The 548,985-nt window shown below is 42.1% G+C and overlaps 2 protein-coding genes, 3 long non-coding RNA genes and 2 pseudogenes across 8 annotated transcripts; 3 read left to right on the plus strand and 4 right to left on the minus strand.

The window, feature by feature from the left end:
- Nucleotides 1-239: 239 nt before the first annotated feature.
- On the plus strand, nucleotides 240-12,715 carry LOC149983496 (uncharacterized). Of its 2 annotated transcripts, none has more exons than XR_016496116.1 (2): nucleotides 240-650; nucleotides 8,536-12,715. It is a non-coding gene; the product is annotated as an uncharacterized LOC149983496 (long non-coding RNA). The 2 variants fall into 2 exon arrangements; XR_016496117.1 differs by lacking the exon at nucleotides 240-650 and adding an exon at nucleotides 660-3,524.
- A 483-nt stretch (nucleotides 12,716-13,198) lies between these two features.
- LOC149983497 (uncharacterized) lies at nucleotides 13,199-118,914 on the minus strand. 2 transcript variants are annotated; one of them, XR_016496114.1, is made up of 2 exons: nucleotides 117,507-118,914; nucleotides 13,199-13,830 (listed from the first exon to the last, which is right to left on the minus strand). It is a non-coding gene; the product is annotated as an uncharacterized LOC149983497 (long non-coding RNA). The 2 variants fall into 2 exon arrangements; XR_016496113.1 differs by lacking the exon at nucleotides 117,507-118,914 and adding an exon at nucleotides 15,394-15,690.
- A 25,899-nt stretch (nucleotides 118,915-144,813) lies between these two features.
- Nucleotides 144,814-355,252, plus strand: LOC110523996 (potassium/sodium hyperpolarization-activated cyclic nucleotide-gated channel 1-like). Its single transcript, XM_021603242.3, has 8 exons — nucleotides 144,814-145,384; nucleotides 178,903-179,326; nucleotides 222,906-223,067; nucleotides 234,166-234,384; nucleotides 263,645-263,791; nucleotides 276,973-277,213; nucleotides 327,201-327,365; nucleotides 349,007-355,252. Exons 1-8 carry the CDS (start codon nucleotides 145,020-145,022, stop codon nucleotides 350,110-350,112), a joined length of 2,829 nt encoding a protein of 942 aa, XP_021458917.2. The 5' UTR covers nucleotides 144,814-145,019; the 3' UTR covers nucleotides 350,113-355,252.
- LOC149983498 (uncharacterized) lies at nucleotides 207,646-219,751 on the minus strand. Its single transcript, XR_016496111.1, has 4 exons — nucleotides 218,888-219,751; nucleotides 218,458-218,519; nucleotides 216,639-216,745; nucleotides 207,646-215,140 (listed from the first exon to the last, which is right to left on the minus strand). It is a non-coding gene; the product is annotated as an uncharacterized LOC149983498 (long non-coding RNA).
- A 29,411-nt stretch (nucleotides 355,253-384,663) lies between the features above and the next one.
- On the minus strand, nucleotides 384,664-389,645 carry LOC149983499 (uncharacterized; annotated as a pseudogene).
- An 11,710-nt stretch (nucleotides 389,646-401,355) lies between these two features.
- LOC149983500 (uncharacterized) lies at nucleotides 401,356-410,052 on the plus strand (annotated as a pseudogene). The gene is made up of 17 exons (XR_016496118.1): nucleotides 401,356-401,752; nucleotides 402,063-402,161; nucleotides 402,274-402,420; nucleotides 402,572-402,672; nucleotide 402,746; nucleotides 402,860-403,068; nucleotides 403,716-403,872; nucleotides 404,061-404,265; nucleotides 405,946-405,967; nucleotides 407,774-407,886; nucleotides 408,187-408,383; nucleotides 408,498-408,585; nucleotides 408,743-408,917; nucleotides 409,056-409,057; nucleotides 409,142-409,271; nucleotides 409,428-409,556; nucleotides 409,862-410,052. The product of XR_016496118.1 is annotated as an uncharacterized LOC149983500 (transcript).
- An 11,271-nt stretch (nucleotides 410,053-421,323) lies between these two features.
- Nucleotides 421,324-426,356, minus strand: LOC110522869 (C-type natriuretic peptide 4). The gene is made up of 3 exons (XM_021601323.3): nucleotides 426,154-426,356; nucleotides 424,457-424,749; nucleotides 421,324-421,733 (listed from the first exon to the last, which is right to left on the minus strand). Exons 1-2 carry the CDS (start codon nucleotides 426,244-426,246, stop codon nucleotides 424,480-424,482), a joined length of 363 nt encoding a protein of 120 aa, XP_021456998.1. The 5' UTR covers nucleotides 426,247-426,356; the 3' UTR covers nucleotides 421,324-421,733; nucleotides 424,457-424,479.
- Between the last annotated feature and the right edge of the window lie 122,629 nt (nucleotides 426,357-548,985).

A 548,985-nucleotide genomic window follows, 5' to 3' on the forward strand; every position in this document is an offset into this window, starting at 1 on the left:
CACATATCTCTTCATTGATACATCGTTCTTGGACACATGCTTTCTCCCCTGAATCAAATGGTAAAGTAGAAGCAGCTGGCAATTGCGCACCGAATTCGACGCAGGACACCAGGCGAACACTTGGAAAATGTAGTCTCTTATGGTCAATCTTCCAATGATATGCCTACAAATACGTCACAATGCTGCTAAGACCTTGGGCGAACGACAGAAAGTGTAGGCTCATTCCTTGCGCAATCACAGCCATATAAGGAGACAATGGAAAACAGAGCTTCAGAAATTCTGCTAATTCCTGGTTGATGCATCATCTTGGTTTCGCCTGTAGAATGAGTTCTGGGGCACTTACAGACAAAATCTTTGCAGATTCTGAAACTTCAGAGTGTTTTCTTTCCAAAACTGTCAAGAATATGCATAGTCGAGCATCTTTTCGTGACAAAATATCGCGCTTAAAACTGGAACGTTTTTTATCCAAAAATGAAATAGCGCCCCTAGAGCTCTAACAGGTTAAAAGTAACAACAACAACAAAAAAATCCAGGGAGGGTTCTCTTCAGACTGACAAATCTCTTCAGACAGACAAGTCGGATGTGTGACGCACATCCGATTTCCAACTCGTCCCCTCTGTCCCAACTGACGCCAGAACCTCTACAGACATGTAAGACCATAGGAACATTGAGGGAGGTAACTTATCTGTCTAAACAGAATAAGTTTGGGTCAATTCTGTTTCCATTCAGTTCTGGAAGTAAACCCGAATTCTGCATTGTTTTATGTGTTTACATAAGGAAAAGGAAATTAGTGAAAAAGCAAACAAGTGACAGTTAAATGCTCAGGTGCAGAGGCCTTGGGATTGAGATTATGTTGTCTTAAATTGTATGTAAATTGAAATTTTGACAGAATTTAAATGGAATTGACACCAACCCTATTCCATGGTGAACACCTCAATGGTTAAACATGACCTCCAGTAGCTGTTGAGTCACGAAAGTCAGAAATAGCGATAAAGTAATCACTTACCTTTGAAGATCTGGTTGCAGTCACAAGATTCCCAGCTCCACAATAAATGTTTGTCTTGTTCGATAAAGTCAGTTTTTAGATCCCCAAAAATCTGTTTTGTTGGCACATGTCCAGTAATCCACTGGCTCAAAGGCAGTCAAAACATGCAGGCGAATACATCCTAATAGTACCGGTAAAGTTTGTTGAAAAATGTCAAATGATGTTTATAGTTAATCCTCAGGTTGTCAGTTGTCTTAATAATTGATACTATTTCAACCGGACGATAGCGTATTCAATAGAAAGGAAAAACAACGAAGGGTGCACACTCGGTCACACGTTGAAACCAGCACTGCATGCTTCCTCAGTCCACTGACAGAAAGGTCTCGTTCTTCTTCATTTTTCAGAAAACAAGCCTGAAACAATGTCTAAAGACTGTTGACATCTAGTGGAAGCCATGGGAACTGCAATATGGGTCCTAACCCATTAGAAACTCAATAGGCATTCAATTGAAAACTACCCATATAAAAGAAAATCACACTTCCTGGATTGATTTTCCTCAGGTTTTTGCCTGCCGTATCAGTTCTGTTATACTCACAGACATGATTTTAACAGTTTTGGAAACTTTAGAGTGTTTTATATCCACATCTACCAATTATATGCATATCCTAGCTTGTGGGCCTGAGTAACAGGGCACGCTTCTCATCCAGACGTTGAAATACTGCCTCCAAGCCATAAGAAGTTAAACTCCCTGTTCAAAGATTGATTTAAGTCCTGTCAATCACACAGCATTATCTGATTTAGGAACTTGCAGTGTGCCATGCTTTTGTGAAAGACAATTGTCATCTTTAACAGCATTGGTTTGATCCTTTTTGGTAGTGTAAAGCCACATTAGTACTTGTGCAGATTCATTGACAGTGTGAAGAAGGCAAAGATTGCACACATAAATATCATGACCACGACGTGATTTGAACACGCTACCATTGCGCCACGAGGTCTAGTTAAGTTTGCAACTTTGGAGGGGATGCCTAGCTCAGATTTCGATGACTCTATCATTTGGAATGGAGGCCTGGTTCTCTGGGGAAATGTTCCATCTGAAAATGCCCCCTCGTCAGCACGTGCCTCTGCCCGGCAGGTTAGGTGTTTGAAAATAAGCAAATGCAGAGCCAGGATAGCTCAGTCGGTGGAGCATCAGACATTTAATCTGAGGTTCCAGGGTTCAAGTCACTTTTTGGGTGTTGCATTACTGTTCACCTTCCTTCAGTAGGCAGCCTTTCTATATTTGCATTTTCTATGACATGTTCACCTGTGGGCAATACACTCCCAGAGCCAAAACAGCTTAGTCTGAAGATTTTTGATCTGAACCTCCAGGTTTAAACTCCCTGTTCGAAGACTGATTTAAGTCTGTCAATCACAGAGCATCATCTGATTTAGAAATTTGCAGTGTGCCAGGCGTTTGTGAGAGACAATTGTCATCTTTAGCAGCATTGTTTTGGTCGTTTTTGTGCATGCTTGGTACTCTAAAGGCACATTGGTACTTGTGCTGATTCATTGACTTCGCTGTGTAAAGAAGGCAGAGATTGCGCACATAAAAACAATGACCATGACATGATTTGAACACACAACCTTCTGATCTGGAGTAGGACGCGCTACCATTGCGCCACGAGGTCTTGTTTAATTTGCATCTTTGGAGGGGATGCTTAGCTCAGATTTCGATGACTCTATCATTTGGAATGGAGGCCTGGTTCTCTGGGGAAATGTTCCATCTGACAATGCCCACTCGTCAGCACGTGCCTCTGCCCGGCAGGTTAGGTGTATGAAAACAAGCAAATGCAGAGCTAGGATAGCTCAGTCAGTAGAGCCTCAGACTTTAAAAACCTCTTAAAGCTAGGGGATTTTCACTTTTGGATAAATAACTTCCTGCTACTCATGCCAAGAAATAAAATATATGTTATTATTCATAGATTTGGATAGAAAACACTCTGAAGTTTCTAAAACGGTTTGAATCATGTCTGTGAGTATAACAGAACGTATGTAGCAGGCAAAACCCCGAGGACTAACTGTTCAGATTTCTTTTTTCCCCATCTCTCTTCCCTATATTGTCTTTGCCATTGGAAATTTAATAGACATATACTTTCAGTTCCAACATCTTCCACACGATGTCGCCAGTATTTGGAATATGGCTGAGGTTATTTCTTTGTCTTAGCAGGAAGTAGGCCAACTCGGAACGGGGGACTCTTTTGTGAGTTGCACAAGACGTGTAGAGTTTTTTTCTTTTCATTCATAATTTGATCGATTATTAACGTTTAAAAATAGCTAACGTTGTATTACAAAAGTAGTTTGAAATATTTTGGCAAAGTTTATAGGCATCTTTGAAAATATTTTGTAGTGAATTTGCGTTTTTCGAAGCTGTTTTTTATGGATCAAACGGGCTTTATAAATGGAAATGTTCGATATATATGGACGGAGTAATCGTACAAAAGGACCAATTGTGATGTTTATGGGACATATAGGAGTGCCAAAAAAAAAAAGCTTGTCAAAGGTAATGCATATTTTATATTTTATTTCAGCGTTTTGTGTAGAGCCTGCTACGCTAGCTCTTTTGTTTACTACTGGTTCAGATGGGTGCATGCTATCAGAAAATAGCTTCTAATGCTTTCGGCGAAAAGCATTTTAAAATCTGACATGTTGGCTGGATTCACAACGAGTATAGCTTTAATTGAGTATCTTACATGTGTGATTTAATGAAAGTTTGAATTTTATAGCATTTTATTTGAATCTGGCACTCTGCATTTCCCCTGGCAATTGGCCAGTTGAGACGCTAGCGTTTCCCTATCCTCAAGAGGTTTTAAGGAGAAGTTGATCTAAAATTCCATGCATAATACTTGTATATTTTATCAATGTTTATTATGAGTATTTCTGTAAATTGATGTGGCTCTCTGCAAAATCACCGGATATTTTGGAACTACTGAACATAATGTGCCAATGTAAACAGAGATTTTTGGATATAAATATGAACTTTATTGAACAAAACATACATGTGTTGTGTAACATGAAATCCTATGAGTGTCATCTGATGAAGATCATCAAAGGTTAGTGATTAATTTTATCTCTATTTCTGCTTTTTTTTACTCCTCTCTTTGGCTGGAAAAATGGCTGTGTTTTTCTGTGACTAGGTGCTGACCTAACATAATCCTTTGGTGTGCTTTTGCACACTGTGGCTGGATTTACAACAAGTTCATCTTTAAAATGGTGTAAAATACTTGTATGTTTGAGGAATTTTAATTATGGGAATTCTGTTGTTTTGAATTTGGCCCCCTGCAATTTCACTGGCTGTTGGCAAGGTGGGACGCTACCATCCCACATATTCCAGAGAAGTTAATCAGCCTCTTCATATACCACACCTGTCAGGGGATGGATTATCTTGGCAAAGGATAAATGCTCACTAACAGGGATGTAAACACATTTGTGCATAACACATTTTTGAGAAATAAACTTTCTGTGCATATGGAACATTTCAGGGATCTTTTATTTCAGATCATAAAACATTGTTCAGTATTTCTGTTCAGTATAATTGTAGACCCATTTCTTCATTCAGCCTCTTATGGTATGTTAATGTATGTCACGTCTGCTCCTGCTCCTGCCCTCCAGCTTACGACGTCACAAAATTACTAACCACCGGTCCTGGGATTTATCATTACGCACACCTGGCACTAATCATTACACGCACCTGTGAATCATTATGATTCACACCTAGACTCCATTACCTTCATAATTTCCTCCCCTTTATATGTCACTCTCCCAAGTTCACTCACCAGTTTGTATTGTTCTTGTGTATTGGCTTACTGCCTTATGTTAGTGTTGTGTTCTTGGTTTTGTTGTTTTATTAAAACGTTTCACCTGCACCTGCTTCCAACTCACCGCCCATCATTACAATGTAATTCAAATATTAGGTGGTGTGTTAGTGTAATTTAGTTTTAACATTCTGTATACTCCCCTTGTCCTAAGGGTAAAACATGACGCGCCTTCACTAAACCCCTAAAATAAAGCAGATTAATTTAATGTTAAACCCCAAGTTTATTTCATATGAAGAAACAACCTGTCATTCATCACAAACTTTGTGACAATCTTGGTTTTCCCTCTTCACAATGCAGAAAGAGTGCATTTAATCAGTGGACACCACTCATTTTTATCACAACACACCTGTCATTGTTTTCTTTACTAAACTAGAGGTTTATTATTATTATTATTGCTAAAGGTACTGCATAGGTGTAAACATGTTTTTTTTAGCAAGAGATAGCACTTGTATAGCCTAAGAAATTAGCAGAAATGTGCAGAAAGTAGTTTTGAATGCATTTTATTGAAGCGAAACAATAACCGTCTTTTTTGGCAACATAGTGATATATTCATATATTCTGTACATTGAGGAATTCAACTACAAAATACTACACAAGGTGTACTACACAAGGAGTATAAACAATAAATAAGAATAAAATAAGATAATAGATACAAAACAAAATTGTGAAGAACATAAATCAATCAACTCTAATTAGCACACGTAGGACAGTATGCAAGTGTGTGTGCATGGACTTTGCAGATGTATTTCTCACATGTGCAGCACATAGTATTTGTTTTACAGTCCTTCTTTGGGGGGCAGAACTGGCATTACCTCCTCTTGCCTGCCACAGTTGCAGCCTCAGGTGGATCAGGACAAGATTCAGTTCCCTGTACAGCTTTCACAAGCGCTGCAGAGGCTGCTGTGTGGGGGAGGCGCTCCCTTCTTTGAATGTGTGGGGTTACAAGTGCCTTTCCCAGCTGCTCCAGGAACACCCTCCTCTGGTTCCACTTATCAGGCATCCAGGTAGAATTGATCTTGTTCCATATCATGAAGGTATTGTATGAGGACACATCAATGATGTTATGAAAGATGACCAGGAGTCAGCGGGCAGTCATTCTTCGGCAATTGTAAGTTCTAATCACCTTGTCCAGGCTGTCCACGCCTCCATTGTTGTGGTTGTAGTCCAGGATGATGGCTGGCTTCCTGTCCTCACGATCATTGTTTTGTGCAGTGTGCTCAGGTGGACCACATTCTTGTTCCTCTTTGGGAGGTAAGAAACTAGAGTGGTGGTGGGGGTGAGGAAAACTTTGATGAGAAGGCCTCTCCCCCTTGTTGCGAGGAGTGCAGGGGGAGCTCAGGTTTGTTCTTTCTAACTGTGTCAACCATGGTTGAGGAGCTGCTGGCTGAGTTCATAAGAGGTGAAGAAATTGTCACACGTGACACTGTGCCTCCTCAGTCCATCTGTCACATCAAGCACAACCTGAATCATCTGGTTCTTCTCCGGGCCTCCACTGGTCGGCTTCCCTGTGTCATGTCTCTGACTTTCCATTATTTGTGAAGACTGTTATTTTATCAATTTAATGCTCTATATATCTTTAGAGGCTTCTTAGATTGATGACTCATGACATGTAAGTACGGTTTTGTATTTAATTGTAACTTAGAACAACATTCTCTAATGCACCTGGCTTAACCTCTCGGGGATCGTTCGGGACGCTAGCGTCCCACCTCGAAAACAGCCAGTGAAAGTGCAGGGCGCCAAAATCAAAACAACAGAAATCTCATAATTAAAATTCCTCAACCATACAAGCATTTTACAACATTTTAAAGATACACTTCTCGTTAATCCAACCGTAGTGTCCGATTTCAAAAAGGCTTTTCGGCAAAAGCAGAACATATGTTAGGTCAACAACTAGTCACAGAAAGCATTCAGACATTTTCCAACCAAAGAGAGGTGTCACAAAAAGCAGAAATATAGATAAAATGAATCACTAACCTTTGACGAACTTCATCAGATTACACTCCCAGGACTCAATGTTACACAATACATGTATGTTTTGTTCGATCAAGTTCATAATTATATCAATAAACCTCAGTTTACATTGGCGTCATGTTTAGAAATTCCTCCAAAACATCCAGAGAAATTGCAGAGAGCCACATCAAATAACAGAAATGCTCATCATAAACTTTGATGAAAGATACATGTTTTACATGGAATTAAAGATAAACTTGTTCTTAACTTCTTTGGGGTACCCCCCCCCCCCCCCCTTCTTCTCAATTTCCGGCTAAAGACATACCCTAATCTAACTGCCTGTAGCTCAGGCCCGGAAGCAAGGGTATGCATATTCCTGGTATCATTGGTATTTTGTGGAAATGTGAATTGAATGTAGGAGAATATAACACAATAGATCTGGTAGAAGAAAATACAAGGAAATAAATATACGTTTTCTGTTTTTTTATTGTTGCTGCATCATCTTTCAAATGACCAAGAACAGACAAACATACAGATAGGATGCTGGGGGTGATTTTAATGAAGAACATAAGATGGCAACAATAGGTGAGCAAAGTTTTAGACAGATAACTTCAAAAATGAGCGAGCAAGACCACTCTTCGACTGGTCTTCGAATGTATAACCATTACATGTTGCCGTTTACTTCAGCTCATTGGCTATCTTCCAAGCTAGACGTCAAGATAATCAGTGGTCATTGGGCCAAAATACAGTCAATCAACAATAGACCGGTACTACCATTGGTGCGCAATGAGGTCATTGATTGGTGTCTTCAAATCGGTTTGTTTTGGTCAATCGGTCCTGGGAAAAGAACCATCATGTATGGTTGTGTTAGCAACAACCAGAGGATTGCAATGAAACCAACCATGACAGGATAAACGTTTGTTTAGTGTGTGTAATTACCACGAACGCTTCGTCCAAAGTCGAATGAGACGGAAATCCCGACACAAGCTGTTTACAAATGTTATCAAACATAACAAACATTTACTGTGTAGTTAGGACACTTGGCATTGCCACCAGAAGAAGATCTTCAAAGGTAAGCGATGTATTTCATTGTTATTTCTGACTTTCGTGACGCTAATGCTTGGTTGGAAAATGCTAGTAATACTTGTGTGTGTGGGGAGCTGTCCTCAGAAAATCGCATGGTTTGCTTTCGCAATAAAGCCTTTTTGAAATCTGACACAGCGGCTGGATTAGTAAGATGTTCATCTTTTAAATGATGTAAGATACATGTATTTCCAAGAATGTTTACTATAACAAATGGTGTATTTAGAATGTTAGATTTTCGCCTGGTGGGCTGTTAGTGTTGGCCTGGTGGGACGTCACCTACCCTAGAGAGGTTAATGCAACCACTGTGTCAGATTTCAAAAAAGCTTTACGGCAAAAGCACAATATTCAATAATCTGAGAACAGCGTTCAGCCACAAAAGCAAGCCATATAGTTACCCGCCAAATTGTGGAGTCAACAAAAGTCATAAATAGCATTATAAATCTTCACTTACCTTTGCTGATCTTCATCAGAATGCACTCCCAGGTATCCCACTTCCACAAGAAATGTTTGTTTTGTTCGATTACGTCCATATTTATGTCCAAATACAATACTGCCCCCCTGTCACCAAGAAATTAAATCTGGGGTAATTCTCCTGTGTTATCCTGTGTCCTGTGTGAAGTATGCTCTCTCCTCTCTCTTCTCTCTCGCTCGCTTGCCTAGGACCTGAGCCCTAGGACCATGCCTCAGGACTACCTGGCCTGATGACTCCTTGCTGTCCCCAGCCCACCTGGCCATACTGCTGCTCCAGTTTCAACTGTTCTGCCTTCGGCTATGGAACCCTGACCTGTTCACCGGATGTGCTATCTGTCCCAGACCTGCTGTTTTCAACTCTCTTAGAGACAACAGGAGCTTTTTTAAGGGGGTGATAAGTTTTTGAAAAAATGTTCACTTTTTCAAAATTTTACTTTTGGATGTTGACTTGAATGTTACATTTGCAATATGAAAAACCACAGTGGAGCGCACTCGCCATCTGTTGGAATTTTAAAGTGTTACACTTGGCATTTGACATATTGCATTTGCAATCAACTTTGAATGAAACAATGCCGAATTGAGTGGTATTGGACACCGTGTATATGGTTTGTCCAGTGCCAATGACTTCCCATTCCATATTTATGTCCAAATACCTCTGTTTTGTTTGTGTGTTTTAGTTCACAATTCCAAAGACACAATACGCGAGCGCAAAATCCAGACAAAGTCAAGAGTTCTATTACAGTTTGTAGAAACATGTCAAACGATGTTTACAATAAATCCTTAGGGTCTTTTTATAATAAATCTTCAATAATATTCCAACCGGACAATAGGGTATTCATTACAGAGGAAAAAGAAGGCACGGCGCGCCCGCGTGACCGCGCAGTAAACAACTGATTGGCCACAGCCTGGTCCACTTGTTGAAACAGCTCTTATTCGACCCTCTTCCACAATAGAAGCCTCAAACAACTTTCTAAAGACTGTTGACATCTGCTGGAAGCCTTGGGAAGTGCAATCTGGCCCCATAGACACAGCATATGGAATAGGCAATCACTTACATGAAACTACAAACCTCAGATTTCCCACTTCCTGGTTGGATTTGTCTCAGGTTTTCACCAGCCATATGAGTTATGTTATACTCACATACATCATTCAAACAGGTTTAGAAACTTCATAGTGTTTTCTACCCAATACTACTAATAATATGCATATATTAGCATCTGGGACAGAGTAGGAGACAGTTTACTCTGGGCACCTTATTCATCCATGCTACTCAATACCCCTGTCATCAAGAAGTTAAGCTACCTGAAGCTTTCTTAAATCATGGTTATATAGGCAGACATAGGAAATGGCTACAGATAGCGGAAAGCAAACCCCTATCTTGAGTCAATATTGCCATCTATTGGAAAACATAAATATACCAGGTTACAACAATATGTAATTATTATTGCGTGATTAAACTAATCATGTCAAATTTAATTAACTAGGAAGTCGGGGGGCAACACGGGAAAATGTTTATAGAGTCTATTTCCCGAATCGACTCGAAAGAAATGTTCCTGTCTTATCGAATACAGTCTTCTATTAATGAACTATTACCTCATCAGCTCTTTTTCTAAACGTCGTAAAATTCTTGGCTATCTGCACAAACCCAGACTTTACTATGAATCATCCATACACCAATTGCTCAATTATTTATTTGCTAACTAATTAAACAATTACAGAATATACAATACATAATAATGGGATTGTGATGCTGCTGCTCCCTCAACTCTATGTTTATTCAAATAACAATCTGACTCTGTGTTAAAGCTTCCACTTTCTTATAAAAAAAATACCATCCCTAGTGGACTTAACAAAAACAGTGTGGTTTTAACACGATAGATTCAGAGAGAAGAGAAAGGGGTTTTGGAAGGAAGACTAAGGAACATGGCTCTATCGGACCTGGGAAGCTATTCTCACATAAATATATATGCCACTAACGAGCGCTCATTTGGAAAAGTAATGGATTGTATTTGCGTGAAGCTGGCTTCAATAGTTGAGCTGGGGATGTGAGGCTCTGGTTTGCCCAGTCAAAGTCCCCATCGTCCGTTGTTCCAGGTTGTTATGTGAGAGGTTCACGTGGTCTGAAAGGTTCATCTCACTCTGGAGATTCGTCCACGTCAGTCAGTGTTCTCGTACTAGATCTACACATTTGTTCAGCTGCAGTCTGATATATGCTCTTTTAGTATGCACTTCTTCTTTGGGTGATCAATAGATCAGAGTTCAAATCATTTCATGTGTGGAGCAAGCTCTCTCATTTCTTGACCTAAAGCCCTTTTCAACGTGAAGGACCATTCCATCCCTTTATTTGGAACTGAGGTGACTTTTCGTCATCGGGGCTTTCATAGAAATGTAGAAAAGGGGTTGGTTCATCATTTCCAACCAATGTCTATTCACTTGGGCATGGCCGCATCAATTTACTTATGAAAACAATTCTCTCATTTAGAAGACTAAATATCACATTACATCATTTTTCTTGTAGTTTCATCGTTAATCATTCATTTTATACAATAATTAGATGCAAGCCTCATAACTGAGGAACCTGTATAAACAGAGTTAGGGTAATGTGGCTGTATTGTCTTTCATGAGGTCTGTGGTGGTTTATTTCTTATTATCAAATTAGGAGAGACAAACTTATCACACAAGTCAGAGTTATACTTAAACTACATCTTTAACTCATGTTCTCTGGAATGTCTCTTTAGGTTTTATCACCCAAAGACATCCTCTGTCAGTGTTATCTCATAGAGGCCCATCCTCAGTAGAACACACACACAATAGTTAACAGAATGCTCTATGTTGTCGAATAAAACAACCATTATAATGAATACAAGCATTATAACATAATCTTGCAATTTCCCTGTCATGTCACAAACAATAAATAAAACGGACCAGGTCGTAGCGGGCTTCTCCACCGACTGTTTCCACATTCTCCAGAATAGGAATATTGTTCAATTCTCAAATTCTGGGATGTAGTAGAATTTGGCGGAAGAGTTCCTTTGTTCTACTGTCTCTCTCTCCCATACTGCATAGTCAGGGAGACGAGTCTCCGCAAGGAATTTACGACGTGGTTGTAAAGTTGTAAAACTGCCCCCCCCTCTCACCTCCTAACAGGAAGGGGGGAAGTTGTTCACATCTCTTCTAGCCAATTCACTGAAAGGGCTAGCGTCATGACACCTGTGTAGACTTGCATCTTCCAAGCGTAGCTGGATTGTGCGTCACAGGCCACCCATATCTTGATGCCATACTTTGCTGGCTTGCTGGGCATATACTGCCGGAAAGGGCAGTAACCTTTTGACAAAAGAGATTACTATCAGTAATTAGCATTAGTGTCACATAAAACTATCACATATATCAATGATATTACAGCAATACATCATAAGAAGAACAGTGAAAATCACCTCTGAATGGAACCAGTTGCTCATCCACTGTACCTTCATTCACTGTTAGTTATTGACATTTTGTGCTGCCATCCTGCCCTGGTTGTCATATGGTGACAAGAACCATGTCATTTTTCTGTTCTTTGACAAAAATGTCTGTCTTTCATCTTGGGGGCTTTCTTCCCCATCTTCTTCTTCAGATACCTTCTCTTCTAAATGTTTGTTCTCTTGTTCGTCCTGGACATTTGAAAAGATCAGATCTACGACCTGTTGGGCACTGAAACGTGCACTCATGGCTTCAGCAAAGAGAGAAATGGGGGGCTGTCATCTGCAGCACCTTTATAGCCCCCGACTGCATTTCAAATTAGTATACAATGCTTTCAAGAAATGTTAATTTTGTCTGAAATGTTGTTTATTTTGTCTGAAATGTTGTTTATTTTGTCAGTGAACTTGAGTCATGTGTGGGGTCGTGGAGGGGAGATGCTGTACATGCACAATACAGTTTTAGTTTTGTCTGAGTTCAATCAGTAGCACACAATCTCAATTCCTCATTGTGTGTTTGTGTCTTCGTGGTTTTTGTGGTTTGTAAATTATTTTATAACTGTCGTGTTAAAAATGACCATAAGACAATCTTTGTACCCTGGTGATGTACAGCTTTCATGGAAATATGAACAATGGCGATGTTTCACCTTTTCTAATGTTGGGGGTCACTCTAGGAAAAATAGAATTTAGGGGGTTTTCTCTGCTGTTAAACATAGTGGCGGGTCATTTTAGACCATGAAAACAACACAAGGGTTAACACCTAATCTGAGTTCCATAATCTGTGTGTTTGATTGACTGTGTTCCAGAAGGAGTTTTCATCCAACTGTGTCTATAATATCACACATTAGGAATACAAGTATTTGTAGAAGGCTTTGGATCTGTAAACAAATATAAACTTTGAGCAATAATGGTAATAGTCGGTTGGTTGTTTTTTTACAAGTCAGTCGTTTTATTAGTCAATGGCTTCCACATGTATTATTCTAACTGTACAACATACATTTACATTTAGTATACTGTATATATGCTATAATAATCCAGAATCCTCAACATTAGCACTTCAGTGTTAGTGTCAGCCAATGTTAATGTTTGAGTATGGAATGAAGACAACATATTTTTTTCAAACGAGGATTTGTGCAAAACTGCAAATATTTGTCTCTTTCAGGCTTGTTGTTTTAGATTAACATTGATGGAGGGGATTTTGAAAGTTGTACAATCGTGTGTGTGGATGAGGATATGCAACAGAATGCACATTGTCAGTTGCATTTGGTCTGTATAGAGTGTAAGAAAAGTGGCCAAGTTCACTATTATTTCTTCATTAATTAATGAGAAAATGTATTAGTTAATTAAGTCATTATCCCAGATTAAATAAAAAGAATAACACGAGAAGGACAGAGGGGGAGCAACAATCTAAAACAATTTATTCATACAACAAATGACCTATCCAGCAAATTTAGGGAACACATCAAAACAGACCATTCACACAAGAGGTTGTTAGGAAGTGAATTTCCAACAAGACCCTCTGCCATTGGACATACATCTCCAGGGATCTTTCACAGCTTGGGTGGTGGTGAGAATGAGAGAAGGACCCAGACAGGCTCAATCAAAACACTCAAAGGAGACTTTGAAAGATCTCAGATACTCATTTTAAACCCAGGTCTGCTGCATGGTGAAGACTCAAAACTCTTGGACTGTTCGGAGCGAATCCTAACTTCCACATAAGCCAAGTCTATATAACAAAAATAATTACTTAAGTGGAAGTTAATAAGTTTCACCCCTGATCAGTGAACTGAAATATTACATTTTATTTGATTTACATGACAGAGAAGCATTTCTCCTCTGCCTTGGTTTTCATAGTTAAGGCCTTCTCATTGAGCTGGTCCATGTCCATGTTCTGGAGGTTTTGAATGCCACCCAAGATGGAGTCTTTGTCTTCTTCCTCCGTGGCATCCTCGTCCACCATCTTGAGCAGCTCCTTGGGTAAGTCCACATCGTCTCCGGCCATTGCGAGCATGTTATCGTCCTGCTCGTTCTAGAAAGAGTACAGACAAATTCATATAGTCGATTATTTTATAAATTATAATATTATTATGAGTCAGGATATTAGCAAGTAAGACACAGAGATCATGTTCTCGTCCTGCTTGTGTAACGGATGTCACGCTGCTTGCTTAGAAAGTACCGCTTTCTCCTTATTTGGGTCTCACCGAGGCTTGAACCCAGGACCTCTGCCTTATTAGCACTCGTTACCACCCTCCCAAAGGGACTCACTTGACAGAAAAGGCTAGCTATTCAGTGGCACAAGTGGGGACAATTCAGGCTGAGAAGTAAGTTTCACAGATCCTCATGTGCTACACTCGCTCTGTGGAGGAAGAAACAAATATAAAGCTTAAAATAGATGCTTGCTAAGTGTTAGATTAGCTAGTGAGACATCCTACTAGCTACATTCCTCTGTATAGTCCAGGGCCCGGTTTACCAAAAGCATCTTAAGGCTGTGTTCATTGTTAGAACCTTCGGAGCATCGTTACATCTCTGAGCTGTTTCCCAAAACCATCGTTATTAACGTTGCACCTGAAAATGCTCGTAATCTAACTCCTGCCTCAGACCACTCGTAGAACAGCTAAGTGCATCATTAGATGCTTTTTTGCTCTCCCAACATCACTTTATACACAGAAGATCTCCACTAAACATTAAATCATTATTACCTGTCTCTCCATGACCACCGATAACTTCACAACGAAGTTGACTATAAATACGAAGTTGCCAGTGTATTTTCTTATTTTTTTATTGAATGTTTAAAACATACAATATACTTGCAGTGAAGGCGCTCAACAACTACATCACATTAGTCATCTAACAGACTCCCCTCCAGAGCGACACACAGAAGCAACCAGGGTCAATGCCCTGCTCAAGGGCACGTCGACAGATCTCAAAAACGGGGACCCGAACCAGTGAACCATCAGCCACCGGCCCAAGCTCCCAACCGACAACCCTCCAAGATCACCCCCACAGTTCCCCCAAGAGCTGCCCCTCAACCATCCGAGACCACCCCACAGCCCCCCCCCAAGAAAAAATATTTAATTCCGTCCCCCCCAACACACCAACAAACAACAAAATGAACAAAAGACAGAAAGACAAAGGCAAAGGAAAACAGTAAACAACAGTGCAGAAAACAAACAAAGACATCAAGGACAACAAAAATCATAACAGCAAGGCCAACTGAATATGTTTGAGTGCATGTATAGCACTATTTACCTGTGTGTGTGTCTGTGTATGTGCACACGTGTGCATTTGAATGAGAGTGTGTGTATATGCATGTGTACAAACACCTGCACGGCATCAGCCTCAGGCAAAAGGAGGTTTCTGGGGGCAATAAAATAGCATCAAGGTATAATGTACAGACAAAGGAATGGTAGGATGTGAATACAGTGGAGGTAAACCTAGGTACTGAGTGATGAAGAGAGAGATATTGTCTCCAGAAACATAATTGAAACCAGGAGATGTCATTGCATGTGTGGGTGGTGGAACTAATAGGTTGGATAAGGTATACTGAGCAGGACTAGAGGCTCTACAGTGAAATAAGCCAATAAACACTAACCAGAACAGCAATGGACAAGGCATATTGACATTAAGGAAAGGCATGCTTAGTCGAGTGATCAAAAGGGTCCAGTGAGTAGAGAGGTTGGTTGGGGGTCACGGCGATTTAGACAGCTAGCCAGGCCATCGGTAGCAAGCTAGCATAGGATGGAGGTCTGTTATTAGCCACCTCTTGCAGTAGAGTAGATTAGTGGGGTTCCGTGTGGTAGAAGGGATTAATCCAAATCACACACAAAAAAACAACAACAATAGATATGGTTATAGAGGCCCAAGAAGAAAAATAATAATAACAATAAAAAATAATAAAAAATTGTCCAATTGTCTATTCAGATAAGAGCCGATAAGACAGCTAACGGTTAGCGGGCCGCAGATTTGGGCCGGATAACTCCTTCGGGTAGATAACGTCGGCAGTCCAGTTGTGAAGGCCCGGTGGGGCCCGTGTAGGCAGTAAAACGGGTCCGGAAAGGTGATTGTAGCCCAGGAGTGATTGATGGAACTCTTCAGCTGGCTACCTCCGGAAAAATGTATGTTTGCTCCCGAATCGACGAAAGCCGATAGTCATACGGATAGCAGCTAGCTAGCTGTGAGATCCAGGTATGAATGTCCAGAGTTAGCGGTTGAAATCCAGGGACATGGAGAGAAAAATTGGTCCGGTATGTTCCGTTCCGAGCCGTGCTGCGCCGTACAAAACTCGCGAGTGGTTAGCTGAATACTGAATACTAACGATTAGCCAGTAAAGAAGCTAACTAGCTTCTGATTAGCTTCTGATTAGCTTCTGGATTAGCTTCTGGCTAGCTCCTGGCTAGCTTCTGGCTAGTTTCTGGATTACAGATTTGAGGTGAATAATACTTTTTTTATAAATATAAATTGGTGAGGCGGGTTGCAGGAGAGTGTTTTGAAGATGAGTTTATGGAAAATAAAAAAATACATATCAAAAGGTATGTGAAAAAAGTTGTAAATATATATATATATATATGGGACACAATACAAGGACAAAAGACGTCTGAACTGCTATGCCATCTTGGAATGAAGGCTATGGCCTTCCGGAGGACATCGTCTCTCACCATGGCTCACAATCACTGGTATGGAGAAGCTGAGGGCCACGGCCTGCCTCATATCCGGGTACCGCACTCATTCCAACGAGCAGCTGGAGAGGACCAACCAGGAGCTGGGGAGGTTCCTTAGGAGTCACTGCTAGGACCGTCAAGGGGAGTTTGCCCGGTTCCTTCCCTGGGCGGAGTTAGCCCAGAACTCACTTCGCCACTCCTCCACCGGGGTGTCTCCCTTCCAGTGCGTCCTGGAATACTAGCCGGCCCTGGCCCCATGGACCCGGAGCCAGACCGAAGCCCCTGCGGTGGACGAGTTGTTCCGGTACAAAGAACGCTGCCCAGGTGAGGCTCCAACGTGCGGTCCACTTCCAGAAGGAGCTGGCAGACCACCACCGCAGTGAGGTTCCCGTGTTCCATCCTGGTGATCGTGTCTGTCTTTCCACCAAGAACCTCTCTCTCCACCCGTTCACGTTCAGTATCCGTCTTCTGTTTTGTTAATCTGCCTCTTCTTATCATTAAATGTATATTCTGCACATACTTCCGGACTCCCAGCATATACGTTATATCAGGCAGGGAAGAAGAGGAATTTGTAAGCTTCAGTGCATTTACTGTTTTCCAAAATTTAGAAGGATCCCCAGCAGAGTCAGATATAGAGCTTGAAAAGGAGCTTGATTTAGCTTTCTGAATTGAGATAGTACATATGTTTCTCAATTGTCTGAAAGATTGCCAGTCCACTACAGAGTCAGTTTTCCTTGCGTTGGCCCAGGCCTGATTTCTCATCTGAATGAGGTCAGATAACTCTGAAGTTAACAAAGGGTCTGATCTATCTTTGACTCTGAATGGTTTAAAAGCGGTGTGTTTATTTGCCATAGGAATAATATGGAGGATACTTTTTCTATAGCCAACTAAGGGTCAGGAATACAGGAGACAGTGGCTAAATCAGAGTAGAACATGTCATGTAATGTTTACATCTGTTGCCATTTGTGACCAGTGGCGTGTATTCATGGATGCCAAAGGAAGCCAAGCCTGTTGGGGGAGGTTTATGACCCCCCAAAATATCTTTCCCCTTTTCTCTCTCTACTTCATAGAGTTGACTTTTGCAAAGCCTTTGTAACATAGAGTCTGGTAACATCAAAAGGTGGGAAACGGAACCATATTTCGGTAATCCAACCAGTTGAGAATATGCGTTGGTGCTTAATATGATCTCAGATCAATTGTTGTCTGAGACATTACTACTAATGACAGGATGACAAACTGTATCTTGGAAAGTCGACACATTCTAGTTATCAGATTCACATGGAATTGTTGTGCAATTTAAATGTTTAAATATGAAACTATTTGTGAAAAGATTAAATGTAATTTTAGCTTCTTAAATGAGAGAACGGTTTGTCATAGAGAAACTCTGCTCACTCAGAGGCCCCGTCCAAGTGAACAGACATTGGTTGTAAACTATGAAACATTCCCTTCTCTTCACCCCCGATATAAGCCCGTTGACGAAAGTCCAACTTTGTGTTCCGAGGACGTGAGGACGACGGTCCTACGTTAAAATGGCTCAGATAATAACGAAATTAGCATTGTGTTCAATGAGAAGGTGACGATCGACACGTCGAAAGGATGAATTTCAACTATACCAGCCAGAATATAGCACAAGCTTAAAAGTATGGCAAATTTGAATGAACTTTGAACTCTTATTCACTCCAGAAGTGATACCTCCTAGCCTTTGAATTAGCAGCAGCCGCTGTAAACGTGGGCTAGGAAAGGACGGACAACGTATCCAGTCTAACACACAACGATACTACAACGTAACCAGTTTACCACCAGAGACATTCTTCAGAGGACAAGAGATCCCAGCTGGGCAACCCCGCCTTGCATCTACAACCAACCTATTGAAAAGCAGCTCAGAGTAAATATTCCTTGCATTGTCCTTTTCCAAATGGGCGGTTATTTAGAATGCATAGGATTCTGTATTTACAATAGCCTTTGTTCTTCAGTCTTTCCGCTCTTTCATTCAAAATCTAACCCCCTTACTATGTGTAACCAGCCGTCATATCTGTTCCATCCACTAGGGAAGTTTTCCTTTATGACATCATTTGTAATCAATTAAAGATCCATTCTGTGTAGATGTAATTCTGTGTAATTTTTAGGTATTTAAGTTAATAAATAATTAAACCAAATGTTGTATTGCTGATTCAACTTGTTAGCCAGGGTATGTGAAGATAACCAAGAATTTACAACGTTCAGATGAGACTGAATAAGGTGACTGCTATTGAGGCAAAAGATTATCAGGTATTTAAGAGTTTATTCGGAAGATAACAGCTCTATAAACATTATTTCGTGGTGCCCCGACTTTCTAGTTAATTACATTTACTTGATTAGCTTAATCAGATAATATTAATTACGGATAAATTGTTTTATAGAACAGCATGTCATGTCACATAATCCGGCATAGCCAAAAACACAACACCAGGCTTCCCCAAAAAATATACTAGGAAAAATAAAATAATGTGTCTTTCGTCTCTCTGTAATTTTCATTAAATTGTTGCATATTGTTGTGTTGTTGTCCTCAGGTGGCTAGCTAGCTAGCTAAAAGGGCCCCTTTCCTAAATTTGCCATGGATGGAGATAGGGATTTGGACTTGTGGTTATACTTAAAGGCCTTTTTTCACTTTTACATCATAATATAAACAATGTGTTGCTCTCTGGGCTCAATAGGGGGGTAAATTCCATCAAATTCAGAAGGTAAACAGAGCAATTCAATAGGTAGCTGACATGTCTGTGCTAAGACTGCGAGAAAAAGACATGACGTGAGCCACCCTTCCAACACCAGTTATAGAAGGTAATGATGACAAGTATCTCGTACGTTGGTTACAGTGTAGAGGGTTTTTAGCGTCAAAAAGCGAGTCTAAGAAATGTTTAGTGACAAGGTTAGCTAGTTAATTATACTGGTACCATAGCTAGCTGAAGTTATCTAACTGATTTCACTATTGACAGCTTACTAGCTAACTTTACCAATGAACGGTTGTCTTCTCACTCAACCTACCAGTTGTCCAACACAAATTTGCAAATTGAACATTATGTAATTCTGTCTTATACACAGGTACAATGTTATAAACTTTCAGAACAAACACAAATAGCCTCGCTAAGTGTTCTGTTTGTGGTATTTCAGAGTGAGGGATCTTCATAAGTGGCCTGTCCCTCTGCATTATTGATCCAGATAAGGAGACAAGCTACCCCAATGCCAAGGACAGCATTACAGACTACAAAGGGAAGCACAGCCGAGAGCTGCCCGGTGACACAAGCCTACCAGACGAGCTAAACAACTTCTATGCTTGCTTCGAGGTAAGTAACACTGAAACATGCATGAGAGCACCAGCTGTTCTGCAAGACTGTGTGATCACGCTCGCCGCAGCCTATGTGAGAAAGACCTTTTAAACAGGTCAACATTCGCAGGGCCAGACGGATTACCAGGACTTGTACTGCGAGCATGCTCTGACCAACTGGCAAGAGTCTTCACTGACATTTTCAACCTCTCCCTGTCCGAGTCTGTAATACCAACATGTTTCAAGCAGACCACCATAGTCCCTGTGCCCAAGAACACAAAGGTAACCTGCCTAAATGACTACCGCCCCATGGCACTCACATCTGTAGCCATGTAGTGCTTTGAAAGGCTGGTAATGGCTCACATCAACACCATCATCCCAGAAACACTAGACCCACTCCAATTTGCATACCGCCAAAACAGATCCACAGATGATACAATCTTTATTGCACTCCACACTGCCGTTTCCCACCTGGACAAAAGGAACACCTATGTGAGAATGCTATTCATTGACTACAGCTCAGCATTCAACACCATAGTGCCCTCAGAGCTCATCAACAAGCTAAGGACCCTGGGACTAAACACCTTCCTCTGCAACTGGATCCTGGACTTCTTGATGGGCCGCCCCCAGGTGGTAAGGGTTGGTAACAACACATCCGCCAAGCTGATCCTCAACACAGGGGTCCCTCAGGGGTGCGTGCTCAGTCCCTTCCTGTACTCCCTGTTCACTCATGACAGCATGGCCAGACACGACTCCAACACCATCATTAAATTGATCACCGGTAACGACGAGACAGCCTATAGGGAGGAGGCTAGAGACCTGGCTGTGTGGTGCCAGGACAACAACCTCTCTCTCAACGCGATCAAGACAAAGGAGATGATTGTGGACTACAGAAAAAAGAGGAGCGAGCACGCCCCCATTCTCATCGACAGGGCTGCAGTGGAGCAGGTTGAGCAGGTAGAGAGCTTCAAGTTCCTTGGAGTTCACATCACCAATAAACTAACATGGTCCAAGCACACCAAGACAGTTGTGAAGAGGGCACAACACAACCTATTCCCCCCCAGGAGACTGGAGAGATTTGGCATGGGTCCTCAGATCCTCAAAAGGTTCTACAGCTGCACCCTCGAGAGCATTCTGACTGGTTGCATCACTGCCTGGTATGGCAACTGCTTGGCCTCCGACCGAAAGTCACTACAGAGGGCAATGTGAACGGCCCAGTAAATCACTGGGGCCAAGCTTCCCGCCATCCAGGACCTCTATACCAGGCGGTGTCAGAGGAAGGCCCTAAACATTTCAAAGACTCCAGCCACCCTAGTCATAGACTGTTCTCTGCTACTGCCCGGCAAGCGTTATTGGAGCACCAAGTCTAGGTCCAAAAGGCTTCTAAACAGATTCTACCCCCAAGCCATAAGACTCCTGAACTTCTAGTCAAATGGCTACCCAGACTATTTGCACTGTCCCCCCCCCCAAACCCCTTCTTTATACCACTGCTATTCTCTGTTGTCATCTATGCATAGTCATTTAATAACTCCACCTACATGTACAATCTACCTCAACTAACCGGTACCCCCACACATTGACTCGGTACCCACCCATATATTGTCTCGCTATTGTTATTTTACTGCTGCTCTCTTATTCTTAACCATATTTTTTTTAAACTGCCTTGTTAGTTAGGGGCTTGTAAGTAAGCATTTCACTGTCAGGTCACCTGTTGTATTTGGCGCAATGTGACTAACATAATTTGATTTGATAATCTCATCCTTGCCCCAACATGGGGTGAAACCTGATACCTGCACATCAACACACCCAAACTCATGAAAGTCACATTTGCTAGAATGCTTTTTTGAGGTGCAATACATGGCATGACTTCATGAATGTGTAGCAAAACATTTTAGTGACCCCCCTCTTGACAGCGAGATACATTTTTTAAGTTTTAAGTTTTAGAGGTCATTTTGTGCAGTTCTACTTAATTGTCCTCTCCGCCCAAGAAAAGATAACTGTTTCACAGCAAATTTCCTACAATTCAAAAAATTTTGCGATAGGCAGGAGAGAAATGTTTTCAGTTTTTAATATGATATCTGACTAACAAACTAAATCAGGGCTGGCCGGTAATTCAACCATGAATACAAGTTTAGATGGCTGGCCGCTAAACTAATTTAGCAATCTAAACATTTTTGCCGACATGGGCTAACTGACTGACTGACATAACAAGAGATAAACTGCTAATTATTTTCACATGGTATACCTGTACCAAGGTAATATCACAGTACCAAAACCTAATGATACTTATATCAACATTTTAGAATACCGTAGTACCATTTCATATGATACTACCAACTTTTTCAGCCCTACCGTTCTAAAGAACCTGCAGACGCCTGTTATAAAATGTTTATAAAGTCTGTTTTGTTTATAAATTCAGTTGAATTTAAGCAACAGCCACTAATCTATTGTATGTGAAGGTCCAATAATATCCATTTCACTTTCATGTACATATCATATCACATGTGGCAGCTGTAATCAGCTAGCCTCATCTCCTACCAGCCCTCACTCACCTGCTTCTCTCTGTCCACATCTATTCCTCCTTCAGTTAAAAAATGATAATATATAGAGCCAAATGGCTGCAAAAAGGTTGAATGTACTGTATGCATTGTTAGGATCTTAAGAAAATCCATATGTAAATTGTTAGGATCGTAAGAAAAGCCATGCATGAAATCTGTAAACGTATAAACACTATGTTACTACGAGTATGAATTAACATTTACACGTTTAATTCTTACTTTTCACCACCCTTTACTCAGTTAGAGATATTTTGTCAGGAATGTGGCATCTGTAAAGGACATGAACCAAAGGTAGCTAGTTGAAGTCAGCTAGTCAATCATATCTAGCCCAGACATTACAGTTGCTTTGCAACTTCTGGTTTCATTTCCAAAATAAAAGTCTTGAGCTTGATTTCCAACGGTATTCGATAACGAGGTTATACCATTAGATGGCGTAGTATAGGCTTGGGCCTTCAGGAAATGACTTGTGTGAGAATGATATTATTAAGACACAGAATAATCTTGTCTAGAATAATTGCCTGAGCTGGAAAATAGAAAGTAAATATGATTTAGGCCTATTCCACTATCTAAATATGCCATGCTGTTGTGTGTTATTTAGTGGCCATATAATTGCATAGTTTATTTTTATAGCCGCGTGGGGCTACTGTGGTGATCATGTAACCCAATGAATCACACTTTTTCCACTACAGCATGGGCATATCTCTGGGTGACGTGGACATCCCCATGCATGCAACTTTTCCAAATATGACTAATACAATATTACACCATCCCATTATCTGGGCTCTTGTCTGCAATCATAACCAGTAGTATATTCCAGGAATAATGAAACACACTAATAATAGATGTTTGGTGAATCTATGAATTATGTATGACCACTGGATTCTTTGTAGAATATTTTGAAATTGTCACGCCCTGACCAGAGTTTGCTTTGTATGTTTATATATTTTGTTTGGTCAGGGTGTGATCTGAGTGGGCATTCTATGTTGTATGTCTAGTTTGTCTATTTCTATGTTTGGCCTGATATGGTTCTCAATCAGAGGCAGGTGTTACCCATTGTCTCTGATTGGGAACCACATTTAGGTAGCCTGTTTTGTGTTGGGTTTTGTGGGTGGTTGTTTCCTGTCTTCTGTCTTTGTGTCTATGCACCAGATAGGACTGTTTCGGTTTTTCACATTTGATGTTTTGGTATTATGTAGTGTTCACGTTTATGGTCTTTATTAAACATGTTGAACATTAACCACGCTGCGCTTTGGTCCGATCCTTCATCCACAGAAACTCCGTGACAGAACCACCCACCACAACAAGACCAAGCAGCGTGGTAACAGGCAGCAGCAGTAGAGGCAGCAGGAGAGGCAGCAATATTTAGAGAAATTGACTTGGGAGGAAATCCTAGACGGGAGAGGACCCTAGGCACAGCCAGGGGAATATCGCCACCACAAGGCAGAGCTGGAGGCAGCGAAGGTGGAGGCGCTGGTATGAGGAGGCAGCACTGCGGCGCGGATGGAAGCCCGAGAGTCAGCCCCAAAAATGTATTGGGGGGCACACAGGGAGTGTGGGTAAGCCAGGTAGGAGACCTGTGGCAACTTTCTGTGCTTACCGGAGAGCGAGAGGGACCGGGCAGGCACCGTGTTATGCTGTGGAGCGCACGGTGTCTCCAGTGCGGGTGCATAGCCCGGTGCGGTACATTCCAGCTCCTTGTATCGGCCGGGCTAGAGTGGGCATCGAGCCAGGTAAGGTTGGGCAGGCTCGGTGCTCAAGAGCTCCAGTGCACCTGCACGGTCCGGTCTATCCAATACCACCTCCAGGCACCAGCCCTCCGGTGGAAGCCCCCCGCACCAGGCTGTCTCTCCGTCCTTTGTCTACAGGTGCTCCCGCCTATCCAGCACTGCTATAGCCTTCCTCCACCCGTCCGGAGCCGCCAGAGTCTCCCGCCCGTCCGGAGCCGCCAGAGTCTCCCGCCCGTCCGGAGCCGCCAGAGTCTCCCGCCCGTCCGGAGCCGCCAGAGTCTCCCGCCCGTCCGGAGCCGCCAGAGTCTCCCGCCCGTCCGGAGCCGCCAGAGTCTCCCGCCCGTCCGGAGCCGCCAGAGTCTCCCGCCCGTCCGGAGCCGCCAGAGTCTCCCGCCCGTCCGGAGCCGCCAGAGTCTCCCGCCCGTCCGGAGCCGCCAGAGTCTCCCGCCCGCCCGCCAGGATCCGCCAGAGCCGTCAACCAGCCTGAGCTACCCCTCAGTCCTGAGCTACCCCTCAGTCCGGAGGAGTTTTAGTCCAGTGGGGACCTTTAGTAGAGTTGCCAGTCCTAGGTTGGCAGCGAGGGTCGCCGTTCCTAGGAGGAGACTAAAGCGGACAAAGACTATGGTGGAGTGGGGTCCACGTCCTGCGCCCTGCCGCCACCGCGGAAAGATGCCCACCCAGACCCTCCCCTATAGGTTCAGGTTTTGCGGCCTGAGTCCGCACCTTGGGGGGGGTTACTGTCACGCCCTGACCATAGTTTGCTTTGTATGTTTTATCTGGTCAGGGTGTGATCTGAGTGGGCTTTCTATGTTGTATGTCTAGTTTGTCTATTTCTATGTTTGGCCTGATATGGTTCTCAATCAGAGGCAGGTGTTAGTCATTGTCTCTGATTGGGAACCATATTTAGGTAGCCTGTTTTGTGTTGGGTTTTGTGGGTGGTTGTTTCCTGTCTTCTGTCTTTGTGTCTTTGCACCAGATAAGACTGTTTCGGTTTTTCACATTTGTTGTTTTGGTATTTTGTAGTGTTCACGTTTATGGTCTTCATTAAACATGTTGAACTCTAACCACGCTGCGCTTTGGTCCGATCCTTCGTCCACAGAAGAAAACCGTGACAGAAATATATTTCATCACTCAAAATTTTGCCAATCATATTTTGTAGGAGTGGTTAATATGAATTAAAAATTATTTGACATGATTTATATAAATCGGCCATGAACATATGGACTTTGAAATGAACAAAGGAGAGGTTTTGGGCTACGTCTGGCATAAGCTTATTCCCACACTTAGGTTTTAGGTAGTCTAGGCTATTCCCTCCATCACGACACTGGTGCCCAGTTGAAAAGCTTGTGATCTCCATGCAGCACCATGCGCCTTAGGAAAAGCACCCCTCCACCCTTCCACCCCCTCCAGAAGACGCCCTTCTGGAGGCATGCAGCCATAGAGTCATTATACCCTAATATAGGACTATTTGCCTACTAGCCCATGATGCGTGCAACTCATTCCAACATATTTGAACATGTCATCCATTCTGTCATGTGTCTGAGTTGCAATAGGGACTAAATCAAAGAGAATTGTCACGTTATGACCTTTATCTTCCTTTAGTATGGTCAGGGCGTGAGTTGGGTTGGGCAGTCTATGTTTTGTGTTTCTATGTTTTTCTATTTCTGTGTTCGGCCTAGTATGGTTCTCAATCAAAGGCAGGTGTCGTTATAGCAACTTGCGTTGCACAACCCCATCACGCAGAAGCTATATCCATATCAACAAATGAGACAAAACAACATATTGATCAAGTCTTGGCTACAACCTGTCCTGAGCAAAATAGCCAAAGGGTCCCAAACGGTCAAGACTATCTATACCCTATTCTTATTGCCAGATCTGTTTTGCCTATCAGCCACTGAATGCGCTTCTTTAACTATTTGGTTTAAAATATATTTAGAGGCTATATTTAGAGGCCTGTGAGCTAGAGTCTCTTTTTAATGGGAGGCCTACAATAAAAACAGTTATAAAACACAAATAGAGTTCTAAAATTGTTCCGCAAGACACCAGTATCCAAAATGATATCCTAATTTTGCAAAGCCTACAAGTTGAACACCTATTTTGTTATTTGGATAGGCCTAAATAAAACATTGAATTATTAAAGTGATTGGCTAAAGAACTTTGGAGAATTTAGATAAACCCAGGCTACCTAAGTAGCTGCCTCCAGCTCTGCTTTGGGGCAGCAATATTCCCCTGGCTGTGCCCAGGGTCCTCTCCCGTCTAGGATTTCGTCCCAAGTCCATGAGTCCTGTGTCTTCGGCCGCTGTTGCTGCTGCCCATTACCACACCGCTTGGTCCTCTGTCGGTGGGTGTTTCTGTAACAGCAGATTTCCTCCTCTTCGTCTAAAGAGGAGTAAGGATCGGACCAAGATGCGGCGGGGTAAGTGTTCATGATGTTTATTTTAAAGACATAAACTGAACATTAAAATACAAAAACAATAAACGTGAACAAACCGAAACAGTACCGTGTGGCGACAAACACAGACACGGAATCAAACACCCACAAACACCCACACACCAACAGTGAAACCCAGACTACCTAAGAATGATTCTCAATCAGAGACAACTAAGCAAGTCAACGAAGCAAGTCTCTTTTTATTGGTGTTATTTAGTAGTGGTTTGTTTGCAGCAATTCGATCATGAAGGCCTGATTCTCCTCTGAACAGTTAATGTTGAGATGTGTCTGTTACTTGAACTCTATGAAGCATTAATTTGGGCTGAAATTTCTGAGGCTAAAAACTCGAATGAACTTGTGCTCAGCAGCAGAGGTAACTCTGGGTCTTCCATTCCTGTGGCAGTCCTCATGAGAGCCAATTTCATTAAAGCACTTGATGGTTTTTGCGACTGCAGAAACTTTAACATTTCTTGAAATTTTCAGTATTGACTGACCTTCATGTCTTAAAGTAATGATTGATTGTCGTTTCCCTTTCCTTATTTGAGCTGTTCTTGCCATAATATTGACATTGTATTTTACCAAATAGGGCTTTCTTCTGTATACCCCTCTACCCTGTCACAACACAACTGATTGGCTGAAACGCATTAAGGAAAGAAACTCCACCAATTAACTTTTTAGGCTCATCTGTTAATTGAAGTTTATTCCAGGTGACTACCTCATGAAGCTGTTTGAGAGAATGCCAAGAGTGTGCAAAGCTGCCATCAAGGCAAAGGGTGGTTATTTGACGAATCTCAAATATATTTAGATTTTTTTAAAGCCTGTCTATCACCCTCAGCATAAACTGCCTTCTTCCTATCAAGTAGTGATTTTAGATGTTTTGATGCCCAAGGCTTATTGAAGATTTTACAGGTTTTAGTAGGCACGACTGACTCAACACAGAAGTTTACATAGTCTGAAACATCTGTGAGTTCATCAAGATCAGAGCTGCTGTCCTCAAATACCTCCCACATAGTATAGTCAAAACACCCCTGGAGACCAAATACCTCCCACATAGTACAGTCAAAACACCCCTGGAGACAAGTGTTACTGTTGTCATTCCAGATCTGGACAGATTTAACTGTGGGTTTCTCTCTCTCTAGGATCCAACAGTAGGTTGGCCTGAGGTAGACCACATTGTGGTCTGATGTCCCCGGGGGAGGTCTGGTGGTGGCAGAAAACGCATTTGGTATTGTCCCATAGCACAAGTCAAGAGTCCTATTTTTCCTAGTGTGACATTTCACATACGGGTGGTATGTGCGCAGGACTTTGTGCAATGTACAGTGAATTACAAGTGAAATAATGTAAACAATTGTTGGAAGAATTACTTGTGACATGCACAAAGTAGATGTCCTAACCAACTTGCCAAAACTATAGTATAACAAGAAATGTGTGTAGTGTAGTGGTTGAAAACGAGTTTTAATGACTCCAACCTAAGTGTATGTAAACTTCCGACTTCAACTGTATTAATTTGGGTTGGGGCCGATTGTGGCTAAAAACACTATCAATTGGAATATTTAACATGTGGAAAGGGGAAAAATAATTATTATTTGTTTTTCACAAACTAGCAGGATGGGCTATTAGCTGAACAATAGACTTTTCAACGTTTACGAAATAATTGTTTAATAGCCTCCCCTCCTCCCCCAACCTGCAACAAATCCTGTGAGGAGCCGCCAATAACTGTCAGACACTTTGAGTGTACCCATGCTTAGGATTAAGATGGGAAGGTTAAGACAATGGAGTCACAATAATGCAGAGGGTCTACCGCTCTCAATCAACTATGGGACCAGCTCAAGCATTGTAGCTACGCTGCTTAGGCAAAACACAAGCGGTCTGAAGCAGATCATAAGGTTGGTCAAATAAAATTGCAATTTAAGCTAATGCCAGGGAAAAGATCAAAAGACATCTAGCCAGCTAGTTAAAACCGGTTTGGGCTAGAGGGCAGCATTTTCACTTTTGGATGAAAAGCGTGCCCAGAGTAAACTGCCTCCTACTCAGTCCCAGATGCTAATATATGCATATTATTAGTAGTATTGGATAGGAAACACTCAGACATTTCTAATACTGTTTGAATGATGTCTGTGAGTGTAAAAGAACTCATACGGCAGACAAAAACCTGAGAAAAAATCCAAACAGGAAGTGGGAAATCTGAGGTTTGTAGTTTTTCAACTCAGCCCCCATTGAAGATACATTGGCATATTGGTTATGTTACACTTCCTAAGGCTTCCACTAGATGTCAACCGTCTCTAGAACGTTGTTTGATGTTTCTACTATGAAGGGGGGCTGAATGAGAGGGGAATGAGTCAGAGGTCTGCCAGCAGTCACGAGCTCAGTCACGCGCATTTACATGAGAGGTTGCTCCCGTTCCATTGCTTTTCTACAGACAATGGAATTCTCAGTTTGGAACATTATTGATCATTTATGATAACATCCTAAAGATTGATTCTATCCATCGTTTGATTCTATCCATCGTTTGATATGTTTCTTCGACCTGTAATATAACTTTTTATATATAAAGTTAAAGTTTTTGTCCAGAATGAGCGTTTGGATATGTATACCAAACGCGCTATCAAACGGAGGTATTTGGACATAAGTAACGGACATTATCAAACAAAACAAACATTTATTGTGGACCTGGGATTCCTGGAGTGCTTTCTGATGAAGATCCTCAAAGGTAAGGGAATATTTATCATGTCATTTCTTGTTTATGTTGACGCCAACAAGGCTGCTATTGTGACTATTTCTTCTGAGCGCGTCTCAGATTATTATTATTATTATTGCATGGTTTGCTTACTCCGTAAAGTTTTTTTGAAATCAGACACAGGGGTTGCATTAAGGAGAGGTATATCTATAGTTCCATGTGTATAACTTGTATTATCATCAACATTTATGATGAGTATTTCTGTTGAATGATGTGGCTATGCAAAATCACTGGTTGTTTTTGGAACTAGTGAATGTAACGCGCCAATGTAAACTCATATTTTGATAAATATGAACTTTATCAAATAAAACATACATGTATTGTGTAACATGAAGTCATATGGGGCGGCAGGGTAGCCTAGTGGTTAGAGCGTTGGACTAGTAACCGGAAGGTTGCGAGTTCAAACCCCCGAGCTGACAAGGTACAAATCTGTCGTTCTGCCCCTGAACAGGCAGTTAACCCACTGTTCCCAGGCCGTCATTGAAAATAAGAATTTGTTCTTAACTGACTTGCCTGGTTAAATAAAGGTAAAATAAAAAAAAATAAAAAAAAATATGAGTGTCATCTGATGAAGATCATCAAAGGTTAGTGATTCATTTTTTCTCTATTTGTGCTTTTGGGACTCCTCTTTGGCTGGGAAAATGGCTGTTTTTATTGTGGTTTGGGGGTCACCTAACATAATCGTTTGTGGTGCTTTCTCCGTAAAGCCTATTTGAAATCAGACACTGTGGTGGGATTAACAACAAGACTACCTTTAAAACGGTGTAAGATACATGTATGTTTGAGGAGTTTTAATTATGAGATATTTGATGTTTTGAATTTGGCGCCCTGCACTTTCACTGGCTGTTGTCATCTCATCCCGTTAACGGGACTGCAGCCATAAGAAGTTAACCCTTTGCTACCCTTGTGCTCTGAAACTGTGGGTTGGGTGCAGGAATGTAGCGAACAGGTCGATGGCGATGTACTTTACAGTTATTTTGACCACAGTGGTTATTGGAGTCATGGTTTCGTGGTAGAAATCGTTGTTGTGCATCATCTCTCAATACTCCAATACCTGATAATGCACCTAACTGCATCTAACTGGAGTGAGTGTTCCTGGTCAAACTTCAAAACTGAAATTTCAGGGCTCTTAGCGTTGCGTGCTTTTGATGACTGAGTTGTAAGATAGGCAAACCAACGTGGGCTGTAGGGGCCCAAGTAGGTAATTAAGGTGGGATACATGTTCGACAGAAACATTTGTTTGAATGGTAACAGCTCTTCCATTCCTGTGAGTAAGCTGAACGAAGCCTATGATAGCAAGCTTGAGGGTGTTCATTCCGAGCTTGTTTGATGGTGTTAGCCAGTGAGCTGTCGTGTTTGCGAATTTCAGAACCACTGAATTCTAATTTCAAAGCTGTGGCAAGTTTAGCGTAGTCGTTTAGCACGTCTTGCTGTTGTAGACTAATTAAACTTGTCACATGTCTATTCGACGTTCACTTCAACAGGTAAAGACTGTCAGAACCCTTAGTGTTTGGGTAGCCATCCAATGCGTGCTCTGTCAGCTAGGAACAGCTCAGTGTCGTCTGGCTGACCTGGAATGGGATCAAATGTGGGGAATATTCTTTACAAGTTTGTCAAGGCGTTCACGTGCCAAGCGGGCAAAGAGGGTTGGCTTCATCCTGTGGGAAATTGGGGCCGAAAGGGCTAGAGCAGAAGCTAAGTGGCGCCACATTACTCAGTGTCGAATGGCCAAGAGGAGAAGACTGAGGGACATGAGGGCTGTATAGTCTGAAACCTTCTACCGTCTAAACTCCTTTGAGTACCGAGTTCCAGTTGCTTGGTTTTTGGTAAGTGATAAATCAATGATAATGATTAATCATACTGAGATAAGCTATTTGGGAATTAAACTTTAATTAACCAAAGGTTGGTTCATCTAGGTTAATATTGAAAAGTTTAAAATGTCTAATTGAATTGTAAAAACCTGAAAAGGTGCGTTCGACAATTGAACTTATTAAATTGAATGAGACGATGTCCAATCAATTGGTATTGGCTGGATTATCATAAGTGTTACCAGTAGTTTAACTGTGACTGTGAGGGTACATTCACCACCACTTATCCCTAACGCTGAAGCCACGTGGGAGTCCTGTGAAAGCGGGACTTCTGTCAGGACTGGGTAGTACCGGGGGTTGTACTCAATGTGCTTTGCAAAAGCAAAGTTTATTGATTAATCAAGTTAAATTGAATTAGACGACGATATCGATTCAGGTTGGATATGATACCAGTAAACACTTGTTTTAAACATGATACACGATGTGTCAGACATAATTCTTAAAAAAAAATGTTTTACTGCCGATTCTACAAACAGGGGTCACTGATAGCAGAAAGCTGAAATCAAACAGAAGTACAGAGGGGCGGGACTTGCGTCACCCAGACGGAGGAATTTCAACATGACACAGGAAAGAAAATGGCTGCTCTCCCTTTGTTAGCTTTAGCATCTCGTGCACAGCTAGCAGTTCTTATCTTGTTCCAAGCACGCAACAGGATCATTTATACTACGGGGAGGGGGTTTAATAGTGACTTCTGCTCTTCAACCCATTCGGCATTCTTCTTTGCTAGTACGATCTTACCGGAACTCACGGTAATTGTAGAATTGGATACGCCTGTGGCCTACCCATGCTATCTAAGCACGTCAGACCGATAATCCCCCGGGCCCGGTCAACTAACAGATCTATTGTCAAATTTCTAACATTGCTGGATCTATAGCCCTCGGTCTAGAAATGAATACTGACCGACTCACTCGCTCTTAAGATACTAGTGACAGAACTAGCATGTTTGGCCCAACGCTCTATTCTCCAAATTTAACAACTCATACTACTGACTGTCAGGGAAACCACACGGAAACCTCCATGTATTGTTCAAATGGCAACACGCACACGTCAACAAGTCCAGTCTATGGCTCCCATGTTGTATAACAATCTGGGTGCATAATGTAATCTGCTTTTCAATTTTACATAGGTTTAAAGATGAACTTCTTGTTAAACCAACCAGTGTCATATTTATATAATGCTTTTCGGCGAAAGCATACCTAGCCCAGAACATACCTAGCCCAGAACATAGCCCAGCAGACAAATTATTACAAACAGTAACCAGCCAAGCAGAAGCGTTACAAAACTCAGAAATAGAGATCAAATTAATCCCTTGCCTTTGATGATCTTCATATGGTGGCAATCAGAAGACATTCATTTACTCAATAAATGTTCCTTTTGTTCGATGAAGTCTCTTTATATCCCAAAACCTTCAGTATTCCACAGGCTCAAACTCAGTCAAAACAATCAGACAAAAATCCAAATTGTATCCGTAGAGTTCATAGAAACATGTCATACGATGTTTATATTCAATCCTCAGGTTGTTTTTTAGCCTAAATTATCTATAATATTTCAACCAGACAATAACGTCGTCAGTTTAAAAGGTAAACAAGAAATGCACATGCGTCTGAAAAAACTCTGCGACACGTTAGCGTCCACTCGTTCAGACTGGTCTTACGCTCTCATTTATAAGAATACAAGCCTGAAATTATTTCTAAAGACTGTGGAAGGCATAGGAACTGCAAATGTAGTCCTAAGTCAATGGATACTGTAATGGCATTGAATAGAAAACAAACAAACAAAAAAAAAACTACTTCCTGAATGGATTTTTCTCAGGTTTTCACCTGCTAAATCAGTTCTGTTATTCTCACAGACACTATTTTAACAATTTTGGAAACTTTAGAGTGTTTTCTATCCAAATTTACCAGTTATATGCATATCATATTTTCCGGGCCCGAGTAGCAGGCCGTTTAATTTGGGCATGCTTTTCATCCACAATTCTGAATGCTGCCCTACCCTGGAGAGAGGTTAAAGAGTTACAATTTCCTGAATGTAACGCTCTTCAATATTTTCTCATCCTATCGATTACAGTCACTTAATGTATTATTACCTCATCAGTTGTATTCTGAATGTTGTAAACCCTTGGATATCTGCACGAACCCTAGCATAAATTTTGAAACAGCAATATACAAATTGGCTTAATTATTGATTTATTTATTAATAACGAAATATTCACACAGAATTACATAATGATACACAGAAAATACGCTAGTGGGCAAAACCGATATGATGGCTTGGTAGACAAAGGAAAGGGGACATAATAAAGATTGGGAGAACAAAATGGACCAACTACATACACACAGTTGAATACATTCATCGTAAATATGGCTATTTAGCACCCTAACAACCGCTGCTTTGGATTTTAGAGATGCAATGTACATATTTAAGCTTGTATGTCGTTGCTGTCTCTCCGTTGAAAACACTTGATCAGTCTGTGGAGAATAGTTCATCAGAGTCTCTGGTTGTTTGGTCACTGTGTCCTTTGTAGCTCTGTTGTAATGGATACATCAGTCTTACGAATGGGCTTTGCATAGGGAAATGTTCTTGAGAATGGATCTTTCAGAGTACCATTCGATCGGTTGGGTTTAGCAGAATAAAGTACTTAACAATGCACACACACTCACAAAATACATAATTACATTTATTTCCAAATGAGCAGTGTTGTGATGGTTCTATGGGGAATGGCTGTGATGGTTGTATGGGGAACTTGTTTATGGCTCTAATACTTCATAAGTGTCAAAGGAAAGGAAACAAAAAGGAATGAAAGCATAAACAAAATGTAGTTATCACACCTTAAGAAAAAAGAGCCTACTTCCTTCCTCCCCATCGGGGGATTGAACCCCGGTCTCCTGTCTGCACAACACAGGGATTCTTTAGCTAAATATTGCAGTACAGCGCCATATTTTCCGTTCTAACAGAAACCAAGAGGGTTATTCAATTTTCATGGAATAGAAACATCATAATATTAATCAAATTAATTAATCAAGTCCCAGTCTATGTTGGATACCTACTAATTTCAGGATTTCTTTATTTTTACTATTTTCTACATTGTAGAATAATAGTCAAGACATCACAACTATGAAATAACACTGGTGTCCTGCATGCCCTGCATTCTGTAGTACAGACTTGGCCTGCTCTCCCTTATGTAAGGAATTAGGCACTTTCCCATGTTTACTACAGTATGTACTGTAGACTGCACAATAGTCTAATAAACAAATAAACACATTTCATTAATAAAATAATGATTAAAAAAATTGTCTTTCAAAATGCAGATGTTAATTTAGTTATGGCTCCTACTATGGGAATAAATATCACAGATTTACAGAAATATTGGAACAAAGTTGTCTAATGAAGGAAAACAATTTAGAATCCTCCAATCTTGTAGCCTACTCCCAACTGTCACGTTGTACAGCGCAATATTTTCCTTTCCATCCTAACGAAACCCTGATGGTTTAGTTTTTCATTTCTCTGAATAGAAACACCATAATATTAATCAAATTAATTAAGATACATTTCTTAAACTCAATCCCATACACTATGTTATTACAACAAAGATTTTAAATTCTCTGGTAATGCCAATACAGAATATTATCAAATGCTTCTCAAAGATGCCCTCTGAGGCTGAAAATGGCAATAACTTGCAGTAACAGAAAAAATGTCTGACAATTTTAAAGACGCGCCGCAGAATGCTGCTGCACCACGCAAGGTGTGCCGCAGTTTGAAGCAAATTTTAACGGAGGAACCATTTTACCTTTGGTTATGTTGTTGTGGCTTTGGCAGTTGATGCCTAATTACTGACCTTCATGCCTCATCTGATTATTGTTCTGTGTTTACTTTATTTATGGATTAAATACATTTTCTTATTCCACTACTCAGTGTGGTTTCCCATTCTTAAAATCTTGAGCCAGGTAGTAACAAGTGGGAGCTCGTCCGGTATCTCTGTGGAGTTACTCCCTGGAATTTGTATTTGTTTAGTAGCATTTGCTAACTGGTTAATGTGGTATTTCAAAGTAAATTGCTTTGTGATTATTGTTTGACTAACCCTCTGTCTATGGGGTTATGTTGTGGGCACTATTTTGATTACATGTACAAAGTATTTGTGACATTTGGATACTGCCTGTTGCTACTTTCTTTGGTTACACGCCTGTGGTTGGTGTGGAAGTGTTGGTTTGAAAGGACAACAGTTTATCTCATCCCCTGTCCGGGGTTGGAGATCATGCCTTGCTTGTTGTTGGGACATCAGGTTAGTGTTTGTGCGGCGTTAGCAGTGAGAGATTGTTGGGGTAGCATGGATTGGCTACCTGGACACTTGTCTTCTCCCCTGGTAGGTAGGTTTAGTGACGTGTGTCCCTTACGACACACGTTGAGCAGTGTTCGCTCTTCGTTATTTTTGTGTGGTGACCATGGCTGGAGCAGTTGTCTCGGGAACACATCCGTGGCTCAGAGGGGTAACCAGCTTGCTGGGAGATGTTTCTGTGACAGCAGGCTAAAGTGCATAAATACTCACCACCAGTAACTGCATGAAGACTAGGGTTGAGCTATTAGTAGGTCTTGAGGAAGCTCCATTTGTTTAATTTTCTCTTCTGTGGTTGACACTGTTTCTGTGTACTCAATTGTGGTGAGGGCAGGTTGTAGTTCATCCGTGGGTGGGTTGGTTGATTGATTGATGCAGTGTAGCCTACCTTTTATCTTTTCCCCTCAACATTCATCATGTTTTTATTTGATCCTTTTTAACTAGGCAAGTCAGTTAAGAACAAATTCCTATTTACAATGTCAGCCTAGGAACAGTGGGTTAACTGCCCTGTTCAGGGGGTACCTTGTTAGCTCAGGGATTCAATCTAGCAACCTTTTGGTTACTGACCCAACGCTCTAGGCAATCTGCCGCCCCAGGGTGTGGACAATGTTTTGGCGGCTATGTTGTCACGTGTGCCCTTTCCTTAGCCATCCTGTTTAATACTGTGTTGTCTGTTCTCCGACAATTTGGTCTCCCCTCTCTTCCTCTTCTTTTCTAATTTTGCATCCAGGCACCATGGTTGCTGAAGCTGGAGGTAAGTGGTGAACCTGGGTGGTTGGATGTCCAGGGAGCACAAGTACATTTGTATTTTTTATTGCTTGTGTTTATTAAAGCATTTTGGGGTTTTGGGAGGTCCCCGTTTTTAATGGGTGGGGTGTGACAGCCCCTCCCTGCTCCGTCTACTGGGTTTTGCTGTGCTTACTTCCTGCAGGAGATTGGTAGGTGGAGTAGGAGAGGTGGGTGGAGTTGGGAGGGTCATCAGTGCTGATGGTGCACACTTGTGAAAGCTCAGCTGTGGCATAAAGCCACTGTTTCCCCATTCAGCAAGAGATTCCACTCTCCATGCTTACCTTTGGTTGTGGCTTTGGCAGTTGGCACCTAATTTTCTGACCTTCATGTCTCATCTGATTATTGTGAGTGTTTACTTTATTTATGGAATAAATACATTTGTTATTCCTTTACTCAGTGCGTGGTTCCCATTGTTTGTTACAATCTTGAGCGAAGTTCTAACAAAGACCTTAACCACCAACTGTTTGGACCTATTGTAGAAGATTTGATGGTACTGCAGGTCTCCTGGAAGGACATGGTTGTGGTGTTACCAATTTACACTTTTTGTGGAAATGACATAATGCAGCACGGCTTTGTTGGTAAAGGTGTCAACCGATTGGGACATAAGTGTTGAGACGGACTAGTGTATTGTTTAGGCACATTGGGAGCTGCCTTTGAGAGGAAAGATCAATCGACAAAGTGAATGGGCTGGGGTGGGAGGCTGCAGAAGGTGTGAAAAATCTTAGGAGGGCACTTATTATGGGGTATGTATTGTTGTGTATGGGAGATTGAGGAGAAATGGCACCTTTCAATCGTTCTCATACACAACAATACATTTACTTTGTCGAAGCAAATCCAAAAAAACTTAATTTCAAAGACCTATCTGTAAATCTCCCCCAGCCCATGGACTTTACCAGATCATTGTCAATAGTAGCAGGGGATTTTTGTAGATGTGTCTTTGTATTGTGTTTTGAGAATATGCAGAGAGAATGAGTGGTTGTGTCATTACTGTTGTAGTCTGGATTTTATACCTTTCAGTGTCCCTTTATTGCTTTTGTCCCACAATCTTATTGCGCTCCGTAACCGCAAGGTGTCCCCTTCTCCCTCATGCTTGTGTACCCAAAATGCTTCTTTGGTGTAGTTTTCACTAGGCATGTGGAAGGACTCCAAATAACCTGAGTTTTACAAAGAGAAGAGGTGACCAGGGTTAGAGTAAATTGATTACATACTCGAAGGTACTCTGTGGTCCTCAGGCTACATCTAACCACCTGTAACCCCACAACACAAACCCATACAAGCACTACCCGGTTCATGATTATGCCATTCTTACTGTAAATTGAGCTATCTTAGCCGTTAGCTTGTAAATATGTTTGACAACTTACCTTCACCTCGTGCAGAGCTAGGGGTTGGATAGAATCTGTGGAATCAGATTATGCACCACCTATAAAAAAAACACATAATTTAACCATCCCACTAATTGTATTGATCTCTATCAGACAGGCTAGCTTAACACACCTAACAAGGACATTTCAATATTGTCAGATTGCTGTTAGCTAGTTAGCGTCACTAAATTGGCAGCAAGATTGCTAGCCAGCTGAGAAACAACTCACCAACCATAGACAATTTATACACATTCATCATTACTACCAGCACACCAAGAGTTAGCTATATCAACAATTCTAATTGTAGTAACAGAGTGTTTTCCCGACAAGGGTGGAATAGATGGCAACCAGATTGAGTTACTTATTTGCTTATGTTAGTCAAAGATAGAATCAACAGACAAACATGTTTACTCTGACTACCATGGCATAAGGGAAATGTATTGACTGTCTGCAAAAGATGGCTAGCTATATGGTTTAGCTGAGTTCAACACAGGACTGTAACGTTCAGCTAACGTTACCTCTAATCGATAATCTTCAGTTATGTTGTAAAGGGAGAAGAAGATGGTATTGCATCACTTCTCAGCTGTCATCTAAATGGATTACCAATCTGTTCAACCTGAAATTCCCTTTGATAATCCGTTCATCGTAAGCATCGATCTTGATAGCCGCAAACCACTGGCAACATCAGGGTAAATCTCTGGTAGGTAGAACGGTAAAATAACTCATTTGTTTGTTTTTAGCACAGCCAGACAGACCACCACACGGGCAACATTAGTGGGAAAAAAAATGCCTAGAGAAGTTCTGAGATGACTGTTATGGTCATTCGAAGTAACGACTGTAAACTCACCTTCCAGACTCACATTAACCAGTTGCATCTCTAGGGGCGCTATTTCATTTTTGGATAAAAAACGTTCCCGTTTTAAGCGCGATATTTTGTCACGAAAAGATGCTCGACTATGAAACTCTGAAGTTTCAGAATCTGCAAAGATTTTGTCTGTAAGTGCCCCAGAACTCATTCTACAGGTGAAACCAAGATGATACGTCAAACAGGAAATGAGCAGAATTTCTGAAGCTCTGTTTTCTAATGTCTCCTTATATGGCTGTGAATGCGACAGGAATAAGCTTAGACCTTCTGCCGTTTCCCCAAGATGTCGGCAGCATTGTGACGTATTTGTAGGCATATCATTGGAAGATTGGCCATAAGAGACTACATTTTCCAGGGGTCCGCCCGGTGTCCTTTGTCTAAATTTGTGCGTGATCTTCAGGTGCGGGCATTTTCTCCTGGGATTCAGGAGAGAAAGCACACTTCCACGAACGATATATCATCGAAGAGATATGTGAAAAACACCTTGAGGATTGATTCTAAACAACGTTTGCCATGTTTTCAGTCGATATTATGGAGTTAATTTGGAAAAAAGTTCGCGTTTTGAGGACTGAATTTTCAGGTTTTTTTGGTAGCCAAATGTGATGTACAAAACTGAGCTATTTCTAATACACAGAATCTTTTTGGAAAAACTGAGCATCTGCTATCTAACTGAGAGTCTCCTCATTGAAAACATCTGAAGTTCTTCAAAGGTAAATGATTTTATTTGAAGGCTTTTATGTTTTTGTTGAAATGTTGCGTGCTGGATGCTAACGCTAATGCTAACGCTAAATGCTAACGCTAAATGCTAACGCTAGCTAGCTACTTTTACACAAATGATTGTTTTCCTATGGTTGAGAAGCATATTTTGAAAATCTGAGATGACAGTGTTGTTTACAAAAGGCTAAGCTTGAGAGATGGCATATTTATTTCATTTCATTTGCGATTTTCATGAATAGTTAACGTTGTGTTATGCTAATGAGCTTGCTGATAGATTTACACAATCCTGGATACAGGGGTTTTTTCATAGCTAAACGTGACGCAGAAAACGGAGCGATTTGTCCTAAACAAATAATCTTTCAGGAAAAACTAAACATTTGATATCTGAGAGTCTCCTCATTGAAAACATCTGAAGTTCTTCAAAGGTAAATGATTTTATTTGAATGCTTTTCTGTTTTTTTGTGTAAATGTTGCCAGCTGAATGCTAATGCTAAATGCTACGCTAAATGCTACGTTAGCCATCAATACTGTTACACAAATGCTTGTTTTGCAATGGTTGAGAAGCATATTTTGAAAATCTGAGATGACAGTGTTGTTAACAAAAGGCTAAGCTTGAGAGCTAGCATATTTATTTCATTTCATTTGCGATTTTCATGAATAGTTAACGTTGCGTTATGGTAATGAGCTTGAGTCTGTATTCACGATCCCGGATCCGGGATGGGGAGATCAGAAAGGTTAAGCATCTCCAATCCAAAATTAAATCTAGAATCACCTTCCTATTTCGCAAACAAAGCATCCTTCACTCATGCTGCCAAACATAACCTTGTAAAACTGACTATCCTACCAATCCTCGACTTCGGCGATGTCATTTACAAAATAGCCTCCAACACTCTACTCAGCAAATTGGATGCAGTCTATCAGAGTGCCATCTGTTTTGTCACCAAAGCCCCATATACTACCCACCACTGCGACCTGTATGCTCTCGTTGGCTGGTCCTTGCTACATATTTGTCGCCAAAGCCACTGGCTCCAGGTCCTCTAAGTCTTTGCTAGGTAAAGCTCTGCCTTATCTCAGCTCACTGGTCACCATAGCAACACCCACCCATGCTCCAGCATGTATATTTCACTGGTCATCCCCAAAACCAACACTTACTTTGGCCGCCTTTCCTTCCTGCCAATGATTGGAACGAATTGCAAAAATCACTGAAGCTGGAGACATATCTCCCGTACTAACTTTAAGCATCAGCTGTCAGAGCAGCATTAGTATTAGGGATGGTCATAAAAAAGATACTGTTTGTGTACTCAAGTACTCGGAATGGGGGGATTTTTTTTCCCCACACAAGGGCAAGGAAAAAATTTGCAATTTATCATAACCATATCATGGCTCAGGCTAAGACTCAGATGCAGACACAGGAGGCGGATACTAAGAGTCCCAGAGTGTTTTTTTTTACAGTACAGGCATATTCCACCCACACGAGTTGCTGGCTCCAGATGGTGGGATTGGTGGAGACGAGGCAACGAAGAGTCGTCTCCAGGTCCTGATTGGCTAATTCTGACTGGCCGTTAGACTGGGGCTGAAAATCAGAGAACAGGCTAGCCGACGACACAATTAGGGTGCAGAACACCTTCCAGAACTGTGATGAGAACTGAGGACCGCAATTGGAGACCATGTCAACCGGAAGTCCATGGATCTGGAAGCCGTGCTGCACAATGAACTGGGCTGTGTCCTTAGCTGAGGGCAACTTAAGAAGGGGGATAAAATTGGTGACTTTGGAAAACCTATCCACCACTGTAAGGATGATGCTGTTGCCATTTGACGGGGGGAGTTCCGTGACGACGTCCAAGGATATGGGACCAAGGGTGATAAGGAACAGGGAGTGGTTGGAGGCCAGCCGGAACTTGCTACGGAGTCTTGTTCTACGCACACACAGTGCAGGCGGCAACGAACGCGGAAACCTCAGGAACCATTTTTTTATTTTTTTTTATTTCACCTTTATTTAACCAGGTAGGCTAGTTGAGAACAAGTTCTCATTTGCAACTGCGACCTGGCCAAGATAAGGCATAGCAGTGTGAACAGACAACACAGAGTTACACATGGAGTAAACAATTAAAGTCAATAACACAGTAGAAAAACAAAGGGGGGAGTCTATATACAATGTGTGCAAAAGGCATGAGGTAGGCGAATAATTACAATTTTGCAGATTAACACTGGAGTGATAAATGATCAGATGGTCATGTACAGGTAGAGATATTGGTGTGCAAAAGAGCAGAAAAATAAATAAATAAAAACAGTATGGGGATGAGGTAGGTGAAAATGGGTGGGCTATTTACCAATAGACTGTACAGCTGCAGCGATCGGTTAGCTGCTCAGATAGCTGATGTTTGAAGTTGGTGAGGGAGATAAAAGTCTCCAACTTCAGCGATTTTTGCAATTCGTTCCAGTCACAGGCAGCAGAGTACTGGAACGAAAGGCGGCCAAATGAGGTGTTGGCTTAAGGGATGATCAGTGAGATACACCTGCTGGAGCGCGTGCTACGGATGGGTGTTGCCATCGTGACCAGTGAGCTGAGATAAGGCGGAGCTTTACCTAGCATGGACTTGTAGATGACCTGGAGCCAGTGGGTCTGGCGACGAATATGTAGCGAGGGCCAGCCGACTAGAGCATACAAGTCGCAGTGGTGGGTGGTATAAGGTGCTTTAGTGACAAAACGGATGGCACTGTGATAGACTGCATCCAGTTTGCTGAGTAGAGTGTTGGATGCCATTTTGTAGATGACATCGCCAAAGTCGAGGATCGGTAGGATAGTCAGTTTTACTAGGGTAAGCTTGGCGGCGTGAGTGAAGGAGGCTTTGTTGCGGAATAGAAAGCCGACTCTTGATTTGATTTTCGATTGGAGATGTTTGATATGAGTCTGGAAGGAGAGTTTGCAGTCTAGCCAGACACCTAGGTAGTTATAGATGTCCACATATTCTAGGTCGGAACCATCCAGGGTGGTGATGCTAGGCGGGGATGCGGGTGCAGGCAGCGATCGGTTGAAAAGCATGCATTTGGTTTTACTAGCGTTTAAGAGCAGTCGGAGGCCACGGAAGGAGTGTTGTATGGCATTGAAGCTTGTTTGGAGGTTAGATAGCACAGTGTCCAATGACGGGCCGAAAGTATATAGAATGGTGTCGTCTGCGTAGAGGTGGATCAGGGAATCGCCCGCAGCAAGAGCAACATCATTGATGTATACAGAGAAAAGAGTCGGCCCGAGAATTGAACCCTGTGGCACCCCCATAGAGACTGCCAGAGGACCGGACAGCATGCCCTCCGATTTGACACACTGAACTCTGTCTGCAAAGTGAACCAGGCAAGGCAGTCATCCGAAAAACCGAGGCTACTGAGTCTGCCGATAAGAATATGGTGATTGACAGAGTCGAAAGCCTTGGCAAGGTCGATGAAGACGGCTGCACAGTACTGTCTTTTATCAATGGCGGTTATGATATCGTTTAGTACCTTGAGTGTGGCTGAGGTGCACCCGTGACCGGCTCGGAAACCAGATTGCACAGCGGAGAAGGTACAGTGGGATTCGAGATGGTCAGTGACCTGTTTGTTGACTTGGCTTTCGAAGACCTTAGATAGGCAGGGCAGGATGGATATAGGTCTGTAACAGTTTGGGTCCAGGGTGTCTCCCCCTTTGAAGGGATAACTGCGGCAGCTTTCCAATCCTTGGGGATCTCAGACGATATGAAAGAGAGGTTGAACAGGCTGGTAATAGGGGTTGCGACAATGGTGGCGGATAGTTTCAGAAATAGAGGGTCCAGATTGTCAAGCCCAGCTGATTTGTACGGGTCCAGGTTTTGCAGCTCTTTCAGAACATCTGCTATCTGGATTTGGGTAAAGGAGAACCTGGAGAGGCTTGGGCGAGGAGCAGCGGGGGGGGCGGGGCTGTTGGCCGAGGTTGAAGTAGCCAGGCGGAAGGCATGGCCAGCCGTTGAGAAATGCTCATTGAAGTTTTCGATAATCATGGATTTATCGGTGGTGACCGTGTTACCTAGCTTCAGTGCAGTGGGCAGCTGGGAGGAGGTGCTCTTGTTCTCCATTGACTTCACAGTGTCCCAGGACTTTTTGGAGTTGGAGCTACAGGATGCAAACTTCTGCCTGAAGAAGCTGGCCTTAGCTTTCCTGACTGACTGCGTGTATTGGTTCCGGACTTCCCTGAACAGTTGCATATCACGGGGACTATTCGATGCTATTGCAGTCCGCCACAGGATGTTTTTGTGCTGGTCGAGGGCAGTCAGGTCTGGGGTGAACCAAGGGCTGTATCTGTTCTTAGTTCTGCATTTTTTGAACGGAGCATGCTTATCTAAAATGGTGAGGAAGTTACTTTTAAAGAATGACCAGGCATCCTCTACTGACGGGATGAGGTCAATGTCCTTCCAGGATACCCGGGCCAGGTCGATTAGGAAGGCCTGCTCACAGAAGTGTTTTAGGGAGCGTTTGACAGTGATGAGGGGTGGTCGTTTGACTGCGGCTCCGTAGCGGATACAGGCAATGAGGCAGTGATCGCTGAGATCCTGGTTGAAGACAGCGGAGGTGTATTTGGAGGGCCAGTTGGTCAGGATGACGTCAATGAGGGTGCCCTTGTTTACAGAGTTAGGGTTGTACCTGGTGGGTTCCTTGATGATTTGTGTGAGATTGAGGGCATCTAGCTTAGATTGTAGGACTGCCGGGTTGTTAAGCATATCCCAGTTTAGGTCACCTAACAGAACAAACTCTGAAGCTAGATGGGGGGCGATCAATTCACAAATGGTGTCCAGAGCACAGCTGGGAGCTGAGGGAGGTCGGTAGCAGGCGGCAACAGTGAGAGACTTATTTCTGGAGAGAGTAATTTTCAAAATTAGTAGTTCGAACTGTTTGGGTATGGACCTGGAAAGTATGACATTACTTTGCAGGCTATCTCTGCAGTAGACTGCAACTCCTCCCCCTTTGGCAGTTCTATCTTGACGGAAGATGTTATAGTTGGGTATGGAAATCTCTGAATTTTTGGTGGCCTTCCTGAGCCAGGATTCAGACACAGCAAGGACATCAGGGTTAGCAGAGTGTGCTAAAGCAGTCAGTAAAACAAACTTAGGGAGGAGGCTTCTGATGTTGACATGCATGAAACCAAGGCTTTTTCGATGACAGAAGTCAACAAATGAGGGTGCCTGGGGACATGCAGGGCCTGGGTTTACCTCCACATCACCCGCGGAACAGAGAAGGAGTAGTATGAGAGTGCGGCTAAAGGCTATCAAAACTGGTCGCCTAGAGCGGTGGGGACAGAGAATAAGAGGAGCAGGTTTCTGGGCATGGTAGAATATATTCAGGGCATAATGCGCAGACAGGGGTATGGTGGGGTGCGGGTACAGCGGAGGTAAGCCCAGGCACTGGGTGATGATGAGAGAGGTTGTATCTCTGGACATGCTGGTTGTAATGGGTGAGGTCACCGCATGTGTGGGAGGTGGGACAAAGGAGTTATCAGGGGTATGAAGAGTGGAACTAGGGGCTCCATTGTGAACTAAAACAATGATAACTAACCTGAACAACAGTATACAAGGCTAATCAGCTAGCACAACAACAGCAGGTAAAATGGCGCAGGTAAAATGGCGTTGACTAGGCAACGGGGCCAACAGATAAAACAAACAAGCAGAATGGAGTACCGTGATTTATGGACAGTCCAGCGTGCATCAGCTATGTAGCCAAGAGATCAGTGTCCAGGGGGCAGCGGTGGATGGGGCAGGGAAGCTGGACTGGCGAGTGTTATCCAGGTTAAAAAAACTAACAATGACTAAATAGCTTGTAGCTAGTTAGCTGGTTAGCTTCTGGGGGTTCTTGAGTGTGTACTAAAAATTAAAAATAATAGCGATTCCGTATCACATTGGGTGAGGCAGGTTTCCGGAAGGTATAAACAAGTTAAAAATCAAAAAGAGATAGAAAGTAAATATGGATCCAGTGAGTGTTTGGGACGCGGCGATTCAGACGGTTAGCAGGCCTGTGCTAACAAGCTAACAGTTTGTAGGCCCGGGGTAAACAAGGTAGCAGTTAGCGGACCGGAGCTGGACAAGCTAGCAGTTAGCAGGCCTAATTAGCAAGCAGGGAGATAGCGAGGGCTAGAGAGTTAGCCTTTTGGGGGACTTCGCGATGGGGTGAGTCTGTTTATTCCTCTTCATGCGGTGACATCGATAGACCGCTCATGGGCCCGGGTATTGTAGCCCAGGAGTATGCTACGGTGGTAGCACAGGTGCGCTGGCCGGGCTAGCTTCAAGCTAAGTGGGTGGAAACGCTAGCCAGGAGCAATCATCCGGGGTTGCGGTTTAGCTAGATAGCTAGTTGTGAAGATCCAGCTGAGAAATGTTCCGTTTGCGGTGGGAATCCGGGGATGAAAAAAAAAAAAAAAAAAGGTCCGTTGTGCTCTGGTTAGAGTCGCGTTGTTCGAACTGGCGAGAGCTTTCCGAGCTAAAGGTTAGCTGATGACCGGTTAGCTGAAGACCGCTAGCACAGCTGGTGGTTAGCTGGCTAGCTTCAGTTGAGGGGTTCCGGTTCCGAAGTAAATATAAATACTTTAAGAAAAATAGCTACGTTGGGTGAGGCGGGTTGCAGGAGAGTATTGGAAGCTTAGGTTTAGCAAAATGTTTTTAAAGAGATATGCTTAGAAAAAACTTTAAAAAACGAAAAAGAAACGATATATACAAGGGACACGACAGGACAGGACGACTTACTGCTACGCCATCTTGGAACCATGGTGGGCCACCAAAACCATTTTCGGACGAAAGCCATGTTCCGATGGGAGCCAGGATGACAAGTGAGTCTCAAGGAATGTGCCCATTCCAGGACTGGAGGGTTAGGGTGACAAACATCCAGTTAGCCGCCCCCCCCCCCCCCGGAGCACATCGCCTTGCGGACCAGACTTTCTATTCCCCAGATGATAGCAGCCGCTAGACAGAAAGTAGGGAGGATGGTCTCTGGCTCCGATGGTTGTATTAGCGGGGCTGTGCAGATGTGAGAGTGCATCAGGCTTCACATTATTGGACCCTGGGTGGTAGGAGATAGTGAAATGGAAACGAGTGAATCACAGGGCCCATCTCCCCTGTCTGGAGTTGAGGCACTTGGCAGTGCAGAGAAATTCCAGGTTCTTACGGTCCGTCCACACCAAAAATGGATTTCCCGTCCTTTTTAACCAGTGCCTCCACTCCTCCAACGCCATCTTTACTGCGATTAATTCTCAATTTCCCATTTCATAGTTCCACTCAGTGGGGTTAAGACGATGGAAAAGAAAGGCGCTGGGATGCAGCTTCTGGCCCTGGGAAGAGCGCTGGTACAGAACAGCCCCCACTCCGACGTCCGAGGCGTCGAACTCTACCATGAACTGACGAGACGTGTTCGGGTGGATTAAGATGGGAGCTGTAGTGAATCGATGCTTGAATTCTGAGAACATCCGGTCAGCTGCTGGAGACTATATGAACGGAACCTTGGGAGAGATGAGTGCAGAGAGGGGGGAAGCAAGGGTGCTGTAACTCCAGAGGAAACAATGATAGAAATTAGCAAACCCCAGGAAAAGTTGTAGCTGCACCCTGGATGTGGGTTGAGGCCAATCCACCACCGCTCTCACCTTGTCAGGGTTCATCTGAATATTCCCTGCAGCGATGACGTAACCTAGGAAGGAGATAGTGGAGCGATGGAACTCACATTTCTCAGCCTTCACGAAAAGCTAGTTATCCAGGAGATGCTGGAGGACCTGTCGGACATGGAAAACGTGCTCTTGAGCTGACCGGCAATAAATTAGGATGTCACAAATTGGTTCAACATGTCACAGAGCACATCATTGACCAAGGCCTGGAACACTGCTGGAGCATTGGTCAGTCCGAGAGATGTGGCACGGGCAGAGTTGAAAACCTCCCGTACGTCCTGGTACTCCGCGGGAACAGCGGAGAGATCCAAGGCTTCACCCAAGCCTGCAAGGAGACATCCCGGGGCAGGCTGCACTATCTTCAGACAGTGTGCATGGCAAAACGGACTCCAACCCATGATGGAACCTTTAGCCCAGTCGATTAGGGGTTGTGCCACTGGAGCAATGAACTCCAAAACTATGGGTACATGAGGAAACTCCAGGAGCAGAAACTGCATAGACTCACTGTGATTGCCTGACACTCGCAGCTTGATAGGAACTGTATTGTGGGTGATTCTGCCAATAGAGCGCCCATCCAGTGCTCTGACATCCATCAGGATGGAAAGGGGTTGAGTGGAGATACCCAGCTCAGACACCAGGGTAGTGTCCATAAAGCTCTCATCGACCCCAGAGTCAATGAGCACCCGGATGGATTTGCACTGTTCTCCCCACAACAGGGTAGCATAGAGGGGGTTACGAGTAGAGAGAGATTGGAAGCTCCCCGTACGGCTCACCAGTGTACTCATTCCTACTGATAAGCCTGGTCTTTTCATGGGCAGGTAGATAAGAAATAGCTCCACAATACTGACAGCTCTTGGTGTTCAGTAACCCCCTAGGAGGCAATCGAGCCCTGCCAGTTGAATGGGCTCCGGAGGAGGCGAGTCCACAGCCCTCAGTGATTTCCGAGGGAACTCGGGTGACACCGGATTCTCTCGGAAATGTAGACTTCGGGGATTTCCGGGATTAGTATAATCACTAATTAATGTAAGGGAACACCCCCCTGAAATGGGCAAAAATGAATGGGAAGTCATTGGCACTGGACAAACGATATACACGGTGTCCAATACCACTCAATTCAGCGTTGTTTCATTGAAAGTTGATTGCAAATGCCATATGACAAATGCCAGTTGTAAACACTTTAAAAATCCAACAGGTGGCGAGTGCGCTCCACCGTGGTTTTTCATATTGCAAATGCAACTCAAGTCAACATCCAAAAGCAAAATTTTGAAAAATTCTAAAAAATTCTAAAACTTATCACCCCATAAAAAAGTGCTTTCTGGACCATTTTTCGAAATTCTTTCTATTTTTTTTTTGTTGCCAATTACACATGTGTAAGAACTGTATGAATATACTTTTGCCCAATTTTATTATGATAATTTTAAAAACAATTTTTTACTTGCGCATAAGGCATATGTTTTGTCCATTTGCAATATGATTTCATAGGAAGTCAAAAGTCAAAAATATAGCAGAAATTTTGAAAACTTCACACACCCTTAAAAAAGTGCTTTCTGGACCGTTTTTCTAAATTATTTCGCTTTTTGTGTCAATTAAACATGTATAAGAACTGTATCAACATACTTTAGTCCTAATTTATTATCATCATTTTTAAATTTATTTTTTACTTTTGCATAAGGCATATACTTTTCCCATTTGCAATATGATTTCATAGGAATTTAAAAGTCGAAAATGTGAACTTATTTTCAAAAACCTATCATCCTCGTAAAAAAGTGCATTCTGGACCGTTTTTCGAAATTGTTTCGATTTTATGTCAATTAATCATGAATAAGAACTGTATGAATATACTTTTGTAAAATTGTATTATCATATATATATATATATATATATATATATTTTTTTTTTTTTACTTGTGCATAAGGTATATGATTTGTCCAATTTCAATATGATTTCATAGGAAGTCAAAAGTCAAAGTCAAAAGTGACTTTTTTGGGGGCCAAATGCCATAAGAAATTTGACATGCTCAAAAATCCTGCAGAAATGCAAAATTGACTGGCCTGATGAACTCGGGATGGCCGGGCAGTGATAGTTGTTCCTTTCCATCACTCGTTGTGTTGATTTCATCATGTCCATTTGGTGATGTTTTTTTTTACTATTGAATCATATTGAAAATGCACGTGCATTTGCAAAATGTTTCAATGGGCATTTACCATCATGAATTTGTCATGCTATAAAAATCCTGCAGGAATGCGAAATTGATGAACTCGGGATGGCTGGGCAGTGATTCTGGTTCCTCTCCATCGCTCGTTATGGTTGATTTCAGAATGTCACTTTGGTGATGGTACCTCACTGTTTAAACATATTGCAAATGGACAAGAGTCACCAGCAAGTCACCGTCCATCAGTCAATTAGATTTTATTCTGACACCAAACTGATACAAACTGACACCCAACCCACTTTTTCCAACTCGCTTAGTAGCCAACTATCACATACTTCAGAGCTGGCCCAAAATTCACAACGCCTTCTGTTCAAACCATAATAAAAACGTAAAACACATAGTTACGTTCTAGCTGCAGGTCCAGTCCTGACATTATGTGTAGGCCTATGTGAGGTGACCCCGAATCCCAAGTCTCGGCTCAATAGGTCATTTGGTGCCCGAGCAAGACCCTAATTGGTGCTGAAAATCCACTTTTTCCATGCCTTGCTACGGGGTCCAATCGGACAGAAACGATGGGGTCCGTCTATATGGGCCGAGGCGGTCGCAATGCACCTAGTCTTGCGACTCTGGGACATTTCTAAATGTCATCATTTTCGTGATGCAAAAATGAATTGAAGTTATTGCAAATGTACGAGGCTGTTTCTCGGTCCGAGAACCTTCTAGAGCCACGTAACTCACCACGTACTATCGACCTGAGGTGTAGAACAGGTTTCTAAAGTTTCTGAACTCTAGGTCTGACGGTTCTTTAAAAGTTCCAACAAGGTTAACTAATGCAGGCAGTGTATGTCTCTACGCACCCCAATGTGTCCCTCCTTCCAAGCTGTGTTTGTGTGATTTAGTTTTTCTTTGAAATTTTATGGAAAAAATGATTGATTTACAGTTCATGGGGGTTGCCTAATCACACATATGAAGTTTTGGACAGATCTGACTTTTTTAACTCTTCGAAACAGCCCCTGAGACACCAATTATGGCACTTCCGGGTGGCACAGGAAGCTATAAATAAACACATATCCTCATTGGGGTATGCTTTTACAGAATCCTGAGTTAAGTCTTTACATTAAGAACTGACTGATTTACACAGGGTTGAATGCACTATTTATATCAAACTGCAGGTTGGGTATGGATATACACTTTTAGGGTGATTTTAACCACTTCCGGTTGGACCAGGAAGCTTAGAATCGACACAGGTAGACCTCATAGTGGCCTGATGGACTGTCATCGAAGACAGGTTCATACGGCATTCATAACCCACATAGGCTTCAGGTTGAATTTAGGGGTGCAGGCAATGTATTCCTATGGGGAGAGAAGTCAATGCAAACTGTTTGATGTAAACACCTTCTTTTAACTATTAAGGGTTAATGCCACACGGTCAAGCTTAGGCTTGCACGGAACGTACCTGAGGTCGAATTGTGCTTCTCATCCTAACGGTTCTCTCACTGTCACCCAAAAGCAAATGACATTTAGGGCCAGGCTTCATTTTGGGGCCTTCTCTTTTTCAAGGTCGCTGCACTCAGAACGAGCTACGGTCAAGCGGGGCGTCTCGTTGAACTCAGCACAGTCTGGAGACTATGGTGATGCCATTTTTAGTGTTGATTTCAGAATGCCATTTTGGTGATGGTCCCTCTCCGTTTAAACATATTGCAAATGTACAAAAGTCAACTAGCAAGTCAGTGTCCATCAGTCAATTAGATGTCAGTCTGACACCAAACTGATACCAATTGACACCAAACCCACTTTTTCCAACTAATTTAGAAGCCAACTATCACATATTTCAGAGCAGACCCATAATTCACAAAGCCTTCAGTTTAAAACATAATAAAAACATAAAACACATAGTTACGTTCTAGCTGCGGGTCCAGTTCAGACATTATGTGCAGGCCTATGTGAGGCGACCCCAAATCCCGAGTTTCGGCTTGATAGGTCATTCGGTGCCCGAGCAAGACCCTAATTGGTGCTGAAAATCCACTTTTTTCCATGCCTTTCTACGGGGTCCTTGACTGAGTTATCGGACAGAAACATTGGGGTCCGTCTCTATGGGCCGAGCCGGTTTCAATGCACCTAGTCTTGCGTCTCTGAGACTTTTCTAAATGTCGTCATTTTCGTAATGGTCAAAATGAATTGAAGTCATTGCAAATGTACAAGGCTGTTTCTCGGTCTGAGAACCTTCTAGAGCCAAGTAACTCACAAGTAACAAGCTGAAAGTGAACACATATCCTCCTTGGGGCAGGCAATTATAGAATTTTGAGTTTTAAGTCTTTATGTTAAGAACTGACTTATTTACGGAGGGTTTAGGGAGTGTGTGTTATTTCAGAAAACACAGAAAATCACAGAAATCTCACAGAGCTCCGCAGCACACTTTAAAAAGATTCGTATGAACACCCTGCAACTGGATCTGTAACTGTTTAAAAAAAATATATACTATTTTTGAACATCACCAATTTGACATTGTACGATTTCTCTTAAATGACAATAGATGGCTGGTTCTTTTTTTATTGACACCGGAGGCTCCTTGACTTCGACTTTGTAACGTTAAAAACAAAATCTGAGACAGCGGTTGCATTCAGAACCAGTGTATCTTTCTAACTACATGTAAAACATGTATCTTTAGTCAAAGTTCATGATGAGTATTTCTGTTATCTGGCGTAGCTTTCCATAATTTCTCCGGACATTTTTGATAATTTTATGAACATGGCGTCAATGTAAACCGTGATTTATGGATATAAAATGCATATTATTGAACAAAACATAAATGTACTGTGTAACATGTCATATGACTGTCATCTGATGAAGATTTTCAAAAGGTTAGTGAATGATTTATTTTTTAATCCTGCTTTTATAATTTTATATTTTCTGGGACAAAATGGCTGCCTCTTGTCTTTGTTTCGGTGGTGGTCTAATATAAATTTGTGCTGTGTTTTTGCCGTAAAACATTTAAAAAATCTGACATGCTGGGTAGATGAACAAGGTGTTTATCTTTCATTTGAGGTATTGGACTTGTTAATGTGTGGAGGTTAAATATTTCTATTAACATTTTTGCAATGCCTGCGCCACCGTTTCAGCTGAACGGGGGGGGGGGGGGGGACCTGTACCTTGAGGTATGATAATTACACAGAGATTTGATTCGCTAATATAACCGTCTTCACATTAATAAACAGCAAACATTGACATAACGGTGCCCCTTGTGAGGAATCTATGATAGGCTGAAATCAAAAATAAATGCCTCATTCTATATAAAATTGAAAAGCAGATTACATTATGCACCCAGATTGTTATACAACATGGGAGCCATAGACTGGACTTGTTGACGTGTGCATGTTGCCATTTGAACAATACATGGAGGTTTCTGTGTGGTTTCCCTGACAGTCAGTAGTATGAGTTGTTAAATTTGGAGAATAGAGCGTTGGGCCAAACATGCTAGTTCTGTTACTCATGTCTTAAGAGCGAGTAGGTTGGTCAGTATTCATTTCTAGACCGAGGGCTATAGATCCAGCTATGTTAGAAATTTGACAATAGAACTATTAGTTGACCGGGCCGGGGGATTATTGGTCTGACGCTGGGTAGGCTACAGACGTATCCAATTCTACAATTACCGCGAGTTCCGGTAAGATCGTACTAGCAAAGAAGAATGCCGAAGGGGAGACGTCACTATTAAACCCCCTTCCCGTAGTATAAATTATCCTGTTGTGTGCTTGGAACAAGATAGGAACTGCTAGCTGTGAACGAGATGCTAAAGCTAACAAAGGGAGAGCAGCCATTTTCTTTTTTTCCTGTGTCATGTTGAAATTCCTCCGTCTTGGGCGACGGAAGTCCCGCCCCTCTGTACTTCTGTTTGATTTCAGCTTTCTGTTATCAGTGACCCCTGTGTGTAGAATTGGCAGTAAAACTTTTTTTTAAAGAATTATGTCTGACACCCATCGTGTATCACGTTTATAACAAGTGTTTACTTGTATAATATCCAACCTGATTCGATATCGTTGTCTCATTCAATTTAACTAAGAGGTAAAATTGCCTACCTTTCTCAAATGGACATTTTGAATACTATCCAAATTGATTTCCACAAATGACAATTCACTTTTCCACACTAACCTTGCTACAGCAACACTTTCAAGTTAATTAAAGCTTAATTACCAAATGGCCTATACAGGTTTGATTTATCATTAACTTGATTAATCAATAAAACTTGCTTTTGCAAAGCACATTGAGTACAACCTCTACCCAGTACTGACAGGGGACACCCACGTTGCTTCAGCGTTAGGGATAAGTGGTGGTGAATCTACCCTCACAGTCACAGTTAAACTACTGGTTACACTAGTAGTGTATACCAATACCAATTGATTGGACATCGTCTCATTCAATTTAATAAGTTAAATTGTTGAACGCACCTTTTCAGGTTCTTACAATTCAATTAGACATTTTAAACTTTTCAATATTAACCTAGATGAACCAACCTCTGGTTAATTAAAGTTAAATTCCCAAATAGCTTATCCAAGTACCCCCTCCTTTTTCAAACATTCTGTTAAAAATCGCGCAACATTTCAGCGTCCTGCTACTCATGCCAGGAATATAGTATATGCATATGATTAGTATGTGTGGATAGAAAACACTCTGAAGTTTCTAAAACTGGTTAAATCACGGCTGTGACTATAACAGAGCATGTGTTTCATCGAAAAGCGCAAGAAAAACTGGTCACTGAAAGCTGAAAATAATATCCATGCGCCACTTGCATGTATTGTTTAAAGGACACCAAATTAAATAGGGCCTCGGATGCAATTCCTACAGATTCCACACGATGTCGCCATTGTCGTCATTTTCCTGAGAGTTATTTCTTAGTCAAAGAAAGGAAAGACATTCCATTTCTTCCGGTCTCCGACAGGATGTTTTGAAGTCGAGATTTTCGACCATGATTTGAAGACGTGGAGCTATTGAATACACATCTATTGATAGATTATAAATTTTTACTAATACCTAAAGTTGGATTACAAAAGTATTTCGAAGTGTTTTGTGAAAGTTTATCGTCGACTTTTTTAATTTAAAAAAATGACGCAGCGTTTTGAAACAATGTTTTTTCTGAATTACACAGTTTCCATAGATGGCTATTTTGGGTATATATGGACCGATTTAATCGAAAAAAATACCCAATAGTGATGTTTATGGGGCATATAGGAGTGCCAAGAAAGAAGCTCGTCAAAGGTAATGAATGTTTTATATTTTATTTCTGCTTCTTTGTGTAGCGCCGGCTACGCTAATTATTTTGTTTACGTCGCCTTCAGGCATTTTGGGGTGTTGCATGCTATCAGATAATAGCTTCTCTTGCTTTCGCCGAAAAGCATTTTAAAAATCTGACTTATTGGCTAGATTCACAACGAGTGTAGCTTTAATTCAATACCATGTATGTGTGTTTTAATGAACGTTTGAGTTTTAACGAGTACATTTAGCATTTAGCGTAGCGCATTTGCATTTCCAGGTTAATCATTATCATTGATTAATCAATTACACTTTCTTATGCAAATTCATTCATGTCCAACTCCCACATTACTGATACAATATTGATGGTTCATTAACGTCTGTAAATAGATTAAAATAATTTTTGCAGCTTCCAACGAATCCAAACCAAAACTTTAAAAAAAAGCTACATTTTCTCTCAAATGTTCTAATAATGTGCAAGCTATCAGAGAGGGTGGTGCACACTCCCCCGCTAATTAGTGAACCCTCACCCGTAAAAGGATTGATTTTGCAGACCTCGGCAGCAATACCAACCCTAACTGTGCCATTAGAGGAAAAATAGTAAACTTGACAAACCTGCTATCGAAGATTGGCATCGGTTTGATACCACAGTGCACAGCTGAATAATTAACCCAATTTGTATATCGCTTATTCATAATTTATGCTAGGGTTTGTACAGATATCCAAGGGTTTGCGACATTAAGAATACAACTGATGAGGTAATAATACATTAAGTGACTGTAATCGATAAGGTAAGAAAATATCTGAAGAGTTAAATTCAGGAAATTGTAACTCTTTAAACAACATTTTCCCGTGGTGCCCAAACTTCCTAGTTAATTCATGTTTACATGATTAGTTTAATCACGTAATGATAATTACACAGAGAATTGATTTGTTTGTAACAGTCTTCACATTAATAAACAGCAAATATCCCAAGATGGCATAGCAGTTCAGACGTATTTTTGTCCTCGTCCTGTCGTGTATATAAATATATAGATATATTTACAACTTTTTTTTCACATACATTTTTAATTTTCCAAAAACTCATCTTCAGAATACTCTCCTGCAATCCGCTTCACCAATTTATATTTATATAAAAAAGTTTTATTTACCTCAGATCTCTAATCCTCCGAGAGGCTAGCCAGAAATTAGCCAGAAGCTAGCCGGGAGCTAGCCAGAAGCTGGTCCAGAAGCTACTCTAAAGCTGGTTCAGAAGCTAGTTAGCTTATTTACTGGCTAATCGTTAGTACTCAGCTAACCAAGGTTTGTGGTCATCGGCTGTCCTTTCGCTCGAGAATCTATCGCCAGTTTTGTACGGCGCGGTGCAGCGCGGCTCGGAACGGAACATACCGGATTCCGGCCGCTGGCTCTGGACATCCATACCTGGATCTCACAGCTAGCTAGCTGCTATCCGTGTGACTATCGGCTTTCGTCGATTCCGGAGCTAACATCAATTGTTCCGGAGCTAGCCAGCTGAAGAGTTCCATCAATCACTCCTGGGCTGCAGTCACCTATCCGGACCTGTTTTGCTGCCTACGCGGAGCCCCTTCTTGGGCCTCTATAACTATATCTATTGTTTTTATTTTTGTTGTTGTTGTGTGATTTGGATTAATCCCCTCTACCACACGGAAACCCACTAATCTACTGACGGAACGCAAGAGTTGGCTAATAACAGACCTCCATTCTATGCTAGCTTGCTCCTATGCTAGCTTGCTACCGATTTAGCTGTCTAAATCGCCGTGACCCCCAACCAACCTCTCCACTCACTGGACCCTTTTGATCACTCGACTGAGCATGCCTCTCCTTAATGTCAATGTGCCTTGTCCATTGCTGTTCTGGTTAGTGTTTATTGGCTTATTTCACTGTAGAGCCTCTAGTCCTGCTCATTATACCTTATCCAACCTATTAGTTCCACCACCCACACATGCAATGACATCTCCTGGTTTCAATGATGTTTCTAGAGACAATATCTCTCTCTTCATCACTCAATACCTAGGTTTACCCCCACTGTATTCACATTCTACCTTACCTTTGTCTGTACATTATACCTTGATGCTATTTTATCACCCCCAGAAACCTCCTTTTACTCTGTTCCAGACGTTCTAAACGACCAATTCTTATTGCTTTTAGCCGCACCCTTATTCTACTCCTACTCTGTTCCTCTGGCGATGTAGAGGTGAATCCAGGCCCTGCAGTGCCTAGCTCCACTCCTATTCCCCAGGCGCTCTATTTTGACGACTTCTGTAACCGTAATAGCCTTGGTTTCATGCATGTTAACATTAGAAGCCTCCTCCCTAAGTTTGTTCTATTCACTGCTTTAGCACACTCTGCCAACCCGGATGTTCTAGCTGTGTCTGAATCCTGGCTTAGGAAGACCATCAAAAATTCAGACATTTTAATTCCAAACTACAACATTTTCAGACAAGATAGAACTGCCAAAGGGGGCGGTGTTGCAATCTACTGCAAAGATAGCCTGCAGAGTTCTGTCCTACTATCCAGGTCTGTACCCAAACAATTTGAACTTCTACTTTTAAAAATCCACCTCTCTAAAAACAAGTCTCTCATCGTTGCCGCCTGCTATAGACCACCCTCTGCCCCCAGCTGTGCTCTGGACACCATATGTGAACTGATTGCCCCCCATCTATCTTCAGAGCTTGTGCTGCTAGGCGACCTAAACTGGAACATGCTTAACACCCCAGCCATCCTACAATCTAAACTTGATGCCCTCAACCTCACACAAATTATCAATGAACCTACCAGGTACCTCCCCAAAGCCTTAAACACGGGCACCCTCATAGATATCATCCTAACCAACTTGCCCTCTAAATACACCTCTGCTGTTTTCAACCAAGATCTCAGCGATCACTGCCTCATTGCCTGCATCCGTAATGGGTCAGCGGTCTAACGACCTCCACTCATCACTGTAAAACGCTCCCTGAAACACTTCAGCGAGCAGGCCTTTCTAATCGACCTGGCCGGGGTATCCTGGAAGGATATTGATCTCATCTCGTCAGTAGAGGATGCCTGGATATTTTAAAAAAATGCCTTCCTAACCATCTTAAATAAACATGCCCCATTCAAGAAATTTAGAACCAGGAACAGATATAGCCCTTGGTTCTCCCCAGACCTGACTGCCCTTAACCAACACAAAAACATTCTATGGCGTTCTGCATTAGCATCGAACAGCCCCCGTGATATGCAGCTGTTCAGGGAAGCTAGAAACCATTATACACAGGCAGTTAGAAAAGCCAAGGCTAGCTTTTTCAAGCAGAAATTTGCTTCCTGCAACACTAACTCAAAAAGTTCTGGGACACTGTAAAGTCCATGGAGAATAAGAACACCTCCTCCCAGCTGCCCACTGCACTGAAGATAGGAAACACTGTCACCACTGATAAATCCACCATAATTGAGAATTTCAATAAGCATTTTTCTACGGCTGGCCATGCATTCCACCTGGCTACTCCTACCCCGGTCAACAGCACTGCACCCCCCACAACAACTCGCCCAAGCCTTCCCCATTTCTCCTTCTCCCAAATCTGCTCAGCTGATGTTCTGAATGAGCTGCAAAATCTGGACCCCTACAAATCAGCCGGGCTAGACAATCTGGACCCTTTCTTTCTAAAATGATCTGCCAAAATTGTTGCCACCCCTATTACTAGCCTGTTCAACCTCTCTTTCGTGTCGTCTGAGATTCCCAAAGATTGGAAAGCAGCTGCGGTCATCCCCCTCTTCAAAGGGGGTGACACTCTTGACCCAAACTGCTACAGACCTATATCTATCCTACCATGCCTTTCTAAGGTCTTCGAAAGCCAAGTCAACAAACAGATTACCTACCATTTCGAATCTCACCATACCTTCTCTGCTATGCAATCTGGTTCCAGAGCTGGTCATGGGTGCACCTCAGCCACGCTCAAGGTCCTAAATGATATCTTAACCGCCATCGATAAGAAACATTACTGTGCAGCCGTATTCATTGATCTGGCCAAGGCTTTCGACTCTGTCAATCACCACATCCTCAGCGGCAGACTCGACAGCCTTGGTTTCTCAAATGACTGCCTCGCCTGGTTCACCAACTACTTCTCTGATAGAGTTCAGTGTGTCAAATCGGAGGGTCTGCTGTCCGGACCTCTGGCAGTCTCTATGGGGGTGCCACAGGGTTCAATTCTTGGACCGACTCTCTTCTCTGTATACATCAATGAGGTCGCTCTTGCTGCTGGTGAGTCTCTGATCCACCTCTACGCAGACGACACCATTCTGTATACTTCTGGCCCTTCTTTGGACACTGTGTTAACAACCCTCCAGGCAAGCTTCAATGCCATACAACTCTCCTTCCGTGGCCTCCAATTGCTCTTAAATACAAGTAAAACTAAATGCATGCTCTTCAACTGATCACTACCTGTACCTACCCGCCTGTCCAACATTACTACTCTGGACGGCTCTGACTTAGAATACGTGGACAACTACAAATACTTAGGTGTCTGGTTAGACTGTAAACTCTCCTTCCAGACCCATATCAAACATCTCCAATCCAAAGTTAAATCTAGAATTGGCTTCCTATTTCGCAACAAAGCATCCTTCACTCATGCTGCCAAACATACCCTTGTAAAACTGACCATCCTACCAATCCTCGACTTTGGCGATGTCTTTTACAAAATAGCCTCCAATACCCTACTCAACAAATTGGATGCAGTCTATCACAGTGCAATCCGTTTTGTCACCAAAGCCCCATATACTACCCACCGTTGCGACCTGTACGCTCTCGTTGGCTGGCCCTCGCTTCATACTCGTCGCCAAACCCACTGGCTCCATGTCATCTACAAGACCCTGCTAGGTAAAGTCCCCCCTTATCTCAGCTCGCTGGTCACCATTGCATCTCCCACCTGTAGCACACGCTCCAGCAGGTATATCTCTCTAGTCACCCCCAAAACCAATTCTTTCTTTGGCCGCCTCTCCATCCAGTTCTCTGCTGCCAATGACTGGAACGAACTACAAAAATCTCTGAAACTGGAAACACTTATCTCCCTCACTAGCTTTAAGCACCAACTGTCAGAGCAGCTCACAGATTACTGCACCTGTACATAGCCCACCTATAATTTAGCCCATACAACTACCTCTTTCCCTACTGTATTTTATTTATTTATTTATTTTGCTCCTTTGCACCCCATTATTTTTATTTCTACTTTGCACATTCTCCCATTGCAAATCTACCATTCCAGTGTTTTATTTGCTATATTGTATTTACTTTGCCACCATGGCCTGTTTGCCTTTACCTCCCTTATCTCACCTCATTTGCTCACATTGTATTTAGACTTGTTTATACTGTATTATTGACTGTATGTTTGTTTTACTCCATCTGTGTCGTTGTATGTGTCGAACTGCTTTGCTTTATCTTGGCCAGGTCGCAATTGTAAATGAGAACTTGTTCTCAACTTGCCTACCTGGTTAAATAAAGGTGAAATAAAAAAAAATAATAAAAAAAATGTTACGACACAGCTTTGCACACTCTTGGTATTCTCTCAACCAGCTTCCCGTGGAATTCTTCTCCAACAGTCTTGAAAGAGTTCCCACATATGCTGAGCACTTGTTGGCTGCTTTTCCTTCACTCTGCGATCCAACTCATCCCAAACCATCTCAATTGGGTTTGAGGTCGGGTGATTGTGGAGGGCAGGTCATTTGATGCAGCACTCCACTTTCCTTCTTGGTCAAATAGCCCTTATGCAGCCTGGAGGTCTGTTTTCGGTCATTGTCCTGTTGAAAAACTTGATAGTCCCAGTAAGCGCAAACCAGATGGGATGGCATATCGCTGAATTTATTTATTTATTTTATTTAACTTTTATTTAACCAGGAAGGGCTCATTGAGATTACAATCTATTTTTCAAGAGCGCCCTGGCCAAGATAGGCAGCACCAAGTCATTACAAACAAATTTGACAGACAACATGAAAAACAACAAGCAATTTGGAACACCTTAATTCATAACAACAGACTTAAAAGTAGTAAATGGAGATCTGTTTTTAGCCTGTATTTTGAGGTGGGTGCCAGGACATTCGACCAGAATACACCAACAATATTTCCCTGGTCCAAAGAATGGCCTGACATAATCAAAACACACAACCTGATCTGAGCTAGACAGTTAGCTAGCTAAGGTAGAGGGAAAATGCAGAACTTCATCGGCACTCAAGTTGTTCGTCACGGCTGTGACTCGTTCAGAGATGATAGAAGATAGTGATGGAAAAGAAAGTGAAGCAAGTATGGAGTGTAACAGTACAAATAAAGGGGAGGGTAGGAAACACAAAAAGAAAGTTGGAGAGAAAGGGCATAGGGGTTTGAAGGGGTGTGAGAGGTCTATAGAGGCAGAGATGAAGAAGAGCAACAGTTTCCAACGCCAGTGGCAGTTCGTAGGTAGAGTGCCAATGAAGGGCAAGATAAGTCGCAAGGGGAGCATGGAGGTTAGGAGGAGCATAAAGTGATTCTGAAGTTTGGGGAGAAAGGGGGAGTTGTGGCGATGAGTCCGATAAGGTTGACAGCTGTGATAAAAGAGTTGATTGGAGAAGTTGTCAATGCTAAAGTGTTAAAAGATGGGACCTTGTTGGGATTATATAAGGAAGTGGCGCAGAGGGAAAAATCTGAGTGTAGCAAATAAGGAAGTGTAAGGTGGTGCCAAGCAACTGGACTGATCAAGCAGGGAAGCAGTGGAGGTGCGGTTGAGAGGAGGGGTGCTAGTGTTAGTGAACTCATATAATCCTTGTCAGATATTGGACCTGGAGTGGCGCAGTGATCTAAGGCACTGCTTCTCAGTGCTAGAGGCGTCACTACTGACCCTGGTTCAATTCCAGTCTGTATCATAACCAGCTCTGATTGGGAGTCCCATAGGCTGGGCGCACAATTGGCCCAGCGGCCCAGCGTCGATGGAAATGGGCAAGTAATGGAAAATCTGTTAGAAATAAATAAATAATAAATAATAAATAATAATAATAAATGATATGGTGTGCCTGAATGATGGATGAGGGCCCAGGTTTGATGTAGCCACAAGGAAAGAGTCTGCCTTGGACCTCACACTTAATACACCCAATCTAGTAAAGGAATGGGATAAGTACAGTGCCTTGCGAAAGTATTCGGCCCCCTTGAACTTTGCAACCTTTTGACACATTTCAGGCTTCAAACATAAAGATATAAAACTGTATTTTTTTGTGAAGAATCAAAAACAAGTGGGACACAATCATGAAGTGGAACGACATTTATTGGATATTTCAAACTTTTTTAACAAATCAAAAACTGAAAGATTGGGCGTGCAAAATTATTCAGCCCCCTTAAGTTAATACTTTGTAGCGCCACCTTTTGCTGCGATTACAGCTGTAAGTCGCTTGGGGTATGTCTCTATCAGTTTTGCACATCGAGAGACTGAAATTTTTTCCCATTCCTCCTTGCAACACAGCTTGAGCTCAGTGAGGTTGGATGGAGAGCATTTGTGAACAGCAGTTTTCAGTTCTTTCCACAGATTCTCGATTGGATTCAGGTCTGGACTTTGACTTGGCCATTCTAACACCTGGATATGTTTATTTTTGAACCATTCCATTGTAGATTTTGCTTTATGTTTTGGATCATTGTCTTGTTGGAAGACAAATCTCCGTCCCAGTCTCAGGTCTTTTGCAGACTCCATCAGGTTTTCTTACAGAATGGTCCTGTATTTGGCTCCATCCATCTTCCCATCAATTTTAACCATCTTCCCTGTCCCTGCTGAAGAAAAGCAGGCCCAAACCATAATGCTGCCACCACCATGTTTGACAGTGGGGATGGTGTGTTCAGCTGTGTTGCTTTTACGCCAAACATAACGTTTTGCATTGTTGCCAGAAAGTTCAATTTTGGTTTCATCTGACCAGAGCACCTTCTTCCACATGTTTGGTGTGTCTCCCAGGTGGCTTGTGGCAAACTTTAAACAACACTTTTTATGGATATCTTTAAGAAATGGCTTTCTTCTTGCCACTCTTCCATAAAGGCCAGATTTGTGCAATATACAACGATTTTTGTCCTATGGACAGAGTCTCCCACCTCAGCTGTAGATCTCTGCAGTTCATCCAGAGTGATCATGGGCCTCTTGGCTGCATCTCTGATCAGTCTTCTCCTTGTATGAGCTGAAAGTTTAGAGGGACGGCCAGGTCTTGGTAGATTTGCAGTGGTCTGATACTCCTTCCATTTCAATATTATCGCTTGCACAGTGCTCCTTGGGATGTTTAAAGCTTGGGAAATCTTTTTGTATCCAAATCCGGCTTTAAACTTTTTCACAACAGTATCTCGGACCTGCCTGGTGTGTTCCTTGTTCTTCATGATGCTCTCTGCGCTTTTAACGGACCTCTGAGACTATCACAGTGCAGGTGCATTTATACGGAGACTTGATTACACACAGGTGGATTGTATTTATCATCATTAGTCATTTAGGTCAACATTGGATCATTCAGAGATCCTCACTGAACTTTTGGAGAGAGTTTGCTGCACTGAAAGTAAAGGGGCTGAATAATTTTGCACGCCCAATTTTTCAGTTTTTGATTTGTTAAAAAAGTTTGAAATATCCAATAAATGTTGTTCCACTTCATGATTGTGTCCCACTTGTTGTTGATTCTTCACAAAAAAATAAAATGTTATATCTTTATGTTTGAAGCCTGAAATGTGTCAAAAGGTCGCAAAGTTCAAGGGGGCCGAATACTTTCGCAAGGCACTGTATCTAGTGCAATGGCAGGAATCTGTGTGTGGATGTATGGGAGGAGTCATCAGTAGGGTGTGATCATTACCCCATCGTATGCACAGTAGGCCGGAGGGAGGTGTCAGTGGATGGAGTAGGTAGGTGGATGTTTGAAAGGACAAAGTGGGATCAGTTTCAGGAGCTGAGTGAGCAGGTGATGGCTCGGGTGGATATGAGAGGGGATGTGGATAGTATGAATAACTGGGTGAGAACAGCTTTAGTGGAGGCAGCTATTGTGGCTATACCTAAGAGTTCAGGAAGGAGGAGGAAAGCAGTCCCATGGTGGACAGAGGAGTGGGGCAATCGTGAGTAGGAACAGGACATTTAGAGTACTGAAAAGGATGCACAACTTCTAACTTCTGTTTCAGTACAAGCAGGCCCAGGCCCTGGTGAGAACTATCCATCAGGCAAAGCGGTCACGTAGCATTGTTTCTGTGACACCATTGTAAGGGTGATAACTTTGGGAGAAGTGTGAGTGGGGAGGATATGGCAGTAACAGATGAGAAAGCAGAGATGTGGGCCAAAGCATTTGACCAAGTGCATATGTGATGATGTTCCCCTAGATTATGCACCAAGTTGCACACCTGGACCAGTTCAAATAGGCCAGGTCGAGGGGATGCTAATAATTTTATAATAATTCAGTGTTTTTTAAAAATGTAATTACAGCTGCATAGCGAATGTTATTTTTGTGTGCAAACACTTTTTCATATCTATATAGTAAATACACTTGATTGTAAAAGTTTTGTATATTTTGGTTTGGTCCATCGTGAGGTATCTGTGTTACTGTACCCTCCTATTGTTCTCTCTTGCCTGACCTTTAGCTAGCAAGGTATGTTGTCCATGGCTCCGCTATTTTTCCAATATAAACCCGTGGTATTGTTACACAATGTGATGTTAAGCAACCATGCGTTTTGTTACAATATTTATGTAACCAAGTTTTACCGAGCCCGCTAGTAACTTGTGGGTACTTGGGACAGTGTTTGAGTGAGTGTCCATGTGCTTGCGCAGGTGCCTGAGAGCTAGGCTAACATATTGTGCGTTGTCTCTTCCTGCGCAGGTATGTCTTTTATTTTGTCAGAATTATGTGGTATATCATTTTACTTGTATTGTGTGCTGTTGTGCACTGAATGTGTGCACGCAGCACCTGTTATTTATTTTTGATCGCTCTCTTGCCTGACCTTTAGCTAGCAAGGTGCCTGAGAGCTGTGGCTGCGCCAAGGGCTAACATATTGTGCGTTGTCTCTTCGTGCGTTGTCTCTTCCTGCGCAGGTATGTCTTTTATTTTGTCAGAATTATGTGGTATATCATTTTACTTGTATTGTGTGCTGTTGTGCACTGAATGTGTGCACGCAGCACCTGTTATTTATTTTTGATCGCTCTCTTGCCTGACCTTTAGCTAGCAAGGTGCCTGAGAGCTGTGGCTGCGCCAAGGGCTAACATATTGTGCGTTGTCTCTTCGTGCGCTGTCTCTTCGTGCGCAGGGCAAATAAAAATCCAACAAGGAAACCTCCAGTTGTGGCAGTGTCCTCATTAAGTTATACAACGCAGAACAAATCACGCTACATGCAGCTCTGCAAATTTGTCAGCAGGGCAGAGTGAGAGAGAGAGAACGAGAGTGGAGCATCCTGGAGTGCTGGATAGGTGGGAGGATGCTGGCCCATCTTAGTGATGAGGCACTAAGATAAGGTATTGGTGTTGTACAACAGAGTGTGGTAGGAGGGGAAATTAACAGGCAGCTGGAAGGAGGCAGCAGTGGTACCAATCCGGAAGCCAGGGAAGGAGCCAACAAGCTATCGGACAATAGCTTTAACATCACATGTAAGATTATGGAACGGTATGATTATGGAGAGGCTAACATACTTCCTGGAGAGCAGAGGGCTACTATTGCCACAGAGTGGGTTCAGGAAGGGGATGGGAACTATGGACCCAGTGCTCTGCTTAGAAGCAGAGGTCGGGGGGGGGGGGGGGTATAAATCTGTTTGCATATGATGGGGCATAAATGTGCCATACATAGTCAGGAAGGTACAGGAAGCAATTGAGGTAGAGCATTAATGTGGGGATTCAGGTTCTCTGTAGAGAACTCAGACAGTGTTCTTTACCAGGAGGAAGGTGGGAGAAGAGGTACGCTTGAGGTTATAGGGGACAGACATGGTGGGGGCCTTCAGGTTCCTTGGAGTGTACTTTGACACTAGGCTGACCTGGGCAAAACACATTAAGAGTGGTAGGAAAGTGTAAGAAGGTGCTAAATGTGATGCGCTGTCTGACGGGGAAGGAGTGGGGGGCTGGGCGTTCCTCATTTAGGACCATGTATGTTGCATTGATCTGATGGACTAGACTATGGCAGTACAGCGTATGGTTCGGCAGCTAAGAGACCTTATTGGAAAGGCTAGCTGTCATACAGGGGCAAGGACTCAGAATATGTAGTGGGGCATTTCAGACCTCCCCAGTGTCAGCACTACAGGTGAAGATGGGGGATATGCAATTGCAGATTAGGAGATAGCAGCTGGCAATTAATTATTTGGTCAACCATGGGGTGTCTCATCCTGTGAAAGGGATTTTACATGCATGCTGGGAACATGAGCGAGGAAAGAACACAAGCTTTGGGTGGGTGTGTAATACCCAGGTGAGGGAGATGGGACTGTATGGAAGGGAGTCTTTCCTGTAAACCCACCATGGCTACTTCCTCCTCCAGAAGATGATTTGGAAGTGTTGGAGAGACCACGTAAAGATAGGGGGGGTGTTGATCCATCTGATTTGTTTAAGAGACTTCTGGATACTGTGTATCAGGATTTTGTGGACATTTACACAGATAGTTCAAAAGATCCAAGGACAGGACGTACTGGTCAGCATTTGTAGTGCAGGAATGTGGGGTGGCAGTCAGGAACCGTATTACAGATCATCTGGCTCTATATACCATATGGCGAAGCTGATGGCCATACTGTTAGCCTTGCAGTGGGTAGAGAAAGTCACGCAAGACAGAGTAGTTATTTGCTCACATTCATATGTGGTGTTGAGTCTCCAGTTCTTTAACTCATGTAGCAGAGACCTGAAGGGTATACAGATAAGATTTACTTGTGTCCTAGCTCATGTGGGGGTGGAGGGGAAAAAGGCAGTTGATGTACTGGCTAAACAAGCACTTAGTAGTGGGGATGTTAATGTTGTAGTTTCAATGAGCAAAGCAGAGGCAAAAAGCCTAATATGGACAGTGATGGTGCAGAGATGGCAGGAGCAGTGGAATAGAGATACGAAGGGCAAGCTATTATTGTGATAAATGCAGGTGATTATTGCCAGGAAACCGAGACAGTAGACCATGTATTGATATAGTGTGGGCAGTATGAGAGGTGTCATGACGTTGGCCTGGGGGGTTGGTTTATGACAGTCATAAATACCTCTTTCCCCCCTTTTTCCTCTCTCTACCCTACTAAGGTTACATTTGCAAAACCCTTGGTTATAACATAGAGATTCTGGGAACGTTAGAATGTGGGAGGAAATGAACTATATTCTGGTAATCCGAACAATTGAACATATGCAGTGGTACTTAATGAATATGATGTCAGTTCGGTTGTCATCTGAGACATTCTCATCAATGATAAGATGACAAACTCTACAGTGGAAAGTCTACACATCAGAGTTATCGGATTCTCATGGAATTGTTGTTCAATTTAAATGTTTGAACATTAAATTATTTGTGATAGATGAAATGTGATTTTAGCTTCTAAAATGTGAGATGTGGGTTTTCATAAGATATTGCTGCTCACTCAGTGGCCCGCCCACGTGAAGAGACAGAGGTTGTAAACTATGACACACATCCCTTTTCTCCCTTCCTATATAAGCCCTTGACGACAATAGAACTTCCTGTTCCGAGGATATGAGGGTGACGGTCCTATGTCAGAATGGTTCAAAACGAAGCCAGCATCAGCATGAGCTTTGGTTGTGAATGGTATGAATTTTGAACTCTTATTCACTACAGAAGTGATACCTCCTAGCCGTTGCGTTAGCGACCGCAGCTGCAAACGGAGGTTAGGAAGGAACAGACAGATTATCCCATCTACCACACAATGACGTTACTACAACGTATTCAATTGACAACCAGAGACATTCTTCAAAGGACAGAGGACTCGGTTTGGCAACACGGCCTTCCATCTACCACCAACCTATTGAAGCGCAGCTCAGAGTAAATATATATTGCGTTTTCCTTTTCCAAATTGGCGGTAATTTTCCAAATTGGCGGTAACAATGCATAAGATTTACGATAGCACAGCTTCACCTTTGTTCCTGTCTTCCCGCTCTTTCACTCAACCCAGCCTCTTTTCCTTTTTGTAGCAAGCCCCCATATCTGTCCCGCCCACTAGGGACGTTTTCCTTTATGACGTAATTTGTAATCAAGTTATGATTAATTGTGTGTATGTGAATTCTGTGTGATTAGTTAGGTATTTAGGAAATAAATAATTAAACCCAATTTTGTATTGCTGATTCAAATTGTTAGCCAGGGTTCTTGCAGATAAAATAATTTACAACGCTTCAGATTATGAGACTGAAGTAAAATGAAGATTAATGTTGACTGCTATTGATGTAAAATATTACTAGTTCTTTACGAGTTTATTCGGAAGATAACAGCTCTATAAATATTATTGTGGTGCCCGACTCTCTAGTTAATTATATTTACATGATTAGCTCAAACAGGTGATATTAATTACGGATAAATTATTTTATAGAATAGCATGTCATATCACATAATCCGGCATAGCCAAAGACACGACAGAGGGAAAGAGAGAAACTGAGATCTAGTATGAGGGAGAAGGGTATACAGGAAATTAGGTTAGAGTATATTGAGTAGAACATTTTTTATATTTTTAAGAGACGGGTCTGGCAGGTAGGATTTAGATTGTCTCTGGCACACACTCCAGTACAGTAGGTGTTGGGAATGCACCATAAAAGTTGGATACCAACTGTCGATAAACCCCACCGAAGAAGACACAGCCTGCCCTACCCTAATGTACAAATTCCACTGACTGAACCCCAACTTGCCCCATTGGCTGTAAAAGACCTTCACCTAAAAGGACTTCAGCTGCACCCAGACGAAGAGGACGATCTGAGGTAGTTTAATTGCTTGTTAGCTTGATGCATACTGTCATTAGTTAGCTAGCTAGCTAATAGTTATTTTGTACCTAAACAAGTTTCTTGCGATGCTCCTTTGGCAGCCAATAATATTATTGAAACACGCATCCTGAAGCGGGTGTTACTGGTTTATCCAGCAGAGTACCTGAATGTGGATTGTGCCTGGCTTTATCTATGAAGCTGTCTTTCAAAGCACAGCTTCATAGCTAGATAAAGCCACAATCCACATTTTATTGGACTATCCTACAAACAAAAAATTAAGAGAGTAGAGACACTGTTCCAAACCACATTTTACATGTTTCTCAAGTGTTGAGTAATGACCAAGAACTGCAAGATAATGATTAGGTAACTCTGGTAACTCTGGCCAAATGTACATTGAAATACACAGGTACTGGAACCACTTGACCTAACCACACCAAACGCTTCTTCCAGACCACTTAAATCAAATGAGTTCTATGTTTGTTTATAAATAACTAGGCTATTCTAGTCCACACGTTATAATATAGTGACTTACCTTTAGAGTAGTTTGTGAGTGAAGAGAAGTGGTCATCTAATAATAGTGCCATAAAGAAAACTGTCTCAGGAAGAGATGTGCAGCTCCAATACGGAAGGCCCTCGGATCAATCTACCCCCATATTTGCTGAGTTGCATCCAAAGAACACCATACCTACTGTGAAGCATAGGGGTGGAAACATCATGCTTTGGGGCTGTTTTTCTGCAAAGGGACCAGGACGACTGATCCATGTAAAGGAAAGAATGAATGGGGCCATGTATCGTGAGATTTTAAGTGAAAACCTCCTTCCATCAGCAAGGGCATTGAAGATGAAACATGGCTGGGTCTTTCAGCATGACAATGATCCCAAACACACCGCCCGGGCAACGAAGGAGTGGCTTCGTAAGAAGCATTTCAAGATCCTGGAGTGGCCTAGCCAGTCTCCAGATCTCAACCCCATAGAAAATCTTTGGAATGGGTGTTGGAAGTCTGTGTTGCCCAGCAACAGCCCCAAAACATCACTGCTCATGAGGAGATCTGAATGGAAGAATGGGCCAAAATACCAGCAACTGTGTGTGAAAACCTTGTGAAGACTTACAGAAAACGCTTGACCTCTGTCATTGCCAACAAAGGGTATATAACAAAGTTTTGAGATAAACTTTTGTTATTGACCAAATACTTATTTTCCACCATAATTTGTTAATAAATTCATTCAAAATCCTACAATGTGATTTTCTGGATTGTTTTTACTCATTTTGTCTATGATAGTTGAAGTGTACATATGATGAAAATTACAGGCCTCTCTCATCTTTTTAAGTTGGAGAACTTGCACAATTAGTGGCTGACTAAATACTTTTTTGCCCCACTGTACATATAAATATAAGGATGAGCGATGGCCGTGCGGCATAGGAAAGGTGCAGTAGATGGTATAGAACAGTATATACATGAGATGAGTAATGTAGGACATGTAAACATTATTAATGTGGCATTATTTAACTTGACTTATTAATGATAGGCATAGCCAGAATGTAGTTGATGGTGTAGAACAATATATACATATGAGATGAGTAATGTAGGATTTGTAAACATTATTAAAGTGGTGTTATTTAAGGTGACTAGGTTTTTTTTTAACTGCATTGTTGGTTAGTGTTGATGATTGAATTACAGGAGAGTTGAGACCAAATCACGGACGCTGGACAGAGTGGATTTCAGTTGTAACAAAAGGCAGTTTTAATGAGTCAAAAGATATCTTGTCCTGCAGTTTTACGTGCACGGACCTAGTTCATATAACTCATTAAGTGAGTCAGGTGAAAAGAGACCTAGACATTGGTCACAGCAGATTTTATACATAGAATGATGTAGGTGGAGTCTTGTCGTGGTGGTCTTCTGACTGGTCCTGAAGAGTTGGAGGCGGGCCTGCTCCAGCCAGAGCAGGAGCCTCATTGGTGCACAGCAGAGTCTTGTTCTGAGCACCCGACCAGTAAAGGGGGATGAGATGTGTATTTATACAAGGAGATATTTGTGTATCTGGAAATCGGATACAGGAGAGCAGAGGGGGTCCTGAAAGAAGAGAACAGAGGGGGTCAGTTTTATGGCTGGGTGTATGTGTTCTTGCGATGGAATGTCTTTGTTTCCTGGGGTGGTAAGACAACAGAGCTGAGGGGGGTAGTTTTATTGCTGGGTGAGTGAGCTGGTTCCTGTTTTAGCAGGGGTAAATAAGATGACTTGAGTCAGGCGGTTTGGCTTGGCACTGTATAATATATGAGCTATGTGTATGAATGTTTACATATATATGTATATGACATTAGGGGCTTGTAAGTAAGCCACAAAGTACGATATTTGTCCTCATATGCAGTTGCAAACTGTAGTCTGGCTTTTTATGGCAGTTTTGGAGCAGTGGCTTCTTCCTTGCTGAACAGGCTTTCAGGTTATGTTGATATAGGAGTTGTTTTACTGTGGATATAGATACTTTTGTACCTGTTTCCTCCAGCATCTTCACAAGGTCCCTTGCTGTTGTTCTGGGATTGATTTGCACTTTTCGCACCAAAGTACGTTCGGCTGCGTGGTCCCATGGTGTTTAGACTTGCGTACTGTTGTTTGTACAGATGAACGTAGTACCTTCAGGCGCTTGGAAATTGCTCCCAAAGGATGAACCAGACTTGTGGAGGTCTACAATTTTTTTCTGAGGTCTTGGCTGATTTCTTTAGATTTTCCCATATTGTCAAGCCACTGAGTTTGAAGGTAGGCCTTGAAATACATCCACGTACACCTTAAATTGACTCAAATGATGTCAATTAGCCTATCAAACTTCTAAAGCCATGACATCATTTTATGGAATTTTCCAAGCTGTTTAAAACCTTTTTGGGAAAGGGGGCAGTATTTTCACATCCTGATGAAAAGTGTGCCCAAAGTAAACTCCCTGTTACTCAGGCCCAGAAGCTAGGATATGCATATAATACCCTAGGCATCTTTCTTTTTGTGTTTTTTCAGAGTCAGTAGAAAGGCAACATTAGTGTCCTAATTTTTCCTAACTGTGACCTTAATACTTCTTAGGGCTCCCGTTAACGGGATCGATATGACAACAGCCAGTGAAGGTGCAGTGCGCCAAATTCGAAACAACAAAAATCTCATAATTAAAAATCCTATAGCATACTAGTCTTTTACACCATTTTAAAGATAACATTATTTTTAATCCAGCCACAGTGTCTGATTTTCAAAAAGGATTTACAGCGAAAGTACCACAAATTATTATGTTAGATCACTTTTTCCAGCCAAAGATAGGAGTCACAAAAAGCACAAATAGAGAGAAAATAAATCACTGACCTTTGATCTTCATCAGATGACACTCATAGGACTTCATGTTAAACAATACATGTATGTTTTGTTTGATAAAGTTCAGATTTATATACAAACATCTCATTTTACATTGGCGTGTTATGTTCAGTAGTTCCAAAACATGCAGTGATTTTGCAGAGAGACACATCAATTTACAAAAATACTCATAATAAAAATTGATGAAAGATACAACTATTATACATGGAACTTTAGATAAACTTCTCCTTAGTGCAACCACTGTGTCAGATTTCAAAAAAACTTTACAGAAAAAGCATACCATGCAATAATCTGAGTACAGCGCTCAGAGACCAAAACAGCCAAACAGATATCCGCCATGTTGTGGAGTCAACATTAGTCAGAAATAGCGTTATAAATTTTCACTTTGATGATCTTCATCAGAATGCACTCCCAGTGCCATGTTCAGATCTTAGATATCACTGTTTTCTTTATATTTTGGTTAGGTCAGGGTGTGACGAGGGTGGGTATGCTAGTTTTGTATTGTCTAGGATTTTGTATGTCTAGGGTTTTGTAGGTCTAGCTAATTTGTATGTCTATGGTGGCCTGATATGGTTCCCAATGAGAGGCAGCTGTTTATCGTTGTCTCTGATTGGGGATCATATTTAGGTAGCCATTTTTCCTTTTGTGTTCGTGGATTCTTGTCTATGTGTAGTTGCCTGTCAGCACGCTTTTGTATAGCTTCATGTGTTGCTTTGTTATTTTGTTCAGTGTTCATTCTTATATTAATAAAGAATGTATGCATACCACCCTGCGCCTTGGTCTCCTTTGTATAACGGACGTGACAACCAGGTATCCCAGTTCATCAATAAATGTTTGATTTGTTCGATAAAGTTCATCATTTATGTCCAAATACCTCTTGTTGTTAACGCGTTCAGCCCGGAGAATTCCTTTGTCTGTAGAAATGCAATGGAACGCAAGCTAACTTTCACGTGACCGCGCATGGTCAGCTCGTGGCTCTCTGGCAGACCTCTGACTCATTCCCCTCTCATTCAGCTCCCCTTCCCAGTAGAAGCATCAAACAAGGTTCTAAAGACTGTTGACATCTAGTGGAAGCATTATGAAGTTCAAGATGACCAATATCCCACTATCTTCAATAGAGGCTGAGTTGAAAAACCTCAAACTTCAGATTTCCCACTTCCTGTTTGGATTCTTTCTCACGTTTTTGCCTGCCATATGAGTTATGTTATACTCACAGACATCATTCAAACAGTTTTAGTAACTTCAGAGTGTTTTCTATCCAAATTATGCATATCTAAACTTCTGGGACTGACTAGCAGGCAGTTTACACTGAATCATATTGTTTCCATTGCCCTTTAAATGGAAGAGGTTTGAACCACCAAGAGCTGGCAGCCCGACCAAACTGAGCAAATCGGGGAAGAGAAACCGAAGGTCACTCTGACAGAGCTCCAGAGTTCCTCTGTGGAGATGGGAGAACCTTCCAGAAGAACAACCATCTCTGCAGCGCTCCACCAATTAGGCTTTTATTGTAGAGTGGCCAGATGGAAGCGACTCCTCAGTAAATGGCATGACAGGCCGCTTGGAGTTTGCCAAACGGTACCTTAGGGACTCTCAGACTATGAGAAAGAAGATTCTCTGGTCTAATGAAAACAAGATTGAACTCTATGGCCTGAATGCCAAGCGTCACATTAATACAATTGGATCAGTTACATGCACCGAATACAACAGGTGTAGTAGACCTTACAGTGAAATGCTTACTTACGAGCCCCTAACCGACAGTGCAGTTTCAAAAAATATGGATAAGAATAAGACATCATCTGGAGGAAACCAGGCACTGCTCATCACCTGGCCAATAACATTCCTATGGTTAGGCATGGTGGTGGCAGCATCATGTTGTGGGGATGGGAGACTAGTCAGGATCAAGGGGAAGATGAACAGAGCAAAGTACAGAGAGATCCTTGATGAAAACCTGCTCCAGAGTCCTCAGGACCGAAGACTGGGGCTAAGGTTCACCTTCCATGTAACGGAATTCCTCTTCTTCAGAGGAGGAGTAGCAAGGATCAGACCAATGTGCAGCGTGGTAAGTGTCCATAATGATATATTTAATAAATCAACAGAAGACTGAACAAAAAAACAAAAGTACAAACAAACAACCGAAACAGTCCCATATGGTGAAAACACTAACACAGGATACAACCACCCACAAAACACAATATAATCTAAATATGGCTCCCAATCAGAGACAACGACTGACACCTGCCTCTGATTGAGAACCATACTAGGCCAAACACATAGAAATATAACAACAGAACAAAACATAGAAAACAACATAGAATGCCCACCCCAACTCACGCCCTGACCAACTAAAATAAAATCATAAAAAAGGAACTAAGGTCAGAACGTCACATTCCAACAGGACATCAACCCTAAGCACACAGCCAAGGCAACGCAGGAGTGGCTTCTGGACAAGTCTCTGAATGTCCTTGAGTGGCCAAGCCAGAGCCCGAACTTGAACCTGATCGAACATCTCTGGAGAGAACTGAAAATAGCTGTGCAGCAACGCAACCCATCCAACCTGACAGAGCTTGAAAGGATCTGCAGAGAAGAATGGGGAAAAACTCCCCAAATATACGTGTGCCAAGCTTGTAGCGTCAGACCCAAGAAGACTTGAAGCTGTAAACTAAAAACATTTCTCATAAGAAACTAGCTCCCTGGTACACAGAAAATACCCGAGCTCTGAAGCAAGCTTCCAGAAAATTGGAACGGAAATGGCACCACACCAAACTGGAAGTCTTCCGACTAGCTTGGAAAGACAGTACCGAAGAGCCCTTACTGCTGCTCGATCATCCTATTTTTCCAATATAATTGAGGAAAATAAGAACAATCCGAAAATCCTTTTTGATACTGTCGCAAAGCTAACTAAAAAGCAGCATTACCCAAGAGAGGATGGCTTTCACTTGAGCACTTCTTTGAGGAAAAGATCATAATTATTAGAAAGCAAATTACGGACTCCTCTTTAAATCTGCATATTCCTTCAAAGCTCAGTTATCCTGAGTCTGCACAACTCTGCCAGGACCTAGGATCAAGAGAGACGCGCAAGTGTTTTAGTACTATATCTCTTGACACAATGATGAAAATAATCATGGCCTCTAAACCTTCAAGCTGCATACTGGCCCGATTCCAACTAAACTACTGAAAGAGCTGCTTCCTGTGCTTGGCCCTCCTATGTTGAACATAATAAACGGCTCTCTATCTACCGGATGTGTACCAAACTCACTAAAAGTGGCAGTAATAAAGCCTCTCTTGAAAAAGCCAAACCTGGACCCAGAAAATATAAAAACTATTGGCCTATATCGCATCTTCCATTCCTCTCAACATTTTTAGAAAAGGCTGTTGCACAGCAACTCACTGCCTTCCTGAAGACAAACAATGTATACGAAATGCTTCAGTCTGGTTTTAGACCCCATCAATAGCACTGAGACTGCACTTGTGAAGGTGGTAAATTACCTTTTCATGGCATCAGACCGAGGCTCTGCATCTGTCCTCGTGCTCCTAGACCTTAGTGCTGCTTTTGATACCATCGATCACCACATTCTTTTGGAGAGATTGGAAACCCAAATTGGTCTACACGGACAAGTTCTGGCCTGGTTTAGATATTATCTGTCGGAAAGATATCAGTTTGTCTCTGTGAATGGTTTGTCCTCTGACAAATCAACTGTAAATTTCGGTGTTCCTCAAGGTTCCGTTTAGGACCACTATTGTTTTCACTATATATTTTACCTCTTGGGGATGTCATTCGAAAACACATTGTTAACTTTCACTGCTATGCGGATGACACACAGCTGTACATTTCAATGAAACATGGTGACACCCCAAAATTGCCCTCGCTAGAAGCATGTGTTTCAGACATAAGGATGTGGATAGCTGCAAACTTTCTACTTTTAAACTCGGACAAAACAGAGATGCTTGTTCTAGGTCCCAAGAAACAAAGAGATCTTCTGTTGAATCTGACAATTAATCTTAATGGTTATACAGTCGTCTCAAATAAAACTGTGAAGGACCTCGGTGTTACTCTGAACCCCGATCTCTCTTTTGAAGAACATATCAAGACCATTTCAAGGACAGCTTTTTTCCATCTACCTAACATTGCAAAAATCAGAAACTTTCTGTCCAAAAATGATGCAGAAAAATGAATCCATGCTTTTGTCACTTCTAGGTTAGATTACTGCAATGCTCTACTTTCCTGCTACCCGGATAAAGCACTAAATATACTTCAGTTAGTGCTAAATACGGCTGCTAGAATCCTGACTAGAACCCCAAAAAATTATTATATTACTCCAGTGCTAGCCTCCCTACACTGGCTTCCTGTCAAAGCAAGGGCTGATTTCAAGGTTTTACTGCTAACCTACAAAGCATTACATGGGCTTGCTCCTACCTATCTCTCTGATTTGGTCCTGCCGTACATACCTACACGTACGCTACGGTCACAAGACGCAGGCCTCCTAATTGTCCCTAGAATTTCTAAGCAAACAGCTGGAGGCAGTGCTTTCACCTATAGAGCTCCATTTCTATGGAATGCTCTGCCTACCCATGTAAGAGACGCAAACTTGGTCTCAACCTTTAAGTCTTTACTGAAGTCTTCAGTAAAGACTTAAAGGTTGAGACCGAGTTTGCGTCTCTTACATGGGTAGGCAGAGCATTCCATAAAAATGGAGCTCTATAGGTGAAAGCACTGCCTCCAGCTGTTTGCTCTTCAGTGGGTCATATGATTGAGTGTAGTCTGGCCCAGGAGTGGGAAGGTGAACGGAAAGACTCTGGAGCAACGAACCGCCCTTGCTGTCTCTGCCTGATCGGTTCCCCTCTTTCCACTGGGATTCTCTGCCTCTAACCCTATTCCAGAGGCTGAGTCACTGGCTTTCTGGGGCTCTTTCATACCGTCCCTGGGAGGGGTGCGTCACTTAAGTGGGTTGAGTCAATGATGTGATCTTCCTGTCTGGGATCTTCCAACTGTGTCTATATGGAAAAATACACATTAAAAATTTTGAGCAATCGATTGGTCGAAGAACAGACTATTTTCATTTGACCAATAATTTGATTTATTTATTTTAGTTGGGGACAACCCTAGACCAGAGCCTCTGGTTTCCAATGGGAGCAAATTAATCAAAGAATGAGTTAGTGAGATCCTATTGGTGCATTTTAGCATTTATTTGCATATTTCTGTTAGGGAATACCTACTAATACCTATATTTTTTTACTTTGGCAAAGTCTACAAAACGCAGTCCACCATGTTATAGATTCTAGTTTTGAAAACAGAAAATTGTATGAAAATGTTTCATTGAGAAAAGTTGCAGAATGTTGGCCAAAATCCATATCGTTCCATCTTCTCCCACTGCCGGCCACTGGGCTTCTTCTCATCACCATATTTGGTAGTGAGTGGAAAAGCCAACTGAATGCTTCACATTCATACATCCGGTGAAATATCTGGCGCATTTGTGGTTCAACTGTTTAACTCCATCAGAACCAAAAATAAGCTAAACAAACACTGTATAGCTTCAAAACTGAAAACTGCTGTTCACAAATGCTCTCCATCCAACCTCACTGAGCTCGAGCTGTTTTGCAAGGAGGAATGGGAAAAAATGTCAGTCTCTCGATGTGCAAAACTGATAGAGACATACCCCAAGCGACTTACAGCTGTAATCGCAGCAAAAGGTGGCGCTACAAAGTATTAATTTAAGGGGGCTGAATAATTTTGCACGCCCAATTTTTCAGTTTTTGATTTGTTAAAAAAGTTTGAAATATTCAATAAATGTTGTTCCACTTCATGATTGTGTCCCACTTGTTGTTGATTCTTCACAAAAAAATACAGTTTTATATCTTTATGTTTGAAGCCTGAAATGTGGCAAAAGGTCGCAAAGTTCAAGGGGGCCGAATACTTTCGCAAGGCACTGTAACCTCTAGTTACACCCCATCCCGTGAACGGGACCGTTGTCCTCATCTGAAACTAATTAGCATAACGCAACGGACATAAATATTACTAGAAAATAATCCTATTCATGAAAATCACAAGTGAAATGTATTGAGACCCAGCTTAGCCTTTTGTTAATCATCCTGTCATCTCAGATTTTCAAAATATGCTTTACAGCCAAAGCTAGACAAGCATGTGTGTAAGTTTATCGATAGCCTAGCATAGCATTTTGTCCAGCTAGCAGCAGGTAACTTGGTCACGGAAATCAGAAAAGCAATCAAATTAAATCGTTTACCTTTGATGAGCTTCGGATGTTTTCTCTCACGAGACTCCCAGTTAGATAGCCAATGTTCCTTTTTTCCAAAAATATTATTTTTGTAGGCGAAATAGCTCCGTTTGTTCTTCACGTTTGGCTGATAAATCGCCCGGAAATTGCAGTCACGAAAACGGCCAAAAAATATTCAAAATTAGCTCCATAATATCGACAGAAACATGGCAAACGTTGTTTAGAATCAATCCTATAGGTGTTTTTCAAATATCTATTCGATAATATATCCATCGGGACAATTCGTTTTTCAGTAGGACCGATTGGAGTAATGGCTACCTCTGTATTTTACGCGAGAATCTCTCTGGGAGCATCAGGTGACCACTTGCGCAATGTATCCGCCTACGGGTATTCTTCAACATAAATGCGTATAACTACGTCACAATGCTGTAGACACCTTCGGGAATATGGAGAAAGAGTAATCTGGTTGATAGCCCATTCACTGCTCAATAGGGACACATTGGAACGCAGCGCTTTCAAAACACGAGGCACTTCCGGATTAGATTTTTCTCAGGCTTTCGTCTGCAACATCAGTTCTGTTATACTCACAGACAATATTTTTGCAGTTTTGGAAACTTTAGAGTGTTTTCTATCCTGAGCTGTCAATTGCATATTCTAGCATCTTGTCCTGACAAAATATCCCGTTTACTACGGGAACGTTTTTTTTCCAAAAATGAAAATACTGCCCCCTAGTCACAAAAGGTTAAGAGATGTACAACGTGAGATCAAAAGACAGATACTGGTGGACAAGGAGGAATACAAGCAAAGGGTGGAGAGGACCCTCTCCTCAGGAAACGCAAGGGTGGCCTGACAAGGGATAGGCAGGGGAAAAACCAGTGCTAACCTTGGGAGATATGAGGGCCGGAACATGGCTAATGAACTGAATGTTTTCTTCTCTAGATTTGAAATCAGACAACTTTGTCAGGGGTAAAACAAATGGAAGCATCATTACAAATGTTTGAGAGAGTTGTTGCTAAACAGTCTGATGTTTTAAAGTTGTTCAGGGGATGTAACACATACAAAAGCCCAGGCCCAGACAGAATAAGTGGACATGTGTTAAAGCACTGTGCTGAACAATTGGTGTTTTTACAGACATTTTCCAATCCTCACTCGACCAGCAAGACGTGCCAGTATTGTGGAGAAACTCAAAAATTATACCAATTCCTAAAGCATCTAATCCCTCTGTGCTGAATGACTACCACCCTGTCGCCTTGACATCCTTAGTAATGAAATGCCTACAACAAGTGAAAAGCCATATTCTCAGCGTCACCCAGAAGCTTCTCGACCCATTTCAGTTTGCCTATCAGCCTAGCAGAGGAGTTAATGATGCCATTCTTACCCTCCTTAACATGGTCTACAGACATCTAGAGGGTGCCAAATCCCATGTTAGGGTTCTGTTTGTTGACTTTTCTGCCTTCAACACAATCCAGCCCTACAATCTGGCACAGATACTAATTTGGGACTTCTCCTTAGAAGAGAGGCTGGTTTTGTGGCTGTTGGACTTCCTGAGCAAACGTCACAGCGAGTCAAAATAGGTCCCCACGTGTCAGAAATACGCAATACCAACACAGGCTCTCCACAGGGATGTGCTTTGTCCCCTCTCCTGTACACTAATAGTTGTACTAGTTCCCATTCTGACAAACACCTCGTTAAGTTCGCTGATGACACAGCCTTGATCAGCCTGTTGCATGAAGACGAGGACCATCATGGCCCGGTCCTAGATGACTTTGTAGAGTGGTGTGAGGAATCACACTTGGTCCTCAATACCAACAAGACCAAAGAGATCTGCAAAGACTTCAGGAAGTGTACAACACCTACCTCAGCAACAACTATCAGAGGTCAGAATATAGAGATTGTAGAGGAATACAAATACCTGGGTGTCCTCTTGGACAATAAGCTTCAGTGGAGTAAATGTACAAGTCCTGATCTAAAAAAAGAGCCAACAGAGACTGTACTTTCTCAAAAAGCTGGGATCTTTAAGGTCAGGGCCCTCCGCAAGGCTCACAAAATCATTTCAGACCCAAGCCACCCCCTGTACCCGGACTTTGAAATACTCCCCTCTGGGCAAAGGTATAGGGTACCCCTCAGTTGGAAAAACAGAACCAGACAATCAAATGTGCCAGGTGTGATATCCCTCCAAAATAGCTTGGGCTAATGTTTTTATCGACTCAGTAAGGCCAGCAGGCCAGTCTTTATTATTTTTATTTTTTAGATGTTTGATTGGTATGTGACTCTTATGAAAGGTGCATTGTAAATTTTGTTTGTATTTAAATGCCACTTTACAACACTGCAACAACATTTCCCCATGGGGACAATAAAGTCAGTAACTGAGTAAGTATCGCAATTCCAGTGGGTCAGAGGTTTACATACGCTAAGTTGACTGTGCCTTCAAACAGCTTGGAAATTTTCAGAAAATAATGTCATGGCTTTAGAAGCTTACGATAGGCTATTTGACATAATTAGTCAATTGGAGGTGTACCTGTGGTTGTATTTCAAGGGCTACCTTCAAACTCAGTGCCTCTTTGCTTGACATCATGGGAAAATCAAAAGAAATCAGCCAAGACCTCAGAAAAAAAATTGAAGACCTCTAAAAATCCTAGGGAGCAATTTCCAAATGCTTGAAGGTACCACATTCATCTGTACAAAAAAATAGTATGCAAGTATAAACCCCATGGGACCACGCAGACGTCATACCGCTCAGGAAGGAGACACATTCATCTCTAGGAGACAGAACATACTTTGGTGCGAAAAGTGCAAATCAATCCCAGAACAACAGCAAAGGACCCTGTGAAGATGCTGGAGGAAACAGGCGCAAAAGTATCTATATCCACAGTAAAACAAGTCCTATATCGACGTAACCTGAAAGGCCGCTCAGCAAGGAAGAAGCCACTGCTCCAAAACCACCATAAAAAAAGACTACGGTTTGCAACTGCACATGGGGACAAAGATTGTACATTTTGGAGAAAAGTCCTCTGCTCTGAAGAAATACAAATAGAACCGTTTTGCCATAATGACCATCATTATGTTTGGAGGAAAAAGGGGGAGTCTTGCAAGCTGAAGAACACCATCCCAACTGTGAAGCACGGGGGTGGCAGCATCATGTTGTGGGGGGGGCTTTGCTGCAGGAGGGACTGGTGCACTTCACAAAATAGAGGTCATCACGAGAAAGGAAATTATGTGGATATATTGAAGCAACATCTCAAGACATCAGGCAGGAAGTGAACGCTTGATCGCAAATGGGTCTTCCAAATTGACAATGACCCCAAGCATAATTCCAAAGTTGTGGAAAATGGCTTAAGGACAACAAAGTTAAGGTATTGGAGTGGCCATCACAAAGCCCTGACCTCAATACCTACAGAAAAACGTGTGGGCAGAACTGAAAAAGCATGTGTGAGCAAGGAGGCCTACAAACCTGATTCAGTTACACCAGCTCTGCCAGGAGGAATGGGCCAAAATTCACCCAACTTATTGTGGGAAGCTTGTGGAAGGCTACCTGAAACGTTTGACCCAAGTTAAACAATTTAAAATCAATGCTACCAAATACTAATTGAGAGTATGTAAACGTCTGACCCACTGAAAGAAATAAAAGCTGAAATAAATCATTCCCTCTACTATTATTCTGACATTTCACATTCTTGATAAAAATAAAGTGGTGATCCTAACTGACCTAAAACATGGATTTTTTACTTGGATTAAATGTCAGGAATTGTGAAAAACTGAGTTTAAATGTAGTTGGCTAAGGTATATGTAAACTTCCGACTTCAACTGTACATTTGGGCGCAGTCGATATCGTGCTGGTTTTCGGGCTAGAATGTTGTGGGTTCGAAACCTGCTCCCTGCTTGTTTCATTACATTATTATGCAGGTGTCAGAGCAAATAGCCTGGATTGTTACTCCCATCTGGTTCCTCGCTCTCTTCCATGCGTCAATCAGCACGCTTGTGGGCTTGCTGGCAGGATGTACTGTTTTTTATTCTGTACATATGATTTACAAAATCATGTTTCTAGTCTATTGCATAGTTACAATGTGTAATCATTGATGTCCCAGGAGCAGTATACACTGACGTGTATAATTGTGATACATACATGCAGACACAGCATCATTCACAGAATGGATTTTAATACAACTGGTATTGGATATGACAGGGGGAAAAAAACTTGCTAAATAGCGATTTTTGTAAATTAACTTTACGACAACAAAATCGTTTGTCTCTACATTAACGAACGTTCCTCTCGATTGTAATTTTTTTTGCTTGACTCGTTATGACATTACAACTACTTACATTTGCTTCCCGTAATGTTTTGTCAGCCATGTTTGTTGAAGAAAGTCACCAGGGAGCGGTGGCTCGTGTCAAATTCATCACTGGAACCACTCAATATGATTTGTGATATAAAAACCTTGGGACCCAAATACTCTAGGTACCTCGAAGTCCCGCTGCATCAACTCGCAACTTTTAAAGGAGGAACCACTGTATGCATGGAGAGATTAATCTCTTGCTGAATGGGGAAACAGTGGCTTTATGCCACAGCTGAGCTTTCACAGGTGTGCGCCATCAGCACTGACGACCCTCCCAGCTCCACTCACCTCTGCTACTCCACCCACCAATCTCCTGAAGGAAGTAAAACCCAATAGACAGAGCAGGGATGAGCAGTCCCCACTTTCTGGCAGCCCACCGCAGACAGGTCAAGACCATGCGCCACAAGCACTCTGCATCCACAGCCCACCATGCCAAACACCATTGCCAGATAAAGGACCATGAAATAAATATAGATATTTAAGATCAATCCTCGAAATTTATCTGCCTTCATGGATTCACAGAAGATATTATGTAAGCTGTACAGGGCATCAAACAGATGTTAGACATTCCGACATATCCAAATAATGTTTATTTTGTCAAAATCTAAATAACAGGGGAGTGTACAATATTTAATGAGTTACAGGATAGGTGCTGTTTGGTGTAGCACAGATAATATTCGACCAATCGTAGCTTGGCGACACGTCCTTGATTTGTGGTAACAGGAGTTTTAAAATGTCCGTGTCCAGTTGCAGGGGGTCTGTTTGAATTAAGAAAATGCTCCATTATTAAAAAATGGATTGCTCCAATCCAATAGTGTCCGCTACCATCCTATCTATTTAAGTCTTCTCTCATTGATAGAGACAGGTGAGTGTCCACCCCAAGTGCCGCATGTCATGACAAACTGCCGCTCTTTCGGAAGAAGTTCCGAAGATGCATACTCTGTGCTATATTGTAGAATCTTACGGAGTGACAGGAGTTTTGATGAATTATGACATAGGGCGAGTTAGTTTTGCATCGCCTGGTGCACCGTGTGGGTGTAGATTTCATTTAAAGACCAATGGAATGGTTTATAATGTGTAAACTACCCATGCTAGATTATGGAGACATAATTTATAGATTGGCAGGTAAGGGTGCTCTCGAGCGGCTAGATGTTATTTAAAATTTGGATATCAGAATTGCAACCAATGCTCCTTACAAGACACATCGTTGCACTCTGTACTCCTCTGTAAACTGGTCTTCTCTGTATTCGCGTCGTAAGACCCGCTGGTTGATGTGTTTTTATAAAACCCTCTTTATCCTCACTCCCCCCTATCTGAGATATCTACTGCAGCTCTCATCCTCTACATAAACTTGGCAAGAAAAAAAACGTAAAACGTAAAAATCCAAATAACTTCACAGATCTTCATTGTAAAGGGTTTAAACACCCATGCTTGCTCAAAGAACCATAAACAATGAATGAACATGCACCTGTGGAACAGTCGTTAAGACACTAACAGCTTACAGACGGCAGGCGATTAAGGACACAGTTATGAAAACTTAGGACACTAAAGACGCCATTCTACAGACTCTGAAAAACACCAAAGGATCCTTGCCCAGGGTCCCTGCTCATCTGTGTGAACATGCCTTGGGCATGCTGCATGGAGGCATGAGGACTGCAGATGTGGCAAGGGCAATACATTGCAATGTACGTACTGTGAGACACCTAAGACAGCGCTACAGGGAGACAGGACAGACAGCTGATCGTCCTCACAGTGGCAGACCACGTGTAACAACACTTGCACAGGATCGGTACATCCGAACATCACACCTGCGGGACAGGTACAGGATGGCAACAACAACTGCCGGAGTTACACCAGGAATGCACAATCCCTCCATCAGTGCTCAGACTGTCTGCAATAGGCTAAAAGAGGCTGGACTGAGGGCTTTTAGGGCTTGTAGGCCTGCTGTAAGGCAGGTCCTCACCAGACATCACGGCAACATCGTTGCCTATGGGCAAAAACCCACCGTTGCTGGACCAGACAGGACTGGCAAAAAGTGCTCTTCACTGACGAGTCGCGGTTTTGTCTCAGTAGGGGTGATTTATCGTGGAAGGAATGAGCATTACACTGAGGCCTGTGCTCTGGAGAGGGATTGATTTGGAGGTGGAGGGTCCATCATGGTCTGAGGCGGTGTGTCACACTATCATCGGACTGAGCTTGTTGTCATTGCAGGCAATCTCAACGCTGTGTGTTACAGAGAAGACATCCTCCTCCTCCTCTGTGTGCTTAGGGTTGTTGTTCTTTTGGAAGGTGAACATTAGCCCCAGTCTGAGGTCCTGAGTGCTCTCGAGCAGGTTTTCATCAAGGATATCTCTGTACTTTGTTCCGTTCATCTTTCCCTCGATCCTGACTATTCTCCTAGTCCCTGCCGCTGAAAAACATCCCCACAGCATGATGCTGACACCACAAGTATAGTCAAATGCCTTCCGTGCAAGCTCTAAGCCACCAATGCATTTACCAATATCAATGTAGTACTAAAAATAACAAGGTGGAACAAAAACACACAACAAATAAGTAACCTAAAGTATATACAGGGTCAATTCCAATGCAATATTTACAATGTGCAGGGATACTGGTGTGATAAAGGTAGACACAGTGCATTTGGAAAGTTTCCTCCAGACGTGACGCTTGGCATTCAGGACCAGAGTTAAATCTTTCAACAGACCAGATAATGTTGTTTCTCATGGTTTGAGAGTCTTTCGGTGCCTTTTGGCCAACTCCAAGCGGGCTGTCATGTGCCTTGTACAGAGGAGTTGCTTCCGTCTGGCCACTCTACCATAAAGGTAGAGTCTGGTGGAGTGCTGTAGAGATGTAGGAGAACCTTGCAGAAAGATAACTATGTCCACAGAGGAAATCTTGAGCTCTGTCAGAGTGACCATTGGGTTCTTGGTCACCTCCCTGACCAATGCCCTCCTCCCCCGATAGCTCAGTTTGGCAGGGCGGCCAGCTCTAGGCAGAGTCTTGGTGGTTCCAAACTGTTTCCATGTAACTTAAGGATGGACCCTTTTTTATTTATTTTTGCCTAAAATTACATACCCAAATCTAGCTGCCTGTAGCAAGGATATGCATATTCTTGATCCCATTTGAAAGGAAACACTTTGAAGTTTTTTGAAATGTGAAAAAAATGTAGTAGAATATAACACATTAGATCTGGTAAAAGATACATATACATTTGTTTTGTTCCATCTTTGAAATGCAAGAGAAAGGTCACAATGTATTATTCCAGGTTAGGCTCAATTTGGCCACTAAATGGCAGCAGTGTATGTGCAAAGTTTTAGACTGATCTAGTGAACCATGGCATTTCTGTTCAAAATGTTGTATCAAGTCTGCCCAAATGTGCCTAATTGGTCAATATATACATTTTCAAATACATAACTGTGCACTCTCCTCAAACAATAGCATGGTATGTGTTCACTGTAATTTCTACTGTAAATTGGACAGTGCATTTAGCTTAACACGAATGTGAGCTTTCAGCCAATACAATACATGTCTATGTCCTGGGAAATGTTCTTGTTAAAAAAAAATGTTATCGTTCACATACACATGTTTAGCAGATGTTAATGCGAGCTTAGCAAAATGCTTGTGCTTCTAGTTCTGACAGTGCAGTAATATCTAACAGTCCCACAACAACTACCTTATTCACACAAATGTATAGGGCTGAAATAGGAATATGTACATATAAATATATGGATGAGCGATGGCCGAGTGGCATAGGCAAGATGCAATAGATGTTATAAAATACAGTATACACATATGAGATGAGTAATGTAAGATATGTAAACATTATTAAAGGAAGACCAAAATAAAAGGGCATGAGCACATCTTTGTAACAAGCTTAGATGAAGAGAAGTGCAAAAACTTGGCAGGAATATTTCTAACAAATCCCATCTGGAAGTAATAAATCGAAGCGGGTACAAGGGCCAGCCTTAAAATATTTCACATATTTACTGAAGTGCCCCTTGTTCCTAATTATAACTCTCCTCCAGTCTCTATCAACTGCCCACTAACAAAAATGTGAATGTGAATCAGTGCCTCCCTTCCTCCTACCCCGCGCCTCTCCCCCATTATCCTACATAATTAAATTAATGCCTAATTTATTTATTTTATTTAACCTTCATTTAACTAGGCAAGTCAGTTAAGAACACATTCTTATTTACAATGACGGCCTACTTGGGCCAAACCCGGATGATGCTGGGCTAATTGTGCACTGCCCGATGGGACTCCCAATCACGGCCGGATGTGATACAGCCTGGATTCAAACTAGTGACATCTCTTGCATTGCAATGCAGTGCCTTAGACTGCTGCACCAGTCGGGAGCTAATGGCAGAGAATGAATTACTGTGCTGGTTTAAAGACATTACTGAGGTAATTTTATTAGCACTGCAATCTGTCCAACCTTGTTCCAAACAGTGGGTGCAGAGAGATAGAGGCGAAGCCATGAAGGAAAAGGGGTTTCTCTGCTTAGCCACTAATTAATGCATTTAAGATATTTTGTGGCCAGCAGTGAGCTCTAAATTAAATGCCCCAAAAAACTTGCTGCATTGATGGACGATAACAAAAAAGACATTGCCGCCCCACATAATTACAGGACAGTGCATATTTCGTTTCTAATGAGGTGAAAACCACCCCCTTTAAACGTAAAATTAGTCTACCAGAAACACGTGAAGCTAGCTCTTGGGGCTTGTTGGGGCCTAAGTTTAAGGAAGCATTGAGGTAGGGGACAATAAGGGATTGTCTGGGTCCTCCTGAGTGCTTTGTGTGCTGTAAACAAGTAAGTGGTGAATAGCTCCCCTTCTGAGACTCCTGGTGGTCCCATCTTCCCAGCACAACAAAACCTAGCCCTGAGATCGAGGTCCAAAGGGGTCCGGTAAGGAGTAGGAGGGTTGGTGAATGGACCCGCAGCAGCGAGCTGCTCTGAATATGCCTTATGGTTTTTAAGTGATTACACTGGGCTGTGCCTCCACTCTCTCCTCAAGTTATCTTTACACAGGCTTTGTCTCCTCTGATTGGACCTGATGAGGGACTAATTGGTATATTTTTTACACAACTGTGTACTTAAGCCAATGGCAAGCTGTGGAACGTGGTACTTAAACCAATGGCAAGCTGGGGAAGACAGCATGAGCAGAGTTAATGAGAGGCTTTGCACAAATAAAGGCTTCAAAATGGGTCTGTTTTCACACAAGGGAGAAAAGGGAAAGTTGAGGATATTCTTTGTTTTCTCTCCACATATTTCATTACATTATGTGTAGGCATCTGAAAAGAAGAGGGGGGACGGAGGGACACATGGTGGTCATAGAAGTTTGAGGTACTTGTCTTCATAAAGGAATCTATTCTATATTGTTTGGGGGCCCTTGGTTTAGTGTGTCTATAAATAATGAGAGAGGACTGCTCCTCATAATGAATGTGCTTTAGTCTACACAGACAATGACAGGCAGCTCTTCACTGAGGCACACTGGACTGTGTTGAACCACTTTGTGGTAAATGTTTTAGTCCCACTGGCCTAGAGAATAATAACATAAATCATGTCGGCCTTATGGGCCCACACACTACCTGGTTAAGTGGAAGAACATACAGTATGTTCAGGCTAACAGACCTTGTCCAACAAATGTATTACAAATGTATGAGGATAGCATGGGACAAGTGGAGCCAAAGATTGACTCATTTAAAAAGTTTTGATACATAGTCAAAATACACTATCTGTTATATACTTACTTGCTAAACATTAAGCACATAATTAAATAACCATGAGCTAAAACAAATGGTTATTCCAGATATTATTCATAGAGATTTGCTGCAATCATGTCAAGACCATTGGAGTTGTTTTGGTGGCTGAATCTTCTTTGCAGGTCCTGGGACTTGACATTTTGGGGATATGAGGCAATTTTCAGCAAAAAGAAGCCAGTTTGAGTTTATATAGCCAGTGGTTCTAACCAGTAAGTTGTTCTAGCTGCTGTTTAGTTGGTAAATAATTTGGCAACCTCATTGAGCAAAGCATTGGACTCACTAAGACGTTAAAGCCTCTCTCTCTTTTTGTCTCTCTCTATATCCCCATGTGGTTTAGGTATCTGCTCCACAACACGCCGACAAACTCGGAGACCTAAAAACTCTGACTCTATACAGACCCAATCGCTATCTAACTTATTAGTATAGATACTACTTATGCACTAGTGATCAATCTAGCTTACTCTGGTATACTGAGAATACTGATAAACTGAGAGTATACTGTTTTTTAGATCGACTTATATCCAGAAATGAATTATGCTCAAAGTACCCATTTCCAATTCCTGATCCCTTGGTGTAATCCTTGGTGTAATTGGCAGACCAAATATTTGTGAGGACTAATTAGTAATGGTATTCAGAGTCTAAATGATCCAATAGCTTCATACATGTCTTTATTGTCTAACATCTAAAGGAGCTATTTGCATCTCTATTGTCATGAAAATGCTGCATTTCCTCCATTGAGAGAAAATTAACTTTCTAATGAAATGAACCCGGACAAAGGAAGGACCTCAATTACCAACTACATTTTCACCCCCATGAGGGTCCAGCCAATGACATCGATAAACTAAGACCCTCTGGTCATTCAGGAAAATATAATCATGAAGAGATACAAGAAGAGTCCTAGTTAATTACAGGTTAGGTTGAATTAGGCAGTGTGTTAACGTGTTAAGGTACTCAAGCTCTGTAGATATCTTATGTGATTATTTCAACAGGATAACAGTCAACAGTCATAATATTGTTGTATATCACAGTCTCAGAGAAAAATAACATGGGGGAGTTATGTCAAGAAACCCAATGATGAAGCAAATTATTGTGTGCAATAGTAGAAAAGTATCATTTTGAATCATTTTGAGAGAATGTGTTCATAGAAATGTACTGTTTAGCAGCAAGTAATTTGTAAAAAGAGTCAATTGTTCCCAAAATCCTAATAGCTTATAGCTAGAACACACAGCCCACTGGGAGCATTCTCAAAATGTTGCTAATAACCTATTGCTAGAGCACACAGCATTCCCTAAAATTCCTAATTACCTATTGCTGGAATACACAGCATTCCCAAAAATGTTATATTATCTAGCCTACAGACTTAAGAGTTCAGAACACACAGCATTCCCAGATCAATGACACATTGACCTGCTCTCGCTAGAGGGGGCTGTGCAGCAGAGCATCCCTCAATATCCAGACCTCCAAGAGCATGGAAAGTGAATGGCAGGGGGATTGTGTCACCCACTTACCTCCCTAGCCTAATTTATAGTGGGGCATATGTTTAAAATGGTGAGCGAGCGCTACACCTTTTCAAATGGAGAATGTATGTACGCATGACAAAGTCGCTTTGGATAAAAGCATCTGCTTACTGGTATATATTATATATATATATATACAGTATATACTTGGTGCAGCGGTGTAAGGCACTGCATCTCAGTGCAAGAGGCATCACTACAGTCCCTGGTTTGAATCCAGGCTGTATCACATCCGGCCGTGGTTGAGGGTTCTATAGGGCGGCACACAGCTGGCCCAGTGTCTTCCAGGTTTGGCCAGGGTAGGCCATCATTATAAATAATAATTTGTTCTTAACTGACTTGCCTAGTTAAATAAAGGATAAACAAAACAAATTAAAAAATGTAAATACTGTATATTGTGTCATGTAGATAATAATTATCAGATCACAAGCAGCTAATCAGACAGGGATGCCTGAAGATAATCACCTATAAATGTAGATATTCACTTTGCTACTGATATTATTATATTGAGCCTTCTGGAACTTTCCTGTAACTTTTTGGATCGCTTTACAGAAGAAACAGCATCAGCAGGAGCCCGAGTATGGATCATCACTTCCATCTAGTGGATTTAATCAGAAACACTCTCCAGCCAAGCATGACATCTACTGGTCTTTAAGTGATACGATAGCAGAAAGATGTGGTATCTGGCTCATTCTATACATTAGTAGCATCATATGAGGAGTCTATGCTCTGCCTAGAAGTCTGTGGTCTGGTCTGTGCATATAACATACATCAGACACACAATCTCCATCTCCACAAATTAAGTGTACTTAGGTAAATAGGTGAAGACAGGGAACTTCTATGTGCAGCATTACCAAATATGTTTTGATTGGTATTTTGGTATTTTATTAGGATCCCCATTAGCTGTTGCAAAAGCAGCAGCTACTCTTCCTGGGGTCCACACAACATGAAACATGACATAATACAGAACATTAATAGACAAGAATAGCTCAAGGACAGAACTACATACATTTTTGTGGGGTGACAGCAATGCTCTCAAAACAAAAAGTATTATATTTTAAAGCTGTCAAACTAACCAAATGTTAATTGCATTCAAAAGGAACAACATAGACTAAATAATATGGTGTCTTGACAAAAAAGGTGTAGATTTACCATCTTGACATAGCCCTGAAAATATAGCACATATTTCATACCACAGCGGAATTGATGAAATAACACACATTTACACACAATTTTGTCAGAACAAGATATTCTGTTTGAGATAATATGTATGTCGAGTTTTTTTCAGAATGTTTAGGGTTAACAGCTAGTTATTGTTGGCAGCTCTAGAGGGGTTCTCTGTCTGAACGCATCATTAATGTTTAATCCCTCAGGACTAACTATAATCTCAGCGTAAAATATAAAAATACAGAAACAGGCGAAAAAATAATAAAAGCTAAATTGTGTAAGATTATAGCTACAATTTAGGATTACATATCCCTAGCCAATCCCTCAAATGGCAGGGCTTCTGTTTTGTTATATTTCGAATCCCAGAATGTGGCTTTAACCCTTGTCCTAGCTAACCCATATGTTAGAAGAATTCTGCTTATTTTTTAACCTCTGTCTACTCAGGCTGAAGAATTGTGAGTGGGGTTACGGTAGTTAGAGTTGATTTATGATGATCTTCAGATCATTAAACGGCCTTCTTCTACTAATGGACACACACACACACCTCCTACTTACTTGGTATCTGTTCCACCAGTGATGTATGTAATATTACATGCCTAGATCCTATGTAGGATCTATGAAGTGCTGGGGAGACTCACCTAATGTGACAGAGTTTAGAATAAATAGTGTTACATTTATATATATTCCAGGGTTTACTGGAAAAGATAACTATTTGTAATGTATTGCATATATGGGATCCTTATAATTCACTGTGGAATGGTATGGTATAACAAGTCTGAATCTTCATCCCAAATGGCACCCTATTCCCTATGCAGTGAACACATAGAGCTCTGGTCAAACGTAGTGCACTATGTAGGGAATGGGCAATGATTTGGGACACAAACTGAGTCGGCTGGCCTCTACCTGGTAGGCCTAATCATATCAACGCACTGTCCAGCTTTCTGAACTTAAAATGTAATAAAAATAGACAAATGAATCTACCGGCTTTGAACTTGTCTTTCATTTCCTTTCCTCTTTCTCTTCCGGTTCCTGTCCTCTTCCTTCCTGCATGGTTTGTAGTCCTCTCTAGAGTTGCCCATGACAACATTCCATGGCTTGTAGTCCTTTAGTTTGTAGACCTCTCTAGAGCCCATGTCCAACAGTACGTCCTGGTCTTCCCTCCAGCTCTCAGGTGATTGGTTGTCTCTCCAGCTCTCTAGCCCAACCATGGGGACCTCCCTCCCAGGCGACTGGTTGTCCCTCCACATATCTGGGACTCCCACAGGAGGCTGCTCTCCCCCAGGAGATGTGTCTCCCAAACACGTTGCTTTATAGCTCAGCAATGTTGTTACGTAAGAAGAAGATGGCGCCGACAGAGATGGCAGCATCACTGTTAGAAAACTTTGCAATATTGTTTTTTATGTACTATTTTTTTTTACATTATTAGCTCAGGCAATGTTTTGTGTCCTTACATACAACCGGGAAGAACTATTGGATATTAGAGCGGCGGTAACTCACCAGAACTACCAGCATTACGACCAGGGAGCAGATCCTTTGTTCACTCTCCCCAGAGCAATTGAACTTATTCCAGAGGTCGACCTAAAATATCGTCGGAAGAGGAGAGGCACTCGAGGTGGCTTGCTTGTTCGGCTTAAGAGGCGCGCACACCACCCACCGCTTCCGAGTATATTACTCGCTAATGTTCAGTCTTTGGATTACAAAGTTGATGAGCTCAGAGCAAGGATTTTTTTCCAGAGAGAAAAAACGGAAACATGGCTCTCTCGGGATACTCTGTCGGAGTCAGTAAAGCCAGCAGGATCCTCAGTACATCGCGCATACAGGAATACATCTCTCTCAGGGAAGCAGAAGGACGGATGGGTGTGTTTCATGATTATCGACTCATGGTGTAATTCTAGGAACATACAGGAACTCAAGTCATTTTGTTCACCCGACCCAGAATACCTCACAATTAAATGCCGACCATATTATGGGGTGGCAGGTAGCCTAGTGCAAACTGGAAACCACAGATCCTGAGGGTGCATTTATTGTAGCTGGGGATTTTGACAAAGCAATCTGAGGACTAGGCTGCCGAGGTTCTATCAACATATTGACTGTCCTACTAGCTGGAGTCAGAGCCCAAGCCTTCTTAGGTCTCTCCTCCGCCCTCTCCTCTACCCTTTACGGGGTCTGAGCCGCCGAATCCTCCCTCCATTTGCTCTGACAAATTTAAAAAAGTACTTACTGGCGACTTGTTTACGTGCTGCTGTTCAGTTTGTTGCTAACCTTACTTTGCTACCTGACAACTTTACGGTTTCTACTGTTTAATTACGTTTCATATTTAAATTTTTCCCTCTCTCAACTTTTTCACCCCGGATGCTTTATCTGGACGTGGTTCATCAGTATCTAATTGCAGTCACTGTACTGATAATATACAGGAGAATGATTGCCTTATGGCGAGGATAGCTGTGCTGCAAGCCCAGCTTCAGATGCAATCTTTGGGCAAGGGTAATTTAAGTGTAGGAAAGGATGAAACAGCGTCTGTGCCACCAATAAATACAGATAGTAGTATAAATCCCCTAGCACAGTCCCCGCATCCGGAAAAAATTCTCATTCCTTCTGGAAGGAAATGCTGTAGGAATGCTCAACCGGTGTCGCTCATTCAGCCGACAAACTTTCAACCGGTTCTCCCCATTAAGCAACGGGTCGGAGTCAGAGGCCGAGCCTTCTCTTGTCTCTCCTCCTCCCGTTACTGGGTCTGAGATGCCGAAGCTTCCCACCATTAGCTCTGACAAATTAAATACCCTAGTCATTGGCGACTCCATTACCCGCAGTATTAGACTTAAAACGAATCATCCAGCAGTCATACACTGTTTACCAGGGGGTAGGGCTACCGACGTTAAGGCTAATCTGAAGATGGTGCTGACTAAAGCTAAAACTGGTGTAGAGAGTATAGGGATATTGTTATCCACGTCGGCACCAACGATGTTGGGATGACACAGTCAGAGGTCACCAAGCACAACATAGCTTCAGTGTATAAATCAGCTAAAAAGATGTGTCGACATCGAGTAATTGTCTCTGCGGATTATTATTTTCAAAATTCTTTAAGTTCAGATGTTGTAGGTCATTGCTAGACAACCATTTTGTGTTGTGACTTTTGTGTTGTGACTCAGTACAGTGACTTCAGTAACTTGATTATGCCATTATTAGTGCAAAATTTAGACAAAATAAAAAGACCTAGCTAGCTAAGTAGATTTAAGTCAAAACTTTAATTCGACGACTCAGAGATATTCACTGTCTTCTTGGTAAGCAACTCCAGTGTAGATGTGGCCTTCTGTTTTAGGTCATTGTCCTACTAAAAGGTGAATTCATCTCCCAGTGTGTAACGGTTTTCTTCCGTTGAAGGAGAGGAGGACCAAAATGCAGCGTGTTTAGTGTTCAACATGTTTAATATAGACGATCAGCGAGAACACTACAAAATACAAAACAACAAATGTGAAAACCGAAACAGTCCTATCTGGTGCAATGACACAAAGACAGAAGAACCACAAAGTACCAGCACAGAATATGGCTACCTAAATATGGTTCCCAATCAGAGACAACGATAGACAGCTGCCTCTAATTGAGAACCAATCTAGGCAACCATAGACATACAAAACTACCTAGAAAGGAGACAGCCCCATAAACAACAAAACCCCTAGACCAGGCAAAACACATAAATCCCCCATGTCACACCCTGACCTAACCAAAATAGTAAAGAAAACAAAGATAACTAAGGCCAGGGCGTGACAGTACCCCCCCAAATGTGCGGCGTCCCGGCCGCAAACCTAAATCCATAGGGGAGGGTCTGGGTGGGCGTCTGTCCACGGTGGCGGCGCGGGACGTGGACCCCACTCCACCATAGTCTTTGTCCACTTTAGTCTCCTCCTAGGAACGGCGACCCTCGCCACCGACCTAGAATTGGCAACCCTACTAAAGGGCCCTACTGGACTAAACAAACTCCTCCGGACTGAGGGGTAGCTCAGGACCGAGGGGCAGCTCAGGACCGAGGGGCAGCTCAGGACCGAGGGGCAGCTCAGGACCGAGGGGCAGCTCAGGTCCGAGGGGCAGCTCAGGTCCGAGGGGCAGCTCAGGTCCGAGAGGTAGCTCAGGATGGTTGACGGCTCTGGCAGATCCTGGCTGACTGGCGGCTCTGGCGGATCCCGGCCGACTGGCGGCTCTGGCGGATGCCGGCCGACTGGCGGCTCCCGGCTGACTGGCGGCTCCCGGCTGACTGGCGAATCTGGCGGCTCCCGGCTGACTGGCGGCTCCCGGCTGACTGGCGGCTCCCGGCTGACTGGCGGCTCTGGCGGCTCCCGGCTGACTGCCGGCTCTGGCGGTTCCCGGCAAACTGGCGACTCTGGCGGCTCCAGGCAAACTGGCGGCTCCAGGCAGACTGGCGACTCTAGCAGCTCTGGACAGGCGGGAGGCTCTAACAGCTCTGGACAGACGGGAGACTCTAGCCGCTCTGGACAGATGGGAGACTAGCAGCTCTGGACAGACGGGAGACTCTAGCAGCTCTGGACAGACGGGAGACTCTAGCAGCTCTGGACAGATGGGAGACTAGCAGCTCTGGACAGACGGGAGACTCTAGCAGCTCTGGACAGACGGGAGACTCTAGCAGCTCTGGACAGACGGGAGACTCTAGCAGCTCTGGACAGACGGGAGACTCTAGCAGCTCTGGACAGACGGGAGACTCTAGCAGCTCTTGACAGACGGGAGACTCTCGCAGCTCTGGATAGACGGGAGACTCTAGCAGCTCTGGACAGACGCTCTGGACAGACGGGAGACTCTAGCAGCTCTGGACAGACGGGAGACTCTAGCAGCTCTGGACAGACGGGAGACTCTGGCAGCACTGGAGAGGAGGAAGGGTCTGGCAGCGCTGGACAGGCGGGAGCACCTGTAGGGCTGAGACGGAGAAACAGCCTGGTGCAGGGGGCTGCCACCGGAGGGCTGGTGCGTGGAGGTGGTACTGGATAGACCGAACCATGCAGGAGCACTGGAGCTCTTGAGCACCGAGCCTGCCCAACCTTACCTGGTTGAATGCTACCGGTCGCCCGCACTGGGCTGTGCGGACGAACCGGGGACACCATGCGTAAGGCTGGTGCCATGTACGCCGGCCCAAGGAGACGCACTAGAGACCAGATGCGTAGAGCCGGCTTCATGGCACCTGGCTTAATGGCCACTCTAGCCCGGCCGATACGAGGAGCTGGTATGTACCGCACCGGGCTATGCAACCGCACTGGGGTCACCGTGCGCTCCACAGCATAACACTGTGCCTGCCCGGTCTCTCTTGCCCTCCGGTAAGCACAGGAAGTTGGCGCAGGTCTCCTACCTGGCTTCGCCACACTCCCTGTGTGCTCTCCCCAATACATTTTTGGGGCTGACTCTCGGGCTTCCATCCGCGCCGCCATGCAGCCTCCTCATACCAGTGCCTCTCTACCTTCGCTGCCTCCAGCTCTACTTTTGGGCGGCGATATTCTCCTGGCTGTGCCCAGGGTCCTTCCCCGTCTAGGATCTCCTCCCAAGTCCATGTCTCTAAATAGTGCTGCCTCTCCTGCTGCTGCTGGTTACCACGCCGCTTGGTCCTTGGTTGGTGGGTGGTTCTGTAACGGTTTTCTTCCGTTGAAGGACAGGAGGACCGAAATGCAGCGTGGTTAGTGTTCAACATGATTAATATTGATGATAAACGAGAACACTACAAAATACAAAACGACAAAATGTGAAAACCGAAACAGTCCTATCTGGTGCAATGACACAAAGACAGAAGACAACCACCCACAAAGTACCCACAGAATATGGCTGCCTAAATATGGTTCCCAATCAGAGACAACGACAGACAGCTGCCTCTAATTGAGAACCAATCTAGGCAACCATAGGCATACAAAACTACCTAGAAAGGAAACAGCTCCATTAACAACAAAACCCCTAGACCAGACAAAACACATAAATCCCCCATGTCACACCCTGACCTAACCAAAATAATAAAGAAAACCAAGATAACTAAGGCCAGGGCGTGACCCAGTGTCTGATGGAAAGCAGACAACCAGGTTTTCCTCTAGGATATTGCATGTGCTTAACTCCATTCTGTTTTCTTTTCATCCTGAAGAATTCCCCAGTCCTTAACTTATTACAATCATACCCATAACATGATGCAGCCACCACTATGCTTGAAAATATGGAGAGTGGTACTCAGTAATGTGTTGTATTGGATTTGCCCCAAACAAAATGCTTTGTATTCAGGACTAAAAATGAATTGCTTTACCACATTTTCTTGCAGTGTTACTTTAGTGCCCTGTCGCAAACTGGATGCATGTTTTGGAATATTTGTATTCTGTACAAGCTTCCTTCTTTTGACTATCAATTAGGCTAGCATTGTGGAGTAACTACAATGTTGTTGATTAGCCTCAGTTCTCCTATCAGAGCCATTACACTCTGTAACTGTTTTAAAGTCACCATTGGCCTCATGGTTAAATGTCAGCAGTTTCCTTCCTCTCCGGGTAGCTGAGTTAGGAAGGACGTCTGTATCTCTGTAATGACTGGGTGTATTGATACACCATCCAAAGTGTAATTAATTAATAACATCATCATGCTCAAAAGGGATATTCCATGTCTGCTTCTTTTTACCCATTTGCAAGGCATTGGTTAACCTCCATGGTCTTTGTTGTGGAATCTGTGTTTGAAATTCATTACTTGATTGAGGGACCTTACAGATAATTGTATGTGACTTAAGAAAAGTTCCTTCACTTATTTAGTTTGCCCTAACAAAGACATTTCAGCTTTCATTTATATTAATTTGTACAAATTTGGAAAAATATCCTTTCACTTTGACATTATTATAAAATGTATATTTAATCTATTGTAAACTCAGTCTGTAACAACATTTTGAAAAAGTCAAGATATGTGAATACATTCTGAAGGCACTGTAAGCTAAATTGTTAGCTTGGCTTTTATGATGTTTAAGGCTTATGCAGACAGAAGCCCTGTTTATACCTGGCGCTAACATGCATCCTGTGTCTTGTCCAAATTCTGATTGTATCCAAATTTTCAGAAATGTATTTACACATGGTCTTATGCAATGTATTAAGGCTACGTTGTCAGAAGGTGGGTGTAGGTGGTGCATGAAGTCAGGCGCAGGAAAGCAGAGTGAGTGAGAAACGTACTTTACTCAAAATAAAGGTAACAATACACTTGACCAACAATAAACGGTAATCAATTACACATGGGTGCACCCGTCGAAAACCAGCCATAACGTACCGAATTAACATAGAAACAATCATGCACAAAACATGGGGGAAACAGAGGGTTAAATACATTAACATGTGGGGAATGAAACCAGGTGTTTAGAAAGCAAAGACAAAACAAATGGAAAATGAAAAGTGGATCCGCGATGGCTAGAAGACCGGTGACGTCGACCGCCGAACGCCGCCTGAATAAGGAGAGGGACCGACTTCGGCGGAAGTCATGACACATGACAGGCAGCCCAATTCTGATATTTCTTTCACTAATTGGTGTTTTGATCAATCCGGTCTGAAAAGACCAATTAGTTGAGAAAAAAAACTTGCCCATGTAAACACAGCCTTACACATCCATTGTGTACAAATTGTGAACAGATATCAAATCCAAGAAGGCAGCATGTCAAGTCGTTCGTCTGTGACTAGTAGTTTACCTATTCATTTATGGTGGGGCAAATCTATACCTTGTTTTGTAGTGCAAAATATTTACCTTAGCTGGTGTAAAGATCATGGGTCTCCTTCAACTTGGATAATTTTTCATCATTAGTTGCACTTCCCTGCTCAAAGTTTACCAAAGTAACCCGCTCTCTGGCTGGCCTAGGTTTTATCCTTTGCTTTCCCTCCGGATTGTCTTGTCCAAGCTGCTCCTCTTTGCTCTCCACCTGGCTGTCAGAGGCAGCTCCCGTTCCTCAGTCGACCCCCAATCTACTCACACACATACATACAATCCCTCTCTCCCTGGCCTCGATTACTTACATCTCTCTGAGAAAATGACAATGTTGGTGGTATTGCGTTGCGCACTGACTTTACTGAACTCTGGAGAACTCAAAACATTGTCACTGGGTGACTGTCAGATGTAATGTGCTTTCCCCTCCATTAGACATTGTGTCTGCGGGAACTTGCTCTTTTTCACTCTGTCTACTCGTCCAAGTGCCAATTGTCATAGCTGAATCAGAATTAGTTAGGTAACATTGATAAATAAGATGTTTTATTTTCTTTCATAATATGCTTATGTGGAAAAAGTCACTTGGGGCCCAGAGAGAGGGGAGAAGTCAGACTTGACTTTCACGTGTCTGGTAATAGGCAGAATATAAGAAAGGGAGAAGTCAGGTTTGAACATTATCTTCATAATGAATATATCTGTGAAACCATGTGAAGGGCTCTACTATGTCTATACTTCAGTCACTCCCTCCTTTTCCAATTGGGGGTAGGAGTATGGCAGTGTCTGGAACCATTGTATGTTCCCCTCTGATGTTGCACTTGTCTTGGGATAGTATATGACCTAGAGGCTCACTACTCTCCGGGAGTTTGTCAAGGAGGAGGGTATTTGAGATGGGAGTATCTAGAATTGACAATTGATATATGCCATTGGATGAGGTAATGTTTTGGAAATATGAAGTACCAAGAACGAGAAGTAGACCCTTGTCTTAGAGAGCAAACTGAATGATAATTTATAGCTAATGCTGTCTGGCTATGGGATACTCCTCTCTCAAGTAAAAGTATTTCTTTGTGAACAGTTCCTAAGATCTGTGGTTTGTCATGTCGACTAGGGGGTGGATCTTTGTTAAAAATATCTCAGTTGCCATTATGTTGACACTCTCAGAATTCACTGACTGTTTTGTATTGTCTGGAAACCCACAAGTAGAATTTGCTTGCGGTGCATGGTTATTAAACAGAGGTACCTAGTTATTATTATTTTGTTGATATCAGATCATGTGCAACCTAACCCTGGTCCTGATATGCAATGTCTCCAAACCCCCTCTGATTTTAAATCTAGATCTGTTCTTGGTATTTTTCATTTAAATGTACGCAGCCTGTTGTCAAAAATGGATGGAGTTAGGATTTGGGCTAAATCAACTGATGTTCTGAAACCTGGCTAAGCAGGTCTGTTCTTGAGAAGGATATTTCTATAAATGTGACCGACAGCCTTGATTCGTTCTTATGTAGCAACATTTGAAACTCTGTTTTTTACATTGGATGAAAGCAGAGACACAGAGCTACAAAATGGTATATCATACACTGCATGAGGAACAATGGGAAAGTAATTCTGCTTTGAAAGTTGATAAACTTGTAACCTCATTTCTGAGAAAATGGCCTTTGAATGTTTTGGTACCTACTGGAGAGCTTTTCTTTGTCTACACCCATTAAGCATTGTTCACACCCTCTTAAGCATTAGCCCCACCCAAACTCTGACCCTTTTACTCATTCTAGCAGAGCTGGTTAGGCTGTTTATGTTATCCAAAGCGTTGGTGACTAACTGTGCTGCTGGCAACAATTTAATTACACTTTGTTGCCGACATTTACTGACACCGGCCATAGTCAATGGGTGTTAAGCATTTGTAAATTCATCAGTTATTCTGCGCTCTGGCACACTCAGACAAGAGTGCTTTGAAATCTGAGGAGATGGCCAGACTGAATTTATGAACGCACCCAAAATAGTTACTTACATAGTGGAGTCTTTTGTTAAGACAAGTAGCTAGCTAGCTAAACAATGAAGCATAGTCCCAACTAATGACTTTACTACCCTGCATGAATCTGCAGGTAGCTAACCAACCAGTTTCAATGTTAGCTAGCTAACATTAGGCTATAACTAGCCAAGCAAATGGCTCTGAGATACGAATAATCAGATCGCATAACAGTATGCTAACTTGAAATGAAAAGACTCTAAATTAGATATGTGTAATATCTGAAAATGTAGCTAGCTAGACTATCTTACCCGTCCGTATACATCATAGATGGACGCATCTCCTGTCACAGATGTCATGGTTGTCCTTAGTTTGAAGATGTAATCCGGAGACAGGTGTTTTCTCCATCTTCTTAGCTATCGTACTCGAATTCCAATGATTTCAAAACTCGGTCCTCCAGAAAGTGGAGAGCAACACTTATGCAGTTTTATCAAATGTATTTATGAAGCCCTTTAACATCAGCAGATGTCACAAAGTGCTATGCAGAAACCCAGCCTAAAACCCCAAACAGCAAGCAATGCAGATGTAGAAACACGGTATCTAGGAAAAACTCCCTAGAAAGGCAAGAACCTAGGAAGAAACCTAGAGAGGAACCAGGCTCTGAGGGGTGGCCAGTCCTCTTCTGATTGTGCCGGGTGGAGATTATAACAGTACATGGCCAAGATGTTCAAATGTTCATAGATGACCAGCAGGGTCAAATAATAATGATCACAGTAGTTGTAGAGGGTGCAACAGGTCAGCACCTCAGGAGTAAATGTCAGGTGGCTTTTCAGAGCCGAGCATTCAGAGTTAGAGACAGAAGGTGTGGTAGAGAGAGAGAGAGAGTTGAAAAACAGCAGGTCCGGGACAAGGTAGCACCTCCGGTGAACAGATCAGAGTTCCATAGCCACAGGCATAACAGTTGAAACTGGAGCAGCAGCACAACCACGTAGACTGGGGACACCAGATAAGACAGGAGAAATACTCCAGAAATAACAGACTGAGCCTAACCCCCAACACAAACTATTGCAGCATAAATACTGGAGGCTGAGACGGGAGGGGTTGGGAGACACTGTGGCCCCGTCCGACGATACCCCCAGACAGGGCCAACCAAGCAGGATATAACCCCACCCACTTTGCCAAAGCACAGCCCCCACACCACTAGAGGAATATCTTCAAATCACCAACTTACTACCCTGAGACAAGGCTGAGTATAGCCCACAAAGATCTCTTACACGTCACGAACCCAAGGGGGGCGCCAACCCGGAGCGTGCAGTTGCATGGTTTGCTAGTTTTTTGTCAACTATCTGGTTTGCTAACTATCTGATATAACTCAGTGCACTCATTTTGAAGGGCTCATGTCTGCTACAATTATCTGTAATGGTGTGCCCCAGTGCTCTGTACTTGCTCCCCTCTTATTCACTATTTATATAAATAATTTAGACAAATGTGAAAAATGCGCAACTTCACTTTTATGCTGATGATACTATTATTTGTTGTGCCTCATCTCTCACAAAAGCTTTCCAGGACTTGTAAAACTGATTTTTATACTCTTTAACATACCTTGTGTCAATTGAAGCTCATCCTCAATGCTGACGAAATGAAACTAAATGTTTTTTTCAAAAGCAAGAAATTGACCTCTGAACCTTTCACCTATCAAAACCTGTCAGGGCAATGAGATTGAGGCAGTAACCTCATAATATATTGGAATTTTAATTGATGACGTCCTCCTAAATTGCATATTCAACAACTTACAAAAAAATGGGATTTTACTTTAGTAATAAGGCCTATTTTTCTTTTGAACCCATGAGGCCAGTATCAGCTACACGTATGCCTATACTAGACTATGGGGATATTTTGATCAATTGACACTCTTTACCATGGAGCATTGAAATGTATTTTAAACTGCAATACCCTTACGCACCGCTGCACTTTATTTACCAGGGTTGGCTGGCCTTCTCTAGTCACTCATAGGCTCAGTCCAAATGTCCGAACTGAATTTGGTAAAAAGGGCTTTTATATACAGTATTCTGCGCCATCTGCTACTCTATATCACAGCCTCCTTTGCACAGGTACATGTTTATTTTTTGTCAATGTACTGAAGCTCTTCAATGTCATTGTCTATTTTTCCATCCCTTGCTGTTGCTCCAATGGACTTCTGCTCTTCTCTCACTTCCTTGGCTGCTCTCTCTAGACCCCTGCTTGTTCTACGTATATACAGGGAATGACGTCTGCTCCGTAACACTAAAAATGCACTACTGTTACGTTCCCCAGCTAGAAAACCAAATAATGTCACTCAACTAAAATGAAACAGGTGGGGTTTTAGGAGGGGTTATGAAAGACACTCATGGGGGTGTCCACTGAAAGTTAACTAGCAACATCTGGAACCTTAAAAGACACCCACCATGAGTGCCCACTAAATTTGCCCAAGAAGAGGCAAAAAAACAACTTAAAAGATAGGAAGCAAACCAAAATGGTGGAGCAAAACGAAATCAGACAAAATAATGTGTCTCTCTGTCACACCCTGACCATAGTTTACTTTGTATATTTCTATGTTGTGGTTGGTCAGGGTGTGATCTGAGTGGGCATTCTATGTTACATGTCTAGTTTGTCTAGTTCTATGTTCGGCCTGATATGGTTCTCAATCAGAGGCAGGTGTTCGTCATTGTCTCTGATTGGGAACCATATTTAGGTAGCCTGGGTTTCACTGTGTGTTTGTGGGTGATTGTTCCTGTCCTTAGTGTCCTGATGTCATTGTTCTGTGTTAGGTTACACAAGTATAGGCTGTTTCGGTTTTTGTTAAGTTTATTGTTTTGGTAGTGTTTGTGTTTAGTGTGTTACTTCATTAAACATGGATTGCAATAGACACGCCGCATTTTGGTCCGACTCTCCTTCTCACCTAGAAAACCGTTACAGAATCACCCACCACCAATGGACCATGCAGCGTGTCAACAGGCAGCAACAGCAGCGTAAAGAGGAATGGACATGGGAGGACGTTTTAGATGGCAAGGGCTGTTACACTTGGGAGGAGATACTGGCTGGAAGAGATCGCCTCCCATGGGAACAGGTGGAGGCACTTAGGAGAGCAGAGGCAGCCGGAGAGAGGAGCCGGCGATATGAGGGAACACGGCTGGCAAGGAAGCCCGAGAGGCAGCCCCAAAAATTTATTGGGGGGGGGGCTAACAGGGAGTATGGCTATGCCAGGTAGGAGACCTGGGCAGACTCCCTGTGCTTACCGGGGGTTAGAGAGACCGGACAGGCACCGTGTTATGCAGTGGTGCGCACGGTGTCTCCAGTGGGGGTGCATAGCCCGGTGCGGTATATTCCAGCTCCGCGTGTCGGCCGGGCTAGATTGAGCGTCGAGCCTAATGCCATGAAGCCGGCTCTACGCAGCTGGTCCCCAGTGCGTCTCCTTGGGCCGGCTTACATGGCACCAGCCTTGCGCTCGGTGTCTCCGGTTCGCCTGCATAGCCCAGTGCGGGCTATTCCACCTCGCCGCACTGGCAGGGCGACCGTGAGCATTCAACCAGGTAAGGTTGGGCAGGCTCGGTGCTCAAGAGCTCCAGTGCGCCTGCACGGTCCGGTTTTTCCAGTACCACCTCCACACCCCAGCCCTCCGGTAGCAGCTCCCCGCACCAGGCTTCCTGTGCGTGTCCTCGGCCCAGTACCACCAGTGCCAGCACCACGCATCAGGCCTACAGTGCGCCTCGCCTGTCCAGCGCTGCCAGAGCCTTCCTCCTCTCCAGCGCTGTCGGAGTCTCCCGCCTGTTTAGCGCTGTTAGAGCCTTCCTTCTCTACAGCGCTGCCGGAGTCTCCCGCCTGTTCAGAACTGCCAGTTAGCATAGAGCTGCCAGTTAGCATAGAGCTGCCAGTTAGCATAGAGCTGCCAGTCTGCATGGAGCTGCCAGTCTGCAAGGAGCTGCCAGTCTGCAAGGAGCTGCCAGTCTGCAAGGAGCTGCCAGTCTGCAAGGAGCTGCCAGTCTGCATAGAGCTGCCAGTCTGCAAGGAGCTGCCAGTCTGCAAGGAGCCGCCAGAGCTGACTGTCTGCAGGATGCCGCCAAAGCTGCCAGTCTGCAAGGAGCCGCCAGAGCTGCCAGTCTGCAAGGAGCCGCCAGAGCTGCCAGTTAGCATGGAGCAGCCAGGGCCGCCAGTCAGTATGGAGCAGCCAGGGCCGCCAGTCAGTATGGAGCAGCCAGGGCCGCCAGTCAGCATGGAGCAGCCAGGGCCGCCAGTCAGCATGGAGCAGCCAGGGCCGCCAGTCAGCATGGAGCAGCCAGGGCCGCCAGTCAGCATGGAGCAGCCAGTCAGCATGGAGCAGCCAGAGCTGCCAGTCAGCATGGAGCAGTCAGTCAGCATGGAGCAGCCAGAGCTGCCAGTCAGCATGGAGCAGTCAGTCAGCATGGAGCAGCCAGAGCTGCCAGTCAGCATGGAGCAGCCAGTCAGCATGGAGCAGCCAGAGCTGCCAGTCATCATGGAGCAGCCAGAGCTGCCAGTCATCATGGAGCAGCCAGAGCTGCCAGTCGACCAGACTCTCCCAGATCTGCCAGTCGACCAGACTCTCCCAGATCTGCCAGTCGACCAGACTCTCCCAGATCTGCCAGTCGACCAGACTCTCCCAGATCTGCCAGTCGACCAGACTCTTCCAGATCTGCCAGTCGACCAGACTCTTCCAGATCTGCCAGTCGACCAGACTCTTCCAGATCTGCCAGTCGACCAGACTCTTCCAGATCTGCCAGTCGACCAGACTCTTCCAGATCTGCCAGTCGACCAGACTCTTCCAGATCTGCCAGTCGACCAGACTCTTCCAGATCTGCCAGTCGACCAGACTCTTCCAGATTCTCCAGTCAGCCAGGATCTGCTAGATCCTACTACCTGCCTGAGCTTCCTCTCAGTGCTGAGCTTCCTCTCAGTGCTGAGCGTCCTCTCAGTGCTGAGCTACCCATCAGTCCCGAGCTACCTCTGTCCCGAGCTGTCCCTCTGTCCCGAGCGGTCATTAAGGAGGGTAACCTATCTAGGGACGCTAAGGAGGTGGACTAAAACGATTATGGAGTGGGGTCCACGTCCAGCGCCAGAGCCGCCACCGCGGACAGATGCCCACCGAGACCCTCCCCTATAGGTTCAGGTTTTGCGGCCGGAGTCCGCACCTTGGGGGGGGGGGGTACTGTCACACCCTGACCATAGTTTACTTTGTATATTTCTATGTTGTGGTTGGTCAGGGTGTGATCTGAGTGGGCATTCTATGTTACATGTCTAGTTTGTCTAGTTCTATGTTCGGCCTGATATGGTTCTCAATCAGAGGCAGGTGTTCGTCATTGTCTCTGATTGGGAACCATATTTAGGTAGCCTGGGTTTCACTGTGTGTTTGTGGGTGATTGTTCCTGTCCTTAGTGTTCTGATGTCATTGTTCTGTGTTAGGTTACACAAGTATAGGCTGTTTCGGTTTTTGTTAAGTTTATTGTTTTGGTAGTGTTTGTGTTTAGTGTGTTACTTCATTAAACATGGATTGCAATAGACACGCCGCATTTTGGTCCGACTCTCCTTCTCACCTAGAAAACCGTTACAGAATCACCCACCACCAACGGACCAAGCAGCGTGTCAACAGGCAGCAACAGCAGCGTAAAGAGGAATGGACATGGGAGGACGTTTTAGATGGCAAGGGCTGTTACACTTGGGAGGAGATACTGGCTGGAAGAGATCGCCTCCCATGGGAACAGGTGGAGGCACTTAGGAGAGCAGAGGCAGCCGGAGAGAGGAGCCGGCGATATGAGGGAACACGGCTGGCAAGGAAGCCCGAGAGGCAGCCCCAAAAATGTATTGGGGGGGGGGCTAACAGGGAGTATGGCTATGCCAGGTAGGAGACCTGGGCAGACTCCCTGTGCTTACCGGGGGTTAGAGAGACCGGACAGGCACCGTGTTATGCAGTGGTGCGCACGTGCTAGATTGAGCGTCGAGCCTAATGCCATGAAGCCGGCTCTACGCAGCTGGTCCCCAGTGCGTCTCCTTGGGCCGGCTTACATGGCACCAGCCTTGCGCTCGGTGTCTCCGGTTCGCCTGCATAGCCCAGTGCGGGCTATTCCACCTCGCCGCACTGGCAGGGCGACCGTGAGCATTCAACCAGGTAAGGTTGGGCAGGCTCGGTGCTCAAGAGCTCCAGTGCGCCTGCACGGTCCGGTTTTTCCAGTACCACCTCCACACCCCAGCCCTCCGGTAGCAGCTCCCCGCACCAGGCTTCCTGTGCGTGTCCTCGGCCCAGTACCACCAGTGCCAGCACCACGCATCAGGCCTACAGTGCGCCTCGCCTGTCCAGCGCTGCCAGAGCCTTCCTACTCTCCAGCGCTGTCGGAGTCTCCCGCCTGTTTAGCGCTGTTAGAGCCTTCCTTCTCTACAGCGCTGCCGGAGTCTCCCGCCTGTTCAGAACTGCCAGTTAGCATAGAGCTGCCAGTTAGCATAGAGCTGCCAGTTAGCATAGAGCTGCCAGTTAGCATAGAGCTGCCAGTTAGCATAGAGCTGCCAGTTAGCATAGAGCTGCCAGTCTGCATGGAGCTGCCAGTCTGCAAGGAGCTGCCAGTCTGCAAGGAGCTGCCAGTCTGCAAGGAGCTGCCAGTCTGCAAGGAGCTGCCAGTCTGCATAGAGCTGCCAGTCTGCAAGGAGCTGCCAGTCTGCAAGGAGCCGCCAGAGCTGCCTGTCTGCAGGATGCCGCCAAAGCTGCCAGTCTGCAAGGAGCCGCCAGAGCTGCCAGTCTGCAAGGAGCCGCCAGAGCTGCCAGTCTGCATGGAGCAGCCAGGGCCGCCAGTCAGTATGGAGCAGCCAGGGCCGCCAGTCAGTATGGAGCAGCCAGGGCCGCCAGTCAGTATGGAGCAGCCAGGGCCGCCAGTCAGCATGGAGCAGCCAGGGCCGCCAGTCAGCATGGAGCAGCCAGGGCCGCCAGTCAGCATGGAGCAGCCAGTCAGCATGGAGCAGCCAGAGCTGCCAGTCAGCATGGAGCAGTCAGTCAGCATGGAGCAGCCAGAGCTGCCAGTCAGCATGGAGCAGTCAGTCAGCATGGAGCAGCCAGAGCTGCCAGTCAGCATGGAGCAGCCAGTCAGCATGGAGCAGCCAGAGCTGCCAGTCATCATGGAGCAGCCAGAGCTGCCAGTCGACCAGACTCTCCCAGATCTGCCAGTCGACCAGACTCTTCCAGATCTGCCAGTCGACCAGACTCTTCCAGATCTGCCAGTCGACCAGACTCTTCCAGATCTGCCAGTCGACCAGACTCTTCCAGATCTGCCAGTCGACCAGACTCTTCCAGATCTGCCAGTCGACCAGACTCTTCCAGATCTGCCAGTCGACCAGACTCTTCCAGATCTGCCAGTCGACCAGACTCTTCCAGATCTGCCAGTCGACCAGACTCTTCCAGATCTGCCAGTCGACCAGACTCTTCCAGATCTGCCAGTCGACCAGACTCTTCCAGATCTGCCAGTCGACCAGACTCTTCCAGATTCTCCAGTCAGCCAGGATCTGCTAGATCCTACTACCTGCCTGAGCTTCCTCTCAGTGCTGAGCTTCCTCTCAGTGCTGAGCGTCCTCTCAGTGCTGAGCTACCCATCAGTCCCGAGCTACCTCTGTCCCGAGCTGTCCCTCTGTCCCGAGCGGTCATTAAGGAGGGTAACCTATCTAGGGACGCTAAGGAGGTGGACTAAAACGATTATGGAGTGGGGTCCACGTCCAGCGCCAGAGCCGCCACCGCGGACAGATGCCCACCCAGACCCTCCCCTATAGGTTCAGGTTTTGCGGCCGGAGTCCGCACCTTGGGGGGGGGGGTACTGTCACACCCTGACCATAGTTTACTTTGTATATTTATATGTTGTGGTTGGTCAGGGTGTGATCTGAGTGGGCATTCTATGTTACATGTCTAGTTTGTCTAGTTCTATGTTCGGCCTGATATGGTTCTCAATCAGAGGCAGGTGTTCGTCATTGTCTCTGATTGGGAACCATATTTAGGTAGCCTGGGTTTCACTGTGTGTTTGTGGGTGATTGTTCCTGTCCTTAGTGTCCTGATGTCATTGTTCTGTGTTAGGTTACACAAGTATAGGCTGTTTCGGTTTTTGTTAAGTTTATTGTTTTGGTAGTGTTTGTGTTTAGTGTGTTACTTCATTAAACATGGATTGCAATAGACACGCCGCATTTTGGTCCGACTCTCCTTCTCACCTAGAAAACCGTTACACTCTCGAAATCAATGGAAGTGCCAACTAAAGGTGTTGACCCTCCACATCTCTCAAGACTTCTTCAATGAGGTTTAACGGCGGTTGGTATCCAATGTTGAATTACCGCCATCTACTAGACTGGAGTACAAATCCCTTATACTTTGATTGAAAAAAATCTAACACTACTCACAAAAAATCAAAATAACACCACCTTACTCCACTTTAAATCTATTTAGTCCTACCTCATGCCAACAACCTGAAAGGATGGAACATCACCACTTAAACTTCTTCGGGATAGGGGGCAGTATTCGGACGTTTGGATGAATGAGGTGCCCAAAGTAAACTGCCTGTTTTCTCAGGCCCAGAAGCTGGGATATGCATATAAATTGGTAGTATTGGATAGAAAACTCTAAAGTTTCCAAAACTGTTAAAATAATGGCTGTGAGTCTGTGAGTAATCCCAGATTGCAGTTCCTAGGGCTTCCACTGTTTTTTGAAAAATGAGCTAGAATTTGTAGTTTTTGTAAGTGGCTCCCATTTTTGCTGTAGTGTTTGTAGCGCGTGAGGGTGAGGGTGCGCACTTTGTTATTTATCTCGTTATCTCGTTATTTATCTCCGGGAAATTACAATACTATTCTCCGTCTTAGATTTTATAGCTTATTTACATATTATGGTACCTGAGGATTGGTTAGAAACGTTGTTTTACTTGTTTGAAGGAAGTTTATTGGCAACTTACGGGATTCATTTGTATGCATTTTGAACGAGGGAAACCGGTGGATTACTGAGTCAAGCGCGCCAACTAAGCTGACTTTTTTGGGATATAAAGAAGGACTTTATCAAACAAAAGGACAATTTGTTATGTAGCTGGGACCCTTGTGATTGCAACCAGAAGATGTTCAAAGGTAAATGATTTATTTGATCGCTATTTCTGACATCCGTGACACCTCTGCTTGGTTGGAAATGTATGTAATGCTTTTGCATGGGGCGCTGTCCTCAGATAATCGCATGGTGTGCTTTCGCCATAAAGCCTTTTTGAAATCTGACAAGGTGGCTGGATTAACTAGAAGTTTTTAAATAATGTATGGCACTTGTATTTTCATGAATGTTTAATATTATGATTTTTGTCATTTGAATTTCGCGCTCAGCAATTTCACCGGTAGCGGGATCAGAGCCGTAATTAACACACCCTGTAACTCTTCTGATGTCAAGTCTCGCATACCCAAATACCTCTCTGCAGCTGCCACCACAACCTACATTTTCTGCAACGTCTGTTACACCCCTACAGTACAGTTGATAACCATTGCAATAAATGCTAAAAATCCAATCTTACAGAAACATATCACTTATTGGCCTATCCATCTGTACTGGTTACAGATCTACTACTCACACCACTACTACTCACACCACTCACACCACTCTCCACCTTGACCCATGTTCCTCTACTTTCTTCACTGCCTCAGCACATGACAACTTCTGCACTAATCTAACCCTGGAAACCTCAACCTGCCTCTCTCGCATGGGACATTTCTGATCCCCAGCCCCATAGGCACACAATTAACACATACTACTACTTTCCCCAATGCTACACATTCCTTTGTCTCATGCCCTTCTGCACACTTCACACCTAGGAATCTCCCTCCTACAAACTGCTGTGACCTGGCCAAGATAAAGTAAAGCAGTGCGACAAAAACAACAGAGTTACACATGGGATAAACAAATGTAAAGTCAATGACACAATAGAAAAAATTGAAAAATCTATATACAGCATGTGCAAATGTAGTAAGATAAGGGAGACAAGGCAATAAATAGGCAATAGCAGAGAAATAATTACAATTTAGCACTAAAACTGGAGTGATAGATGCGCAGATGATGATGTGCAAGTAGAGATACTGGGGGTGCAAATAATCACCCGGGCGATCACCCGGGCGAGTCAGCGACTCCTGTGGCGGGCCGGGCGCAGTGCGCGCTAACCAAGGTTGCCAGGTGCACGGTGTTTCCTCCGACACATTGGTGCGGCTGGCTTCCGGGTTGGATGCGCTGTGTTAAGAAGCAGTGCGGCTTAGTTGGGTTGTGTATCGGAGGACGCATGACTTTCAACCTTCGTCTCTCTCGAGCGGAGAGTTGTACGGGAGTTGTAGCGATGAGACAAGATAGTAGCTACTAAAAACAATTGGATACCACGAAATTGGGGAGAAAATTTCGTGATAAATTTAATAATAATAATAATTTGGGGAATGAGGTAGTTGGGTGACAATTTACAGATGGGCTGTGGACAGATGCAGTGATCGGGAAGCTGCTCTGACAGGTGATGCTTAAAGTCAGTGAGGGAGAAAAGACTCCAGCTTCAGTGATTTTTGCAATTCGTTCCAGTCATTGGCAGCAGAGAACAGGAAGGAAAGGTGGCCAAAGTAGGAGTTGGCTTTGGGGATGACCAGTGAAATATACCTGCTCTTCACGCTCTGACCATAGAGAGCCCTTAGTTCTCTATAGTGTAGTAGGTCAGGGTGTGACTAGGGGGTGATCTAGTATAGATTTTCTATGTTGGTGCTAATATAGTTCCCAATTAGAAGCAGCTGTTTATCGTTGCCTCTGATTGGGGATAATATATAGGTAGGCTTTTTCCCCACCTGCATTTGTGGGATATTATTTTGTGTTTTGTGCATGTGCACCACATAGTCACATTTTTTTTGTTAGTTTATTTGATTTATTGTTTTGCTAAGTTTCACTTTATAATAAATATGTGGAACTCAACATCTGCTGCTCCTTGGTCTGTCTCTCCTCATGTTCGTGACACTGCTGGAGCGCGTGCTACGGGTGGGTGTTGCTATGGTGACCAGTAAGCTGAAATAAGGAGGGGCTTTACCTAGCAAAGACTTATAGATGACCTGGAGCCAGTGGGTTTGGCAACGAATATGAAGCGAGGGACAGCCAACGAGAGCTTACAGGACGTAGTCTGAGTAGAGTGTTGGAGGCTATTTTGTAAATGACATCTCCAAAGTCAAGGATCGGGAGGATAGTCAGCTTTACGAGGGTAAGCTTAGCAGGATGAGTGAAGGCTGTTGTGAAATAGGAAGCCGATTCTAGATTTAATTTTGGATTGGAGATGCTTAATGTGAGTCTGGAATGAGGGTTTACAGTCTAACCAGACACATGGGTGTTTGAAGTTGTCCACATATTCTAAGTCAGAACCGTCCACAGTAGTGATGCTAGTCGGGTGGACGGGTGCTGAAAGCAATCGGTTGAAAAGCATGCCTTTAGTTTTACTAGCATTTATGAGCAGTTGGAGGCCACAGAAGGGGAATTGTATGTCATTGAAGCAAGTCTGGAGGTTTGTTAACACAGTGTCCAAAGAAGGGGCCAGAAGTAGACAGAAATGTGTCGTCTGCGTAGAGGTGGATCAGAGAATCACCAACAGCAAGAGCGACATTATTGATATGTACAGAGAAGACAGTCTGTCCAAGAATTGAACCCTGTGGCACCCCCATAGAGACTGCCAGAGGTCCGGACAACAGGTCCTCCGATTTGACACACTGAACTCTATCTGAGAAGTAGTTGGTGAACCAGGCAAAGCAGTCAATTGAGAAACCAAGGCTGTTGAGTCTGCCAATATAAATGCGGTGATTGACAGAGTCGAAAGCCTTGGCCAGGTCGATGAAGACGGCTGCACAGTAATGTCTTTTATCGATGGCGGTTATGATAACGCTTAGGACCTTGAGCGTGGCTGAGGTGCAACCATGACCAGATCGGAAACCAGATTGCATAGCGGAGAAGGTACGGTGGGATTCGAATTGGTCAGTGATCTGTTTATTAACTTGGCTTTCGAAGACTTTAGAAAGGCAGGGCAGGATGGATAGATAGTTGAAGTCGGAAGTTTACATCCACTTAGGTTGGAGTCATTAAAACCCATTTTAGAACCACTCCACACATTTCTTGTTAACAAACTATAGTTTTGGCAATTACAAAAGTAATTTTTCCAACAATTATCTACAGACAGATAATTACTTATAATTCACTGTTCCAGTGTGCCAGACGTTTACATACACTAAGTTGACTGTGCCTTTAAACAGCTTGGAAAATTCCAGGTTTTAGAAGCTTGTGACAGGCAATTTGACATAATTTGAGTCAATTGAAGGTGTACCTGTGGATGTATTTCAAGGCCTACCTTCAAACGCAGTGCCTCTTTGCTTGACATCATGGGAAAATCAAAAGAAATCACCCAAGACCTCTGAAAGAAAATTGTTGACCTCCAGAGGTCTGGTTCATCCTTGGGACCAATTTGTTTGTATATGTATGTATGTATGTATGTATGTATGTGTGTGTGTGTGTGTGAGTGTGAGAGAGAGAAAACAGGAAACATTCCCAGGGACATTCCCATTAAGTTCTAGTTAGGGTTTTATCTAACATTAGGATGATAACATCCTAAACAGAGTCAAATAATGTTTTTCCCATAATAAAAACATATCTATCCTTGGAATGTTCTAACATTAACTCAAATGTGCAACACCACATAACATTCCCCTAAGGTTCTTTAAGTTTCCAGGTAATGTAAAAACAACATTTGTTCTGGGAACCTTCTTGCAACATCAGGCACATGTTGTATACAAACATTGTATAATCCTTAGCACAACTGGACAGTATCTGTCTTACAATAACTTTTGGGGCAAGCTAATGAATGTTCTGGGAATGTTCAGACCAATTTTGGTTTTCTGGGAGTACAGTGTAGTCTATGCATTGTCTACTCTGGTCTATTCTCGATAAGTAGATACTGGTCTGGTTCAATGTGGATCAATATGATGGGCGGTCTTGGTCCTAGGAAGCATAATAATACGTGATTTAGTGTTAGATAAGTGAGAGACATATAGCCCACATGAGACCAGGCTAACTGATCAATAGTGTCTTAGGCTGGTCTCATGTCCAAAATAGCCCCCTATACCCCATGGCCCTGGTCCCTATGGGCCCTGGTCAAAATCAATGCACTATAAAGGGAATAGGATGCCAGTTGAGACCTACCTGTAGTGTTTCTCAAAGCAGCATGGAGTGCTGCCTCATCACTAAGTGTTGTATCAATATGCTCCTAGTTTTGTTAGGCAGACAGACTACCAATTAGACTGCACATATGGGTTGCAGGGAGACAACAACAGTGGACTAGTACTAAGTGAGCTACATTTATGAACAACAGAGTGCGAATGAATACCACAAGAACATTGTGTCTTTGGAAGTGTTGTTTTTGAAGAGAAAACACGGGAAGAACAAAAAGAGACTGATATGATGACTGTGGCTTTCTAAATCTTTGAATACAAACATTCTTACATTGGTGTATAAGGATTAAAATATGATGAATACAATTAAACTTATTGATCTTACGTATTGAGGCCCAAAATATTGTGAATATTAAATGGCCATTGACATTCTATGCCGTTTGTTTCATGTTAACGTATGTGACATCTAGAAAAACATACTTTGAATCAAATCAACCTGACAATGACAAGGTAATACAATTATTTTCTTAACAGAAATTTTCACAGAAATGGGGTTAGAAATTCCTATTCTTAGAAATTCCTATTTTTCTGTATTAAGTGGAGTTCTGTATTCAGTGCCAGGACATTGCTGTAGGTGAGTGTCTTGTTTATCATTTTTGCCTGAAATGTATAATCAAGTCTGAACTGAGAGGGGCTATGATGGGCACTGTGTGTGGTAATGAGAGGAAGCTGCAGGAAAGATCCCTGTGCATCCCAAATGGCACCCTATTCCCTATATTGTGCTATATAGGGAATAGGGTGCAATTTGGAACGCACACCATGCTTTTGGGATATTCAACCTTGCAGCACTGCTGAAACAGCACAGAAGAGTACCGGTCCTGTCCTTAACCAATCAGGCTGGGGGAGATGGGGGAAGCTGGGGGGAGTGTGTCCTTAACCAATAGCTAGGCTCATTCTGTGAAGCGGAGGCTGGGGTTTACCGGGAGAGGAGGACAGGACCAGCCAATGGGGGGGCTATGATTTTTTTTTTTGGGGGGGGGGGGGAGAGACAGCAGGACAGGTCTTGTCCTTAACCAATGGCACAGTTATGCAAAAGCCCCCATCGGCTGGCCAGCTGACCCTCTCCACGCCATTCCTCACACACAGACACAGACACAGACACAGACAAATGCTTACACACACATGCACACACACACACACCACTCTCTTTCAACCCATAGAAACACCACATGAACATCATTTTCCCTGAAAAATAACTAAGCTCCACTTCACCCTTCACCCTTCACTTCCAAAACTCTCTCTAGGCTGGCTACTGTCTGGTCTGTCTGTCTGGCATAAGCAATTCAGATCATACAGGATTAACATGGATTTTCCCAACTGTCCCTCATATATCTGGCTTGCCATAGGAGATTTTACTTTTTGATCCACAAAATCAAGTCAACTGTTAGATACTGTACCTTTCATGTATGTCTCTACCACTCTGGTCGTGTCCTCATGGTGTAAAAGTTGTTTTGTCTGGTTTTATACTTAAATACTTAGTTCCTGAACAAGATGATATTTAAATGTCATGCTCATTTTAAGCTTTGGTTTCCACCTGTATTTGAGCATCCCTATGTCTGAATTAATAATGGTCTTTGTTTGGTTGGATTCAAAAAAGTGTGAAATCACTGAATGATTTTGTTGATCTTATCAAGAAATACAAACGCTGAACATTCAGTACATTTTCTATGACTGACTCGTTGCCCACAGCGTTTAGCCATTATTCAAGACAATGTAAAGTTTGTATGAGGCTAGCACTACAACTAAACAAGTCTAAGCACAAAATAGTGTTATCTTTATGAGAGTGGATGATTTGTCATCAATTAATAACCGTAGTTAAAGTTCAATAAACCCCTATTAAGACTGGTTAAAAAATGCTATGTTTATTTTTATTAGTAACAAACACAGTGAGACAGACTTCTGGTACTGGTGTCTTGTGACTTGAATTTCATTAATCTGATGACTGTTATTTATTTAATCCACTAAATATGTTTATTGTTACCTGATTAAATTAATCATGTGACAATTAACTCAATAGGAATTTGGGGCACCACAGAAAAAGTTGTTTAACGAGTTACCATCTCCTGAATTTATCTCTAGAAGATATATAAGTTATAGATTGATAACTGTCACTTATTAATGTTACCTCATATCAGTCTCATTCTGAACAGTTGTAACCTTCTTGCTGCCTGCCATCCAGGACCTCTACACCAGGCGATGTCAGAGGAAGGCCCTAAAAATTGTCAAAGACCCCAGCCACCCCAGTCATAGACTGTTCTCTCTACTACCGCCAATTCTAGGAGAAAAAGTCTAGGAGAAAAAGGTGCCAAGTCTAGGAGAAAAAGGCTTCTCAACAGTTTTTACCCCCAAACTATAAGACTCCTGAATGGTTACCCGGACTATTTGCATTGTGTGCCCCCCCAACCCCTCTTTTACGCTGCTGCTACTCTCTGTTTATCTTATATGCACAGTCACTTTAACTATACATTCATGTACATACTACCTAAAATGGCCCGACCAACCAGTGCTCCTGCACATTGGCTAACCGGGCTATCTGCATTGTGTCCCACCACCCGCCAACCCCTCTTTTTACGCTTCTGCTACACTCTGTTCATCATATGTGCACAGTCACTTTAACGATACCTACATGTACATACTACCTCAATAAGCCTGACTAACAGGTGTCTGTATAGAGCCTTGCTACTCTTTTTTTCAAATGTCTTTCTACTGTTGTTTTATTTCTTTACTTACCTACACACACACATACCTTTTTTTTGGCACCATTGGTTAGAGCCTGTAAGTAAGCATTTCACTGTAAGGTTTACACCTGTTGTATTCGGCGCACGTGACAAACATTTTTTTGATTTGATTTGATTCGCAAGAACCCCAGCCTTGCTGATTATTCAGTACTACACAAATTGATTTAATCATTTATTTACTAACTAACTTAATAATTACACAGAATACACATACACACTTACATGAGACCAAATTCCCTGGTGGACTGACAAGATATGAAGGCTTGTTACAACATAATGTTAGAGGGGAGAGAGGCAGAGAGAGATTAAGGGAAAGAGACACTTATCGTACATTTGGAAACTACGCTCACAGTAACCATTTACTTTGCACACGAACCACTGCTCGTTGGTAGTAAGAAATTAATGTATTTATGTGTTTGAATGCCGTTCATCATCTATCTCTGTTGAAACCTAACCTTCTGGAAAGGGTTTTTGTTGGCCTTTCCTGTGGGCCACTTGTACACGCTCTGATTGTCCACCAGAGGTCACAATGTCCTTCTTCTTAGTTGTCCGGTCCCATTTCCTCAGAGTAGCTACTTAGCTGTACTTGTGATTGTCTGAGAGGATTTTTATCCTTTCTTCCTCGGGTAGATGGTCAAAGTTCCAAACTCACTTTACACATGCATCAGCCCCCCCCCCCCACCCCCCACCCCTTCCCTGTTCTATGGGTGAGTGAGGGCCTGGTTATTTGTCAACCACTGCCAAGCTGATCTGAGCCACTGGACCCTCACATGTAGCCATGACAGTCCTCCTCTGAAGGGTTCAACCTTATGCAAGTTACAACCCACCATAAAAATGACCACAAGTTGTCCTGGTTTGTGGATCATAGTAGCAGTCCCCTTCTGCTGGTTTACCCTGGTAGGATTTCTGCAAGCTGCAGACCACGTCAAGAATGGCCAGGGGATGTCCTTTTTGAGGAGCTCCGTTCCGTCCGGTTGTCCAGGCTTGTGGATCTAGGATGTAACTTAGACAGACGTTAACAACGCACTCACCAACACACTCACTAACAACAATCACCAAATACATCATTACATTTCTTCCCCAAATGAGCGGCGTTGTGGCACTAACTGGTGGTCATATGGGGAACTTGTATGTGGCTCTATCACTTTCTAAGTGTCAAAGAAAATGAAACAAAAATGAATAAAAGCATAAACTAAATATTTAAAAAATATAGTTACCACACCTTAATCATCTAATGGGAATATATTCTACGACTTCCGGCGCCGACAGAGATGGCCGCCTCGCTTCGCCTTCCTAGGAAACTATGCAGTTTTTTGTTTTTTTACGTGTTTTTTTTTCCGTGTTTTTTTCCGTGTTATTTCTTACATTAGTACCCCAGGTCATCTTAGGTTTCATTACATACAGTCGAGAAGAACTACTGAATATAAGATCAGCATCAACTCACCATCAGTACTACCAAGAATATGTTTTTCGCGACGCGGATCCTGTGTTCTGCCTTACAAACAGGACAACGGAGTGGATTCCATGCAGCGACCAAAAAAAAAAAAACAACTCCGAAAAAGAGGGAAACGAGGCGGTCTTCTGGTCAGACTCCGGAGACGGGCACACCGTGCACCACTCCCTAGCATTCTTCTTGCCAATGTCCAGTCTCTTGACAACAAGGTTGATGAAATCCGAGCAAGGGTAGCATTCCAGAGGGACATCAGAGACTGTAACGTTCTTTGCTTCACGGAAACGTGGCTCACTGGAGAGACTCTATCCGAAGCGGTGCAGCCAACGGGTTTCTCCACGCATCGCGCAGACAGAAACAAACATCTTTCTGGTAAGAAGAGGGGCGGGGGCGTATGCCTTATGACTAACGTGACATGGTGTGATGAAAGAAACATACAGGAACTCAAATCCTTCTGTTCACCTGATTTTAGAATTCCTCACAATCAAATGTAGACCGCATTATCTACCAAGAGAATTCTCTTCGATTATAATCACAGCCGTATATATCCCCCCCCAAGCAGACACATCGATGGCTCTGAACAAACTTTATTTAACTCTTTGCAAACTGGAAACCATTCATCCGGAGGCTGCATTCATTGTAGCTGGGGATTTTAACAAGGCTAATCTGAAAACAAGACTCCCTAAATTTTATCAGCATATCGATTGCGCAACCAGGGGTGGAAAGACCTTGGATCATTGTTACTCTAACTTCCGCGACGCATATAAGGCCCTGCCCCGCCCCTCTTTCGGAAAAGCTGACCACGACTCCATTTTGTTGATCCCTGCCTACAGACAGAAACTAAAACAAGAGGCTCCCACGCTGAGGTCTGTCCAACGCTGGTCCGACCAAGCTGACTCCACACTCCAAGACTGCTTCCACCACGTGGACTGGGACATGTTTCGTTTTGCGTCAGACAACAACATTGACGAATACGCTGATTCGGTGTGTGAGTTCATTAGAACGTGCGTTGAAGATGTCGTTCCCATAGCAACGATTAAAACATTCCCTAACCAGAAACCGTGGATTGATGGCAGCATTCGCGTGAAACTGAAAGCGCGAACCACTGCTTTTAATCAGGGCAAGGCGTCTGGTAACATGACCGAATACAAACAGTGCAGCTATTCCCTCCGCAAGGCTATCAAACAAGCTAAGCGTCAGTACAGAGACAAAGTAGAATCTCAATTCAACGGCTCAGACACAAGAGGCATGTGGCAGGGTCTACAGTCAATCACGGACTACAGGAAGAAATCCAGCCCAGTCACGGACCAGGATGTCCTGCTCCCAGGCAGACTAAATAACTTTTTTGCCCGCTTTGAGGACAATACAGTGCCACTGACACGGCCTGCAACGAAAACATGCGGTCTCTCCTTCACTGCAGCCGAGGTGAGTAAGACATTTAAACGTGTTAACCCTCGCAAGGCTGCAGGCCCAGACGGCATCCCCAGCCGCGCCCTCAGAGCATGCGCAGACCAGCTGGCCGGTGTGTTTACGGACATATTCAATCAATCCCTATACCAGTCTGCTGTTCCCACATGCTTCAAGAGGGCCACCATTGTTCCTGTTCCCAAGAAAGCTAAGGTAACTGAGCTAAACGACTACCACCCCGTAGCACTCACTTCCGTCATCATGAAGTGCTTTGAGAGACTAGTCAAGGACCATATCACCTCCACCCTACCTGACACCCTAGACCCACTCCAATTTGCTTACCGCCCAAATAGGTCCACAGACGATGCAATCTCAACCACACTGCACACCACCCTAACCCATCTGGACAAGAGGAATACCTATGTGAGAATGCTGTTCATTGACTACAGCTCGGCATTCAACACCATAGTACCCTCCAAGCTCGTCATCAAGCTCGAGACCCTGGGTCTCGACCCCGCCCTGTGCAACTGGGTACTGGACTTCCTGACGGGCCGCCCCCAGGTGGTGAGGGTAGGCAACAACATCTCCTCCCCGCTGATCCTCAACACTGGGGCCCCACAAGGGTGCGTTCTGAGCCCTCTCCTGTACTCCCTGTTCACCCACGACTGCGTGGCCACGCACGTCTCCAACTCAATCATCAAGTTTGCGGACGACACAACAGTGGTAGGCTTGATTACCAACAACGACGAGACGGCCTACAGGGAGGAGGTGAGGGCCCTCGGAGTGTGGTGTCAGGAAAATAACCTCACACTCAACGTCAACAAAACTAAGGAGATGATTGTGGACTTCAGGAAACAGCAGAGGGAACACCCCCCTATCCACATCGATGGAACAGTAGTGGAGAGGGTAGCAAGTTTTAAGTTCCTCGGCATACACATCACAGACAAACTGAATTGGTCCACTCACACAGACAGCATTGTGAAGAAGGCGCAGCAGCGCCTCTTCAACCTCAGGAGGCTGAAGAAATTTGGCTTGTCACCAAAACTACTCACAAACTTCTACAGATGCACAATCGAGAGCATCCTGGCGGGCTGTATCACCGCCTGGTACGGCAACTGCTGCGCCCTCAACCGTAAGGCTCTCCAGAGGGTGGTGAGGTCTGCTCAACGCATCACCGGGGGCAAACTACCTGCCCTCCAGGACACCTACACCACCCGATGTCACAGGAAGGCCATAAAGATCATCAAGGACATCAACCACCCGAGCCACTGCCTGTTCACCCCGCTATCATCCAGAAGGCGAGGTCAGTACAGGTGCATCAAAGCTGGGACCGAGAGACTGAAAAACAGCTTCTATCTCAAGGCCATCAGACTGTTAAACAGCCACCACTAACATTGAGTGGCTGCTGCCAACACACTGACACTGACTCAACTCCAGCCACTTTAATAATGGGAATTGATGGGAAATGATGTAAATATATCACTAACCACTTTAAACAATGCTACCTTATATAATGTTACTTACCCTACATTATTCATCTCAAATGCATACGTATGTACTGTACTCTATATCATCGACTGTATCCTTATGTAATACATGTATCACTAGCCACTTTAACTATGCCACTTTGTTTACATACTCATCTCATATGTATATACTGTACTCGATACCATCTACTGTATCTTGCCTATGCTGCTCTGTACCATCACTCATTCATATATCCTTATGTACATATTCTTTATCCCCTTACACTGTGTACAAGACAGTAGTTTTGGAATTGTTAGTTAGATTACTTGTTGGTGATTACTGCATTGTCGGAACTAGAAGCACAAGCATTTCGCTACACTCGCATTAACATCTGCTAACCATGTGTATGTGACAAATAAAATTTGATTTGATTTGATTTATACGTCCACGGTCTTGGCTAAATTACTCTATCATGACATTTTGTCTAATGTCACATCTAGGACGAAACTACTTAGGGGTGTGTTGCTTATGGCACCATCCTAAGTTGATAACTACATGATAAGCCTACAGCTGTAAGGCACCAGCTTTGGACAGTCTACAGGGATGAACTATGGACCCGTGGGGAGAAACGGGTGATTAATGTAGCTGTAGAGTGAATGGGCTTCAGAGTAAATTTGTAACTTTACCAAGGCTGGTATTTTGCTCGAACCCTTAAGTGATCCTATTATAATTCCTCTTTAAATGTTCCATTGTTCATGTGCGTTTATGCTTGCACATGCCAAGGGAAAGAAAACCAAAGTATCATAGCAGGCTGCAACCTGTTCAGAATGAGTCTGACTTCATCAGATAATTTCAGTGTCATTAACTGTGTCTCTGTAAGAATTGGTGCCGACCTCAAGTCATATGCCAAGGGGACCTCTAGTGGTTTTACTGCAAGTCAATGTGTCTTACACCATTGTAGTGGCGATAGGTATGAAGGAGTCTATCTAATAGCTATGTTATCCACGGAGGGGCTAACCTCGTGAAGGAAGTACTCTATAAGCACTGAACCAGTCGTTGTGGTCATTGTTCATTTGTTAGCGGCATGTGTGTTATCCATCAGAAGAGTGTTTTGGAGACTCCCTTCCACGTGTTGCAATCTGAGTGACTACTACCTCCTCTGTTGCTGTTATCAATGGCAATTTGAATTGATAGGTCTCTAACCTTCTTACTGATTGTGGTTGGACTGACTGTTGCTGGCATTGGTACTGGTACCCAAAGGAACCAGCTTACCTACCAATTCATTCAGAAATGTTATCCTACCAGAACAAATGATAAGAGCATTTTACTAGTTGCATTGTAGTTGAGACTACACATAGAACGGAATGATTATTGTCACCATTTTGTTTTTGGAGGTGGAAAGTCCACTTTTATGACCAGTGTGGTATACCTCAGTGATATATCAGATATATTCTTAGGTTAACCCCGTCGAGGGTCTTGTCTGCTCCTCTATGTTCTCGTGGGGAAGTTTACAACAAGATTTACGAGTACGAATTGTCAGCAGCCACGTTGTTACTAGACTGTCTGTAATCTTTCAACCAAATCTCCTGGTGTTTGTGCCTCAAAACGCTCAGAGACTGTCTTGGCCTGCCAGTCACCAGTTGCATGTGGCAACTGTTCCATCACCTGCGAACTGAGACAAGGATGTTTTTCTGCGATATGGCAGAGTCATCGGGTCAGTGGCAAGACTGACGTCATCAGATGTCATAGAAAGGGGTTAGATTCCCTTTCAAAGTGGAAAGTGTATAATCGAATGCAGAGTTCACTCTGCACGTTGATGCTTTTATTCCTGAGATGGTCGCAGTGCTTGCGAAAGTGTCTGGAGGACAAGAGAAGTTAATCTAATGACAGCATCGCATGACTCCAAGAAGGAGGGAAGTTGCTCACTCACAGTGACTGCTGGCTCAAAATCATGAAAATAAGAGTCAATCAGGTTTGCTGATTGAATGTGACGAGATATGTTAATATCTGCTTGAGTCCGATTCTGCACCAAGAGGTATCAAAATGTATTTTTTCCCAAGGGGTTCTGTCGACAGATACTCCTTGTGGGTGACTGTGTCACAGTCAGTGTTAGGAGAGGACAGTGTGGTCAGTGGAGACAGCATAGTTACCTGTGTCCACAATTGGTTGCGTTTCTAATCCATCAGTGGGACCAAACGATCCATCAAGTCTGCTCCGAGTAGCAGATGTTCAGTTTCGAGGCTGGTAACATACACAGTGTGAACAAGCGATATTTCTTGGAAGTGTAGTTTCAGCATGAGTCGCATCGTGAGAGGCGAGGTAGTCTGAGTGGAACCTCGAAGTTCAGTGTCGCATCGTTCCGACACATTGGGTTCAAAGCAGTCACAGGTTAAGCAGTCCTCCAGGACTGTTTCCAGGTATGGCCTCTTTGAGTTGGGTTTTGTTGTCATATTCCCCACAAAGTGGAGTGAATGTTGGTATCGACGTGATGTGTCAATTGTGTTCATGTTTAAAAGAGTGGAATTGGCTATTGCGATGTTAACCTTGTGCTTCGCAATATTTGTATCCGAGTCAATAGTCAAAGCATGTGGGCTTGTTTCTTGATCGAGCGGGCCCTGCATAGGGTCTCAAGTGAGAGCGGAAGTCATTTGATTGTTTACGTGCTTGCTAATGGAGTTCATTTTTGCGGACCTGTTGTCCAGCAAATCCACACCTAGTAAATGGTGACTTACCTTTTGCCATTTTCAAAAAATGTTGGCGCTTTTGTACTGGTATTAGCAGAGCTTCTAGAGAGTATTGGTCTATGTTTCGGTCGCCATTGAACCTTTTTTACCATTTTGCCTTGACACTTCGTGATGGTGGGGTGCAGGAACGTAGAGGTCAGGTTGATTGTAGTGGTAGTCATTTTGCTGACGACATACTTTACAGCTATTTTGACCACGGTGGTTACTGGTATCGTGGTTTCGTGATAGATACCTTTTGTTGTGCGTCATCACTCAACGCTCCTATCTCTGTTAACGCACCCTGTAACTGGAGTGACTTCTCCTGTTCAATCTTTAAAACCTGAGATGTCAGGGCTAATAGCGCGGCTCACTTTTGATGCCTCTAAAGCTGTGCTCGGAAACTCTCTGAGTACTGAAATTGGCAAACCAACATGGGCTGTAGGGCCCAAGTAGTTAATGAATCGGGGATACATGTTCAACAGAAACATTTATTTGAATGGCAATAGCTCTTCCATTCCTGTTTCAGTGAGTAGGCCAAAATGAGGTGAATGAAGCCAATGATAGTTTGCTTGTGGGTGTTCATTCCAAGCTTGTTTGACAGTGTTAGCTGTCCTGTTTGCAAGTTGATGAACCACTGAATTCTATTTTCAAAGCCGTGGCAAGTTTTGCACAGTCGTTTTGCACGTGTTGCTCTTGTAGACGGATGAACCTTGTCATGTGTCTATTCGACATTGCATTCAACAGGTAAAGCCTGTCAGTATAGGAAGCGTTCGGGTAGCCATCCAAGGCGTCTTCTATGTCTGTTAACGTCTTGCTTGGCTTCCCTGGAACGGGGTCAAATGTGCAGAGGTTTTTGACGATTTTGTCAAGGCGTTCCTTGCCAAGTGGCTTTGGCTTTGTTGGCGAGGAGGCACCATACTACTCTGTGCCGAATGTCCAAGAGGAGAAGACTGAGGGACACCTAAGAGAGGCAAAATCCGAAAACTTTTGTTGTCTTCACTCCTTTGTGTACCAAGCTCCAGGTGCGAGCTTGGATGCTTGGTTAGGTAGTCACAATGTACCACGTGACTGTTCTGGAATTCTTCCACATGGTACCTAAGGGTGATATTCTGCTACATTGCAGAGTCCACTTTGGCATTTGGAGTACTTATTGTAGACACATGAGTGTCACACTGGCTCCGTTCGGCCTCATACTTATCTGTCATTGTTTGCAGGTAGAGGTCTTGATTGCAGAGCGAGAGAGTTACGAGATTTCCTCTGATTGCTTGGAGATTTTTACATCTTTCTCACCCGGGTTCTCTCATCAATAACTTGATCAGCGACTTCATTGAGTTCCGCTGTTTTTTCATCCAACTTGGTCATTGTGTTCATTAATTGATCATCTTTAGTCTGCAGCATTTGGACTAGAACATTACTGTTTTGAATAACGTTCATCAAAACTGCTTGCATGTTATCAAGTTGCGTGCCCGTTTGTAGATAACCCGTCCGATTTATCTAGTTTTGCGTGGACTTCATTGTGTTTAGATTTGGCTAAAACGTGTTGTTCCGGTGGAAGATGAGTTTGTGCTCGTTTGTCATCATAAGTTTTTATCATGACTTTAAATTGTTCCGTTTTTAAACGCAGTTCCATGGCAAGCAGTATTTTTCCCTTTTCTGCTTTTGTCGTTAGTTTCCCGGTTCTCTCCACCTGTCCCTTCACGCCAACCATTTCTTGCTTGTGCTTCTGCTGTACTGGAACGATGTCAATCTCTGCTGGCGGCCATACATCAGGGCTGAACTGGAGAGAACCTTTACAAGGCCTGTGCCTGGTGGTTTATTTTGTAGGACGTCTCACAATTTCTGCTGTTTTCTTGCTTATGGCATAGTTTGGTTTTATATCTCTGCTGAGGTCAGTGATCAAGTCTTCTATGGGTGAGGGTTCACTAATTAGCGGGGGAATGGGGACCACCTCCCCCCCTGAAAAAATAGAAATTGTTTTTAAATTAAAAGTTTGGGTTTTGAGTCGCTGGAAGCTGCAAAAACGATTTAATCTATTTATAGACATGAATGAATAATCAATACTGGATCAGTAATGTGGGGGTTGAACGTCAATGAATTTGCAAAAGCAAATTGACTTGATTAATCAATGCTAATGATTAATACCTTTATACCTTTATAGGCTATCTGGGAATTAAACTTTAATTAACCTGAAAGTGTTGCTGTGTTTAGGTTAAGATTGACATGTCTCATGGGTTGAAACAAATTAATTTGTTCTCTATCCAAATGAACAACCTGGCAATTTAACTTCCTTGTTCCATCTAATGAGACAAAAATATCCAATCAGTTGAGATTGGTTGGATATTATTCAAGTGTAACCAGTTGTTACAAATGTGAGAAGACGTTGGGCGTCACAGTGGATTTTTTTTTCATTATTAAACATTTCTGGCGATTCTTCACCACAAGGGGTCACTTACCCCTGAAAGCTGAAACCACACGGAATTCCTGCAAAGGCGCGACTTCCGTCAATACTGGATCAGTACTGTAGGAGTTGGGCTTCAATGAGCTGGCAAAAGCAAATGTCATTGATTAATCAATGTTAATAATTAATCATACCTGTATAGGCTTTCAGGAAATTAAACTTGAATTAACCTGAAAGAGAGAGAGACAAAGGGAAAGAAACACTTATCGTACATTTAGAAACTACGCTCACAGTAACCATTTACTTTGCACACTAACCACCGCCCATTGGGAGTAAGAAATGTATGTATTTACGTGTTTGAATGCCATTGTTCATGATCTATCTCTGATCTATCTCTGTTTCTCTCTCTCTAACGTAAACATGGGCACCTTCATAGATATTATCTTGACCAACTTACCCTCCAAATACACCTCTGCTGTTTTCAATAAGGATCTCAGCGATCACTGGCTCATTGCCTGCATCCGTAATGGGTCCGCGGTCAAATGACCACCCCTCATCACTGTCAAACGCTCCCTAAATCACTTCTGCAAACAGGCCTTTCTAATCGACCTGGTCCGGGTATCCTGGAAGGATATTGACCTCATTCCGTCAGTAGAGGATGCCTGGTTGTTCGTTAAAAGTAATTTCCTCACCATCTTAAATAAGCATGCCCCATTCCAAAAATGAGGAACTAAGAACAGATATAGTCAGATTGGTTCACTCCCGACCTGACTGCCCTCAACAAGCATAAAAACATCCTGTGGTGTACTGCACTAGCATTGAATAGTCCCCTTTTTCAAACATAAATTTGCATCCTTCAGCTCAAACTCCAAAAAGTTCTGGGACACTGTAAAGTCCATGGTGAAGAAGAGCACCTCTTCACAACTGACCACTGCACTGAGGCTAAGAAACACTGTCACCACCGATAAATCCATGATAATGATAAAACTGTTTGAATCATGTCTGTGAGTATAACAGAACAAACCATTCAGATTTTCTTTATTTGAGGTCACTCTCTTTTCAATGGGTTTTCATTGGGAATCCAGATTTCTAAGAGACCTTCTTGCAGTTCCTGTCGCTTCCACTGGATGTTAACAGTCTTTAGAAATTGGTTGAGGTTTTTCCTTTGTGTAATGAAGAAGTACGGCCAACTTGAAAGAGGGTCACTTGAAGTGTACTGTTAGATAGAGGCGCGAGACCAGAAAGCATGCTACATTTGTTTTACTCCTGTATTGAACACAGATCATCCCGTCTTCATTGTTATTGATTATTTACATTTAAAAAATACCTAAGGTTGTATTACAAAAGTAGTTTGAAATGTTTAGGCAAAGTTTACAGGTAACTTTTGAGATTTTTTGTAGTCACGTTACTCAAGTAACGTTACTCAAAAACTCTTGGTTTTTCTGGATCAAACGCGCCAAATAAATTGACACTTTGGATATATATCGACGGAAATAATGGAACAAAAAGGACCATTTGTGATGTTTATGGGACATATTGGAGTGTCAAAAAAAGAAGCTCGTCAAAGGCATGAATTATATTTTTATTTCTGCGTTTTGTGTCGCGCCTGCAGGGTTGAAATATGCTTTCTGTCTTTGTTTACGGAGGTGTTATCCTCAGATAATAGCATCGTTTGCTTTCGACGAAAAGCCTTTTTGAAAGCTGACATGTTGTCTGGAATCACACCAACTGTAGCTTTAATTTGCTATCTTGCATGTGTGATTTAATGAAAATTTGATTTTATAGTAATTTATTTGAATTTGGCGCTCTGCATTTTCCCTGGCTTTTGGCCGCTGGCCAAAGTCAAATTAGATTACTAAAAATATTACATTTTCATGAAATCGCAAGTGCAATATAGCAAAACACAGTTTAGCTTGTTTTTAATCCACCTTGCGTGTCAGATTTCAATACAGCTTTTCGGTGAAAGCATAACAAGCGTTTATGTAAGACCATCTCTCTCCGTAGACAAAATATTACAAACACCTAGCAGCCAAGTAGATTGGTCACGAAAGTCAGAAAAGCAATAGATTAACCTCATGAAACTCTGGGGGTAGTATTTCATTTTTGGATGAAAAACGTTCCCGTTTTAAACAAGATATTTTGTCACGAAAAGATGCTCGACTATGCATATAATTGACAGCTTTGGAAAGAAAACACCCTGACGTTTCCAAAAGTGCAAAGATATTGTCTGTGAGTGCCACAGAACTAATGCTACAGGCGAAACCAAGATGAAATTTCATACAGGAACTGAGCCAGATTTTTGAGGCGCTGTGTACCAATGTCTCCTATATGGCTGTGAATGCTCAAGGAGAGAGCCTACACTTTCTGTTGTTTCCCCAAGGTGTTTGCAGCATTGTGACGTATTTGTAGGCATATCATTGGAAAATTGACCATAAGAGACTACATTTACCAGGTGTCCGCTGGGTGTCCTCCGTCGAAACTATTACGCAATCTCCAGGTGCGCACATTTTTTCCATTTTGAAGAGAGGAGAAACCAAACTGCCAGGAGTGACTTATCATCGAATAGATATTTGAAAAACACCTTGAGGATTGATTCTAAACAACGTTTGCCATGTTTCTGTCGATATTATGGAGTTAATTTGGAAAAAAGTTTGCGTTGTTATTACTGAATTTTCAGGGTTTTTTCTCAGCCAAACGTGAAGAACAAAATGGACCGATTTCTCCTACACAAATAATATTTTTGGAAAAACTGAACATTTGCTATCTAACTGAGAGTCTCCTCATTGGAAACATCTAAAGTTCTTCAAAGGTAAATTATTTTATTTGAATGCTTTTCTTGTTTTTGTGAAAATGTTGCATGCTGAATGACAGGCTTAATGGTATACTAGCTATCAATACCCTTACACAAATGATTGTTTAGCTATGGTTCAAAAGCATATTTTGAAAATCTGAGATGACAGTGTTGTTAACAAAAGGCTAAGCTTGAGAGCTAATATATTTATTTCATTTCATTTGCGATTTTCATGAATAGCTAACGTTGCGTTATGCTAATGAGCTTGCGGGGATAATTACACTCCTGGATACAGGTTTTTTTCGTAGCCAAACGTGACGAACAAAACAGAGCGATTTGTCCTACACAAATCATCTTTTTGGAAAAACTGAAAATTTGCTATCTAACTGAGAGTCTCCTCATTGAAAACATCTGAAGTTCTTCAAAGGTAAATGATTTTATTTGAATGCTTTTCTTGTTTTTGTGAAAATGTTGCATGCTGAATGACAGGCTTAATGCTATGCTAGCTATCAATACCCTTACACAAATGCTTATTTAGCTATGGTTCAAAAGCATATTTTGAAAATCTGAGATGACAGTGTTGTTAACAAAAGGCTAAGCTTGAGAGCTAGTATATTTATTTTATTTCATTTGCGATTTTCATGAATAATTAACGTTGCGTTATGGTAATGAGCTTGAGGCTATAAATAGGATCCCGGATCCGGGTTTGCTCATCGCAACTGGTTAAATCGCTTACCTTTGATGATCTTCGGATGTTTGCACTCACGAGACTCCCAGTTACACAATAGATGTTCCTTTTCTTCCATAAAGATTATTTTTATATCCAAAAGACCTCCATTTGTTTGGTGCATTATGTTCAGAAATCCACAGGCTCGAGCGGTCACAAAAATTCCAAATAGTATCCGTAATGTCCACAGAAACATGTCAAATGTTTTCTATAATCAATCCTCACGTTGTTTTTAAAATATATAATCGATAATATATCAACCGGGACCGTCGCTTTTTCAATAGGAGAGGGAGAGACAATGGCTGCCCACTCTGTTGCGCAAGCAAAACTCTGCGAACACCCAGCTATCCACTGACGCGATGTTATATTTCTCGCTCATTTTTAGAAATAAAAGCCTGAAACTATGTCTAAAGACTGTTGACACCTTGAGGAAGCCATAGGAAAAGAAAACTGGTTGATATCCCTTTAAATGGAGTGAAGGCAGGCTATGGAACATGGAGCTTTCAAAATAGAAGCCACTTCCTGGTTTGATTTTCCTCAGGTTTTCGCATGCAATATCAGTTATGTTATACTCACAGACAATATATTTACAGTTTTGGAAAGTTTAGAGTTTTTTCTATCCTAAGCTGTCAATTATATGCATATTCTAGCATCTGGTCCTGAGAAATAGGCGGTTTACTTTGGGAACGTTATTTTTCCAAAAATAAAAATAGTGCCCTCTAGTTTCAAGAGGTTAAACAACGTCTTACGTGGTGCCCCAAATTCCTATTCAGTCAATTGTTACATGATTAATTTAATTGGGTAACAATTAAACATAGTTAGTGGATTAAATAAATAACAGTCATCAGATTAATGAAAGTTAAGTCACAACATTTGTTAGAGATGTTCAAATCGCATGTAGCATCCCACATGCTAAAAATGATTCAGACAACTACAAAAAAGAGGATATGAATTAGTAATGACTATTTACTCAGATTTGAGCTCAAGTCCATTCTAACCAGACAGAACAAAGCTCATCACTGAGTGTAGGTTCAGGATTTATTTACTGTATATCTGATGATCAGTCTGCAACACAATAAGCACGCAAGAACACAACACACACAAGCGAGACAGACTGTAACGCTTGTCTTCGTCCTCCTCTGATGGGGAGTAAGAAATGTCAAACCAATGCGCAGCGTGGTAGGTGTCCATATTGTATTTAATATGAATACTGAACACTTGAACAAAAACAACAAAAACGAACAGTCCTGACGAGTGAAGCAAAACACAGAACAGAAAATAATCACCCACAACTCAAGGGTGAAAACAGGCTACCTATGTATGGTTCTCAATCAGGGACAACGATTGACAGCTGCCTCTGATTGAGAACCATACCAGGCCAAACACAGAAATCCCAAATCATAGAAAAAAGAACATAGACTTCCCACCCCAACTCACGCCCTGACCATACTAAAACAAAGACAGCACAAAGGAACTAAGGTCAGAACGTGACACAGACACATACCTCTACCCCTATAGTTTATTGGAACTATAGAACAAAAGATTGTAACTTCTCGTCCTGTACATACAGTAGTAGTGCTTAAATGTTCTAAGCATAAAATCTACTGGCCATTCACTCTAAAGAGATCCATCTACTGTGAAGGTGGACATTTAGATTTTCATTTCAAACATTGTCAAACTGTAAGCATCACTCACAACTGGTCTGAGACAACTGCTCTGAGAAAACCATTGCAAAAGCAGTACCAACAGTTTTTTAAATATTCTGTAGGCTATCAATCAGTCTTTGGCCAAGACAGAAAGCTGCTGCTCCTCCATTCCCTATTGTGCCATAACTAGGAAAAGTGACAACAATGGATATGGATTAGGCTAGCTGTCATTGAAGAAGAAGAAGAAGGTAGTTGGAAGAGGTGGAGAAGGTGGAAAGGAAAAGGTGGGGGAGAAAGAAGATAATGAGGAGGAGGACGAGAAGGAGAAGGAGGAGGAAGAGGTGGAGGAGTTTGTTTGGCATGTGAGTGACATTGAGTTGACATGATATCACAAACAGACTGGCAGTGAGGCTAGAAGAGGAGGAGGAGGAGGAAAATGACAAACACTTGGTTCAGCAGTGTCTGGGATACTCCTCCTTTAAGTACACAACCTTTCAAGGGAGCAATGCCTGCCTGTAATGACAAGGCCATGAAATCAATTACTAAAAATAATTGCCGATCCGCAGAGATTACTACGCCTAGCATGCTAGCCAAAACTCAAATTAGACAGCGCAAGGCTGTCAATGGTGTATCAAGCCCACATCTGGCCCTGCCCCTGGTCTAGCTGTCTGGCAGGGCTGCCAAGTGGCCCTGATCAAAAGGGAATAGGGTGCCATTTCAGAGGCACACTTAGATCCTGCAGGGTTAATGCCAACCTGGCACTTAGATACTGGAGTTCTCAACCTGACCTGAAACCTCCTGCCAATCAATCATGATCCTCACCATCTTCCCAAAGCCTAGCTGGTCCTAAGCTTGTCAAAAATAAAATGTTATTGGTCACATACACGTTATTATCAGATGTTATTGCAGGTGTAGCAAAATGCTTGTGTTTCTCGCTCCGACAGTGCAGTAATATCTAACAAGTAATATTTAACAATTTCACAACATATACCCAATACACACAAATCTAAGTAAAGGAATGGAATTAAGAATGTATAAATATATGGACGAGTAATATCAGAGCGGCATAGACTAAGATACATTAGAATTGAATAGAATACATTATATACATATTGAGATGAGTAATGCAAAATATGTAAACATTATTAGTTATTTAAGTGAGTTATTTTATTTATTAAAGTGTCCAGTCATGATGAGCTTGTGTTTCATTTTTTTATATAATTGAAAAACTATTATTTTCCTTCCCACAGATGTAAAAACAATCCAGCTACAGTAATTGCTGGAATATGAACATACAATAAATCCCGTGCCTTCGTTTCAGACCAGACCACCTGTGCTTGGCTTGTGATGACAAAACACCTTAATTACAACAAGATTGGGGATGAAGGAAGCAGGGAGGTTGGTAATATTGTAACTGGATTGGTGACTTTAGTCGCTAGCCTAGATACCTTCTATCCCAGGGCCAGCGTGGAACTTAGACAATGGCAGGCATGGAACCAACCAGGGATTGTTCAATCACTGGTCTGGAACCAGGGATAGCCCTAGAATGTTGCATAGAATCTAGAATCACAGCCATCAATCATCGGTCTGGAACCAGGCAACGTTATGGAATCTGGATTCTCAGCCATAATCACTGGTCTCCATACTTGAGACCTCCTATGTTGTGGGATATGGAACAGATTGGCTCCTCTACCTGAATAGATGCTAAAGCAACTAGCCGTATTTTGAATGACTTGCAGAATGAGAAAACGGGGGCCATTTTGTAGCTGAGGTCTATTTGTGGCATGGACGATAGCTGGCATTGTGAGTAATGTAATGTTTCAGGTCTAGATTAAGTATTGACTGTAAAACATAGCACTCTGAATGTAACTGAAGAGATACTGTAATCCCTATGGACTGGTGAGAAGCACAGGGGAGAGAAGAAGGAAGACATTCTTACCTCACAGGAAGCTGAATATTTGGGGAACCATTCTGTCGGCCTATATTCTATACTGTATCAATACCTATTCCTATCATAATTCTTTATTTAATTATTTTCACTGAGAAACAACCAAGCCAGGGCACTATCCCCAAAATGTTATCGTTAAAATTCTCGGTTATGCTTAAACATTTGAAAACATCTAATGGGCTGTTCACTGTTTGTTACAGAACAGATCAGTCTCCATTGAAGATTGTACTGCCTTTATATATCCTCATTATTTAATTAGCCCACAATCACTTGCAAGCAGCCAGACACTGGAAGGCAGCAGCAGACAATTTACATAGCTTGGCACGAATGTGCCTTCTTAAAACCTGAAATGACATTTGACTTCAAAGCTTCAGATACCCGCTTGCTGCAGTTCTATCTAAATGGTAAAGCAGGGATGGACTGGTCATAGGGTAATTCTGGCAAATACCAGATGGGCTGGGCCATCTTTAGCCCAGTGGGCCTATCTAAAATGTGATAGTTTTTCTGTGCGAAAGGATCATTATTTGGCTAATAATGGGGTCTTTGTGTTAAAACAAAAGGCCAGACTGGGGTTTGCCCAGCTATACGCAACACTCCTCTCTCTCTCTCCTCATTAGCTAAAAAGCATCCACTATTGAGGAAACAATTGCTGTGTGTTTCTGTGCGCATGCGTGCGCACATCAAACAACCCCAGCTGACAGGAATGAAAATAAAAACTGAGAAAATCAAGGGATGTTTAAATTATGATAACACTGGGAAGCTTGCATAAGAATTCCCCACCACACCCAGATAGCTACTATCGGAGCTAATTCCCTTCCTGGTGACACATCAGACAGTTGTTTGGGATATGTTTATACATGGTATATTTTTGCTGTACAGTGTACAATACATTTTTGCTGTATATATGGTGGTATATGGTACATGGGGGAATCATTACCCTTTGAAAAAATGCTCTCTGACTCCAAAAATATAAATATTCTAGCCAAAGAATGTTATGAACTCCATGTTTCAAATTCATACTATCTTTTGGGCCAGCAGCATACCACTCTGCATACCACCCTGCATCCCACTGCTCGCTTGCCTCTGAAGCTTAGCAGGGTTGGTCCTCATTGGTCCCTGGATGGGAGACCAGAAGCTACTAGAGGTGGTGTTGGAAGGCCAATAGGATGCATTCTTTCCTCTGATCTAAACAAAATATCCCAATGTCTCAGGACAGTGATTGAGGACATTGCCCTATGTAGGGTGTTGTCTTCCGGAGGGACGTTAAACGAGTGTCCTGACTCTCTCTGGTCATTAAAGCTCCCAAGGTGCTTATTGTAAGAGTAGGGGTGTTAACCCTGGTGTCCTAAATAAATTCCCATACCATTATGGCCACCTAATCCAACTTCCAATTGGTTCATTCTTTCCCCTGTAACTATTCCCCAGGTCGGTGCAGTAAATGATGTGTTCTCAGTCAATTTACCTGGTTAAATAAATAATGTATTCAGAAAGTATTCACTCCCCTTGACTTTTTCCACATTTTGTTTAAAATTAAAATGAATGTAATTATCATTTTTTTGTCAACGAAATACTCTGTAATACCAAAGTGGAAAAAAATATTAAAAAATTAATGGAAAATAAATCACTATGTCTTGATTAGATAAGTAATCAACCCTCTGAGTCAATACATGTTAGAATCCCCTTTGGCAGCAATTACAGCTGTGAGTCTGTCTGGGTAAGTCTATACAAACTTTGCAGACCTGGATTATACAATAAATTGGCTGTTAATCATTGCTAGTCAGCCATTTTCATGTCTTGCCAAATATTTTCAAGTCAATTTAAGTCAAAACTGGAACTAGGCCACTCAAGAACATTCAATGTCATATTGGTAAGCAACTTCAGTGGATATTTGGTCTTGTGTTTTGGGTAATCATCCTGTTGAAAGGAGAATTTGTCTTCCACTGTCTGTTGGTAAGCAGATTGAAACCAAGTTTTCCTCTAGGAGTTTGACTGTGCTTAGCACTATTCTGTTTATTTTTATCCCCAAAAACTTCCTAGTCCTTGGCGATGACAAGCTTACCCATAACAAGATGCAGCCACCCCCATGCTTGAAAATATGAGGAGTAGTACTCAGTGGTGACTTGTTTTGGATTTACCCCAAACGTAACGCTTTGTATTCAGTACAAAAATTGTATTTCTTTGCTATTTTTTTGCAGTGTTACTTTACTGCCTTATTGCAAACAGAATGCATGTTTTGCAATATTTGTTCTTCTTTTCCCTCTGTCATTTGTTAGTAATGTGGAGTAACTACAATATTGTTGATCCATCGTCAGTTATCGCCTATCACAGCCACTAAACTGTAACTGTTTTAAAATCTACATTGGGAATGAGCGTTAGCGTGATGAGATACTGAGGCGCATTGTCATGTCATTCTTCCACCGCCATCACCTCATGTTTCAGCATGATAAAAGGATCTGTACACAATTCCTGGAAGCTGAAAATGTATGTTATTCTATGGCCTGCATACTCAACAGACATGTCACCCATTGAGGAATGTTTGAGATGCTCTGGATCGACATGAACGACAGCTTGTTCCAGTTCCAGCCAATATCCAGCAAAATCACACAGCCATTGAAGAGGAGTGTGACAACATTCCACAGGCCACAATCAACAGCCTGATCAACTCTATGCGAAGGAGATGTGTTGCGCTGCAGGAGGCAAATGGTGATCACACCAGATACTGCCTGGTTTTCTGATCTATGACCCTACCATTTTTTAAGGTACTGTGACCAACAGATCTGTATTCCAAGTCGTGAAATTCATAGATTGGGACCTAAATTAATTTATTTAAATTGACAGATTTCCTTATATGAACTGTAACTCAGTAAAATATTTGAAATTGTAGCATGTTGCATTTATTTTTAGTTCAGTGTAATTCCAATGTTTATCCAGTTTATGGATTGGTCATGAGCAGTCTTCTCTTTTGGGGTCGAGTTGATTCAGATCCAACAACAGAAAATTATGCTTGTTGGCTTCATCTGTATGCTCTTTTAGTTTTTCTTGTGTCTGTAATACTAGGTTGCAAGTGACTTTCACTTTCTCTCCAGCTCCAGGGCAGCAGGGTCATTTGAGTAGGCGGGATTCTTGCAAAGACACACAGAAGGCCAGCCCAAGGAGTCTCAGGGCTAAACCCCTTTGTTTTTGTTCAAAGTGAAAACACTACACAAGAAATGGGGAGGCATATGGTCGCCAACTCCATGCGGAATCCAGCTTTAATAGAAATCCCATCCAACCATGTTTACAAGTTTGAACACTGGAATGTGAGATGTAATCTACACCTCGATTAGGCTGATAGAAATCCTCATTATTTTGTTCAATGATTTTCAATTTGAGCTTCTGTGGGGACAGACGCTGGAGAGGAGAAGCAAGTACAGGGAGTGAACATTTAATGAAACATGGACATGAAACAGAATACAGTCAGCGTCTGAAAAGGGGAAACGTAAACGACAATAATGCTGACATGGGGAACCAACGGGGGAACAGACAGATATAGATGGGGCAATCAACAAGGTGAAGGAGTCCAGGTGAGTTCAATGAGTGCTGAAGGGCATAATGATGGTGACAGTTGTGCGTAATGAAGGGCAGCCTGGCACCCTCGAGCGCCAGAGAGGGAGAGCAGGTGTGACAGTAACCCTCCTCTAGGGGCGCCACCCGGCGTCCCACCTGGGCGTAACTGACGGACCAGCCGAGGCATGGACGCTGAATAGGCCGGCAGAGGTGTGAAAGCCTGACGATTCCGCTTAGGCGTGGGAGCTTGATGAGCCGGCTGAGGCGTGGGAGCCTGATCAGTCGGCTGAGGCATGACGTTGGATGGGTGCCTGAGGAGCCAACCGAGGCAAGAAAACCTCTCGAGCCAGCTAAGGCGTGGAAGCCCAACGAGCCAGCTGAGGCAATCCCCGGTTCCATCGCCGATGGCACCCGGACCTGACTTCACCAACAAAAACAAAAAACAAAACCTCCCTGATGCTTCACATATTGGTGTTCTGTGAGGACAGATGCTGGAGACGAGAAGCAAGTACATGGAGTGAACATTTAATGAAACACGGACATGAAACAGAACACGGACAGCACCTGGACAAGGGGAAACGTAAACGACAATAATGCTGACATGGGTAACACACGGAGGAACAGACAGATATAGATGGGGCAATCAACAAGGTGAAGGAGTCCAGGTGAGTCCACTGAGCGCTGATGCGCATAAAGATGGTGATAGGTGTGCGTAATGAAGGGCAGCCTGGCACCCTCGAGCGCCAGAGAGCGGGAGCGGTAGCAGGCGTGACAGCTTCATTATTTCTATATAGACTACACTTTCTCGTTCTGAAACAATGTAGTTACACCTCCAACATTGGCATAGCATCAGCTAAGCGGGTGTCGGCATAGCTAATGCTTGATCTGATTGAATCTATGCCTTAACCTCTGTGCATGTTCTGCTGGGGACAGCAGAGGAGAAGGCAGGTGTCATCCCAAACACCACTCGGATGGGAGAGTCGGAGGGGGTGAAGGGTGTAGCTGAGTGCATCCTAAATTGCGGGGCCCATATGGGTTCTGGTCAAAAGTAGTACACTATATAGGGACTAGGGTGCCAATTTTGGGCCGCAAATCAGAGAGTGGGGGGGTACCACTGTCACTGACAAGGTGAACTCTCTGTGTCCCAATTGGCAATCTATTCTCTATATACTGCACTACTTTTGACAAGGGGCCTCAGGACAAAAGTAGTGCACTGTAGGAAATAGGGCACCATTCGGGATGCCAACTCTGACTCCCTGCACGTGAAGCAGTGTACACTAATGACAGAGATGTTATCCTATTATTAACACTTTATTATTATCAATGCATCCCTGACACACACTGTTGGTATTGATGAGTTGTGGAAATTATAAATATGTCTACATGATAAACAACAACAACCATCTAGAGGCGAAAGAAACGCATTCCTATTTAGGCGAGGTGCTGGCCAGCGGAGTGGAACACTTAAAAAAAATAAAGGAGAGCCGAACACTTTAGGAGCACAGATGCAAAAATGTTTATGTCCAACATTTCGACAGACAAGTTGTCTTCATCAGGGTAAACAACAGCAACCAACCATTATGGACCATTCTGTTTTGATCTAAATATGAGCATAGCCCTTGTGATCATTATATGAGAAGGAGACAGTTAGGCCTGGTGTACAGTACAAAGAGTTTGGACAGACCTACTCATTCAGGGGTTTTTCTTTATATTAACCATTGTCTACATTGTAGAATAATAGTGAAGACATCAAAACTAAGGAAAATACATACATGGAATCATGTAGTAACCAAAAAGGGGTTGAACAAATCAAAATATATTTTAGATTTTCGATTCTTCAAAGTAGCCACCCGTTGCCTTGTTGGCAGCTTTGCAGACTCTTGGCATTCTCTCAACCAGCTTCATGATGTAGTCACCTGGAATGCTTTTCAATTAACAAGTGTGCCTTGTTAAATCTTGTTAATTTGTTGAATTTCTTTCATCTTAATGTGTTTGAGCCAATCAGTTGTGTTGTGGCAAGGTAGAGGTAGTATAGAGAAGATAGCCAGCCCTATTTGGTAAAAGACCAATACCATATTTTTAGAAGAACAGCTAAAAAAAGCACGGAGAAATGACAGTCCATCATTACTTTAAGACATTAAGATCAGTCAAACTGGAACATTTCAAGAACTTTAAAAGTTTCTTCAAGTGCAGTCGCGAAAACCATCCAGCGTTATGATGAAACTGGCTCTCATGAGGACCGCCATAGGAAAAGAAGACCCAGAGTTACCTCTGCTGCAGAGTCTTTTTTTTAAATGTTTTCATTTCACCTTTATATAACCAGGTTGGCCAGTTGAGAACAAGTTTTCATTTACAACTGCGACCTGGCCAAGATAAAGCAAAGCAGTGCGACACAAACAACAACACAGAGTTACACATGGAATAAACAAACATACAGTCAATAACAAAATAGAAAAGTATATATGCTCTACAGTATGTGCAAATGAGGTAAGATAAGGGAGGTAAAGGCAATAAATAGGCCATAGCGGCAAATTAGTTACAATTTAGCAATTATACACTGCAGTGATAGATGTGCAGAAGATGAATGTGCAAGTAGAGATACTGGGGTGCAAAGGAGCAAATAAATAAATAACAGTATGGAGATGAGGTAGATTGGATGGGCTATTTACGGATGGGCTATGTACAGGTGCAGTGATCTGAGACCTGCTCTGACAGCTGGTGTATAAAGTTATAGAGGGAGATATGAGTCTCCAGCTGCAGTCATTCTTGCAATTCGTTCCAGTCATTGGCAGCAGAGAACTATAAGGAAAGGAGGCCAAAGGAGGAATTGACTTTGGGGGTGACCAGTGAAATATACCTGCTGGAGCACGTGCTATGGGTGGGTGCTGCTATGGTGACCAGTGAGCTGAGATAAGGCAGGGTTTTACCTAGCAAAGACTTAAAGATGACCTGGACCCCGCGGGTTTGGTGATGAATTTGAAGGGAGGGCCAACCAACAAGAGCATACAGGTCGCAGTGGTGGGTAGTATATGGGGCTTTGGTGACAAAACGGATGACACTGTGATAGACTGCATCCAATTTGCTGAGTCGAGTGTTAGAGGCTATTTTGTAAATGACATCGGCAAAGTCAAGGATCGGTAGGATAGTCGGTTTTACGAGGGTATGTTTGGCAGCATGAGTGAAGGATGCATTGTGCGATATAGGAAGCCAGAAGGTGGTCTATAGCATGCAGCAATGGTGAGAGACTTGTTTCTGGAAAGGTGGATTTTTAAAAGTAGAAGCTCAAATTTTGGGGGTACAGACCTGGATAGTATGACAGAACAACTCCACCCCCTTTGGCAGATCTATCTTGTCGGAAATTGTTTATAGTTAGGAATGGAAATTTCAGGGGTTTTGGTGGCCTTCCTTAGCCAGGATTCAGACACGGCTAGGAGATCCAGGATTGCAGAGTGTGCTAAAACAGTGAATAAAACAAACTTAGGGAGGAGGCTTCTAATGTTAACATGCATGAAACCAAGGCTTTACGGTTACAGAAGTCAACGAATGAGAGCGTCTGGGGAATGGGAGTGGAGCTAGGCACTGCAGGGCCTGGATTAACCTCTACATCACCAGAGGAACAGAGGAGAAGTAGGATAAGGGTATGGCTAAAGGCTATAAGAACTGGTTTTCTAGTACGTTCGGAACAGAGTGTAAAAGGAGAAGGTTTCTGGGCACGGAAGAATGGATTCAAGGCTTAATGTACAGACAAGGGTATGGTAGGATGTGATTACAGTGGAAGTAAATCTAGGCATTGAGTGACGATGAGAGAGGTATTGTCTCTAGAGACACCATTTAAACCAAGTGAGGTCACCGCATATGTGGGAGGTGGAACAAAAGGGATAGCTAAGGCATATTGAGCAGGGCTGGAGGCTCTACAGTGAAATAAGACAATAATCACTAACCAAAACAGCAATGGAAAAGGCATATTGACATTAGGGAGAGGCATGCATAGCTGAGTCATCATGGGGTCTAGTGAGAAGCTAGGCCGACTGGAGACACAGCGATTCAGACAGCTAGCAGGCCGGGAATAGCAGACTAGCAGATGGGACGTCATGACGGAAGAGTCCGTCGTAGCCCCCTCGGGCGGTTACGTCGGCAGACCAGTCATGAAGGATCGGTGGGGCTCCGTATTGGCAGTAAAAGGGGTCCAGGCCAATTGGCAAAATAGGTATTGTAGCCCAAGGAGTGGCTGATGGCCCTCTTCAGCTAGCTGGGAGATGGGCCTTGCATAGGCTAGCTTCAGGCTAAATGGTGCTTGCTTTGGTACAGAGATGTTAGCCAGGAGTAGCCACTCGGATAGCAGCGAGCTAGCTGCGATAATCCAGGTGAAAAGGTGCAGAGTTTACGGTGGGGAAAAGAGTTCAGTATGTGCTAGGTTGAATCTTGCTGTGCAGATTGGCAGTAGTTGTCTGGGCTAAAGGTTAGCTGATGACCGCTTGCAGTAACTAGCTCACTACTATCTTGTTCCGGTTCTAAATGAAAGAAAATAGCTGATCCATACCACATTGGGTGAGGCGGGTTGCAGGAGAGAATGCTGGAGTTGAGGATAAAAAAATATTTTAAGTATATATATATATATATACACACACACACACACACACACACTAAATATATGCAAAGAAAATGCAAAGAAAAAAGATACGGGACACGACAAGACAAATATGCCTGACTGCTACACCATCTTGGATATGGATAAGATCATTTGCATTACCAGGCTCAGAAATTGGTAATTAACTGCACCTCAGATTGCACCTCACAAAGTTCAAGTAACAAACACATTGTAACGGTTTTCTTTAGGTGAAGTAGAGGCGGACCAAAACGCAGCGTGGTTATATTGATTGATGTTTAATAAAAAAAGATAAACACGAACACTACAAAACAATAAACGTGGAAAACCAAAAACAGCCCTATCTGGTGCAAAACACAGAGACAGGAACAATCACCCACAAACAAACAGTGAAACCCAGGCTACCTAAATATGGTTCCCAATCAGAGACAATGACTAACACCTGCCTCTGATTGAGAACCATATCAGGCCAGACATAGAAATAGACAAACAAGACATCCAACATAGAATGCCCACTCAGATCACACCCTGACCAACCAAAACATAGAAACATACAAAGCAAACTATGGTCAGGGTGTGACACACATCTTAACATCAACTGTTCAGAGACTGTGTGAACCAGGCCTTCATTGTCAAATTGCCGCAAAGAAACCTCTACTAAAGGACACAAATAATAAGAGAAACTTTCTTGGGCCAAGAAACATGAGCAATGGACATTAGACCAGCCGGTTCCAACCGCTGTGTCTTTGAGAGACGCAGAGTAGGTAAATGGATGATCTCTGCAGGGTAGCCTAGCGGTTAGAGCGTTGGACTAGTAACCGGAAGGTTGCAAGTTCAAATCCCCGAGTGGACAAGGTGTCGTTCTGCCCCTGAACAGGCAGTTAACCCACTGTTCCTAGGCCGTCATTGAAAATAAGAAATTGTTCTTAACTGACTTGCCTAGTTAAATAAAGGTAAAATGTTAAAAAATGTGTGCTTCCAAACATGAAGTATGGATTAGGGGATGTGATGGTGTGGTGGTTCTTTACTGGTCACACTGTCATTGATTTATTTAGAATTCAAGGCACACTTAACCAGCATGGCTACCACAGCATTCTACAGCTATACGCCATCCCATCTGGTTTGCGCTTAGTGGGACTACCATTTGTTTGTCAACAGGACAATGACCTAAAACACACCTCCAGGCTGTGTAACCTCTTGAAACTCTGGGGGCAGTATTTCATTTTTGGATGAAAAACATTCCCGTTTTAAACAAGATATTTTGTCACGAAAAGATGCTTGACTATGCATATAATTGACAGCTTTGGAAAGAAAACACTCTGACGTTTCCAAATCTGCAAAGATATTATCTGTGAGTGCCACAGAACTGATGCTACAGGCAAAACCAAGATGAAATTTCAAACAGGAAATGCCCCAGATTTTGGAGGCGCTGTGTTCCAATGTCTCCTTATATGGCTATGAATGCGCAACGAATGAGCCTACACTTTCTGTCGTTTCCCCAAGGTGTTTGCAGCATTGTGACGTATTTGTAGGCATATCATTGGAAAATTGACCATAAGAGACTACGTTTACCAGGTGTCCGCCTGGTGTCCTCCGTCGAAATTGGTGCGCAATCTCCAGCTGCATGCGTTTTTCCATGTCGTTCAGAGGAGAAACCAAACTTCCACGAATGATATATCATCGAATGGATATGTGAAAAACACCTTGAGGATTGATTCTAAACAACGTTTGCCATGTTTCTGTCGATATTATGGAGTTAATTTGGAAAAAAGTTTGGCGTTATAATGACTGAATTTTCTTTTTTTTTTTTCTTAGCCAAACGTGATGAACAAAACGGAGCGATTTCTCCTAGATAAATAATATTTTTGGAAAAACTGAACATTTGCTATCTAACTGAGAGTCTCCTCATTGAAAACATCCGAAGTTCTTCAAAGGTAAATGATTTTCTTTGAATGCTTTTCTTGTTTTTGTGAAAATGTTGCGTGCTGAATGCTAGGCTTAATGCTATGCTAGCTATCAATACTCTTACACAAATGCTTGTTTTGATATGGTTGAAAAGCATATTTTGAAAATCTGAGATGACAGTGTTGTTAACAAAAGGCTAAGCTTGAGAGCCAATATATTTATTTCATTTCATTTGCGATTATCATGAATATTTAACGTTGCGTTATTGTAATGAGCTTGAGGCTATAATTACGCTCCCGGATACGGGATTGCTCGTCGCAACAGGATAAGGGCTATTTGACCAAGAAGGACAGTGATGGAGTGCTGCATCAGATGACTTGACCTCCACAATCACCCGACCTCCACCCAATTTAGAGGATTTGGAATGAGTTGGACCAAAGAGTGAAGGAAAAGCAGCCAACAAGTGCTCAGCATATGTGGGAACTCCTTCATGACGGTTCGAAAAGCATTCCTGCTGACCACCTCATGAAGCTTGTTGAGAAAATGCGAACGGTGGCTACATTGAAGAATCTCAAATATAAAGTATATTTGTATTTGTTTAACACTTTTTTGGTTACTACGTTATTCCATATGTGTTATTACATAGCTTTGATGTCTTCTCTATTATTCTACATTGTAGAACCTAGTAAAAATAAAGAAAACCCCTTGAATGAGAAGGTGTGTCCAAACTTTTGACTGGTACTGTATGTGTTCCAGAGTAGAGACCCATGCTAGCAACTGTAATTGAGTACTGGCGGTGTCTGCTGTGGCAGGTGGGAAGGTGCAACTTAACTGAGCTTTACCTAGCAAAGACTTATAGATCACCTGGAGCCAGTGGGTTTGGCGATGAATATGTATTGAGGGCCAGCCAATGAGAGCCTACAGGTCGCAGTGGTGGGTAGTATATGGGGTGACAAAACGGATGGCGCTGAGTAGAGTGTTGGGGCAATTTTGTAAATGACATCGCCGATGTCAAGGATCGGTAGGATAGTCAATTTTACGAGGTTAAGTTTGGCGGCATGACTGAAGGAGGCCGATTCTAGATTTAATTTTGGATTGGAGATGCTTAATGTGAGTCTGGATGGAGAGTTTACAGTCTAACCAGACACCTAGGTATTTGTAGTTGTCCACATATTCTAAGTCAGAACAGTCCAGAGTAATGATGCTAGTCGGGTGGGAGGATGTGGGCAGCAATCGGTTGAAGAGCATGCACTTAGTTTTATTAGCATTTAAAAGCATTTGGAGGCCACTGAGGGAGTGTTGTATGGCGAAGCTCGTTTGGAGGTTTGTTAGCACAGTGTCCAAAGAAGGGCCAGATGTATACCGAATGGTGTCGTCTGCATAGAGGTGGATCAGAGAATCACCAACAGCAAGAGATCGAAATCATTGATATATACAGAGAAAAGAGTCTGCCCGAGAATTGAACCCTGTGGCATCACCATAGAGACTGCCAGAGGTCCGGACAACAGGCCCTCAGATTTGACATACTGAACTCATTCTGAGAAGTAGTTGGTGAATCAGGTGAGGAAGCCAAGGCTATTGAGTCTGCCGATAAGAAAATGCAAACGGTGGCTACATTGAAGAATCTCAAATATAAAATATATTTGTCTTTGTTTAATACTTTTTTGGTTACTACATGATTCCATATGTGTTATTACATAGATTTGATGTCTTCTCTATTATTCTACATTGTAGAACTTAGTAAAAATAAAGAAAACCCCTTGAATGAGAAGGTGTGTCCAAACTTTTGACTGGTACTGTATGTGTTCCAGAGTAGAGACCCATGCTAGCAACTGTAATTGAGTACTGGTGGTGTCTGCTGTGGCAGGTGGGAAGGTGCAAGTTAACTGAAAAATTCTAATCTCCCACTGTTTATATCAAAGTGCACCAAATTCATGCATTTAGCTGCTGAAATTCCTTCCGAAGGAAAATGCCCCCAGGACCCCCCTACTGTCTTTGGGTTAAGCCCTGAATGTCTTCAAATCCTAGAAATGCCCATGATCAGTCACATTATGGAAATGAAGTGGTCAAGCGCCAACAATGTCCCCGTTAAACCGCAATGCTACGCGAGCAAGAGAGAGTTGAACTCTAAATCGGTTCAGTCAGTAGATGGCGGTAATCCAGGAAACCTGATCTGTCAGGTTCAACAGAAGTCTGTCTCAGTTTGCATCATTCCCAAAGGAGGCAGTGGAGCCGAGCAGTTGAATGACATCAAATGAAACACGGGAGTTTACAGCGAGTCCTTTTGAGTTTTGCGCGTAGCTTGTCTTCCCAGCCAGGAGACAGTACGTTTTATTGAAAATCATGGAAGAAAAATCGAATTCGTTTTCCAGCAAAAAAGAAGTGGAAAAAGCAGATGGGAATAATATATTTCAGAGTCAAGACTCGATACAGAAGAAGAATATGGGGAGCCAGAGCATGAAATCAGGGGACCACCCGAACTCGGTGGGCTTCAAGGGTGACCAGGAGGAAGCCTTGGTCGGGTTCGACGATCTAGACGGGTCCGGGAACCGACACGGCTTTATGCAGAGGCAATTTGGAGCGATGATGCAGCCTGGCGTCAATAAGTTCTCCCTGCGAATGTTCGGCAGTCAGAAAGCCGTTGAGAAAGAGCAAGAAAGGGTCAAAACTGCGGGATACTGGATCATTCACCCCTATAGCGATTTTAGGTAAGGAGTGGAAAGTCACCTTCTGATCTTTTTTTTATTACCATTCATCCACACAGCCGGGTCCACAAGACACCACATGAGACACCGCACCTCATCAGTGCGCGTAGGTTACGCCTCGTCAAATGTGTTGTCTAATCTTGCTTCGTTCTTGAGTCAATTATAGATTGTTTTACCTATCAAATTGTGATTGTATTCATATTTTCCATTGCGGCAATTATCATTATTCTAATATGGAAGACAGAAATACATGAGTCCATGATATGTCCTTGGAAAGAGGATGGTGAATGTCACGAGTTGAATACACAAATACGAATTGTATTCCACATAACAGTAGTTTTTATTGCTGCATATGCGGATCTATAATAAGCCATGAAAGTAAGGTGAGAACATGTAAACATAGCCCATCCTACAATGATGAAACGACGACGAGGATCCGTCGGGATAAGTGAGGATGGCCTCGGGATGGAAAATAGACATATGCGGTAAATTCTAGCGAGAAACGACAACAGAGAATAGGGAGAGAGAATAGATAAATAATTAAACATTGGTCGTCCGCATAAAATAAAAAGAGAATACAAGGGAAGGGATGAATTCAAACACCAGGCATTTAAACAGTTAAAGGGATCTCGCCTGCAAAACCGTGAATAATGGACAGATATTTCAAATGCACAAAGCTTTGGCGTGCCATACCCATCCATCAAACATAAATCCACGTTGAACTGCGCAGAAATAATGCGATGGAATATGTATATTTGTTTTTAGGGATATATTAACCTATTACAACAAGTTCCTCTTATGATACACTTAATTGCTTGCTTTGTTTTTTTAAATTCAATTGGATAGAGTTTGAGATAAGTGGTTAATGGGCTTGTGTAGGCATTGCGCACTACATATTTGTATTATTTAAAGTGTCATCCTCACGCCCAGTGTCTCTCTGACATTTCGTTGACTGCATAGACACGACCTAATATTGCGCATTGACAGAAATGACAGAATGAGATTATTATTTGGGTGACTGTCAGTCAGTGGAATATTTGTTTGGGAGAATTAAATAATGATCACATCTCCTGACAAATTAAAATTATACACAGTATTCTCAAACATAATCTCATCAAATGGAAGCATTCATAACCTGCCTCATCTGTTCAGTAACACCCCAGATTTGTATTGTGTGTTGTATAAACATTGCAGTGACATTTGAATATGGATGAATCTACACGCTGTCTAGACTACAGTTTTTTTTTTTCACCTTTATTTAACCAGGTAGGCCAGTTGAGAACAAGTTTTCATTTACAACTGCGACCTGGCCAAGATAAAGCAAAGCAGTGTGACAAAAACAACAACAAAGAGTTACAAATACACAAACATACAGTCAATAATACAAAACAAAATAAAAATAGAAAAATCTATGTACAGTGTGTGCAAATGTAGAAGAGTAGGGATGTAGGCAATAAATAGGCCCTAGAGGATAAAAATAATTACAATTTAGCATTAATACTGGAGTGATAGATGTGCAGATGATGATGCGCAAGTAGAGATACTTGGGTGCAAAAGAGCAAGAGGGTAAGTAATAATATGGGTATGAGGTAGTTGGGTGTGTTATTTACAGATTGGCTGTGTACAGGTACAGTGATCGGGAAGCTGCTCAGATAGCTGATGCTTAAAGTTAAAGAGGGAGATATAAGACTCAAGCTTCAGAGATTTTGCAGTTTGTTCCAGTCATTGGCAGCAGAGAACTGGAAGGGAAAGCAGCCAAAGGAAGTGTTGGCTTTGGTGATGACCAGTGCAATATACCTGGAGGAGCGCATGCTACAGGTGGGTGTTGCTATAGTGAGCAGTGAACTGAGATAATACGGGGCTTTACCTAGCAAAGACTTATAGATGACCTGGAGCTAGTGGGGTTGGCGACGAATATGTAGTGAGGGCCAGCCAATGAGAGCATACAGGTCGCAGTGGTAGGTAGTATATGGGGCTTTGGTGACAAAACGGATGGTGCTGAGTAGAGTGTTGGGGCAATTTTGTAAATGACATCGCCAATGTCAAGGTTCGGTAGGATAGTCAGTTTTACGAGGTTAAGTTTGGCGGCATGACTGAAGGAGGTTTTGTTGCGAATTGGAAAGCCGAGTCTAGATTTAATTTTCGATTGGAGATGCTTAATGTGAGTCTGGAAGGAGAATTTACAGTCTAACCAGACACCTAGGTATTTGTAGTTATCCGCATATTCTAAGTCAGAACAGTCCAGAGTAATGATGCTAGTCGGGTGGGAGGATGAGGGCAGCAATCGGTTGAAGAGCATGCACTTAGTTTTACTAGCATTTAAAAGCATTTGGAGGCCACGGAAGGAGTGTCTTATGGCGAAGCTCGTTTGGAGGTTTGTTAGCACAGTGTCCAAAGAAGGGCCAGATGTATACAGAATGGTGTCGTCTGCGTAGAGGTGGATCAGAGAATAACCAACAGCAAGAGCGACATCATTGATATATACAGAGAAAATAGTCTGCCCGAGAATTGAACCCTGTGGCACCACCATAGAGACTGCCAGAGGTCCGGACAACAGGCCCTCAGATTTGACATACTGAACTCAGTCTGAGAAGTAGTTGGTGAATCAGGCGAGGCAGTCATTTGAGAAGCCAAGGCTATTGAGTCTGCCAATAAGAATACGGTGATTGACAGAGTCGAAAGTCTTGGCCAGGTCGATGAAGACACCTGCACAGTACTGTATTTTATCGATGGTGGTTATGATATCGTTTAGGACCTTGAGCATGGCTGAGGTGCATCCATAACTAGCACGGAAACCAGATTGCATAGCTGAGAAGGTACGGTGGGATTCGAAATGGTGGGTGATCTGTTTATTATCTTGTCTTTCGAAGATTTTAGAAAGACAGGGCAGGATGGATATAGGTCTTTAACAGTTTGGGTCTAGAGCGTCGCCCCCTTTGAAGAGGTGGATGACCGCGGCAGTTTTCCATTCATTGGGGATCTCAGATGATACGAAAGAGCGGATGAATAGGCTAGTAATAGGTGTTGCAACAATTTTGGCCGATAATTTTAGAAAGAGTGGGTCCAGGTTGTCTAGCACAGCTGATTTGTAGGGATCCAGATTTTGCAGTTCTTTCAGAACATCAGCTATCTGGATTTGGGTGAAGGAGAAGCAGGGGGGGGGGGGGTTCTGCAGGGGTTACTGAGATGTTGGCCAGGGTAGGGGTAGCCAGGTGGAAAGCATGGCCAGCCGTGGAAAAATGCTTATTGAAATTATCGTAGATTTATTGGTGGTGACAGTGTTTCCTAGCCTCAGTGGAGTGGGCAGCTAGGAGGAGGTGCTCTTATTCTCCATGGACTTTACAGTGTCCCAAAACTTTTTGGAATTAGTGCTACAGGAAGCAAATTTCTGCTTGAACAATCTAGCCTTAGCTTTCCTAACTGACTGAGTACATTGGTTCCTTACTTCCCTGAAAAGTTGCATATCACGGGGCCTATTCGATGCTAATGCAGAACATCACAGGATGTTTTTGTGCTGGTCAAGGGCAGTCACGTTTGGGGTTAACCGAGGGCTATATCTGTTCTTAGTTCTACATTTTTGAAATGGGCATGCTTATTTAAGATGGAGTGGAAATCATTTTTGATGAGAAACTAGGCATCCTCTACTGACGGGATGAGGTCAATATCCTTCCAGGATAACCGGGCCAGGTCGGTTAGAAAGGCCTGCTCACTGATGCATTTTAGGGAGCGTTTGACAGTGATGTTGGGTGGTTGTTTGACCGCGGACCCAGTACCCACTCAGGCAAAGAGGCAGTGATCACTGAGATCCTGGTTGAAGACAGTAGTGGTGTATTTAGAGGGCAGGTTGGTCAGGATGATATCTAAGAGAGTGCCCTTGGTTACGGATTTAGGGTTGTACCTGGTAGGTTCCTGTCACACCCTGACCATAGTTTGCTTTGTATGTTTCTATGTTTTGTTTGGTCAGGGTGTGATCTGAGTGGGCATTCTATGTTGTGTGTCTAGTTTGTCTATTTCTATGCCTGGCCTGATATGGTTCTCAATCAGAGGCAGGTGTTAGTCATTGTCTCTGATTGGGAACCATATTTAGGTAGCCTGTTTTGTGTTGGGTTTTGTGGGTGGTTGTTTCCTGTGTTTGTGCCACATGGGATTGTTTTCGGGTTTTCACGTTGTTGTTTTGGTTATGTGGTCATGTTCAGTTTTCTAATTAAAAAACCATGGACAACTATCGCGCTGCATTTTGGTCCTCCTCTACTTCCCAGGAAGAAAACCGTGACAGGTCCTTGATGATTTGTGTGAGATTAAGGGCATCTTGCTTAGATTGTAGGATGGCCGGGGTGTTAATCTCAATCTCCTAACCTGCTATGTTATTTGTTCTAACCTGCAGCATAAGGCACTCTAGCCTGCTATGGAAGTCACTTCTTGTTATAGCTGTATCGAAATGAGAGTGTTTCACATGTAAATACACCGGTATGACGTCTGGTCCCCAAAAAAGTGTCCATACCCAATATGCTACGTTTTAGTTCACCGGTGTCCCCTGATAGAGTTTAATGGATGGTGAGGTGACTTTCCTTCCCTGTTATAATAATCTAAAGTATTGACTTGATTTTAGCTCGTCACTATCCATGGTGCTGAAGTGCTACTCTGCGCTGTGGATTCTGGAGATAGTCTCTGCTAGCCTACTACTACACACACAATGCTATCTATTATTATTCTTAAACAAACAGTGTCCACTGGTTTAGGATACATTTCACTTCTCATAGATATTGTATGTATAAAACTTTATGGATTAGTTTGGGAGATAAACACATTGCCTGCATTGCAAATATGGGAGTGGTGACAGTGCATCTAGAATGTCTGTCAATAGAACGAAGGTGTGCCAGTATTAGAACTACTACATGAGCTTAATTTAGGCTATAGTAGACCCCAAAACAAGTATGTGATCAACCTTTCTGTGATAATATACACAAGGCATATCTGGATGACTGCTTATTAATGACTGTTACATAGATAACTAAACTGCCTCATCACTAGGATCATTTTAAATCATTTAAAAGATCCAGTCTGTAAATGTATAATTTTTAAAAACTGTTAGACCTTGTTAGTGGGGCTTGCAAAGCAATAGTCCCTGCTTTAAAGTGAAACTGACAGTGTTTGAACTACTTTGCAGATATGAAACAAACAAAGTCATATCAGTCAAACATATCAAATATCCAGTTTATACCTCAAAACCAACTTTATGTGGTTTTACAAATAGGTTCTATTTGACTCAACATTCCTTGACGCACACTAAGGAAATGTTGGCAGAATAGATGGATGCAGTTCAGTGCATGATTCATATAATTCACCAATAAATTTCTTGGTAGTCCAAAAAATATTGCTATCAGGTTGTAAATCACAGCTGGCCTGGTACATTGTTTGCTGCCTCCATTCGGGATGCAATATTTTAACAAAAACTGATGATTGTAATTAAGGCTGGGAATGTCAATACAATCAAACTAACAAGGGCACAAGTCAGTCATCACGTGGCTAATAGGATAGCTTATATATACTGAACAAAAATAAAAACGCAACATGGAAAGTGTTGGTCCCATGTTTCATGAGCTGAAAGAAAATATCCCATGAATTTTCCATATGCACAAAAAGCTTATTTCTCTCAAATTTTGTGCACAAATTTGTTGACATCCCTGTTAGTGAGTATTTCTTGACATGCTGACTGCAGGGATGTCCACCAGAGCTGTTGCCAGATAATTGAATGTCAATTTTTCTACCATAAGCCACCTCCAATGTTGTTTTAGAGAATTTGGCAGTACGTCCAACCGGCCTCACAATCGCAAACCACCTGTAACCACACCAGCTCAGGACCTCCACATCCGGCTTGGATGCTAAATTCTCTAAAACAACGTTGGAGGTGGCTTTATTTCTGTCTGAAATAAAGCCTTTTTGTGGGGAAAACTCATTCTGATTGGCTGGGCCTGGCTACCCTTTGCCCTCCCAGGCCCACCCATGGCTGTGCCCTTGCCCAGTCATATGAAATCCATAGATTAGGGCCTAATGAATTTATTTAAAATGACTGATTTCCTTATTTGAACTGTATCTCAGTCCAATTTCAAATATTTGAAATGGTTGCCTGTTGCGTTTCTATTTTTCTTCAGTATATTTATGTAGCAAGCTAAAAACACAGATCCTAATGTTTGCTAGCTAGCCAGCTGCTAGGAGGATGTCATGTCGTTTTTCGGTGGCTATACACAGCTAGAGATGCAGGTGTCATTTATTTAGCTAGGAAAACTTGAACGGCTGTTATCCAGTTAGCATCTCTTGTGTTGGCAAATTCACTCTGGCTAACTACTCCGATTTTACAGCACTCTTGTCTGAGTGTTCCTGAGCATCAAATAACTGATACATTTAAGAACGCGCAACACCGGCTGATTATGACTGGTGTCAGTAAACGTAGGCAAAAAAGTAATAGTCACAAACACTTTAGATATCATGTAAACAGTCTAGCTAACCAGCTCTGCTAGGGTAAGTAAAATGGTCTCTCATTTTTGTCTGGAAGTAGCTAGCTAGTAAGCTAGCTGTCTTTAGCCAGTTAGCTTGGTTGCAGGCAAGCTGCAGAAGGACGAGTAGGTTACAATACCCCGTCGTATATCAGTGTAATTTTGACGGCCAACTAGCTGAAAAAAGTTTCAGAGAGTTTATATAATATTAATTTGTTAGATTTTAGCTCATCTTGCTCTGGATAGCATTAGTTTTTGATCTTGTCGACGTGCATAACTGAGGGAGAGAGAGCCCACCTTTTTGTGGTTGTTTGATCAACAGGACTGTAAACTTCCCAAATGTAAGAGGACTCCCATGGTATTGACAGATTTGCAGAAATCCATTTAGATGTATTTTGTGGCTTTTGGCGAACACATTCAAATGATCTGAATTGTGATTGCCTGTAAAGATACAGTCCTGTTCAAAGTGAATGATGGCAGGCTTGTGTGGAAAATGGCTGGTTTGCATAAAGGCCTACTGGAGCTCTAGTTGGCTATGGTGCAACGTTCTGCGTAGACTCTGTTCGCGGACAAGACAAACTCTTTTTTGACGTTTTATTTCCTGCAGTGTCTATTAATTGTCCTATCGCTCGGCAGCTTTTTCACTCTATATTGCTACAAAATATTCACAATTGCCTTAATATACGTAAGAATTTATAAACATTTGAAAATGACCATATCTAAGTGCTTGCATGTCAATTTTTTATTTTTTAAGTGTCATGTTCTTCCTGGGGGTGTACATGAACAGATTTGAATAAGATTTAATGTTGCTAAAATGCTGTCAGTTCCACTTTAAATATTTGACATACTGCTCTTACACCGTTTAAGCTAGAAATGCTGTTCAAACGTTAAAATGTGTAGACAGGCCTGGATTAAATTTCTTACATACAAGTGTTTTATATATTTTAAACTTTTTAAATTATTAAGCTTTTTGACCTTCTTTTTGTCCTCCATCTACTTTCATGGGATTGCTTCAGCATTCTAAATGTCCTATTGTTACTTCATCACTCCCAACATTCTATTCTATTCACTGTGAACAATGTAACTTTGACACAAATCAGCTACTTTGACCATTTTCCCAACAACTTAGACAAAAACTTAGTGTATGAACTCTTCCTCTGATCCAAATGATGCAGGTCTTTTAACCACTTCAACACATTTTTCCCAACCTTTTCCAAACAACTGAAATTTTGACAACTTTTGCAGCACTTTAGATATAAACATAGAGGGTATGACATCTCGGTCTACGTTTCTACTGTTCAAATCTGGAATCAGAAGATAATTATCTTCTTCCAATCAAAAGTTACAGCTGTTTGTTGGAGTTTAGAGCGATGAAAAGTAACTATATACATTTGTAAAATTTAGCATGAAATAACCCACAAACAGTAACTCTTGAACCGTTCAAGCTAGATGCCACAAACATACTTCTAATGAGCTGAAGCAAGTCACAAATGTTTTATTCATGTATAATAACCATCTAATTTTATACCAATATTGTTTTCCACCAAGATGATTGAATGGACACCTTGAATCCCTGTTTCAATATCCACAAAGGCTCACCTCCCTCGTCACAGGAAAGGGGTTCAGCAGTTCACTTTATGGCCTCGTTCATGATACCTTCCATTGGGCTCTGCATCACAGAGAGTGATGTGTTATCTTGTCCCTGTGCCAATGTAAAGAGAGATTACAATTACCATGCTAGAGCAGAGCTGGCTGGCTGGCTCTTCCTTCCTGGTCCCATAGAATTGTATGGCTATTCTACACCAATCCTGTAGGCCTACTCTGTATAGCTGGCTATTCTATACCTATTCTATACCTGGCTATGCTGTTTAAAATAAAGGAGGTTTGTGGTTCTATAACCTAAATCATATTTTGGTTCTTTGGCCACATTCTAAGAACCATTTATTTTATGTTACATCCAGGGCCATAAAATGATTTCCACAGCACAGACTTGTTCTGTATGGCTGTTCTTCACCTTTGCTGTATTCTGGCCTCAGTACATAACTCTAAGGCTGTTGTATAACTGGCTTTGCTTCATGCTGCAGCGAGTGCTGCTGGTTTGGACATGCAAGGTGCTCTTGTTGTTTGGCTCAAATCCTCCTTTCTGTAGATGTGTCACGATCGTTATAATGAGTGGACCAAGATGCAGCGTGGTATGGTTCCATCCTCTTTATTTTGAAGTGAAACTCAAAGAAAACAATAAATCGCAAAACGAAACGTAAAGCTACAATAGTGCTCACAGGCCACTATACATAGTCAAGATCCCACAAAGCACAAAGGGGAAATGGCTGCCTAAATATGATCCCCAATCAGAGACAACAATAAACAGCTGCCTCTGATTGGGAACCATACCAGGCCAACATAGAAATACAATTACCTAGATGACCCACCCTAGTCACACACCGACCTAACCAACATAGAGAATAAAAAGCTCTCTATGGTCAGGGCGTGACAAGATGCTTCAAAGTTTCAGGGATTTGTCTTTGTTGATATTCAACTTCTCTGCTGTGGTCCCATAATTACTGTACACTCTTAGAAAACGGGTTCCAAAGGGGTTCTTTGGCTGTCCCCATAGGAGAACCCTTTTTGGTTCTAGGTACTCTTTTGGGTTCCATGTAAAACCCTATGTGGAAAGGGTTTTAGATAGAAGCCAAAATGGTTCTACCTGAAACAGATGGAACAGAGCTAGTTGAGAACAAGTTCTCATTTACAATTGCGACCTGGCCAAGATAAAGCAAAGCAGTGTGACACAAACAACACAGAATTACACATGGAATACACAAGCGTACAGTCAATAACACAATAGAAAAAAATAAGGTCTATATAGAGTGTGTGCAAATGGCGTGAGGAGGTAAGGTAATACATAGGCCATAGTAGCAAATTAATTACAATTTAGCAAATTAACACTGGAGTGATAGATGAGCAGGTGGTGATGTGCAAGTACAAATACTGGTGTGCAAAAGAGCAGAAAAGTAAATAAAAACAATATGGGGATGAGGTAGTTAGGTTGAGTGGGATATTTACAGATGGGCTATGTACAGCTGCAGCGATCGGTTAGCTGCTCAGATAGCTGATGTTTAAAGTTAGTAAGGGAAAAATACAGTGCCTTGCGAAAGTATTCGGCCCACTTGAACATTGCGATCTTTTGCCACATTTCAGGCTTCAAACATAAAGATATAAAACAGTATTTTTTTGTGAAGAATCAACAACAAGTGGGACACAATCATGAAGTGGACATTTATTGGATATTTCAAACTTTAACAAATCAAAAACTGAAAAATTGGGCGTGCAAAATTATTCAGCCCCTTTACTTTCAGTGCAGCAAACTCTCTCCAGAAGTTCAGTGAGGATCTCTGAATGATCCAATGTTGACCTAAATGACTAATGATGATAAATACAATCCACCTGTGTGTAATCAAGTCTCCGTATAAATGCACCTGCACTGTGATAGTCTCAGAGGTCCGTTAAAAGCGCAGAGAGCATCATGAAGAACAAGGAACACACCAGGCAGGTCCGAGATACTGTTGTGAAGAAGAATTAAAGCCGGATTTGGATACAAAAATATTTCCCAAGCTTTAAACATCCCAAGGAGCACTGTGCAAGCGATAATATTGAAATGGAAGGAGTATCAGACCACTGCAAATCTACCAAGACCTGGCCGTCCCTCTAAACTTTCAGCTCATACAAGGAGAAGACTGATCAGAGATGCAGCCAAGAGGCCCATGATCACTCTGGATGAACTGCAGAGATCTACAGCTGAGGTGGGAGAGTCTGTCCATAGGACAACAATCAGTCGTATAATGCACAAATCTGGCCTTTATGGAAGAGTGGCAAGAAGAAAGCCATTTCTTAAAGATATCCATAAAAAGTGTTGTTTAAAGTTTGCCACAAGCCACCTGGGAGACACACCAAACATGTGGAAGAAGGTGCTCTGGTCAGATGGAACCAAAATTGAACTTTTTGGCAACAATGCAAAACGTTATGTTTGGCGTAAAAGCAACACAGCTGAACACACCATCCCCACTGTCAAACATGGTGGTGGCAGCATCATGGTTTGGGCCTGCTTTTCTTCAGCAGGGACAGGGAAGATGGTTAAAATTGATGGGAAGATGGATGGAGCCAAATACAGGACCATTCTGGAAGAAAAGCTGATGGAGTCTGCAAAAGACCTGAGACTGGGACGGAGATTTGTCTTCCAACAAGACAATGATCCAAAACATAAAGCAAAATCTACAATGGAATGGTTCAAAAATAAACATATCCAGGTGTTAGAATGGCCAAGTCAAAGTCCAGACCTGAATCCAATCGAGAATCTGTGGAAAGAACTGAAAACTGCTGTTCACAAATGCTCTCCATCCAACCTCACTGAGCTCGAGCTGTTTTGCAAGGAGGAATGGGAAAAAATGTCAGTCTCCCGATGTGCAAAACTGATAGAGATGTACCCCAAGCGACTTACAGCTGTAATCGCAGCAAAAGGTGGCTACAAATACAAAGTATTAACTTAAGGGGGCTGAATAATTTTGCACGCCCAATTTTTCAGTTTTTGATTTGTTAAAAAAGTTTGAAATATCCAATAAATGTCGTTCCACTTCATGATTGTGTCCCACTTGGTGTTGATTCTTCACAAAAAAATACAGTTTTATATCTTTATGTTTGAAGCCTGAAATGTGGCAAAAGGTCGCAAAGTTCAAGGGGGCCGAATACTTTCGCAAGGCACTGTAAGTCTCCAGCTTCAGCAATTTTTGCAATTTGTTCCAGTCATTGGCAGCAGAGAACTGTAAGGAAAGGCGGTCAAAGGAGGTGTTGGCTTTGGGGATGACCAGTGAGATATACCTGCTGGAGTTCGTGCTACGGGTGGGTGTTGTTATCATGACCAGTGAGCTGAGATAAGGCGGAGCTTTACCTAGCATAGACTTATAGATGGCCTGGAGCCAGTGGGTCTGCCGACGAATATGTAGCGAGGGCCAACCAATTAGAGCATACCGGTTGCAGTGGTGGGTGGTATAAGGGGCTTTGGTGACAAAACGGATGGCACTGTGATTGACTGTATCCATTTTAGAGTATTGGATGCTATTTTGTAAATTACATCGCCGAAGTCGAGGATCGGTAGGATAGTCAGTTTTACGAGGGTATGTTTGGCGGCGTGAGTGAAGGAGGCTTTGTTGCGAAATGGGAAGCCTATTCTAGATTTAATTTTGGATTGGAGATGTTTAATATGAGTCCGGAAGGAGAGTTTACAGTCTAGCAAGACACCTAGGTATTTGTAGTTGTCCACATATTCTAAGTCAGAACCGTCCAGAGTAGTGATGCTAGTCGGCTGGGTGGGTGCGGGCAGCGAACTGTTGAAAAGCATGCATTTGGTTTTACTAGCGTTTAAGAGCAGTTGGAGGCCACGGAAGGATTGTTTTATGGCATTGAAGCTCATGTAGAGGCTAGTTAACACATTGTCCAAAGAAGGGTCAGATGTATACAGAAAGGGTTCAACATGGAACCACAAAGTGTTCTTCAAAGGGTTCTCCGATGGGGAAAGCCGAATAACCCTTTTAGGTTGTAGCACCATGGCTGTTACACAATTTTGAAATTTCATCGGATGGACTTCCTAATATCACTGTAAATGGGTTTCCATGGGTTTTTATTATTGAAAACAACTACTGTATTTGACTGTTGTATTTAGTTAATTTATAAGGCTTCGACAAATAGAAAATACATAAATGAGCACCATGTGCTTAAAACCTTGTTGTTGCAGTCATATTTGGTTGATGCTATCACCTTTCTGGCATTGAAATACCAAGGAGCAACTATGTGACTATATAGCAACAGTCCATGCATGAATGACAGACCTCACCATTCATGGGTGCTTTGTATGTGTGTGTGTGTGTGTGTCACCTTTATTTAACCAGGTAGGCTAGTTGAGAACAAGTTCTCATTTGCAACTGCGACCTGGCCAAGATAAGGCATAGCAGTGTGAACAGACAACACAGAGTTACACATGGAGTAAACAATTAACAAGTCAATAACACAGTAGAAAAAAGGGGAGTCTATATATACATTGTGTGCAAAAGGCATGAGAAGGTAGGCAAATAATTACAATTATGCAGATTAACACTGGAGTGATAAATTATCAGATGGTTATGTAAAGGTAGAGATAGAGATATTGGTGTGCAAAAGAGCAGAAAAATAAATAAATAAAAACAGTATGGGGATGAGGTAGGTGAAAATGGGTGGGCTATTTACCAATAGACTATGTACAGCTGCAGCGATCGGTTAGCTGCTCAGATAGCAGATGTTTGAAGTTGGTGAGGGAGATAAAAGTCTCCAACTTCAGCGATTTTTGCAATTCGTTCCAATCACAGGCAGCAGAGAACTGGAACGAAAGGCGGCCAAATGAGGTGTTGGCTTTAGGGATGATCAGTGAGATACACCTGCTGGAGCGCGTGCTACGGATGGGTGTTGCCATCGTAACCAGTGAACTGAGATAAGGCGGAGCTTTACCTAGCATGGACTTGTAGATGACCTGGAGCCAGTGGGTCTGGCGACGAATATGTAGCGAGGGCCAGCCGACTAGAGCATACAAGTCGCAGTGGTGGGTGGTATAAGGTGCTTTAGTGACAAAACGGATGGCACTGTGATAAACTGCATCCAGTTTGCTGAGTAGAGTGTTGGAAGCAATTTTGTAGATGACATCGCCGAAGTCGAGGATCGGTAGGATAGTCAGTTTTATTAGGGTAAGTTTGGCGGCGTGAGTGAAGGAGGCTTTGTTGCGGAATAGAAAGCCGACTCTTGATTTGATTTTCGATTGGAGATGTTTGATATGGGTCTGGAAGGAGAGTTTAGAGTCTAGCCAGACACCTAGGTACTTATAGATGTCCACATATTCAAGGTCGGAACCATCCAGGGTGGTGATGCTGGTCAGGCGTGCGGGTGCAGGCAGCGAACGGTTGAAAAGCATGCATTTGGTTTTACTAGCGTTTAAGAGCAGTTGGAGGCCACGGAAGGAGTGCTGTATGGCATTGAAGCTCGTTTGGAGGTTAGATAGCACAGTGTCCAAGGACGGGCCGGAAGTATATAGAATGGTGTCGTCTGCGTAGAGGTGGATCAGGGAATCGCCCGCAGCATGAGAAACATCATTGATATATACAGAGAAAAGAGTCGGCCCGAGAATTGAACCCTGTGGCACCCCCATAGAGACTGCCAGAGGACCGGACAGCATGCCCTCCGATTTGACACACTGAACTCTGTCTGCAAAGTAATTGGTGAACCAGGCAAGGCAGTCATCCGAAAAACCGAGGCTACTGAGTCTGCCGATAAGAATACGGTGATTGACAGAGTCGAAAGCCTTGGCAAGGTCTATGAAGACGGCTGCACAGTACTGTCTTTTATCGATGGCGGTTATGATATCGTTTAGTACCTTGAGCGTGGCTGAGGTACACCCGTGACCGGCTCGGAAACCAGATTGCACAGCGGAGAAGGTACGGTGGGATTCAAGATGGTCAGTGATCTGTTTGTTGACTTGGCTTTCGAAGACCTTAGATAGGCAGGGCAGGATGGATATTGGTCTGTAACAGTTTGGGTCCAGGGTGTCGGCCCCTTTGAAGAGGGGGATGACTGCGGCAGCTTTCCAATCCTTGGGGATCTCAGACGATATGAAAGAGAGGTTGAACAGGCTGGTAATAGGGGTTGCGACAATGGCGGCGGATAGTTTCAGGAATAGAGGGTCCAGATTGTCAAGCCCAGCTGATTTGTACGGGTCCAGGTTTTGCAGCTCTTTCAGAACATCTGCTATCTGGATTTGGGTAAAGGAGAACCTGGAGAGGCTTGGGCGAGTAGCTGCGGGGGGGGGGGCTGTTGGACGAGGTTGGAGTAGCCAGGCGGAAGGCATGGCCAGCCGTTGAGAAATGCTTGTTGAAGTTTTCGATAATCATGGATTTATCGGTGGTGACCGTGTTACCTAGCCTCAGTGCAGTGGGCAGCTGGGAGGAGGTGCTCTTGTTCTCCATGGACTTCACAGTGTCCCAGAACTTTTTGGAGTTGGAGCTACAAGATGCAAACTTCTGCCTGAAGAAGTTGGCTTTAGCTTTCCTGACTGACTGTGTGTATTGGTTCCTGACTTCCCTGAACAGTTGCATATCGCGGGGACTGTTCGATGTTAGTGCAGTCTGCACTACAGGATGTTTTTGTGCTGGTCGAGGGCAGTCAGGTCTGGAGTGAACCAGGGGCAATTTCGATGAGGCTCTCTGGTTCAGATATCGGTAGGTGTACTGGAGGCAGGGCATAAAAGGGATAACGAATCCAGTTGTTTGTGTCGTCCATTTTGGGAAAATACCTGCATAATTGCGCAGCCAGCTCACTCAGGTGCTTCACTATATCACATTTGACATTGTCCAAAAGCCTGAGTTCATTTGCACACAAAAAACATGCAATGATGAAAAGACCTGTGTGTTGTCCTTGTTAATGTAGACAGAGAAGAGCTCCAACTTCATAATCATAGCCTCAATGTTGTCCTGCACATTGAATATAGTTGCGGAGAGTCCCTGTAATCCTAGATTCAGATCATTCAGGTGAGAAAAAACATCACCCAGATAGGCCAGTCATGTGAGAAACTCATCATAATGCAAGTGGTCAGACAAGTGAAAATTATGGTCAGTAAAGAAAACTTTAAGCTCAACTTTAAGCTTGTCCCTCAATTAAACAATTGGTGTCAATTCTTTGCCCCTTGATAACCACTGCATTTCTGTATGTTGTAAAAGCATTACATGGTCGCTGCCCATATCATTGCATAATGCAGAAAATACGCGAGAGTTCAGGGGCCTTGCTTTAAACTCTCTGGGATATTCGGGACGGTAGCGCTCCACCCCGCCAACAGCCAGTGAAAGTGCAGGGCGCCAAATTCAAAACAACAAAAATCTCATAATTAAAATTCCTCAAGCATACAAGTATTTTACACCATTTTAAAGATAACATTCTCATTAATCCAGCCACAGTGTCTGATTTCAAAAAGGCTTTACAGCGAAAGCACCACAAACGATTATGTTAGGTCACCATCAAGTCACAGAAAAACACAGCCATTTTTCCAGCCAAAGAGAGGAGTCACAAAAAGCAGAAATATAGATAAAATTAATCACTAACCTTTGATGATCTTCATCAGATGACACTCATAGGACTTCATGTTACACAATACATGTATGTTTTGTTCGATAAAGTTCATATTTATATCCAAAAGTCTCATTTTACATTGGCGTGTTATGTTCAGTAGTTCCAAAACATGCAGTGATTTTGCAGAGAGCCACATCAATTTACAGAAATACTCATTATGAATGTTGATGAAAATACATGTGTTATACATGGAAATATAGATAAACTTCTCCTTAATGCAGCCGCTGTGTCAGATTTCAAAAAACTTTACGGAAAAAGCATAACCTGAGTACGGCACTCAAAGCCCAAAACAGCCAAAATAAATATCCGCCACGTTGCGCAGTCAAAATTTGTCAGAAGTAGCATTATAAATATTCACCTACCTTTGATGATCTTCATCAGAATGCACTCCCAGGAATCCCAGTTCCACAATAAATGTTTGATTTGTTCGATAAAGTTCATCATTTATGTCCAAATAGCTTCTTTTGTTAGGGCGTTTGGTAACAAATCCAAACGCGCGTTCAGGCCCAGCCGAACGTCGGATAAAAAGTTCAAAAAGTAATATTACAGGTCGTAGAAACTTGTCAAACTATGAATAGAATCAATCTTTAGGATGTTTTTGTCATAAATGTTCAATAATGTTCCAACGGGAGAATTCCAATGTCTGTAGAAAAGCAATGGAACGAGAGCTACCTCTCATGTGAATGCGCATGACTGAGCTCGAGGCTGCTGCCAGACCTCTGACTCAATCCCCTCTCATTCGGGCCCCCTTCACAGTAGAAGCCTGAAACAACGTTCTAAAGAGGGTTGACATCTAGTGGAAGCCTTAGGAAGTGCAAAATGACCCATATCCCACAGTGTATTTGATAGGGGCTGAGTTGAAAACCTACAAACTTCAGATTTCTTACTTTTTGTTTGAATTCTTTTTCAGTTTTTTGCCTGCCATATGGTTTCTGTTATACTCACAGACAACATTCAAACCGTTTTAGAAACTTCTAAATCTACTAATAATATGCATATGTTAGCAACTGGGACTGAGTAGGAGGCAGTTTATCCTGGGCATGCTTTTCATCCAAAAGTGAAAATGCTGCCCCCTATCCAAAATAAGTTAGTATATCATTCGGAGAATCATAGATGACTCCGTCTTCACTGACGAGTTTCTGCAAATTATTTTTGTTAGCGTTCCTGTATTGGAGATTCAGGAAGAATTTGTTCATTTGTTTCTCCATATTCCATCCAGTTTGCTTTATTTTTGTAATAGATTACATTAGATCATTCTTGAATAAGTTCCTCAAGTTATTTTTGTTTTTCCTCTAAATTATTTTGTATCTCTGTAGTATTGTTTTTATCTACCTGTACTATTAGTTAATGGATTTCCCTTGTTAGTCTTGTCTCTTAACCTTTCTGATCTCCACATCCCGGATCCGGGATCGTGAATACAGACTCAAGCTCATTACCATAACGCAACGTTAACTATTCATGAAAATCGCAAATGAAATGAAATAAATATGCCATCTCTCAAGCTTAGCCTTTTGTAAACAACACTGTCATCTCAGATTTTCAAAATATGCTTCTCAACCATAGGAAAACAATCATTTGTGTAAAAGTAGCTAGCTAGCGTAGCATTTAGCGTTAGCATTAGTGTTAGCATCCAGCACGCAACATTTCAACAAAAACATAAAAGCCTTTAAATAAAATCATTTACCTTTGAAGAACTTCGGATATTTTCAATGAGGAGACTCTCAGTTAGATAGCAAATGCTCAGTTTTTCCAAAAAGATTCTTTGTGTATTAGAAATAGCTCCGTTTTGTACATCACATTTGGCTACCAAAAAAAAACGAAAATTCAGTCCTCAAAACGCGAACTTTTTTCCAAATTAACTCCATAATATCGACTGAAAACATGGCAAACGTTGTTTAGAATCAATCCTCAAGGTGTTTTTCACATATCTCTTCGATGATATATCGTTCGTGGGAGCATGGTTTCTCCTCTCAATCAAATGGAAAAATACTTGCACCTGGCTTTGCGCACCAGTTTCGACGCAGGACACCAGGCGGACACTTGGAAAATGTAGTCTCTTATGGTCAATCTTCCAATGATATGCCTACAAATACGTCACAATGCTGCCGACATCTTGGGGAAACGGCAGAAGGTCTAAGCTTATTCCTGTCGCATTCACAGCCAAATAAGGAGACATTAGAAAACAGAGCTTCAGAAATTCTGCTCATTTCCTGTTTGACGTATCATCTTGGTTTCGCCTGTAGAATGAGTTCTGGGGCACTTACAGACAAAATCTTTGCAGATTCTGAAACTTCAGAGTGTTTTCTTTCCAAAACTGTCAAGTAGTCGAGCATCTTTTCGTGACAAAATATCGCGCTTAAAACGGGAATGTTTTTTATCCAAAAATGAAATAGCGCCCCTAGAGATGCAACTGGTTGCCAGAAGCAGGAAACGTTGTTTCCAGAGTTCACAATCTCATTTTCAAGTCTTTGTTTAAAAAATTACGATATTTTGGAGATTATTTTGTTTTCAAATAACCGAAAGTGAGTGGTTGTAATCTGAATAAAGGGGAAAAGGCCATTCTTGAACATGGGGTGAGACAATAGGCCCTTTTAATATTGTCTGGCTTGCCATTCCAAATAAAATGTAATATTTTTTTCTCATATAATTTAAACAGGTCGCTAGGTGTAGGCAAAACCATAAGCAAATAGGTAAACTGATATGACTAAAGAGTTAATCAGGGCAATTCTTCCACAAATAGACAGGTATTTTCATCAAGGACACGTTGTTTGCAGAATCCAGAAACAGGAGGTGGAGTTCCAGAGCTCACAGGTGTGCCTGGGATGGATTGTGACTCCATCTCGTTCCTCGCCCTCTTCAACGTGTCATTCACTGCCTGACTCTCCGCCAATGCTGCCTGACTATCTGCCAATGACGTGAATCTACGCCAATAATTACATTTAGAGTATTGGAGGATTTCTAAATTAATATCTATGGGGCATGTTTCATTTGTCACGTTCTGACCTTAGTTAATTTGTTATGCCTTTGTTTTAGTATGGTCAGGGAGTGAGTTGGGTGGGTTGTCTACGTTTTTTCTATAATTTGGTATTTCTGTGTTCGGCCTAGTATGGTTCTCAATCAGAGGCAGCTGTCAATCGTTGTCCCTGATTGAGAATCATACTTGGGTAGCCTGGTTTCACTATTGAGTTGTGGGTGTTTGTCTTCCGTGTCAGTGTTTGTTACCACACGGGACTGTTTCGTTTATTCACGTTTATTGTTTTGTTCCAGTGTTCTGTTGTGTTTGATTAAACATTATGGACACTTACCACGCTGCGCATTGGTAATATTTTCCCCTTTTAGAGACTGTAATACATGGCATCCAGGTCAGGGTAACCAATAATATACACAAAGCACTAACCCTGACTCCCGTTTTTTAAGTGTTCATAGGTCTAGGTATACATATTCCTGGCCATGTCACTTGATTACTACTGTGCCTTTTGTATCTACCTTTCCAATTACTTTTAGAGTTTGGGATGATTTACAAATGTACGCTTTTCATGTCATTTTTCGTTAGGGAAAATCTGGTCTGTCAGAATGTGTAAGAGGCTTTTATTTAATTATAATGCAAGGTTAATAATAATGATAATAGTCGTTGGATAACAGATCAGCTCTGGGAACTCATTAACAGGTGGCTTCTATCTTCAATATTCTTTAAATGCTTTATTATCCAAATGTTTAAAGTGTGTGTGGGCGACAGGGGGAAACAGAATGGTGCAGTTTGAGGTCATGAGGCGGACTGTCATAAAAAATGTTGATGCATGTTTATTTTTGATCCAAAGCCATGAATGAGTGAGTCACTCAGCTTTATGTACAGTAGGTGCCAAGGCTATATGACTGCGCCATCAACTTGATTATTTAGCAGACATCACTTGCTGCTTATATTCAGTCAACACATGTATCTTATCTTATCTTATCATGGAATATAATTTAACATTTTAATTTCTCTTAGAATAGAAAACTTAGTGTAACAACAGTTTTAGTAAATAGTATGCTACCACAGTCCAGTTACAGCTTCTTATGTCCAAGTAAAAATAAAAAATATGTACATTTTTTTAAGGTGTGCGTGCAGGACAGAGGAATGTTAATTCTTACACTATTGTTCTAAATTCAATCACCTTCTTCATTCTCATCATTCAGTTCATTGACATTCAATTTTGAAGTTGTGCACAATTATCAGTCTCTATTTGGTTTATATCTCCCATTCGTTTACAGCATTCATTCAGTTCGATGCACATTAGCACCTTGAGACCCAAAAGCATAATCAGTGCTCTAACTCCCCCTTGCGCTGGTCTGGAGCAATGAAGCAGTGATGCAGGGTAACCTAGTAAACCACAAATTACCTCCGAGTCCCGCAGCATAATCTCAAAACTTTTAATTGAGGAACCAGTTTATAATAGCAATAAGGCACCTCGGCTGTTTGTGATATATGGGCAATATACCACGGCTAAGGGCTGTGTCCTAGCACTCCTTGCCTAAGAACTTAGCCATGGTATATTGGCCATTTCCACACCTCCTCGGGCCGTATTGCTTAATTATACCTACAGTATATCCTGTTTGGTGCAGCAGCAGCACCAGCCTTAATAGGCAGACTGGCTAATGGGAGAAACGAGTTGTCGTATGCAAAATGGCCCCCGTTTGTTTGTTTGTTTATATGACTGAGTTGAGTACATAGACATAACATGATCCTGCTATGATATACAGCATGAGGCCTATCTGTGGAGGGCAGGATGCCTGTTTTCTCTGGAGTTTATAGACCAGCTAACAGGCCATGTGGTGCAGGTTGATTCCACATGTGAAAATGCAGCACTGGCACCTGCCTTCTGTCATGAAGTATGTTGATAGCTAGGAATAAAATCATAATTTGCTTAGATGATCTGTCTGCAGAGACATAATATAGCCCCAGTTTTAGCACTTCTGGCACAAAAATGTCCAAAATGTAGTATATTGAGCTTGATAATGACAAGGGTCTTTTCAAGTCATATTTGCCAAGTGATTTGGCCTAATTTACATTTTGAAATGCCCCAGACAGGTTCCTACTGTACGTTAGTGATGTGGTGCTTCAAACAAGCTCAATGTGAGAACATTACTATGGAATGAGATTAGAGAAGCGAGATGACCGTTTAGCTGAAGTGCAGACACAGATATTTATAAGGGAAGGACCCAACCACTGGCTTCTGCATCATTTATTTAAACAGATCCATTACAGCCTGCAGAGTGCATCTCCAACCAGGAGTGCATCCCAAATGGCACCCTAACCTATATGGTCCACTAGAGCTGGGACGATAAATCAGAAATTACTGACACCGACATTGCCATCCTCTTGCCGAAGGATTTTGCTTACGTCAGTAATTTTTTGCAATTTTTCTATACAATGTTCTGTTTCACTGTCGGCTGCTGACTCTCACTCCTTCTCTCAACTGTGCACACAGAGGAGGGAGAGATGCATTCTGAGAAGCGTAAGCTTGACAGTTGCTCAAAATGCTATTGCGGGAAAAATACAATTTTCAAAGCAACTACTGTTATTCTAGTTACAGAGAGGAGAGTCACAGCTTTCTGTGAGTAAATAATGTATTTCTCTCACCTCATAATATTTAGTTCATGGCACCACTTTACAACCGGAGTAGGCTGTAGGCCTAGTTAATATGGTTTTGATACACCCGCAGAGCCAAGCGCACCATTTGCAGGGAATAAATCAAGCAGCCAGGACTAGCGCTGGAATGTTTTTGCAGGACATTAGCCTACATTTACTGATAGATTAATCAATTAGCCTACATGGCTATATAGCAACAATATAATATTTAGAGTTAGCGATCTAGATAAGTGTTTTGAGTTCCCACTTCCTCAGGTGGTAAATAGTATAACCTATAGGCCAATGTGCACAAAAATACATTTCATAATTCTGAATCCTATTTTGACAGGTTGCACATCAAAATATCAATCATGCATTTCCTGGATATGTTAGATGAAATAGCTTACTTTTTAATCACAGGCTACCATCTCAGTTGTCTTACTTCAAGACCTCTGCCACTAATGTAAAGTAACTCATTGAAAGCATGTCTAAGAAGTGGTAGATCTTTTTTAAATGTTCTTAACTTTAGTTTTTGTGTCTTACTTTCGGTTTTGTACACCAGCTTCAAACAGCTGAAAATCACATCAGTTTAGATGGCACAATGATTCTCTAAACCATGCATTGCTTGTTTTGTCACAAACTGAAATGAAGCAAACTATTCGAATTTTTGCAAACAGGAAATGGCGGATTAATTTCTGCATATGGCACCTTTTCGTTACATTTGTTGTTATCTAGCAAAATAATTACATTAATCGAGATAAAACTTTATGTCCATATCGCTCAGCTCTAGCACCTCCCCAAAATGATTGATCGTAATTTATCACAGTTATCATTATCGCTAACATTTTCTAATTTGATTGTGATATGTATAGGTTGCCATTTGGGACACAACCCCAGACTAGCCTAGCATCGACATTGACGAGCTTCACCGGATAGGACAGTGTCACCGGACAGTTTTTAGCATGACATTCTTGAAAGCATCTATTTTAGTACCATGTAATAGCATTATCAGTAGGCCAGCAGAACATTTTGTGACTGCTTGAAGAACAGACTCCCCCAGCCCGGCCGGCTGGGGGCCCATGGATCACTTTTACTTCTCTGACAAGATAGGGGAGAGTCACATTTATACAGACACAACCAGGACCAGGTTTGTGTATAGTAGAAGCCAAAACATGTTAAAACAGAAAATGAAAATGGAGCTTTTCTTATTGGACAAAGTTAGGACAGTACCTTCCATGCATCACTCTGTTTGAAAATGTTTCTCCCCGGACACAACCCAGGGAAGAGTTTCTGCCTCTCAGGACATACCCAGCCTCACAAAGACAAAAAACTATGTAGGTGACTAGCTGATTCTGTTGTGCCTATTGTTCTATTTAAGCTTTTTTTCAAGATCTGGGTTGTCTGCCATAACAGATCAATGTGAGTAACCGATTTGAAGTGTCAGTAGATAGAGAAATATCTCATAGACCTCTCAGAGAACTCACAAAGACAGCCTGTAATATTAGTAGTGTCAGATTGTCCCTAACCCAGCCTCCCAGCCATAGGGTACTGGTCTCCCAGTGGTACTACTAGAATCTAGTCTTCCCCTTCACTGTAAATTACATACAGGGGAATGTATTTAGTAGTAGTAGTTTCTTATTAAATCCCCTTTGAAACAATATGAACAGGAAAAAGTGGGGATGGAAGAAAAATAAAATAAAAACAGATTTGTTTGATAGAAGCACTCGTTTAAGCTCCAAATTGATAGTGATACCTCATAATCTCCCTTCATATGTTCCTTGACTTTTCTTGATTTTTCTTAACTGTGCCTGACAGAATATTGGTAAGGTTTTTGCTGAGTATTGACTTCCATATCCATTCGATTACATTTTAACTCATGCCATAAAGGCTCTGTCTAGGGATGATGTGTGGGTTTATACATACAGGCATATAATTTTCACACACCCACGCCTGGGTTCTTTGGTGCAAACTGATGCAATCCTCTTTGTGTAAATAATACAGCCATATTATCCAGGAATTTTTTTGTGTCTCTGTGACTCAGTTGATAAGAGCATTGAACATGGTGCTTGTAATGCCAAGCATTACAAGCACCATGTTGTATTCCTGCTGGGATCATATACAGTATACTAATAATATAAGTATTTACTGCACTGTAAGTCACTTTGGATAGAAGTGTCTGCTAAATGGCATGCATTAAGATGGCACCGAAGAGGATGGCTGACTTTTTACATGCTCCTAACCAGCTGTGCAATTTTTTTATTTTTTATGCATTGTTTGTAACTTATTTTGTACATAATGTTTCTGCTACCGAAAATAACTTCTGGAGCAGAAAGTAGCAGTGACTCACTCAATACAGAAGTGGTCAGATGACTCGGATGCTACGCTACAAGACTGTTTCACTAGCACAGACTGGAATATGTTCCGGTATTCATCCAATGGCATTGAGGAGTACACCACCTCAGTCATCAGCTTCATCAATAAGTCCATCCACGACGTCGTCTCCACAGTGACCGTACGTACATATCCCAACAAGAAGTCATGGATTACAGGCAACATCCACATCGAGATAAAGGCTAGAGCTGCTGCTTTCAAGAAGCGGGACTCTAATCCGGACGCTTATAAAAAAATCCCGCTATGCCCTCAGATGAACCATCAAACAAGCAAAGCGTTAATACAGGATTAAGATTGGCTCTGATGCTTGTTAAATGGGGCAGGGCTTGAAAACTATTACGGACTACAATGGGATACTCAGATGCGAGCTGCCCAGTGATGCAAGCCTACAAGACGAGCTAAATGCCTTTTATGCTCGCTTCGAGGCAAGCAACACTGAAGCATGCACGAGAGCACCCGAATTTCTGGATGACTGTGTGATAACACTCTCGGTAGCCAATGTGAGCAAGACCTTTCAAAACAGGTCAACATTCACAAAGCCGCGGGTCCAGACAGATTACCAGGACATGTACTCCAAGCATGCACGGACCAACTGGCAAGTGTCTTCACTGACATTTTCAACCTCTACCTGACCGAGTCTGTAATACCTACATGTTTCAAGCAGACCACCGTAGTCCTTGTGCCCAAGGAAGCAAAGGTAACCTGCCTAAACAAGTGCTTTGAAAGGCTGGTCATGGCTCACATCAACAGCATCCTACCGGATACCCTAGGCCCACTCCAATTCGCATACCATCCCAACAGATCCACAGATGATGCAATCTCAATCGCACTCCACACTGCCCTTTCCCATTTGATCAAAAAGAACATCTACAGTTGAAGTCGGAAGTTTACATACACCTTAGCGAAACAAATTTAAACTCAGTTTTTCACAATTCCTGACATTTAATCAGAGTAAAAATTCCCTGCCTTAGATCAGTTAGAATCAATACTTTGTTTTAAGAATGTGAAATGTCAGAATAATAGTAGAGAGCATAATTTATTTCAGCTTTTATTTCTTTCATCACATTCCCAGTGGGTCAGAAGTTTACATACACTCAATTAGTATTTGGTAGCATTGCCTTTAAATTGTTTAACTTGGGTCAAACGTTTCGGGTAGCCTTCCACAAGCTTCCCGCAATAAGTTCGGTGAATATTGGCCCATTTTTCCTGACAGAGATGGTATAACTGAGTCAGGTTTGTAGGCCACCTTGCTCACACACGTTTTTTCAGTTCTGCCCACAGATTTTCTATAGGATTGGGGTCAGGGCTTTGAGATGGACAGCCAATACCTTGACTTTGTTGTCCTTAAGCCATTTTGCCACAACTTTGGAAGTGTGCTTGGGGTCAATGTCCATTTGGAAGACCCATTTGAGACCAAGCTTTAACTTCCTGACTGATGTCTTTAGAAGTTGCTTCAATATATCCACATAATTTTCCTGCCTCATGAAGCCATCTATTCTGTGAAGTAAACCAGTCCCTCCTGCAGCAAAGCCCCCCCACAACATGATGCTGCCACCCCCGTGCTTCACGGTTGGGATGGTGTTCTTTGGCTTGCAAGCCTGATCATTTTTCTTCCAAACATAACGATGGTCATTATGGCCAAACAGTTATATTTTTGTTTCATCAGACCAGAGGACATTTCTCCAAAAAGTCTGATCTTTGTCCCCATGTGCAGTTGCAAACCATAGTCTGGCGTTTTTTATGGCGGTTTTGTAGCAGTGGCTTCTTCCTTGCTGAGCGGCCTTTCAGGTTATGTCGATATAGGACTCGTTTTACTGTGGATATACACTGCTCAAAAAAATTAAGGGAACACTAAAATATCACATCCTAGATCTGAATGAATGAAATATTCTTATTAAATACTTTTTTCTTTACATAGTTGAATGTGCTGGCAACAAAATCACAGAAAAATTATCAATGGAAATCAAATTTATCAACTCATGGAGGTCTGGATTAGAAAGTCACACTCAAAATTAAAGTCGAAAAGCACACTACAGGCTGATCCATTTTGATGTAATGTCCTTAAAACAAGTCAAAATGAGGCTCAGTAGTGTGTGTGGCCTCCACGTGCCTGTATGACCTCCCTACAATGCCTGGGCATGCTCCTGATGAGGTGGCGGATGGTCTCCTGTAGGATCTACTCTCAGACCTGGACTAAAGCATCCGCCAACTCCTGGACAGTCTGTGGTGCAACGTGGCGTTGGTGGATGGAGCGAGACATAATGTCCCAGATGTGCTCAATTCGATTCAGGTCTGGGGAACGGGCGGGCCAGTCCATAGCATCAATGCCTTCCTCTTGCAGGAACTGCTGACACACTCCAGCCACATGAGTTCTAGCATTGTCTTGCATTAGGAGGAACCCAGGGCCAACCGCACCAGCATATGGTCTCACAAGGGGTCTGAGGATCTCATCTCGGTACCTAATGGCAGTCAGGCTACCTCTGGCGAGCACATGGAGGGCTCTGCGGCCCCCCAAAGAAATGCCACCCCACACCATGACTGACCAAACCGGTCATGCTGGAGGATGTTGCAGGCAGCAGAACGTTCTCCACGGCGTCTCCAGACTGTCACGTCTGTCACATGTGCTCAGTGTGAACCTGCTTTCATCTGTGAAGAGCACAGGGCGCCAGTGGCGGATTTGCCAATATTGGTGTTCTCTGGCAAATGCCAAACGTCCGACACGGTGTTGGGCTGTAAAGCACAACCCCCACCTGTGGACGTCGGGCCCTCATACCACCCTCATGGAGTCTGTTTCTGACCATTTGAGCAGACACATGCACATTTGTGGCCTGCTGGAGGTCATTTTGCAGGGCTCTGGCAGTGCTCCTCCTGCTCCTCCTTGCACAAAGGCGGAGGTAGCGGTCCTGCTGTTGGGTTGTTGCCCTCCTACGGCCTCCTCCATGTCTCCTGATGTACTGGCCTGTCTCCTAGTAGCGCATCCATGCTCTGGACACTACGCTGACAGACACAGCAAACCTTCTTGCCACAGCTCGCATTGATGTCCTATCCTGGATGAGCTGCACTACCTGAGCCACTTGTGTGGGTTGTAGACTCCACTCTTTCTCATGCTACCACTAGAATGAAAGCACCGCCAGCATTCAAAAGTGACCAAAACATCAGCCAGGAAGCATAGGAACTGAGAAGTGGTCTGGTCACCACCTGCAGAACCACTCCTTTATTGGGGGTGTCTTGCTAATTGCCTATAATTTCCACCTGTTGTCTATTCCATTTGCACAACAGCATGTGAAATGTATTGTCAATCAGTGTTGCTTGCACAGACGTGTGATTGACTTGGAGTTACATTGTGTTGTTTAAGTGTTCCCATAATTTTTTTGAGCAGTGTACATACTTTTGTACCTATTTCCTCCAGCATCTTCACAAGGTCCTTTGCTGTTGTTCTGGGTTTGATTTGCACTTTTTACCCCAAAGTATGTTAATCTCTAGGAGACAAAAAGCGTCTCCTTCCTGAGTTGTACGATGGCTGCGTGGTCCCATGGTGTTTATACTTGCATACTATTGTTTGTGCAGATGAACGTGGCACCATCAGGCATTTGGAAATTGCTCCCAAGGACGAATCAGACTTGTGGAGGTCTACCATTTTTTTTCTGAGGTCAATGATTTCTTTTGATTTTCCCATTATGTCAAGCAAAGAAGGTAGGCCTTGAAATACATCCACAGGTACACCTCCAATTGGCTCAAATGATGTCAAGTAGCCTATTGTTACGGAGCGTGAATGAGGACCCAAAAGCGAATTAACGTAAACAGAGCTTCTTTAATAACAAAACAAACGTAGGCTCAGATGGACCGGCAGATTCCGACAGGACAGGACAAGGTTGCAGCAAACATGACGATAGTCTGGTTCTGGCATGAATAACACAACAAGAATCCGACAAAGACAGAAACAAAAACAGAGAGAGATATAGAGGACTAATCAGAGGGAAAAAGGGAACAGGTGGGAAAAGGGGTGACGAGGTAGTTAGGAGGAGACAAGGAACAGCTGGGGGAAAGAGGGGGAGAAAAGGTAACCTAATAACGACCAGCAGAGGGAGACAGGGTGAAGGGAAAGGACAGAAACAAGACACAACATGACAATACATGACAGTACCCCCCCCACTCACCGAGCGCCTCCTGGCGCACTCGAGGAGGAAACCTGGTGGCAACGGAGGAAATCATCGATCAGCGCACGGTCCAGCACGTCCCGAGAGGGAACCCAACTCCTCTCCTCAGGACCGTACCCCTCCCAATCTACTAGGTACTGATGACCACGGCCCCGAGGACGCATGTCCAAAATCCTACGGACCCTGTAGATGGGTGCGCCCTCGACAAGGATGGGGGGGGGGGGGGGAAGACGAGCGGGGGCGCGAAGAACGGGCTTGACACAGGAGACATGGAAGACCGGGTGGACGCGACGAAGATATCGCGGAAGAAGAAGTCGAACTGCGACAGGATTAATGATCTGAGAAATACGGAACGGACCAATGAACCGCGGGGTCAACTTGCGAGAAGCGGTCTTAAGGGGAAGGTTCTGAGTGGAGAGCCAAACTCTCTGACCGCGACAATATCTAGGACTCTTAGTTCTACGCTTATTAGCAGCCCTCACAGTCTGCGCCCTATAACGGCAAAGTGCAGACCTGACCCTCTTCCAGGTGCGCTCGCAACGTTGGACAAAAGCCTGAGCGGAGGGGACGCTGGACTCGGCGAACTGAGATGAGAACAGCGGAGGCTGGTACCCGAGGCTACTCTGAAAAGGAGATAGCCCGGTCGCAGACGAAGGAAGCGAGTTGTGGGCGTATTCTGCCCAGGGGAGCTGTTCTGACCAAGACGCAGGGTTGCGAAAAGAAAGACTGCGTAAGATGCGACCAATAGTCTGATTGGCCCGTTCTGCTTGACCGTTAGACTGGGGGTGAAAGCCGGAAGAGAGACTGACGGAAGCCCCAATCAAACGGCAAAACTCCCTCCAAAATTGAGACGTGAATTGCGGACCTCTGTCCGAAACGACGTCTGACGGAAGGCCATGAATTCTGAAAACATTCTCGATGATGATTTGTGCCGTCTCTTTAGCAGAAGGAAGCTTAGCAAGGGGAATAAAATGAGCCGCCTTAGAGAACCTGTCGACAACCGTAAGAATAACAGTCTTCCCCGCTGACGAAGGCAGTCCGGTGACAAAATCTAAGGCGATGTGAGACCACGGTCGAGAGGGAATGGGAAGCGGCCTGAGACGGCCGGCAGGAGGGGAGTTACCGGACTTAGTCTGCGCGCAGACCGAACAAGCAGCCACGAAGCGACGCGTGTCATGCTCCCGGGTGGGCCACCAAAAACGCTGGCGAATGGAAGCAAGCGTACCCCGAACGCCAGGGTGGCCGGCTAACTTGGCAGAGTGAGCCCACTGAAGAACGGCCAGACGAGTAGGAACGGGAACGAAAAGAAGGTTCCTGGGACAAGCGCGCGGCGACGGAGTTTGAGTGAGTGCTTGCTTTACCTGCCTCTCAATTCCCCAGACAGTCAACCCGACAACACGCCCCTCAGGGAGAATCCCCTCGGGGTCAGTGGAGGCTACTGAAGAACTGAAGAGACGAGATAAAGCATCAGGCTTGGTGTTCTTAGAGCCCGGACGATAAGAAATCACAAACTCGAAACGAGCGAAAAACAGCGCCCAGCGCGCCTGACGCGCATTAAGTCGTTTGGCAGAACGGATGTACTCAAGGTTCCTATGGTCAGTCCAAACGACAAAAGGAACGGTCGCCCCCTCCAACCACTGTCGCCATTCGCCTAGGGCTAAGCGGATGGCGAGCAGTTCGCGGTTTCCCACATCATAGTTACGTTCCGACGGCGACAGGCGATGAGAAAAATACGCGCAAGGGTGGACCTTGTCGTCAGAGAGGGAGCGCTGAGAAAGAATGGCTCCCACGCCCACCTCTGACGCTTCAACCTCGACAACGAACTGTCTAGTGACGTCAGGTGTAACAAGGATAGGTGCGGATGTAAAACGATTCTTGAGGAGATCAAAAGCTCCCTGGGCGGAAACGGACCACTTAAAGCACGTCTTGACAGAAGTAAGGGCTGTGAGAGGGGCTGCCACCTGACCGAAATTACGGATGAAACGACGATAGAAGTTCGCGAAGCCGAGAAAGCGCTGCAGCTCGACGCGTGACCTAGGGACGGGCCAATCAATGACAGCTTGGACCTTAGCGGGATCCATCTTAATGCCTTCAGCGGAAATAACAGAACCGAGAAATGTGACGGAGGAGGCATGAAAAGAGCACTTCTCAGCCTTCACAAAAAGACAATTCTCTAAAAGGCGCTGGAGGACACGTCGAACGTGCTGAACATGAATCTGGAGTGACGGTGAAAAAATCAGGATATCGTCAAGGTAAACGAAAACAAAGATGTTCAGCATGTCTCTCAGGACATCATTGACTAATGCCTGAAAGACAGCTGGAGCGTTAGCGAGGCCGAAAGGAAGAACCCGGTATTCAAAGTGCCCTAACGGAGTGTTAAACGCCGTCTTCCACTCGTCCCCCTCCCTGATGCGCACGAGATGGTAAGCGTTACGAAGGTCCAACTTAGTGAAAAACCTGGCTCCCTGCAGGATCTCGAAGGCTGAAGACATAAGAGGAAGCGGATAACGATTCTTCACTGTTATGTCATTCAGCCCTCGATAATCTATGCAGGGGCGCAGGGACCCGTCCTTCTTCTTAACAAAAAAAAACCCCGCTCCGGCGGGAGAGGAGGAGGGGACTATGGTACCGGCGGCAAGAGCTACAGACAAATAATCTTCGAGAGCCTTACGTTCGGGAGCCGACAGAGAGTATAGTCTACCCCGGGGGGGAGTGGTTCCCGGAAGGAGATCAATACTACAATCATACGACCGGTGTGGAGGAAGAGAGGTGGCCCTGGACCGACTGAACACCGTGCGCAGATCGTGATATTCCTCCGGCACCCCTGTCAAATCACCAGGCTCCTCCTGTGAAGAAGAGACAGAGGAAACAGGAGGGATAGCAGACATTAAACATTTCACATGACAAGAGACGTTCCAGGAGAGGATAGAATTACTAGACCAATTAATGGAAGGATTATGACAAACTAGCCAGGGATGGCCCAAAACAACAGGTGTAAAAGGTGAACGAAAAATTAAAAAAGAAATGGTTTCGCTATGATTACCAGAAACAGTGAGGGTTAAAGGTAGCGTCTCACGCTGAATCCTGGGGAGAGGACTACCATCCAGGGCGAACAAGGCCGTGGACTCCCTTAACTGTCTGAGAGGAATGTCATGTTCCCGAGCCCAGGTCTCGTCCATAAAACAGCCCTCCGCCCCAGAGTCTATTAAGGCACTGCAGGAAGCTGACGAACCGGTCCAGCGTAGATGGACCGACAAGGTAGTGCAGGATCTTGAAGGAGAGACAGGAGTAGTAGCGCTCACCAGTAGCCCTCCGCTTACTGATGAGCTCTGGCTTTTACTGGACATGAAGTGACAAAATGACCAGCAGAACCGCAATAGAGACAGAGGCGGTTGGTGATTCTCCGTTCCCTCTCCTTAGTCGAGATGCGGATACCTCCCAGCTGCATAGGCTCAGCACCCGAGCCGGCAGAGGAAGATGGTAGTGATGCGGAGAGGGGGGCAACGGAGAACGCGAGCTCCTTTCCACGAGCTCGGTGACGAAGATCAACCCGTCGCTCAATGCGAATAGCGAGTTCAATCAAGGAATCCACGCTGGAAGGAACCTCCCGGGAGAGAATCTCATCCTTTACCTCTGCGCGGAGACCCTCCAGAAAACGAGCGAGCAAAGCCGGCTCGTTCCAGCCACTGGAGGCAGCAAGAGTGCGAAACTCAATAGAGTAGTCTGTTATGGATCGATTACCTTGACATAGGGAAGACAGGGCCCTGGAAGCCTCCTCCCCAAAAACAGATCGATCAAAAACCCGTATCATCTCCTCCTTAAAGTCCTGATACTGGTTAGTACACTCAGCCCTTGCCTCCCAGATTGCCGTGCCCCACTCACGAGCCCGTCCAGTAAGGAGAGATATGACGTAGGCGACACGAGCAGTGCTCCTGGAGTAAGTGTTGGGCTGGAGAGAAAACACAATATCACACTGGGTGAGGAACGAGCGGCATTCAGTGGGCTCCCCAGAGTAACACGGCGGGTTATTGATTCTGGGCTCCGGAGATTCGAAAGCCCTGGAAGTGGCCGGTGGATCGAGGCGGAGATGGTGAACCTGTTCTGTGAGGTTGGAGACTTGGGTGGCCAGGGTCTCAACGGCATGTCGAGCAGCAGACAATTCCTGCTCGTGTCTGCCTAGCATCGCTCCCTGGATCTCGACGGCTGAGTGGAGAGGATCCGAAGTCGCTGGGTCCATTCTTGGTCGGATTCTTCTGTTACGGAGCGTGAATGAGGACCCAAAAGCGAATTAACGTAAACAGAGCTTCTTTAATAACAAAACAAACGTAGGCTCAGATGGACCGGCAGATTCCGACAGGACAGGACAAGGTTGCAGCAAACATGACGATAGTCTGGTTCTGGCATGAATAACACAACAAGAATCCGACAAAGACAGAAACAAAAACAGAGAGAGATATAGAGGACTAATCAGAGGGAAAAAGGGAACAGGTGGGAAAAGGGGTGACGAGGTAGTTAGGAGGAGACAAGGAACAGCTGGGGGAAAGAGGGGGAGAAAAGGTAACCTAATAACGACCAGCAGAGGGAGACAGGGTGAAGGGAAAGGACAGAAACAAGACACAACATGACAATACATGACACCTATAAGAAGCTTCTAAAGCCATTACATAATTTTCTGGAATTTTCCAAGCTGTTTAAAGGCACAGTCAACTTAGCGTATGTAAACTTCTGACCCACTGGAATTGTGCTACAGTGAATTATAAGTGAAATAATCTGTCTGTAAACAATTGTTGGAAAAATGACTTGTGTCATGCACAAAGTAGATGTCCGAACCGACTTGCCAAAAATACAGTTTGTTAACAAGAAAATTGTGGAGTGGTTGAAAAGTTAGTTTTAATGACTCCAATCTTAGTGTATATAAATGTTATGTGTCTATTCCCAGTACATCACTGTGGCCAAGCTTGCTGCCATCCGTGACATATATCATAGGCGGTGTCAAAGGAAAGCCCGTAAAATTGTTAGAGACTTTAGTCACCCAAGTCATAAATTGTTTTTTTCTGCTACCGTACGGCAAGCGGTACTGGGGCGCCAAGTCTAGGACCAAAAGGCTCCTTAACAGCTTCTTCCCCCAAGCCATAAGACTGCTGAACAATTAATTAAATGGCCACCAGACTATTTACATTGACCCCCCCCCCCCCCCCCCTTCATTTGTTTTGTACACTGCTGCTACTCACTGTTTTATTGTCTATGCATAGTCACTTCACCCTTACCTACATGTACAAATTACCTCAACTTACCTCTACCCCCGCACACAACTTTTTACTTTAGTTTATTTGGTAAATATTTTCTTAACTCTTCAAGAACTGCACTGTTGGTTAAGGGCTTGTACGTCAGCATTTCACGGTAAGGTCTACATGCATGGCGCATGTGACAAATAAAGTTTTGATTTGATTTGGTTAATGTTCTGACATGCTGTCTGTTTGTTCTAGGTTTAATTCTTTGTATGTGTACCGTTCATATGTAAAGCCGTATTTTGACATGTTATGTGTCTATTCTAGATTCTGAAACCATAGTTTTCTTTTACACATTATCTGTTTGTTGTAGGTTCTATTGGTACAATCCCCTCTATGTGTACTGTACTTAAAGCCATATTATTTGATGACCCATTTCTGTCTGTTTTAGGTTCTACTGGGACTTGGTAATGCTGGTCATGATGATGGGGAACCTGATCATCATTCCTGTAGGAATAACCTTCTTCTCGGAGCAGACCACCACCACCTGGCTAATATTCAACGTAGCATCAGACACAATCTTCCTCGTGGATCTGGTCATGAACTTTCGCACTGGAATCGTCAACGAGGAGAGCTCCGAGATCATCCTGGACCCCAAGGTCATCAAGATGAACTACCTGAAGAGCTGGTTTGTGGTTGACTTCCTCTCGTCCATACCAGTGGATTATATATTTCTAATAGTGGAAAAGGGGTTTGACTCAGAGGTGTACAAGACGGCGAGGGCGCTGAGGATCGTTAGGTTTACTAAGATTCTGTCACTTCTGAGGTTGCTGAGACTTTCCCGACTCATCAGATACATACATCAGTGGGAAGAGGTAAGATATATGTGGTGATAGAGTGTGTGTGTGTGTGTGTGTGTGTGTGTGTGTGTGTGTGTGTGTGTGTGTGTGTGTGTGTGTGTGTGTGTGTGTGTGTGTGCATGTGTGTGTGTGTGTATGAGGCTGAATGCCACAGCTCTGACTTCTGACATTTAGGTGAATGTGAGGATGAATGCAAGTCATTCTTGGACATCGGAGTTTAGATATGGGGAAATTAAGTTTAAACAGAGGGAGGTAAAGCGAGAAAGAGAAGAGAGATAGAGGGGTACAGAGAGAGAGAGGGAGAGAGAGGGAGAGGAAAAGAAAGAGAAGGAGAGAGGAGAAAGAGAGAGAACCCTCCTATGGTGTCATTTCACTCCTCTGTGAGTCACTCATTCCATTTGCCCAGCTGGCATTGCTCTCCCTTTTATACCTTTATTTCACTGATTGATCGATTGATCAACATGAATGTGCAAAATGTTCAAAATATGTTAACTTGACGGATATCAGATCTGATTTGATGCTCCAATAGTGAAGTTTGAAAAAGCCGGAGATTCTATGGGAATAGGCTTTGTTATGCTTTATGTACAGACATTATTGCATTTCCAACCTCTCTTGCACCATGGGCAAGTATCAATGATTCCTGTGCTTACTACACAAATAGCCCAACTAGTGTCATTACATTGGATTACAAATGTAGCCTAATGTTGCGTTTAATTACACTTGCCGTTGCATTGGATCCTATATTTAATGTTGTATTAGATGGAGATAAGATTTAATCAGACTACATGATTGAATATTTTGTCTGTCAAGACAAAGGCTGAGCTTGACAGAACAATCTAATATTACTTGATTCTGCATGCTGCATTGATGATTTCATGTATAGAGTCTAATGCTCCTGTAGCCCCTGCTGCTCTGCATCTCCCTATGTGTCACTCAGTTCTCCTCTGCAGTCAACATTTGCATTTTGGTAAATTAGTAGATGCTCTTATCCAGAGCAGCTTATAGAATTGAGTGCATACATTTTCATATTTTTTTCATACAGGTCCCTCGTGGGAATCTATCCTACAACCCTGGTGCTGCAAGGGCCATGCTCTACCAACTGAGCCACACGGGACCCCTCTTCCTGTTTTCCTTGCAGCTGTTTACTCCACAATGACAGAACTATTTTCCTTCCCTTCACAATGAAGAGTTGAAAACTAATAACACAATCATTTTGTTACAATAAGGTACAGCTATATAATCAAAAGTATGTGGACACACCTTCAAATTAGTGGATTCGGCTATTTCAACCCCACCCGTTGCTGACAGGTGTATAAAATTGAGCACACAGCCATGCAATCTCCATCCGAAAACATTGACAGTAGAATGGCACGTACTTAAGAGCTAAGTGACTTTCAATATGGCACCGTCAAAGGATGCCACCTTTCCAACAAGTCACTTTTCTGCCCTGCTAGATCTGCCCTGGTCAACTGTAAGTGCTTTTATTGTGAAGTGGAGCAACAGTGGCTCAGCCGCGAAGTGGTAGGCCACACATGATCACAGAACGTGACCGCGTAGCGTGTAAAAATTGTCTGCCCTTGGTTGCAACACTCACTCCGAGTTCCAAACTGCCTCTGGAAGCAACGTCAGCACAAGAACTGTTCGTCGGGTGCTTCATGAAATGGTTTTCCATGGCCAAGGTGAAACACTCAAGTCTAAAATCACCATGCACAATGCCAAGCGTCGGCTGGAGTGGTGCAAAGCTTGCCGCCATTGGACTCTGGAGCAGCGGTAACACGTTCGTTCTCTGGAGTGATGAATTACGCTTCAGCATCTGGATTTGGCGGATCCCATGAAAATGCTACCTGCCCGAATGCACTGTGCCAACTGTAAAGTTTGGTGAAGGAGGAATAATGGTATGGGGCTGTTTTTTATGGTTTGGGCTAGACCTCTTAGTTCCAGTGAAGGGAAATGTTAACGCTAAAGCATACAATGAAATTCTAGACGATTTTGTGTTTCCAACTTTGTGACAACAGTTTGGGGAAGGCCCTTTCCTGTTTTAACATGATAATGTCCCCATGCACAAAGCAAGGTCCATACAGAAATGGTTTGATGAAATCGATGTGGAAGAACTTGACTGGCGTGCCTTGACTGGCGTGACTGACCCCATCAAACACCTTTGGGATGAATTGGAACACTGACTGCAAGCCAGGACTAATTGCCCAACATCAGTGCCAAACCTCACTAATGCTCTTGTGGATGATTGGAAGCAAGTCCCCACAGCCATGTTCCAACATCTAGTGGAAATTCTTCCCCGAATAGTGGAAGCTGTTACAGCAGCAAAGGGGGAACCAACTCGATAGTAATGCCCATGATCTTAGAATGAGATGTTCAATGAGCAGGTGTCCACATACTTTTTGTCATGTAGTGTATATTAAAGCACCTCTGTAATGCAACATTATAGTATTATAGTATTAAGACGGCAACTCTGGTGCCAGGATAATGCTGTATATGTACAGTGAAGTTCTCCCTGAAATATAAATGTAATAAAAACAATACTTTTGTACATAAAATAAAAATTGCAAAGTTGGTAACAACATTAACAACAGAATTGACAATAGAAGTAACAACAGTTAACACATACTGTATGTAACCATATAAGAGAATCATTACAACACTTACTGAAACCACATCATTTGACCATGACAAAGTGACTGGCAATAATGGCAGAATATAAACAGTGTAGTTATTCACTCCGCAAGACAATAAAACAAGCTACACATCAGTATAGAGATAAAGTGGTTTGCAGACGACACAACAGTAGTAGGCTTGATTACCAACGATAACGAGACAGCCTACAGGGAGGAGGTGAGGGCTCTGGGATTGTGGTGCCTGAAAAACAACCTCTCACTCAACGTCAACAAAACAAGGAGATGATCGTGGACTTCAGGAAACAGCAGAGGGAGCATGCCCCTATCCACATCGACGGGACCGAAGTGGAGAAGGTGGAAAGCTTCAAGTTCCATGGTGTATACATCACTGACAAACTGAAATGGACCACCCACACAGACAGTGTGGCTAAGAAGGCGCAACAAAGCCTCTTCAACCTCAGGAGGCTAAATAAATTTGGCTTGTCACCTAAAACACTCACAGATTTTTACAGATGCACAATTGAAAGTATCATCTCTGGCTGTATCACCACCTGGTACGGCAACTGCACCGGCCGCAACCGCAAGGCTCTCTAGAGGGTGGTGTGGTTTGCCCAACGCATTACCAGGGGCAAACTAACTGCCCCCCAGGACACCTACAGCACACGATGTCACAGGAAGGCCAAAAAGATCATCAAGGACATCAACCACCTGAGCCACTGCCTGTTCACACCACTATTATTCAGAAGGTGAGGTCAGTACAGGTGCATCAAAACTGGGACGAGAGACTAAAAAACAGCTTCTATCGCAAGGCCATCAGACTGTTAAACAGCCATCACTGGCACATTAGAGGCTGCTGCCCATAGTCATAGACTAGGAATCACTGGCCACTTTAAGGAATAGAACACTAGTCACAAATAATGTTTACATATCTGGCATTACTCATCTCATATGTACTGTACAGTATATAATGTTTTCTAATCTATTCTAAGGTATCTTAGTCACTTAATGTTAACATATCTGGCATTACTCATCTCATCTCATTACTCATACTGTTTTCTATACTATTCTACTGTATCTTAGTCCATTCCGCTCTGACATCGCTCATTAATATGTATATAACCTTAATTCATTCCTACTTAGATTTGTGTGTATTGGGTATGTATTGTGTAATTTGTTAGATATTACTTGTTAGATATTACTGCACTGTCGGAGCTAGAATCACAAGCATTTCGCTACACCCGCAATAACATCTGCTAATAATGTGTATTTGACCAATGAAATTTGATTACATTTTATTTAAAAATGATATTGTATGCCTGTGTGTGTGGGGTGTGGGGGAGAGAGACACAAAGAGATAGAGGGAGTTAAAATTGGGATTGGGTACAATGCTAGATCTATGATCAGGGGCAACTCTATTTGGGGTAAGGGGGTTAAGAGGCAGTGAAACACACAACAGCACAGTTTGGGCAGAAGAGAGAAGTCAGCGCAGCATCAGGTTTCCTCCGTAACAATCTTCCTCAGTTCTGATTTGTCAGCCCTTCACACCCATAGGACAAGCATGGAAAAATAAAGAATATAATGAGAGACAGAGTGCACCAGGGCTTTACTCGGTTGCTAAAAAATCGAGCTGGTGTGTGTGTGTGTGTGTGTGTGTGTGTGTGTGTGTGTGTGTGTGTGTGTGTGTGTGTGTGTGTGTGTGTGTGTGTGTGTGTGTGTGTGTGTGTGTGTGCTCATTTACCACCCTTGACGTCTTAATACAAACTCAGTGGGCTCTTGGAAGAATGTGGCAATGTAGAGGGCCACCTTGTCATTCACATTGTCCAATCTACAGGGCTTGGGTTGATTTGAACCAGGAATCTTTACAGGCATACATTATATCCAATATAGTTTATGAAATTAATTTTAAAAAATATTGCTATAGCCTCCACAATAACACAGATTATTTTACCAGGCTCACAACATTTTATTTTCTTTCTGTGCCACCAAACGTTTGCATACTACTAGTAAAGTAAACACTTTTAGTTAATACTGTAATATTTTGGAACAATGTTTATATTAAACAAATGGTTAGTGGGAAGAGTCTATGTGGACACTCTTGGTCTGTAAAACAATGATGTATGTCTCGCAGCTGAGAGCCGAGTGAACCAAATAGTGATGGGAAGCTCGGCTCTTTTTACTGACTCTGATCTTTTCATCTTGTTCAGTCAAAAGAACGCATCTTTCGACTCATTTCATTCATTCGAGTCAGTAATGCCCAGAGCATGTACCTGCAAACGATGAACTGAAAACTGGAATGAGTCATTATTCAACAATCCTCTCGTTCACATGTTGTTAACAATAGGGGGCTTATTGGAGCTGAGACTTGTAAATGTATACTTTAAACAATGTACATTTGTTGATTGCTAGGCATACAAATACAATTATTTCTTGATACATTTGAAACAAGATATAGTTGTGGCCGGACTAGATTGTGAATTACTCTTTGTGAATGAATGCATTGCTATTTATATATATTTTTTTTATATATATATTTGCATAACTCTTTTTACTGACTTGAGAGTCATGATTTGTTTTTCTGAGTGACTTGTTCATGTAGTCCTTAATTTGACCTGCTAGTGCTGGCCGCAATGAGTCCTACAGTAGGATTAATACAGCTCAGCAGCTCCAGAGACGTTCTCTGACCACCAATTCTACAGCGTTTTACTGTTGAGAGAACAGAAAAGTTTTTACAGTGCGCCTCTCTCTGATGCAGACCTTTGCCTAGACTGCCAGATGGGTGGGATTTACATTTCCAGGACTCTTCTATTGGTCCATTAAGCCAGGCAGCTCAATAAAGCAGTCCAGCTACTGCAGACCTGCAGGCACAAACTGTAGCACCTGCCGAAGTCTAATCTCTGGTTCATCTCTGGCACAGGCCGATATGTAAATATCTCTCCCATTGCTGGCTGTATGCTTTTGGGCATACTAAATATTTTCTTGGGAGCCAACACACATGTTAGTCCACACATCCAGTTTGCACAGCTGTGCCTGGCATAGGAATAATGTGTCATGGTAAAGAAAGTTCATATTCCATGGTTTTGGTTTTACACAGATGGTTGATAACACAAACATAATACAAAACTGCAGTGACAGGACATCTGTATGATCTGTCACAATAGCAATAGAAACAGGATGGATACTGCTTACTGCAGTCTCTGCAGTTGCATTACCAGTACTATAGTACATTATCACAGGGGGGGACAAACACAGTCCTCTGCTGTCATAATGTCCCTAACGCTGCAGTCCATCATTAAATTAGCCCTTTCTGTTGAATAAGGAAGATCTGCTGCGGCTGCAGCTGGGTCCCACTGCTGCCAGGACCTACTGCACTCTGGAGCAGCTGTCTCCAGCATTCCTGACATTCCTTCAGCCTGGCCCTGGGCTTCAGGCATTTAAATCAGTGCCTCCCCCTTCCTTCAGTCCCCTCCTTCCCTATTGTTAGGTTCTTAATTTTCAGAGTAAATAACTCACGGACACTAGAGAAGTTTTAACCAAGTTCTGCCCAAAGGTTCTGTACAGCTATAATCAGACAACACAACATTTGTCCCATCCAGATATTTATATCCCACTTAAGACACTCCTCCTTCTCTCCAATCCTTACATTTTATGGCTCTACAGGAAGCTAATAAAGAGGGTAACAGGATACCAAACATTTATTTATCTCTTTAGAGACTCTGTCCTCACCTCCTGACCTCAACCCCTCTTTCATCAATACACAGATGTCCATCTGTCTTTCCTGTATCAATACGTCACTCTCCTCTCCTCCATCAAACACATTCCAGAGCCTTCTGTCTTTCTACAGAGAACCTTTAACTTTCTCCTTTGATTCTATGCTTCTTCTCTATCATTTATTTCAATATCTCAATGTTCAAAATGGCGAACCCAACACTATGCTGTCACAGACCGAGACAGTAACAGCTCTTCCATCAGTCCCCTTCCTCCCTCTGAAGTCAGAGATAGTGACATCCCTTCCATCAGTCCCCTCCCTCCACTGTCATAGACGGAGACAGTGGCATCTCTTCCACCAGTCCCCTCCCTCCCTCTGCAGTCAGAGACAAAGTGGCATCTCTTCCATCAGCATTTCAAGGATCCAGTGTAAAAAAAAGTTTGCTCAACAAAAATGTTGCCTTTCATTTAACATGTTGTTCTCAAAAACATGATTTGTTTTTGGGATGTTATCATCCAAACTAGAAATGAATGGGAATGTTAGCTAATGCACTGGGAATGTTCCCGGTTTGCTTGGTAGCCACCACAGCATCAAAATGTTTCTGGATGTCTGAAAATATTTTGTCTTATAGCTTTGTTACTAGAATAAAGCTTTTGCAGTGTGTTATTTTTCTCTCGTGTTGCTAGTCCAATATTGTTAGGCCGTTATTTCACTTAAAGACTCATAACTGCTTATCTCTAACTACTTTGGTTTACATGGATAACAATGTACATTTGAGATGAATGTATAATTGAGATAATAGAATAGAGTATTGCACTCCCTCAGATTGCTACTGTATGCAAAAGCAGTGTTGTGACGAAGCTGTGTAGTCTGCAGACTGCAGCCAAGCCATTCAGAGCCTGAGTTACTGACTATAGCTCCAGAGAATCCCCATATCACAGAGGGGCCAAATCTGCTGTCTCACAATAACAGTGGAGCTCAGGGACAACCACCAGCTACCAGGACTGTCTCTGCTAAATGATAGCCCCAACTTGGGGACTCAGGTTGGGCTTCTCTCTGTATATATAGCATAGACTAGTGAGGAAGCATTAGTTAATCACTACACAGAATAAAGATAAAGATAGTAGGCTACATGTCTTCAATGTAAACGGGTTGATAGTCAGGCCCACTTAATGGGGAGCTCAACTTAAACCTTGTACTTTCAATTTCAGCTTATATTCTTCAAGTGACTAGCTATCAACATATCACTTAGGATCCCCAACAGGATTGCCTGGCTACCCAAACTCCTAAGCACTATGCCAAGCCCACCGACGTTAATTTCTTCTAAGCAAGATTTCTAGAACGCAAAAACATTCTAACCGTCCTCAGAAACCAATGTTTTTCATTTCACCTTTATTTAATTAGGCAAGTCAGTTAAGAACAAATTCGTATTTACAATGACGGCCTAGGAACACTGGGTTAATAACTGCCTTGTTCAGGGGCAGAATGACAGATTTTTACCTTGTCAGGTGTAGACCTTAGAGTGAAATGCTTACATACAAGTCCTTAACCAACAGTGCAGTTTTAAGAAAATGGCACCCCCAAAAAGGTATGACATAAAAATAACAAATAATTAGCGGGGCTATATACAGGGGGTACCGGTACAGAGTCAATGTACCGGTGTCGAGGTAATATGTAATATCTACCCGCTCCATACCATCTACTGCATCTTGCCTATGCCGTTCGTCCATCGCTCGCTCATCCATATATTTATATGTACATATTCTTATTCATTCCTTTACACTTGTGTGTAAAAGGTAGTTGTTGTGAAATTGTTAGATAACTTGTTAGATATTACTGCATGGTCGGAACTAGAAGCACAATTTTGCTACACTCGCATTAACATCTGCTAACCATGTGTATTTGACCAATAAAATGTAATTTGATTTGATATTATGATACACTGTAGACCACACTAACTACCGAGAGAGTTCTCATCTGTATTCTTTGTAGCTGTTTACATACCACCTAAGTCAGAGGTTGGCGCTAAGATAGCATTGAATGAGCTGTATTCCGCCATAAGCAAACAAGAAAACGCTCACCCAGAGGCGGTGCTCCAATTAGCTGGGGACTTTAATGTAGGGAAACTTAAATCAGTTTTACCAAATTTCTGTCGGCATGTTAAATGTGCAACCAGAGGGAAAAGAACTCTGGACCAACTATACTCCACACACACAGACGCATACAAAGCTCTCCCTCGCCCTCCATTTGGCAAATCTGACCATAATTCCATCCTCCTGATTCCTGCTTACAAGCAAAAATTAAAGCAGGAAGCACCAGTGACTAGATCAATAAAAAAATGGTCAGATGAAGCAGATGCTAAGCTACAGGACTGTTTTGCTAGCACTGACTGGAATATGTTCCGAGATTCCTCCAATGGCAGTGAGGAGTACACCACATCTGTCATTGGCTTCATCAATAAGTTTATTGATGACTTCATCCCCACGGTGACTGTACGTACATACCCCAACCAGAACCCATGAATTACAGGCAGCATCCGCACCGAGCTAAAGGATAAAGCTGCCGCTTTCAAGGAGCAGGACTCTAATCCGGAAGTTTATAAGAAATCCTGCTCTGCCCTCCGATCAAGCATCAAACAGGAAAAGCATCAATACAGGACTAAGATCGAGTCATACTACACCGGCTCTGATGCTCGTCGGATGTGGCAGGGCTTGCAAACCATTACAGACTACAAAGGGAAGCACTGCCGAGAGCTGCCCAATGACACGAGCTTACCAGATGAGCTAAACTACTTCTATGCTCGTGTCGAGGCAAATAACACTGAAACATGCATGAGAGCACCAGCTGTACCGAAAGATTGTGTGATCACGCTCTCCGCAGCCGATGTGAGTAAGACCATTAGACATGTCAACATTCACAAGGCCACAGGGCCAGACAGATTACCAGGACGTGTACTGCGAGCATGCGCTGACCAACTGGCAAGTGTCTTCACTGACATTTTTAACCTCTTCCTGTCAGAGTCTGTAATACCAACATGTTTTAAGCAGACTACCTGTATCGAAGAACACTAAGGTAACCTGCCTAAATGACTACCGACCCGTAGCACACACATCTGTAGCCATGAAGTGCTTTGAAAGACTTGTCATGGCTCACATCAACACCATTATCCCAGAAACCCTAGACCCACTCCTATTTGCATACCGCCCCAACATATCTACAGATAATGCAATCTCTATTGCACTCCACACTGCCCTTTCCCACTTGGACAAATGGAACACCTATGTGAGAATGCTATTCTTTGACTCAGCTCAGCGTTCAACACCATAGTGCCCACAAAGCTCATCAATAAGCTCAGAACCCTGGGACTAAACACCTCCCTCTGCAACTGGAACCTGGACTTCCTGACGGGTCGCCCCCAGGTGGTAAGGATAGGTAGCAACACATCCGCCAAGCTGATCCTCAACACAGAGGCCCCTTAGGGGTGCGTGCTCAGCCCCCTCCTATGCATAGTCACTTTAATAGCTCTACCTACATGTACATAATATCTCAACTAACCGGTGCCCCCTCACATTGACTCTGCACCCCCCTGTATATATTGTTATTTTTTACTGTTGCTCTTCAATTACGTGTTACTTTTATCTCTTATTCTTACCGTATTGTTTTGAAACTGCACTGTTGGTTGGTGGCTCATAAGTAAGCATTTCACTGTAAGGTCTACTGTTGTATTCGGTGCTGTATTCGGGATGCCGGCATTCTAGGCAGAGTTCGTCTATCCGGTGTATGTGTTTTTTGCCCATCTTAATCTTTTATTGGCCAGTCTGAGATAGGGTTTTTTCTTAGCAACTGCCTAGGAGGCCAGCATCCCGGAGTCACCTCTTCACTGTTGACGTTGAGACTGCCATTTTGCAGGTACTATTTATTTAAGCTGCCAGTTGAGGACTTGTGAAGCGTCTGTTTCTCAAACTAGACACGCTAATGTACTTGTCCTCTTGCTCAGTTGTGCACCGGGGCCTCCCAGTCCTCTTTCTATTCTGGTTAGGGCCAGTTTGTGCTGCTCTGTGAAGGGATTAGTACACATCATTGTACGAGATCTTCCGTTTCTTGGCAATTTCTCACATGGAATAGCCTTCATTTCTCAGAACGAGAATAGACTGATGAGTTTCAAAAGAAAGGTCTTTGTTTCTGGCCATTTTGAGCCTGCAATCGAACCCACAAATGATGACGCTCCAGATACTCAACTAGTCTAAAGAAGGCCAGTTTTATTGCTTCTTTAATCAGGACAACAGTTTTCAGCTGTGCTAACATAATTGCAAAAAGGTTTTCTAAAGATCAATTAGCCTTTTAAAATGGTAAACTTGTATAAGCTAATAATGTGCCATTGGAACACAGGAGTGATGGTTGCTGATAATGGGCCTCTGTACACCTATGTAGATATTCCATAAAAATCTGCCGTTTCCAGCTACAATACTAATTTACAACATTAGCAATGTCTACACTGTATTTCTGATCAATTTCATGTTATTTTAATCAACCAACATTTAGCTTTTCTTTAAAAAACAAGGACATTTCTAAGTGACCCCAAACCTTTGAACAGTAGTGTGTGTGTATGTTTATAGATATATATATATTTCCCCCAAAAATATATGGGGATTGGAAATGATGCAGACAATTACACTGATGGAAGCAACAATCTATCCTCAATGTTAAAACTGATCCACCCCCTAAAATTGGCCTCTTTGTGTCTTGGCATTACAACCACAGTAGAAGTTGGCAAGACAGTAGCCAACAAACTGATCTGGGACCAAACTATGATTCAAAAGGACTCTAGCTACAGTAGATGTATCCCCATTTCTGTGGCCAAGAGCTTCTACTTAAAAAAAATCCCAAATCCAACTCTCTCACTGTTGCCGCTTGCTATAGACCCCCCTCAGCCCCCAGCTGTGCCCTGGACACCATATGTGAATTCATTGCCCCCCATTTATCTTCAGAGTTCGTACTGTTAGGTGACCTAAACTGGGATATGCTTAGCACCCCGGCCATCCTACAATCTAAACTAGATCCCCCCCAATCTCAGACAAATTATAAAGGAACCTACCAGGTACAACCCTAAATCCGGGCACCCTCATAGATATCATCCTGACTAACCTGCCCTCTAAATACACCTTTGCTGTCTTCAACCAGGATCTCAGCGATCACTGCCTCATTGCCTGCGTCCGTAATAGGTCTGCGGTCAAACGACCACCCCTCATCACTGTCAAACGCTCCCTAAAACACTTCAGCAAGCAGGCCTTTCTAATCGACCTGGCCCGGGTATCCCGGAAGGATTTTGAACTCATAACATCAGTAGAGGATGCCTGGTTATTCATTAAAAGTGCTTTCCTCACCATCTGAAATAAGCATGCCCCATTCAAAAAATGTATAACTAAGAACAGATATAGCCCTTGGTTCTCTCGAGACTCACTCGCGACTTGTGCTGGTTGACCAGCACAAAAACATCCTGTGGCGTACAGCATTAGCATCGAATAGCCCTCGCAATATGCAACTTTTCAGGGATGTTAGGAACCAATGTAAACAGCCAGTTAGGAATGCAAAGGCTAGCTTTTCTAACCAGAAATGTTCATCCAGTAGCACAAACACCAAAAATTTCCAGGACACTGTAAAGTCCATGGAGAATAAGAGCACCTCCTAGGAAACACTGGCTAGGAAACACTGTCAACACACATCCACGATAATCAAGAATTTCAATAAGCATTTTTACACGGCTGGCCTTGCTTTCCTCCTGGCTACCCCTACCCTGCACCTCAGCCACGCTCAAGTTCCTAAACAATATCATAACCGCCATTGATACATTCTTATCGGCAGACTCAATAGCTTTGGTTTCTCAAATGACTGCCTCACCTGGTTCACCAACTACTTCTCAGATAGAGATTAGTGTGTCAAATTGTAGGGCCTGTTGTTCGTACCTCTGGCAGTCTCTATGGGGGTCCCACAGGGTTCAATTCTCGGGCCGGCTCTTTTTTCTGTGTATATCAATGATGTCGCTTTTGCAGCTGGTGATTCTCTGATGCACCTCTACGCAGATGACGCCATTCTGTATACATATGGCCCTTCTTTGGACACTGTGTTAACAAACCTCCAAACGAGCTTCAATGCCATACAACAATCTTTCTGTGGCCTCCAACTGCTTTTAAATGCTACTGAAACTAAATGCATGCTCTTCATCCGATTGTTGCCCGCACCCGCCTGCTCGACTAGCATCACTACTCTGGATCGTTCTGACCTAGAATATGTGGACAACAACAAATACCTAGGTGTCTGGTTAGACTGTAAACTCTCCTTCCACTCTCACATTAACCATGTCCAATCCAAAATTAAATCTAGAATCAGCTTCCTATTTCACAACAAAGCCTCCTTCACTCATGCTGCCAAACATACCCTCGTAAAACTAACTATCCTACCGATCCTTGACTTCGGCGATGTCATTTACAAAATAGCCTCAAACACTCCGCTCAGCAAATTGGATGTAGTCTAACACTGCGACCTGTACGCTCTCGTTGGCTGGCCCTCACTACATTTTCATCTCGATACCCACTGGCTCCAGGTCATCTATGAGTCTTTGCTAGGTAAAGCCTTATCTCAGCTTACTGGTCACCTGTAGCACGCGCTCCAGCAGGTATATTGCACTGGCCATCCTCACTTCCTTTGTCCGCCTTTCCTTCCAGTTCTCTGCTGCCAATGACTGGAACGAATTGCAAAAATCACTGAATCTGGAGTCTTTAATCTCCCTCTCTAACTTTATGCATCAGTGGTCAGAGCAACTTACCGATCACTGTACCTGTACACAACCAATCTGTAAATAGCACACCCAACTACCTCATCCCCATATTGGTATTTATCCTTTTTCTCTTTTGCACCCCCGTATCTCTACTTGCACATCATCATCTGCACATCTATCGCTCAAGTGTTAATTCTACATTGTAATTATTTTGCCTCTATGGCCTATTTATTGCCCTACCTCCCTACTCTTCCACATTTGAACACACTGTACATAGATTTTTCTGTTGCGTTATTGATTTTACATTTGTTTATGTGTTTTTGTCACACTGCTTTGCTTTATCTTGGCCAGGTCGCAGTTTTAATTTTGAACTTGTTCTCAACTGGCTTACCTGGTTATATAAAGGTGAAATAAATAAAACATACAAATGTGTTCTAATTGACTGTGTTTTGTTTCTTAATGTGTTTTTAATGTGTATATTGTCCATATTTATGTTTATCTTGTTATGACTGCAATCCCGCTAACGGGATCGATATGACAACTACCAGTGAAAATAGAGGGCGCCAAATTAAAACCACAGAAATCTCATAATTACAATTCCTAAAACATACATGTGTTTTATATCATTTTAAAGGTAATATTGTTGTTAATCCCACCAACGTGTCCGATTTCAAATATGCTTTTCAGCAAAAGCACTAAAAACAATTATGTTAGGTCTCCACCAAACCACAATAAGCACAGCCATTTTCCAGCGAAATATAGCATTCACAAAAAGCAGAAATAGAGATAAAATTAATCACTAACCTTGAATTATCTTCATCAGATGACACTCATAGGACTTCATGTTACACAATACATGCATGTTTTGTTTGATAAAGTTCATATTTATATAAAAAAAATCTGAGTTTACATTGGCGTGTTAGATTCACTGGTTCCAAAAACATCAAGTGATTTTGCATAGCCACATCGTTTCAACAGAAATACTCATCATAAATGTAGATGATAATACAAGTTATACACATGGAATTATAGATATACCTCTCCTTAATGCAACCGCTGTGTCAGATTTCAAAAAAAGTTTACGGAAAAAGCAACCCATGCAATAATCTGAGACGGAGCTCAGAACAGTAGCCAAATTAGCCGCCATGTTGGAGTCAACAGAAACCAGAAAATACATGATAAATGTCTCCTTACCTTTGATGAACAGTCCTAGGAATCCCAGGTCCACAATAAATTTGTTCGAAAATGTCCGTTATTTATGTCCAATTAGCTACTTTGGTAAACAATTCCAATGTCACAAAGCGCGTCCACTATAACGTGACGAAATGTCCAAAAGTTCCGTAACAGTCAGTAGAAACATGTCAAACGATGTACTGAATCAATCTTTAGAATGTTGTTTACATATACAGTATCTTGAATAACATTCCAACCGGAGAATTAGAATGACTTCAGATGACCGGTGGAACGCAGGTCCTTCCTCTGTGCACGTGCATGGTGAAAGCATGGTCTACTCGTGGCAGTGGTGTCTATTTCCTGTCTCATTCGACCCCCCTTCATATCCGAGTCCTCAGACAAAGTTCTAATGACATCAAGTGGAAGGCGTAGGAAGTGAAAACTCATCCATATCTCGCTGTAATTTCAATGAGAGCTTGGTTGAAAATCTGCCACCTCCAGAAAAAATCCAAACAGGAAGTGGAATTTCTCAGGTTTCTCAAGCCTGCAATGTGAGTTCTGTTATACTCACAGACATAATTCAAACAGTTTTAGAAACTTTTGAGTGTTTTCTATCCAATACTAATACTAATATGGATATATTAGCAACTGAGACTGAGGAGCTGGCCATTTACAATGGACACCTTTTCATCCAAGCTACTCAATACTGCCCCTGCAGCCATAAAAAGTTATCTAAAAGTTACTTTTGTACATGCTTGTTTTGTATTGTGCATGACTCATTTGTAAAAGAGACTTTAGTCTCAATCAGTGATGTAAAGTATTAAGTAAAAATACTTTAACCTACTCCTTAAGTAGTTTTGGGGGGTATCTGCACTTTACTATTTATATTTTTGATTACTTTTCATTTTACTTAAGTACATTCCTAAAGAAAATAATGTACTTTTTACTCCTTACATTTTCACTGACACCCAAAAGTAGTCGTTATATTTTGAATGCTTGGCAGGACATGAAAATGGTCTAATTCATGCACTTATCAAGATAACATCCCTACTCATCCCTCTGCCTCTGATTTGGCGGACTTACTAAACACAAATGCTTAATTTGTCAATTATGTAAGCGTTGGAGTGTGCCCCTGACTATCTGTACGTTTTAAAATAAAAAAAATTGGTGTTGTCTGGTTTGCCTAATGTAAGGAATTGTAAACGATTTATACATTTACTTTTGAAATTACATTTACTTTTGATACTTAATTATATTTAAAGTCAAATACTTTTAGATTTTTACTCAAATAGTATTTTACTGCATGACTTTCACTTTTACTTGAGTCATTTTTTGTTAAGGTATCTTTACTTTTACTTAAGTTTGACAATTTGGGTAAATTTTCCACCATTGGTCTCAATTTGACCTCCCTGTTGAAATAAATATAAATGACAAACTGTCAAAAATAAGTTGAAAAAAAATATTAAAATCCATGGTCCTAACGGACACATTCTCAAACTCAAACACTTTTTGATAGACTTCAACCACTGCAAATGATTGAGATATCAAAGTGTCAACAGCAAAAACATGAAACAATAGGTGTGCTGTGTAGCAAATATTATGGAATTTCTTTTTCAAATGAAAATAACACTTTTCAGTAGTGCTCCAAGCTTTTTTTCAACCATATTTTGAAAAGATTTGCCCAATCAGTCTTGAATGAGAACAAAAACCTAAACAACAGAGTAGGTTAATTTGACTATTGTACATTTCCATATTTCCAAATCCTATTCTAAAATATGTATTTTACCCCATTTTCATGATATCCAGTTACGATCTTGTCTCATCGCTGCAACCCCCCCAATAGGCTTGTGAGAGGCGAACGTCGAATCATGCATCCTCCGAAACATGATGCGCCTAAATGCAGTTCTCAACACTTGCCCGCTTAACCTTTCTGATCTCCCCATCCCGGATCCGGGATCGTGAATACAGACTCAAGCTCATTACCATAACGCAACGTTAACTATTCATGAAAATCGCAAATGAAATGAAATAAATATGCTAGCTCTCAAGCTTAGCCTTTTGTTAACAACACTGTCATCTCAGATTTTCAAAATATGCTTCTCAACCATTGCAAAACAAGCATTTGTGTAACAGTATTGATGGCTAACGTAGCATTTAGCATTAGCATTCAGCTGGCAACATTTACACAAAAAAACAGAAAAGCATTCAAATAAAATCATTTACCTTTGAAGAACTTCAGATGTTTTCAATGAGGAGACTCTCAGATAGCAAATGTTCAGTTTTTCCTGAAAGATTATTTGTTTAGGACAAATCGCTCCGTTTTCTGCGTCACGTTTAGCTATGAAAAAACCCCTGTATCCAGGATTGTGTAAATCTATCAGCAAGCTCATTAGCATAACACAACGTTAACTATTTATGAAAATCGCAAATGAAATGAAATAAATATGCCATCTCTCAAGCTTAGCCTTTTGTAAACAACACTGTCATCTCAGATTTTCAAAATATGCTTCTCAACCATAGGAAAACAATAATTTGTATAAAAGTAGCTAGCTAGCGTTAGCATTTCGCGTTAGCATTTAGCGTTAGCATTAGCGTTAGCATCCAGCACGCAACATTAACAAAAACATAAAAGCCTTCAAATAAAATAATTTACCTTTCAAGAACTTCTGATGTTTTCAATGAGGATACTCTCAGTTAGATAGCAGATGCTCAGTTTTTCCAAAAAGATTCCTTGTGTATTAGAAATAGCTCCTTTTATACATCACATTTGGCTACCAAAAAAAATCCGAAAATTCAGTCCTCAAAACGCAAACTTTTTTCCAAATTAACTCCATAATATCGACTGAAAACATGGCAAACGTTGTTTAGAATCAATCATCAAGGTGTTTTTCACATATCTCTTCATTGATACATCGTTCTTGGACACATGCTTTCTCCCCTGAATCAAATGGTAAAGTAGAAGCAGCTGGCAATTGCGCACCGAATTCGACGCAGGACACCAGGCGGACACTTGGAAAATGTAGTCTCTTATGGTCAATCTTCCAATGATATGCCTACAAATACGTCACAATGCTGCTAATACCTTGGGCGAACGACAGAAAGTGTAGGCTCATTCGTTGCGCAATCACAGCCATATAAGGAGAGAATGGAAAACAGAGCTTCAGAAATTCTGCTAATTCCTGGGTGATGCGTCATCTTGGTTTCGCCTGTAGAATGAGTTCTGGGGCACTTACAGACAAAATCTTTGCAGATTCTGAAACTTCAGAGTGTTTTCTTTCCAAAACTGTCAAGAATATGCATAGTCGAGCATCTTTTCGTGACAAAATATCGCGCTTAAAACGGGAACTTTTTTATCCAAAAATGAAATAGCGCCCCTAGAGCTCTAACAGGTTAACCCGGAAGCCAAATGCACCAATGTGTCGGAGGAAACACTGTTCAACTGACAAAGTCAGCCTGCAGGCGCCCGGCACGCCAGAAGGAGTTGCTATAGTGCGATGAGCCAAGTAAAGCCCCCCCGGCGAAACCCTCCCCTACCCCAGACGACGCTGGGCCAATTGTGCGCCGCCCTACAGGACTCCCGGTCACGGCCCATTGTGACACTGCCTGGGATTGAACATGGGTCTGTAGTGACGCCTCAAGCACTGTGATGCAGTGCCTTAGACCACTACACCACTCGGGAGGACCAAGTCTGGAAATCTTACAGAATTTGGTTTTTATGTAAATATACTGAACAAAAATATAAACACAACTGTGACAACCCTCCCACTCTGTCTGCCGTATTCTCTTTGTTCTTGTTTCCTTATTAGGATGCCGGTGGGCGAAGTTGGGAGGGTCGTCAGCTACATGGGCCGGGTGTGTCCCAGTATAAATAGACCTCTTCCACATTCATGGAGGAGACTCTCTCCATGCAGACACCTTTCTAGATTTTGCTGTGTTTCTTGGTGGGTTTTTTTATTGTTTGCTTTGGCATCTTTCAACACCCTGCATTATCACATTCATGCATGCAAAACACTCACTTACACTACTGATTACTGATTACACACACCATTGTATATTGTACTTAGTTACTTATTTAATAAATATATGTTTTGTTACTCCTTATCTCCACGTTGTCTCCCTTTTGTTACGGGCTTTGAGCCGGTTCGTGACACAAAATGTAAAGTATTAGTCCCTTGTTTCATTAGCTGATCCCAGAATTTTTCCGTATGCACAAATGGCTTATTTCTCTTAAATGTTGTGCACAAAGTTGTTTATGCTCCTGTTAGTGAGCATTTCCCCTTTACCAAGATAATCCATACTTGAGACAGGTGTGGCATATCAAGAAGCTGATTAAACAGCATGGTCATTACACAGGTGGACTTTGTGCTGGTGACAATCAAAGGACACTCTAAAATGTGCAGTTTTGTCACACAACACAATGCCACAGATGTCTCAAGTTTTGAGAGAGCATGCAATTGGCATGCTGACTGCAGGAATTTCTACCAGAGCTGTTGCCAGATATTTGAATGTTAATTTCTCTACCATAAGCCACCTCCAATGTCATTTTAGAGAATTTGGCAATACGTCCAACCGGCCTTTCAACCGCAGATCACATGTAACCATGCCAGCCCAAGACTTCCACATCCGGCTTCTTCGCCTTTGGGATCGTCTAAGGAGGAGGGGAGGGGATTCTGATGAGTATTTATGTCTGTGATAAGGCCCCTTTGTGGGGAAAACTAATTCTGATTGGCTGGGTATTGCTCCCCAGTGGGTGGACCTGACTCCCAAGTGGATAGGCTTATGCCCTGCCAGGCCCACCCATGGCTGCACCCCCGCCTAGTCATGTGAAATCAATAGATTAGGGCCTAATGAATTTCTTTCAATTTACTGATTTCTTTCTATGAACTATAACTCAGTAAAATCTTTGAAATTGTTGCATGTTGCATTTATATTTTTGTTCAGTATATACAGTATAGCCTAATCGTATTATCTGTATGAAGTAACTTATCACCCTCCAGTTACCCACAAGATGGAGAGAGAGATAGAGAGAGAGAGACACACACAGAAAGACACACACAGAGAGAGAGATTGAGAATACATTATTTGTTGTGTGTTGAGTGAAGTCTAATGACATGCATGGGAGATGTACCTACGGTAATGGCGGCATAATGCACCAAGTGATTCATTAGAATCTATTGGTGCGTTTGAGTCTCCGAGTTCATGTTCTGCTGCATCTATTTGCAAAGAGAAAATGTTCCACAAAAATAATTTGTCTGGACTTAGTTATGCTTTTTATTAGTCCAGATACACTGCCGTTAAATGTGTTGTACTACAGTATCATTGTGAATCAAAATTATTTCTCCTCATGTTCATTTACTGTATCCTCTCAGGCATTAGTTCTAGTATATGCATATAGGTCAACATTTTTAACCACTCAAAGTCTTAATTAACATATTGAGAATACACTATATATCAAATTAAATTCACCTACAAAGCAACTAGTGATGTGGCTGGGAATGGAAGGGTGTTTGTATAATTATACTGCAGCCTGCAGTATATGTATTTAACCAGCAAAGATTGAGGTTAAATCCTATTTTGCAAGAGCGACCTTCGGGGTCTCCTTTAAAGCTGAGATCTGTGAAAGGTGAAACAGTGCCACTGGTCACCCCCAGGCGCATTTGTTATTGTTTTTGTTTTGTTTTTGAAAAGATAAGCTTCCAGCAACGTCATAAAATAAAAATCGTAGCACATACTCTGCTGTTCTATCATGCGTGCAATCATGTCCGAGGGAGTAAAGTAACATCTTTGTTATTGTAATATCACAAACGGACATGGCACTTTGACCGCAATGGATTCCAACTTTAGAAAAGCAGATTATTACACCCAGGGAAGAAAGAAGGCTGTATTGGTTGTTTACTACTTGAAACCATTGGGTCATCTGGTGCAATCCAGCCAAATCCCTCTTTCCGTCTTCCCTCTTATCCACATGGAGGTATAATCCTCCCAGACTGTCTCCTCAGTACACTCTGACACACAATATACACACACAAGACTTACACACCAACACACACTCACATCTCTATCCAATATACTCTCTCTCTCTCTCTCTCTGCATCTCTCTCTTTTATCTTGCTCTCTCTCTCCTACTTTTTCTCTCCCTCTCCTCGCCCTCCTCCTCCATCTCTGGTTGGGTGTGAGAAGAGAGGCTGTAGCACCACCAGGGATGTGTGAAGTGGTTTAATCTAATCTGAGGAAGTCGAATTACCAGCAGTACTTTCCCTTGTTAGAAACATGGCATTTCTCCTCCTGCTGCATTTTAACTGAAAACCATGAATGACTGGGGAGTTTAATGATTTGTTGTCCTTGTTTGCTGCTTCTCGTTGTTGCTCTGTGAATGGTTTTAACAATTGCGATCCTAGAGAGTATGGCTCTGCTGGTATTTTGATAGTAGTCTACAGGTTGGTCAAATACAGTATGTCTGTCATTTTGAACGGACTTCTGAATTGTGAATGAAAATGGCGTAATATATCATTAAAATCAGTACTTGATTACTAATCAGTATTCAATAAATTACTGTTAGAGAGTGTTTTCAGATCATTAGAGGTTCTTTTGGATGAGAGATGCCTCTTGTCAGGCACTATCTTTAGTGTGTGAGGGGTGATAAATGCCATAAATGAACTGTTGTGAATGTGTAATTTAAATGTGGTTATTGTTTTTAATTTAAGCAATCAATGTGGAGGGGCAAATAAGGGTAAGCTATTCATTTTTTACATTTCAATAATAATGCAGAATAAAGAGACACAAAAAGTAAAGCCATTACAGTGCAATTCCAAGATCTGCATATAAAAATGGGGATCAGACTTTTTACCAAGCAGTTTCAAATGTTCTATAAAATGTGTAATGCAAGACAGACTATGATGCTGTGGACAATGACAAATACACTGACATACATGTAAGAAAATAAATTATACATGTCTATATATGTGAAGAATGAGAGATTCAAACATTTGTCAGTGTATTTGTGTGTGTGTGTGTGTGTGTGTGTGTGTGTGTGTGTGAAGCTGCATACGTATGCAGCTTCACGTGCGCACACACACTGTTAGAGTCCCACTAAGACAAATTCATAACATCGTCATTCACAAAAAAAATATCAAATGAACCACAAACAAGCACAAACCCGAAACAGGTTGGGTTTTAGGAGGGGTTCTCAAAGACACTCATGGGGGTGTCCACTGAAAGTTGATTAGTAAAACATAACTGTGTCTTAAGAGACACTCATCATGCCCCAGAAAAGGTAAACCAAACCAAAAACCTACACCAATTTATATTATGGAGTTAAAAGTAAGTGGCGCTAACCAAATGGGAGAACACTACATAAAAGGCTGCTGTCGTTAGAAATGTATAGAGGGCACACTTCTGATCTTTGCCATTGATCTCTACTGTGATTTAAAAGCCCATAGAGGGCTTTCCTGGCAAGTGTGCCCTCTATACATCTTTAAGGGTCCGTGTACATGCGGTCTATAACCAGAATTGGCGGCTTGAGAGAAAGATTTTGAATGAAAAGATAGGAAATATGTACATATGTTTGGCTTACAGTATATATGGCTAATTAAGCAGCCCATATAGAGTGCAGCAGTTGTAGACTAGGACAGGAAAGCAGCGCCACCGAAGGAGAATTAGGGATCAAACCTGAGTTAGTATCCTGTGGTAGCGCCTTGCTCTCTCTGGCATTCAAACAAACGGTGAGATTTTGATAATTATTTCATGAAAATAAGTCAAAGTAATATAAAGATAGAGCCTGATCAGAGGCATCCCCTATCCAAAAGTATTAACCAACTGCCTTCTTCCCTGTGACAGCACTGTAAGCCACCGGGTCTACCTGTTAGTCAGGTCACAGCACGGCAGGTTAATGGCACTATATCTCTCCCTTAAACCTCATTTAGTTTAATTAGTAACCACTCTTTATAATCCAGTTACCATTTCTGTTGGATTATGTTTAGTTCTATTACCGGTAAACTCATTAGAGAAATCTAATTAGTAATGGGAATCAATACATTCTCAGTATAGATAATCTACGCTAGACCTTCTGGTTGCTAGTCCAACGCTCTAACCACTAGGCTACCCTGCCGCCGATTACCAGCTGCCTCTAATTTGGAACTAATTTGGAACAATACCAAGCACACCAACATATAAATAAATATACTAGATCACCCCCTAGTACCCCTCAGTACCCCCTCCCAAAGGTGCGGACTCCGGCCGCAAAACCTGAAACAAAATTGGGAGGGTAGGGGGGGTGATTAGTGTCGGTGGCGGCTCCGGTGCAGGTCGTAGGCCCCGCCCAGAACCCGGATCCGGCCATGGCCCCGGGCTGAACGCATGCCTGGAATGTGCATCGGCGCAAAGGAGGGCTCCGGCCATGGAGCTGGGTGGCCGCCGTGCCTGGACTGCGCACCAGCGCAGAGGAAGACTCCTGTCCTGGAGCTGGACTGGATGCCGTGCCTGGACTAGGCACCGGTGCAGAAGAAGGCTCCGGCCATGGAGCAGGACTGGACGCTGTACTTGGACTGGGCATCGGCATAGAGGAAGGCTCCGGCCTTGGAGCTGGAGTGGGCACCGGCGCAGAAGAAGGCTTCGGTCATGGAGCAGGACTGGACACCGTGCCTGGACTGGGCATCGGTGTAGAGGAAGGCTCCGGCCATGGACCAGGACTGGACACCGTGCCTGGACTGGGCTTCGGCACAGATGATTCCGGACTGTGGACTGTCGCAGGAGGTTCCGGACTGTGGACCGTCGCAGGAGGTTCCGGACTAGGAACCGTCGCCGGCAGCTCTGGACTGGGAACCAAAGCCGGCAGCTCTGGACTGTGAATGCGCACTGGAGGCCTAGTGCGTGGAGCCGGTACAGGTGGCACCGGACTGCTGACATGCACTTCAGGGCCAGTTCGGGGAGCAGGCACAGGACGTAGCGGTCTGGGGAGCCGCACTGGAGGCCTGATGCATGGGGCCAGCACAGATTGAACCGGACTGGTGACACGCACTTCAAGGCGAGTGATGGGGAGCAGGCACAGGACGTACCGGACTGGGGACACGCACTTCGGGGTGAGTGCAAGGAGGAGACACAGGACGTACCGGACTGTGAACACGCACTTCGGGGCGAGTGCAAGGAGGAGACACAGGACGTACCGGACTGTGAACACGCACTTCAGGGAGTGTGTGAGGAGGAGACACAGGACGTACCGGACTGGGGAGGCGCACTTGAGGCCAGATACGTGGAGCAGGCCCAGGTTTCACCGGACTGATGACACGGTCCTCCAAACGCCTACGTTGCCGCATACTCCTAACCAACTCCATTCTCCGGTATCCTCCTCACACTGTTCCATCGAATCCCAGGTGGGCTCTGGTACTCTCCTTGGGTCGACCGACCACCTCTCTATCTCCTCCAAGGTGGTCTCTGGCTCTTCCCTCTACTCAGCCGCCAGCTCCATGTGCCTTCCCCACAAATAAATCTTGGGGTTTCTGTTTCCGTAGTCTGATGACACGCTCCTCCAGACTTTGCTATTCAGGCTCTGGCACTCTCCTCGGCTCAACCGGCCACCCCTTGTGCCCCACCCCAAAAATAACCTTGGGGTTGTCCTTGGGCTTTCTGTGGCCCCTGATTTCCTCCATCATAATCTTCCATCTGCCACCAAGGAAGGGTCTCGCATCCATCCATCACTTCTTCCTATGTCCAAAACTCCTTCACGCGAAACTTCCAAACAAAAAGAAACAAACGTACCGTGACATCAGAGGTGCCAAATGCTCTAACTCAAAACAATCTCCCACAAAACACAGGTGGGAAAAAGGCTACCTAAATATGATCCCCAATTAGAGGCAACGATTACCAGCTCCCTCTATTTGGGAACCATACCAAGCACACCAACATAGAAATAAATGTACTAGATCACCCCCTAGTCACGCCCTGACCTACTACACCATCGAGAACCAAGGGCTCTCTATGGTCAGGGCGTGACAGCTCTGGGCTTCCCATCCTTTCCTGTCCTTTATATTTGAAGGCTGAAAGAAGTTGATTAATTCGTAGCATTATGAACTTGTCAAACACACGCTTGGATTTGGTTGAGTTTGGTCTAATCAGACACAAGAAACACAAAATTAGTCATATAATATACATATGTATTTCAGATTGCACCTTTAAATTAGTATAATGTGTGGACCTGTGATGTATTTACCTTCCCCTTGTCTGTGGCTCTACATGCAAGGAGAAGCCAAGCAGCTATAGCTAGGATAGCTAAAAGAGTCTGAACTAAACCGTCCACCATACGACAGGGCCCCTGCTCATGTGGATGTTGCTCAGAATGGAAATGTACAGATTAAGGATGAACAGAAGTGTGGAGGTTATCACACACGCAGGACCAAAATAGATCCAGCCGGCAGTGTGCAGAGCCTGAAGGTTCAGAGAGACACATTCAGAGTAGAGGAATGAGGATGCAGGGAAGCAGGGACTTCTCCATGGCGAGAAGAGAAGACACACGCGTATGCACGCGTGCGCTCGCGCACACACACACACACACACAGACCCCTTACTGGGACTTGATGGTGACAATAACAGACAACAACAGTCAGGGACCCGGCCCTCATTATAAAACCCTCTGCTCTACTCTGCTCTGCATGGTCTCGCAGTTAATGTTTTCGTAAAGAAATGTAGGAGGAAAGAGAGAACACAAACAAATATCACACAACATAAACCTGAGAAGAACATGTAGGCTATGACTTTTTTCTGGCCTTCAGATTTGCTTTTGTTTTACAACAAGAAAGGTGATCTTGTATGGCAAACAGTAGTTTGACTGATTATTTTGATAGACTACTATATCAACCTTATTACTTTGGATCGTGGGGCAGTTAGATCACAAATGTTTCTAAACTACAGTTGTCTGTGTGAAAACTGAAAGAAGAAAGACATAAGGCAAAGCGATCTTCTGTCAGAAGATGGGAATGAAAGGCAGGATCATGTGGACAACACTCTTAAGAAAGCAAAGCAACTCTGAATCAATCATGCCGTGGGTTTCAGATAAATAGATGCATGATTTACTTTTGTAAAACGTTCAGTGTAAATTAAGTTTGATTTTAGTTGAATGATGATGTAATGATCAAACATTACAGAGTATTGTAGGACACTCAGGTCTGCTGTTCAAAGTCAGCTAGAAACTCAAATTGTTCTATATTGGACTCACCTTGTCTTGTTGGCTTTATGCAGTGAAACCTTCATCAGATGTCCTGTCATTTTCCCTACTGCAAATCTATTTTAAGCTTTGATAACATTTTGTTTCTGGTTGCTGTGGGCCATCATAAAATGTAGTCATTTTTGAAATGAGAGAAAATAAATCATGGTTTCGCAACTTGATTTTTTTGCTTTCTTAATTGCAACACTTACTGTTGTAGTGGAAGGGGGGAATAATAAGGAATTAGAACCTTTTAAGTTATTATTTGGGGAGAAAGATATTATGTATTTGATGAAATTATAGTCTAGTGATGATAGCTCTTTAAATAATTTGTATAAAGTTTGAAGAACTACAGTGCCTTGCGAAAGTATTCGGCCCCCTTGAACTTTGCGACCTTTTGCCACATTTCAGGCTTCAAACATAAAGATATAAAACTGTATTTTTTTTGTGAAGAATCAACAACAAGTGGGACACAATCATGAAGTGGAATTACATTTATTGGATATTTCAAACTTTTTTAACAAATCAAAAACTGAAAAATTGGGCGTGCAAAATTATTCAGCCCCTTTACTTTCAGTGCAGCAAACTCTCTCCAGAAGTTCAGTGAGGATCTCTGAATGATCCAATGTTGACCTAAATGACTAATGATGATAAATACAATCCACCTGTGTGTAATCAAGTCTCCGTATAAATGCACCTACACTGTGATAGTCTCAGAGGTCCGTTAAAAGCGCAGAGAGCATCATGAAGAACAAGGAACACACCAGGCAGGTCCGAGATACTGTTGTGAAGAAGTTTAAAGCCGGATTTGGATACAAAAAGATTTCCCAAGCTTTAAACATCCCAAGGAGCACTGTGCAAGCGATAATATTGAAATGGAAGGAGTATCAGACCACTGCAAATCTACCAAGGCCTGGCCGTCCCTCTAAACTTTCAGCTCATACAAGGAGAAGACTGATCTGAGATGCAGCCTAGAGGCCCATGATCACTCTGGATGAACTGCAGAGATCTACAGCTGAGGTGGGAGACTCTGTCCATAGGACAACAATCAGTCGTATATTGCACAAATCTGGCCTTTATGGAAGAGTGGCAAGAAGAAAGCCATTTCTTAAAGATATCCATAAAAAGTGTCGTTTAAAGTTTGCCACAAGCCACCTGGGAGACACACCAAACATGTGGAAGAAGGTGCTCTGGTCAGATGAAACCAAAATTGAACTTTTTGGCAACAATGCAAAACGTTATGTTTGGCGTAAAAGCAACACAGCTCATCACCCTGAACACACCATCTCCACTGTCAAACATGGTGATGGCAGCATCATGGTTTGGGCCTGCTTTTCTTCAGCAGGGACAGGGAAGATGGTTAAAATTGATGGGAAGATGGATGGAGCCAAATACAGGACCATTCTGGAAGAAAACCTGATGGAGTCTGCAAAAGACCTGAGACTGGGACGGAGATTTGTCTTCCAACAAGACAATGATCCAAAACATAAAGCAAAATCTACAATGGAATGGTTCAAAAATAAACATATCCAGGTATTAGAATGGCCAAGTCAAAGTCCAGACCTGAATCCAATCGAGAATCTGTGGAAAGAACTGAAAACTGCTGTTCACAAATGCTCTCCATCCAACCTCACTGAGCTCGAGCATTTTTGCAAGGAGGAATGGGAAAAAATTTCAGTCTCTCGATGTGCAAAACTGATAGAGACATACCCCAAGCGACTTATAGCTGTAATCGCAGCAAAAGGTGGCGCTACAAAGTATTAACTTAAAGGGGCTGAATAATTTTGCACGCCCAATTTTTCAGTTTTTGATTTGTTAAAAAAGTTTGAAATATTCAATAAATGTCGTTCCACTTCATGATTGTGTCCCACTTGTTGATTCTTCACAAAAAAATACAGTTTTATGTCTTTATGTTTGAAGCCTGAAATGTGGCAAAAGGTCGCAAAGTTCAAGGGGGCCGAATACTTTCGCAAGGCACTGAATGTAAAATATTTTGGTATGTTGACCTACTGATAGCTAGCTGTAGTTCTATCTAATTAACAAACTCTTTAGGCTAACAGTGATCACCATTTCAGCTTGAATAGCAGTGACACAGAGGAATATTTCATAGGTTTGGTCTAACCTTTTGGGAAAGTGGTCAGAAGTTTGAAAGAAAATCAAATCAGAAAGGCATGACATTTTAGTACACATATTCCCCCCCCCAAATTTGTTTTTAAACGTGTGGTTTTATTGGTGTTAAAATACAATAGTTATGCTATTTTGGACAACCAGGCTGCTGATGTCATGCAGCCTGTAGTTTTTGTGTTTATACATTTTCATAACGACAAGTTTGATGTCGGATGACAATAGAACATTCATGATGTCACTGCGTTAGCGGTCGATAGACGTAGTATGAACCAACCTTTAGTCTTGAAATCTTTGGTTGTTTAGTACATGGCCTCACAGATGGGTGGGGGTAAGGCTTAAGAGGGTGTGAATGATGTTGAAATGTCAAGCTCCATTGTCTCAAAAGTGAGGTTACAAGTTTATCAACATTCAAAGCAGAATTACTTTCCCATTGCTCCTCAACTGTAGTGTAAGAATGCCATTTTCTAGCTCTGAGTCTCTTTTATCCAATGTAAAAAAACACAATTTCAAATATATACAGGTATTCACGTCACTCTTTATACACTGAGGAACATCATTAGGAACATCTTCCTAATATGTGACCGACCGGCTCGATTCGGTCTTATGTAGCAACAATTCAGCAGTTAATGCAGATGCCTTAAGTAGTTTTATACGCCGTAGAAGTACCCCTAATAGGTGATGCTGTAACGGCTTTCTTTAGGTGAAGTAGAGGCGGACCAAAATGCAGCGTGGTGGTTATTCATGTTCTTTAATTTATAAAGACACTACACATGAAATAACTAACAAAAACAACAAACGTGAGAAAACCTAAAACAGTCCTATCTGGTGCAAACACAAAGACAGGAACAATCACCCACAAAACATTCAAAGAATATGGCTGCCTAAATATGGTTCCCAATCAGAGACAACGAAAAACACCTGCCTCTGATTGAGAACCAATCCAGACAGCCATAAACTATGCTATATACCCCTATTATAATACAAACCCAATACCTAACAAAAACCCCAAGACAAAACACACCACATACAAAACCCATGTCACACCCTGGCCTGACCAAATTAATAAAGAAAACACAAAATACTAAGACCAGGGCGTGACAGATGCTTCCAATTTTCCTAATACGATATTTGTATGTGCACTTGCAGTATTTTGTTTACACTCCATAAATGAAGGCATGTTTGATTGGATCTGGGTCTTCAGATTTGCTCTGTATATACATTTCTCCTAACTGCATTTAGCAACAGACGAGGAGGAAATAATAAGATAGTTGAAAACAATCACAAATTTCCATTTGATCACAGCACAATATTTTTGCAATTGCACACATTACTACTGTCACAATAAAAAACTGATGAGGAAAGATTGCAAGAAATTTAAGAGGAAGGCAGTGGAAGCCATTTCCTTGGAAATAGTTTGTCATCCTTCATTGTAATAGCCAGTCACTGTTTTAATCCCTTCAAATAAATCCTCTATTAATCCCCAGTAACCTTAACTGGAGGTCATTTACAGCCTTCCCCAATTTAAAGATGCATAGAGGGCATTGTGTGTACGCTGCATGCAACTTGATGTGTCCTTTGCAAAGCCTGCATGAGTCCTTTGCTTGTGAGACATACATTTCTTTAGCTATGAATTAATTAATGATTGTGTTGGGGAAAATGTGGAGTTTGCTGATTTCTGTTTACTTGATTGCGGTTTTCTTTGGTGTTCATTTAATATAAGTTTAACATACGCAGGGGGAAAGAATCAGGGCGATGAGGAAGTCCAGGTGTGCATAACAATGAGGAGCAGGTGTGCGCAATGATGGTTGCCAGGACCGGTGGTTAGCAGCGGGAGAGTTGGAGTATGCATGAATTACCCCTCGCCAGGTGGGCGGCCCCGAGAGTGAGAAGTGGGCCTGGCCAGACGGAAGAGCTGGAAATCCCAGATCCAATAGCGCTCCTCTGAGAAATGGGTCTTCCAGCCAGTGTCTCCATAGTTTGACCACCAGAGGGCATAGTATTCCGTATTGGCATTACCAAAGAATTTTAAATTTAAAACCTTGGTTGTAATAACATAGTATATGGGATTGATTTTAAGAAATTTGGCTTAATTAATTTGATTAATATTATGGGGTTTCTATTCAGAGTCAAACAAAACATGAAACCCTCAGGATTTCTCTGGCGCTGTACAATGTGACGTTGGGAGTAGGCTACGGGATCGGAGGATTCTAAATTGTTCGCCTTCATTAGACAACTTTGTTCCAATATTTCTGTAAATCAGTGATATTTATTCCCATAGTAATTCTTTATGGATCCATAACTAAATCAACATCTGCATTTTGAAGGAGTATTTTTTATCATTGTTTTATTCACGAAATGTGTTTATTTGTTTGTTAGGCTACTGTGCAGTCTACAATACATACTAGAGATCGACCGATTAATCGGAATGGCCGATTAATTAGGGCCGATTTCAAGTTTTCATAACAATCGGAAATCTCTATTTTTGGACACCGATTTGGCCGATTTTTTTATTTAATTAAATGTTTTCCTTTTACACCTTTATGTTACTAGTCAAGTCAGTTAAGAACACATTCTTATTTTCAATGATGGCCTAGGAACTGACTTGTTCAGGGACAGAATGACAGATTTTTACCTTGTCAGCTCGGGGATTCAATCTTGCAACCTTACGGTTAACTAGTCCAACGCTCTATCCACCTACCTTGCATTGCACTCCACGAGGAGCCTGCCTGTTACGCAAATGCAGTAAGAAGCCAAGGTAAGTTGCCAGCTAGCATTAAACTTATCTTATAAAAGACAATCAATCAATCATAATCACTAGTTAACTACACATGGTTGATGATATTACTAGTTTATCTAGCGTGTCCTGCGATGCATATAATCGATGCGGTGCGCATTCGCGAAAAAGGACTGTCGTTGCTCCAACGTGTACCTAACCATAAACATCAATACCTTTCCTATAATCAATATACAAGTATATATATTTAAACCTGCATATTTAGTTAATATTGCCTGCTAACATTAATTTATTTTAACTAAGAACATTGTGTCACTTCTCTTGCAACAGATTCAGGGTATATGCAGCAGTTTGGGCCGACTGGCTCGTTGCGATCTGTGTGAAGACTATTTCTTCCTAACAAAGACAGCCAACTTCGCCAAATGGGGGATGATTTAACAAAAGCGCATTTGCGAAAAAAAGCACAATCATTGCACGACTGTACCTAACCATAAACATCAATGCCTTTCTTAAAATCATTACACAGAAGTATATATTTTTAAACCTGCATATTTCAGCTAGAAGAAATCCAGGTTAGCAGGCAATATTAGCCAGGCGAAATTGTGTCACTTCTCTTGCGTTCATTGCACGCAGAATCAGGGTATATGCAACAGTTTGGGCCGCCTGGCTCGTTGCAAACTAATTTGCCAGAATTTTACGGAATTATGACGTAACATTGAAAGTTGTGCAATGTAATAGGAATATTTAGACTTATGGAAGCCAACTTTAGATAAAATACAGAACGGTTCCGTATTTCACTGAAAGAAAAAACGTTTTTCGAGATGATAGTTTCCGGATTCGACCATATTAATGACCTAAGGCTCATATTTCTGTGTGTTATTATATTATAATTAAGTCTATGATTTGATAGAGCAGTCTGACTGAGTGAATGGTAGGCACCAGCAGGCTCGTAAGCGTTCATTCAAACAGCACTTTCGTGCGTTTTGCAAGCAGCTCTTCACAATGCTTCAAGCATTGCGCTGTTTATGACTTCAAGCCTATCAACTCCCGAGATTAGGCTGGTGTAACCGATGTGAAATGGCTAGCTAGTTAGCGGGGTGCACGCTAATAGCGTTTCAAACGTCACTCGCTCTGAGACTTGGAGTAGTTGTTCCCCTTGCTCTGCATGGGTAACTCTGTGTTCCTGGTAGGAGCGAGGAGAGGGACGGAAGCTATACTCTTACACTAAAGTGTCGATAAGAACATCCAATAGTCAAAGGTATATGACATACAAATCGTATAGAGGGAAATAGTCCTATAATTCCTATAATAACTACAACCTAAAACTTCCTCCCTGGGATTATTGAAGACTCATGTTAAAAGGAACCACCAACTTTCATATGTTCTCATGTTCTGAGCAAGGAACTTAAACATTAGCTTTCTTACATGAGAATGGATTGGAAAATATGGTGCTTTGTTCCAATATTTCTGTAAATCAGTGATATTTATTCCCATAGTGATTCGTGATGGATCCATGACTAAATCAACATCTGCAGTTTGAAAGATAATTTTTTATCATTATTTTATGAACAAAATGTGTTTATAACATGAGAAATTGCCCAATTCCTTACATAAGGGAGAGCATGTCCAGACTTTCTCTGTGACCTCAAGTACTCATTAACTCTTTTCGGGTTGCATCAGTCATGGACGGAAACTTCTGAGACACAGTGTTAATGATTGCCAAGTCAAGATCCAAAAGGCTTCTTAACAGCTTCTATCCCCAAGCCTTAAGACTCCTGAACAGCTAATCAAATGTCTACCCAGACTATTTGCATCCCCCACCCCCATTTTTACGCTGCTGCTACTCTCTGGTTATTATCTATGCATAGTCATTTTAACTCTACCTACATGTACATATTACCCCAATTACCTCGACTAACCTGTGCCCCCACACATTGACTCTGTACCGGTACCCCCTGTATGTAGCCTCACTACTGTTATTTTATTGTTGCACTTTAACTATTTGTTCTTTATCAATTTTTACTTAACACTTATTTTTCTTAAAACCACAATGTTGTTAAGGGCTTGTAAGTAAGCATTTCACTGTTGTATTCTGCGCATGTGACATATAACATTTGATTTGATACCCCTTGACTTCCACATTTGTATATTTTACAGCCTGAATTCAAAATTGATTAAACAGATTTTTTGCCCACCCATCTATACACAATGCACCATAATGACAAAGTAAAAACATGTTTTTCAAAGTCTTTGCAATTTACAAATGTATCATGCTATCAGGACGCTGAAAAGCATCCCATAGCATAATACTGCCATCAACATGCTTTACAGTAGGGTTGGTGTTGGTTTTCTCCAGACATAGCACTTTGGATTCATGCCAAATAGTTATATTTTTTGTCTCATCAGAGCACAGAATCTTTTGCCTTATGTTCTCAGTCTTTTACGTGCCTTTTACAAACTCCAGGCATGCTGTCATGTGCTTTTTTCCATCTGGCGACCACAAAGCCCAGATGGGTGAAGTGCTGTAGGGACTGTTGTCCTTCTGGCAGGGTCTCCCATCTCAGCCAACAAACTTTGTAGTTCTGTCAGAGTAGTCAGTGGGTTCTTGGTCAACTCCCTGACCAAGGACCTTCTTGCCTTGTTGCTCATTTTGATCGGACGGCCAGCTCTTGGCAGAGACTGGGTAGTTAAATGTTTTTATTTATTTACCAATGATGGAGGCCACTGTGCTTTTCGGAACTTTCAACACTCTAGAAATGGTTTTATACCCTTCCCCAGATACAGTGGGGAGAACAAGTATTTGATACACTGCCCGATTTTGCAGGTTTTCCTACTTACAAAGCTTGTAGAGGTCTGTAGTTTTTATCATAGGTACAGAACAGAATCTAAAACAAAAATCCAGAAAATCACATTGTATGATTTTTAAGTAATTAATTTGCATTTTATTGCATGACATAAGTATTTGATACATCAGAAAAGCATAACTTAATATTTGGTACAGAAACCTTTGTTTGCAATTACAGAGATCATAAGTTTCCTGTAGTTCTTGACCAGGTTTTCACACACTGCAGCCGGGATTGTGGCCCACTCCTCCATACAGACCTTCTCCAGATCCTTCAGGTTTCGGGGCTATCGCTGGGCAATATGGACTTTCAGCTCCCTCCAAAGATGTTCTATTTGGTTCAGGTCTGGAGACTGGCTAGGCCACTCCAGGACCTTGAGATGCTTCTTACGTAGCCTCTCCTTAGTTTCCCTGGCTGTGTGTTTTGGGTCATTGTCATGCTGAAAGACCCAGCCACGACCCATCTTCAATGCTCTTACTGAGGGAAGGAGGTTGTTGGCCAAGATCTCGCGATACATGGCCCCATCCTTCCTCAATACGGTGCAGTCTTCCTGTCCCCTTTGTAGAAAAGCATCCCCAAAGAATGATGTTTCCACCTCCATGCTTCACGGTTGGGATGGTGTTCTTGGTGTTATACTCATCCTTCTTCTTCCTCCAAACACGGCGAGTGGAGTTTAGACCAAAATGCTCTATTTTTGTCTCATCAGACCACATGACCTTCTCCCATTCCTCCTCTGGATCATCCAGATGGTCATTGGCAAACTTCAGACGGGCCTGGACATGCGCTGGCTTGAGCAGGGGGACATTGCGTGCTCTGCAGGATTTTAATCCATGACGGCGTAGTGTGTTACTAATGGTTTTCGTTGGGACTGTGGTCCCAGCTCTCTTCAGGTCATTGACCAGGTCCTGCCGTGTAGTTCTGGGCTGATCCCTCACCTTCCTCATGATCATTGATGCCCAACGAGGTGAGATCTTGCATGGAGCCTCAGCCCGAGGGTGGTTGACCGTCATCTTCAACTTCTTCCATCTAATAATTGTGCCAACAGTTGTTGCCTTCTCACCAAGCTGCTTGCCCATCCCAGCCTTGTGCAGGTCTACAATCATATCCCTGATGTCCTTACACAGCTCTCTGGTCTTGGCCATTGTGGAGAGGTTGGAGTCTGTTTGATTGAGTGTGTAGATAGGTGTCTTTTATACAGGTAACGAGTTCAAACAGGTGCAGTTAATACAGGTAATGAGTGGAGAACAGGAGGGCTTCTTAAAGAAAAACGAACAGGTCTGTGAGAGCCGGAATTTTTACTGGTTGGTAGGTGATCAAATACTTATGTCATGCAATAAAATGCTAATTAATTACTTAAAAATCATACAATGTGTTTTTCTGGATGTCGTCTCTCACAGTTGAAGTGTACCTATGATAAAAATGACAGACCTCCACATGCTTTAGGAACACCTGCAAAATCGGCAGTGTATCAAATACTTGTTCTCCCCACTGCATATGCCTCCAGACAATTCTAGCTCGGAAATGTACGGACAGTTCCGTGGACTTCATGGTATAGTTTCTGCTCTGACATGCACTGTGAACTGTGGGACTTTGTTTAGACAGATGTGTTTCTTTCTAAATTATGTCCAAACATTTTAATTGGCCACAGGTGGACTCCAATCAAGTAGTGACATCTCAAAGATGATCAACAGAAATTGGATGCACTTGAGCTCAATTTGGAGTGGCATTGCAAAAGGGTGTGAATACTTTGCAAAATATTTCTAAAAACATGTTTTGATTTTGTCATGATTTGGTATTGTGTGTAGATGGGTGAGATTTAAAAAAATATTTAATACATGTTTTATTCAGACTAACACAACAAAATGCATAAAAGTCAAGGGGTATGAATACTTTCTGAAGTCACTGAAGCACAATTAAGCTCCTGAGCTATACTACCAGGCTAGGGTAGGATATCATGATTCATGAACAATTCCCACCCCAGCCCTCTAGGCCTACTGTAGGTTAGAGAGGTTTTCCATTAAGGTGGATTGAGCCCCTGAGTACCTGCAGCTAGACAAAGTCTGTTTAGGTCCTGGGAAGTAATATACAACTTGATGCTATTAACTCGCCTCTTGCTCTATGAGCATCTCGCCCTCTTGCTTCATGCTTCATACTCTCCCTCTCTCTCTCAATTTTAAATTCAATTCAATTCAAGGGGCTTTATTGGCATGGGAAACATGTGTTAACATTGCCAAAGCAAGTGAGGTAGATAATATACAAAAGTGAAATAAACAATAAAAATGAACAGTAAACATTACACATACAGAAATTTCAAAACAATAAAGACATTACAAATGTCATATTATACATAGTGTTGTAACAATGTAAAAATGGTTAAAGAACACAAGGGAAAATAAATAAGCATAAATATGGGTTGTATTTACAATGGTGTTTGTTCTTCACTGGTTGCCCATTTCTTGTGGCAACAGGTCACAAATCTCTCTCCCTCCCTCGGTCTCTTTTGTTTTCAATTATATGTTGTTGACGAGGACAGCGTAGACAAGCTGTGAAGACATCTCTGTTTTTGCCACGTTGGGTGTGAGGGAGACATTAGCAATTCAAATAGGCCAAAGTTGCTGCTTCCTGTTTTTCCCATCCTCTCTGAGTCCTGCAGGAGTATGTTGCTTAATACATGTGCTGTTTCTCTCTTTCTTACTGTGTGTAATCAAACACACAGTGACACATAAAGCAGAGCGAGTAAAGACAATGCAGTGGTAGGTAGCAGGAGAGAGCAGAGCACTGAGACGGTGAGACAAGCAGCCATCCTTTCAGCTAGCTCTGCTGTCAAGTTTTAGCCTTCCCTTGTACTGCCACTGAACCTCCCCACAGATGAGTTGGATCACTGAGAGTGAACCAACTTCCAGTGAACCAACTCATCACTGAGATCTATCAGTCTGTATTTGGACTCCTTCCTCTCTCTTCCGTTCTGCTTCCTAGCATGGCCTGCTTTGTCCTTGACATGGAGGGGGATGGATGTACAGCATGAGAGGGAGGGAAGACTCAGGTGGGTTCTGTTAAGGATGGTGCAGTGTTGTTTTTAAACTAGGCAAGTAATTTAAGAACAAATGTATTCTTTACAATGACGGCCTACCCCGGCCAAGCCCTAACCCGGACGATGCTGGGACTCCCAATCACAGCCGGTTGTGATACAGCCTTTAATCAAACCAGGCTGTAGTGACACCTCTAGCACTGAGATGCAGTGCCTTAGACTACTGCGCTACGAGGGAGTGTTACAAAACCTTCAACTATAAATGTTGGGTCCACATGGCGTAGCGCAAATGACAACACCTGAATAGCACAGGGCCTGAGTGACTGAGTAACAGGGAGGATGTCCAATCACATTCCCTCACAGACAGGGACGTGATGATTACATGTTTGTGACAGGTCCTGGAAGGTCGATGAGAGGGTCATTGGCAGAAGAGAGTATATCTGACCCGTGTGTGTGTGTGTGTGTGTGTGTGTGTGTGTGTGTGTGTGTGTGTGTGTGTGTGTGTGTGTGTGTGTGTGTGTGTGTGTGTGTGTGTGTGTGTGTGTGTGTGTGTGTGTGTGTGTGTGTGTGTGTGTGTGTGTGTGTGTGTGTGTGTGTGTGTGTGTGTGTGAGAGAGAGACATGTCCTATGAGTTTAATGGAAGGGCTATTGGCAGTAGAGCTCCAGTATGTCTTGGCTTCAATACATCCACATGCTTTTTCTTCAGTACATCATGGAGTCATCATGAAGTCAGTAGAAAATAAAAGGGGAGGGCAGAACTTTGAGTGGGAGAGTGAGAAAGTGACAATTGTAATATGTGTGCGTGAGGGTGCAAGCTGCGGGCTGCAATCCCGTTAACGGGATGATATGACAACAGGCAGTGAAAGTGCAGGGCGCCAAGTTCAAAACAACAGAAATCTCATAATTAAAATTCCTCAAACATACATGTATTTAATGTCGTTTGAAAGGTAATCTTGTTGTTAATCCCACCACAGTGTCCGATTTCGAATAGGTTTTACAGCGAAAGCACCAAAAACGATTATGTTAGGTCACCACCAAGCCAAAGAAAAACTCAGCCATTTTTCCAGCCAAAGAGAGGAGTCACAAAAAGCAGAAAGAGATAAAATAAATCACTAACCTTTGATGATCTTCAGATGATCTCAACCCCATAGAAAATCTTTGGAGGGAGTTGAAAGTCCGTGTTGCCCAGCAACAGCCCCAAAACATCACTGCTCTAGAGGAGATCTGCTTGGAGGAATGGGCCAAAATACCAGCAACAGTGTGTGAAAACCTTGTGAAGACTTACAGAAAACGTTTGACCTCTGTCATTGCCAACAAAGGGTATATAGCAAAGTATTGAGATAAACTTTTGTTATTGACCAAATACGTATTTTCCACCATAATTTGCAAATAAATTCATAAAAAATCCTACAATGCGATTTTCTGGATTTTTTTTCTAATTTTGTCTGTCATAGTTGAAGTGTACCTATGATGAACATTACAGGCCTCTCTCATCTTTTTAAGTGGAAGAACTTGCACAATTGGTTGCTGACTAAATACTTTTTTGCCCCACTGTATGTGGATTATAATGAATAACATTTTTGTAGGCATTTATACATTTTGTAAGGGAAAATCAAGTCCAAAAGTAAGGATTAGGGTACATGTGATTGCAGGTTCAGTATTTACGACGTGTTGCAGGGTTGGGGTCAATTTCAGAAGGAAACAATATTTCAATTGAACTTTCTTAATTGAAAAGCATCGCAGATAAATGCAATTGGAATTTCAGTATACTGAATTGACTGGAATTTTAATTAAATTGACCCCAACCCTTATGTGTTGGTATCTACAGATGTAGGGTCTTAATTTGATCACCCTGGTGCAGGAGGTTTAACCCCCTAGAGTTGATGTCTGCTCCCCCACGGAAATCGAATTAGCATAATGTAAAAAGCCTCTTGGGACTCATCTGAAATCAGTATAGCCGATCTGCCAACTTCTGTCTGTAGCGTCTGAAAATTTGGGGCATCACACTAATATGACCCCCCTGTTCACAAAGGTGAGACTTTCACTAACACGTACATATCTAGGACACCAACAGGTCTCACAAGACTCGTCTGAAGGTCCCCTGGTACCAGTTGACAAAATGAAGGGAAGTACATATGGAGATTGTTTAGTACCAAAAAATGTTTAGATATGTTTCCTGATCTTTCTTATTTCCTTTAGATATAGGACAGACACTTCAGAACAAAGTTCCTTTAGATTGTTCACTACATGTTGTTCCATTTGGTGAATCTGTTATTCAATGTGTTAGTATGGTCTAATAGCAGTAAGGCCAAATACAATATTTCATCCCAAAAAGTTAGATTTTTTTTGATACTTCAAGGGGTTGTACATGTTTTTTAAATGGCATAGACTGTAATGGGTTAAAAAGGCTTCTGAAGATTGTAATTTCCACTTTGAAATTCCGGACTCAATTTTCCTTTACGAAAAATGTATTATGCCCTACAACAATTTCTGTTAATTATAATCCACATATTTTCCTGCTGTAGCAAACTGGCTCAAATTAAGATCCTACATCTGTAGCTGTGAAAAGTTGTCTTCTATAATATGTGTTGCTTGCTTAGTAGTTATTCAGCAATTATGACCACGGAATTAACTTTAACCTTTCTGGTCTCCCCATCCCGGATCCGGGATCGTGAATACAGACTCAAGCTCATTACCATAACGCAACGTTAACTATTCATGAAAATCGCAAATGAAATGAAATAAATATGCTAGCTCTCAAGCTTAGCCTTTTGTTAACAACACTGTCATCTCAGATTTTCAAAATATGCTTCTCAACCATTGCAAAACAAGCATTTGTGTAACAGTATTGATGGCTAATGTAGCATTTAGCATTAGCATTCAGCTGGCAACATTTACACAAAAAAACAGAAAAGCATTCAAATAAAATATTTTACCTTTGAAGAACTTCAGATGTTTTCAATGAGGAGACTCTCAGATAGCAAATGTTCAGTTTTTCCTGAAAGATTATTTGTTTAGGACAAATCGCTCCGTTTTCTGCGTCACGTTTAGCTATGAAAAAACCCCTGTATCCAGGATTGTGTAAATCTATCAGCAAGCTCATTAGCATAACACAACGTTAACTATTTATGAAAATCGCAAATGAAATGAAATAAATATGCCATCTCTCAAGCTTAGGCTTTTGTAAACAACACTGTCATCTCAGATTTTCAAAATATGCTTCTCAACCATAGGAAAACAATAATTTGTGTAAAAGTAGCTAGCTAGCGTTAGCATTTCGCGTTAGCATTTAGCGTTAGCATTAGCGTTAGCATCCAGCACGCAACATTAACAAAAACATAAAAGCCTTCAAATAAAATCATTTACCTTTGAAGAACTTCTGATGTTTTCAATGAGGATACTCTCAGTTAGATAGCAGATGCTCAGTTTTTCCAAAAAGATTCCTTGTGTATTAGAAATAGCTCCGTTTTATACATCACATTTGGCTACCAAAAAAAATCCGAAAATTCAGTCCTCAAAACGCGAACTTTTTTCCAAATTAACTCCATAATATCGACTGAAAACATGGCAAACGTTGTTTAGAATCAATCATCAAGGTGTTTTTCACATATCTCTTCATTGATACATTGTTCTTGGACACATGCTTTCTCCCCTGAATCAAATGGTAAAGTAGAAGCAGCTGGCAATTGCGCACCGAATTCGACGCAGGACACCAGGCGGACACTTGGAAAATGTAGTCTCTTATGGTCAATCTTCCAATGATATGCCTACAAATACGTCACAATGCTGCTAAGACCTTGGGCGAACGACAGAAAGTGTAGGCTCATTCGTTGCGCAATCACAGCCATATAAGGAGAGAATGGAAAACAGAGCTTCAGAAATTCTGCTAATTCCTGGGTGATGCATCATCTTGGTTTCGCCTGTAGAATGAGTTCTGGGGCACTTACAGACAAAATCTTTGCAGATTCTGAAACTTCAGAGTGTTTTCCTTCCAAAACTGTCAAGAATATGCATAGTCGAGCATCTTTTCGTGACAAAATATCGCGCTTAAAACGGGAACGTTTTTTATCCAAAAATGAAATAGCGCCCCTAGAGCTCTAACAGGTTAACCCGGAAGCCAAATGCACCAATGTGTCGGAGGAAACACTGTTCAACTGACAAAGTCAGCCTGCAGGCGCCCGGCACGCCAGAAGGAGTTGCTATAGTGCGATGAGCCAAGTAAAGCCCCCCCGGCGAAACCCTCCCCTACCCCAGACGACGCTGGGCCAATTGTGCGCCGCCCTACAGGACTCCCGGTCACGGCCCATTGTGACACTGCCTGGGATTGAACATGGGTCTGTAGTGACGCCTCAAGCACTGTGATGCAGTGCCTTAGACCACTACACCACTCGGGAGGACCAAGTCTGGAAATCTTACAGAATTTGGTTTTTATGTAAATATACTGAACAAAAATATAAACACAACTGTGACAACCCTCCCACTCTGTCTGCCGTATTCTCTTTGTTCTTGTTTCCTTATTAGGATGCCGGTGGGCGAAGTTGGGAGGGTCGTCAGCTACATGGGCCGGGTGTGTCCCAGTATAAATAGACCTCTTCCACATTCATGGAGGAGACTCTCTCCATGCAGACACCTTTCTAGATTTTGCTGTGTTTCTTGGTGGGTTTTTTTATTGTTTGCTTTGGCATCTTTCAACACCCTGCATTATCACATTCATGCATGCAAAACACTCACTTACACTACTGAATATGCATAGTCGAGCATCTTTTCGTGACAAAATATCGCGCTTAAAACGGGAACGTTTTTTATCCAAAAATGAAATAGCGCCCCTAGAGCTCTAACAGGTTAAGACTGTCTTGCGACATAATTTCAGATACCTTGACTTTATAATAATAGTGAGAGGGAGGTGCAAATGTTCTACAAGGGGCAAAACCTTCCTCATTGTTGCTTGAATATCTTGAATTACATTAGGCCTATTTGTTTTTCCAGACCTTGACTCTACAGCATTCAACAGCATTCCAAATAGGTATTTATCAAATCAAATCAAATCAAATGTATTTATATAGCCCTTCGTACATCAGCTGATATCTCAAAGTGCTGTACAGAAACCAAGCCTAAAACCCCAAACAGCAAGCAATGCAGGTGTAGAAGCACGGTGGCTAGGAAAAACTCCCTAGAAAGGCCAAAACCTAGGAAGATACCTAGAGTGGAACCAGGCTATGTGGGGTGGCCAGTCCTCTTCTGGCTGTGCCGGGTGGAGATTATAACAGAACATGGCCAAGATGTTCAAATGTTCATAAATGACCAGCATGGTCCAATAATAATAAGGCAGAACAGTTGAAACTGGAGCAGCAGCACGGCCAGGTGGACTGGGGACAGCAAGGAGTCATCATGTCAGGTAGTCCTGGGGCATGGTCCTAGGTCTCAGGTCCTCCGAGAGAGAGAAAGAAAGAGAGAATTAGAGAGAGCACACTTAAATTCACACAGGATACCGAATAGGACAGGAGAAGTACTCCAGATATAACAAACTGACCCTAACCCCCCGACACATAAACTACTGCAGCATAAATACTGGAGGCTGAGACAGGAGGGGTCAGGAGACACTGTGGCCCCATCCGAGGACACCCCCGGACAGGGCCAGACAGGAAGGATATAACCCCACCCACTTTGCCAAAGCACAGCCCCCACACCACTAGAGGGATATCTTCAACCACCAACTTACCATCCTGAGACAAGGCTGAGTATAGCCCACAAAGACCTCCGCCACGGCACAACCCAAGGGGAGGACGCCAACCCAGACAGGATGACCACATCAGTGACTCAACCCACTCAGGTGACGCACCCCTCCCAGGGACGGTATGAGAGAGCCCCAGTAAGCCAGTGACTCAGCCCCTGTAATAGGGTTAGAGGCAGAGAATCCCAGTGGAAAGAGGGGAACCGAGTTTTCAGTAAAGACTTAAAGGTTGAGACCGAGTTTGCTTCTCTGACATGGCTTTTATTTATCCCCCTCAGGGCAATAATATAGAAAAAAAAATGTTAAGAATAACATTTATTTTATTCTAATACCTTAAGAACGCATTAAAACTCAATTAAATGCCTGCATTAGTGACTTCTAAAGCAGTTTATGGAGAAATTACCTCATCAACCACTCGGATTAGGTCCTTCATGTTGTGGGGGACGAGGGATAAGGCAGACCGGTTCAACAAAATGTTGCATTTTAAATTTTTAACAAATGGGTGATAGCAGGTTTGTCATGTGAAACTGGAACTTTGTGAATTTTCACTCAAACACTTCCAGGTTTTTTGCAGAAAGACAGTAATTGGCACTTTGGCCAAAATGGGTAATGGAATATTGAGCCAGGATATAAATAATGGGTTTCCTATGCAAATGAGAACTAATTAGCAGATAGAGTGGAACTCATATAAGTGTGAGGAGATTCTATTTTGTTCTGATCCAATGTCAGCCAATCCTTTTCTCCAGACCTGTTCAGTCACACTGAAGATTGGCTTTTATTCTAGCAGCGCCCTGGTTCGCTCTGACTAAGCAACATGATTGTTATCGTGTCACTCTCTCGTTCTCTCTAGATCTCTATCTCTCTGGTTCTCTCCCTCTGTCTGCTCATGTCATCTCATGTCTCCATGGTTAAATCCAGTTTATTTTGAATAGATGATATGGGTATTAGTAAAGCATGTATAGTGTGGATGGGGGTTCAACTGTAACTAAAACATATTTTTTAAAGGAAAATGCTTTACGTGTTAATTTAATAACATGTCTGACTGGAAGTGTTAAACTGGAAGTGTTAGAAATTGTGTACTCAGCAATCCCGTTAAGATTAAATAAACAGTTGTTTGATCATTACAAGCTGTGAAATGTGCTATTATTGTGGCTAGTGCATTGGCTTGGCTATGCCCTCTTCTGAACTTATTCCCCCTGCGTACAGCAACCTTACATTTTTTGCCATTTCACTGTGGTCTGTTTGCTTTGGATGATGTCAATGACAAATACTGAATACCCAAACATCTGTGAATTACACTTACACCGTGTTGTAAAGTGATTGAAATTCTCCTGTGGCCAAAATGGCTGCGTCTCTCCTCTCTACTACTGCTTTAAAATGAGATTTTTGGACTACAAAAACAACTATTTTTGGATAGTTGTAGTACGCTTGCGCTCTAACCACAATTTGAAGTTTTTTCTGGACTGTTGAAAGGGTGCTCAGTCTGAGGAATGTAAAACTGAAATACTGAGCTTCAGGTTAGTAACTTAATTCCTTTCAAAAATGGTTAATAATGTCGCGTTTCGGAGCAATCATCTTTGTCCGAGAACTATTAATATGTGAATCCTTGTATCTTAACATATTTTTTCCCCCTTCTCTTTTCTCTGTCTCCAGATCTTCCATATGACCTACGACCTGGCCAGTGCTGTGGTAAGAATATTTAATCTGATAGGGATGATGCTACTGCTCTGCCACTGGGATGGTTGCCTACAGTTCCTGGTTCCCCTCCTACAAGATTTCCCCCAAGATTGCTGGGTGTCGCTAAATGGTATGGTTGTAAGTATTATACCCTACATCTCGTTTGTTTCTTTCGTAGTTGGAAATGTTAAAACATTGGTACCAGTTGGAATCACTTTAAAAAGGTAGGTAGCCACATATAACATTAGAATTTACATTAGTATACACATCAAAAGTCCCAAATGCAAACCTCTTTTATATTTTTTGAGTTATTACATTTTTTATTACATTATGTTACTTAATCAATCAGAGACGATGCTGTCAGGCAGCACTGCCGCAAAATCAATGTTGGCTTTTAGATGGCAATCACCTCACTCTCTCACAATTTGTTACTATTAGAAGTTATAACTTTAGAATTAACGACAGCGAGAAGGTGCAAATCAAGGAATAATTGAGTCCTGGACAAATAAACTTGACTCTGTAAAGAATAATCTCAGCTAAAGCATAAAACCAATCAGAATTCTGAAAAACTATGAAGTTATGCCAGGAAATGTTTTTGTGGGGTGTGACGTTTGTGGAGGATGCGGCAAGCCAGCTTATTCCCAATTATGTAATGTCCAACAAAAATAACTTAAAATGTGGGAACTTCAAAATGGCAATCACCTCACTCTCTCCCAATTTGTTACTATTAGAAGTTATAACAGAATTATAGACAGCGAGAATGAATGGTGCAAGTCAAGGAATAATTGAGGCCTTGACAAATATACTTGACTCTGTAAAGAATAAGTTAGGTATGACACTACAAGCTTTGCACACCTGTATTCGGAGAGATTCTCCTATCTTCTATGCAGATCCTCTCAAGCTCTGTCTGGTTGGATGGGGAGCGTCGCTGCACAGCTATTTTCAGGTCTCAGCCAGAGCCAGACTTAAGGGCATTCAGAGACTTGCTTACTGTCGTTGTCCTGTTGGAAGGTGAACCTTTGCCCCAGTCTGATGTCCTGAAACTCCTGGTTTTTATCAAGGATCTCTCCATGCTTTGCTCCGTTCATCTTTCCCTCGATCCTGACTAGTCTCCCAGTCCCTGCCGCTGAAAAACATCCCCACAGCATGATGTTGCCACCACCGTGCTACACTGTAGGGATGGTATTGGCGATGTGATGAATGGTGCCTGGTTTCCTACAGATGTGACGATTGGCATTCAAGCCAAAGAGTTCAATCTTGATTTCATCAGACCAGAGAATCGTGTTTCTCATGGTCTGAGAGTCCTTTACGGGCCTTTTGGCTAACTCCAAGCAGGCTGTTGTGCTTTTTTACTGAGGAGTGGCTTCCATCTGGCCAATTTACAATAAAGGCCTGATTGGTGGAGTGCTGCAGAGATGGTTGTCCTTCTGAAAGGTTCTCACATCTCCACAGAGGAACTCTGGAGCTCTGTCAAAGTGACCATCGGGTTTTGGTCACCACCTTGACCAAGGCCCTTTTCCCCCGATTGCTTAGCTTGGCCTGGCGAACCGCTGATCTCATGACTACCCATGTCTTTCAATAACACGGACTTCCCCAGGACATTGTCTCGGATCGTGGGCCAGGATAGTGTTAAGCCCTTGGCATGGGGGTAACCCTGTGATAAAGTCTATGGACAGGTGGAACCAGGGCAGAGGTTGGAGCAACCCAGCCCGTCGGAGTCATGAGCACTTGCTTTGGGCTCAGGTGGAGCAGGCCGTAACGAAGGATCTCACATCCTCAATCATGTTGGGCCACCAGAATTTCTGCCTCAGGAACTCCAGTGTCCGATTAACCCCTGGATGCCCAGTTAATTTAGAGGAGTGTCCCCATTGTAGTACTCGGGATCGGGCTGATCATGGAACATGATTGTTGACACCGGCCGGGGTCAGGTTCTTGGGTCTAGGCTTGTCAGACCGTGGTCTCAATACTCATATCACGGGGTCCACAATGCGGGAGCTGGGGATGGGCTTGGAGTCCCTCTACCCATTAGCGTCTGTTTTCTGATTCTTGGATCCCGGGCGATAGGCTAGGGTTAAGTTGAAACTGTGTAAGAACAGAGCCCAGCTAGCCTGGCGAGCGTTCAACATCTTGGTATCTTGAATGGAGACCATGTTCTAATGGTCCGTCCAGATCACGAAAGGATGAGGTTGTCCCTCCAACCACTGTCTCCACCCCTCTAGGGCCCACTTAACAGCCAACAGCTCCCAGGTTAAATACAGTGCCTTGCGAAAGTATTCCGCCCCCTTGAACTTTGCGACCTTTTGCCACATTTCAGGCTTCAAACATAAAGATATAAAACTGTATTTTTTTGTGAAGAATCAACAACACGTGGGACACAATCATGAAGTGGAACGACATTTATTGAATATTTCAAACTTTTTTAACAAATCAAAAACTGAAAAATTGGGCGTGCAAAATTATTCAGCCCCTTTACTTTCAGTGCAGCAAACTCTCTCCAGAAGTTCAGTGAGGATCTCTGAATGATCCAATGTTGACCTAAATGACTAATGATGATAAATACAATCCACCTGTGTGTAATCAAGTCTCCGTATAAATGCACCTGCACTGTGATAGTCTCAGAGGTCCGTTAAAAGCGCAGAGAGCATCATGAAGAACAAGGAACATACCAGGCAGGTCCGAGATACTGTTGTGAAGAAGTTTAAAGCCGGATTTGGATACAAAAAGATTTCCCAAGCTTTAAACATTCCAAGGAGCACTGTGCAAGCGATAATATTGAAATGGAAGGAGTATCAGACCACTGCAAATCTACCAAGACCTGGCCGTCCCTCTAAACTTTCAGCTCATACAAGGAGAAGACTGATCAGAGATGCAGCCAAGAGGCCCATGATCAATCTGGATGAACTGCGGAGGTGGGAGACTCTGTCCATAGGACAACAATCAGTCATATATAGCACAAATCTGGCCTTTATGGAAGAGTGGCAAGAAGAAAGCCATTTCTTAAAGATATCCATAAAAAGTGTCGTTTAAAGTTTGCCACAAGCCACCTGGGAGACACACCAAACATGTGGAAGAAGGTGCTCTGGTCAGATGAAACCAAAATTGAACTTTTTGGCAACAATGCAAAACGTTATGTTTGGCGTAAAAGCAACACAGCTCATCACCCTGAACACACCATCCCCACTGTCAAACATGGTGGTGGCAGCATCATGGTTTGGGCCTGCTTTTCTTCAGCAGGGACAGGAAAAATGGTTAAAATTGATGGGAAGATAGATGGAGCCAAATACAGGACCATTCTGGAAGAAAACCTGATGGAGTCTGCAAAAGACCTGAGACTGGGACGGAGATTTGTCTTCCAACAAGACAATGATCCAAAACATAAAGCAAAATCTACAATGGAATGGTTAAAAAAATAAACGTATCCAGGTGTTAGAATGGCCAAGTCAAAGTCCAGACCTGAATCCAATCGAGAATCTGTGGAAAGAACTGAAAACTGCTGTTCACAAATGCTCTCCATCCAACCTCACTGAGCTCGAGCTGTTTTGCAAGGAGGAATGGAAAAAAATTTCAGTCTCTCGATGTGCAAAACTGATAGAGACATACCCCAAGCGACTTACAGCTGTAATCGCAGCAAAAGGTGGCGATACAAAGTATTAACTTAAGGGGGCTGAATAATTTTGCACGCCCAATTTTTCAGTTTTTGATTTGTTAAAAAAGTTTGAAATATTCAATAAATGTCGTTCCACTTCATGATTGTGTCCCACTTGTTGTTGATTCTTCACAAAAAAATACAGTTTTATATCTTTATTTTTGAAGCCTGAAATGTGGCAAAAGGTCGCAAAGTTCAAGGGGGCCGAATACTTTCGCAAGGCACTGTAGATGCTCTCCCCTGGTGAGAACAGCCACATGCCTGTGGTTTCTTGTCCCCCTCGTTCTGCTGTGAATGGACCGCCCCTGCTCCGGTGTTATAAGTGTCCACCTCTACCACGAAGGGACGGGTAGGATCAGGTTGGACGAGGATGGGTCCAGAGGTAAAATGTCCCTTGAGCTCCACGACTGCCCTGTCAGCCTCAGGTGCCCAGCAAAAACATTTCTGGGACTTCCAGGTTAGGGCCTTGACAGGTGCTACCACAGCACCAAAGTTGCGTATAAAAAGCCTATAAAAAAACAAGGAACAGTTGGACTTGATTGTGTGAGGTGGGACCGGGCAAGCCACCCTCACCTTTACAGGGTCCACTTGGATGACGGTGGTAGAGATAATGTGCCCAGGAAAGAAACTTGAGCTACATGGAACTCACACTTCCCCATCTTCATGTATTTTTGACTCTGCAGGAGGCATCTCAGGTCTTAGCGGACATGCAGATGTGTTCCAGAAGGGTCTTGGAGAAGATCAGGATGTCATTGAGGTAAACAAAGATGACCCGATTCGACATATCCCTAAGCATGTCATTAACCAATGCTTGGAAGACTGTAAGTGAGTTCAATAATCTGAAGGGCATGACTAAATACTCATAGTGGTCACCCGGGGTGTTAAAGGCAGTCTTCCATTTATCTCCCTCCCTGATTCTCACCAGATTGTAAGCGTCGCGGAGGTCCAGTTTGGTGAAGAAATGAGCCCAGTGGGCCAACTCCAATGCGGCAGACATCAGGGGTAGGGGGTAACGATTCTTAATCATAATCCTGTCTAGCCCACTGTAATCGATGCAGGGACGAAGACCTCCATCCTTCTTTCCCACGAAGAAATCTGCACCAGCTAGGGATGTAGAGGAGTGGATGAAACCTGCCTCTAGCGATTCCCGGTTTTAACTGTCCATGACTGCGGCTTCAGAGGTTGAGAGGGAGTACAGGCGGCCCCGGGGAGGAGGGGGGCCGGGTAGGACTTCTATGGCGCAGTCGTATGGATGATGAGGAGGGAATGGACGGATTGCCTCCTACTGAAGGCCTCCCAGGGGTCAAAATACTCCGGAGGTAGAGCAGAAACGTCTTGGTTTCAATGGATGCTGGGGAACACGGCGAGGCTCTTGGTGGGTGTCTTAGGCATTTAGACTCACAGTTCTTACCCCAGTCTAGTAGGTGTCCTGTGGAACAGGATAATAGTGGGTTATGTAGCGCTATGACAGTGCCTAGTTAAATAATGGTTATAAAAATAAAAACTCACTAAACATTCCTTGCCCTAGCAGAGCTGGTTAGGCTGTTATGTAATCCTGAGCATTGGTGACTGCAACTGTGCTGTCAGATTGTTTGCTGGTAACACTCTGGCCGATGAGTAGGGTTGATCCGAACGTTCTGACCTCAAAACGGCAATCAAGCACCCAAGCTAACTGGCTAACATTGGTTAGCTGGCTAGCTACTTCCAGAAATACATAATGAGAGAACACCCCACTCTGACTACTCCACTCTGACCACCCCACTCTGAACACCCCACTCTGACCAACCAGCAGAGCTGGTTAGGCTGTTTTTATGTCATCCAGAGCATTGGTGACTGCAAGTGTGCTGCTGGCAACAATTTAATTACGCTTATTTCCTAACGTTACCTGACACCGGCCATATTCAACGGGTGTTGAGCGTTTGTAAATTCATCAGTCATTCTGCGCTCTGGCACACTCAGACGAGAGTGCTCTGAAATCGGAGTAGATGGCCAGACTGAATTTCCAAAATCACCCGAAATGGTTACTTGCATAGTGAAGTCTTTTGTTAAGACATGTAGCTAGCTAGCTAGGTTAACAATGAACTGTCATAGCTAGCTAAGCAAATGGCTCTGAGATACAAATAATAAGGTCATACACGTAACATTAACTAGCGCGCCAGCCAGCTAACATTAGCTAGCTAGGTAAACAATGAACCATAATCCCAACTCATGACATTACTACCCTGCATGAATCTGCAGGTAGCTAACCAACCAGATTCAATGTTAGCTAGCTAACATTAGGCTATATCTAGCCAAGCAAATGTCTCTTTCTGTCAAATATATAAACGTGTAATATCTGAAAATGTAGCTAGCTAGACTATCTTACCCGTATATATAATTAATGGATGGATGCGTCTCCTGTCATGGATGCCATGCTTGCCTTTAGTTTGAAGATTAATCTGGAGACAGGTGTTTTCTCCATCTCCTTAGCTATCATACTCGAATTCCACTGATTTCAAAACTCCATCCTCCAGAAATTAGAGAGCAACACTTATGCAGTTTTAATACACAATACATTTATAAAAAAAAGCCATGTTAGACAGGATTACCTGGACATACTGACCAGCTCAAATAGAAAGAAGAGTGCTATATGGCAGACCAATCCAAACATCGCTCGGCATGTCCAGCCCACTCATGATCTCAGACGATCATGGGTAGCGGGAAGGTCGGTGTCTTTTAATGTGGCTAAACCAACTAGGCTCGTAATTTAACAATTATATTTGTATTTACAGATGGCATACAAGTTTGTTATTAAGGTACATGAAAGTTCACATTCGCATTTTAATTGTAAAAAAGTATGCGTTCAAATGGCTCTCCTTTCAAGTAGTGGCCCGTGACATACACCTAGTTTCCTGAAAATGTTCACATATATACATACGGTACCAGTCAGAAGTTTGGACACACATAATCATTCCAGGGGTTTTCTTTATTTTTGCTATATTCTACATTGTAGAATAATAGTGAAGACATTAAAACTATGAAATAACACATATGGAATCATTTGGTAACCAAAAAAGTATTAAACAAATCGAAATGTATTTTATATTTGAGATTCTTCAAAGTAGCCAACCTTTGCCTTGATGACAACTTTGCACAATCTTGGCATTCTCTCAACCAGCTTCATGAGGTAGTCCCCTGGAATGCATTTCAATTAACAGGTGTGCCTTGCTAAAAGTTAAGTTAATTTGTGGAATATCTTTCCTTCTTAATGTGCTTGAGCCAATCAGTTGTGTTGTGACAAGGTAGGGGTAGTATACAGAAGATAGCCCTATTTGGTAAAATATTAAGTCCATATTATGGTAAGTACAGCTCAAATAAGCAAAGAGAAATGACAATCCATCATTACTTTAAGACATGAAGGTCAGTCAATCTGTCACAAAAACCATCAAGCGCTATGATGAAACTGGGGCGTCATTACATACACTGGTTTGATTCCACGGCCATAGGGCGGCGTACAATTGGCCCAGCGTCGTCCGGTTTAGGGTTTAGCCGGGGTAGACCGTCATTGTAAATACACATTTGTTCTTACTGACTTGCCTAGTTAAATAAAGGTTAAATAAAAAATAAAAAAACACATCTCAACATCAACTGATCAGAGATGACATGAATCAGGCCTTCATGGTCGAATTGCTGCAAAGACACCACTTCTAAATGACCCCAAAAGGAAGAGACTTGCTTGGGCCTAGAAACATGAGCATTGGACATTAGACCAGTGGAACTCTGTCCTTTGGTCTGATGAGCCCAAATTTTAGATGTTTGGTTCCAACCACTGTGTCTTTGTGAACCAGAACTGGTTAGAGCGTTGGACTAGCAATCGAAAGGTTGCAACATCATTTTTCTACACTTTGTTACGTTACTGCCTTAAAAAAATGAATCAATACCTCAATACACAATACCACAATACCAATACCTCATAATGAACATATTTTTATAAATGTTTATAAATGTTTGCAAATGTATAAAAAAAATAAAACACAAATACCTAAATTACGTACAGTAAGTATTCAGACCCTTTCCTATGAGACTCGAAATTGAGCTCAGGTGTTTCTACAACTTGTCCATCTGTGGTAAATTCTATTGATTAGACATGATTTGGAAAGGCATACCTGTCTATTTAAGGTCCGACTGATGACAGTGCATGTCTGAGCAAAAACCAAGCCATGAGGTTGAAAGAATGGTCTGTAGAGCTCCAAGACAGGATCGTGTCGAGGCACAGATCTGGGGAAGGGTACCAAAAAATGTCTGCAGCATTGAAGATCCCAAAGAACACAGTGGCCTTCATTCTTAAACAAAAGAAGTTTGGATCCACCAGACTCTTCCGAGAGCTGGCCGTCCGGCCATACTGAACAATCAAGGGAGAAGGGTCAGGGAGGTGACCAAGAAGCTGATGCTCCCCATCCAACCTTCCAGAAAGACAACCATCTCTGCTGCACTCCACCAATCAGGCCTTTGTGGTAGAGTGGCCAGACGGAAGCCACTTCTCAGTAAAAAGGTACATGACATCCCGCTTGGAGATTGCAAAAAGGCACATAAAGGAATCTCAGACCATGAGAAAGAAGATTCTCTGGTTTGAGGAAACCAAGATTGAACTCCTTGGCCTGAATGCCAAGCGTCACATCTGGAGGAAACCTGGCACCATCCCTAGGGTGAAGCATGTGGGTGGCAGCATCATGCATTGAGGATGTTTTTCAGCGACAGGGACTGGAAAACTAGTCAGGATTGAGGGAAAGATGAACTGCACAAAGTACAGCGAGATCCTTGATGAAAACTTTCTCCAGAGAGCTCAGGACCTGAGACTGGGGCGAAAGACAACGACCCTGAGAACATAGCCAAGACAACGCAGGGTTGGCTTTGGGACAAGTCTCTGAATGTCCTTGAGTGGCGCAGTCAGAACCCAGACTTGAACCTGATCGAACATCTCTGGAGAGACCTTAAAATAGCTGTGCAGCGACGCTCCCCATCCAAACTGACAGAGCTTGAGAGGATCTGCAGAGAAGAATGTTAGAAACTCCCCAAATACAGGTGTGCCAAGCTTGTAGCATCATACCCAAGAAGACATGAGACTGTAATCGCTGCCAAAGGTGCTTCAACAAAGTACTGAGTAAAGGGTCTGAATAGTTATGTAAATGTAAAAAAATATATATAGATATTTTAATACATTTGCAAAAAAAAAAAAAAAAAAAGCTTTGTCATTATGGAATATTGTGTGTATATTGATGAGGGGGGAAAACTATTTAATCAATTTTAGAATAAGGCTATAACGTAACAAAATGTTGAAAATGTCAAGGGGTCTGAATACTTTCCAAATGCACTGTATAAGAAAATAAAAATAAGCCTTCAAACTTTTTTCTTTCAAAGCAAGTCCAACTTATTCAAACCTTTTGACCCCTTTATTTTTTTGGCTGCAACCACACAACCAAACCCTGAACCCAATGAACTGTTTGTTACATTACTCATCTTAATAAATGTCACAAATAAATGTCACAAATGTCACAAGCCTCCAGGTCAGGATATTCTGTACAACTCCTGAGCTGCTAACCCACTTCCTAGTGGCATAAATTCCATCCCCTTGCAAGCCACCAGTCTTGAAGACTTCAATGTCGATTTATAAAATAACTAAAACATAAAAAAGAGAGTAGAGTCATATAATATGGCTAGCAAGCCACCAAACAGGCCCCTACATCTGTGACTACATCCAACATGGCACCCTATTCACTATATAGTATATTTATTTTGACCAGAGCCTTTAAGGCCTCTATAGGCACTACAAAGTGAATATGGTGCCATCTGGGATGCACACTATGACTCCCGGCAAGGCACCTAAGGTCAATTTGGAAAGACGGCTGTGACAGCTCCCATATACAGTCTCTTGTAGTTGCTCTTCCTGAGTGACTGACTCCTCCAATTTTCTCACCTGTTCCTCTTTTCTGTGAACTAAAAGTGCAGAGGAAGTACTCCAGCAGAACTCTTCATAGAGAGAACTACTCATGCACCTCTAGAATCTTGTCACTCCCAACCCCCACTGTCTCAAACACTGTTGTACTAAATATAATATTTGTTCTATGTTCTGACTTTTATTGGTGTTTTCTAGAATGCTTCCTCCTGTGCTCTGTCTTTAACTGGTGTTGATGCATCACCTGTGTCACATTTGATGTTCTTTCTTTTCCTGCTGTTCCACCTCCAGTGTGTGCTAGGCTTCATCATACCGTGCTGTTGTACTTTATTACATCCATTGTATGTTCTGTCTTTTACTGCTGTTTGTCTGCCACATGTATGCCATCTCCTTGTTCTCTTTTACTGTTGCTGTAGTGCTTGCCACCTCCAGTGTCCACCTCCAGTGTCACACACCATACTGTTATACTTTATAACAAATTCCTACTAGGTTTTTTGCTGCCGCTCTCTTGGAAGCCACCTCAAGTGTTCTGTCTTATACAGTTGCTTTAGTGCCTGCAACTATTGTACTTTACCCAGGTATTTTTTTCTCTGCTGCTGTCTTATATGCCACCTCCAGTGTGTCAATTTTCTCAGCTCCCTACATGGAAGCCTTTGAAACCTGTATGCTAGAACTGCAGGATCTGATTTCGCTTCAGGAATTTAGCAGGTTGGTTTATGCCCTGTCTTTCATCGGAGTTGTCTTTTCTTGTATGCCACACCTACCAGTGCTGTCGCTGCAGACTCCCTATTGCTTTTCAAAATCAGAGCTTCAATTTCCACACTGTATAAGCACTTGCATTTAATGTACAAGAACTTTGTGACAACTGCTGATGAAAAAACGGCATTATAAATACATTTGATTGATTGACATTTACAGCAACAGTAAGGATCATCAGGAGACTATGTTGAGAATCAATGCTGAAGAATGCGGTTGTATAAATACTGTATGCTATTGATTCAAACCAATGTACCAGATGCTTAGTCTAGGCCTTGCTCCAGCAGGGTGTATAGTATCTGGGCTGAATCATAGTGCCTTGGTCCTGACAGGACTGTATTTCTGCCTGTCTGCACTGAATCCCATTAAAGCACTTGTGGTAATCAGCCATAAGAAGGGTTATGTCCCAAATGGTACCATATTCCCTATATAGTAGACTACAAAAGCAGTGCACTATGCAGGGAATAGTGCAATTTGAGACGCAGTAGAGAAAAGGCAGAAGCCAGGCAGAACCCTCGCCTCTCTGCTTCCTCCGTCCAGTTCAGTGAAGTGAAGGATCCCCATGTCAAAAACAAACTATGCATCAGCTCTTACACAGCTAATGGAAGTAATCAATGTTGATTAGCACCGCTTCCAGCCATCAAATTGTTTTACACGCATTGGCCGAGGAGGAATGAGGGAGCAAGGGAGGAGAGGGAGTGGTGGTTTAGTCACTCTGTGAGCGTAACGTGCCCAAGCATGAAGGTTTGTTGGCAGGATGTTCTGTGGAGGTTCAGTGATCCAACAAAGAGAAAGATCCTCCTCTCTCTGTGCCGTAAATCTTCTACAAGCCCGCGGTAACTCCACCCTTTCCCCTTCTCTCTCCCTCTTTCTCCCCCATCCTCCCCCTGTCTCCCCTACAGAATGACTCGTGGGGTAAGCAGTACTCGTACGCTCTCTTTAAGGCCATGAGCCACATGCTGTGTATCGGGTACGGCGCCCGGGCGCCTGTCAGCATGTCCGACCTGTGGATCACCATGCTCAGTATGATTGTGGGCGCCACCTGCTACGCCATGTTCGTCGGCCACGCCACCGCTCTCATCCAATCACTGGACTCGTCCCGCAGGCAGTACCAAGAGAAGGTAAACCCTTTACTTAATATAAAATTATATGTTTTTATTATGCTTTTGTTTTTATTATCATTATTTATCAACAATGGTTTCCTGCACCTGGTGTTCCATGTTATGTTGTTCATTTCCATCATGAGGTAAGTGATTTAATATTTTCAAAACTTGTATATATTTTTACAATACATAATGCTTATTTCTCTCAGGTGGATTATGCCTACACTGGGCCTGTATTTTAAGGGTGCTGCACTGCACTCACAGAGTGTCAGATCATAATATCTCCGTTCTGCTCGGTGGCTCTGAAAGAGGATTTGGAAAAGCCCTCACAGATACCAAAAACCCTTGTCCCTGTTGTGAGGAGGTTCCCAGACAGAACTACAGTAGCACCATGTCTGCATCCCAAGTGCTCTGGTCGAAGGTAGTGCCCTATGGAGGGAATAGGGTGCCTTTGGGATGCTGCCCATCTCTGTTTGGGTGCTTTTAGGGAACACTGTTAGGGGAGGTTCTGCAATCTAGATCCCCAACTACATCAAATTATTCCTCATGGACCACCAAACATCATGCTAATGAGTTTTGAGTTCTTAGTATAAACTGTTAGAATCTAAATGATTGGGCTTTTGCAGTAAAGAGCAGAGTACAATTCCCATATCCGTTAGACTAGTGTTATGGCTAGGGTTTGCTTCTGAAGCTGTGGACTTATAAACACTTATGATGCAATCTAGTCTCACTGTACCTATACAAATCTGTCAATTTGAACCTTGCAAAGATTGGTCAGGATTAGGATGAGATCATTACTACCCACTGTTTTGAGTCTGACCCTTAGATAGATTTAGTTAGGCACCAGTGGCGATCTATGACTTTAGCCATAATAATCTGTGCTGACCGTTGGATAGGTTTCTTAGTAGGCTCACCTGTGAGGGATCTGATTAGCCATAATAATCTAATCTAGTGCTAACCTTTGGGGAGATGGGTAACTGTAGCATACAGTGGCTCTCTATGACTGCAGTCTCACCTGTGATCTGTGAATGACCTGGCTTAGATTTGATTCCATCTGTTTCCTCATCTTGGCTACTTTATTGTTTATCTAGTTTGTATTTATTGTCAGGAAGTTGTGAAAGCATCAATTTGATAAAAAATGTAAGGCCTAATGAGCTGTCACACACACAAACTGGATTGAACACAACACACATACACTCGGCAGTGGATGAATAACTTTCATTGTTTTTTACTGCAATATACAGTGGGGCAAAAAAATATTTAGTCAGCCACCAATTGTGCAAGATCTCCCACTTAAAAATATGAGAGAGGCCTGTAATTTATCATTTGTACACTAACTATGACAGACAAAATTAGATGTTTTTTTCCGGAAAATCACATTGTAGGATTTTTAATGAATTTATTTGCAAATTATGGTGGAAAATACGTATTTGGTCAATAACAAAAGTTTATCTCAATACTGTGTTATATACCCTTTGTTGGCAATGACAGAGGTCAAACGTTTTCTGTAAGTCTTCACAAGGTTTTCACACACTGTTGCTGGTATTTTGGCCCATTCCTCCAAGCAGATCTCCTCTAGAGCAGTGATGTTTTGGGGCTGTTGCTGGGCAACACGGACTTTCAACTCCCTCCAAAGATTTTCTATGGGGTTGAGATCTGGAGACTGGCTAGGCCACTCCAGGACCTTGAAATGCTTCTTACGAAGCCACTCCTTCGTTGCCCGGGCGGTGTGTTTGGGATCATTGTCATGCTGAAAGACCTAGCCACGTTTCATCTTCAATGCCCTTGCTGATGGAAGGAGGTTTTCACTCAAAATCTCACGATACATGGCCGCATTCATTCTTTCCTTTACACGGATCAGTCGTCCTGGTACTTTTGGAGAAAAACAGCCCCAAAGCATGATGTTTCCACCCCCATGCTTCACAGTCTGTATGGTGTTCTTTGGATGCAACTCAGCATTCTTTGTCCTCCAAACACGACGAGTTGAGTTTTTACCAAAAAGTTATATTTTGGTTTCATCTGACCATATGACATTCTCCCAATCTTCTTCTGGATCATCCAAATGCTCTCTAGCAAACTTCAGACGGGCCTGGACATGTACTGGCTTAAGCAGGGGGACACGCCTGGTACTGCAGGATTTGAGTCCCTGGCGGCGTAGTGTGTTACTGATGGTAGGCTTTGTTACTTTGGTCCCAGCTCTCTGCAGGTCATTCACTAGGTCCCCCCGTGTGGTTAGGGGATTGTTGCTCACCGTTCTTGTGATCATTTTGACCCCACAGGGTGAGATCTTGCTTTGAGCCCCAGATCGAGGGAGATTATCAGTGATCTTGTATGTCTTCCATTTCCTAATTTTTGCTCCCACAGTTGATTTTTTCAAACCAAGCTGCTTACCTTTTGCAGATTCAGTCTTCCCAGCCTGGTGCAGGTCTACAATTTTGTTTCTGGTGTCCTTTGACAGCTCTTTGGTCTTGGCCATAGTGGAGTTTGGAGTGTGACTGTTTGTGGTTGTGGAGGGGTTTCTTTTATACTGATAACAAGTTCAAACAGGTGCCATTAATACATGTAATGATTGAAAGAGTGAGGAGCCTCTTAAAGAAGAAGTTACAGTGAGAGCCAGAAATCTTGCTTGTTTGTAGGTGACCAAATACTTATTTTCCACCATATTTTGCAAATAAATTCATTAAAAATCCTACAATGTGATTTTCTGGATTTTTTTTCTCATTTTGTCTGTCATAGTTGAAGTGTACCTATGATGAAAATTACAGGCCTCTCTCATATTTTTAAGTGGGAGAAATAAAATACAAATATTAAATACTTGTTTGCCCCACTGTATACTGCAATATTTCACTGTTACTTAATTTGCCTAATTCATAGCTACATGTTTAATTTAAAATTGTGGAATGATATCATGAACATATCAAAACATTTTAAAACACTTCCATAGAACATAACAAATAGAACGTTTTCGCACAGAACATAGAATGCATAGAACAGAGTAATCCCTTGCATTGTACATCTAACCAGGGTGAAGATCACACGATGACGATCACTTTGTCATATATCATCAGTTGAATCACCTAGCTAGATAATTGGTAAGATTTCATTGTTTGGCGCTCTGCAAACATTATTAATCATCTAGAATACCCTTGCTATTGCCTATATGTCTAAAGTGTTGTTATCTCACGCTATTCGGTCTCACAGTCACAGCTCAGATCAGAGATCCCACAGAGACAATGAACCCTCGACAGCAATACATGTGATCCGCTGTCTCTGAGTTAAGCCATGCCAAACCAAGATGTAATGAGCTGGTTTATTATTCCAAAACATTTGCTGGAAAGGACAATGTCAAAATATCAGAGCCAGCACAGTTTGGTTTAGGTTGGGACAATAGTGTGAAAGGGTAACAATGCAGGGAGGCAGAGTGATGCATGGAACAGCTGATAGAATAGAATAGCCTAGCCCGGGACTTGGGCCAGTTTGAGCTGATGATGCAGAAGACAGCATGGCACTATGATAGCCATGTGTAGATTTGCTGCATCACCAACAGGAGGAACGTCTAAGGAAGGTTTCACCCCCGGTTAAAGCCTACACAGCTGATTCAAACGATCAAAGCTTGATTATTAGTTGAATCAGATATATAGTTCTAGGGCAAAAACCAAAATGTTCACCCCTTGGGGTCCCAAGGACCGATATTGGGAAACACTGCAGTAGAGTACATTTTTATGAGGATGATGCCTAAGGATGTGCTCTAAATGAATAGCAAACAAAGAATCAAATAGGACTTTAGAAATATAATTTACATTACAACCACTGGCCTTCAAACAATTTCCACAGCTTTATTTTGTGTTAAAATACTTCAGGGAACATTGGGTTTGCAAAAGCCATACAGACCTCTTCTGAAATCATGGCTTCTATTCAAGTCAAAATCAACTAGCATTTTATTGGTCAAATATTTTGCAGATCTTATCGTGGGTATAGCGAAATGCAGATGTTCCTAGCTCCAACAGTGCAGTAGTACCTAACAATACATGCAAATCCCCCCCCAAAAAATAAAGGAATAAAGAAATATATAAATATTAAAACTAGCAATATAAGAGTCCGGAATATATATCCAAAAGTTTGTGGACACCACTTCAAATTCGTAGATTCGGCTATTTCAGCCACACCCATTGCTGACAGGTGTATAAAATCGAGCACATTGCTATGCAATCTCTATAGACAAACATTGGCAGTAGAATGGCCTTATTGAAGAGCTCAGTGACTTTCAATGTGGCACCTTCTTAAGATGCCACCTTTCCAACAAGTCAGTTAATCAAATTTCTGTCCTGCTAGAGCTGCCACAGTCAACTGTAAGTGCTGTTATTGTGAAGTGGAAACATCTAGGAGCAACAACGGCTCAGCCGCGAAGTGGGAGGCTACACAAGCTGACAGAAGGGAAACACAGAGTGCTGATGCATGTAGTGCGTAAAAATTGTCTGTCCTCGGTTGCAACACTCACTACAGAGTTCCAAACTACCTATGGAAGCAATGTCAGCACAATAACTGTTCATCTGCAGCTTCATGAAATGGGTTTCCATCGAAGAGCAGCCACACACAAGCCGAAGATCACCATGCTAGCTTCGGATGGAGTTGTGTACACCTCGTCGCCATTGGACTCTGGAGTAGTGGAAACGCGTTCTCTGGAGTGAAGAATTACGCTTTACTATCTGGCAGTCCGACGGATGAATCTGGGTTTGGCGGATACCAGGAGAATGCTACCTGAACGAATGCATAGTGCCAACTGTAAAGTATGGTGGAGGAGAAAAAATGGTCTGGGGCTATTTTTCATGCTTCGGGCCAGGCCCCTTATTTCCAGTGAAGTGGAAACTTAACCTCATGAAACTCTGGGGGCAGTATTTCATTTTTGGATGAAAAACGTTCCCGTTTTAAACAAGATATTTTGTCACGAAAAGATGCTCGACTATGCATATAATTGACAGCTTTGGAAAGAAAACACTCTGACGTTTCCAAAACTGCAAAGATATTGTCTGTGAGTGCCACATAACTAATGCTACAGGTGAAACCAAGATGAAATTTCATACAGGAACAGAGCCAGATTTTTGAGGCGCTGTGTACCAATGTCTCCTTATATGGCTGTGCATGCGCAAGGAGAGAGCCTACACTTTCTGTCGTTTCCCCAAGGTGTTTGCAGCATTGTGACATATTTGTAGGCATATCGTTGGAAAATTGACCATAAGAGACTACATTTACCAGCTGGGTGTCCTCCGTCGAAACTATTGCGCAATCTCCAGGTGCGCGCATTTTTTCCATTTTGAAGAGAGGAGAAACCAAATTGCCAGGAGTGACTTATCATCGAATAGATATGTGAAAAACACCTTGAGGATTGATTCTAAACAACGTTTGCCATGTTTCTGTCGATATTATGGATTTAATTTGGAAAAAAGTTTGTTGTTATGACTGAATTTTCGGGTTTTTTTCTCAACCAAACGTGAAGAACAAAACGGACCGATTTCTCCTACACAAATAATATTTTTGGAAAAACTGAACATTTGCTATCTAACTGAGAGTCTCCTCATTGAAAACATCTGAAGTTCTTCAAAGGTAAATGATTTTATTTTAATGCTTTTCTTGTTTTTGTGAAAATGTTGCATGCTGAATGACAGGCTTAATGGTATGCTAGCTATCAATACCCTTACACAAATGCTTGTTTAGCTATGGTTCAAAAGCATATTTTGAAAATCTGAGATGACAGTGTTGTTAACAAAAGGCTAAGATTGAGAGTTAATATATTTATTTCCTTTCATTTGCGATTTTCATTAATAGTTAACGTTGCGTTATGCTAATGAGCTTGTGGGGATAATTACACTCCTGGATACAGGTTTTTTTCGTAGCCAAACTTGACGAACAAAACGGAGCGATTTGTCCTACACAAATCATCTTTTTGGAAAAACTGAACATTTGCTATCTAACTGAGAGTCTCCTCATTGAAAACATCCAAAGTTCTTCAAAGGTAAATTATTTTATTTGAATGCTTTTCTTGTTTTTGTGAAAATGTTGCGCGCTGAATGCTACGCTAAATGCTACGCTAGGTATCAAAACTCTTACACAAATGGTTGTTTTGCTATGGTTGAAAAGCATATTTTGAAAATCTGAGATGACAGTGTTGTTAACTAAGCTTGAGAGCTAGCATATTTATTTCATTTCATTTGCGATTTTCATAAATAGTTAACGTTGCGTTATGGTAATGAGCTTGAGGCTATAAATAGGATCCCGGATCTGGGTTTGCTCGTCGCAACAGTATGCAATGACATTGTAGATGATTCTGTGCTTGCAACTTTGTTGCAACAGTTTGGGGAAAGCCCTTTCCTGTTTCAGCATGACAAAGCCCATGTGCACAAAGTGAGGTCCATACAGGAATGGTTTGTCGAGATCATTGTGGAAGAACTTGACTGGCCTGCACAGAGCCCTGACCTAACGCCGGATTCCTGCCGTAAACCCTGGACCATTGATCATTACAGCTAGCTAGCTGCCACTGAGTGACACAGCCCTGAAGCTAGCCCTGAGCCAGGCGTATCTCCAGGCTAGCAAATGTAATTACCACAACTACAATACTAATTTCGACCATCTGACCCGGTCCCTTCGTCGACACGGTGCCCTGCCGTACCACCACGACTGGTCCGCAGACGTAATTCCATCAGCTGTGTCTTCAACCGGTCTTTCCCGGATGTTGGAGCAGACGCTTCTGCTTACCCCAGACTTCTAACTTTAAACGCTGTGTCTCCCGCGTGCCAGCGTAGCAACAACTACCCCGCGGCTTCCCTGTTCTATCTATTGCTGTACACTGGACCCTACAATCACTTGGCTACATAGCTGATGCCTGCTGGACTGTTCATTTATCACGGAACTCCACTTTGTTTACCTTTGTTTATCTGTCGGCCCTAGCCCAAAACTCAGGCCCTGTGTGTTGCTCACCGACCCTCTCTGCCCATTCATCGCCACTTTACTTGTTGTTGTAGTTGTCTTAGCTGATTAGCTGTTGTTGTCTTAGCCATTGTTGTCTTAGCTAGCTCTCCCAATCAACACCTGTGATTGCTTTATGCCTCGCTTTATGTCTCTCTCAAATGTCAATATGCCTTGTATATACTTGTATAATTATCATTGTTTTAGTTTACTGTGGAGCCCCTAGTCCCACTGTACATGCCTTAGATACCTCCTTTGTCCCACCTCCCACACATGTGGTGACCTCACCCAGTATAACCAGCGTGTCCAGAGATGCAACCTTTCTTATCATCACTCAGTGCCTGGGCTTACCTCCACTGTACCCGCACCCCACCATACCCCTGTCTGCAAATTATGCCCTGAATCTATTCTACCACACCCAGAAATATTTTATTCTCTGTCCCCAACGCACTAGACGGCCAGTATTGCTAGCCTCATCCTACTCCTCTGTTCCTCGGGTGATGGGGGCACCAAAAATTCAGAGATTTCCATACCCAACTACAACATTTTCTATCAAGATAGAACTGCCAAAGGGGGAGGAGTTGCAATCTACTGCAGAGAGAGCTTGCAAAGTTCTGTCATACTTTCCAGGTCTATGCCCAAACAGTTCGAGCTTCTAATATTAAAAATGAATCTCTCCAGAAATACGTCTCTCACTGTTGCCGCCAGTTATTATATACCCCCTCATCTCCCAGCTATGCCCTGGACACCATATATTAATTGATTGCCCCATCTATCTTCAGAGTTCGTTCTGTTAGGTGACCGAAACTGGGATATGCTCAACACCCCAGAAGTCCTCTAAGATAGATGCCCTCAATCTCACACAAATTATCAAGGAAACCACCAGGTACAACCCTAAATCCAGAAACATGGGTACCCTCATAGATATTATCCTGACCAACTTGCCCTCCAGATACACCTCTGCTGTTTTCAATCAGGATCTCAGCGATCACTGCCTCATTGGCTGCATCTGCTATGGGATCCGCGGTCAAACGACCACCCCTCATCACTCAAACGCTCTCTATAACACTTCTGCGAGCAGGCCTTTCTAATCGACCTAGCCTGGGTATCCTGGAAGGATATTGACCTCATCCCGTCAGTCGAGCATGCCTGGTCGTTCTTTAAAAGTAATTTCCGTACCATCTTAAATAAGCATGCCCCTTTCAAAAAATATAGAACTAAGAACAGATATAGCCCTTGGTTCACTCCAGACCTGACTGCCCTTGACCAGCACAAAAACATGTTGTGGCGGACTACAATAGCATCAAATAGTCCCCGTGATATGCAACTTTTCAGGGAAGTTCGGAACCAATACACGCAATCAGTTAGGAAAGCAAAGGCTAGCTTTTTCAAACTTTGCATCCTGTAGCTCTAACTCCAAAAAAGTTTTGGTACACTGTAAAGTCCATGGAGAATAAGAGCACCTCCTCCCAGCTGCTCACTGCACTGAGGCACAGATAAATCCACGATTATCGGGAATTTCAATAAACATTTCTCTACGGCTGGCCACGCTTCCCTCCTGGCTGCCCCAACTTCAGCCAATAGCTCTGCACCCCAAGCTGCTACTTGCCATAGCCTCCCCCTTCTTCAAATACCCAAACTGTTACAGACCTATATCCATCCTGCCCTGCCTTTCTAAAGTCTTCGAAAGCCAAGTTAACAAACAGATCACTGACCATTCCGAATCCAACCGTACCTTCTCTGCTGTGCAATCCGGTCTCCGAGCTGGTCACGGGTGCACCTCAACCACGCTCAAGGTTCTAAACAATATCATAACTGCCATCGATAAGAGACAGTACTGTGCAGCCGTCTTCATCGACCTGGCCAAGGCTTTCGACTCTGTCAATCACCGTATTCTTATCAGCAGACTCAACAGCCTTTTTTTCTCAAATGACAAGAGCACCTCCTCCCAGCTGCCCACTGCACTGAGGCTAGGCAACACGGTCACCGCCGATAAATCCATGATAATCAAACATTTCAATAAGCATTTCTCTACAGCTGGCCATGCTTTCCTTCTGGTGACCCCAACCCCGGCCAACAGCTCCGCACCCCTGCAGCTACTTGCTTGAGCCTCCCCAGCTTCTCCTTCACCCAAATCCAGATAGCAGATGTTCTGAAAGTGCTGCAAAACCTGGATCCGTACAAATGAGCTGGGCTAGACAATCTGGACCATCTCTTTCTAAAATTGTCCACCGCCATTTTTTGCAAACCCTATTACCAGTCTGTTCAACCTATCTTTCGTATCGCCTGAGATCCCTAAAGATCCCTGCCGCGGTCATCCTCCTCTTCAAATGGGGTGACACTCTAGACCCAAACTGTAATAGACCTATTTCCGTCCTGCCCTGCCTTTCTAAAGTCTTTGAAAGCCAAGTTAATAAACAGATCACTGACCATTTTGAATCGCACCGTACCTTCTCCGCTGTGCAATCCGGTTTCCGAGCTGGTCATGGGTGCACCTCAGCCACGCTCAAGGTACTAAACAATATCATAACCGCCATCGATAAAAGATTGTACGGTGTAGCCGTCTTCATCGACCGGGCCAAGGCTTTCGACTCTGTTAATCACCGTATTCTTATCGCAGACTCAATAGCCTTGGTTTCTCAAATGACTGCCTCGCCTGGTTCACCAACTACATCGCAGACAGAGTACAGTGTGTGAAATCGGAGGGCCTGTTGTCCGGACCTCTGGCAGTCTCTATGGGGGTACCACAGGGTTCAATTCTCAGGCCGACTCTTTTCTCTGTATATATCAACGATGTCGCTCTTGCTGTGGAGATTCCCTGATCCACCTTTACGCAGACAACACCATTCTGTATACAGCTGGCCATTCTTTGGACACTGTGTTAACTTTTTATGGCTGTAGGGGCAGTATTGATTAGCTTGGATGAAAAGGTGCCCATTGTAAACGGCCAGCTCCTCAGTCTCAGTTGCTAATATATGCATATTATTATTAGTATTGGATAGAAAACACAAGTTTCCAAAACTGTCAAAATATTGTCTGTAAGTATAACAGATATTGCAGGTGAAACCCTGAGGAAAATCAAAACAGGAAGTGGCTTCTATTTTGAAAACTCCTTGTTCCATAGCCTCCCGTTGCTGGATTTAAAGGGATATGAACCAGATTCCTTTTCCTATCGCTTCCTCAAGGTGTCAACAGTCTTCAGACATAGTTTCAGGCTTTTATTTTGAAAAATGAGCCAGAACGATAACATCGCATCAAGTGGTAACATGAGTTTTCCTCACGCAACAGAATTTGGACAGCCATTGTTTTCACCTCTCCTACTGTGAAAGACATTTGTGGTTGATGTATTATTGATTATATATTTTAAAAACAACCTGAGGATTGATTATAAAAAACGTTTGACATGTTTCTGTGGACATTATGGAAACTATTTGGAATTTTCGTCTGCGTTGTCATGACCGCTCTTTCCTGTGGATTTCTGAACATAACGCGACAAACAAACAGAGTTATTTTGATATAAAAATCATCTTTATGGAACAAACGGAACATTTGTGGTGTAACTGGGAGTCTCGTGAGTGAAAACATCCGAAGGTCATCAAAGGTAAACGATTAATTTGATTACTTTTCTGATTTTCGTGACCAAGCTTCCTGATGCTAAGTGTACTTAATGTTTTAGTGCGATCGATAAACTTACACAAACGCTTGGATTGCTTTCGATGAAAGCATAATTTCAAAATCTGACACGACAGGTGGATTAACAAAAGGCTAAACTGTGTTTTCCTATATTGCACTTGTGATTTCATGAATATAAATATTTGTAGTAATATTTATTGAATGTAGCGCTATGCTATTCAGCGGTTGTTGATGACACTTAACCCGATGTTGGGATTGCAGCCAGCTTCAATGCCATGCAAAACTCCTCCAACTGCTCTTAAATGCTAGCAAAATCAAATGCATGCTTTTCAACCGTTCGCTGCCCGCACCCGCTCCCCCAACTAGCATCACTACTCTGGATGGTTCTGACCTAGAATACATGGACAACTACAAATACCTACAGTGGGGAGAACAAGTATTTGAAACACTGTCGATTTTGCAGGTTTTCCTACTTACAAAGCATGTAGAGGTCTTTCATTTTTATCATAGGTACACTTCAACTGTGAGAGACGGAATCTAAAACAAAAATTCTGAAAATCACATTGTATGATTTTTAAGTAATTAATTAGAATTTTTTTGCATGACATAAGTATTTGATCACCTACCAACCAGTAACAATTCCGGCTCTCACAGACCTGTTAGTTTTACTTTAAGAAGCCCTCCTGTTCTCCACTCATTACCTGTATTAACTGCACCTGTTTGAACTCGTTACCTGTATAAAAGACACCTGTCCACACACTCAATCAAACAGACTCCAACCTCTCCACAATGGCCAAGACCAGAGAGCTGTGTAAGGACATCAGGGATAAATTGTCGACCTGCACAAGGCTGGGATGGGCTACAAGGACAATAGGCAAGCAGCTTGGTGCGAAGACAACAACTGTTGGCACAATTATTAGAAAATGGAAGAAGTTCAAGATGACGGTCAATCACCCTCGGTCTGGGGCTCCATGCAAGTCCTCACCTCGTGGGGCATCAATGATCATGAGGAAGGTGAGAGATCAGCCCAGAACTACACGGCAGGACCTGGTCAATGACCTGAAGAGAGCTGGGACCATAGTCCCAAAGAAAACCATTAGTAACACACTACGCCGTCATGGATTAAAATCCTGCAACACACGCAAGGTCCCCCTGCTCAAGCCAGCGCATGTCCAGGCCTGTCTGAAGTTTGCCAATGACCATCTTAATGATCATGGGAGAAGGTCATGTGGTCTGATGAGACAAAAATAGAGCTTTTTGGTCTAAACTCCACTCGCTGTGTTTGGAGGAAGAAGAAGGATGAGTACAACCCCAAGAACACCATCCCAACCGTGAAGCATGGAGGTGGAAACATCATTCTTTGGGGATGCTTTTCTGCAAAGGGGACAGGACGACTGCACCATATTGAGGGGAGGATGGATGTGGCCATGTATCGCGAGATCTTAAGAGCAATGAAGATGGGTCATAGCTGGGTCTTCCAGCATGACCATGACCCGAAACACACAGCCAGGGCAACTAAGGAGTGGCTCCGTAAGAAGCATCTCAATGTCCTGGAGTGGCCTAGCCAGTCTCCAGACCTGAACCCAAAAGAAAATCTTTGGAGGGAGGTGAAAGTCCGTATTGCCCAGCGCCAGCCCCGAAACCTGAAGGATCTGGAGAAGGTCTGTATGGAGCAGTGGGCCAAAATCCCTGCTGCAGTGTGTGCAAACCTGGTCAAGAACTACAGGAAACATATGATCTCTGTAATTGCAAACAAAGGTTTCTGTACCAAATATTAAGTTCTGCTTTTCTGATGTATCAAATACTTATGTCATGCAATTAAAATGCTAATTAATTACTTAAAAATCATACAATGTGATTTTCTGGATTTTTGTTTTAGATTCCGTTTCTCACAGTTGAAGTGTACCTATGATAAAAATGACAGACCTCTACATGCTTTGTAAGTAGGAAAACCTGCAAAATCGACAGTGTTTCAAATACTTGTTCTCCCCACTGTAGGTATTTGTAGTTGTCCATGTATTTTAGGTCAGAACCATCCAGAGTAGTGATGCTAGTTGGGGGAGCGGGTGCGGGTGTGTCAAATACTTGTTCTCCCCACTGTAGGTGTCTGGCTAGACTGTAAACTCTTCTTCCAGACTCATATCAAACATCTCCAGTCCAAAATCAAATCTAGAGCCGGCTTTCTGTTTCGCAACAAAGCCTCCTTCACTCTCGCCGCCAAACTTACCCAACTGAAACTGACTGTCCTTACAATCCTCGACTTCGGCGATGCCATTTGCAAAATAGCTTCCAATACTCTACTCAGCAAATTGGATGTAGTCTATCGCAGTGCCATCCGTTTTGTTACCAAAGCGCCTTATACCACCCACCACTGCGACCTGTGTGCTCTAGTCGGCTGGCCCTCGCAACATATTCGTCGCCAGACCCACTGGCTCCAGGTCATCTATAAGTCTATGCTAGGTAAAGCTCCGCCTTATCTCAGCTCACCCGTTACGATAACAACACCCACTATCTGAGCAGATAACCGATCGCTACATCTGTACATATTCCATCTGTAAATAGCCCACCCAATCTACCTACCTCATCCCCATATTGTTTTATTTACTTTGCTGCTCTTTTGCACACCAGCATCACTACTTACACACCATCATCTGCTCATCATCATTTGCTCATCGATCACTCCAGTGCTAATCTGCTAAATTCTAATTACTTGGCTACTATGGCAAATTTATTGCCTTACCTCCTCATGCCATTTGCACACACTATATATAGACTTTCTTTTTTTATATTGTGTTATTGACTGTACGCTTGTTTATTCCATGTGTAACTCTGTGTTATTGTTTCTATCGCAATGCTTTATCTTGGCCAGGTCACAGTTGTAAATGAGAACTTGTTCTCAACTAGCTTACCTGGTTAAATAAAGGTGAAATAAAAAATAAATAAAAAAAACCCATCAAACACCTTTGGGATGAATTGGAACACTGACTGCGAGCCAGGCGTAATTGCCCAACATCAGTTTCCAACCTCACTAATGCTCTTGCGGCTGAATGAAAGCAAGTCCCCACAGCAATCATCCAACATCTAGTGGAAGCCTTCCCAGAAGACTGAAGGCTGTTGTCGCAGCAAAGGGGGGACCAACTCTATATTAATGCCCATTATTTTGGAATGAGCTGTTTGTTTCTCACTTCATGAGAGCACATTAGCTAATGTTGCGCAACATTTCTATAGGCTATGCAATTGCGCGAGAAAACGCTCATCTATATGGCCTCTATTAAAAAGAGGAGGATCCCATTAGCTTTCTATTAGCAAGGCCTACTATATTTATTTCTTAACTTTCCTAATATTAAGCACATTGCTTGTCTTTACAACAGGAGTATAGCCTACATGAAAAGTGTCCTTCATTCACTATTTACGTACATAGATGACATGTATTTTATTCCGGTGCCCATATTTCGAGACAGGTGCATTCTAAATCAAAACAAATTTCACACATATATTATTTAGTACATGTAAAGACAAGATTAAATCAATTATAGTCTGATGGAAACTGATTGCCGCCCATTCTTGCATAATCAATGCTTGGAGTTTGTCAGAATTTGTGGGTTTTTGTTTGTCCCCCCGCCTCTTGAGGATTGACCATAAATTCTCAATGGGATTAAGGTGTGGAGAGTTTTGGCCATGGACCCAAAATATCGATGTTTTGTTCCCTGAGCCACTTAGTTATCACTTTTGCTTTATTGTTCGTCACCAAACTTTTCCTGGATGGTTGGGAGAAGTTGCTCTCAGAGGATGTGTTGGTACCATTCTTTATTCATGGCTGTGTTTGCAGGCAAAATTGTGAGTGAGCCCACTCCCTTCGCTGAGAAGCAACCCCACACATGGCTGGTCTCAGGATGCTTTACTGTTGCATGACACAGGACTGATGTTAGCGCTCACCTTGTCTTCTCCGGACAAGCCCCAAACAATCAGATAAGGGGATTCATCAGAGAAAATGACTTTACCCCAGTCCTCAGCAGTTCAATCCCTATACCTTTTGCAGAATATCAGTCTGTACCTGATGTTTTTACTGGAGAGAAGTGGCTTCTTTGCTACCCTTCTTGACACCAGGCCATCCTCCAAAAGTCTTCGCCTCACTGTGCGTGCAGATGCACTCACACCTGCCTGTTGCCATTCCTAAGCAAGCTCTGTACTGGTGGTGCCCCGATCCCGCAGCTGAATCAACTTTAGGAAATGGTCCTGGCGCTTGCCGGACTTCTTTGGGTGCCCCGAAGACTTCATCACAACAATTGAACCGCTCTCCTTGAGGTTCTTGATGATCCGATAAAAGGTTGATTTAAGTGCAATCTTACTGGCAGCAATATCCTTGCCTGTGAAGCCCTTTTTGTGCAAAGCAATGATGACGGCATGTGTTTCCTTGCAGGTAACCATTGATTGACAGAGGAAGAACGATGATTCCATCCACCTCCCTCCTTTTGAAGCTTCCAGTCTGTTATTTGAACTCAATCAGCATGACAGAGTGATCTCCAGCCTTGTCTTCGTCAACACTCACACTTGTGTTAACTAGAGAATCACTGACATGATGTCAGCTGGTCCTTTTGTGGCAGGGCTGAAATGCATTGGAAATGTTTTTTGGGGGATTCAGTTAATTTGCATGGCAAAGAGGGACTTAGCAATTAATTGCAATTAATCTGATCACTCTTCATAACATTCGGGAGTATATGCAAATTGCCATCACACAAACTGAGGCAGCAGACTTTGTGAAAATTAAAATTTGTATCATTCTCAACTTTTTGCCACGACTGTAGAGCCTAACTGGCATACATAAGCAGCGAGTGAGTTTCAAGTTTTGGAAAAATAATTTTCAACATTTATAATAATAGCATTACATGCATAATCGCATTTGCGGTCTCTTTTGATAATGGCGTTTTCCCGCTAATGGAACATTTGTGCTTATTGTGCCATGTGCTCATTGCTGCGCTTACAATGTGAAGAAATATCCTAATAGTTTATCAACATTTAAAGCTAAACATTCTGATCTGTTGTGTCAGCCACACTGTGTAAAAAAAGTTAATTTTGATGCTAGTAGTAGTTGTATTCATTTGGGGTCTATCGCATCCCACAACTGTCCCAGACTATGTTTGGAATATTTATTTCTCACAGAGAAACTTTTGTACTTTGGGGGATAGAAGATTGCTACATAGGCTAGTGCTCTTGCTGGTTCTTTAGGCTTACACATCTTGTTGGGTGAGAAAAAGTAAATGTGGACAGCTCTTCCAATATCTTCAGTATGCACCTCGGAATTGGATAAGGCCGCCTGTAGTTGCGTCCCAATGTGTCTGTCTTCACTTGTAGCCTGTGAGAAAGACCTTATCACGTTATGGAGAGTCATGTGAGTGAAAGGTGATTCGGAGCCCAGGGAGTGCTGAGATGCAGTGCCTTAGACTGCTGCACCCCTCGGGAGCCCCCTAAGTAGTTGTGTTGTTGTGCTCAGTAGTTTTGCTCTGTAGTTGTACTCAGTAGTTTTGTGGTTCAGTAGTTGTGTGGTTAGTAGGTGTGGTCAGCAGTTGCATGGTAATGGTGAGTAGTTTTGCTCAGTAGTTGTCGGTAGTAGAAGTGTGATTATGGTCAGTAGTTGTGGTCATAAATTGTGGTCATTAGTTGTGTGGTTGTGGTCAGTAATTCTCGTCACTCTCTTCCCTCGTATCATAATTTTGGGAAACAGTCAATGCAGTTCCTAAAACATGCTGTATCGTTTGAACCGTATAAGGTATTTTGGTTCCGGAAATTATGAAGGTGTCATACCATCTAGCTTTTATTCTAACTTGTTCAGGAAGTGGTAAATATGTCAGTTGTTTACAAAAAAGTTGCAGCAATTTTGTTCATGCAGTTATTAAAGCAGCTGTAACTTTTTAACAGAATAAGATATTTTTGTTCCACAGTCAGTAGTGGTTGTGGTCAGTTGTGTGGTTCAGTAGTTGTGTGCTCAGTTGTTTTCTGGTCAGTAGTTGTGTGGTTGTGTTCGGTAGTTGTGGTCCGTAGTTGTGTGGTCAGTCGTTGTGTGGTCAGTAGTTGTATGTTTGTGGTCAGTAGTTGTGTGGTTGTGGTCAGTAGTTGTGTAGTTGTGTAGTTCAGTAGTCACATGGACAGTAGTTGTGTGGTAATGGTCAGTACTTCTGTTCAGTAACTGTGTGGTTAGTAGTTGTGTGGTTGTGATCAGTCGTTGTGGTCAGGAGTTGTGATCAGTAGTTGTGGTCTGTAGTTGTTGTGGTCAGTATTTGCAGTCTGTCACGAATTTCGCCGAAGTTGGCTCCCCTGCCTGTTCGGGCGGTGCTCGGCGGTCGTCGTCACCGTCCTACTAGCCGCTACCGATCCCTTTTTCGTTTGTACGTTGGTTTTGTCTTATTAGTTTCACCTGTGTGTATTTTAGTTTAATTAGTTTCCCTATATATAGTAGGTTGTCCCGCCCTTGTTTTGTGCTGGATGGTTTTTGTTACTCTGTTGCATTTTGGTTTTCATGTGTGTATTCTCCGGACTGTTTGGTCCTGTGTTTGGGCTGGTCTATTCTCTGCGCCCTGTATGTTGGCGTGACCGTTTGTTTGACGGAGAATAAATTCAGGATATACAGAACCCTGCTCTCTGCGCCTGATTCCAAACCACCACTCCTAGTGTCCCGTGACACAGTCAGTAATTGTGGTCGGTAGTTGTGTGGTCCAGTAGTTTTGTGGTTGGGGTCAGTAGTTGTGGTCACGCTCCTCTCCCTTGTCAAAATTCTTCCCTCCGCTGCCACATGTGATCCTCTCTGTCTGTGACTATCCATAGCAACGTCTCCATTTGGGCTTCTCAATAATTAGACAGAGAGCTCTTAGCTGCTGTTATTTACCTACTTTCTTTCACTCTAAACTCTGACAAACAGCTGTACGTTTTTATTGGTAGAAGATATTTCTGTTCTGTGCTTTGAAAAGCAGAGAAGTAGAGGATGATTTAATAACCTCTTAGAGGTTAGAGGTTACCCCCCTACTTTTTTCAATTTCCGCCTGAAGACATACCAAAATCTAACTGCCTGTAGCTCTGGCCCAGAAGCAAGGATATGCATATTCTTGGTAACATTTGAAAGAAAACACTCTGAAGTTTGTGTAAATGTGAATTGAATGTAAGAGAATTTAACATAAAAGATCTGGTTTAGATAATACAATGAAAAAAGCCATACATTTTTTTTCTTTTTATTGTTGTATCATCATCTTTAACTAACATTAGGCTATAATTAGCAATACAAATGGCTCTGATACGAATAATATTACTACACAGATCATACACATAATGTTAGCTAACAAGCCAGCCAGCTAGAGTTAGCTAGATAGCTAACAGTACGTTTTAACTTGAAATGAAATTGACTTTCTGACAAAATTTGAAATATGTAATATCTGAAGATGTAGCTAGCTAGACTATCTTACCTGTATACGTAAATGGAAGCTTCTCTCTCTCTGTGACGGATGCCACGGTTGCCCTTAGTTTGAAGCTATAATCCGGACACAAGTGTTTTATTCTCTTTTGCGTTAGAAAGGATTACCTACACATACTGATCAGCTCATGTTAAAGACAGAAGCATGTTACATGGCAGACCAATCTGAATTAATCTGTCAGCATGTCCAGCCTAGCCATGATCTCAGCCAATCATGGCTAGCAGGAAGGTTTAACAATTTTATCCTTATTTTTTAAGATGGCATATAAGTTTGTAATTTTAAGACACAATGAAATTCACGTGTTCCAAAAGGCATTAATGGCGCTGGAGGAGATGACTGACGTTTTACAATCCCCTAACCAATCATGCTATTGTGTTTGTTTTTTTGTGTTATTTGTAACTTATTTTGCACATAATGTTTATGCCACCATGTCTTATGACTAAAAAGAGCTTCTAGATATCAGGACAGCGATTACTCACCCTGTACTGGAGGAATACTTTTTCTTTAAAAGGTCGGACGGGAAGGATTTACTTCAGATGCCTGGCAAGGCCCACGTCCTCATCATTCGCAGAAGAAAGAGAAGGAGATGTTGGGGGCGAACGTCTGTGTGCCTTGTAGGGACCCGACGGCGAGCGTGTAATCTCCCTTTACTATTTGTCCTATTAGCCAACGTACAATCAATGGAAAATAAAATAGATGAACTAGGATCACATATATCCTACCAACGGGACATTCAAAACTGTAATATTGTATGTTTCATCAAGTCATGGCTGAACGACGACATGAATAACATACAGCTGGCGGGTTTTAATCATTTTCGGCAGGATAGAACAGCGGCCTCTGGTAAGACAAGGGGTGGAGATCTATGTATATTTGCAAACAACAGCTTCTGCACGAAATCTAAGGACGTCTCAAAGTTTTGCTCACCTGAGGTAGAGTATCTCATGATAAGCTGTAGACCAGACTATTTACCGAGAGAGATTTAATCTATATTCTTCGTAGCTGTCTATTTACCACCACAAACTGATGCTGGCACTAAGACAACACTCAATGAGCTGTATACGGCCATAAGCAAACAGGAAAACGCTGATCCAGAGGCGGCGCTCCTAGTGGCTGGGGACTTTAATGCAGGGATACTTAAATCTGTTTAACCTAAATTTTACCTTAATTTCTAGCAGCATGATAAATGTGCAACCAGAGGGGGAAAAAACTCTAGACCACCTTTACTCCACACACAGAGACATGTACAAAGCTCTCCCTCACCCTCCATTTCGCAAATCTGACCATAATTCTCTCCTCCTGATTCCTGCTTACAAGCAAAAACTAAAGCAGGAACCACCAGTGACTAGGTCAATAAGAAAGTGGTCAGTTGAAGCAGATGCTAAGGTACAGGCTGTGTTGCTAGAACGGACTGGAATATGTTTTGAGATACATCCGATGTCATTGAGGAGTACACTACACTGGCTTAATCAACAAGTGCATCGATGATGTCATCCCCACAGTGACCGTGCGTACATGCCTCAACCGGAGGCCATGGATTACAGGCAACATCCGCACTGAATGGTAGAGCTGCCGCTTTCAAGGAGTGGGTCTCTAACACAGAAGTTTATAAGAAATCCCGCTACGCCCTCCGACAAACCATTAAACAGGCAAATATCAATGCAGGACTAAGATTGAATCATACTACACCGGCTTCGATGTTCATCGGTTGTTGCAGGGCTTGCAAACTACAAAGGGAAGCACAGCTGCGAGCTGCACAGTGACACAAGCGTACCAGATGAGCTAAATTACTTCTGTGCTCGCTTCGAGGCAAGTAACACTGAGACATGCATGAGAGCATGAGCTGTTCTGGACGAATTGGTGATCACGCTCTCCATAGCCAATGTAAGACCTTTAAACAGGTCAATATTCACATGGCTGCGGGGCCAGACGAATTACCAGGATGTGTACTCTGAGCATGCGTTGACCAACTGGCAAGTGGCTTCACTGACTTTTCAACCTGTCTGAGTATTTAATACCAACATGTTTCAAGCAGACCACCATAGTCCCTGTGCCCAAGAACACAAAGGTAACCTGCCTAAATGACTACCGACCTGTAGCACACATCTGTAGCCATGAAGTGCTTTGAAAGGCTGGTCATGGCTCACATCAACACCATTATCTTAGAAACCCTAGACCCACTCTAATTTTCATACCACCCCAACAGAATCACTGATGATGCAATTTCTACTGCACTCAACACTGCCCTTTCTCATCTGGACAAAAGGAACACTTAATGGATCCTGGACTTCCTGATGGGCTACCTTAGTTGGTAAGGGTAGGTAACAACACATCCACCACACTGATCCTCAACACGGGTGTTTCTCAGGGGTTCATGCTCAGTCCCCTCCTGATTTTTTTTTTTTACTCCCTGTTCGCTAATGACTGCATGGCCAGGCATGACTCCAACACCATCATCAAGTTTGCCGATGACACAACAGTGGTAGGCCTGATAACCGACAATGATGAGACAGCCTCTCTGGCCGTGTGGGGCCTGGACAACAAGCTCTCCCTCAACGTGATCAAGACAAAGGAGATGATTGTGGACTACAGGAAAAGGAGGACCGCGCACGCCCCCATTCTCATCAACAGGGCTGAAGTGGAGCAGATTGAGAACTTCAGGTTCCTTGGTGTCCACATAACCAACAAACTATTATGGTCCAAACACACCAAGACAGTCGTGAAGAGGGCACAACAAAACCTATTCCCTCTCAGGAGACTGAAAACTTTGGCATGGGTCCTCAGATCCTCAAAAGGTTCTACAGCTGCACCATCTAGAGCATCCTGCCATCACTGCCTTGTATGGCAAGTGTTCGGCCTCCGACCGCAAGGCACTACAGAGGGTAGTATGTACGGCCCAGCACATCACTGGGGCCAAGCTTCCTGCCATCCAGGACCTGTATACCAGGCGGTATCAGAGGAAGGCCCTAAAAATTGTCAAAGACTCCAGCCACCCTAGTTATAGACTGTTCTCTCTGCTACTGCTTGGCAAGCGGTAGCGGAGCACAAAGTCTAGGTCCAAAAGGCTTCTTAATAACTTCTACCCCCAAGCCAAAAGACTCCTGAACAGCTAATAAAAGGGCTACCCATACCCCTATTTTACACTGTTGCTACTCTCTGTTTGTTATCTATGCATAGTCACTTTAACTCTATCTACATGGAGGTAGGGAACTGATCTGTCTTCCCAATATAAAGGATCAAAACTGTCGGAGGAATAAAAATAGCATAAATAGTAAAGTATGCCAGTTTCATTTGAGGTCCAGTATCTTGACAACTGTGCCATACAGATTGCAAAAAGAATTAGGCAAATATTTTTGATGTCCCGATTCCATGGTACATGGTGTATAAACGACGCAAGATTCAAGACTTTGTGCTTTTCAGCTAAAATTATTATATAGAATTCTTGCCACCAACAATATGTTGAATATTTGGGGCATAAAATCATTGAAACTCTGCATATTTTGTTGTGAGAATACAGAATCAATAGACCATTTATTTTGGTATTGCCCTCAGGTAGCCTCCTTCTGGTCTCAGGTTCAGGAATGGCTGAAAATGCATAACATTGATTGAAAATTGACCCTAGAAATAGTACTAGGAGATCTGGAGAGACCGGGTCAGTCAATTACTAATATACTAATACTCTTAGTAAAAGTATTTATCTTCAACTCGCAATCTGTCAATTCTATTCGATTAGATAAATTGAAATTGTATGTTAAACATCAGGGCATAGTTGAAAGATATATGTTGCATAGAAATCCAAAGAGGGTGGCCAGCAGAGATAGGTGGAATGGGCTGTGGGAAGCTGAGGGTTGGGATGTGGAATTGTAGACAAGTGGGAGTGGAGTTAGAATGATGGTCAAATTTCTAAATAAATAAAGTCAAAATAAAACATACTTTTTATTATGTTTGAACGACACTGAGGGGCAGTGTTTTTACAGCTAATGCCGGTTTGCCTGTGGCTGATGCCGTGCAGGTGTTTGTACACATGCATATACACACACTCATTCAAATACACACATACACGGACACACTCATATGTAAATAGTGCCAGACATGCACTCAAACGTATACAGTTGACCTTGCTGTTATGATTTTAGTTATCCTTGATGTCCTTTGTTTTTTTTGCATTATTTTCTGTTTTCTTTTGTCTTTTTCTTTTTTCTCATGAGTTCATTTTCTTGGTTGTTGGTGCATTGTGGGGGTTCTTGGGAGTGTGGAATGGAATTCATTTTCTTGTTTATTATTTTATTATTCAATTTTTTTAATTATTGGGGAGGCGACTGTGGGAGGGGTCTGGATTGATTGAAGGACAGCTATGGGAACTGTGGGGGGATCTTGGAGGTTTTGTGTCCCCGTGTCCCCGAGAGATTTGAGCAGGGTGTTGACCCTGGATGCTTCTGTGTGTTGCTCTGAATGGGAGTCTGTTGAATGACTTATGTGGTATCGTTGCAGAGCGGCTTCACTGCAAGTGAAACCTCCTCCATGTTTGAATGTAGGAAAGGTGTTATTTTCTTTGAAAGCTTCATTTTGTTTTATGTAAACATAGATATGGTGTGCTTTACCAAAAAACTCTAATTTGGTCTCATCTGTCTACAGGATATTCTCCCAGAAGGATTTTGTCACGTTCAGGTGTGTTTTGGAAAATTGCAGTCGTGTTTCTTATGTCTTTCCTTCAGCAGTGGGGTCCTCTTGGGTCTCCTACAATATAACCCCTTTTCATTGATTTGGCGATGGATAGTGCAAGTTGAAATTGTCGTACCTCGTGTCTGAAGGTCAGCTTGAATCTGTGTGGCAGTTGACCGAAGTGCTTCCTCCACCATTCGAACAATCTAAACATCTCAGCGTTGGTTTGGAGTTAATAGCGGTTAAAGAGGAGATTTTTTATTTTACCATTGTAGTCTATGGCCCTTTTTTTCCCATTGAAATACATTGGTATCCATGGCAATAGCTCAATTTCAGCTGCACAAGGATGCAACATTAGAAAGCTGTTAGCTGACATTATCTAGCTGCTTCTCGTCACTAAACTATGACAAACAGCTGTTATTGGTTGAATAATTGTGTTCCGATTCCAGATTTTAATAGCAGAGAAGTAGACCAAGATGTCACCCTCTAAGTTTGTGTGAGTATTCATAGCAACAGCTCCGTTTGGGTTTCTCAATGATGACACATTAGCTAGTTTTTTTTGTCACTCTAAACTCCTGTGACTTTTTATTGGTAGAATATATTTTTGTTATAATGTCAGATTTGAATAGCAGAGAAGTAGAGGAAGATTTCATATGCTCTAATTCTTTATCAGACTTGTTGGGGGAGTGGTAAAAATGTCAGTTGTCTGGAAAAAATGGGGATAAATGTGTTAATGCGGTTACTAAAATCCTGTAGGTGTATCATTAGATCCGTAGCGATATTTTTGTTCTGCGAACAGACTTGAATATCAGAGAAGAATACAAAGATGTTCTACATTCTTACTTTTTGTGTAACTTGTTGGGGAAGTGGTCAAAAGTTCAGTTGTTTATAAAAAGTTAGTGAAAAGGTTGATATGGTTACTTAAACAGTTGTGACGTTTGATCTGTACCAGATCATTTTGTTATTATTTCAGATTTGTAGAGGAAGATTTCATATGCTCTAACTTTTTGTACAAGTTGATTTCAAAGTGGTCAAAGTAGCTGATGTGTCAAAGTTACATTGTTTACAGTGAATGTTGGTAGTTATGATGTCACAATGGGGAGCTTTAGAATGTTGAAAAAAAAGTCCCATTAAAGTGAATGAAGATGGGCAAAAAGTTTAATAGTTTAAAAAGTATGCAAGAAACCTAATCCAGATCAGTCTACATATTATAAAGCTTTAACGGGGTAAGAGGAGTAACATGCGTCAGAAGAAGAAGAAAAAATAAGAAGTATGCGTCGTAAGTCCCACATAATAAAAAGTCAGAAGTATGTCAAAGATTTAAGTGGGGGCTTTTACTTTGCGATCCCCACAATGATATAACTACATAAGACACAGTAAGAAACGGTAACTGAAGAGCTCCACAAGGGGGCAGAGCAGAGCTATGCTAAACAGGCCAAATTAATACAGAAGCCATGGTCATGATAAGGCCAGGGCAGCTTCAAAGGATACAACACAAGTGAATACTTATCTCACACTATTAGCATTGTTTTAGCTAATAGAAGGATATAGCTAGTTACATAAGCACAATTGAGTATGACACCATAAAGGTTATATAATTAGTACCTCACTTGTCCATGGTTATAAGGAAATACACAGAGAATACATTACGCTCCATGCATAGCTATAAACGGTGTGCTACAGTAGAAATGTCATAACATGGTATACAGAAACTGTTATGATGATGTAATAAGGCACTAACTTTAATAGGAACGCACGCACGTCCGAAGTAAGTATTAGTAAGGAAAACAACAATGAAGGCAATGTTGGCGCCAGACGGAAAATATGCCATGGGGGAAAAAAGGTTTGGGCAGGCTCTGTTCTGACTGGAGATGAGCAAATGTCTGACAACTTGACCAGGGGAAACACTCCTTTGGCTCTCATCGAAGAAAGAAGTTTGTCCGGCTCATCTAGCTTATCCTCGCCTACATTAGCATTGCATGCCTTAAATGTAAATTTTCGGCAACCGTGAAATGGGCTACTTCTATGTGAATTGATGAAGAGGTGGAACGTATCTCATTTCAAACTGTTGATGGAAAACAAAACTGTTGTTTCAAAATAATTTTAAATTGAGATGTTGAAATATAGCCTATAGATAATTAGCATGCAGCGTGCCTTGGTTTGAGGGCAGCACGGGTTATCTGTCCTGTTGCGTATCAATACAATTTTGGAACACTTAGCGCATAAAAAAACTAATGCTGAGGTGATCATTAGAGATATTTGGAACTCAAGTGTGAAACAGTTAAAACAGGTTTTAACAGTATTCCTACTGTAGAGATTGACTCTAGATTGAATGTTGTGACAGCTGAATGACTCCATTAGGGCACAGCACCCTGCAGAGAGACTGGCTCCAGATCATATTTAGTGACCCCATATCCTACCATATGACAACAACCACAGTCAAGACACACTCTGAATTATGCATGGCATGTCTTTAGTACATTAATTAAATTGCTTAATGTTCTCATTTGTGAACCATTTCAGGAAACTAGGCGTATGTCGCAATTCACTACTTCACAAGAGAGCCATTTGAACGTTTATTTTTTTATTTTTAATCAAAACATGTTTTTTTTGGGCAGAAATGCCTTCTGGAACATGTGAACTTTCATGTACCTTAATAACAAAATTATTTTCCATCTGTAAATACGAATACAATTGTTAATTACGAGCCTTGTTGGTAAACTACAGAAAAAGGGAGCAACCTTACCACTAGCCATGATTAGCTAAGATAATGAGTGGGCTGGACATGCCAAGTTCAGAGTTCAGATTGGTCTCCCAAATAGAAGGCTTTTGTCTATTTGAGCTCAGTCTGTTTTGGTAATCCTGTCGAACACTGATTTTTTAAAATGTAGCTGCATAAGTGTTGATCTCCACTTTTTGGAGGATCGAGATTTGAAATCAGTGGAATTAGAGTATGATAACTAAAGAGATGGCTGAAACACCTGTTTCCATAATACGTCTTCAAACTAAGGGCATTTGTGGCATGGATCCGTGACAGAGAGAGGAGTCTATCAAGCATGATGATGTATACTGTATGGATAAGATAGTCTAGTTAGCTACATTTTCAGATATTACACGTTTCAAACAGAAAGTGATTTAATTTTAAGCTGAAGTGTACTGTTAGATAGCTAGTTAACATTAGCTGGCTGGCTCCCTAGCTAATGCTACGTGTATAACGTTGTTATTCATCGTTGTTTAATGTTAGCTGGCTGGCTCGTGGTGTGTGTGCCATCACGTTGCAAAATGCATAATGAAATTGTTGCCAGCTGAGCTGGTTAGGCTATTTTCATTTTATCCAGAGGTAAACAAATCATCGGCCAGAGCGTCCAGTATGTGCTCTGAACGCTCAGAGAACGAAACGAGATGGGTAGGGCTAAATCTCAAGAGGGTGCGAACGATGCTGAATGGGTGTAGATGAAGAAGAGCTCTCTTACCGAAACACTAAAATGCAATTTTTTCAAAATTGAGTTTACAAGTTCATCAACTTTCAAAGCATAATTACTTTCCCATTGTTCCTCAAATGCATTGTATGATATACAATTTTGTAGCTCTCAGTCTCTACTTTCGGGTTTCAGAAGTTTTTAGAAGATGGGAAGGGACTCTGCTGTCCTAGCTTCAGGGGGAATTTTATTCCACCATTGGGGTGCCAGGACAGAGAAGAGCTTGGACTGGGCTGAGCAACAGCTCCCGTAGGGGTGGGAGGGCCAAGAGACTGGAGCTGGCAGAATGGAGTGCTCTGCTTGGGGTGTAGGGTTAGAGCATAGCCTTAAGGTAGGGAAAGGGGCAGTTCCACTTAGTGTTCCATAGGTAAGCAACATGGTCTTGTAGTGGATGCGGACTTAGACTGGACGAAAGAGGAGTGTGCAGAGGAGCGGGATGACATGAGAGAACTTGGGAAGGTTGAAAACCAGGCTGGCTGCAGCATTCCTGATAAGTTGCAGAGGATTAGTGGCACAAGCGGGGAGCCCAGCCAATAGCGAGTTGCAGTAGTTCAGACGGGAGAGTTGAAGTGCCTGGATTAGGACCTCCGCCTCTTCCTGTGTGAGGTAGTGTTACTCGGATGTTGAAGGGCAAGAACCTGCAGGACCGAGTCACTGCTTTGATGTTTGCAGAGAATGACATGGTGTTGTCCAGGGTCATGCCAAGGTTCTTTACACTCTGGGTGGGTGACACTGAAGAGTAGTCAACCATGATAGAGAGGTCTTTGAGCGGGCAGGCTTTCCCCTGGAGGAAGAACAGCTTGGTGGGCCGACAAGTTGAGATATCTGCCAGGCACACAGAGATGCGTGTCACCACCTGGGTGTCAGAAGGGGGGAAGGAGAAAAGTAGTTGAGTGTCATCCGCATAGCAATGATAGTAGAGACCATTTGAGGATATGACGGAGCCGAGTGACTTTATGTATAGAGAGAAGAGGAGAGGGCCTAGAACCGAGCCCTTGGGGACACCAGTAGTGAGAGTATGTGGCGCAGAGACAGATCCTCTCCACATCACCTGGTAGGAGCAGCCTGCCAGTAGGATGCAATCCAGGAGTGTGCAGAGCCTGAGACGCCCAGCCCGGAGAGGGTGGAGAGGAGAATCTGATGGTTCACAGTGTTGAAGGCAGCAGATAGATCAAGGAGGATGAGAACAGAAGGAGAGAGTCAACTTTGGCAGTGGGGAGAGCCTCTGTGAACCATCTTGAAGCCTGACTGTTTAGGGTCAAGAAGATCGTTCTGAGTGAGATAATGAGTAAGTTGATCAGACAGCACACTCAAGTGTGTTGGAAAGAAAATAAAGATGAGTACATGTCTGTAGTTTTTGATGTCAGATAAGTCAAGTGTTGGTTTCTTGAGAAGGGGAGCGACTCGGACCATTTTGAAGTCAGTGGGGATGCAGCCAGTGATCATGGATGAGTTGATGAGGGAAGTGAGGAATGGGAGAAGGTCTGTTGAGATGGTCTGGAGAAAGGAGGAGGGAATGGGGTCGAGCGGGTAGGTTGTCAGTCGGCCAGACCTCACTAGTTGCAGGATTTCACCTGGAGAGAGGGGAGAAAGAGGTTAAGGCATAGGGTAGTTATTTGTGAGTGAGACCTGTGAACTCAATAGGCTGAGTGATTGAGTAGTGGATGTCATCAACCTTCTTTTCAAAGTGGTTGACAAAGTCATCTGCAGAGGGGGGGGGGGGGGGGTTAAGAGAGGAATGTGTGGGTATGGCGATGTTTCTGCTGTTAGGCCTAGTGCTGCATTACGTCATGGCAGAGTTTGCAAAACAATGGCTACCCAATTGAAACAAATAATCATAACGTATAGTTCTGTCAGGTAAGCCAACTTTGCAGTTAATATTTAATTGAGAAAATGTTTGTGAAAAGTCTATCTACTCTACCCACAATACGGTTATCATTAACAACGCTAACTGGCTATAGACAAACACGCACACCAAACAGACAGACAGCGGCAATATTGCTGGAAATTAATTGGCAGATATTGTGTTACGTCTGTATTTTTAAGCCAATAGTGGCCAACCAGGGGTGGGAAAATGTCAATGTGGCTCTGATTGTATAGTAGCCCGGAGCTTTATGTTTATGAAATGTTGTGGTGAAAAATGTATGTACTTTCAGAATTCAAATCAAATGTATTTATATAGCCCTTGTTACATCAGCTGATATCTCAAAGTGCTGTCAAGAAACCCAGCCTAAAACCCAAAACAGCGAGCAATGCAGGTGTAGAAGCATGGTGGCTAGGAAAAACTCCCTAGAAAGGCCAAAACCTAGGAAGAAACCTAGAGAGGAACCAGGCTATGAGGGGTGGCCAGTCCTCTTCTGGCTGTGCCGGGTGGAGATTATAACAGAACATGGCCAAGATATTCATTCATATGTTCATAAATGACCAGCATGGTCAAATAATAATCACAGTAGTTGTCGAGGGTGCAGCAAGTCAGCACCTCAGGAGTAAATGTCAGTTGGCTTTTCATAGCTGATCATTAGGAGCATCTCTACCGCTCCTGCTGTCTCTAGAGAGTTGAAAACAGCAGGTCTGGGACAGGTAGCATGTCCGGTGAACAGGTGAACAGAATTGATTGGCGAGCTACTCATATGTGGGCTGCGATCTACCTATTGGAGACCCCTGATGTAGTAGATCTCTCTTGTTTACGTGAGATCATGGGTAGCCTATATTTAGAGTGAGGAGAGAGACAATTGTTTAGGCCGGAGTGGAAGCCTCGCTCAGAAGAGCCTCAGGCTGTACTTGTTCTGCCACCTGCCACGTTCATGCGCAATGACCCTGGATACAAGTTGCCACCCCACCAAGTGTGTATGGGGGTGCATGCGAGTGTGTGCACATGCATGTGTGTTGTGTATGTCCTTGTTTCCTTTTACAACATGTTGCCTGTAATGACCGCAAATGTTATTTTACCTCCAATTGCTTTTGATGTAATGTTTTGAAATCCCCACTCATAACATCAAACGACAATCAATGTGACAGCTTTTGTTGTCTGTTATTTCCAGTTCAATTGTTTTTTGACATTATCTCTTCTCTCCATCTTTACAGTACAAACAAGTGGAGCAGTACATGTCATTCCACAAGCTACCTGCAGACATGCGGCAGAAGATCCATGATTACTATGAGCATCGCTATCAAGGCAAGATCTTTGACGAGGACAATATCCTGAGTGAGCTCAACGACCCTCTCAAAGAGGTGAGAATGATGCCTTTGTTGTTTGTTGTATTTGATGTCTGTCCCAAATGGCACACTATTCCCTAAATAGCAAACTACTTTAGGCCACTCTGTTCAAAAATGGTGCACGATATAGGGAATATGGTGTCATTTGGGATGAACTTAAGGCTTTGTGAATGGACATTTGTTACAGTAATTCATTCTGCAACAACAAGGCAATATTTTCTTCATACAATCTCTAAGCATCTCTAATGGAGCAAACATGGAGTGCTGAGTGGTTTTATCTCTAATTCATATATTTAATTAATTTATGGCATATTCATACTTTAGATATCATAACAATGACCAGGTGAATTTTCGTCAATGAATGAATCGTCATTAATATTCGGCTGAAAATATCTCTGTAGAGGGTTTTTTTTAATCTCATGTGCTCTGTAACAAATTTAAAGGACAAACTGCAAAACAATAATCACTACAACTGGTGGAACACAAACTGAACATTAATCAGCGTAACAGATATTTTTATTGGCATAAAGACATTAAGTTGCTCAAGAATGCAATATACAGCTATATATACTGTACATAGAAGTGAGATACATGAAAGTGAGATTATATTTTAATCTGATTAGTGTTTACGCCCATTATCACTAGAACCGCTGGGCCTCGAGGGACCCCCCTTCAAGCTAATGAGCAGTCATTCTGACTGCAACATTCTAATAGTGTAATGAATACATTTATTATGCTATCGCAAAAAGTGTAATTTGGTTAGGTCAGGGTAAACTGACAAGACTTGTTTGATTAGGTGGACTGGTGGATATACAGTGCCTTCAGAAAGTATTCAAAACCCTTTACTTTTCCCACATTTTGTTGTGTTACAGCCTGAATAAAACATTTATTAGAATTAGGAATTTTCTGTCATGGCCTACACAGAATACCCCATAATGTCAAAGGGGAATTATGCTTTTTGAAATGTTTACAAATTATTTAAAAATGAAAAGCTGAAATGTCTTGAGTCAACGTTGTTATGGCAAGCCTAAATAAATTCAGGAGTATGTATTGTCTTAACACTAGAACCACCTGGCCTTTCAGCATATACATTCCTGCTAGAGAACGGTGAGTGGTGTTTTCCAGCTAATTGATTGCATTTTGGAACTGCCTGCTGCTGTGTGCGCATTGCTGCACTTATAATGTTAAGCTAAACATTCTGAAATACACATCAACAACTGTTGTTTTATATAGCTTAATAACAAAAAATATTGGTGGCTGACTAAATACTTTTTTGCCCCACTATGTATACACAAACAAAATCATGGGCATTAATATGGAGGTGGTCCCCCCTTTGCTGCTATAACATCCTCCACTCTTCTGGGATGGCATTCCACTAGATGTTGGTGCACATTGCTGCAGGGACTTGCTTCCATTCAGCCACAAGAGCATTAGTGAGGTTGTGCACCAAACTTTACAATTGGCACTATGTATTGGGGCAGGTAGCGTTCTCAGACTGCCAGACAGTGAAGCATGATTCATCACTCCAGAGAACGCATTTCCACTGCTCCAGAGTCCAATGGTGGCGAGTTTTACACCACTCCAGTCAACGCTTGGCATTGTGTACGGTCATTTTAGGCTTATGTGCGGCTGCTCAGCCATGGAAACCCATTTCATGAATCTCCCGCCAAAAAGTTATTGTGCTGGCGTTGCACCCAGAGGCAGTTTGGAACTCGGTAGTGAGTGTTGCAACTGAGGACAGATGATGTTTACATGCTACATGCTTTACAAGCTACATGCTACAGCCACTTTGAAGCTGAACCGTTTCCATTTCACAATAACAGCACTTACAGTTGACTGGGGCAACTCTAGCAGGGAAGAAATTTGTCGAACTGACTTGTTGGAAAGGTGCCATCCTATGATGGTGCCATGTTGAAAGTCACTGAGCTGGCCATTCTACTGTCAATGTTTGTCTATGGAGACTGCATGGCTTTGTTCTCGATTTTATACACCTGTCAGCAATGGGTGTGGCTGAAATAGCCAAATCCACAAATTTGAAGGGGTGTCCAAATCAAATCAAATGTATTTATATAGCCTTTCGTACATCGACCCACTCAAGTGACGCACCCCTCCTAGGGACGGCATGAAAGAGCACCAGTAAGCCAGTGACTCAGGCCCTGTAATAGGGTTAGAGGCAGACAATCCCAGTGGAAAGAAGGGAACTGGCCAGGCAGAGACAGCAAGGGCGGTTCGTTGCTCCAGAGCCTTTCCGTTCACCTTCACACTCCTGGGGCAGACTACACTCAATCATATGACCCACTGAAGAAATGAGTCTTCAGTAAAGACTTAAAGGTCTACATACCTGTGTATATAGAGTGTACAAGTGTGAAGTGTATCCTAAGTTTACGAAATAACTGTCAAAATGTTGTTCAATCATAGCCTAGGGTAGTTCAGCTGTTAGGGCTGCTGCCTTCAGCGCACTTATATAGATTTGATTCTGTCTCACAGCCTTCTGGCACAAATAAATCCATGCTATTGACTTGATTTATATGGACAGTCCAGGTATATTTTACCACTGATCTTGATAAGAAATGGTACCAGGCAGTTCCAGATAACATAAATATGAAACAAATAAAATAATAACAGTAGGCTACACCAACATTAGTTTCCAGTCATACAAAATGTTGAGTAAATTGCCACAGTAGATTTGCCATGGTAAACTATGAAATACTTTGTATGGAATGCTTGTCAAATAGATACATTGCCCTTACTCTGTTAAAAAAAGTTGTTCTGATGACAATACCAACCAGAGGGCAAACATATTTTTAAAGACTTTGGTTGCAAGCAGGACTAAAGGAAAATGTATACTTGATCCGAAAATGTGGTCGGAGGCTTCGTGTGGCGCAATTGCGGAGCCTCTGGAGGCATGCAGAGGCCAAATCCAGCTCTGTACCACATCGCCTTTGCGCCTCTCGAATTTTGTAACAATGCAGAAGGCTCTGTATAACTCTGCATTGACATGATTGGTTGACGGTAGTTGATGACGGGAGGTCCGGTATAAACACAAACCCCCTCCTTGACAACTTCCTTTCACAACAGCTCTGTGCTACTCTGCGAAGTGCAAGAAGTATGAATGCCCTGACTTCTGCAGAGGCCGTATCACCATAAATACTCTGCCTTTAAGGCAGATAGGAAGAGGTGAACCAAGAGGGCTCACTCTCGCCAAAATCTGTCCAGAATAATCCCAGTGCGTTTCAATGCCAACCCTAAACTTCTATGCACCCCTAAACAGACCTAAACTTATCGTCATAGTATACAGATCTCTGACTAAGGTTAAACCGACGTCATCTTTTAGGGAGATGTAATGAGGTGACCAATAATGGTTACAATTGAAATCAGTTGTGTGGGTGAATTTAACTCATATTGATGGTTTAACGAGACATCAGCTGGCAATAATCTAGTGCCATCGATGGTTGCAATAGGCTCCTTATTTTTCGATCATATTCCAATAGGCTACAATTTGTAGGCTTACCATTAGCCTAGCCATTGTCATATAATGAATGGTGTGAACACCGATAAATGGCTACTATTTGTGTTTCCCTGGCTGAGTTGATTGACAGATGTTGGCCTAGTTCTGTAGAACGATAAACCTTTCTCCAGAGTGGATGCTCATCCCCGTTTTATAGTTAGGCTATGTATAATTTGCAGAGGTGGGTAGAGTGCTGAAAATCTGAACTTAAGTTAAAGTACTTTTACTTAGATTGTGGTTTACTGAAGCAAAAGTAAAATTAGCCATCGGACCACTCAAGTCAGAGTAAAAAAGTTTCCTGTCAGAAAACTACTTAAAATGTAGGTAGCATTAACGTAAGCACATGTAACATATTGATTTGCATTAGTTTACGCATCAAATGTCCCAATGCACAGTTACAGCTCACAGTTATTATATAAAACCGATCAGAATTCCGAAGTCATGTTGGAAAAATATTTATTAGAAGTGCATGTGTCAGCTGGTTGCTATCAATACCTAGCTTACAGCTACATTAAAGTAAACCAACGTTTTGGAAATGCATAACGCCATCTACTGTAACCAGTTATCAAATAATGTTAGCTAAATGCAGTTACTTCGGCTAAATTGGTCATAAAATTTGATCTAAACTTCATCTAGGTCACAACAATATACAAACACAATCTGCTTAAACTAAGAACACACAAACAATTATACGTTTTCATGTCTTTATTGAACACACCGTGTAAACATTCACAGTGCAGGTTGGAAAAAGTATGTGAACTCTTGGATTTAATAACTGGTTGACAATCCTTTGGCAGCAATAATCTCAACCAAACGTTTTCTGTAGTTGCGGATCAGACTTGCACTACGGTCAGGAGGAATTTTGGACAATTCCTCTTTACAAAACTGTTTCAGTTCAGCAATATTCTTGGGATATCTGGTGTGAACTGCTCTCCTGAGGTTATACCACAGCATCTAAATCGGGTTGAGGTCAGGAATCTGACTGGGCCATTCCAGAAGGCGTATTTTCTTCTGTTGAAGCCATTCTGTGTTTTGGGTCATTGTCCTGTTGCATCACCCAACTTCTGTTGAGCTTCAATTGGCGGACAGGTAGCCTAATATTCTCCTGCAAAATGTCTTGATAAACTTGGGAATTCATTTTTCCGTTGATGATAGCAAGCTGTCCAGTCCCTGAGGCAGCAAAGCAGCCCCAATCCACGATTCTCCCTTCACCATACTTTACAGTTGGGATGAGGTTTTGATGTTGGTGTGCTGTGCCTTTTTTTCTCCACACATAGTGTTGTGTGTTCCTTTAAAACAACACAACTGTCATTTCATCTGTCCACTGAATATTTTGCCAGTAGCACTGTGGAACATCCAGGTGCACTTTTGCAAACTTCAGACGTGTAATTTTTTGGGGTACAGCAGTGGCTTCTTCCGTGGTTTCCTCCCATGAACACCATTTTTGTTTACTGTTTTACGTATCGTAGACTTTTCAACATAGATGTTAGCATTTTCCAGAGATTTCTTTAAGTCTTTAGCTGACACTCTCGGATTCTTCTTAACCTCATTGAGCATTCTGCACTGTGCCCTTGCAGTCAACTTTGCAGGACGGCTACTCCTAGGGAGAGTAGCAACAGTAATGAACTTTCTCCATTTATACTGTAGACAATTTGTCTTACCATGGACCGATGAACATCAAGGCTTTTAGAGATACTTTTGTAACCCTTTCCAGCGTTATGCAAGTCAACAATTCTTAATCTTAATCTTCTGAGATCTCTTTGGTTCGATGTATGGCCAGCTAATGTTAGCTATTTAGCCAACTAACTGTTAGCCTAGCCAACCACCACGGTTATGGTCTGCAAGCTAGAGCCCAACTAGAAGGCCATTATCCCTGAGTCGCCTCTTCAATGCTGACGTTGAGACTGGTGTTTTGTACTTGTCCTCTTGCTCACTTGTGCACCGGGGCCTCCCACTCCTCTTTCTATTCTGTTTAGAGCAAGTTTGAGCTGTTCTGTGAAGGGAGTAGTACACAGCATTGTACGAGATCTTCAGTTTCTTGCTCAAATGGAATATCCTTCATTTCTCAGAACAAGAATAAACTGACGCGTTTCAGAAGAAAGGTTTTTATTTCTAGCCATTTTGAGCCTGTAATCAAACCCACAAATGCTGATGCTCCAGACACTCAAGTAGTCTAAAGGAGGACAGTTTTATTGCTTCTTTAAGCAGAACAAACATTTTCAGCTGTGCTAACCTAATTGCAAAAGGGTTTTCTAATGATCAATTAGCCTTTTAAAACAATAAACTTGAATTAGTGTAACGATCGTCATTGGAATAAGACCAAAGCGCAGCGTGGAAATTGTTCATATTTAATGTTCACAAAAAAAACTCAAACAAAATGACAAACGGAGAAAACAAAAGCGTAGAGTTCTGTCAGGGAAACAACCTAAACAGAAAACAATCACCCACAAAACACAGGTGGGAAATTGGCTGCCTAAGTATGATTCTCAATCAGAGACAACGAACGACACCTGCTTCTGATTGAGAACCATACTCGGACAAAAATGTAGAAAATATAACCTAGAAAAAAGAACATAGACAACCCACCCCAAAGATGCGGACTCCAGCTGCAAAACCTGAACCTATAGGGGAGGGTCTGGGTGGGCGTCGGTCCACGGTGGCGGCTCTGGCACGGGACGTGGACCCCACTACATCATAGTCTTTGCCAGCTCGGACTGGGGACCCTTGCAGCGGGTCCCAAATAGATGGGAGATTCCGGCAGCACCGGACAGGCGGGAGCTCAGGACAGACAGGCGGACATGGATAGAGGAGACGGAGAGACAGCCTGGTGCGTGGGGCTGCCACAAGACCCACCAGGCTGGGGAGACCTACAGGAGGCCTGGTGCTTGGAGGAGGCACCGGATGGACCGGGCTGTGGGGGAGCATTGGAGCCCTGGTACGCAGCCTTGGCACCACTCCTCCCGGCTGGATAACCATTTTAGCCCGGACCATCCAGGTGCAGGCACAGGTTGAACCGGGCTGTGGGTGAGTACTAAAGATCTGGTGCATACCACTCGCACCTCTCCCTTAGGCTCAATACCCACATTCGCCCGGCACGGGCGGAGCGCAGGCATAGAACGCACTGCACCCTCTCATTGCCTCGGAGATTCAGCACCCAGAGCCGGCGCAGGATACCCTGGGGCGAAACGGCGTCCCGGACACCAAACACGCTGGGCTGGCACAACATGCCCTGGCTGGATACCCACTCTCGCTTGGCACTTGCGGGGGGCTGGCCTATAGCCCACCGGGCTATGAGCGCGTACAGGCAACACAGTGTGCTTGACCGCATAACACGGTGTCTGACCAGTACTGCGCTTCTTCCGGTAAGCACGAGGAGTGGGCTCAGGTCTCCAACCTGACTCTGCCACACTCCCCATGTGCCCCCCCAAAATATTTTTTGTGGGCTGCCTTTCGTGCCTTGCTGCCTCCTCGTATCGCCGCCGCTCAGCTTTCGTTGCCTCCAGCTCTGTCTAGGGGCGGCGATATTCCCCAGCCTGTGCCCAGGGTCCTTTTCCGTCCAAAATCCCCTCCCATGTCCATGAGTCCAGAGATTTCTGCTGCCCGATACCACTCTGCTTGGTCCTTGGTTGGTGGGTGATTCTGTAACGATCGTCGTTGGAATGAGACCAAAGCGCAGCGTGGAAATTGTTCATATTTAATGTTCACAAAAAATACTCAAACAAAATGACAAACATAGAAAACGAAAGCGCAGAGTTCTGTCAGGAAAACAACCTAAACAGAAAACAATCACCCACAAAACACAGGTGGGAAATTGAATACCTAAGTATGATTCGCAATCAGAGACAACGAACGACACCTGCCTCTGATTGAGAACTATACTAGGCCAAACACACACAGAAAATATAACCTAGAAAAAAGAACATAGACAACCCACCCCAGCTCACGCACTGACCAAGTTTTAAGTTCCTCGGCATACACATCACCGACAAACTGAATTGGTCCACTCACACAGACAGCATTGTGAAGAAGGCGCAGCAGCGCCTCTTCAACCTCAGGAGGCTGAAGAAATTCGGCTTGTCACCAAAAGCACTCACAAACTTCTACAGATGCACAATCGAGAGCATCCTGGGGGGCTGTATCACCGCCTGGTACGGCAACTGCTCCGCCCTCAACCGTAAGGCTCTCCAGAGGGTAGTGAGGTCTGCACAACGCATCACCGGGGGCAAACTACCTGCCCTCAAGGACACCTACACCACCCGATGTCACAGGAAGGCCATAAAGATCATCAAGGACATCAACCACCCGAGCCACTGCCTGTTCACCCCGCTATCATCCAGAAGGCGAGGTCAGTACAGGTGCATCAAAGCTGGGACCGAGAGACTGAAAAACAGCTTCTATCTCAAGGCCATCAGACTGTTAAACAGCCACCACTAACATTGAGTGGCTGCTGCCAACACACTGACACTGACTCAACTCCAGCCACTTTAATAATGGGAATTGATGGGAAATGATGTAAATATATCACTAGCCACTTTAAACAATGCTACCTTATATAATGTTACTTACCCTACATTATTCATCTCATATGCATACGTATATACTGTACTCTATATCATCGACTGTATCCTTATGTAATACATGTATCACTAGCCACTTTAACTATGCCACTTTGTTTACATACTCATCTCATATGTATATACTGTACTCGATACCATCTACTGTATCTTGCCTATGCTGCTCTGTACCATCACTCATTCATATATCCTTATGTACATATTCTTTATCCCCTAGTTAGATTACTTGTTGGTTATTACTGCATTGTCGGAACTAGAAGCACAAGCATTTCGCTACACTCGCATTAACATCTGCTAACCATGTGTATGTGACAAATAAAATTTGATTTGCTTTGATTTGATTTGACCAACCTAAAACAAAGACATAAAAATAAACTAAGGTCAGAAGGTGACAAATAGCTAACACAATGTATCATTGGAACACTGGAGTGATGGTTGCTGATAATGGGCCTCTGTACTCCTATGTAGATATTCTATAAATATGCCGTTTCCAACTTTCCAGGAGTCATTTACAACATGAACAATGTCTACACTGTATTTCTGATCAATTTGATGTTATTTTAATGAACTTATTTTTTTTTTCTTTCAAAATCAAGGACTTTTCTAGGTGACCCCAAACTTTTGAACGGTAGTGTATCTAAATTTTATTTTCTATACATTTGCAAACATTTCTACAAACATGTTTTCACTTTGTCATTGAGGGGTATTGTTTGTACATCTAGTTAACCCATTTTGAATTCAGGCTGTAACACAACAAGTTGTGGAATAAGTCAAGGGGTATGAATACTTTCTGAAGGCACTCTCTAAGCCTGTCTGCACCATCTTGCAGATGTCCTCCAGCACGGTTAGTCTCAAATGAAGACTGACATTAAACAAAGTCTGTAGGCTGTACAGTTTAAATTAGTCGTATTCAAAGTTGACTTAATATCTATCAATGTGCTCAATTTCATAAAAAGGTAAATGGTAGTCAAGATATTTGTTACAGTTTTCTTCTGTCGAAGGAGAGGAGGACCAAAATGCAGCGTGGTTATTCATAAACATCTTTAATAAAGATGAAAATACGAACAATATACAAAAACAAGAACCGTGAAAACCAGCCCTATTTTTTTTTAATAAAAAATAATTTATTACCTTCAATACCATTCATTCTTTACAACTCATAATTTTCATACATACTCCAACAATGGTATTTTAATTTAACTAAACAAAAACCTCAAACAAAACCTCAGGGGAGCATCTTCCCTCCCCGTCACCCTACAAACTACCTTTCCCTATCTCCCCGTCCCTAATCTATCCCCTTACAAATCTAAATGACACCCAGCCCTAAACCCCCCTTCCACCTCTCCCGAGCAGCATGCTGCCCCCACTTCCTCTCCTCCCTCTTCATCCTCCTCTTCATCCTCCCCCTCAAATCTCCTTCCACCCTCCTCACTATCCATTCCACCCCCCAATCTCTCCCTGACTTCACCATGTTCTGCCTGTCTTCCAGCAGCCCGTTTAAAGAGACTCATGAGAAGCCAGAGCAGAAACCTCTCCCTATCTGTCCCTCTCGCTCTCCCTACACCTCTCTCTAACCTGGCCCATGTCAATACAAAATCCCCCCTTACCAAACCTACCAACACCCGTGCCCTAGCCCATACTACTTCGGCAAAGGCACAGTCTCAAAAGATATGGCGCACAGTCTCCTCCCTGCCACAAGAGGATCTTGGACAGGTGGGGGATTGCACCAAACTATACCAGTACATGATGGAACGTACCGGCAAGCACTTATGAAGGCTCAACCAATTCAGGTCCTTGAGCCTGTTGTCCAGACCCCGCGCCTGCACTCCCTCCCAGACCACTTCCGAGATGCCCACTACAGGCGCCGGACTCCCTGCCTTTCTGACCTCCTCGTACAGGTGCCTGTGATCTAAACCTACTCGGGCAACTTCAACCTCAGGGTGCGCACGCAGCCACTTGGCCGCATGACCAAAGTGCCACGGCAGCTGTTCCGCCCGAGGACCCGTGTTAGACCACACCATTACGCTTCTCGCCTGATACGAGAAGAACACCCGCAGGAGGTAACCGGACGGGTGCATCACTGGATGAGCAAGCTCCATTAACAAGAAAGAAACAAAAATTGCATCCAGCTTGAGGTGGAAATGTGGTACCCCCCTACCTCCCTCCCCGATGGGACAGAGCATGCGTGCCCTGGCGACCCACTCGCACCTGCCACTCCACATGAACTGAAACACAAGCCTCACTAGAGGCCTCCTCAGACAAGCCGGCAATGGGTAGATGTACGCCAAATACAAAATGGACCCCGAGAATCCTCAGGGCCCCCTCACAGAGAGATAACCCCCCGGGCACATCCGTTCTACCGCGCCTTCTTCCGAAAAACTTGACGTAAGACTTTGCATGATTCAGAACCGCTCCCGACGCTCGGGTGAAATCCCCAAAGATGGCAAGGGACCTTGTCAGGCACGAGTCCTTGAACAGCAGCAAGGAAGTGTCGTCGGCGTACTGCGTCATCTTAACATGCAGCCCACCACTTCCAGGGATCAACAAGCCTTCCACCCCTGTGTCTGCCCTAATGGCAGCCCCATAGGCTCCATGTAAAGAACGAAGAGCCGAGAGTGGTTACCCCTGCCTGACCCCAGGCGAGAGGTCAAAAACGTCACCCAAGTGACTATTTACACTAACTCGGCACCCCGCTCCGACATATAATGTACGAATCCATCCTATGAACTTCTCCCCAAATCCTAATCGACCTAACACTCTGAATAAAAATTATCTATTCACGCGATCAAAGGCTTTCGCCTGATCTAGCGCTGCTACCATTAAAGGCAGTCCTCTATCTTCAACCCAAGCGATGGAGTCCCTGATTAACTGTAGGTTCCATCTAATAGAGCGGCCCTCTACCCCGCACGTCTGATCCTCATGGACGACGTAGGGAAGGGCTGTGCACAACCGGTCTGCTAAAACCTTTGCAAGTAGCTTGTAATCTACGCACAGCATGGTCAACGGCCGCCAGTTGCCAAGGTCTGTTACTTCCCCCTTCTTATATAAAAGTGACAGCACACCAACAGCCATAGATCCCCCCGGGACCTCCGTCTCAAGAATGGCCTTCAAGACTTTGAGGACCACTGGTCCAAGTATACCCCAAAACTTGAGATAAAACTCAGCCGGCAGCCCATCCATCCCAGGCACCTTCCCTTTTCCCATCCTCCTAAGAGCGCTCTCAACCTCTTCTAGTGAGATCTGGGCCTCCATCACTTCTCTAATGTCCTCCGGCAACCGCCTGGACAAGTGTTCTAAAAACACATTTCCCTGCTCTACATTTATTTCCCTTTCCTTAAATAAACATTGGAAATGATCAGTTGTCACCCTGACCATATCCTCTGGTTCTCTAACTATACTACCATTTTCTTCCCTAACACCATGCATTACCTTCCTACTCTGTCTGGCCCTAACCGACTTAAAGAACATAGCAGAACAAGTCTCATTGTGTTCTATTAAGCCACTATGCGCACGCTCCAGGAAAGCTCGAGCCTTCCGCTCCTGCAACTCCCTGAGCTGCGCCTTTAGGGTTGCGGATCTCTCCCAGTCAAACGACCCGCCGAGGTTGCCTGCCTCGTACTCGAGTTCAATTAACCTTTGGATACGATCCACCTCCCTCCTCTCCTCCCTTTTTTTCCTCTTGCAATACCCTATTATAAAAGCCCTAATCCTCACCTTAACTAATTCCCACCACTCTAACACCCACACTCTAGCACATGGACCGGAGGCCTTCAAGCCTCCAAAAGAAACCAAAAAACCTGTCAACAAAAGCCTGCTCCTCCAGCACATCCCGATCTAACTTCCAGTACCCCCTACCAAAGAGGAAGACTGGCGACCCCACCTGCAGGAGCACCCCGTCGTGATCCGAAAAAAAAAACAGGCAACAGCCGCCCAGACAACTTACCCAAAGACCTGGGTACAAAAATATAGTCGAGCCTCCGCGCAACCCCCCTGGAGTTGCGCCATGTAGGACCGGCCATTTTCGGAGTAGTGTGCAGGCCACCATCAACCAGACCATGGCAAGCCATTAGCCCGGTGATGGCGCCTGCACTGCTATCCCCCCCTATTCCTAAATCTGTATTAAAATCCCCCCTATCACTAATTTCCTATTTGTGACACACAGGGGCGCCAGACAGTCCACCATCTCCCTCCTGTCTGCCACCACCTGTGGCCCATACACCACCACTAATCTAAATTTATACAATCCCTTATCGTGACATCCACCCCTATAACCCTCCCCTGCATCACCACAAAAGAACCCTCCACTTTTACCTCCCTGTGCCCACACAAAATCCCTACCCCCGATGAGTGCAATCCCCTCTCATTCACCCCCACGTCACAGTAGAAGCCTCAAACAAGGTTCTAAAGACTATGAACGTCTAGTGGAAGCCTTAGGGAGTGCAATATGACCCCATAGACACTGTATATTCGATAGTCAATGAGATAAACTACAATCCTCAGATTTCCCACTTCCTGGTTGGATTTTTTCTCAGGTTTTTTCTACGGAACCTTTTTTTCCTTATACCTTGAACATGTATCAAGCTAAAACATGGAAACAGAGCATTTTATTAACCATCCCTGAATGACCCCATACATTAAGCAATCGCTGGTTGTGTCTGAGGAGACCAGAATGACTGGCCTCTACTGAGGCAATGATCATCATATTCAAGACAATAGCACACAAGTTCCCAGAAGAGTAATGAAAAGTGGCTCAGAGGTATTAAAAGCGGATCTTATAGACATAGCTATCATACATTCAATCAAATACAGAGAAAATATGTAATCTGAGATTACCTGTTTTACTTGGATGAACTCACATTAAAATAATATCATTTGTTATGGTGTTTTTATTTAACCTACAGAAAATGGAAATTGGAGAACCTTCAAAAAGACATTGCCTTCCTGGATTATTCATCTGACTAAAATCCAATAAACAAATTATTCATGAATGAAATCTAATAGAGTAGAGGGACACGTCAGGGTTGACCGCTATCACCACTCGTATTCCCTTTTGTTATAGTCATACAATTCTTTAAGTATTTAAGTACCAAAAACTAAATTTTCTTTTTTTTTAGGAAATTGTGAACTTCAACTGCCGGAAGCTTGTGGCTACCATGCCACTGTTCGCCAACGCAGACCCCAACTTCGTGACGGGCATGTTGAGCAAGCTGAAGTTCGAGGTGTTCCAACCCAACGATTACATCATCAGAGAGGGTACCGTGGGCAAGAAGATGTACTTCATCCAACATGGTGTGGCCAGTGTTATCACCAAGCTCAACAAAGAGATGAAGCTGACTGACGGCTCCTACTTTGGAGGTACGTAGAGAAAACAGAAAAACAAAGACATCCTGCATGTTTTCTATGGTACCAATTTTCGCTTAGACAGACACCAAGCTATAATACGGGAAAAGGGAACTGTGTCAAGGACCACTGTGTAGGCGTATTCAGACTCACTCCATCCACTCAAATCCTCTTTTGCCTTTGCTTTGATGTTTGTCAAGTCCCATCACTGCAGATAAAACATTTTGGGACTGGAGTTAGCTTCTCATATTACATTACGTTCATCTGGATGGGGTGGTGGAAGGCGGGGTTGAGGGGGATGAAGAGAGGACAGGCCAAGCCAGGGTCAGGACTCAGATCACCCAGAGGACAAAAAAAGGTTGCATGTCTGTCTGCTCTGCATTGGGGTCTGTAGCAGCAGCCAACAGGGAATATTCCTTCTCCGTAATTGAGGGAGTAATCCTCAATCACCCATCCTGTTAGAACATTATACAAATCATAAAATATTTTTCCATTGAACTATCCATTTAAAAGGCAGTTGTTTACATTGTCAAATTTTCTGGGATGTCTCCTTGTTGTGCAAAAGAGAGAGAAGCAGGCTAACTATTTTTAGAGGGACATTTCATTTTTCATTTGATCCAAGTTCAACCCCCCCTTCCCACGGAAAGACAACTTAAGATTCTAAGTATATCTTCTGGCTGTGTGGCATGCAATAATGTCATCTTCCAGATAGACATGGCCTGCCTGGGAAGAAAGATATAATATATTATTATATTAATAATATTGTATTGTAATCAAATAAATCATTGACAAATATAAATTCTCTGAATTCATTCAGCTTTCATGTCATTATGTTCCGTGGGCACAGTCAGACTTGTCCTGTCCTGACACAGCACAAAATAATACTGTAGACAGGGCTGGATCTGATTAGAACATAGTGGACCCGTGAAACTGTAACACTTTACCTGACACCCAGCATTATAACAAGTTATGGCACGTTCATAAACATGTCATATTTCAGAACCACTGACATAACTTGTCACAACATATACTGTACTACGTTATTCAATAGCTGGTTATGACTCCTACATAAGTATCAAAACCCTCAAAACCTACCACACAAGACAAAACATTCCATTACACCATAGCCTACGTGGTAACAGTATGTTTATGATATATTAAATCTTTTGAAATTTACCTTGTTAGAACTACCCCTCCCTGCTCTGGGAGAATTGTCATAAGCAACCGCTGAGACTCCCAGTTAGACAGCAAATGTTCCTTTTGTTCCATAAAGATATTTTTTATATCCAAATACCTCCGTTAGTTTGGTGCATTATGCCCAGGAATCCACCGGAAATAGCGGTCACGACAACGCAGACAAAAATTCCAAATTATATCCAGAAACATGGCAAACGTTTTTTATAATCAAGCCTCAAGGTGTTTTTCAAATATCTATTTGATAATACACTGCTCAAAAAAATAAAGGGAACACTAAAATAACACATCCTAGATCTGAATGAATGAAATATTCTTATTAAATACTTTTTTCTTTACATAGTTGAATGTGCTGACAACAAAATCACACAAAAATTATCAATGGAAATCAAATGTATCAACCCATGGAAGTCTGGATTTGGAGTCACACTCAAAATTAAAGTGGAAAACCACACTACAGGCTGATCCAACTTTGATGTAATGTCCTTAAAACAAGTCAAAATGAGGCTCAGTACTGTGTGTGGCCTCCACGTGCCTGTATGACCTCCCTACAACGCCTGGGCATGCTCCTGATGAGGTGCGGTGCTGGGTTGTTGCCCTCCTACGGCCTCCTCCACATCTCCTGATGTACTGGCCTATCTCCTGGTAGTGCCCCCATGCTCTGGACACTACGCTGACAGACACAGCAAACCTTCTTGCCACAGCTCCCATTGATGTCCCATCCTGGATGAGCTGCACTACCTGAGCCACTTGTGTGGGAATTAGACTCCGTATCATGCTACCACTAGAGTGAAAGCACCGCCAGCTTTCAAAAGTGACCAACACATCAGCCAGGAAGCATAGGAACTGAGAAGTGGTCTGTGGTCTCCACCTGCAGAACTACTCCTTTATTGGGGGTGTCTTTCTAATTGCCTATAATTTCCACCTGTTGTCGATTCCATTTGCTCAACAGCATGTGAAATTTATTGTCAATCAGTGTTGCTTCCTAAGTGGACAGTTTGATTTCACAGAAGTGTGATTGACTTGGAGTTACATTGTGTTGTTTAAGTGTTCCCTTTATTTTTTTGAGCAGTGTATATCAACCGGGACAGTTGGCTTTTCACTAGGACTGGCAAGAATCACTCCCATCTATCCACTTACTCTTACAATGTGGTCATTCACGCTCATTCTTCAAAATGAAGGCCTGAAACTACGTTTAAAGGCTGTAGACACCTTAGGGAAGCCATAGAAAAAGGAATCTGGTTGATATCCCTTTCAATGGTCAATAGGGGTGCATAGGAACACAGAGCTTTCAAAATAAGAGTCACTTCCTGATTGGATTTTTCTCAGGCTTTCGCCTGCAATATCAGTTCTTTTATACTCACAGACAATATTTTTACAGTTTTGGAAACTTTAGAATGTTTTCTATCCTAAACTGTCGATTATATGCATATTCTAGCATCTGGTCCTGAGAAATAGGCCGTTTACTTTGGGAACGTTATTTTTCCAAAAATAAAAATAGTGCCCCCTAGCTTCAAGAGGTAAAATTACATTGTAATTGCGCACACATTGATGTCAGACATCCACCTACCCCAATGCTCTGTTGCTGATGACTGGGATGAATGCAGGAGCAGATTTCAGGAGGAGGACAAGATGGAAATGTATCTGATAGGCCTATCTGGCATATATGACTTTGATGGTCAAAATGCTTCTTGACAGTGTCATGAAGTGTATTTTCTTAGTCTAAGTAAAGTGACAGAGGATGGTCATAATGATTCATGACAGTGTCATGAAGTGTATTTTCTATGATGAAAAATTATGAAAAAAACATGACTAAAGAATTCATTACAACAAAACAAATTATTTAAAAAATAAACGTTCAAATGAAAGGAAACTTCTTGGCAGGGAAAACACAAATGTAAATAAATGTGGGGTTTGACACTTATGTAGGTGTAATAACCAGCCATAAAATAACACATATGTCATAACAGTGTTATGATCATATTATTTATTTATTTATTTTATTTATTTCACCTTTATTTAACCAGGTAGGCAAGTTGAGAACAAGTTTTCACTCACAATTGCGACCTGGCCAAGATAAAGCAAAGCAGTTCGACACATACAACGACACAGAGTTACACATGGAGTAAAACAAACACAGTCAATAATACAGTTTAAACAAGTCTATATACAATGTGAGCAAATGAGGTGAGATAAGGGAGGTAAAGGCAAAAAAGGCCATGGTGGCAAAGTAAATACAATATAGCAAGTAAAACACTGGAATGGTAGATTTGCAATGGAAGAATGTGCAAAATAGAAATACAAATAATGGGGTGCAAAGGAGCAAAATAAATAAATAAATTAAATACAGTAGGGAAAGAGGTCGTTGTTTGGGCTAAATTATAGGTGGGCTATGTACAGGTGCAGTAATCTGTGAGCTGCTCTGACAGTTGGTGCTTAAAGCTAGTGAGGGAGATAAGTGTTTCCAGTTTCAGAGAATTTTGTAGTTCGTTCCAGTCATTGGCAGCAGAGAACTGGAAGGAGAGGCGGCCAAAGAAAGAATTGGTTTTGGGGGTGACTAGAGAGATATACCTGCTGGAGCGTGTGCTACAGGTGAGAGATGCTATGGTGACCAGCGAGCTGAGATAAGGGGGGACATTACCTAGCAGGGTCTTGTAGATGACATGGAGCCAGTGGGTTTGGCGACGAGTATGACGCGAGGGCCAGCCAACGAGAGCGTACAGGTCGCAATAGTGGGTAGTATATGGGGCTTTGGTGACAAAACGGATTGCACTGTGATAGACTGCATCCAATTTGTTGAGTAGGGTATTGGAGGCTATTTTGTAAATGACATCGCCAAAGTCGAGGATTGGTAGGATGGTCAGTTTTACAAGGGTATGTTTGGCAGCATGAGTGAAGGATAATTTGTTGCGAAATAGGAAGCCAATTCTAGATTTAACTTTGGATTGGAGATGTTTGATATGGGTCTGGAAGGAGAGTTTACAGTCTAACCAGACACCTAAGTATTTGTAGTTGTCCACGTATTCTAAGTCAGAGCCGTCCGGAGTAGTGATGTTGGACAGGCGGGCAGGTGCAGGTAGCGATCGGTTGAAGAGCATGCATTTAGTTTTACTTGTATTTAAGAGCAATTGGAGGCCACGGAAGGAGAGTTGTATGGCATTGAAGCTTGCCTGGAGGGTTGTTAACGCAGTGTCCAAAGAAGGGCCAGAAGTATACAGAATGGTGTCGTCTGCGTAGAGGTGGATCAGAGACTCACCAGCAGCAAGAGCGACCTCATTGATATATACAGAGAAGAGAGTCAGTCCAAGAATTTAACCCTGTGGCACCCCCATAGAGACTGCCAGAGGTCCGGACAGCAGACCCTCCGATTTGACACACTGAACTCTATCAGAGAAGTAGTTGGTGAACCAGGCGAGGCAGTCATTTGAGAAACCAAGGCTGTCGAGTCTGCCGATGAGGATGTGGTGATTGACAGAGTCGAAAGCCTTGGCCAGATCAATGAATACGGCTGCACAGTAATGTTTCTTATCGATGGCGGTTAAGATATCATTTAGGACCTTGAGCGTGGCTGAGGTGCACCCATGACCAGCTCTGAAACCAGATTGCATAGCAGAGAAGGTATGGTGAGATTCAAAATGGTCGGTAATCTGTTTGTTGACTTGGCTTTTGAAGACCTTAGAAAGGCATGGTAGGATAGATACAGGTCTGTAGCAGTTTGGGTCAAGCGTGTCCCCCCCTTTGAAGAGGGGGATGACCGCAGCTGCTTTCCAATCTTTGGGAATCTCAGACGACACGAAAGAGAGGTTGAACAGGCTAGTAATAGGGGTGGCAACAATTTCGGCAGATAATTTTAGAAAGAAAGGGTCCAGATTGTCTAGCCCGGCTGATTTGTAGGGGTCCAGATTTTGCAGCTCTTTCAGAACATCAGCTGAACGGATTTGGGAGAAGGATAAATGTGGAAGGCATGGGCGAGTTGCTGTGGGGGGTGCAGTGCTGTTGTCCGGGGTAGGAGTAGCCAGGTGGAAAGCATGGCCAGCCGTAGAAAAATGCTTATGACAGTGTTTCCTATCTTCAGTGCAGTGGGCAGCTGGGAGGAGGTGTTCTTATTCTCCATGGACTTTACAGTGTCCCAGAACTTTTTTGAGTTAGTGTTGCAGGAAGCAAATTTCTGCTTGAAAAAGCTAGCCTTAGCTTTTCTAACTGCCTGTGTATAATGGTTTCTAGCTTCCCTGAACAGCTGCATATCACGGGGGCTGTTCGATGCTAACGCAGAGCGCCATAGGATGTTTTTGTGTTGGTTAAGGGCAGTCAGGTCTGGGGAGAACCAAGGGCTATATCTGTTCCTGGTTCTACATTTCTTGAATGGGGTATGTTTATTTAACCTCTAGTGACGAGCAATCCCGTATCCGGGAGCATAATCATAGCCTCAAGTACATTACCATAACGCAACGTTTCCTATTCATGAAAATCGCAACTGAAATAAATAAATATATTCAAACACAAGCTTAGCCTTTTGTTAACAACACTGTCATCTCAGATTTTCAAAATATGTGTTACAGCCAATGCTAGACAAGCATTTGTGTAAGTTTAGCAATGGCATAATGCTATGCTAGGCTGTGCTGGCAGCAGAGAACATTTTCACAAAAATAAGAAAAGCAACCAAATTAAATAATTTACCTTTGAAGAACTTCAGATGCTTTCACTCAAGAGACTCCCAGTTAGATAGCAAATGTTCCTTTTTTCCAAAAATAATATTTTTGTAGGCGAAAAACGTCACGTTTCTTCATCCTGCTTGGCTGAGAAATCGACAGAAAAATACTTCAACTATAATGTATTAGCATAACACAACTTTTTCTATTCATGAAAATCGCAAATGAAATGAAATAAATATTTTGAAACACAAGCTTAGCCTTTTGTTACCAACACTGTCATCTCAGATTTTCAAAATATGCTTTTCAACCAAAGCTACACAAGCATTTCTGTAAGAGTATTGATAGCCTAGCATAGCATTAAGCCTAGCATTCATCAGGCAACATTTTCACAAAAACAAGAAAAGCATTCAAATAAAATAATTTACCTTTGAAGAACTTCGGATGTTTTCAATGAGGAGACTCTCAGTTAGATAGCAAATGTTCATTTTTTCCAAAAAGATTAATTTTGTAGGAGAAATCGCTCCGTTTTGTTAATCATTTTTGGCTAAGAAAAAAAAAACGAAAATGCATTCGACTACAACGCCAAACTTTTTTCCAAATTAATCCATAATATCGACAGAAACATGGCAAACGTTGTTTAGAATCATCCTCAAGGTGTTTTTCACATATCTATTCGATGATAAATCCTTCGTGGCAGTTTGGTTTATACGTGGCAGTTTGGTTTATACCAGCTGCAGTATAAAGTACTGCAGCTGGAGATTACGCAATAATTGCAATGGAGGACACCAAGCGACCACCTGGTAAATGTAGTCTCTTAGGGTCAATCTTCCAATGATATACCTACAAATACGTCACAATGCTGCAGACACCTTGGGGAAAACGTGGAAAAGGTAAGCTGACTCCTAGCTCCTCCACAGCCATATAAGGAGTCATTGCCATGAGGCGGTTTCAAAAAATGCGGCACTTCCTGATTGTATTTTTATCTGGGTTTTTTCTGTAACATCAGTTCTGTGGCACTCACAGACAATATCTTTGCAGTTTTGGAAACGTCAGTGTTTTCTTTCCAAAGCTGTCAATTATATGCATAGTCAAGCATCTTTTCGTGACAAAATATCTTGTTTAAAACGGGAACGTTTTTCATCCAAAAATTATATCGAAGAAGTTAAGATGGTTAGGAAGGCATTTAAAAAAAATATCCAGACATCCTCTACTGACGGGATGAGATCAATATCCTTCCAGGATACCCCGGCCAGGTCGATTAGAAAGGCCTGCTCGCTGAAGTGTTTCAGGGAGCGTTTGACAGTGATGAGTGGAGGTCGTTTGACCGCTGACCCATTACGGATGCAGGCAATGAGGCAGTGATCGCTGAGATCTTGGTTGAAGACAGCAGAGGTGTATTTAGAGGGCAAGTTGGTTAGGATGATATCTATGAGGGTGCCCGTGTTTAACCTGTCTACGATACTGGTTCCCAATTGGGAATCAACCCTCCCACGTTCAGCTGAAACGGTGGCGCATGGAATGCAAAAATATTCTTAAAAATATTTAACCTCCACACATTAACAAGTCCAATAGCTCAAATGAAAGATAAACATCTTGTTCATCTAGCCAGCAAGTCAGATTTCTAAAATGTTTTACGGCGAAAACATAGCACATATATATGTAAAACCACCACCAGACACAGCTCATTTCAATAGCCAAAACATGCAATCAACAAACGCAGGATTAAAAAATAAATCGCTCACTAACCTTTTGAAAATCTTCATCAGATGACAGTAATATGACATATTACACAGTACATATATTTTTTTTCAATAATATGCCATTTATATCCATAAATGTCCATTTACAGTGAGTTCACCTTCAGAAATTACTCAAAAATGCCCGGAGGAAATCTATGTAGCGCGGCAAGATAACGTAAATAGACATCATAAACTTTGACTAAATATACATGTTCTACATATAGTTAGAAAGATACACTGCTTCTTTATGCAACCGCTGTGTTAGATTTATTTTTAACGTTACAGAAATCGCACACTATTCCATATGCTGAGACAGCGCTCAGTTCCAAGCTACATTTCCACGTAATGTTGGAGTCAACAGAAACACAGATTTAAGCATAAATATTCCCTTACCTTCGATGGTCTTCGTTCAGAATGTTCTGGAAGGCTTCATACTTACCCAATACATCGTTTGGTTTCAAGTCTTGCGTCTTTGTATTAGCTACTGCTAATAACATCAGCTGAAATGCACCCAAAACGTCCTCTGGTCCGGATAAATTGCGCATCAAAACTTCAAAATTACACATTATATGTCGACTAAACAGGTCAAACTAAGTGCAGAAGCAAGCTTTATGATGTTTTAGACGTGCAAAACAAACTTCAATTCAATCGGCCATCGTCTGCCCTTCTCTTGAGTGCTGGAAACAAAGGAATGGCTGGGACCAATTCGCGCCCATACGCACAGCCTATTCTCTCGTGGCACGCACTAATTTCACTCCCATAGGGTCAATTCTCGCGGGATTTGAACGGTTTGAAGCTCTAATGAAAGAGGACATCTAGCGGAAGAGAAAGAAAGTGTCCCCAGAATCATAGCTCGTTGGGAAGGGTGGGGGCCATGACGTCAAAGTTGCTCCAACTTTCATGGCCACAAAAACTAGTTTGGAAGAATGCCTGCCCTGTGAGTTCTGCTATACTTACAGACATAATTCCAACGGTTTTAGAATCTTTAGAGTGTTTTCTATCCAATAATAATTTTTATTTGCATATATTAACAATTTTTGACAGATTTTTTTTCCAGTTTACTAGGGGTACCCAATCTCTCCAAAGGGGGCGTATGTCTGCCATATCCTTAACAGGTTTTAAGGCTTTGGGGAGGTACCTGGTAGGTTCATTAATAATTTGTGTGAGATTGAGGGCATCAAGTTTAGATTGTAGGATGGCTGGGGTGTTAAGCATGTTCCAGTTTAGGTCGCCTAGCAGCACGAGCTCTGAAGATAGATGGGGGGCAATCAGTTCACATATGGTGTCCAGAGCACAGCTGGGGGAAGAGGGTGGTCTATAGCAGGCGGCAACGGTGAGACTTGTTTTTAGAGAGGTGGATTTTTAAAAGTAGAAGTTCAAATTGTTTGGGTACAGACCTGGATAGTAGGACAGAACTCTGCAGGCTATCTTTGCAGTAGATTGCAACACCGCCCCCTTTGGCAGTTCTATCTTGTCTGAAAATGTTGTAGTTTGGGATTAAAATTTCAGAATTTTTGGTGGTCTTCCTAAGCCAGGATTCAGACACAGCTAGAACATCCGGGTTGGCAGAGTGTGCTAAAGCAATGAATAGAACAAACTTAGGGAGGAGGCTTCTAATGTTAACATGCATGAAACCAAGGCTATTACGGTTACAGAAGTCGTCAAAAGAGAGCACCTGGGAATAGGAGTAGAGCTAGGCACTGCAGGGCCTGGATTCACCTCTACATCGCCAGAGGAGGAGTAAAATAAGGATATTATGACAAGTTATGTCAGCTGTTATGACATACAGTTGAAGTCGGAATTTTACATACACTTAGGTTGGAGTCATTAAAACTCGTTTTTCAACCACTCCACAAATTTCTTGTTAACAAACTATAGTTTTTGCAAGTCGGTTAGGACATCTACTTTGTACAAGTTATTTTTCCAACAATTGTTTACAGACAGATTATTTCACTTATAATTCACTGTATCACAATTTGAGTGGGTCAGAAGTTTACATACACTAAATTGACTGTGCCTTTAAACAGCTTGGAAAATTGTCTTTAGAAGCTTCTGATAGGCTAATTGACATAATTTGAGTGAATTGGAGATGTACCTGTGGATGTATTTGAAGGCCTACCTTCAAACTCAGTGCCTCTTTGCTTGGCATAATTGGAAAATCTAAATAAATCAGCCACGAAAATTGTAGACCTCCACAAGTCTGGTTCATCCTTGGGAGCAATTTCCAAATACCACGTTCATCTGTACAAACAATAAAATGCAAGTATAAACACCATGGGACCACGCAGTCACTCAGGAAGGAGACACGTTCTGTCTCCTAGAGATGAATGTACTTTGGTGTCAAAACTGCAAATCAATCCCAGAACAACAGCAAAAGACCTTGTGAAGATGCTGGAGAAAACAGGTAGAAAAGGATCTATTTCCACAGTAAAACGAGTCCTTTATTGACATAACCTGAAAGGCCGCTCAGCAAGTAAGAAGCCCCTGCTCCAAATCTGCCATTAAAAAGCCAGACAACAGTTTGCAACTGCACATGGGGCAAAGATCGTACTTTTTGGAGAAATGTCCTCTGGTCTGATGAAATGAAAATAGAACTGTTTGGCCACCATGACCATCTTATGTTTGGAGGAAAAAGGGGGAGGCTTGCAAGCCGAAGAACACCATCCCAACCATGAAGCATGGGGGTGGCAGCATCATGTTGTTGGGGTGCTTTGCTGCAGGAGGGACTGGTGCACTTGAGGGGGAAAAATATGTGGATATATTGAAGCAACATCTCAAGACATCAGTCAGGAAGTTAAATCTTGGTCACAAATGGGTCTTCCAAATGGACAATGACCCCAAGCATACTTCCAAAGTTGTGGCAGAATGGCTTAAGGACAAAGTCAAGGTATTGGAGTGGCCATCACAAAGCCCTGACCTCAATCCTATAGAAAATATGTGGGCAGAACTGAAAAAGCTTCTGCGAACAAGGAGGCCTACAAACCTGAATCAGTTACATCAGCTCTGTCAGGAGGAATGGGCCAAAATTCTCCCAACTTATTGTGGGAAATGTTTGACCCAAGTTAAACAATTTAAAGAAAATGCTACCAAATTCTGATTGAATGTTTGTAAACTTCTGACCCACTGGGATTGTGATGAAAGAAATAAAAGATTAGATAAATCATTCTCATTTCACATTCTTAAAATAAAGTGGTGAATTTATACTTGGATTAAATGTCAGTAATTGTGAAAAACTGAGTTTAAATGTATTTGGCTAAGGTGTATGTAAACTTCTGACTTGAACTGTATTATGACATGGGCAAATTAAGGCTCTAATCAGAATGGGTCACAGCGAGGATGCAGTTAGCAGCTCCATCTAGAGATTGTACTGTAGTGTACTGCTTCAGCTCTGCACTTTTTGTTAACGTCCCAAATGACACCCTTTTCTCCATATAGTTTACTACTTTTGACCAAGGCCCATAAGGCTCTGGTCAAATATAATGCACTATATAGGGAATTTCAGGGGTGTCAACAGTGAACTCTGTTTAGTTTGAGCTTGATGTGTGTGGTGGTGGCACTGTAAGCCCCCAAATGAATGGGAAATCTAATTTAAATTAAACAAAGCTTCCACTTATTTTGATGCACAAAGTGTGTGTGTGTGTGTGTGTGTGTGTGTGTGTGTGTGTGTGTGTGTCTGTGTGTGTGTGTATGTGTGCTGCTCGTGTGTGTGTGTAGCCTGTCATTCTACCATGTCATGCTGAAACCAGGCCCCTTTTCCGGCCAGCTGCCCATCTGGTGGGGGTGATATTTTTACCTCGTCTGTTTGTCTTTGCATGAGTATGGCATTAAGAGATGAGCTCTAACTTGGGAGCAGCTGGTCCAGTCAGGAAACTCCTTACTTCCCCTCCACTGAACCACACTATCAGCATCATAATATAGCGGCCATTGGACCAGGCCATAACCGGCAATGCTCGGCTAACTGCACCCAGTGCCACTGGATATTGAAATCCATTACCATATTGGATTAGCATTAGTCAGGAGACTCACTACTTCCCCTCCACTTAAATAATAACTTAAATAATAACTTAAATAAATTAAATACAGTAGGGAAAGAGGTCGTTGTTTGGGCTAAATTATAGGTGGGCTATGTACAGGTGCAGTAATCTGTGAGCTGCTCTGACAGTTGGTGCTTAAAGCTAGTGAGGGAGATAAGTGTTTCCAGTTTCAGAGAATTTTGTAGTTCGTTCCAGTCATTGGCAGCAGAGAACTGGAAGGAGAGGCGGCCAAAGAAAGAATTGGTTTTGGGGGTGACTAGAGAGATATACCTGCTGGAGCGTGTGCTACAGGTGAGAGATGCTATGGTGACCAGCGAGCTGAGATAAGGGGGGACATTACCTAGCAGGGTCTTGTAGATGACATGGAGCCAGTGGGTTTGGCGACGAGTATGACGCGAGGGCCAGCCAACGAGAGCGTACAGGTCGCAATAGTGGGTAGTATATGGGGCTTTGGTGACAAAACGGATTGCACTGTGATAGACTGCATCCAATTTGTTGAGTAGGGTATTGGAGGCTATTTTGTAAATGACATCGCCAAAGTCGAGGATTGGTAGGATGGTCAGTTTTACAAGGGTATGTTTGGCAGCATGAGTGAAGGATAATTTGTTGCGAAATAGGAAGCCAATTCTAGATTTAACTTTGGATTGGAGATGTTTGATATGGGTCTGGAAGGAGAGTTTACAGTCTAACCAGACACCTAAGTATTTGTAGTTGTCCACGTATTCTAAGTCAGAGCCGTCCGGAGTAGTGATGTTGGACAGGCGGGCAGGTGCAGGTAGCGATCGGTTGAAGAGCATGCATTTAGTTTTACTTGTATTTAAGAGCAATTGGAGGCCACGGAAGGAGAGTTGTATGGCATTGAAGCTTGCCTGGAGGGTTGTTAACGCAGTGTCCAAAGAAGGGCCAGAAGTATACAGAATGGTGTCGTCTGCGTAGAGGTGGATCAGAGACTCACCAGCAGCAAGAGCGACCTCATTGATATATACAGAGAAGAGAGTCAGTCCAAGAATTTAACCCTGTGGCACCCCCATAGAGACTGCCAGAGGTCCGGACAGCAGACCCTCCGATTTGACACACTGAACTCTATCAGAGAAGTAGTTGGTGAACCAGGCGAGGCAGTCATTTGAGAAACCAAGGCTGTCGAGTCTGCCGATGAGGATGTGGTGATTGACAGAGTCGAAAGCCTTGGCCAGATCAATGAATACGGCTGCACAGTAATGTTTCTTATCGATGGCGGTTAAGATATCATTTAGGACCTTGAGCGTGGCTGAGGTGCACCCATGACCAGCTCTGAAACCAGATTGCATAGCAGAGAAGGTATGGTGAGATTCAAAATGGTCGGTAATCTGTTTGTTGACTTGGCTTTTGAAGACCTTAGAAAGGCATGGTAGGATAGATACAGGTCTGTAGCAGTTTGGGTCAAGCGTGTCCCCCCCTTTGAAGAGGGGGATGACCGCAGCTGCTTTCCAATCTTTGGGAATCTCAGACGACACGAAAGAGAGGTTGAACAGGCTAGTAATAGGGGTGGCAACAATTTCGGCAGATAATTTTAGAAAGAAAGGGTCCAGATTGTCTAGCCCGGCTGATTTGTAGGGGTCCAGATTTTGCAGCTCTTTCAGAACATCAGCTGAACGGATTTGGGAGAAGGATAAATGTGGAAGGCATGGGCGAGTTGCTGTGGGGGGTGCAGTGCTGTTGTCCGGGGTAGGAGTAGCCAGGTGGAAAGCATGGCCAGCCGTAGAAAAATGCTTATGACAGTGTTTCCTATCTTCAGTGCAGTGGGCAGCTGGGAGGAGGTGTTCTTATTCTCCATGGACTTTACAGTGTCCCAGAACTTTTTTGAGTTAGTGTTGCAGGAAGCAAATTTCTGCTTGAAAAAGCTAGCCTTAGCTTTTCTAACTGCCTGTGTATAATGGTTTCTAGCTTCCCTGAACAGCTGCATATCACGGGGGCTGTTCGATGCTAACGCAGAGCGCCATAGGATGTTTTTGTGTTGGTTAAGGGCAGTCAGGTCTGGGGAGAACCAAGGGCTATATCTGTTCCTGGTTCTACATTTCTTGAATGGGGTATGTTTATTTAACCTCTAGTGACGAGCAATCCCGTATCCGGGAGCATAATCATAGCCTCAAGTACATTACCATAACGCAACGTTTCCTATTCATGAAAATCGCAACTGAAATAAATAAATATATTCAAACACAAGCTTAGCCTTTTGTTAACAACACTGTCATCTCAGATTTTCAAAATATGTGTTACAGCCAATGCTAGACAAGCATTTGTGTAAGTTTAGCAATGGCATAATGCTATGCTAGGCTGTGCTGGCAGCAGAGAACATTTTCACAAAAATAAGAAAAGCAACCAAATTAAATAATTTACCTTTGAAGAACTTCAGATGCTTTCACTCAAGAGACTCCCAGTTAGATAGCAAATGTTCCTTTTTTCCAAAAATAATATTTTTGTAGGCGAAAAACGTCACGTTTCTTCATCCTGCTTGGCTGAGAAATCGACAGAAAAATACTTCAACTATAATGTATTAGCATAACACAACTTTTTCTATTCATGAAAATCGCAAATGAAATGAAATAAATATTTTGAAACACAAGCTTAGCCTTTTGTTACCAACACTGTCATCTCAGATTTTCAAAATATGCTTTTCAACCAAAGCTACACAAGCATTTCTGTAAGAGTATTGATAGCCTAGCATAGCATTAAGCCTAGCATTCATCAGGCAACATTTTCACAAAAACAAGAAAAGCATTCAAATAAAATAATTTACCTTTGAAGAACTTCGGATGTTTTCAATGAGGAGACTCTCAGTTAGATAGCAAATGTTCATTTTTTCCAAAAAGATTAATTTTGTAGGAGAAATCGCTCCGTTTTGTTAATCATTTTTGGCTAAGAAAAAAAAAACGAAAATGCATTCGACTACAACGCCAAACTTTTTTCCAAATTAATCCATAATATCGACAGAAACATGGCAAACGTTGTTTAGAATCATCCTCAAGGTGTTTTTCACATATCTATTCGATGATAAATCCTTCGTGGCAGTTTGGTTTATACGTGGCAGTTTGGTTTATACCAGCTGCAGTATAAAGTACTGCAGCTGGAGATTACGCAATAATTGCAATGGAGGACACCAAGCGACCACCTGGTAAATGTAGTCTCTTAGGGTCAATCTTCCAATGATATACCTACAAATACGTCACAATGCTGCAGACACCTTGGGGAAAACGTGGAAAAGGTAAGCTGACTCCTAGCTCCTCCACAGCCATATAAGGAGTCATTGCCATGAGGCGGTTTCAAAAAATGCGGCACTTCCTGATTGTATTTTTATCTGGGTTTTTTCTGTAACATCAGTTCTGTGGCACTCACAGACAATATCTTTGCAGTTTTGGAAACGTCAGTGTTTTCTTTCCAAAGCTGTCAATTATATGCATAGTCAAGCATCTTTTCGTGACAAAATATCTTGTTTAAAACGGGAACGTTTTTCATCCAAAAATTATATCGAAGAAGTTAAGATGGTTAGGAAGGCATTTAAAAAAAATATCCAGACATCCTCTACTGACGGGATGAGATCAATATCCTTCCAGGATACCCCGGCCAGGTCGATTAGAAAGGCCTGCTCGCTGAAGTGTTTCAGGGAGCGTTTGACAGTGATGAGTGGAGGTCGTTTGACCGCTGACCCATTACGGATGCAGGCAATGAGGCAGTGATCGCTGAGATCTTGGTTGAAGACAGCAGAGGTGTATTTAGAGGGCAAGTTGGTTAGGATGATATCTATGAGGGTGCCCGTGTTTAACCTGTCTACGATACTGGTTCCCAATTGGGAATCAACCCTCCCACGTTCAGCTGAAACGGTGGCGCATGGAATGCAAAAATATTCTTAAAAATATTTAACCTCCACACATTAACAAGTCCAATAGCTCAAATGAAAGATAAACATCTTGTTCATCTAGCCAGCAAGTCAGATTTCTAAAATGTTTTACGGCGAAAACATAGCACATATATATGTAAAACCACCACCAGACACAGCTCATTTCAATAGCCAAAACATGCAATCAACAAACGCAGGATTAAAAAATAAATCGCTCACTAACCTTTTGAAAATCTTCATCAGATGACAGTAATATGACATATTACACAGTACATATATTTTTTTTCAATAATATGCCATTTATATCCATAAATGTCCATTTACAGTGAGTTCACCTTCAGAAATTACTCAAAAATGCCCGGAGGAAATCTATGTAGCGCGGCAAGATAACGTAAATAGACATCATAAACTTTGACTAAATATACATGTTCTACATATAGTTAGAAAGATACACTGCTTCTTTATGCAACCGCTGTGTTAGATTTATTTTTAACGTTACAGAAATCGCACACTATTCCATATGCTGAGACAGCGCTCAGTTCCAAGCTACATTTCCACGTAATGTTGGAGTCAACAGAAACACAGATTTAAGCATAAATATTCCCTTACCTTCGATGGTCTTCGTTCAGAATGTTCTGGAAGGCTTCATACTTACCCAATACATCGTTTGGTTTCAAGTCTTGCGTCTTTGTATTAGCTACTGCTAATAACATCAGCTGAAATGCACCCAAAACGTCCTCTGGTCCGGATAAATTGCGCATCAAAACTTCAAAATTACACATTATATGTCGACTAAACAGGTCAAACTAAGTGCAGAAGCAAGCTTTATGATGTTTTAGACGTGCAAAACAAACTTCAATTCAATCGGCCATCGTCTGCCCTTCTCTTGAGTGCTGGAAACAAAGGAATGGCTGGGACCAATTCGCGCCCATACGCACAGCCTATTCTCTCGTGGCACGCACTAATTTCACTCCCATAGGGTCAATTCTCGCGGGATTTGAACGGTTTGAAGCTCTAATGAAAGAGGACATCTAGCGGAAGAGAAAGAAAGTGTCCCCAGAATCATAGCTCGTTGGGAAGGGTGGGGGCCATGACGTCAAAGTTGCTCCAACTTTCATGGCCACAAAAACTAGTTTGGAAGAATGCCTGCCCTGTGAGTTCTGCTATACTTACAGACATAATTCCAACGGTTTTAGAATCTTTAGAGTGTTTTCTATCCAATAATAATTTTTATTTGCATATATTAACAATTTTTGACAGATTTTTTTTCCAGTTTACTAGGGGTACCCAATCTCTCCAAAGGGGGCGTATGTCTGCCATATCCTTAACAGGTTTTAAGGCTTTGGGGAGGTACCTGGTAGGTTCATTAATAATTTGTGTGAGATTGAGGGCATCAAGTTTAGATTGTAGGATGGCTGGGGTGTTAAGCATGTTCCAGTTTAGGTCGCCTAGCAGCACGAGCTCTGAAGATAGATGGGGGGCAATCAGTTCACATATGGTGTCCAGAGCACAGCTGGGGGAAGAGGGTGGTCTATAGCAGGCGGCAACGGTGAGACTTGTTTTTAGAGAGGTGGATTTTTAAAAGTAGAAGTTCAAATTGTTTGGGTACAGACCTGGATAGTAGGACAGAACTCTGCAGGCTATCTTTGCAGTAGATTGCAACACCGCCCCCTTTGGCAGTTCTATCTTGTCTGAAAATGTTGTAGTTTGGGATTAAAATTTCAGAATTTTTGGTGGTCTTCCTAAGCCAGGATTCAGACACAGCTAGAACATCCGGGTTGGCAGAGTGTGCTAAAGCAATGAATAGAACAAACTTAGGGAGGAGGCTTCTAATGTTAACATGCATGAAACCAAGGCTATTACGGTTACAGAAGTCGTCAAAAGAGAGCACCTGGGAATAGGAGTAGAGCTAGGCACTGCAGGGCCTGGATTCACCTCTACATCGCCAGAGGAGGAGTAAAATAAGGATATTATGACAAGTTATGTCAGCTGTTATGACATACAGTTGAAGTCGGAATTTTACATACACTTAGGTTGGAGTCATTAAAACTCGTTTTTCAACCACTCCACAAATTTCTTGTTAACAAACTATAGTTTTTGCAAGTCGGTTAGGACATCTACTTTGTACAAGTTATTTTTCCAACAATTGTTTACAGACAGATTATTTCACTTATAATTCACTGTATCACAATTTGAGTGGGTCAGAAGTTTACATACACTAAATTGACTGTGCCTTTAAACAGCTTGGAAAATTGTCTTTAGAAGCTTCTGATAGGCTAATTGACATAATTTGAGTGAATTGGAGATGTACCTGTGGATGTATTTGAAGGCCTACCTTCAAACTCAGTGCCTCTTTGCTTGGCATAATTGGAAAATCTAAATAAATCAGCCACGAAAATTGTAGACCTCCACAAGTCTGGTTCATCCTTGGGAGCAATTTCCAAATACCACGTTCATCTGTACAAACAATAAAATGCAAGTATAAACACCATGGGACCACGCAGTCACTCAGGAAGGAGACACGTTCTGTCTCCTAGAGATGAATGTACTTTGGTGTCAAAACTGCAAATCAATCCCAGAACAACAGCAAAAGACCTTGTGAAGATGCTGGAGAAAACAGGTAGAAAAGGATCTATTTCCACAGTAAAACGAGTCCTTTATTGACATAACCTGAAAGGCCGCTCAGCAAGTAAGAAGCCCCTGCTCCAAATCTGCCATTAAAAAGCCAGACAACAGTTTGCAACTGCACATGGGGCAAAGATCGTACTTTTTGGAGAAATGTCCTCTGGTCTGATGAAATGAAAATAGAACTGTTTGGCCACCATGACCATCTTATGTTTGGAGGAAAAAGGGGGAGGCTTGCAAGCCGAAGAACACCATCCCAACCATGAAGCATGGGGGTGGCAGCATCATGTTGTTGGGGTGCTTTGCTGCAGGAGGGACTGGTGCACTTGAGGGGGAAAAATATGTGGATATATTGAAGCAACATCTCAAGACATCAGTCAGGAAGTTAAATCTTGGTCACAAATGGGTCTTCCAAATGGACAATGACCCCAAGCATACTTCCAAAGTTGTGGCAGAATGGCTTAAGGACAAAGTCAAGGTATTGGAGTGGCCATCACAAAGCCCTGACCTCAATCCTATAGAAAATATGTGGGCAGAACTGAAAAAGCTTCTGCGAACAAGGAGGCCTACAAACCTGAATCAGTTACATCAGCTCTGTCAGGAGGAATGGGCCAAAATTCTCCCAACTTATTGTGGGAAATGTTTGACCCAAGTTAAACAATTTAAAGAAAATGCTACCAAATTCTGATTGAATGTTTGTAAACTTCTGACCCACTGGGATTGTGATGAAAGAAATAAAAGATTAGATAAATCATTCTCATTTCACATTCTTAAAATAAAGTGGTGAATTTATACTTGGATTAAATGTCAGTAATTGTGAAAAACTGAGTTTAAATGTATTTGGCTAAGGTGTATGTAAACTTCTGACTTGAACTGTATTATGACATGGGCAAATTAAGGCTCTAATCAGAATGGGTCACAGCGAGGATGCAGTTAGCAGCTCCATCTAGAGATTGTACTGTAGTGTACTGCTTCAGCTCTGCACTTTTTGTTAACGTCCCAAATGACACCCTTTTCTCCATATAGTTTACTACTTTTGACCAAGGCCCATAAGGCTCTGGTCAAATATAATGCACTATATAGGGAATTTCAGGGGTGTCAACAGTGAACTCTGTTTAGTTTGAGCTTGATGTGTGTGGTGGTGGCACTGTAAGCCCCCAAATGAATGGGAAATCTAATTTAAATTAAACAAAGCTTCCACTTATTTTGATGCACAAAGTGTGTGTGTGTGTGTGTGTGTGTGTGTGTGTGTGTGTGTGTGTGTGTCTGTGTGTGTGTGTATGTGTGCTGCTCGTGTGTGTGTGTAGCCTGTCATTCTACCATGTCATGCTGAAACCAGGCCCCTTTTCCGGCCAGCTGCCCATCTGGTGGGGGTGATATTTTTACCTCGTCTGTTTGTCTTTGCATGAGTATGGCATTAAGAGATGAGCTCTAACTTGGGAGCAGCTGGTCCAGTCAGGAAACTCCTTACTTCCCCTCCACTGAACCACACTATCAGCATCATAATATAGCGGCCATTGGACCAGGCCATAACCGGCAATGCTCGGCTAACTGCACCCAGTGCCACTGGATATTGAAATCCATTACCATATTGGATTAGCATTAGTCAGGAGACTCACTACTTCCCCTCCACTTAACCACATTATCAAAATCATAACATAGCCTAGCTCTTGGGGCCATGGGGAATTGAGATGTATGACACATGAAGTGATGGCAAATTACCCAGGGTACCCAAGGGGTCAATGGTGATGACATATGACAGGAAGGGGCGATGAAGAGACACATCAGATCATGTGGAGCGGTACTAACCGGTGAGTCACACTCTCCTAGTCCTCATACTTCGAGGCCTGGTTGTCCAGATGACTAGTCTTCCTCATTCCCACAACAGATCTGGGTTCAACTACTATGAATATTATTTGAACCCAGGTCTGCTTGTCATCAAGAAGACTTTGCAACAAGGCTGGATGCCTGGGCTCTGTTCCCACACTGTTTTCCCTGAAGGAGATACAGGACAGGAGAGATAAGCTAACCGATTGTCCACTCATTTGTGAGAGTGACAGAAACACCTTCTCTTTGCTCGCCCACTCAGGCGGCTAACAGCTAACCTTCCTCCTTTCCTCTGTGCCGCCAGCCACATCCTGTAAAATAATACAATTAACCCCAAATACAACCAACTCTATATCTGCTCTTAGCTGCTGTGTATTTGTTATTGCTAGCTCATTATTTTTTGTCTTTCTTTTTCTATGAATATTATACTTTCTCTTGGACTGGGATGGTAAGGAAGTAATTAGAGTGAAGAGGTTATGAGTACAGAGGGGGGGACGGTGTGACAGTGTGGCAGTTTGGCTCTGGATGTGTCCCAAATGGCATTTCCTATGCAGTGCATTACTTCTGACAAGAACCCTATAGGCACTACATAGGGAACAGGGTGCCATTTCAGACACATCCAGTGTGGCCACCTCCTGGCATGTTGCACCCCATGGAGTCTCTCTGTGCCAACATAGATTGCATTAATGAGGAGATTTTTCCATTGTAAGAGCACTAACACCTTGTTCACACTCGCAGCTTGAGCGTTCCGTTTTCATATCCTGCGGGCTACAGCAGGCAGCTCTAGCAGCTAACACTTTTCACAAAGGAAATCTAGGCTGTGAATGTCAAGGGCATTTCCCTCTAATAAATCATAGCTCTTTTCATTCACTGTGCTGCTAATATGACTCACTGTTCTGCTCTAAAGCAGCATATGGACATGTTTGTCTATACACTATCAATAAATAGTAACCCTATGTTAAAGGAATTTTTATCAATGATGACTAATTATGTATACATTTCAATCAGGACTAACTAATCAGAATACTATTATGTTACTGTATATGTATGAATTTTCTTTTTAATCCTAGTACTGAATATAATGTGTGTAAATATAATCAAGAATTAGAACAATGACTGTCTGTTCCTTAGTAGAAATGAATGAACTATATCGCCAGACTGGCTAGAATGCTTATCTACACAGGCTGACCTTGGCTCTGGATGATGTGGGAAGGCTTGAGAACTATACAGCCTCTGTACCAGTGTCAAGAAGAGATGTAACAGTTTAGAAAACGCTGACGTCATTTTCAGTTTATAACCTGTGGTAAAATGTGTAATGAGCAGTACTCTCGTGAATAAAAGCTGCTGGTTGACCTTAAGACTGGGCTCTATCAATTTTATACAAATAAGGGTCATACAAATCCTTATGAATTGACAGAGTGTTTGATTTTAATTGGGTATTAAAACAGAGTAATTTAATTCCTGCAACAATTGGTCATTCGAACCGGGATCTAAAATACCCATCTCTGCCATCTGAAGGTCGTACGCCGAAAAATCGTGCACGAGCGGGTCTGGTCCTGTTATTCAAGACCTGGCCTCTGAATTGAGGGAAAAGACTAGGCCGGTGTACACCCCAGACCGACAGGGACGGTGACTAGATCCAACGAACAATGCTTTTCCCAGTCGGCGGCAAGGTCAGTAGCTTATATTCTTGATTCTGGATGGATTTGAGTTCTTTGATTGATGTTCTAAAAATTTTAGAATTCATCAATAATGGGAGCTTTGCTATTCCCACAGGGTTTTGTATGACCAACATACACTGGGTTTTGTATAACCGATATACACTGGGCAGGTTCAAAAATAACCTGTGGTAATGTGCACTACCGTAAATAAACTAAACTTAATCATGATAGGCATATTCGCCCGAGATTAAGACGGAATATTAAATAGGTGCTGGCGGATAGGACGGTGATCTTGTACAAATACTAGGCGTGGGGAGACAGGAAGTGAATGCTATGCGGACAAGATAACTGGAATGGTCATTTGAATTGTGGGAGTATTTGATCATTGTTCCGATTCAACAAATAGTACTGAAATATCCAAATGAGGAGGAGAGGGAAACCAACATTAAAGGAATGGGATAAAAGCCAAATCTATAGACAAAAGAGGTTCCATGCGAGAGGAAAGCCTAAGAAATAGTGGCGTGAGATAACGATTATTAGCGTTCTTTAAAAGCCCTCTGACACAACCGGAAAATAAGATATTACCTAGGAATTTACGACCCCTGGGCTTATAGTTGTATCGGTAAGACCTAATATCTGATTCAACAGTCAAAGCTATTGAAAAGGTTTCCATGAAGGAGAAAACACAAATAGAAATCCAAGGAGGTCCCGGAACTAACGGGAGATTACCGTTATAGGAGAACAAAGAGAATGGAAGGGAGGCGTCCAAAATCTGACTCAGACAAAGAACCTGAATAGAAGCTGGTATTACTAAAATAGTCAGAAAGGGTTTTAAATTAGGACGATTTTCTGGGAATTTTCAGTGTCGAAGTTTGCGACTACAGACAATTATAATAATATAGTTATTGGCGGGGAAACTCAATCATTTTAATAGCGGGACACCAAGGTTCGTATTTCAGCTTTGAAACCGATAGACTAAAATTGATTTTAGATTGTAATTCATCTATTTGAATGTTTTGCCTGAAAAAATACGGTCGCTAGCGTTTGTATAAGATATGAACTGAACGTTTAATATGTTGTTTAGATTGAATTGAAAAAAGAAGTCATTAAAAATAATGGCGAGACAATTTCGATGTAATACGTTATTTTGCCCAAAATGATCTGCTGGAATAATGTATTGAGATGGGAGTCGTATTTAAATAAATGTATCATAGAAGAGAAAGTCACCTAAACCTGGTTAAATGTAGGGAATAACGGAGAGAAACGATACAGTTTTGTGCCACCAGGATGATATATTTTTTAACGAATCGACTGACATACGATACATTTAGCACAGAACATGGTACGTTTAAATGTTATGGTATAGAAAGATGAGATGTTTGGTTGGTTTTACTTTGTTGATAGAATTTAAAGCAGAACTCAATCTGAATAGGGAATATATATTTTACAGAGGCAGGCTGACTTGCGGCGTCATTTTACGTTGACAACACCGTTCCTCAAATTTAAACAGAGAAAATGGGTTGTGGCATTTAGAGGGAAAATGCGTGCATTATAGCTTTGAGTTACTTTTCAAAAGTGGCTAAAAGTTCCAAATACATTTTTTTAAGGAGCTGAATATCGTAAGGATAGTCTGAAAAGATGCTACAGCTAGCAACGGAATTGCTAGGCATTCCATTTTCCAAAAGTACTGATTTTTGGTTAGGTAACGCCAGTGAATTCAAACAAGAAGTTAACGTATTCTAAAAACATTAACTGTTTTCATTACGGGGAACAAGTAAATGTCTTATCTTAAAGGGACAGTACACGTTTATCACAGTGGTTTGAGTGTATGGCAGTGTATAAAATATTTTGGGGCGACAATTTGGAGATGGACTGAATGAGTTACATGAAACAGAGGGATTTAAAATGAATGATGTGAAGGGATTATCATAATTATTAGGTTTCGTTGTTGTAGTAAACATTTGGGTTAAGGGGATTTCGCTGTTCCCAGAGACAAGATATCTTAAAGGGGTACACTCACATATGGAATATTAGGAGTTTTAATTAGACAAGTGAATAATGTATTGGGAATAGAGTCGTAATTAAAATGCTAAGTCAAAGACGAGACAGTTACTTAAATCAAAATGAATTCTAAATAATAACGAAGAGACAATTACGATTTATGCCCATCGAAATGTTCATGTAAATTTAGCGAATTGAAAGATGAGAGATGTTGATTGATGTTGTAAATTCAAATGCAGGATTCAACAGATGTGATAAATTAGGTTTGGTTTATCGGACCCGTACTACTGATGCTGCAGACAGCCAACAATTATTTACTATTCATTGAAAGTCGTTGCGGATCGGCTCTAGGCTGAGCGCTTGTTGATGACATCACTCGCAAGGCACTTTTGTCGCCACGGAAATTATGTTGTGACTGGGGGTAACGGAGAAAATTGTTTGCTGATAAAAGTGTTTTGTTTATTTGGTAACTGGTTATGGTCAATTTTAGGGTTTGATTTAACTTAATTAAACATAGTATTCTGGTGTGTTTAAGTAGGATTCCTTATTCTGGGACGGATGGAAGTTATCTAAAATATGTAAGTTGAAGGAGCCATGGGAGAATGAGTTTACATTTTTATTAAATATCTGGGATTAAATTACGGATTTCTTACACTGAGAAATGTACAACATTTGCGGCAGAGGGAAAAAGTAATACATTGGATAATAATGTTATCTGGTTAATTGTATCTAAGGGTAGCATGTTCATTTAAGTAAACATATATATTGACGTTGTTTAAAACTTATGATTAATGATTTGAGTTAAAGGGGAATCATCATTAGGTTTAGTTTATAGTTCACTTTTGAGTTTCTGAATCGAAGTAGCATAGTGAATGCTAGTTAGGCGTTTTGTATTCTTCTGGGAAAATTGATGTTAGTTGTCTCACTTTTAGATGTTTCCTGGGATTATAATCTTGGGAAGAGTGGGTGAGATTGAGGGAATAAACGACCAAATTGAAAAAGACCTGGAAGTGTATTAAGTTGTTTATTCATTAAGGTTTGCAAATATATACACATAAAACATTTGTTAGGACTATTTGTTTTAGTGCAAAGGTATATTAGAGAGGCACGCTCACATATGGAACTTCATGAGTTTTTATTTTAATTACACAAGTGATTTTTATTTTATTTTAAGGATAATGGGTTCTTTAACTTCTTGATCCTACTTGAGACGCAGACGTCTCAAGTAGGCACCTGGATATGCAAATGCGCTACGCTAAATGCTAAATGTACTCGTTAAAACTCAAACGTTCATTAAAATACACATGCAGGGTATTGAATTAAAGCTACACTCGTTGTGAATCTAGCCAACAAGTCAGATTTTTAAAATGCTTTTCGGCGAAAGCATGAGAAGCTATTATCTGATAGCATGCAACACCCCAAAATGCCTGAAGGCGACGTAAACAAAATAATTAGCGTAGCCGGCGCTACACAAAAACGCAGAAATAAAATATAAAACATTCATTACCTTTGTTGATATTCTTTGTTGGCACTCCTATATGTCCCATAAACATCACAAATTGGTCTTTTTCCCGATTAAATCCGTCCATGAATGCTCCAAATATCCATTTGTATAGCCTGTCTGCTTCAGGAAAAAAGCTCTCTTCCAACACGCAACGTCATTTTTAAAAATTATATAAGTTGCCTATATTCTTTGACAAAACACTTCAACCTACTTTTGTAACCCAACTTTAGCTATTTGTAAACGTTAATAAGCGATCAAATTGATCACTGGGCGATCTGTATTCAATAGCAGCTACTCAAGAAAACAATGTCCATTTTTCAATCTTCCAAAATCGATTGTTGTAGGCTGGATGGAATGACGGATCTATTGGTAATGTCTCAAAGGATTTTTGTCAATGAAAATGACGTTTTTGGCGACATCGTGTGGAAGCTGTAGGAATTGCATCCGTGTCCATATTAAATTTGGTTTCCTTTAAACAATACATGAAAGGGGCGCATGGATACTTTTCAGCTTTCAGTGACCAGTTTCTTGCGCTTTTCGATGAAACACACGCTCTGTTATAGTTACAGCCGTGATTTAACCAGTTTTAGAAACTTCAGAGTGTTTTCTATCCACACATACTAATCATATGCATAAACTATATTCCTGGCATGAGTAGCAGGACGCTGAAATGTTGCGTGATTTTTAACAGAATGTTCGAAAAAGGAGGGGGTAGGATGAAGAGGGTTTAATATGTCTAATGTAGTTTGGAACATGACTATAAAAGGGTGGTATGACCTATTGACCTCATCATGGCTATCTTTTGGGGTCTGATCAGCCTCAGGGGAGAGCCATTTGTATAATGAATTTGTGGTCATTTGGGTTACTAGTTTTAAGGTAAATTAATTATAATGGAGTTTTAGTTCGGGGTTAGAATTATTGTTTGAATCACTGATGAGAAAGTGTTTCAGGATTCTGTTTTACAATATTAGCTGTGAAGTTTTTGAATTGGCTATTATTGATTTGGTATTACAACAGAAAATAATCCTATTCATCATTGAGAATAAATAGGGGGAGATAAAACATGGTCCTTTGAGGTTTGGACAGGACACCGTATTTGTTATGCACGTGAGTGAGGACCCAAAAGCGGTTTAACAAAAACAGAGTCCTTTAATGTCAAAACACAGGTAAGACATAGATCCTCTTCAAATGTATATGATGGCAAAATAAACAACCCGCAGAGAGGGCGACAAATGAAACATAAAGTCCTTCTGAATATCACAGAAGAGTTCCCCTTCTAGCAGCAGAGGAGAATAGCTGGGTTGTAGAGAACAGAGGTACCTGATCACACGTAGCATCAGATGAACAGGCAGATTCCGACAGGACAGGACAAGGGTGAAGCAAACGAGACGATAGTTTGGTTCTGGCATGAGAAACTCAAACGAGAATCTGACAAAGACAGAAGCAGGAACAGAGAGAGAAATAGAGACATAATCAGAGGGAAAAAAGGGAACAGGTGGGAAAAGGGTGAATGAGGTAGTTAGAGAAGATGAGGAGCAGCTGGGGGAAGGAGAGGAAGAGAAGGTAACCTAATACGACCAGCAGAGGGAGACGGAGTGAAGAGAAAGAACAGGAACAAGACATAATATGACAATACATGACAGTACCCCCCCACTCACCGAGCGCCTCCTGGCGCACTCGAGGAGGAAACCTGGTGGCAACGGAGGAAATCATCGATCAGCGAACGGTCCAGCACGTCCCGAGAGGGAACCCAACTCCTTTCCTCAGGACCGTACCCCTCCCAATCCACTAGGTACTGATGACCACGGCCCCGAGGACGCATGTCCAAAATCTTACCGACCCTGTAGATAGGTGCGCCCTTGACAAGGATGGGGGGGAGACGAGCGGGGGCGCGAAGAACGGGCTTAACACAGGAGACATGGAAGACCGGGTGGACGCGACGAAGATATCGCGGAAGAAGAAGTCGCACTGCGACAGGATTAATGATCTGAGAAATACGGAACGGACCAATGAACCGCGGGGTCAACTTGCGAGAAGCTGTCTAAAGGGGAAGGTTCTGAGTGGAGAGCCAAACTCTCTGACCGCGACAATATCTAGGACTCTTAGTTCTACGCTTATTAGCGGCTCTCACAGTCTGCGCCCTATAACGGCAAAGTGCAGACCTGACCCTCTTCCAGGTGCGCTCGCAACGTTGGACAAAAGCCTGAGCGGAGGGGACGCTGGACTCGGCGAACTGAGACGAGAACAACGGAGGCTGGTACCCGAGGCTACTCTGAAAAGGAGATAGCCCGGTCGCAGACGAAGGAAGCGAGTTGTGGGCGTATTCTGCCCAGGGGAGCTGTTCTGACCAAGACGCAGGGTTACGAAAAGAAAGACTGCGTAAGATGCGACCAATAGTCTGATTGGCCCGTTCTGCTTGACCGTTAGACTGGGGGTGAAAGCCGGAAGAGAGACTGACGGAAGCCCCAATCAAACGGCAAAACTCCAAAACCTCCAAAATTGAGACGTGAATTGCGGACCCCTGTCCGAAACGACGTCTGACGGAAGGCCATGAATTCTGAAAACATTCTCGATGATGATTTGTGCCATTTCTTTAGCAGAAGGGAGCTTAGCAAGGGGAATAAAATGAGCCGCCTTAGAGAACCTATCGACAACCGTAAGAATAACAGTCTTCCCCGCTGACGAAGGCAGTCCGGTGATAAAATCTAAGGCGATGTGAGACCACGGTCGAGAGGGAATGGGAAGCGGTCTGAGACGGCCGGCAGGAGGGGAGTTACCGGACTTAGTCTGCGCGCAGACCGAACAAGCAGCCACGAATCGACGCGTGTCATGCTCCCGGGTGGGCCACCAAAAACGCTGGCGAATGGAAGCAAGCGTACCCCGAACGCCGGGGTGGCCGGCTAACTTGGCAGAGTGAGCCCACTGAAGAACGGCCAGACGAGTAGGAACAGGAACGAAAAGAAGGTTCCTAGGACAAGCGCGCGGCGACGGAGTGTGAGTGAGTGCTTGCTTTACCTGCCTCTCAATTCCCCAGACAGTCAACCCGACAACACGCCCCTCAGGGAGAATCCCCTCGGGGTCAGTGGAGGCTACTAAAGAACTGAAGAGACGAGATAAAGCATCAGGCTTGGTGTTCTTAGAGCCCGGACGATAAGAAATCACGAACTCGAAACGAGCGAAAAACAGCGCCCAACGAGCCTGACGCGCATTAAGTCGTTTGGCAGAACGGATGTACTCAAGGTTCCTATGGTCAGTCCAAACGACAAAAGGAACGGTCGCCCCCTCCAACCACTGTCGCCATTCGCCTAGGGCTAAGCGGATGGCGAGCAGTTCGCGGTTTCCCACATCATAGTTACGTTCCGACGGCGACAGGCGATGTGAAAAATACGCGCAAGGGTGGACCTTGTCGTCAGAGAGGGAGCGCTGAGAAAGAATGGCTCCCACGCCCACCTCTGACGCGTCAACCTCGACAACGAACTGTCTAGAGACGTCAGGTGTAACAAGGATAGGTGCGGATGTAAAACGATTCTTGAGGAGATCAAAAGCTCCCTGGGCGGAAACGGACCACTTAAAGCACGTCTTGACAGAAGTAAGGGCTGTGAGAGGAGCTGCCACCTGACCGAAATTACGGATGAAACGACGATAGAAATTCACGAAGCCGAGAAAGCGCTGCAGCTCGACGCGTGACTTAGGGACGGGCCAATCAATGACAGCTTGGACCTTAGCGGGATCCATCTTAATGCCTTCAGTGGAAATAACAGAACCGAGAAATGTGACGGAGGAGGCATGAAAAGTGCACTTCTCAGCCTTCACAAAAAGACAATTCTCTAAAAGGCGCTGGAGGACACGTCGAACGTGCTGAACATGAATCTGGAGTGACGGTGAAAAAAAATCAGGATATCGTCAAGGTAAACGAAAACAAAGATGTTCAGCATGTCTCTCAGGACGTCATTGACTAATGCCTGAAAGACAGCTGGAGCGTTAGCGAGGCCGAAAGGAAGAACCCGGTATTCAAAGTGCCCTAACGGAGTGTTAAACGCCGTCTTCCACTCGTCCTCCTCCCTGATGCGCACGAGATGGTAAGCGTTACGAAGGTCCAACTTAGTGAAAAACCTGGCTCCCTGCAGGATCTCGAAGGCTGAAGACATAAGAGGAAGCGGATAACGATTCTTCACTGTTATGTCATTCAGCCCTCGATAATCTATGCAGGGGCGCAGGGACCCGTCCTTCTTCTTAAAAAAAAAAAACCCCGCTCCGGCGGGAGAGGAGGAGGGGACTATGGTACCGGCGTCAAGAGCTACAGACAAATAATCTTCGAGAGCCTTACGTTCGGGAGCTGACAGAGAGTATAGTCTACCCCGGGGGGGGAGTGGTTCCCGGAAGGAGATCAATACTACAATCATACGACCGGTGTGGAGGAAGAGAGGTGGCCCTGGACCGACTGAACACCGTGCGCAGATCGTGATATTCCTCCGGCACCCCTGTCAAATCACCAGGCTCCTCCTGTGAAGAAGAGACAGAGGAAACAGGAGGGATAGCAGACATTAAACATTTCACATGACAAGAGACGTTCCAGGAGAGGATAGAATTACTAGACCAATTAATAGAAGGATTATGACAAACTAGCCAGGGATGGCCCAAAACAACAGGTGTAAAAGGTGAACGAAAAATTAAAAAAGAAAGGGTTTCGCTATGATTACCAGAGACAGTGAGGGTTAAAGGTAGCGTCTCACGCTGAATCCTGGGGAGAGGACTACCATCCAAAGCGAACAAGGCCGTGGGCTCCCTTAACTGTCTGAGAGGAATGTCATGTTCCCGAGCCCAGGTCTCGTCCATAAAACAGCCCTCCGCCCCAGAGTCTATCAAGGCACTGCAGGAAGCTGACGAACCGGTCCAGCGTAGATGGACCGACAAGGTAGTGCAGGATCTTGAAGGAGAGACCAGAGTAGTAGCGCTCACCAGTAGCCCTCCGCTTACTGATGAGCTCTGGCTTTTACTGGACATGAAGTGACAAAATGACCAGCGGAACCGCAATAGAGACAGAGGCGGTTGGTGATTCTCCGTTCCCTCTCCTTAGTCGAGATGCGGATACCCCCCAGCTGCATAGGCTCAGCATCCGAGCCGGCGGAGGAAGATGGTAGTGATGCGGAGAGGGGGGCAACGGAGAACGCGAGCTCCTTTCCACGAGCTCGGTGACGAAGATCAACCCGTCGCTCTATGCGAATAGCGAGTTCAATCAAGGAATCCACGCTGGAAGGAACCTCCCGGGAGAGAATCTCATCCTTTACCTCCGCGCGGAGACCCTCCAGAAAACGAGCGAGCAAAGCCGGCTCGTTCCAGTCACTGGAGGCAGCAAGAGTGCGAAACTCAATAGAGTAATCTGTTATGGATCGATTACCTTGACATAGGGAAGACAGGGCCCTGGAAGCTTCCTCCCCAAAAACAGAACGATCAAAAACCCGTATCATCTCCTCCTTAAAGTCCTGATACTGGTTAGTACACTCAGCCCTCGCCTCCCAGATTGCCGTGCCCCACTCACGAGCCCGTCCAGTAAGGAGAGATATGACGTAGGCGATACGAGCTGTGCTCCTGGAGTAAGTGTTGGGCTGGAGAGAAAACACAATATCACACTGGGTGAGGAACGAGCGGCATTCAGTGGGCTCCCCAGAGTAACACGGCGGGTTATTGATTCTGGGCTCCGGAGATTCGAAAGCCCTGGAAGTGGCCGGTGGATCGAGGCGGAGATGGTGAATCTGTTCTGTGAGGTTGGAGACTTGGGCGGCCAGGGTCTCAACGGCATGTCGAGCAGCAGACAATTCCTGCTTGTGTCTGCCTAGCATCGCTCCCTGGATCTCGACGGCTGAGTGGAGAGGATCCGAAGTCACTGGGTCCATTCTTGGTCAGATTCTTCTGTTATGCACGTGAGTGAGGACCCAAAAGCGGTTTAACAAAAACAGAGTCCTTTAATGTCAAAACACAGGTAAGACATAGATCCTCTTCAAATGTATATGATGGCAAAATAAACAACCCGCAGAGAGGGCGACAAATGAAACATAAAGTCCTTCTGAATATCACAGAAGAGTTCCCCTTCTAGCAGCAGAGGAGAATAGCTGGGTTAGAGTCCCCTTCTAGCAGCAGAGGAGAATAGCTGGGTTGTAGAGGACAGAGGTACCTGATCACACGTAGCATCAGATGAACAGGCAGATTCCGACAGGACAGGACAAGGGTGAAGCAAACGAGACGATAGTTTGGTTCTGGCATGAGAAACTCAAACGAGAATCTGACAAAGACAGAAGCAGGAACAGAGAGAGAAATAGAGACATAATCAGAGGGAAAAAAGGGAACAGGTGGGAAAAGGGTGAATGAGGTAGTTAGAGAAGATGAGGAGCAGCTGGGGGAAGGAGAGGAAGAGAAGGTAACCTAATACGACCAGCAGAGGGAGACGGAGTGAAGAGAAAGAACAGGAACAAGACATAATATGACAATACATGACAGTATTAAGCCAATAGGGCAGGAAATTACATAGAAAAATAAGTTTCAGTTCTTAGGGGTGATAAATTACTGTAGATAAGGTATTCCACACTATGCAACATATATTAAATTAATGTTATTGTCAGATAGAATACTGAGGATCTCTGAAGGAAAGAGCTTGTAAGTGTAGGAAGGATTTTGAATATGGTTAGCATTAATTTTGGCTTTGTTTGACTATTCGGAGGTTTTTATTTAAATAGTATTACATTTGACAGGAATATATGACATCTGTGATGATTTAGGATTTTTGTAAAGATAGATTGATTAAGGAAATGTAAGGACTTTAGAGATTGCCACTTATAGACATGTTTTTCTAAAATCAATGATTTTAGATAAAGTCAAACAGTGAGACGCTTAGTGGTATTTGAGAGATAGGAGAGAAAGGGGTTACTGTTTAAATCGGTAAATATATATTTAAGAACATATATAAATAGCACAGATACTTCTTAAACTAGATAAGACACTTGACAGAGAATTGATACAGGATTGATATGAATGGATGCCCAAGGGAGAATTGGACATACATGATAATGTCAGAATATAAGGATAATTTACTAATCCTACCTAAGTCATTATTTAGGGTAGATAAGGTTGTTACCTGGGCAGAGCCAGGTATCAAAAGGGGGATGGGTAAGTTAGTGGCCTATTGGATAATAAACTAATAATAAAAAAAAATGTTTAGCTAACAAATAGGCATAGAAGTTAAAGATAAAATCAGATATAATCAGATAAAACATATGAGAAACTGTTTGTTAACCAAGCCTGTATGTCCAGTATTTTATGCACTACAGGTGAACTACAGGTGAAGTCACTCATTCCAGTCCCTGAGGCTTGTTGGGGGAACCATACCAAGGACTCCTGGTGACAGCTAGCTGAAAGAGCTACCCGGATTCATATCACACGGCGGGAGGTTAAGACACACTAACACTGTCGAACAATAAACAGTGTTCGAGAGGAGAACTGGAATTAACAGAATTCTCTCAAATGAAGAAATCCTTCCTGTTTTTTCACCCCAGTTTTTGTTCATAGAATTGAAGGTGTGTCTGGCTCTTGCTAGTGATGTGTTCTCGGGGAGAGGGTGGGGCTTCACATGGGCGCTGTTCGTCTGAGCTGTCTTATTGTGGGTGCCATATTCCCGATACAGCACGTCCTACCTGAGTATGCGGAGAGTGGTAATTTGACCCACGGTTTAGATGATGAGGATTTTGTTCCAAAACAAGCATAAGAGATCCCTAGATCTGGGTAGACAGGAAGTTAGAGTAGAGGTTGGGAAGGATCTCTCAATGGAGTTTTATGTAGACCAAATGGGGTCTCTAACTACATGGCAGTCTAGGACTCTGAGCAATTATGGTATATATCGGTGCAGGTCCCCATATTGATCGTGGACACAGGTCATAGCTCATTTGGAGAGAGAGGGCTATATGAATCCACTCACCCAGTATGGAAGAAGGTAGAGTAGAGTGGCATAAAGATACGCCTTACCCTTTAATCAGTAATGAAGGAGGATCTAGGGTTGTGGTATGATGGATATGACCAGTTTTTGGTCGACACCCTAGTACGGTTCCGGGTAGAGGAGGTTAGGCCAGTATGGTAAAGCTGTTCACGAAAGCAGGAATGCCAGATAATGACAGTTGCTTTGATTTGCACTATTTATATTCACAGGTTCCTCCCTTTACAGTGACCGGAGGAGATTATTACCGTTTGGCCCGGTACAGTACTCTTGGGAAATGATGTCAGGGCGAGGTTTTACCGGCAGATTGGACAGGATTATGCTCCCTTGTACATTTGGGAATGCCTTTCACACTCATTCAACACCAAGACATGAAGTTTAGCCAAACGGGAGAAAAGAGCTACTCCATCTGGGTCTTTTGATGACAAAGTATACATTGATAACATTGGGGTTCCACGGTGGGTGCCAGATGAGTTCAAAGCAAGAAATCAGATCCTAGCAGGATTAGAGTTAAGCATTTCAGGGTGGTCTACTCTCAATAAGAACGTGGACTGGATTAATTATATTTATTATAATCAACAGCGCTTTACCAATTGTACCAGACATGCTATTGAAGGTTTTGCAGAACAGACTGAAGCAACCAGCCTGATGGCTTGGCAGAATAGAATTGCATTAGATATGTTATTGGCTGAAAAGGGAGGAGTATGCGTGATTTTCTGGACCATGTTTGTGCTTACATCCCAAATAACACAGATCTGGACGAATCAGTGACCGAAGCCTCAGCTGGTTTGACCACCCTGGCTCACGGTTTGGCAGAAAACTCTAGGGTGGATACTTATCTGACTAATTGGTTTGATAGTACATTTGGAAAATGGAAACATTTTATGATCACTGTATTATGGGCTACATTCACCTGTGTTAATGTTTCAGTTTTATGGAGCTGTTGTCTAATTCCCTGTGTACAAGGCCTTATTTCCAGGACTCTGGAGAAATCGATGACAATAGATAGTGAAGTACCAGCCGATTCCAGGTTCTTAACCGTGGAGTGCTGAATGCATGTCTACAGAACAAGTGGACAAATCTGGATCCTTCATTTGCGGGGAATTTATATTTGATGAGACCATTTTTGATATTTAGGGAGGTTAGGTTGTGTCTTGTTTCAATATTAGACTGTTGTTTTATGAAGATTGTAACGGAAATCCTGATAAGAAGAGTTATGATTCTGATGTAGACCTAAGAAACAGTCAGTGCGAATGCAAGTAGTGGATTATGTTTAGGTGATGTTTTGATAACAAGAAATATTTCGAATAAAAATAGAACTAGGCTTTTTAATATAACAATATAACTACATGTGTGATTGGATGTATAATATTTAATCAAAGGGTGGATATGTTAAGGGAATTTTTATCAATGATGACTAATTATGTATACATTTCAATCAGGACTGACCAATCAGAATACTATTATGTTACTGGATATGTACTAATCAGAATAATATTATGTTACTGTATATGTATGAATTTTCTTTTTAATCCTAGTACTGAATATAATGTGTGTAAATATAATCAAGATTAGAACAATGACTGTCTGTTCCTTGGTAGAAATGAATTAACTATATTGCCAGACTGGCTAGAATGCTTATCTACTCAGGCTGACCTTGGCTCTGGACGGTGTGGGAAGGCTTGAGAACTATACAGCCTCTGTACCAGTGTCAAGAAGAGACGGAACAGTTTAGAAAACGCTGATGTCATTTTCAGTTTACAACCTGTGGTAAAATGTGTAATGAGCAGTACTCTCGTGAATAAAAGCTTCTGGTTGACTTTAAGACTGGGCTCTATCAATTTTATACAAATAAGGGTCATACAAATCCTTATGAATTGACAGAGTGTTTGATTTTAATTGGGTATTAAAACAGAGTAATTTAATTCCTGCAACAATTGGTCATTCGAACCGGGATCTAAAATACCCATCTCTGCCATCTGAAGGTCGTACGCCGAAAAATCGTGCACGAGCGGGTCTGGTCCTGTTATTCAAGACCTGGCCTCTGAATTGAGGGAAAAGACTAGGCCGGTGTACACCCCAGACCGACAGGGACGGTGACTAGATCCAACGAACAATGCTTTTCCCAGTCGGCGGCAAGGTCAGTAGCTTATATTCTTGATTCTGGATGGATTTGAGTTCTTTGATTGATGTTCTAAAAATTTTAGAATTCATCAATAATGGGAGCTTTGCTATTCCCACAGGGTTTTGTATGACCAACATACACTGGGTTTTGTATAACCGATATACACTGGGCAGGTTCAAAAATAACCTGTGGTAATGTGCACTACCGTAAATAAACTAAACTTAATCATGATAGGCATATTCGCCCGAGATTAAGACGGAATATTAAATAGGTGCTGGCGGATAGGACGGTGATCTTGTACAAATACTAGGCGTGGGGAGACAGGAAGTGAATGCTATGCGGACAAGATAACTGGAATGGTCATTTGAATTGTGGGAGTATTTGATCATTGTTCCGATTCAACAAATAGTACTGAAATATCCAAATGAGGAGGAGAGGGAAACCAACATTAAAGGAATGGGATAAAAGCCAAATCTATAGACAAAAGAGGTTCCATGCGAGAGGAAAGCCTAAGAAATAGTGGCGTGAGATAACGATTATTAGCGTTCTTTAAAAGCCCTCTGACACAACCGGAAAATAAGATATTACCTAGGAATTTACGACCCCTGGGCTTATAGTTGTATCGGTAAGACCTAATATCTGATTCAACAGTCAAAGCTATTGAAAAGGTTTCCATGAAGGAGAAAACACAAATAGAAATCCAAGGAGGTCCCGGAACTAACGGGAGATTACCGTTATAGGAGAACAAAGAGAATGGAAGGGAGGCGTCCAAAATCTGACTCAGACAAAGAACCTGAATAGAAGCTGGTATTACTAAAATAGTCAGAAAGGGTTTTAAATTAGGACGATTTTCTGGGAATTTTCAGTGTCGAAGTTTGCGACTACAGACAATTATAATAATATAGTTATTGGCGGGGAAACTCAATCATTTTAATAGCGGGACACCAAGGTTCGTATTTCAGCTTTGAAACCGATAGACTAAAATTGATTTTAGATTGTAATTCATCTATTTGAATGTTTTGCCTGAAAAAATACGGTCGCTAGCGTTTGTATAAGATATGAACTGAACGTTTAATATGTTGTTTAGATTGAATTGAAAAAAGAAGTCATTAAAAATAATGGCGAGACAATTTCGATGTAATACGTTATTTTGCCCAAAATGATCTGCTGGAATAATGTATTGAGATGGGAGTCGTATTTAAATAAATGTATCATAGAAGAGAAAGTCACCTAAACCTGGTTAAATGTAGGGAATAACGGAGAGAAACGATACAGTTTTGTGCCACCAGGATGATATATTTTTTAACGAATCGACTGACATACGATACATTTAGCACAGAACATGGTACGTTTAAATGTTATGGTATAGAAAGATGAGATGTTTGGTTGGTTTTACTTTGTTGATAGAATTTAAAGCAGAACTCAATCTGAATAGGGAATATATATTTTACAGAGGCAGGCTGACTTGCGGCGTCATTTTACGTTGACAACACCGTTCCTCAAATTTAAACAGAGAAAATGGGTTGTGGCATTTAGAGGGAAAATGCGTGCATTATAGCTTTGAGTTACTTTTCAAAAGTGGCTAAAAGTTCCAAATACATTTTTTTAAGGAGCTGAATATCGTAAGGATAGTCTGAAAAGATGCTACAGCTAGCAACGGAATTGCTAGGCATTCCATTTTCCAAAAGTACTGATTTTTGGTTAGGTAACGCCAGTGAATTCAAACAAGAAGTTAACGTATTCTAAAAACATTAACTGTTTTCATTACGGGGAACAAGTAAATGTCTTATCTTAAAGGGACAGTACACGTTTATCACAGTGGTTTGAGTGTATGGCAGTGTATAAAATATTTTGGGGCGACAATTTGGAGATGGACTGAATGAGTTACATGAAACAGAGGGATTTAAAATGAATGATGTGAAGGGATTATCATAATTATTAGGTTTCGTTGTTGTAGTAAACATTTGGGTTAAGGGGATTTCGCTGTTCCCAGAGACAAGATATCTTAAAGGGGTACACTCACATATGGAATATTAGGAGTTTTAATTAGACAAGTGAATAATGTATTGGGAATAGAGTCGTAATTAAAATGCTAAGTCAAAGACGAGACAGTTACTTAAATCAAAATGAATTCTAAATAATAACGAAGAGACAATTACGATTTATGCCCATCGAAATGTTCATGTAAATTTAGCGAATTGAAAGATGAGAGATGTTGATTGATGTTGTAAATTCAAATGCAGGATTCAACAGATGTGATAAATTAGGTTTGGTTTATCGGACCCGTACTACTGATGCTGCAGACAGCCAACAATTATTTACTATTCATTGAAAGTCGTTGCGGATCGGCTCTAGGCTGAGCGCTTGTTGATGACATCACTCGCAAGGCACTTTTGTCGCCACGGAAATTATGTTGTGACTGGGGGTAACGGAGAAAATTGTTTGCTGATAAAAGTGTTTTGTTTATTTGGTAACTGGTTATGGTCAATTTTAGGGTTTGATTTAACTTAATTAAACATAGTATTCTGGTGTGTTTAAGTAGGATTCCTTATTCTGGGACGGATGGAAGTTATCTAAAATATGTAAGTTGAAGGAGCCATGGGAGAATGAGTTTACATTTTTATTAAATATCTGGGATTAAATTACGGATTTCTTACACTGAGAAATGTACAACATTTGCGGCAGAGGGAAAAAGTAATACATTGGATAATAATGTTATCTGGTTAATTGTATCTAAGGGTAGCATGTTCATTTAAGTAAACATATATATTGACGTTGTTTAAAACTTATGATTAATGATTTGAGTTAAAGGGGAATCATCATTAGGTTTAGTTTATAGTTCACTTTTGAGTTTCTGAATCGAAGTAGCATAGTGAATGCTAGTTAGGCGTTTTGTATTCTTCTGGGAAAATTGATGTTAGTTGTCTCACTTTTAGATGTTTCCTGGGATTATAATCTTGGGAAGAGTGGGTGAGATTGAGGGAATAAACGACCAAATTGAAAAAGACCTGGAAGTGTATTAAGTTGTTTATTCATTAAGGTTTGCAAATATATACACATAAAACATTTGTTAGGACTATTTGTTTTAGTGCAAAGGTATATTAGAGAGGCACGCTCACATATGGAACTTCATGAGTTTTTATTTTAATTACACAAGTGATTTTTATTTTATTTTAAGGATAATGGGTTCTTTAACTTCTTGATCCTACTTGAGACGCAGACGTCTCAAGTAGGCACCTGGATATGCAAATGCGCTACGCTAAATGCTAAATGTACTCGTTAAAACTCAAACGTTCATTAAAATACACATGCAGGGTATTGAATTAAAGCTACACTCGTTGTGAATCTAGCCAACAAGTCAGATTTTTAAAATGCTTTTCGGCGAAAGCATGAGAAGCTATTATCTGATAGCATGCAACACCCCAAAATGCCTGAAGGCGACGTAAACAAAATAATTAGCGTAGCCGGCGCTACACAAAAACGCAGAAATAAAATATAAAACATTCATTACCTTTGTTGATATTCTTTGTTGGCACTCCTATATGTCCCATAAACATCACAAATTGGTCTTTTTCCCGATTAAATCCGTCCATGAATGCTCCAAATATCCATTTGTATAGCCTGTCTGCTTCAGGAAAAAAGCTCTCTTCCAACACGCAACGTCATTTTTAAAAATTATATAAGTTGCCTATATTCTTTGACAAAACACTTCAACCTACTTTTGTAACCCAACTTTAGCTATTTGTAAACGTTAATAAGCGATCAAATTGATCACTGGGCGATCTGTATTCAATAGCAGCTACTCAAGAAAACAATGTCCATTTTTCAATCTTCCAAAATCGATTGTTGTAGGCTGGATGGAATGACGGATCTATTGGTAATGTCTCAAAGGATTTTTGTCAATGAAAATGACGTTTTTGGCGACATCGTGTGGAAGCTGTAGGAATTGCATCCGTGTCCATATTAAATTTGGTTTCCTTTAAACAATACATGAAAGGGGCGCATGGATACTTTTCAGCTTTCAGTGACCAGTTTCTTGCGCTTTTCGATGAAACACACGCTCTGTTATAGTTACAGCCGTGATTTAACCAGTTTTAGAAACTTCAGAGTGTTTTCTATCCACACATACTAATCATATGCATAAACTATATTCCTGGCATGAGTAGCAGGACGCTGAAATGTTGCGTGATTTTTAACAGAATGTTCGAAAAAGGAGGGGGTAGGATGAAGAGGGTTTAATATGTCTAATGTAGTTTGGAACATGACTATAAAAGGGTGGTATGACCTATTGACCTCATCATGGCTATCTTTTGGGGTCTGATCAGCCTCAGGGGAGAGCCATTTGTATAATGAATTTGTGGTCATTTGGGTTACTAGTTTTAAGGTAAATTAATTATAATGGAGTTTTAGTTCGGGGTTAGAATTATTGTTTGAATCACTGATGAGAAAGTGTTTCAGGATTCTGTTTTACAATATTAGCTGTGAAGTTTTTGAATTGGCTATTATTGATTTGGTATTACAACAGAAAATAATCCTATTCATCATTGAGAATAAATAGGGGGAGATAAAACATGGTCCTTTGAGGTTTGGACAGGACACCGTATTTGTTATGCACGTGAGTGAGGACCCAAAAGCGGTTTAACAAAAACAGAGTCCTTTAATGTCAAAACACAGGTAAGACATAGATCCTCTTCAAATGTATATGATGGCAAAATAAACAACCCGCAGAGAGGGCGACAAATGAAACATAAAGTCCTTCTGAATATCACAGAAGAGTTCCCCTTCTAGCAGCAGAGGAGAATAGCTGGGTTGTAGAGAACAGAGGTACCTGATCACACGTAGCATCAGATGAACAGGCAGATTCCGACAGGACAGGACAAGGGTGAAGCAAACGAGACGATAGTTTGGTTCTGGCATGAGAAACTCAAACGAGAATCTGACAAAGACAGAAGCAGGAACAGAGAGAGAAATAGAGACATAATCAGAGGGAAAAAAGGGAACAGGTGGGAAAAGGGTGAATGAGGTAGTTAGAGAAGATGAGGAGCAGCTGGGGGAAGGAGAGGAAGAGAAGGTAACCTAATACGACCAGCAGAGGGAGACGGAGTGAAGAGAAAGAACAGGAACAAGACATAATATGACAATACATGACAGTACCCCCCCACTCACCGAGCGCCTCCTGGCGCACTCGAGGAGGAAACCTGGTGGCAACGGAGGAAATCATCGATCAGCGAACGGTCCAGCACGTCCCGAGAGGGAACCCAACTCCTTTCCTCAGGACCGTACCCCTCCCAATCCACTAGGTACTGATGACCACGGCCCCGAGGACGCATGTCCAAAATCTTACCGACCCTGTAGATAGGTGCGCCCTTGACAAGGATGGGGGGGAGACGAGCGGGGGCGCGAAGAACGGGCTTAACACAGGAGACATGGAAGACCGGGTGGACGCGACGAAGATATCGCGGAAGAAGAAGTCGCACTGCGACAGGATTAATGATCTGAGAAATACGGAACGGACCAATGAACCGCGGGGTCAACTTGCGAGAAGCTGTCTAAAGGGGAAGGTTCTGAGTGGAGAGCCAAACTCTCTGACCGCGACAATATCTAGGACTCTTAGTTCTACGCTTATTAGCGGCTCTCACAGTCTGCGCCCTATAACGGCAAAGTGCAGACCTGACCCTCTTCCAGGTGCGCTCGCAACGTTGGACAAAAGCCTGAGCGGAGGGGACGCTGGACTCGGCGAACTGAGACGAGAACAACGGAGGCTGGTACCCGAGGCTACTCTGAAAAGGAGATAGCCCGGTCGCAGACGAAGGAAGCGAGTTGTGGGCGTATTCTGCCCAGGGGAGCTGTTCTGACCAAGACGCAGGGTTACGAAAAGAAAGACTGCGTAAGATGCGACCAATAGTCTGATTGGCCCGTTCTGCTTGACCGTTAGACTGGGGGTGAAAGCCGGAAGAGAGACTGACGGAAGCCCCAATCAAACGGCAAAACTCCAAAACCTCCAAAATTGAGACGTGAATTGCGGACCCCTGTCCGAAACGACGTCTGACGGAAGGCCATGAATTCTGAAAACATTCTCGATGATGATTTGTGCCATTTCTTTAGCAGAAGGGAGCTTAGCAAGGGGAATAAAATGAGCCGCCTTAGAGAACCTATCGACAACCGTAAGAATAACAGTCTTCCCCGCTGACGAAGGCAGTCCGGTGATAAAATCTAAGGCGATGTGAGACCACGGTCGAGAGGGAATGGGAAGCGGTCTGAGACGGCCGGCAGGAGGGGAGTTACCGGACTTAGTCTGCGCGCAGACCGAACAAGCAGCCACGAATCGACGCGTGTCATGCTCCCGGGTGGGCCACCAAAAACGCTGGCGAATGGAAGCAAGCGTACCCCGAACGCCGGGGTGGCCGGCTAACTTGGCAGAGTGAGCCCACTGAAGAACGGCCAGACGAGTAGGAACAGGAACGAAAAGAAGGTTCCTAGGACAAGCGCGCGGCGACGGAGTGTGAGTGAGTGCTTGCTTTACCTGCCTCTCAATTCCCCAGACAGTCAACCCGACAACACGCCCCTCAGGGAGAATCCCCTCGGGGTCAGTGGAGGCTACTAAAGAACTGAAGAGACGAGATAAAGCATCAGGCTTGGTGTTCTTAGAGCCCGGACGATAAGAAATCACGAACTCGAAACGAGCGAAAAACAGCGCCCAACGAGCCTGACGCGCATTAAGTCGTTTGGCAGAACGGATGTACTCAAGGTTCCTATGGTCAGTCCAAACGACAAAAGGAACGGTCGCCCCCTCCAACCACTGTCGCCATTCGCCTAGGGCTAAGCGGATGGCGAGCAGTTCGCGGTTTCCCACATCATAGTTACGTTCCGACGGCGACAGGCGATGTGAAAAATACGCGCAAGGGTGGACCTTGTCGTCAGAGAGGGAGCGCTGAGAAAGAATGGCTCCCACGCCCACCTCTGACGCGTCAACCTCGACAACGAACTGTCTAGAGACGTCAGGTGTAACAAGGATAGGTGCGGATGTAAAACGATTCTTGAGGAGATCAAAAGCTCCCTGGGCGGAAACGGACCACTTAAAGCACGTCTTGACAGAAGTAAGGGCTGTGAGAGGAGCTGCCACCTGACCGAAATTACGGATGAAACGACGATAGAAATTCACGAAGCCGAGAAAGCGCTGCAGCTCGACGCGTGACTTAGGGACGGGCCAATCAATGACAGCTTGGACCTTAGCGGGATCCATCTTAATGCCTTCAGTGGAAATAACAGAACCGAGAAATGTGACGGAGGAGGCATGAAAAGTGCACTTCTCAGCCTTCACAAAAAGACAATTCTCTAAAAGGCGCTGGAGGACACGTCGAACGTGCTGAACATGAATCTGGAGTGACGGTGAAAAAAAATCAGGATATCGTCAAGGTAAACGAAAACAAAGATGTTCAGCATGTCTCTCAGGACGTCATTGACTAATGCCTGAAAGACAGCTGGAGCGTTAGCGAGGCCGAAAGGAAGAACCCGGTATTCAAAGTGCCCTAACGGAGTGTTAAACGCCGTCTTCCACTCGTCCTCCTCCCTGATGCGCACGAGATGGTAAGCGTTACGAAGGTCCAACTTAGTGAAAAACCTGGCTCCCTGCAGGATCTCGAAGGCTGAAGACATAAGAGGAAGCGGATAACGATTCTTCACTGTTATGTCATTCAGCCCTCGATAATCTATGCAGGGGCGCAGGGACCCGTCCTTCTTCTTAAAAAAAAAAAACCCCGCTCCGGCGGGAGAGGAGGAGGGGACTATGGTACCGGCGTCAAGAGCTACAGACAAATAATCTTCGAGAGCCTTACGTTCGGGAGCTGACAGAGAGTATAGTCTACCCCGGGGGGGGAGTGGTTCCCGGAAGGAGATCAATACTACAATCATACGACCGGTGTGGAGGAAGAGAGGTGGCCCTGGACCGACTGAACACCGTGCGCAGATCGTGATATTCCTCCGGCACCCCTGTCAAATCACCAGGCTCCTCCTGTGAAGAAGAGACAGAGGAAACAGGAGGGATAGCAGACATTAAACATTTCACATGACAAGAGACGTTCCAGGAGAGGATAGAATTACTAGACCAATTAATAGAAGGATTATGACAAACTAGCCAGGGATGGCCCAAAACAACAGGTGTAAAAGGTGAACGAAAAATTAAAAAAGAAAGGGTTTCGCTATGATTACCAGAGACAGTGAGGGTTAAAGGTAGCGTCTCACGCTGAATCCTGGGGAGAGGACTACCATCCAAAGCGAACAAGGCCGTGGGCTCCCTTAACTGTCTGAGAGGAATGTCATGTTCCCGAGCCCAGGTCTCGTCCATAAAACAGCCCTCCGCCCCAGAGTCTATCAAGGCACTGCAGGAAGCTGACGAACCGGTCCAGCGTAGATGGACCGACAAGGTAGTGCAGGATCTTGAAGGAGAGACCAGAGTAGTAGCGCTCACCAGTAGCCCTCCGCTTACTGATGAGCTCTGGCTTTTACTGGACATGAAGTGACAAAATGACCAGCGGAACCGCAATAGAGACAGAGGCGGTTGGTGATTCTCCGTTCCCTCTCCTTAGTCGAGATGCGGATACCCCCCAGCTGCATAGGCTCAGCATCCGAGCCGGCGGAGGAAGATGGTAGTGATGCGGAGAGGGGGGCAACGGAGAACGCGAGCTCCTTTCCACGAGCTCGGTGACGAAGATCAACCCGTCGCTCTATGCGAATAGCGAGTTCAATCAAGGAATCCACGCTGGAAGGAACCTCCCGGGAGAGAATCTCATCCTTTACCTCCGCGCGGAGACCCTCCAGAAAACGAGCGAGCAAAGCCGGCTCGTTCCAGTCACTGGAGGCAGCAAGAGTGCGAAACTCAATAGAGTAATCTGTTATGGATCGATTACCTTGACATAGGGAAGACAGGGCCCTGGAAGCTTCCTCCCCAAAAACAGAACGATCAAAAACCCGTATCATCTCCTCCTTAAAGTCCTGATACTGGTTAGTACACTCAGCCCTCGCCTCCCAGATTGCCGTGCCCCACTCACGAGCCCGTCCAGTAAGGAGAGATATGACGTAGGCGATACGAGCTGTGCTCCTGGAGTAAGTGTTGGGCTGGAGAGAAAACACAATATCACACTGGGTGAGGAACGAGCGGCATTCAGTGGGCTCCCCAGAGTAACACGGCGGGTTATTGATTCTGGGCTCCGGAGATTCGAAAGCCCTGGAAGTGGCCGGTGGATCGAGGCGGAGATGGTGAATCTGTTCTGTGAGGTTGGAGACTTGGGCGGCCAGGGTCTCAACGGCATGTCGAGCAGCAGACAATTCCTGCTTGTGTCTGCCTAGCATCGCTCCCTGGATCTCGACGGCTGAGTGGAGAGGATCCGAAGTCACTGGGTCCATTCTTGGTCAGATTCTTCTGTTATGCACGTGAGTGAGGACCCAAAAGCGGTTTAACAAAAACAGAGTCCTTTAATGTCAAAACACAGGTAAGACATAGATCCTCTTCAAATGTATATGATGGCAAAATAAACAACCCGCAGAGAGGGCGACAAATGAAACATAAAGTCCTTCTGAATATCACAGAAGAGTTCCCCTTCTAGCAGCAGAGGAGAATAGCTGGGTTAGAGTCCCCTTCTAGCAGCAGAGGAGAATAGCTGGGTTGTAGAGGACAGAGGTACCTGATCACACGTAGCATCAGATGAACAGGCAGATTCCGACAGGACAGGACAAGGGTGAAGCAAACGAGACGATAGTTTGGTTCTGGCATGAGAAACTCAAACGAGAATCTGACAAAGACAGAAGCAGGAACAGAGAGAGAAATAGAGACATAATCAGAGGGAAAAAAGGGAACAGGTGGGAAAAGGGTGAATGAGGTAGTTAGAGAAGATGAGGAGCAGCTGGGGGAAGGAGAGGAAGAGAAGGTAACCTAATACGACCAGCAGAGGGAGACGGAGTGAAGAGAAAGAACAGGAACAAGACATAATATGACAATACATGACAGTATTAAGCCAATAGGGCAGGAAATTACATAGAAAAATAAGTTTCAGTTCTTAGGGGTGATAAATTACTGTAGATAAGGTATTCCACACTATGCAACATATATTAAATTAATGTTATTGTCAGATAGAATACTGAGGATCTCTGAAGGAAAGAGCTTGTAAGTGTAGGAAGGATTTTGAATATGGTTAGCATTAATTTTGGCTTTGTTTGACTATTCGGAGGTTTTTATTTAAATAGTATTACATTTGACAGGAATATATGACATCTGTGATGATTTAGGATTTTTGTAAAGATAGATTGATTAAGGAAATGTAAGGACTTTAGAGATTGCCACTTATAGACATGTTTTTCTAAAATCAATGATTTTAGATAAAGTCAAACAGTGAGACGCTTAGTGGTATTTGAGAGATAGGAGAGAAAGGGGTTACTGTTTAAATCGGTAAATATATATTTAAGAACATATATAAATAGCACAGATACTTCTTAAACTAGATAAGACACTTGACAGAGAATTGATACAGGATTGATATGAATGGATGCCCAAGGGAGAATTGGACATACATGATAATGTCAGAATATAAGGATAATTTACTAATCCTACCTAAGTCATTATTTAGGGTAGATAAGGTTGTTACCTGGGCAGAGCCAGGTATCAAAAGGGGGATGGGTAAGTTAGTGGCCTATTGGATAATAAACTAATAATAAAAAAAAATGTTTAGCTAACAAATAGGCATAGAAGTTAAAGATAAAATCAGATATAATCAGATAAAACATATGAGAAACTGTTTGTTAACCAAGCCTGTATGTCCAGTATTTTATGCACTACAGGTGAACTACAGGTGAAGTCACTCATTCCAGTCCCTGAGGCTTGTTGGGGGAACCATACCAAGGACTCCTGGTGACAGCTAGCTGAAAGAGCTACCCGGATTCATATCACACGGCGGGAGGTTAAGACACACTAACACTGTCGAACAATAAACAGTGTTCGAGAGGAGAACTGGAATTAACAGAATTCTCTCAAATGAAGAAATCCTTCCTGTTTTTTCACCCCAGTTTTTGTTCATAGAATTGAAGGTGTGTCTGGCTCTTGCTAGTGATGTGTTCTCGGGGAGAGGGTGGGGCTTCACATGGGCGCTGTTCGTCTGAGCTGTCTTATTGTGGGTGCCATATTCCCGATACAGCACGTCCTACCTGAGTATGCGGAGAGTGGTAATTTGACCCACGGTTTAGATGATGAGGATTTTGTTCCAAAACAAGCATAAGAGATCCCTAGATCTGGGTAGACAGGAAGTTAGAGTAGAGGTTGGGAAGGATCTCTCAATGGAGTTTTATGTAGACCAAATGGGGTCTCTAACTACATGGCAGTCTAGGACTCTGAGCAATTATGGTATATATCGGTGCAGGTCCCCATATTGATCGTGGACACAGGTCATAGCTCATTTGGAGAGAGAGGGCTATATGAATCCACTCACCCAGTATGGAAGAAGGTAGAGTAGAGTGGCATAAAGATACGCCTTACCCTTTAATCAGTAATGAAGGAGGATCTAGGGTTGTGGTATGATGGATATGACCAGTTTTTGGTCGACACCCTAGTACGGTTCCGGGTAGAGGAGGTTAGGCCAGTATGGTAAAGCTGTTCACGAAAGCAGGAATGCCAGATAATGACAGTTGCTTTGATTTGCACTATTTATATTCACAGGTTCCTCCCTTTACAGTGACCGGAGGAGATTATTACCGTTTGGCCCGGTACAGTACTCTTGGGAAATGATGTCAGGGCGAGGTTTTACCGGCAGATTGGACAGGATTATGCTCCCTTGTACATTTGGGAATGCCTTTCACACTCATTCAACACCAAGACATGAAGTTTAGCCAAACGGGAGAAAAGAGCTACTCCATCTGGGTCTTTTGATGACAAAGTATACATTGATAACATTGGGGTTCCACGGTGGGTGCCAGATGAGTTCAAAGCAAGAAATCAGATCCTAGCAGGATTAGAGTTAAGCATTTCAGGGTGGTCTACTCTCAATAAGAACGTGGACTGGATTAATTATATTTATTATAATCAACAGCGCTTTACCAATTGTACCAGACATGCTATTGAAGGTTTTGCAGAACAGACTGAAGCAACCAGCCTGATGGCTTGGCAGAATAGAATTGCATTAGATATGTTATTGGCTGAAAAGGGAGGAGTATGCGTGATTTTCTGGACCATGTTTGTGCTTACATCCCAAATAACACAGATCTGGACGAATCAGTGACCGAAGCCTCAGCTGGTTTGACCACCCTGGCTCACGGTTTGGCAGAAAACTCTAGGGTGGATACTTATCTGACTAATTGGTTTGATAGTACATTTGGAAAATGGAAACATTTTATGATCACTGTATTATGGGCTACATTCACCTGTGTTAATGTTTCAGTTTTATGGAGCTGTTGTCTAATTCCCTGTGTACAAGGCCTTATTTCCAGGACTCTGGAGAAATCGATGACAATAGATAGTGAAGTACCAGCCGATTCCAGGTTCTTAACCGTGGAGTGCTGAATGCATGTCTACAGAACAAGTGGACAAATCTGGATCCTTCATTTGCGGGGAATTTATATTTGATGAGACCATTTTTGATATTTAGGGAGGTTAGGTTGTGTCTTGTTTCAATATTAGACTGTTGTTTTATGAAGATTGTAACGGAAATCCTGATAAGAAGAGTTATGATTCTGATGTAGACCTAAGAAACAGTCAGTGCGAATGCAAGTAGTGGATTATGTTTAGGTGATGTTTTGATAACAAGAAATATTTCGAATAAAAATAGAACTAGGCTTTTTAATATAACAATATAACTACATGTGTGATTGGATGTATAATATTTAATCAAAGGGTGGATATGTTAAGGGAATTTTTATCAATGATGACTAATTATGTATACATTTCAATCAGGACTGACCAATCAGAATACTATTATGTTACTGGATATGTACTAATCAGAATAATATTATGTTACTGTATATGTATGAATTTTCTTTTTAATCCTAGTACTGAATATAATGTGTGTAAATATAATCAAGATTAGAACAATGACTGTCTGTTCCTTGGTAGAAATGAATTAACTATATTGCCAGACTGGCTAGAATGCTTATCTACTCAGGCTGACCTTGGCTCTGGACGGTGTGGGAAGGCTTGAGAACTATACAGCCTCTGTACCAGTGTCAAGAAGAGACGGAACAGTTTAGAAAACGCTGATGTCATTTTCAGTTTACAACCTGTGGTAAAATGTGTAATGAGCAGTACTCTCGTGAATAAAAGCTTCTGGTTGACTTTAAGACTGGGCTCTATCAATTTTATACAAATAAGGATCATACAAATCCTTATGAATTGACAGAGTGTTTGATTTTAATTGGGTATTAAAACAGAGGAATTTAATTCCTGCAACACCCTAGCATCAGCTAACATCAGCTAGCCCCTGGGGACAAGATGTGCAAGGTTTACTTTCCCAGTGACCCTCTTTTCTGATAGGTCTGTTTGGATGGTCTGCCCCCACAGTAGCAGGGTTGATAATTACCTTTCCTGAATTAGATCCAGAACAGCGTCAGTCAAATGTGATGGGTAACATGTCCAAGGGCAGAGTGATTGGTCTTGGAATTAGGGAAACAAGTCTAGCACATTAGGTCCCAGTGGCTAACATATTGTACATGTCATCTGGGTAGGTACTGAAGGTCTGGTTAGGTACTGTCTACCACTTCGATAGGAAGCAAAAGTATTGGGACTACGCTCGCTACATAAAGGCCAAGCTGAGGGGAGCTGAGAACCAGCACCTCAAATATTTTACTGCTTGAGCTCCTTTTCCTTTTATAGAATATAAGATGGAAAGTGTTGCAGAGTTCCTGCACCTGTATATAAACAGCACCCAAATTAATACTAGCACCTATTTCAGTCCAAGTCAAGCAATGAGGCCAGGATTCAATCCATCAAATATTAACTATACCTGTGCACAGCTATAGACTTTTAAAGGCAGTTGCCCTGATGATCACTGAGATCATGATCGCTGCAATTGCTGTGGATGTCGGCTCAGGAAGAAATCATCTTCAAAGTTCAATCACAGTTCACCAGGTAATCTGTCTTTGTTTTAATCCTGGCCACTGTGTCAATACTGTATACAGTATGTACTGTACATACTCAACACTAGCAGTATCAGCAACCAGCAGTACATAGCGATTTTTCCGACTCATCAGCTCAAAGTGACAACATGATTAATTGACTCTGCATAGCTCTAGTTACAACGCAGCGGCCATCATTTTATTGACATGCACATTAGGTTATCATGCCACCAGATCCAGCTGTACCTTGGAAACTGCTCATTCTTCATTTATATGGTAACTTGTCCAATGTTGAAGGTTGCACACCCCAGATTAGGTTAGAGCTGGTCTTTGTTATGGCTGTAATTACTCAGTCCATTGGTTCCTCCCTCCCTGTGTGTCTATCAGAGATCTCCAGTTCTAACAAACAAAGGTATTACTGACAACGGAACGCATTTTGGCCATGAAACCTTAGTCAGCATAGACACCAAACAGAAAGAGTTTATAAGTAGTGTACACACATCCAGTAGTAATTAAAGAAATATAAGATACCCACAGACCCAAGGTCTTCTTGCACAATAAAACTGCAGGAGTGTTCGAAAGTGTGGGTATCTATCTTTCTTTCATGAGCAAACAGAAACAGTGCATTATTTCAGTGACATCAAAAAGTAAGAATTCAGCTCATTGTCTAATTGTGCATATTGTATTTTCTCTACAGAAATTTGTCTGCTGACGAAGGGGAGACGCACGGCCAGCGTTCGTGCCGACACTTACTGCCGTCTCTTCTCCCTCTCTGTGGATCACTTCAACGAGGTGTTGGAGGAGTACCCCATGATGCGCCGTGCCTTCGAGACTGTAGCCATCGACCGCCTGGACCGCATCGGTAAGACCATGACCACACCTTGCTGTAGATACTGTACTGTGTTGGTTTGGTGCCCTGTCATGCCCTGCCTGTGCTGTGTCATGTGTATCTATCTGTTTTTATCGTGTTTGCCCTCCGTCACAGCACTGTGTCCATCGCAATGCATGACTTGTAAGCTGCACTATCTTTGTTCTTTCTTTCCTCCTCTCTTTCCATCAAGTTACCTTAATTTTACAAACAAATTACATTGGTAACATAGATTGTTTTCAAAATGAAGTCAAAGTCCAATTGTGTTAATAAATGGAAGTCAGTGGCAGTGCATTTCACTGACTATCCGGTAGGGTGTCAGATCTGTCCCAGATCCGTCCCTTCTTTGGTTTTGTGTTGACCCCCAACTGGAACCCCTTCCGGCGATTGGACGGAAGCTAGAACGCATTTGCATGTGCCTCTGTATTCATTCGCCTGCACACCTAGGTATGAGCTGCACCCTGACCCCATCCCTAGGCACAGGCCAGCCAGGGCAGCCAAAGACTGGCTGATCTGGGCACGTGAGACCATGGAGGAAGTTAGCCAGCTTGACCAGGCTTTTCCAGGCACGGCTTCTACACATGATATGATGCCACTTAGCTTCTTGGGACCCAAGGGTTGCAAAATTCGTGAAACTTTCCACAAAATTCCCAGGTTTTCCAGAAATCCCAGATGGGAAAACAAGACATGAACTGCTACAAAGAAGACCTGCTAAAACTAAAGAACACTCTGTAATGTTCACAAATACATATACTCACGAAAAGTGGGAGATGTGGTCAAGAAACACTGGCATGTTTTATTTCCGAGATAAATTCGTCCATGCCCAACTGACAGCCACAAAAGAAAATCATCCAGAATGTTTTTAGATTTTCTCCCTCCAGACATTATTTCCTAAAGATCTTAATTATGAAATGCCTATGTATGTTATGTTGTAAATTTGAACATGAATTATGCCCCTATTTCAGATTACACTGACGTTTTTCTTACACTGTACCCAATGATTTACGAAAACTTGCTTGGTCGGTCGTTGTCCTCATTGTGGTTTTACAGACCTGTTTAATATGTTTTATGTACACACTTTATTTGAATATTTATGATGTGCATATTGTTATATTTGGTAGCACTTATTTGTTTTCCTTCGCCTCCAACTCCTTTCGATGCGTGGAACGGATATGGGTGTGGCTAGGTCTACATAAGGGTGCTAATTTAAAACACTCACAAAAGCTCTGACGAAGGCCGTGAGGCCGATACATAAGGCTTATTAAAGATCAGTGACACGATCAAGCGCAGTGTGCGGGTTTCTTTCTCTTTTCCTCATCTTTGCCATGCACCAGCAAAAAAGATAGCTCAGATGTGCAAGTGCCTTTTGAATTTGACTTTACAAACAACAAGAGGTCTTAATTGCAGTCTATTTCTTCGGAACCTAGACCTATATAAAATAACTTAACTGGCTGAGGTAAGCTATGAGGCTTAACAGCCTAAGAGAAGTATGATTTTTTTTTATTAGGCCTACTTACAATTGCAACTGGTCAAAAATGTAGCATCCTACATTAAAACAATCATTTAAAGAAAAAAGTCTGCATGTTCGAAGTTAAACAATGTAACTAATAATTAAAAGCGCACAATTGTAAATCCCAAACTCTAGAAGTAATTGGAAAGGTAGAAACAAATTATGTGTGACATTGTGGTTACAATAAAGAATGTAGCCCATAATGCAAATTATTCCTATTAGCAGGACAATATACTTTTTACAGCTCAACTTGCAATGTATTTGATGCTTAAGTATTCTAAAGTGTTACATTTCTAACTCAAAACAGCATTTCTTCATCAACATTTTTATGCTTTTGTTAATCTTCTTGATATTCTTCCTTTTTTTCTTCAAATTTTTCCAATTTTCAGCAAATTGCTCAAGGGCCACGGTTGATTCTACTGTGAAGATGACGTAATTGAATGTCTCGCCAGCTTTGATCCATCCCTGGGCCTGCAGGACGCAAAGTTCTTTGTTTGTCAGACGAATCATTGGGACAAAACTACAGAACAGTACAAAACAAGTGAACACACATGGTTAATGTTCTGAGAATTAAATATATATACACTGCTCAAAAAAATAAAGGGAACACTTAAACAACACAATGTAACTCCAAGTCAATAACACTTCTGTGAAATCGAACTGTCCACTTAGGAAACAACACTGATTGACAGTAAATTTCACATGCTGTTGTGCAAATGGAATAGTCAACAGGTGGAAATGATAGGCAATTAGCAAGTAACCCCCAATAAAGGAGTGGTTCTGCAGGTGGGGACCACAGACCACTTCTCAGTTCCTATGCTTCCTGGCTGATGTTTTGGTCACTTTGAATGCTGGCGGTGCTTTCACTCTAGTGGTAGCATGAAACGGAGTCTACCTCCAGCAGGCCACAAATGTGCATGTGTCTGCTCAAATGGTCAGAAACAGACTCCATGAGGGTGGTATGAGGGCCCGACGTCCACAGGTGGGGGTTGTGCTTTACAGCCCAACACCGTGTCGGACGTTTGGCATTTGCCAGAGAACACCAAGATTGGCAAATCCGCCACTGGCGCCCTGTGCTCTTCACAGATGAAAGCAGGTTCACCACTGAGCACATGTGAAAGACGTGACAGTCTGGAGACGCCGTGGAGAACATTCTGCTGCCTGTAACATCCTCCAGCATGACCGGTTTGGCGGTGCGTCAGTCATGGTGTGGGGTGGCATTTCCTTGGGGGGCCGCAGAGCCCTCCATGTGCTCGCCAGAGGTAGCCTGACTGCCAATAGGTACCGAGATGAGATCCTCAGACCCCTTGTGAGACCATATGCTGGTGCGGTTGGCCCTGGGTTCCTCCTAATGCAAGACAATGCTAGAACTCATGTGGCTGGAGTGTGTCAGCAGTTCCTGCAAGAGGAAGGCATTGATGCTATGGACTGGCCCGCCCGTTCCCCAGACCTGAATCCAATTGAGCACATCTGGCACATCATGTCTCGCTCCATCCACCAACGCCACGTTGCACCACAGACTGTCCAAGAGTTGGCGGATGCTTTAGTCCCGGTCTGGGAGGAGATCCCTCAGGAGACCATCCGCCACCTCATCAGGAGCATGCCCATGCGTTGTAGGGAGGTCATTTACAGGAACGTGGAGGCCACACACACTACTGAGCCTCATTTTGACTTGTTTTAAGGACATTACATCAATGTTGGATCAGCCTGTAGTGTGGTTTTCCACTTTAATTTTGAGTGTGACTCCAAATCCAGACCCTCCATGGGTTGATACATTTGATTTCCATTGATTATTTTTGTGTGATTTTGTTGTCAGCACATTCAACTGTGTAAAGAAAAAAGTATTAATAAGAATATTTCATTCATTCAGATCTAGGATGTGTTATTTTTGTGTTCCCTTTATTTTTTTGAGCAGTGTGTATATATATATATGCCGTGATGCCCACAGATTAGAGATTGCCTTTGCCGATCGACTCACTCATCAGTGAGTCAATGGCTTGAATAGTCACGCGTTGAAATGGAACGAGATGGATTCGCAATCCATGTCAGGCACACCTCTGGAACTCCACCTCCATCAGGCAGAGTCAACAGGCAGAATGTCACCCTGACATTTTCATTCTTCTTCTGACAACAACACTTGACCAACTGCTCACCAGGCACAGCAAGGGCCGCCCGGACCATTATGCTGTTCTGCTATTCAAAGGATGTGTAACCGAAGAGAGATACCATGAATGGGCACAGAATACATAGCCTTCCCGCTGTGGCCGTCTATTTCAGCACCGTTTCGCGAACAAATATTTCATGATATTCTTAAGATATGTGATGACTGAATATAAGCATCTGCTAAATAATCAAGTTAGGTTTCTCGGGAAAAAAATAATTCTGAATAACTGGCTTTATTTACAAATCAGTGAGAATGTCTCACCACAATATCAAGAATTGCCTTTTCCTCACTAACTCTAGGTTAAAACCTCTTATGGATAGGAGAGACGCTAGCGTCTCAACTGGCCAATTGCCAGGGGAAATGCAAAGCGCGAGATTCAAATAAAATGCTATAAAATTCAAACGTTCATTAAATCACACATATAAGATAATCAATTAAAGCTACACTCGTTGTGAATCCAGCCAACATGTCAGATTTTAAAAATGCTTTTCGGTGAAAGCATAAGAAGCTATTATCTGATAGCCTGCACCCATCTGCACCAGCAGTAAACAAAGGAGCTATAGCATAGCAGGCGCTACACAAAATGCTGAAATAAAATATAAAATATGCATTACCTTTGACGGGCTTCTTTTGTTGGCACTCCAATATGTGTCATACACATCACAATTTGTCCTTTTGTTCAATTAATTCCGTACATATATAGCGCGTTTGATCCAGAAAAAGACAGCTTACAAAAACGCAACATCACTATAAAATATTTCAAAAGTTGACTATAAACTTTGCCAAAATATTTCAAACTACTTTTGTAATACAACGTTGGGTATTTTTAAACGTTAATAATCGATCAAATTGTATACGGGGCAATCTGTATTCAATACAGGAACGAAAACAAACCAGCACTGCCGTTCACGTCTTGCGTAACTCATAAAAGTGTCCCCAGTTCCGAGTTGGCATACTTCTTCATAGAACAAACCTCAACCATATTCCAAAGACTGGCGACATCGTGTGGAAGCGGTAGGAACTGAAAATGGGTTCCTATTAAATATCCAATGGCAAAGACAATGTAGTGAACAGAGAGGCAGGGGAAAAAAATCTGAACAGTTAGTCCTTGGGTTTTTGCCTGCTACACAAGTTCTGTTATACTCACAGACATGATTCAAACAGTTTTAGAAACTTCAGAGTGTTCTCTATCCAAATATATGAATAATATTCATATCTTATATTGTTGGCATGAGTAGCAGGAAGATGAAATTGGGCACGCTATTTATCCAAAAGTGAAAATTCTGCCCCCTAGCTTTTATTAACCTGTCTAGGACTAGCGGACCCCCCCCCCCCCCCCCCCCGCGCCAAATTCAAAACAACTAAAATCTCATAATTTAAATTCCTCAAGCATACAAGTATTTTACACCATTTTAAAGATACAATTCCCGTTAATCCAGCCAGAGTATCTGATTTCAAAAAGCATTTACAGCAAAAGCACCGCAAACGATTATGTTAGGTCACCGCCAAGCCATTTTTTCCAGCCAAAGAGAGGAGTCACAAAAAGCAGAAATAGAGATATAATTAATCACTAACCTTCGATGATCTTCATCAGATGACACTCATAGGACTTCATGTTACACAATACATGTATGTTTTGTTTGATAAAGTTCATATTTATTTTAGAAAATCAGAGTTTACATTGGCGCATTACGTTCAGTAGTTGTAAAACATGCGGTGATATTGCAGAGAGCCACATCAATTTACAGAAATGCTCATAATAAACATTGATAAAGATACGACTATTATACATGGAACTTTAGATAAACTTCTCCTTAATGCAACCACTGTGTCAGATTTAAAAAAAACTTTACGGATAAAGCAAACCATGCAGTAATCTGAGTACAGCCTTTAGACAACAAAGCTGCCAAAAAGATACCCGCCATATTAGGTAGTCAACATCACTCAGAAATAGCATTTTAAATATTCACTTACCTTTGATGATCTTCATCAGAATGCACTCCCAGGAATCCGAGTTCCACCAAAAATGTTTTGATTTGTTCGATAGTCCATCAGTTATGTCCAAATATCTTATTTTGTTAGGGTGTTTGGTAAACTACTCCAAAAGCTTGTTCAGGTCGCGCCGAACATCGGACGAAAAGTTCAAAAAGTTCCGTTACAGCCCGTAGAAGCATGCCAACCTAAGTATGGAATCAATCTTTAGGATGTTTTTAACATAAAACTTCATTATTGTTCCAACCGAACAATTCCTTTGTCTGTACAAATTAAGTGGAATGTCGCTACCTTTCACGTGAGCGTGCCTGACCGAGGCTGTGGCTCTCTGCCAGACCACTCACTCAAAGAGCCCTTATGAGCCCCTCATTTAGAGCAGAATCCTCAAAACAGGTTAAAAATACTGTTGACATCTAGTGGAAGCTTTGCGAAGTGAAACATAACTAATATCACCCTGTATCTTCAATGGGGGCTGAGTTGAAAAACTACAAACCTCAGATTTCCCACTTCCTGGTTGGATTTTTATCAGGTTTTCGCCAGCCATATTAGTTATGTTATAGTCACAGACATCATTCAAACAGTTTTAGAAACTTCAGAGTGTTTTCTATCCAAATATACTAATTATATGCATATTCTAGCTTTTATGGCTGAGTAGCAGGCAGGTTAATCTGGGCATGCTTTTCATCCAAAATTCCGAATGCCCTAGTGAAGTTAAATGGATAAAGTCTAAAGATTGTTTCCCCACTGGAGTCAGAACCCATGGCTTTGGCTGGCCCACTGCTACTGCTGTCTCAGTACTGAGCTAACAGCATAAAAAAAATGAAAATGCTTCCCCATATCCCAAAAAGGTTCAATGAAAACGAAATCTCCAAAATGCTGTTACTTTTAAACAATGCGATTTATTAGAATTAATTCATTTAGAATTTTATTAGATATTCTCAGATATTCTCACAGATCCTAACGGAAAATGTCCCTTTAGATATTAATATAGAGTCCTACAATTGCCTAAATGTAAGGAAAATGCCCCTTGTTATGGCTAGGAGTCCCTCAAAAGGAACACCCCCCCTCCCCCTCCCCCCACACACATTCAGCTGAAAAGGTGGCGTGGGAAATTCAAAAATATTTTGTAGAAATATTTAACTTTCACACAGTAACAAGTCCAATACAGCAAATGAAAGATAGACATCTTGTTAATCTATCCATCATGTCCAATTTTTTAAATGTTTTACAGCGAAAACACAACATATATTTATGTTAGATCACCACCAAAATAAAAAAAAACACAGCCATTTTCCCCAGCCAAAGATAGTCACAAACGCAGAATTGGAGATAAAATTAATCACTAACCTTTGATAATCTCCATCAGATGACAGTCATATGACATCATGTTACACAATGCATTTATGTTTTGTTCGATAATATGCATATTTATATCCACAAATATCGGTTTACATTGACGGCATGTTCAGAAATGCCTTCGAAGTATCAGGAGTAATTACAGAGAGCTATCAGATAACAGAAATACTCATCATAAACTTTGATGAAAGATACATGTTTTACATATAATTAAAGATACACTGGTTCTTAATGCAACCACTGTCAGATTTTAAAAAACATTACGAAAAAAGCATCCCATGCAATAATCTAAAACAGTGACTCATTCACCTCTCATTCGGTCAAAGTTCACACCAGAGGCTCCTTTCCACATTCTACTGAATGCTGACATCTAGTGGAAGGAGTAGGAAGTGCGGGCAGATCCATATCTTATTTGGATGTGAATAGGCGATGAGTTGAAAATCAACCAGCCCCAGAATTTCTACTTCCTGTTTGGAAGTTTGCCTGCCCTATGAGTTCTGTTATACTCACAGACATAATTCAAACAGTTTTAGAAACTTCAGAGTGTTTTCTATCCAATAGTAATAATAATATGCATATATTAGCAATCTAGGACAGAGTAGGATGCAGTTCACTATGGGCACGCAATTCATCCAAAGTGAAAATGCTGCCCCCTATCCCTAACAGGGATATAGAGTCCTCCAATCCTCTAAATGTAATTATTGATGGAGAGTCAAATCATTACATTTTTAATTTCATAAACTGTTAAAAATGGTGTAGGTCTTATTTATTTAAAGAGCATATTGAACTATTTTAGCGCTCTTTCTGCTGCTCTGAGACAAGCATGACACAGGGATTATTTAGCTAAAAAGCCCAGTACTATACTGCCGGACATCATGCTGTAAAGGATTCCATCCTAACAGAGGTTTTTTTTTTTTTCAAAACCCCATAATATTAATCAAATTAGTTAAGCAAGTACCAGTCAAAAGTTTGGACACCTACTCATTCAAGGATTTTTTTTACGATTTTCTACATTCTGAATAATAGTGAAGACATCACAATTATAAAATAACACATATGGAATCAGTTAAGAAAAAAAATCATATTTACCAGGACAGCCTTCTCCTTCCTCCCAAACGGGGGACCCCGGTCTCCCACGTGCCCCGCATTCTGTAGTACCGACATGGCCTGCTCTTTGTTATGTAAGGAATTAGGCACTTTCCCATGTTAACAACAGTATCTATTGTAGATTGTAAAATCAACCCCATGTACTATGTTATTACAAAAAATATTTAAAATTCTCTGCTAATGCCAATACGTAATACTATCAAATGCTTCTCAAAGATGCCCTCTGGTGGTCAAACTAGCAATAACTTGGCAGAGAATTAAATGACAGAATGCTGCGGCAGCACGCAGGGTGTGCCACAGTATGACGCAGCTTTTAATGGAGGAACCGCTCGTTTTATGTAGATATTCCATTTAAAAAAATCAGCCATTCAGCTACAATAGTCATTTACAACATTAACAATATCTACACTGTATTTCTGATCAATTTAATGTTATTTTAATGGACAAAAAATGTGCTTTTCTTTCAAAAACAAGGACATTTTTAAGTGACCCCGACATTTTCAACGGTTAGTGCAAGTAATGCATCTGTATTGAAAAGGCACCTCTTTCATATTGTATGTACTGTACGTACTCTTTGTCCTAAGACGGCCATTATATGTTTCCACATAAAGTATCTAGGACAAAATAATGCAAATATCTTGGTAAACAATACTTTATTATGTTCCCAAGTGCCTTTGTCAGGTTTTAGATTTTAACAGAAGTACAAAGTTAACTGATGTTGTATGTAATAATATTCTTTATAGAAAGCACATTTTCCATCTCTCAACTGCAGTTTCTGCATTGAGAGGCTTTATTTTGAAGTGAGGTTGGTAGGGATGTTGGAATGTTTTGCTTCTCCATGAGAGTCTTAAGTTCATATTGTACAAATACTTTATTTTGCCCCCATTTATTCCCTAGCCCTCTACTAAATTATTTTCTGCTTTTGAATTTCCACTTTCTTGAAAGATGTTAACGTAGACTTGGGACCATCTAGCCTTGTTTTAATCTTAGACAAGCATATATCTTAACAAAACTTAAATAGATTCCTTTAAATAAAAATGAGCTATTTCAAGCATTAAATTCGAATATAATTGTTTTAATAAATCAGAAACAATATTGAAGAGATTATTTTAAAATAAAGCATTAAAATAAATAAAGCATGTACCATTACCGAAATAAAATAGGAATTGGGTAGTAGTGGTTGGGAATATGTATCATCCTAAAGTATGCTGAGGGCTAGAGACTTATTAAAATAAGCTATTAAGCAAAAACTCAGGGACATTTGTATAAATTGCATTGACAAATATTTGATATACAACAGCAGAACATTATTGTGAATTTGATCTATAACAAATCTCACAAAATTACACTTGACAATATTCTCAGGCACTTTATCATTCTATCTACAACTGCAGTGCCTTTGGAAAGTATTCAGACCCCTTGACCTTTTCCACATTTCGTTAGGTTACAGCCTTATTAAAAAATTGATGAAAGTTTTCTTCCCTCAAATCTACACACAATACCCCATAATGACAAAACAATAACTGGTTTGTAGAAATTAAATATTATATTTACATAAGTATTCAGATCCTTTACTCAGTACTTTTTTTAAGCACCTTTGGCAACATTACATTCTTGAGTCTTCTTGGGTATGACGCTACAAGATTGGCACACTTGTTTTTGGGGAGTTTCTCCCATTCTTCTGTGCAGATCGTTTCAAGCTCTGTCAGGTTGGATGGGGAGCGTTGCTATACAGCTATTTTCAGGTCTCTCCAGAGATGTTCGATCGGGTACAAGTCCGGGCTCTGGCTGGGCCACTCAAGGACATTCAGAGACTTGTGCCGAAGCCACTTGTGTGTTGGCTTGGCTGTGTGCTTAGGGTCGTTGTCCTGTTGGAAGGGGAACCTTCACCCCAGTCTGAAGTCCTGAGCACTCTGGAGCAGGTTTTCATTTTCTCTGTACTTTGCTCCCTTCATCTTTGCCTCTATCCTGACTAGTCTCCCAGTCCCCGCCACTGAAAAACATCCCCACAGCATGATGCTGCCACCACCATGCTTTACCGAAGGGATGGTGCCAGCTTTCCGCCAGACGTGACGTGACGCTTGGCGTTCAGGCCAAAGAGTACAATCTTGGTTTGATCGGACCAGATAATCTTGTTTCTCTTGGTCTGAGAGTCTTTAGTTGCCTTTTGTCAAATTCCAAGTGGGCTGTCATGTGCCTTTTACTGAAGAGTGGCTTCCGTCTGGTAACTCTACCATAAAGCCCTATTTGGTGGCGTGCTGCAGAGATGGTTTCTCCCATCTCCACAGAGGAACTCCAGAGCTCTGTCAAAGTGACCATCGGGTTCTTGGTCACCTCCCTGACCAAGGCACTTCTCCCCCGATTGCTCAGTTTGGCCGGGTGGCCAGCTCTAGGAAGAGTCTTGGTGGTTCCAAACTTCTTCCATTTAGGAACGATGGAGGCCACTGTGTTCTTGGGGACCTTCATTGCTGCAGAAATGTTTGGGTACCCTTCCCCAGATCTGTGCTTTGACACAATCCTGTCTTGAAGCTCTACGGACAATTCCTTCGACTTCATGGCTTGGATTTTGCTCTGACATGCACTGTCGACTGTGGGACCTTATATAGACAGGTGTGTGCCTTTCCAAATCATGTCCAATCAGTTGAATTCACCACAGGTGTACTTCAATCAAGTTGTAGAAACATCTCAAGGATGATCAATGGAAACAGGATACACCGGAGCTCATTTTCGAGTTTCATAGCAAAAGGTCTGAGTTCTCATGTAAATAAGGTATTTGTTTTTAATGAATCTGCAAAAGTTTCTAAAGACCTGTTTTCACTTTGTCATTATGGGGTATTGGGTGTAGATTATTGAGGAATTTGTTTTATTTAATACATTTTAGAATAAGGCTGTAATGTAACAAAATGTGGAAAAAGTCAAGGGGCCTGAATACTTTCCGAAGGCACTGTATAATCAAAAAGGGGCGGTATGATTGGAGTGGAGTTTTTGTATAGGCACACAGTGTCTTTTAAAGTAACAAATTCTGTGAGAAGATTTTTATAAAATCAATTTTAATTTGCAGAACGATAGTGTGCAAATGTCTAAAACCTGGATTAAGCCTGTGGTTTGTATTTATTTCCTGTTTGTTTTTTCTTCTTTCTTATTTGTATATTGATTTTAAATTGTTATGTTTGTTTGTGTGACTCAGGCATGTTGATATTGAATTTATTTGCATCCCAAGTATTGGCTCAACATTGCAATATTATTGTGACAGGCATGTCGGCGTCAATCGATAAAACATGATGTCATGATTGGGATATGCCATTCAGATCGAATTAATAGTCCATAGGGCCTATACGATATGGTATGTCATACTACCATTTACTGGTCATATGAATCAATCTTCCCATATCTTTAAACATCTGGCTATAGTACTGTACATCAATTCCATTGCCCTGTAGATTCTGAGTGTGTGTTTACTACCCTCTGAAACGTATGCCCCTTTGACCTCTGTGGTGATCATTTACATTTGCCCTTTTCACCAAAGATTTACGTAGGCATATTTTTTTAAAACTGCCGGATCTTAAAATAACACTTCTCCTAAATCAGGAAGTGTTATGGAATAAATCTGTTCATTTGGACTTTTAAAAAAGGGTGTTTTGTCTCATACAAGGGAAAATACAATGTCATGATCAGTACTGGATGTCCCGTTTATATATGGACTGCATTTGGTTAAGTGCTTGTCTGGTTGGTTCTTTAACAAAAAAATACCATGCATTAAAACAAATAACATGTTGCATGATTCATTGTATCTCTATCTAAAAATTATTTGACCAGGAGTTCCTCTTGAGATGAGCACATCTCGCTGTCAAGAGTGTCCTGGCCGACGAATAGGCAGCAGGTAAATGCTTTATTACAACTACAATATTCGCACATCCAGGTAAAATGACCCAGAGGGACACTAAAATGGATCCGAACTCAAATACATCTTCCAGAACATGAACTCACAAAGTTACATTAATTCACAAGGTGATTTCCTTCCTCCATTGAAAAGAAACCTGAAGTGCCCCACAGTTCCTTTGTTTTAGTTAACATATTTTTGTTGTGAACATACAGGCTGATAAATTATTATTTTGTAAGTAGTAATTTGACAGAGTTAACTAAAACAAAGGAATATTGATAAAATATAACATGTACTGTTTCTGTAAGCATTTTCATTATCCTGACCATTAGATGTTACAGGATTGACTACAGTAATTGTTCATATCTGACATTTGTTCACAAATTATTACATTTCCTTAGATTAGTAAGTACTTGGATAGTATCAATGCAACTGTACACATATTGTTGAGTAAAGGAATCCATTTTCATCCAGTTCTTTAATGTTTTTAATTATTTCAGAATTATTAGAGTTTTTGAAAAAAAAATATTGTTGAGAAAACACTTAGTTTTGATAAATACAAAAATTAAAAAATTGAGAAGTTAGCTGATCATTTTAATTTTTTTCAGTAACAGTTAGAGAGACAGGGCTGAAAACCTAAGCAGCTTAATGCCCTTCCTATTTTTTTAGTTTGGGCTGACGTCATAGCAAGCAACCACCTGGTGAGGTGCTTGAGCTCTGTGTACCACAGCATTGGTACCACTGTTCCGCCCCGTCAGTAATTACCATAGGTGGGATAAACCTGCACAGACTGGTCGGTTAGATAACGAATAAAAGGCATGAATTCCAAATTAAAAATGGTCTCTTTATTGATTAAAGCCACAGTCAAATTAAAGTTAATGTGCTTTAATCTACAGGCCTAGGTGGCAAAGTCATTTTTAAAATGGGATACAACAGGAATGTTCCGTATGTTTTTGAATAAACTAAAGTTTGTTACTCATGATAACTCATCAATCAGTGAAAGGTTTTGGATACATTTTTATATTCAAAAGTAGTTCAAGTTTGACAGCAGTTTCTTTCCTTTGTTGGTCATTATAACCAACATCAGTGTTTTTTGTTGTTTTTATTGTTGTTCTCGTGGTTATTTCTGTTAACCACCTTTTGTTTCAGTTTTTTTTATTTTCTATTTCTTTATTGGTGTGGTATTTATTTTCCCCAGCGCACTGACATAATGGATTGACAGTTATCACCATGCCATTAGCTTTGTGAAACAGCTACTGAAATAGCTGATTACCCATTTCCGTATATTTCGGTGCATTTTAGATCGTTTCATGTCTAAAGACAATAAATATTCATCATAAACACTAGTACTATCCTTTCACCAAAAAGGACACCAAGTACAGTATGTTGAAAGAAAACAACAGTGCCTTCAGAAAGTATTCAGACCCCTTGACTTTTTCTATATTTTCTATATTTCTATAATTTACATAAGTTTTCAGAACCTTTGCTATGAGTCAAAATTGAGCACAGGTGTATCTTGTTTCCATTTGTTATCCTTGAGATGTTTCTACAACTTGGAGTCCACTTGCGTTAAATTCAATTGATTGGATATGATTTGGAAAGGCACATACCTGTCTATATAAGGTTCAATTGTCGGTAGAGCTCCGGGACAGGATTGTGTCGAGACACATATCTGGGGAAGGGTACCAAAACATTTCTGCAGCATTAAAGTTCCCTAGGAACACAATGGCCTCCATCATCCTTAAATGGAAAAAGTTTAGAACCACCAAGACTCTTCTTAGAGCTGGCCTCCCGATAAACCCGATGGCCACTCTGACAGAGCTCCAGAGTTCCTCTGTGGAGATGGGACAACCTTCTAGAAGGATAACCTCTCTGCAGCACTCCACCAATCAGGCCTTTGTGGTAGAGTGGCCATACGGAAACCACTCTTCAGTAAAAGGCACAGGACTGTCCTCCTGGAGTTTTCCAAAAGGCACCTAAAGACTCTCAGACTATGAGAAACAAGATTATATTAGGATTATATCAGGATGGCCCCAGAGCCAACGAGAAATGCCATATCCCGGGTTGATGACATAAAATCCTGCGACTATTTAAACATTTGAAATGGTTTCAAAACAAATGTCCTTGTTAAACTTTGACACAAAGTTGTCTGTGATAAATAGCACAATATTTTTCAAGTGCAGTCGCAAAAACCATTAAGCGCCATGAAGTGGGTTGGGGAGTAACGGAAGGGATTACAAGGGATTAGCCTTACATGTAAGGGATTACAAAAAAACGGTAACTGTAAACTTTTGAAAAACTAGATTATTACTTTGAGGATTACTTTTAAATTCAAAAAGGATGTTTGCGAAAAAAAACTTTGACACTTCTCTGTTTTCTCAATGACATTTAAATCAGCATTCAAAAAGGCGCAAGTCTACATTTTTTCCACTTGAGTGTGTCTGACCACAAGTCAGAGACCACTATGATGATGGATCGCGGTAAAAGAGCAGGAATAGGCTTTTGTAGGCTACAGTCTAAGCTATGTCTTCCAAAGGTACGGAAACCACTCTTCAGTAAAAGGCACAGGATTGTCCTCTTGGAGTTTTCCAAAAGGCACCTAAAGAATCTCAGACTATGAGAAACAAGATTCTCTGGTCTGATGTGACCAAGATTGAACTCTTTGGCCTGCATGCCAAGTGTCATGTCTCGATGAATCCTGGTACCATCCATACGGTGAAGCATGGTGGTGGCAGCATCAAGCTGTGGGGATGTTTTTCAGTGGCAGGGACTGGGAGACTAGTCAGGAGAGAGGCAAAGATGAACGACGCAAACTACAGAGATCCTTGATGAAAACCTGCTCCAGAGTGCTCAGGACCTCAGACTGGGGTGAAGGTTCACCTTCCAACAGGACAACAACCCTAAGCACACAGCCAAGACAACGCAGGCATGGCTTTGACACAAGTCTCTAAATGTCCTTGAGTGACCCAGCCAGAGCCCGAACTTGAAGCCGATTTAACTTATCTGGAGAGACCTGAAAATAACTGTGCCGCAACGCTCCACATCCAACCTGACAGAGCTTGAGAGGATCTGCAGAGAAGAATGGGAGAAACTCCAAGAAAATATAGGTGTGCCAAGCTTTTAGCATCGTACCCAAGAAGACTCGATGCTGTAGTTGCTGCAAAAGGTGCTTCAACAAAGTAATGAGTAAAGGGTCTGAATATTTATGTAAATGTGAAATTTCCAGTTTTGATTTTTTATTATGGGGTATTGTGTGTAGATTGATGAGGGGGGAAAAACAATTTAAAACATTTTGGAATAAGGCTGTAACGTACCAAAATGTGAAAAAGTCAAGGGGTCTGAATACTTTCTGAAGGCACTGTATATAACAGAAATATGGGGGAAAAGTTTTGGGGAAAAAGTTGTATAACAATAACACCAGGGCAACAGTAAATATACATAAACATACTCTAACCTCACCTGTTAATCTATAACTAGAAACTTGAGTTTAGGGAAATGTTGCTTATTGTTTAAAAAAGTGAAGCAAGTATGTTTTCATTCTATTCCACTTCTATTGTCAGTTACAGTAGACATTTCTAAGAATGCCTATCTAGTTCCCTTGATTGTTAATTTAGATTTAGTAGTACCAGAATGGCTAGGTATACAGTATTTGGTATTGTGCATAATATACAGTAACTAAATTACTCCTAAACAAACAGCATTTAATACTGTGATCTCTACAAACCTCAGCTTCGATCAGAGTCAACGTTTGCTGAGCTGTATGATATTTTACTGTACTGTACCTGATTGACAAGGCCCCTTAACCCACCACCCCAGTCCTCCATCCCATATCCTTATGTTTTAGGAATAAAATGTCTGTGCCATGTTTTGCTCCCCATCCACAGTGTTTAATGGTGAAGCATTCTGTTCAGCAATACTGTATATGCTGATGTCATGTAAGTCTATTGTAGCCCTGCACTCAGTGTCTGGTGTTAGCATTAGCATCTAGCCACTTCCCTAGTGTTCAGCATTGTGATCGGTCAGAGTCTTAATGTTCAGCACTGTCATTGGTCCGTATCCAAGGTAATCACAGCCAAGCCAATGACTTGATTGACTACCGTGGAATGGCTAATAAAGTACTCATTGGCTCTCTAGGGGTTAGAGCGTTGGGCCAGTAACCGAAAGGTTGCTGGATCGAATCCCCAAGCTGACAAGGTAAAAATCTGTCATTCTGCCCCTGAGCATGGCATTTAACCCACTGTTCCCCGGCAGGCCGCCATTGTAACTAAGAATTTGTTCTTACTTGCCTAGTTAAATAAAGAAAAATAAATCAACAACAAAAAATGAGATACCCAGTCTGAGAGAATCAATCACACCTGATCCACCTGCCAATGCTCATCCAGTGCTAGCGACTGCGCTACAAAACTTTCCCGGACAGTTATTACTTTGTGCTGGTTGACGAGGCATAATGTGAGGCATAATAAGGACTTGAGAGGTGTCCCAAAATGGTGCCCTATTCCCTATAAAGTGCTCTACTTTTGACCAGAGCCCTATTGGCTCACTATAAAGAGAATGGGGTTCCTTTTCCGACGCAGACCTAGGGATGGATTTACCAACACTACCTCACTAGGAATCCAGGGATCCCCTTGATTCTCTTTCACACAAAGCTATGGATAGTAAAATCCTGTTGTTTTTAATGTGCCCTGCCGTTGACCCGGCCATCTCTACAGCTGACCGTATACCAACTGGGAGGCAATACCCCATGATCGTAATGACAATGCCACTAACATTGTATTTTCTAAAGGATAGCTATTATAAGGCTAAAACCAGTTGAACTGACAGCCACTTTGCAATGTTTTGCTATGAACTTAGTCATCAATCTCACATGAGGGCCCCCCAGTATCCCCCCAGAATGCTATGACCTTTGGCTTTCACCTGGAATTGTTTATTTATGTCTGAGAAAAAACACTTTTCAACCCATATGATCTACATCATAAAAGTAAAATAAAACATATACAAAAATGAGGATATGACAACAACAAAAAAGAATGTATGAATGAATAAGCCTTTTCATATTTTATAATATGTCCATATATTGTTGTAATATGTTTTAGGAACATCTTCCCAAAATATTTCACACTCTTTTTTACTTTACCAAACATATAGTGATAGTCCAAACCTTAGTGATGGTCAAAATCTGTTAAATTTGGGCCATTTAAAATGCGTCTGTCCCTCCTAGGGGAGAAGGGCTATGTAAAGGGCTTGATTTTGTCATTCTGATCATATGCAATGTGTCTGCCTCCGACATAAAACAAATGTTTGACAAAAAATTACTTCTTTACTTACTTTAGGTTTAAGGAAGTGTGTAGGTCACATTATTTATCGCAGAGCTATGAATATGATATATTTAGATCTGCTTGCTTGAGACAAATTCAGTGATTGCTTTGCCATGTCTGTGCCATGAAGCAGTCGAGCTGGAGACTTTTTTTTTTACGTAGGACTGCCGATTTGATGCAAAGTTGTAGTCGAGTGATATAAATGGATTGAATGATGCAGCCTACCACCAGAGGAAGGCACATGCAAGTTTATTCGACAGAGGATGTTTGCAAGGTCCTAGGAAAGTCTGGATGGCTGCTTCTGACTTATAAAACGGTGGGAAATCAATAAAATAAGTCATGTAAACTTATATATATTTTTAAAAGTAATTCTAGTGCCCGATTTTGGGGAGTGTCAGCTTAAGAGAGTATTAATGTAGATTACATGGACAACCAAAATAGTATATTTACAGGTACCAATTCCCTATAAAATGAAACATTTTATAAATTCCTATTTAATTTTCATATGTGTATTCCTGTATTTTAAAGCAACAATTATATTTTCTACCTAGTACAATGCCGTCTCTATATATTTTCTTGACCTACACATTGGACATGATTTGGAAAAGCAAAAACTTGTCCATATAAGGTCCCACAGTTGACAGTGCATGTCAAAGCTAAAAACCAAGCCATGAGGTCGAAGGAATTGTCCATAAAGGTCTGAGAGAGGATTGTGTCGAGGCACAAATCTGGGAAAGGATACCAAACAGTTTCTACAGTACTGAAGGCCCCCAAGAACACAGTGGCCATCATTCTTAAATGGTAAGAGGTTTGGAACCACCAGCCCCTATTCCTAGAGCTGGCCGCCCGGCCAGGTCAGGGAGGTGACCAAGTACCCAATGGTCACTCTGACAGAGCTCCAGAGTTAACTCGGTGGAAATGGGAGAACCTTCCAGAAGGACAACCATCTCTGCAGCATTCCACCAATCAGGCTTTCATGGTAGAGTGGCTAGAAGGAAGCCCGATAGCCTGCTTGGAGTATGCCAAAAGGCACCTAAAGGACTCTCATACCATGGGAAACAAGATTCTCTGATCTGATAAAACTAAGATTCAAGATGATGGACACAATCCTGACTCAGAGCTCTTCTGAGAATTTCTTCAGCCTCATGGCTTCGTTTTTACTCTGACATGCACTGTCAACTTACATAGACAGGTGTGTGACTTTCCAACACTTTCCAGGTGTGTGTCTCCAATAAAGTTTGGACACCTAATCATTCAAGGTTTTTTCTTTTTTTAAATAATTTTCTTCATTGCAGAATATTAGTGAAGACATCAAAACTATGAAATAACACATATGGAATCATGTAGTAACCAAAAAAGTGTTAAACAAATCAAAATTGATTTTATATGAGATTCTTCAAAGTAGCCACCCTTTGCCTTGATGACAGCTTTGCACACTCTTGGCATTCTCTCAACTAGCTTCATGAGGTAGTCACCTGGAATGCGTTTCAATTAACAGGTGTGCCTTGTTAAAAGTTAATTAGTGGAATTTCTTTCCTTATTGCGTTTTAGACAATCAGTTGTGTTGTGACAAGGTAGAGGGTGGTTTACAGAAAATAGTCCAAATGATGTCAAGAACAGCTCAAATAAACAAAGAGAAAGTGCAGTCCATCATTACTGTAACCCTCCTGCTGTGTTCCCGGTCGAATTGGACCATTTAAAAGTTCTCTCTCTGAAAAATGTAGTTAATTTAAACCTATTGTCATAAGGTTCCATGACTTTGTCCACACAGGGTGTCGGAACACATTAAATACATTTGGATGATTTTCATTCAATTTTGAGTGTTTTATTTAGCTTTTGTACACCTGTGGAGTTCCCAGTCAAAAATGACCGGTCATTAGAAATGAATGGGTGAGGCTACAATTAGTGTATAAAATTGAGTTCAGGCACATGCACATTCATCAGATGGACACACTTCCTCTCCCAGACCCCATATGCATGTGTGTTTGAACACAGACGCGCACACACACACACACACACACACACACACACACACACACACACACACACACACACACACACACACACACACACACACACACACACACACACACACACACACACACACACACACACACACACACACACACACACACACACACACACACACACACACACACACACCTCTCTCCCTTTTTTGGCTTCCATGGCAACCCCCACGGGAATGTTTCCCTAATAGTATCTTTCCCCCACAGGAAAGTTACCTGTTTGCATTCTCACAAACAATCATCACATTGTTTCAATAATATGTAGAACTTCTCTCGCAGCTCTGGTACATAAAGCTTTTTTGAGGCCTTGCTCACAATTAATTCTGTGGCAGCACAATGACCAAACGATATACTATATGTGAGGCTCTTGATCATATCTTTGATCATGATACTGGTGAGGAGGAGAGAGGCCAGGAAACTGACAGTGAGGATGCATTAGAGGAGGAAGTGTCAGAACTTGAACACAGAATATGATCCAGACCAAGAGACGCCTGCTGAAGAGGGCCCTGCTGAGGTTGTTGTTACATTCCGGTTAAAGAATGGGAATTTGTCCTGGTCTTCATTCCCACCTGAGAGGAGAGGTCGGCTGTCGGCCGAAAACTCTGTTTTTCACATTTCTTGACATTTAATCCTAATAACAAATTCCCAGTTTTAGGTCAGTTAGGATCACCACTTTATTTTAAGAATGTGAAATGTCGGAATAATAGTAGAGACAATGATTTATTTCAGCTTTTACAACATTAACAATGTCTACACTGTATTTCTGATCAATTTTATGTTATTTTCATTAACAAAAGTGCTTTTAAAGCAAGGACATTTCCAAGTGACCCCAAACTTTTGAACGGTAGTGTATTTACAGTGGGTATAGAAAGCCACCACCTCCTTTCAAAATGTTCACCTTTTGTTGCCTTTCAGCCTGAAATGAACACACATAAAATCAGACTTTTTCCAAGCTTTAGTTACACACAGTAATCTACACTATCCAAGTAAAAAAAATATTAAAATAAATGTGACAATTTATTACAATTAAAACTGTAAAATACCCTATTGGGATAAGTGAACACCCCCCTGAGTTAATACTTGTTGGAACCACCTTTTGCTTGAATTACAGCCATGAGTCTCTTTGAATACATCTCTGCTAACTTTGCACATCTAGACTTTGTAATATTTGCACATTCTACCTTGCAGAATTGTTCAAGGTAAGTCAAAATGCATGGTGACATGGTCTTAATTGTGCTCAGAGGGATAGACAAAGCCTTTGAAATATTTTAATATCCATCCCCTGACTTGTGCCTTTCCACAACTTTATCTCATAGATCTTTTGAAAGTACCTTTCGGCCCATAGTGGATTCTTTGCTTTGAATTGTACTACTAAGCAGTGGAGTCCTCTAGGAACAACTGCTTTTATTCTGAACTAATCAAAGTCACTACAATTGATCACAATTTGAAGCCAATTAGCTTGGTGTGTGATCTGGAAGGTGGTAAATTTACAATTGCAATTCTAAGGGGGGTGTTCAGTTATCCAAATAGGGTATTTCACTATTTTACATGTAATTAATTTTAGGATTAAAAAAAATAATAATAATCTCACTTGGATATTGTGTGTTACTGTGTGTAAATAAAGCTGGAAAAAGTATAATTTTATGTGTTTTCATTTCAGTCTGTAAGGCAACAAAATGTGAACATTTTGAAAGGGGGTGGTGACTTTCTATACCCATTGTATTTTGTATTTTAAAAATGTTTTATAACGTCATGTCACTAACTTAAACTGTCATTAAACAAATATGTTACAGTAGTGGGGACCTATAGTTTTTAGACTGTGTTGAAATATGTTTAATAGTGGTGGTTGAATCCTTACAGTGTATTCTACAGTTTATAGCCAACTGTTGTACAACTGAATGTGTAGTTAAAATTAGTAAGGTGTAAATTGAATGTGTTTTTTAATTGGATATTGTTCCTATGGTGTATTTGTGAAAATTATTAGAATCAAACCTTTTTTTTGGGGGGGGGGGGGGGGGGGTGTATATCCTAAATCCTTATACTACTCTCTATATTAATTTCTTCCCTTTTACCTCTTACTTCTTAATATCTTATTACAGTACTCTCACTCAGATTTCCTTATACTTATACCATAGTCACCCCCATTTATACTCACTGTTATCACACCTCATAATAACCAGTGTCATAACATCCACCTTTGCTGGAGTGTATATAGTTTGGTTTGTTAATATGTTAACATGTGTGCCATGGCTGAAGTCAACCTAACCGCTAACTTTCCTAACAGGAAAGAAGAACAGCCTACTCCTCCAGAAGTTCCAGAAGGACCTGAACGCTGGGGTATTCAACACACAGGAGAACGAGATATTGAGGCACATAATCCATCAGGACAGGGAGATGGTGATGATGGTGGACCGCAAGCAGTCGGTCACAGGGATGTCGGTCACCGGGATGAATTCAACCCCGATATCTGGAAATTCCATGATTAACTCTCCTGCTCAGCAGACCTACACCACTGCCCTGGGCACCAACCAGTTTCAGCAGTCATCCGCCCATTTAACATGCAGTGCTTCGGGCGTCATTGCTCCCTCTGCCGCAGCCACCGCCCGCATCCTGCCAGCCTCGACGCAGGGTGTCTACCCTGTCCCCAGTGTCTCCCACAGCAGCCTGAACTCATCCTCGCCTGTACCCCAGACCCCCCTCTCTCTCCAGCAGCAAGGAGCTATCATGTCCCCAGTATCCTGCAACACGGCTGTGTGCAGTCCACCTGTGCAGACCCCTGGGCTGGCGGGACGCAGCTTCCAGTATGGCTCGCCCACCACCTCCCAGCTCTCCCTTTTCCAGCAGCCGCTGCCTACTGCCCTACCACCCCAACAACCACTACCACAGCTGCCCCAGAAAACAGGAGGAGCTGCAGCCTCCTTGGCAACACAACAACCACAGCAGCAGCAGCAGCAGCAGCAGCCAACACAGCAGCAAGTCCCTTCACCTCAGAGGAGTGACATTCTCCACAAGGGCAGCCATACTCTCCAGTCTGGAAGCCTGAGTCAAGGTGTACGCCACCTATCTGCCTCCCAACCCTCCCTGCCACATGACACATCCCTGGGGCCCAGAGCGCACCCTGGAGTGTCCGGGGACTTCCTGTCCTCCATCGCCCTGCCGGTGGCTGCGGTCCAGGGGCCAGGTATGCAGAGCGGTCTCCGCACCACAGCGCCCCAGAGGGTCAACCTGTTCTGCCAGATGTCATCGGGAGCATTGCCCCCGGTGCGAGCGGCGTCCTCTACAGCCCAGCACAGGGATTCCACAGGTTCTAGAAAAGATTCTAGAAGGGATTCTAACTTAAGCAGTACAGAGACTGACCAAGATAAGATGCGGTTCGCATCAAATTTATGATCCCATTTGACTTTTTTAAACTTCTGTTTGAATTCACTTTTAATGGAGATACAAGAAATGATAGACAAATTTCTTCTGAAAAAATAACCTCATAGAATTCCTGTACAGACTACCCTTGTATTATATTTTAGACACATTTTCTTCCTAAACTTAAGAATGTATATTAAACAAATATATATCAATATTTGTAAATCCAACTAGAATATTTGGCAAAGACTATTTAAAAGCTCTAGTATATAAAACATGAGTATTCCTTTCCGAAAAATATAAATATACAATGTATGGATATTTTTTTTTGGGGGGGGGGGGGGGTTGTTTGTTTGTTCTTTTCTGTTTTTGTAAACTGGAATGCGTCGTGATGAATCCTGAGTATTTATATTTTTGGTTTTGTACCTGCGAAAAGAGGAACAAATATCATCTCATACTACGCAGCTTTGTCACCACTGTGGAATAACTGACGCAAGCGAACCTTGAAACTGTCAAAAAGCACACACTCAAACATAAATCTGATAACAAATTAGTGGAATCTTTATCTCATCTTAGCAATCAAACACTAGTACAGTAGCTAGGTGTTCCATTGCTCTCAACAATACATCCTCTTGAGCCACAATATCTTCCTACAGCGGTTCGGGTCCAAAGGGAATTAAATAAATATAATTGCTGCTTTTATTTGTATTATTGGAGAGAAGGATGTTGTGTGGTGTGGGCGAGGGATGGATGATTCTGTTTTTTCTATTCCTAATTTCAGACAGTGATAGACGTTATGTAATGTTGCTTAAAAAACGGTGTACATTTATAATAGACTGTGATATGAAAATGATCTATATGTGTGTTGTAAATAGTTTTATAGATCTAGTATTTGCAGATACTGTGTGGTGCATTCTCAATCATAACAGTATCTTACTTCTTTCAGGAACCTGGATATCATTTATATGTGGGAAAAAAGTGTTCATTCATCGTTCATTCGAGATAAGAAAACCTTAATGCAATAGATAGCACTACTTGATACTGAGAAATGCCTGTTCTGAAGTCAAACTGAGAATCCTTATTTGTCTGTATAGTATTTATGTCCTTGTTTCATAATTCATTAAAAAAATTATTAGGGATAGGCGTCCCGTCAACGGGACAGTTGTAAATCATGCAGCACCTTGTGTCACGATCGCAGACTTGAGAGAAACAACAAATGTTGGTACATATAAGTGTCTTATATCGGCTGAAAGCTTAAATTCTTGTTAATATAACTGCGCTGTCCAATTTACAGTAGCTATTACTGTGAAAAAATGCCATGCTATTGTTTGAGGAGAGCTCCTAACAACAAAACACTTTTCACCACGATAGGTTTGATATATTCACCTCTGAAGGTGACATGTGTACTTACATTCTGAAATCTTGCTCTGATTTATCATCCAAAGGCTCCCAGAGATAACATGTCCTTTTGTTAGATAAAATCGTTTTTCATATCCTAAAAAATATCCTAGCATTTCCACACATTCAAGTTGCAAAGAAGGAATCTGTGAAAATCTAACACTAAACGTTGTTTCAACCAGTAAAATCACGTTCGTATTTATTCCGCAGAGATCCTAGAACGTAACCAGACTTCACTATATATTTCAGAGTGTAGTATATCCTATAGGACACCAAATTTGGTCAGAGAGCGACGCCTTCATGGCATGCCTATGACGCGGGCACTCTTCACTTGATTGACTATAACTTTGTCAAATAAGCACCAATCGGGGTCAAACAAAGCTAGCTAGATAGCCAATGTGCTACGGGAGTATGCGGAAACCTTGTATCTGTCACAAAATGTTGCCGCTATCCTTGTGCAGAAAAATGTAATATTAATGTAAATGTCTCCTACACGATTTGCCCAAATGTACCTGGGTGACTTCACACTAAATGTCATGTAGTTCACTCATACTTCAAGTTATCCGTCTGAAACTTTGCACATACACTGCCGCCATCGTGTGGACACCTTTGGACACCAACCAGAGTGATGGCTAGATTTCTGACCTTTCTGTTGTATTTTAAAGATGGTAGTAGTAAAAAATCAATGGTTGTTTTTTTCTTTGTATTTTCTTCTACCAGACCTATTGTGTTATATTCTCCTACATTCAATTCACATTTCCACAAACTACAAAGTGTTTCCTCTTCATGCTACTCCATCTTTGGAACAATATTATTTCTAGAGATGCTATATATGATTTCAATAAAATGAATAATACCAATAACTTTAATTTTACCAATATATTCATGCTACACAATACATAAATACCTTCTTAAAGTGTACATGAAGTTGTCAATATTTTTTTACTGTGGGTGTGTTGGGTGAGTTGCCTACAGCAATGAACAGTTATTATATGTCTGACGACCCACATACAATATGCCACTTTAGAATTACTGTAAATATGAATCATTGTTGAATATTATATCTTGACTGCAAATGTTTAATTTTTGACACCTTTTGATTCCCTATTTTTTCATGAGATTGTTTATTTCGTCCACTGAAAGAACTAAAATGTGTTACATTTTGGATGTTATATTCTGTCAGCATTTTTTATTGTTGATTTTTAACATTTTCTATTCATTGACTAGCCTTTCATATCATGTATTGTGAATAATGTGATAGAATAGTGTGGCATGAATGATTTTTTTAAAATCCCATTCATCTCAATGGAAAGAAAAGTATTCCTGCCGACAGACAATTTATACGTTTTCTAGGACTTTTTCAGCAATATGCCTATGCTGTAGATTTGCATTCTAGGAGTGTATAATATCACCTGTTAACTGGGTATTACTGTGTTGTCAGCTTACCAGTCACTGTCAACTGATGTTGAAGAGGCAGATGTGACCTTTCCAGACACTTCTGGAAGTGTCATAAGTCAAGTGTTCAGGGCCGATTTTCCAAAAATGTGTTATTAGCGCGAGATCAACACACGCTGGTTTGCATTAAGGTGTCTTTCTCTTGTGTGTGTGAAATCATCATATCTGGGCCTAGATACTCTAAACTGACTGGGGAATATCTTAAAATCAGAATATTGTGACTAACATGGGTATAAAGAAGAGTAATGTTTTGGTTGTTGAAAATTTATATCAAATCAATCAAATTCTCAACATGCTGACAATTCAATTGTGCAATAACACATTACAGTAAACAATAGTAACTGTAACAATATCAACACAAAAAACATTTATGCACTAATTGATTTAGTATCCTGAGGGTCCAGAAATGTGACTCAACTGTGAGTCAATCAAATGAGGTCATACATGATAACACCGCTTACCCCGTAAGGTTGTAGGCTATTTGACATGCTTATGAATTTATGTTTTTTGTTTGTTAAAGAACCCAATGAATTGTGTATCACGACCATGTGAGTAATATTTTCCTCACACACAATAACAACAACCTCTCATGGTTTTAGAGCCGGTCTTCATGGCACCAAACAGGCTCTATCAGTACAGAGTATCGAAACCCTTACAAATAGTTTTACAAATATTTTAACAGTACTTCAATACAGAGGTATTCTACCAATACAAAGTCCACCAACAAAATGTCTCATAAAAGCAAGCACTCTCACAAACACTTAAAAAAGGATAATATCTAAAAATGTTGACGTTCAATGCGCTGTGAGATTATGTTTTGTTGTTTTGTTCATTGTTTGCCTAGACATTATTCATGTGTAATGGAAGCATTTGAATTTTCACAAAAGGACATTCTTAAGTATTTGTGCCTAAAACTATCGCAATGTTCGATTCTTTTTTGTTTTGAGTGTGAAGAGCTGCGGCACACACATACATTACTTTATCATATGTGTTCTATGTTTCAGTATTTTTAGAGAGGAAGATGTAAGCAACGAAGATGGCCAAATTTCTCTGTTTATCAATTGGAATTTTTTAACACAGTGTGAACTTCTATAAAATGGTTCTGTCATTATATTCTAGCATTCTCAGAATTACAGTAATGACTAGTACAGTAAGAAATGCAGTCTATAGAACTGGGAAGGTATAACATGGCAAGTTGACTAGACATTATAGAAATTCGGAGAATATGTGTAACTTTCTTTGTAGCTAGTCACTGATGTTGGGTTGATTATTAATGTTGCGTGGAATGAAACGGGCCAAAGCAAAACATTCTAAGTAATTTTCTTTGTTTTGAAAACCGATACAGACTCTTCAGTCAGTTAGATTAAGTGTAAAGAAGGTTAAAAGGGAGATATATTATCTAGATTCTAGATTGGAACTCTCTGGCCCATTCTAACGTGGAGAGATGTTCTATTCCAACAAAGAGTGCTTAATCCTGTTCTGCCATAGTACGTGTATAGGAACTAGTACTGTACACAGTTCAGATGGATAGCAGCACTGTTGGTTTGTGCTGTTTTTGATGCATGCCTTTGGAGGGAAAGTTTCCTATGTGCTTTTTTCGCAATAATTCTGACCACAGCTAGCTAGTTTTCTGGAATGGGCATTATGATGATGTATGTAGCACAGCATGAAGGGACATGTGCGTTTACCATTTTAGGAGTATGGAGAACACTGAATAAACCAGCACATACGTTTCTATATATATATATATATATATATATATATATATATTTTTATGCAAAAATAACAAAAGAACAGTGCCCAGAGAAAGGAAATAGGAAATAGCCTCAGAGTAGAATTTCTGAACTAGGATCAGTTTTAACTTTTAGATTATAATGAAGATTATATGGACACGGCACTAAACTGATCCTCCTAGATCAGCACTCACACTCTGAGACGCTTTGTGAATACGGGCCCGGACCTTTTGGTTTACGACCACGACAGTACAGGTTTAATATTTTTACGAAAATGTGCATGTTGAAGAGAGAGAGGGGAAGATTATGGAGATAATGTTGTAACGATCCACACATACACTCCCCTTAAACCCTGCTGACACACCTGATCATTGTTGAGCTCATTCATGTTAATTAACCAAGGCTGGGTAAAAATAAGCAATTAGTTGGTTACTTGACACAGGCTAAGGAAAGGTACATGTAAAACTTTCTTACAACTATATGCAGACAAACGGTGTTTGTCCCCCAAAAAATGTGGATTTCTGTTTTTATTTTTGTTTGTTTGTAAATAAACCTTTAAAATATAGAAAATAAAATACATTTGTCATTTAGCTGCTGAGTTTGCATGTCATTTTGTTTCTCAATGGTTTTAGACAGACAGACAGACAGACAGACAGACAGACAGACAGACAGACAGACAGACAGACAGACAGATAGATCAATAATCTCTCATAGGTCACATTTTCTCTTTTCATATTTGAAACAGCTAAAGACAGAGAGACGATTGAGAGGAATGTGATGGGATGAAGGATTATAGAGTGAGAGGAGAGTGGTGGGATGGAGGGATGATATGATGAAGGAGGGTGGGGGTGGTGGTGGCGGTGCCATCAGGAATAGAGTTTATCAGCAGTTACTGGTGAGATTAATAATGGGTGTTCTGGAGCTGTGGGGATTTCCATTCATTACCTCATAATACAGTTATCACTCATAAAGACAGATACCCCTCCACCTGACAATGCACTTCAGTTGAGGACACCAGGGTACACAGTTTTAATCATATCCTCTATAGTGCATAGGGCTCTGGTCAAAAGTGCACTATATAGGGAATATGATGACATTTGAGCCATTGACTCATATCTGAAGGTGTACTGTAACTGTGCTAGTTTATTTGAAGACAAAACATTCATCATTTAGGGATGACACTTATCTTATTCCTTTTGTTTTTACAAATTCAGGTAAAGGTAAAGACAAGATTTACTGATAATTCATGTTTTGCATGTCCCTCACTCGGTCACCGTTGCCAATGTTATCAAAGTTATACAGACTCCACAGCCATGTTGATGTCCAAAAGTGGAATGAGAGCTAATGACTGTTTCACCTAAAAACACTATAGAGGCTTGGAAAGACGATGACATTGTTAAAGTAAGCAACTATTTAGTAGGAAAGAACTGTGTCATCATCATCATGTTATCAAATTTACAATGTTGTCATTATCTAGCAATGTTTGTCAAAAATACTTAGCAATTCTAACATTAGCTAGCTAAAATCTGGTGGTCTCCACTCAATCTTAGCTAGCTAGCTGGCTAATGTTATACTGCAACTAAAGTCAATCTGGAGACATCAATATTTTGACAAAAGATTTTCCCTCTATTAATTTGCATTCTTTAGAAATGTAATTATGTTTTCAAGCCACAGTAATGCACCATAGACCAAACCTTCATCAGTGCCTGTTAAGAATGCATTGAGTAGAACGTTCAGTTGGTCATCAGTCCTAAAAGGAACGTCCAAAACAAAATTGTGACGAAATGTGCATTCCATGAATAATATACACTACCGTTCAAAAGTTTGTGGTCACCTAGAAATGTACTTGTTTTTTAAAGAAAAGCAATTTTTTTGGACATGAAAATAACATAAAATTGATCAGAAATACAGTGTAGTCTTTGTTCATGTTGAAAATGACTATTGTAGGTGGAAATGGCTGATGTTTTATGGGATACCTACATAGGCGTACAGAGGCCCATTATCAGCAACCATCATTCCTGTGTTCCAATTGCATGTTGTGTTAGAAAATACAAGTTTATAATTTTAAAAGGCTAAATGATCATTAGAAACCCTTTTGCAATTATGTTAGCACAGCTGTAAACTGTTGTTCTGATTAAAGAAGCAATAAAACTGTCCTTCTTTAGACTCGTTGAGTAACTGGAGCATCAACATTTGTGGGTTCGATTACAGGCTCAAAACGGCCAGAAAAAAATAACTTTCTTCTAAAACGGGCTCTAACCAGAATAGAAAGAGGAGTTTCTTCAGATGACTAATACAGTTACAGCGCTGTTCTGTGAAGGGAGTTGTACACAGCGTTGTACGAAATCAGCACAACAGTTTTCAGCTGTGCTAACAATTTCAAAAGGGTTTTCTAATGATCAATTAGCCTTTTAAAATGATAAATTGGATTAGCTAACACAATATGCCATTGGAACACAGGAGTGATGGTTGCTGATAATGGGCCCCTGTACGCCTATGTAGATATTCCATTAAAAAAATAAGAAGTCATTAATCAATGGTGATTTACAACATCAATGTCTACACATTTCTGATAAACTTGATGTTATTTTAATGGACAAGAAATTTGCTGTCACGTTCTGACCATAGTTCTTTTGTGTTTTCCTTGTTTTTCAGTGTTGGTCAGGACGTGAGCTGGGTGGGCATTCTATGTTGTGTGTCTAGTTTGTCTGTTTCTATGTATGGCCTGATATGGTTCTCAATCAGAGGCAGATGTTAATCATTGTCTCTGATTGGGAACCATATTTAGGTAGCTTGTTTTGTGTTGGGGGTTGTGGGTGGTTGTTTCCTGTCTTTGTGTTCTCTGCACCAGATAGGACTGTTTCGGGTTTTGCCACGTTTGTTATTTTGTCATTGTGTAGTGTTTACGTTATCGTCTTTTATTAAACATGTTGAACACGAACTACGCTGCATTTTGGTCCTCCTCTCTCCTTTCCTTCGACAGAAGAAATCTGTTACATTTACTTTGCTTTCAAAAACAAGGATATTTCTAAGTGACCCCAAACTTTTGAACGGTAGTGTAACTAGATTATTTTAAATGTAGGATATTCTATTTGATAATGTTGTGACTGAACTACCTGAAAGTGTACTGTAATTATGCTACTTTCTTGGAAAAAATACCATGAATCAAATACTGAGGTAATGACAGAGATACATTTGCATAAGTCTACACATACAGTACCAGTCAAAGGTTAGGACACACCTCTTCATTAATTTTTTTTGACTCTTTTCTACATTGTAGAATAATAGTGAAAACAAACGTTGATATAACTACGGATCTTGTAGTAAAAGTGTAATACAAATCAACATATTTTTTTGATTCTTCAAAGTAGCCACCCTTCAACTTGATAACAGCTTTGCACATTCTTGGCAGTCTCTCTACCAGCTTCATGAGGTATGCTTTTTCAACTGTCTTGAAGGAGCACTTGATGGCTATTTTTCTTTCACTTCATTCCTCCAACTCATCCCAAATCATCTCAATTGGGTTGAGGATGAGTGATTGTGGAGGCCAGGTCCTCTGATGCATCACTCCATCACTCTCCTTCATGGTCAAATAGACCTTACACAGTCTGGAGGTGTATTTTAGGTCATTGTCCTGTTGAAAAACAAATTACATTCCCACTAAGCACAAACCAGATGGGATGGCATATCGCTGCAGCATGCTGTTGTAGTCATGCTGGTTAAGTGTGCCTTGAATTAGAAATACATCACTTACCAAATCACTTGGCCAAAGCAAATCTCTTCTTATTATTGGTGACCTTTAGTAATGGTTTCTTTGCAGCAATTTGACCATGAATCGACCTGACTCACACAGTCTCCTCTGAACAGTTGATGTTGAGATGTGTCTGTTACTTGAACTCTGTGAAGCAATTATTTGGGCTGCAATCTGAGATGCAGTTAACTTTAATGAATTTACACTACCAGTCAAAAGTTTTAGAACACCTACTCATTCAAGGGTTTTTCTTTATTTTACTTTTTTCTACATTGTAGAATAATAGTGAAGACATAACTATGAAATAACATGAAATAATGTAGTCCCAAAAAAGTGTTAAAATTAGGGTGGCTATTTGACATTCTCCACCCTTTGCCTTGATGACAGATTTGCACACTCTTGGCATTCTCTCAACCAGCTTCACCTGGAATGCTTTTCCAACAGTCTTGAAGGAGTTCCCACATATGTTGAGCCCTTGTTGGCTGCTTCTCTTTCACTCTGCGGTCCGACTCATCCCGAACAATCTTAATTTGGTTGAGGTTATCTGATGCAGCACTCCATCACTCTCCTTCTTGGTTAAATAGCCCTTACACAGCCTAGAGGTGTGTTGGGTCATTGTCCTGTTGAAAAACAAATGATAGTCCCACTAAGCCCAAACCAGATGGGATGGCGTATCACTGCCGAATGCTATGGTAACCATGCTTGTTAAGTTTGCCTTGAATTCTAAATAAATCACAGACAGTGTCACCAACAAAGCACCCCCACACCATCACACCTCTCCTCCATGCTTCACAGTGGGAAATACACATGCAGAGACCATCCGTCCACCCACACAGCGTCTCACAGACACGGTGGATGGAACCAAAGATCTCCAATTTAGACTCCAGACCAAAGAACACATTTCCACCGATCTAATATCCATTGCTCATGTTTCTTGACCCAAGCAAGTCTCTTCTTATTATTGGTGTCCTTTAGTAGTGGTTTCTTTGCAGCAATTCGACCATGAAGGCCTGATTCATACAGTATCATCTGAACAGTTGATGTTGAGATATGTCTGTTACTTGGACTCTGTGAAGCATTTATTTGGGCTGTAATTTCTGAGGCCGGTAACTCTAATGAACGTATTCTCTACAGCAGAGGTAACTCTGGGGCTTCCATTCCTGTTGCGGTCCTCATGAGAGCCAGTTTCATCATAGTGCTTGATGGTTTTTGCGACTGCACTTCAAGAAACTTTCAAAGTTCTTGAAATTTTCCGGATTGACTGACCTTCATGTCTTAAAGCAGTGATGGACTTTCATTTCTCTTTGCTTACTTGAGCTGTTCTTGGTATGGACTTTGTATTTTACGAAATAGGGCTATCTTATGTACCCCCCCACCCCCACCTTGCCACAACACAACTTAAGGAAATACATTCAACAAATTATATTTTCAGAAGGCACAACTGTTAATTGAAATGCATTCCAGGTGGCTACCTCATGAGGTTGGTTGAGAGAATGCCAAGAGTGTGCTAAATTGTAATCCAGGCAAAGGGTGGCTATTTGAAGAATCTCAAATATAAAATATATTTAGATTTGTTTAATAACACTTTTTTGGGTACTACATGATTCCATGTGTGTTATTTCATAGTTTTGATGTCTTCACTATTATTCTACAATGTAAAACATAGTACAAATAAAGAAACACCCTTGAATGAGTAGGTGTTCTAAAACGTTTTACCAGTAGTGTATACTGCAGTGTTAATTAAAAACTATTGGCCTATATCGAAGCTCCCATTCCTCTCAATTAAAAAAGAAGAAGCTGTTGCTCAGCAACTCACTGCCTTCCTGAAGACAAACAATGTATACAAAATGCTTCAGTCTGGTTTTAGACCCCATCATAGCACTGAGACTGCACTTGTGAATGTGGTAAATGACCTTATAATGGCGTCAAACCGAGGCTCTGCATCTGTCCTCGTGCTCCTAGGCCTTAGTGCTGCTTTTGATACCATCGATCACCACATTCTTTTGGAGAGATTGGAAACCCAAATTGGTCTACATGGACAAATTCTGGCCTGATTAAGATCTTATCTGTCGGAAAGATGTCAGTTTGTTTCTGTGGATGGTTTGTTCTCTGACAAATCAACTGTAATTTTCAGTGTTCCTCAAGGTTCCGTTTTAGGACCACTATTGTTTTCACTATATATTTCCCCTCTCGGTGATGTCATTCGGAAACATAATGTTAACTTTCCCTGCTGTGCAGATGACACACAGCTGTACATTTCGATGAAACATGGTGATGCCCTAGCTGGAAAACTGCGTTTCAGACAAAGTGGATGGCTGTAAATGTTCGACTTTTAAACTCGGACAAAACAGAGATGCGTGTTTTAGGTCCCAAGAAGAAAATAGATTTTCTGTTGAATCTGACAATTAATCTTGATGGTTGTACAGTCGTCTCAAATAAAACTGTGAAGGACCTCGGCGTTACTCTGGACTTTGATCTCTCTTTTGATGAACAAATCAAAACTGTTTCAAGAACAGCTTTTTTCATCTACGTAACATTACAAAAATCAGTTACTTTCTGTCCAAAAATGCAGAAAAATGTTTCCAGTCTTTTGTCACTTCTAGGTTAGACTACTGCAATACTCTACCTTCCGGCTACCTGGATAAACCACTAAATAAACCAGTTAGTGCTAAACACGGCTGCTAGAATCTTGACTAGAACCAAAATATTTGATCATATTATTCCGGTGCTAGCCTCTCTACACTGGCTTCCTATTAAGGCATGGGCTGATTTCAAGGTTTTACTGCTAACCTACAAAGCACTACATGGGCTTGCCCCTACCCATCTTTCCGATTTGGTCCTGCCGTACATACCTACACAAGACGCAGGCCTCCTAATTGTCCCTAGAATTTCTAAGCAAACAGCTGGAGGCAGGGCTTTCTCCTACAGAGCTCAATTTTTACAGAACGGTCTGCCTACCCATGTGAGATACGCAAACTTGTTCTCAACTTTTAAATCTTTATTGAAGACTCATCTCTTCAGTAGGTCCTATGATTGAGTGTAGTCTGACCCAGGAGTGTGAAAGTGATTGGAAAGGCACTGGAGCAATGAACCACCCTTACGGTATCTGCCTGGCTGGGTCCCCTCTCTCCACTGGGATTCTCTGCCTCTAACCCTAATACAGGGGCTGAGTCACTGGCTTACTGGTGCTCTTCCATGCAGTTCCTAGGAGAGGTGCGTCACTTGAATGGGTTGAGTCACTGACGTGGTCTTCCTGTTTGGGTTGGCGTCCCCCCTTGGGTTGTTCCGTGGCAGAGATCTTTGTGGGCTATACTCGGCCTTGTCTCAGGATGGTATGTTGGTGGTTGAAGATATCCCTCTAGTGGCATGGGGGCTGTGCTTTGGCAAAGTGGGTGGGGTTATATCCTGCCTGCTTGGCCCTGTCTGGGGGTATCGTCGGACGGGGCCACAGTGTCTCCCGACCCATCCTGTCTCAGCCTCCAGGGTCAGTCTGTTATATCTGGAGTATTTCTCCTGTCTTACCCGGTGTCCTGTGTGAATTTAAGTATGCTCTCTCTAATTCTTTCTTCCTTTCTCTCTCTCGGAGGACCTGCCTGGCCTGATGAATCCTTGCTGTCCCCAGTCCACCTGGCCGTGCTGCTGCTCCAGTGTCAACTGTTCTGCCTGCGGCTATGGAACCCTGGAGTTGGAACACTGTAGCTTGAGTTGAAGAAAGAAAATGCTTTCTGGTTACGAGTTGTAAAATAGACTTAGAGGTTATTCTCAGGTCAGGTACAAGTTAATAGATCTGCTCATTCATTCTCTGGGAAACACTGCCCTCAGCTCATACATTCATATTGCATTAAATGTGTGATTTATAAAATTGTATTTCATTTTATGAGGATCCCCATTAGACGACATCAATTGCGACAGCTAGTATTCCTGGGATCCGACACAACGAAAAAAAGACATTATCAACAAAATAGTTTACAATTTACATAAATTTAAAAACATTAACATGTAGTGTGTGTGTGTGTGTGTGTGTGTGTGTGTGTGTGTGTGTGTGTGTGTGTGTGTGTGTGTGTGTGTGTGTGTGTGTGTGTTGCACATACAGTGGGGCAAAAAAGTATTTAGTCAGCCACCAATTGTGCAAGTTTTCCCACTTTAAAAGACGAGAGGCCTGTAATTTTCATCATAGGTACACTTCAACTGACAGACAAAGAGAAAAATTTCTTTGCAAATTGTGGTGGAAAATAAGTATTTTGTCACCTACAAACAAGCAAGATTTCTGGCTCTCACAGACCTGTAATTTCTTCTTTAAGAGGCTCCTCTGTCCTCCACTCATTACCTGTATTAATGGCACCTGTTTGAACTTGTTATCTGTATAAAAGACACCTGTCCACAACCCCAGTCACACTCCAAACTCCACTATGGCATAGACCAAAGAGCTGTCAAAGGACAGCAGAACAAAAAATTGTAGACCTGCACCAGGCTGGGAAGACTGAATCTGCAATAGGTAAGCAGCTTGGTTTGAAGAAATCAACTGTGGGAGCAAAAATTAGGAAATGGAAGACATACAAGACCACTGATAATCTCCCTCGATCTGGGGCTCCACCCAAGATATCACCCCGTGGGGTGAAAATGATCACAAGAACGGTGAGCAAAAATCACAGAACCACACGGGGGGACCTAGCGAATGACCTGCAGAGAGCTGGGACCAAAGTAACAAAGACTACCATCAGTAACACACTACGCCGCCAGGGACTCAAATCCTGCAGTGCCAGACGTGTCCCCCTGCTTAAGCCAGTACATGTCCAGGCCCGTGAAGTTTGCTAGAGAGCATTTGGCTGATCCAGAAGAAGATTGGGAGAATGTCATATGGTCAGATGTAACCAAAATATAACTTTTTGGTAAAAACTCAACTCGTCGTGTTGAGGACAAAGAACGCTGAGTTGCATCCAAAGAACACCATGGGGGTGGAAACATCATGCTTTGGGGCTGTTGTTCTGCAAAGAGACCAGGACGACAGATCCGTGTAAAGGAAAGAATGAATGGGGCCATGTATCGTGAGATTGAGTGAAAACCTCCTTCCATCAGCAAAGGCATTGAAGATGAAATGTGGCTTGGTCTTTCAGCATGACAATGATCCCAAACACACCGCCTGGGCAACGAAGGAGTGGCTTCGTAAGAAGCATTTCAAGGTCCTGGAGTGGCCTAGCCAGTCTCCAGATCTCAACCCCATAGAAAATCTTTGGAGGGAGTTGAAAGTCTGTGTTGTCAAGCAACAGCCCCAAAACATCACTGCTCTAGAGGCGATCTGCATGGAGGAATGGGCCAAAATACCAGCAACACTGTGTGAAAACCTTGTGAAGACTTACATGAAATGTTTGACCTCTGTTATATACCCTTTGTTGGCAATGACAAAGTATTGAGATAAAGTTTTGTTATTGACCAAATACTTATTTTCCACCATAATTTGCAAATAAATTCATAAAAAAATCCTACAATGTGATTTTCTGGATTTTTTCTCTCTCATTTTGTCTGTCATAGTTGAAGTTTACAGGCCTCTCATCTTTTTAAGTGGGAGAACTTGCACAATTGGTGGCTGACTAAATACTTTTTTGCCCCACTGTACATGTCAGTACATACACAAATAGTAGATCACAAGGGGGAAAGGCGTTTTGCCGCGAGGTGATATATTCGTTTGTTGAAATCAGGTTTGCTGTTCACTTGTGCTGTATGAGATGGAGGGGAACACCGTGCAATCATATATACAGTACACAGTGGATTAATTGTTTGCTGATCTCACCAATACACAGTTTGCTAAGTAACTAATACTGACCCTGGCACCTTTGCCTACAACAATATCTGAGAGATCAACAGCTTCTGAAATATTTTAAGTATTCATAATTATCATCTGTGGTAATTAGATTGTTCAGAGGGTTGAAATGCCAGCTGGATCTCAATGGCATGCTGTACTGTGCATTAGGAGGAAACAGAGTTTGAGGTTTATAATATAATAATAATAATAATAATAATAATAATAATAATAATAATAATAATAAATAATAATAATAAATAATAATAATAGGAGTATAACAGAACTGATATTGCAGGCGAAATCCTGAGAAAAATCCAAATCAGGAAGTGACTCTTATTTTAAAAGCTCTGTCTTTCTATGCATCCCTATTGCCTATTGAAAGGGATATCAACCAGATTCCTTTTTCTGTGGCTTCCCTAAGGTGTCTACAGCCTTTAGACATAGTTTCAGGCCTTTATTTTGAAGATGAGCGTAAACGTCCACATTGCATAAGTGGTCAGTTGCTGGCTCTGTGTGATTTTTGCGCTAAACAGAGAGGTATTTTTCCTCCCGGTCCCAGTGAAAAGCCAACTGTCCCGGTTGATATATTATCGAATAGATATTTGAAAAACACCTTGAGGATGGATTATAAAAAACATTTGCCATGTTTCTGTCGATATTATGGATATAATTTGGAATTTTTGTCTGCGTTGTCGTGACCGCTATTTCCGGTGGATTCCTAGGCGTAACGCATCAAACTAACGGAGGCATTTCGATATAAAAAATATCTTTATTGGAACAAAAGGAACATTTGCTGTCTAACTGGGAGTCTCGTGAGTGAAAACATCCGAAGCTCAAAGGTTAATGATTAAGTTGATTGCTTTTCAGATTTTTGTGACCAAGTTACCTGCCACTAGGTGTACATAATGTTTGCTCGTATATCGATAAACTTACAAACGCTTGTATTGTTTTCGCTGTAAAGCATAATTTCATCATCTGAGACGACAGGGTGATTAACCAAAGGCTAAACTGTGTTTCGCTATATTTCATTTGGGATTTCATGAATATTTTCTAGAAAGATTATTTGACCGTTGCGCTATGCTATTTAGCGTAGTTGATGACAGGGGGAGGGGGGGGGGGGTTCCAAGAGGTTAACCCTTTAAGCTAACCCTTCCCCTTTAAACCTAACTCCCAACCCTAACACAAACCCCTAGCCTAGCTAATGCCAACCAGGTAGCTAACGCTACCCACCTAGCTAGAATTTGTAGCATGTCATACGTTTCACAAATTCTTAACATATAATACTTGTACCAAATTTGTAACATATTATACGTTTTGCAGAATTTGGCACATAATACGAATTGTAAACATATCATACAAAATGGGTGATGGACAACCAGATATTAATACATACCATACCAAAGGTAACATATCATACTAACTGGGGTGTCTCGGATTTACATACAGAATACATACTGACTTGCCTAGTTAAATAAAGGTTCATTTAAAAAAAACTATAATAATACAAAATGCTCTGAGACCAGTTGTCTGTCCCCAGAACAAAATCTAGTAGATGGCCAGCATGCAAGCAACATTTCGTTCTGGGTTCTGAGACTACTGAGCTATACATGGTTTGCCCGTTTCATCATAATATTGTTTTGAACATTCGTTTTCGGACTGCCAGGACAGCCAGCTGAACATTTACTCAATACATCCTCAATCGGCACTGATGAACATTTGGTGCATTACTGTGGCTTAAAAATGTGATGCAATTTCTAAAGGCGGCAACTTATTAGTAGCAAAACCTTGTCTTCATTTTGATGTCTCCAGATTGACTTTAGTTGCAGTGTAACGTTAGCTAGCTAGCTAAGAGATTAAGTGGAGACCACCAAATCTTTTCTTACAAACTTTGCTAGCTAATGACAACATCTGTCTATCTGTCTAAAGTAAATTCGATGACATGAGGATAATGGCAGTCGTTTCCTACTAAATAATTGTCTACTTTAGCAATATCAGCGTATTTTGAAGCCACTATAGTGTAATTTGGGTGAAACAGTCGTAGTTCCCATTCAAAGTCATTTACTTTTGGTCATCAATGTGGCTGTAGAACGTTGATAACAATGCCAATGACTCGACCGCGTGATGGAGTTGCAACCCATGTAAGGGAACACCCCCCTGAAATGTACAAAATGAAGGGGAAGTCATTGGCACTGGACAAACCATATACACGGTGTCCAATACCACTCAATTCGGCGTTGTTTCATTCAAAGTTGATTGCAAATGCCATATGGCGTTTTTCGAAATTCTTTAAATGTTTTTGTCAATTACACAAGTGTAAGAAAGTTTATATTGTGAATATACTTTTGTCCAATTTTATAGGCATATGTTTTGTCCATTTGCAATATGAGTTCATAGGAAGTCAAAAGCCAAAGTCAAAAGTCACTTTTTTCAGCCAAATGCCATAAGAAATGTCCAAATGCAATATGAAAGATTTGAAAATGCCAAATCAGGATGTTATGTCAATTTGCCATGTACCATCATGAATTTGACATGAATATTATTTTTTTCACCTTTATTTAACCAGGTAGGCTAGTTGAGAACAAGTTCTCATTTGCAACTGCGACCTGGCCAAGATAAAGCATAGCAGTGTGAACAGACAACAGAGTTACACATGGAGTAAACAATTAACAAGTAGAACAAAAAGAGAGTCTATATACATTGTGTGCAAAAGGCATGAGGAGGTAGGCGAATAATTACAATTTTGCAGATTAATACTGGAGTGATAAATGATCAGATGGTCATGTATAGGTAGAGATATTTGTGTGCAAAAGAGCAGAAAAGTAAATAAATATAAAGAGTATGGGAATGAGGTAGGTAAAATTGGGTGGGCTATTTACCGATAGACTATGTACAGCTGCAGCGATCGGTTAGCTGCTCAGATAACAGATGTTTGAAGTTGGTGAGGGAGATAAGTCTCCAACTTCAGCGATTTTTGCAATTCGTTCCAGTCACAGGCAGCAGAGAACTGGAACGAAAGGCGGCCAAATGAGGTGTTGGCTTTAGGGATGATCAGTGAGATACACCTGCTGGAGCTCGTGCTACGGGTGGGTGTTGCCATCGTGACCAGTGAACTGAGATAAGGCGGAACTTTACCTAGCATGGACTTGTAGATGACCTGGAGCCAGTGGGTCTGGCAACGAATATGTAGCGAGGGCCAGCCGACTAGAGCATACAGGTCGCAGTGGTGGGTGGTATAAGGTGCTTTAGTAACAAAGCAGATGGCACTGTGATAAACTGCATCCAGTTTGCTGAGTAGAGTGTTGGAAGCTATTTTGTAGACGACGTCGCCGAAGTCAACGATCGGTAGGATAGTCAGTTTTATTAGGGTAAGTTTGGCGGCGTGAGTGAAGGAGGCTTTGTTGCGGAATAGAAAGCCGACTCTAGATTTGATTTTAGATTGGAGATGTTTGATATGTGTCTGGAAGGAGAGTTTACAGTCTAGCCAGACACCTAGGTACTTATAGATGTCCACATATTCTTGGTCGGAACCATCCAGGGTGGTGACGCTAGTCGGGCGTGCGGGTGCAGGCAGCAAACGGTTGAAAAGCATGCATTTGGTTTTACTAGCGTTTAAGAGCAGTCGGAGGCCACGGAAGGAGTGTTGTATGGCACTGAAGCTCATTTGGAGGTTAGATAGCACAGTGTCCAAGGACGGGCCGGAAGTATACAGAATGGTGTCGTCTGCGTAGAGGTGGATCAGGGAATCGCCCAGCAAGAGCAACATCATTGATACATACAGAGAAAAGAGTCGGTCATAGAATTGAACCCTGTGGCACCCCCATAGAGACTGCCAGAGGACCGGACAGCATGCCCTCCGATTTGACACACTGAACTCTGTCTGCAAAGTAGTTGCTGAACCAGGCAAGGCAGTCATCAGAAAATCCGAGGCTACGGAGTCTGCCGATAAGAATATGGTGATTGACAGAGTCGAATGCCTTGGCAAGGTCGATGAAGATGGCTGCACAGTACTGTCTTTTATCGATGGCGGTTATGATATCGTTTAGTACCTTGAGCGTGGCTGAGGTGCACCCGTGACCGGCTCGGAAACCAGATTGCACAGCGGAGAAGGTACGGTGGGATTCGAGATGGTCAGTGACCCGTTTGTTGACTTGGCTTTCAAAGACCTTAGATAGGCAGGGCAGGATGGATATAGATCTGTAACAGTTTGGGTCCAGGGTGTCTCCCCCTTTGGAGAGGGGGATGACTGCGGCAGCTTTCCAATCCTTGGGGATCTCAGACGATATGAAAGAGGTTGAACAGGCTGGTAATAGGGGTTGCGACAATGGCGGCGGATAGTTTCAGAAATAGAGGGTCCAGATTGTCAAGCCCAGCTGATTTGTACGGGTCCAGGTTTTGCAGTTCTTTCAAAACATCTGCTATCTGGATTTGGGTAAACCTGGAGAGGCTTGGGCGAGTAGCTGCGGGAGGGGGGGGGGGGGAACGGAGCTGCCCCCTGGACACTGATCACTTGGTTACATAGCTGATGCCTGCTGGACTGTCCATTAATCACGGTACTCCATTCTGTTTGTTTATGTTTTATCTGTCGGCCCCAGCCGCACTCAGGCTCTGTGTGTAGTTAATCCGACCCTCTCTGCCTAGTCAACGCCATTTTACCTGCTGTTGTTGTGCTAGCTGATTAGCTGTTGTTGTCTCACCTACTGGTTTAGCTAGCTCTCCCAATCACTGGCCTGATGAACTCGGGATGGCTGGGCAGTGATAGTGCTTCCTCTCCATCACTCGTTGTGTTGATTTCATGTCCATTTGGTGATGTTTTTTCACTGTTGAATCATATTGCAAATGCACGTGCATTTGCAATATGTTTCAATGGGCATTTACCATCACGAATTTGTCATGCTCAAAAACCTTGCAGGAATGCAAAATTGACTGGCCCGATGAACTCGAGATGGCTGGGCAGTGATTCTGGTTCCTCTCCATCGCTCGTTAGGGTTGATTTCAGAATGTCACTTTGGTGATGGTACCTCACTGTTTAAACATATTGCAAATGGACAAAAGTCATCAGCAAGTCACCGTCCATCAGTCAATTAGATATCATTCTGACACCAAACTGATACAAACTGACACCAAACCCACTTTTTCCAACTCGTTTAGAAACCAACTATCACATACTTCAGAGCTGGCCCAAAATTCACAACGCCTTCTGTTCAAACCATAATAAAAATGTAAAACACATAGTTACGTTCTAGCTGCGGATCAAGTTGATCCAAGATCGCATAGCAGTTCAGACGTCTTTTGTCCTCGTCTTGTCGTGTCCTGTATATATATATATATATATATATATTTACAACTTTTTTCACATACATTTTATTTTTATTTTCCATCAACTCATCTTCTAAACACTCTCCTGCAACCAGCCTCACCAATTTATATTTATAAAAAAGTATTATTTACCTCAGATCTGCAATCCTTCAGGAAGCTAGCCAGAAACTCCAGGAGGCTGGCCAGAAACTAGCCAGAAGCTAGCCAGGAGCTAGCCCAGAAGCTAATCAGAAGCTAACCACGGTTTGTGGTCATCGGCTGTCCTTTAGCTCGAAAATCTATCGAAAATCTATCGGCAGTTTTGTACGGCGCAGCGCGGCTCGGAACGGAACATACCGGACCAATTTTTCTCTCCATGTCCCTGGATTTCAACTGCTCTCTGGACATTCATACCCGGATCTCACAGCTAGCTAGCTGCTATCCGTGTGACAGTCGGCTTTCGTCGATTCCGGAGCAAACATCGATTGTTCCGGTGCTAGCCAGCTCCGTCAATCACGCCTGAGTTCCATCATTCACTCCTGGGCTGCAGTCACCTATCCGGACCCGTTTCACTGCCTACGCGGAGCCCCACCGGGCCTTCACAACCGGACTGCCGACGTTATCTACCTGAAGGAGATCCGGCTGGCTCCTCTGTCGCGACGTTACCGGAACGCCCATCTGCGGCCCGCTAACCGTTAGCTGTCTTTCCGGCTGCTATCTGAATAGACAATCGGACAATTTATTTATTTGAATTATTATGTTTTCTTCTCGGGCCTCTATAACTATATCTATTGTTCTTATTTTTGTTGTTGTTGTGTGATTTGGATTAATCCCCTCTACCACACGGAACCCCACTAATCTACTGACCGAACGCAAGAGGTGGCTAACAACAGACTCCATCCTATGCTAGCTTGCTACCGGTTGGCTTGGCTAGCTGTCTAAATCGCCGTGACCCTAAACCAACCTCTCCACTCACTGGACCCTTTTGATCACTCGACTAAGCATGCCTCTCCTTAATGTCAATATGTCTTGTCCATTGCTGTTCTGGTTAGTGTTTATTGGCTTATTTCACTGTAGAGCCTCTAGTCCTGCTCACTATACCTTATCCAACCTATTAGTTCCACCACCCACATATGCAATGACATCTCCTGGTTTCAATGATGTTTCTAGAGACAATATCTCTCTCTTCATCACTCAATACCTAGGTTTACCTCCACTGTATTCACATCCTACCTTACCTTTGTCTGTACATTATACCTTGATGCTATTTTATCGCCCCCAGAAACCTCCTTTTACTCTCTGTTCCAGACGTTCTAGACAACCAATTCTTATTGCTTTTAGTCGCACCCTTATTCTACTCCTCCTATGTTCCTCTGGCGATGTAGAGGTGAATCCAGGCCCTGCAGTGCCTAGCTCCACTCCTATTCCCCAGGCGCTCTCTTTTGACGACTTCTGTAACCGTAATAGCCTTGGTTTCATGCATGTTAACATTAGAAGCCTCCTCCCTAAGTTTGTTCTATTCACTGCTTTAGCACACTCTGCCAACCCGGATGTTCTAGCTGTGTCTGAATCCTGGCTTAGGAAGACCACCAAAAATTCAGACATTTTAATTCCAAACTACAACATTTTCAGACAAGATAGAACTGCCAAAGGGGGCGGTGTTGCAATCTACTGCAAAGATAGCCTGCAGAGTTCTGTCCTACTATCCAGGTCTGTACCCAAACAATTTGAACTTCTACTTTTAAAAATCCACCTTTCTAAAAACAAGTCTCTCACCGTTGCCGCCTGCTATAGACCACCCTCTGCCCCCAGCTGTGCTCTGGACACCATATGTGAACTGATTGCCCCCCATCTATCTTCAGAGCTCGTGCTGCTAGGCGACCTAAACTGGAACATGCTTAACACCCCAGCCATCCTACAATCTAAACTTGATGCCCTCAATCTCACACAAATTATCAATGAACCTACCAGGTACCTCCCCAAAGCCTTAAACACGGGCACCCTCATAGATATCATCCTAACCAACTTCCCCTCTAAATACACCTCTGCTGTCTTCAACCAAGATCTCAGCGATCACTGCCTCATTGCCTGCATCCGTAATGGGTCAGCGGTCAAACGACCTCCTCTCATCACTGTAAAACGCTCCCTGAAACACTTCAGCGAGCAGGCCTTTCTAATCGACCTGGCCGGGGTATCCTGGAAGGATATTGACCTCATCCCGTCAGTAGAGGATGCCTGGATATTTTTTTAAAATGCCTTCCTAACCATCTTAAATAAACATGCCCCATTCAAGAAATTTAGAACCAGGAACAGATATAGCCCTTGGTTCTCCCCAGACCTGACTGCCCTTAATCAACACAAAAACGTCCTATGGCGTTCTGCATTAGCATCGAACAGCCCCCGTGATATGCAGCTGTTCAGAGAAGCTAGAAACCATTATACACAGGCAGTTAGAAAAGCCAAGGCTAGCTTTTTCAAGCAGAAATTTGCTTCTTGCAACACTAACTCAAAAAAGTTCTGGGACACTGTAAAGTCCATGGAGAATAAGAACACCTCCTCCCAGCTGCCCACTGCACTGAAGATAGGAAACACTGTCACCACTGATAAATCCACCATAATTGAAAATTTCAATAAGCATTTTTCTACTGCTGGCCATGCTTTCCACCTGGCTACTCCTACCCCTGTCAACAGCACTGCACCCCCAACAGCAACTCGCCCAAGCCTTCCCCATTTCTCCTTCTCCCAAATCCATTCAGCTGATGTTCTGAAAGAGCTGCAAAATCTGGACCCCTACAAATCAGCCGGGCTAGACAATCTGGACCCTTTCTTTCTAAAATTATCTGCCGAAATTGTTGCCACCCCTATTACTAGCCTGTTCAACCTCTCTTTCGTGTCGTCTGAGATTCCCAAAGATTGGAAAGCAGCTGCGGTCATCCCCCTCTTCAAAGGGGGGGACACTCTTGACCCAAACTGCTACAGACCTATATCTATCCTACCATGCCTTTCTAAGGTCTTCGAAAGCCAAGTCAACAAACAGATTACCGACCATTTTGAATCTCACCATACCTTCTCTGCTATGCAATCTGGTTTCAGAGCTGGTCATGGGTGCACCTCAGCCACGCTCAAGGTCCTAAACGATATCTTAACCGCCATCGATAAGAAACATTACTGTGCAGCCGTATTCATTGATCTGGCCAAGGCTTTCGACTCTGTCAATCACCACATCCTCATCGGCAGACTCAACAGCCTTGGTTTCTCAAATGATTGCCTCGCCTGGTTCACCAACTACTTCTCTGATAGAGTTCAGTGTGTCAAATCTGAGGGTCTGTTGTCCGGACCTCTGGCAGTCTCTATGGGGGTGCCACAGGGTTCAATTCTTGGACCGACTCTCTTCTCTGTATACATCAATGAGGTCGCTCTTGCTGCTGGTGAGTCTCTGATCCTCCTCTACGCAGACGACACCATTCTGTATACTTCCGGCCCTTCTTTGGACACTGTGTTAACAACCCTCCAGGCAAGCTTCAATGCCATACAACTCTCCTTCCGTGGCCTCCAACTGCTCTTAAATACAAGTAAAACTAAATGCATGCTCTTCAACCGATCACTACCTGCACCTACCCGCCTGTCCAACATCACTACTCTGGACGGCTCTGACTTAGAATACGTGGACAACTACAAATACTTAGGTGTCTGGTTAGACTGTAAACTCTCCTTCCAGACCCATATCAAACATCTCCAATCCAAAGTTAAATCTAGAATTGGCTTCCTATTTCGCAACAAAGCATCCTTCACTCATGCTGCCAAACATACCCTTGTAAAACTGACCATCCTACCAATCCTCGACTTTGGCGATGTAATTTACAAAATAGCCTCCAATACCCTACTCAACAAACTGGATGTAGTCTATCACAGTGCAATCCGTTTTGTCACCAAAGCCCCATATACTACCCACCATTGCGACCTGTACGCTCTCGTTGGCTGGCCCTCGCTTCATACTCGTCGCCAAACCCACTGGCTCCATGTCATCTACAAGACCCTGCTAGGTAAAGTCCCCCCTTATCTCAGCTCGCTGGTCACCATAGCATCTCCCACCTGTAGCACACGCTCCAGCAGGTATATCTCTCTAGTCACCCCCAAAACCAATTCTTTCTTTGGCCGTCTCTCTTTCCAGTTCTCTGCTGCCAATGACTGGAACGAACTACAAAAATCTCTGAAACTGGAAACACTTATCTCCCTCACTAGCTTTAAGCACCAACTGTCAGAGCAGCTCACAGATTACTGCACCTGTACATAGCCCACATATAATTTAGCCCTATCAACTACCTCTTTCCCAACTGTATTTAATTTATTTATTTATTTTGCTCCTTTGCACCCCATTATTTTTATTTCTACTTTGCACATTCTTCCATTGCAAAACTACCATTCCAGTGTTTTACTTGCTATATTGTATTTACCTTGCCACCAAGGCCTTTTTTGCCTTTACCTCCCTTCTCACCTCATTTGCTCACATTGTATATAGGCTTGTTTATACTTTATTATTGACTGTATGTTTGTTTTACTCCATGTGTAACTCTGTGTTGTTGTATCTGTCGAACTGCTTTGCTTTATCTTGGCCAGGTCGCAATTGTAAATGAGAACTTGTTCTCAACTTGCCTACCTGGTTAAATAAAGGTAAAATAAATAAATAAAAAAGTTATGACATTATGTTTAGGCCTATGTGAATCCCAAGTTTTGGCTCGATAGGTCATTTGGTGCCCGAGCAAGACCCTAATTGTTGCGGAAAATCCACTTTTCTCCATGCCTTGCTACGGGGTCCTTGAATGAGCTATCGGACAGAAATGTTGGGGTCCATCTATATGGGCCGATGCAGTCGCAATGCACCTATAAGTAAACACGTCTTGATTGAAGTAGGCTCTTACAGAATCCTGAGTTTAAAGTCTTTCTGTTAAGAATTGACTGATCTATACAGGGTTGAATGCAGTGATTTTCATCATTGCAGGTTGTGTTTATCAAAACACTTTTAGGGTGAATTTAATCACTTCCGGTTGCTCCAGGAAGCTTAGAATCAACACAGGTAGATTCTCATTCTCACAGGTAGACCTCATAGTGGCCTGATGGATTGTCATCGAAGACAGGTTCATACGGCATTCATAACCCACATAGGCTTCAGGTTGAATTTAGGGGTGCAGGCTATGTATTCCTATGGGGAGAGAAGTCAATGCAAACTGTTTGATGTAAACACCTTTTACCTGTTAAGGGTGAATGCCACACGGTCAAGGTTAGGCTTGCACAGATCGGGAGGACCTCGGGAACGTACCTGAGGTCGAATTGTGCTTCTCACCGTAACAGTTCTCTCAATGTCACCCAAAAGCAAATGACATTTAGGGCCAGGCTTCATTTTGGGCCTACTTTTTTCAAGGTCGCTGCACTCAGAGCAAGCTACGGTCAAGCGGGGCGTCTCGTTGAACTCGGCACAGTCTGGAGACTATGGTGATGCCATTTTTAATGTTGATTTCAGAATGCCATTTTGGTGATGGTCCTTCTCCGTTTAAACATATTGCAAATGTACAAAAGTCAACTAGCAAGTCAGTGTCCATCAGTCAATTAGATGTCATCCATAATTCACAAAGCCTTCTGTTCAAACCATAATAAAAACGTAACACACGTAGTTACGTTCTAGCTATGGGTCCAGTTATGACATTGTGTAGGCCTATGTGAAGCGACCCCGAATCCCAAGTTTCGGCTCGATAGGTCATTTGGTGCCCGAGCAAGACCTTAATTGGTGCTGAAAATCCACTTTTTTTCCATGCCTTACTACGGGGTCCTTGAATGAGCTATCGGACAGAAACGTTGGCGTCCGTCTCTATGGGCCGAGCCGGTTTCAATGCACCTAGTATTGGGTCTGAGACTTTTCTAAATGTTGTCATTTTCGTTATGGTCAAAATGCTTTGAAGTCATTGCAAATGTACGAGGCTGTTTCTCGGTCCGAGAACCGTCTAGAGCCAAGTAACTCACAACGCACTATCGACCTGAAGTCTAGAACAGGTTTCTAAAGTTTCAGAACTCTAGGTCTGACAGTTCTTTTTTAGCTCAAACAAAGGTAACTATTGCAGGCACTGTCTGTCTCTACGCACCCCAATATGTCCCTCCTTCCGAGCTGTGTGTGTGATTTAGTTTTTCTTTGAAATTTTATGGGAGAAATGACTGATTTACAGTTCATGAGGGTTGCCTAATCACACATATGAAGTTCTGAAAAGATCTGACCTTTTTAACCTTTCGAAACAGCCACTATGACACCATATAAGACTGCCGGTTGGCACAGGAAGCTATAAGTCAACTCATATCCTGATCGGGGTATGCCTTTACAGAATCCTGAGTTTTAAGTGTTTACGTTAAGAACTGACCGATGTACACTGGGTTGAATGCACTATTTATCACAAAGGCAATTATAGAATTGAGTTTTAAGTCTTCACGTTAAGAACTGACTTATTTACGGAGGGTTTAGTGAGTGTGTGTTATTTCAGAAAATCACAGAATTCTCGCAGAGCTCCGAAGCACACTTTAAAAAGATTCGTATGAACACGCTGCAACTGGATCTAACGGTTTAAAAAATAATAATACTATTTTTGAACATCACCAATTTGACATGGTACGATTTCTCTTAAAAGACAATAGATACATGACTGGTTCTTTTTTTATTGACACCGTAGGTTCCATTACTTTGACGTGAAGCGGAAAAATTATTGCTCTATTTTCATTTTGGACCTTTAATCCCAGAAAAATGGCCATAACTCAAAAACCGTTGAGGCCTAGATGCCATCTTGTTCGGGGCCAACTGCCCATTATGTCAAACCTATGCTCACCAAGTTCCGTCTTCAAAGTCTTTTCTGTTTAGGAGATAAGGCCACGTCGTGATTCGTGATGTTTTGTAGATTTGCAATATGATTCCATTCGCACTCTTGTGGGAATTACCAGGACAGCGGAAAAATGAAGATAAGTGAAGATTTACAATGCTATTTATGACTTTTGTTGACTCCACAACTTGGCGTGCTTTTGTGGCTGAACGCTGTTCTCAGATTATTGAATATTGTGCTTTTGCCGTAAAGCGTTTTTGAAATTTGACACAGCAGTTGCATTAAGAACAAATTAATCTTTAATTATATGTTAAACCTGTATCTTTCATCAAAGTTGATGAGTATTTCTGTTATTTGATGTGGCTCAATTTCTCTGGATGTTTTGGAGGCATTTCTGAACATGGCGCCAATGTATACTGAGGTTTTTGGACATCAATATGAACTTGATCGAACAAAACATACATGTATTGTGTAATATTGAGTCCTGGGAGTGTCATCTGATGAAGATCGTCAAAGGTTAGTGATTCATTTGATCTATATTTCTGCTTTTTGTGACAACTCTTTGGTTGGAAAATGGCTGAATGCTTTCTGTGACTAGTTGCTGACTTAACATAATGTTCTGTTCTGCTTTTGCCAAAAAGCCTTTTTGAAATCGGACACTGGTTGGATTAACGAGAAGTGTATCTTTAAAATGGTGTAAAATACTTGTATGGTTGAGGAATTTTAATTATGAGATTTGTGGTTGTGAATTTGGCACCCTGCAATTTCACTGGCAGTTGGCGAGGTGGAACGCAAGCGTTCCGAACGATCACTGAGAGGTTAACAGACTGACCCTAGCACCCCGACAAATTATTGCAGCATAAATACTGGATGCTGAGACAGGAAGGGTCTGGAGACACCACAATACCACCGGACAGGGCCAAACAGGCAGGATATAACCCCACCCACTTTGCCAAAGCACAACCCCCACACCACTAGAGGGGTCATCTTCAACCAAAAACTTACCATCCTGAGACAAGGCCGAGTATAGTCCACAAAGATCTCCGCCAAGGCACAACCCAAGGGGGGGTGCCAACCCAGACAGGAAGTTCCCGTCAGTGACTCAACCCACTCAAGTGACGCACCCCTCCCAGGGATGGCATGGAAGAGCACCAGTAAGCCAGTGACTAAGCGCCTGTAATAGGGTTAGAGGCAGAGAATCCCAGTGGAGAGAGGGGAACTGGCCGGGCAGAGACAGCAAGGGTGGTTCGTTGCTCCAGTGCCGTTCACCTCCACACTCCTGGGCCAGACTACAATCAATCATAGGACCTACTGATGAGAAGAGTGTTCAATAAAGACTTAAGGGTTGAGACCGAGTCTGCGTCGCTCTCAATTCCATAAAAATTGAGCTCTATGGGAGACTTTGAAGTAGTTGTTCCCCTTGCTCTGCAAGGGAGCGATGGGTAACGATGATTCCAAGGTGGCTGTTGTCTATGTGTAAAGAGGGTCCCTGGTTCGGGACGGAAGTAAAACTGTTACACAGGCACCATTTAAAAATCTGGAGAATCTTTTCTTTGTAATTATGTATATCTGGGCAGCGAGCTCGTTTGTCATCGATCGCTAGGCCAGAGAAAGGTATTTTTCCCCATACTTTTTCATTACGCAGACATAAGCACAGTTGACACCATCGAGGTGCGGATGTTCACTTTCTACACTAGTTTATTTCCTTCAGTTTCGTCCTGCGAACAGATTGTAGTGGTAAAATAAAACGGGATAGATTTTTAATGGAATCCTAAGCATCACTCCAGTCAAAACTATCTCTGCGAACGTTCGATTCCATTCATTTGCTATGGGCTCACGCTAGTGTTCCAGCTTAGTCAACGTTCTTATTAAGCTGTTTTTGAGCCTTGGGTGAATTTTGACTCCTATTGTCCAGCCTGTAGCTAGCCAGAATGAATTTATGAAAGCACAACGACTATACCATGTAGTTAAACTAAGAATGACGAGAACAATCAAATCAAATTTTATTTGTCACATACACATGGTTAGCAGATGTTAATGCGAGTGTAGCGAAATGCTTGAATCAAGTCTATAGTTAATCTACTGGCAAGTTTGATGTACAACTACTAACATACCAGTACACACTTGCTGTGTAATGACATGCTATGTGGTTCATAAGGACAGCATAGCTAACAAATTGTCAGCCAACATAATGTGTAAGGTAACTTATTTGAACAGTCATTACATTGTTCGTTGTGGAAAATCTGGTCTGTGAGGGGGGAGGGGTTCACATCTAGCTCGGCTATCAGACAATTCTTTAGTAAAGGTTGAATAGTCTATTGTTCAGCTATTAGCCCAACTTGCAACAAATTGCTGTTCCCCTCTCATTCCTTTCCATCTTCCACGGGTCATCATTCTGCTCTGGAGTGGCTCGCTTGTGGGCGTGCTGGCAGGATAGGGCAGCGTCTTCAGTTACTAGTGAAGAATTCTGCATACAGTAGCACGTTTGTATGAAGGTGTGGTTATTCACAGTCAAATTGTTTTGTCTTTTTGTCGAAATCAAAAATTGTTCTGAAAGCCACTTTTTTACCGACACAAAAGGAAGTCAAAGCGGACACGTACGAAGATGGCATCTCAGGTTAGCAGCACTGGGCTGTATTGACTTATCAGTTATTGTTTTCTTAACTTTGAGAGCGAGCTGACCAAGGGGGTCGAAAATGTAGATATTGCCAGATGTTCACTGTGTGAGGACCAGGCCGTGGAAGCTTTATTGCTGGCAAAAAGTGTCCATCACCAGAGGTAATTAAACTGTTGTGTTCTTTTTCGCCGTGGAATATGTCTTGCGTGCATTAATTAAAAAACCCTTAAGATGTCAGCTGCTAATTTTCAGATTTACACCACAAACATTTCCACTGGACGATCTGTTGCTGACAAACCATGGGTTAGTCTTGCAATAACCAAGTCTCAGCCTCCAGTATTTATGCTGCAGTAGTTTATGTGTCGGGGGGCTAGGGTCAGTTTGTTATATCTGGAGTACTTCTCCTGTCCTATTCGGTGTCCTGTGTGAATCTAAGGGTGCGTTCTCTAATTCTCTCCTTCTCTCTTTCTTTCTCTCGGAGGACCTGAGCCCTAGGACCATGCCCCAGGACTACCTGACATGATGACTCCTTGCTGTCCCCAGTCCACCTGGCCGTGCTGCTGCTCCAGTTTCAACTGTTCTGCCTTATTATTATTCGACCATGCTGGTCATTTATGAACATTTGAACATCTTGGCCATGTTCTGTTATAATCTCCACCCGGCACAGCCAGAAGAGGACTGGCCACCCCACATAGCCTGGTTCCTCTCTAGGTTTCTTCCTAGGTTTTGGCCTTTCTAGGGAGTTTTTCCTAGCCACCGTGCTTCTACACCTGCATTGCTTGCTGTTTGGGGTTTTAGGCTGGGTTTCTGTACAGCACTTTGAGATATCAGCTGATGTGCGTAGGGCTATATAAATACATTTGATTTGATGAGAAACACAGCCCTCTATATTTAAATGTTTCAGGTACACTTTGAAATTAGATACTGTATGTGACGCAGACACCTATTGGCATTATCTTCTATTGTTTTTCCTCACGGGTCTGTTTTTCAGCTTAAAGTACTCTGTAGCCACTTGTGTGTGGTGTCCACGTCATCCCTCTCCCCCTAAATCCTCTAGGTTATATCAGCTGTTTTGTTGAACCCCTCCCGCATCTGAACTGGCTGACAGAGGGCACGGCCTGATCATAGGTGAGATGTCACTTGGTTGAGTCAACAGGAAGTATTATTAAAGAGATGCTTTACATTGAAATCCCAGAGTTAATGATCCAAGGTCAGTTTTGCATTTCACCTCCTGATTTAAGATGACTGACCGTGTTTGTCACGTTCTGACCTTTATTTCCTTTGTTTTGTATTTATTTGGGTGGGCAGTCTGTGTTTGATTTTCTATGATTTGGGGATTTCTATGTTTCGGCCTAGTATGGTTCTCAATCAGAGGCAGGTGTCATTAGTTGTCTCTGATTGAGAATCATACTTAGGTAGCCTGGGTTGCACTGTTTGTTTGTGGGTGATTGTCTATGTTAGTGGCTTGTGTCAGCACAGGTCTCATTTGTAGCTTCACGGTCGTCATTGGTTTATTGTTTTTGTATAGTGTTGCAGTGTTCTCTTGATTAAAATTCACATACCACGCCGCATTTTGGTCCTCTGATCCTTCTCGCCTCTCCTCTTCAGATGAAGAGGAGGAAGACCGTGACAGTGTTAAAATAAAAACGATTAATCATGCCCTCTCCTCTGCAGGTATGTTGATGTGAGAGGAATCCAGTCCCGACAGCGCAATTGGGATGAACAGAGAATATTAGGGTAGCACTGTCATTCATGAATCATATGCTCTCTCCCCCCACCTCATCTTCTAATACGCACCATATGTGCATTGAAGTACAGATTTGCCTACCTTTTAACTAGGCATGTCAGATAAGAACGACGGCCTAGGAACTGCCTTGTTCAGGGGCTCAGGGATTCTTCTGGTTACTAGTCCAATGCTCTACCCACCTGCCGGGCCAAGATTGAACTCTTATAATATTACAATTAAAATGCACTTTCAATAAAGCGTTTCACATTCTCCACTGTTTGGAATCCTATCCTCTGTCCTCAGATTAATGGAGTTAGATATATACAGGAAAAACGACCTATGCATATGAATTACAAATTAAATCATGTTTAGTCTATTGTAATCATTGATATCCCAGGAGCAGTAAACAATGTTGGTGTATAATTGTAATACACATGCAGACACCGCATCGTTTGATATGACTGACAAAGAATGTCAGTCATACCTGAACCGCACCTTTATTTGCCAAGGAAGAGGACATGATCGGTGAATATATTCAATGTACAGGCTACAATATCGGAATCTCATGTGTGGTAATAACTAAAATACGTGTGTATATTTTATATATATATAAATATAAATAATGTGGTGGTCTGGAGCAATGAAGCCATCCCGCGGTGCAAGCTCGCAACTTTTAAAAGGGTGTGTCTCGTCAGTCCCCGCTGTTCCGTACGGTGTGTAAATCTTATCCTAATGCGGAATAGATTGCAAAATATTCATGGCCCTGTACCTTCCGTAGTTCGGACTTGGAGATTGTGGGGAATGCATGGGTGTCCAAGCTGTGTGCTAGTAGTTTTAAAAACAGACAGCTCGTCAACACTTCTTACACAAACAGGTAGTGATGAAGTCAAGCTCTTCCCATTTGAGATTGACATGCATATCATTAAGAGAAAATGTCCATATTTGGATGGAAACCAAGCTAGTGAGAGGTATCAAGGAAAGTTGTAATTTCAGTTGAAAATGACCAACCACAACCCTGCTGGGCTCACTTTGGCAAACCACCATCTGCTATAACATTGAGTCAGTTCATCCTACTGGACATTGGAAAGCTTTTGTTTTGACACCCATTGTTTGTCCTAGACGGGAAATTGGTGTGCAACACTGAACCATCCACCAGAGGGAGATAAGAGTTCCATGCTTACAAAAGGGTTGATTGATACACGTCAGATGACAAGCCTACGACATGGTGTTAAACGCAAATCAGATACAATTAAGGTAGCTCCAACGGTTAGGATTGTTTTATATAGAACAATTTATTTGACATGTTAGAACAAGACATTACACCCAAAGAATGTATCCAGAAGAAACATATAAATGACGCTCCTCAAAGATGTCTTTGACATGTTGAGAGAGAACCTATTAGTTCAGTTATGGTCTGCCAGGGTCTGAAAAGCATAAAACAAGACATACCTCTTTTCGGGTTGTCCTGATTCACACATTGTCCACTACAGGGGCCGCCAGAGGGACTACTGGCATCACAGATGACCACATCACAATGGACAAAGACCTAGGAATCAAAGATATGATGGTGTCAGATTTTTTTTTTAAAGGGATGATTTCCACTCACAAAATTAACCAATAAAGATTGTTGGGTGAACTTTGTTACCTGGCCACTCAGCTCAACCGCATCCTCGGCGAAGGAAAACATATAGCCCTCAAAGCGTTTGACGTGAGTGAGGGGGATGGGGGGGGGGAGTGGACCCTGGCATCAGAAGACCACACGGTATGGTTCCTCAGGGTTCTCACAGCTGCCAGTGGAGAGAGGGACTAAGTTAGGAACAAGAAAATGCTGCAAACCCCGACCGCCTTGTGTAAGAAGTCTTGTGGTGGTGTCATGACTGTCCTGTGAGGATCAGATCAATTTACAGCAGAAGTGGGTTCCTTCTCCCCCTCCAGTATGAACTAAAGGAATGCCTTGAAAAAACATATTTCATATGCAATGTAAAGGCTCGAGACTTCCTACCTGTAGAGTGAGCACTTTTCTAGTAAAAACCAGTCTTATGTTAGAAATATTGTTCCAGTATTCACTTTTGAACGTGTTAGAGAAACTCCCCTAGAAAACGTGCATAGTAAGTAGCCATGCCACGAGGAACATCAGAGAGCGGGTCAGACTGACAGAACCGTCCCCGGCGGCCAGAGTTAACATTAGACCAGAAAATCGTGAGGCGCAAGCTACACGTTTGGAACTTTCCTAAACTCACAAGTACCTAGAAAAGCGAACTTAAGTGGGACTATTCTGCTACTATATCCAAACCATGCTACTCTCATCACCCACTGAGGAATCAGTGACAGGGTTGATTAGCCCATCTTCCAGAACAAATGAAAGGAAAATCCATCCTGTAGTTCTGTTCAAGACCAGTCATTGGAGCCACGAACAACCAATGACATTGTGACCTCATGTAGCCAATCAGAGAGAAGACCCAACCACCTACCTTTCCACGGCGTTATCCCACAAATACATTTATGCTTTCACACCAAGCTAGCGCTGGTTCGGGGGGGTGGACAGACAACTTGTAAAAATCCGTCATATTGTGTAGTCCGCTAGGGACTGTGTGTTTAGCCTGTGTTATTTAGTTAGCTAGTAATTAAATTAAACAAATTTGTATAGTACCGAATCATAAGGCTGGGGTTTTTGCAGCTGCAAGGAGGGTACGATGTAATGGTTAATAAGTTGACTTTATCAATGTAATAGATTTCTACCATCTAGAGTTTAAGTCGGGAGACAGTAACTCTGTGAAACCGCTTCCGGCACCCCAAATCCTAACATGATTCATTTAGAGTCGGCTAACAATTAAACAGTCCTCAGATAATTCAAGGTCACGTTACGACAGTGGTTTGTTGGTTTTAATTTCTGACCTTTTGGCCCATCAGACCTGGATGAATCTGATTTAGTACATTTATTTTATTTTAAAGAACAGAAATTGGGCTGCCTACTTGAAGAATGCACATTTATTTTCCATCAACAATATTACATTTGGTCTACTGCAATGGCTTGCTAAATGACGGATGTCAAACATGTATATTCAATTACATTGACATGAGGCGAGATGTCCCTCTAAATGGTTCTTAAAATTCTAAATGATCCAGAATGGTCAGACTACAGGCGACTTGAATATTGATCAATTGACCGTGGTTTAACCAAAGTTGCCAAATAGACAGTCGGTATCATCAACAAGGCAATCATATTTTTCAAAATAAGTACTTCATTTTAAGAATTTCATGCAATGCGCCATAGCAATTCTTCCGCTGTCAGAAAAATTGGTCACAAAATAAATTCTACACCCATGGCATCGGAATCACACGTGGAGGACTTCTGTGATGGGCGCAGCTCTACTATACAAAGTAACCTATGCATTGACAGTTTAGGCCTACTTTTTTTATTTGCATCTTTGGGAGGGTTATCGTTTACTGTTTAACTGCCGGATACTAGCAAAAAGGGATTTGTGAAATCTGAAGACAAACGTCCACACCAGTACAAAGCCACTTGAGCTGACAGACGATGGTCAGTTTTTGCACAACAATATAGTTGCTGAACTGCCCATTTCGTTCACAGCCATGTGAATGTGGTGTCTTGTCCTATGATATACAAAACATTTTCAGCCTGTTTTTTTAAACTGCTGTGACATCTCTGATTTAATAAACAGCTGCAAAGTTACTCCCGTGACAGATGAGCCTTGTGTCCACATGGCCAAATTTAGGTTTTTACGACCATTTCATAAAAATGGTCAAATTGCGTGATTTGATAGCATTTTGCAAACCCCATCCCCCAAATGAATGGTTTTGACCAATAAAGTTGCTTCACTACACTGCTTGGTGTAACATGCATCCAGATACTGAAAATGAAGTGTAATTTGCAAAGTCATTGTAGCCCATTACAATGTAGGAAAAATAAGTCATCTTTCAATAGTTACCCAATTTAAATTCTTGAGATAAAATTAGGCCATGTTGTGTAGGACTTCAACAGAGCCACATCCAGTCTGCTCCTGACAGAGGACGAGTGAACCAACTGGGAACCAATGGGAGAGTTCATTATTCCAATATTGTATGCATGTATACAAGGTAAGGAAAGCGAGGCTAGCGGCAGCAATTTAGGTTAAAATGTTTTGGGAGAGCGTCGTACCTCAAACACTGCGTCCGGCGAAGAGAAAGGCAATGTGATGGTGAAGTCTGCGTCGCCCTCTGTTAAATACTGTTGAGCAAGCTCATGGTTAAACAGCCGCTTGCCAACCAAGACCAACCAAGACCACGAAAAAGGGCTCTTGGTTCCTGTAGTCCACAGTGATGTGGAAGTTTTCCTGATCACAGTTGCCAGTGACTGAGGGTGGCACTACAAGGACAAACAGGGTTGTGTTTATTAAGCACAAAAAACAGGAAGGTACTACTTGAACTTGTCCAAGAAGAAACCCTTGTTTTGCAACGGTGGGCCTGAATAAACACGATCCTGGCAAATCAGGAACAGGACAACTGGGTCCAAATACTCTAAAGCTTAACATTTTCTTTGTAGAGAGAACACATAGGAAAAACCTACAGTATGGCTAGTTGGACTTTCACTGCCAATTTTCTTTCAGGGCAATCATTAACGAGAGGAAACCATTCAACAGTAGTTTGGCGTAGCCCAGAGACATACCAATGTCCAGCAGTACAATGTCCACAATGGCAGAGTGAGAGAGGAGCGTGCTCTGGAAAGATGACCAGGCCGTAGATCAGCTGAAGAGTGAAGGTTGTGACACCTTGTTCCGCCCTTCTCTGTAGTGAAGTTAAAAGCATTGGTCAATTGATAGCATTGTTGTAACAGAACCTTATTCAACATCAACTGACAACTAAGTACATATGGGGTCTATTAAAAAAAACTATATACACTGCTCAAAAAATAAAGGGAACACTAAAATAACACATCCTAGATCTGAATGAATGAAATATTCTTATTAAATACTTTTTTCTTTACACAGTTGAATGTGCTGACAACAAAATCACACAAAAATTATCAATGGAAATCAAATTTATCAACCCATGGAGGTCTGAATTTGGAGTCACTCAAAATTAAAGTGGAAAACCACACTACAGGCTGATCCAACTTTGATGTCATGTCCTTAAAACAAGTCAAAATGAGGCTCAGTAGTGTGTGTGGCCTCCACGTGCCTGTATGACCTCCCTACAATGCCTGGGAATGCTCCTGATGAGGTGGCGGATGGTCTCCTGAGGGATCTCCTCCCAGACCTGGACTAAAGCATCCGCCAACTCCTGGACAGTCTGTTGTGCATGGAGCGAGACATGATGTCCCAGATGTGCTCAATTGGATTCAGGTCTGGGGAACGGGTGGGGCAGTCCATAGCATCAATGCCTTCCTCTTGCAGGAACAGCTGACACTCCAGCCACATGAGGTCTAGCATTGTCTTGCATTAGGAGGAACCCAGGGCCAACCGCACCAGCATATGGTCTCACAAGGGGTCTGAGGATCTCATCTCGGTACCTAATGGCAGTCAGGCTACCTCTGGCGAGCACATGGAGGGCTGTGCGGCCCCCCAAGGAAATGCCACCCCACACCATGACTGACCCACCGCCAAACCAGTCATGCTGGAGGATGTTGCAGGCAGCAGAACGTTCTCCACGGCGTCTCCAGATTGTCACGTGCTCAGTGTGAACCTGCTTTCATCTGTGAAGAGCACAGGGCGCCAGTGGAGAATTTGCCAACCTTGGTGTTCTCTGGCAAATGCCAAACGTCCTGCACGGTGTTGGGCTATAAGCACAACCCCCACCTGTGGACGTCTGCCCCTCATACCACCTTCATGAGTCTTTCTGACCGTTTGAGCAGACACATGCACATTTGTGGCCTGCTGGAGATCATTTTGCAGGGCTCTGGCAGAGCTCCTCCTGCTCCTCCTTGCACAAAAGCGGAGGTATAGGTCCTGCTGCTGGGTTGTTGCCCTCCTACGGCCTCCTCCACGTCTCCTGATGTACTGGCCTATCTCCTGGTAGCGCCTCCATAATCTGGACACTGCGCTGACAGACACAGCAAACCTTCTTGCCACAGCTTGCATTGATGTGCCATCCTGGATGAGCTGCACTACCTGAGCCACTTGTGTGGGTTGTAGACTCCGTCTCATGCTACCACTAGAGGGAAAGCACCGCCAGCATTCAAAAGTGACCAAAACATCAGCCAGGAAGCATTGAAACTGAGAAGTGGTCTGTAGTCACCACCTGCAGAACCACTCCTTTATTGGGGGGTGTCTTGCTAATTGCCTATAATTTCCACCTGTTGTCTATTCCATTTGCACAACAGCATGTGGAATTTATTGTCAATCAGTGTTGCTTCCTAAGTGGACAGTTTGATTTCACAGAAGTGTGATTGACTTGGAGTTACATTGTGTTGTTTAAGTGTTCCCTTTATTTTTTTGAGCAGTGTACTTAAAGTAATGTTGCCCTCATTCCTCTAAATCAAGCACTATTGGCAAGTGAATGCATACAACTACCAAAATAATGGAAACACTTGAGTAAATGAGGGATACAAAGTACATTTGTGCCATTATTTATATTTTGTTGGTGGCCCACTTATTAGGGCATGTACAAATCACTGTGTGTGGCTTTGCATTTAACAGAAACACACCTCCTTAAAGACCACCGGGTCTGAGAAGGGCACCTCCATCCTGAAGGTCTATTTAACTAAACCAGACTCACAGTTGCGAACTTGTTGAGGCCTGGCCATCGGAGAGGACTTTGTAGCTGGTGTCCTCGTGTGCGACCTCCTCGATCCACAGAAACTCAAGCATGGGCTCAATGGTGTAAGTGACAAAGTACTGGTCATCCTGAATATGGCTCTGTAAGGGAGATGAGTGATGCAGTCAGGCTGTAATACACAATTGGAGTGCAAAAACAGGTCAATTATTCTACCGCTTGTCTTTTAGCCGCTTGTAATTTAAGACAAAATATCCAAAGGAAAGTATTGTTAACCAGACTTGAGTGCTGGTAGGTATATGGTTGTCAACTTGCATTTCTGGTGGTGTGCATTTTCAAAGCAACTGACACTTAAAGTAAACACTTGCACAATATGTAAACAGCAGCTGGGTGTTGCTTGCATTCAGTTGACAGTGGCAAAGCTACCGGCTCCAAAAAAAGTCAGGTAAACAATACTTTAGTGTGGATATTTGGTCTCAAATTTCAAGCGGCTAAAGGACAAAGTGCAAAGACAAGCGGCAGAGTATGTTTAAGTGTCATTTTATGCATCATTCACACAATTTTGCAATCCATTGTATATTGGCCTGATTAAGCAGAATTGCTCAATAAGAAACATTTTACAAGACAACGTTTCTAGGAGTTTACCCATGAGAGATGGCAAAGGGTTACTGCAAAGCACTGACAACTGCTGCAGTAAAAAAGGCTCTACAAATTAGATTTAGAAATTAAACAGGAACATTTTACTCATCCAACGCTGATCTTGAAATAGCCGCCAACTGCCCCCACCGGAAATTCAACAATAATATGAGCCTCTGTGACTAAAACCGAGTAGTTTCTGCAGCCATTTCCTCAGTGTCCAGCCTCTTAGCGTCAATTCCCATGTACATCTCCAACATGGTGAAGGCATCAGAGGCGAAAAGTGGGTCTGTGCTTGGGCATGTACCAGGTGATCACTTCTGGAGTAAAGGCCACTGCCTCTGCAGTGAAACAAGAAGCCAAGTGCACATCATAACAGAACATTTTGCAACTGAAAACAAATGTGCCATTATTTGGAAAAAGTTCACCCCAAAACATTTTCCCAACTGAACACTGCATAACACAAATGGAAGTCTTGTCTAGAGCCAATTAAGAACTGGGTTTTAAGGATCTTAAATTATTTCACACTCAACCTGGTGTTGGACAAACAGCCGTGGCATCTATTCGAGTAACCAGCCACTTCTGCTCAAAGAAGGTTGAGAGCACCCGCATCGGAACCCCAGCAACCACACCAGGGCCGTGTTCAGTAGGGCAAACCGTATTAACAATATGTTGCAGAGTTCCGGTAGGGCCACCATTTCCAAATGTTTGCTCTACTGAACATGACCCAGTTCATGGAGGAAGTGGAGAAAGTCAGCTTACATTCTGGAGGTATGTCTCCTCTGCATTATGAGGGCTTCTTAACACCAGCCGTGTGAGAGTGTTGGCTATTGCATAGCCCTTTCTTTGGAACTCATCCATTACCTTCTTGCTAGGACTAAAGACGACTGCTGTCATTTTGTATCCTGAAGCAACAGCCTGTCTCAGGAAATGGAAATATGAATTAAACAAAACTGTCAACAAACGCACATTTTGTTTAGCGCCATCCTGTCATGTTGTAGTGAAATTACAGAAACTGAAATTTGGCTACCTCAGCTCCTCTCCGGAAGTTGGCGCTCCTTGCTTTCGGGCCCCCAGTGGGCTGTTCGGGGATGGTTTGGATGTCTGGAAGAGTCCTTCTGACAGACACCTAGAGAAGAAAATGCATAGGGAATAATGGCCTTTCTCCCTCCCATACAATAGGAAATCAAGGGCCAGTTCTCAATCTGTCCACTCGCCTCCTTAAATGCATTGAGAATAGGCCAAGATTCCTCACCACTAAAGTTGTCCTATGTGCATTTTGAAGAGGCGAGTGGAATTGAGAGAGAGAGAGAGAGAGACAAGACCTCTACGTTGTGTCGCAGAAGAAATGAAACACTGGACAGTTGTAGCTCTAGACAGATCATTTATACAGGCAGTACGACAAGCTCGACTGTAAACATGTCCATTTGGGGCATGCTCTGCTCACTTGCCTCCATGTAGTTGCGGTCGCACAGAATCTCTCGGGAGGTCCAGGGGGTGTAGCTACAGGTTTTTCCCACTCTATACACAGGGTCTTCAGTCATGTGGTTTCCTGGCAGCCTGAACTGCATGACCAAGCTGAACATCGTATCATCCTAAAATGAAGGGGGAAGGGAAAAAAAGCCTTTCATTATATAGCAAAAAACAAATAATTCAGGTGACATTCATGCAAGTTAAAAACTGTGGCAAAATAGGCTATATGAATGCAGCTGCCACTGTATTGAAGCCACACTACAGGAGAATTGCTCAGTAGTTCACATCACTGCAGTCTGTATCAGAAAGTTGGCTGGCCCTCTGAAAGCCCTCCATAAACTTCTGCTGTACCTTATGTCATCGTTAACTTAGAGGTAAGAGATACCAGACCCAGGGGTGGCTAACAATGGAGATCCTTTCGATATCCACAGAGTTCAGTGAAACTGCTCCAATGTTTCTGGCACCGTACTTCTAATAACCTTCATGCTTTAAAATGTTATGAATTACCACCTCTACGGCAACGCAGGCTTATTGAGGACCTTTTTACTGAAGAATGTGTTTGTTTTCAATTATTTCATTTTTACATCTAGTGATGCAAATATTGACTTGTATCTTTGTGTATGCAGGGCTCATCTGTAAAAGAGCCTGGTCTCAGCATGACTCCATGTCAAAGGTTAAATAAAATGACATTGCTACATTATGGTTTGCAAATGCAGTGACACTGAAAGGCAAACTGCTTGAACTTCAAATGGACAAACACTACAGTGCTTAGGGTTACCATGTTTTGGGAAAAGCAAGACACACAAAAAACATGGGGTCAAATTTATAGCTGAAGGCACACTGAGTAGCAAGGCCAGGCGTCAGGTTTATGATTTGTGTGTCATCTGGAAGGGATGGAGATGGTGTGAACACAATAGTTGACAAGCAATATCAAGCCATGAATTATGAAAGGAGAGAAGAGGCAAACTCACTGAAGACAGCATCAACCTCTTCAAAAAGAGGAGCGACACTCAAACGAATAACGTTACCAAGGCATTCAGGTCATCTGGAATGGGAAAGGTTAGTTAAAAATATATTGTCAAACGCTTAGTGCTTGAATTTACAGGGTGCAAAATGCATACTTATAGGTGTCTATTGTGCTTGTATGCCCACAGCTGCCATCAATAGGCAAAACAACCTGTAAGGCATTTGACAAAATATTATGATAGAAGAACACAACTCAAATGTTTGCATCGCATAAGTCTCTAGGCCTGCTACTTCTTACCCTGAGCTAAGGAAAATAACCATTGTAGAACAGAATAGTTTCGATAAAATACACAGCTACCGAACCTAATATTTGACCCAAGGTGTGCAGCCTATAGCCCAGGGGTATGCAACTTTTACCCTATGACAAAGGCTTCCCACACTCAGTCACCTGCACCCCAAAAGGCTGCATGTTTTCTTTTTATTCCCATAGCCCTACAAAGCTGATTCAAATAATCAATCAGCTTTGTTAATCTGAATCAGCTGTGTAGTGTTAGGACAAAAACCTAAATGTATGGCTACTGTTCAATTTTAGAAGGGTGCTCCTCCCTCATCGCTTTTATCCATTCATGTCAGGTTAATAGAACTCCCTCATTAGCAGCACAACGGCCTTTCACAGGTGAAAAGCATAATTACCCAACTGTCTACAATTGTAGCCCAGACAGAGAGAATGATATTGGCCTCTGATGGCCAAAATGCTGCATTTGCATGCACTTTCACAATTTGAATGTAGTCCTCTGGGTGGGACTACGAACTTCATTGGCTGAGCCCTACTGGTGACCCTGTTGAAGTCATGTCCAATCGGGTCATCAGAAGGGCTCAGACAATCGTGAAGAAGAAATGTTACTACTTTAATATGAGGATAGCCTCAATTGTGCTGCCCATATTTGCACAGATACATAGATGAGTCTTTTATCTTCTTATGGCTGGGGGCAGTATTGAGTAGCTTGGCTGAATAAGTTGTCCAGAGGTGCCCAGAGTAAACTGCCCGCTACTCAGTCCCAGAAGCTAAGATATGCATAGTATTAATATATTTGGATAGAAAACACTCTGAAGTTTAAAAAACAGTTTGAATGATGTCTGTGAGTATAACAGAACACATATGGCAGGCAAGTAGTGGGGAATGTGAGGTTGGTCATTTTTCAACTCATTCCCTATTGAAGATACAGTGGGATATTGTTCATGTTGCACTTCCTAAGGCTTCCACTAGATGTCACCAGTCTTTAGAACCTTGTTTGATGCTTCTACTGTGAAGTGGGGGCAGCATTTTCACTTTAGGATAAATAGCGTGCCCAATTTCAACATCCTGCTACTCGTGCCAGGAATATAAGATATGCATATTATTTGGAGAGAAAACACTGAAGTTTCTAAAACTGTTTGAATCATGTCTGTGAGTATAACAGAACCTATGTAGCAGGCAAAACCCCGAGGACTAACCGTTCAGAATTATTATTTTTTTGGTCTCTGTATGTTCACTGAAATTCTCATTGGCAAATTATACTTCTTAGGAACCTGTTTTCAGTTCCTACCGCTTCAACTGGATGTCACCAGTCTTCAGGAATTTGGTTTAGGTTATTCATTTGATAAAGTTGATAGGCAACTTTTGAAATATTTTGTAGTGACGTTGCGTTTTTTGCAAGCAGTTTTTTTCTGGATCAAACGCGTCAAATAAATGGACATTTTGATATATATGGACAGAATTAGTCAAACAAAAGGACCAATTGTGATGTGTATGGGACATATTGGAGTGCCAACAAAAGAAGCTCGTCAAAGGTAATGCATGTTTTATATTTTATTTCTGTGTTTTGTGTAGCGTCTGCAGGGTTGAAATATGCTACCCTCTTTGTTTACTATTGTGCTATCATCAGATCATAGCTTCTTATGCTTTTTTGATATAAATATGTACTTTATCGAACAAAACATACATGTATTGTGTAACATGTAGTCCTATGAGTGTCATCTGATGAAGATCATCAAAGGTTAGTGATTAATTTCATCTCTATTTCTGATTTTTGTGACTAATCTCTTTGCCTGGAAAAATGGCTGTGTTTTTCTGAGACTTGGCTCTGACCTAACATAATCGTTTGTGGTGCTTTCGCCCTAAAGCCTATTTGAAATCGGACACTGTGTTGGGATTAACAAGAAGTGTATCTTTAAAATGGTGTGAAATACTTGTATGAGATTTCTGTTGTTTTGAATTTGGCGCCCTGCACTTTCACTGGCTGATGTCATATCGATCCCGTTAGTGGGATCTCAGCCCTAAGAAGATTTATCTATCTCTATGAGGCAAGACAATTGTCATTCAGGTTTAACCTCTTACGGCCACCGAGACGCCAGCGTCTCACCTAGCCAACAGGAAATGGAAATGCGTAGCGCCAAATGCTAATAGTACTCGCTAAAACTCAAACTTTCATTAAAACACGCATGCAGGGTACTGAATTAAAGCTACACTCGTTGTGAATCTAGCCAACATGTCCGATTTTTAAAATGCTTTTCGGCGAAAGCATGAGAAGCTATTATCTGATAGCATGCAACCCCCCGAAATACCTGAAGGGGACGTAAACAAAATAATTAGCGTAGCCGGCGCTACACAAAACGCAGAAATAAAATATAAAACATTCATTACCTTTGACGAGCTTTGTTTGCACTCCTATGTCCCATAAACATCACAATTGGGTCTTTTTTTTCGATTAAATCTGTCCATGTATACCCAAAATGTCCATTTATATAGCCCGTCTGATCCAGGAAAAAACTGCTTTCCAAAACGCAACGTCATTTTTTAAAATTAAAAAAGTTGCCTATAAACTTTAACAAAACACTTCAAACTACTTTTGTAACCCAACTTTAGGTATTTGTAAACGTTAATAAACATTTAAATTGATCACGGGGCGATCTGTATTCAATAGCAACTACTCTTGAAATCATGGTCCATTTTCTCTCTTCCATAAACTTCCTCCCGTGTACTGGATGACAGGAAGTGCCTATTTCTCATTTCACCAAGGATTAATTCCAACCCAATTGCCAGTACTGGTGACATCGTGTGGAAGCTGTAGGAACTGTAAACTGGCCGCTATCTAAACTGGCGGATGAATACTTTTTTTTTTTTGTGAACAGGTTTTTCTTGGGATTTTCACGTTCTGTTATAGTCACAGACATGATTTAACCAGTTTTAGAAACTTCCGAGTGTTTTCTATCCACACATACTAATCATATGCATATACTATATTCCTGGAATGAGTAGCAGGACGTTGAAATTTTGCGCGATTTTTAACAAAATGTTGAAAAAATTCAAGAGAGCTCTAAGAGGTTTTAAAAGGCGATTGCACTTCCTGATTTGGCCTTAGCTGTGTTCGAATACTCGCACTAACTGTACTGTTAGTGACATGAATTGAGTATTTAGTATGCTTATTGGTCATAGTATACCTGTATAAATATAAAAACTAGGACATTGTTATTCAACTTTAATAATCTAAGACTGCAAGGCCTGAGAAATATTGTGTCTGATTCTGCATCGCAAGATTGAGGGAAAAAGTCTCTTCGTACTTGTCATTCAGACAGGTTCACAACTTTGATGTCTGTTGTTGCTAAGCAACGTCTGTTTGATGTCATATCGGCGTACATGGAGTAGAAGGTGTTGACAAGTGGATAAGGCGTCTGACTTCGAACCAGAAAATTAAAGTTTTGAGGCATTTTCGTGGTCGTTTAATTTCATTAACTCAACTAATATAAACAATTAGTTAAATATAAAATATAAAATTAAATATAAACAAACAACAAACAAACAATTCCCAAAATAAGGCACTGTTCTTGTTGCTTTGAAAAGCTAGCACATTGTTATTCATTTTTAATAATATAATATTGCAAGCCTGAGTATTATTGTGTCTGATTCTGTATCGCAAGATTGAAAGAAAGAGTTCTTTGTACTTTTTAAATTTTACTTTTGGGTCTTGACTTGTGTTACATTTGCAATATGAAAAATCACGGTGGAGCGCACTCGCCATCTGTTGGATTTTTGCAGTGTTACACTTGGCACTTGCCATCAACTTTGAATGAAACGACGCCGAATTGGGTGGTATTGGACACCGTGTATATGTTTCGAACGGTGCCAATATGTTCCCATTCATTTTTGAACATTTCAGGGGGGTGTTCCCTGACTTTTCAAAGCAACAAGACCAATGCCTTTTTTCGGGAAATTGCAAACATGTACAATTTTGCTGAGCTAATGAAATTAAACAAACACAAAGGGACTCGAACCCTTCTGATTTGAAATCAGACGCCTTATCTATTAGGCCACGCAGTCTACGCCATACAATCCTATATGACATCAAACAGATGTTGCCTAGCAACAACAGACATTAAAGTTGGTAACCTATACGAATGAGGAAACTAGTGATATTTTGCAAGCATGAAAACACTCTATCCCTCAATCTTGCGATGCAGAATCAGACACAATATTTTTCAGGCCTTGCAGTCTTAGATTATTAAAGTTGAATAAACAATGTCCTAGCTTTTAAAAGCAACAAGAACAATGCCTTATTTCAGGAAATTGCAAACATGTCCATATTAGCTGAGTTAACGAAATTAAACGACCACGAAAATGCCTCAATTTTCTGGTTCGAAGTCAGAAGCATTATCCACTATGCAACACCTTCTACTCCATATGACATCAAACAGACGTTGCTTAGCAACAATAGACATCAAAGTTGGGAACCTGTCCAAATGAGGAAAGCTAGTGATTTACCATGTACAAAGAGACTCTTTCCTTCAATCTTGCGATGCGGAATCAGACAAAATAATTCTCAGGCCTTGCAGTTTAACGTTTTTAAAGTTAAAAAACAATATCCTAGCTTCTCAAAGCAACAAGAACAATGCCTTATTTCGGGAAAAGGCCAACATGTCCATATTAGCTCACCTGTTGTGACTAGGGGGCAGTATTTTCATTTTTGGAAAATAATGTTCCCAAAGTAAACAGGATATTTTGTCAGGACAAGATGCTAGAATATGCATATAATTGACAGCTTAGGATAGAAAACACTCTAAGAGTATAACAGGCGAAAGCCTGAGAAAAATCCAGTCCGGAAGTGACTCATGTTTTGAATGCTCTGCGTTCCGATGCGTCCCTATTGAGCAGTGAATGGGCTATCAACCAGATTACTTTTTCTACGTATTCCCCAAGGTATCTACATAATTGTGACGTAGTTTCACGCCTTTATGTTGAAGAATACCCGTAAGCGACTACATTGCGCAAGTGGTCACCTGATGGCTCTCAGAGTGATTCTCGCTCCTACTGAAAAACCAATTGTCCCGGTGGATATATTATCAAATAGATATTTGAAAAACACCTTGAGGATTGATTATAAACAACATTTGCCATGTTTCTGTCGATATTATGGAGCTAATTGTCGTGACCGCAATTTCAGGTCGATTTCTCAGCCAAACGTGAATAACAAACGGCGCTATTTCGGCCTACAAAAATAATATTTTTGGAAAAAAGAAACATTTCCTATCTAACTGGGAGTCTCGTGAGTGAAAATATCCGAAGCTCATCAAAGGTAAACAATTTAATTTGTTTGCTTTTCTGATTTTCGTGACCAAATTACCTGCTGCTAGCTGGACATAATGCTATGCTAGGCTATCGATAAACTTACAAAAACGCTTGTCTAGCTTTGGCTGTAAAGCATATTTTGAAAATCTGAGATGACAGGGTGATTACCAAAAGGCTAAGTTGTGTTTCAATATATTTCACTTGTGATTTTCATGAATAGGAATATTTTCTAGTAATATTTATGTCGGTTGTGTTATGCTAATTAGTGTCAGATGATGACAACGATCCCGTTCACGGGATGGGAGTTACAACAAGTTAAATTTCTCTCCCTCGAGAACGGTAGACCCAATTTTAAAAGCGTTTCCGCCCTTGAGAAGCAGAGAAGTAGAGGAAGATTTTATGCCAAACTATGTTTGTGTAACTGTTTGTTTACTGGTCAAAACGATAGTTGTTTGGGAAAGTAATGAATTGCAATGCTGCTGGCATGATTCACAGACACTTGAAAGTGAGGCGATGGGTTACGAAAACAGCTATAGTTGCAGATTGGTAGCCCTGATTTGAAATCCGACTTCTTCTATGAAGAGCAGAGAAGCAGGGGAAGATTTTAACTTGCGGAACTTTTTTCCTAAAAAATGCTCCGAAAGTGGTCAAATCGACCGTTGTTTGGGAAAGTTTGAAAAAACGTGGTAATGCAGTTACAAAAACAGCTGTACCGTAAGTTTCGTATGGAAAATGTTGATTCTGCACACAGCTATGAATAGCAGAGAAGTAGACGCATATCCCATTCACTCTAACTTCTTGTCTAACTTGTTGCAGTATTGGTCAAAATAGACACTGCTTGACAAAATGTTACAGAAACTGATGTTGTTACTTAAACTCCTGTAACTTTTGATGCAAATATAATTTTTGTCTCTAAACTCCAGATTTGAGTAGCAGAGAAATAGACGAAGCTGGAAAACTTGACAATTCTTGTCTAAGTGGTTGCAAAGTGGATTTATTATTTATTTATTGTGTCAAAAATTGCTTGATTTCACTTACAAAGAATGTCACTTGGAAGTGATGATGTCACAATGGGGCACTTGAGTTTCTTGAGAGATCCAATGAGAGAGGAAGGAGGACATAAAGAGGACAAGAAAGTGAAAAACGGAAAAAGTATAACAGATATCAAAAATTCTATACAAACAACTTGATCGAGACCGTTGCGAATTTGTTGATATTGGAACGGCATTACTAGCTTAACCTCTAGTTAACCTCCTGTAATCGTCGACTGACACTAATTAGCATAATGCAACGGACATAAATATCCACAGAAAATATTCCTATTCATGAAAATCACAAATTAAATATATTGAGACACAGCTTATCCTTTTTTAATCACCCTGTCATCTCAGATTTTCAAAATATGCTTTACAGCCAAAGCTAGACAAGCGTTTGTGTAAGTTAATCGATAGCCTAGCATAGCATTTTGTCCAGCTAGCAGCAGGTAACTTGGTCACAGAAATCAGAAAAGCAATCAAATCGTTTACCTTTGATGAGCTTCAGATGTTTTCACTCACGAGACTCCTAGTTAGATAGAAAATGTTCCTTTTTTCAAAAAATATTATTTTTGTAGGCGAAATAGCTCCGTTTGGCTGAGAAATCGCCCGGAAATTGCAGTCATGAAAACGCCGAAAAAATAATCCAAATTAGCTTCATAATATCGACAGAAACATGGAAAACGTTGTGTTTTTCAAATATCTATTCAATAATATATTCACCAGGACAATTAGTTTATCTGTAGGACCTATTGGAATAATGGCTACCTCTGTAGTTTACGCGAGAGTCACTCTGGGAGCCATCAGGTGACCACTTGTGCAATGTAGCCGCTTACGGGTATTCTTCAACATGAATGCATAAAACTAGGTCACAATGCTGTAGGCACCTTCGGGAATACGGAGAAAGAGTAATCTGGTTGATAGCCCATTCACTGCTGTATAGGGACGCATTGGAACGCAGCGCTTTCAAAACATGAGGCACTTCTGGATTAGAATTCTCAGGCTTTCGCCTGCAACATCTGTTCTGTTATACTCACAGACAATATTTTTACATTTTTGGAAACTTTAGTGTGTTTTCTATTCTAAACGGTCAATTATATGCATATTCTAGCTATTTGTACTGACAAAATATCCCGTTTACTACGGGAACATTATTTTTCCAAAATAGAAAATACTGCCACCTAGTCACAAAAGGTTAATATTTAAACAGGTACAGTGCCTTGCGAAAGTATTCGGCCCCCTTGAACTTTGCGATCTTTTGCCACATTTCAGGCTTCAAACATAAAGATATAAAACTGTATTTTTTTGTGAAGAATCATCAAGTGGGACACAATCATGAAGTGGAACGACATTTATTGAATATTTCAAACTTTTTTAACAAATCAAAAACTGAAAAATTGGGCGTGCAAAATTATTCAGCCCCATACTTTGTAGCGCCACCTTTTGCTGCGTTTACAGCTGTAAGTCGCTTGGGGTATGTCTCTATCAGTTTTGCACATCGAGAGACTGAAATTTTTTCCCATTCATCCTTGCAGAACAGCTCGAGCTCAGTGAGGTTGGATGGAGAGCATTTGTGAACAGCAGTTTTCAGTTCTTTCCACAGATTCTCGATTGGATTCAGGTCTGGACTTTGACTTGGCCATTCTAACACCTGGATATGTTTATTTTTGAACCATTCCATTGTAGATTTTGCTTTATGTTTTGGATCATTGTCTTGTTGGAAGACAAATCTCCGTCCCAGTCTCAGGTCTTTTGCAGACTCCATCAGGTTTTCTTCCAGAATGGTCCTGTATTTGGCTCCATCCATCTTCCCATCAATTTTAACCATCTTCCCTGTCCCTGCTGAAGAAAAGCAGGCCCAAACCATGATGCTGCCACCACAATGTTTGACAGTGGAGATGGTGTGTTCAGCTGTGTTGCTTTTACGCCAAACATAACGTTTTGCATTGTTTTGTTGCCAAAAAGTTCAATTTTGGTTTCATCTGACCAGAGCACCTTCTTCCACATGTTTGGTGTGTCTCCCAGGTGGCTTGTGGCAAACTTTAAACAACACTTTTTATGGATATCTTTAAGAAATGGCTTTCTTCTTGCCACTCTTCCATAAAGGCCAGATTTGTGCAATATACGACTGATTGTTGTCCTATGGACAGAGTCTCCCACCTCAGCTGTAGATCTCTGCAGTTCATCCAGAGTGATCATGGGCCTCTTGGCTGCATCTCTGATCAGTCTTCTCCTTGTATGAGCTGAAAGTTTAGAGGGACGGCCAGGTCTTGGTAGATTTGCAGTGGTCTGATACTCCTTCCATTTCAATATTATCGCTTGCACAGTGCTCCTTGGGATGTTTAAAGCTTGGGAAATCTTTTTGTATCCAAATCCGGCTTTAAACTTCTTCACAACAGTATCTCGGACCTGCCTGGTGTGTTCCTTGTTCTTCATGATGCTCTCTGCGCTTTTAACGGACCTCTGAGACTATCACAGTGCAGGTGCATTTATACGGAGACTTGATTACACACAGGTGGATTATATTTATCATCATTGGTCATTTAGGTCAACATTGGATCATTCAGAGATCCTCACTGAACTTCTGGAGAGAGTTTGCTGCACTGAAAGTAAAGGGGCTGAATAATTTTGCACGCCAATTTTTCAGTTTTTGATTTGTTAAAAAAGTTTGAAATATCCAATAAATGTCGTTCCACTTCATGATTGTGTCCCACTTGTTGTTGATTCTTCACAAAAAAATACAGTTTTATATCTTTATGTTTGAAGCCTGAAATGTGGCAAAAGGTCGCAAAGTTCAAGGAGGCCGAATACTTTCGCAAGGCACTGTACATACTGAACGATTAGTCCTCTGGGTTTTGCCTGCTACATAAGTTCTGTTATACTCACAGACATGATTCAATCAGTTTTAGAAACTTCAGTGTTTTCTATCCAAATCTATTAATAATATGCATATCTTATATTCCTGGCATGAGTAGCAGGAAGTTGAAACTGGGCACGCTGTTTATCCAAAAGTGAAAATGCTGCCCCCACTTCACAGTAGAAGCATCAAACAAGGTTCTAAAGACTGTTGACATCTAGTGGAAGCCTTAAGAAGTGCAACATGACCAATATCCCACTGTATCTTCAGTAAGGAATGAGTTGAAAAATGACCAACCTCAGATTTCCCACTTCTTGGTTGGATTTTTTTCTCAGTTTTTTGAGTAAGCCTTTGTCATAGGGTAAAAGTTGCATACCCCTGGGCTGTGGGCTGCACACCTTGGGTCAAATATTAGGTTCTGTAGCTGTGTATTTTATCGAAACAATTCTGTTCTACAATGGTTATTTTCCTTAGCTCAGGGTAAGAAGTAGCAGGCCTAGAAGAGTCTAATGCGATGCAAACATTTGAGTTGTGTTCTTCTTCCTTTTAATCAATCATAATATTTTGTCAAATGCCTTACAGGTTGTTTTGCCTATTGATGGCAGCTGTGGGCATTCAAGCACAATAGACACCTATAAGTATGCATTTTGCACCCTGTAAATTCAAGCACTAAGCGTTTGACAATATATTTTTAAATAACCTTTCCCATTCCAGATGACCTCAACGCTGAATGCCTTGGTAACGTTATTCATTTGAGTGTCGCTCCTCTTTTTGAAGAGGTTGATGCTGTCTTCAGTGAGTTTGCCTCTTATTCTCTTTCTCTCCTTTCATAATTCATGGCTTGATATTGCTTGTCAACTCTTGTGTTCACACCATCTCCATCCCTTCCAGATGACACACAAATCATAAACCTGACGCCTGGCCTTGCTACTCAGTGTGCCTTCAGCTATAAATTTGACCCCATGTTTTTTGTGTGTCTTGCTTTTCCCAAAACATGGTAACCCTAAGCACTGTAGTGTTTGTCCATTTGAAGTTCAAGCAGTTTGCCTTTCAGTGTCACTGCATTTGCAAACCATAATGTAGCAATGTCATTTTATTTAACCTTTGACATGGAGTCATGCTGAGACCAGGCTCTTTTACAGATGAGCCCTGCATACACAAAGATACAAGTCAATATTTGCATCACTAGATGTAAAAATGAAATAATTGAAAACAAACACATGTAGAGGTGGAGGTGGTAATTCATAACATTTTAAAGCATGGAGTTTACTAGAAGTACGGTGCCAGAAACATTGAAGCAGTTTCACTGAACTCTGTGGATATCAAAAGGATCTCCATTGTTAGCCACCCCTGGGTCTGGTATCTCTTACCTCTAAGTTAACGATGACATAAGGTACAGCAGAAGTTTATGGAGCGCTTTCAGAGGGCCAGCCAGCTTTCTGATACAGACTGCAGTCATGTGAACTACTGAGCAATTCTCCTGTAGTGTGGCTTCAATACAGTGGCAGCTGCATTCATATAGCCTATTTTGCCACAGTTTTTAACTTGCATGAATGTCACCTGAATTATTTGTTTTTTGCTATATAATGAAAGGCTTTTTTTCCTTCCCCCTTCATTTTAGGATGATACGATGTTCAGCTTGGTCATGCAATTCAGGCTGCCAGGAAACCACATGACTGAAGACCCTGTGTATAGATTGGGAAAAACCTGTAGCTACACCCCCTGGACCTCCCGAGAGATTCTGTGCGACCGCAACTACATGGAGGTAAGTGAGCAGAGCATGCCCCAATGGACATGTTTACAGTCGAGCTTGTCGTACTGCCTGTATAAATGATCTGTCTAGAGCTACAACTGTCCAGTGTTTAATTTCTTCTGCAACACAACGTAGAGGTCTTGACTCCCCCTCTCTCTCAATTCCTCTTCAAAATGCACATAGGACAACTTTAGTGGTGAGGAATCTTGGCCTATTCTCAATGCATTTAAGGAGGCGAGTGGACAGATTGAGAACTGGCCCTTGATTTCCTATTGTATGGGAGGGAGAAAGGCCATTATTCCCTATGCATTTTCTTCTCTAGGTGTCTGTCAGAAGGACTCTTCCAGACATCCAAACCATCCCCGAACAGCCCACTGGGGGCCCGAAAGCAAGGAGCGCCAACTTCCGGAGAGGAGCGGAGGTAGCCATATTTCAGTTTCTGTAATTTCACTACAACATGACAGGATGGCGCTAAACAAAATGTGCGTTTGTTGACAATTTTGTTCAATTCATATTACCATTTCCTGAGACAGGCTGTTGCTTCAGGATACAAAATGACAGCAGTCGTCTTTAGTCCTAGCAAGAAGGTCATGAATGTGGATGAGGTCCAACGAAAGGGCTATGCAATACGGCTGGTGTTAAGAAGCCCTCATAATGCAGAGGAGACATACCTCCAGAATGTAAGCTGACTTTCTCCACTTCCTCCATGAACTGGGTCATGTTCAGTAGAGCAAACATTTGGAAATGGTGGCCCTACTTGAACTCTGCAACATATTGTTAATACGGTTTGCCCTACTGAACACAGCCCTGGTGTGGTTGCCCCCTGAACAGGTAGCTGGGGTTCCGATGCGGGTGCTCTCAACCTTCTTTGAGCAGAAGTGGCTGGTTACTCGAATAGATGCCACAGCTGTTTGTCCAACACCAGGTTGAGTGTGAAATAATTTAAGATCCTTTAAACCCAGTTCTTAATTGGCTCTAGACAAGACTTTCATTTGTGTTATGCAGTGTTTAGTTGGGAAAATGTTTTGGGGTGAACTTTTTCCAAATAATGGCACATTTGTTTTCAGTTGCAAAATGTTATGTTATGATGTGCACTTGGCTTCTTGTTTCACTGCAGAGGCCTTTACTCCAGAAGTGATCACCTGGTACATGCCCAAGCACAGACCCACTTTTCGCCTCTGATGCCTTCACCATGTTGGAGATGTACATGGGAATTGATGCTAAGAGGCTGGACTCTGAGGAAAAGGCTGCCAGAAACTACTCGGTTTTAGTCACAGGCTCATATTATTGTTGAAATTCCGGTGGGGGCGGTTGGCGGCTATTTCAAGGTCAGCGTTGGATGAGTAAAATGTTCCTGTTTAATTTCTAAATATAATTTGTAGAGCCTTTTTTACTGCAGCAGTTGTTAGTGCTTTGCAGTAACCCTTTGCCATCTCTCATGGGTAAACTCCTAGAAACGTTGTCTTGTGTAAAATGTTTTTTTATTGAGCAATTGTCTGCTTAATCAGGCTAATATACAATGGATTGCAAAATTGTGTGAATGTTGCATAAAATGACACTTAAACATACTCTACCGCTTGTCTTTGCACTTTGTCCTTTAGCCGCTTGAAATTTGAGACCAAATATCCACACTAAAGTATTTTTTACCTGACTTTTTAGGGAGCCGGTAGCTTTGCCACTGTCAACTGAATGCAAGCAACACTCGGCTGCTGTTTACATATTGTGCAAGTGTTTACTTTGTGTGTCAATTGCTTTGAAAATGCATACCGCCAGAAATGCAAGTTGACAACCATATACCTACCAGCACTCTAACGTCTGGTAAACAATACTTTCCTTTGCATATTTTGTCTTAAATTACGAAAAGACAAGCGGTAGAATAATTGTATTTAACTTTCTGGCTTATAAGGAACATTGACCTGTTTATGCACTCCAATTGTGTATTACTGCCTGACTGCATCACTAGTCTCCCTTACAGAGCCATATTCAGGATTACCAGTACTTTGTCACTTACACCATTGAGCCCATGCTTGAGTTTCTGTGGATCGAGGAGGTCGCACACGAGGACACCAGCTACAAAGTCCTCTTCCCTATCACAACACCTCCGATGGCCAGGCTTCCACAAGTTCGCAACTGTGAGTCTGGTTTAGTTAAAAAGTGCCTATGGTAATTTGGGATGCCTGGGTTGTTCATTAGGCACAAAACAGAAGAACATGTACTGAAACTGTGAGGCAATACCCGGACTTATCCAATAACAAATGTGCATTTTCAACTTCCATTGTACCGCATTGCACAATGTTTTCCTTTGTTTGCTTATGAACAGACACGCCCTTAGACACCGTTCCTGAGCAGGCAGTGTTTGTGCTTGAGTTGGGGACCTTCAACCTTGATGTGGAGCTGCTGAACATCACCTTTCCCACCATGGTGCTAACTGTTGCAGAGTGCAACGCCAGAGGCTTCAATGTTCAGGAGCAGAGATCCCCGGACAACACCTTGAAGACCTTCAGGATGGACCTGAGGATGGAGGAGTGTTTCTGTTAAATGCAAAGCCACATGCAGTGATTTGTACATGCCCTAATAAGTGGGCCACCAACAAAATATAAATAATGGCACAAAAGTACTTTGTATCCCTCATTTACTCAAGTGTTTCCATTATTTTGGCAGTTGTACGCATTCACTTGCCAATAGTGCTTGATTTAGAGGAATGAGGGCAACATTACTTAAAGTACACTGCTCAAAAAAATAAAGGGAACACTTAAACAACACAATGTAACTCCAAGTCAATCACACTTCTGTGAAATCAAACTGTCCACTCAGGAAGCAACACTAATTGCTAATTGACAATAAATTTCACATGCTGTTGTGCAAATGGAATAGACAACAGGTGGAAATTATAGGCAAATTAGCAAGACACCCCCCAATAAAGGAGTGGTTCTGCAGGTGGTGACTACAGACCACTTCTCAGTTCCTATGCTTCCTGGCTGATGTTTTGGTCACTTTTGAATGCTGGCGGTGCTTTCACTCTAGTGGTAGCATGAGACGGAGTCTACAACCCACACAAGTGGCTCAGGTAGTGCAGCTCTTCCAGGATGGCACATCAATGCAAGCTGTGGCAAGAAGGTTTGCTGTGTCTGTCAGCGCAGTGTCCAAAGCATGGAGGCGCTACTAGGAGACAGGCCAGTACATCAGGAGACGCGGAGGAGGCCGTAGGAGGGCAACAACCCAGCAGCAGGACCGCTACCTCCGCCTTTGTGCAAGGAGGAGCAGGAAGAGCACTGCCAGAGCCCTGCAAAATGACCTCCAGCAGGCCACAAATGTGCATGTGTCTGCTCAAACGGTTAGAAACAGACTCCATGAAGGTGGTATGAGGGCCTGACGTCCACAGGTGGGGGTTGTGCTTACAGCCCAACACCTTGCAGGACGTTTGTGGCATTTGCCAGAGAACACCAAGATTGGCAAATTCGCCACTGGCGCCCTGTGCTCTTCACAGATGAAAGCAGGTTCACACTGAGCACATGTGACAGTCTGGAGACGCCGTGGAGAACATTCTGCTGCCTGAAACATCCTCCAGCATGACCGGTTTGGCGGTGGGTCAGTCATGGTGTGGGGTGGCATTTCTTTGGGGGGGGCCGCACAGCCCTCCATGTGCTCGCCAGAGGTAGCCTGACTGCCGTTAGGTACCGAGATGAGATCCTCAGATGCCTTGTGAGACCATATGCTGGTGCGGTTGGCCCTGGGTTCCTCCTAATGCAAGACAATGCTAGACCTCATGTGGCTGGAGTGTGTCAGCAGTACCTGCAAGAGGAAGGCATTGATGCTATGGACTGACTGAATCCAATTGAGCACATCTGGGACATCATGTCTCACTCCATCCATCAATGCCACGTTGCACAACAGACTGTCCAGGAGTTGGCGGATGCTTTAGTCCAGGTCTGGGAGGAGATCCTTCAGGAGACCATCCGCCACCTCATCAGGAGCATGTCCAGGCGTTGTAGTGAGGTCATTCAGGCACGTGGAGGCCACACACACTACTGAGCCTCATTATGAATTGTTTTAAGGAAATTACATCAAAGTTGGATCAGCCTGTAGTGTGGTTTTCCACTTTAATTTTGAGTCACTCCAAATCCAGACCTCCATGGGTTGCTAAATTTGATTTCCATTGATAATTTTTGTGTGATTTTGTTGTCAGCACATTCAACTGTGTAAAGAAAAGTATTTAATGATAATAATGTTTCTTTCATTCAGATCTAGGACGTGTTATTTTAGTGTTCCCTTTATTTTTTTGAGCAGTGTATATACAGTGCCTTGCGAAAGTATTCGGCCCCCTTGAACTTTGCGACCTTTTGCCACATTTCAGGCTTCAAACATAAAGATATAAAACTGTATTTTTTTGTGAAGAATCAACAACAAGTGGGACAGAATCATTAAGTGGAACGACATTTATTGGATATTTCAAACTTTTTTAACAAATCAAAAACTGAAAAATTGGGCGTGCAAAATTATTCAGCCCCTTTACTTTCAGTGCAGCAAACTCTCTCCAGAAGTTCAGTGAGGATCTCTGAATGATCCAATGTTGACCTAAATGACCAATGATGATAAATACAATCCACCTGTGTGTAATCAAGTCTCCGTATAAATGCACCTGCACTGTGATAGTCTCAGAGGTCCGTCAACAGCGCAGAGAGCATCATGAAGAACAAGGAACACACCAGGCAGGTCCGACATACTGTTGTGAAGAAGTTTAAAGCCGGATTTGGATACAAAAAGATTTCCCAAGCTTTAAACATCCCAAGGAGCACTGTGCAAGCGATAATATTGAAATGGAAGGAGTATCAGACCACTGCAAATCTACCAAGACCTGGCCATCCCTCTAAACTTTCAGCTCATACAAGGAGAAGACTGATAAGAGATGCAGCCAAGAGGCCCATGATCACTCTGGATGAACTGCAGAGATCTACAGCTGAGGTGGGAGACTCTGTCCATAGGACAACAATCAGTCGTATATTGCACAAATCTGGCCTTTATGGAAGAGTGGCAAGAAGAAAGACATTTCTTAAAGATATCCATAAAAAGTGTCGTTCAAAGTTTGCCACAAGCCACCTGGGAGACACACCAAACAAGTGGAAGAAGGTGCTCTGGTCAGATGAAACCAAAATTGAACTTTTTGGCAACAATGCAAAACGTTATGTTTGGCGTAAAAGCAACATAGCTCATCACCCTGAACACACCATCCCCACTGTCAAACATGGTGGTGGCAGCATCATGGTTTGGGCCTGCTTTTCTTCAGCAGGGACAGGGAAGATGGTTAAAATTGATGGGAAGATGGATGGAGCCAAATACAGGACCATTTTGGAAGAAAACCTGATGGAGTCTGCAAAAGACCTGAGACTGGGACGGAGATTTGTCTTACAACAAGACAATGATCCAAAACATAAAGCAAAATCTACAATGGAATGGTTCAAAAATAAACATATCCAGGTGTTAGAATGGCCAAGTCAAAGTCCAGACCTGAATCCAATCGAGAATCTGTGGAAATAACTGAAAACTGCTGTTCACAAATGCTCTCCATCCAACCTCACTGAGCTCGAGCTGTTTTGCAAGGAGGAATGGGAAAAAATTTCAGTCTCTCGATGTGCAAAACTGATAGAGACATACCCCAAGCGACTTACAGCTGTAATCGCAGCAAAAGGTGGCGCTACAAAGTATTAACTTAAGGGGGCTGAATAATTTTGCACGCCCAATTTTTCAGTTTTTGATTTGTTAAAAAAGTTTGAAATATCCAATAAATGTTGTTCCACTTCATGATTGTGTCCCACTTGTTGTTGATTCTTCACAAACAAATACAGTTTTATATCTTTATGTTTGAAGCCTGAAATGTGGCAAAAGGTTGCAAAGTTCAAGGGGGCCGAATACTTTCGCAAGGCACTGTAGTTTGTTTTAATAGTCCCCAAATGTACTTAGTTGATGTTGAATAAGGTTCTGTTACAACAATAATGCTATCAATTGACCAATGCTTTTAACTTCACTACAGAGAAGGGCGAATAAGGTGTCACAACCTTCACTCTTCAGCTGATCTACGGCCTGGTCATCTTTCCAGAGCACGCTCCTCTCTCACTCTGCCATTGTGGACATTGTACTGCTGGACATTGGTATGTCTCTGGACTACGCCAAACTACTGTTGAATGCTTTCCTCTCGTTAATGATTGCTCTGAAAGGAAATTGGCAGTGATAGCCCAACTAGCCATACTGTAGGTTTTTCCTATGCGGTCTCTCTACAAAGAAAATGTTAAGCTTTAGAGTATTTGGACCCAGTTGTCCTGTTCCTGATTTGCCAGGATCGTGTTTATTCAGGCCCACCGTTGCAAAACAAAGGTTTCTTCTTGGTCAAGTTCAAGTAGTACCTTCCTGTTTTTTATGCTTAATGAACACAACCCTGTTTGTCCTTGTAGTGCCACCCTCAGTCACTGGCAATTGTTATCAGGAGAACTTCCACATCACGGTGGACTACAGGAACCAAGAGCCCTTTTTCGTGGTCTTGGTTGGCAAGCGGTTGTTTAACCATGAGCTTGCTCAACAGTATTTAACAGAGGGCGACGCAGACTTCACCATCACGTTGCCTTTTTCTTCACCGGATGCAGTGTTTGAGGTACGACGCACTCCCAAAACATTTTAACCTAAATTGCTGCCGCTAGCCTCGCTTTCCTTACCTTGTATACATGCATACAATATTGGAATAATGAACTCTCCCATTGGTTCCCAGTCGGTTCACTCGTCCTCTGTCAGGAGCAGACTGGATGTGGCTCTGTTGAATCCTTACAACAAACAGCTTTCTCAAACAATTACTTCCGATAAATAGTCGTTTGACATGGTTTCTTGCAAATACTGTGAGTCTAATAGTAGTGCCAGATGGGCATGGTTTGCACTTTTGGTGCTATTCCATTGGTTCTACTGTGCTCGGCAAGCTCAATTAAGTGTAACAAATACAGAACCCAGGTCTGATGGCTACCTGTCTTTTGCTCCCCCACCTCCAAGAGTGTTTCTCTAACGGAATGATGACTGCGCTGGCGGTGATGGTGGAGTCTGTTCCCGGTCTGAACCCCGGTCAGCTGACCCTGAGCGACCCCGCCTGTGGTCCCACCTACAGCGACGATCGCTTCTCCTACTTCCACTTCACTGTGAAGTGAACAAAACAATTACTAAATACTATAACAAGTTAGTTCAATATTGTGAGTTAGGAATGAGAAGTCTGAGTGAATCATTAATCCAAGATGGGATTTAGGGAACAAAACAAAAATCTTTGTTATTGGACAAGTTCAAGTAGTTCCTGGCACCACCAGGAAGGTAAAATGACTATTACCCTGAGGTGATGGGTACTGTGTATTTACGGACTGTTTGCTTCCGCAGGCTGTAATAAACAATTCCCCTCTACTACATAGTTTATCAACAATGTCATGCTGTATGAGAACGAAATCTCCTTGCCAGATGAACTTGAGGTGAAGCTGTATGCCACAACGTCTTCAGAGGAGGAATATCAGTAAGTATATTTACGCATCGCAATTGTAGCTATTAGCTTTTATAGGGTGTTTTTTTCCTTCATCAATTGCTCAATACTTTGTATACAGGGAAAATGTGCCTCCACTACCAGTGTGTCCACTCCATTGCTTGAAGTTGCCTACATTCCTCTTTTTAGGTTAAAGGTTTCCTGCTACTACGGCCAACATCACTCGCACATTGGCCTTCCTGACCAGGCCGCGTGACAACTAGCTTTTTGCCGAGACTGGGATGGGTCGACTAATGGTCAGAATGAGACTCGCTCAGGGTAACCGTGCACAAATTTAGAATTTCAACTTGACCCCTAGCCTCTAAAAGAATCTTGGAAGGTCTCCTTTACAAAACCATTCCCAAAAATGTAATCCTTATGATATATTACTCTTGCGTTCTGAGATCTACAGGTGTGGCTATGGAGTAACGGTGAGGAGCTGATTTGGGGGGGTAGTGTTGGCTATAAATGGCTTGTGTTCATCGGGGCACAACAGGATATGATAAACGAGCCTTTCTTAATGGACAAGTTCAGATGGTGCCCACTGAACACGACCCCCGGTTGTCTTTTGTTCTTTGTTCCAGACGCCTCGTATAACACGTTCCACCAGGAGGACTATCCAGTGGTGAAGTACCTGAGACAGCCTCTGCACTTTGAGGTGGAGCTGACCACGTCCTCTGACCCCAAGGTAGCGCTGGTGCTTGACCACTGCTGGGCCACCCTCAACGAGGACCGCGACTCCCGACCCTGGTGGAATCTCATCATTAATGGGTAACATGTTGTTTTTGGGCGCAGTGTTATTCCACAGGTGTGGTTCCTGAGTAATTAGCAACCTATCATGCTTGGCAGGCCATTTACTTTGGCTACTGTGGCTATGCCCCATCCATAGGTCCTGAGTGGTCACAATGCTTAAAAATGATGTGAGCCGTGTGCGGTCTGTCACCAGATCTCCACCCAATTTAACACTTATGGGAGATTCTGGCGCGTACGATCACATGCTTGTTATCACTGAGTGGTCCCTGCAGCGTACCATTGGAATGGAACGTATGCTGCAACAAACTACTCTAAAGCGCGTTGTCTGAAAAGCAGCTAAACAATGTCTTGTACTGAAGAGAAATCAAGGTCTTCACAACTTTATTCCACCTTTGCTTGTAAAATATATACATGTTAATGTTATCTTCTAGTCGAAATAACAGGTTGACTTGTTTTACAATGTGATGCGGTACAAGGGAGCCATGTAAATCTAGTTTAGAAAATATGGCATGCCGTTCACTGAGCCCGTTGCTTGAGATCGTAACTTAGTTTGGCCACTTCTGCATGTGACAAATCGTTGTACTTGTTACGGCGTACACATGACAAGTAGTTTACAGTTAACTAATCAAAAAGCCAATTGTTGTCACCTCCCCAAATACAACCGTAGCACAAAAGCTAAACAGAGTTGCAAGAAATAGCACAATCCATTTTTGGGGGGGGTTAAGTCCTTGGGGAAGGTATTGTGGAGAGGATGATGCAGGAACTAAGATGGGGCATTTATCAACAATAAATGGAGGGGGCAGACAGTTTTTCTAACCTAAATACCCCTGGAAAGGGGGGTCTGATCTGGCAACCCTGAGGTACCATAGTTTACACTCTGATGCTGTGTTCAAATCAACTAACGACTTCAGTGCATTCAAGACAATGGGGGTACTCCAGTTGAGATCACCAGAAGTCTGACAGACGCTTACGTGATAACCGGACTGCATTGTATGGCGTTAGCATTAGCTCATTTTCAGTACCACCTTCAAAAGTGTATTAGACGTGTCCCTTACATCTCAAATAGACAGCACAGCAAAAATTGGACGTCCAGAGTGCATCAAACATGATTTAGACCTTGTTTTTGGAAAAGTGGTTATTGCTGTATTTCAATGTCCACAATGTTCATTCCATCTCAAATAGACAGAACAGCAAAAATTGGACATCCAGAGTGCATGAAACATGATTTAGAGCTTGTTTATGGAAAAAAGTTGTTTCTGTATTTCAATGTTGCAACTTGCTGAAAACTGTCCACAATGTTCATTCCATCTCAAATAGACAGAACAGCAAAAATTGGACATCCAGAGTGCATCAAACATGATTTAGACCTTGTTTTTGGAAAAGTGGTTATTGCTGTATTTCAATGTTGCAACTTGCTGAAAATTATCCACAGTGTTCCTATCATCTCGAATAAACATAAACATTTTTTTTACGTCCAGAGTGCATCAAACATGATTTAGACCTTGTTTTTGGAAAAGTGGTTATTGCTGTATTTCAATGTTGCAACTTGCTGAAAATTGTCCACAGTGTTCCTATTCTCTAGTTTAAACAGAACAAGTTTTTTTTACATCCTGAGTGCATATCAAACATAATTTAGACCTTGTTTATGGAATATAGTTTTTTTTCGGAATTTCAATGTTTTAACTTGCTGAAAATTGCCCACAGTGTTCCTATCATCTAGTTTAAAACAGAACAACTTTTTTTTACATCCTGAGTGCATATCAAACATAATTTAGACCTTGTTCATGGAAAAGTGTTTATTTCTGTATTTCAATGTTTCAACTTGCTGAAAATTGTCCACAGTGTTCCTATTCTCTAGTTTAAACAGAACAAGTTTTTTTTACATCCTGAGTGCATATCAAATATAATTTAGACCTTGTTTATGGAAAAGTGGTTATTTCTGTATTTCAATGTTGCAACTTGCTGAAAATTGACCACAGTGTTAAAATCATCTAGTTTAATACAGATCAACTATTTTTTACATCATGAGTGCATCAAACATGATTTAGACCTTGTTCATGGAAAAGTGTTTATTTCTGTATTTCAATGTTTCAACTTGCTGAAAATTGTCCACAGTGTTCCTATCATCTCGAATAAACAGAAAAAAAATGTTTTACATCCTGAGTGCATCAAACATGATTTAGACCTTGTTCATGGAAAAGTGTTTATTTCTGAATTTCATTGTTGCAACTTGCTGAAAATTGCCCACAGTGTTCCTATCATCTAGTTTAAACATATATTTTTTTTTTTACATCTAGAGTGCATCAAACATGATTTAGACCTATTACATGGAAGAGTGTTAATTTCTGTATTTCAATGTTGCAACTTGCTGAAAATTGCCCACAGTGTTCCTATCATCTCGAATAAACAGAACATGTTTTTTTTTTACACCCTGAGTGCATCAAACATGATTTAGACCTTGTTCATGGAAAAGTGTTTATTTCTGAATTTCAATGTTGCAACTTGCTGAAAATTATCCACAGTGTTCCTATCATCTCGAATAAACATAAACATTTTTTTTACATCCTGAGTGCATCAAACATGATTTAGATATTGTTTTTGGAAAAGTGGTAATTTCTGTATTTCAATGTTGCAACTTGCTGAAAATTGTCCACAGTGTTCCTATCATCTAGTTTAAAACAGAACAACTTTTTTTTACATCATGAGTGCATCAAACATGATTTAGATATTGTTTTTGGAAAAGTGGTAATTTCTGTATTTCAATGTTGCAACTTGTTGAAAATTGTCCACAGTGTTCTTATCATCTCGAATAAACAGAAAAAAATTTTTACATCCAGAGTGCATCAAACATGATTTAGATATTGTTTTTGGAAAAGTGGTTATTTCTGTATTTCAATGTTAAAACTTGCTGAAAATTGTCCACAGTGTTCATATCATCTAGTTTAAACAGAACGTGTTTTTTTTACACCCCGAGTGCATCAAACATGATTTAGATATTGTTTTTGGAAAAGTGGTTATTTCTGTATTTCAATGTTGCAACTTGCTGAAAATTGTCCACAGTGTTCATATCATCTAGTTTAAACAGAACATGTTTTTTTTTACACCCTGAGTGCATCAAACATGATTTAGACCATGTTTATGGAAAAGTGGTTATTTCTTTATTTCAATGTTGCAATTTGCTGAAAATTGTCCACAGTTTTCCTATCATCTAGTTTAAACATAACTATTTTTTTACATCCTGAGTGCATATCAAACATTATTTAGACCTTGTTTATGGAAAAGTGGTTATTTCTGTATGTCAATGTTGCAACTTGCTGAAAATTGTCCACAGTGTTCAGATCGTCTCGAATAAACATAACTATTTTTTTTACATCCAGAGTGCATCAAACATGATTTAGACCTTGTTTTTGGAATAGAGGTTATTTCTGAATTTCAATGTTTTAACTTTCTGAAAATTGTCCACAGTGTTCCTATCATCTAGTTTAGACAGAACAAGTTTTTTTTACATCCTGAGTGCATAACAAACATTATTTAGACCTTGTTTTTGGAATAGAGGCTATTTCTGTATTTCAATGTTGCAACTTGTCCACAGTGTTCCTATCATCTCGAATAAACAGAAAAAAAAATGTTTTACATCCAGAGTGCATAAAACATGATTTAGACCTTGTTTTTGGAATAGAGGTTATTTCTGAATTTCAATGTTTTAACTTTCTGAAAATTGTCCACAGTGTTCCTATCATCTAGTTTAGACAGAACAAGTTTTTTTTTACATCCTGAGTGCATAACAAACATTATTTAGACCTTGTTTTTGGAATAGAGGCTATTTCTGTATTTCAATGTTGCAACTTGTCCACAGTGTTCCTATCATCTCGAATAAACAGAAAAAAAAAAATGTTTTACATCCTGAGTGCATCAAATATGATTTAGAACTTGTTTTTGGAATAGAGGTTATTTCTGTATTTCAATGTTTTAACTTGCTGAAAAGTGCCCACAGTGTTCCTATCATCTAGTTTAAACATATATTTTTTTTTTACATCCTGAGTGCATCAAACATGATTTAGACCTTGTTTTTGGAATTGAGGTTATTTCTGTATTTCAATGTTTTAACTTGCTGAAAAGTGCCCACAGTATTCCTATCATCTAGTTTAAACATATATTTTTTTTACATCCTGAGTGCATCAAACATGATTTAGACCTTGTTTTTGGAATTGAGGTTATTTCTGAATTTCAATGTTGCAACTTGCTGAAAATTGTCCACAGTGTTCATATCATTTCGAATATACAGAAAGTATAAAAAAAAAAAGTTTGCTTGCACTTGAAAGTTTGCTTGCACTTGCTTATACTTAGAGCTAAGTGTTAATGATAAAATAACAAATATGAGGAATTTACTGAACATACTGGTAATCATTTTTGTGTGGTTCACAAGTCAAAACTCATGTCGGCATTCGTTATCATTATTGAACCAGAATGCAGTTGTTATCGAGTTACAAAAATCCACAAGGAGTCGTTAGAAACCGTATGTATTTAAGCAAGTCAGCCATATCAACTATGGTTTTTAAAAAGGCAGTAAATGAGGCTGAATTAACTGTTTTGTTGCCAGATGAGAATGCCCTGACAGCCAGGTGTAGCAGTGGTAAGGATGCCCTCCATGATGCTGAAAGGAATGCTCCACTGTCCGGACAGCTTTTACAAGTATGTAGGCCCGAACAGTTTGTGGGCACCATTTGTCACCGTTATAGTGCAATTAATGTATTGTTTAGTGTTGTGTTGTGTAGTGTAGTGGCTTTGCTGGCATGCATCTAAAAAAAAGGGGTTGAGTTTGCCCCATCAAGATTTACATGCTAAAATGGCCACTGCATGATGTAAACAACACTACCACTACCTATTCTCTCTGCTTCCTTATAGCAAGCGATATTAGTGCATCAAGTTTGAACAGCTTCTATCCTCAAGCAATAAGACGGATAAATAGCTAACAAAATACCTACACGGACTACCTTGCATCCTTATTGACTGTTTATTGTTAATTTCTATGCACACTCACAGGGCCCTACATACTCACACACACACACTCTCGACATCATCTTCTCACTCACACATAAAATGCACATACTGTACATTTATACTGACTCTACACACATGTACACCAACTCATATACAAGCTGCTGCTACTCTGTTATCTTATTTCCTGTTGCTTAGTCACCTTACCTTCAAAACTTCAGTATCTCCACACATAGTAAATATGGTATTGGAACTGACCATGTACAGTAGATGCCTTGCTCTGAAGAGGCACTCAGTTAATCACAGTGAATCCCCTGAGAGGAAGAAGGAACAGATTCTTAGCGTGAGACACATGGGCTACTAACAGCTTACTACACAACATACACTTGGTAATACGCATGTATACTATAGCTAAGAAAGTATCTCCCTGGCATTTACATTATTTATGCAGCAGCATACAAAATATATTTTTGGACTCACCGTTGTTGTGCTGTGCTCACTTTAACAGGAAGGTGGCACTGCGGTCCTTGTTGTGGGCAAACTTTGTCATCAAACTTTGTCATCAAATTCTGGCATTCTTTGGATGAAGTAAGGCTGGATTGACAGCATGGCCAATGTATTCAACCATTTTCTGGCCTATGGTCTTGCATGTGAATGTTTATCCTTTAAGCTTGCAAATTAGACCCGTTCAGACAGATTTTTTAAATCCTTAAACCCAGACTAGGGCCACACACCCTTTCCTCTCCAGGCAAGAAAGCAAAATAGTGATTGCTTTGCGATGCAGTTAGCCACTGATTTCTTCCAAACCACTCATTGTTGAATTTGCGATTTCCGACATGTGTAACATTTATGTCCAATGCTGGATGAGCAACAATACATTGTATCTGTCATTTCTCTTCACATGACAAGGATTGAAAAGGATTTGCCAGTAGATTGTCTATATGATTCATCATGATGACTGCTTGCCTAGCTAGCTAACTTGTTAGCTAAGATTTTGAAAGTATGACGTTCACATGATCACTCCAATTTAAGCTATGGTAGAGATAACATGATTTGACGTCATTTTATCTGTGAGCCGTCTTGGACGGGCACTTCTACTGTAAATCTATGTCAGCACCCAAGGTGGCTTGAACTGCCTAGCTCTCTCTGTATACACTGTGATGACGTAGTGTCCCCATGAGTGACAGAACACTGAGCCAAACACGGTGCAACTAGAGGAGATTGCTAACGTCTACGCTCTGTGCTTTCGCTGGGTGCCCCTCCACCACATAAAGCACTGAGCTAGGCTGAAAAACCTGTATTTTGGAGCTGCCTTACTCAAGAAAAATACCATGTTTGTATGCAGCTTTATTAACTCAAGGATTTGGAAATTCAACTAAGTTTTGGCTGTCTTTTTGAGTGGGATGAATGTAGGTTGTAATCTCCTTGATCAACGATCTCATTGATCAACGTCTTAACCAAATATTACCCAATTATCCATGTTAAAATGACATGGTGTGCAAAGTGTGGAGTGCTTGGACATCATCATTAATCTTCATGAAGGTCACGTACGGAGAGGAAAATTATATTTAAGGCAGAGGGGGAACCACCCATGAGGCACAAATCAAATGGCCACTAAAACATTTGAATATGTGTGTTAATTGGAACAGCAACAGCAAGGGTATCTTCAATCACCTGGGGTGTGTCCATTAGGGCACACAATGCAATGGAAAATTAAAATTAGCATTTCTCATCGGAAAAGTCCAGGTAGTTCCTTCCTATTTCATTTCGTTCTCTTCCATTTGGAGCTTAATGAACACGACCCTGCAATCCGCAATAGACGGTTTCCTTGTACAGAGGTATTTAAGTCAAGTGTTCAGCATTGTGATGTTTAAACACAGGAGGGCAGCAGTGAGCAAATAAACACCACTCATGTATACTGTAGTTTATCTCTATGATGCACATCAGACTCGCTCACCATCCATGTGACTGGAGAGCCTAGACACCTGGAACATGAGGCTACAATCTGAGCATTACTCTTTGTGAGCAGATAAGACTACAGTAGCTGCAGTATGCTACCTCTTAGTTTTTACAGGAGCAAAGGGAAGATTTGAAATGCAGAGGGTTCCCAACACAAGCCTATCAAATGAATTATGAAGTACACTAAAATAGAAAAATAAGGACTTTTGGTGAGATTTTTTGGCATAGGGGAGAGGCTTACTGAAATATAAAAAGTGGTTTGCTGAAAACAGGTAGTATAACTGCCACCCTTTATACACTGCAAATCGGCTGAATTAGCAAAACCAGGGGTGTATTCACTAGGAACCAAAACAAAGATAAAGCTAAATAGAATGGAAGCAAACGGAATGAAACAGGGAGGGACCTAACTAAATTAGTTCTTTAGAAAGCATTTTTTTTTATTGTAAAAACATTTTACAACCATGCTTGTCAGGTGAGACAAAGAGAAAGAGTCATTCAAAGCCATGCTTAATTTTAGAGTTGCGCTTATGACGTGCACTTTGGGGTGGTACCCACCTTTCTCCATCAATGAGAGAAGATCAGAGAAGATGGCGCCATAAACATTGTTGGATTTCATGGCCAATAAAATGTGTAAAATTATATTTCATTTAATAATGGAGCATCTTCTAAATTCCAAAGTTCCACCTGCAACTATCCATGGGAGTTTAGAAGACACCATTGCCTTCCAAGTCTACAATTAAGGAAGTATTCCAAAGTAAAGGTTGGTTGAAAAATAAACTTAGATGGATTGAACATCCCAAGCCATAACTGTTAAAGGGAGGAAAATCCATTGCATTATAAAGGATGCCTTCTTTTTATCTTCGACACAGTAAAAAAAGGATGGCATTCAAAAGTTACTTGAAAACATTTAGGAAGCAAACTTAGGGTGTCTTTACTGTCATACAACAAATTGTAAAATAGATATAGAATTGATGATGTACTGACTGTATTTGTATGTAGTGTTAACAGATTACCTAGTTATCTTCGTGGTCAGCAGGATTTCAATCCGCTAGTACTTGATGCTACTTTCTTATTTCTTGATTTGGATGGCCCTGGTGTAAAATAAATTCCTTTCACTAGTTGCCGGTGGAACTTCGATAAGGGTCATTTCCATGTCAAAGCACCAAAATGTGAAGTTCATAAAATCATGTCAAATTAGGTGTGAAATGAAAGCTAAGAGTCAATATTTATTTTGAAATGAAGGCATCTTCCATCCTAAATATGTGAAATTAGGCTTTAATTTCTTGTCAAACAGATTTTGTATCTTATTAAATGTTTACAAGAAAAAGTTAAAAGACATTTCCAATACATCAAAACACAATCATGTTGAAGTAATGACCCCAGCCAAGTAATATTAACACTTAAATATAGTTTAGGATAATTTATTTTGCATTGGTAAATTTAAGAAACATTGCATTCTTGAAATTCTGTTACCAAAAACCCACCCACTGGGCACAAGTCATTTCAATGTGGAGAATTTGGTCATATTTGGTTGATACATTGATTAACGAGATTACAACCTATTTTCACCCACTCAAAAAGAGAGCCAGAAGTTTGTTAAATTCCCAATGTGTTATCACTATGCTTTCAACCATCTAAACCACAACCAAATTCCAATGGAAAATCAATGTTGTATAAACCATTAAAAAAACACAACAAAGTTCAAATACGAATTAATGTCAGATATTTTGTTTATTTAAACAACAACTTAATGTGTTAGCACTGCTTCATCTAATAGGATAACCAAATTACCTGGATTGCAGTTGGGATTAAATTAAAGTACATGGTGCAAGTGATCAATGCCGTTGAAGATTATTATAGCATTTCTGAAAATTCCCGAAAATCTGTGACCTTTGCATGCTATCTTGAAAATGCATGCTTTCTATGATTACATTTATTGTTACCGTAACCTCAAAATGTGCCCATGATATGTTACTAATTTTAAGGTTGAATAAAAATGTTTACATTAGTTTGTAAGATAGCATTAACTGTAGGCTATTTTCTGTATTACAAAAGGTAATATTGAGATTGGTTGTATTTGATTGACAACTCAACCAAATATCAACATTTAAAGGAGATCTACTGCTTGGATAGTTGCATCCGACCCACTGCCTTAATCCTCTTCTTCAACTTTTATTTTTGGTTGAGGTGGAGAAGTGAATCCAACATATAATTTGTTAACTTGTCGACAAGTTAATAGGCTATTTACTGTACTGCAAAAGTGATATTGAATATTGTTTGCTTGCCAACGCAACCAAACATCAACATTTGAAGGAGATGTATTTTCTGCTTGGATAGTTCCATCTTTACCACTGAGTGTGGCTTTAATTCCAGTTTGTCTACAAATAATAATAATTCATAATTGATATGTTGGATTCACATCTCCATTTCAACCAATCATCTAAGTTAATGACTAATCTTAAATCAAATCAAACTTTAAATGCACTTTAAATACTTTGATCTAGTCCTATTCTTTAAGTTAAAACCTTTTGCGACTAGCAATCCCGGATCCGGGAGCGTAATCATAGCCTCAAACGAATTAGCATAACGCAGCGGACATAAATACCCCTAGAAACTTTTCCTATTCATGAAAATCGTAAATGAAATATATTGAAACACAAGCTTAGCCTTTTGTTAATCACAGTGTCATCTCAGATTTTCAAAATATGCGTTACAGCCAACGCTAGACAAGCATTTGTGTAAGTTTATCATGGCATAATGCTATGCTAGGCTCTGCTGGCAGCAGGCAACATTTTCACGAAAATAAGAAAAGCAATCAAATTAAATAATTTACCTTTGAAGAACTTTGGATGTTTTCACTCAGGAGACTCCCAGTTAGATAGCAAATGTTCCTTTTTTCCAAAAATATTATTTTTGTAGGCGAAATAGCTCCCGTTTGTTCATCATGCTTGGCTGAGAAATCGACCGGAAATTGCTATCACTATAACGCCAAACTTTTTTCCAAATTAGCTCCATAATAATCCACAGAAACACAGCAAACGTTGTTTAGGATCAATCCTCAAGGTGTTTTTAACATATATATTCGATAATGTATCCGTCGAGGCAATTGGTTTCTCATAAGAAGCGATTGGCAAAATGGCTACCTCAGTATTTTACGCAAGATTTGTGACCATTTGCTAAATATGGTCCCTTACGGCTATTCTTCAACATAAATGCGTAAAAAGACGACACAATGCTGTAGACACCTTGGGGAATACGTAGAAAATGTAAGCTCATACGTAGCTCATTCACAGCCATATAAGGAGTCATTGGCATGAGGCGGTTTCAAAAAATGCGTCACTTCCTGATTGGATTTTTATCTGGGTTTCGCCTGTAACATCAGTTCTGTTGCACTCACAGACAATATCTTTGCAGTTTTGGAAACGTCAGTGTTTTCTATCCAAAGTTGTCAATTATATGCATAGTCGAGCATCTTTTCGTGACAAAATATCTTCTTTAAAACGTGAACATTTTTCATCCCAAAAATGTAATATCTCCCCTTAGTCGTTAACTCATATTTTTGATTGAGATGGAGAATTAACTTGTAAATTCAATTTTGAAATCAACCAAAGCTCTAACGCTAGCCCTATATGTACTGTCTAATTTTTGTTTAATCATGGGCTGAATTGAAACAATAGCTGTTTATGGCTTCCCAAATACTATATAGACCTAAATATCATCATTGATGATATTAAACCTACCCTTTGGAATTGTTAAACCTACCCCTTGGAATTTTTTATTTTTGTCTTTAATTGCAACAGTGAAACTATTAAGTGGATATTCCTCAACAATCATTCTCACGATAGCACATTGGTAATAGACAGTGACAAATATCAAAGCTAAGCAGCGCTGGGCTTGGTTAAAACTCTCAATGGGAGCCCAAAAGGGTAGCTGTAGATAGATGAACTTTCTAGCCTAAAGATTTTTCTTATAGTGCATATTAAGTTTAAGATCTTACGTTGTTTCAGAGGAACAAATTCAACATATTTTATACAAGGTTTGTCAATGTTGAAAATCGGTTAAGGTGATGTTGAAATTTCACAAAACAACAGTTTTCAATGATTACTTTTTTCAAATCCAATGTATTTTCCACATATATTCCACATCACAATGTGTTGACAAATTACGTTGATTTAACCAGTTGGTGCCCAGTGGGACCACTCAATGGAGAGAATTGTTGGCCTACATAAGTGGCGCACTATCACTGAATAAAGCCTCAGTCTCACCCCCATTCCATAGTTTATTTTCACCAGAAACGATATGTTTTCTCCATATACAAAAACTGGGAGGAGACTCGTTAGTGCCTGGAATTTATTTTTTTATCATTTTGAAAACATTCACTATTTAAGACAAAAAAGGTTACAAACAGAATTTACCTGCAGTTTGCATCCATTTCAAAATGTTACATAAATAAAATGAATATTTATAAATATCTATTTTATAAACATATAAATAGTTTTTAAAACATAAATACATTTATGCAGGAATGAAAGTACATGAATTTACAGCAGCAGCAACAATATACAGCTTTTCGGTTTCTAGGTTTTATACCAATGTTATACATATGGGTTGGTTTTATCATTGTTGTCTCAGTCCTCGAAAATGCTGGTCATGGTGGCTTTTTATACCGAAAATCCATCACTTTTTAGGTATTTACCTCAGGCGAGGACCAACTGAATCCATGTTGTTGAACCCATCGTCTGAATGCTGTGCAGAGAGGGGAGAAGGAAAAAACATGGTTAGATGTCTTTGTCAAGTGAAAACTCTGGATGGATGGTTCTGTTAAAAGAAAACTGGATGTAGATATGGACATGTTACCACAAAATAAAGGGGATCCGTGTCACCCTCACTAAAACAAGCTTTCTAACCGAAGTCTTACTGCACCACTCTTGTCTACTCACTCCAAACAAGCACATGAAGTCCGCCCTTTGCCTCTTACACAATACTGAATTGACCGCCTAATACTCCTCTCCTCCTGTCCTCCTCACCCACTTCTCACTTTAAAGTTGGGAAAGGGAGGAAGAGAGGTGTCTGCCCAAGAAACACACACACTTAGTCACATATGAACAGTATATGAGTCAGGACAAAGGAAGGTGCCACAACAGCCCCTCCCCCATCAGGATTTCACTGTTAGCAAAAAGGGTTTCCTTGAACATAGGCCCTTAGGGTGCCATGTGTGTGTGTGTGTGTGTCCATCCATCTACAAAGAGAGGAACCTGCTTTCACTCTATTTCTCTTTCTCTCCCTCACACACATAGAGACTGGCCAGTGACTTCATCACGTACACACAATGCATTATACTTTATCAATGGCCTATGGCCTAACACTGACATCTACATGTCCTCATTGTCTTCACATCCGTCCCATTGACTTCAGCCAACACCTATGATTACTTATGGTGATGTACTGCAATGAGTATGGCCAATTCATTTGGATTACTTCCCACGAACTTCAAACAATTCAAGAGGGGCTTCCTGATCACATTCTATGGGGTTTTGTCCTGAGAACGCAGTCAGCATAATGTTATGATAGAGCATCAATGGGACACGCTGTTCTTCCCTAAACTGCTCTCACACTGTCCCACATAAATGCATAAGCAGAGTGCATATAGATGGACACGACTGCTTGGGAATTGATTCATGACTTCAATCAAGAAGCAGATGCATTTGTAAGTTAATTTATATCCTTCTTTTAAATGCAGTCTCAATAAGATTTGCTTGTAGTAGTCAGTAGGCCTAAACCAAAAGGATTAGGCTATAGGATTTCCACTTCACTGAAGGTTGAGGTAACCCTAACATTGTTTCAATCACTGTTGGTCAGTTGCAACATGTTTCATAGTGACCCCACTGACCTCTCAGATCAGATTGACCTTTGGCCACTAACAGGCTCACAACCCCTCACCTCATCACATGGACATTTGTGACTCGTTTCAGGAAACTAGGCGTATGTCGCACGTCACTACTTCACAGCAGAGGCATTTGAACATAAACATGTATTTTTTGATCAGATTTTTTATTTTTCAGAAATACCTTCTGGAACATGTGAACTTTCATGTGCCTTAATAACAAATGTGTATTCCGTCCATAAATAAGAATACAATTGTTAAATTACGAGCCTAACTGGTTTAGCCAAGGAAAAATACAGTATATTTCATGCTAGCCACGATTGGCTGAGATAATGGATGGGCTGGATATGTAGGGAGATGAGTTTGGATTGGTCTGCCATTTAGCATGCTTCTGTCTATAACGTGAGCTGTTCAGTATGTGTTGACAGTCCTCTCTACAGCGCTGTTTTTGAAAGATATAATGTTAGCCATCGAGAACTAGAAAAGTTTTAATACTTTTCTCAACAACATTGATGGCCTGAATGTAGTAGGCGCTCTCGACAGATCAATTGGAAAAAGTGATGGTTTACTTTGTGCACACGCCATGGTCAGTGTGAACCAGAGTCACTTGACAAAATGCTGGCCCCAAAAAGATGTAACTACAAACAAAACATAGTTAAATGGTTCCAGTCTGCTGTGAAGCATTCGTCCATGTTTACCGGTAAGAGTCTGGGGGTGATTATGGCCATCTATTGTATTTCATGAACATGTCCAGACAACAGTAGCTAGATGTGGCCTGGGGGTAGTTATAGCATTTCCTTCACATGACCAATCAATTTAGACTAGTATGATGGTTAACTGTCATCTAATAATGATACAATATTTATAAAATATTTTTACCTGGACACTTTCTGTTTTTGATATTGCTACTATGCAAGTAACCACTTCACTGTACTGTTTACACCTTCTGTATCCTGTGCATATGACAAATCAACTTTATTTTATTTGACATAGTATGTGTTTACCACATGGCCCCAAGTGTGAATCCTTAAAGTGATGGGTGGGGCTAAGGCTTTAGAGAGTGTGAATGATGCTGAATGGGTGTAGACATAGAAGAGCTCTCCAGTAGGGGTACCAAAATATTCATGGGCCATTTTATCAAAAGTGGGGTTAAAAATGTATAAACTTTCAAAGTAGAATTACTTTCCCATTTTTCCTCAATGGAAGTGTATGATATACAATTTGAGCTCTGAGTAGCTATTTTTATCCAATGTAAAAAACACTATTTCAAATGTTGCTACATAAAACCAAATCAAGGCAGAAGGTCACATTTAGACTAGTGCAAACTGTTCTACACTACTCTTTTAGTCTATAGTCTATGGGTGTCTCATCTGAAATATGCACTGAGTTACTCATCTGAGTTAGCCTACATTGGGGATTTTGTAGCAAATGCCTATGGAACTGTTCTTAAATTAGGTTGTTTTCCCATGGTCGCCTTTTTGTCTCCCATCATAAGGTAGTGTTGATAGACGTTCTTCATTTAATCCCAGGATGTGCAATTACGCATAGAGAAAATGATATACCGGGGGAGGTTAGGTTTACTTACCGATACGTCTCGATGCGCCATCTCTAACAGCCCATGCCGCTAATAGTGCCTATCCTGTCCATTTTGTGTCCGAAGCAGCCACTCCGGGCCGCGGCCCCTTTCTTGGTGTTAGGTTTGTGTCTCCGTGCACTGGGCTGGTCGTTCAGCAAGCGCGCCCACATGCCCTTGGCGCGAGTTTCCATGCGCAGGTCTCGCAGCAATCGTACCCTGGAGCGCAAGTTTTCCATCCTCCGCTCTCTCTCTTCAGATGCCAGGAACTCCGACAGCTCCTCCCCCAACAAACTTTTAAGAGACTGGGACACAGAAACAAGACACCCGCTTTAGATACTACATTCTTAATTGAAACGACTTGGGTAAGCACCTGTCAGCAGATAGCTCATCTGGGAATTTTTCTGATAAATGGCAATACATCTGTGCATTCGGGAAATCAATTGCCTACTTTGGCAAGCAGTAAACTCACTCTCTTGCAGTTTTCACAACAGTTTCGTTTTCAACTGGTCCTATGAAAGTAATTATGTTTATTCCATATCAAACTTTACGCAATTATGCTACATCTAGTATAATGTTAGTGCTGCCTACACTTGATTCGCGTCTGGAGACACCAAAAGACAGGTCAGAACTTGTTGTGTGGCACAGGAGGTTGGTTGCACCTTAATTGGGGAGGACAGGCTCGTGATAATGGCTGAAGCGGAATTAGTGGAATGTTATCAAATGCATCAAATGTGTTTGAGGCCATTCCATTTGCTCCGATCCAGCCATTACTATCAGCCGTCCTCCTCTCAGCAGCCTTCACTGTTAAATGTGTAGCTACTAGCTACTGAATAGAAATCCTATTAAATGCTGCAATTAATTGTCCCATCCTTCAAAACCAAATCCTCAATTTGGGTGTTATCATAGGCTACATTTGCACTTTAACGCATGTGAAACGGTGTGTACATTGGTTGAATAAGGCGATGAACACTGGTCAGAAATAAGTCTCCTTCTCCTGGGGTTTCATGAATGCAGCGGAAAGACAGGTGCGCGTGCAGTGGGATATTAATTACTCACTGCTACATAGTGTTAGGACTATTCGTGCAAAGAATATTCAGTTCCTCGCGCTCACATGACCAAACTTTTGAGAAAATACGTTTTCTGGTTTAAAATACGCAGCACAATGAAATGTATGCCTTATACATCGATATTACTTTTAAGAACCGCAAAAGCTCATTTGGTTATACGTAAAGGCCCCGTCTCCTCATATCCGATGTCCAGGCGAGTGCTTCTCAAGGCGCGCTTGGGTACCAGCATGAATATCAAAATGATGCTTGGAAGAAAGTAGTCTTTAGATTTGTGTAAAACAGAGTAGCATATCACTCCATATATCTCCCTGATAAACAAGCCTTTCCTTCTAGTAATAGCCTATGCATACGTTGAGAAGCATACAATAAAGGTAAAATAAATACAAAACCCATAAACATGAGCAGTGTAATTGAAATGCAATAGTCCTTACTTAATACTAATACATTTAACAATATTATGAATATTAAAGCCCCCGCGTTAAAAAAGGAACAGTAGTCTATAGTTTATGATGAAGTAAAGCCATTATAGCCTGCATGCCAAGATATACATTGCAAGTAGCCTATACACTTGCATTCATTGTTCATGTTCACGCATTCCGCTTACAAATTGCAGAGTGCACATCAATGAAGTGACCTCACCTTCTGTTGCGCCGGTGTCAGAGGCTTCGCCCCTGTCCTCACTGAAAGCAGAATGATCATAAGTCCACAAGCCACCAAATGCGAGATGTTCATTCTGACAAGTTTTGTAAAGGATTCCTCTGTGCAGGCTAAATGATATCGGTTGGTAACCAGTTGGTACTCTATGTCTCTCTGTCTGTCCTTACTCCAAGCTTCCCAAGTGCTACTCTAACTGTGAATTAGTACTCCCGACTTTATAGCCAGCCACTGGTGATGTCATGACCACCTGCATATTGGTCTTCCCTCCCTCCTGTAACTTGCCAATTTCTTTTTTTTACCCGTACCTGCGGCTTGAGGAGCACTACATGATTAATTAAATGATACACATACTGGTCATTGTGGCTTAAATTAATGAGAATAATATAGATTACATTATTGTTATACTATGTGCCACTAGGATTGGTTTGAATCCAAAACAGTACCCAACTGATTGAAAATGAGAAATTATGTATTTCATAACTGTTGAAGTGTGACATTGGCAGACACATGAGACTATATAAAAATGCCAACCGCCCACCGCGATGAAATGAGGTTGGACAATGAGTTCCAAAGAAATCAAGACCTAACTTGTTAGATGCAACAGAGTTTGTGTGGAATGATTACCCACTCAGCATTACCATATTGTGGGGGAAAGTGTATCAAACACCATTCCAAAAGATTTGCTGTCATGGCAGGCCTTAATTATATAATTGTAAAACGAAAATATTTTTTTGTTTTAATTTATAATGATTTATTCGTCTTCCAGCTGTATAGAGTTGAACGCATACCCTATTCAGCCTATGCACCAACATACCCGCTAATTCCTGGGGAAATCATTAATAAGGTGTAACTTTAAAATATGAGCCCCCAAAACTTGAATTAAAAATATATACAACGGCTTTGATTTGCACTCTAAAATTTGCTGGGTTCAAAACAAACAAGCACTGGGTAAATAATGGACAGAACACACGTTGGATTATTTTTGACCGTTGGATTATTGAGTTATAATCCACCGGGTTAGATCAGAAGACTAGAGGTGTGTCTTAGAATTGAAACAGTTATAGGCCTACGCTCAAAAGACCATGGTTCATTCGATTTATCAAGCGTGTCAGGTCCCACAAACATCATTGATGCCACATAGGTGACATAGCGGTCAGCGGATACCACGTATATCCACGTATATCCCTCGCTTGCCTATGCATCCTCCCGGTTACACGCAAGAACACATTGAGTTAAAGAAAGTTGTCAAATCGGACACATGTTAGGGCTGTAATTCAAAGACGGTGATTTGTGAAAAACAACTTTAATTATTCTGTTGGCGTAACACTGTCATCAAATAAACCCGTCATCTTTTGTGAGACAACTGCATACTGCAGTGCACATTTTTCTTAAGAGCAAGTGCCTGCGCTTGACTTCCCTAATGCATTGCTGTGTAGCGATATGCAATGACGCTATCTATATTTGAAACACATACAAAACTCTGCCCGACCTATGGTCTAAGGGTGGAAATGTCTAAAGTTCTATTCACGAGCAATATGATGAGCTTTGGAGAGGTGAATATTGCTACTAAGGCACCATCTGTTTTGAAACACAGAGTGGCAGTATTTGCTGTCTTGAAATACCAAAAGACTAAACATTCATTCGCCAAAAGTTTCACCTCAAATTGTATTTGGTCTTAAAGATTGGCAAGGCCTCACTTCACAACAGTTCCATAATTATCATATCATTCAGGTTGAGGGTAAATTGATTGTTCTCTTTCTGTTAGAATGACACTACTGACCCATGTGATCCATGTTGCCTACAAGGGCTCTAGCCCAGAGAGAGGTTTATTTTGTGTTCAGACATTATGTAAAAAAACGGGAGAACATCAGATCTTTCTTTGGAATTTCAACACAAATCACCAACGTTACCCACTGGGCAAAAACTGGTTGAATCAAAGCTGTTTGCAAGTCATTTCAACAAAAAAAGTAAATGGAAAGTAAATGGAAAACTGATTGAATTTGCAAAAAGTCATCAATGTAAGGGAATTTACAATTTTTTTCACCCAACTTTTAACCGAAATCCATTGTCATCGTGACATTTTTTATTGATTTCATGTTGAATTCACATTAGCTGACAACTCAACCAACTGTAAATAAAAAAAATAGAAGTTGAACTTAAGTCTGTGCCTACTGGGCATCCCAAAAATATCTGTAGTGTGGTGTCAGTTCAATTATCATTTCATGTTGGATAACTCTCACTGTAGGCTACACAATACAACCCCAACAGAACACGACACAATACAAATCTATTGTCCAATGTGAATCCTAAATGTGTGTTTTTGCTGTCTTGCATTATTCCTAATCCCCTGGACATCATATATTCACACAGAGGAGGATGGAAGAAAATTCTCTGCCACAGACATTGTCCATGCAGCTGGTTTGAAGTTAAGCGCTTGGTCAAGGGCACAACAGCAGTAGGTGGCACCTGCTATTCTGTTGCCAGCAGCCCTTCAGTTGCCAGCTCACACCATATTTCCCCCCGTCAGTTCTGGGATTCGAAAATGCAAACCTCCAGTTACTTGCCCGTCTCTCTTCAACCTCGAGCTACTGCTGCCCCAGTGTTCAGCCATACTGAATAGGACCTTGAGTTGGAAGGCCACTGTCACCATCTTATTGATTACTAGAGGGTAAAATGACCCGCACTCTGAAAATGCCCCACCCTCTCTCTCTCTCACTCTCTCTCCCTCCTTGAAATCCAGGCTGGACCGAAAGTCGACACTGATGGATTTGGACAGTGCGCCTGGCTACTGCTCGGGTACCGCACCACGCACGGCGATGACGGACCAGCATGCTTCAGGGCCGTACACTCTCAATACCCGTGAGCCTGCCATACATTGTCTAATTCAAGGACCCATTGTGGCAAGAGAGAAGATCGGTCTTGAACCAGGCCGACAGGAGTGAATGATTCCCTGTCAACAGGTGGTGTGGAAACGCTCATAGTCACCTATTGTCATGCAACTGTCCTTAGGATTGCGCCAACCGGAGGGGATCATAATACTCTCTGCCCAGCCTATGAGAATGAATGGCTTTAAATGTGTGTTAATCTAGTTCATGGATGAGAGCTACATTTCTGAGTAGTTAGCTCAATCACTAGGAGACAGTGGGAGGCAGGGAATCAATTGACCGGGTTCTCATTTTAATGGAAAATTATTGGCAGTCATGCCACTTCAAGCCTTTTTGGTCATTCACCTTCTTATTCATGTTTTTTATCCAGACCCAGCACTTTGGTTTTGAGTACGAAGATTGAGAGGGAACCGGAGTAGAACCAACGGCATGCTTCAGTGACCGTGTTTTTAGTTGCTGGCTGCATGGTCAACCTAACAGCCTAAAAGTCCAATAGTATTGAGACCAATATATTTAAATATATGGTTCCCTTTATTTTAATTAAAAAGAGTGGTGGCGGTTCCGGATTTTCTGGAATCCAACTTGCAGTTCCCTTTGATACGGAGATCTCTGTGCATGTGCAGGATTTTTTTAAAATGTAGCTGCTGGACACTGCTGCCTAAGTAGTTTCGACAGTGCTCCCACTGCTCCACTGCCGCTTCCCCCTCATTGACATGGAGGGGAAACCTTATGTTGTAGGCTACACTAAAGACATGGTCAACATGTTTGTGCAAACTTTGTTGTCTGTTGTAACAGTATATTTAGGCAAGCATACCAAACACAAGCAAGACACATACAGGCAGTCAAAATAGCGATTATATTCTCGTTATCATTGCAAACATTGGCTAGTAATTTTTTCAGCAAATCTCGCTACGATATGGCAGTATAACTATGAAGATTATCATTACAAATAGTAGGCAGTCTTAAGCAGTAGTTGACAAATGACGTAAGGAATAATAGTGCACCGGGCACTAGGCAATGCAAAACCAACTCACCCGTTGTCAGACTTTGGTTACCGCCGGTGTTCATAGGTGGAACAGCTAGGTAGCCTACTTGTGCGGTACTTGCATGATCATTAGGCAGGTTTTCCATTGACCCAGGTTAATTTGACAAAACCAGTGCAGCAAAAAATATCATTGCGAAATGTGTAATGGAAATGGCAGATATAGGAGAAATGTTCTAAAGATTGACAACATTTTATTGCGACAAAAGATGATTTCCCGTTGAATTCACATTAGTTGACCAGGCGTTTTTCGAATGAATGCCTGAATATTTTTTTCTACATTTTTTCCGAATACTTTCAAGAATGGCTGAATTGCTTTACCTTGCTTTTCTGGTTGTTTCATCATCCAATTGTTTCACATCTACAGGAGTTCAAGTTTCACCACGGCATGGACCATGGCAATACGTTGGCACATGAGAATTATTAGAATATGGCAAATATTTGTAAATTCTTGCAATTCTTGCATTCTATCCATGCTGGCTAAGAGATACAAGATCACATCTGATTAATAGTTAGCTCTCTGTCATGTGTATGACTGCTCTCCATCTCTATTTCATGCTCTAGTGAACAGTTGCACCTTCAGTGACTTGTCAATGATCAATGATTAAAAAATGTAGCCTATTAGCAGCGGTGCGAAAAGTACTCAATTGTCATATGGTAATAGAAAATGACTCAAGTAAAAGTTAAAATCACCCAGTAAAAGTCTAAAAGTATCTGTTTTTAAATGTACTTAAGAACAGTGGTGGAAAAAGTACTCAATTGTCATACTTGTCTCATATTTGTTTCTTTAGTCCATTGTTGACATTGTCCCAAAATGTTTTGCTTGTCAGTAAGTTTTCAAGATATGTAACTTTCAAAATACAGAAATCATTCCCATATGATGCATTTTGAATCATATGATGCAAAATTATTTTCCTTTTTTGATTTGTTTTTACAGACAGCCAGGTGCACACTCCAACACATAATTCACAAACACAGTATTTGTTTTTAGTGAATCCGCCAGAGCAGATGCAGTAGGTATGACACCACGTTGTATTGATAAGTGCGTGAATTGGACCATATTGCTGTCCTGCTGTCAGCGATTGGGTGCAGAGTGAAGCGGAGTTAGGTGCAGGACACAGGTATGGAGTAATCCAACTGAGTTTACTCAAAGAATAAAGCAAAATTCCAAAATGGAACATACAACAAAACTCTAACACAAACATAACCACTAACGACATAAACAATCACTGACAGAACAGAAATGTATGTCAGATGGTTAAATGGGGAATGTAATGAGGGAATATAAAACAGGTGTGTGTGTAATCAGACAAAACAAAACGAAAACGAAAAATGGATCAGTAGTGACTAGAAAGCCGGTGACGTCGATCGCCGAACACCACCCAAACAAGGAAAAGGGCCGACTTTGGCGGAAGTCGTGACACCTGCCTTAGCATTCGAAATGTAACTAGTACTTTTAGGTGTCAGGAAAATGTAGGTGTCAGTAAAAAGTAGTAGGGTAAAAGTAAAAGTAGTCAAAATATAAATACTCAAGTAGCTACCCAAAGTAGTAGTAGCTACCCAAGTGTTTTTACTTAGTTACTTTACACCACTGCATATTAGTCATCATTGCATTATGATTGTTACATTGCATCTGTATACTGTGCAACCGGGATATTCACCTACTGGTCCTCAAGGGCCGTAGTCTGCTGTTTTTTTTTTTATACCTGGTAGTTAATTCATCAACTATGTCATTGATTGATCCGAGAGTCCATTTACTTGCTGTTGTAGATCCCTGATTGGAAGGAATACTGAAAACCAGCAGGGTTTTGGCCCTCCAGGACCAGAGATTAGCCCTACTCTAGTCTGCATGCAACATCTTCCTGAATATTCTATCAAATTTCCATTCAACGTCATCACTTACAGTATATGTTGCCATTCATACATCGAGTTAAAAACAGATACCAAGTCTGATAGTCAGATGAAATAACTTGTTCTACTGCTAAGGCCATGCAAGAGTCTGTGCACAACTACATGCACACAACTACATATTCCATGCTCCTTCGCAGTTTCAGCGGCCATGGTGGCCACAGCATATTAGCAGTGGTGATGGAGGGATGTTTGTGTTTCCCACGCTTTGGAAGGACAGACGCAGGCCGCACACACTGAGCCTTCCTATGAACTAATGGAGGGTTTCAGCGGCGGTTCGTTCTGGAAAATCCCACTCACACTCCGGCTCCCTAGTGTGAGAACTGGGGGAGCACAATGGTTCTCATGGAAGGTGACCACTCCATCAAACTAATCAACAGAGTATGCCTCGTACACACGGTGTCGATCCAAAAACCCATCGCGCGTTCTCTCGAAACCTACTCTTACCTCAATGTCGAGCTGTCTTTTTTAATCTACGTAACATTTTTATCCCACCAGCCAATTTCTTTTAAATTTAACAAGCGAGGGACACATTTTTTAGCCATGCTGCAAGTGTGGTGTCACAAGATTTTCTCTTCTCTTCTTTTTCTTTGCGTATATTTTAATAATGTTACAGATTTTTCCCAATGACATCATGAGGAAGATTGGGAAGAGTTTAAGTTTTTTTCTTCACCACAAAATGTTGTATGCTTTTTTCCCCTACATTTCTTAATACGTTTTTCAGCTTTCATGTGGCAGATTTTTTTTTTTAATCGAACTGGTTTGCATAAGGACGCTACGCACATGCAGCCAGGGGAGAGCAAGGGAGAGGGTGTGTGCTGCTTCGCAGTAGTCTCTCTCTGCTGCTGCCACAGTAAGTGTCGATGAGGATTGAGTGTCTCGGTTCCTCTGGGGTTTGTTCAAGACAAACTACAAGGCTGTTCCGGTTCTATAAATAACAGTTTTATTATGCAGTTTTTTGGGGGGCCTTGGCAGCTGCTGCTCTAAAGGCTTTTGCATGTGCCACTGACTGGACAGCCTACCACGGTTAGGGGGCGAGAAGGAGGGGCGGGGAGTGCTGATGCCAGGGGTCTGTGTGTGTGTGTGTGTGTGTGTGTGAAGGGGGGGAAGTGTGGCAGGGAAGCCCCAAGAGAGAACAGATATTGCTGTTGTTGTTCTTGGGTGGGTGGAAGAAGCATCATTGCAATTACATCATAATCACACTACTGATGATTGGCATTCAAGTGACCTCTCACACCAACCCTCACACAGGTGACAATCAAACATTTTGGAGTAGGTGGGCCTCTTTTTGCTAGTACTATTGGTGCATGACTTCCAAAACATACTTTTGGGGTGGCTCCACATAAAATCCAATGGGGATACGGATAGAAGGATGGAAATGTAACGACATTCGTCTGTAGAAGGAGAAGCGGACCAAAAAGCAGCGTGGTGGTTACTCATGTTTCTTTAATGGAAACTGAACGATACATGAAATAACTTAACTCTACAAAACAACGGAAAATCAAGGTCAGAACGTGACAGTACCCCCCCCCCCCCCCCCCAAAGGTGCGGACTCCGGCCGCAAAACCTTGAGCTATTAGGGGAGGGTCTGGGTGGGCGTCTGTCCGCGGTGGCGGCTCTGGCGCGGGACGCGGACTCCACTTTATCATTGTCTTAGTCCGCCTTATTGTCCGCCTCCGTGGCTTTCTCACCATGGCCACCCCTCTCAATGACCCCACTGGACAGAGGGGCTGCTTGGGACAGAGGGGCAGATCGGGACAGAGGGACAACTGCTCGGGACAGAGGGGCAACTGCTCGGGACAGAGGGGCGGCAGCAGCTTGGGACAGAGGGGCGGCAGCAGCTTGGGACAGAGGGGCGGCAGCAGCTCGGGACAGAGGGGCGGCAGCTGCTCGGGACAGAGGGGCGGCAGCTGCTCGGGACAGAGGGGCGGCAGCTGCTCGGGACAGAGTGGCGGCAGCTGCTCGGGACAGAGGGGCGGCAGCTGCTCGGGACAGAGGGGCGGCAGCTGCTCGGGACAGAGGGGCGGCAGCTGCTCGGGACAGAGGGGCGGCAGCTGCTCGGGACAGAGGGGCAGCTGCTCGGGACAGAGGGGCGGCAGCAGCTTGGGACAGAGGGGCGATAGCAGCTCGGGACAGAGGGGCGGCAGCTGCTCTGGACAGAGGGGCAGCTGCTCGGGCGGCCCCTGGCTGACTGGTGGCACTGGCGGCGCTGGGCAGACGGGCGGCACTGGCGGCGCTGGGCTGACGAGCGGCACTGGCGGCGCTGGAGAGGAGGAAGGCTCTGGAAGCGCCGGACTGAGTAGCTCTCGTAGCGCCAAACAGGCGGGAGACTCCGGCAGCGCTGGAGAGGAGGAAGCCCCTGTAAGGATGGGCCGGAGAGACAGCCTGGTACGGGGGGCTGCCACCGGAGGGCTGGTGCGTGGAGGTGGTGACGGATAGACCGGGCCGTGCAGGCGCACTGGAGCTCTTGAGCACCGAGCCTGCCCAACCTTACCCGGTTGAATGGTCCCGGTCGCCCTGCCAGTGCGGCGAGGTGGAATAGCCCGCACTGGGCTATGCAGGCGAACCGGGGACACCGTGCGCAAGGCTGGTGCCATGTAAGCCGGCCCAAGGAGACGCACTGGAGACCAGATGCGTAGAGCCGGCTTCATGGCACTTGGCTCGATGCCCACTCTAGCCCGGCCGATACGCGGAGCTGGAATGTACCGCACCGGGCTGTGCACCCGCACTGGGGACACCGTGCGCTCCACCGCATAACACGGTGCCTGCCCGGTCTCTCTAGCCCCCCGGTAACCACAGGAAGTTGGCTCAGGTCTCCTACCTGGCGTAGCCATACTCCCTGTTAGCCCCCCCCCCCCAATAATTTTTTGGGGCTGACTCCCGGGCTTCCTTGCGCGCCGCCGTGTTTGCTTCGCCAACCTCATTCTCCGATAACCTTCCGCGCACTGCTCCATCGAATCCCAGGCGGGCTCCGGCACTCTCCCTGGGTCGACCGCCCACCTGTCTATCTCCTCCCAAGAAGTATAGTCCATACTGTACTCCTCTTTGGGCTGCTCCTGTTGCCTCCTCTCCTGCTGCACCTTGGGGCGGCTACACTCCCCTGGTTTAGCCCAGGGTCCTCTCCCGTCGAGGATTTCCTCCCATGTCCAGAATTCCTTATTACGTATCTCCTGCTGCCGCTGTTGCTGCTGCCTCTGTTTACCACGCCGCTTGGTCCTTGGTTGGTGGGTGATTCTGTAACGACGTTCGTCTGTAGAAGGAGAAGCGGACCAAAAAGCAGCGTGGTGGTTACTCATGTTTCTTTAATGGAAACTGAACGATACATGAAATAACTTAAACTCTACAAAACAACGGAAAATCAAGGTCAGAACGTGACAGGAAAAGACAAGAGTGGAACTTTTTCTAAACATAGTTTGGATAAATCTTTATTGACTATTTCCAAAACATGCACTTTTTTTGTAACTTTATTATATTTCCATGCCCAGGCATTACAATTATATTCAAACATATTTAGAGGCACACATGAGGGAAACAGGAGGGTTTTTAGACAATAAAACGGTTTATCCATATTAAAATGGTCTGCCTTTATGACACAGGAATCAACAACTCTAAGGGTATTTGCAACACATTTACTAGGTGTGAAACATCAAATGAAGAGAATGGATTTGAGATTTGTTGATCCTGATTAGTTGAACCTGATGCAATCGTAATGTCTGGCTAGTGGCTAGTCTTTCTAGTCTAGCTGTTAGGAGCATTGGGCCAATAACCAAAAGGACCCTGTGTCACGTTCTGACCTTAGATCCTTTGTTTTGTCTTTGTTTTAGTATGGTCAGGGCATGTGTTGGGGTGGGCAGTCTGTTTGTTTTTCTAGGTTGTTATATTTCTATGTGTTGGGCCTAGTATGGTTCTCAATCAGAGGCAGGTGTCGTTCGTTGTCTTACTTAGGTAGCCTGTTTTCCCCATTTTGGTTCTGGGTGTTTATTTTCTGTTCTGTGTTTTGTTGCACCGTTCAGGACTGTTCGTTTGTCATGTATTGTTTTCAGTGTTCATTAAAACTGTTTTAATATGAACACTTACAACGCTGCACCTTGGTCCTCCTCTCTATCTCCAGACGACAACCCTTACACCCTGGTTCAGATTCCCAAGCCAACTATGTGAAAAATTGTCCCATGTGCCCTTGAGAAAGGCACTTAACCCTAATTGCTCCATGGTCAATGACAATAATGGCTGATCCCTAGCTCTGACCGCACTCTCTGGGGGAGTGGGATGTACACATTTCCCTTCTCTAATTTGCACTTGTACATGTGTGAAATAGGACAATTGTAAGCACCCACCTAATAATAATAATTATTATTATTATCCTGCTTCTCCTGGCAATGCCTTATTGCTAAGTCTCAGTTTAATTGAATTATTTTTTAAATGTGCATACCATAAAAGGGTGGGACACCAACAATAAGTCTAAAACACTAAAACAAATGCATTCCATTATATTTTTTGTGAATGCAAATGCTATACATTCCATTAATTACTGGAAATCTTTGAGATTTCTGTGCATAATTTGGCTAATAATGGAAGAAAATGGTCCGGTGTGTAAGAACTGCCCAGGACAATTTCTGGTACCAGTCTGCCCCTAGTGCAGGTGAATCATACTGTGGTACCATCTTAGGATGTTTGTGAAAATACTCGTACATGATCACTTTGTTTATATTTTTCTCATAAATGCGGTTTGATATGTAAACAGGACTGGCGTTATGTGCGGGCCCTACCGTACCTCGTTGCCCGTCCAAATAAAATATTGAAATATTTATCATTTATTTGACCAAGACACACGCCAACAGAAATACGCATCAATCTCAGATAAAGTGTCAGATTAAGTGAAGCAGTGCCTCTCTGTCTCAGTATGTGTAGATGCTGTCTGGACTAAAAAGGTATGGCATGTCATTCTATTTCTGTCCAGACAGCATCAGATACTACATGGATGCTGTTAGGATGCTGGCTTCCCCTAAAGGAAATTGATGTTTTGACAAAATTGTATAATTACTTATAATTACTTAAAAATATTCAAAATACACCAGAGAGCATGACTTCTTCACATAGGATCATTAGCTTATTTAAACAATCTTTTTTAAGTGTGTAGACCTATGCCTATTTGGGAATCCCGCAATTTGGGCAGCGTGCTTGGTAATATCTCTAGCTAATTGAGTTGCGGCTGTCAGTGAAGAGCATCTAAAACGGATGTGAATATAATGTCTTCAGTATAATTTTAAATGTTGCAACAGACGAATGGGAGGGGTGTGTGGCAAATATATGGCATGCCTCTCTCCAGAATGCATGCACTCAGTTCTCCAGAATGCGCTCAGCTGTCGCCCGCCAATTTTTGCCCATTCTTTGTTTTGTTGTGTGAATTATTTTCCCGTTGATGGTTTATTTTTGATCAATTTCTGTACTTACAGTGCATTTGGAAAGTCTTCAGACCCCTTGACTTTTTCCACATTTTATCCTTATTCTAAAATTGATGAAATAGTTTTGTTTCATCATCAATGTACACACAATTACCCATAATGACAAAGCAGAACAGTGTTTTAGATTTTTAAGCAAATGTATTAAAACAATGGTAATATCACATTTACATAAGTATTGAGACCCTTTACTCAGTACTTTGTTGAAGTACCTTTGGCAGATCCTCTCAAGCTCTGTCAGGTTGGATGGGGAGCATTGCTGCACAGCTATTTTCAGGTCACTCCATAGATGTTCGATCGGGTTCAAGTCTGGGCTCTGGCTGGGCCACTCAAGGACATTCAGAGACTTGTCCCGAAGCCACTCCTGTTTTGTCTTGGCTGTGTGCTTAGGGTCCTTGTCCTGTTGGAAGGTGAACCTTCGCCCCAGTCTGAGGTCCTGAGCGCTCTGGAGAAGGTTTTCATCAAGGATCTCTCTGTCATTTGCTCCATTCATTTTTGACTCAATCCTGACTGGTCTCCCAGTCTCTGCCACTGAAAAACATACCCACAGCATGATGGTGCCACCACCATGCTTCACTGTAGGGCTGGTGCTAGGTTTCTTTGGCAATCAGGCCAAAGAGTTCAATCTCGGTTTCATCAGACCAGAGAATCTTGTTTCTCATGGTCTGAGAGTCTTTAGGAGCTTTCTGGAAAACTTCAAGCGGGCTGTCATGTGCCTTTTACTGAGGAGTGGCTTCCGTCTGGCCACACTAACATAAAGGCCTGATTAGTGGGGTGCTGCAGAGATGGTTGTCCTTCTGGAAGGCTCTCCCATCTCCACAGAGGAACGCTAGAACTCTGTCTGAGTGACCTTCGGGTTCTGGGTCACTTCCCTGACTAAGGCCCTTCTCCCCTGATTTCTCAGTTTGGCCAGACGGCCAGCTCTAGGAGGAGTCTTGGTGGTTCCTAACAAATACCATTTTAGAATCATGGAGACCACTGTGTTCTTGGGGACCTTCAATGCTGCAGAAATCTTTTGGTACCCTTCCCCAGATCTGTGCCTTGTCACAATCCTGTCTCGGAGCTCTACGGACAATTCCTTCGACCTCATTGCTTGGTTTTTGCTTTGCCATGCACTGTCAACTGTGGGACCTTATATAGACAAGTGTGTGATGTTCCAAATCATCTCAAATCAATTTAATTTAACACAGGTGGACCCCAATCAAGTTGTAGAAACATCTCAAGGATGATCAATGGAAACAGGATCCACCTGAGCTCAATTTCGAGTCTCATAGCAAAGGGGCTGAATACTTACGTAAATAAGGTATTTCTGTTTTTATTTCAAATACATTTGCAACATTTAAAAAAAAAAGTTTTTTTGCTTTGTCATTATTGTGTATAGATTGCTGAGATTTGATTTTGTTTAATCCATTTTGGAACAAGGCTGTAACGTATCAAAATGTAGAAAAGTCAAGGGTTCTGAATACTTTCCAAATGCACTGTATGTCACTAGTAGGCCTATTAAATGTACCATTAATCCCTCATCATTTGGTTACATACATTTCTGTTAATGAGTTTTGTCAATCTTTTCATTGTCTTTTGTTTGGAATGCTCCGTGACCAATGAGCATGTGTCATGATAAAATAGCGGGAGCATCCATGGCTGAGCATGCATTGAAGTAGATCCTACCTGGCCTGCTGCATGCAAATGTAGGGTTGTTCCCATTTGGCAACGTCTGCTTTCTGATTGTCTTAACTCACCACGTCCACCACTAATAAGCTGAGCTTCTCAGTAATTTTTTCTTGGCCTCACACATTGTAAATAAAGTCTGTATTTTTACATCCATGCTAACGATAGTTCCTCAGTATTTGAAAAGTCTTTCCAACACTTTCCAAAATATCATGGTCTGATGATCCCGTATATCTAGTGGAAACGTCACAGAAAACAGATGTGTGTCCTGAGCTCACTGGCACAGGAACCTCTGAGGGCATTGGCCAATAGGATATCTCTGAGTTCTATGCACTCATCACTCTTTAGTTGCCAATGGACCACAGTGTATCAATGTGTCCATATGGCAGAGGCTGGCCTGCTCGCTGTAGTTACAGTGGGGAGAACAAGTATTTGGTACACTGCCGATTTTGCAGGTTTCCCTACTTACAAAGCATGTAGAGGTCTGTAATTTTTATCATAGGTACACTTCAACTGTGAAAAATCCAGAAAATCCAGAAAATCACATTGTATGATTTTTAAGTAATTAATTTGCATTTTATTGCATGACATAAGTATTTGATCACCTACCAACCAGTAAGAATTCCGGCTCTCACAGACCTGTTAGTTTTTCTTTAATTAAGAAGCCCTCCTTTTCTCCACTCATTACCTGTTTTAACTGCACCTACAGTGCCTTGCGAAAGTATTCGGCCCCCTTGAACTTTGCGACCTTTTGCCACATTTCAGGCTTCAAACATAAAGATATAAAACTGTATTTTTTGTGAAAAATCAACAACAAGTGGGACACAATCATGAAGTGGAACGACATTTATTGGATATTTCAAACTTTTTTAACAAATCAAAAACTGAAAAATTGGGCGTGCAAAATTATTCAGCCCCCTTAAGTTAATACTTAACCTTTTGCTGCGATTACAGCTGTAAGTCACTTGGGGTATGTCTCTATCAGTTTTGCACATCGAGAGACTGAAATTTTTTCCCATTCCTCCTTGCAAAACAGCTCGAGCTCAGTGAGGTTGGATGGAGAGCATTTGTGAACAGCAGTTTTCAGTTCTTTCCACAGATTCTCGATTGGATTCAGGTCTGGACTTTGACTTGGCCATTCTAACACCTGGATATGTTTATTTTTGAACCATTCCATTGTAGATTTTGCTTTATGTTTTGGATCATTGTCTTGTTGGAAGACAAATCTCCGTCCCAGTCTCAGGTCTTTTGCAGACTCCATCAGGTTTTCTTCCAGAATGGTCCTGTATTTGGCTCCATCCATCTTCCCATCAATTTTAACCATCTTCCCTGTCCCTGCTGAAGAAAAGCAGGGGGGTGGGGATGGTGTGTTCAGCTGTGTTGCTTTTACGCCAAACATAACGTTTTGCATTGTTGCCAAAAAGTTCAATTTTGGTTTCATCTGACCAGAGCACCTTCTTCCACATGTTTGGTGTGTCTCCCAGGTGGCTTGTGGCAAACTTTAAACGACACTTTTTATGGATATCTTTAAGAAATGACTTTCTTCTTGCCACCCAGATTTGTGCAATATTCGACTGATTGTTGTCCTATGGACAGAGTCTCCCACCTCAGCTGTAGATCTCTGCAGTTCATCCAGAGTGATCATGGGCCTCTTGGCTGCATCTCTGATCAGTCTTCTCCTTGTATGAGCTGAAAGTTTAGAGGGACGGCCAGGTCTTGGTAGATTTGCAGTGGTCTGATACTCCTTCCATTTCAATATTATCGCTTGCACAGTGCTCCTTGGGATGTTTAAAGCTTGGGAAATCTTTTTGTATCCAAATCCGGCTTTAAACTTCTTCACAACAGTATCTCGGACCTGCCTGGTGTGTTCCTTGTTCTTCTTGATGCTCTCTGCGCTTTTAACGGACCACTGAGACTATCACAGTGCAGGTGCATTCATACGGAGACTTGATTACACACAGGTGGATTGTATTTATCATCATTAGTCATTTAGGTCAACATTGGATCATTCAGAGATCCTCACTGAACTTCTGGAGAGAGTTTGCTGCACTGAAAGTAAAGGGGCTGAATAATTTTGCACACCCAATCTTTCAGTTTTTGATTTGTTAAAAAAGTTTGAAATATCCAATAAATGTCGTTCCACTTCATGATTGTGTCCCACTTGTTGTTGATTCTTCACAAAAAAATACAGTTTTATATATTTATGTTTGAAGCCTGAAATGTGGCAAAAGGTTGGAAAGTTCAAGGGGGCCGAATACTTTCGCAAGGCACTGTATTTAAACTCGTTACCTGTATAAAAGACACCTGTCCACACACTCAATAAAACAGACTCCAACCTTTCCACAATGCCCAAGACCAGAGAGCTGTGTAAGGACATCAGGGTTAAATTGTAGGCCTGCACAAGGCTGGGATGGGCTACAGGACAATAGGTAAGCAGCTTGGTGAGAAGGCAACAACTGTTGGCACAATTATTAGAAAATGGAAGAAGTTCAAGATGACGGTCAATCACCCTCGGTCTGGGGCTCCATGCAAGATCTCACCTTGTGGGGCTCAATGATCATGAGGAAGGTGAGGGATCAGCCCAGAACTACACGTCAGGACCTGGTCAATGACCTGAAGAGAGCTGGGACCACAGTCTCAAAGAAAACCATTAGTAACACACTACGCCGTCATGGATTAAAATCCTGCAGCGCACGCAAGGTCCCCCTGCTCAAGCCAGAGCATGTCCAGGCTCGTCTGAAGTTTTCCAATGACCATCTGGATGATCCAGAGGAGGAATGGGAGAAGGTCATGTGGTCTGATGAGACAAAAATAGAGCTTTTTGGTCTAAACTCCCCTCGCCGTGTTTGGAGGAAGAAGAAGGATGAGTACAAGAACTCCATCCCAACCGTGAAGCATGGAGGTGGAAACATCATTCTTTGGGAATGCTTTTCTGCAAAGGGGACAGGATGACTGCACCGTATTGAGGGGAGGATGGATGGGGTCATGTATTGTGAGATCTTGGCCAACAACCTCCTTCCCTCAGCAAGAGCATTGAAGATGGGTTGTGGCTGGGTCTTCCAGCATGACAACGACCCGAACCATACAGCCAGGGCAACTAAGGAGTGGCTCCGTAAGAAAGTCCGTATTGCCCAGCGACAGCCCCAAAACGGCCTTTGTTGGAAGAAGGTGAGGACCAAAGCGCAGCGTTGTATGTGTTCATGATGTTAATATTTAATGAATCAAACTGAACACTGAAATAGAAAACAACAAAGTGAACGAACGAAACCGAAACAGTTCTGTCTGGTGCAGAATACAAACACTCAACAGAAAATAATCACCCACAAATCAAGGGTGAAAACAGGCTGCCTCAGTATGGTTCTCAATCAGGGACAACGATTCACAGCTGCCTCTGATTGAGAACCATACCAGGCCAAACACAGAAATACCAACTCATAGAAAAACAAACAGACTGCCCACCCCAACTCATGTCCTGACCATACTAAAACAAAGACAAAACAAAGGAACTAAGGTCAGAACGTTACACTTCCCCAAACTTGAAACTCACAAGCTGCTTATGGTCTATAACAACCATAAAAAAATTGCACACATAGGAAGTCATGTGAAAAAATGTGACGTCTATGGATATCAAAGGCCCATCCAACTGATTCGTTCAGGTGCCAGCTCTGTATATAAACATCCACAAAATATATTTGATTGCATGTTCAGTAGTGCCATCTCTCTGAACTCCTTAAGTAAATAATTTTGCCTGGCATATTTACTAGCTACTGTAGTTAATACTTTTTGCCATAAATAGGGGAGACTGGCAATGGTTGTTGTCAAGTGTCAGTGTGCAGTGGTTAGGACGGAGTCAGGCGCAGGACACAGAACTGAGTAAAATACTTACTTTACTCGATAATAACCAATAATAATTTCCATGCAGGGAAAAACATACATCACAGAAGTCTTGAACACTAAACAAAGGACAAACATGCACAAAACCATGTGGGAACCAGAGCGTTAAATAGGGAATGAATTATAACGTAATAGAACCAGGTGTGTACAATCACCAAAACAAATGGAAAAAGAAACGTAGATCAGAGGCAGCTAGAAAGCCGGTGATGTCGACCGCCGAACGCCGCCCGAACAAAGAGAGGCACCAACTTCGGCGGAAGTCGTGACAGTTGTAACATGGGATAGTTGTAACACTTGCAAATCCTCCAATCAGGAGCAAGGTAGAATCATGTGATTCACTGTACACATGTTCAGTTTAGTCCTGAACCCTCATGTGAAAAAGCAAATCCTTGTGATAAACTCTGTAGTTTCTATTGACAGAAATCAGATTTTGAGATAAGAAAGTAACCAAATTTGTTTTTGTGTTTTGTGATGACATCAACTGCTTTGTAGTTCCATTCACCAAACTTATATCAGGTTTATAGCCAGTCTGTGTAGAGATATTTGATCATATTTGAAGGCAATGCAAGTTATTTGATGCAAGTTTTAACATTTAGCTAAAATGAAAGCTAGCTAATGGCTGCAAGGGTAGTTCCATTCACCAAACTTATATCAGGTTTATAGCCAGTCTGTGTAGAGATATTTGATCATATTTGAAGGCAATGCAAGTTATTTGATGCAAGTTTTAACATTTAGCTAAAATGAAAGCTAGCTAATGGCTGCAAGGGTCAGCTGTAACAACTTGTGAGAAAATGTTACAACTAACCCTGAGTTAACATGTACCAAAGACATTCAGTTTTTCTTTTACTTTCAGCATGCCTAGATCATGGAAAAGAAAGACGGACAGGGGAGTACCTCTCCACACTTTCAAATTATGTAGTAAAGCAGGGGAAGTCAGTGAGATCGGTTGCAAAGTTGTATGGCATGTCATGTGACGCTGTACAGATTCTGCAAAGAGAGAAAGAAGCTACTGGAGAAGGGGTCGAGAGTGCTTTCTCATGTTTGGCTACCGTAGTGGAAATAGGGTATTCATGGGTGAGCAGAAGTTGTCATAGTATCTCTGATTTATGCCCACTGCTATTCAGCCTCTCCAGCTGCTTTCCAGACCACCTCTCCAGCTACCTCCCAGCCCAGGAAAATTACAACAAGGGATAGGAAGAGGAGAAAAACTGTGATTTTTGACGGATATACCCATCAAGCAGCCACTGGAAGAAGAGCATAAAAAGTAAAGCACTCAGAAGGCAAAACTAAAATGTCCCTGTCTAAAAATACTGCTGGAAAGAAGCCAAACTACACACACATACTATGGGTTGTGCATGTAACATGGAAAAATTAGAGTTAATCATCTCCACCTCGTGTTGAGATTCAAAGTTCAAACCATTTAAAATGTGCACCTGCAGCTTCACACTTTTCTGGTCTAATGTGTTAATTTCTTAACCCATCATTTATACCTTTGCTCGAAAGGGGCAGTTCCGGCAGGCTGACATGCTGTCTTCAAGGCAAAGGGTGGCTACTTTGAAGAATCAAAAATCTTAAATATATTTTGATTTGTTTAACACTTTTTTGGTTACTACATGATTCCATGTGTGTTATTTCACCATGCATGGTGGTGCAGTTGCCGTACCAGACAGTGATACAGCCCGACAGGATGCTCTCAATTGTGCATCTGTAAAAGTTTCTGAGGTTCTTAGGGGCCAAGCCACATTTCTTCAGCCTCCTGAGGTTGAAAAGGCGCTGTTGAAGGCCTCCCGGGTGGCGCAGTGGTTAAGGGCGCTGTACTGCAGCGCCAGCTGTGCCATCAGAGTCCCTGGGTTTGCGCCCAGGCTCTGTCGTAACCGGCCGCGACCGGGAGGTCCGTGGGGCGACGCACAATTGGCCTAGCATCGTCCGGGTTAGGGAGGGCTTGGTCGGTAGGGATGTCCTTGTCTCATCGCGCACCAGCGACTCCTGTGGCGGGCCGGGCGCAGTGTGCGCTAACCAAGGTTGCCAGGTGCACGGTGTAGCCTCCGACACATTGGTGCGGCTGGCTTCCGGGTTGGATGCGTGCTGTGTTAAGAAGCAGTACGGCTGGCTGGGTTGTGTATCGGAGGACGCATGACTTTCAACCTTCGTCTCTCCTGAGCCCGTACGTGGATACCACGAAATTGGGGAGAAAAAGGGGTAAAAAAAAAAATAAAAGAAAAGGCGCTGTTGAAAAGGCGCTGTTGCTGCACACTATCTGTGTGGATGGACCATTTCAGATTTTCAGCAATGTCAAGGACCTTGAAGCTTTCCACCTTCTCCACTGCAATCCCGTCAATGTGGAAATGGGTGTGCTCCCTCTGCCGTTTCCTGAAGTCCACGGTCAGCTCTTTTGTTTTGTTGTTGTTGAGGGAGAGGTCATTTACCTGGCACCACTCTGACAGGGCCCTCACCTCCTCCTTGTAGGCTGTCTCATCATTGTTGCTTATCAAGCCTACTACTGTTGTGTCATCTCCAAACTTGCAGATTAAGTTGGAGGCGTGCGTGTGCACGCAGTCATGGTTGAACAGGGAGTAGAGGAGGGGGCTGAGCATTCAACCTTGTGGGGCCCCTGTGTTGAGGAATAGCGAAGTTGAGGTGTTGTTTTCTACCCTCACCACCTGGGGGCGGCCCTCCAGGAAGTCCAGAACCAAGTTGTACAGGGCGGGGTTCAGACCCAGAGCCCCAAGCTTAAAACCCCCCTACTTTGTGCAATTTCCACCTGAAGACATACCCAAATCTAACAGCCTGTAGCTCAGGCACAGAACCAAGGATATGCATATTCTTGGTACCATTTGAAAGAAAACACTCTGAAGTTTGTGAAAATGTGAATTGAATGTGGGAGAATAACAATAGATCTGGTATAGATAAAACAATGAACAAAACCATACATTTTTTATTTTATTTTTGTATCGTCATCTTTACAATGAACAATATAAAACAAACATTCAGATAGGATGATTGGGACAATTTCAGGGAAAAATATAAGAGGGCAACAGTACTTGTGCAAAGTTTCAGAATGATAACTTCCAAAATGAGTGTGCTACATGATATTTAGGTATACATTTTGAAACAAATAACTATGTACAAAATACCAAAATGGTGTTCTAACACCCCCCCCCCCCCCCCCCCGCCAATTTTTTTTTTTTTTGAAAAAATAAAAATAAAAAATTGAAAAAAAATAATTATTGATTTAAAATATATGAAATATAAATATATGTACATTTACAAAATAACATGGGTAACTATTTACACACTTTCAATATTTGGAAGACCCTCAGTCCTCTATCAAATCAAATCTATTCATATAGCCCCAGCCTAAAACCCCAAACAGCAAGCAATGCAGGTGTAGAAGCACGGTGGCTAGGAAAAACTCCCCAGAAAGGCAAAAACCTAGGAAGAAACCTAGAGAGGAACCAGGAGGGGTGGCCAGTCCTCTTATGGCTGTGCCATGTGGAGATCACAGTGGTTGTAGAGGGTGCATCAGGACAGCACCTCAAGAGTAAAAATGAACAGTTTAGGGTTCCATAGCCGCAGGCAGAACCGTTGAAACTGGAACAGCGGCAAGGCAAGGTGGACTGGGGACAGCAAGGAGTCATGCCAGGTAGTCCTGACGCATGGTCCTAGGGCTCAGGTCCTCCGAGAGAGAGAAAGAGAGAATTAGAGAGAGCATACTTAAATTCACACAGGATACCGGATAAGACTCCCATTCGGAGTCAGTGTCACTGAAAGAAAATGTTCAGTTAGAATAGTTTCACATATGAGCCCTGTATCAACAGGTATACTAAACAGATATATATAGAGAGTTGAAGGTTGAAGGTTGAATATATTAGGTTGAATATATTATTAGATTATTATTACCTGCTAGATCTACTGTCTCTTTTATATTATGACATTTCAGCTAGATCTACTGTCTCTATTATATTATGACAGACCAGCTAGATCTACTGTCTTTATTATATTACAACAGACCAGCTGTATCTACTGTCTCCATTTCACTTTGGCCATTGATGTGGTCCTGCCCTCTCCTCAACAGCCTCAAATAGGCTATTTCATGTGGGTTGGGTTGGGGCGGCAGACACACGCATCTCACATGTCATGACATTACATGTTTATATATTGCTTCTAAAATAAATAAAAAATCACAAATAATATTTAATATTATTAATTTCAAACAAGGGCATTAGCATGATAAGAATGTCATGACTTGTTGTCTTCAAATCGGTTTCTTTCAGTCAATACGTCCCGCGAATTGGCCCATCAGGTTTGATTGTGTTACAAACAAACCAGTTGATTGCAGTGAAACCAAACATGACTGGAAAAGTCACGTTCTGTGTGGGTTATTTACCTGGAATATGTCGTCGAAAATGGAATGAGACGGAATTCACGACACAAGCGGTTCACAAAATGTTTCATGTTAGGCTATAAAAACGGATTTTATCAAACAAAAGATCATTCATTGTGTAACAAGGAGCATTGGAATTGCAAACAGACGAAGATCGTCATAGGTAAACAATTTATTTTAATGCAGTTTGTGATTATGTTATGCCTGTGCTGGTTAAATAGTTTTTTATGGGGCTCTAATCGCATTGTATTCTTTCGCAGTAAATCATTTTTTAAATCTGACAACGCAGTTGGATTAGCAAGATTCTAGGCTTTCGATACATGTGAGACACTTGTATTTTCATGAATGTTTAATATGATTATTTATGTAGCGATCACAGTATGTTGTGGAATTTCAGCCCGCTAGCGGGTTCCGTGCACAGAGGGGTTCTCAAAGAGGAGCCTCTCAAAGCACTTCAAGATGACAGAAGTGATACTAATTTAGTTCAGTTACCTTTGCTTTCTTAGGTACAGGAACAATAGTGGACATCTTGAAGAAAGTGTGGACAGCAGACTGGGATAGGGAGAGATTGTCCGTTAAAATTAAAGAATCCAGCTTCAATTTGGAATTTTGTCCCTCATTATATCTTCTCCCGTTTAGGTGGCTTCAATTGTGTTACTTTGTAACTATAATATTGCTAAGATTCCTACAAAATTATCTGCTTTTCATGGACAAGTATTGTTAGCGTGGTCGTTAATATAAAAACCACATTTTTCCCCACATAGGTATTTCATTTGGAACAATAAGGATATTTTGCATAGAAAAAGTATTTATTTTTTAAGAACTGGTTCAATAATCAAATCCTGATCGTGAGTCAACTTTTTAATGCAGATGGATTGTTACACAATTATGAGGAATTTGTATCTCTTACAATATCTCTGTTACACCTAGAGAGTTCGCCATAGTCGTTAATGCTATTCCATCTGGAACTCTCATGTTCTTTAGAGGTATAACCAGACCTCACCTTCTTGACCTAACCTCGCTTAATCCAGTTGACTCACCAATAGGAAAAATGTGTTTCTCCTTGCTCCCTCAGAACAACAGATCAATACTTGCTTTATTTCAAAGGGATATTGTATCCATACGTTATGTCACAACTTACTGGAATACTAAACACACAAACACCTGCTTGTTAAAAGGTCTCTTTCAGAATGATCCATAAGTATTACCCTGTGAATCATTACCTGAAGAAACTCAAAAAATACATTAACATAAACTGTACATTTTGTGGTGAGCATCTAGAAATAGTTTTGCATTTATTCTGGCATTGTCTAAATGTTAAAAAAATATGGAAAATTATAATTGTTCATATTCTAGATGACTTTTGTTTTTTATTGGAGAATGTGCTGCTCAGTTTTCTTAACCATAATAAGGATAAAGAAAACAATTTTACCTCATAAATCGAATTGTGCTAATGGCAAAGTGTCATAAAAAAACCTCTTCTGTGTTTTCTATAAGGAATTTGAGCAGTACATTAAGACCATTCAACATTCTTCTAATTTTATTTTATGTTTTATTTTACCTTTATTTAACTAGGCAAGTCAGTTAAGAACAAATTCTTATTTTCAATGACGGCCTAGGAACAGTGGGTTAACTGCCTGTTCAGGGGCAGAACGACAGATTTGTACCTTGTCAGCTCGGGGGTTTGAACTTGCAACCTTCCGGTTACTGGGTCCAACGCTCTAACCACTAGGCTAAAAAGAAAGCTGTTAAAACAATCAATATGCGTGTTTCTTTTAAGGTCTTTGTATAATCTGTCATTTGTTGTACCCCCTAGCATATGTTATCATTGTCTGTTTGTAAACTTCTTTGTATGTATACAGTTTTTTCTGTAATATATATATTTTTTTAAAGTCAACATTGACCAAGGACAACCAAGTTAAATAAATAGTAAGATATTACTCATTCTCGGTCCCAGCCATTAGCTAGCTAGCTAACGTTAGCTAAGGACTAAGTGACACCTGGAATTTAGCTGGTTTACACAAACAGTAGCTAGCTAGTTCTAATTTGCGAATTATTTTTATCTTTACTTGGTTTATTATCTAGCTAATAATGTAGCAAAATGCATGTTAATCATTGCCATAGCAGGATAAGGCAGTTTGCTGACAGTGGTTGTTATGCTAGCCAGTTTAAATTGTCAGCTAACTTTTTGATGGCTAATTACATTATAACAGCATTAGCTAGGAACCTGGCTATAGCTTGGTCATGTTTAGCCATTTGCCATGTTTAGCCTGGCTATAGCTTGGCCATGCGTAGCCGATAAGAAGCCCACTCAAATAGTCTGGATCTAATTTAGATGTCCGTCATAAGCAAATGTAAGGTCACTAGCCTGTACAATAGCCTAGTTAGCTAGCTATCTAGCAACCTCAGTTAATAAGCTAACTAAGGTTAATGTTACTAGCTAGGCTAGTCTACTGTCACTGTGGTGCTAGCTAAGGTTAGCTTAGCCAAACCATTTGCTGGTAGTTACTGTTAACAGCAGATGGCTGTTAGCTGTAGCCATCTCATTAGAAGTTGTTACCAACATTGTAGTTACTTAAGAAGTGATATACCAATTTCCACATAATTAACAACCTAAAAAATATATATACATACAATGTAATACAGTGATAGCTCCTATGTAATAGTATATTTGTAATTACATATGCATTCCCACAGTAATACCTGATGTATTAATATAATTGGCCTTAGAAGTATTATGTTGTATTGCACTTGTAATAACCATAGCTAGAATGAATACCTGCATTTACATAAAAGTACATATTAGTACCTTTTTAGATGAGCGCTCGCTAGACCCTTAGTCATTCTGAAAACCGTGTTTGCATGTCCCACACGTATAATGTATTCCTTCTGAAGTGCATGACAAATTATGGTTGGTTTATACTGAAAAGGTGTTATTTGTTGAACCATAGAATGTCATGTAAAAGGACTTACAAACAATGCAAGACGATGGCCTCATCAGCAGAGGATGATGCCATAACCGAAGTGGTAGATGTCAAGATCCCTCAACAAGAGGTACTGGAGTTAACTGTGGTGGCTGTAGATGATGATATACCTCCCATAGATGGTAAGTATTGCTTGATTCATCATAATTTTTGGTTCCAGTAGAAACAACATTACAATTATTTTGGGGCGAGAGTTACATATATGTAATATACATATAATATACAGTCGTATGAAAAAGTTTGGGCACCCCTCTGAGGCTGCATAATAATTGACTCTGTCTTCACAGAAAATGATCACAGTGGCATGCCATTCATTTTCTAATAAAAACTGAGTACTGTGGTATTGTCCAGACAAATATTTTTAGTGTAGCAATATTAAGTTGTATGAAATTAAATCAGATGTGAAAAATAGGCTATGCAAAAATGTGGGCACCCTTGTCATTCTGTTGATTTGAATACCTGTAACTACTTAGCATTGATTCATTGGAACACACAATTGGTTTGGTGAGCTCATTAAGCCTTGAACTTCATAGACAAGTGCATCCAATCACGAGAAAAGGTATTTAAGGTGGCCAATTGCAAGTTGTTGTTCTCTTTGACTCTCTTCTGAAGAGTGGCAACATGGGGACCTCAAACAACTCAAATTACCTGAAAACAAAGATTGTTCAAAATTATGGTTTAGAGGAAGGCTACAAAAAGCTATCCCAGAGATTTAAGCTGTCAGTGTCCACTGTGAGGATCATAGTGAGGAAATGGCAGACCACAGGCACAGTTCTTGTTAAGGCCAGAAGTGACAGGCCAAGTAAAATATCGGAGAGGCAAAGGTGAAGGATGGTGAGAACGGTCAAAAACAGCCCACAGACCAACAACATCATCTTGCTGCAGATGGTGTCACTGTGCATCGTTCAACAATTCAGCGCACTTTGCACAAGGAGAAGCTGTATGGGAGAGTGATGCGGAAGAAGCCTTTTCTGCACACATGCCACAAATAGAGTCGCTTGAGGTATGCAAACACACATTTGGACAAGCCAGCTTCATTTTGGAATAAGGTGATGTGGACTGATGAAACGAAGATTTAGTCATTTGGTCATAACAAGGGACGTTATGCATGGCGGCGAAAGAACACAGCGTTCCAAGAAAAACACATTTGGTGGGGGTTCCATCATGCTGTGGGGTTGTGTGGCCAGTGCCGGTACTGGGAATCTTGTTAAAGTTGAGGGTCGCATGGATTCAATCAGCAGATTCTTGGGAATAATGTTGAAGAATCAGTCACAAAGTTGAAGTTACGCCGGGGCTGGATATTTCAACAAGACAACGACCCAAAACACTGCTCAAAATCTACCCGGGCATTTATGCAAAGGAACAAGTACAATGTTCTGAAATGGCTATCCCAGTCCCCAGACCTGAATATCATTGAGAATCTGTGGGATGATTTGAAGCGGGCTGTCTATGCTCGGGAACCATCAAACCTAACTGAACTGGAGATGTTTTGTAAGGAGGAATGGTCCAAACTACCTTAATCCAGAATCCAGACACTCATTAGAGGCTATGGGAAGCGTCTAGAGGCTGTTATTTTAGCAAAAGGAGGCTCTACTAAATGTTGATGTGATTTTTCTATTGGGGTGCCCAAATTTATGCACCTGTCTAATTTTGTTTTGATACGTATTGCACATTTTCTCTTATTCCAATAAACCTAATTTCACTACTGAAATATTACTTTGTCCATCAGTTATTTGATAGATCAAAATGTAATTGCTGATCCAAACACCCAATTATTTATAAATGGAAATCATGGAAATTGTCAGGGGTGCCCAAACTTTTTCATACGACTGTATATAACCTGTTCAGCACACAAGTAGTGCTGTTGCACAATGGACATTACTGACTGTGTCAGTGAACACAGATTGACCGATACAGACCAATGGCTCACCCATGTTTTACACATGTTATTAGCAGACATGCAAACTAGTCACCCTTCAGCGAAATTCGCCATTTTGAATCCAACATAGGTAACCTACGTGATTTGTGTAGATCTGATGAGAAAAGCTGGACAGCATCCCGAAGTTGCCTCTTCACTTTTGACGTTGAGACTGGTGTTCTGCGGATACTATTTAATGACGCTGTGAGTTGAGGACTTGTGAGGCATCTGTTTCTCAAACTAGACTCTAATGTACTTGTCCTCTTGCTCAGTTGTGCACTGGGGCTTCCCACTCCTCTTTCTATTCTGGTTAGAGCCAGTTTGTGCTGTTCTGTGAAGGGAGTAGTATACAGCATTTTACGAGATCTTCAGGTTCTTGGCAATTTCTCACCTTCATTTCTCAGAACAAGAATAAACTGACGAGTTTCAGAAGAAAGTTCCACATACTCAACTAGTCTAAAGAAGGACAGTTTTTTTATTGCTTCTTTAATCAGCACACACGATAACATATGCACTATACATACACATGGATTTAGTACTGTAAATATGTGGTAGTGGTGGAGTAGGGGCCAGAGGGCACACAGTGTGTTGTGAAATCGGTGAATGTATTGTAATGTTTTTAAAATTGTATAAACTGCCTTAAGTTTTCTGGACCCCAGGAAGAGTAGCTGCTGCTTTGGCAAGGCTGCCGGCCCAGATGGCATCCCTAGCCACGTCCTCAGATTATACGCAGACCAGCTAACTGGAGTGTTAAGCGCTATGCGCTTCAGGATTACGCAGTCCCATTCTGTGAGCTTGTGTTGTCTACCACTTCATGGCTGAGCCGTTTTTGCTCCTAGACGTTCCTCCTCACAATACCAGCACTTCCAGTTGACCAGGAAGGGCAGAAATATGACAAACTGACTCGTTGGACTTACTTATTTCTTGCTACTCATTCTGAAACCAACTGCAGCTCTTTGTAAAGTGTTGCAGTCATTTCAGCTGCTGTACAGCTGACATGTATAGTGTTGAGTCATCCACATACATAGACACACTGGCTTTATTCAAAGTTGTCGTTAGTAAAGAATTTTTTTTAAATTAAGGGGCCTAGACAGCTGGCCTGGGGAATTCAAACATAATATTGGTAGAATCAGGAGAGGCTTCCATTAAAGAACAAGCTCTGCGTTCTGTTAGACAAGTAACTATTTATCCACATTATAGCAGGGGGTGTAAAGCCATTACACATACGTTTTTCCAGCAGTAGACTATGATCAATAATGTCAAAAGCTGCACTGAAGTCTAACAATCATCAGCCAATCGTCAGTCATTTGTGTAAGTACTGTGCTTGTTGAGTGTCCTTCCATGCTGAAATTCTGTTGTCAATTTGTGTACTGTATAATAGCATTGTATCTGGTCAAACACAATTTTTCCAGAAGTTTACTAAGGGTTGGTAACAGGCTGATTGGTCGGCTATTTGAACCAGTAAAGGGGGCTTTACCATTCTTGGGTAGCGGAATGACTTTAGCTTCCCTCCAGGCCTGAGGGCACAAGCTCTCTAGTAGGCTTAAATTGAAGATGTGGAAAATCACTACTTCCGAAGGGGGCAGCATTCGGAATTTTGGATGAAAAGAATGCCCAAATTAAACGGTCTACAACTCGGGCCCAGAAGATATGATATGCATATAACTGATAGATTTGGACAGAAAACACACGAAAGTTGCCAACACTGTTAAAATAGTGTCTGTGAGTATAACAGAACTGATTTAGCAGGCGAAAACCTGAGAAAAATCCATTCAGGAAGTAGGTTTTTTTGTTGTTGGTTTTTTAGTTTTCTATTCAATGCCATTACAGTATCCATTGACTTAGGACTCCATATGCAGTTCCTATGCCTTCCACCAGATGTCAACAGTCTTTAGAAGTCGTTTCAGGCTTGTATTCTTTTAAATGAGGGAGTAAGACCAGTCTGAACGAGTGGACGCTAACGTGACGCAGAGTTTTTTTCAGGCGCATGTGCATTTCTTGTTTACCTTTTATATTGTCGACGTTATTGTCCGGTTGAAATATTATAGATCATTTAGGCTAAAAAAAACAACCTGAGGCTTGAATATGAACGTCGTTTGATATGTTTCTATGAACTTTACGGATACAATTTGGATTTTTTTGTCTGATTGTTTTGACTGAGTTTGAGCCTGTGGATTACTGAAGAAAACGCGCTTAACAAAACTGATGTTTTTGGATATAAAGAGACTTCATCGAACAAAAGGAACCTTTATTGAGTAAATGAATGTCTTCTGATTGCCACCATATGAAGATCATCAAAGGTAAGGGATACAGTTTATCTCTATTTCTGAGTTTTATAACGCTTCTGCTTGGCTGGTTACTGTTTGTAATAATTTGTAAACTGGGCTATGTTCTGTGCTAGGTATGCTTTCGCCGAAAAGCATTTTATAAATATGACACTGTGGTTGGTTTAACAAGAAGTTCATTTTTAAACCTATGTAAAATATGTTTTGTTATCAGAATTTATATAATGAGCACTTCTGTAATTGAATTTGGCGCTCTGCAACCTCACTGGATGTTGGCCAGATGGGACGCTAGAATACCTAGAGAGGTTAAAGCAAATTTAGTAAATATTCAATCATTACATGTTGATGATTTCATTTCTGTGCTGTTTGTAACTACCCTGGTAGGTTGACTGATAACCGAAACCAGAATCGGAAGTAGTGATTTGCCACATCTTCAATTTAACCTTAGCTAAGGAGCCAGTCAGCTAACATTAGTTAGTTAATAACTTCTTATGGTATAGGGGACGCTTGCTTCCCACTTGGCCAAAAACCAGGGAAAATGCAGCGCGGCAATTTCAAATAAATTGATTTAAAAATCAAACTTTCATTAAATCACACATGTAAGATACTCAATTAAAGCTACACTCGTTGTGAATCCAGCCAACGTCAGATTTTAAAAAGGCTTTTCCTCGAAAGCATAAGAGGCTATTATCTGATGATAGCACAACAGTAAACAGAGGGTAGCATATTTCAACCCTGCAGGTGCTACACAAAACGCAGAAATAAAATATAAAACATGCCTTTCCTTTGACGGGCTTCTTTTGTTGGCACTCCAATATGTCCCATAAACATCACAATTGGTCCTTTTGTTCGATTAATTCCGTCCATATATATCATATATATATATATATCATATCATATATATATATATAAATATATGTGTCAATTTATTTTGCGTGTTTGATCCAGACAAAACAGCTTCCAAAATGCGCATCAAAATATTTCAAAAGTTGCCTATAAACTTTGCCAAAATATTTCAAACTACTTTTGTAATACAACTTTAGGTATTTTTAAACATTAATAATCGATCAAATTGAAATCTATCTGTTTTCAATAGAGGACGAGAGGAAACTAACGCTACTTTTCAAGTCTTGGCCAAATCTCAACAGCGTTACCCTTTTCCAGGATGGCCCTACTTCTTCATTGCACAAATGAATAACCTCAACCAAATTCCAAAGACTGGGGACGTCCAGTGGAAGCGGTAGGAACTGAAAACAAGTTCCTAAGAAATATCGTTTGCCAATGAGAACACAGTGAACAGACAGAAAAATTCTTTTTTTTGCATGCTACATACGTTTTGTTATACTCACAGACATGATTCAAACAGTTTTAGAAACTTATTTTCTATCCAAATCTACTAATAATATGCATTTCTTATATTCTTGGCATGAGTAGCAGGAAGTTGAAATTGGGCACGCTATTTATCCAAAAAGGAAAATGCGGTCCCCTATACCTTAAGAAGTTAAACAGAGGGTAGTGCGAACAGCCCAGTACATCACTGGGGCCAAGCTCCCCACCATCAAGGACCTCTATACCAGGCGGTGTCAGAGTAAGGCCCTAAAAATTGTCGAAGACTCCACCCACCCTAGTCATAGACTGTTCTCTCTGCTACCACACGGCAAGCGGTACCAGAGCGCCAAGTCTAGGTCCAAGAGGGTTCTAAACAGCTTCTACCCCCAAGACATAAGACTCCTGAACATCTAATCAAATGGCTACCCAGACTATTTGCATTGCCCCCACCCTCTTTTACACCACTGCTACTCTCTGTTGTTATCATCTATGCATCTATGCTTTAATAACTCTACCCACATGTATATATTACCTCAACTAACCGGTGCCCCAGCACAATGACTCTGTACCGGTACCTGCCTGTATATAGTCTTGCTATTGTTATTTTAATGCTCTTTAATTACTTGTTACTTTAATTTCTTATTCTTATCCTCATTATATACTTTTTTGTTCCTTTTTATTTATTTATTTTTATTATTTTTTAAATTTCAATTTTATTTTAAACTCTATTGTTGGTTGGGGGCTCGTAAGTAAGCATTTCATTGTAAGGTTGTATTCGGCGAATGTGACTAATAACATTTTATTTTATAAACAACAATGAACACAGTGCCAAATCATGTCATTACTACTCTGCATGGAACTGCTGGGAGCTAACCAACCAGGTTCAATGTTAGCTAGCTAACATTAGGCTCTATCTAGCAAATCAAACGGTTCTGGGATACGAATAATAACATCATACACTTAACGTTAGCTAGGGAGCCAGCCAGCTAACGTTAGCTAGCTAGCTAACAGTACACTTTAGCTTGAAATGAAACCACTTTGTCAAAATTAGAAACGTGTAATGTCTGAAAATGTAGCTAACTAACGCTAGGATGCATCTCCTTGTCATGGATGCCATGCCACAGTTGCCCTTAGTTTGAAGATGTAATCCTGTTTTCTCCATCTCTTTAGCGATCATACTCTAATTCCACTGATTTCAAAACTTGATCCTCCAGAAAGTGGAGAGCAACACTTATACAGCTCTACAACATGATACATTTTTGAAAAAGCAGCGTTTTACAGGATTACCAACACAGACTGACCAGCTCAAATAGACAGAAGCCCTCTATATGGCAGACCAATCCAAACTCCTCTCTCGGTATGTCCAGTCCATTCATTATCTCAGCCAATAATGGCTAGTGGGAAGTTGTCGACTTTGTCTGTGGTTTAACCAACAAGGCTCGTAATTGAACAATTTTTATTTGTATTTACAGATGGCATATAAGTTTGTTATTAAGGCACATGAAAGTTCACATGTTACCATGTCTGCCAAAAAAACGCATTTAGATTTTTAGAGTTTAAAAAAATACAACGTTAAAATTGCTCTCCTGTGAAGTCGTGACTTGCGACATTGTTACGTTCCCCAGTTCCTGTGTTGTGCTTTGTGTATTTGTATGCATGAATTTCAGGAAATGGCTTCCTTAAATCCCCCAAACAGCTGATTGGTCGACTCCATGGCAAATTGGAGCTAACCCCGCCCTCTCGTCAGAGGACGCAGCTGTCTTCAATTACAGACTCCTTCTGAAGCTATATAAGCCAGTGTTCTGTTGTTCAGGGGAGAGAGATGAGTGTGTCCGGTGTTGATTGTTTCTGGGGAGCTGATGGGTAAATTCTGTGTTAGTTGTTGCTCAGTTTTGTTAAGTATTGTGTAGCCGCTGCTTCTGAGGTATGTGTGTTCCAATAGGATGCAGTGGTTTTGATTTTTTAAATTGTTTTTGTTATTCTGTTTTTGTTCCCAGGGCGGTAGGGGAAGGCAACTTGGGAGTGTTTAGGCAAGAGGCCTGCGGGCATACATATACCCGTGGTATATACTCTGTCTATGCACACTAGGTAAGACCTGAGCGGACCATCCCTGTATTTTGGTTAGTGCACCAGGTGGTGCTAATTAGGTAAGTAGTGGGTAGGCAGGTAAGTAGTGGGTAGGCAGGTAAGGTAGGAGAGGGAGATTAGACATTTACTTTCTTTGCTTTGGTTCCGTTCAGCCCCTTTTCCCCAACATTACTGTGTGATGGAATAAATTCCTAGTAAACGGTAAATTCTCTGCCTTTTGTCTTCCTTACTCGCAACTACAGTCCCATACCTCTTTCACTCCACGGGGAGTTGAGTTGTAGCAGGGTGTGCATTCCCTCTTCCTAGAGTCGTACGTAACAGACCTACGTCTAGTTTCCTGAAAAGGGTCACAAATTGTTTTCAGAAGGTGTTACAGCCTGAATTAAAAATTGCTTAAATTATTTTTTTTCTCACCCATCTACACACAATACCCGATAATGACAAAATGAAAGTACATTTTTGAAAAATTAAATACAGAAATATCTCTTTTACATGTTATGGCACTCCAAATTGAGCTCAGTTACATCCAATTTCATTTGATCATCCTTTAGATTTCACTGCAACTTGATTGAAGTCCACTTGTGGCCAAATCAATTGCTTGGACATGATTTAGAAAGAAACACACCTGTCTATATAAGGTCCCACAGTTAACACTGCATGTCAGAGATCGACTTCTTATCCCTGTAGTAGAAGCTGTTCCTGAGATTGGCAGAATGGTGTCCTGGTTCCACCTGTAAACAGAGGTCGGCAGAGACCGTCCTAGCGACATTAACGACACTCAGGTGTATCCTATTTACTCATTTTGAATTCCCTGTTAAAATATGTTTTTTTCTGTTGTCCTTTGCAGAAGCTTGAATTGTTTACCGTGTGTGTTTGTCTCCTGAGTGAGTTTGAGACTTATTGTTTGTTTTTCCAGTGTACTGTGATCCTTTGTCTACCGTGTCTCCGTAAAGTATTTATGTTAAACCACTGATTCCTCGTCTGGTTTCTTCTCTGCAGCTGGGTCCAACCTCATCACGTCTCAAACGGTTGTGTCACTGCTCATGTTCTTAAAATGTCGATGTCCGGAGAAGACACAATTCCGAGGTGAGCAGGATGCCGGGATGCCACTAGGCCGCAAGAAAAGAGGAAGAGGAGGAATATTGGACCAGGGACACAAATGTAGTCTTCAGAGGAGAAATGGAGCGAAAAAGAGATGAGGTCAAAGAGAATGAGGAAAGTATAGGTTGAGATGTTGTTAAAGAAGATTGGTGTCAAGTGCAATCAGAGTGAGCCGTGCGCTAGACCAAGTTCTGGAGATGAAATGGAAGTGAATGAGGGCGAGTTAAGTGATGTAGAAGGTGTTGTGAAGAGCTTAGCGCCTGAGCCTGGCATCGATGGACAAGATAAAGAAGATTCTGCTCCAGTAGGAGTGATATTTGTGGAGAAAGTGGATCCTGCCTTTTGGTAGATCCATTTGTGGTTTCAGGGTGGGTGGGAAATAATTTGTGTGTAGTTAAGTCAGTGAAGGTAACCTGTATTGGACTTGTGATATTTGTTTGTGTTTCTTCTGCCCAGAGGGAGCGGGCGTTCTGTGTCACACAACTTGGGTCAAGATCTGTTTCTTGCTTTTGCACTTAGCAATTGAGGGGAAACTACGAAGTATTTTGATTTGTATGTATTATTTCTTACATTGTTAGCCCAGAAAATCTTAAGTGTTATTACTTACAGCCAGGAAGAACTATTGAATATCAGAGCGACGTCAACTTATCAGCACTACGACCAGGAATACGACTTTCCAGAAGCGGACCCTTTGTTCGAACTGATACCAGAGGCTGACCCGAAACAACTTCGCCGCAGAAGAGGTAGACTGCGCAGCCTTCTGGTCAGACTACAGAGGCGTGCACACCACACATCGCTTCCGGTACTTTACTCGCTAATGTCCAGTCTCTAGGTAACAAGGTAAACTAAATTAGGGCTAGGCTTGCTTTCCAGAAAGACATCCGGGATTGTAACATACTCTGTTTCACGGAAACATGGCTCTCTGGGAACATGTTGTCAGAGTTGGTACAGCCACTGGGATTCTTGCGTCGCGCCAACTAGCGTTAGACTAGTAACCGGAAGGTTGCAAGTTCAAACCCCCGAGCTGACAAGGTGCAAATCTGTCATTCTGCCCCTGAACAAGGCAGTTAACCCACTGTTCCTAGGCCATCATTGAAAATAAGAATTTGTTCTTAATAACCTGTTGTGACTCGGGGGCAGTATTTTCATTTTTGGAAGAAAAAAAATTCAGGACAAGATGCTAGAATATGCATATAATTGACAGCTTAGGATAGAAAACACTATAACATTTCCAAAACTGTAAAGATATTGTCTGTGAGTATAACAGAACTGATGTTGCATGCGAAAGCCTGAGAAAAATCCAATCCAGAGGTGCCCCAGGTTTTGAAAGCGCTGCGTTCCAATGAGTCCCTATTGAGCTGTGAATGGGCTATCAACCAGATTACGCTTTCTACGTATTCCCCAAGTTGTCAACAGCATTGTGACGTAGTTTTACGCATTTATGTTGAAGAATAGCCGTAGGCGGCTACATTGCGCAAGTGGTCACCTGATGCCCCCAGAGAGATTCTCGCGTAAAATACAGAGGTAGCCATTACTCCAATCGGTCCTATTGAAAAACGAATTGTCCCGATGGATATATTATCGAATAGATATTTGAAAAACACCTTGAGGATTCATTATAAACAACGTTTGCCATGTTTCTGTCGATATTATGAAGCTAATTTGGAATATTTTTTGCTGTTTTCGTGACTGAAATTTCCGGGCGATTTCTCAGCCAAACTTGAAGAACAAACGGAGCTATTGTGCCTACAAAAATAATATTTTGGGGAAAAAGTAACATTTGCTATCTAACTGGGAGTCTTGTGAGTGAAAACATCCGAAGCTCATCAAAGGTAAACAATTTAATTTGATTGCTTTTCTGATTTCCGTTTCAAGTTACCTGCTGCTAGCTGGACAAAATGCTATGCTAGGCTATCGATAAACTTACACAAATGCTTGTCTAGCTTTGGCTGTAAAGCATATTTTGAAAATCTGAGATGACAGGGTGATTAACAAAAGACTAAGCTGTGTCTGAATATATTTCATTTGTGATTTTCATGAATAGGAATATTTTCTAGGGATATTTATGTCCGTTGCGTTATGCTAATTCGTGTCAGGCGATGATTATGCGGGATGGGGAGTCAGTAGAGGTTTTAACTGACTTGCCTAGTTAAATAAAAAAAAATAATAAGAAGGCCCTCCCCGCCCTCTGTTCTGCAAATCTAACCATGACTCCATTTTGCATTTCACCTCCCATAGGCAGAAACACAAACAGGATGTACCCGTGACAAGGTTCATTCAATGCTGGTCTGACCAACCGGAATTCACACTTTATGATTGTTTTGATAATGTAGACTGGGACATGTTCCAGATAGCCTCAGAGAATAATATAGATTTATACGCTGATTCGGTGAGTGAGTTTATAAGGATGTGCATAGGAGATGTTGTACCCACGGTGACTATTAAAACCTACCCTAACCAGAAACTGTGGATAGTTGGCAGCATTTGCACAAAACTGAAAGCGCGACCCACCGCATTTAACCATGGAAAGATGACCGGGAATATGGATGAATACAAACTGTGTAATTATTGCCTCCGCAAGGCAATCAAACAAGTGAAATGTTAGTACAGGGAGACACAATTCAGTGGAGGGGAGTCACAATTCACCGGCTCAGACACAATACGTATGTGGCAGGTTCTACAGAAAATCAAGGACTTCAAAAAGAAAATCAGCCATGTCAAGGACACCACTGTCTTGCTTCCAGACAAACTAAACACCTTCTTTGCCCACTTTGAGGATAATACAGTGCCACCGACGCTTCCCGCTACCAAGGACTGTGAGATCTCCTTCTCCGGGGCCAGCTTCTATCTCAAGGCCATCAGACTGTTAAACAGCCATCACTGACACAGAGAGGCTGCTGCCTACATACAGACTTGAAATCATTGGCCACTCTAACAAATGGATCAATAGTCACTTTATTAATGCCGCTTTAATAAGGATATTTACATATCTTGAATTACTCATCCCATATGTGAATACTGTATTTTATACCATCTATTGCATCTTGCCTATGCCACTCGGTCATTACTCATCCAAAAATGTATATGTACATATTCTTATTCCATCCCTTTATTTAGATGTGTGTATTAGGTAGTTATTGTGATAATGTTAGATTACTTGTTACTTGTTGCTGCACTGTCAACTAGAAGCACAATCATTTCGCTACACTCGCAATAACATCTGCTATCCATGTGTATGTGACCAATAAAATTTGATTTGATTTTTGAAAGGAGGGATTTCTGTGGTAGCATTAAGTGTGGAGGTGGAGCAATTGAAGTTGAAGATTATTGGTGTTTATGATGCCCGTTGTTTGGTGTGATGCAGACCCGATGGTGAGCGTGGTGAAACTGAGGAGTCACTGTCAGTCCCTGCAGTTTTTACCCGACAAAGTCATGTTCGGATATAGTATCAGTTATCTTGTTAGAGCTTTTGTGCTGACTCCACTGAAGTGGGAATGTGGGAATGTGTGCAGGAGCACATTGTGTCAACTACAGGGGTGTCCATGTTGCTGGAGATCGGAAGTATCCGGGTACAGGAGAGGCAGGTTAGTTGAGGTGGCCAGAATCAGAGTAGTGCAGAAGGTGTCATATGATGAGGCAGTGAAGAAAGTAGAGGAGGATCTGTCAAGAGTGATGGATCCGGAGAGGATCCCTGTGAGTAGAAGATCTGTGCCAGCACAGAGGGATAGGCCAACGAGTGATATACAGTGAATTCAGAAAGTATTCAGACCCCTTCCCCTTTTCCACATTTTGTTACGTTACAGCCTTATTCTAAAATGTATTAAATAAATACAAATACTCAGCAATCTACACACAATAAGCCATAATGACAAAGCAAAAACAGGTTTGTTGAAATTTTTGCTTAATTATTGAAAATGAAAAAACAGATAAACCTTATTTACGTAAATATTCAGACCCTTTGCTATGATACTCAAAATTGAGCTCAGGTGCATCCTGATTCCTTTGATTATCCTTGAGATGTTTCAACAACTTGATTCTAGTCCACCAGTCGTAAAGTCAATTGATTGGAAATAGTTTGGAAAGGTACACACCTGTCTATATAAAGGTCCCACATTTGACAGTGCATGTCAGAACAAGAACCAGGCCATGAGGTCGAAGGAATTGTAATTAGAGCTCCAGAAACAGGATTCTGTCGAGGCACAAATCTGGGGAAGGGTAGCAAAAAATGTGTGCAGGATTGAAGGTCCCTAATAACAGTGGCCTCCACCAATCTTAAATAGAAGAAGATTGGAACCACCAAGACTCTTCCTAGAGCTGGCCGCACTCTTTGGTCTGAATGCCAAGTGTCAAGTCTGGAGGAAGCCTGGCACCATCCCTAGGGTGAAGCATGGTGGTGGCAGCATAATGCTGTGGGCATGTTTTTCAGTGGCAAGGACTGGGAGACTAGTCAGGATTGCGGGAAAGATGAACGGAGCAATGTACAGAGATCCTTGATGGAAACCTGCTCCAGAGCGATCAGGACCTCAGACAGAGGCTGAAGGTTCACCTTCCAACAGGACAAGGACCTTAAGCACACAGCCAAGACAATGCAGGAGTGGCTTCGGGACAAGTCTCTGAATGTCCTTGAGTGTCCCAGCCATAGCCCGGACTTGAACCTGAGCAGAAATCTCTGGAGAGACCTGAAAATAGCTGTGCAGCAACGCTCCCCATCCAACCTGACAGAGCTTGAGAGGATCTGCAGAGGAGAATGGGAGAAACTCCCCAAATACAGGTGTGCCAAGCTTATAGCATCATACCCAAGAAGACTCGAGTCTGTAATCACTGCCAAAGGTGCTTAACAAAGTACTGAGTAAACGGTCTGAATACTTATGTAAATTAGATATTTCTGTTTTTATTTTTAATAAATGTGCAAAAATGTCAATAAACCTGTTTTTGCTTTGTCATTATGGGGTATTGTATGTAGATTGATGTGGAAAATGTCAAGGGGTTTAAATACTTTCCGAAAGTACTGTTCTTCCCAAGTCAGGTGCTAAAGGCAAACTGGGTCACACTTAAGCAGTGCATGTTTACCTCAGATCTCTTCTCGTGCCGTCATTTGAAAAACTCTGTTACAGTACAGCTTTTGAAAATATCTTACGGTCCAGAGCTACATTTAGAAAGATTTATATCATGCAAGAACTTACATTCTAAAAAGTTAAGTTTTACTGTATATCTGCATCCTGCTAAGACAGTGGTTGAAACACAATGCGCTGCATGCTGTTATGAATTAGCTGACTACGAGGTGTAGCCCAATTCATTTTTACAATGTGCTGTAAGTATGATGTACAAATGTGAGGTCTTTGATTGTTCTTTCGAGTGACTGAACTTTATCTCCTTGGAGACTACTGAGAAAAACAACCATCCTGCCCAAACCATTTACTGTCTGTCAGCTTTAATCTTTTAGTCCCAAATGTACAGCTCATGCACATTTAGCCAGGTCCAAGATCTGTTTCTGATTTACCTCCTATAGTCATTGTCATGCAAGACAGCACAAACCGATCGGAGACCAGGCTATATAATATCCACCGATGCTAGATAAAATGGACTGTTCCTTTTAAAGGCACAACCTGGAAGTCATTTGTATTATCAATACATACCAATTGATTCTAAAATAATTCATTTGTAAATGCGTCAACTTCTTGTTTTATTTTTCATTTGAGTATTTGTAAACAGTCATTTATACAGTAGCTACAAAATATGTTTAGATCTCATGGACTGTCAGTCATTGCATACATTGATTCATAGCTCTGTCTATAAATTTGAGAGCTTTATACCTGAGACGAGGCCATTAAAGCAATTATGCAAAGAAAAACACAATCTTGAGTCTGTAATTTAGCCCAACAGCAGGGACTGCTAATCCCCCCCCCCCCCCCCCCCCCTTGCTGTTGGGGTAAATTACAGTCTCAAGATTGTGGCTTTAATTGCTTTAAATGTATTTTCTAAGTTCAATAAGTTATGAAGTTAGGGGCTACCTGCATAGGGCTACCTGCCTTCACATTATCTGGCTCTGAGGATCTTCCCTCAGAGACGATGCCATTCCCCAAACTATTTAATAAAGTTTCATATTGCATTCTGTCTTTGTTGTTCATTCAGTTAAGCCTGTGCTCCATTGTACTCCAACTGTAAACAATTTCTGTCTGTATGAAGGGGAAATACAATTCCATTATAGCTCAGCATCTTATGGGACCTGCGACTATGGGGAGCTGAGATAACAGTTGCACACCAGAGCAATTTCCAACCAGACCAGAAGTTTGAAAAGTGACATTCTAGTTATGGAGCTGGGGCCCTTACTGTAAATTAAGCTAGTCTGGTCTGGGAAGTGCCATTAATACTGCAAAGCGTCATGTGCCTCTGATTTAGCAAAGGTCTGTGACGTCAAACTAGGTAGACCCGTGTACAGCCCACACAGGTGTGTAATGAGTAATTTTGTGGTGGGAAAAACATAGAACCACTGTATTTAGTTTTAAAACAGTCATTTTCATGTCACGCAATAAAAACAGTTGTGTTTATTGGCCTACTTTTGAGTAGTGTTTAATCTCAGAGTTGAATGAACGTCAATTTGTATAATTTCTTGTTTTATTGTGTGAAACACTCATCCGTACAGTGCCTTCAGAAAGTATTCACACCCCTTTACTTTTTCCACATTTGTTTTGTTACAGCCTGACATTTCTGAAATTAAAACTAAATGAAAAGCTGAAATGGCTTGAGTGCTCAACCCCTGTGTTATGGCAAGCCTAAATAAGGTCAGAAGTAAAAATGTGCTAAACAAATCATATAAGTTACATGGACTCATTCCATGTTCAATAATAGCGGTTAACATGATATTTTAATGACTACCCCATCTCTGTACCCAATGCATACAATGATCTGTAAGGTCCATCAATTGAGTAGTGACTTTCAAGCACAGATTCAACCACAAAGACCAGGGAGGCACCTATTGGTAGATGTGAAAAAAAGCAGATGCTGAATAACCTCTTGAGCATGGTGAAGTTATTAATTAGGACTTTGGATGGTGTATCAATACACACAGTCACTAGAGTAAGATACAGGCGTTTTTCCTAACTCAGTTGGCGGAAGGGAAGGAAACTGCTCAGGGATTTCACCAAGAGACCAATGTTGATTTTAAAACAGTGATATGTGATATGAGAAAACTGAGGATGGATCAACAACATTGTACTTACTACACAAAACTAACCTAAGTGAAAAGGAGGAATCCTGTAAAGAATTAACATATTCCATTTGCAACAAGGCACTTAAGTAATACTGTAAATACACATATATATATATATATATATATATATATATATATATATATATATATATATATATATATTTTTAACTTTTTGTCCTGAATGTTTGGGGCAAATCCAACACAACACATCACTGAGTACCACTTCATATTTTCACAGGCAAAATCATAGAGGAAAACCAGGTTCTGTCTGCTTTCCAATAGACACTGGGAGAATAATTAAACTTTCAGCAGGACAATAACCTAAAACACAAGGCCAAATCTACACTGGAGTTGACGACAATGAATGTTCCTGAGCGGCCTAGTTACAGTTTTGACTTAATTAAATTGGCTTGAAAATCTATGGCAAGACTTGAAAATGGCTGTCTAGCAATGATCAACAATCACCTTGACAGAGCTTGAATAATGTTTTTGTAGAATAATGGGCAAATATTATACAATATAGGTGTGCAAAGCTCTTAGAGACTTACCCAAAAATAAACAAAGCTGTAATTGCCGCCAAAGGTGCTTCTACAAAGTATTGACTCAGGGGTGTGAAAATGTGCAAACATTTCTAAAAAGATGTTTTCACTATGTCATTATGGGGTATAGTGTGTAGATGGGTGAGAATTGTTTTTATTTTAATCAATTTTGAATTAAAGCTGTAACACAAACAAATATTAATAAGTAAAGGGTTATGAATACTTTCTGAAGGCAATGTGCATTTTATTTAATATATTATGAATTTCATCGTTTAGTACAGTGCCTTGCGAAAGTATTCGGCCCCTTTGAACTTTGCGACCTTTTGCCACATTTCAGGCTTCAAACATAAAGATATAAAATTGTCTTTTTTTGTGAAGAATCAACAACAAGTGGGACACAATCATGAAGTGGAACGACATTTTTTGGATATTTCAAACTTTTTTAACAAATCAAAAACTGAAAAATTGGGCGTGCAAAATTATTCAGCACCCTTCAGTTAATATTTTGTAGCGCCACCTTTTGCTGCGATTACAGCTGTAAGTCGCTTGGGGTATGTCTCTATCAGTTTTGCACATCGAGAGACTGAAATTTTTTCCCATTCCTCCTTGCAAAACAGCTCGAGCTCAGTGAGGTTGGATGGAGAGCATTTGTGAACAGCAGTTTTCAGTTCTTTCCACAGATTCTCGATTGGATTCAGGTCTGGACTTTGACTTGGCCATTCTAACACCTGGATATGTTTATTTTTGAACCATTCCATTGTAGATTTTGCTTTATGTTTTGGATCATTGTCTTGTTGGAAGACAAATCTCCATCCCAGTCTCAGGTCTTTTGCAGACTCCAACAGGTTTTCTTCCAGAATGGTCCTGTATTTGGCTCCATCCATCTTCCCATCAATTTTAACCATCTTCCCTGTCCCTGCTGAAGAAAAGCAGGCCCAAACCATGATGCTGCCACCACCATGTTTGACAGTGGGGATGGTGTGTTGTTTTACGCCAAACATAACGTTTTGCATTGTTGCCAAAAAGTTCCATTTTGGTTTCATCTGACCAGAGCACCTTCTTCCACATGTTTGGTGTGTCTCCCAGGTGGCTTGTGGCAAACTTTAAACAACACTTTTTATGGATATCTTTAAGAAATGGCTTTCTTCTTGCCACTCTTCCATAAAGGCCAGATTTGTGCAATATTCAACTGATTGTTGTCCTATGGACAGAGTCTCCCACCTCAGCTGTAGATCTCTGCAGTTCATCCAGAGTGATCATGGGCTTCTTGGCTGCATCTCTGATCAGTCTTCTCCTTGTATGAGCTGAAAGTTTAGAGGGACGGCCAGGTCTTGATAGATTTGCAGTGATACTCCTTCCATTTCAATATTATCGCTTGCACAGTGCTCCTTGGGATGTTTAAAGCTTGGGAAATCTTTTTGTATCAAAATCCGGCTTTAAACTTCTTCACAACAGTATCTCGGACCTGCCTGGTGTGTTCCTTGTTCTTCATGATGCTCTCTGCACTTTTAACGGACCTCTGAGACTATCACAGTGCAGGTGCATTGATACTGAGACTTGATTACACACAGGTGGATTGTATTTATCATCATTAGTCATTTAGGTCAACATTGGATCATTCAGAGATCCTCACTGAACTTCTGGAGAGAGTTTGCTGCACTGAAAGTAAAGGGGCTGAATAATTTTGCACGCTCAATTTTTCAGTTTTTGATTTGTTAAAAAAGTTTGAAATATCCAATAAATGTCGTTCCACTTCATGATTGTGTCCCACTTGTTGTTGATTCTTCACAAAAAAATACAGTTTTATATCTTTATGTTTGAAGCCTGAAATGTGGCAAAAGGTCGCAAAGTTCAAAGGGGCCGAATACTTTCGCAAGGCACTGTATATTGTTGATATGCTGATGTTTCACACCCATGCCTTGTAAGACAGCGCTGGCATTAGTTCAACTCTACATTTGAGGGCTCCTCAGCGTCCAGACCGGGTGAAAAGTCCTCTCTCTCTCTGCTTTATTCTTTGCTTTATTCTTTCTATCCACTCAAAACTCCACCAAACACGCTAGCTAAGATGTCTGAGCATTTACAGTCTGGAGATAATTCAATAGCGCTCTCTTTCCAGCAAGGGTACTCTTAAGATGAAGCCTCGAAGTGAGGAACAGAGTTTTGCCTGTTCTCTCAGTCTATGGAATATCATTGAGGTGACAGTTACTTGAGTGCTTTGGAGGGGCACTTTGACTGGCCTCGTGATATAACAATTAGGCTATGTCATAGTAACAATAGAAAAGAAAATTGCAAATGCAAATTAAAAGAGTGTGACTTTATTCTTTCTGAACTGGGCTCCATCAAATAGCTTTTCCTACTGCCGCCACCTAGTTCTCAAGTCATCTGTGTTGGATTTCAATGTGGTGCCTTCAGCCTCTGGTGACCTGTTTAGATAGGGTACACAGTAAGAGTAGGAGAGACACAGGGACAGTGTTGTAGAATCTTATTGATATGGACTGAATTACATAGTTTCCTTTAATTGCTGGTTTAGAATCAGTTTCCCCCACCCGAATCATAATCTTAACCATTACTGGCTAATAGTCAACACCCTGAACCAGCGGGTGATTTCTGTAGGCCTGACGAGCCCGTATTGCACTGTGTGAGAGTGGCGTGGTCAGCTAAGGCTAGCATTAGCATTTGGTAGAGGTATTACCCAAGGGAGGGGCAGGGAGAAGGGGAGCATTACTCTGCCCACGGGCCTGTCAAACAGGCTTTTACAGTAGGAAGGAGTGAAGCATCTAGTGGTTAACCACCATGCTGGGATCACCAGTTAATGGTGACTAAGCCGGGACGCCAGTCAAAACCAGGATCTCTTGGCCCTGTACCCGGCAGCCTCATGGGCTACCGGGAGCGTTCCCATGGAAAAGCTGTTAAACTGGCGGCGGCAGCGAGGGATGAGGAACAAATTTCCATCAGATCTACCCGGCAACATGTAGGTTCACATATTGTTGTGCCATATAGACTTGCCGTAAGACAGCCCCATAAATTGTGGTATAGTAAAGCTTAAGTGGTTGAACTGGTAGTTTAAGTGTTTTTGTTTATTTTTTTTATCATTCATACAGGTGTGTCGGTTTTGCTTCAGGTTTTTCCAAATGTTTCGGTCATGCTATGGGGTGGATTCCCCAGGGTTATTTGTCTATCTGTTGTTGTGTCTGCGTCATCGTTGTCTCCAAGTTGCCATGCTAATGTAACTTTTCCACTCACTCCGGCTTTGCCAGCCGTCCGTAAAGACGTCCTGGAGCTGATTGTTTCAGATCGTAAAGAGGAATCAAATTACTGTCTGGTAATGCCAATAAAGTCCTCTGTCTGACAGCATTCTGCTCTGGGGCGTAGGCTACGGCCTCACTTTTCCCATCACTGTATTTCCTCTCCGCCCATATTTTCAAGCGGGATTTTCAGCTTTTTCTCATTACCGGCTAATCTTCGGGATTTATTACTAAAAGAATAAACAGATAAATGGCCAAATCAATGGAAGAACATGATATTCCGCCAATCAAATACATTTTCATAATACACTGCTCAAAAAATAAAGGGAACACTTAAACAACACAATGTAACTCCAAGTCAATCACACTTCTGTGAAATCAAACTGTCAACTTAGGAAGCAACACTGACTGAAAATAAATGTCACATGCTGTTGTGCAAATGGAATAGACAACAGGTGGAAATTATGCAAATAACATCCAGCAGGCCACAAATGTGCATGTGTCTGCTGAAACGGTCAGAAACAGACTCCATGAGGGTGGTATGAGGGCCCGACGTCTTCAGGTGGGGGTTGTGCTTACAGCCCAACACCGTGCAGGACGTTCAACACCAAGATTGGCAAATTCGCCACTGGCGCCCTGTGCTCTTCACAGATGAAAGCGGGTTCACACTGAGCACATGTGACAGACTTGACAGAGTCTGGAGACGCCGTGGAGAACGTTCTGCTGCCTGCAACATCCTCCAGCATGACCGGTTTGGTGGTGGGTCAGTCATGGTGTGGGCTGACATTTCATTGGGGGGCCGCACAGCCCTCCATGTGTTCGCCAGAGGTAGCCTGACTGCCATTAGGTACCGAGATGAGATCCTCAGACCCCTTGTGAGACCATATGCTGGTGCGGTTGGCCCTGGGTTCCTACTAATGCAAGACAATGCTAGACCTCATGTGGCTGGAGTGTGTCAGCAGTTCCTGCAAGAGGAAGGCATTGATGCTATGGACTGGCCCGCCCGTTCCCCAGACCTGAATCCAATTGAGCACATCTGGGACATCATGTCTCACTCCGTTGCACCACAGACTGTCCAGGAGTTGGTGGATGCTTTAGTCCAGGTCTGGGAGAAGATCCCTCAGGAGACCATCCACCACCTCATCAGGAGCATGCCCAGGCGTTGTAGGGAGGTCATACAGGCACGTGGAGGCCACACACACTACCGACCCTCATTTTGACTTGTTTTAAGGACATTACATCAAAGTTGGATCAGCCTGTAGTGTGGTTTTCCACTTTAATTTTGAGTGTGACTCCAAATCCAGACCTCCATGGGTTGATAAATTTGATTTCCATTGATAATTTTTGTGTGATTTTGTTGTCAGCACATTCAACTATGTAAAGAAAAAAGTATTTAATAAGAATATTTCATTCATTCAGATCTAGTATGTGTTATTTTAGTGTTCCCTTTATTTTTTGAGCAGTGTATGTTGTTCATTGATGCGACTTCCTTTGAATACTGACTCTGTCATGTTTTTTTACAATTTACTGTATCCTTTCCATAAGGTATTCTTCACAGAAAAATATTTTCTCTTCTTGCTATGAATGGGTTGCAGGAATCGCTGAGGATCTAGCCACATCAAAGTAATACTCAGCTCAAAATCCAGTATTATATGCATTCGCTTGGCTTTCTTATAATAACTGCGGTCTCAACCACTTGACAGATGATCTTTATCACAATCTCAAACTATTATAGACTGCCGAGTGTGTAAACAGCAGCAACCTTACAGAGCCTTTCCCCACTATTGACTGGTGCTTTTGTTTGGTTGGTTTTATCCTCATTTACCCTACTTGTGGGGTTAAGAACACTACATCTTAGTTAACTCCAAACATAGATTAATAAAAGCTCCCAGACGTCTTACCTGCTGTGAAATATTGGACGGTGTTCCTTTCTCGAAGACCCTTAGGCTTAGATATTAGATTGTGGCTTTGAGCTGGCACAGGCATGCCAGGGAGATATCAATCTTGTCTTTCTCAAAGCATATATCACAATCTGGTGTTTGCCTTTTGATGTGTAAGATTATCTCTGTAATGATGAGCTTGTTGCTCAACACTGAGCAAGCAAGTTCTCGGTTCTTCACGTATTGTGACATGCAGAATTCCAGTTGGCACATATGTACATTTCTGCAATTGATATTACCTTTGTTTACCCTGCTGAGAAAAACAGCATAGACAGGCATTAATTTCACGCAGGTTCATGCTGGTCTATTCTGGTCAGTTCTGGTCGGATGCTGGTCAATCTGGTCTGACCAGCATGGTCTAACTGGTTCTGCTGGCCGACCAGCCTTTATTGTGTTTTCGCTGGTGACTAGCCTTCATTGTATTTTCGGCTGGTGACCAGCCTTCATTGTATTTTCACTGGTGACCAGCCTTCGTTGTGTTTTCACTGGTTACCAGCCTTCATTGTGTTTTCACTGGTGACCAGCTTTTGCTGTATTTTGGACTCTGGTGATCAGCATAAGCTAATGAAAAACCAGCATCAAGTCACATTATGCTGGCTTGCAAAGTGATGTTTAATGTCTATTGGAATCCAGACAGAGTGGACTCCCACAGTCTCCATTCAGAATGAAAGCCAGGGTTAGAAAGCTAAATCTGAGACTACCTAAACCATCTAAACTGGAACAACTACAGTATTTCAGTAAAGTGTGCAATAAGTCCAACTAAAATATTGTATCCGTTTAGAAAAATATATGTTATTTATCTTTGTGTAGCATAAAATAAATGTTTTTATTAATTAATGCAAAAACCGATATTGCAACAAACAATAAAAAACTGGTTTTGCAGGCCAGAGGGGTATCCTACAAAGAACCAGAGGGGTATCCTCCTTCAATTAACTTCACATTCCAGCTCAGGCTTCACCCTTACTCTACGACTGTGGATATTTCTCGTCCTCCTGCAGCTAACTCTAGAAGGTTCGTAACTGCACTTGCATGTCGCACATGGCTAGTCGAACACTGAACTCTTCATTGAGGCAATCCACGAGTCACTGCCACATTTTCATTTGTGCCGAAATCAGAATGAAAGAAAAGTTATCTTGCAAATTCAGCAGGTTATGGTGTGAAAGAAGCTTTTATAAGTGCCATCTTTATTGTATTAATTATCGTTAATGCTGTCTTTGGTGTGCTTATCAATGAACCAACCCTTTTCAACCATTCCTATCATTAGAATTGTTTTATTAAGCAACTTTTTAAATGCATTCTATCATGACTAATTGTGATATATTTTACCACTTCAATTATTTTACACAAAAAACATTTGATTAATAAAATATCTAATCAGTCGTCTTCCTCAAATGAAGAGGATGATGACACAATATTTGCAAGAGGGCGGGAATCTGATTTCATTGGTCCTCAACTCGTGGCTTAGTAATTTCATTCGAGGTAAGGGGAGTTAGCCTGCCCCTGAGCAGGTTAGTTCTGAAGGATTCGTTGACATGTAGATTTACCTGGCGAAAGGGAGGGCAACTTTCGTATGCCCGGTTATCCCGAGTAGACATCAAGGTTGACCAAAGTTACCTCACTAAGTCCTCAACCTGTGTCGTAGGATACCCATCAGTAAAATTCTGATTACTTTTGAGTCAACCTCACTTTGGATAAGAACTCACAACTTCTCGGTTGCTAGTGAATTGAATTTCCTGCTACGCCATTGGATATGTGGGTATGATAAAGATTGTTAAAAGATTAGAACCAATAGATGTTATAGATGTCTTTTGTCCCTATGGGGGCACCCTTTTGGGTGCCACGAAGAACACTTTGATTTGACCTGGGGAACCCTTTGTGAGTTGGATTTATAACCATCTCATGAAGAACCCTCTGGTTCAAGGTAGAACCAATGACAGGTTCTACAGTTAAACTTATAGGATTCTTAAGATGTGCTCATGGCACACACTGTCTGGTGTCGTGGAAATTGCAAGATGATGTTATAATGCTTTTATTGCATTATAATGGCTGTTTTATTCGAAATAATAGAGTGTTCTGTTAACTATTGTGTGTGTGTGTTCTACTGAGGAGTGCCTCTATGAGATAACACTGACCAAGGAGATTTACGATGTCTTTGGGTTATAAAACCTAAAGAACATTCCAGATAACATGAGGTAATGTTTTTGTGCTATACCGTACCAGGGTGAGACGGTTCCAGTTTGGAGTAGGAGGACCAGACACTGGTATATACAATGAAAACTGTTGACACAGCAGTTGATTTCTGCTATGTATTATAGATACCTTTCATACAAATCTTAACCTTGTGACCATTCTATGTATCTGTTGTTTGTCATGTAGGTTGAGAGGGGTGTATCTTTGCTATAAAAGATCTCAGAGCCATTGTGTTGTCACTTTCAATGGTTCATTAGAAATGGTGCATCATTGAAAGTCATTGCTAATGCAAAGCTCTTATTATTAAAGATGTAGCTCTGACTCGTGTGTTAAGTTAAAATCTGCTCATTTGGTAATACAGAAATTAACCACCACATTGGATAAAAGCATTTGTTAACTTCTTGGTGACAGGGGGCAGTATTTTCACATCCGGATGAAATGCATGCCAAAATTCAACTACCTGCTACTCATCTCCAGAAGATAGGATATGCATATTATCAGTAGATTTGGATAGAAGACACTCTGAAGTTTCTAAAACTGTTTGCATCATGTCTGTGAGTATAACAGAACTTAATTAGCAGGCGGAACCCCGAGGAACAACCATTCAGATTAATTTTTTTAGGTCTTGCAATGGAGTTTCTGTCACACCCTGGTCGAAGTATTTTGTGTTTATCTTTATTTATTTGGTCAGGCCAGGGTGTGGCATGGGTTTTTGTATGTGGTGTGTATGTATGGGGATTGTAGCTAGTGGGGTGTTCTAGCTAAGTCTATGGCTGTCTGAAGTGGTTCTCAATCAGAGGCAGGTGTTTATCGTTGTCTCTGATTGGGAACCATATTTAGGCAGCCATATTCTTTGAGTTTGTCGTGGGTGACTGTCCTTAGTGTCCTGATGTCATTGTTCTGTGTTAGGTTACACAAGTATAGGCTGTTTCGGTTTTCGTTAAGTTTATTGTTTTGGTAGTGTTTGTGTTTAGTGTGTTACTTCATTAAACATGGATTGCAATAGACACGCCGCATTTTGGTCCGACTCTCCTTCTCATCAAGAAAACCGTTACAGTTTCATTGGGAATCCAGATTTCTAAGGGACCTTCTTGCAGTTCCTATCGCTTCCACTGGATGTCAACAGTCTTTAGAAATTGGTTGAGGTTATTCCTTTGTGTAATGAAGAAGTATGGCCATCTTGAACATGGGTCACTTGAAGTATACTGTTAAATAGAGGCGCGTGACCAGAAAGCATGCGTCAGTTTGTTTTCTTCCTGTATTGAACACAGATCATCCTGTCTTCAATTCTATCGATTATTTACTTTTAAAAAATACCTAAAATTGCATTACAAAAGTAGTTTGAAATGTTTTGGCAAAGTTTACAGGTAACTTTTGAGATATTTTATAGTCACGTTGCTCAAGTTGTAACCAGTGTTTTTCTGGATCAAACGCGCCAAATAAATGGACATTTTGGATATATATCGACGGAATTAATCGAACAAAAGTACCATTTGTGATGTTTATGGGACATATTGGAGTGCCAACAAAAGAAGCTCATCAAAGGTAAGGCATGAATTATATTTTTATTTCTATGTTTTGTGTCGCGCCTGCAGGGTTGAAATATGCTTTCGGAGGTGCTATCCTCAGATAATAGCATCGTTTGCTTTCGCCGAAAAGCCTTTTTGAAATCTGACATGTTGGTTGGATTCACATCAAGTGTACCTTTAATTTTCTATCTTGCATGTGTGATTTAATGAAAGTTTGATTTTTATAGTGATTTATTTGATTTTGGCGCTCTGCATTTTCCCTGGCTTTTGGCCAGGTGGGACCCACATATCCCAGAGAGGTAACCTGTTGCGACTCTAGGGGCATTATTTAAATTTTTGGATAAAAAACGTTCCCGTTTTAAACAAGATATTTTGTCACGAAAAGATGCTCGACTATGCATATAATTGACAGCTTTGGATAGAAAACACTCTGATGTTTCCAAAACTGCAAAGATATTGTCTGTGAGTGCAACAGAGCTGATGTTACAGGCGAAACCCAGATAAAAATCCAATCAGGAAGTGCCAAATTTTTTGAAACCGCTTCATGCCAATGACTCCTTATGTGGCTGTGAATGGGCTACGAATGAGCTTACATTTTCTACATATTCCCCAAGGTGTCTACAGCATTGTGACATCTTTTTACGCATTTATGTTGAAGAATAGCTGTAAGGGACCACATTGAGCAAGTGGTCACATAATGGCTCCCGCAGAAAATCTTGCGTAAAGTACTGAAGTAGCCATTTTTCTAATCGCTTCTTATGAGAAACCAATTGTCCCAGTGGATATTTTATCGAATAGATATGTGAAAAACACCTTGAGGATTGATTCTAAACAACGTTTGCCATGTTTCTGTCGATATTATGGAGCTAATTTGGAAAAAAGTTTGCCGTTGTAGTGACTGTATTTTCCGGTCGATTTCTCAGCCAAACGTGAAGAACAAACGGAGCTATTTCGCCTACAAAAATAATATTTTGGGAAAAAAGGAACATTTGCTATCTATCTGGGAGTCTCCTGAGTGAAAACATCCAAAGTTCTTCAGAGGTAAATTATTTAATTTGATTGCTTTTCTTATTTTCGTGAACATGTTGCCTGCTGGTAGCAGAGCCTAGCATAGCATTATGCCATGATAAACTTACACAAATGCTTGTCTAGCGTTGGCTGTAAAGCATATTTTGAAAATCTGAGATGACAGTGTGATTAACAAAAGGCTAAGCTGTGTCTCAATATATTTCATTTGTGATTTTCATGAATAGAAAGATTTTCTAGGAAGATTTATGTCCGCTGCGTTATGCTAATTAGTTTGAGGCTATGATTACGCTCCCGGATCCGGGTTTGATAGTCAAAAGAAGCTATTGGACATAAATGGACATAAATGATGGACATTATCGAACAAAACAAGCATTTATTGTGGAACTGCGATTCCTGGGAGTGCATTCTGATGAAGATCATCAAAGGTAAGTGAATATTTATAATGCTATTTATGAATAATGTTGACTTCCCAACATGGCGGATATTTCTCTGGCTGGTTTGGGCTCTGAGCTCCATTCTCAGATTGTGCTTTTTCAGTAAAGTTTTAAAAAAATCTGACACAGCGGTTGCATTAAGGAGAAGTGTATCTAAAGTTCCATGTATAATAGTTGTATTTTTATCAACATTTATAATGAGTATCTCTGTGAATTCATGTGGCTCTCTACAATATCACTGCATGTTTTGTAACTACTGAACGTAACACGCCAATGTAAAATAAGATTTTTGGATATAAATATGAACATTACCGAACAAAACATACATGTATTGTGTAACATGAAGTCCTATGAGTGTCATCTGATAAAGATCATCAAAGGTTAGTTATTAAATGTATCTCTATTTGTGCTTTTTGTGGCTCCTCTCTTTGGCTGGAAAAATGGCTGGGTTTTTCTGTGAGTTGGTGGTGACCTAACATAATCGTTTGTGGAGCTTTCGCTGTAAAGCATTTTTTAAATCAGACACTATGGCTGGATGAATGAGAATTGTATCTTTAAAAACTTGTATGTTTGAGAAATTAGATTTATGAGATTTCTGTTGATTTGTATTTGGCGCCCTGCAATTTCATTGGCTGTTGGCAAGGGGTTCTGCTAGCGGAACGGGGATCCCAGTCCCTGCCGATGAAAAACATCCTCTCAGCATGATGCTGCTACCATCATGCTTCACTGAATGATTTGAAAAGAAGCAATGCAGATAGTGCTGGTCTGTCCGAACCACGCATTAACAAGGGAAGCTATATTCGGAGAGCCTGTTTCTATCCTGCCCTTGACCTTGGCTATGGACATGTGATGCCAAAGCTCCCTGATCTTCTCAAAAATATTGGTTTGTCTAGCTGTGTCCAGTCCAGGTGGTGCTTGTAGAGGTAGACCATCTATGGGGGAAGGATATCAGCGTTGCGCAGCAGCTGAAACCTGGTCCCAACTGAGTACGAACGCTCGTTGGCGACAACAACACCAGGAACTACCCATCCCGGATCCGGGAGAATTGTCATCAACTGACACTAATTAGCATAACGCAATGGACAAAAAATATTACTCGAAAATATTCATATTCATGAAATCACAAGTGAAATATAGTGAAACACAGCTTAGCCTTTTGTTAATCACCCAGTCATCTCAGATTTTGAAATTATGCTTTACAGCCAAGGCAAGACAAGCATTTGTGTATGTATCGATAGCCTAGCATAGCATTATGATCAGCTAGCAGCAGGAAGCTTGGTCACGAAAATCAGAAAAGTAATCAAATTAACCGTTAACTGTCCCAGTTAGACAGCAAATGTTCATTTTGTTCCATAAAGATTATTTTTTACAGCCGTTTGTTCTTCACGTTTGGTTGAGAAATCCACCGGAAACTGCGGTCACGACAATGATGAAAAATATTACAAATTAGTTCCATAATATCGACAGAAACATGGCAAATGCTTTTTTATAATCAATCCTCAAGGTGTTTTTCAAATATCTATTCGATAATATATCAACCGGGTCAGTTGGCTTCTTAGTAGGAGCGAGAGAAACAATGGCCGCATTTGTCTATTACGCACAAATCACTCTGAGATCCCCCACCTGACCACTGACGCAATGTTGTCGCTCACGCTCATTTTTCAAAATAAAAGCCTGAAACTATGTCTTGTAACACTAGACACATTAGGGAAGCCATAGAAAAAGAAATGTGGTTGATATCCATTTCACTGCTCAATAGGGACGCATTGGAACGCAGAGGTTTCTAATAAGAGTCACTTCCTGATTGGATTTTTCTCAGGCTTTCGCCTGCAATATAAGATCTGTTATACTCACAGACAATATTTTTACAGTTTTGGAAACTTTAGAGTGTATTCTATCCTAAGCTGTCAATTATATGCATCTATTACATGGTCCTGACAAATAGCCCGTTTACTTTGGGAACGTTATTTTTCCAAAAATGAAAATAGTGCCCCCTAGTTTCAAGAGGTTAACCTTTCTGGTCTCCCCATCCCGGATCCGGGATCGTGAATACAGACTCAAGCTCATTACCATAACGCAACGTTAACTATTCATGAAAATCGCAAATGAAATGAAATAAATATGCTAGCTCTCAAGCTTAGCCTTTTGTTAACAAGACTGTCATCTCAGATTTTCAAAATATGCTTCTCAACCATTGCAAAACAAGCATTTGTGTAACAGTATTGATGGCTAACGTAGCATTTAGCATTAGCATTCAGCTGGCAACATTTACACAAAAAAACAGAAAAGCATTAAAATAAAATCATTTACCTTTGAAGAACTTCAGATGTTTTCAATGAGGAGACTCTCAGATAGCAAATGTTCAGTTTTTCCTGAAAGATTATTTGTTTAGGACAAATCGCTCCGTTTTCTGCGTCACGTTTAGCTATGAAAAAACACCTGTATCCAGGATTGTGTAAATCTATCAGCAAGCTCATTAGCATAACACAACGTTAACTATTCATGAAAATCGCAAATGAAATGAAATAAATATGCCATCTCTCAAGCTTAGCCTTTTGTAAACAACACTGTCATCTCAGATTTTCAAAATATGCTTCTCAACCATAGGAAAACAATCATTTGTGTAAAAGTAGCTAGCTAGCGTAGCATTTAGCGTTAGCATTTAGCGTTAGCATTAGCGTTAGCATCCAGCACGCAACATTTCAACAAAAACATAAAAGCCTTCAAAGAAAATCATTTACCTTTGAAGAACTTCTGATGTTTTCAATGAGGATACTCTCAGTTAGATAGCAGATGCTCAGTTTTTCCAAAAAGATTCTTTGTGTATTAGAAATAGCTCCGTTTTATACATCACATTTGGCTACCAAAAAAAATCCGAAAATTCAGTCCTCAAAACGCGAACTTTTTTCCAAATTAACTCCATAATATCGACTGAAAACATGGCAAACGTTGTTTAGAATCAATCATCAAGGTGTTTTTCACATATCTCTTCATTGATACATCGTTCTTGGACACATGGTTTCTCCCCTATATCAAATGGAAAAGTACGAGCAGCTGGCAATTGCGCACCGAATTCCACGCAGGACACCAGGCGGACACTTGGAAAATGTAGTCTCTTATGGTCAATCTTCCAATGATATGCCTACAAATACGTCACAATGCTGCTAAGACCTTGGGCGAACGACAGAAAGTGTAGGCTCATTCCTTGCGCAATCACAGCCATATAAGGAGACAATGGAAAACAGAGCTTCAGAAATTCTGCTAATTCCTGGTTGATGCATCATCTTGGTTTCGCCTGTAGAATGAGTTCTGGGGCACTTACAGACAAAAAAACTGTCAAGAATATGCATAGTTGAGCATCTTTTCGTGACAAAATATCGCGCTTAAAACGGGAACGTTTTTTTATCCAAAAATGAAATAGCGCCCCTAGAGATCTAACAGCTTCTGGCAGATTGGCAGATCTGAAGCCCTGATAGTTGAAACTCTGGCACTGCCAGCCCAGGTCTATCCTGGGCTTAGTGCTTGAGATGTGGGGCAGCAGTTTTATCCACAGATTCCTGAGGGAAGACAGACCGACTACACGTACCTCTGGAAAATACAGAAATAATGTGAGATCAATAAAGGTTGTGCCAATCATGTTGGAGATCAATTAAATAATCAAAACTTGTGGGTTATGCTTTACATACCAATTGTTGTCATCGTATATCCTACCAAATATCCTACTAAAACTGTAATATCTTATGTTTCACTGAGTCGTGGCTGAACGACGACATTAATAACATACAGCTGGCGGGTTAAACACTCTATCGGCAGGATAGAACAGCAGCCTCTGGTAAGACACGGGGCGGGGGCCTATGTATATTTGTAAACAACAGCTGGTGCACAATATCTAAGGAAGTCTCAAGGTTTTGCTCACCTGAGGAAGAGTATCTCATGGTAAGCTGTAGACCATACTATCTACCTAGAGAGTTTTCATCTGTATTTTTCATAGCTGTCTACATACCACCACAGAGCGATGCTAGCACTAAAACTGTACTCAATGAGCGGTGCCCACCATAAGCAAACAGGCAAATGCTCATCCAGAGGCAGCGCACCTAGTGGCCGGAGACTTTGTTAAATGTGCAACCAGAGAGGAAAAAACTCTTGACCACATTCACTCCACACACAGAGACACGTACCAAGCTCTGCCTCGCCCTCCATTTGGCAAATCTGACCATAATTGTATCCTCCTGATTTCTGCTTACAAGCTAAAATTAAAGCAGGAAGCACCAGTGACTCGGTCTATAAAAAAAGTGGTCAGATGAAACAGATGCTAAACTACAGAACTGTTTTGCTAGCACAGACTGGAACATGCTCCAGGATTCTTCCGATGGCATTGAGGACTACACCACTTCAGTCACTCAATAAGTGCATTGATGATGTTGTCCCCTCAGTGACTGTACGTACATACCCCAACCAGAAGCCATGGATTACAGGAAACATTTGTACTGAGCTAATGGTTAGAGCTGCCGCTTTCAAGGAGCAGGACTCTAACTCGGAAGCCTATAAGAAATCCCGCTATGTCCTCTGACGAACCATCAAACAGGCAAAGCATCAATACAGGACAAAGATCGAATCCTACTACACCGGCTCCGACGCTCGTCGAATGTGCTATTGCAAACCATTACAGACTACAAAAGCATGCACAGGTGAGAGCAAGCACAGCCGAGAGCCTACCAGACAAACTAAATCACTTCTATGCTTGCATCGAGGCAAGTAACACTGAAACATGCATAAGAGCATCAGCTGTTCCGGACGACTGTGTGATCATGCTCTCCGCAGCCGATGTGAGTAAGAACTTTAAACTCTTATGGATATTGGAGACGCTAGCGTCTAAACTGGCCAATTGCCAGGGGAAATGCAGAGCGCCAGATGCAAATAAAATGCTATAAAATTCTAACTTTCAATAAATCACACATGTAAGATACTCAATTAAAGCTACATTCATTGTGAATCCAGCCAACATGTCAGATTTTAAAAATGCTTTTCGGCGAAAGCATAAGAAGCTATTATCTGATAGCCTGCACCCATCTGCACCAGCAGTAAACAAAGGAGCTAGCGTAGCAGGCGCTACTCAAAACGCTGAAATATAAAATATGCATTACCTTTGACGAGCTTCTTTTGTTGGCACTCCAATATGTCCCATAAATATCACAATTGGTTCTTTTGTTCGATAAATTCCGTCCGTATATATCAAAAATGTCCATTTATTAAGCGCGTTTGATCCAGAAAAAAACAGCTTACAAAAACACAACGTCACAACTAAATATTTCAAAAGTTGCCTATAAACTTTGCCAAAGTATTTCAAACTACTTTTGTAATACAACGTTAGGTATTTTTAAATGTTAATAATCGATCAAATTGTAGACGGGGCAATCTGTTTTCAATACATGAACGAAAAGAAACCAGCTCTGCTTTTCATGTCTTGCGCAACTCACAAAAGTGTCCCCAGTTCCGAGTTGGCCTAGTTCTTCAATGCTCAAAGGAATAACCTCAACCATATTCCAAAGACTGGTGACATCGTGTGGAAGCAGTAGGAACTGAAAATTGGTTCCTATTAAATATCCAATGGCAAAGGCAATATAGTGAACAGAGATGGGAAAAAATACTAATAATCTGAACAGTTAGTCCTCAGGGTTTGCCTGCTATATAAGTTCTGTTATACTCACAGACATGATTCAAACACTTCAGAGTGTTTTCTATCTAAATCTATGAATAATATGCATATCTTATATTCTTGGCATGAGTAGCAGGAAGTTGAAATTGGGCACGCTATTTATCCAAAAGTGAAAATTCTGCCCCCTAGCTTTAAGGCGTTCCAAAGCGCGATCTGGTCCATTCGGATGAAACGTTCAAAAAGTTATATTACAGGTCGTAGAAACTTGTCAAACTAAGTATAGAATCAATCTTTTGGATGTTATCATAAAAGTTCAATAATGTTCCAAACGGAGAATTCCATTGTCTGTAGAAAAGCAATAGAATGAGAGCTACCTCTCAAGTGAAAGCGCGTGACTGAGAACGAGGCTGTAGGCAGACCCCTTAGTCAAACAGCTCCCGTCTGGCCCCCCTTCACACGAGCAGCCTGAAACAACGTTATAAAGACGGTTGACATCTAGTGGAAGCCTTAGGAAGTGCAAAATAATCCATATCCCACTGTGTATTCGATAGGGCTGAGTTCAAAAACTACAAACCTCAGATTTCCCACTTCCTGGTTGGATTTTTTCTCAGGTTGTGCCTGCCATATTAGTTATGTTATACTCACAGACATTTCAAACAGTTTTAGAAACTTCAGAGTGTTTTCTATCCAAATGTACTAATAATATGCATATATTAGCAATTGGGACTGAGGAGCAGGCCGTTTACTCTGGGCACCTCTGGGCACCTTTTTCATCCAAGCTACTCAATACTGCCCCTGTAGCCATAAGAAGTTAAGGGGAAACATTTAAATGTCTTGGAATAGCCTAGTCAATCCATTTGATAATGTCTGATATGACTTAAAGATTGCTGTACACCAGCGGAACCCATTTGACTTGAAAGAGCTGGAGCAGTTTTTCCTTGAAGAATGGGCAAAAATACCAGTGGCTAGATGTGCCAAGCTTATTTAGACATACCCCAAGCGACTTGCAGCTGTAATTGCTGCAAAAGGGGGCTCTACCAAGTATAACCTTTTAACCGATTTTATAGAATTGATTTTAGCATTAAAAGACAACCAAAAAATGGCAGTAATTGTAGGTCCAGTACCAGGTCGCGGGTGTGAAAGATTCAGCAGACTGCTGGCATTACACATCTGGCTAAAAGACTACTGTAGCTCTGCTGAAGTCACTTTTGATAACGTGATAACTTCCTCCTTTTTCCCTCAAAACATAACAAATGATCATTATGGCCAAACAGTTCTATTTTTGTTTCATCAGACCAGAGGACATTTCTCCAAAAAGTACGATCTTTGTCCCCATGTGCAGTTGCAAACCGTAGTCTGGCTTTTTTATGGTGGTTTTGGAGCAGTGGCTTCCTCCTTGCTGAGCGGCCTTTTGGGTTGTGTCAATATAGGTCTCATTTACTGTGGATATAGATACTTTTGCACCTTTTTCCTCCAGCATCTTCACATGGTCCTTTGCTGTTGTTCTGGGATTGATTTGCACTTTTCGCATCTCTAGGAGACAGAACATGTCTCCTTCCTGAGCGGTATGACTGCTGCTTGGTCCCGTGGTGTTTGTACTTGCGGATTGTTGTTTGCACAGATGAACGTGGTACCTTCAGGCATTTGGAAATTGCTCCCAAGGATAAACCAGACTTGTGGATGTCTGCAATTTGTTTTCTGAGGTCTTGACTGATTTCTTTTGATTTTCCCATGATGTCAAGCAAAGAGTTTAAAGGTAGGCCTTGAAATACATCCACAGGTACACCTCCAATCGACTCAAATTATGTCAATTAGCCTATCAGAAGCTTCTAAAGTCATGACATCATTTTCTGGAACTTTCCAAGCTGTCTAAAGGCACTGTCAACTTAGTGTATGTCAACTTCTGACCCACTGGAATTGTGATACAGTGAATTATAAGTGAAATAGTCTGTCTGTAAACAATTGTTGGAAAAATAACTTGTGTCATGCACAAAGTAGATGTCTTAACCGACTTGCCAAAACTATAGTTTGGTAAAAATAAATTTGTGGAGTGGTTGAAAAACGAGTTTTAATGACTCCAACCTTAGTGTATGTAATATTCCGACTTCAGCAGTATACACACTATGTACAATTCATACCACACACACACACACACACACACACACACTACACTGAAACTCACACAAAACCCACAAATTCACATACACGACACACACACTCAGGCACTTTCACACTCATCATATGCTGCTGCTACTCTGTTTTTTATTCATACTCTCATTATGATTTATCCTGATGCTAGTCACTTTATCCTGCCTTTATGTACATCTCTACCTCAAATACCTCGTACCCCTGCACATTGATCTGGTACTGTTACTCCCTGTATATACAGTATTGTTGTGTATTTTATTCCTCTTTTGTTGCTATTTGTATTATTATTTTTTAACTCTGCATCGTTGGGAAGCGCTCGTAAGCAAGCATTTCACGGTAAAATCTATACGATACATGTGACAAATAACATTTGATTTGAATACAGCGAAGTCTGGTTAATTAATAAATTAAATTATATTATGCCACACAAACATAAATAACATACATTTTTCTAAACTAATCCAATCTTTTAGTTGGACGTATTGCACCGTTACTGAAATGGTTATTCCAGTTTAGATGTTTTAGGTAGTCTCATATATACATTTTCTTAACCTTGACAGTCAATCTGAATGCAGATTAAAGATCCAATTGTTAGTTATCCCCACTCAGGTTGAATTCCAATAAGAATTACACATCACTTTGCAAACCAGCATAATGTTACTTGATACTGGCTCTGCATGTTTCCAAAACACAGAGAATGGCTGGTCACCAGCGAAAACACAACTAAGGTTGATCACCAGCCTATGCTGGTCTATGCTGTTTTTTCAGCAGGGTATTTAACTGAAGCTGAATCAGTATCAGCCCATCTTTGCTGTGATTGTGGCCCAAGTACCCAGTAGTGCAGTTAACTGTAAATATCATGGCGAAAATAATCACAAATGTTGATCAATGCAGAGTGTGACAGTGATGCGAAGAGTGTCTTATTGCATATTTTCCCAAACTTGGTCCTCAAATAAGCAAAGTTTGGTGATGAGTTGGTTATTTGAATCAGCTGTGTAGTGCTCGGGCAAAAAACGAAACATGCACACAGGGGAGGCCCAGGGCGGAGTTTGGGAAACCCTGTCTTAGGGTTTGTAAATCTATATCAGTGGTGATTGGTGCCGTTTAAGATGAGGGAGAATTTCTTATTTTATTTTTATGAGCATGGCCTTATTTATTTTACAGCATATTGATGACAGTCATTTATATTCCATTCACCCAGCTCAATGTAACATGAATAAGTTTAGGCTACTACATGATACTCAAATTTTCCTTGTACCCACCATGAGGTTACTACAACCTAGGCTATGAATGAAAGTTCACAACGTAGGTGCACAGGTCAAGAGAATTTTGAGTAATCAAAGTGACAGACAGTGACACATTCAATACCGCCTTGCACACTCTTGCCTGCATCTAGCTGATTTGGGGTGTAATCATTAGCCCAACAGTTGAAATTCAGATACTGTATGTTTATCCCCGTTTCATTCTGTTTGCTTCCATTTAAGATATGTTTTTTAACAGAATCGGCGGAATGAATATACTGTACCCCTGATCACACACAAACAGTTCACTTTCATAGTAGCCACATAAAAACAACATGATCACTTTGCGCTGTATATATAATTTGTTCTTTCAACTATCTACGCGCTCTCCTCCTTTCACCTTTTCCAATTCGCTTGTGGACTTCAGTACACAACACATCAGCTGTCCGTGACCAGGCGAAAAACAATTACTTTCCAAACCTTAATATCATGACCGCTAACCCCTACACACAGCCAAAACCCTCAGAAAGTAGTTTGGCAGTTACACCGGATGGCCCTGGTGGCATTACAGTAATAAAACTAAAACCTTAGAAGAGTTTGAGTGATGGATAGCAATAGCCAGCTAGCTAACATAGCATCCCTCTCTGTTTGAGCCGGGTGATTGAGTCGGCTAAACTAGCTAGTTGCACAAGCAGTTTAGCAGTTACAACTGCGAGCCCCTGTGGCAATACATTTATAAAACCAAAAGCGTACCTTGTCTTGCAAGAGTTCCAGTGTTGGATAGACATAGCCAGCTAGCTAACATAGCATCCCAATCTGTTTGAGTTGGGTGTTTGAGTAGGTTAAACGAGTTAGCTGCATTTGCAAGCTAAGGGAAAGCAAAAAAATACAACCAAATATAGCTAGATCTCTCTTTCTCTCTATTGCTCTCTCTTGCTTCTTCTCAATTTTGGAAATATTACATTTTTTCAAAACTGTTAAACTATTGTCTTTCTCTATTTATGAGCCAACTACTCAACACATTTATCCACTGCAGTGCAGATGGTTGTAGTTTATACTTTCAGTACTAGATTCCTTCTCTGATATTTTGATAGGTGGACAACATTTCAGTTCATGCTGCAAGAGCTCTGGTGGTTGGAGGACATCCTCTGGAAGTTGCCATAATTACTGTGTAAGTCTATGGAAGGGGGTAAGAACCATGAGCCTCCTAAGTTTTGTATTGAAGTCAATGTACCCAGAGGAGGACAGAAGCTAGCTAGAGTACTGCTGATGCTACTATTTTAAGGAATGATTTGATTAGATGTAAATATATTTAGTATAGTTCTATCTAAATTGGGTAACTTTTTTATGTTTCTCTATTTTTAAGGAATTTACTGAGGAAGATGGTCCTCCCCTTCCTCCTCCAAGGAGCCTCCACTGATCTATATGTATATGCTGTATGTCATTCTTACAATATTGATCCTGAATGTCAACTGCCAATCGATATATCATCAGGTGCACACGTGGCTTATGCGATAGAGAGTGAACCAGTGCCTGTGTGTGTGTGTGTCAGGGACACAGTTTAAAACTGGAAAATCAAGTATGGACCTCTAAGCCATGTCATTACAAACCTGAAAGCAAGACAGGATGAGGTTACTCTTTATACAGTGACATTGTCAAAGGGCTCTTAGCCATGTGGTCTTTCACTTGGAAACCCTTTGAAGGTATGACCAGCTCACCAATGGCAAGGACAATGTGAAAGAAGTTAAATTCCACCAACAGAAGGCAGGTAAAACGATACCAAGAAAACATGTCGGTTTTGTCTTAGGCAAATCCCGGAGAACTGGCAGTGCAGTTATTTTGGATAGTATTTCATTTTTCCAAACAATGAAAGAATTCACACACAAGTAAGATGAGACTTTGTCTGTGTTACCTACAGTTCATTTGGAAAGTATTCAGACCCCTTCCCTTTACCACATTTTGTTATGTTACAGCCGTATTCTAAAATGGATTCAATTTTAAAAGTGTTTTGTCATTTGTTAAGTGTAGTGACTGTTCAATAATCACATCACATATGATGAAAGTATTATGCTCTTGGATAGCACATTGCTTCATCATTTAGGTTTGACTCAGGACAAGACAGTGCAATCTATTAATATCACACTGGTTATGAAAAAAATATTTATCTACAAAGACAATATTCAGCACGATGTTACTTTACTCCATTTTGAGTAGCATTATTGATCATAATTAGTTAAGTCTGGAAACTAGAGGTGCTTATGCTCTTATAATTAAGTAGGATTGTCCTTGCCAGAATAGCCCATTAAGGCTTTGGATAGGACGCTAGTCTACCAAATGTTTTTGTGCTACGTTCAACAGTGTTACATTAAATAGTGCTGCATTGTGTCTATGGTGATGTCGCAATTAGTGCTTGGATTCAAACTACAGTTCAAGAGTGTCTGTCAATACCCACTTGAAATAAAGGAAATGGGTTACTGTCCTCTTAAATACGTTGACAGGTGGAGTTTGTATTGTTTCAATGTGGGTTATACTTGCAGCAACCATTTTTAAGGACATGAAGGCATCAAACTGTCAGACATCAGCTAGCACCTTACCAGAAGCCAAAAGAAAATCTCTGCACTTACATAACATATTTAATCAATCTATTTAACCTACCTGTCACGAGAGCGCTTAATCACTGTGAACAGTGAGCATGTGTTTGTGACTTCATGTTCCTGTGAGTGTGTGTGCCTGTATGTTGTATGTTTGTACAATAAGTAAAGTAGGGTATGTATAGAGCATTGGGAAAGTATTCAGACCCCTTGACGTTTTCCACATTTTGTTATGTTACAGGATTATGTCAAAGCACAGATCTGGGGGAGGGTACCAAAACATTTCTGCAGCTTTGAAGGTCCCCAAGAACCCAGTGGCCTCTGTCATTCTTAAATGGAAGAAGTTTGGAATCAACAAGACTCTCCAACAAGACTCTACCTAGAGCTGGCCGCCCAGCCAAACTGAGCAATCAGGGGAGAACGGTCAGGAAGGTGAACAAGAACCTGATAGTCACTCTGACAGAGATCCAGAGTCCCTCTGTGGAGATGGGAGAAACTTCCAGAAGGACAACCATCTCTGCTGCTCTCCACCAATCGGGCCTTTGTGGTAGAATGGCCAGACGGAAGCCACTCCTCAGTAAATGACATGACAGCCCAATTGGAGTTTGCCAAAAGGCACCTAAAGGACTCTCAGACCATGATAAACAAGATTCTCTGGTCTGATGAAACCAAGATTCAACTCTTTGGCCTGAATGCCAAAAGTCACGTCTGGAGGAAACCTGGCACCATCCCTACAGGTGAAACATGGTGGTGGCAGCATCATGCTGTAGGGGTGTTTTTCAGTGGACTGGGAGACTAGTCATGATTGAGGAAAAGATGAATGGAGCAAAGGTACAGATATCCCTGATGAAAACCTGCTCCAGAACCTCAGACTGGGGCAAAGGTTCACATTCCAACAAGACAATTACCATAAGCACACATCCAAGACAACGCAAGAGTGGCTTCGGGACAAGTTTCTGAATGTCCTTGAGTGGCCCAACCAGAGCCTGGACTTGAACCTGATCGAACATCTCTGGAGAGACCCGAAAATATCTGTGCAGTGAGGCTTTCCATCCAACTTCATAGAGCTTGAGAGGATCTGCAGAGATCCAAACACAGCTGTGCCAAGCCTGTAGCGTCATACCAAAGAACACTCAGGTCTGTTATTGCTGCCAAAGGTGCTTCAACAAAGTACTGAGTAAAGGGTCTGACTACTTATTTAAATGTCAATTTTTTTTTAACATATTTGCAAAAAAAAAAACTGTTTTTGCTTTACCAATATGGGGTATTGTGTGTAGATTTATTAGGGGAAATAAACTATTTTTATACATTTTAGAATAAGGCTATAACTCAAGAAAATGTGGAAAAGTCAAGGGGTCTGAATACTTTCTGAAGGCACTGTCAGTGTGCATGTGTGTGTAACAGGATTTCCCAAACTCAGTCCTGGGACCTCCCCTGGGTACACATTTTGGTTTTTGCCCTAGCATTACACAGCTTATTCAAAAACAAACTCAGTATCAAGTTTTGATCATTTGAATCATCTGTGTAGTGCTAGGGAAAAAACAAAACGGGCCCCAGGACCGAGTTTGGGAAACCCTGGTCTATACTGTAGGTCTGTATGAGTGGTTGATTGCATATACACCAATGTTGGCATTTACAAGCAGGCCTGTATTTGTGTTTGTGTCTGTGTATGTATACGTGATCTTTGGATCCTGATCTGGGCTGTCACCGTAAATGGTCACCGTGTCTAAACACATATGGGACACAATTTGAGGGATTTTAATGATATTATTAGTAACCAATCAGATCAGTAAAGGCATAACCAAAAAGTTCCTGTTTGGCCTGGCAGCCGAGGCATTCGCTAGTCCACCAAAGTGTTCTTGGCGGCGGGCCACATTCTCCAGGGCTCGTGCTGTCTTTGCCCTGTTCTCTCCAACACCTTGTATCCTCCCAGCGAATCATCCCACTTCGCCTAGCCCCTGACTGACAGCCCCTCAAGGCCTTTTCATTTCTGTACAGTCACCATTGTTCAGTATCAAAGCTGTTCAAACATTGCCAATCTTCCCCATTCTCTACTCTCCCCCTGTAGAAAAGCTCATTTATCTAAACAATTTTAAAAAATGATTTGAAAAGTCTCAATTGATTTCTGTGTTTATTCAGGTTTTCGTCATTTGTTTTTGCTTTGGACGAATATGGAGTAATTTTTAAAAAACTTCCCGAAACTCAAGGATTTGTTCTAGTTTCTAGGGGTTTTGTAATTTAAAATGTTCAAACGGTTTAATCTGTTTACAGTAACAGACAACCACACGTGTCAGAGAGAACACTTAGCGAGGACAACCAGAAACAAATCTTCTTGGTTTGATTTTCCCGAAACACTTGATGTTGAGAGAGACCGCTATTAAGGGTAGGAAACCCTAGGAGACCTATGCTCATCCTGTGTGATCTGTTTTGAGAAGTCATCTGAGGTATTTGTTCTGGGTGGAGATGATGGGTGGAAACCGAATAGGGTGCCTCGAGTAGGAAGAAAGTCCTCAGGCATCTGACTAGTGCATATTGGCATAGGATAAAAGGCTGTGTGTCATTAGGATAGACTATTAGTTTAGGTAATGTACTTTTTGATGATACAGCATAAACAGCAATTTGAAAAAGAACAGTTAGAGGAAATGAACACTGTCAGAGACACACATTGAAAAGGCATTGTATCTGCACACTGTGGTTCATTTTTCTTTGTCATGTCACATGAAACCACCAGGGGTTTTAAAATGCACTTAACCTCGCTAGGCTAGGGGGCGGTATTTTCACGTCCAGATGAAAAGCGTGCCCAAAGTAAACTGTATATTGTTAGTAGATTTGGATAGAAAACACTGAAGTTTCTAAAACTGTTTGAATAATGTCTGTGAGTATAACAGAACTTATTTGGCATTAATTATATTTTTATTCCTGCGTTTTGTGTCGCGCCTGCAGGGTTGAAATATGCTTTCTCTCTTTTGTTTACGGAGGTGCTATCCTCAGGTAATAGCATCATTTATTTTCACCGAAAAGCCTTTTGTGAAATCTGACATTTTGGCTGGATTCACATCAAGTGTACCTTTAATTTGCTATCTTGCATGTGTGATTTAATGAAAGTTAGATTTTTATAGTAATTTACTTGAATTTGGCGCTCTGCATTTTCCCTGGCTTTTGGCCAGGGACGCTAGCGTCCCACATATCCCAGAGTGGTTTTTAAGGTGTGTAGGTCGCGGTCTTTATCATAGAGCTATGAAAGTTATGCATTTAGATCCGCCTGCTCGAGACAAATTCTGAGATTGCTTTGCTATGTCTGCCGTGAAGCAGTCGAATTGGATAAATGTTTTTCTAAGGACGTAAGGTTGCAGTGAAGTGATATACATGGATGTAATGAGAGTGAGGCAAATACAAGTTTTTCAACAGAGGACATTGACATGGTCCTAGGAAGGTAAATCATGTTTGATGTACTCTGTATGTAAACATTTTTGCAGAAATGTTTAAACTAGATGATAGGAACACTGTGGACAATTTTCAGCAAGTTGCAACAATGAAATACAGAAATGAACACTTTTCCATAAACAAGGTCTAAATCATGTTTGATGCACTCTGTAAGTAAAAAGGAAGAAAGGCCTTGTTCTATGTGGGTCCAAGTTTTAACTGAAGTTTTAACTGTTCATTTCACATGGTGAGGTGTAGGCTTGAGTTCATCGGGGCATCTGTTGAACGCTCCAATACCTGAATTTTAAAACTAACCCTAACAGTTCTGCCGATGTCACTCAAAACCTCATCAACTCTATGTCAGGCTTCCAGTGAGGTCTACCTTTCTGCAATGTGGGGGGAGGGGGCTAATTAATTAATTGTCATTCATCTTGATTGCGATGTATGGACATAATCATCAACCTAGTGTCACTTTTCTTTTCCCACTTTTCTTTTCCCAAGCATCAAGTGGTTGACGCTCATATTTTCCCATTGGCATCTCAAAGCCTGCTGGGAGCATGGCCAATTGACATAAGTGTCAATTGGTTGATGCCTAACTTATTGCAAAAACGTGACAGTTTGACGTTTTATTAGTCGTATGTACGGGATACACATGCTATACACCATTTAACTAAATGCTTATTTGCAGGTTCCTTCTCGACAATGCAACAACAATAAGAAATAATAAAAGATAAGTATACAAACATAAAGTGATAGAGAAGTAGGTAATAATTAACATTTTAGCATAAGTACGATAGAGGAATGCACAACTTCTAGTCCAATATTTACACGTGTTTTAGGGAAGGAGGGATTGGGGGGCAAGTGTTGAAATTGTGCAGTATTTATCAATTATAATAAGAGTCTAGTAGCATCAGTTGTGATTTGTGTGTGTGCAGCATGGGTGTGTAGCATGTGTGTGTGTGGGTGTGTAGGTGTGCGAGTGAGTGCAAGTATGCTAAAGTGCTGAGAATCAGTGCACATGGTCAGTCCAGTGGACAGCAGTCTGATGGCTTGGAGATAGCAACAGGCTCAGAGACAGTTTCTATCAGACCTCTTGCAGCTTGTGGCTGGGGTGTGATGATGTTGATAGCCTTCCTCAGGCACCTTTCCGAGTAAATGTCCTGGATGGGTGGGAGCACGGTCCCAGTGATGTACTTGGCCGTCTTCACCACCAGCTGGAGGGCCTTGCAGTTGTGGACAGAGCAATTCTTGTGATGCAACCGGTCAGGACGCTCTCAATGGTCCAGAGGTAGTGTTTGGAGAGGACCATTCTCCCTATAGGCTGACTCGTCGTTCTTGGTTATTAGGCCTACAACAATGGTTTCGTAAGCAAACTTGATGATGAAGTTGGTGTCGTGAACAGGGAGTACAGCAGAGGTCTGAGGACACACCCCTGGGGGTCTCTATATTAGGAGTCAGTGTGCAGGAGATGTTGTTTCCAATCCTCACAGCCTGTGGTCTGACGTTTTCCTATGATATCATGTTGCAGAAAACAGCAAGAGTTTTTTTATTTACAATTTCTTAAAATGCCTTCTGATAGTCATGACCTAATGGGTCCCGCTTTAAATGACATGTAGCTTATAAGGGCTCATTAATGTGGCACAACTGTGTGACATAACCACCAATGTCAAACTTGACATAAATCTGTGCTTAATAAAGGGTGGCATAAGCATCGCTTAATAAAGCCTTATAAATCATTAAAATGGAGGCTTCACAAAGCATTGTCATGCATCTTGGTAGAGCATTGCAACGCCTAGATATTGGGTTTCGATTCCTGGGACCAGCCATACTTAAAAATATATTCAGGCATGACTGTAAGTCGCTTTGGATAAAAGTGTCTGCTAAATGTTATGTATTATATTACATTTCACTAAACATTTCTAGGATGGTCCAACCTCTTTGCCGCTTGGGTACACAATCAATATTGGACCTGACCTCAACTTCCCCCCCAAATGTTGTGCTGCAGGATGACACACACACTAAAGTGCAGTTATGCACAGCAAAACACGTTTGTATAGCCTTTTAAAATCCGTTTTTGGCAGTTTTTTCCCCCAAATTCCATTTCCTTGGTTTTGTTGTCACAGGTTTTTTCTTTTTTTCTTCTGGTTTACCCCAATTTTTTCAAATTTTTTCATAGAAAACAAAAACATTGGATTTTCTGTGTTCACAACAATGCTTAAACCACACAAGTGGATGACTTTTGAGGTCTGGGAAAAATCTAAGAAACCTTGATTTTTTTGTGTAGTTGCCCTTTATTCGGTGAGCATGCCCTGGACTGTTTGGTTAGCTGGTTTTCTGTAGCGCAGTAAGCACACGTGATGTGATTCGGAAGCCATTGGAATGGGTGGAGGGAAAGGCCACCAACACTCTATTCAGAGCCCCATGAAATTACACCATATTTACATTATACAGACCCTACCAAGTATTCCCTACAATACCTTTACCGCGGCACCCAGAATAGTTATTGCTCTAAGCCAATATGTATTCCCTTCGTATTGGGGGCATTTATTTGACCTTGGAACATTTTTTCCAACCAAATTATACAGTATATGCCCTAGCCTACCACGCAAATTGACTATGGTTTAATTTCCCTAGTTGACACAGACATGCTCAGGAAAGTGATATAACAACTTAAGCCTTCTACCTGTCTTCTCGATCCTATCCCCACCACCTTCTTCAAAACAGTTTTTAATTGCATATCTGAAGAAGTGCAAGCTATTGTTAAAAAGTTGTTAGGGATAGGGTCTAGTTTCCTGAATTTCTGCCTGACTGACATGCCCAAAGTAAATTGCATGTTACTCAGGCCCAGAAGCCAGGATATGCATATAATTGGTAGCATTGGATAGAAAATACGTTGTAGTTTCTAATAATGTTAAAATAATGTCTGAGACTATAACAAAATTGATATGGCAGGCATAAATCTGAAGAAAAAACAACCAGAATTGGGTTTTTTTAGGTCCCAGGCTCTTATAATGGAAACCTATTGTTCCTATGTAATTCCGTCTCCCAGATTTCAATAGTCTTTATTCAAGGTTTCAGGCTTGTTTTTTTTATATAATTTTGAGTTTTGGTTAGGAGAGCACCGGAATATATTTTATTTTTATTTTGCTTTCCTATTGAACATACTACTTTCCGTATGAAATAGTATAGTTTATTTATATTTTAGAGTACCTGACGATTAAATAGAAATGTCATTTGACTTGTTTGGACGAAGTTTAGCGGTAGCTTTTTGGACTCCGAGTGGATTACTGAAATCGGTGGTGCCAACTAAACAGACTTTTTGATATAAAATAAGAATTTATCTAACAAAACAACCAATCGAGTTGTAGCTTGGGATTGCAAACAGATGAAGATATTCAAATGTAACTGATTTATTAATCTGTATTTATGATTTTATGCAACATGTGCTGGTTGAAAAATATGTTGATGTGGGGCGCCGTCCTCAGACAATCGCATGGTATGCTTTCACTCTAAAGCCTATTGGAAATCGGAAAACGCAGTTAGATTAACAAGAATTTAAGCTTTTAAAAATATAAGATATTGTATGTTCATGAATGTTTAATATTACAATTATTTATTTGAATTGCGCGCCCTCCAATTTCACCGGATGTTGTCGGCTGGTGTCCCGCTAGCGTGACGCCTATTTCATTTTTAATCACTCCTTGTTCAAAGGCACTTTCTTACTGCACTAAAAACTGCTATGGTGAAACCCTGTCTGAAGAAAATAAATATTGATTCTTCAGAATCTTAGATTTTTTTGGCCAATCTCCAACCTTCCATTTTAAGAAAAATTCTGGAGAAATTTGTGTTCAAATAGCTAAATTAGTTTTTAACTTCTTATGGCTGGGGGCAGTATTGAGTAGCTTGGATGAATAAGGTGCCCAGAGTAAACTGCCTGCTACTCAGTCCCAGTTGCTAATATATGCATATTATTAGTATATTTGGATAGAAAACATTCTGAAGATTCTAAAACTGTTTGAATGATGTCTGCAAGTATAACAGAACTCATATGGCAGGCAAAAACCTGAGAAGAAATCCAACAAGGAAGTGGGAAATCTGAGTTTGGTCATTTTTCAACTCATTCCCTATTGGAGATACAGTGGGATATTGGTCATGTTACACTTCCTAAGGCTTCCACTAGATGTCAACAGTCTGTAGAACCTTGTTTGATGCTTCTACTGTGAAGTGGGGGCGAATGAGAAGGGCATGAGTCAGAGGTCTGCCAGAATGCCTTGCGCTCGTGACGCTCGTTCACGTGAGAGTTAGTTTGAGTTCCATGGCATTTCTGAAGACAAAGGAATTCTCCGGTTGGAACATTATTGAAGATTTATGTTAAAAATCTCCTAAAGATTGATTCTATACATCGTTGGACATGTTTCTACGGACTGTAATGGAACTTTCTGACTTTTCGTCTGCTCCTAGTGAACGCGCTTCGTGAGTTTGGATTTGTTTACCAAACGCGCTAACAAAAGGAACTATTTTGACATAAACATTCCACAAACATTTATTGTGGAACTGGGATTCCTGGGAGTGCATTCTGATGAAGATCATCAAAGGTAAGTGAATATTTATAATGTTATTTCTGACTTCTGTTGACTGCACAATATGGCGGATATCTTTTTGGCTTGTTTGGGCTCTGAGCTCCGTACTCAGATTATTGCTTTATTTTTTTTATATTTTTTTTTTTTGTTGCTTTTTCCGTAAAGCTTTTTTAAAAATCTGACACAACGGTTGCATAAAGGAGAAGTGTATCTAATGTTCCATGCATAATACTTGTATTTTCATCAACATTTATAATGAGTATTTCTGTAAAATTGATGTGGCTCTCTGCAAAATCCCCAGATGTTTTTGGAACTACTGAACATAACGTGCCAATGTATACTGAGGTTTTGGGATATAAATATGAACTTTATCAAATAAAACATACATATATTGTGTAACATGAAGTCCTATGAGTGTCATCTGATGAAGATCATCAAAGGTTAGTGATTAATTCTATCTCTATTTCTGATTTTTGTGACTCCTCTCTTTGGCCGGAAAAATGGCTGTGTTTTTCTGTGACTTGGCTCTGACCTAACATAATCGTTTGTGGTGCTTTCGCCGTAAAGCCTATTTGAAATCGGACACTGTGGTGGGATTAACAAGAATTGTATCTTTAAAATGGTGTGAAATACCTGTATGTTTGAGGAATTTTAATTATGGGATTTCTGTTTTGAATTTGGCGCCCTGCACTTTCACTGTCTGTTGTCATATCGATCCCGTTAGCGGGATCTCAGCCCTAAGAAATGTTTAAGTGCCAACTGTATTTTTGAAAAAATCTAATCTGGTTTTCATGCCCACCACAACACAGAGACAGCCTTAGAGCCAACAGAAAGATGCCAAACAGCTCTCTGTCCTTGTACTCTTAGATTGACGTGCTGCATTCAACACAACACTGTTGACCATGATGAATTCTGGACAGACCGGAGAGGTGGTTGGCCTCTCTGGTCCAGTTCTAAAAAATATTAGGACCTATTTAACCAGTCAAGTTTTTTTGTCACCCTTGGTGAACATAACTCAGAGAAAATACACATCACATGTAGCTTTCCGCAAGGTTAGATTTTGGGGCCGATACTGTTCAGTTTAAATATGTTACCCCTTGGCAGCGTTATCAGAAGGCACAGCATTGCTACGCAGATACAAATTTCTGTAACCAGAGGTGCTCCACGATAAATTATTACACTGTATTAGTGATTTAAGTCATCACAAATTCTTCCAGCTATATCAAGACAATACCAAGGTACTTATTGTTGGAGCCAAAGCACAGAGAGAATCTAGCTGCACATTTTAATTCACAGGCAATAAAGATGAAAAAACAGGGCAAAAAACCTAGGTGTTATTTTCGATTCTGAACTAAATTTTTAATCACACATTAGGAATGTGACCAAAATAGATTTTTACAAACTGAGAAACATTGCCAAGGTGCAGCCTTTTCTCTCTCTCAGGCTGTCATAGAGACACCCATGCTTTTATTAAAAGAAGGCTTGACTAGTGTAATGCTCTCCTGTCTGGTCTACCCAAGAAAGCCTTTGGTCAACTGCAAAACATACAGAATGCTGCAGCACGGGTACCGACCAAGACCAGATGGAGAGCACACATTACACACATGTAAGTTCTCTCCACTGGCTGCCTGTGAGTTTTAGAATTGATTTTAAGATTCTTCTATTTTTAAATCAATCCACGAATGTGCACCACAATACATGTCAGACACACTTTTAAGTTATCTACACAGTAGGTCCCAAAGCCTAGGACCAAGACTCATGGAGAGGCAGCCTTTAGTTATTATGGCCCCAGCCTCTCGAATAGCCTGCCAGAGAACCTGAGGGAGGCCTAAACTGTGGACATTTAGAAGAGATCTTAAAACACATATTTTTAGCTCTGCTTTTCCTTAGAGTGCTTTTTAGTTTTTTTGTGAATTAAATATTTCAGGTATTATTTTCATAATTTTTTATATTTTTTTCCTGTAAAGAACGTTATGTTGCATTCCATGTCTGAAATGTACTGTATAAATAAAGCTTCATATTTTTTATTTTTTTATTTCACCTTTATTTAACCAGGTAGGCTAGTTGAGAACAAGTTCTCATTTGCAACTGCGACCTGGCCAAGATAAAGCATAGCAGTATGAGCAGACAACACAGAGTTACACATGGAGTAAACAATTAACAAGTCAATAACACAGTGGAAAACAAAGGGGGAGTCTATATACAATGTGCACAATGATTATTGATTGCAAATTAAATTAGTTTGTAGCAGTTAAGTGTTGAGTTAGATTACATACTGTAGCTACCACAATCGTTATTTCAAATAATTTAGGTGACTTCATAGCAATCGCTAGCTAGCTGAAATTTAGCTAGCTAGCAGGCTCAGCTAAATACAAATTCCCCTAAATACAGCCACACCTCTCATGAGACATGTAAATGAAAGAGGAATATACATTCTTCCCATTTGTGACTCATTTCAGGAAACTAGGCGAATGTCTCACATCACTACTTTTGATCATAAAATATTTATTTTTTTATCAAAATCAGTTTTGGGGCGGAAATGCCTTCTGGAACATGTGAACTTTCATGTGCCTTAATAACAAACGTGTATTCCATACAAGTGACTAGCATCACTACTCTGAACGGTTCTGACTTAGAACATGTGGACAACTACAAATACCTAGGTGTCTGGCTAAATCAGCATCAGGTTTGCTTTTGCTCTCGAATAGAAGGGGGGTACGGCGGTAATCAGGGTAATAGTGGGGTTCTCTGACTTCACGGATGGATGTTCTCTATCATTTCTCTGTCTTTGTCTACGACTTAGTCTGGACTCTGCATAATGTAGCAGGTTGAAATGGATGAGGCTGGGAATAGTCAGAGTGCAGCCGATATGATGGTTCGGTCCACTGAAGAACAGGAAGTCCAGGCCAAGGACTACAGCAAATGCAAGGCTCAAATCTGCAAGAACAGCCACAGGAAGGTTAATAGTCTCATCATGCAGTTTTATTGTTATACCAATCCAGCCCAAGGGGCTGGTAGGTTCTCCATTGGCCAAGTACAATGGTTCCTCCTCCCATGTTCTTAGCTCCTCATGAGGTAATGTCGTGTTTCGCCACAGGGCCTCTTGCATCAGGGTGTAAGTTGCTCCTGTGTCGATTATGGCCTTCCCTCTTACAGTTTTTCTCAATTGCTAAAACACTAAAACCCATTGGCTGAACAAAGTTCTCAGTTGCCTGAAGTCATTTAGCTAATTATGCAGTCTGTCAATACCTTAAACCATTTCACATGATAAAACACAATTTGCAGATCTCACTTAGACTTTTCAGCAAAAGTCTAAACATATTCTCATTCTCAAAACACATTATGCACTCTAATGCATATGTCATCCATACTGGTAAACACAAGTGGCAACAATCAAATACAAATAGAGAACATATGTCATTGATTGAACACAACCACTCAAAATTGATTGAACCTGTTTCAAATGATGCGACACAACCAATATAAGCCAGTTCAGAGAGCAAACAGGTTGTTGAAGGTGGGAAGGAGAAAGTCTGAGAATGGATACTGTAGTACAGTTTTAAGCTGTATACTGTACAATGGATGAATTGTATGGCCCTGAACATTGTGCTTTCCATTTATTAACAGTACTGACTGCTCAATAGATTTTGACTGGTTGCAGGTTCATATCAACAAAGAACAAGAATTACAGTATCACAGAGACAAAGGACAAGTTTCTGAGATGCAGGGTACAGTACTGTAAAAATAGGGGTACAAGGAGGAGGAAGAACAAAAAACAAAATTGCAAAGAGCAAAGAGCAAAGCAGAGTAGTAATTTCTGATACATTTTGAGCTACTATGATAGAACATGTTTTCGTTCATCAAAGGACAATGAGGGAAAAATGTGAATATTTTTTTGATTAAAAATGTACTTCTCCATGAGAGTTGTATGTTTTGAACAATGTGTTTTCTATTTTTCGGTGTATTGTTTACTGACTGCTTGATAGTGTATATATCATTTTGATCACTTTGTTTATGATTTGAGAGCAGTGTTTGATTTCGAACATAGGTAAAACTGTTTTGAGGCGAATGTTTCAATTTGCAAGAGGAGTCAGAGGTTATGTAAATAGTGCTTGAAGATGAGGTTTTGTGTTTAATGTTTTCAGGAAATGGAGCAAGGTTTCAGAAATTGTGTTTTAGCAATTGAGAAACTGTAATAACTACAATGTCAACCCAAATACTTCTGACAGGGCAATAATAGTCCAGCGCTAATGAACATCAAAAGGAAGTGCATTTGAAAAATAGAAAGTCTGCTGCAGTGTAAAGCACAAGAGTGAGAGAGAGCTAGAGAGAGAGAGAGAATATCTTAGAACAACTGCAAGCCTGAAGTCAACAGCTATCTGACCATCTGATGGTTTGTATGTCAAAGCTTCGCAATAATGTTGCTACTAATCAGCGCACGGTGAAGGCTCCATGCAGGATTTCGCCACAACTGTAAACTCTCCTTCCAGACTCATATTATGCATCTCTAATCCAAAATTAAATCTAGAATCGGCTTCCTATTTCACAACAAAGCCTCCTTCGCTCACGCTGCCAAACATACCCTCGTAAAACTGACTGTCCTACCAGTCCTCTACTTCGGCAATGTCATTTACAAAATAGCCTTCAACACTCAGCAAACTGGATGCAGTCTATCACAGTGCCATCCATTTTGTCACCAAAGCCCCGTATACCATCCACCACTGCGGCCTGTTTGCTCTTGTCGGGTGGCCCTCGCTACATATTCGTTGCCAGACCCACTGGCTCCAGGACATCTATGAGTCTTTGCTAGGTAAAGCTTCGCCTTATCTCAGCTCACTGGTCACCATAACACCACCCACCCCTAGCATGCGCCCCAGAAGGTATATCTCACTGGTCATCCCCAAAGCCAATACCTCCTTTGGCCGCCTCTCCTTCCAGTTCTCTGCTGCCAATGAATGGAACGAATTGCAAAAATCACTGAAGTTGGAGACATATATACTGTATCTCCCTCACTAACTTTAAGCATCAGCAATCTGAGCAGCTTACCGATCACTGCAGCTCTACATAGCCCATCTGTAAATAGCCCATCCAACTACCTACCTCATTCCCATATTGTTTTTATTGACCTTTTTGCTATTTTGCACACCATTATTTCTACTTGCACATCATCATCTGCACATCTATAAATAGATTTATCTAATGTGTTATTGACTGTACTTTTGTTTATCCCATGTGTAACTCTGTGTTGTTTTTTGTTGCACTGCTTTGCTTTATCTTGGCCAGGTCGCAGTTGTAAATGAGAACCTGTTCTCAACTGGCCTACATGGTCGAAAAAAAAGGTGAAAAAAGGTGAAAAAAATAATCCATAAATACAAATAAATTACGAGCCTAGTTGGTTTAGCCACGGAAAAACACAGGAACTTTCCCGTTAGCCATGATTGGCTGAGATAATGGATGGGCTGGGCTGGACATGCCGGGGAGATGAGTTTGGATTGGTCTGCCATGTAGCTCACTTCTGTCTATAACGTGAGCTGTTCAGTATTTGTTGACAGTCCTTTCTAACGTGCCATTTCTAAAAGATATAACGTTAGCCATCGAGAACTACATAAACTTTGCTCCATTTCTCAACAACATTGATGCCCTGAATTTAGCGGGTGCTCTCAACAGATCAGTTGGAAAAAGTGATGGGTTACTTTCTGCATTCGCCAGGTCAGTGTGAACCGGAGTGACTTGAGACAATGCTGGCCAAACAAGATGTAGCTACAAACAAAACAGAGTTAATATGGTTCCAGTCTGCAGTGAAGCATTCATCCATGTATGCTAGGATAAGAGTGTAGCTTCATTTTCAGATATAAGTTTCTAGTTTTTTTTGCAAGTTAAAGCGTTCTGTTAGTTAGCTAGCAAACGTTAGCTTGCTGGCTTGCTATATAATCTGTGCAGTAATATTATTCAAATCATAAATAATTTGAATTACTAGTTTTAGCTTAATGTTAACTAACTAAAATGAATCCTAGCTTGTTAGTTTTAGCCACCAGCAGATTCATACTATTTAATATATATATATATATAACCTTTGTTTAACTAGGCAAGTCAGTTAACCTCTCTAGGGTAGGGGGCAGCATTTGGAATTTTGGATGAAAAGCATGCCCAAATTAAACGGCCTACTACCCTGGCCCAGAAGATATGATATGCATATAACTTGGATAGATTTTGATAGAAAACACTCTAAAGTTTCCAAAACTGTTAACATAGTGTCTATGAGTATAACAGAACTGATTTAGCAGGCAAAAACCTGAGAAATCCATTCAGGAGGAGTGTTTTATTTTATTTTTTGTAGTTTTCTATTCAATGCCATTACAGTATCCATTAACTTAGGACTCCATTTGCAGTTCCTATGCCTTCCACTAGATGTCTTATAAATGAGGGAGTAAGACCAGTCTGAACGAGTGGACCCTAACATGACGCATTAGTTTTTTCAGGCGCATGTGCATTTCTTGTTTACCTTTTATATTGACGACGTTATTGTCTGGATGAAATATTCTAGATCATTTAGGCTGTTTCTATGAACTTTACAGATACAATTTGGATTTTTTTGTCTGACTGTTTTGACTGAGTTTGAGCCTGTGGATAACTGAATAAAACGCGCTAACAAAATGGAGGTTTTTGGATATAAAGAGACTTCATCCAACAAAAGGAACATTTATTGAGTAAATGAATGTCTTCTGATTGCCACCATATGAAGATCATCAAAGGTAAAGGATTAAATGTATCTCTATTTCTGAGTTTTGTAACGCTTCTGCTTAGCTGGTTACTGTTTGTAATAATTTGTCAACTGGGTTATGTTCTGGGCTAAGTATGTTCTGGGCTAGGTATGCATTTTATAAATATGACACTGTGGTTGGTATAACAAGAAGTTAATCTTTAAACCTATGTAAAATATGTTTTGTTTTCTGAATTTTTATAATGAGCTTTTCTGTAATTGAATTTGGCGCTCTGCAACCTCACTGGATGTTGGCCAGATGGGACGCTAGCGTTCCCACATACCCTAGAGAGGTTAAGAACAAAAGGAGAAAGGCCTCCTGCGTGGACGGGGGCTGGGATTAAAAGCAGCCTCTCAGCAGGCTCTCTGAGTTAGTGATTGCTGTTTAGGAGTCTGATGGCCTTGAGATAGAAGCTGTTTTTCAGTCTCTTGGTCCCAGCTTTGATGCACCTGTACTGACCTCGCCTTCTGGATGGTAGCGATGTGAACAGGCAAATTTCTTCAGCCCCCTGAGATTGAAGAGGAGCTGTTGCGCTTTCTTCACAACACTGTCTGTGTGAGTGGACCATTTCAGTTTGTCTGTGATGTGTACGCCGTGGAACTTAAAACGTTCTACCTTTTCCACTGCTGTCCCTTCAATGTGGATAGGGGGGGGGGGCTCCCTCTGCTGTTTCCTCAAGTCCACGATCATCAACCAGTGGGTCTTATGATGGGTATACAGAGATGACCAGTTTAAAGAGGAGTATAGAGTGCAGTGATGTGTCCTATAAGGAGCATTGGTGGTAAATCTGATGGCCAAATTGTAAAGAACATCTAGCCGCTCAAGAGTACCCTTACCTGCTGATCTTAAAATGATGTCTCCGCAATATAGCATGGGAAGGATGGTCTTCTGAATCAGGATTAGTTTGGCAAAGTGGGTGAAGGAGGAGCGATTACGATAGAGGAAACCAAGTCTAGATTTAACTTTAGCCTGCAGCTTTAATATGTGCTGAGAGAAGGGCCGTGTACCGTCTAGCCATACTCCCAAGTATTTGTATGAGGTGACTACCTCAAACTCTAAACCCTCAGAAGTAGTAATCACACCTGTGGGGAGAGGGGCATTCTTCTTACCAAACCCCGTGACCTTTGTTTTGGAGGTGTTCAGGACAAGGTTACGGGTAGAGAAACCTTGTTGGACACTAAGAAAGCTTTGTTGTAGAGCATTCAACACAAAATCTGGGGTGGGGCCAGCTGAGTATAAGACTGTATTATCTGCATATAAATGAGAGAGCTTCCTACTGCCTGAGCTATGTTGTTGATGTAAATTGAGAGGAGCGTGGGGCCTAGGATCGAGCCTTGCGGTACTCCCTTGGTGACAGGCAGTGGCTGAGAGAAGATTTTCTGACTTTATACACTGCACTCTTTGAAAGAGGTAGTTAGCAAACCAGGCCAAAGACCCCTCAGAGGCATCAATACTTCTTAGCCGGCCCACAAGAATGGAATGGTCTACCGTATCAAAATCGTTGGCCAAGTCAATAAAAATATAATTGAATGAAGGGAAATTGTGACATCATTGAGGACCTTCAAGATTGCAGTGACACATCCATAACCTGATTGCAGGTCTAAGGCACTGCGTCTCAGTGCTAGAGGCATCACTACAGACCCTGGTTCGATTCCAGGCTGTATCATAACCAGCCATAATTGGGAGTCCCATAGGGCGGCGCACAATTGGCCCAGGGTTGTCCGGGTTAGGTTTTGGCCAGGGAAAACAGATATTGTAAATAAGATGTTGTTCTTAATTGACTAGTTAAATAAAGTTTAAATAAAAATAAAATAAATCAATTTCAAATGTATATCCCTATATTAAGCAAACCAGATGGCACATGTGATACAAAACAAGGCAACAGTGTGGTTTAGGACCATGCAGACGCCTCCAAGTGGTCAGGTAGGCTGTTTGGAGTAATAATTATGTAATAATAATAATAATAAAACCAAAGTTGCGCCCCTGCTTTAAAGTATTTTTAATTAAGTACTTTACACCACCACACTCCAACCTTGTGAAATGTACAAATAGACATTTTAGTCAAAAGCAACTTTATATCGAAGGTGTGCTGTTGATTTGAAGGCCTGCACATGCGTAGTTCGGCATGAGACAACCGTTAGAACCGATGACGTGTTTCTATGCATGATATTTGCTAGCCAACGTCGCTATGATATTGACTAAAAATGTGCTTCTTTATCCTGTACTGTCTTTTGTTCTGTTCTGGGCCTGGTTTCCCAAAAACATCTTAAGGCTAAGTTAACCTTTCTAGCGCAGGGGTTCCACTAGCGGAAAATGCTTTACAGCTAAAACACAACATATTAGATCACCGCCAAGTCGAAAAAACAAACAGCCATTTTTCAAGCCAAAGATAGGAGTCACAAAAAGCAGAAATATAGATCAAATTAATCACTAACATTTGTTGATCTTCATCAGATGACACTCATAGAACATCATGTTACACAATACATGTATGTTTTGTTCAATAATGTGCATATTCATATCTCAAAATCTCAGTTTACATTGGCGCCTTACGTGCAGTAATGTTTTGATTCCAAAACATCCGGTGATTTTGCAGAAATAGTCATAATAAACATTGATAAAAGATACTAACGTTATTCACAGAATTAAAGATAGACTTCTCCTTAACCTTTTTGGAATAGGGGGCAGCATTTTCACTTTTGGATGAATAGCGTGCCCAGAATGAACTGCCTCCTACTCTGTCCCAGATGCTAATATGTGCATATTATTATTAGTATTGGATAGAAAATACTCAGAAGTTTCTAGAACTGTTTGAATGATGTCTGTGAGTATAACAGAACTCATATGGCAGGCCTTAGAACAATCCAACCAGGAAGTGGGACATCTGAGGTTTCTAGTTTTTCAAAGCTTGGCCTAGCGAATACACATTGAGATATGGATGAGGTTGCACTTCCTACGGCTTCCACTAGATGTTAACCGTCCTTAGAAACTTGAATGAGGAATCTACTATAAAGGAGGGGCTCATGAGACCTCTTTGAGTCGGCGGTCTGGCAGAGAGCATTGGTCTCATGACGCGCGCTCCCGACAGAGTTAACTCTCGTTCCAATGCTCCTCTGAAAACAAAGGAATTCTCCGGTTGGAACATTATTGATGTTTTATGTTAACATCCTAACGATTGATTCCATACATCGTTTGACATGTTTTTAAAGGACTGTAAAGGAACTTTTTGAGTTTTTGTCTGGATGAAGTGCCTGCGCCTCATGAAGATGAATTACTGGGCTGAAAACGCTTACAACAAGTGGCTATTTGGACATAAATGATGGAACTTTATGGAACAAATCAGTAATTTATTGTTGAACTGGGTTTCCTGGGTGTGCCTTCTGATGAAGATCAGGTCTGCACATGCGCATTTCGGCATGAGACGGCCGTTAGAAGCCTTCAAACTCAGTGCCTCTGCTTGACATCATGGGAAAATCAAAAGAATTGAGCCAAGACCTCAGAAAAAAATTGTAGACCTCTGATCTGGTTCATCCTTGGGAGCAAATTCCAAATGCCTGAAGGTACCACATTCATCTGTACAAACAATAGTACGCAAGTATAAACACCATGGGACCACGCAGCCGTCATACCTCTCAGGAAGGAGAAATTAACGTACTTTGGTGCGAAAAGTGCAAATCAATCCCAGAACAACAGCAAAGGACATTGTGAAGATGCTGGAGGAAACAGGTACAAAAATATCTATATCTACAGTAAAACGAGTCCTATATCGACATGACCTGAAGGACCGCTCAGCAAGGAAGAATCCACTGCTCCAAAACCACCATAAAAAAACAAACTACGGTTTGCAACTGCACTTGGGGACAAAGATCGTACTTTTTGGAGAAATGTCCCCTGGTCTAATGAAACAAAAATAGAACTGTTTGGCCATAATCACCATCGTTATGTTTGGAGGAAAAAGGGGGATGCTTGCAAGCCGAAGAACACCATCCCAACCGTGAAGCACGGGGGTGGCAGCAACATGTTGTGGGAGTGCTTAGCTACAGGAGGGACTGGCGCACTTCACAAAATAGATGGCATCATGAGGAGGGGAAAATTTGGGGGATAAAATGAAGCAACATATCAAGACATCAGTCAGGAAGTTAAAGCTTGGTCGAAAATGGGTCTTCCAAATTGACAATGACCCCAAGCATACTTCCAAAGTTGTGGCAAAGTGGCTTAACCTCTCTTGGGTAGGGGACAGGATTTTGACATCCGGATGAAAACCATGCCCAAAGTAAACTGCCTGTTACTCAGCCCCAAAAGCTAGAATATGCATATAATTGGTAGATTTGGATAGAAAAAACTCTAAAGTTTCTAAAACTTAAGATTATGTCTGTGAGTATAACAGAACTGATATGGCAGGCGAAACCCAGAGGACAAACGTTCCCCACCAAAAAATGTTCAGCCTACCACTGTTTTCAATGGCTGTCACTTTTATTATAAAGTGAAATCCTCCCAGATTGCAGTTCCTAGGGCTTCCACTAGATGTCAACATTATTTTGAAAGAGTTTCATGCTGTTTTTTGGAAAAATGAGACAGAAATTGTAGTTTTTCTAGGTGGCTCCCATTTTGGCTGAAGTGTTTCCAAGCGTGTGGAAGAGAACGCCTTCTTTGGTATTACTTTCCGGTAAAGACTAACGATTCTCCGTCTTAAATTTGTATTGTTTATTTACGTATTAGGGTACCTAAGGTTTGATTATAAACGTTGTTTGACTTGTTTGGAAAAGTTTATTAGTAACGTTTGGGATTCATTTTGTATGCATTTTGATTATTGACTGAAGCGCGCCAGCTAAACTGAGTTTTTATGGATATAAAGAAGGACATTGTCGAACAAAAGGACCATTTGTGATATATCTGGGACCTTTTAGAGTGCCAACAGAAGAAGATCATCAAAGGTGAGGCATTTATTATATCACTATTTCTGACTTTCCTGCCTGGTTGAAATATGTTTTTCATGCTTTTGTTGGCGGGGCGCTGTCCTCAGATAATCGCATGGTGTTTCGCCATAAAGCCTTTTTCAAATCTGACACAGTGGCAGAATTAACAAGAAGTTAAGCTTTATTTTGATGTATTACACTTGTGATTTTATGAAAGTTAAATGTTTATAATTCTGTAGTTTGATTTTTGCGTTCTGCAATTTCACCGGATGCTGCCCATAAGAAGTTAAGGACAACAAAGTCAAGGTATTGAGTGGCCATCACAAAGCCCTGACCTCAATCCTTGCGAGCAAGGAGGCCTACAAACCTGACTCAGTGTTACCAACTCTGTCAGTAGGAATAGGCCAAAATTCATCCAACTTATTGTGGGAAGCTTGTGGAAGGCTACCCAAAACGTTTGACCCAAGTTAAACAATTTAAAGGCAATGCTAGAAAATACTAATTGAGTGTAAGTAAACTTCTTACCCACTGGGAATGTGATGAAATAAATAAAATATTAAATAATTAATTCTCTCTGCTATTATTCTGATATTTCACATTCTTAAGTTAAAATAAAGTGGGGATCATAATTGAGACTGAGAATTCTTACTAGGATTAAATGTCAGGAATTGTGAAAAACTGAGTTTAAATGTATTTGGGTAAGGTGTATGTAAACTTCCGATACTCATAAAATACAATAAATTAAATAAATATCACCCCTACTTCCCATGGCTATGGTTCCCCCACATGGCTGAGAAGGCTTATTGGTCGATAGCTTGAAACATTCTGTGGGCCTTTTCCAGTTGTGTGGATTGTGGTGACCACAGCTGTTTTCCAGGGTTGTTTTCCAGGGCCGGGGGTGAGACATAAGGTGAAGTGGTTGGAGAGGAGGTGCAGGTATTCATAAAGTGCTTGTTTTAGCAATATGGTGTAAATGTTGTATTTCTTAAACTTTTCTTTAGTTGAGCCCTGATTTCTAGGATTGTCACAGCTCTGGTCAGTGGTCTGCTGGTGCCAGGGGAGAGGTAAGTGACGGTTGAGAGGTTAGTCTTTTTAAAATGTATTGTTACAGCATGGATGAGTTGGTGGTCAGCTGGAGCCAGAAGAGAGGTACACTACATGGCCAAAAGTACATGGACTCCCCTTCAAATTTTGTGGATTTGGCTATTTCAGCCACACCCGTTGTTGACAGGTGTATAAATTCAAGCACACAGCCATGCAATCTCTATAGATAAACATTAGCAGTAGAATGGCCCGTACTGAAGAACTCAGTGACTTTCAACGTGGCACTGTCATAGGATGCCACCTTTCCAACAAGTCAGTTTGTCATATTTCTGCCCTCCCCGGTCAACTGTAAGTGCTGGTATTGTGAGGAGGAACGTCTAGAAGCAACAACGGCTCAGCAGGTGGTAGACAACACAAGCTCACAGAATGGGACCGCGTAGTCCTGAAGCGCATAGCGCTTAAAAATTGTCTGTCCTCAATTGCAAGATTCACTACCGAGTTCCAAACTGCCTCTGGAATCAACGTCAGCACAAGAACTGTTCGTCTGGAGCTTCGTGAAATGGGTTTCCATGGCCGAGCAGCTGCACACAAGCCTAAGGTCACCATTGCCAATGCCAAGCGTTGACTGCAATGGTGTAAAGCTCTCCACCAATGGACTCTGGAGCAGTGGAAACGTGTTCTCTGGAGTGATGAGTCACGCTTCAACATCTGGCAGTCCGACGGACAAAAGTGGGTTTGGCGGGTGCCAGAAGAACGCTACCTGCCCAAATGCATAGTTCCAACTGTAAAGTTTGGTGGATGAGGAATAATTGTCTGGGTCTGTTTTTTATGAGTTGAGCTAGGCCCCTTTGTTCCAGTGAAGGGCAATCATAACACAACAGCATACAACAACATTCTAGATGATTCTGTGCTTCTTACTTTGTGGCATCAGTTTGGGGAAAGCCCTTTCCTGTTTCAGCATGACAATGCTCACGTGCACAAAGCGAGGTCCATACAGAAATGGTTCGTTGAGATCGGTGTGGAAGAACTTGACTGTCCTGCATAGAGCCCTGACTTCAACCAATGAATTGGAACACCTACTGCGAGCCAGGCCTGATTGCCCAACATCAGTGCCCGACCTCACTAATGCTCTTGTGGCTGAATGTCCCCGCCGCGATGTTCCAACATCTAGTGGAAAGCCTTCCTAGAGGAGTGGAGGCAGTTATAGCAGCAAGGAGGGTACCAACTCAATGCCAATGACTTTGGACTGAGATATTCAAGAAACATACTTTTGGCCATGTTGCTTTTTGGATTCCCATCTACAATTTTTTTAATTAATTCTGGGTAAAAATTGGAGTTGTAGGGACAGGAGTGCATATTTTGTCTATGTTTTTGAAGCACTATGGCCTTTTCTTCGTTATTCTCTATAGGTTGACCACAGGAACTTAGGCCTAGATTCAATCATCACTTTACCTTAAGTGTACAACCTCTTCCGTCTACCCCCTCCTTTTTCGAACATTCTGTTAAAAATTGCGCAACATTTCAGCGTCCTGCTACTCATGCCAGGAATATAGTATATGCATATGATTAGTATGTGTGGATAGAAAACACTCTGAAGTTTCTAAAACTGGTTAAATGACGGCTGTGACTATAACAGAGCATGTGTTTCATCGAAAAGCGCAAGAAAAACTGGTCACTGAAAACTGAAAAAAATATCCATGCGCCACTTGCATGTATTGTTTAAGGGACACCAAATTAAATAGGGCCGAGATTGCAATTCCTACAGCTTCCACACGATGTCGCCAGTCTTGTCATTTTCCTGAAAGTTATTTCTTGGTCAAACAAAGGAGAGATTCCATTCCATCCGGTCTCCGACAGGACGTCTTGGAAGAGAGATTTCCCAAACATGATTTCAAGACGTGGAGCTATTGAATACACATCGCCCCGTGTTAACTTTGATAGATTATTAACGTTTACTAATACCTAAAGTTGGATTACAAAAGTATTTCGAAGTGTTTTGCGAAAGTTTATCGTCGACTTTTTTAATTTTAAAAAATGACGCTGCGTTTTGAAACAGTGTTTTTTTTCTGAATCACACAGTTTCCATAGATGGATATTTTGGGTATATATGGACCGATTTAATCGAAAAAAAGACCCAATAGTGATGTTTATGGGGCATATAGGAGTGCCAACAAAGAAGCTCGTCAAAGGTAATGAATGTTTTATATTTTATTTCTGCTATTTGTGGAGCGCCGGCTACGCTAATTCTTTTGTTTACTTCGCCTTCAGGTATTTCGGGGTGTTGCATGCTATCAGATAGTAGCTTCTCACGCTTTCGCCGAAAAGCATTTTAAAAATCTGACTTGTTGGCTAGATTCACAACGAGTGTAGCTTTAATTCAATACCCTGCATGTGTGTTTTAATGAACGTTTGAGTTTTAACGAGTACATTTAGCATTTAGCGTAGCGCATTTGCATTTCCAGGTGCCTAGTTGAGACATCTGCGTCTCAGGTAGGAGCAAGAAGTTAATTAATATATATTGAAATATACTGCGCCCGGCCAGCCACCGGAGTCGCTAGTGCGCCTTAGGAGGCCCTAGGAGCAAGCAACTTAAGTGAAACACATAGTGGTATAACATTTGTAAATACTATGTACCTGCCTTTGAAAAGAGATGTAAGGGTTTATTTCCCTGGCTTCAAAGGTGTAATGACCTGAAATGTGCAACTGGTGATCTAAAATATGCAACTGGTAACCCCAAAAAAAATATATATATTTTTTTTGTTTGTTTCCTTACTTTTTCAAAGTCACTGTGCATTTGCAATATGTTTTAATGGGCAGGTACCATCACGAATTTGTCATGCTATAAAAATCCTGCAGGAATGTGAAATTGACTGGCCCGATGAACTCGGGATGGCTTTGCAGTGATTCTGGGTCATCTCAATCGCTCGATTGGGTTGATTTCAGAATGTCGCTTTTGGTGATGTTTTTTCACTATAGAATCATATTGCAAATGCACGTGCAACTGGTCACCCAAAAATAAAAAAAATGTTGATTTCATTATGTCCATTTGTTTATGTTTCCTTACTTTTTCAAAGTCACTGTGCATTTGCAATATGTTTCAATGGGCAGGTACCATCACGAATTTGTCATGCTATAAAAATCCTGCAGGAATGTGAAATTGACTGGCCCGATGAACTCGGGATGGCTTTGCAGTGATTCTGGTTCATCTCAATCGCTCGTTAGGGTAGATTTCAGAATGTCGCTTTTGGTGATGGTACCTCACTGTTTAAACATATTGCAAATGTACAAGAGTCAAGTGGACAAGAGTCCATCAGTCAATTAGATATCATTCTGATCACCAAACTGATACAAACTGACACCAAACCCACTTTTTCCAACTCGTTTAGTAGCCAACTATTACATACTTCAGAGCTGGCCCAAAATTCACAACGCCTTCAGTTCAAACCATAAAAAAACCATAAAACACGTAGTTACGTTCTAGCTGCGGGTCCATTTCTTATGTTATGTGTTGGCCTAGCTGAGGCGACCCCGAATCCCAAGTTTCGGCTTGATAGGTCATTTGGTGTCCGAGAAAAACCCTAATTGGTGCTGAAAATCCACTATTTTCCATGACTTGCTACGGGGTCCTTGAATGAGCTATCGGGCAGAAACGTTGGGGTCTGTCTATATGGGCCGAGACGTTCGCAATGCACCTAGTCTTGCAACTCTGGGACATTTCTAAATGTCGTCATTTTCGTGATGCAAAAATGAATTGAAAGTATTGCAAATGTACGAGGCTGTTTCTCGGTCCGAGAACCTTCTAGAGCCACGTAACTCACCACGCACCATCGACGGGAGGTCTAGAACAGGTTTCTAAAGTTTCGGAACTCTAGGTCTGACGGTTCTTTTTTAGCTCGAACAAAGCTAACTATTGCAGCCACTGTCTGTCTCTACGCACCCCAATACATCCCTCCTTCCAAGTTGTGTTTTAGTGTGATTTTTTTTTCCTTTGAATTTTTTTGGGAAAAATGACTGATTTACAGTTCATGGGGGTTGCCTAATCACATATATGAAGTTTTGGACAGATCTGACTTTTTTAACCCCTCGAAACAGCCCCTGAGACACCAATTATGGCACTTCCGGTTGGCACAGGAAGCTATAAGTCACCACATATCCTCATTGGGGTATGCTTTTACAGAATCCTGAGTTTTAAGTCTTTACGTTAAGAATTGACTGATTTACACAGGCCTGAATGCACTATGTCTGTCAAACTGCAGGCAGGGTATGGATATACACTTTTAGGGGCATTTTAACCACTTCCGGTTGGTCCAGGAAGCTTAGATTCGACACAGGTAGACCTCATAGTGGCCTGATGGACTGGTACCGAAGACAGGTTCATACGGCATTCATAACCCATATAGGCTTCAGGTTGAATTTTGTGGTGCAGGCAATGTATTCCTATGGGGAGAGATGTCACTGTAATCTGTGAGATCAAAAAACCCTGTTTTACTGTGAATGGTTAATGCCAAACGGTCAATGTTAGGCTTGTTCAGATCGGGAGGACCTTAGGAACATTCCTGTGGTGGAATTTTTCTTCTCACCCTAACGGTTCTCTCACTGTCACCCAAAAGCAAATGACATTGTGGGGCAGGCTTCATTTTGGGCCTACTATTCTAATGGTCGCTGCGCCTAGACCGAGCGAGCTACGGATATCTCGTTGAACTCGGCACGGCCTAGGGATTATGGTAATGCATTGCATTGCCTGCTCTCTGTGTCTTTAAGCACCGCACTTTGTCACTCCATCCTTGCTGTGTGTGTGTGAGAGCTTTTCTTTGACATCTGTTGGGAGAAATGACTGACTTACAGTTTATGGGGGTTGCCTAATCACACAAATGAAGTTTTGAAAAGATCTGACCTTTTTAACCCTTGGAAACAGCCACTATGACACCATTTAAGGCACTTCTGGTTGGCACAGGAAGCTATAAATAAACTCATATCCTGATTGGGGTATGCCTTTACATAATCTTGAGTTTTAAGTCTTTACGTTAAGAACTGAGTTATTGTGTTATTTCAGAAAATCATAGAAAATCACAGAAATGTCGCAGAGCTCCGCAGCACACTTTAAAAAGATTGGTATGAACACCCTGCAACTGGATCTGTAACTGTTGAAAAAAAAAAAAGCCTATTTGTGACCATCACCAATTTGTCATTGTTCCGTTTCTCTTAAATGACGATAGATAAATGGCTGATTTTTTTTTTTATTGACACCGGAGGCTCCTTGACTTTGACCTGAAGTGGAAAAATAATTTCTCTATTTCCATTTTGGACCTTTAATCCCAGAAAAATGGCCATAACTCAAAAACCGTTGAGGCCTAGACGCCATCCCGTTCGGGGCCAACTGCCCATTATGCCAAACCTACGCTCACCAAGTTTCGGCTTCGAAATATTTTCCGTTTTTGAGATAAGGCCCCGTCGTGACTCGTGATGTTTTGCCAAATTGGCATATGATTCCGTATGCCATCTGGTGGGAATTTCCGGGATGGCGGAAAAACGGTCCAAAACTTGTTTATTTTATTAAACGGAAACCGAATGTCCGACAAAGTTGATTCGATGACTTCCCGGTAGGTCCGGCCCTACCGCACGGCCCGACGCCGACCGCGAATTTTAGAAACGATTTCGGACGTCTAGTAAGGGACCGTACATTTGCAATATGGACTTTTTCACTGATCATACACGAAATGCCGAAATGTTCCCTTAAGGTATGTAATCGCAGCAAAAGGTGGCGCTACAAAGTATTAACTTAAGGGGGCTGAATAATTTTGCACGGCCAATTTTTCAGTTTTTGATTTGTTAAAAAAGTTTGAAATATCCAATAAATGTCGTTCCACTTCATGATTGTGTCCCACTTGTTGTTGATTCTTCACAAAAAAATACAGTTTTATATCTTTATGTTTGAAGCCTGAAATGTGGCAAAAGGTCGCAAAGTTCAAAGGGGCCGAATACTTTCGCAAGGCACTGTACTAAACGATGAAATTCATAATATATTAAATAAAATGCACATTGCCTTCAGAAAGTATTCATAACCCTTTACCTTTCATAATATTTCCCTTAATGTTATTAGCTTACATCATCTTTCTCTCTCTATTGTTGCTTCATTCCTTCCTCGCTTTCAACAGTCAAATGAAGAAGGTTTTGTTGTCCTTATTTTCATCATTCTAATGACATCCTTGAATAATGTAGGACTAGAATTAGATGCAGAAGGCTTTCACTTCTCTTCACAAATATTGAATTGTTATGGGTTTGAATAAATAACTGGTATAGCCTACCGTCATCGCACGTTCACTATTCTTTCAAACTACCCGTGAGTTCTATTGGTTTGGTGTATTTAACATTCAGCAAAAAACAGCTTGCATCCTCTTTCAAATAGCCTATTGGTATAAGAAATACTGCATTGCATGCATTACCTGAAGGAGGTAAGATAGGGCATCCATATATAGGGCTATATCATTCTTAAACAGGATTATCTATTTTGGATGCAATTTGAATGGAGCTGTTGGAGAGAAAAATACTGGGAGAGAGTGATCGTGTGTTCACTGATTTAAAGCAACAATATTATTTCCAAAACAATGTGACCCCCGAAAGCCAGATGGGTAAATTAGACATTCAGTTTTATATTACTGTAGCATAGTGTGATAACATTCTTGGTTAACACTCTCACCTCTTGGTGAGAGGTGTAGGAGTCAGGCGCAGGAGAGCAGGGATGTCTGAGAAGCGTGTTTAATAATATAGTCCACCAATACAAAACAGCACAGACAAAAATCCCAAAACTACGCTCTCGAATACTCAGAAACTCGTGCAAACGCACGGAGGAACAAACACAGTTCCAACACTACACGCAGTTAACAGGTGCCGTACATACCCACAGAAATCAAAGCAATTGAAAACCAGGTGTGAAAAGGAACACAGACAAAACAACCAGAAAAAGAAAAAGGGATCGGTAGCGGCTAGTAGCGAGCGCCGCCTGAACAGGGAGAGGAGTTACCTTCGGTAGAAGTCGTGACAGTACCCCCCCCCCCCTGACGCGCGGCTCCCGCAGCGCGACGACGCCGGCCTCGAGGACGACCCGGAGGACGAGGCGCAGGGCGATCCGGATGGAGGCGGTGAAACTCCCTTAGCATAGGTGGATCCAGTACGTCCTCCACCGGCACCCAGCATCTCTCCTCCGGACCGTACCCCTCCCAGTCCACGAGGTACTGAAGACCCCCCACCCGACACCTCGAGTCCAGTATGGACCGAACTGCATACGCCGGCGCCCCCCCGATGTCCAGGGGGGGCGGAGGGACCTCCCGCACCTCATCTTCTTGAAGCGGACCAGCCACCACCGGCCTGAGGAGAGACACATGAAACGAGGGGTTAATACGGTAATACGGGGGGAGCTGTAACCTATAACACACCTCGTTTATTCTCCTCAGCACTTTGTGGAGGGGCAGGTTGAGGGGCAGGTTTCGGGTCGAGAGCCAGATCGCTGCGGTGGCGGTCGGCACTGGCCTTCTGCCGCCCTTCGGCCCGTTTAAGGTACCCGTGGGTGGCCTCCCAGGTTTCCCTTGAGCGTTTCACCCAATCGTCCACCGCAGGAGCCTCGGTCTGGCTCTGATGCCATGGTACCAGGACCGGCTGATAGCCCAACACACATTGGAAGGGCGACAGGTTCGTAGAGGAGTGGGGGAGTGAGTTCTGGGCCATCTCCGCCCAGGGGATGTACTTCGCCCACTCCCCTGGCCGGTCCTGGCAATACGACCGCAGAAACCTACCCACATCCTGGTTCACTCTTTCCACCTGCCCATTACTCTCGGGGTGAAACCCAGAGGTCAGGCTGACCGAGACCCCCAAACGTTCCATGAACGCCTTCCACACCCTGGACGTGAACTGGGGACCCCGATCAGAAACAATATCCTCAGGCACCCCGTAGTGCCGGAAGACGTGAGTAAACAGGGCCTCCGCCGTGTGTAGGGCCGTAGGGAGTCCGGGCAAAGGGAGGAGACGACAGGACTTAGAAAACCGATCCACAACGACCAGGATCGTGATCGTGACGGTGGCAGATCGGTCAAGAAGTCAACCGACAGGTGTGACCAAGGCCGCTGTGGAACGGGAAGGGGTTGTAACTTCCCTCTGGGCAGTTGCCTGGGAGCCTTGCACTGAGCGCACACTGAGCAGGAGGACACATAAACCCTCACGTCCTTGGCTAAAGTGGGCCACCAGTACTTCCCACTAAGACATCGATCCCCGGGTGACCAGAGGAGGGGGATGTGTGAGCCCACCAAATTAACCTGTCTCTAACCTCCAGCGGAACATACACCCGTCCCGCTGGACATTGTGGTGGAGTGGGCTCAACACGCGATGCTCGCTCAATGTCTGCGTCCACCTCCCACCTTACAGGTGCCACTAGACAAGAAGCTGCCCGAATGTACTCTAGATTACGGTGGTCAGTCCAGATGAGGAAAGGGTGTCTCCACACCTTCAGGGCTCTGACAACAGCTAGCAGCTCCCGATCCCCCACGTCATAGTTTCGCTCCGCCGGGCTGAGCTTCCGAGAAAAGAAAGCACAGGGGCGGAGCTTCGGTGGCACACCAAGTTATATGCACTCCTGAGATCCAGTTTTGTGAAAAACCGTGCTCCGTGAAATGACTCAATCGCCGTGGCAATGAGAGGTAGCGGGTAACTATACCCCGCCATGATGGAATTTAGACCTCTATAGTCAATGCACGGACGCAGACCACCCTCCTTCTTCTTCACAAAAAAGAAACTCGAGGAGGCAGGTGAGATGGAGGGCCGAATGAACCCCTGCCCCAGAGATTCCGATATGTATGTCTCCATAGCCACCGTCTCCTCCTGTGACAGGGGATACACGTGACTCCTGGGAAGTGCAGCGCCTACCAGGGGATTTATCGCACAATCCCCTCGTCGATGAGGTGGTAATTGGGTCGCCTTCTTTTTACAGAAGGTGATAGCCAAATCGGCATATTCTGAGGGAATGTGCACGGTGGAGACTTGGTCTGGACTCTCCACCATTGTAGCACCGATGGAAACTCCTACACACCTGCCTGAGCACTCCTCTGACCACCCCTGTAGAGCCTTCTGTTGCCACGAAATCCTGGGGTTGTGACGGGCCAACCAGGGGATCCCCAACACCACCGGAAACGCAGGAGAATCAATGTGGAAGAGACTAATTCTCTCCTCATGACCCTCCTGCGTAACTATACCCAGTGGAGCCGTGGCCTCCCTGACTAGCCCTGACCCTAATGGTCGGCTATCTAAGGCGTGCACTGGAAGGGTTTGTCCAGCTGAACAAGGGGAATCCCTAACCTGTTCGCTAAACCGCGGTCAATAAAATTCCCCGCCGAGCCTGAATCTACTAGCGCCTTATGCCGGGAAAGAGGGGAAAATTCAGAAAAAACAATCCATACATACATGTGACCAACAGGGGGCTCTGGGTGAGCCTGATGCCGACTCACCTGAGGTGTCCGGGCAGTGCTCGGCCTGGCGTCTCGACTCCCGGGGGGACCCCCCAGCACCGGTCAGCAGTGTGCCCTCTGCGACCACAGCTGGCACAGGAAAGGCCCCCTCCTCCGGTCACCCTCGCTGAAGCACCTCCTAGCTCCATGGGTGTTGGAGTGGTGGAGCTGGGAGATGGTACTGACAGAGCCCGATCTGGACGTCCGCGGGTCGCCAGCAAGTTGTCCAACCGAATGGAAATGTCGATCAATTTGTCCAAGGACAGGGTGGTGTCTCTACAGGCCAGCTCCCTACGGACGTCCTCACGCAAACTACACCTATAGTGATCGATCAAGGCCCTGTCGTTCCATCCCGCGCCAGCGGCCAAGGTCCGGAACTCTAGAGCAAAGTCCTGAGCACTCCTCCTCTCCTGCCTCAGATGGAACAGCCGTTCACCCGCCGCTCGACCCTCAGGTGGGTGATCGAACACGGCCCGAAAGCGGCGGGTGAACTCTGGGTAGTGGTCCCTCGCCGAGTCAGGATCGTTCCATACTGCGTTGGCCCACTCCAGGGCTTTACCTGCGAGGCAGGAGACGAGGGCGTTGACGCTCTCACCCCCCGAAGGAACCGGACGAACGGTCGCCAGGTATAGGTCCATCTTGAGTAAGAAGCCCTGGCACCCGGCCGCCGTCCCATCATACTCCCTCGGGAGGGCACTTCCCACTGTGCTCAGGCAATGAAGGAGAGGGTAGTGGTACTGGTTGGGGTGTGGCTGATAACGGTGTGGGAAGGCCACCTCTCTCAAATCTCTCCATCATCGCCATCACCTGATCCATGGCGGTCCCCTGCCGTGTGGTGTTGAACCCGCTCCTCCACGGACCCTGGGAGTGCGTCCGCTTCTGCTGACTCCATAATTATATTGGTGCAGGATTCTGTGATAACATGCATCTTGGTGAGAGGTGTAGGAGTCAGGCGCAGGAGAGCAGGGATGTCTGAGAAGCGTGTTTAATAATATAGTCCACCAATACAAAACGGCACAGACAAAAATCCCAAAACTACGCTCTCGAATACTTAGAAACTCGTGCAAACGCACGGAGGAACAAACACAGTTCCGACACTTTACATACACGTGCGTAATAGCGAAAAAACAACAAACATAAAATACAATCGAGTGCAATACACACAAGTCTAATCCTGCACGAATTACGGCAGGTAACAGGTGCCCTATATACCCACAGAAATCAAAGCAATTGAAAACCAGGTGTGAAAAGGAACACAGACAAAACAACCAGAAAAAAAAGGGATCGGTAGCGGCTAGTAGACCGGCGACGCCATACGCCGAGCGCCGCCCCGAACAGGGAGAGGAGTTACCTTCGGTAGAAGTCGTGACACATAGGCTATGCTGCAACAAGTGTAGGCCTACCTGTCACAAGAAAAAAAGTTTTCATATTGAGATGATAGGTCTACATGCATTGTGAACTGCTGCTCCATACTGAGATTGGCTGTCTGTCCTCACCCTGAGCATTGATTCATCATGCAGAGGCCGTAGAGAAGCCAGATTTAGACATGGCATATAATTTAACAGTTCCATTTCACGCCATGCTGTTCATATAAATAATTTCTTATAATTTACCAGTTTCTCATAGTTATTTATCCTGGGAAAAGGGAGTGGTTTTGGGCGGTAAATCCCGGTAAATCTCAACCCTAAATGTGACAGAGATCAACCACGGTAAGTTACTGTGAATTTTACAAGAACTACTGGAACTAAACTGACAGTAAGGATCGAACACTTTAAAATAAAATCTTTGCCTAAACTGACATACCCAGATCTAACTGCCTGTAGGTCAGGGCATGAAGCAAGGATATGCATATTCTTGATACCATTTGAAAGGAAACACTTAGAAGTTTGTGGAAATGTGAAATTAATGTAGGAGAATATAACACATTAGATCTGGTAAAAGATAATATGAAGAAAAAATATACGATTTCTATTTTTTTTTTGTTCCATCATCTTTGAAATGCAAGAGAAAGGCCATTATATGACTTAGGACTAGGCACAATTTAGAATTTGTCATAATTATGTATAATTAGCTTCTCTACAGAAAAGACACTAACCTTCACACATCTAGATGTTGGGGAAGGAGGGGGGCAGACACAGCAGGATTTTATCAAACAAAACTATGCTACATTTTATCTCTGAGACCCTCAGGACGACAAATCAGAACAAGATTACTGAATGTATAAGTACATTATTTACCTTCAGAGGTGAATGTATCGAAACAGGTGCGTGATGAAAGTTTTTGTTGGTATGCACTCTCCTCAAACAATAGCATGGTATTTGTTCACTGTAATAGTTACTGTAAATTGGACAGTGCAGTTTAGATTAACAATAATTTAAGCTTTCTGCCCATATCAGACATGTCTATGACCTGCGAAATGTTCATGTTACTTACAACATCATGCTAATCACATTAGCACGTTAGCACAACCATCCCGCGTGGGGGACACCGATCCTGTAGAGGCTAACCGTTTGACATGTACGATGCAGCGTGCCATTATAAAAATGTGATTGGAACAGTAGTAACAGAATGTATGATGCAAACAAACCAGCCTAAACAGCATTATTCTTTGAAAAGCATCTAAACAATGTTTTGTACTGATGGGAAATAAAGGTCTTCACAACTTTATTCCTCAATTTCAATTTTTATTGTAAGAGATAAATGCAAACTTCATCATCCATGAATCACACAAAACACATCCACAGTCAAACTCATTCCGTAACCGGTCTAAATAACAGGTTGCGCTGACAAAAAAACAAAACAGAAGTTAGTGACCTAACAGCTAGACTTGTTTACAATGTACCACATCTCTGGTGAGCACAAGGGAGAAATGTAATATTGTTTAGAAAAGAGATGCGTGTCAGAACTCGGAATTCCAACTCGGGAACTCAGGCCTCTTTCTAGAGCTCCGACCATACAACCTGAAAATCACTGAAGTCATGATTTGACCTCATATTGAAAGCACCATAAATCAGTTGAGTGAACTATCCCTTGTTATAACATCTTAAGTCTGACAGATACTTACGTGACAACCAAGAATCAGAATGCATGATTTTTCACCAGTACTAGAAAATGTGAATAAAACAGAAAATACAGTATGCTATAGTATAAACGATAACATGATATACAGAAAATAAGGCACTTACTTTGACAGGAATGCACACATGCCCAATGTCCAAGTAGGAAGGAAAACAACAATGAAGGCAATGCGGGCGCCAGCCAGAAAATGTGCCGGGGGAAAAAGTTTGTGAAAGGCCTGTTCTGACTAGAGATGCGCATATCTTCATACTTGATCTGGGGGAAACTCCTTAATCCCAGAATGCCATTCACTAAAAGACACAACTAAACCATGTCAACGATGGCTGAGCCCATTGACCGAAGAATATGAAGTTAGTTAAGCCTCTTTTCAGTATATTACAAATCTTCAATGTACTTGTTACAGTGTATACAAAAACTGGAGCACATGACTTGACAAGTCATTTACACTTTTTGACAAACCACAAAGCACATAAAATGTGCCTCACAGATCATCATCCCAAATACAAGCCCACTACCTAGCCTAACCGTAGCGAAACAGGGGTTTCCAGATTTGGATGAAATCATTTTAGGGGGGGGGGGTTTGTGGTGTGGTCAAATTATTTGTGGGGGGTTTTCAAGTCCATAGGGAGCATAAATGGGGGACGGTATCATGGAGGGATACAATGCAGAAAATATTACTATGATTACAATGATTAATAAATGGGGGCAAACAAAGGAGAAGTTTACAAGCGAAATACAGATAAAACCCCAGGAAAGGTGGAGTCTGAGCTGGCTACCCTGTGATGTCATAGTTACAATTTGATGGCGCATTCAAAACAACTGGGAAATCTCTGACTTCAGTGCGTTCAAGACAACTGGGAACTCTAGAAAAAACAGGCTCCGACTGAGAAAAGATAGTTTTGAACTGTCATCCAATTTGGAATTCCAACTCAGGAACTCTGGCCTCTTTTTAGAGCTTTCACTTTCCGACCTGAAGATCCCTGACGTAATGATTTGACCTTGTATTTTTCCAAATTCCCAGTTGTCTTGAAAGCACCATAAATCAGTCAAGTGAACCATCCTTTCACCTCATTTTGTTATAACATCTTTGGTATGACAAGCATTTACATGACACGCAGAAGGCATTGTATAATGTCAACAAACATCGTGCCACACATAGCTGGCAAATAGCTTAGCTTTAGCTCATCATAATCAGTACAACCTTCAAAAAAGCATTTTACACAAATCTAATGTGTCCATTAGAATCAATGCAAGAATCTGAAAGCATGATTTGTCACCAGGATTATATAAAACAATAAATACATCATGCTCCACACATACTACATGCGGATGCTACAGTAGAAAGAACAACACAATATACTAAAATAAGGCATTTACTTTGATAGGAATGTACACATGTACAAAGTTATTATTTGTAAGGAAAACAATAAAGATGGCAATGCGGGCGCCAACCATGAAATGTGCCAGGGGGAAAAAGTTTGTGCAAGGCCTGTTTTGACTAAAGATGCACAAATGTCTACATACTTGATCTGGGGAAACACTGGGGAAGTGCTTGGGCTCTTGTTGTCGGGCTCAGTAAAGCCTCAAACACAAATTGTCTGCAACATCTATGTGAATTAATGAGGAGGCAGAACACAATTCAAACTGTTGTTAGAAAATAATTTGAAATTAACAAATTGAAACACAGCCTATAGATAATTAGCCTATAGATAATTAACTGTCCTGTTGCGTTACAATCACATTTTGGAACAGTGAGTGCATTCTGACATCACTTACATAGAGAAACTCATGTCGGGCAACTGTTAGAGATATTTGGAACTCATGTGTGAAAAGGTCAAGAAAAATGAAACATGAACTTCCCGATGACTAACTGCCATTAAGATACTGGAAACCTCTTAATAATAGGAAGGCTCTTGATTGTCACATGCTCTAACAAATATTGTAGAACTGGGTGTGGACAAATTATAAGTTTAAACTTCATCATCTTCTTCTTTAAATTTGTATTGGCAGATCGCAACCAACGGAAAGATGTGTACACCACCGCCTACTGTACTGGAGTGAGGCTGCCCTATTCATATATTTCTCTTATCTAACTCTGTGTTACCACCTACTGTTCTGGAGTGTGAATTCATTACACTTTTCATGACACTCACGAGAAAAACAAAGAAAAACTGCTCTACCAACTAACCCTACACCAATTAAAACCTCACCACTATTCCACTAATTGACCCTATCTGATCCTACTTTGGCCAGCAGCCTGGGAGGATGGGACACTATCATTCAACACACATTGTAACTCCTCTGCAATACATCTCCTACACCCAAGTACTTCTCTGCAGCTGCCACCACAGCATTTTTTTTTCTGTTATTATGGCTATGAACGCTAAGAAACCAACCTTATTGAAGCACATGTTATTCCTATCACTCTCTACCTACTACAGGGAGCCTTTTAGGATCCCTCGACTTGGACCCATCTTCCTCTTCTTATTACTCTCTTCACTGCCTCAACATACGTCACCTTCTGTACTACTCTGATCCTGGCATCCTCAACCTGCCTTTCTCTCACTGAACACTTTTGATCTCCAGCACCATGGGTACCCATACAGTTAATACACACAACTTTTCCCACTGATACTACACATTCCTTTGTCCCATGCCCTCCTGCACACTTCTTACATCTAGGAATCTCCCACCTACACATGGCTGCAACATGACCATAAGTTTGTCACCTAAAACATAGCGCTCACGGGATAACTGACACATCCTAACTTGACTTTGTGGGTTAAAGACTCTGCATCAAAACTCAGCAGGAGAGACAGTGTCTACTCTGTTTCACCATGCTCTCCACTCGGTCTTTGTTGCACTAAATGGCATGCACCACAAACACTGGGAATCTTACATTTCAGTTGATCCTCCACAGAAATTAACGCCACCCCAGTTAGCACTCCTTTCAACAGTGCCCTATTTCGGAGAGAAAAGCCACTCCCTCTTGATGGAAGAAATTCAAAAAATCATCACGTCCTCTTTCACCGACTCAACAGTCGCCCCCCCGTTGTCGTCGCTCAAACTCCACCATCTTCACCACACCTGCCCACAATCGTCATAAGCATAATGATGAAACCACTTCAACTGGTACAACACATCCACTAAAGGTTGGCACAAATACAACATATTTTGACTATGCCCCCAAATATACTAATGAGCACCCACCAGCACATTGCCCCACCTACATTTCAAAATGCAGTGAAAGTAATGTAAACAACAAGTCATTTTACAACAATAATACTATATACTGTATTCTTACTGCAACTCAGTAGACGGTAACTTACTGTCAAATTACAGGTACATTTTCATTATAGTTATTAAGAGGCCATACAGGTTCAAATTCACAAGGCCGCACAGCCAGATGGATTACCAGGACGTGTACTCTGAGCATGCACTGACCAACTAGAAAGTGTCTTCATTGACATTTTCAACCTCTCCATGTCTGACTTTGTATTACCAACATGACAACCATATTCCCTGTGCCCAAAAACAACGACGTAACCTGCCTAAATGACTACCGACCCATAGCACTCAAGTCTATAGCCATGAAATGCTTTGAAAGGCTGGTCATTGCTCACATCAACATGCCGCCCCATCAGATCCACAGATGATGCAGTTTCTATTGCACTCCACACTGCCCTTTCACACCTGGAAAAAATAAACACTTATGTGAGAATGTTATTCATTGACTACAGCTCAGCGTTCAACACCATACTGCCCTCAAAGCTCATCACTAAGCTGAGGACCCTGGGACTAAACACCTCCCTCTTCAATTGGATCCTGGACTTCTTGACGGGCCGCCCCCCCCAGGTGGTAAGGGTAGGTAACAACAGATACGCCACTGTGATCCTCAACACGGGGGCCCATCAGAGGTTTGTATTTAGTCCCCTCCTGTACTCCCTGTTCAATCATGACTGCACAGCCAGGCACGACTCTAACACCATCATTAAGTTTGCCAATGACAAACAGTGATCACCAACAACAACTAGACAGCCTGTAGGGAGGAGGTCAGAGACCTTACCGTGTGGTGCAAGGACAACAACCTCTCCCACAATGTGAGCAAGACAAAGGAGATGATTGTGGATGACAGGAAAAGGAGGACCGAGCACGCCCCCATTCTCGTTGACGGGGCTGTAGTGGAGCAGGTTGAGAGTTTCAAGTACCTTGGTGTCCATATCACCAACAAACAAACATGGTCCAAGCACACCAAGACAGTCGTGAAGAGGACACAACAAAACCTATTCCTCCCCAGGAGACTGAAAAGATTTGTTATGGGTCCTCAGATCCTCAAAAGGTTTTACAGCTGCACCATTGAGAGCATCCTGACGGGTTGCATCACTGCCTGGTAAGTCAACTGCTCGGCCTCCGACCGTAAGGCACTACAGAGGGTAGTGGGTACGGCCCAGTACATCACCGTGGCCAAGCTTCCTGCCATCCAGGACCTCTATCCCAGGCGGTGTCAGAGGAAGGCCCTAAAAATGTTCTAAGACTCCAGCCACCCTAGTAATAGACTGTTTTCTCTGCTACCGCACGGCAAGCGGTACCGAAGCACCAAGTCTAGGTCCAAGAGGCTTCTAAACAGTTTCCACCCCCAAACCATAAGACTCCTGAATATCTAATTAAATGGCTACCCAGACTATCCCCCTCTTCTACGCTGCTGCTACTCTCTGTTATTATCTATGCATAGTCACTTTAATAACTCTACCTACATGTACACATTACCTCAATTACCTCAACACCGGTGATCCCACACATTGACTCTGTACCGGTACCCCCTGTATATAGTCCCGTAATTGTTATTTACTGCTGCTCTTTAATTTTTTGTTATTCTTATCTCTTACTTTTTTTGAAGTCACTCTGGTTCACACTGTGTGCAATGCCATAAGATTCATCAGATCTCTCTCCATCTGGCACAGATGACATGGTTGCCCTTAGTTGGAAGATGTAATCCGGAGAGAGGTGTTTTATACAACAACCTTCTGTGTTCTCTTTTTGACTCCCTATGCATTTGCCATCTCCTTATCTATTTGCTTCTGCCTAACATTCCACTGATTTTAACATTTCTAGTGCAGGGGTTCCGCTGAAAAGGCAGTGTGCGAAATTCAAAAATATTTTTTAGAAATATGTAACTTTCACACATTAACAAGTCCAATACAGCAAATGAAAGATAAACATCTTGTTAATCTACCCATTGTGTCCGATTTCAATAATGCATTACAGCTAAAGCACAACATATGATTATGTTAGATCACCGCCAAGTCTAAAAAACACACAGCCATTTTTCCTGCCAAAGATAGGAGTCACAAAAACAGAAATATAGATAAAATTAATCACTAACATTTAATGATCATCATCAGATCACATTCATAGGACATCATGTTAAACAATACATGTTTGTTTTGTTCGATAATGTGCATTTTTATATCCAAAAATCGCAGTTTACATTGGCGCCTGTTTTGATTCCCGAACATCCGGTGATTTTGCAGAAATACTAATAATAAACATTGATAAAAGATACTAGTGTTATTCACAGAATTAAAGATAGACTTCTCCTTAATGCAACCGCTGTGTCCGATTTGTCAAACTTTACAGAAAAAGCATAATCTGAGAACGGCGCTCAGAATCCAAAACAGCCAGAGGAATAGCCGCCATTTTGGAATCAACACCATAAATATTCACTTACCTTTGATGATCTTCATCAGAAGGCACAGGAATACCAGTTCGACAATAAATGACTGATTTGTTCCCTAAATTTCCATCATTTATGTCCAAATAGCCACTTGTTGTTAGCTTGTTCAGCCCAGTAATCCATCTTCATGAGGTGCGAGCATTTCATCCAGACAAAAACTCGAAAAGTTACGTTACAGTCCTTAAGAAACATGTCAAACGATGTAGGGAATCAATCGTTAGGACATTTTTAACTTAAAACAACAATAATGTTCCAACCGGAGAATTCCTTTGTCTTCAGTGAAGCATTGGAAGGGGAGGTAACTCTGTCGGGAGCGCGTAATGAGACCGAGGCACTATGCCAGACCACTGACTCAAACAGGTCTCATGAGCCCCTCCTTTATAGTAGAATCCTCATTCAAGTTTCAAAATACGGTTGACATCTAGTGGAAGCCCTAGGAAGTGCACCCTCATCCATATCTCAATGTGTACTCGGTAGGCCAAGCTTTGAAAAACTACAAACCTCAGATGTCCCACTTCCTGGTTGGATTTTTCTCAGGTTTTCGCCTGCCGTATGAGTTCTGTTATACTCACAGACATCATTCAAACAGTTGCAGAAACTACAGTGTTTTCTATCCAATACTACTACTAATAATATGCACAAATGTAACGGTTCTCTTGTTGTGAAGTAAAAGCGGACCAAAAAGCAGCGTGGTGGTTGTTCATTGTATTTTAATGAAGACACGATACATGAACAAACTAACGAAAACAAGAAACGTGAGAACTCAAAACAGCCCTATCTGGTGCAAACACAAAGACAGGAACAATCACCCACAAACACACAGTGAAACCCAGGCTACCTAAGTATGATTCTCAATCAGAGACAACTAATGACACCTGCCTCTGATTGAGAACCATACTAGGCCGAAAACATAGAACTGCCCCAAAACATAGAAAAACAAACAGACTACCCACCCAACTCACGCCCTGACCATACTAAATAAATACAAAACAAAGGAAATCGAGGTCAGAACGTGACAGTACCCCCCCCCCAAAGGTGCGGACTCCGGCCGCAAAACCTTGACCTATAGGGGAGGGTCTGGGTGGGCGTCTGTCCGCGGTGGCGGCTCTGGCGCGGGACGCGGACCCCACTTCGCCATTGTCTTAGTCCGCCTTATTGTCCGCCTCCGTGGCTTACTCACCATGCCCACCCCTCTCAATGACCCCACTGGACAGAGGGGCTGCTTGGGACAGAGGGGCAGCTTTTCGGGACAGAGGGACAGCTGCTCGGGACAGAGGGACAGCTGCTCGGGACAGAGGGACAGCTGCTCGGGACAGAGGGACAGCTGCTCGGGACAGAGGGGCAGCTGCTCCGGGCGGAGGGGCTCTAGCGGCCCCTGGCTGACTGGCGGCCCCTGGCTGACTGGCGGCCCCTGGTTGACTGGCGGCGCTGGTGCTGGGCTGACTGGCGGCACTGGCGGCCCCTGGTTGACTGGCGGCACTGGCGGCCCCTGGTTGACTGGCGGCACTGGCGGCCCCTGGCTGACTGGCGGCACTGGCGGCCCCTGGCTGACGGGCGGCACTGGCGGCCCCTGGCTGACGGGCGGCACTGGCGGCCCCTGGCTGACGGGCGGCACTGGCGGCCCCTGGCTGACGGGCGGCACTGGCGGCCCCTGGCAGACGGGCGGCACTGGCGGCGCTGGGCAGAATTGGCGGCGCTGGGCAGACGGGCGGCACTGGCGGCGCTGGGCAGACGGGCGGCACTGGGCAGATGGGCGGCACTGGCGGCGCTGGGCAGACGGGCGGCGCTGGCGGCGTTGGGCAGACGGGCGGCGCTGGCGGCGCTGGGCAGACGGGAAGCTCCGGCAACGCTGGGCTGAGTAGCTCTCCTAGCGCCGAACAGGCGGGAGACTCCGGCAGCGCTGGAGAGGAGGAAGGCACCCTGGTACGGGGAGCTGCCACCGGAGGGCTGGTGCGTGGAGGTGGTGACGGATAGACCGGGCCGTGCAGGCGCACTGGAGCTCTTGAGCACCGAGCCTGCCCAACCTTACCCGGTTGAATGGTCCCGGTCGCCCTGCCAGTGCGGCGAGGTGGAATAGCCCGCACTGGGCTATGCAGGCGAACCGGGGACACCGTGCGCAAGGCTGGTGCCATGTAAGCCGGCCCAAGGAGACGCACTTGAGACCAGATGCGTAGAGCCGGCTTCATGGCACTTGGCTCGATGCCCACTCTAGCCCGGCCGATACGCGGAGCTGGAATGTACCGCACCGGGCTGTGCACCCGCACTGGGGACACCGTGCGCTCCACAGCATAACACGGTGCCTGCCCGGTCTCTCCAGCCCCACGGTAACCACAGGAAGTTGGCTCAGGTCTCCTACCTGGCGTAGCCATACTCCCTGTTAGCCCCCCCCCAAGAAATTTTTGGGGCTGACTCCCGGGCTTCCATCCACGACGCCGCGCTGCCTCCTCATACCAGCGCCTCTCCGCTTTCGCCGCCTCCAGTTCTTCTTTGGGACGGCGATATTCTCCTGGCTGAGCCCAGGGTCCTCTTCCGTCTAATTCTTCCTCCCATGTCCATACCTCCTCGCGCTGCTCCTGCTGCTGCTTTTTCCGTTGCCCATTACCACACCGCTTGGTCCTGTTGTGGTGGGTGATTCTGTAACGGTTCTCTTGTTGTGAAGTAGAAGCGGACCAAAAAGCAGCGTGGTGGTTGTTCATTGTATTTTAATGAAGACACGATACATGAACAAACTAACGAAAACAAGAAACGTGAGAACTCAAAACAGCCCTATCTGGTGCAAACACAAAGACAGGAACAATCACCCACAAACACACAGTAAAACCCAGGCTACCTAAGTATGATTCTCAATCAGAGACAACTAATGACACCTGCCTCTGATTGAGAACCATACTAGGCCGAAAACATAGAACTGCCCCAAAACATAGAAAAACAAACATAGACTGCCCACCCAACTCACGCCCTGACCATACTAAATAAATACAAAACAAAGGAAATCGAGGTCAGAACGTGACAACATATTAGCATCTGGGACAGAGTAGGAGGCTGTTCACTCTGGGCACGCTATTCATCCAAATTGAAAATGCTGCCCCCTATCCCAAAAATGTTAAAACTCTGTCAACTTCTTCCGTGACAATGTTGATCCCCATTTCTTCCCTATCATTGTCATCAGAACAATGTCTTCTTCAATTAAAATGTTTTTACCTAAGTCAGCGATTTCCTCATTGTCTGATTCATTTTCAGAATCCGAGAGAGTCAGCATGGCATGATCGTCCTCCAGAAAGTAGTCCATGACAATTTTTGCCCACTAACCTTTGTCGGTAGCACCTGGTAAATTCAGGGAAACAATGTTATTGAGAGCAGTAGCAACATATTTGCTCTTCTCCATGGCTAACGTTATATATTTAGAAAAAACTGCAGTAGAAAGGATTATCTACGCATAAAGAACAGCTGATTTTATAGACACAAGATGCTACACCACAGACTGATCTGAAACTCATCTCTCGGCATGTCCAGCCAACTTATTATCTCAGCCAATCATGGCTAGCGGGAAGGTTCCTGTCTATTTCTGTGGCTAAACCAACTAGGCTCATAATTTAACAACTTAATTTGTATTTACAGATGGCATACAAGTTAGTTGTTAAATGTTACAGAAGGCAGTTCTAGCAAAAAAACACATTTTGATAAAAAATTCTGAACATTCAAATGGCTCTCCTGTGAAGGCGTGACTTGCTAGGTGTATGTCACACCTAGTTTCCTGAAATGAGTCAAATATGCTCTGCCATTATAACCAGCTAGACCATGCTGGTCAGACCAAGTAGACCAGCATCCGACCAGCACTGACCAACATAGACCAGCATAGACAAACTTGAAATGTATGCTTGTCAGTGCTGTTGATTTCAGCAGGGTGTAAGTGTGTCACTTGTTTGGTAACCCACAACCTTTAACCACGTAAGTATCCTGTTCCCGTCATATAATGACAAATTGTGCATTTTTGCCTTTTCTCACAGATATTGGGCTAATCTCGTCCCAGACAATGTCGTCCACCACGCTAACGTGCAAATTATCCAGAGGACCCATATAGACACCATATAGACCTTATTGTGAGGGACTAGTTTTACCCTAATACAGGGGCCAGAAACTCATGCCCATCTCTTTGAACTAAAACCACACCCATTATTATCACATTCCTTAGCATGCTCTATTGCAGGTTGGTTTTAAGAATTGTTTGTTTCAATACACTGCGACTCCACCAAACTGGTGTGACAGGATCTAGCCAAAAAGATCCTAGCCAGAATGATAGAAGTGTAAACATTAACATGTGTGTCATCACTGATCTTGGTCCAGGTTTTCACATTTACATGCTGTATGACAGTGATAATCCCTCCCCAAAATATTGGCATGATGATGACTTGACAGGGAGTCATACTGAGACTGTCTATTTAACAAATGAGCTCTGTATCAAACATACACATCAATACACATCAATATACACAATACACCACAATTTATACCGTGGCATTGTTGAATACTCATATCTGATTGGGTTGAAGGGCATTCTAGAGCGCGTATTATTTCTCTATAACGCATGGTATAGCAGTACGGTATAATTCAATGGCTATAGTTCATTCTTACATGTTCTATGTTTGAGCTGCTTTTGAAAGTAAAAGTTGCATTGAAAACATTATATTCACTGAGCTATAGGCTATTATCTCCATTAATAATATCAATCCAGCTCCATCCTAACAGTTGGCATCGAATCAAAGTAAAATCAAACAATTGATTAATAATCATTAAATGTTTTAACAAAATCGATCTCTCAGGCAGAAAACTGAAGGCTAAAAATATTAGTCTCACTCTCAATCTTTCACCATTAATGGCGTCTACCAAGTCTCATTTGAAAGTCATTATCTGACTAAGGCGTTAATAAACCAGTATAATATCACTTCAAATTAGAACTTTATGTACAGTACACCCCAGTTTGTTTTCAAAGCCTTTTCTTTCTTGGTTGAAGAGATACTTTTCAAATCAAATCAAATCAAATGTATTTATATAGCCCTTCGTACATCAGCTGATATCTCAAAGTGCTGTACAGAAACCCAGCCTAAAACCCCGAACAGCAAGCAATGCAGGTGTAGAAAAACGGTGGCTAGGAAAAACTCCCTAGAAAGGCCAAAACCTAGGAAGAAACCTAGAGAGGAACCAGGCTATGTGGGGTGGCCAGTCCTCTTCTGGCTGTGCCGGGTGGAGATTATAACAGAACATGGCCAAGATGTTCCAATGTTCATAAATGACCAGCATGGTCGAATAATAATAGGGCAGAACAGTTGAAACTGGAGCAGCAGCACGGCCAGGTGGACTGGGGACAGCAAGGAGTCATCATGTCAGATAGTCCTGGGGCATGGTCCTAGGGCTCAGGTCCTCCGAGAGAGAGAAAGAAAGAGAGAAAGAGAGAATTAGAGAGAGCACACTTAAATTCACACAGGACACCGAATAGGACAGGAGAAGTACTCCAGATATAACAAACTGACCCTAGCCCCCCGACACATAAACTACTGCAGCATAAATACTGGAGGCTGAGACAGGAGGGGTAAGGAGACACTGTGGCCCCATCCGAGGACACCCCCGGACAGGACCAAACAGGAAGGATATAACCCCACCCACTTTGCCAAAGCACAGCCCCCACACCACTAGAGGGTTATCTTCAACCACCAACCATGCTGATACAAGGATAAGTATAGCCCACAAAGATCTCCACCACGGCACAACCCAAGGGGGGGGCGCCAACCCAACCCAGACAGGATGATCACATCAGTGACTCAACCCACTCAGGTGACGCACCCCTCCCAGGGAGGGTATGAGAGAGCCCCAGTAAGCCAGTGACTCAGCCCCTGTAATAGGGTTAGAGGCAGAGAATCCCAGTGGAAAGAGGGGTACCGGCCAGGCAGAGACAGCAAGGGCGGTTCGTTGCTCCAGAGCCTTTCCGTTCACCATCCCACTCCTGGGCCAGACTACACTCAATCATATGACCCACTGAAGAGATGAGTCTTCAGTAAAGACTTAAAGGTTGAAACCGCGTTTGCGCCTATGACCTGGGGCGGCAGGGTAGCCTAGTGGTTAGAGTGTTGGACTAGTAACCGGAAGGTTGCAAGTTCAAACCCCCGAGCTGACAACGTAGAAATCTGTTGTTCTGCCCCTGAACAGGCAGTTAACCCACTGTTCCTAGGCCGTCATTGAAAATAAGAATTTGTTCTTAACTGCCTAGTTAAATAAAGGTAAAAAAATAAATAAAAATGGAGCTCTATAGGAGAAAGCCTCCAGCTGTTTGCTTAGAAATTCTGGGGACAATTAGGAGGCCTGCGTCTTGTGACCGTAGCGTACGTGTACGGCAGGACCAAATCAGAGAGATAGGTAGGAGCAAGCCCATGTAATGCTTAGCAGTTAGCAGTAAAACCTTGAAATCAGCCCTTGCTTTGCCAGGAAGACTCTTTATTGGAGGCTAGCACTGGACACCTTGGGGAAAACGTGGAAAACGTAAGCTGACTCCTAGCTCCTTCACAGCCATATAAGGAGTCATTGCCATGAGGCGGTTTCAAAAAATACGGCACTTCCTGATTGGATTTTTATCTGGGTTTTTTCTGAAACATCAGTTCTGTGACACTCACAGACAATATCTTTGCAGTTTTGGAAACGTCAGAGTGTTTTCTTTCCAAAGCTGTCAATTATATGCATAGTCGAGCAACTTTTCGTGACAAAATATCTTGTTTAAAACGGGAACGTTTTTCATCCAAAAATTAAAATAGTGCCCCCTATATCCAAGAAGTTAAGATTAATTGTCAGATTCAACAGAAGATCTATTTGTTTATTGGGACCTAGAACAAGCATCTCTGTTTTGTCCGAGTTTAAAAGTAGAAAGTTTGCAGCCATCCACTTCCTTATGTCTGAAACACATGCTTCTAGCGAGGGCAATTTTGGGGCTTCACCATGTTTCATTGAAATGTACAGCTGTGTGTCATTCGCATAGCAGTGAAAGTTAAAATTATGTTTTCGAATGACATCCCCAAGAGGTAAAATATATAGTGAAAACAATTAGTGGTCCTAAAACGGAACCTTGAGGAACACCGAAATTTACAGTTGATTTGTCAGAGGACAAACCATTCACAGAGACAAACTGATATCTTTCCGACAGATAACATCTAAACCAGGCCAGAACTTGTCCGTGTAGAACAATTTGGGTTTCCAATCTCTCCAAAAGAATGTGGTGATCGATGGTATCAAAAGCAGCACTAAGGTCTAGGAGCACGAGGACAGATGCAGAGCCTCGGTCTGACGCCATTAAAAGGTCATTTACCACCTTCACAAGTGCAGTCTCAGTGCTATGATGGGGTCTAAAACCAGACTGAAGCATTTCGTATACATTGTTTGTCTTCAGGAAGGCAGTGAGTTGCTGCGCAACAGCCTTTTCTAAAATTTTTGAGAGGAATGGAAGATTCGATATAGGCCGATAGTTTTTTTATATTTTCTGGGTCAAGGTTTGGCTTTTTCAAGAGAGGCTTTATTAAGGCCACTTTTAGTGAGTTTGGTACACATCCGGTGGATAGAGAGCCGTTTATTATGTTCAACATAGGAGGTCCAAGCACAGGAAGCAGCTCTTTCAGTAGTTTAGTTGGAATAGGGTCCAGTATGCAGCTTGAAGGTTTAGAGGCCATGTTTATTTTCATAATTGTGTCAAGAGATATAGTACTAAAACACTTGAGCGTCTCTCTTGATCCTAGGTCCTGGCAGAGTTGTGCAGACTCAGGACAACTGAGCTTTGAAGGAATACGCAGATTTAAAGAGGAGTCCCTAATTTGCTTTCTAATAATCATGATCTTTTCCTCAAAGAAGTTCATGAATTTATCACTGCTAAAGTGAAAGCCATCCTCTCTTGGGGAATGCTGCTTTTTAGTTAGCTTTGCGACAGTATCAAAAAGGAATTTCGGATTGTTCTTATTTTCCACAATTAAGTTAGAAAAATAGGATGATCGAGCAGCAGTAAGGGCTCTTCGGTACTGCACGGTACTGTCTTTCCAAGCTAGTCGGAAGACTTCCAGTTTGGTGTGGCACCATTTCCGTTCCAATTTTCTGGAAGCTTGCTTCAGAACTCGGGTATTTTCTGTGTACCAGGGAGCTAGTTTCTTATGAGAAATGTTTTTAGTTTTTAGGGGTGCAACTGCATCTAGGGTATTGCGCAAGGTTAAATTGAGTTCCTCAGTTAGGTGGTTAACTGATTTTTGTCCTCTGGCGTCCTTGGGTAGACAGAGGGAATCTGGAAGGACATCAAGGAATCTTTGTGTTGTCTGTGAATTTATAACACGACTTTTGATGTTCCTTGGTTTGGGTCTGAGCAGATTATTTGTTGCAATTGCAAACGTAATAAAATGGTGGTCCGATAGTCCAGGATTATGAGGAAAAACATTGAGATCCACAACATTTATTCCATGGGACAAAACTAGGTCCAGAGTATGACTGTGACAGTGAGTGGGTCCAGAGACATGTTGGACAAAACCCACTGAGTCGATGATGGCTCCAAAAGCCTTTTGGAGTGGGTCTGTGGACTTTTCCATGTGTATATTAAAGTCACCAAAGATTAGAATATTATCTGCTATGACTACAAGGTCCGATAGGAATTCAGGGAACTCAATGAGGAACGCTATATATGGCCCAGGAGGCCTGTAAACAGTAGCTATAAAAAGTGATTGAGTAGGCTGCATAGATTTCATGACTAGAAGCTCAAAAGACGAAAATGTATTTTTTTTTTGTAAATGGAAATTTGCTATCGTAAATATTAGCAACACCTCCGCCTTTGCGGGATGCACGGGGGATATGGTCACTAGTGTAGCCAGGAGGTGAGGCCTCATTTAACATAGTAAATTCATCAGGCTTAAGCCATGTTTCAGTCAGGCCAATCACATCAAGATTATGATCAGTGATTAGTTAATTGACTATAATTGCCTTTGAAGTAAGGGATCTAACATTAAGTAGCCCTATTTTGAGATGTGAGGTGAAAACGGTGTGATCATGATCTCTTTCAATAATGTCAGGAATGGAGGTGGTCTTTATCCTAGTGAGATTGCTAAGGTGAACACCGCCATGTTTAGCTTTGCCCAACCTAGGTCGAGGCACAGACACGGTCTCAATGGTGATAGCTGAGCTGACTACACTGACTGTGCTAGTGGCAGACTCCACTGTGCTGGCAGGCTGGCTAACAGCCTGCTGCCTGGCCTGCGCCCTATTGTAGAGCTAGAGGAGTTAGAGCCCTGTCTATGTTGGTAGATAAGACGAGAGCACCCCTCCAGCTAGGATGGAGTCCGTCACTCCTCAGCAGGTCAGGCTTGGTCCTGTTTGTGGGTGAGTCCCAGAAAGAGGGCCAATTATCTACAAATTCTATCTTTTGGGAGGGGCAGAAAACAGTTTTCAACCAGTGATTGAGCTGTGAGACTCTGCTGTAGAGCTCATCACTCCCCCTAACTGGGAGGGGGCCAGAGACAATTACTCGATGCCGACACATCTTTCTAGCTGATTTACAAGCAGAAGCTATGTTGCGCTTTTCTCCCTACTTTTTTTTTTTTTTTTTACTTTTCTCCCTACTACTGCCTTCTCATAGTCTGTTTCAAGGTGGTCCAGCCTTGAGAGAATAAATTCCTGTTTTTTTCCTCCCTTGTTGTTAGGAATGGGTATCTATGCTTTGTATCAGCTCTGTTTCCATGTACCTGTTTTTGCGCAGCTTGACGCGCAGCTGTGTTGCCCTCCCTCCACTCTGTACAGCACACTATGTTAATCCGCTACAAAGCATAGTGATCAACTCCAATTATGTTTAGTGCTGCTCTGTGTGTTTCCCCCACCACCACCACCATGGTGCGGGGAACTCTGTTACTGTTTTCCAGAGCAGGCCGCAAATGAGACCAGCCATCTGTAGTACAGTCTACTCGTGCATCCGACCAGAGCCCCAGTGGAACAGGTTACCTGAGCTGGCTTGCCAGGCACACAACGGGCTTTGAGGAAGTTCAAAGGTGAATGTCTTTTGCAAGACGTGGTTGTGGATCCTGGATCGGATCAGTGGATGGGGTAATTGTAAAGCAAAAGTTTCATGTTGATTCGGATCAGATCCAATCTTCTCCAATCTCCATGAAGGCAAGTTAATGAGCGCTTCTACTAAATTATATTTTTCACCTTTTAGATGTTTTTCTTTCTATGGGTACGGACACTCAGATATTTTGTGTTTGAAAATTATGGATTTGAGCCATTTTTTTCAATGGGGTAATCATTGATGGATGATTGACAACGGAGATGATTGTCCGTCAAAAATCATACAATATGTCAGCCTTTTGACGTGAATTGAACTTTTCATGGACAAAAACAGAAAATGGATGAATCCATGTTCATCCGTCTCTGTGTGGCCTCAGCCTAATTGGATACTTACAAGGATAGCCGGAGGGAAGTGACACATGGTCAGCGTCCCGTAAAACACTTAATGAAAGTGAACACACACACTTAACCTGACTTGATAAGGTGGTCATTTTGCACTGGGAGTGGTACAACTATGATTTGGGACACAAAAGAAGTGGAGGGTGTGTCTGCCTGCTATCAAGGGGCGGGAGGGACAGTTTAGTGGGTAATGTCACCATGACTGGCTTCCTGTGCACTAAAGCATTACAACAAAGTCTTTGGTCATACAGATGTAGGATCTTCATTTGTGCCAGTTTTCTACAGCAGGAAAATATTCCTGGATCAAAAGAAAATGTTAATTATTTTTGTGGATTATAATTTTTGTAATGGCTTGATGTAATTTTCTTAAGGGAAAATCAAGTCTGACATTTCTAAGTGAAAATAAAAATCTTCAATTTTTACCCCCCTTTTTCCTGCCTACAATCTTGTCTCATCACCGCAACTCCCAAACTGGCTCAGGAGAGGCGAAGGTCGAGTCATGCGTCCTCCGAAACATGACCCGCCAAGCCACGCTTCTTAACACCCACTTGCTTAACCCAGAAGCCAGATGCACTAATGTGCCAAAGAAAACACAGTTCAACTGACGATAAAGTCAGCCTGCAGGCACCCAGCCCACCACAAGGAGTCACTAGAGCTCGATGAGCCAAGTAACGCACCAAGTAAAGAGGAACAAAGAGGAGGTGTGGAGAGAGGTGTAGAAGACAGAAGAGGAAAGAGGTAAAACAGAGGAGCAGGGAAGACAGCATATGATTAATGATTTATAGTGCTACGCTAATATTATCTCAGTTCATCACAATTACATAGTAACTCTAGCGGTGTCTCCTAACCAGCCTTGGGCTCCCAGTCGGCCCAAAGGTTAAGAGCAGGTGAGGTGGCAATGACAGGACTGGCTTCCTCTCTCACATCAACACATACCTGAAAATGAGAGACAGATGGATAGAGAGAGCATGAGTAAGCTTTGTTTTTTTTTATTCTAACACGGTCAGTTATCACAGTCATCAGGAGGTGAAATGCAAAACTGACCTTGGATCATTAACTCTGGGATTACTACATCTCTATCTGTATTTCAATGTAAAGCATCTCTTTAATAATACGACCAAGTGACCTCTCACCTATGATCATGCTGTGCCCTCTGTGTCAGCCAGTTCAGATGCGGGAGGGGTTCACCAACACAGCTGATTTAACTGTATGTGTGTAGTCTCACCTGGTGTCCACACTATGTGGCTACAGAGTACTTTATGTTGAAAAACAGACACATGAGGAGAAACAATAGAAGGTAATGTCATTATTAGACTTTTACATTAATAACAGATCACACATTTTTTTTCACCTTTATTTAACCAGGTAGGCACATTGAGAACAAGTTCTCATTTACAATTGCGACCTGGCCAAGATAAAGCAAAGCAGTTCGACACATACAACGACACAGACTTACACATGGAGTAAAACAAACATACAGTCAATAAGACAGTAGAAACAAGTCTATATACGATGTGAGCAAATGAGGTGAGATAAGGGAGGTAAAGGCAAAGTAAAGTAAATACAATATAGCAAGTAAAACACTGGAATGGTAGATTTGCAGTGGAAGAATGTGCAAAGTAGAAATAAAAATAAATGGGTGCAAAGGTGCGAAATAAATCAATAAAATAAATACAGTAGGGAAAGAGGTAGTTGATTGGGCTAAATTATAGGTGGGCTATGTACAGGTGCAGCTGCTCTGACAGCCGGTGCTAGTGAGGGAGATAAGTGTTTCCAGTTTCAGAGATTTTTGTAGTTCATTCCAGTCATACAGGTTGGTGATGCTATGGTGACCAGCGAGCTGAGATAAGGGGGATCTTTACCTAGCAGGGTCTTGTAGATGACCTGGAGCCAGTGGGTGGCGACGAGTATGAAGCGAGGGCCAGCCAACGAGAGCGTAGAGGTCGCAATTGTGGGTAGTATGTGGGGCTTTGGTGACAAAACGGATGGCACTGTGATAGACTGCATCCAATTTGTTGAGTAGGGTATTGGAGGCTATTTTGTAAATGACATCGCCGAAGTCGAGGATTGGTAGGATGGTCAGTTTTATGTTTATGTTTGGCAGCATGAGTGAAGGATGCTTTGTTGTGAAATAGGAAGCCAATTCTACATTTAACTTTGGATTGGAGATGTTTGATGTGGGTCTGGAAGGAGAGTTTACGGTCTAACCAGACACCTAGGTATTTGTAGTTGTCCACGTATTCTAAGTCAGAGCCGTCCAGAGTAGTGATGTTGGACAGGCGGGCAGGTGCAGGCAGCGATTGGTTGATGAGCATGCATTTAGTGTTACTTGTATTTAAGAGCAATTGGAGGCCACGGAAGGAGAGTTGTATGGCATTGAAGCTTGCCTGGAGGGTTGTTAACACAGTGTCCAAAGAAGGGCCAGAAGTATACAGAATGGTGTCATGCATAAAATACATAAATACACTTGAAGCTTGAAGATGACTTGATCAGTTGAATCCTTTGTGTAGTGCTAAGGCAACAGTTGATGAGGTGTTAGGTTAGATCCCGTTAACGGGATTGATATGACAACAGCCAGTGAAAGTGCAGGGCGCCAAATTCGAAACAACAGAAATCTCATAATTAAAATTCCTCAAACATACAAGTATTTTACACCATTTTAAAGATAAACTTGTTGTTAATCCCACCACAGTGTCTGATTTCAAAAAGGCTTTACGACGAAAGCACACCAAACGATTATGTTAGGTCTGCACTTAATCACAGAAAAACACAGCCATTTTTCCAGCCAAAGAGAGGAGTCCCAAAAAGCAGAAATAGAGATAAGATTAATCACTAACCTTTGATGATATTCATCAGATGACACTCAAAGGACTTAATATTACACCTAATCTCCCTAACTCTTCTCCATTCTACATGATGGCCCATTGCTTGGAGACTTCCTTTGTCCATTCTAAAGCCCGCATGGTGCATCCTTGCCTTAATGGCCCAGACTTTCTGGTCAAACTCTTCATCGGACATATCAGAATAGCATTCCCTGACAGATATATTGTGTTCTTTCATCCTTCTGTAAAAAAAAAGCTAACCGTTACACTGTCATGAAATATGAAATATGGTTGCCATGAAAGAAAGTTAACCTCTCTGCGCACGGAGCCCGGGCTGAAATTCCACAACATACGGGGATCGCTACATAAATAGTCATATTAAACATTCATGAAAATAAGTGTCTCACGTGTACCTAACACAAAACATTTTGTGAACTGCTTGTGTCGTGAATTCCGTCTCATTCCATTTTCGACGACACATTCCAGGTAAATAACCCACACAGAACGTGACTTTTCCAGTCATGTTTGGTTTCACTGCAATCAACTGGTTTGTTTGTAACACAATCAAACTGATGGGCCATTTCACGGGACGTATTGACTGAAATAAATCGATTTTAAGACAACAAGTCATGACATAATTTTGCACCAATGATTTGCCTGCTGTTTCGTTGATTGACTGTCTTTTAACCCAATGACCACTGATCGTCTTGAAATCTAGCTGGGTAGATAGCCAATGAGCTGAGCTAAACGGCAATACGCCATGTTTATGTGTTGCAAGACCAACCCATGTAGTAAGCTTCAGCGTAAAGTGAGTAATTCGCTATTGAAGTTTCAAACCGGAAGGAGCTACGCATATTACGCACTGCATTGTTTGGTGAACGCGCAGATTCAACTGTTTATATATCAATCATTATGCCGACTAAGTCAGGGAAAGCTAAATCTAAGTCTAGATATACAGCTGTACACACAATTTTGGAATAAATTGATTGGGAAGGTGAGACAGAGATTGTTGTAGGACGCTTCATTTAGCGATTGTGGAGGAATATTTTTTGAACGGGAGAGGACATCGTTTTGGACTGGTAAGTTCTTATCATGCAATTGCCCTTGTTTGAAATTAATAATCTAAAATATTATTTGTGATTTTTTAATTTTATTTAGAAGCAATATATAAACATGTAATGTTATGAAATGTGAGATGCGTGTGTCTGCCGCCCCACCCCAACCCACATAAAATTTAGCCTATTTGAGGCTGTTGAGGAGAGGGCAGGACCACATCAATGGCCAAAGTGAAATGGAGACAGTAGATACAGCTGGTCTGTCATAATATTATAGAGACAGTAGATCTAGCTGAAATGTCATGATATAAAAGAGACAGTAGATCTAGCAGGTAATAATAATATAATAATATATTCAACCTTCAACTCTCTATATATATCTGTTTATTATACCTGTTGATACAGGGCACATATGTGAAACTATTCTAACTTGAGCCTTTTCTTTCACAGTGACACTGACTCCGAATGGGAGTCTTATCCGGTGTCCTGTGTGAATTTAAATATGCTTTCTCTAATTCTCTCTTTCTCTCTCTCGGAGGACCTGAGCCCTAGGACCATGCATCAGGACTACCTAGCATGATGACTCCTTGCTGTCCCCAGTCCACCTGGCCTTGCCGCTGTTCCAGTTTCAACTGTTCTGCCTGCGGCTATGGAACCCTAAACTGTTCATTTTTACTCTTGAGGTGCTGTCCTGTTGCACCCTCTACAACCACTGTGATCTCCACCCGGCACAGCCAGAAGAGGACTGGCCACCACTCATAGCCTGGTTCCTCTCTAGGTTTCTTCCTAGGTTTTTGCCTGTCTAGGGAGTTTTTCCTAGCCACTGTGCTTCTACACCTGCATTGCTTGCTATTTGGGGTTTTATGCTGGGGCTATATAAATGGATTTGATTTGATAGAGGACTGAGGGTCTTCCAAATATTTAAAGTGTGTAAATAGTTACCCATGTTATTTTGTAAATGTATATATATATATTTTTTTTCATATTTTTTAATCAATAATTATTATTTTTTCCATTTATTTATTTTTTCATGTATTTTTCTCAAAAATTTTTTTGGGGGGGGGGGTGTTAGAATACCATTTTGGTATTTTTTAAATAGTTTCAAAATGTATACCTTAACCAATTTGGCCACTTGAGTACATTTGGGCTTCTTGTGTGGGACACCTGGGTTACTTTATGATAAATGTCATGTAGCACACTCATTTTGGAAGTTATCATTCTGAAACTTTGCACAAGTACTGTTGCCCTCTCATATTTTTATCACTGAAATTGTCCCCATCATCCTATCTGAATGTTTATTTTATCTTGTTCTATTAAAGATGATGATGTCTGCTATGACTTCCTTTGTGTCAGAAAGAAAGTCTGCACAGTATTGTTTGTAGTCAAACTGACACTCAAAAAATTGCCAAAATGAGGGTGGTTGTAACGAAATTAAGTTTGGATATCAAATTCATTTTTCTTCTCAAAATGTTTTTGGGTGAATATAATGCATAAAGTTTTGCGCAAATATTTGAATGCAACATTTATTTTTTTTTACTTCGATTCGCTCTCAACAAAAAGACACAAATGTACCTCCATAGAATAAAACATTTGCCTGTGAATAACCATGCAAACCTTCATGCAAACCTGCTATGCAGAATTCTTGACGCACAACTAAAGGTGCTGCCATATCCTGCCAGCACGCCCACAAGCTAGACACTCAGGTGGAGAATGACGCGTGGAAGAGGGCGATGAAAGAGATGGGAGTAACAACAATTTGTTGCATGTTGGGGAGGGGGGCTAATAGCTGAACATTAGACTATTCAACCTTTACTAAAGAATAATCTAATAGCCGAGCTAGGAGTGGAAAATCACAGACCAGATTTGCCCTAACGAACAAGGGGGATTAGAGCACTGATTATGCTTTTGGGTCCCAATGCCCCACTGTGTCTCAAACTGACAATGAATGGGCAATATAAACCAAATAATAAACTGATAATTGTGCACGACTTCAAATGAAGCAAGTAGGGAGCAGGTTTCAAACCTTCAAACTTCTTGCCTGAAGTCCAGCGGGCTATCGATTCTGCACCAAAAGCATGCTCAAGCCGCAGGGTCAATAGAGTGCCTCCTCGTGGTAGCTTGCTACTCAATGTAATAAAGTAATGACATTTCAAATATGTTACCCTACACGTTATGTTGGCTGACAATTCGTTAGCTACGTTGTCCTTATGAACCACATAGCATATCATTACAGCATTAAGTACCGGTATGTTAGCTATCTACCTAACGTTAGTAGTTATACACCAAACTTACCAGTATATTAACTTGTCATGCGCTAACTCAAACATTGTTTGATGATCTCAAAAGGTCTTTGAAGCCAACTTGATTGGTTAGGTCTCTAACCTTCTTACTGATTGTAGCTGGACTGACTGTTGCTGGTATTGGTACTGGTACTCAAGGGGACCAGTTATCCTACCGATTTATTCTGAAATATTATTCTACCGGAACACATGATTGGAGCATTTTACTAGTTGTATTGGTTGGTTAAAAGTGGAACGATGCGACACTACCCTACGAGAGGTCACTCAGACTACCTCGCCTCTCAAATTGAGAGTCATGCTGAAACTACACTTCCAGGACGTATAGCTCGTTCACCCTGTGTATGTTACCAGCCTCCAAACAGTGAGGAGCAGACAGGCCCCTAGACAGGGATTATCTTAGAACACATCTAAGATAGTACTGAGGTGTACCACACTGGTCGTAAAGGAAGTCCAGTGGACTTGTCCACCTCCAAAACAAATGGCAACAATAATCATTCCTTGCCATGTGTAGGTTCAACTACATTACAACTAGTAAAATGCTCCAATCATGTGTTCCGGTAGAATAATATTTCAGAATAAATCGGTAGGATAACTGGTCCCCTTGAGTACCAGTACCAATACCAGCAACAGTCAGTCCAGCTACAATCAGTAAGAAGGTTAGAGACCTAACCAATCAAATTACCCTTGACAACAGCGACATAGGAGTCACTCAGAGAGCAACACGTGGTAGGGAATCTCCATTGCACTCTTCCAATGGTTAACACATGTCACTAATAAATAGAATCCTCCGTTCAGGAGGTTATTACAAGTCATGATCCATGATCACAACATGTACGACTGGTCCAATACTTGTGAGGTTAGCTCCTCCGTGGAGACTTCTTCATACCTATCGCCACTACAATAGTAGAAGACACAGTGACTTGTAGTAAAACCACTACAGACTCCTTCGACACAAATTTTTTGACTGACCTCCAGGTACTGACCTGAAAATTACCTGACTACGTCAGACTCATTCTGAACGAGTTGTAATCTGCCAGGATACTTGGTTTTCTTCCCTTGACATGCACGCTCGTGTAAGCATAAACGCACATGCACAACGGAACATCCAATTGGGATTTATGCTAGGATCACTTAAGTATCCAAGCAAAATACCAGCCTTAATAAAGTTGAACATTTACTTAGAGGCCTTTGACTCTACAGCACTCACCAGTTTTCTCCCCAGAAGTCCATAGGTCATCCCTGTATACTTCCCAAAACTAATGCCTTACAGCTGTAGACTTCATATTGTTATCAACTTAGGATAGTGCCTAAACAACACCCGCAAATTAGGAAAGCCCTAGATATGACATTATACAATGCCATGATAGTAATAGTAGTAGAATACAGTCCAATTAGATTATTTTTGTGTGAGAACTATATTTTTTTAATGTTTTCATTCCTTTTCGGTGCAGTTCCTTTGACACTTAGGAAGTGATAGAGCCGTAAAAAAAAGTGTGTGTGCTTTGTTAACATCTGCCTAAATTACTACCCAGATCTTCCAGTCTGGACAACCAGACGAACGGCGATCCCAAATCCGGACACCCACTGCCATCCTTGTGGCGGAATGCCCCGCTGTCAGAGAGCCTACTAAGGTAAACCACCAGAGGGGACTGCAACAATGATCCACAAACAAGACATCACAAGGTCATTATTTTTATTTGTATTTGTAACTTGCAGGATAAACAAGATCCAAACCACCAGGGAGGGAATATAATGACGTTGCCCTCTTTGGGTACAGTGAGCACCATTCCCCTCTCTCTGCACCATCCCCCCCTCTCGCTCTCTCCTACACCCAGGCTGCTGTTAGGCAGGTCACACATTCCTGGAGGAGATTCTTCCTGATGGCCAGACAGTATAGAGAGAGAGTTCATAGAGAGAACAAAGGAACTTCTTCCACCTCACAGAACTTGAGAACTGAACAATATTCATGTTCTGGAGAATGTACGTATAAAAGGTCGGTGAAGTAGCCAGCTACGAACTGGTCCATTTGGTACAATTTTCAGGCGATTGCTGAATTCTTAACCATACCACGTGGTTAAACTCTGAGACTATCGAACCGACAGAATAAGAACAAATCTTTGATACTAATTACTAGTCTGCAGCTAGGAATTTGGTACATTGAACGCGAAGACCGACAACCGCCGAAACATCTATCCTATAGCAACATTGCTGAATGTTACTCTGAACTATCCATTCTAACCACGGCAGAGAGAGAGAGGGCGGACAAGCTCTCAAACAGAAACAAACTTTCCAACAGAGAACACGATGACACACTGAGCGTAAATATATACAGTGCCTTGCGAAAGTATTCGGCCCCCTTGAACTTTGCGACCTTTTGCCACATTTCAGGCTTCAAACATAAAGATATAAAACTGTATTTTTTTGTGAAGAATCAACAACAAGTGGGACACAATCATGAAGTGGAACGACATTTATTGGATATTTCAAACTTTTTTAACAAATCAAAAACTGAAAAATTGGGCGTGCAAAATTATTGAGGTCTTGGCTGATTTCTTTTGATTTTCCCATGATGTCAAGCAAAGAGACACTGCGTTTGAAGGTAGGCCTTGAAATACATCCTCAGGTACACCTCCAATTGACTCAAATGATGTCAATTAGCCTATCAGAAGCTTCTAAAGCCATGACATAATTTTCTGGAATTTTCCAAGCTGTTTAAACTTAGTGTATGTAAACTTCTGACCCACTGGAATTGTGATACTGTGAATTATAACTGAAATAATCTGTCTGTAAACAATTGTTTGAAATTACTTGTGTCATGCACAAGGTAGATGTCCTAAAACTATAGTTTGTTAAAAATACATTTATGGAGTGGTTGAAAAAGGTTTTAATGACTCCAACCTTGGTGTATGTAAAATTCCTACTTCAACTGTACATGTTTGAAGAACCAAAAGTACATTTCTAAATTAGTATCAAACAGTTTGTTTTGTTATGAGGTGTAATGGATCATGATGAACGGATATCAAAACCGTTGGCAAATTGACATTCAATGGTGAACATTAGTAAGGTCATGTGTGCCCCACTTGACAGAGGCAAATACATAAATCGACAATGCTTGCAGCTTTACCTGCAGTTATTGCTACAGGAATGAATACTGCCCAACAATTTCTACTCAAGTGGATAATAATATCAAGCAATGAAATACATTATATCAATTTTTAACACTATAATATTCATGAAAGTACCTAATCAAAAAGATTAACTAGTTCTAATGTACAATAACAGTTCTAGAGTTGTTCGAATTAAGTTGCGTCTGCAATTTTTTTATGCTGGATTTTAATATATTAGTGTTTGTGAAACATTAAAAGTTAAGTATACTATACGTAAAAATACATACTCAAAAAGTTGATGCAGATAGTCTAGCAGAATATTCTTTACAGTGTAGTAGTATGTATCATGAATAGAAAAAAAGCTGAGAATACATTGTGCCTTTCAGCACATATTAAAAGCATGTTTTAAAAAATATATTTTTTTGGTTTCAGAATTCCTACAGATAAGCTGATTGCAGTGATAAAGTTCTACAAGGAACATGGTGTGGCTCCAAGGGAGAAGAAGTGTGGTTGTCATCTCGCCAGCAAATGGGTGCTGTCCTATGAGGACATTCAGCGAATCGTTCACTTTGTCAACAACTTCGCTGATGTCCACGCGATGCTACTCCCAGGACGGATCCCTGGATTTAAGAGGGCAGACATCCTGGTGCTACTGACAACTAAGACGAAGTCCTCTCTGTGGCGCAAGTATGAAACCTGTGTGATCATGGTGATTGTTTTCCTAAATCTTGATATTTATATTTGCATCAAATGTTTGTCAGCTCAAGCAAGTGGGCCAGCGGAAAGAAACTAAACAAAGCCCAAACAAATTGGATCCGACGAGACTGTCAGTACCTACTCTGGTGACTTGTGTGTGTGATCACACTTTCTTTAACATTTCTCATTTTAGTTGCTGCTTAGAGATACCCAAGCTTACTCTGACCCTTTTAGCTCTCACCCCCTCCATCCCCTTCCCTATTTTAAGCTCTTTTCAGATGTCGTTTATAATCTGTGCCGAGGGACATGTCAGAGGGAAAAAAGTGAACATGTGCAGTGTGAATATTTCTCTGTCATACATACAGTATGTATGTGCATGTACATGTACAGTGCCTTCTGAAAGTATTCAGACCGCTTGACTTTTTCCATAGTTTGTTACGTTACAGCCTTATTCTAAAATGGATTAAATAAAAAAAATCCTCAGCCATCTCTGCAGAACTCCACCAATCAGGCCTTTAGAGTAGAGTGGCCAGACGGAATCCACTTGTCAGTAAAAGGCACATGACAGCCCGCTTGGAATTTGCCAAAAGGCACCTAAAGACTCTCAGACCATAAGAAACAAGATTATCTGGTCTGATGAAACCAA

This window comes from Oncorhynchus mykiss, chromosome 5 (genome assembly GCF_057628025.1).
Source record: "Oncorhynchus mykiss isolate SJ-2025 chromosome 5, ASM5762802v1, whole genome shotgun sequence".
NCBI lineage: Eukaryota > Metazoa > Chordata > Actinopteri > Salmoniformes > Salmonidae > Oncorhynchus > Oncorhynchus mykiss.

Excerpts from the sequence above, each read along its gene's own strand:
- LOC110523996 (XM_021603242.3), top strand. The coding sequence starts at position 145,020 with ATGGAAGAAAAATCGAATTCGTTTTCCAGCAAAAAAGAAGTGGAAAAA. Across the intron at positions 277,214-327,200 it reads TGACGGCTCCTACTTTGGAG|AAATTTGTCTGCTGACGAAG; the intron begins GTACGTAGAGAA and ends TTTTCTCTACAG. Across the intron at positions 327,366-349,006 it reads CGACCGCCTGGACCGCATCG|GAAAGAAGAACAGCCTACTC; the intron begins GTAAGACCATGA and ends CTTTCCTAACAG.
- LOC110522869 (XM_021601323.3), bottom strand. The coding sequence starts at position 426,246 with ATGAACATCTCGCATTTGGTGGCTTGTGGACTTATGATCATTCTGCTT. Across the intron at positions 424,750-426,153 it reads TGACACCGGCGCAACAGAAG|TCTCTTAAAAGTTTGTTGGG; the intron begins GTGAGGTCACTT and ends TCTGTGTCCCAG.